Source organism: Leuresthes tenuis, unplaced genomic scaffold (assembly GCF_036924035.1).
Source record: "Leuresthes tenuis unplaced genomic scaffold, fLeuTen1.0.hap1 SCAF_16, whole genome shotgun sequence".
Taxonomy (NCBI): Eukaryota; Metazoa; Chordata; class Actinopteri; order Atheriniformes; family Atherinopsidae; genus Leuresthes; species Leuresthes tenuis.
In genome coordinates this window covers 7,098,358-7,635,417 of record NW_027325370.1, presented here as the reverse complement: position 1 = coordinate 7,635,417, position 537,060 = coordinate 7,098,358, and the positions used below count along the sequence as shown (strand labels likewise).

The 537,060-nt window shown below is 40.9% G+C and overlaps 28 protein-coding genes and 1 long non-coding RNA gene across 46 annotated transcripts; 18 read left to right on the top strand and 11 right to left on the bottom strand.

The window, feature by feature from the left end:
• The first annotated feature begins 18,865 nt into the window (after nt 1-18,865).
• sp5l (Sp5 transcription factor-like) lies at nt 18,866-21,339 on the top strand. The gene is made up of 2 exons (XM_072367183.1): nt 18,866-19,210; nt 19,534-21,339. The coding sequence occupies exons 1-2, from the start codon at nt 19,157-19,159 to the stop codon at nt 20,569-20,571; spliced, it is 1,092 nt and encodes a 363-aa protein (XP_072223284.1). The 5' UTR covers nt 18,866-19,156; the 3' UTR covers nt 20,572-21,339.
• Nucleotides 21,340-22,252: 913 nt separating this feature from the next.
• Nucleotides 22,253-68,644, bottom strand: arhgef25a (Rho guanine nucleotide exchange factor (GEF) 25a). Of its 5 annotated transcripts, none has more exons than XM_072366465.1 (17): nt 68,069-68,642; nt 66,884-67,022; nt 37,827-38,134; nt 37,166-37,276; nt 33,436-33,560; nt 31,588-31,654; nt 31,081-31,184; nt 30,812-30,881; nt 28,771-28,860; nt 28,313-28,405; nt 27,837-27,887; nt 27,663-27,740; nt 27,371-27,562; nt 26,948-27,128; nt 25,250-25,479; nt 24,890-25,024; nt 22,253-24,155 (listed from the first exon to the last, which is right to left on the bottom strand). In XM_072366465.1, the coding sequence occupies exons 1-17, from the start codon at nt 68,162-68,164 to the stop codon at nt 24,030-24,032; spliced, it is 2,196 nt and encodes a 731-aa protein (XP_072222566.1). In that variant the 5' UTR covers nt 68,165-68,642; the 3' UTR covers nt 22,253-24,029. The 5 variants fall into 5 exon arrangements, with proteins under 5 accessions (XP_072222566.1, XP_072222567.1, XP_072222570.1 ...); XM_072366466.1 differs by having other exon boundaries at nt 22,253-24,152; nt 68,069-68,641; XM_072366467.1 differs by having other exon boundaries at nt 24,025-24,155; nt 24,898-25,024; nt 68,069-68,644.
• Nucleotides 68,645-75,932: 7,288 nt separating this feature from the next.
• Nucleotides 75,933-78,415, top strand: ankrd33aa (ankyrin repeat domain 33Aa). The gene is made up of 4 exons (XM_072367289.1): nt 75,933-76,190; nt 76,318-76,447; nt 76,543-76,683; nt 77,507-78,415. The coding sequence occupies exons 1-4, from the start codon at nt 75,933-75,935 to the stop codon at nt 78,328-78,330; spliced, it is 1,353 nt and encodes a 450-aa protein (XP_072223390.1). The 3' UTR covers nt 78,331-78,415.
• Nucleotides 78,416-84,022: 5,607 nt separating this feature from the next.
• On the top strand, nt 84,023-93,408 carry acvrl1 (activin A receptor like type 1). The gene is made up of 10 exons (XM_072366822.1): nt 84,023-84,199; nt 88,271-88,342; nt 89,333-89,575; nt 89,873-90,075; nt 90,157-90,256; nt 90,343-90,489; nt 90,582-90,857; nt 91,218-91,415; nt 92,233-92,363; nt 92,546-93,408. The coding sequence occupies exons 2-10, from the start codon at nt 88,273-88,275 to the stop codon at nt 92,690-92,692; spliced, it is 1,515 nt and encodes a 504-aa protein (XP_072222923.1). The 5' UTR covers nt 84,023-84,199; nt 88,271-88,272; the 3' UTR covers nt 92,693-93,408.
• Nucleotides 93,409-96,815: 3,407 nt separating this feature from the next.
• Nucleotides 96,816-109,595, top strand: acvr1ba (activin A receptor type 1Ba). The gene is made up of 9 exons (XM_072367530.1): nt 96,816-97,010; nt 104,372-104,608; nt 104,710-104,955; nt 105,139-105,369; nt 105,591-105,758; nt 105,842-105,998; nt 106,336-106,460; nt 106,562-106,692; nt 107,184-109,595. Exons 1-9 carry the CDS (start codon nt 96,947-96,949, stop codon nt 107,307-107,309), a joined length of 1,485 nt encoding a protein of 494 aa, XP_072223631.1. The 5' UTR covers nt 96,816-96,946; the 3' UTR covers nt 107,310-109,595.
• A 2,123-nt stretch (nt 109,596-111,718) lies between these two features.
• Nucleotides 111,719-141,585, bottom strand: kmt2d (lysine (K)-specific methyltransferase 2D). The gene is made up of 55 exons (XM_072366609.1): nt 140,881-141,585; nt 138,101-138,183; nt 137,825-137,936; nt 137,504-137,706; nt 137,228-137,337; nt 136,954-137,116; nt 136,615-136,786; nt 136,372-136,486; nt 136,036-136,214; nt 135,680-135,945; nt 135,439-135,558; nt 134,508-135,316; nt 134,271-134,384; nt 134,034-134,147; nt 133,816-133,920; nt 133,547-133,728; nt 133,093-133,257; nt 132,805-132,914; nt 132,641-132,682; nt 132,332-132,520; nt 132,061-132,246; nt 131,843-131,965; nt 130,816-130,937; nt 130,561-130,696; nt 130,378-130,464; nt 130,210-130,287; nt 129,945-130,103; nt 129,687-129,756; nt 129,317-129,555; nt 129,117-129,190; nt 128,753-128,803; nt 127,003-128,640; nt 126,733-126,912; nt 125,974-126,113; nt 124,048-125,792; nt 123,835-123,958; nt 122,436-122,517; nt 122,286-122,352; nt 121,939-122,171; nt 118,947-121,835; nt 118,715-118,864; nt 118,465-118,629; nt 118,213-118,360; nt 118,044-118,125; nt 117,772-117,944; nt 117,474-117,598; nt 117,243-117,378; nt 116,812-116,933; nt 115,351-116,725; nt 115,127-115,263; nt 114,855-114,985; nt 114,396-114,681; nt 114,135-114,208; nt 113,943-114,051; nt 111,719-113,826 (listed from the first exon to the last, which is right to left on the bottom strand). The coding sequence occupies exons 2-55, from the start codon at nt 138,147-138,149 to the stop codon at nt 113,734-113,736; spliced, it is 15,048 nt and encodes a 5,015-aa protein (XP_072222710.1). The 5' UTR covers nt 138,150-138,183; nt 140,881-141,585; the 3' UTR covers nt 111,719-113,733.
• A 3,438-nt stretch (nt 141,586-145,023) lies between these two features.
• On the bottom strand, nt 145,024-150,357 carry dhh (desert hedgehog signaling molecule). The gene is made up of 3 exons (XM_072366603.1): nt 149,341-150,357; nt 146,433-146,694; nt 145,024-146,291 (listed from the first exon to the last, which is right to left on the bottom strand). The coding sequence occupies exons 1-3, from the start codon at nt 149,647-149,649 to the stop codon at nt 145,471-145,473; spliced, it is 1,392 nt and encodes a 463-aa protein (XP_072222704.1). The 5' UTR covers nt 149,650-150,357; the 3' UTR covers nt 145,024-145,470.
• Nucleotides 150,358-155,105: 4,748 nt separating this feature from the next.
• Nucleotides 155,106-171,046, bottom strand: lmbr1l (limb development membrane protein 1-like). 2 transcript variants are annotated; one of them, XM_072366601.1, is made up of 17 exons: nt 170,838-171,046; nt 165,862-165,946; nt 163,747-163,780; nt 163,327-163,466; nt 161,245-161,348; nt 160,997-161,120; nt 160,829-160,897; nt 160,676-160,740; nt 160,201-160,273; nt 160,017-160,109; nt 159,796-159,872; nt 159,627-159,704; nt 159,467-159,540; nt 159,000-159,090; nt 158,616-158,682; nt 157,550-157,711; nt 155,106-156,995 (listed from the first exon to the last, which is right to left on the bottom strand). In XM_072366601.1, exons 1-17 carry the CDS (start codon nt 170,898-170,900, stop codon nt 156,910-156,912), a joined length of 1,485 nt encoding a protein of 494 aa, XP_072222702.1. In that variant the 5' UTR covers nt 170,901-171,046; the 3' UTR covers nt 155,106-156,909. The 2 variants fall into 2 exon arrangements, with proteins under 2 accessions (XP_072222702.1, XP_072222703.1); XM_072366602.1 differs by lacking the exon at nt 170,838-171,046 and having other exon boundaries at nt 155,107-156,995; nt 163,327-163,431; nt 165,862-165,944.
• Nucleotides 171,047-171,961: 915 nt separating this feature from the next.
• dnajc22 (DnaJ (Hsp40) homolog, subfamily C, member 22) lies at nt 171,962-174,322 on the top strand. Its single transcript, XM_072367282.1, has 4 exons — nt 171,962-172,060; nt 172,644-173,237; nt 173,344-173,636; nt 173,739-174,322. The coding sequence occupies exons 2-4, from the start codon at nt 172,688-172,690 to the stop codon at nt 173,913-173,915; spliced, it is 1,020 nt and encodes a 339-aa protein (XP_072223383.1). The 5' UTR covers nt 171,962-172,060; nt 172,644-172,687; the 3' UTR covers nt 173,916-174,322.
• Nucleotides 174,323-174,584: 262 nt separating this feature from the next.
• ikzf4 (IKAROS family zinc finger 4) lies at nt 174,585-181,320 on the top strand. 2 transcript variants are annotated; one of them, XM_072367281.1, is made up of 8 exons: nt 174,585-174,644; nt 176,069-176,123; nt 176,219-176,326; nt 176,435-176,737; nt 176,853-177,020; nt 177,957-178,109; nt 178,195-178,332; nt 178,651-181,320. In XM_072367281.1, exons 2-8 carry the CDS (start codon nt 176,084-176,086, stop codon nt 179,469-179,471), a joined length of 1,731 nt encoding a protein of 576 aa, XP_072223382.1. In that variant the 5' UTR covers nt 174,585-174,644; nt 176,069-176,083; the 3' UTR covers nt 179,472-181,320. The 2 variants fall into 2 exon arrangements, with proteins under 2 accessions (XP_072223382.1, XP_072223381.1); XM_072367280.1 differs by lacking the exon at nt 174,585-174,644 and having other exon boundaries at nt 174,677-176,123.
• Nucleotides 181,321-192,384: 11,064 nt separating this feature from the next.
• On the bottom strand, nt 192,385-196,946 carry wnt1 (wingless-type MMTV integration site family, member 1). The gene is made up of 4 exons (XM_072366807.1): nt 196,846-196,946; nt 194,723-194,976; nt 194,269-194,534; nt 192,385-194,131 (listed from the first exon to the last, which is right to left on the bottom strand). The coding sequence occupies exons 1-4, from the start codon at nt 196,944-196,946 to the stop codon at nt 193,640-193,642; spliced, it is 1,113 nt and encodes a 370-aa protein (XP_072222908.1). The 3' UTR covers nt 192,385-193,639.
• A 2,894-nt stretch (nt 196,947-199,840) lies between these two features.
• wnt10b (wingless-type MMTV integration site family, member 10b) lies at nt 199,841-205,174 on the top strand. The gene is made up of 4 exons (XM_072366909.1): nt 199,841-199,997; nt 200,593-200,855; nt 201,002-201,444; nt 201,554-205,174. Exons 1-4 carry the CDS (start codon nt 199,924-199,926, stop codon nt 202,052-202,054), a joined length of 1,281 nt encoding a protein of 426 aa, XP_072223010.1. The 5' UTR covers nt 199,841-199,923; the 3' UTR covers nt 202,055-205,174.
• An 869-nt stretch (nt 205,175-206,043) lies between these two features.
• On the top strand, nt 206,044-210,238 carry arf3a (ADP-ribosylation factor 3a). Of its 2 annotated transcripts, none has more exons than XM_072367691.1 (5): nt 206,044-206,112; nt 207,230-207,412; nt 207,513-207,623; nt 207,745-207,869; nt 207,975-210,238. In XM_072367691.1, exons 2-5 carry the CDS (start codon nt 207,265-207,267, stop codon nt 208,134-208,136), a joined length of 546 nt encoding a protein of 181 aa, XP_072223792.1. In that variant the 5' UTR covers nt 206,044-206,112; nt 207,230-207,264; the 3' UTR covers nt 208,137-210,238. The 2 variants fall into 2 exon arrangements, with proteins under 2 accessions (XP_072223792.1, XP_072223793.1); XM_072367692.1 differs by having other exon boundaries at nt 206,060-206,112; nt 207,195-207,412.
• Nucleotides 210,239-213,251: 3,013 nt separating this feature from the next.
• erbb3b (erb-b2 receptor tyrosine kinase 3b) lies at nt 213,252-227,690 on the top strand. The gene is made up of 28 exons (XM_072367357.1): nt 213,252-213,554; nt 215,221-215,375; nt 215,523-215,709; nt 215,964-216,089; nt 216,195-216,257; nt 216,433-216,551; nt 218,335-218,476; nt 218,657-218,770; nt 218,859-218,976; nt 219,060-219,133; nt 220,480-220,570; nt 220,995-221,197; nt 221,343-221,475; nt 221,559-221,652; nt 222,144-222,301; nt 222,389-222,445; nt 223,562-223,703; nt 223,817-223,936; nt 224,027-224,125; nt 224,238-224,423; nt 224,512-224,667; nt 224,772-224,847; nt 224,932-225,078; nt 225,177-225,274; nt 225,363-225,539; nt 225,644-225,715; nt 225,926-226,217; nt 226,380-227,690. The coding sequence occupies exons 1-28, from the start codon at nt 213,476-213,478 to the stop codon at nt 227,282-227,284; spliced, it is 4,383 nt and encodes a 1,460-aa protein (XP_072223458.1). The 5' UTR covers nt 213,252-213,475; the 3' UTR covers nt 227,285-227,690.
• Nucleotides 227,691-228,353: 663 nt separating this feature from the next.
• Nucleotides 228,354-234,049, top strand: LOC140271481 (proliferation-associated protein 2G4-like). Its single transcript, XM_072366723.1, has 13 exons — nt 228,354-228,565; nt 229,870-229,998; nt 230,090-230,195; nt 230,280-230,349; nt 230,468-230,560; nt 230,642-230,705; nt 230,807-230,885; nt 230,965-231,043; nt 231,133-231,266; nt 231,369-231,463; nt 232,735-232,862; nt 232,962-233,015; nt 233,108-234,049. The coding sequence occupies exons 1-13, from the start codon at nt 228,478-228,480 to the stop codon at nt 233,165-233,167; spliced, it is 1,179 nt and encodes a 392-aa protein (XP_072222824.1). The 5' UTR covers nt 228,354-228,477; the 3' UTR covers nt 233,168-234,049.
• An 854-nt stretch (nt 234,050-234,903) lies between these two features.
• On the top strand, nt 234,904-235,670 carry LOC140271675 (uncharacterized). Its single transcript, XR_011907861.1, has 4 exons — nt 234,904-234,954; nt 235,051-235,077; nt 235,293-235,315; nt 235,404-235,670. It is a non-coding gene; the product is annotated as an uncharacterized lncRNA (long non-coding RNA).
• Nucleotides 235,671-238,020: 2,350 nt separating this feature from the next.
• Nucleotides 238,021-252,626, top strand: esyt1a (extended synaptotagmin-like protein 1a). The gene is made up of 31 exons (XM_072366918.1): nt 238,021-239,260; nt 240,122-240,163; nt 241,101-241,235; nt 241,442-241,515; nt 241,713-241,785; nt 241,870-241,959; nt 242,046-242,101; nt 243,334-243,454; nt 243,659-243,835; nt 244,269-244,351; nt 244,529-244,577; nt 244,827-244,916; nt 245,192-245,287; nt 245,370-245,441; nt 245,518-245,604; nt 245,730-245,879; nt 246,185-246,367; nt 246,459-246,635; nt 246,720-246,802; nt 246,914-246,962; nt 247,060-247,149; nt 248,419-248,514; nt 248,747-248,818; nt 248,901-248,987; nt 249,100-249,246; nt 250,640-250,770; nt 250,963-251,058; nt 251,149-251,280; nt 251,368-251,473; nt 251,567-251,616; nt 251,724-252,626. Exons 1-31 carry the CDS (start codon nt 238,943-238,945, stop codon nt 251,749-251,751), a joined length of 3,240 nt encoding a protein of 1,079 aa, XP_072223019.1. The 5' UTR covers nt 238,021-238,942; the 3' UTR covers nt 251,752-252,626.
• Nucleotides 252,627-253,091: 465 nt separating this feature from the next.
• On the top strand, nt 253,092-283,332 carry fmnl3 (formin-like 3). 5 transcript variants are annotated; one of them, XM_072367885.1, is made up of 26 exons: nt 253,092-253,668; nt 265,815-265,898; nt 266,027-266,107; nt 266,431-266,507; nt 269,230-269,313; nt 269,704-269,850; nt 270,734-270,842; nt 270,994-271,070; nt 271,446-271,539; nt 272,541-272,615; nt 272,873-272,983; nt 273,087-273,236; nt 273,817-273,918; nt 274,138-274,501; nt 274,849-274,920; nt 275,034-275,158; nt 275,609-275,811; nt 275,889-276,192; nt 276,268-276,348; nt 276,446-276,575; nt 276,666-276,826; nt 276,994-277,095; nt 278,498-278,590; nt 278,715-278,838; nt 280,260-280,303; nt 281,486-283,332. In XM_072367885.1, exons 1-25 carry the CDS (start codon nt 253,555-253,557, stop codon nt 280,295-280,297), a joined length of 3,102 nt encoding a protein of 1,033 aa, XP_072223986.1. In that variant the 5' UTR covers nt 253,092-253,554; the 3' UTR covers nt 280,298-280,303; nt 281,486-283,332. The 5 variants fall into 5 exon arrangements, with proteins under 5 accessions (XP_072223986.1, XP_072223984.1, XP_072223987.1 ...); XM_072367883.1 differs by lacking the exon at nt 280,260-280,303 and adding an exon at nt 279,649-279,763; XM_072367886.1 differs by lacking the exons at nt 269,704-269,850; nt 280,260-280,303 and adding an exon at nt 279,649-279,763.
• On the bottom strand, nt 283,011-364,306 carry LOC140272432 (low-density lipoprotein receptor-related protein 1-like). Of its 3 annotated transcripts, XM_072367881.1 has the most exons (90): nt 364,081-364,306; nt 363,700-363,955; nt 351,826-351,966; nt 340,720-340,857; nt 334,480-334,599; nt 334,093-334,221; nt 333,568-333,828; nt 327,515-327,677; nt 326,848-327,070; nt 325,822-326,011; nt 325,543-325,686; nt 325,187-325,423; nt 324,818-324,998; nt 324,194-324,416; nt 323,600-323,789; nt 323,388-323,510; nt 322,958-323,098; nt 322,475-322,600; nt 321,410-321,526; nt 321,221-321,301; nt 320,962-321,129; nt 319,050-319,232; nt 318,128-318,325; nt 317,759-318,004; nt 317,444-317,641; nt 316,110-316,314; nt 315,741-315,905; nt 315,261-315,505; nt 313,950-314,081; nt 312,824-313,051; nt 312,508-312,682; nt 312,105-312,199; nt 311,803-311,952; nt 311,582-311,722; nt 311,284-311,412; nt 311,068-311,199; nt 310,853-310,987; nt 310,620-310,749; nt 310,354-310,480; nt 309,639-309,790; nt 309,422-309,546; nt 308,812-309,186; nt 304,556-304,745; nt 304,183-304,387; nt 303,883-304,075; nt 303,634-303,759; nt 303,393-303,521; nt 302,970-303,089; nt 302,517-302,630; nt 301,751-301,900; nt 301,540-301,662; nt 301,172-301,288; nt 300,931-301,059; nt 300,677-300,805; nt 300,373-300,513; nt 299,811-299,998; nt 298,807-298,990; nt 298,629-298,714; nt 298,419-298,538; nt 298,043-298,230; nt 297,747-297,952; nt 295,303-295,491; nt 294,895-295,043; nt 294,584-294,677; nt 294,280-294,396; nt 294,002-294,121; nt 293,803-293,925; nt 293,591-293,716; nt 293,383-293,499; nt 292,661-292,767; nt 291,750-291,882; nt 291,439-291,561; nt 291,207-291,329; nt 290,975-291,112; nt 290,752-290,889; nt 290,512-290,631; nt 290,114-290,388; nt 289,855-290,033; nt 289,641-289,747; nt 289,441-289,560; nt 289,160-289,336; nt 288,867-289,007; nt 288,576-288,749; nt 288,011-288,172; nt 287,180-287,348; nt 286,859-286,960; nt 286,693-286,766; nt 286,513-286,606; nt 285,676-285,820; nt 283,011-284,930 (listed from the first exon to the last, which is right to left on the bottom strand). In XM_072367881.1, exons 2-90 carry the CDS (start codon nt 363,773-363,775, stop codon nt 284,793-284,795), a joined length of 13,650 nt encoding a protein of 4,549 aa, XP_072223982.1. In that variant the 5' UTR covers nt 363,776-363,955; nt 364,081-364,306; the 3' UTR covers nt 283,011-284,792. The 3 variants fall into 3 exon arrangements, with proteins under 3 accessions (XP_072223982.1, XP_072223981.1, XP_072223983.1); XM_072367880.1 differs by having other exon boundaries at nt 363,700-364,306; XM_072367882.1 differs by having other exon boundaries at nt 286,696-286,766; nt 363,700-364,306.
• Nucleotides 306,068-308,037, top strand: LOC140272436 (galanin receptor type 1). The gene is made up of 2 exons (XM_072367888.1): nt 306,068-306,160; nt 306,457-308,037. Exon 2 carries the CDS (start codon nt 306,901-306,903, stop codon nt 307,933-307,935), a length of 1,035 nt encoding a protein of 344 aa, XP_072223989.1. The 5' UTR covers nt 306,068-306,160; nt 306,457-306,900; the 3' UTR covers nt 307,936-308,037.
• A 6,351-nt stretch (nt 364,307-370,657) lies between the features above and the next one.
• Nucleotides 370,658-389,987, top strand: LOC140271670 (RNA-binding motif, single-stranded-interacting protein 2-like). Of its 3 annotated transcripts, none has more exons than XM_072366953.1 (14): nt 370,658-370,855; nt 376,106-376,296; nt 379,324-379,382; nt 380,913-381,004; nt 385,081-385,232; nt 385,449-385,528; nt 385,691-385,800; nt 385,892-385,938; nt 386,028-386,121; nt 386,248-386,298; nt 386,450-386,560; nt 387,023-387,103; nt 387,186-387,267; nt 387,403-389,987. In XM_072366953.1, the coding sequence occupies exons 1-13, from the start codon at nt 370,775-370,777 to the stop codon at nt 387,261-387,263; spliced, it is 1,227 nt and encodes a 408-aa protein (XP_072223054.1). In that variant the 5' UTR covers nt 370,658-370,774; the 3' UTR covers nt 387,264-387,267; nt 387,403-389,987. The 3 variants fall into 3 exon arrangements, with proteins under 3 accessions (XP_072223054.1, XP_072223053.1, XP_072223055.1); XM_072366952.1 differs by having other exon boundaries at nt 385,075-385,232; XM_072366954.1 differs by lacking the exon at nt 387,023-387,103 and having other exon boundaries at nt 385,075-385,232.
• Nucleotides 389,988-390,913: 926 nt separating this feature from the next.
• Nucleotides 390,914-399,023, bottom strand: senp1 (SUMO specific peptidase 1). The gene is made up of 18 exons (XM_072366950.1): nt 398,435-399,023; nt 398,175-398,233; nt 397,882-398,063; nt 397,433-397,508; nt 396,936-397,128; nt 396,660-396,804; nt 396,446-396,564; nt 396,039-396,301; nt 395,861-395,924; nt 394,158-394,196; nt 393,985-394,069; nt 393,745-393,885; nt 393,365-393,499; nt 392,966-393,169; nt 392,770-392,849; nt 392,567-392,651; nt 392,090-392,185; nt 390,914-392,010 (listed from the first exon to the last, which is right to left on the bottom strand). Exons 1-18 carry the CDS (start codon nt 398,566-398,568, stop codon nt 391,948-391,950), a joined length of 2,163 nt encoding a protein of 720 aa, XP_072223051.1. The 5' UTR covers nt 398,569-399,023; the 3' UTR covers nt 390,914-391,947.
• Nucleotides 399,024-399,696: 673 nt separating this feature from the next.
• Nucleotides 399,697-406,607, bottom strand: LOC140271669 (protein lifeguard 2-like). Its single transcript, XM_072366951.1, has 12 exons — nt 406,313-406,607; nt 404,829-404,919; nt 404,584-404,672; nt 404,387-404,451; nt 404,251-404,304; nt 404,105-404,155; nt 403,974-404,013; nt 403,606-403,643; nt 403,167-403,254; nt 402,976-403,071; nt 401,290-401,343; nt 399,697-401,168 (listed from the first exon to the last, which is right to left on the bottom strand). The coding sequence occupies exons 1-12, from the start codon at nt 406,325-406,327 to the stop codon at nt 401,019-401,021; spliced, it is 831 nt and encodes a 276-aa protein (XP_072223052.1). The 5' UTR covers nt 406,328-406,607; the 3' UTR covers nt 399,697-401,018.
• A 460-nt stretch (nt 406,608-407,067) lies between these two features.
• Nucleotides 407,068-409,763, bottom strand: mfsd5 (major facilitator superfamily domain containing 5). Its single transcript, XM_072367451.1, has 2 exons — nt 409,643-409,763; nt 407,068-409,288 (listed from the first exon to the last, which is right to left on the bottom strand). The coding sequence occupies exon 2, from the start codon at nt 409,205-409,207 to the stop codon at nt 407,762-407,764; it is 1,446 nt and encodes a 481-aa protein (XP_072223552.1). The 5' UTR covers nt 409,208-409,288; nt 409,643-409,763; the 3' UTR covers nt 407,068-407,761.
• A 1,906-nt stretch (nt 409,764-411,669) lies between these two features.
• nr1d4a (nuclear receptor subfamily 1, group D, member 4a) lies at nt 411,670-422,496 on the bottom strand. Its single transcript, XM_072367290.1, has 8 exons — nt 421,878-422,496; nt 417,082-417,387; nt 416,904-416,992; nt 416,652-416,796; nt 413,753-414,312; nt 413,468-413,653; nt 413,123-413,333; nt 411,670-413,013 (listed from the first exon to the last, which is right to left on the bottom strand). The coding sequence occupies exons 1-8, from the start codon at nt 421,897-421,899 to the stop codon at nt 412,817-412,819; spliced, it is 1,716 nt and encodes a 571-aa protein (XP_072223391.1). The 5' UTR covers nt 421,900-422,496; the 3' UTR covers nt 411,670-412,816.
• A 1,992-nt stretch (nt 422,497-424,488) lies between these two features.
• Nucleotides 424,489-465,714, top strand: rarga (retinoic acid receptor gamma a). Of its 3 annotated transcripts, none has more exons than XM_072366273.1 (9): nt 424,489-424,546; nt 436,421-436,731; nt 459,936-460,084; nt 460,277-460,418; nt 461,337-461,500; nt 461,846-462,022; nt 462,332-462,536; nt 462,692-462,850; nt 463,091-465,714. In XM_072366273.1, exons 2-9 carry the CDS (start codon nt 436,563-436,565, stop codon nt 463,459-463,461), a joined length of 1,536 nt encoding a protein of 511 aa, XP_072222374.1. In that variant the 5' UTR covers nt 424,489-424,546; nt 436,421-436,562; the 3' UTR covers nt 463,462-465,714. The 3 variants fall into 3 exon arrangements, with proteins under 3 accessions (XP_072222374.1, XP_072222373.1, XP_072222375.1); XM_072366272.1 differs by lacking the exon at nt 424,489-424,546 and adding an exon at nt 429,411-429,596; XM_072366274.1 differs by lacking the exons at nt 424,489-424,546; nt 436,421-436,731 and adding an exon at nt 446,937-447,501.
• Nucleotides 465,715-468,471: 2,757 nt separating this feature from the next.
• Nucleotides 468,472-480,027, bottom strand: calcoco1a (calcium binding and coiled-coil domain 1a). Its single transcript, XM_072366421.1, has 15 exons — nt 479,862-480,027; nt 478,630-478,794; nt 478,431-478,533; nt 475,899-476,101; nt 475,503-475,715; nt 475,159-475,307; nt 474,988-475,057; nt 474,716-474,871; nt 474,124-474,378; nt 473,860-473,985; nt 473,566-473,661; nt 472,701-472,788; nt 472,316-472,563; nt 471,981-472,072; nt 468,472-470,468 (listed from the first exon to the last, which is right to left on the bottom strand). Exons 2-15 carry the CDS (start codon nt 478,759-478,761, stop codon nt 470,441-470,443), a joined length of 1,959 nt encoding a protein of 652 aa, XP_072222522.1. The 5' UTR covers nt 478,762-478,794; nt 479,862-480,027; the 3' UTR covers nt 468,472-470,440.
• Nucleotides 480,028-520,274: 40,247 nt separating this feature from the next.
• hoxc13a (homeobox C13a) lies at nt 520,275-523,391 on the top strand. Its single transcript, XM_072367082.1, has 2 exons — nt 520,275-520,938; nt 523,135-523,391. The coding sequence occupies exons 1-2, from the start codon at nt 520,275-520,277 to the stop codon at nt 523,389-523,391; spliced, it is 921 nt and encodes a 306-aa protein (XP_072223183.1).
• Nucleotides 523,392-531,208: 7,817 nt separating this feature from the next.
• Nucleotides 531,209-533,165, top strand: hoxc12a (homeobox C12a). Its single transcript, XM_072367279.1, has 2 exons — nt 531,209-531,797; nt 532,927-533,165. Exons 1-2 carry the CDS (start codon nt 531,209-531,211, stop codon nt 533,163-533,165), a joined length of 828 nt encoding a protein of 275 aa, XP_072223380.1.
• The last annotated feature ends 3,895 nt before the right edge of the window (nt 533,166-537,060 follow it).

Here is a 537,060-nt window from a genome sequence, read left to right as displayed (position 1 = left end):
ATGTAAGGCCACTCTAAATTTAGCAGAATCTTAAATTACATTACTCAAATTATTGTAGCTCATCCATTATGGGGGACTGAAATGTATATTGGTGAAGGTGCTTTCAACAATAGTAAAATGAGAAATGTTCATGCTAAAACTCTTGACTGTCTCCGCAAAATAGGAGCTTATTGACAGTTTAGCCTAAGAACACCGGTTGTTGATAATACTACGTCATGCTTTCTCTATTATGTATTAATTATTATAGTATTATTTGGCCACAATGCCCTCAAACCATTGGGACAGCATAAGGTAAACACACTTTTTGAATCTGGTTTGTAATGAATGTAGCAATAAGATTTCTGTCAGGATTTATTTAGTCATTTAATTATTCTATTTTTTTATTTGCACAGGCAGCTGTGAAGCAGTCCAAATGCACAAAATTCACAGAAAACGTCCTGTTCCTTGTTGTGTTCAAGTGTACTTTGACATTTAACAAAACAGAGGTGAGTGCAGCACCAAAGTTTCAAAAGAAATGTCAATGTACTCAATTGTTGAAGCTTATAAAGTACACAAAGCATACAGAAAAGATACAGAAAGTGAAGTTTAGTTTTTATAGTTTATGGTTTTTTAAACTATACAAAGACTGAACGAAGAGTTCAAAAGCCTCCAAATATCGTCAGCAGAGGGGCACTGTTACATCACAACATCACTTCTCTCTCATATTTTATCTATTGCACAATGTAGACCAAATGTTTGTCAAAATACACAAGGTATGAGACTCAAGCAGATATTGTCAATGTTTGAATATGTGAGAACATCCCTCATATCACTGTTTTGTAAATCAATATTGTGAATAAAAATATAAGGTGAAGTAGGCTACATGTTGGTTGGCATTTAGAGCACGCAAGTGATCACAAGTGATCTTTCAAGACAATTGTGGAAAGGCACTTTAATATTGGTAAACAGGCTGTTTGTGTTAAAGATATATGGCTCCTACAAACTTTTTAAAAGAAGAAAACCTTTTTACGTTTGACAATGCTATAACTGTCTGTATCAGAATAAATGCTTTGTTAAAGTCTGAAAGGCCTTTGTTCTCATAATCACTGTAATATCCCCCAAAAATATTGCAGATAAAAAGCCAACACTGACCATAGCTGAAACAACTTAATCAACCGGTAAAGATTTCTTAACAATGAAGTGCAAGTCTGAGTACAGTATCGTCCTAGAAGACCAAAAAATAGCAATCTTGTGTAAAAAATAACTCTTGGAGTGTTGTAAGTCTTGTAAAAACACACACTTTGATGGCATCTGAAGTTATGTTTGGCAGCACACCTCATGATCCCACTTTCCTTGTTGCATTAGCATTAATCACATTATAAAAATACCTCATCCACCCTGTCTCCTTAATGCTGAGTGTGTGTCCTGATCTTACAGGGTCTTTCAATTATTCTCTTCCAGGGAGAGTCTCCAGTTACTTTGTGGCCTATGGTTCCTGCTATTGTTCTTTATCTGCTTTATGGGATGCTTGTCCCGACCCCCCACAGAATGTTCCTTTGGAAGTGACCTTGTCTATGAGGCTGACTGCTGGAAGCCAAACCTCTTCTTGTGTCTCCAAACCCTTTCCGTTTTGCTGCTCGTCTCCATCCATTAGTGTCTCTCTTTGTGTTGTCAAAGTTTTGTTTGACTCTCTGAAGTCTCCTCACTGGAGCATGTTTCACGGAGTCATAAATTTGTTGTAATTTGTCACAAAAGTTTCTGCAGAGGTTAGGGACACACATATATCAGGATTTTGTCTGTATTCCCTTTGATTTGTATCTAAAAGTGTATATTTTAAGCACTCCATCATGTAGATGATGCAAACATGTCTGTTCTTTAACTGTAATATACAACTGTAATTATACAACTACAATTACTTTTTGACAAAGATGTGTTGGGAATTTAATTCCTATGTTCTAATTTCTTATTTTCTGTGTCAGATGATCCATGTTTACTATGCCCTGCAGATTTTTTCAAGTTCTCTTTTAAAGTGGTATCCTACTCTTTGCGTGTGTACAGTAGATTTCGGAATGAATTGCTTATTTCCTGTTCATTCTTGATGAACATCTCCTGACCTCCACCACACCTACACAAGCCATGTCCATTCATCAAGCATCTGGGTCATCCATCTCCTGGGCGGGTAAGGCAGTACCCGCCGACACCCACTGGCTCCCAAAGGATCTGAGTGTGCACTCAAGATGCATCCTCCACAATTAAGTTTTATGTTCTCATTAAAGTAGCAGCATAGAGGAATGCATTTTAGACTGTTAAGCACACAATCATGCTGTAACTCACCCCACCTGACTGAGCCATCGTAAGATTATGTGCAATAAATTGATGTGCAATAATCACTCTGTTGCTGGCGATTATGCTTTAAAGAGCATGTACATTTATGCTGCCCCATGTTGGTCAACAGGCATACCAAAGCAGATTAACTAAACTATGTTTACAAGCTGTTTTGACCCACAGCATGCTTCAGTTGACTTGAGAGCCTGATTTTGGGATGTGTCACTTCCCAGCCCATGCCAGAGCATTGTGCAGCTACACAGTACACAGTGGCGACACAGCCTTGAACCACATTGTAAGAGCCACCCGTGCATTGTCTGCTTCACCTCAACACTTCTGTCAACACTAGATTCACTTTCAGCTGCAGGGCACTCAGAGCACTCCACACAACGAAGAAACAACATTTCCCTCTGTTATCATTTCTGGTGTATGTTCACTAGAGAGCAATAATTACTCCCATATGCAGGACACAAAAATAGCCAGCTATAGAACAGAAGAAAGATCTTCTGAGCATGGTAAGGTGAAATATGTGAGTTCTTTCTGCCAATATTCATAGTTTCTGAATCTTTTCTGAGGAAATGCAAAGAGAACAACATTTTCAGACGGTGAATTTAGCCACAGCAATGGGCTTTAAGGGAATGATTTGTGTTGATACACTGTTGTGACTCCAGTATTCCTTCTTGTGCGTGAGACTCTGATGGAGTGGGTCCTTGAAAATCACCAGTGCAGCTAAGGTCACCTAACACAAAGTTCAGCGTAGTTCTGTTAAGCTCATTGTCTAAAATGTTGACTCAACATCTTTTAGCCATTTCTATGCACCAGCACAGGGATCCTTGAGGTTGGTATCTACCTGTAAAAAATGCATATTTCTGTTTAATCTCTGTTGGACTCTGTTTTCCCCTAATAGAGTGTAGATGAATAGAGTTTTACATATGGTGCTCATGGCATTGCAAATAATTTTCAGCTGTTTAATTTCTCCTTTCTTAAACTGTTACCACTGAAATATCCCACATCACTTACTGCCGAGTGGTGGATCTTTCCACACAGTGAGTTGGTGTCCATGAGGTTGCTTCATGCACACATTTTCAACTTTTTCCTTGTCATTTTATGAAATTAGAATGAAATACTTGATTTGATTAAGTAGTTAAATGCAAGCTATCAATCCTCAAAACTTAACAGTGTTAGAATACAAGACGTGCTATCCATATACCATGAAACACTAAGAATCCAAAGAGTTTGGAATGTTCTGTGTTTGTAGCATTTATGACACCAAAAACACAACACCAAAAGTGTCAAAAAGTAACTTGGGACCAAACAGCAACATGGCGCTTCTAAAACTTGAGCACCAACATCAAAAGGTCAAAGTCAAAGGTGCTTTAATGTAGGTCTAATTTGGAAGATGAGCACAAAAATCAACCCCCATTGGATTGCTTGGACCAATTTCAGTGAACCCAATTACATAATTTTCTCAGCAGTGTTTTGATTTATCAAAATTCAAATTTGGTACATTTACTCAGTTCCTAATTTTGAGGATGACGAAAAATGCATTAGGCCTTTAAGAACACAAGACATCACCAACTTGCAACCAAAAACAAATCATTAAAACTGAAGTAATGTATTCTTTTCAATTAGTTTAATTTGAGAAGTAGATTTTTCTGCATTGCAAAAAAGGGCGACTTCAGAAAAAAGAAGGGAAAAAAATAATAGATAAATGTCTCCATTTCAGCTTTCCATATCAAAATATTGATTTCAAAATGCTCTTCAATTAAAAAGCTGTTTTAAACCACTTGTTGGAATAACAATGTAAAGACAAAAATCCTAAAATACAATGACCACTGGGAAAGGCTCCAGCCCCCCTGCAACCCGACCGACGGATTGAGCGGGTATAGAAAATGGATGGATGGATGGATGGATAAAACACAATACCAAGTTTCTAAGGCAAAACTGGAAAGAAAACCCCGGAGAATCAGATAATTTAACTGGTTGTTGTTATAAACTGACCCATGCTTAATGTCGGTTAAGGAAACAGTCAAGTGACATCATTTGTGTAAAATACCCTTTAAAAGAACAGTGGGCGCAGCTATACATGTCGCTGAAACTGTTAATAATTTGTCCCATAGATAAATTAAAAATCATAACAGGCCCTACAACCTGATCACATAAGGTCACTGAAGGAAGCTTTGCTGGTAGTTCTATAAAGGAGATCTAGTTCATTTCGTTCACTCTTTCTTGCCACTTGGCCTTTTCCACTGCTTCCCTGTCACATGCTTCTTTCCCATGCTATGAAACCTTACACATTATTGATGATGTCACTTGGTCCAATGGTATTCCTGCCTCCCTTCTCACCCAGCCTGTCAGTCATTTTCCCATCCTAAAATCTCACTTCTGCTGTCATTCTCCTTATAGACAGTGCATTTCACATCTCACCTTCTCCACAATTTCACCTTCTCTGCATAAGATGGAGCCTCAACAGAAGCCCACCTCCAGCGTCTCGACTCCGGGCCTTTCCTATCATCTATCATGTCACGTTCTGCCTTCAAAGTCTAACTGCCAACAAATTTCCTTTAATTTGATATTTCTAGAGATTACTGGTTTGATACTCATTCTGCACAACATTTTCAGAGGTTTTTGTACTTTTTCTCTTCTCTCTCACTCCTGAATCTTTACTTTTCTACTTTAGAAATTATAGGTTAAAGTAGAGGTTAAAGTAAGAGTTAAAATGAATACACCTGGTTTTGGTGTCGACTGTTTTATTTAGGCCTCATAATTCCTGTCATGCCAATCAGTCACTGCCCGGCAATGTCACTACAGACCTTAAGGGATGCAGTGCCTGTAATTGTGTGGTTGCATACAAGTTGTATTTGTTTTTTTTGCTATGATAACAGCTCTATTAATCAAACTTTATCCAGTTAGCAGACAGGTTGATAAATATTAAATGACAAAAAAAGCTTTGAGTTTAAGACAAGACAGGAGTACGAGGATGTGCTAAAGGGTGAGAGAAAGAAATGCTGAAATCACTCCGAGTCGTTGTAACCCCTGATGTCATTAATGCCATTCAATAATATTATAAACACTGTATTTCCTAAAAGTCAGCCTGAAAGCTCTGCAGAGGAATTTACAGGGCTGTTGCAGCACCAAACACCTTCTACTGCACGTACCAGGCTGAGAGTAACAGGGTGGAGTGCAGGGAAATGTGGAAGCTGATCTCAACTGGCTGCCACTACCAAAACGCCCTTCTGCCACGACGTGCCATCCCTCATGCAATCACATCTGAAGGGACACATCAAAAATAAAACAAGGTAGATGGGCTTTATTTTACCTTTGTAAAATCAAGTAGGCAGTGGTGCTTTTTTAATCTACAAAGATCTGTATCTTTTGGTATATTAAGCCAGATGAGTGTCACATCTATAAAACATAACTCTCATGTGAGTCATGATGGTGTTTTGATTACTTTTATTGTATTTTGTATGTTCTTGTTAACACAATTTTCCCATGTTTCTACCTCTTCTTACCTTTACACCACTTTTACCTTGCTCTCATCCTTACTTATTCAGCATCAAAGGGCACTTGTGGCTCCAGCTGGGTGGCTTTTGCTTCCCATTTCCTCTTATGCTGTCCAGCCATTCAGCAGTGGCGTGCTCCATCAGGGCTGAGCGGACCCCAGGGAGTCCACCAGAAGCCTTCGCTTGGCGCTTCCTGCTCATTTAACAGAGCCCTCAGAATGGAGCACCATTGTCCTGGCTGTTATCAGATGGCTCCACTCCACAGACAGACAAAGCCGAGAGCCTGGCCCCTCCACCTCAGGGGCTGTGTTGAAGCTGAGTCCTTTCTCTTTTTTCAACTTTTTTTTGTTTTCTTTTATTTTTTCATTTCTTTTAAAAAGCCAAATTAACAACTTCTGCAAACATAGATAGATGCATAAAAGCACTACACATTTTCTGTGCTCAAAAGAATAAAATTGAGCCAGCAGACCACACAAGCCTGTGGATAACAGCGACAAGTGGTGTGAAGGAACCTGATTTTTGCAGGCACATTACACAGATTTAGGTACTGGACAAACTTCTAAACTAATTAACTATCAATGTGAATGGCTACTGGATGTAACAATGCATTATAAACATCCAAGTGAAAGTTGGAAAACCACTGTTGTGCAAAGTTTGACTATTTTCTGCAGTTATCAACAAATTAGGCTTTCTTTGACACCATGAAACTACTCTGAATGTGTAACTGTTAAGTTGAAGTTGTTAAACAAACAGTAAATTTGATTGCAACCGATGAGGAACATGCATGCAGTGATATCATGTATCCCAAAATAACAGATCACTTCAAATGAATACACAATGACATAGCATGTTCGGCTCAAACAAATAATTTCTCTCATAATTAGTATAGATTTATGAGAAAAAGAGGGTGCATGGGGTGACTGGACAGTCAAACATGATAAAAGATGGTCAATATTGTTATTTCTGACCACCTTTAAATTCCTAAAGTAAACTATTCTTACAGAGGGAAAAACATTATGGAATCACATATATCACGTTGTTGGTGTTTCAACGTTTTTCTTTTTCAAAAATAGTTTTTTTGCTGTTGTTGTGCTTCGGTTTTCATTTCAGTGTGCTTTGTTTGGAACAGTAACACAGCTGCACAAAAAGCAAAAAAAATTGTCATTTGATTGTTTACTTGTCAAATTTGGACCCTCTGTAAAAATACTTTGGCTTCAGGAGGTGTTTTGGTTACTTCTGTGGCCTCAGACACATTCAACAAGTCATCATCTGATGTTAGATCAGCTTTTTGTGAATGAAATGCTAACATTTGCTTTGACTGATGTTACATAGAAGAAAGAAGCTGGAGTCTGCGTGACCAGTGCCTTCCAACTAGCCAAATCCCACAGAAAAAATGGAAAAATAAATAAATAAATGCATGAATAATAGCATTGATGTCTTTATAGCTTAATGACATAAACATTGCAGTTTTTTCAGTTTTTTCATGTTTTTTCGACATTTATGATTTTATCAACAATAGACAATTGGTATAATGGGTCATTCATGTCAGTTGGTGCCTCAGCCTTGTAACGAACTGTCGGGATTCAGATGTGAACACTGAAAAGACAAGAGCTGCCAGTTTTATTTTTTTCCCCACAAAATTCATAGCAGAATGACAAGTACCACAGAAAATTCTGTAATCAAAAATCCGAGGCACTGCATTTAAGAGAGATATCGCTGCTTGAATCAGTTCTGAAAACTGGAAGTTCAGTCGTGAGCTTGGTGCTTTCTGTTGTCACTTTGAGCAAATAAGATTTTTGGAACCCAAGATCAGAAATTAGAAAGTTGACTCAAAGGACTTCACGGTCATTGTCTCCAAAGCTTTTTGATAACATTTTTTCAAGTCCATCAAATAAAGAAATGTTTATGAAAAGGAGAAGGGAGGAAAACTCAAGAAAAGCAAAAGCAGTCAATTTGTGTTTCGTACACTTAGATGGAGCCTTTACTCTTAATTTGTCACTGAAGCGATTGGTGGCTCTTTAAGTCTAATATTAATATTCGGTGGCTCTAATATCTAATCTAATCTAATATCAACGTTGTATCATTTTTGTGTTCATAAGTTTAGGATTCAGAAAGTATTGTTGTGGGCGTTAGCAAGTGCCTGTATCATTTTCAAAATATTTATCTATGATCTACTTTGCAAGGACTGAAAAGCACAGATAAATGTACAGACAGGACATTTATTCATATCTTTATAAACAAATTGTCCTGTTAGAGCACTGATAAGTGATTTATATTAACTATTTTTCATCTGCATCTATCTTTTTTTGTATATATGCAAGTGTCCGTTTGTTGCAACATACAAGAAGATATATACGAGAAAACTGCTGTCAGTGTTTTGACAGAATGCAGTGGATGCAACATGGGAGCAGTGTCCTCTTGTGGAGAGAAACAGAAGAACAAAATAAAGCTATTTTACCCTCTTTATCCAAAGACTTTTTTTTCATCTCGAAGTTAATCTTTTTTCTGCACCATTTTCTTCTGCTGTTTGAAACTCTTCCTCCCACACACAGAGAAGCAAGGGGTTTACTATAGAGACCTCATTGTGTGCCCTGTATCAAAGGGAGACTTGTTAAAGGAACTTTGGTGTGCTGTGATATCACCCACATCAGACAGGATTACCTGTGCAGGTGCTTGCAACCAGAGGAGGTGGGGGTGACTGGACTCGCTGCCTGCTCCAATTTCATAGACTTCTGACCAAACAGGAGAGCCTGTAATAGAAGAAGGGAATGAATCAAAACTAGAGAAAAGCCAGGTTAAAGCCACCAGAAGACAACCTCCTCCTCTTTTTGAAGATAGCTAAATGTTTGCCTTCTGAGATCACCCCTAAGTTTTCAGTGTGTTTCTGTTACTATTGTCACCTTCTCAATAGCTCTCTCTAGTGGGGCTACATTGAACTGTTAGAACCCTGACTGTTCGTGGTCAATTGCTCTTCACAATCAAACATCCTGAGTGAATGTTATTACTGTTTTATCAAGTGTGGCAGTCTAGAAAACTTAAAGAGTCCAAATTCTAACACGTATTGTACTTTTTAAAAGGTGCCAAATTAAGAAAGATGTATGTAAGTTTTACTTTGTCTAAAGTAATCATCAAATACCTAGTTTACTGAACAACTGCACAGTGATGCGATTATTAGGACTGTCACGTTGCAGCAAGAGGGATCCTGGTTCAAAATGGGGCCTTTCTGTGCGGAGTTTGCATGTTCTCCCTGTGCATGTGTGGTTTCTCTCTGGTTACTTCGGCCTCCTTCCTCCCATCACATACATGCATGTTAGGTTGATTGTAAATGTGATTCTAAATTCACTGTAGGAGTGAGTGTCAGCATGCATGGTTGTTTCTCTCGTTTGTGTCTGTTTCAGGTCTGTGATGAACTGGCGACCAGTCCAGGGTGTCGTCTGCCTCTCGTCCAATGACAGCTGGGATAAGGTCCAACCTCCCTGTAACCGTGAATTGGTTTAAATGAAAATGGATGGACGGTTGGAATAGGAACAATAAGCAATGAAGCTAATATATTGCATTAGTTGCATTTTGTTACATTACATGTGTTTGTATTGTATTGTGTGGAGAATTACATTTTTGTTACTTTACTTATTTTACCTTTAAAGACTGATACCTTATATAAGCCTTAATGGGTGTTTCTTTAACAGCAAAATTTCAGTGCAGGAGAATTTAAAGACTTAATTGAGAAAGTGGAGGAAATGTATCCAAAGCCTTTGTAATATTAAAAATATGACTGTTTGACTTGCAGAAAGAAGAGGCCCCGCACTGAGACATTATAGTTGTCATGTGCAAGAAAACAAATCAAATGAGAAAGGGAACATTCCTAAAACAACCGAAGAAACACTCTAAGTAAAACTCATTCATCCATCTAGATTTCCCTACTTTTCCCTCTCTTCTTTTCTGAAGATCAAGCAATGGCAAAAAGTTGAATAATTCTGTCTCTTTGATCTGCACACACAAGTGAGAGTTCATTTCCATTTTTGATTTTTTTTTTCTTCTTCTTCTTTTCTGTAAGAGTGCCAGCATCAAGATTTACCTTGGTGTGCAAATGTGCTGGAATAGGTTAAAAGGAAATCTCGCTTCTCTCTCAAAGCACAAGTGCAGATGTTATGAAGTTAATTAAAAATTTAGCAATTCGTTTCTCCCGTCCCAATTTAGGCTGCATCAAATAGACGAAAACAGACGGAAAAATTACTTATGAGAGGAGTCCGTGCAGTCAGAATCTTTACATGTATGGCAAGATCAACAAGGAGGAATATTTCTGTAATGTAAAATTCAGAAGGATACAGCACTCATATCCACCTTTTATGATACTTCTTGTATCATTAGGACACATGTTACATCCTGTATCTAATGCCTTTATTTAGATTCCAAACAAAAACATCAACTGTGGAAACTCTGAATGTGTCACCTACCAATCTGACTTCTTGAATTTCTTTGCATATTTGGCCTTATTTTAGTTCACACATTTCCCACCACCTGCCTCCTTTAGAAGATAACAATGATAAACATTTGTAAGCCTCCCCCCTTTCCTCCAGTCATCCCAACAACTAACCCAGCTTTATCCGTGTTTGCTGAAATTGCATCAGTATGTTGACACAGGCCCTGTATTTCTCCCAACTCCTTCATCTCCTCCCAGATAATAGTGCCATCCACAGAAAGGATGTCAAGTCTCAAGATGCTGCCCACCCCTCTCCACTCCCCCTGAGTAGATGATGCTCCAGGAGGGTAGCGGAGGGAGAGGTGTGGTGGAGGGGGGTGGTAGTTTCTGCACAGGTGCTGCAGCTGCATTCGTTCATAATTTCTTTTCTGTGCAAAGGCTGCCCGGTGTTAGCCTCCATAAGCTGCTTTCCCCCAGTGGGACCCCTCCTCCACTGAGTGATATTACAAACGGCAGCCGTGCGCCTCTGATCTACATGCACTGGGCTCCCGCCTGGTCCTCGGTGAATAGTGCTTGACTTGTTCAATTTGTTTAGAAACCGCGTTCGATGCTTTGAAGCCACACATTTTAGCATAAATCATAACCTGTCTCCTTGCTCACAACTGCTTTGAAATGCAACATCTGCTTTTGAATCTCCTGCTTTACAATTAGTTAAGCAACATCAATAGAATGACTCCCTATAATTTTTCTTGATAATGAACTGCTTTGTGTACACGCAAGAGCACCAGTGGTGGGCCCATTTGATTTTTCAAGGCCAAAGACGGATCAATCTTCATCAGCCTCACTATGTTGGGACGCCATAAACTTCCTGAAGTTCTCAGCATGCTCTGCACACAATCAGATGAACATGTTAAATTGGGTTACCCTCAGTGGTAACCTACTTAGGAAGTGTCATGGTTGTGGGGCATGTTACCGAGCCGTGTTGTTTACTCTTTCATCACAGTCTTCATGATCCCTGTTTGTTGGTTTGTTTTGCAAAGCACAGCCTTCTGTTCTGCTGTGGGAAAAGTGCGGAATCAAAGTCCCGGAGAGCAGCCTGACGTTGACATTGATAAGCTTGGCCTGTCACTATCCATTTGTCTGAATGACACTGATGCTCAGGTTGGATCTCTGGAGGAAGTAGTACATACACAGAAACCAGGTGCATATGCTACTGCCTCGGCTGTGTTGTAGAGAGAAAAGTCTGCTCCCGCCAAGTTTGCTGAATGAAGTTTGTGCATTTCAAATCTAAAGTTAATGCAGAGAATAAAAGAAAATAAACAGAATATTGGCAGGGGTTGTGGTTGTTCTGTATACTGTGCCAAAGTTAAAACTCTCCAAAACTGATCCATCTGTTCAAGACCTCTCATCAGGTGCATTAAGAATTCTTTTTGCAGGTTGAAGGGGAAAATAACAATCCCAAAGATTTTATTTTCAAAGGCAAGCATTTGATCAGTAGTCATCAATTAAACTTACTGAGGTGCAAATTACACCACAAGGATTAGATGAAAGAGCCTCTATGTCATTTCCTCCCCTCCTCAAAGCTTGGCTTGATTCACAGTACACACAAACAGCAGGCTGATCACTGGCATGGTGGTGACAGGGTGACACTTCCCCTCACATTACGCAGGCTGAGCTGACTGAGGGGCTTAACAGATAGTGGCATCACAGGCGTACATTTACAAATAAATCTACTGCTCTGGCTGTGCGGCACTCCTCTGCACATGTAGCCCTTGTATCTCTGCTCCTACTTTACATTTCTGATTTTAGCTGGAGCCCTGCCATAAGATCTGGTTACCATACCGACAGGAGTCCCTCTTCACAGATGGTATGTTGGGACTTTCTGGGTAATAACAGTGTTTGGTATGATTTAGACCCATAGATGCAACATGAATATTTTTCACAGACTTTCACCAAAATTAAATTTTGATACAGAGAATAAATGAGAACCCAAAGTGTAGTTAATTCTCATGCCTTTATTTCTGTTACCTTCAATGAACACAACAGTGGTTTAGATCAGATCACTGTGACATGTGCTCACATTTCCCACAGCCACTGAACAAAGCTATAAGATCAATTGGCAGAGGTCCCGTATGCAACAATACCCACATTAACTTGATGGCTGTAAATGATATTGTCAAGTGCTACATGCAATTATTTATCTGTGTTTGTCGTCATCTAAGCATGTTCATATAGCTTCATGTGTGATGATCCCATTGTTTCATTGTTTCTTTTGTCTCTGCTTTTTTATTATTCATTTTATGTGGCACTGCACAGACAGGCAAATGTGGGGAATTCATCTTTTTAGGGAATTTACGCAGCAAACCCTATGAATAAACAATTTATTTTTTCCAAGTAAATTAGTTATCATTAATTTTAAATGCTGTGTTGGGGAAATGAATTATCATAAACTTATCATGCTCAATAAGGAGTGCCAGAGTGGATACTTTAAATGCCAACTAACAGAAGATGTCAGACACCAGACAAGTGTTTTATCACATCAGAATCAATCTTATTGGTCATGTTTGTAGAGATATGGAAGAAATGAGGAATTAGCAAGGAATTAACTGGATTTAACTTAAAAAATACAAATGTAGACAGAAAACTAAATAAGATAACTAGACAAGACGGATAATGATGATAAACAAAATATGATTAAACCACATTCTCCTAAAAATCTTGGGATGCTGAGAAATACAGTTTTCCCATCCTGTAATTAAAATAATACAAAGACAACATGTCAAATGTTGAAACAAAGAAAGTGAATTTTATTTTGTAAAACATATCAATTTAGATTTGATACCAGCAACACATTTTTTTCTTTAAATGGCCTACTCTTCATTTTTTTAAGCTTGATGGGTCCTTTACTCTTTAACCCTGATTTACACAATGGATTTATTACTTTAATGTATTCATTTCTCTCCTCAAATTAGTCCAACTTTAACAAGTTTGTGTCCAGTGGAGCAGGCAACATTTAAGGATCTGGTTTATACATTTCTTTCTTTGGAGGGTAGAGTTTTAATTTCCTTTTGTGAATAAGCTGATGTTCTGAGGGGTTTGTGAACCCCTGCAGGAGTCAGCGTGTTTACATGACACATAAAAGAAAACATTGTCGTCAGTAACTTGCTGAAAGAGTTATACATATATGGTGATATCCAACACATACATTTAGAAGCAGCACAGTGTTTACATGTTTACTCACACAGTCCATAGTTTGTCTGTCAGACATACTTGAGTCATAACTTAAAGCCCTTCAGTGCATCTAAACTGAGACGAGGACGGTGGTTCAATAATATGAACGAGTCAAACTGTAACCGCAGCTTGGATTTAACTGTGCATGTTACTCTACTGAGAGATCCCTACAATCGAATCTTCTCTTTTTTATGTAGTGAGCAGTCCTAAGATAGCCGCCATTTAATTGCTTTTCAACATTGCTCTTTTGAGGATTTCTGTGGATTGTGTGAATCTTTTTATGGCGTTAAATATTTTCTGGAGTGGTGAATGCCTCCTCATTTCGACTTGTAAAGAACAATCTTTGAGAACATTTTAACTGTTACCCATGGCTGGCATCAAATTCAAAATAAAAAAAAAGTGTTTCAACATTTGATACGTTTGTCTTTCTACTATTTTCAATAGAAACTTGTGTTTAAATGATTTGCATTATTCCAAATATTACGCAACTTCATTAATTTTTCTGTACAGGGTACAGTAAATATTTATTTCAGCCTTTTATTGCAGTTTGACACTTATTTTGTCTTGTCATACATCTGTGCAAAGAGTCGCTTTTCTGGATCAAATACCATACCATACACACTGGCTGAAGCCTTCAAAGCATGCCATATCCTATTGAGATGATGAAATCATTATGAAGAACCATGAAAGTGACACTTGGCAGATGGACTGTATTAATGTTTATCACAGCAGACTTCCTGCATTACTTTCCTTTGATAAAGCATGAAACATCTCCTCTGCCCAGGCTTTTAGATTGTGATAAGTGAGGTTTTCATTAATCCTGTAAGTTGATAGAAAAAAAAAAGAAATTATTTGCATTTTTTTGTTTCATTTTCTCACATGGAGTGTCTTGTGTTATGTTGCATGATACCCTCCCCCCAAACCCCTCATGTATTCTGCAATCAAGATTTTAGTACATTAGAGTTTCAGTGTAAAGGTCATCTCAGTGCAGTTTATATAACATTTCTCCAAAGGTGAGTAAGGCAGTGATTTCTACAACCCATTTCTTTTACTGTACTTCACAAAACCCCTCCGTCTCCCCTACATCTCCCTCTCCACTCTCCCCTTTCGTCTTTCGTCTCTGGGAGTATGGGTGCATGTCAAGTGATTGTTGAATTGAAATATTGATGTGGAGTATCAAAGCGTGGCGTAGCACTCCTGTGTTTCCAGAACTAACCACGAAGCGCTTTGATCAGATACTCCTGTGATCTGACTTCTGAAGTTGTTAAGAGTGCTCGAAAACAAAATGCAAACAAACTTCAAGTGCTCTTGGTATTGATAAAAGTTTTCTTTGACAAGTGGAGATGAGTGCTGTCTGCCCGTGTCTGCCCAAGACTGGAGATTTTGGGGTTTTCATACATGCTAATGGACATGAGATGAGGGAATTATAGTCTTCTACTTCTCGCACACCTTGCAATGTAAACTGTGCCCGAGGGGTAGGGATCACCACAGAAATGAGTAAAAAATATTGTAATTTTTTAATTATATTAATATAATAATAATTATTCATGTAAGAGGTTGCCATTTCATTTCACTGCCAAACTAATGGGCTACAATGTGATACACGTGAGTGAAAGCATCTTAAAAGCACTGAAATATTATAATGATTATGGGCAAATATCTGTTAATCTTTGGAACTGAATCAAATTTTCCGAGCATAAATACACTTCATCACCAAATTATTGTGCAAATTAAAAAAACTAAGTAATTTAACTGGGGGAAACGTACACACCTGTCAATAAAAGTGTGGAAAAATAATTAGTGGTTGGATGAGAGAAGAATTTTTTTAAAAGACCAGTTATAATAAACTACTCGAGCTGGAAAAATGCTATCTTTAGAGTTTTGGGAGCTCAATCAATGTAACTTTTTGTTAATATTATAGTAATCTGCTGAATGTGACATAACCCTTATGAATATGGTGTGAGTGTGAACATCACTGTTAATCTAAAGCAAGTCTATGTTATAATTGGCTTTGTTCTTATACATTATGTATTTATATTCTATATTTTTTTACTGTTCCTAGTTGGTACTTTTCCACTCCACAAACCAAGACCTGGTGTGAATGTGTCACCTACCAATCTGACTTCTTGAATTTCTTTACATATTTGGCCTTATTTTAGTTCACACATTTCACACCACCTACCTCCTTTAGAAGACAACAATGATAAGCATTTGTAAGCCTCCCCCCTTTCTTCCAGTCATCCCAACAACTAGTCCAAGACTTTAGGATGACATAGCGAGACAAAACAATTGGGTCAGACAAAGCATCTCTATGGGGTTAGATAGGTCTGGCACATTAGATACATGCCTAAAACAGCACTCACACACACACATTGTTTATCACATCCAAAGAACACAACGAGGACAGTGGTTGGCCTGCTCATGCCACTAAAATCTGGCCAATTATACTCTGTCGAGTGGAAGTGCAACCTCTGTGAGATAAAGCTGAAAATAAATATGAAATGTTTCCGGATATCAGTTTATTTGTAAAACAGATTTCAAACAATTGCTGTTGGCCAAAGTCCTGTTCATTAAAAAATAGCAGAGCAGTAACACACACATTTCTAACAAAGTAACACACTCCTGAATGAGGCACCCAGTTGTTGAACTGTAAAGGCCAGCTGTTGCTGTTGTTTCTTCCTCCCAAAGAAACCAAGTGTCAAGGTAATTATACTCCATCTTGTCCAATCTCTGCTTGGTGAATAGTTAAAGAGTGATGCCCCATAGTTAGCAGAAGGCTTTTACATGTTGTCTGTCTGTCTCCTCCATTAGGCCACATTTGTCACATGAGGGCTATTGAGTCAGCACCGTGCTGTAAAACTGGCTTTTTGACATGGCCACCAGCACAAAGGCTGCTCTCCTCTGTGGCGGCTCTTTTAGAGTACAGATGGTCAAGACAGCTGGGACAATTTAGTGATCTAAGGCTTTTAAACTACCCCCCCAGGCATGATTAAAAAAAAAAAAACAGCTTGAGTACCCACTTGAATATTCAATGCTCAGAGTTTCAGAGTACGATTGTGTCTGCAACACAAACAACACTATTTGTGAAGCATATGGGCAGAAGATGAAAACTCTTCCAAGGTGGGAAAATTTCAGAACACGAAAACCCCCACAGAGATTTAAAACCTGTTGTTTTATTTTCTTGGATGCACTTGCTGTCGAGAAATAGGTGCGTGATAACATCTGCATCATCTTGTTGGGATTTAAGTCTGTGTCAGTTTTGAAGCTGCTGGTAGCCACCCAGTCAGAGCACTGTGCGGCGCGTGACGGAGCGGGCCTGATTACCGGCAGTCTCACCAGCTGTTTAATGAACACAGGGACCTCTTTCTCTGGAAATTAGTTTTCCCTTGAATGCTGTGGAAGCCTTATCCAGGTCTATTTAAATGAGGTAACATGGGGAAGGTAAGCACCACCACATGAGCATTGTTTTCACAGTTCAAAGTGAGGAGAGAGTACTTTGCACTTCAAAGACACTCATCTGGGAGGCAGTACAGTGGGGGTGGGGTGGCGTGGGGAGAGGGGACAGGAAATAAGAATCAGGGTAATTAACAACTTCTGCTCCGTAATAAACCAGAGACACAGTACACCTCTTCCTCCAACATACACTTCTGTTTTTATGTCCTAGTCAATCGTATCCTTTATTGCTGTTTTCTCTCATCCAAATTGTTCACTTGACTTAAGAGTTAGACTGATATTCCTCAATGTTGTTGTGCCTATGAAATTTAATCCAAATAGGAGGGAATTTATGATAAAAAAAATATATTAAATCTGTGTATTTCTATCATTATCAAACTGCAGTTTCAATCTGCAGATGTCAGTCGGCTTGTCAAAAAAAAAATCAGCCAAATTTGTATTTTAAGAAAGAAACATGGGAAACATTTTGTAATTTAGAAAAAGGTTTAGCCACCACCCGAAATAAACGCAATGTTTTATTAACAGACTGTAGCTGAAGCCAAGCTGCACATCATTTTGAGTCTGGAATAATTCTCACCGTGAAACACAAGAACACGGCCTAAGATGCATGCTGCCTGTTCACCTTAACTTAGAAAAAGGCCTCAACCAAATTATACAGTTGCATGATTATCTTGACACATTTGTTTTTTAAAACTCATCATATAATCAAGGCTTTGGTGGAATAAAATAAATGTTGTATTGCAGATCAAATATATGTACTCCTTTTGTTAATTTTAGGTTGCTTCTCCTCAGGGCATGTTTATTTAGGGATCACAGCCTGGAAAATTGTGAGGAGTAGATAAGCGAGGAACCAGGAATTAACATGAGAAACAGGTTCCCAGCCTGGATTTAAACTCTTAACATTGTAATGGTGAACAGATTTACAGAATGAGATTAAGCCTCAATCTGCATTTAATGGAGCAGATCTGAAGTGCCCTCTACTTGAACCCTGAAATGTGAGAATGTCACACAGGGCAGCCTATTTCATATGTCACCTACTGGTGAGAACTCAGGAGTCTTTGATTGAGTTTAATCAATTAGCTTTGTGAGGGGAAAATACTGTGACTTTCCTGCAAGTGTGGTTTCATCGTGCCTGCCAAACTGAGCTGCTGCAGACATGCTCACATTTTATTCTAAGCAAACAATGTTTTAACTGCACATATATTTATTCACTCATTCATTCTCTTTGCAAATAAGACCAAGTCTCCATGTTCATCCTCTTTTGTGGCACTGAGTGATTTAAAAAAGGAAAATATATGCTCTTGTGACTGAATATGTGATTTTCATTTGTTTTTTTTCTGGGAATTAACGGCAGATTCCACCTTTTCACTTAACACTGCATCACTGATGGTTGACAAAAATAAAAATAAACTATCTTTTCTATCTTTAATTGAATTCCCACAAAGGAGCTGAAGCAGAATGCTTCAACTCCCAGGGTGAGAAATATTTCTCACTTAGGTGGCTCTAGAAATCTTAGATCTTTTTAACAGACTAAGCATTTAGTTCTTTAATAAAATGTGGAGGAAAAGTGCTGAAAATCAGGTTAACTCCTCATAATGTTACTTTTCTTCACTCGTAATCGTTGCTGTGTGTGTTGATTTCAAATCAAAGAACATGACGCAAGATGGGCAGTGAAGGTTAAGTGGATACTGTGTAACACTTTGTAAAGAAGATATTCAATTAGAATTCTTATCAGGCCTCAAGCTTTTTGTCCAGAACAATTGGAGGAGGAGTCTGTTCTCGGGTCAGCATTTGGTTGAAATTGAGTGAAATTATGAGTAGCCCATCCCTTCACCTAACAAGCCCCCCTCCTTCCTTCCTCCCTCTCATCTCCTCTCTATTGACAGGCTCTCCTGCATCATACTGGAGACCCCGTTGAGAGGATCTTTACTCTCTATAAAGAGAAGATGCAGCTCAGGCGCCTTTGAGATGATCGCACGGATTTGCTGCGCGCCTTTCTGCCACTAACTTCATCCGGCTGTTTCAACACCAAGTGATTCGAAGTGAAACTATTTACCTGGTGGAATGCAGGACTTTTGAAGAAGTGGAATTTCTTAGTCTGTATTGCTTAAGTGTCGGTGTTCTCCAAAACCCGAATGTGAGCATCTTTTCCTTCTGCGCCGCCAACTGTAGTTCAGATTGTGTGCGCCGTCGCCTCTCGGCACAGTTTGTGTTGCAGGTGCTCGGAGAAGGAGCGCGAGGACAGATGGCTGCGCTGACAATTCAAAGGACTGACAACTTTTTGCACACCTTTTTACAGGTTTGTTCCATTATATTTTTTACGCAAAGCGGTCGGATTTTTGACCCGTTTACGAGGTAACATGAGTGTGTGTTTAATTTCTGGAAATATATTATAGGGATAAAATTATTTGTAAATTTTTCACTGAAAAAAGAAAAAACAACAACAACATTCACATGTTTTAAAATTTAGTCATTATTTTACTTGATTGCATCCAGGTCTAACTTCTGAATCTTCATCGAAGTTAAACAAATAAATGCTTAATATCAAATAAGTATTCAAGCTCTTATATGTTCTAATCGTGACACATGTAGCCTGATGTGTGCTTGTGTTTCACCACACAGGACCGGACACCCAGCTCCTCTCCAGAGGGAGCACCAAACGCCCTCTCCTTCCTGGCCACCACCTGCAGCCAGGCCTGGCAGGTGGGAAGCACTATGGGCTCAGAAGGCTCCCAGTTCCCCTATGAAGGCACCGTCAGCTCCACATCTGGAATGTTTCAGCTCTGGAGCAATGAGATGGCACCCAGCACAGCCCTAAGTACACACCAGATGACCTTCACAGTGCCCAAGGTGCAGTTCCCTGGACACATGCAGTCTGGCCTGAGTCATCATCATCATCATCACCCCCATCATCACCACCATGAGCTGCCTCTCACCCCTCCAGCTGAGCCTGCATCATCCTACTCCTTTGAACTTTCTCCTGTTAAAGTGCTGTCCTCACAGCCACAGACCAGCAGTCCCTATTATCCTCAACATAACGGTGTGGGACAAAACTTCCCCAGCTTCCTCCAGAATTCCTCAGCCAGGCATCACCTGTCTGGAGGTCATGTGGAAGAAGGGCAGCAGTGGTGGAGCTTACCCCAAACTAACGCCACCCCTGCCAACCATCCCTTCTCCCTGGGCAGACAGCTGGTTTTGGGTCACCAGCCACAGATAGCTGCTCTTCTTCAGGGCACCTCCAAGGGTCTGTTGAGCTCCACACGCCGCTGCCGACGCTGCAAATGCCCCAACTGTCAGGCGAATGGTGGGGGGTTAGAGTTTGGGAAGAAGAGACTGCACATCTGTCACATCCCAGAATGTGGCAAAGTGTACAAGAAGACATCTCACCTGAAGGCACATCTGCGCTGGCATGCCGGGGAGAGGCCCTTTATCTGTAACTGGCTTTTCTGTGGTAAAAGCTTCACCCGTTCTGATGAGCTACAGCGTCACCTCCGCACACACACCGGGGAGAAGCGCTTTGGATGTCAGCAATGCGGCAAGAGATTCATGAGGAGTGACCACCTCTCAAAACACGTCAAGACCCACCAAACCAGGAAGGGCCGATCTGGGCAGCCCTCACAGAGTACAGACTCCCTGCTGACCAATATTAAGAGAGAGTAATCTTTGTGGTCCTCCGCTCAGTAATGATAAGTAACAATGACCAGACTGTGTGACTCACACTTACTGCCATAGGTTTGCACTAGAGGGTAAGCGCCAAGCTCCCCAAATATTTCTTTTCCTCTGAAAGCCCTGCTTTTGAATTAAAAGAAAACCATATAAACATATTTAGTGAGTACACTTTTGAGTGAAATAATGGTGTGCTGTTTGAGACAATGCACCTTTAAAGAAAACTTGAATTCTTTTTTCAGTGATATTGCGATCCGCTGCATTCAGGCTACTTTTCAACAGATTTCACCAAGAACAAAACTTATTATCTGCCTTTCTCAATTTAAATTTGATTTGAATCTTAACTAATATGAAAGTCTATTTTTTGTAAATATTTCATCCATGTGAAAGATTTGCCAGATATGAGAAAATTAAAAAAAGTTTACCTTAATATGTTGTCCAAATGTCATGTTTAATGTAAATGTTTGCCTTTGTACAACCTCAGGTTGCTATAGAAAAAAACTCACCTTTCAAACAACAAGCTTACAGTTACAATGACTTCATGCCTGTGTTACTGTTGATAATTCGATTTTTATTCTAAATTTGTCAGATTTAAAGTAGGGATTTCTTTTTACATGTAAACATGAGACTCTTTGATCCTCGGATGACTGCTCTTCAGCAGCGATGTGAAGCACCATTCATGCAGATTAGCAAACATTTTAAATTTTAAAGTTCTTTGTAAATTATGTATAAATATTATGAACAGTTTCATTTGGAGTTTTGGCAGCATGTAAATTTTAATAAACAGTGTCATGGAAACAATTCCCTGTTTCTAATATTGTTATTTTCTTACGTCCTGACAACTGTTTATGACATGAAATATACAGCCAGAACCGGTGGTTTTTACCTTCTCACTGGCTCATCCAATGAATGTGTGAATTTCTAATAGCGCCCTGGAGCGCCTAAAAGATCTTACATTTTATTTAAATGATAATTTGATTGCTTTCAGAATACAAATGCTGCTCATTGTGATGTTGTGTGAAGGAAGAAGCCCTTAAAGAAGCCCTAACATGGTGGGCTGTTCAAAGATTTTCACACCTCAAAGTAAATACTCATCCCATTGATGGGGGTGTTTGTCTCGCCTGCTGCAATCAAGTTCACAGTCATGTGGCTTTTTAATGAGTGTTTTCTTTCTCTCAATAGAGAAGATTGAGTCAACAGATGCAACAGAGGGCAGTGGCAAGGAATTCCCTGTGAATGGGACCCCTGTTGCTGAGACCCCCTCAGTGGTGACAGGAACTCCCTTTGATTTTGCACCCTTGTGAAAGTTAATACCCTCCCCGCCCCAAACCTCCATATATCACAGCCGTGTTACGATGGGCTCTGCTTTACTGCCCAGAATGGGGCTTTATTCGGAGGGCAGCCAACCAGATGTCTGCTCATCCAGGGGTTTCTTCTCTTTGTTTCTAATCCTGTTTGAACTTCCTCCAGTGGGATCCAAAAGCAAGCAAAAGGCATTGTCTTTGTCAGAGGTCCCACAGTGGAGTCTAAAAACTCCACAGCAAAATGTTAGTTCCAATATCTACGTAATCAGAGTATACCTACAGAACACTATACAGACTTTAAAGCCCATTGTAGTACATTCACAGTTTGCTGTCTACAAGTAAACTTGATTAAATAAAGTAGTCAAAGAACATAAATAAAAATAAAAACATTATTTTTGATTACACTACTAAATACGAACAGTGTAGAGAATCAAAACGTTGTATTCGGTTTCAAAAAGACACTTTATTTGATATTATACAACTGTTTCTACTCAGTCAAATGTGGCATTTAACAAGCCTCTCTGGGTTTTATGTCCTCGCCTTTGGATCTCTGTAGTGGTATTCCTTTATGTTACATGCAAAACTGCTTGATCAGTAATTCCCATGAAAACCTGATAACACACGTTACATTTAATTTTTGTTTTGTTTGTTTGTTTTCTGGACATGTTACTAAGAAGCTTCACTGTGAGCTCTGAAATGTGAAGCTTATTAATCTTTGGTGTAGCTGTATGATCTGACTGAACTGGAGGTGAAAGCCTTTTGGGGACCTCTGCTGGCCACATCTAAGAATAGACCTGAGAGGATCACTTCCCTTTATCTAATCTGGCCTCCTGTGTTTTGTCACTTTGGCTTGAAAATCCAGACAGAGCGGCAAACACCTTCAATTGTTCTGTAAGATTAGTGACAAGCTAAACTGTAAAATAACAGCCTGAAACATTTGAGTGGTGAGCTGCAGTTGTTTTTGGCACTGTTGATAAAGAGGGAGCATGCAGATCAATGAAACAACCAGCTGTAACTGTACAATTTCTTAGCATACCTGGGACATTCTTCATCTTACAAGTATGATTGTTTTGTGGTATGCACTGTACAGTATTTAGTCCACGAGGGAAAAAGCTAACAGAGATTATAGAAATAGTGCACAGCCTTGGCGTGACAACAGTGGATTATTAGAACTATTCATATTAGTTTAAATCAATGCATTTTTGCAGACTCTTGTCCTCGAGATCTCAAGCAACCCACTTCATCCTGTAAAGAAAGATCTATGTAAAGTAGCATTGCCAGTCAGTCACCAAGGAGATGTTGCATGCAGCACTTTGGGTCAGCACAGCAGGCCCTTTGAATGCATTTGCAACTCCTCAGGAGTTGCCCTAAGAGTAAAAAGAAATCTGAGGTGACGTCATACCCACAAAGAACCTCCAGGGGGCTCCCTCATGCCTTCTTGTCCAGATCAAAGGGAGTCCAGTCAAACAGAATATCAGAGCACACAGGGGCTCTCAGCACTGTAGCAACAAAGAAAGTTCTACACTTTCAGATTAAATTACAGTGAGGAAAGTTCTTGTGGAAAACTCAGTTTACAGCACGGAAATAAAAAAAATATTAATCCAGCTGTATTTGTCTTCATTGAGGGGCATCAGAAAAAAAAGAGATTTAACAGGGTACAAGAAGAGCCAGAGCCACTCCTTGCATTGTCTCATGCACACAAACACGTCCGCACATTATTTCCCAAACATAAATTCAGGCACACACGTAACTCCAGTGACTGCCCCAGTCAGGAATGGAATCATCAAACAAATTCCCCATGCCCTTTTAAAGAGAGACTAGTGTAGAATACAAACTCTTTAAAAAGCAGAAATTGTCTTAACACGGAGTGTTTTATAACTCTGAGCCCAGTAATATCCGCTTGGTGCTGTTCATGTCTGATGAAGGTGATCAAGGTCATATCACCTCCCTCTGAGTGGCTCTTTAAAAACGAGCCGCACAGTTTTCTTATTTGCAGCCACAATTCCTTCATAAATCAGGTTCCTTCATAATCCTCCAGAATTCATGACTGAACCAGGTAAGGATCCATCCTAGCATAAACAGCGGACAAGTGTTGTCATCACAGCTGTAAAAATAGCTGCTGTCCTCCAGACCTGAGAGACATACAGTTCAAAAGTCGTCTTCAGCGAGCTGGGTAAGGTTGCTGGGACGTCGCCCAGCTAAGGGGCCCGACAGAGGAGCCTGGTTTCCAGCCTCAGCAGTCTGACCCCTGCGGCAGCCCTCTCCTGCTCTCTGCTGGGGAAACGGGGAACATTCATCATACGTCAAACAAACACTTTCACTTCAGACACACCATTTATTTTCATTCCATCAAAAAAATTACACTCAGTAATTATGCTTCGTTGCTCATGCTCTTTAAGGAAAATGACTAAAAATCATTCGTATTTCCAGAATTTTTCTTTAACAGCCGCAATCTGAAAACATCCACTGGCCCATCAGCATGCTTATAACAGAGCATGAGTATGGGCAGTGATTATGTGCATTTGATAAGCATCTCTCGCTAACTTCCTCATCTGACTTATCCTATTTCCTGTTTGTTTTCTTGCAAGCCAATCCAGCCTAAGTAAACAGAGACAGAGGTGGAGCACAACAACTTCATCCATCAGCACAGTGCCTCTGAGGACAAGAGCCCAGTGATGACAGAGGGTCATATTGCTGATGCTAATCTAAAGGCAACCAGCAGGATACTTCTATTGCTGATAGATATTCTTTGAGAATGTTGTTATTTTCCAAACGGATCTTCTAAAATCAATTAGTAATTTCCCTCAGCTATTTCAACCAAATGTTAGTTCCTTCTTATTTCAATAGGGGGGAAATGACACCTTTTATTATCGATAAATCCATTTGCAGCATGTATGTATATATAAATGAACATAATTTAAAAGATTTTCATCTTTTGATTAACGGTAAAGACTGAATTCATAACACAAAGGCCCCTAAATGTAACTAAACACATGCATATACACTACCTGTGCACCTTGGGTGGTTGGGGTGTAGAGTCCATTTGACACAGCTTGACAGTTTGGCTGATCAGTGAAGCCCAGCCGGATGTGTGATGGAGAAACATTGTGGGAGTCAGCAGGGCATGGCTGGACCACAGTTCCCTGCAGATGCAGGTTAGAACAGGTGAGTCACTCAGTACTGCAGTGCATGCACACAAAGCAATTAGCTGTTTTTAATTTTTGCCACATACTAGTCCAGCAACCACAAAATATTAAGCGATAAGCAGGAATAACAGGGATCTTATAAACAGAAATACAGTGCTTTAGTGGGCAGTTATTCCAGGCTGATGTCACTGCGCATAGTGAGTTAAAGCTGAGGACACCTACATCCCTCAGTGAGTATGTCTCACTGGGTCCTTGGCTCTGGCCTTGGCTCGGAAGGTATAGCGCGGGCAGAGAGGTGTTGTGAGAGTGGAGGGAGGGCAGCTTATGACGGTCAATAGAGGCAGACGAGTGGGGCCGCAGGGCACTGGCAGCAGACAGAGGGGGCCTCATGCAGCGGCCCAGACTATTGGACTTGCTCTCTCGCCGTTGATACTCTATAGGTGACTGTAAGGCTGAAAAAAAGAACAGAGGTATAGTAGGTTTATACAGTTTTGCAATAGGGGGATTCAGCTCTTATTTGTTGGAAGAAGGCAAAGACATATATTCAATTAGTGGATGGTAATTGTTAAAAGTTATTTATGTCACAAAGACATATTTTGATGTCATAATAACAGTAAATGCTATTCTATAATGTAATCCATTGTTTAGAGTAAGAATTGATAATTGAATAAACTTTTCGTGTATTATGAGCCATTCATATAAGGTTTGGTGAACCTTTCTGTGCAGCATAAGCACATTTATAAGACACTATAATGCACTTATGAGACTTTAACGATACAGAAATCTCTACAATCATGCATGACAATTTATAAATCTCTGAAGTACTTATGATTTATGCAAATATTGTAAATCTTGAATTCACAATGCTTTACAGCTCCATGTCTATGGTATTCTGTATTGCATGGGCTCAGAAAGGGGAAACCCTAACCCCTGAGAAACAGACACTCTCTCTCTTTAAGATTAGGTTTAAAACTTTCATTTTTAACAAAGCTTATAGTTAGGGATGGCTCAAGTGACCCTGAAACATCCCATAATTAAGCTGCTCTAGGCCTACATTGTTGGGGGACTTCCCATGATGCACCATTCCTTACTCTGCTCTCTTTTTTCTCTATGCACATATGACATTATTGTTGTCATTAACTTGTGTTTCTCTTTCTCAGCAGGTATCCTTTGAATGGTGTTATGGTGTTTGTTGGCCCCTCTTTCCTATTCTCTCAAACCCCAGCTGGTTGAGGCGGATGGCCACCCTTCCTGAGTCTGGTTCTTCCAAAGGTTACTTCCTTTTAAAAGGGAGTTTTGTACCTTCCCACCGTCTCCTTGTGCATGCTCAGGGTGAGAGATTGGATAAAAGAGACGTTTCTGTGCAATCTGTTGGTTTCCTTAGCTAGGCTACTTTTTTTTTTAATTGGCTTTGTATGTATGAATTGGACTAATTTGCAATTTAATTAACTTGATCTGATCGGATTATAATTGAAATACAGGAATTGGATTCTACGTGGCTTGAATTGGATTGTATCTTTGAGGTGGCCCTTTATGAATGAAAATATAGATGAAATTAAATTGAATTTAAACACTTCTGAAAATCTGATACACCTAAATACACTACAAAAGGGGAATTTTTTTAATCAAAATGTAAATACTGAAAAAAAGATTGAAACGTGAATAAATATTCTATCAGCATGCTGTGTGTTAGAATTTGACTGACTGCAGCAAAACATTATACTTACTATTACATAATTTGACCTGTCAGTACTCTCTCTAGCTTTACTGGGTTTTCATATAAATACTACACCAAAGAAGAAAATTGATCTAGACTAATGCTGAATCAACAGCATGCACTGTAAGTGAGTTCACACATACTGAATAAACAGGATAAACAGATGGTCTTTGTGGAGTCTCTAGAGCTCAGATGGATCTTACCATTGAGGAAGTTGCGCTGACTTTCCAAGATCTGAACCACATCATTGACCCAGGCCCTGCAGATCTCAGGGGAGGATGCTTGCAGCTGAAAGCGCACCACACTCCCATCAGGGTTGCGTGAAGTCAAAACAAAGCGTGCATCGTCACCATCCACGCTGGGCTCCACCCCCAGGCAGCTCACCTGGAACACATCACATCTGACTTGCACCTGGGAGGAGTTCATCCTGCTGAGTTGCTTGTTAAATAACACATATGAGCCTCTAAAAAGTCCACACTGAGGAATTATATAACATACTGAGTTGGGAAGAAGAATTACTTGAATAGGTTGTGTAACTCATAACCTGGGAGTGAGATGTGCTTTCTCATGACTGTGTTTTATTAACACGTCCTGGGTGGTTTCACAAAGGATAAATAAGCACCCACCTTGATGCTGTTCTTAAAGGTGTACCCAGGGAGCAAGAAGCCTTTCTTCCTGTCAATAGGCTCGCTAAAGATGACCAGCTGCTCAAACAAGAAGACTCGTCTCTCCTTGGCTCGAGACAGGAAGCCGCTGTCCTGCTCAGTAATAGTGAAGGTGTCTTGCTGGAGCAGTTTGCCCTGGGCTGTGATCTTCCCCTGGTACACAAACAAAACAGAGGAAATAGTTAGCCTGTGGTTTTCACTTGGGCTGAATATTCAGCAGGAACATTGTCAGGGCAACAGTCCTGAGACTTACCTCAAAGCCTTGTAATCTGCCCACATTCATCATGTCATTGCAACGTTTTGGCACAAAGCACATAACTTCTACTGCTTTCTGTTTACAAAACAAAAGTGAGTTTTAATATACAAGACTGTTCTGCACACACAAAAGCGATTTTTTAAACATATGTTTCTCCATCGAGACACTCACCTCTAACTCCTCCGTGTCCATCCCTGCTTTGGTGTAATACTTAAGGAAGTCCTGTTGAAATAAACACAGCATGGTCACAAGAGCATTTGAGATTTACAGCCCAAAGTGAGGTGAGCACATCTGGAGGAGTATTTATGGGTGTTGAACTCACCTTTCATTAGAGTGCTAAAGGGCAAAGTTTTAAATTCAGCCAAAGTTTTATACCAGGAATGTAATTTTATGATCACCTTCAAAGACTTGTACATAATATTGTTTAAATCCTCTTGTAGGAAGGGAGTCTAATTGTGTAATTTGCCTCTTCGACTCTGACAAAAAATTGCCTGAGCAGACATTTAGTGTGTGTCATGAGTGTTCATGCACACAGGGTGTTTACATGAGCTTATATGTTTACAACTCCACGGCAGACGCTGCTGCAAAGTATGATGTGTATAGGTGCTGGTGTGTGGTCAGCAGCACAGCCGTGTTCCATTTTTCACCTTGAGCAGAAGCTGGTACTTCATGATCCTCTGGACAGGTTTGATGAGTAGGTCATTGAGCTGCAGCCGGTGACCCAGCTGCTGCCGAAGCTCCTGACAGCGGAGACAGACACAACAGACACCAGTCAACATGACAGCCACAGCACAAAACACAGCATCCAATGGCTCCTATAATCACCCTAAGACAATAAAGTGTGAGGATTATACTGTATATGACCATTTGTCTTGTGTTTACTGTCAATGAAAATGAAGTGGCAGCTCAAAGCAATCAGCACGGCTATGTATTATGTCTACTGTAATGATACACATTGAGACAGGCATGCATACTCTTTTTAACGCCTTTTTAACCTGTCTTGAGAAGCAGGTGACTGCTGGTCAGACAAAACTTCCACTAAAAACAGACTACATATTGTTTGCTTTAAAAATGGTTAAAAAGGTAGATGTTGAACATTTCTCACCTCAAAATAAGTCTCAATATACTCTGAGACGATGTGTTCCGACTTGGGCTTGTTCTGACAGTACACAACATACATATGTAGGCGCCTCTCCTGCAACACAAGCCAAACAAGCATCACGTCACAAAATCCTTTTGTTACAAATTAGCAAAAGCTGCGGTGACTCTGAGTGTAAAATGCAGAAAGATTAGATAAAATACAACATCAAAACCAAAAACCCATCACACATAACTAAATTCTAAATGTCAACGTTGCAGAAAACACAGCAACACGACATATCAGGAAATATATTCTCATTCATCTTAACGATTGTGTTTCTCTCTTTTGTCTTTGGTTATGTTTTTACAAAATCCTTTGCTCAGTGAAATGTCTTGGTGGTCTGTTAAATTGATCATGTTTCCTGAGATGTTGTATTAATAAGCCAACCCTCATTTGCAGATTTGTTCTGTAAAATGTGGTGTTTTTTCACTGTGCTGATGTGTTTTCTGTTTCAGTTTTGTAAAATATTTTTCTATTCCGTTATAACATGACAGAGTTCCTTTATTCGTTATGATTTGTGACATGTTGTGTATGTCTTTTCATTGTGGTATTTTTGGTTTTGTTGCTGTACCACAATAGCAAACACGAAAATACCTTAATGCAAGCTTCAATGTGAGAAAAAAGCATCTTTGATATCATTACAAGTACACGTAAATGCCCCTGAAAGTGAGCAAAAGAAACCGCTCTCAGTGTGTAGTTTCTCTGGTTGCTGTTTGGGATGAAAAGAAGCAGAGCAATAATGATTTGTCTCAGAGTGCAGTGCCTTTGATGCTGACTCTGTCTGGTAGCGCCTACTCTTCTGTGACTAATTGGCATGGGAGTGAAGATGTGGCAGTTCTGAGAGAACTAATGGATCTACATGTAAATGAGCATCAGGTTATGTATAATTTACTCAGGTTACTCACAGTGTAACCAGAGCCTTTGACAGCCTATCGATATGAGACTGCACCTAGCAACAGGCTGCGTGGCTCTGTAACCTGGGACAACATGTATGGACAACATGTAGCAATCCAGACAGCCACTGCTGAAATATGAGGGAGACTGCTGTCTGTGTCTAGCAACCCTGTGTAGCACTGTGTTCATATGCGTTTACACGTTGCATGTGTGTGAGCACACATGTTGCATCTTGGTGACACAATTCTTGTTAAAAGCGAATTGAGCTTTCTGCTTTTCATTAGGACCATGTTCCCAATCTGCTTGTTTTAACTGTTTGACACCATACTTAGATTTGGTTACAAGTTTCTTTTTTCTCCCACAGGCTTTTTAAGTTAGACTTTCCAGTGGGCCGAGCCTCGTTGGATGTTGAAAGAGCTGTGATAAGGGAGAGTGAATATAGCAAAAAACAGAGTTTTTTTACTTAATTACTCTTAAACAAGAAGCAAAGCCAAGCCGGTCAAGTTACCCATCGTGTCTACCTATTCTGCATGTGCCACCACTTAACCAATATAAATAAATCTAATTTTGCTCCCCGGATAAGTCCTGGGTGACCCTATACTCTATGTTTCTATTCAGTTCCAAGAACAATATAGCTAACCATGAATTTTTTGCTGCACATGTTTTTGCTTCGTTTTCAAACAGGCATATGTAGGAAGAAGTAGGTCAGAGTTTTGGCTTGAAAAAAGCTTTTACATAAAAGAAACAGAGCCGAATATTTGTTTTTCATGTTGTTATTCTTGTTGCTTTCTCTGACTGCTCTGTGGTGTTTCCTGACCAATCCAGCCCAGATCAGCCAGTATGTGTGTGTGTGTGTGTGTGTGTGTGTGTGTGTGTATGTATTATCAGTGTGTGCGGTTGTAAAAACACAGCCCGACTGAGACGTATCAGTAACAGGGAAGTGGAAGGAGCTAAGCTGGCAGCTGAGAGAGGAGGAAAGAGCTACGGTATATAAACAGGAGCTCTGTGTGTTTTTGCCTTTTCTGTTTACCTTCATCCCAAACAACACAAGTAGGCATAGGCTGGTGTGCATGTTTAAGTGTGTGTCTGCCTGGATGGTAGTCATACTCACATGTTTAATAAAGAGCTGAGCCAGCCTCTCTGGCTCTGCCAAACTCTTCTCCAGCTCTCCCAGGAAGTAGCTAAGGGGAGAAAACACACACACACAAACACAATCACCCCCCCAAAGAGGAAGTTGAGATTTGCCTCCTGAACTTTTGTTCTTTTGTCTTCCACTCAGATAGAAACACACTACTATGCAGATCTTCTGTTTTCCTTTCACCTTATCTGCATTTGAAACACATTTCTCAAAAAATATGTTTTTACAAATAATGGACTCACTCTTTATGCCAGTCAAATATTTGATGAATGTTCCCAAAAACAATCTTGTCTTTTCCCTTCATGTCCTCTGGCACACCTCTAGAGCTCATTGTGGCCATGTAGCCCTGCAAGGAAGGACAGAGTTGCTGATGTTTGCCTGTTCATTCCATAAAAAAAATGTTCTTAGCAATACCACAAAGCTAAGTTGTTACACCAAAGAGCAGCAATAACACACCAGATATTACTGAGCTTTTATTATCTTTCAGATGGCTACAGTTCTTCTCTGAACCAAAATATCTGCTGTTATTTAAGGCAACAGGAGATTGAATGCCCTGCAACATAATACTCCTCAAGCTTATAATTCATAAAATCTGCTTAAGGCTGGAGACGGAGGGATAGAGGCAGACCAAAGTGTTAAGCAAAGTGGAGGGATTGTGATGATTAGGATTTAGAGCTCTCTTTGACAGACTGGCTGGATGACTGTGTCAGTACAGATTGTGTATTCTTAGCTGGCAGACTGAGTTTTACCTCCACTATGAGCCCCAGGTCTGCCACATAGTGCTTCTCTGTCTCAATAAGCTCCTGCAGTACATACCTGTGAAGACATCAATGAAAAAAGATTAGTATTAAGATTTAAACCCATAATAACACTTTTAAATAGCTTTTTCTTGTCACCTTTTCCAGAATAAGAATTAGAACACATTTCCATTTGATTTCAAATTCCTGAAAATAGCAACATTATTTGGTGAATTTGGTGAAAGTTAAAGGGAAAATAGAGACAGCATTCAGCTGGTGCACTTCCAATCAAAAAACTACAACGACTTTACAGAGCTTGCAAAGTTATTTAATTCAGCGAACAGCAGATCAGCTGAACACGCATAATATGCACTCCATGTTTTCAGTGACTTTCAACAGCGTCTTTAAGAACAAGGCTCAGATGCCAGAGTTTGAAATTAGCTTAAACCCTCCACTAACTGAAAGTAGCAGTAGAGGATTGTGAGAGGCTGAAAGCCCCAGCAAGTTCTGGTTGGGCACCTTAATTTAAAATTGTTATACCTCAGTTTCTGTGACAGTTATGCCAAGTGACTTAATATTTCCTTTAATATTTGTTCATATACTTTCGTCCATTAATACATATATTCCATTCCTGTGAACAAGAGACCTCTAGAAGAACTGGAGGGTATATCTATAATAAATTGGGATTATTTCCCTTTTTATCCATCTTCTGTCTTGGCAACCTGTCACAGGATAGATGGGATAGGCTCTAGCACAACCCATCCAACCACTCAACCGCATAAAAGATAAAGCAAGTATGGAAAATAAATGAGTGAATATTTGTCTCTTTTCTTTGCCTTTCTCTGTAGCCATTCTTCTGATCTAATCCAACCGTGTATTACTGGAGAGCCAAAAGAGTGCAGTGTCTTGGGACTAATTTCTGTATCTTCTGCTATTCTATGGGTTATCGTTAGTGTACAACAATGGGCAAAGCCAACCCTGTTGCTAAGCAACACTATCAAATGCACAGCCTGGGCTTTCATGTTTGATTTGTGACCTCACAGATAAAGTCAGATAAATTCAGAAAACATGCCTGTGACAACAGGCACACACCCTAGTCTCTTTATATTTTGTCAAAAATATTCACTTAAACTAAATAATGCATATCTTGAAGCTATGGTGATAGTGTGGCTCCTCTGTGTTGCTGGTTGAGGATGTGGGAGAACTTACCATTTAAAATTTGTTCCTTTATGAGCTTTGTTTTAACATCGGGTTTGTTGAGTCATAATAGAAAAAGAACCAGCAATATGTTAACTTTGATCATTTCAAGTGTCCCAGTCAGACACAACGCTTCCACTGAACCAGAATGCACAACTGCAAGACCTTAAAACTGAGGCAGCTGAATGCAATTCTGTCACCATTAATTCTAGCATTTACAGCTGTGTTTTTCCTAATGTGACACAGCCATACACTGCCTGTAAAAAAGGTTTATTCTGTCTTAATAAACAAATATTCTTGGATAATCCTCAGGATGACTTGGTTGTTCACAAGTAGGAATGTTGTTTTGAAACTGGAGTTTGTTTGTTCTTAATCTTGCAGAAAAATTAAAAAGATGTTTGTGACTTTGGCTGAATATATTGATGTATTCTAGACTGACATTTGGCACAGAGGATGTATCCAACATAATGACCATCAACCCGATCACTTTGTTTTTATACTCTTGTAACAACCAGCTGGAAAACATTTTCAGCAGCATTTGTGGTTAAATCCTCCCAGGACATTTGTTTTGAGAATACATGATGACAATATTGCAATGAGAATTGTTTTAAAAGGTTAATTACACTGAAGGTGTTTGAATGTCTGTACTGTTGAAACACTTACATGCTTTTCTCTAAGGCACTTTTTCTCTCCTCCTCAGTGTCAGCCACAGCTGACCATTGGCTGGAGGTGTCATCCATCAAGACCGACCCGCTGTCATCCGGCAGAACACTGGTGGACTGAGTGTCCTGTGGAGGCAGAGACAAGCAGGCAGAGAAATTGTTTATCGAAGGTCCGGGTAATGTGGATCATACCAGGAATAAAGCAAACAAAGAGAGATAAAGAGCAGGAGAGCAATGGTAATGATGCAGGTTGCCAAGGTGACTAAGGGGTGCAGACAGGCATAAGGAACAGAGATTGAAAGATAAAAAGATCAGAATCAGATTGCAGCTGTTAATGATCCAGGCTGAGCCACACATAAAAGAATGATGAAGAAATAGTTAGAGGGAGCAAAAGGCTCCACAGTTGTTGAAGACAAAACTATAAATGGTCTTGGTGGAGTTGTGGCTTCAAGGGAAGAGGCATACAACACAATAGTCACAGTGGCAATGCATTTCTGAAGTGTGAATCAATAAATTGTTTTGAAATTTGGGAATCAAATACATTTTCAAATGAATCAGACATGCCTTGTGGGGTTTTTTTTGCACCACTACTCCACACGCTTCAACATCTTTAAGTATGGTCTTCGTGGTTTCAGTGCACACAGGGTAAAACCAAGGTTACAGCAACCTAATCAATTGTGTTCTTGTGTTGTATACATGGCCTCCTTTCCATGCTTTTTCCTGGAATTGATATAATTTCCCGTGTGGGGCTTCCGGGCAAAGATAGAGTCATTGTGCACACTACGGTAAAGTCCTCAAAGACCACAACCACGACAATCAGTGGATTACCACATCATATCTACTCACAACCCTTAGTTTTTTATAACCTTGAATTTTTCTTACAATAAGTATAATTGGCTCTTATATGACTCACAACAATATGTCCATGAAATTGCATCTACTTATAAAGTTCTTTGTTGTATTTTAGGTCTTTTACTCAAGTCATGAATTGCCTCTTAACTTTCTCCTGACTAAGTAAACTTATAGAGGCAGATGTCTGTCTTCACATAAATCCCTTTGTCACCTTTTCCTAGTCAGGTAGAACCTAACCACCCTAAACACATACACAAAATGCAAACACTACAGAGATACTCCTAATCCATCTGACTCCCAAAGCAGACAGTTGCCTTATGGAGAAATAAACAGACAGGTGGCTAAACACACATACAAGCGAACGAAAAGAAGTAGAGGTCCTTCTCCTATTCTTCTCTGGTCTAGTCCAACTTGTTCACCTGCCATCTCTTTGATAAACTTGTTAGCGTCTACAAGTATTGAGCCTTCTGTTCAGTCACTGACAAGGCAAGAGACAAAGCAAAGCACAGAGACTGGTGTGTAGGGAGAGACAAAGAGGCTCCATGACGACCCTAACTCCCCCAGCTCGTCTTGCCCCACTAGGAGTGCTCCTTCCTGGCTGACAGGTCTCCCTGGCTCGCTGATTATTTCAAGATGTGTTGTGGCAAAGTCCACAGGAAAATTCTGGTCTCCCTCTGTTGTAAGTTTTGATTTTATACCCAGAGGTCTATGACAAAGAAAAAAAAACTGGCAACAACTTTAGAACATGCTTGGATCATACTTTTTTTATATATACTAACAAATAAATCAGTTTGGAGTTAAGTTGATGCAAAACATGAAACAGCGTGGGTTTAAGAAAGGTTCAAGCGTCAAATTTCACATAAAGGTACGAAAGCATTTCTATTCCAGGTCAAACAGACATTATCATATATAGTGTTTTCAGGGTCTACTCAAAAGTCTCCTACTTTTAGGGTGGAAATAATTGCATGGGCTCAGGAATATTTCTGAAAACCATTGTCAGGGGGTACAGTTACACAAATACATATCGAGATGCAAAGAAAAACTTGTGAACAAAATCGAGCAAAGAAGATGATACCGTCTCTGGGCCATGATCAATCTAAGATGGACTGAGTCAAAGTGAAAAACTGTCCAGAGGTCCGATTCATCAAGACATGAAATTCTCATTGAATTTTTTCTCCATTTTAGAAAAAAGCAACAATCTTGCTTGTTGGTTTTTCAAAATACTATGAAGTCAGTGAAAATAATTTTATACTTGTGTAATAAAGGTTTTAACAAATTAACAAATAACAAACGTAAAGTCTTAAATGAAGAGGTGAGGCAACACTGCTGATAATCTAAATATCAAATCTAAAATGAGTAACAAAAATATTTCTAAGTTTCAACATTTTCTGATATTTTTATCCTATTTTCTGATGAATAGTAGTTATATCTGATGTAATTCTATATTCTGGATCAAATTAAGATTATGTGGATACTTACTGAAAATTAGCAGGGGCAGACTATTCAGAAGGAACACCATACATCATACCCATGCATTTGAGCACAAAGCAAAGGTATGGTTTAGCTAAGGGCAAACAGAGCGATGTGATGTGATGTCTAAAGTCAAGTAAATTCCCCTGAATGATTTTGAAGAGATTTCAGAATAACAGCACCAATTCCTTTTTCCATTTAACGTATTCCATTTAGAGTTTTTTTTTTAATCGGAGGGTCGAGATGACAGAATAGTAAGGGTCTGTTTACTTTTTACACCACAGTTTGTTTGACTCCAAAGATGATTAAAAAATGTTCTACTATTCGAAAACCGTGGTGCACTGTGGTGAGATGGCACAACGTCTCTCCTTCTCTTTCTCGTTTTGGCTCTGCCTTAAAAGTCTAGCAGTAAAAACACCAAAGCACTGACCTCATCCCTCTGATGTAGTCACATTAATGCCTTTCAGTGTGCTGTGGAGAATGAAATTAGGATTTAAATGCTGAAGTGTTGATTCACAAACAGGAGACACCTCCACAGGCCTCAGATGTTGTCGTTTCATATTGACTGAGCTCAGGCACTGCTGATTAATGCAATATTTCTGCTTTTAAAGCGAGACTCAGTTTCTGGCAGACTTCCATTTCACAGCAAAAGGCACCCTACACTCAACTTGAGACGCTCCCTTCCCTCAAGCAACTGACTGCAAGAGTTTGATGGAGAAATGGAAACGTATGTGCTCACACAACGGTCTTTCATCACATCTGCCGTTTCATGTTTATCCATTTCCTATTCATCTCCAGGCATGTCCTTTTATAAGATGTCGAATCTGAGCCATGCATCACACGGATAGCTGTTAAACACTGCCTTCTGGTCCTGTGAGCATCAATCTGCTTTGAAAGAACCTTGTCTGCATTTAGGCTCCCTCACGTGTGTGTCCATGTATGTGCTGTGTATCTTTCTATATATGGAGTGATTGTGTGATTTGTGTGCATCTATATGGTGGAAAAAGGCAGCACTCCTTGCGTGTTTTTCTGCGATTGTTTTGCCTGATTACTGAGCTCCCCGGGCAGCGAGCTAGCACTTTCCACATCTGGCAGGAGGGCCATGAAGGCAAAGAGCACTGATGTGACCTCCCCACAAGGCTGGGTCATCACAGAGAGAATTATTGCTACTGCTCTCTGGAACTTTCTACTATAAACTGTCAACTAAAATGAACAAGTGGCAGATTTATTCTTCATAGTTTAAATCACATTAAAGTTTTATAGATAATAGATTCAGAAGATTACAACCTGCATTTACAAGCCAGTAGCAGACTTGGCTGTATGTTATTTCTATGTGATGCAATTAATATTTGATGACACGTACAGGTTAGACTCGAGTGTTACTTTTATAATATTTAAATCTTGCAGACCTGAGGATCTGGCAGAGATGTGCAACCAATCAGTGAGGCAGTTATGCAGCTGGGTGGCTGTAGTGAGGCTGGTGACAGGTCCTCAGGGCTTGCCAGGCCATCTTTCCACTCCTAGAACCCACACACATACACACACACACATTCATAGACACATATTAATAGAGTCAAAATGATACTATATCAACATGATTCACAGAGTCTGTTGAATGAGCATGCATTCAGGCATACAGAAACATGCACAGAAAACAGCAAAGGAGAGCACATGAGTCACATAACCTTGTGTCACGAGATATTGCAAACTGAGCCAGCAGAGTGGCAACTCTGCCACCTGACAAGATACTTCGAATGTAAAACCTGCACCTCTGCTGACATTCTTGAGCTACCTAAACAAGCTGTGGTTGTTCAGGACGTTGGCTACAATTTTTGTTTTTGTAAGACTGAAAATTTGCATGTTTACTTCAGAACCAGTTCCTGCAAAGGCCTTATTAGATGATGATGTAGGTTTAATTTTGGTCTCTAAGTTTACTTATGAGCTGGTTCTCTTTAAAGGTGTAAAATGAAACTTGAAGTATAGAGCCAGCATTCAAAGTCTTGTTTAATTACTTTATGTAACCAAGGGCAAAAAAGAACATCCTCGTTACAATTTTTACTTGCTTCTCACCAGTTCTCTGTGGGTGACGGGTAAAATGGTGAGAGTTTCGTCAGGCCTTGGGGGGCTGCCAAGATCTTGGCTCTGGCTGTGGGTCGGAAGAGGTGGAGGTTTTCCCTCGAGCTTTCGAACTTGGCGCTCTCCTTTGGCAGTGGATCCGGCGCTGAGTTTGCGGACAGGGTTTGTAAGCCACTTCTTCAGGGTGCTCACAGAGCGTCTGGAGCCTGGAGAGCTGGGGGCTGAACTGCCTGATGGCTGTGGGGGCAGTGATGCCACAGAGGTGGATATGCTGCCCTCGCTGCCGGCTGCCGAGTATGAGTCTGGAGTGAAAATACAGAGAGAGAAATCAATGTGAAGGTAGGCAGCTGCTAGATAAGGGCTAGCTGCGTCACAGGGCAGAGTACGCTCTCAGCATTCAGACCTCAGTAAATCAATGAATTAGGGCTAAAACAAAAGTGCAAAAAGAAAATTTTGCTTAAGTCATGATAAAACTTGAGAAACAAGTAGGTGAGGGCAAAAGTGCGGGTGAGAAGAAAGAAAAAGTAAAGAAAGAAATCAAAACAAAGAGTGCATATATAAAGAGGCTTCCTCTTCAAACACAGCTGTTCAGCTGTGCAGCAGCACCATAAAAGTCTTACTGTTCTATCTATGTCAAGCAGGTTTTTTTTTTTTTTTAATACTGAGCTGTGCATTTGTGCATGTCCTCATCACATGATCACACTCTGATGAAAGAAAGCAGGGATCAGGATGGCTGACATTTGGTATGAAAAGTACTCCGGAGCATTTTTGTAGTTTGTCTACTGCACAGCAATGTCAAAAGGACATGGGAAGTGAGCTGGAGGACCGGACATCCACTTTAATCCTTTGTAGAGGGGGGGTCCTTGCCTGGGACTGTTTGTTTTTTCTGAATTGTCCTCAATTCCCATCCTGCTGCATTCCCCCAACCTATCGCTCCTTCCTTCAGTCTTCCTCAGTCCTGAGCTCTTCTTCTAAACTTTGTGTCGGGAGTTTAATCTGTTCAATCACAGTACAGTCATGTTTGTCATCCATCCTTAAGCCCTACACCTCTGACCCTTAATCACCACTCATCTACAGCTGAAGAATCTCTCTGTCATGCTACAACCCACAACCTTGACTCATTATTGTTCAAATGCAGCAGTCATTTTTTCCCCAACTCTGTGAGCAGCATATGACACAGTTGATGGAAGAACTAAATAGCTCACCTTTAGATTTAGATAAAAGCACATGGAGTTTCTAACAGTGTGTGAATTTATTACACATTTGTTTATAAGAAGATGACACAGGGTTTATTATGTGAGCCACAGAGGGAGATCTTATCACAGCTCTTAGCAGTTAGTCCCAGACTGTAGACACAACACAGTCCATTGAGTGAGCAAGAATTAATTCAAAATCCTCCTCAAGGTCCTTACTAAAAGAGACAGCATTTTTTACTTCAAGCCACGCACAATTTTTCTCTATGACATATAATATTGGCCACAGTGTTGATCAATGAAAAGTCATTTTTTACACTGCACTACATTAAATCGAGTGTTTCCCTGAAAACTCATGCCTGTCAGTGTACAAATATATGGGTTAAATAGATCATTTGTGGATTCAAGATGCAAAACAGCTGGAATATTTTTCATACCAGAAACAACAATTTCCTCTCATTTTCCCCTGGCTTGTCTCACAAGCATTGCGGTATCATGTGTGTGCTCTTGGGGTGACTAGTTGGCCCGTACTTCCCTCTACAAATCCTTAACTCCCTCATAAGACTGGAGACTGTTCGGGAGACCTGAGCCAGGCAGGATGGAGAGCTGAGCAAAGAGAAAAGACAAGGAATACAAGTGGGTATGAAGTGAAAAAATAAAGAGAAGAAGGGAAATCATGAAAACATCTGAAAGCTTTGTATTCATGATTGAACATGCAAAAAAAAAAAAAAAAACATAGACCATCTGTGAGGGTTGCCACAAAGGGAGATGAAAGGATGGAAAAATGATGGTGAGGCCATGTTACACTGAGCAACCCCCATCCCCAGGTTCTCTGACCTCTGACAAGGCCCAGACCTGGAGGTTTGTGTTTCCCAGAGTTCCCTGCTGAGGTTAGTGTTTAAGGGTCAAAATGTACAGATATACCCAGTAACACAACTCTCCCCAGACATTAGCTGGAAAAAAAAAAGATGGAAAAAGAGAGACTGACACCATCTCAATGCCTGGAAGCAGTTCATTTGTATGTAGCACAGCTTTGTGATTAAAAACTGTGCAATCATGAAATGGTTCTGTCAAATGGGCATATTTTCCCATCACAGAGCATGCATGGTTTGCAGATGTAATGACATCCATCACTATGGCAGCTCAAGATATAATTGTGCATGCAGTATGGGTAAATTTCCCTATTGACCCTGGCAAGTTTGATTTCTGTATTCTCAGTGCAAGCTGTCACAGTGACATCTATTACATATTTTTCACAGTAACAGTGAAAACTGACACAAAAGACGATAGTGAGTCTCCCTTCAGAGAGACATACCTTCGCTCTCCCTACACATTGCAAAATAAGTACCGTTAATACTGTTATATATGAGCAAATTGAGAAAAAATGTCCCTCTATCCCTACTTATGATGCACGCTGACAATTGCACGATGATATTAATCTCCACAATGGTGGTGCTAAGAAAAGATTTTGTTAATGCAACTTGACTGTTGTTTCGGTGCTTATGATAATTAACAGTTGATGGCATGCAGTAGTGGGACTGCATTAAGCTGGCCCAATCTGTGGCGATTTGTTAATGCTGGGCTTTCACCAGTCGCCCACTCACTGTCTGAAAGGCTCACCGCCTGCTTTGGTGGGAGGCTCATCCAAAAGTGCTGCACTGTGTAACTCTAGAGCCAAAGTGAGTATCTGCTCTAAAGTAGTTCCAGATATTTTCCTGATGTTCACTCTACTGAAATCCGATCGTCTCATCAGTGCAACACAAAACAGTCTGATCATCTGTCAGGATTTGAATTTGTACAGTTTAACAATATCTGTACTAATACGTACCAACTTTTCTTGCAGTATATCTACTCTGTTTCACTGCCCTATTAATTTCAAGGCTCCAAATAACCCCTTTCAATCAATAAATTAGCACAAATCTACAGAAATGTGTGAACATGGAATTACTTCAACATACTGTAACAAAATAAAGGGGGGAAAAGTTTATGTTTGATAATTGTTGCATAAAAATTGACTGAAGCAATTAATCTAGTTAACTGTAACTGTATCAGAATTGTTTCCTATTAATTAAACAGATTAATCCAGATATTATTGGCCTATACACCCCTAATGTCTATATTTTTAATGTGGGTTTCAAAGAACCTTCTCCACCAAAGTTAACTCAGCTGCAGCTGAATAGAATTATTCAGAGCTTTTCTCTAGCCATCATGTGTTACGGAATAATGTTTGATACTATGTTCTCATGAAGATTGTAACAGTTTGGTCCGTGGCTGAATCTAAGAAATCTCATTCAGCTACTTTTTATTGATCAGGTGATAAGTGAGTGCTGCTGAGCCAACAAATCAGTCTAAAAGCGCTGGCTGTAATGGAGCAGACTTGTTCACAGCCCCTCAGCTGTGGAGCTCTATGTCAATTCTATGGCCTCTCAGGACCACAGGCAATTTAGACATTACTGCACTTCACCAATAAACACATACATGCAGGCTCCACTAAACTTGCATGTGCACACAAATTGCAAAAGCACATTTTTCCATAGCCCTGATGGGTGCATGACTGCAGACTGTTCAACTGAGATGCTTCCAGTTAGATCTGTCTGTCAGTCAAAAACACACAACACATTAGAGGCAGGCATCCTGCTGGTCACACAGCAGCAAACATGTCAAAAATCCAGCTGAGTCTACAAGAGAGCTGCCAATCAATGCCAGCACCTCACACAATCACAATGCTAGGAAAGCATGGTGGTCTGAATACAGGTCTGCTTGCATGATTGCTGAAAAACTCTCAACAATATACCATGCTTACTTTCTCTATTCTGTCTCTCTCATCCTTCGCCCTCTCATCCTGAGGCAGTCTAGATTCTGCTGCTATATTACATTTCACCCACTCTGAAGAAATGGACACGCTGCTCATCAACCAGGAGGACACAATCTGCACTCAGGTACTCAGATGTGCAAACTGAAAGACCTCAGAGGCCACGAGGCACTTAGTGCCTTCAGCACATGACCGGAAACCTTCCAGCTTTTATCTATCACAAAGCGTTTTGCAATAGCCTATACTATTTAACATCTCACTCTGCACTGATCCTCAGTCCCAGACTTTTTGTCTAATATCTCTGGTTCTCAAAACCTTTTTAATTTCATCCTGTTGGCCCCTGGCTGGTTTATGGGTATTTTATTTGCGCTGCTGCTGATTTATGAATCCTGGCACATGGTTTTCTTTTTTTTTTTCAGTTCTCCTCTTCCTTTCCTTTACATCACCTCCATCTGCCACCCTCTTTTGCACTCTCACCCTCTTCATCTCTGTGCACTGCAGCACTTTTCAGATTGCAACTGGGTCCTGCCCTGGGTTCAGGACACACATCTCCCTCCACTGATGCAATGCCCTCTTCTGCTCTCCCCCAAAGCTGCTGAGACCAACACAACTTCGACATACAAAACCATCTGGCAGAGAAAACAGTGACATGGGAGAAAAGGGAAAAGTATTTTGGAAAATCTCCTTCTTTTCCAGTTTTTCAGTAAGACTTGAACAACTGAATATAGGATCCTAGAAATTATTTGAAACTACCAAGTCGAAACATCTTTCAGGGAATGTGAATTTAGGTAATCGTCAGAAAGACGGTGAACCTGTGAGACTAGCTGATGGGAAAAGCAGAGATTCTTTATGCTTTAGACAAGCAGTGAAAAAAAAGCTTAAGTAGGAGGGAGGTCAACACATGCCAGTATGAGAGAAGAAAAAAAGAGAAGGGGTAGGGAAGTAATGCATTTCTGATTGTATTAAAAAAAACACAGACATGGGTACAACAGCACAAGTGTTGTTGTCCTTGTGCTTGCCATATGCAAGTGTGTATGTGTCCACAAAGTCACACATTGCAGTCAGTCAGTGATTTCCTGTCCTTTTACTGACCTACTTTACGCAGACACACACACACACACTCACTGGTGTACCTCCAGAAGCACAGGAGGAAATACGTGGTAGACGCATCAAGCGACACACAAATAAGTCATCAGGGTCGGTTTCCTGCTGTCAGCACTCGCAGACAGAATCGGTGGCATATTTTTCATCAGAGTACGGCAAAAAAGGCACCAGGGAAATGTGCCTGAAAATTTTATACTGGCATTAATCTCGTTCTCTCCATAATGATGTGAAAATGTGTTTCACACACTTCTTTCCAGATGAGAGCTGGTAGAACGACTTAAAATGATAGACTCATCTAAACCATGATTAGTGCCACTGACAAAGTCGGGTCAACATGAGAAATTAATGCATTTTCACTTGTTGAAGGTTGTGTATTTACATCAGTTGCTGCTTCCTACTGAAATAAAAAAAATTTTCAGAGTTTTCAATCATTCCACCAGCACCGAATTTGCATCTGAATGGGATCTTACTTCATGGTAAAAAAGAGGATGCACATTGAAAGAAGAAAAGCTGAAGGTAAATCAATTGCTTCATTCGGTAACAAGCAAATAATCTAAGTTTGCCCAAATGGACAAAGTTTAACTTTCAAGTTAATTGACTCCATAAAAGTACATTGCCATCACCAAACCATAAAACTGAATGAGATTCACACAAAAAGAGTACTTTATTTACAGTGCGTCAGCAACAGTGGGTAGAAACTATCTCACCACAAGCACTGGTTTTCTTCAGGCTCCTCGCAGCGAGAGACTGGAACTATGTTTGTGGTTACTCTGCCTGAAAACTCAAGACATTCCTCAAGAACCATTTGAAAAGAGCTCCTGGCACCCTCTGCCTTTATTAAGCTATTGTAAGCTATAAAAAACTAAACTCACACATGTGAAGTAAGTCCACACTAATCCTTCTCACTCTGAATCTGATTTAATAACATTTGAATATAGTGAGATCAGCAGCTATATAGAGATGCACAACATCTACTAATCATTATTTACTTATTTCATCACAGGCAAATCACAGTGATTGAGAGCTGCATTTTCCCTGAGCTATTAAGAATGGTCAAATTTAAAGCAGGAGATGAGAAAACATCCTGACTTGTAGTCTCTAAAAGGGGAGTATATTATCAAAAACTTCATTGTCAGAAAAATGGGATTGGTACAAGCTATTCAATACCCAGTTGTTAAAAAATGTATACAGACACTTTAATTTATGTGTCTGATTTCATTAACTAATAAATGAATAAATTAATGAATATGCAAGAAATAAAGTTTGTCAAAAAGCACAAGTCGGACTCAATAGCCGAAAGACAGAATTCAGAACTTAGAAACTTGGTTCAAAGTAAATATTTCAGTTCTATAAATCAATTCATAGAACTTTCATTTTTTTCTGAACCATACCTAAGAGGTGACAAAGTAACTGAGATTTGAGGTTAAGCTCTCAATTTACTGGGCAGTCTATGTCCTTAGCTTTATTCAAAGCCATTAACTGACAATGAGAGCTGTATCCCTACTATGAAAGCAATGACAAAGAGAGCTGACATTAGTTTTCTCCACAGTTGTGGCAAGATCTTGTCTCCACAGATTGGATATCTCGGATGGGCTCCTCCAAATTTGAGGTCGTCCAGGCAACAGATGCTAAAGATGCTCCATGGCCACCTCCTTCTATCCCTGATATAGTTGGAGTAAGTTGCTGGGGACAAGGAGACCTGGTCTCTTGTGCTTCCTCTTTTACTACCCTGACATTCAAGATGTTATGTTTTACAAGTATGTTTAGAAATATGAACAATGGTTATTTAAACTTTTACAAGAATTCGACAATGGTCACTTTTCATTATGAGGTATTTCCACACTCTTGTGGAGCTTTTAGGGACATCATGAATCAAAGAATGAATAGTTCCCTTTTAATCCAATTTATGTGTAAAATCAGTGTAGGATATTTAGAATAAGCTACCTCCTTCACAAACACAGAACATAACTGACTGACTGTGTCACTGTGTGTCTGAATAATGCTTTTGAACAATTCTGAAATTACGGTCAATCAATAGGGAGCAATGAGGGGGTCAAAATCTGTCTTTGTCAGTGTGACAACAAAAGGGGTGTTTTTGCAGCTTTTTTTTTGTCTAAAATTATTTAGGTTTGAGTTAATGCTTTTGTGTCTATAGGCCAAAGAATACAAAAGTCACATGTATTTTTCATATCAATTTTCATTGTCAATTAGGAAATTCATGCTGATACGTTATAATTGTTGCTAACTTAAGTTACCACACAAATGTAGAAGTATAAGATTTGTCTGTAAAATATTGTGGAGCAGATGCATAAACAGCCTAAAATGTTAATACTCTTCAAAGAAAACTCATTTTATGAGATGAGTGCTTTGCTGTTTACCTAACCATCAGCTACACATACAGCCAAACAAGAAAAGTGGTATTTCTGTTTGATTTGCAAACTTTTATAAAAAGGTCTACAAAAAAAATGCAGGATGACCATACACTTGCATGACCTTGCAGTGCCAACATGGTACAATGTTTCAGAGTACCCTTGTCCATATCGGCTTGTGTGTGTGTATGTATCTGTATCCAGATCATCACAGCGATGATCAACATTGCTCCTTTTTCCTCTTCAGCAGCAGACAGCACACACTCTTGATTGATCATCAATATGATCAACTGTGCACACACACACACACACACACACACACACACACACACACACACACACACACACACTAAAAAAAAAAAATAAAATAAGAGAATGACAGATTCATACTTGTATTTAGGGGTAAACAAGACTGCCATTAAGCCTGAGGTGGCTGAGAATACTGACCAAATTAAAAGCGATTGTGATTTTGCATGGCAGCTGTGGCAGTCCCAGTCAAGAGGCCCACAAGCAGAGATGGCGACAGAGTTTCACTGCCTGCTGGGCTGGTCGGATGCCTCTCATCCTGGCCCCAGTCTGCCTGACAGCTCTAGTCCTCTCAGCTCTGGCCTTTTGCTGTTTTTCAAACTGACTGTGTACAAGATCACAATTGTGAACTGCAAGAATTGCTGAAACCCCGCAATTAAACCAGCTCTCTATCTCTCATTCTGATCTGGTACACTGTTTTGGCCTGCAGATGTAAAGACGTGCTGGTATATTGGTTCTCGGTCAAGATTTGATGGTGTTTCCAGACACATTTTCTCATTCTTTTCCCTAACTCTACACTTGTCCTCACTCTCATTGCCATAGCAACTAAACCCAGAAGAAGAGGGAGTGAGGGACAGCCACACAAGAGATTAGCCATCAGAAAGAAATCAACCTACACATGTGGGCACATGCACTTAATCATGTTATACATAGCAAGACACGCATGCCTGCCTGTGGCACACAATTAGCATAGATTTGCATGGATGACCATGCAGTAACACGGCACAAAATGCTGTCAGGTCTTGTGGTTATTTGTAAAACAATGCCGTGCACACAAAGGAAGCCTCTGAAAACCTCATTCCATATTCAAGAAAACCATCTGCACCTGTCAGCCTTTGTCTGTTTCAGATCAGATCCTCTCCATATAGCCATTCTGATGACGCTTTATGAATACACAAAATCCATTCAAGTGTAACCGAGTGACCTAAGGCTCAGCCCCACTTGCACTGCCTTGTCCACATCCATGCACAGTTTTAACCCTCTAACGGACTTTCAGTTCTTTGTAGGTTAATCAGATTTAGTAATTACAGAAAAACAGACACTAAAGTAAAAGTATGAATGACAGTTTAAAGCTATTTCATCCTAATTCCAAACTAAACTGTCTTGTTAGGAAAACCTAAAATGACAGCAATTTTCATCAAGGAGGTGATGTTCCTAACTCTTCAGTTCTAATATTTTCACAGCTGTACTTTCTGCAACTGTATTGAGTTAAGCAGATACAAAACAATATAAATAGATAGTAAAGATTTGGGGGGACAAATTAGCGTTGATTAGATGGCTGATAACAAAGATGCTGACAGGAAAAAAAGACAGAAACATACGTCAACCAAGGGACAGTTGTATTGTCTTATCGACAGATCCACCAATGCAGCTTTTTAACCTTAACTATTAGCTGTAACAGACTAGCTGCGAGCTATCTGTGATCTGAAAGCTTGTGTCTATGGAAACAATCAATGGTGCCTGCAGATAAGTGACAATCACTGTGTCATCTGCTGGTAAAGAAGAGGAAAACAGATCCATTTGTAGTTTGCCAACAACAAAGTGAGCCAGCAGAAGACAAGGGGAAAGGTTGAAGACTACAGAAACCCTGTGGAAATGTTTTGCTATTGTTGTTACCACTAAATTTCCCTGCATAAACCACAATAACTTCCTTTAACATTATTAAACAACACAGAAGGTTTCTACTGGAGAGAACACAGCCAAAAAGTCAAATTAGAATAAATAGCAGAGTACAATGTGATTTAATGATGCTTAAGTTACTCTGGACACTTGTGCAATTGAGAAATCAAGAATTTGTAGTACTCTCCTCTAGTCATAAAGAGACAAACACGAGGCACAAATTAGACCAGAAGACAACACATACTCTATACAGTAAACTGATCCTCTATCTATACAGTTAAAGCACAATCAAATGGCTAAGGCCTGCCTTCAACAAAGCTCCCTCAAATGCAGGTTGGGCCCTTATAGGTAACATTTCCTTTATAAATGTATTAAAAACAAAGACGTCCTTTTTTTTTGAGGATCAAATAACATGAAAGTAACATGCTCAGCTTCTAATCACTGAAGTCAAGCTTAAGCAACAAGAAAGGGCTCACAATATTGTCATTTCCCGTTGTTTGCTTTGCTTTGTGCTCTGTTTTGGAAAGTTTCTCAGTGAGGCCTCTGTCAAGTTTTCCCTGTGGAGAACTCCAAAACAGAGCAGCAAAAATCAGAAGTTCTTTCCCTCACCGACAGCCAGACAATTCTTTGTAATAGTTGTAGTCAGCCTGTTGCTAAGACTTACAGATAAGGTGATACACTAAGCACATTTCTATGACACAAGAAAAAATTCAATTATTGTGTTAGTCTGACCAAAACCAAATTTCAAAAACACATGCAAACATGTTAGTCAAAACACTCATAGCTGGACTGACACACTCTAATAATGTGGATGGGGTCAAATCCCCCCTGCATGTATTCACTTAAGTAGACTGAACTAGGCCTAGGTACCCCACAGAAGCGCCAAAGTTCCATTGTTTTGCATCTTTTTATTTCCACAGTAAAGCATAGGTGTAATTTACTCATTCATTGGTTTTTCACATCTGTTTCAATATATCAAGGGTCACAGGGGGTCTGGAGCCCAGTCAAGAGTGAGACAAACAACCATGCACACTGACACTCTCTTAGGGTCAATATAGAATCACCAGTCAACCTAACATGCACTTTTTTGGACTGTGGAAGGAAAACGGAGTATATGGAGAGAACCCATCCATTCATGGGGTGAACATGCAAACTCCACACAAAAAAGGCCAGTTCGATATTAGCACAGTCAAATTACCAATAAACCTCTTCATTCACACATGTCTCTGTTTCTCTTGTCAGATGAAAAAAAGATGTTGGGAAAATTTAGACTTAGGTGTAGGATTTTCATTAGAAACAGCAGAATGAGCATTTTTTTCTTTTCTTTAGCATTTTTCCGCATTCCACAGTGTTGCAGCGTTGGACATATTTCGTTCGATAACTCAATTCTCCAGCATGTATGCCTGAACACTGGAGCAAGGTCCAATTAAAAGGTCAAGTCAGGTTGTACCCGTAGCTCAACTAAACTGTGTATTCAAGCATGTTGAGTGTTGCTGGTTAAAGATAAGCAACTGAGCAGAAAATGAACAAGCATTTATTTTCATTGCTCTTCATCACAGCACCATGAGAAGTTAGATTTTGATAGAACTTAAGCAACGTTTACATTGCCTTAATAACAGAGGAGTAGTGCAGAAAAAACAAATGTCATGGATGTCCCTAAAGACGGCACACATAAAAAGAGCCATATGGGCTGAAAGTGGGGGTAGAATCGCGGGGGAAAGTGGCTCCTCTCCCCCTCTGCTCTGTTGGAGAATTCTTTCTAAACAAGGTATGGAATGCACTCCTGTGTTTCATAATTTGTTCCCTCATTCTTCTCCTCTGCACATTTACAAACAGAGTTCTGAGGAAGAGGAAAAAGAGAGTGAAAGAGTGAGGATGAAGGAGCCGATGTGGGTGGAAGCCCTGGAAGTATGTCAGGGCAAGACCGTTTAGTAGAGTAAAAGTGAAGGAAGAATGAGCAGTGAAAAAAGGGTGAGGAAGGAAATAGTGCAAAGACATTATTAATAACCAGCTGACTGACTGTGTGCTGACCAGACTGTGAAAAAAAGAGCTGAGGGAGAAGAGGAGAGGGAGGAAGAGAGTGATCTTAATGCTCCACTTGGTGTTCACGTTCCAAAATTTCTGCATCCAGTTAGGAGACTGAGAACAGTGGGTTGCTGTAAGGGTATTCTGCCTTTCCCTTCACTCCAGTTCTCTCTGTCCCTCCTTTCCCCTTTTGCATGTGTGAAAGAGAGAGAGACAATATGGAGGAGATCGGTTGCATAGTAGAGAGAAGGCAGGGGGTTGGGTGGGAGGGCAAGAGGAGATGACGAGGTAGAGGGTGGGCTGAGGTGCAAAGTTTAAAAATATCTCAGCCTGCCGAACACAAGGCTGGGCTACAGCAGTCCAGCATACCTTCAATTTCAGCTATTTTTGTTGCTTTTTCCATAATGTCTGAAGTATGCCTTATAAGCTGATGACAGAGAGTGTTCTCCAACTGAGACATAAAAAGACACATCGGTCTGTCACGGCAATTTTCCCCAGCATTTGCCAACAGTGCTGCTTTCTGTCAAAAGCATGTTATCAGCATTTATCCATACATTGTGGGGTCGCAGTTCAGCAAACGGAAAACGGGGGGACCAAGTTCCTATGTCTGAAAACAACAATGCCAATGCAAAACACTGAACCCCTTCAACTCCAGCGTCTGTAACACATCATGCACTCTGACTAATCTGTGAGGGGTAACTGGACAGAAAAATTCCAACAATGTTCAACTATTTTTGCTTTAAACCAATCTGTTCTAATTACTGTCTGTCTTTGATTATACTTTGTCCACACAACAAAGTTAAATGCAGTACGTTGTAAATGATGCAGATGTTGAAAATTTGCTTCAATGACCTAAAAGGCAAACGTTTGGTCATCAGAAATTGAGTTTAATGAACATGCATTTGTTTATGCGCATATGTGTCAATGCAGTGAATACGTACACGCATGCACATGCAATGAAATGTGAGGCAGCTTATAATCCCATTTAATGCTCTTTTAATCAAATGTCCCGCCTCCTTTTTCTCACATTTCCTATTTAAGCTCTTTGCCATTCAACCATGTAAATATGTATGTGTGTGTTTGCGCCTGTGTGTGTCTTGTCTGTCTTTGCTGTGGGGGATCCTTGTCCTAACTCACTGCATGCATGAGTCAACATCAGCCCCCATTACTCATAAATAAACACATCCTCAGATGAAAATGGAACATACAGTATACTGTATAGATGCATATAACAGCACAGACCTTTTCCTTCTTTAGATTAAAAGAAAAAGGAAAATATAAGAAGAGAGCGAATGTTAAGTATAGAAAGACGCAACATTTGGAGAGAGAGATGAATCCATTAATGAAAACACTGTTTTTGTTGCCATGCCCCTGCTGACTGTTGCCAAGTCATCTTTACCCCCAACCTCCCAGAGAATAGACAAATCTGCTTTATGCCTCAGTTGGGGAACAGAGCGAGTCAGAGTTATGCAGAGAAAAAGACCAATAAGTGGAGTATCTTAACAGCGTATGAGTTTGGACAAGAAAAGAAACTGAGGGTGAGGGCGAAAGGAGTCTCAGATAAAGCCTTCCTGTCAAGCTATATCCTAAATCTCCCATCTTTTTAACTCCCTCTGTCTTCTAGAAAAGCCTCTTATGAGGAGAAATGCACTTTTGTGGTACATCTATGGTATAATTTTCATTTGAAAATAAAACGAAAACATGCACATTCCTTCAAATATAACGATGGATATAATTTATTGCAAGAGGTGTAGTTTAAGTCTATAGTGAGAAAGAATCTGTTCACAATATTAGCTAAAATATGAGTATTTTACTATAAAACTAATTATGTATTGCCTTCAAATCGTGTTGAAAACGACTAAACGTTTTTAATATGTTTTCATCTGTATGTGTATTCCGTCGTGATATCACTCATCCTGCCGAGGCAATAATCATGCCGCTACTCCATCTTTATCTTTGCCTTTGTAATCTGACAGCCTGCACAGACAGTTGAATTTACTTCAGGGTGGAACACAAATACTAATAGATGTGAGGGAGGCTGTGCCACAGACAGAAAATATGATGTGAAATTGACAGTGTTGGATCAGAATCCATTTTTAACATTGTTATCAATGCAGAAATAAAGCATTATCACAGCCGTCATCCCAGTTCTCTGCAGCGTTTTATGAGAATTCCTTCTTTGTTTGAAAGTCTATGATTGTTTTCAAAAGGGATTGAACCGGGATGGTTTGGTGCCTTGCTACCTGCTCTTATTTTAAGAGCAACACCTCATTTTTTTCAGCTTTCCCTCTCATTTTAAAAACATTTTTCCTAATCTCTCATGCCAGATATTACTCGTTGTATTAGCAGGTTGCATTTCCTTCCTCTGGCCTTATGAATTTAACTGACTGTTGGCATTATAAGACAAAAGCACACCATCCATTTCAAAGTGGTTTGTCAACAGTCTTTGCTGGGAAACAGGCCTCACTAATGGCCACCAGCAGCCAATCTGCTAATGTGCAATGCAGAGGAGAGCTAAATTGATGCATGCTTTTGTCTTTCATGTGTTCATCTCTCCACCTGTATATCATTCTGCTCTTCCTTATCGCAATAAGCACTGCTGAGTCAATAATCCCTCCCCCTGCACTGTTATATATATATATGTCATATATTTCCTCTAGCGTTATACTTTATACTTTCCAACCCAACTCTTGTCAGTTATGTAATAAACACAACTAATACTTAGCTAAGATATCTGCTGCTTGAGTTTTTCTTACATAGTGATGAAGAAACTGTGTGGCCCATATAACTGTGTCCATATAATCCTGCAGTCTTCTCTGTGGAAAAATTAATTGATTGGACTGATGTCCATCCTGGACAAGTCGTTTATCTTGAGTGACGGCACTGGAAGCTACTTAAGTTTAGCAAATCCACCACTGAAAATGTGCAAGGTGTTGATTTGTGTGTGCTTAGGGAAGGCATATGCAGTATACGCATCTGGTGTGAAATAATGGTGTAGTGTGTCATCATCCAGCTTGTGTCCTGGATAATGACAGCTGTCATGCCTTAGTGGGAAATGAATCATGCAGCTCTTTATAATTTCCTTTTGAGTCAATTAAGTGGCTTCTTTAGAAAGTTTGGATGATGTAATTGCATCATAGACCGTTTTATCCAGCATAATATAGCATGATTTATAAAAGAAATGACAACAAAGAGGAAATTCTTTGTTTACTGGTGATATCAGAGTCCCATTCAAAATCTGGCAGCTTGTACTAAGCGATTTATCTATTTTGTCCCTGACTATTTCAGCTAAAATCCAGGCTCTGCTTCAGGTTATGTTTGGAAAAAAAAAAAAAAGGTATAATTTGCTTCAGTGATATGCCTGACCTGAGAGCGCAATGGGAAGTGCTGAGGAGTAAAACTGGTCTTCTGTATTTTTCCGATAAACACCATAGAAGAAACTGAGAGTGCTTTCAAAGGGTTCATCTTCTGCAAGGGCAATTTTAAAGATACTGGCCCAGACCAGCACCAAAATGTCGTGATTTTTTTCTTAACCCATGTTTTAAAGCCATTGGGCTTCATGATATCCGGCTTGGTAGTTTTTGTATAAACCTGCTGACAGGAAAACAATTGTCAATGAAAACAATAACAAACTCAGCTCTGACCTTGGTGAAGGAACAGTTGGCTCCTTAGGGTGCAATCTGAGCTCCACAAATGTATTGGATGAAATGTAAAAGAAGTGTCAGAGCAGCAAGAGATTCAATCCTCAACGACAACTGATCTTTTCTGCTTCTGATCTGGACACTGTAGTATATGAATTGAGAGAGCTGTACAGAGTGTGAGCTCCTGAACATACTGGTGGGACAAAACCAATGAATACAACATAGAAATGTACTTTGGAGGGTCTCATAAAGCACACAGCTTCAAATCAATAGCAACGTTACTCTAAAGGCCTTTTCACACACCGTGGTCAAGGCAGGACTCTTGTCTTTATTGTGCATCCCTGTCGTGTTTGTGAAGCGTAGAGGTGGACTGAGATTGATGCTGACATTTGAAATCTGACTGGACCAAAACATTTTTTATGCCTAACCTCTATTGATTATGACATCATTTTCAAGTGGACAACCAGAACAATGATCAGGCGGACATCAGTGACTTCTGGTAAAAAGAGTGTTGATTTCTAGATAAAGATAACTCTTTTTGCAGGAGAAAATAATGGAGCGGGAGTTGTTTTGGAGAAAGCCCCTAACAGAAGTCAGTGGTATTAAACTTTAAAGCATTTGCACATTAGCAGCAAATTTCCTATCTAATGACTATGCTGGTCTCTTACTTGAAGTCTACCTATAGAGAATACTGCCAAATGGTATTTTGATCACACTGGATTTTAAGATAGAATGTTTTAAAATGTTGACTGGCTGCAATTTCTTTCCTTGCCGAAACGTATATAAATGCTATTCAGACTTTAAGCCTCACCAAAGTTTTTATATGGAACCAAACTGTGAAAAAGGACTTCATTTTGAAGAGGCACAAACAATTTTGCAGCATTTGACCAAATTTATGTTTTTGCCTCAAACAACTAGGTCTTGGTCATACTGATAAGGGTTCCAAGGCTCAGAAATGTCAAGTTGTGACATTAAGAGAGCACCACTACCTTCAGCATACCATCTTTTGTTTGGTTTGTTTGGTTTTTTTTTAGGACAGAGTACTCCCATACGTCCCGTTCTAAAAGTTCTTGATACACTGAAAGTTACTTAAAGAATTTTGGACTGTTGGGATAATGCACTTACCATAAGTTTATTGAGGTTCCTTTTAATAGTTCCTTTTAAAATGTTTAACTCCTACAATCCCCCCATGTCTATATATCATGAGCTAAGTGTGTGCATATTTGCTATGATAACATGGTAAAGGTGCAGTGGGGAGCTGTAGACGATGGAAAAGGAGAATATCCATTACATAAGAGATTAAACTGAAAGAATCTGAAGTATGCATCCAACAACGCTGGCCAATAATATGAAAGTCAACTTCATGAGGCCCCCTAAGTACAGAGCCTCAATGGGTAGCTCCACTGTACATGCCTTTGATGTAGGCTTGTAAAAGGGAACAAACACACAGCGTGGCACCACAGCATAAACTCATATAGTGCTATTAGACACTGTGGTTGTTTTAACTTTGCCTCTGGGCCACAGGGACAGAGGTCATGTGCACGTGTACAAGACAGCAACAGGGACAGAGAAGCAACAGGCACACAGTAATGGAAAACGCTAGCAAGAGACATTTAATGTCTTATTTTTCCAGTTCTCAGCTGAATGCGACAGTGAGTCCTTTAGTTTTTGTATAAACTGTAAATAAACTGTTCAAAACTATGCGTACTAGCCAACCAAGTTGTTACTATACACATGCCACTTGCTGCTTTTACTCAAGCACACAATTGCAATGGATCTCTGCTAGTTCTGCTATACTTCATTACAGTAAAGCAGAGTTAGGGAAAGATAGCGAGGGATTTGAGGTAGTGTGTGTGCCTATGTACACGGAGGTGGGGGTGGTTACTGCTGTTTTGTTAACTCTCACTGTTTGGGGTAGAGGAATGTTTCAGAGTAGTTCAGTCTCTCTGCATGTCTCATCCATCCACGTGCTACACATAACCTAATGACATATACTCATCATGATGAAGAGGATCACTATTCCAAACCCCCCCCCCCCTGTTTGTTTTCTCTCTCTATCTTTAAGGGAAGAATGTGTGATGCATGTCCTCTTTCCTGTTCCTCACTGTGTACTCCTCTGTAGGAAGGACAAATTTTGCCTATGTCACATACATCTGTTGCTTTGGTGAGAGGGTCAGACTGAGGTCTACGAATAGATTCAATGATTACATTCACAGAAAAGAAGGGAGAGGTAGAGGAGATGTGGAAAGACATGTAATAAAATATGGAATAGAGGTAGAGGAGAGGAGTTACTTGAGTTGTTGCTTTAGTTTAGTGAGATCGGTAAACTGTCCTGACACACAGACACACACAAAAACATCACCACAAAAGCAAGCCAAAGTAACTTGGACTGACCACGTTGAGCTCAATGAGGAGTTTGATACTGACCTCTGACTCTGGCATAGCAGCAGCCACACTTGACAAGGACTTTTCGGAACAAGTGTTGGCAGCCACAGCCTCGGTGGTGGCGATGGTGATGGTGGCCCCCTTTCATGCTGTTGAACCATGAGCAGAAGTGGGCATGGCCCGAGACTTTATCCCTTTGCCCCCCACCTCTCTTTTTGAGGTCTACTCCTCAAAGTGTAAATCCCCAAAAAGGTGTCAGCTGATTGTCCGCTTCAGTTGACTGCAAACAGAGCTCAAGCTCACATCCAAGAGACAGAGAATCCACAAAAGCAGCTGCCAAGAAGAACATCCACACAGATAGGGTGTTTCTAAAGCAAAGAAAATATTCCAGCAAGCCTACTGTTATACTGAATGTGCTCCCTGTGCTCGGTCCCCTTTTTTCCTCTGCTTTCTTTTTGGTGCTGAGCTCTCGCCTCTATGAACTGCCTGGTCAAATGACAGACTGGGAGACTGCTTCGGAGAGAGAGAGAAAGAGAGAGAGAGAGATAGCAAGGGAGAGAGAGAGAGAGAGAGAGAGAGAGAGAGAGTAAGGGGAGGGGTGGGAAGGGTGGAGTCTGCAGCTCTAGTTGCTGGCTATTCCAGGATAAGGTTCCCACTCCCCTAGTTTTTTCTCTCCAGTCTTCTGTTGCTTTCTGCCCTCCTCTCAGCTGTTTTTCTCTGACCCCTTCCATTTCCTCTCCAGTCGGCAGCCCCCCATCTAGTCTGTTATCCTCTTTTCTCCATGGTTGAGTCTCATTGTGGCATAGGTAATGCTTAGAGGAGCTCCTAGACATTCAACTCCTAGAAACAGATTAAATGACATGTTCTCTTACGTCCACTCAGCTCTGACTCTGGAAATAGTTACACCCAGGTCAGTCTTGATGTATATTGCTATTTACAGAGCATGAACTGTTAGGTTCAAGATGTCATGTATTTTCCAAGTGTGTTACGCTTTAACACGTTTAAGAGCGGGTCCTCGTGGGCTCATGGATCTTCGTGGGCTTCCCTGTCTGGGAGAGCCCCAGTCCTGAGAGCAGTGTTAAAATGTGATCACGGAGCCAGCAAAGATATGTTTTTAATTTTGCTTCCATGGAGAAAACAGTTTCATATTTCACAATGTTGTTACTCTAGCTGTGAGTGTATGTTTGTGCATGGGCATTAGTAACACTTGCCATGCAGCTTGACAATTTACTTTAGTACATAGTAGTGTATTTTAGCCAAAAAGTCATTAATTTTTGATAATTATAAAAACAAAAAATAAAAAAAACAGATGAAAGATAAGCACAGTAAGTCTAACCAAGTCCTCAAATGTACTGGTATTGATAAATTTAACCATCTGAAAGAATCTTCTGGCTGATCACTTCAGGAGCAGTTTGTGGCTTCCCGGAGCACCGACTGATAAATGCACTGAGGGCAGATTGCGGATGTACACATGGTTCCAGACATACCTCAAAGAGTATCACTGTTTTGTTTTTTTAGATCTGCAATGTGTTCTTGCACATGACTCAGGATCAAAATATTTTTTTTACAACAGTAGAAAGACGTGCTCCTATGCTTTTTGTTTGGCAGGGGGTTGGGTGAAACAATTTTCAATCAAATCTGAATCAATGCAAAAATGAAAGAATGCCAGTGAATGTCAATTAGTGGCTTTGTTGGTGTGAACTCACAAATTCCAAGGTCGTGGTGGGCACAGGGATTCATCTGCTTAATTGACACAAAATCCACTATTGAGGGAAGGAAAAGATGAAGACAAAGTGGAATAAAAGCAATACTTTTAACTAAGACATCTGGTGTCTTGATCGAAAAAATTTTTAAAAATGAAGAAATTAAAAAAATTATTAATACCAAAATCTGCGACTGGTTATGAGTTAAGGCAAAAAAGACGTTTTTGTAGGGGTTCTGAACCCTATTGTTATCTCGGAAACAATAATTAACTCAAAACTCTGAATGAATCCTTGACCTTTTCACAAAAACGGTGGCATCATCACTTTTGCCAACAGCAGGACTTGCTGCCCTTGTAAACAAGCTGGCTGGTCTGACAGACAGATGCAAAATTAGTTTGACTTCTCAACATCGTATAATGAATGGAGGGTAATGATTGTTGCTGTCCGTTGCACTTGTATGTAATTCTAACAATGTCAAACAATGTCTGACATAAAGTTGTGTTAAGAGGTCATGCTTATTTGTTATAATCTCTGTACTGTTATGTTCTGTTCAAACAGAAAATTAAAATTGTGTAAGATAGACCACAAGCTCAGATGTATCTGTGCACACACAGACCTTTGTGTCTGATACCTGACTGTGCACATCTTATGGAGGACCTTTCAATTTGAAATGCAACAGAGATCGTGTAATTACCAACATAATGGAATGCCCTAAACCAATCATATTTGGATGTGAACTGTACATCAAAGCACATTATGCTCAGTAATCATCATCTCCATGTTTATTCGTTCCTACAGATATAATTATGGTCTGTTTAAATGTCAGTTAGTAAAATAGGTTAATTTAAGTAAATACCTCGAGATAAAACCAGCACCTAAAAGAAGTAACAAAATAGTTTAATGACGTGCTATGACATCCAACCACTCATTTCCTGACCAGCAAACAGCATTCTCAGGTCTAAAGCTGACGGGATTATGACTCACTGTGTGATCTCATCTCAGTTTTGCAGCACATATCACACCATAAGGCGCATTCCCACTGTAGGAACCTTTTGCAGTTCCTATAACCTTTTCAGGAATAGGGCTGTTTTTTTTTTTTCGGACATACAGGAACTAGGGACCACGGCCCTCAGTTCCTAGAACCATTTTAGCTCCTTCTCCGAGACAGGGTCTTTTCTGGGTTCCATAGGAACACATATGACGTAGGTGTTTGGTGGCTGGTAGCTACGCCCCTTGTCTGAAATATTTACTCATACGACACGGACACAACAGAGCATGTTTAATAAGTTAAACATGAACGTCGTCTCCTTTGTCTGCGGCGCTCTGCTCTCCTTCTTTCCTTCATGAAACGAAGAAGTATCGCCTGCTGCTCGATTCTTCGTCTCCTGACTCTCGCCGTGTGCCCTTCCAGCCTCGATCTTAGACACCTAATGTGATCGTCCATGATTAATATCACCGTCATGCAGACCATAAACACGGAGGCCTCCTCGCTCTACAAGTTAGCTTCTTGGTGGTGTTGTTTTGTTTTCTTCTCTCCTTACTTTTCGCGGGTTTTGTTGTTGAGTGTGGCGCTACAGTAACACGTCACTGTCGCAGACGGTTGAGTCACATCAGTCCCGAAAAAGGTCCCCGACTTATGTGCGAATGCAAAATGAAACAGTTCCCCTGGGGAAGGGCAGTTCCTATAACTAAATTCGAATGCGTCTAAACTCATTTCTATACTACAATCCAGCTGTGCGTAAATCACCACCTGATTGCTGCAACAAAGACAGCCACATTACAGCATCCACTCAGGTTTCTCTTTGGGGGCATTAATGGAAACAACAGATGGCTGAGTATCGGCAGGCACTGAACCACCATGCACACACGAGCACTCTGTCAAGTGCTTCCGTGGTTGGCAGGGCTGTCTCCACAGCATTCATCTCTCCATAGTGACATGGTGGTGACATACTGATGTCGGGATCTCTCTGTCATCTACAGAGTACACGCACAGTAACATTAGACTACTTGCTGAGTATCTCTGTGTCCTTTCCTTCTTTCAAAAACATAGAGGGAAACCTGAAGCAGGTACAACGTGCAAGAGAAGAAATCCCCAGATACTGATGTATCCTCCATTCTCAGGCTAAGTTGGCATGCTGTTTTTCTCTATTCCCTTTGCCTATACAGATACAAACAGATATCCTCCCTCTCACTATCCCTACCTCTCAATTTCTTTACTTATAATGGATGAGTTAAGCAGCTGTGACTGAACTGGCAATTCACCACAGGAACAGCACTGCCGAATGTCTCCATTTGTCTGATGGTAATATCCTGTGTAAGCATAGGATCACAATGCAAAGATGGTTGTTTAACAATAGTTTTGATAACAGAACAGAAAGTTTAAACAAAGAAAATAAAATACAAAGACACCCAGACAAAAATGTGAAGGAAAAACACTACAAGCAAAGCAAATGCTGCCTGTGTGAATCCTTCAGTTATAAAATCATCTCTACACCATACACTCTGGAAATAAATTCAAATTCATGGAGTGAATGCAGGGAAATCTGTGCTTGTATGATTCACTTGAGCAAGAAACTTAAAAACAGATTTGAAGTGCTTGTATTCTATTTGCATGCTTTGATTCTTCCATTACATTTCATGAGGAAAAATTTTACTCTTTTCTTATTTAGTTGACAGCTTTAGTTAAGTGCAGAAGGATTTTCAATTACAAGAGACTGATAAATATCAAACCAGTTGTTTTCTACTTTTTTGGCTTCTGAAGTTCCCCCGACTGCAAAATTTCAAACGTGTCTGATTTGTAAAAAGCTCAACTTTTAACTTTTCACAAAGTTCTATTTCAGTAAATCTTAAAATGAAATAATGAATGATTGGCAATAAAAGCTAAATGACTGACAACAGTTTTCTCTATGAGAACTTCGATTTCCTTCTTTCCTCACTCATTAATCATCCCATGATCCCTTATGAACTCATCTGGTGTCTGAGACTGATAGCAGCTCCATCCCGGGCAGCTACAGCAGCGACATGCTGTTTACTCACTGATGCTTTTCTGTTATTAATGTAATGATATCTTGTGCAGTATGTCAGTCAGAGGAACTGGATACTGTGACCCTGAGGTGCAAAACACAATGGCAAAAACACAACATCTTAGAATCATACAGAAATTAAACAGAAAACACCAAAGCATTTCAGAATACATCTTAAAATGTGTTCTTTTGTGTGTGTGGTTTCATAGCTGCACTTATTGTTGTGTTGAAATGCTGTTTTTTCATTTTCATCATTTGTTTGTTGTGTCTGCCATAGATATATACTTTTACCGTCTGAAGTATGATTTTTCTTGCATGACTCTAGGAGAGCAATTAAAAGATGTAAAACTTTTACTTAAAGGGGAAGTTCTTTTTTAAAAAAAACCTGAACAAGATATTTAGATTATTCAAGATCCGTATATCCATATAATGGGAGAGAACCGGCGCATAGACAATACAGCCTCTAAATAAGGCACTATCTGTCTTTATTTCACCAATACTTTAAGACAAATGCATGAATGAACGTGTACTATTGCACTGTTAGCTCATAGCTGCTGTGTTGTTGTTATTCATCTTAAAGTATTGGTGAACTAAAGACAGATAATGCCTTATTTAGAGCCTGTATTGTCTATGCCCCCATTCACTCCAATTATATGAATATACACGGATCTCGAGTAATCTAAATGTCTTCCGAAGGATGCCGACTTTCACCAAAATGTTATGGTAAGTAGATGAACACATTTTATGCGTTCCCCTTTAACTTCCCTTTAGGTGAAGGATCTGAGTACTTCTTCCATCACTGAGAATAAAACAATAAATAGCCATATCTGACATGTGGTCTTCATACTTAATGCTGTTTTTTTATGACTGAGATTCCTTTTTCTGTGCATCAGCCCTGACATTCAACACCTACGGTATCACTTTCGCTGTTTGCAGTGAAGCCGTTCATTAAATGACCACAAAAATTAGTCCAGTAGACATGTACAAAGCTGTGAATGTTGAGGGAAATATGGAAAAAATGTTCCTCCTCTGGCTTACAGGGAGAAGCGTGGGATGTGAGGTGAGGCTTGCATTAACACACATTCATCTCTCTTCTTTTATCTCTCCTTCTCGCTCCCTAGCTCCTTCCCTCTCTCTGCATCTCCCACACAAACACAAACTCTAAAGATGATTCATCTGCGCACATAGGCCTGTGTAGATGTAGATAACTGAAGAAAATCTTTACATGTATATTTACAGAACTTAACTTAAAAGCTTTTCTATAGACTTAGCACTAGAATGCACTGGGTATGATTCTTTTTTTTCTACTTTAGCCAAGCAGTTGAACAAAGATTTATGTGTGTTCACAGGGAATCTCAAGTGTGATTTATGATTATAAATCAACTGGTGCACATAAACACAATTACCAGATCTTCTCTGGCAAAGACTATTCACTCTGAGGTCAACTTATTCTTAATGTACACTCACTTAAGCCACAGAAGGAGCTTACATACTGAAATAGGTACAGCAAGTGTTCAGTTCAGCAGAAATGCAGTTGCTTATTCACAGTGTGTTCACCAACCCCCCCCATAGACATTAGCCTCTCCTCACCCCATCAGCCAGTTGAAATCCTGCCAAAATATGCTCACTTTCATTTTCCTACCCCCTTCTCCCTAGTTTTTTTCCTTCTCAGTTCTTCTCCATCTCTGTGTTTTTCCCTTCCTTCATTTCTTAGCTGAGCAACAATTAAGGCAAACTGGCAATCTGGACAAGCCGTTGTGAGTGGGAGTCTTTATTTTTTATAAAGTTTTTTTGGCTGAGTTCCTATCACAAAGACAAAGTCATGGAGTAAATGTCCTTTTCTTTTCTGTTCTTTTATCCAATTAGACTAAACTACATTGCAAGCATACAAGAAGACACATCGGTCTGACGCTTTGTGTGTGCGGGCCTGTGTGGGGGCATCTCCTCTCTAGTGCCGTTCAGTACCTACCTCATCAAGCAGTGCTTCTAAGGCAGCATGAGATCAGCACTATACAAAGAGGAGGTACACCATCCATGTACACACAAAGATCTGCACTTACACAATACTCCCTTCCCAATCAAGCCTTTTTATTCCCAGCAAACAAAGTACAATACTTTAAATGGAGCTGTTAAGAATTCTCTTCCTCTACCTGATTTATAGCATCCCTACTTCTCTTCATCTCCCTGAAGCTGGACTATGAACCTTGTCCTGGTAGCAACATGAGACTGCCACGGGCTGCGTACAGGGCTTTAGTCAGATGTGAAACGCCACCCAAAGGATAAAATGGTAATTAAACAAATGCAACTCCCGGTACTACCCACCAGAGTAAAAATCATTTAGAAATTGTTTCTGCAACACTGCAGTATGACTTGAGTATGAATGTTGCTGCAAATCATTACATAGAAACTAATGAGGCTGCAAAGAGTGATCCTGATTTTACAACCCAATTTAAAAAAGGTTGGGCTGCTGCATGAAATGGAAATAAAAATCTCATAAATCAATATCTTATCCACAACGTTACATTTCAAATGTTGAACGTGAGACACTTTGTTATTTGATGAAACATATGAACTATTTTGAATTAAATGACTGTATCATATCTCAGCAAGTTAGGACAGATCCATATTTACCACTGTGAATCACTCCATCTTCTTTTAATAGCAGACTGTAAACATCTGTGAGCTGAGAAGACAACATTTACTACTTTATTTACTATCTTTTGTTTTTAAACAGCATCCTGACCTTTTTGGGATTGGTTTGTAGGTGTAAGCGCATGTGACATGTTTGGTAGCATAGACATTAATGTTTGTGAATGTCAAAAGTGCATATGTGCTCATACATGTGAGACTAAAGGTACATTCACTGTATGTGCCTCCCTCATCTGCCTTTTTCTTTTTCTTCCAGGTCACTTTGTGGTGAAAATCATCGCTGTGCTGTGGCACAGTGACCTGGACGGTTTCTGAATGACCTCTACCTTCCAGCAACCCATACCTAAACCATTCTCTGGAACTCAAGATGAGCTTTAGAAAAATACCAAGAATTTATGAAAGAGGACCAGATTAAAAGGGTTTCTGCAGGAGATACACTAAGCACTCTGTCATCTCAAAGTCATATTACACAAGGAAAAGTCCAAATAAGCAAATTCCCCGGAAAGAATTATTATCCTCAAGTATTTAAAGCAGCTATGATATACAGAAATAGCATCAAATAACAAAGCAGAGACATTGGAGTTATAAACCATCTGCACAGAGAGTAATCATGAAAATCTGTAGCTCCCCTGTGGTAATTTACAGAGCTGTATATCAAACTTCAACTGATTGTTTATCTGTCTTCATTTTGCTGTTCTGGTTCACTCTTACCCCACATGTAACATCATTTTTAGCTGCATCAGGCAGCTGTTTTCACTGAAAAAGCTTTTACAGTTGACTTTAAACTCCCTTTTCAGGACCAAACACTATAAATGCCAGGGCTAGATGTCAAACACAGTGAAGTGTCTAGCAGCTAAAAAGCAAGATATTCCCTCACAAGGTGGTTAAAAACAAAAAAACACAGCTAAAGAGAGTGAATACTGGGCATACTGTATATTCACCAAGAGTTTGACCGTGGTTCTGAAAACTGGTTGTAGTTTGTGATCATGTCTTGTTTAAATGGCTCTTCCCAAATTGCCAAAAGAAACCGTTATTGCCTGTCAAATAGCAAGCTAATAGGAACTTGATCAATGTTGACTGTTCAAGACAAATTAAATCAACATAATGACAGTAGGTAAAGGCTGCTATTACACAATGGAAATGTTCTAATCCATAGCTCAAATGCACAGGTAAGAGATTAAATAGAAACGAAGGCCAAAACATATGTGAAACTGAGCACATTTCAGGTTGATAATTGTCCATTTAAGGTCACATACACACAAAGTTTAGTCCCAGAGTCCTTGGGGATCTCTACTTCTTCTGGGAGGGCACAATCTCCAAGTCTCTCACAAAACTTGATATGAACTAAAGCACGGGTTTTCGGCCCAGTTTACCTCACAATTATATTAATTTACTTTTTTGAGGGGCTGTTTGCTAAATTCCAATCTTTTCTTCGGGGTAAGTACCTGCAGTATGTCAAATTAGGAGCGTGTACATTTTTTAAAAACTTTATTCACCACTAAAAGCAAAGAGACTACTATTATTGTCTGTTATGAAGAGCTTGCTGCACACTGAATATTAGGTGATCTTCATATCATGCTCCAATAATTATTGTATTGCAGACTTATTCAATGGATTTCAAAATTTGGTTGAAGATTTCATTGACATATGAGCACCCTTAAAGTTCAATAAAAGCTAACTGTGTGTCCACATAATTTTGTGGGGGCATTTATAGGTAATTTACAACACTGTTTTTGTGACTGGTCCAGTGCATTGTTGCTGATGTGGCTTCATGGGTCTTTGGTTGAAATAGAAAGAAAAGAAGTACATTGTCTGAGGTGAGTGAAAATATAACTATGTGGCTGGCAGTTAAAGGAGATGAGATCTGATATAGAAAGTAGCAGGAACTCTGTGTACATCAAGGTGAGGCCAGGTTTTAGATATACATTTAAAGCCTTAGCTGAAAACATGGTCTTTCTTTAAAATAAAAGAAGAGATCCTGTATATAAAGACGCAGAATAAACAGGAGGAGATGAAAGGAGATAAGCCAGTGAGACTCTGATAAGACAGAGGGAAGATGAGTAAAGTAAGCTGGGGTTGACTTGTGGAAGCTGCACTGTACTGTGATTTCTGAGAAGCCACTGACAGGCATATTGTTTCTAACACATAACAGATGTTCCAGCAAACCATGTCTTTTAAGAAAGCAGGGGTATATCATCTGTCCCCACACATGTCTTCTGTCTGCGTGTTTGAAGGTTACTTAATTCTTAAAAAAATTATTTTCCAGCACAGTTTGGAGCTCGACTTTTTGGTGATCAAACTACAACATCAACACAATGACACTATAAATACTGCGTTGGCATTTTATTATGTAATTATTTGTGGTTTTATTTACACTGAACTGCTAACTGTGGGCAGCAAGAGTAAATACTTATATAAAACATTTTTTTAAAAGTTGACTAAAACATCAAAAAAATACTTTTAAATACTTTATCTATAACCAAAGATTATTTGTGTTAAAGAAAACATCTTCATGTAATTCCATTATTTCATTTGCACAATAAAAACAAAAAATATGTTTTTCCTTTTCAGGAATCATGTAATGGTTTCCATATATAAAGAGCCGAACCTGCCATAATAATAAAACCACTGAGAGGTCAATAAAATTGCAATGCTATATTCTGCAAGGAAATCTTTGGTCCTGACATTTGAACAACAGCACTTCCCCATCAGGGGGCAGGGAGGGCTGCTATAATGCCAAAAGTGCACAAAAACAGACCAATAACACACAAAGCCCAAAACATCAATCTACATACATCCCAAGATTCAGGGAGATGTCTAGTATACATCCATGGAGAGCCCGCCTGCAACCCACAGAACCCACGTCTTGCTACCAATGTCACCAATCCAGACATCCCAGGACACCCGAATGTTCTTGAAGCTGTTTTAGCAGAATGGGAAAGTCCCGCACAATATCAAGCAAGTGGATTTAATGTTATGGCTGATAGTCATGGCTGGGACCAACCCTGTATCTTGTTGTTGCAGTTCCAATGTTTTTCTCGTGGGTTTTACTGGTTTTCCAACCAATTTCCCATTCAGAGGAAATTGGGCTGCAAAAACAACTGAGCAGAGGAGCTTTTCAGGACCTGAAATAAACAATCTCCTTTTTGGTCATTGTCCTCCTACATAGCCTTGAATCGTGCCTTTCTTCCCCTTTTTTATTTTTCTGTTTTGGACTCTTAGCTATGACCAAAAATAATATTTGGATACATTAACTTCTACAGAGTACCCAATTTGAGTAAGACCATTACAGATAAGCATTGTTGACAGCTTCCTCTGGCCCCACTCACACCCCTTCTGTACTCCATATACTATTCTGCACAAAAGTTAGTAGGCCAGCCACATGGTGCACACCACCAAACCTCCCATGTATATACACACACACACACACACCCACTCTCTAACCCAAAACCAGATCCAACTACAACGCTTCTTTTGTTCTATTCCACTCAAGGAAAATGGCAACACACGCAAGCCTTCTGCAGCAAAATGAGAAGAAGTTCAACCAACAGTGATGGGGCAGAAGAGAAAAGGAGGCCGAGTGTTTTCTTGCCCCATCTGGAAAGTATTGCTTGCGTGTGTTTATACACACAAGAACTCTTTCTCATTCTCATTCTACTTATGGATGGTAAATTTTAGTAAAGCACTTTACTGTTATCAGTGCTAATAGAGGGTACAAAGGGTGGAGTTTAATAGGAGTAAACCACTAACACTCAGGTGCCTCCAATCTGATACTTTCCCTGGAGTTATTACTGCCTAATGACCATAATCAGATATGGCAGATGGGACTCATTCCTGTTTTGATTCACATATGGCCAACATACAAAAACAGCCTGGACTCAAAAGCAAATATTTTGTCAAAATAAAACATTTTTGTATAAATGGATAATTTTGCACAGGCATATCTATAGATCCAAGAACATTTACCATTCAGACTCTTGTTTCAACATGATGATATTGTATATTTGTTGGCTGCAACACATATTGTTGCAAGTGGATTGTGACTCAGTGGCTAGATGTTACTGCACAGAAATCTGAGATGTTTCAAACAGAGAATCAAAGCTGAATCTTGAAGATTTTTCAGCTCTGACTGGTTTGGTGAGGGCTAATATTTAGATAGCACTGCAGGTCTGGGGTCACAAAGCACTCTGTCACAATCAGTGCAGCTCTTTCAGGTCTTACCTGTTCTTTCGCTCCGCTCTGGGTTTTCCGTTGCTGTGGCCTGTTGCTCCCACTCCAGCCGCTCTTGCTCCCACTGGCCTTGTGCAGGCCCCTTTTCCTCCCCACTTGATGGGAGGTCCGCCTCACCCCCTTCCGAGAGCTACACACAGAGATGCCTTTGTCAGCAGTGGAGCCCTGCTCTCAAGGAGGAAGTGATTGTAAGATTGTACAGAGCACTTATGGTCGCATAACCACAAAACATTATACCAGTGGCTGATTTTTTTCCACAATTCCCTGCATCTTTTTTATACTTTTCTCCATTACACATAGAACAAGAATGCAATGGAAATGAGGCCCTGCTTTTGCCACAGAATTTGGATAAGAACAGCCTTAGACAGCAGTTCCAGTCTGTATTTAAAGCCTAGCAGCACCAAAAGTACAGATTGATAGAGGTAAGTAGAGTTATCTTTGCTCTGGAGGGATACAGATGTATGTGATTTTTGTCAGGGGTTGAAATGGTTTATTAAGATAAACATATTTCAAAGAGAAATGCACTCTATCTTCTGATAGAGTCTGACTCCTGTATGTCTCCTACACGTTGTGCCTTATCAAATCAGTTAAACACAATCAGCATCAGTTTACAATAGACACTTTGCAGATGAGAGGAGTTTGAAATTGTATTTTAAAAAAGGTTAGTAAGTCACATAAACCAGTGTTACTGCAACTGCACAAAAACAGTTTACCTGTGATGTGTTCTTTAACATTATCAGTATCAGAGTGTGAGTACAGTAAAGAGTAGAAAGGTAGAGAACCGGAAAGATAGAGTAGAGCGAATAGATATGCAGGGTTTGAGTGAGGCTTGAGACCTGCATGACTTTGTTTATGGTCAGATTTCTTTAATCACCACATCTCTGCTTCCTGTTCCACAGAAAGATCCAAAATTCCGCCCAAGCACTGAACGGAGACTAGAATCTCTTCCATCCCACTCTCTGCTTGTCTGCCTTGACCATTTTAGGTGTAAGGCCAATAAATACCAATAAAACAAAATAAGCCTGGTATTAGGTGATGCTGGCCAGAGATAAGCTAAATCTCATGCTCTGCAAGCCCTGAAAAATACCTCCACATGTACTGCATCCCTTTTGAATTTGTGGAATGATGCTTTCATATAAACAGACGCTAAATACACAAACTTGAGTTATAACTCACCCACTGTTGATTGGGCATGGCCACAGAGGTAAGCATATCAGCCATGGCTCCCAACATCTGGTCAGTGCGTCCCTGATTCTTCTGTAGAGCCTTCATTCTCTCCACCACCACACGTTCTCGTCTGCTGCTACAACCTTCAATCTTTAACTCTCCTTCACAGCGCACTGTGCCACAGTCTGGAGCTCAGCCCACCTCGCTCTGCACTGACACAGAGGAAACTTCATGCATAAGAATAATTGATCCAGGAAGAGGACGGCTCGAGTCTGTCTGGACTTGGGAATGTGCACTTGGAGCCTCAGAGTTTGCCTCTCTCCCAGCGCAGACAGGTGAGCGTCTTTCTGGCTGAATCCAGAGATTGTTCACTTTGTGCTGTCAACAGAAGCTTCTCCTGGTAACACAAGTAGATTTTCTCAGGCCTCCTTTTGAGTTCATAGCAGAGTGAACTCTCGTCTTTATTGTCATTCCTCTAAGTGTGGAGTCAGTGAGGAAGTATAAGGCTAGTCTTCTTCTGTCTTCTCTGAATGCTGAAAGGGAGAGTGGTGACTGAGCATGTCACCCTCCCTGAAATCCTCCTTTCTTGTTCTCATTGGCTAAAGAGGGTCACCACCCCCTCCCCAAAACCTCACCTCCTTTCATCATTCTCTCTCCTCTTTCTGTTCACTTTGTCTTCACCACCTGAATCTTTTTTCCAATTCAAAACTGACTCAGTATTTTCTTTATCTTCCTCCTCTAATTCTTCTTTGAACTATATCTTGACATCCAACACAGTCTCTTCATCTTTTCCCAAGTCTCAGGCAGTGACACATGGAGTGTGTGAACTCGTGAGTAGTAAGGGCAGCCCCAAATAAGGCATGAACACACAGCCCCTGAAGCTTAACCATTTAGGAGAATGCCATACACATCTCACTCAAATGTTTTTACAGCTGAAACACTTAATAGTTAAACCTGCATTATGTTTGTTTGTGGCTACTTCAAAGATTATTTGCCATTAAAATTGGAAGGTTTGCAGTTTTATGTGTTGAAAGTTTGATGTTGCATGTAAACCAAACAGGAGTTTGGGTGTATCTGTTTACATGGGTGTATCGTGGATATATTACATTTTCATTGAAAAAAAAAGCACATACTTGAACAAAATCAGTTTAGATAATTGTGCAATCCTGATGTCAGTGTCAACAGTAAAATCCTGCGGTTTGTCACTGAAGCAGCTAAAGAGTGTTTTACACAATAAAAACATAAAGTATACTTTCTGCAGATTTTCTGCACAATTTCTGCACAAACAATCCAGCAATAATTAACCACAATCACTGCTAAGAAAGGTTTGCTTGGTGTTGAAAATGGACAGTGATACAACCAATCGGTCAAAACAAAAGACTGAAGCATTTCTGAGATGCAGCTGACTGTAAACAGAATAGAAAGTGCAGCTGGGCAAATGAAATTAATACTATTTGAAGTTGAATGTTGATTTTATTATACTAAACTAAAACACATCTGAAAGCTTTCATTGTGTCGAATCCTTTTAAATCTAAATTCAAAACACCCCAGTTCGACAGAAAACATTATACAGTCACTTTGCTGTTCTCATTATTCATTGTCGAGAATATTCTTTTATTTTCATCCAACACTTCTGCCCTATAAGACAATTTGGAGTCTCCTGTACTGACACCCTGATTTATGAATGAATAAATGATCATCTTTGTAGGATATTAGGTGGAACTAGGTGGAAAACTATTCTTTCACCGAAAATTTGTACAAAACAGAATATATCCGCAAATCTTCAGACAATTTATAAGGTTTTGGAATCACTCTTGCCCGAAAAACACACAAATCTTTCCAAGACAGGCGTGTTTGCAGTAAATTACTAGATTCTCTAAAATTAGTAGAGTCTCTTAATCACTTTATCACTTGTGATCTCTGACTCTTGCTTGTGCTCATTTGTTTAATTCTGCAGATCTTTGTTCAGCTGTATAAACCTGCAGATTAGAACATTTTGGGATTGGCTCCTGTTTTCAGGCAACATGTTTCTGAGCTTTTAACCACCACTCAGCCAAAGTGCAGCCTGAGATCCTCACTCTGCCCTGTTTTGGTCATACCAGAGTCTAGGCCAAAGGTGATCGAGCTTCCTCCGTGACAGCCTCCATGTTCTGAAAACCTGTCCTGCTGAAGGCTGCCATATTCACGCTTTCATCTGATTATCTTTCCCCTCTGAATGTACTTTTCAATATATATTCATAGTATGTTATCAAATTCACACAAAGACAAAAAAAATACTGCAGCATTATCTTATCTAATCTTATCATCTTAATCTAATTTTACCTTATATACTTTCATACTTATTACTTTCATAACGGTTCAAAATGTCTGAAGTAATAAGATTTTCATGGTCGCCACATAATCCAAAGAAATCTAATTTTTCAACTTTAATCACACATTTGTTTACATGAAAACAAAATATATAGCATTAATACAATGAGAACCTCAATGAAAATGGCTTGACATGGCACAGTCTAGTGCTGCAAACTTGTCAACATGTGCATTGAATTTGTCAGGTTTGTGGTTTTGTTTGATGTTGTCGTTCTGCTTTCCATGATTGGAATTTTATGGTGATACGTTAAGTTTTGTTGGTTCATCTTGTTTCCTATTTTGTTTGCCTTTGCTTCATGTTCTGTGTTCTTGTTGTATCTCCCCATACACATGGCTTCAGTTGCCACTTAAGACACTTGTCTTTAGCCAGTCATTGGTTGCCTCAGCCATAAATGTTGCCTGGTTTCTTTTATTTTCTATCAGACCCTTCTTTGTCTTTGCTTCATCATGTGATGTGTTTCCCCTTCATGCCAAGTAGTTTTGTTCTAGCCTTGCTCAGCTCATTGGATCATGGTTTCTGGTTACCCTGTTAATGCAGTGCCTTTGGGTTGTTTTTTTTGTGTGTGTGTTTTATTGTTTAGTACTAGTATCATTGTTTTTTTTTACTTTTATCAACACTTCAGTTTATAGTAGCTGTTGGGATTACTTTTTTTCTAGTTTTCAAAGCATCATGATTTACGATCATAGTAAATATTTCAAATGTAATGTATAATTTCAGATAAAATCAAGAAAATTATCTTAGCGTACAAATCGCCCTCCATACATCTGTTATACTTTTCGTCTCCTGTAGAGGGAGGCTGGGGGCTTGAGTCAATACCAACAGACCCTTGGTGGAGGTGGAGTACACGCTGGACAGCCTACCATGTTGCTCACAGACAAGAATGCAGACTCTCTCGCGCGTGCGCGCACACACACACACACACACACTTTTAGGATCACAGTTAACCCACAATGCTGAAGCATGCAGGCAAACACAGGGAGAGCATGCAAACACCACACAGAGCTCAATGGCCAGCGGGTTCGAGCAAAGTACTTTTTTACTGTGACAATATACTTAAAATGACTTAGTTATTTTTATATAAAATATTTTTTCAGTTAGGTGCTAAGATTGTTTGCTTGAACCTAATCACTGCTCAATTCATATAAAGTGTCACCCTTTGATTTCTGTTACTCTTGTTTTGAACAAATCATCAGTTTTATATGCAGCTCTTTTTTAACCTTTTCATCCACCCTGAGCAAAGCACAAACAACACAAACTTCCAATTCCCATTTTGATATCCTTTCCACATCAACAAAAATCTCCTTGTCTTGCTTGAACAAGTTAAGCTCTGTTTCCTTCCCGTTTCCTTCCATTCACCTGATTCCCAGAGGCCTTTAGATGCTTTCACACACAGAACATAAGGGGATTCATCTTCAGTCACATAAATGGAAAATGATATAGCTCACAAAGTTTGAGTAATGTGCTGGTAAGACCAGTCCTGGAGAGCTTGCCAACAGTCTAATATTAGCAGAGCACATGTCTGTCTTTACAATCAGTCACTAAGCTGGCTAAACTTTGTTCACTCTGTCCCAAGCCTCTTTACAAGTTATTTTGCTTTACAGCTGACTTCTACTGGGTACTGGAGTGTCTGGGGAGATATTGCACAGCCTTCTGCAGCGATGAGTGAATGTCTCTTTTAGGAATTTCCAGAAAAGGAAAAAACTCTGACCCTAAAAGGAAAGTCTGAGTATTATACACAAGGTGGGAAACAGAACAAAATGTTCTCTGACTCATGCATATGTTACAAAATTATTTGTGAAGTCTGTAGAACTTTCTTGGGGAAATTGAACAATAGCTTTGCATTTTCAAGTGAAAAACACAGCTTGCTGCATGTGCTATGCTGCCCTCATCTGGTTAAGCAGTTTGACCACTTTGGCATATTTAAAAGAATAGAGGAAAACATTCAAAATACACATTCAATCACTACCCCACCCTGTTGTGCCAAACAGACTTCATTTTCTTCTGTATTATTTCCTGTCAAGTTTGTTTCTTTTTTGGTCTCACGAGCTACAGTCTTTGACCCCCTAGCATGGCCTTCTTCACTTAAGGATTCAAACACAACTCAGTCATGTGTCTAAACATAGGGCATCCCTTTTTGTGTAATGGGTCAGGTTGGTGTGATGCTATAGATCTGACCAGATGGTTCACAGCTGAAAGGGCGGCATTTGATAAGGCACTGCCTGAAGCATTTAATACGATTTGGTGGGATTATGTTGTTGAAGGTATGTCAGCGTCAGATGACTGCTGTCAACTACATGTCTCCGTTTGTTAACTCTTCCGATCAGATATGTCTTCTATAACTAAAAATCAGAGTGTCTTTAATGACTTCAAATTCATCACAAATATATTTATGAGATGAAGCGCTTTAATGTTGGACATCTGATACGGAATATCTACTGGACATTAACAGTGCTAAAGCAAATCACTTCAGAATATGTTGTTAAAAATATAGTATAGATGTGTAAAGTCGGAGCAAACAAGTGCCTTGTGATACGTTTTCAGATATATATATATATAGAAGCAATGTGGACAACAGCTGTAACCTACAGTGAGCATTATTGTTGTAGCTTTGCTTTGTGAGTTGTCTAAGTATTACACTGAACCACACTGCATAACCACACAGCTCATGTTAAAGCACAGCATTTCCCAGTTTGATCGACAGGGGGCATTCTACAGTCCTCTATCAGAAACTAGCTATTGCATAACACATGCTACAATCACATGCACAAGCAGCCTCAGCTTGGACCCATTTCAATTCAACATGAGGGTTAATCTTTTTGTGTGACCTTTGTTACTGAGAGACTGAGTCACTGATGCTATGAATAAACCTGTTAACACGATATTCCTGTCCTCATAAAGGATTTAGCCCCCAAAACAGAAAGGTTGTGGTTACAGTTTAACCAGGAGGATTTAAATCAACCATGCAAAAGTTAACCACTCTTCAAATGATTGTACTATGAGATTACATTAAAAAAAAAAACTCATTGTAACTGAAGATGCATGAATTGATAGTCAAATTAAAAAAATAATTCACGAGGTGCTGAAACACAACACAGTGTTAATCAACTTTGTTGTCCCAACAGAACAGAACTTATTGTTTAACTGCATCTGTGCCAAATATCTTTGTATTTGTGTGTGCACAGTGGCTTTAGAGTTTGAGTGTTTGTGTCCCTGTGTTTCCTGGTGTCCCTGCTATAGGAGCAATTACCACCACGGCCATCTGGCTAAGAGTAACAGAAGGGTTAGTTTGTTGCAGGCTCAAGATTCTGTCTCCCATCACAAAGACATACTGAAAATATTCAGGCAGGGGTGTCCTCAGCAGCGTGGCAGATCTGGGAGCCATAGCTTTAATGATTCAGTCACAACACTTTTGGACAGCAAGAGAGGTTTTCTCTCACACAACAGACGGACAGCACAGAGCTGTGGACGAGCAGATTCTTAGACTGCCAAGGAGATGAGTGAGAGAGCGGTGTCAGAGAGAGGAGAATAACTCAACAGACTGAGAGCAGGGGAGCAAGATTGGCTGCTGTCTGTTTCTTTCTCTTAATCCGTTAATCTTCTGTAATCAGGATGAGAGGGAGAGAGCACGTTGCCTGACTTAGGACAGCAGAGTCTATGTTGGGACCTGGCTGATGAGGCAACCTAAGTGGCCAGCAGGAGAGATGGAAGGAGGGGGAAGGCAAGAGGTGGAATCAGTTTGGGGAACTTAACCTGAACCAGTTCCTACTATGTGCAAAGAAGAAGAGTGGAGTCCAACATAAGAACATGGTTTAACTACCAGGAGCAAGTGCAAAACCAGAAAAAAAAGGAGAGGGCTAACCCATGGCTGGATTTTTTAGGGTAAGATTCTGACTATTTCTGTGTTTTTTCCCAATTTTCAATTTGCTTTGGCACAAATGTCTTCATTTTGTACTCTTTATATATAAAAGTCAACAGACAGCTCATATCCAGGATTCAGAGGAGGATGCCTGGCCAGATTGCAAGGTGTTGCTCAGCAGGAAGTGTAGGCCATAGTGGCAGAGTTAACATACATGACTTCTATGTCTGTGCAGAGGGAGACGGAGAGAGGAAGATTTGCAGATATGCTTTTGAGATTTAGAGCATTTAGCAGTTCCACCTGGCATTTCAAAATAACTTTTTTAAATTTTTATCATACTAACTTCAAATTAATATGACTTACAGGAGCTGAGACATTCATTTTTGCCTTCATTTATTTGAGAAATATGTGCCTATTAAGGATATAGTTTAGTAACATCAGCAGGACAGACAAATACTGATTCTGTCACTTGAAAGCTCTTACAGTGTGTGCCACAGTTAATTTATCGCTGATGTTACTTTTTTTGGACGTCCATTCATATATTAAGAATTAGAACTAGCTGCCCCACCCCTAATCAGAGTCTCAAGAGATAGTCTCATTCATGGTGTCAAAATTATATTTCAAACTGTAAGTATGACTTCATTCTTAATCTAATTATTTACCCAAAGATAATTAGAACATCACTGGATCCTCTGCTGCACTTGCTCTGCAGAGCAGTGTGACAATGTTAAGACACCATGACAGATGCTGTCACTAGACTGGCCTCTCAATGCTTCTGGCTCCATGTGGCCTTTCTCAACCAAGCACACTCCTCCCACTAGGCCTTCATTCACATTACTTTCGCAGACTGAGCTTCCTCAGGTCCATAGCCTCTCTTGAATTCTTGTTTCTGTCATATCTTTGTAGATTCATTCTTTTACACATCCAGAGCTTCCGTTATCTCAACAAACCAAAATTGTTTGGTTACTTTTAGATTCAAATAACTGTTTTCCCTCCACAATTCATGATGGGTTAAGACAATGAACAAATAAATGGAAAAAGTATTTCATACATGGATGTTGTTGATTGTGTAAATCAGAGACTTACGGATCAGCCACTCTGACAGGAGGGTTAAGGTGATGTAAATCTTCTCATCCTCTTTAGCCATCATGTCTTTTGGTCAAGGCTTTTCCAGGTCACAAGATTGATTTAACATAGTAACTGTGAGTCTTACAGTGTAACATGCCTATTCTAAGTATGAAAGAACATACATCTTAGAACATTCCTGTACTATGTGGGTTGCAAATTACATTTGAGCACAAAGTCACAAAGGCATTTCATACTAGGATGAGCTTGTGTTTTTGACAGCACCATAAACAAAACATGGCTGTCATTACATGTTAATTAATGTCATCATTGAGAATGGTATTTGTGGGTTAATAGTATTTTTCTGTAGCTTGGTCTACACTATCTGATATCAATGTAGTATGTGGCTGTGACATATCAGTGGAAAAAAGTGCAGAGGATCCAAACTCGATAATATCAAAACATTCTGAGGCATCTTAAAAAGATCTGTTCGTCAGTGAATAAATGTTTTTTTTTTCAAGATATGGGTGCCATGCAGCAGTCCTGACACCCATTGGTGATCACAGCCTGACGGCGCTCTGATGGCTACTGCAAATGACGACCCACAATTGGGCGCTGGCCCATCGGAGGAGTCAGAGATCCTCCTGGATGATTCTGACTCAGGGAGTGTACTGTCTGATGACTCAGTACTTCCCGAATATGAAAGAGACCCAAACTATAAAGGACCATGTAAAACACTGTATGAGGCTTGCGCAAGGAATGAAGCAGCTTCCCTGCGCAGCATCCTGGAAAGAGGAGTCACAAAAGATGAAGCAATGGAGTTGGACATCAACGGCAGGGTGAGAAACTTCTCACTGCTCTCGTCAAATAAAGTTAATCTTTAGATAAGCATTCTTATTGAATGTACATTTCTGTAATATAAAATATAAAGGCAAACTAATTCATTTCTGTCCTGTTTTCCATCAGACTGGACTGATGGTCGCTGTGTCCAAAGGTTTTGTGGATATCGTCACCCTGCTCCACAGATGTCCCTTTGTAGAAATCAACCACCAAGACAATGATGGAAACACTGCACTTATGATTGCTGCACAGGCTGGTATGTCTGGGAACATTTACACTGCATAACCTCAACATCTAATCTTAAATCACTCCTATAATATTCACCTAAAGTCATTGTTGTTCTTCTTTCAGGCTTCATAAACATCCTGAACTTTATCCTTAACTACTACTCTGGCGTGGACACTGAAGTCAGGGACCCCCGTGGCTTCACAGCCCTCATCAAGGCAGGCCTGCAGGGCCGAGAGGACTGTGTGTCAGCCCTGCTAATGCATGGTAAGTTTGGAAATCTAACGTCTCACTACATTAAAACTCTAAAAATGACCCTCACCTGGACTTGATGTGCCAAGTCCACATAGACAGTAAAAAAAGTACATGAAATGATTTGCCAGGAAACTAAAATATCTTCCCATCTCAATTGATAGGATGACAATTAAGATATAGAGTTTTCAGTCAGGAATTAGGATTCCAATAATGCGGTATTCAGTGTGATACAAAGGGGAAGCCAGAACATCAGATCTGTAAACTAATCTGCTCTTTCTCTGGGCTGCAGGGATTAGACCAGTATAAATTACAACGTGACACATTTAGGCTAGCACGAAAATACATTCCTGTCCACTGTCTATTCTAAGTAAATGATGTTAATTATTTCAGAGACAGACTGACAACATTAATCAAAGGATAAAATTTTAAAAAATAGCTAAAGTATGGAAAATAAATGTCTGTTATGGTCTTGGATTTCATTAAACTCTTGAAAATTCACCAAGAGGATTGTTGCACCTTTAAGCTGTCTTCATCCAATAATGTGTTACTTATGTGACAACAAAGCAGATCTGCAGAACTCTGGCCTAATGCAGGACACTATTTTCCTCCAACCCCACCTTTATATGCCAACATGTTGTAAAATGGTCTGATTTTTTTCAGGAAAATATACAGCAGATATCAATGATTTGTTCTCCAAAGCAACCACATGGTGGGGTTGTTTTACTGAGTTGACAGAGCAATTGATTCTTTCACATTCCAAACCATACAGTGAAAACTGACATTGTTCCTTTTTTCAACATTTTTTTTCTATATTCCCACGTCTTTTGGTGTGCAGGTGCAGACATGCATGCAACAGACCTGGTCCAGGGGAGAGGTCTTAAAGACTGGGTCCTTAGGACAGGAAGGTTTGAGACTCTGAACAGAATACGTCGCCTGCAGAGTCGTTCTGTTGCTGAGCAGTTCTGTGAAAGCTACAAGCCTGAGTGGCCGGAGCTGAGGCACCTGGTGGAAAAGACCACTGCCCCAAAATCAACTGGTCAGAAGTTGAGGCAACGCTTAAAGGAAAGCCTTAGTTTCAGCTTCCCACATGATCCCGAAGATAATGGAGTTATGGACCATATGGTGAGGATAACTACAAGCATCCACTGCCCCCTGATAGCTACTGCTTGCCACCCACTCTGTCCCTCAAGCCCCCCAGAGATTGGCAAACGGCGGTTTGCTGTACCTGAACTGCTTGAAAAGCACAGCAGCAAGGAGTTGGAGGAGAGCACAGTGTCCCACAGAAACGGTTCCATCATCTCATCTTCTTCCACAGCTTTGTCAGCCACTTCTGTATCTCTAACTTCTTGCTGCCAGGACCAGGGGCGCAGGGAAAGCATGCCGTCGGGTGGCATGAGAAGCTTCATCCCTCGCAGCATGGCACACAGGAACAGCATCTTCCCCTCAGGCTGCATTCCTAAGATTGAAGTGACAAAATCTGGGGAGCCTACACCAAAGAAAGAGAAAAAGAAGAAAAGGCAAAAGGGCTACCTGGAGCCTCCTGTCTGGAAGTATAAGGAGGCCAAGGAGGAGAAAAAGAGAGAGAAGAAAAGGCAGGAAATGGAAAAAGAGCAACAGAAAAAATCAAAGGGGTCCAAAAAATCATCAAGCAAAAGCTGAGCCAGATTGCTCATTCCCACTGAAGATTTCACTGTGATAATGTCATGCATCAAGGATAAATATGTGATTACTTTGACTCCAAAGGCACTTGTAACAACAGACAAAGGAATTGCACGGGAGTAACTGACAAAATTCATGGATAAAATTTGATCTTGGGATGAAAATTAGATAACTGGAATGACTTGCATTAGCTAGTTCTTACTTATTTTTTTAACATCTTAGGCTGAAAATTATGTTAACCAAATATTTCTTGGGTTTAAAAGATATATCCCAGTGTGTCTCATCATGGCTGTTTCATATAATAAGCCTGGTGGATTAGGAAGTTTTATGGTGTTGTATTACTGATTCCAGACACCTGCAATGACATTCTATTTCGAAAGCCCTGTAATTATTTGAGTTTTGTGAACAACTTAAAGTAGTGTGCCATAGTATTTAACTGCAAGATAACCAAATAGCCAATAGCCTTTTTTGTACATATATGTGATCAAATGCCTTCAGAAAATGATTCATGAAAGAGCTGTCTAAAACTGTGTGATGTTGACAGGTCAAAAAGAGGCAAAACATGTTCAAAATATGTGCTTTTGTCTACACTCCATGCTCAAAGGGATTTTCTTTTTTTTTCTTTTTTTACATGACCCAGCAGAGACGTTGCACTACAGAACACTTGCTGTAACTGTTTAAGTTGTGAGAAGCCCTTTTCTTTGTTTTCACAAATCTATTATTCCTTCATTGCAACATGTAGCATCAACCAGATACCTCCACATATTTCTGGCATATTTAGGATTCTCAAAAACATTAAAAACGTTACTGTTTCACACAGAGGTTATTTGTAAAATACTGAAAATGGAGCAAAGTCATATCTCAACAACATTTTGTCCAATGCTGAAAAATGCTACACTTACACAAGACCTAGGACTGCAACAGCTTTATGTGTTTTGTTTGATGGGCTTTACTTGGAAATCAGAATATTTATTTTCATATATATACCAAAAAAGACCTCACTTCTACAGAGTCACTTATTGGAGATGATATCTGAACTTAATCCTCAGGGAAATTGAATGAAAGACATTTTCTTATTTGGGTGAAACCAACATATCATCTATCAGAAATTAAACATCCTGGAATTCAGCTTGAAGTGAAATATGCTATTTATAGATCAATTTACTAACTAAAATGACAAACACGTGCATTCAGTTGCAGTACATGTTCCAATAACCATCAAAATGTATCTAAGTGTGTTATCTCAAATATATATATTTATCTATTTATTTAGATGCTGTTCTCATTGGAAAATTAGACAATAATTTCTGGGGTAATTTTAAAGATGAAGCAAAAGACTTGGAGATCTCAGGTCGTCTTCATCTTTATCAAGTTTGAGAAAAAGGAAATAAATGTTTGTATGCAATAAATGAACTGACCTTATCAAGAGTGAATGACTTTGTTTTATTACTTCTGTGAAAATATCTAAGGATAACAAGACGCTTTATTAGTGTGTTTTATGTTGTAACAAGACTTAAAAGAACACCATTTTAAAGATGCCTCTTCACCGTCACATTTAAGCAACCACGTGAAAACATTTAACTGTTTGATCTTACGAATATATAGTATATATAGTATAGTATGGCATACACAAAAGTATTGCTTATACAACATTCCTTAATTGACATACACGTGATGGATTAGCCTCTTGTCTAACATGTCACCTTTTTCACTACAAAATTACTTCGAGCTTCTAAAGGCAGCTTATAACACACAGTGACATGGAGTGGCTTCTGAACCCTGGTCGCCACTAATCGTTTAATCCACAGTGGACTATCCTTACACAACAATTATCCTTTGTACGTGGTATAATAAGCTCAAAAATGTTACATTTACATTTGAGAGCTTTTCTAAGATTAAGCAAAAAGTTGCTATAGTCACCATAAATATATATATATATATATATATATATATATGTATAAAACACAAACTGTTTTTCTGCTCATGTGTGAAACAATGTCACACTTTATTTTCAGAAATACGGCTCATTTCCTCTCCATAGAGTGGAAGTTGGTGACCTGAGGTCAGCCTTAAAAATAAATACCTTCCTGTTATATATATATATATATATATATATATATATGTACATTGTGTAGCAAATGTAGCCTCTCAAGATTGTGTGGCTCTTCAAATCACAGAGATTAGCGGGAAAAAAATAAAAAATAGGTGCTGATTTTAGAAAATAACAATTTGATCTCTTTTCTATGTGACAGCTCATGTGAGAGCTTCCAGCTGTGTCTGTAGCTGTAAGCCAAAATGGAGAGATTACAGAGCCTGAGAACAAGGAGGGGAATTTATATTACAGACATGAAGACATCTCTCTAAGGCTTTGCTGAATGAAGTGTTGTCCCATAGGGTAGTTGCTCTGGCATCTCAAAGAAAACTCTATAATTAAGATATACATTGGCTACCAAAGTGACAGAACACAGAGCATGTGAGCAATATTGTGTCAGACTTTGATTAGGGGGACATCCAATAATCATCATATACAGCACATTGAACATATAGAATAATGTGTAACAACTGTAGCTTATTAATATCTTAATACGTTGAAAGAATAAAAAAAACAAACAGTTAAATTGGGGAAAATATATGGACTTAATTTTTATGTTAAATTTGTTTTTGTATTGTGTTGCAGAGATACTTCAAACTGAGGTTAGCATGCTCACCTGCTAGCAACAGCCTGTGCTTTCTTGAGGTACCAAGCACAGAAAGGATAGGAAAGTAAGGCAATGTAGCAACAAGACATGTCCTCAGGTTCAACTTGAGAGAAAGAAGAAGCAGTGCCCAGATCACCTTTTTTGTTTTAAACAGTGCATATTTTCTTCACATCAATCATGTTTAACGAGATCACTGAAAGAAAAAATAACAGCAGTGATGGTTGAAGCTATTAGCGACCGACATGGCTTGGTGCCCACACCGAGCTGAGGTTGAGTAGCTTATCGAGCGGATCATATTTTCATGATTTTTTGGCTTAGGCAATGTCTGGCAATTCAATACATGAGTAACAGTCTTTGAAATATCTATGTGCCGTGGGAAAGAAAAAAAAATTGGGCAAAGACATAAAAACAGCACAAGACAAAACTAGGCAGCGACCCTCGCTGGGGAGGGAAATAGATCTAATTTAATTCATTTTAGCTCTAAACCTGTGTTTGAGGCAAGCCTGAAATTATATGCAAACTATATACACAGCCTACACTTCTTTGAAAATACTGAGAACATCCACGGAAAATGGACTTCTGTAAGCTACAATAAATATTTCACAACCGCATTGTATGAAATTGTAATCTAATTCACATTCATAGTTTCACATTTCACTGTTTAGAAGTTTGAGCTAAATTCAAAGTGCTCAAAATAAGCAAGTACATGTTAATGTCTTTGCTTTTCCACTACAGCTGCTCTGTGCTGGTCCTTTCAGTGAGTCCTCCTCCTACCCCCAATCACTGGCACTTTTCAAAATTAGCCTCTAATATGTTCACTGGGAGGACTGCTGGGATAGGCTCCAGCCCACCCGCTACCCGATTAACGGTATAGAAAATGGATGGATGGATGTTCACTGGGAGTGATTGTATAGACAAAGTGCGGTTTATAGAGTACGTACATATTTTAATATATATATATATATGTCTGTGTGAAAAGGTGAATGACAAGCATGTGTATAGTAGAACCTGGATAGGGTTAAAAAGGTGTGGACAATTTACAATCAATCTCACCTCACGCAGATTAAATGAGGGCTGAGATCGATTGAACCAATGGCTTCCATCCACTCCGACAAAAAGCTATGCGTAGCATAGATTGTATGTTGATCGGCTGAAAGTTAAATTGGGCCAGGGGGGTGTCAACAACCAATTTTGTCACAAAGAGGGAACAAAATTGTAATAAATGATCATTTTTAATCATTTTAACACTTTGTTTCACTCCACCACAAAACAGATCTTTGTCCACTTTCCCTTCTGTCTTTTCATAGCAGAGCAAAGCTAAAGGACCAACAACAGGACCAACACAACCAAGAGTAACTCACACCGCAGGCTGGTTTACATCACTGAGACTGACCCAAATTGCTAAAACACGCTGATACAGTTACCTATAAAATTGCAAAGCGTTTGGAGAAATGTGTCCAAACCTGAAGAAACTGTCATCTGCCCTCAGTTTCATATGGCTTCATTGCAGACTGGTTGTTTAACTATCTGCTGTGAGACCTGTGTTCCTGTGAGCATTCATGCAATGTATGTCTGCATCTCTCTCTAGCATAGATCAGGTGCACAAAGCTTCAGAATGAAAACAACATTTTCTTCCTTTTTTTATGCAGCTCCAATTGTATGACTATACTGGAAGCCGAAAAATATTGAACAACACTAAGTTTTGCTGATATCCTGCTACGAGTACTGCTGCTGGTGCCAAGTGTAAGGACTGGTGGTGCTTTTAAACTAGGCAAACAACTGCTGGCAGAAAATTGGTTATCATGTTTGCATCATCAGCTAACCTAATTCAATTACAACTTGTTACATTTTTATTTGTGTTTCACAGTTTTTACCTCTGGCGAAGTGTACATCAGGCTACTGGAAAGCCACAGCTTAGGTTTCACATTGTTGAATCTGCGTCAAAGCGAAACACAAAACAAACAGATTTATAATGTAACTTTCAGCAAGAAAGTTACAAAAATACCCCGTCCTTAGCTAACAGACACAGATAAAAACATACACTCATCATGCAGACATAAATTATAGAATGCAAGTTTCAGCTATTTGTCTAACATAATTAAGGGGAAGCTGAAGTATTAATGGTTGCTCATGAATTGTTTGTGAAGCCCTTTGTGGGCAACATCCTGTAGTTGTTTATTTGTTTGGAAATATTTTAGTAGAACAGTAGCTAACAAGGTCCTTGGGCCTGCTATTTTAGGGGTGACAGTAAATAAGACACATATTCCAGGAATTGTATTCAAACATCTCCACTGGCCTTTGAGCTGATAAAGAACAGGAGAATGCTTTGAAACTAATTATAATACTAGTAGCCTTATACTTACATGCAGGCTTTGGTTGAACTTGGGAGAAATAGTTTTTGTATCATAGTTAAGACTTTGACGCACATTCCTGTCAGTGCAGTGCAGACACAAGTCCACAGGGGAAAAGGAAAATGAGAGGTTTAGCAAGCAACAGGAAAACCGCTAAGAGACCACATTCCAGCAAGGGCTGATTCAGTTCGGGACAATAAGGGGTGGGACAAAAGTGTACACAATTTAAAAATCTCTAATCTTGCCTTTCAATCAGGAACATAGACGACAACTAAAGTGCTCGTGCTTAATCTAAGAGGACACGCCGCGAGTCGTCTCTTGTGAAGTTGTCAAAGCGGAAGGAGCCTAGTTCCAAACCCGCGACGGTGTTCATGTTGTCGGTTTATCAGCTCAGATTTGGACTGAGATGAGATAGGCGACAGCACGCTGTTTGTCGTCCTGTCTGGACCCAGTAAGCAGCCACATCCTTTTCAGTTTCTCACACATTGGTGAGAACTTTTTGTTTGTGCGTCGTTGAGTGAGCGATTATAACTTTATACATAAATATATATATTAAAACAACGAGAGAAACTGCGGACTGGCTTTTCTAAGAAAGTCGTCTTCGAGGCAGGAGAGGATGTGAATTCTCTCTGGAGAAAACATCTGCCGCGAAGCCGTTCACGCCAAAGGACTCAGTTCACTGTTGTAATGAGACCTGCAGAGTTCTGAAGACACTTTTTTGCTTTCCTTTTCGGCCACGGAGGAACACTTCAGGCTGTCTCTGATATGGGAGACGTGCGGCGTTTGCATCTGACAAGTTAAACGGCGAGCAGACAACAGGTATGGCAAAGCTTTTTTTCTCGTGCATGTTTAACCTGGACTCCCTGAAGGTTTTACACTGTGGCACAGTAACACTACACCTAAAGTTACCTTTGACAGCACCACAACACCCCACGTGTTTCCAGATGTAATCAGATGGAAAGTAATCTACCTGAGCCATAGATGACGCATTAAACAGCTTATTCAACTATACTCTGCTGCCTTTAATTCACGTTTTCTTATCAGATATTTATGAATCTCAATCACAGTGGTGATTGTGCTCATACATAAAGTTTCTCTGTTTCGAGTAATAAGTCCTGGTTTACAGGGAAGCCATAATCGATTACATTTATTTAGTTGTATATTGATAAATCAGCATTGTTTTACTTACAGGCTCTCAGTTATTGGGCACTAATACAAGTATTAAGTATGCTTAGGTGCAGCAGAAGTATTCCTGTATCCATGTTTTTCCACCAACATGTGGGACACTAGATTTTAGAGGCAAATATCAAGGCATTAATGTGTTTTATATGTCAGCAGATATTATTTTGTCATGTTTTTTAATCATCTAGCAAATGGAGGCCTTATCAGTATTAGCTTCAAACAGCTTATACATTTAAATGTCATTCAGGGTTTAGTGTAGAAGTTACATGTATTTCTAGCTTATCGGTATGATTTCTATTTAGATGACACAGCTCAGAATAGTTTTAAGAATCGCTTGACCTTGAGAAGTACTTGTGTATCATTTAATATTTGCCTACACGATGATGCAATGATAACAACAGTGAAATGATGTCACATTAGACCCCTGGCAGGCAGTATTCAACTCTATGATAACTGGATCTATCATATTGGATGATCAACTTCCGTTTTTTAGGCTATTTTTACATGGTAACAGGATGTGAAAACTGTCTTAGCCACAGAGTTTGAGACAAGATTTGTATTTGAACATATGTTGGGATTTAAAGTTGATTACTGCTCATATGCATGTGCATTTGCAAATGTGCCAGAATAGCTCTTCTACATCTCATAAATGCAGATTTGTTCGGGTGGATACGTTTGCCCTATTTGAATGCAGGTCATAAAGCTCCAGCTTTTTTGAGGTGACTGCTGTTTCTGCACATCACTCAAAGTCATACCCAAACCTCATGCTTGTTGTTTTTCATGCATTTACTTAGATTTCTTTTTCTTTTTAAAGCAGAAAAGACCTTGTGTGCACAGGATGTATGAGGAAGAGTATATTTGTCACTTCCTCTCTCAGACAAGCTTTCATTGTAGGCATGATGCATGTGGGAACGCGCAGTCAGTGACTGAACCCGGCCAAACTAGCAGATGGTTGCAGTCACTAGATTACAGATTTTAGTTTTATTTGAAGTCATTAAAAAGGACTTAATAGCGTGTTGCCATTTAAGTACCACAACAGCTTTCACAGTAACACAGCTTAAGATTACTTTCCAAAAACAAAGTTGGGAGGGACTTTTTTTTACGTGCAATGAGGCCCAGTGGAGGGCTGAATGGAAACGGCCGTGCTGTGCCATGCCCCCACAATCCACCACTGCAACCGCACAGTCATTCAGATGGAATGAGATATCTGCCTCCCTGAGTCAAAACTGTGTAGATGAGAGGAAGAGATGACAATGGATCTTTCCCCCCTGGTCTCGTGGGTGTAGCTATGGACAGAATGGAGAAAAACAGAAGAGGGCTTAGAGAGGAAGACTGCTAAGTATTAAGTCAGACTGCCTGTGATGGGGGATGTGATTTCTGACCTCTAATATGCCAGGGCCCTTTGAACGATGATGATATGATACTTCCCAAAATGAACTCTTCTACTGAGAATAAATCCTTTCCAGGGGTGGAGCTGCGTTTATGCTGTTCTTTTTTTTTTTATTATTATTGCTAAAAGGTAAAATATAGTAATTGTTCTTCTAGCATGTTAGAGCATTCGTGCAAAGGGTTCTCAGATACTGAGCTGAAACCAAGACTGGAAGACAGTTTTTTTTGTCACATTACAGAGTGATAACCTGTAGCATTGGTGTCACGTCTGATTTGACATTTTTATGAATATGAAAAGCTCAACTCACAGCACGTTCTTTGCTTAAGGACAGATATGTTTGTATATTCTACATGACATTTTGCACCGCCTGATGAAATGACTAATGTAATGTGGGGGCTTCCTGTGATTCCTTCCTGTAATCAATATGTCTTGCTTGACGCATCAAAACTAAATGAGGATATCCGAAGTTGTGTGCTGACATTTGCATGTTTCACTGCCAGATGTTCAAGAGTTATTTGCTCTCAGATGAGGGGTGCATTAAGTTTTTGTTTCTGGATTCATAAAAAAACATCTGTAAAACACCTAAATTCTCTACTGATTTGATCCATACTGCCCTAAGTGTGTGAATCAAAAGCAACTGGACTTCTTTTCTTGGTTCTTGAAGAAATGTTGAGGCCTTCTTGGGTGTAATATCTTCAAAAATCAAGAAGTGGAGTCCAGTTGTTTTCTGTTAAGCACTTTGGATTACCAGGACTCAAATAACTGCACAAACTAGACTGTACCTAATCTTTCTATTACAAAACAATCTGAGAATTATGCAATCTACTAAAATAAATGCCAATGCAGCATTTTTTTTAAATATAAGAGAAGAAGCAAATACTAATCATGAGCTGCAAAGCACAGCTGGTTAGCACTTTATGAGCCTCTTTGTGTGATAATGTGGTCCTGGAGAGAAGTATTATGGTGGAAACGAGTGCAAACCTTCCAAGCCAAAATATCCCCAAACTGGTCTTTTTAGATTGATTTGCCTGTTTCTCTGCAGCCAAATATGGCGGTGAATTCTCTGCCCTCTGTACCACGTGGTTGTCATTGAATAATTGGATTGTTTCTGCATTTCATTTTATTTTCAGTCGGTCAAAGGATGTTGTCTGACTCCCGTCTTTCCTGTACTGTACTGCATTCAGTGGCGTGGCACAGGTCTATACATAGTGCTGCTTTTTTCAGTCAGTTTTTTTTGTTAAACAAATCCTATTTAGAAAATGTTTTAACAGGTCTGGCAGAAACTGCCACAAAGGCAGTTTTTATACTTTAACTAGTGTTTTTGTCTTCCAGGCTTGTAGCCGAGATCAAAATGAAGGTCATGTTTGAAACGGGGTCTGTTCTAACCCATGGATCTAACTCTAACTTTCCCACTTTACATTCTTGGCCCCGAGTCTTTGTCATTTATGATGTATTTGTAACTCTCCGTAGCTACAGCTGGTGTATAAACATATATTTTCCGTCATATGTGAAGTCTACATTGGTGTCATGGCTGATCCAATCCATTATCAGATGGTGATGGAGTTTAAATGAATAGGACTGAATGTGAATAAATGTTTTTTTTTTGGTAGTTTCTGTAAACATTGGGCGACAAAAAACAGAACATGAATGTTAAAGGTTATCAGCTGAAAGTGTTAAAAATACATTTAGTAGCTTTCAATTATTTATTTATTTTGAGAAAATGTCATTAAATTTTCTGAGCTCAGTTAAATGTCAAGTCGAGTATGCTTCAGCAGCTAGGGGCTAACTTGTCTATGAAGGCTCTTTCAGTTGCGTGACTCTCAGCACTCTGGCCCTAAACAATGAGCAGACCTGAGTCTCGCCGGCAGGCCGGGTGGGGCCACTCAATGGCAGGAAGCATAGCCATCAATATTTACTCTGCAAGCGGGGTAGTGGTGGAGTGGTCAGGACTGGAGCCCGGGCAGCACAGCGCCACATGCAGTGCAAGCACACATACACAAACATGGCCCTGTTCCCCTAAGCCCCCTTCTCCCACCCAACGCAATTAGAGTACAGGCAGACAGGCTGGACCCTCGACTGTTGTTTCTGACCTCATAGCTTCCTCAGAGCCCTGGCTTTAAACGCTGTTCAACTCCTCATAGACACCACTATTAAGTTACCATCTGCAAACTGAATTCAAGCTGAAGTAAAAATGTCAGGGAAATTGCTTTATTTTTCCAAATTGCTTCAGATTGTAATTAAAGTTTTGGTTTTCCTTTTGATTGTTCCTAATAAAAAGATGATATGATAGCTGTAATTACTTTGCTACTGTGTTGCAGAGATGGGAAGCACTGCTCTGTGCACAGTGGTGCTAGCTGGGGTTCTTCTATGGATTTCTACCATTCATGCTGGTGAGTTTATGGTAAAAATAGTACTGTTTATTTTTCCAAAGACCATTCCATTGTTTTGTTATTTAGTCATAGCCCCCATGTTGAAGTAGTTTTTATACTAAATGCTCAAATGGAAATTGTTTACTGGTGCTGTTGAATTCTTCTGAGGATACAGGTGCTTGTTTGGATTTTCCAACTTGCGCATAAACTGTTTGGTTCAATCTCACGGTTTTCAGCAACAAAAAGCAACAGTGTCCAGCCAACAAGCTCAGACAAGATCGGTGTTTACTACCTGTCTGGCGTGAGAAGGCGGAGTCATAGTAAATGAGTGGCAGGCGACTATTCCCAAATACCAGTAAAAGGGTTGGTGGAGCAGTGCGTAGGCTTTCTGCCTCTTAGTTAAAGATGGCCTGCAGCAGCTTTAACTATGTTGGGTTCTGTGACGTTCCGCGCACATATACACTGTGTTTAAGCTGCATGTTTGTGTCTCAGGAGTTCAGCCCAGCTTACTTGACCAATACTTCTAAAGTGCCCTCTTGGTATCAGATCATCTAAATTGTAATCCAAACAAGTAAAGATAGTCTTTAAAGAGATGTTTTAATGTAGAGGCTTTTGTCAGAAACTTAAACAACACATCTCTTTAGTTTACTCTCACAAACTAATTTCAAACCTAAATGACCTCTTTTAGTGGACCACACAGGCCGACTATATATGTTATGTCTTTTGGCTGCATGGAAACGGGGTTAACAATCTTTTCTTTCAGTTAAAAGTGGTGTTTTCCCCAAGGACGGAGACTCTAGCTTATCATTTCAGAAAATTAACATCTTCCTATGTTACAACTGTGGTTGCTTTATTCTTTTTTCTTTTTCACAGTCCCCATATCAAACATCTTCTCACCTCATTGTTGTTTGGGCAGACTGTGAGAAAAAGATCATTTTGGGACTGTGTGCAATTACTTGTATCCCTGCTCACCTGGCACCACAGTAATTTTGTTTTCTTCTTGTACCTCAGATAACCACAGTGCCAAAAATGATGAAAAGCTTCTGTGTACCTGTGAAAATGACAAAGGCATTTGTGAGAATGGAACTTGCGGAGGAGAGGTCTGCTTCTATAGCTGGGTGCAAGGCAGAGAGGAGAGGGGGTGTTTCACAGAAAACATCAGAGAGCAGTGCTCCGGCTCCTTCGAGGGCTTTTTCGTCCACTGCTGCAGAGGACACAAGTGCAACGCCTTCGCCACCCCACCCCCAAACATCAGTCAGTATTCAAAGTTGTTTACAAAATTCTAATATCACATCCAAATGCTGCACTGAGCGTTTTAGTTCGATTTGTTAATCTGCTCAGGGTCACGCCACAGTTGTAGCATTATTTTGGATATCAACTGGTTCCCCCTTGTGGTCACCTCAGAGAAATTGACGCTTTGAGGCTTTTGCTTTTATTAAGACAGCTTGCCAAAATTGAAACGTCTTCTCTTGTGCGCATGGATTTTTTATTTCCGAGGCTGTTCTAAATGTGAGTGTGTTTGTGTGTGCTGGAATGCTCATGTGTGTACAGATGGGGAGCCGACAACAACGCCTCCAGGACTCCCACGTTCAGAGCTGTGGATCGCTGTGTCTTTGCTGCTCTCACTCACGACTATAAGTGTGTGCTTGGTGCTATTCCTGCGCTTCCGACATGCAACCTGCAGACTGAGAGACCCTGAGGACCATGATGCTGCTATGGTCAAAGTTCCCAGTGGAGATGACCCCACATATGACGTAAGAGACATTCGATGTTTATCATAGGACAGAGAAGTATTACTAAAGAGTTTTTACATGTGGGTCTGTCTCTTTCTCCAGGATATTTTTGATGAGTTTTGCACATCGGGAAGTGGGACAGGGCTTCCATATCTGGTCCAAAGAACAATGGCCAGGCAGATCTCACTAGTTGAGTGTGTTGGTCAGTCTGCTTTCTTGTCAGTGTTTTCCTCTGTGGAGTTTTCAGCATTTCTGTCTAGTTGTGTAGCCTAATCACTTTGTTTCCAGGTAAAGGCAGGTATGGTGAGGTGTGGAGGGGAACATGGATGGGTGAGAGTGTAGCAGTCAAGATTTTCTCCTCTAGGGACGAGCAGTCCTGGTTCAGGGAGACAGAGATCTACAATACTGTGCAGCTGCGCCATGACAACATACTGGGTATGGCAGCTAAAGTTTAGAAGAAAGCACATTTGCGCAAGTGTGGGACAAAAGCCAAACCTTTACACAATGTATTTTATCCTGGCTTTTAGGTTTTATAGCCTCTGACATGACATCCAAAAATTCCAGCACGCAGTTGTGGCTCGTCACCCACTTTCATGAGCTGGGTTCGCTCTACGATTTCCTCCAATACAGCAGCCTGGAGCCAGAGAGCTGCTTGAAGATGTGCCTGTCAGTGGCCTGTGGCCTGGTCCACCTCCACACTGAGATTGTCAGCTCCCAGGAAAAGCCAGCAATCGCCCACCGAGACCTGAAGAGTCGAAATATCCTGGTGAAGCGGAATGGGCAGTGCTGCATCGCTGACCTAGGTAAGCGTTACACAGAAGTTAGAACAGTGAGACAAAATGTAGAAAACATACTTGCTGCTGTGTCTGTTTCCAAATTGCGTTTTGAAAATGTCCTTGGGGCAATAATAATTGGAATCAGTGGTTTTTCCTCAAGTATTTGGGGTGATGCTCTGGTAAAAATATCAAAATTTGAAATAGTAATGGCATAATGTATAGTTTCTTTAGCATTACAAACCTCAACCAAGCGATAGAAATGGCTCAGGCATGTTTACCTTCACAAATATTTCATAAGATACATTAAAGTCACTGAAAATGTGCCCTACCAAACTATAGAGCCGGACATTAACGGGTTAAAAAGCTGCATCTGTGGTGTCTTTTCAGGTCTGGCTGTAATCCACTCTCAGTCCCACGACTACCTGGACGTGGGCAACAACCCTCGTGTGGGGACCAAGCGCTACATGGCTCCTGAGGTGCTGGATGAGACTATTCGTGTGGATGTCTTTGAGTCTTATAAACAAACTGACATCTGGGCTCTTGGCCTGGTCTTCTGGGAAATAACACGCAGGACAATTGTCAATGGTAAGGTGACAGTAATCTAGTTGAATTCTTTTGCATTTGCACCCAGTTGTGGAAATAATTGGAAGTCTTTGTTTAAACCAAATCAAAAAGAGTTATAAGTATCTACCTTTGCCAATCTGTACCAATCCACAAATCATATTTAGAATGTGTTTCCTCTGATAGGTCTGTCTGGTTTTAGAAGAATATACTTAAAAAGCTGTTAGTCCCAGGTCTCTCATCAGTCCAGTGTTTTTCTATGCTGTGTCTGTCTCTACTATCCTCTCTCATGATTAGCACTGCAGTAATTATAAACAGTCTTATCTGGTGTCAGCACTCACTTTTATATAGTCCAGATGCCTGTGCACACAATTTCTACATGAAGGCACACAGTCATGCTCAAGAACACGCACACACATACATATAAACACACGTACAGATGGTTGCTTGTGTGTGTGGGGGGGGGGGGTTGTGTGTCCCTCAGCTGGACTTATTTGGTGTAGTCACCAGAGAATTGATATCTTCCCTGCTCTCTTGTTTAGTCAAACATACTTTACAAAACTCCCACTAGTTCTTCAAGTTCAAGTGTGCTATTTCAGGCCTTGTGTGAATAGAAATGTATGTTCTGGAAATATATGAGGAGATAAAACCACTAAAAGTGGCTATAAAAAAACAAGGTATGGAATGTGATACTTCTCAATCTTGTTACATACATTACAGACATTGTGTTTCCTGTCAAGATTATAATTTGTGAGTTGTTTTTTCCTTTTGACTAGAGAAAAAACTGTGACTTTGTGGGTTTTATTTCCTTCTTTTCTTTTTTTCCTTACATTTTTATTAGGAATTGCAGAAGAGTACCGTCCTCCCTTCTTTGACCTGGTGCCTTCAGACCCGAGCTTTGAGGAGATGAAGAAAGTGGTGTGTGTGGACCAGCAGAAACCCAGTCTGCACAACAGGCTCCACTCCCACCCAGTAGGTCATCCCCTCACAAACACACACTTAGATCCACACAGGAACGAGTGCAGTTACATTTTGTAAAAGTTACTGTCATCACTTCATCTCACATCATCCACATGTCTCTATTAACACATAAGAACACATCCCCGCTGTGATAACCAGCTGGTATTTTACTTTTTGTCTGTGTGTGTGTCCAGATCCTTTCGGCCATTGTTAAGATCATGAAGGAGTGTTGGTATCAGAACCCAACAGCCCGCCTCACAGCCTTGCGGGTGAAGAAGACTCTCTCCAAACTCGACCTTGACAGTGACTACAGTATTGAGAAACTCAAACGGGACATCTAGAGAACCAGAATGAAAAGGGGAAGCAACACGGAAAACCTGAGATTTTTCCACCACATTCCAACAAAACATTGTGCATTTATGAGGATATTTCTTTTGAATGGATTTTTTTCATTTGCCACCTTTCTGGTACCTCCAGACAGGGTTCGCAGCAGTGTTTCTCCACACATGGGTCATTTTTATTTAAATCCCCATCATCATGACAGAATGGAAACTGTATGACAGCACAATGACTCATACTATTATGAAGAGCAGTTTGCCTTTGTAGTATGGATTTTCCCACAATAACCAAAACCACTTAAAGTCACATAATCCATGACAGATGGTTAACTTTATTATAGAATACAGTAAACATGTAAGAAACAATATTATCACAACGAAGCTCTTCACCTGTTCATAATTAACTTTAGTTAAATGAACATTTATTCTCTGCTGTACAGTCAGACTGTGCATATTCTAACAGCATTGAAGCTGTATGGACTCAGTGCTTATTTACAGTATGGACTGTTGTAAATATTTTTCTAAAGGGATAGAATTATTTTCTATTATTCAACCATGGTGCACTTTTTCTGTGTTTTTTTAAATTTTTTTATCATACAGCTTTTTCGAATTATTTTTTTACATTTTTGTACGCTTATCACAATCACTATGGTCAGTCAAGCAGCTCACAAAAGACATGTATTATTGTACATCTTAAATAAAGGATTGTATTTTTCAAAGGTTTGTAACATAATGAAGGTTGTTTGTTTTTCTTCTGAAATATTTGCAATACTCTTATTGACCAGCAGATGTCATCAGATAATGGCCAAAACAGGCGTCCATGTTGATTGCAGAGGATCGCTTACTTTTGTAAATTTGGGGTGTAGTTGTTTTGCTATTTTACTATTGTTTGCACTAAATAATCTAATAACTACCAATAAACATGGAGGGTAAGGCATTAATTATTAAACACTAAGTCAGATACGTAAGGACAGAGGTGGAAGATATACTCAGACTAATAAGAACATATTATAATATACTCCACTACAAGTAAAAATTCCCTTTCAGGAAAAATGCTAAAGCAGAAGTATTTAAATGTTATTAGAAAAATGTGTTGATGAGTATGTATCATCATGCAATGAAATGGTCCCTGAATTTGCTGCATTCTAATATTGCTGTTTTTATAGGATAATGCACGTGTTACCTGTTACTGTAGCAGATGCTGAGGCTGAGCTGATATTGTTGGAAAGTGTCATTTACAGCTATATATTCTGCAAAATCATATGTGAGGTGCTGTCATGAGATAATCGCATCATTTTTTTAAAACATCAACTCAGCATAAGCTCAGAAAACTGGACACTTTTATCTTCGGGATAGTTAATCCAAGATGTTGATTCTGTACTTTATTTATCTAAAGAGAAAGAATATTCTCAACCCTTTAACATTCAAAATCACCAATGCATTGTGAAGAATTCCTTAATTAGATTTTAAACAACATGAGATTAATTTGTCTTTACTCATCTGCCAAAGCTCAACCACAAAGTTTTTCACCCCAGAAAGACAGCCTTTTGAACCGGTGCCAAATTCATCGCATTTGTTTCTAATTTTTTCTATTTGGGTTGGATGAACAACCCAAAGAGTTTTTTTCGCAAAGGCTGTGGTGGAAAAATAATGTGTTAAAATGTAAATGTTGCTCCAGAAAGTTTGAGGCACTGAGTACAAAACGTGAAACAAGAATCAAAATTCTGCAACAGCTCGAGAATGTGGCCAAGTATGTGGTGAAAATAATGGTATCAGCTCGGTCCCTTCTGTGTTATATCTGCATGCCAGCTCTCTCTGTATCAGTTGTGCTTGGTCTTCCTTTTTCCACGTGTGTGTGCGTGCATGAGCGTGTGTATGTTTTCTGTCTGATTGTTGAACAAACCCCAGTGAGATAATGCTCTCTCAAAGGCCCAGTTTGTCTGGCCAGTCAGATGAAGAGCAGGTTATTTTTAACACTGCAGGGGGGTTGTTAAGTATCACAGAGGCCAAGCTCCCTCTCTGTAGGTGCACAAGCCCATCTTGCTTCTCCGTCCACCCCAGCCCCCAGCTCCACCCCTGTGTGTCTACTTTTTCACAGTGGGATCATTCCCAAAGGTTCAGCAGAGAAGGAAGGGTTTGTTCAGCAGATGTCATGCTCTGAAGAGGTGTGTTGATAAACTGGACAGTGATGATAATAGACACAGATATAGAGCCACAGGGGAGACTATGCACACACAATTGGGCTTGGGGATAGATCAGTTGGAGCACTTGCAAGAGGACAGGTGATAAAAGCAGGCACCGATAAAGTCCCAAATGCACCTGGTTACAGCCTGACTCACCTCTCCCTGTGCTCCATTCAGAGGCAGAGTCGGATGAATGTGTTAGCAGGGTACAGACAGGGTGGGCCACCACAGAGAGAAAGCCAAGAATGATGCTGGACCAAAACACCTTTTGCGAGGTTGAACTGATGGGTAATTTTCACACTTTTGCTCTAAAAACTGCAACAAGATTGCAAATTTCCAATGAATGTAATACTGTAGTCAGCTTGTTATTTGATACAAAATGGAAAATAAGGAAAGGAATATCTTCATTCTGATTCTAACCAAAATGGCTCTAAGATTTTGATCAGCGTCGGTATACATTAAGACTAAGGCTCTAATATCAGTAAGAGATTTCATTTAACAGAAGATCAGCTCTTGGCTGTCGATGGATAGACGTATGTGTATGACTTGTCTAACGGTCGTCTGGACAACACAGAGAGGTCAGGAGTCATCTGCACCCTTGGGCCTATCATTTGAGCTCTTCTTTTATTTATTTCGGACCTTTATCTATCAAAAGAAAAAGGCTTTATTGTTCCATCATACTCACATTGTTTCCCATTCTGTTTGCTTTAGAGGTATGGGTGATACCTTTTTATTTTCTTTTGAATATAGGCTTTATAAGACTTCTTTGTCGGACTTCATCATCATGATCATTGTCGTCATAAATTTGAACAGATTTAATCCTCAGAAAACCCCTGCTCTTTATCTGGTAAAGAGACCACTTGATTTGACTGATAATTTCACAAGCTGAGCAACAGGACTGCCGTAAGGTGCTCACAGTTTGTTCCCTGAATGTACTTGTGTTTACCTCAAATAAGAAAATAAGTTCAATATAAATGATCGTTTCTGTATCAAAAACTAACCACGGTTCATTAAACCCAGCATCCACGTCTTGAAGTAAGATGTAACCAGGTCCTTGTCTCCTTTACAATTTTTAAACACCATCTTTAGGAGCTGACATTTTATGTAACAATACCTACTGTAACAATACCTGGAAAATAGCCATCATCAAATACATGAACTGAGCCCATAACAGGCCTTACCCCCTAGGTCTAAGGAGCCAGAGGGGGTCCTGGTAACCCAGTAGCTTAATACTTCTAAATCCCAGCAAGAGATGCAAAACAACCAAAATGAGACACAGAATGAAAGACCGTAAAGAGATGCAGAATGACCACACAGACATGAGTTGGGCGTGAAAAAAGGACTGATATGGGACCATAAATATTCACAATGTGAACGGAGTGGTTTCTTTAAATTGCTAACGAATATCTACAAAAAATATATACAGCTGTCAAAATGTGGCAATAAGGGTCCAAATTAAATGCTATCAAACAGTAAGGAATAAAAAAATGTGTACCATAACTGGTGGCCCTGCTCAGAGGCAATTCGTTTGATAATCTGTGAAGTCAAGTTATACATTAACATCAAATAAGGTTCAGGGTTCACCTTGTTGGCCCATAAAACCTTGGAAATTCCCTTAGAAGAAACAGTCATTCAAAATATGAAAATGACTTCCTTCTATTATTGTTATGATCATCATTATCATTATCATTGCTATCATCAGTGTATTTAAAACAACAAAAATAATTTTGGTGTAAAACGTGTAAATTTAAGCTTTGATGTAGTTGTTGTGATTATAAGCTTTAGATAATGTGACATTATGAAAAGTTAACTTTCACTTGTTAATGTGCCACTGGAAGGTTGTAATTCAGCCAGTGTTTTATTTACCCCACACAGCCGTGACCTCGGTGGCAGGATGGAGGGGGACGTGCAGCAGGCAGCCAGCCCTCCCCTTTAAACGCGTCACTGGCTGGCTGGCTTGTATCTGACGGTGTGGTGTGTGCGGTCGGACTGTGGTTGTGTTTCAGGTCTGATCGTATAGATAACGAAACACTTCGGACGCATTTCGTCGCGTAGAGATGGGAATTATGAAGATATGGCTCTAAAACAAATTGCCCTAATGCTGCTTGCCCTGCTCGGGTTAGTGGCTGTCGGTGATGGTAAGTTTGATCTGAGCACCTCTCCGGCTTTTGTCTCGATGTGTTTTCCTGGACTGGGCATCGCCTGTTGTCGCTAATCGTCATGGCGCTCTGTATCGGGGATTTGGCTAGCTCTGTCTGGCTAGCGTCGACCTCGAAACCACGGCTGCTGTGTGTTCTAACCAGAAGTCATGTTGTTTAGCGTGATTTATATCGGCTGTCTTAGTGGCATCAGTCGCTAATGAACAAGAAGCGAGTAGCTAGACCACAACAACAACATGGTGGAGCTATGCCGAGGCGCCAGCTAACGTTTGCTAGCCAACTGACTCAAGTTGAATAATGTTGATTAATATTACCATGTTTGTTTGGACAATAATAATAAAATGGGATAATTCATCATGTCGCTTAGAGTCCTAATAATGGTTTAAAATCTACCGGCGAGTCTCAAGTTAATCTCTCGGCGGCTGATATGCTAACATATTTACAAAACAACCCCTTGCTGGCCTGTCACCGCTTATCATTGTATTTCTTGGGACAAGTAATGATAGCTGGCTGGTTAAATGTGCGCAGTGTGGTCAATTACAGTGGCTGTGAGAGCTGGTTTCCACGTTGGAAGGTGCACAAAGGAGCCTCTGAACGAAGGACTAACCCACTTTGTGCATGAAATGTGTTATTGTGGGTAAACACTGGCAGCTCCGCCATTGGTGCCCATTTACAAGGAGTGAAAAGGCTGCTTAGTGGCCTCCAGCAGAAAGTGAATGCTGGCATAGGGTGACAACAGCCGTACATTCAGCCACCCCAGACAGAAGTCAGAGTTGAAGTCTGGGTTCATTGTAATGGAAATGTGGTGAGTGGGGTCTATTGAGGCGCCAGTTATTGGTCGTCTTCAGTCTGAATCCACCCCATCTGCTGGAGCAGCTGATACCAAACTTCCTCGAGTCTTTGTGTATTGCACATCTATCTTTGAAAACCCCCACTTTATACAAGGATTGAACAGATTCGACTCCATACTAGGCTTGGGGTTGTAAATTACTCATCTCCGCATTTGTTGGCACTAATGGTTGAAAAAAGAAGTAAAATGGTTGTTATACAGCTAAGCCACCTCTTGAATAATCACCAACCCCTGCTTCTCACACACACCCAGTTGAGATGAGGGGGCAGTACACCAAGGTTGATCTGGTCATATACGGTATGCTGGGAAATTTCTCACACCTGCGTGGTTTTGTTTGTTTGAGTGGTCTACTCCAACTTTAACAGCGATATGTGAATGCAGGAGTGGGGGGTGGGATCGAGGCAAAAACAGACACGGGCTGATGGCTTCGTCCAGCTGGCGGTGGTCTGTCACACTTGAGTCTGTCTTAACACATAGTTTCACGCTATATGATGAATTGCACCATGCAGAGGCTGGAACCAGACTAACCTGAATGTTGCCACGCCACAGCAGATTCCAGACCTGAGCAAGTGTGGGTTTCTTTCTTTCTTTCTTTTTTTTCTTTGAGTATTCACTTTACTCACAGGGACTGAGTGTCACGTGTTGTTGGCTTAATATGGACGAGGAGTCACTGGTGTTATGGACATTACATGGCTGCGTGACACAGTCAGCTTGTGTGAATTGAACACAGCAGCAATGCGATATGGGCAATGTCAACTACACTGCCTTGAGGTAGGGCGCGTCCCTCCCTTTTCTCACTCTCTAGCTCTCTAATATAAAGGCCTTGTGCTTTGTCAGACTTTAATCTGTACTTCATCTGTGGTCCCACTTCAGCTTTTATTTACCGTTTGCCTCCGGGGCGCTGAGGAGAGCTTTTAGGTTTGGTGTCTTTCATCCTGAGGTAAAAAGGTGTTTGGTTAGACGGGCTCTTGTTATCTCTTGAGCTCTGCGCTCGCACATGGCCTCTTCACAAATAGTGTTGTCATTCCCAAATGTGTCTCTGTGTAAATCAGACACGGGGTAACTGGAAACTGGTGAAAATCCAACGTGGCTCGGGCTGTGTGGAGCAACAAAAATTCATGCGGGTGCCGTTTTATGTCAAATTTAATGTGAAAGAGTTCAGGTGGTGAAAGCCTGAGCTAGTCAGATTGGAACATGTGTGTACCTGCCCTTCTAATCATATCCAGGGGAATGTACAAAGAGCAAAACTTCTTGGGTTCAAAGGTGTGCGTCTGTAAAGAGCAGAGTTTGGACCAGGAAGAGGAGAGAAATGTATCCTCCCTCCAAGCTTATGATAGAAGCTGGGAGTTGTTTTTTCTTTTCATTTCTAACATGTTTCCCCTTTCTAATGGATGCCTCAACCATGTGGCTAAATTGTGATCGAATTACTTAGCAGCACATCCTCTGTGTGTAAAGTCCATGTTGCTTCCTGGCCCAGACCTCTTCTCCTTAGCATCTGTGTTTACCAACAGTTTCTGTAATGTGGCAGTGAGCCAGTCGGGGTCAGGTCGGGTCATGGGTGGTCCCTTGATAATGACCGGTATTGTTAATGACCTCCGTTAGCCTGGAGGCACACAGCCCTAATTGCTACAGCAGACAACGTAGCCTCTGACTGACCCAGCTTTGCCATTACTGATGTTAGACCACAGGGGATTACTGCTGACACACAGCCTCCCAGTTTCACTGTGCCTTGAATTTATCCTAAAACATGCTTTTGCATTACAAACATCATGGGTAAAAATTCACATCTGTTCTGTGCCATTTCTGAAATGAACATGGACGTAATGAGTGTCACAGCACATCCCGGCAGACCTGATAGTTGGCCTGCACCACATTAGATGTCCCATTGTTGAGGTGTTTTTTTTTTTTGTCTGCTCTTTGAATTTAGATCAGACGTGCCTTTGTGTTGTAGATTTCTGCTGGAAAGTGTGCAGTCTGCTTGTCAAGTTGCTCTCCAGCACGCTGACAGTGATGTGCTGTGACTGGTTTGATCCATCTGTTGGAGGGAGGGCTTTTGCTTTTGGGGAATATGTTGAGTTTGTTCAACTGGTTCTTAAAAAACAATTTAAGCCTGAACAACTTGCCCTATAGTAGCACTGGTTTGATTTTATCCTGAGTGTGTCTCATTTAACAGTCGTCCTCGCAAGAGATCATGCAGAACTGTTCCTTTTTTTTTCTTTTTTTTTTAGTGAAGATGCATTTATTTGGATAGTATTTGCTTGTTGATGCCATTAAATGCGGTGGCACACCCATGTGAGTGGACATAGTTACATAGTTAATTATCATTTAACTTTGTTGGGTTTGATTTTGTAAAGTTTGATTGCAAAAGCGCATACAACCACACATTTTTTTTTTTTTTCACATAATGTTGGCATGCGATGGGTTAATTTTTACCTGTAACAGAACAGTGTTAACATTTCTATGTTTTAAACACAAGTCAAATAGCAGATGCACTGATTTGTAGTATACTTTAGCATTATGAAAGCAACTTTGATCAGTTTGAGCACCTGCAGCAGGGGCCCGAAATGAGCTCATGCTCTCACTTGTTTGCCTTTGATCCCATCCAGGACATCAGACAGACAGACAGGATGGGCCGTAGCCTACGGGGGGTGGTTGATAGAGATAGTATAGGCAGTCTCGGCCCAAGAGACTTCACTTTAGAATCAGATCAGTAATCTGACCCTGAGATGCAGACAAAGGTAATGACTTTCCTCCTTCCCCTAGCATTGATTAGGACACAGTGGTGGTGTGTGCTCGTGCATGTTTGCCTGTGTGTGTGTGCACTCACACTGTCTGGTGGCGTCTGCTTGTCTTGATCAGCTCTCAGTCTGCTATCTGTATGGATCTAATTTCAGCCAGTGCATTTTGGTAATGGTGCTCTGCTCCCGTACACGAGACTCTCTCCGACTGCGTTGCTCAGCCCCCAGAAACCCACTGCGTTTGTGTAACCTGCTGCCTTGCACCATTGATGTATTTTCAGCAGACTTTATTCTGTGCCCAAACTCAAAAGTTCATCTCTGTTTTGACGGGGCTGTTCTGCATGAGTAGGTGTGGACAACAAGAGAGCATTGTCATAAAGGTTAATGGGTAAAGCTGTTTGGAGTGGGACTATGCTGTGGTTTTCCCTAGGTCCAAGTTAAGGCAAAGCTGTTTGTGGCAACAATGTTTTATTAATCCCTTCCTCGCTGTGTCTGCCATTTCCTGTCTCAACATGAACGGAATGATAGGAACTTCACATACTAGCAGCTCGAAGGAATGGCTCTTGTGCTCCCTTGTTTTCCTCCACTGTTCCTTTTTCCTGCTCCCTCCTGTAAGTCAAAGTCTAGACTGGGTTTTAATGACAGTCGCAGCTGGTCGCTTGTATAGTCCTCAATACTGCCTGTTACCCCCTTTCTGCCCCCCTCCCATCTCCTCTTTATTGTCATGCACAAATGGGGACCAGCCCCCATCCTGTCTGGTTCAGAGCAGCCCCCCAAACATTGGGGTTGTTCATGGTAACCCCAGTCTGTCCCCTGTGTTCCACCCATCCCCCACCCTGCTCCATGCAGAAGTGCAATCCCCCACTCTGCTCTTTGTTCCTGTAGGCCCAGTCCAATCCCTCCTCATGTCGCCTTAATCTCCACACAAAGGACCAGTGTAAAGACCACCAGTTATGTGGATACAAGAGCAGAGTTCACTCAAACCACACACCCTGCATCAACTCAGATCTGTGTATTTAGGCTTGATATTGTTCCGTCAAGTGTAGCTTTATTCTACTTTTGTTCTGAATCCTGTGAGATATGCAGAGCCTTGTGCAAACAACCTGGCATTTGGTTTAATGCAAGTGGTCCACGGGTTCTTGTTTGATTTAGTTATGCACCATAGCCCCGTAATACATGACTTTCATTATTTAGATCTTACTTATGAGTTTTCACTTTTACATTGTGCCATACTTTGCAAGCTGTTGTTGTGCACTCTAATCATAATTGTCAGAGAGTAGAGACATTTCCATTGAGAAATTCTCTTATCTCCAATTTTCTCAAACAGTTAGGAGCGATGTTGCAAATCAGACTTTTTTGTGGCGTTTGCTAGATGTTGAGTCACTGAGGAGTTTTGTCAGTGTCAGTTGGTTAGTCAGAAACAAAACATTTCCTTCTGTAATTTTAAGTTTAAATGGCTGCAGTCACTACCATTTTAAGAATTGGATTTTTCTCGGCACTGGCCACTCATAGCATTTTTTTTTCTTTTTTTGCTTGTTGGTGCGGAAGCAGACAGCACATGGTCTGATGAGAAGGTAGGTCGTAATGGAAAGAACGATTTACCACAAACCAAACTCCTGGTAGGCCGCAAACCATTGATGACAGACTCGGGGAAGCAAATGTGCATGTTTTTGACCATGTTTGGTTTCCTTCCTGAGCTTCTGTTTTATGTCTGTGGACCATCTGTCCCGCCTCACGCTGTCTTTGTGATGGATGCGCAGGCTCATTTATGTCAGATCATGCTGGTCTTCTTCTCAGGGCTCTGCAGATAATTTATTACCATACATCGGTACAATGTGTTGTTGGCGGAGCTCTACCACAATTAAGCTCGTTGTAGTTGTTGTTCTGAGTGTTTTGGGGGAAAGAGTGCCTTCTAAAAATGTTCCTTTTTGAATGTCGCGCTTGCCTTTAGGATGGATTGACCAAAACAGCTCACGCCTGGATTCACTTTTTTTTCATCGATCTGTTCAACAGAGAACCAGTAAACAGACCTACAAAGCAGAGCCTGATGGAAGAAGGGTAGCAAAGGCTGTGAATTTGATGGAAATGGATCCAATTAAATATTAAATGGCTTTAAACCCACCTCTGTAATGTCAGCTTTATTTTGCTTAACTATGTGCCCCATTAATGTTGCAGATTAGCGTGATGTGGCACAGCCAGGACTTGTTTTTCTGTCTTTATCGGGCTCAGCCTGCTGTACCTCTGTGTAATCTGCAGGAAATTCCATCTGCATGCGAACTTCAGTGAATTTGGACACACTTGGCGTTGAGTTCCTGCCTCTTTCCCACTCACCTCCTGAGGAACAAGGCGCATACTCGCCTGCTCACACCAGCACTAAACAGTTGAGAAATATTACTGAAACCCCCCTTAAATGTTCAACATTTCCAGTCATTTCCATCAGTGAACAAGCAGAGACACATCAGCATATGTGCTACATCCAAAAAATGCTCCCACGCAGAAATCAACTTCAAGAGGTTGATCGAGTGGAAACCACTTGAGGGTTTGTGGTTTTAGCCACTTGCGTGTTACATGCTGATTGTGCAATCGGTTAATTAGTCATTTAAAGTCACTTTTGATAGTGGCTCTGTGGAAAAAAGGCATACATTCTGCTGACACCTTTTGATAGACACCCAAGTCGGTTCAAAGTGAAACTCGGTGAGCTCATCCGGTCGTAGTAGTCCTCAGTAAAAAGCTTATATTAGTGGAATGTTGCGTCTCCTAAAATCCTCTTTTCTCCGGGGCCACACATTGTGGGTGCTCCAACCAATGCTGATGCTAAGAATAAGAATCTTTGTGTCTCCTGTGTTTTTGATGTGGTGGTCTTTGCTAATTCCACGATCTGTGAGATTATTTCCGAGTGATCACCTTTGTTTCCACCAAGGATTAGTTCTTGGCCTCACTCGTGGCCCTGTTTTAAGACATATCGTCATTTGTGTGTTTAAAAGGGGAAAAATGCTTTCACAGTCCCATAACCCAACTAACCAGGTCCTTCTGTGCACTGTGGTGGCAAACCTTTGAAGAAACTCTTTGTCCTGACCTTACTCTAAATGAGAAGCATGTGTGCTGTGACTCAAAATCACATTTCACTCCAAATCTAATCAGTTTGCCGTTTCTTACCCTCTGAGTTTCCCAACCAGCACTGTTTCTGTTTTAGATGAGGTGGATTTGTGCAGACTTTCTGGCACTGACCTCATTTAAGCGTGTAGATGGACCACCGCAGTTTTATTAGACGCAGCGGCAGAAGTTCCATTGTGTCACCTTTAATGGGTCCCTGTGCTGGAGTGGGCTGAATTTAATAACACTCCTGTCTTATTAGCTTGAACAGTGGCACCTCTCTGTGTCACTGTGAGAAAGACAGAAGAGAGGAAAGGGGAAGAATGCTGCATTGGGGATTGGCTGGTGCTCTTTCCCCTTGTTGGGTTTCACTTTGTGTGTCCCACTGGGCAGGTCTGTCTCCACCCTGCGTGTTTGGGTTCATCCGCAGTGAGGGATCTGATTTCAAGGCCACCAGGGCCGTCGCGTTGCTCCTGTTGAACTCGGTAGTCTGTGTCTACATATCATGAAATGTCTACTATTGAATGCAACACGCTTAACATTTGAAAGTGTAAGCTCACCCTCTGCTGGACAAACTGGGGAGTTCATATAGATTTCCTATTTGACCTCATGTCTTTATCAGATTAATAACTGACTTAACTCTCTGTCTTTCCCTCCAGCTTTGCGTTGCAACTGTACAAACTGTGAGAAGTCGGGCTATGAGTGTGAGACAGATGGCGCCTGCTTGACCTCAACTTACTACAATCAGGGGAAGGAGCAGCATTTGCGCTTCTGCATCAATCAGGACAACCTGGTCCCCCCTGGAAAGCCTGTCTACTGTATGAGTGCTGAAGGCTACTTCAATAGTCACTGCTGCTATGTAGATTACTGCAACAGTATTGACCTGAAAGTACCCGGTGAGGCACCATCATCAAAGCTCCTTCAGTTCAGTATTGACCATGTTTATGATTTCGAATTATTCATCTTTGCTTCCGTTTCTTTTTGTGTGCCGTTCCAGTCCCAACAAATGACCCAGGAAACAGCTGGGGGCTGGTGGAGCTGGTGGCGGTCATTGCAGGGCCTGTGTTTCTGCTCTGTGTGTTTCTGATGATCGGCGTGTTCGTGTTCCAGTATCACCAGAGAGCCTATAGCCACAGACAGAGGCTGGAGGTTGAAGACCCCTCCTGTGACCATCTCTATTTGGCAAAGGACAAAACCTTGCAAGACCTCATTTATGACATGTCCACCTCAGGATCGGGCTCCGGTCAGTACACGCTGCCTTCCTTTTTATGACAGAATGATGTAATGATGAATTTTTAATTTTTTTCCCTTTAATTTCATACGTCCATCTCATTAACAGGAGCTGTTGCCTTGCATATGTCTTAAATAAACATCCAAAATGTGTTTGATATACATATTGATTTAGTCTCTCTGGCACCCTCTACAGGATTGCCCCTGTTTGTGCAGCGGACGGTGGCCAGGACCATCGTGCTGCAGGAGATCATAGGAAAGGGTCGTTTTGGTGAGGTATGGCGAGGGAAGTGGAGAGGAGGAGATGTGGCGGTGAAGATCTTCTCATCCAGAGAGGAGCGCTCCTGGTTCAGAGAGGCTGAAATCTACCAGACAATCATGCTTCGGCACGAAAACATTCTGGGATTCATTGCAGCAGACAATAAAGGTGAGGAAGACTGTGGATACTCTAACCTTTCACATTTCTGTGATCCCACGCATGGAATAAATCGCCTAAATTACAAGTTCAGTAGTAAGTTCTGTCATAGCCAAATGAAAAGGAACTATTATTATCTTGTCCGTGTTCAGAAACATGGTTTCACACTGCTAAAGGTTTAAGTGTGAATGGTCCATTAATATGGTTAAATGTTTCCTCTTTATTTCCTCAAGACAACGGCACATGGACGCAGCTGTGGCTGGTGTCAGACTATCACGAGCATGGCTCTCTTTTTGACTACCTGAACCGCTACTCTGTCACCATCGAGGGCATGATCAAACTCGCACTTTCAGCTGCAAGTGGCCTGGCACACCTACACATGGAGATCCTCGGCACTCAGGGTGAGATGAGAATAAATGATCGAACACAGCAGCAACTTGCTCTTGGTGCGGGATGAAATTACATCTTATCTTTCCTCCTACAGGTAAGCCAGGCATTGCTCACCGTGACCTCAAGTCTAAAAATATCCTTGTTAAGAAGAATGGCACCTGCGCTATAGCTGACCTTGGGCTGGCAGTCCGACATGAGTCTATCACAGACACAATTGATATAGCACCAAACCAGCGCGTGGGCACAAAGAGGTAAATGTTTCTGTACACTGTTGATTTGGCAGGGCTTCAAATGCTAACCTGGCTTGTCTCTTGCATTACAAACATTATCCCAAGGAAAGGAGTGAACACTGTCCTCAACATTGCATTGAGCATGACTACTGCAGTCCCAGATCCACAAATGTCCTGCTATAACTTACTGACATTTGCTTGATATTTCTCAATTAGCAGCTACTTTGTAACAGCTGTGGGTTTTGTCCCCACATATTAAAAAGAAGTTGTCTTAATTAAGTTTAATTCACCAAAGTTCCCTAAAAAGGAGGGTCACTCGTTCTCATGGTAGTGATTTATCTCCTTTGACTCCATCAAGGTATATGGCTCCAGAAGTTCTAGATGAAACTATCAACATGAAACACTTTGATTCCTTCAAGTGTGCTGATATCTACGCGCTGGGCCTGGTGTACTGGGAGATCGCCCGTCGCTGCAACGCAGGAGGTAAGAGAACAAACCGCAGCTGGAGGGTGTGCATGAATCCATTTTATGTCTCATGAAATCAGAGACTGATGAGGTCTGTTCATCTCTTCCGTGTACGACAGGCATCCATGAGGAGTACCAGCTGCCCTACTATGACCTTGTGCCCTCTGACCCTTCCATAGAGGAGATGAGGAAGGTGGTGTGTGACCAGAAACTGAGGCCCAATGTGCCCAACTGGTGGCAGAGCTACGAGGTATTTCACACTATGTCTGTCAAGAGCCGCACTGATGGTTCTCTAAAAATATGTTTAAAGGTTATATAGGGAGGCAATTGGGCTTGATTACTTTGGCAGAACAAGATGTCCTGTCCCGAGTACCAGTATGGACAGTTTATTTCTAAATCTGTGTTGTGGGGGCGTATGAAAAGAATTCTGTGTATGTGACCCTTGATGGGTCAAATTCCCTGGAAGAGTTTCAATACATTATTTTATTTCTTACGGTTCCTTAATCAGACTGCGGTCAGCGAAAATAATGGTGTTTTCCCCAGACCTAATTTGTCTTAACGTTTGTGCAAAGATTCGCCTAAAAGCCTTGTGTTACACTCTGATAGACCTGTTTCACGTGATCTTAAAATTTAGTGAATGTTCTAGCAAGCAAATTTAGTGAGTTTAGTGGAAAATTGAAATGTCTTTTCTGACCAAAACCCCAGTTTTGTTAATCTAACCCACGTGTCTTTTGCTGGCAGTCGCTGCGCGTGATGGGGAAGATCATGCGGGAGTGCTGGTACGCCAACGGCGCGGCCAGACTGACGGCTCTGCGCATCAAGAAGACTCTGTCCCAGCTCAGTGTGGAGGAGGACGTCAAGATGTGAGCAGGCAGGCGACGATAGGAGGCGCTGGAGACGCACAACCCGACCACACTCTGATAGGAAGCAAACACTAAAGACAGACTGCAAATGAGAAATCCTGCCAGTTTTAAAGCCACACTCCAAGTTGTGACAAGGCCTACCTCACCTTTTTAGCCAAAACTACTGAAAACCACCCCTCCCCCTCCTGACTCGTCTCTCCCGCCTCCCTTTGTTTCCCTGTGTTTCTTCCCCGTTCCCCTCGACCCCCTTCTCCACGGGCCACAACACACTACAGCACCACTGTTAATATCATCACCCTCAACATTCTGTCATGTCCCAGCGCAGGAAATACTACTATTGTATAGTGACAAGATTTTTCTTCTTCTTTTTTCTTTCGTCCCGCGACAGACTAAACTCGCCCAGAAGGGTCGAGCGTGTTGTGGGTTTTCAGTTTGAGAAAAACACTATATTCTGTTGGCCATGCAACATCTCACCGTCGCTGTATGTGTGTAAGGGGGAAAGAGGCTGAAGCACTGTTTCTGTTTTTGTGTGTGTGTGTGTGTGTGTGTGTGTGTAAAAGGTGTCTGGACTACTAGCATGTTTCTAAGATCTCAAGATGTCTTCTGGTATAGGCCGTAGTTCATTAGACAAAAATCTGCTATTTGGTCATGAAGCATGAACAGCCAGATTGTGCTTTTTCATCCCCCACTTGAATATCCTCCAAACAGAAATGAGTTGCACTCAACGGTAGCTTCCTCATGTGTGAGACCCGCAGGTATCGTATAACAGATGTGGTCCAGTCCTGGTGTTAGTTTTAAAATGTGGCAGGGATAATGTTTGGGATGGTTTTTGATTTTATTTATTTGTTCATAGTTTATATTTCATATTGATGATGAACACTGTGAGATGAGATGCGATAAAACCAGATTCTTGATGAGAAAATTCTTGTTGTAGTTCAGTCCGAGTCCTCACCACCCTTCAGATGTAAGATTAAAGGGTTATTGCATTCATTGAGTAAAATACTGAGTTAAATTATGAATGTAGCCGTAACCCTGCTGGTGACAGGCGACGACATTGTGCATACTGAGCAAATAAGAGTCGTGTGAAATGGCAATGAAAATTGCTTTTTTCTTCTTTTTTTTCTTAATATATTTTTGTGTCTTTTTGTTTAAAGACGACATGATGGGTTTTCTTATTTGACATTAGACACTACTGATGATGGGTACATATGACTTGTATATAAAACATGCATCCCCCCTCCTTACATCCCACAAGCTCCAGTGTGACATTTGAATGGTGATTTTTTTGATTGGATGGTACTTTCAGAGGTCGGGTAAATCTGTCTGCGTGGTTTCCAACTGTGCTAACAGATGTACAGTTATCTGCTGGAATTTGTTTTTCATTTCCTTCTCTCATGGAAATTTGGTACTACTGATCCCAGATCTTTATCTGCAATCTGTTTATTTACATATACACACACACACACACACACAAATATACATGTAATTGCTTGTAGAGCTCTTTTTAGAGCTCGCTAACGCAGGTCTGTTTCTACAAATGTCCTCTGGGATGACATCTCATTCTCACTGACACTGGAATACATAGTCCATCGTGTACAATGTTAGTTTTAATACTGCCACTGGCTATTTATCCAGAAATCCAGACAACTGCTGACCGTTCACACACAGGGAACATACAGTTCGATGTAAAGTGTAATTGACGAGTTTTACCTTCAAAGACTGACATGCTGCAAAGTGAAACTGCATGTTTTCCTTCTACTCTCTGCAGCTTTGAGTCGTTCTGCAGACAAGACTATGAAAGTATTACACTGATATTTCTCACCATTGGGCTCTGCACTGTTATGTCCACAAGGGCGTTCGTTAATGTTAGTTAAACCATCACCTGATCCAGAATTCCCGTGTCATGTTTTGTATCCTTTTTGCATGCTGTCTCAAACACTGGGTCCTCTGCACTGAGGTAGATGAACTTAAGACGTGTATTTTTCCACCTCCTGCAGGTTGATTCTTTTGTTTGTTTTTTTTGTTCAGGTCATTGGCTGTGTACCCCTGAAATGTTGCTGCTACTGTTAACATGGGTAGAAGTTCAGCGAGCAGAGTGTAGCGGATATGGGTGATGGGAGGGGAGGCGGGAGACTGCTGTTGAACCAAAATTGATTGTTGCCATGGTTATTTGACCATCATGTTCATGGGTAATACTTCAAGACTTCAAAGATAATATTGTGCAGATCTTTTTTCTGATTTAGTTGAAAAGTGTATATAGATGATATACAATAAATTCCTCTTTTGCTTACCTGTGGCTTCAACTTGCGCTCATTGAAGATGCTCTGCATCAGCATCTGCTGCAGTAGTGGATTAAGACGTTTCCTCACATCTGCCTGGAAACCATCATTCCACCTGTTTGTGCTGGCAGACAAGATTCACTGCAATGTTGATTGTATTAGATCAAATATCACAATGTATATTTAAGCTAAACAGCCTGTGCCCCACATCTTAAAGGCAGATGCATGTCAGGAGAATGTAAAAATAGTGTTGATTCAGCGTCTTGTGGAACTCCTCTTTAAACTGAATGCACCATCCACGAAATGAATCGGAACACTTGAAATAATTTTTCTATACCTTCAAAGTCGGTTACCGACATGTGCATCGTTATAGCTCAAAATGTTTTCGGGTTTTTTTTTTTTTTTACCTCTAAAGAGCAAACTGTTGACCCAGAGTTAAGATCGAGGAAGTGCAACTCAGGGTGGAAGATGAAACTGTTCGAGATATTAAAACTCAATCTTGCCAAGCAAATATCAACCAAAACCGTGTAGAGCTAGGCACAGCAGGAAGCCACGAAAAGGGCCGACATTTTCTTTTCCCATCAATATTAAACGACACATAAAATGGTGTAAAAAGACCACACTAAGTGGACGATGGACCAGTAGAAGAATATCCTCTACCATGTTTTTTTTTTTTTTTTTTTTCCCCCCCTCTTAAAGACAAATTTAGAATGCCTAAAGAACAGTGTAACAGCACTGCATGGATGTACTTCTCTGGGATAAGAGTAAGAAGTACTTGTCAGTTTTGGGGGACCAGGTGACAATAATGTACAGACTCACAGGTACAAAAAGCACAACAAGTATGCGAGTTGAACATATTGGTGTGTAAGGAACCTCTTCTCCCAGCCATCGTGTCCGAAGGAGCCAGCAGCCTCTCACCACGACCTGCGGAAAAGCTGGATCATCCTACTCCACCTATATCCGGCTGGTTTATTATCTGTCGGGTTTGGGTGGAGTTGGAGCTGCTTGAGGAATGAATTACAACATTTCACTAACTAAACGGCTCCTCTAAAGTACTGAAGTGGTTATTGTCATCCCTCTCATATCGCATAATCATTTGAAACATCAAACTTTGGTCCCACGCTGACGAGGAAAAAATGCGCAGCATATTTAAAATGCATTTTATTTTCCTTTCCAAGAAACAAAAGCAGACAAAGAAATAAGATGAAAGGGGGAAGGGAAGGGAGTGGGGAAACCAGTATATAAAGAGATGCAACCTCTGGTGTTCTGAAAAAAATATGTACAATTCCAAAGAATATCCATACAAAACATGCCACATACAGTAAAAATGATCATTATATTTATTCATATTCCCTAAAAGTATCTCTGCTGTACAGATGCAACATCTTTTTAAAAAGGTGAGGTTAAAAAAAACCTTCAATTTGAGCGACTTTATTAAATTATAAGATATGCAGAGAACTTAAATTAAGATTCAGAGAGGTTAAAAATTATTTAGGCAAAAATCCAGTGAGCATCTTAATGTCTCTTCATGGTCTTCCCTTGAAATAGAAACATACCAAAAAAAATATATATATGTATATATATGTGTATAATATATATATAAATATATATCATACATATATATATTCATCACTGTTTCGGATACTTGATCAATATCTACCACTTTAGAGAAGTTCTCTGTTATACTATGAGAGTGCAATTCATTACCAGGTTAAGTATGGGATTAACTTTGAGTATTACATCATAACATACATTAGGCCAAGTAACCATTTCACAAGGTTTACCAACACATTCACTTCTATAGGGAAGATATTTCAAAAAGCAAACCACTAACAATATCCTAGGGAATTCAAGATTTTCCATTCAAGACTATATTAATCCAATTGTGACCGATTAAGGGACAGGGTTTTGGTAATTGACAAGCAGTAGCATAAATAAAAATGAAAAATAAACACAAACAATATTACATAAATACAAATGCTATGCACCATTGTACTGCTGTATGCATGAAGTGATTTTTTTTTTTTTAATATGTCTAATAAACGACTCTCCACGTAAACCCAAACGGTTCAGTAATCGCCGCGGCTTCTCATCACTGCTTGGAGAAACCCGGATAGTTTTCTTATAACCTATTTTCAACAAACTTGTCTCTGAGAGCTTTTAGCAAAAAACACTAATAGAAAAACAGGTAAATGCAAAACACTCTGGTTCATATACATAAAGATATTAGTTTGCCATTTTACATATATTTATATTTATGTACAGCTTTATCTTTGTTAAAATGATATCCAGTGGTTCTCTCTTTTTTTTGTTGTTTTTACCCCCCAATTTTTAGTTTTTTTTTCAGCACTTTTCACTTTATTGATTACAAAGGGGCTGGATAAAGAGATGCTGTCCCCTAATGCATATACTCTATTTACAGTTTGTACAACTTTTGCATTTTTAAATCATGTGAGGTCTTAGGTTAAGGGAAGGATGAAACAAAGTAGCATGGGAAGGTGGAGTTTTAGTAAAGCTCCCTTTAAAGACTTTTTTCGTTCATCTCGTACAGAAATGAAAGCAAATGCCCTTTTATCCAATAAGTCTTTCCCTGCCACCAGTTCAGCCTCAATTAGACAGTACCAGCACTAGAAAAAACACACTATAGGGGGAAGTAAAAACACTGCAGGCTGTACTCAGGCAGAGGAAGACTTACTACAGTAAAGTTAAACAACAGTCCGTTAAATAATACAGAAGAGGAAGAGGCATGATTCAAAGTTTAAGGGTGAGTTATGAAAAGACTTGAGTTGTCGGGGAATAAAAAGCATTACATGGGGCAGTAGTCATGCATCCACCGGCTCCTGTCAGCAAGTGGAACTTCAATGGATAAAACGACCATCCGAAGGGTACTTGGTAAAGTTTGGACTTTATAATCCTCTTCGAAGGACTGCGGGACCCTTGAGCCATTCATACAGACCATTATTGTCTCAAGCAACTCAAAAGGTGGATGTTATTGTGCTTTCACACAGCTAATAGCATGATTTTGAGATGCATAAATAAGAACAAAAAAAGAAAACGTTACATCAATATCCAGGATGATTTGGTGGCATAAAAAGCGCCCAGTAAGCTTCTGATTGTGATTTTAATGCAATATCTTCAAATATCAAAACTGTCATATATTTCCTCTGTATAAATAGTTCATGTATAATAATTATGTTGGCTCATTATTGTAAATCATCATCAGCATAGAGTAGATAGAGCAAACCTGCTGCTTAAGATTCCCTGCTTGTCCGAGAGGGCTAAGCCCATAAAAACACCCACCCCCCACCACCACCACCACCCCCGACCCCCCCCACAGAGTAATTCCACAGTAGCAGTTAACAGTTTTTATACAAAGCAGTCACTTTCCGCTTAATCAGTGAGGTAGACTGGGTCGAGCTAACCCACCTTGGACTCCACAGAGTCAGAACGTCTGATGCCGCTGGAGCCACAGATGAATAGCGTCTCAAATTTTAGATTTACTTGCATCTTTTTTTTTTCTACCGATCCTTTGTAGTTCTCACAGAGTCACATCGAGATTGTCTAGCGAGCCAATATCCGAGTTGCTGTCATGAGTCATCGATGACTTGATGGGAAAGTGCCTTTTCTGGGAGGTGAGGGGGGTGGTTGTGTGGCCAGGTGGGACAGGAAATAGGTCCAACTCAAAACATAAAAATGCATCCTTAGTTCATTCTTAGTATTTTAACATGGCTTTTTTAAAATTGAAGCTCCGGGCGAGCTCTGCACTACAAGTACTGATATCAGAGGGTTAGAATCATTTGGTAGATTGTTGAGGATTGTTTTCCAGCCACTGCAAGCTTATTGAGAGTAGAACAGTCGAGGAGGGGGAGGGTTTTAGCTGAGGAAACTGTGATTCACGAGTCCAAACACGAGAGTTAGCCCCACCATCAAGCTGCTGTTGATGTTCGCGGGGTTGGTTGGTTTTTAATGATTAATGCTTTTCAGACCTTTGGCTACAGGTGTCAACACTTTAGTCTTTCAATAGCAGAGGACAGCCTTCCTCCATGTCTTTCAGAACAGCTTATGCACTGGCTATGTAGGATTCAAAGGCTTTGGCGCAGGAGTGTTCTGGTACCAGTGAGAGAAATTCTCCATTTTTCATTCATCTGGTTAGTTCATCCACTTCCGGCAATTCCAGGCTCCACAATGGCAAGGGATCTTGTGCTGATCGTCTTCAAAATCAAACTGGTAGTCATAGGTCAGCTGGAATAAGGAAACAGAGAAAGTTGAAGGTTCCTAACATTTTAAGTTCAATTCAAAGTTCACGTAAGAGTAAGTGGGGTTTTTTTTGTTTTTTTTTCATTGTTTGTGCACTGCACCTCTTCTCCTTTGGGAATCCTGCGGCTGGAAATGATGATAATCTTATCTTCTTTATCAAATGTTACAACCTCAGCAACGCAGTTGGGGGCACAGGAATGGTTGACATAACTGGGAAAAGAGAAAGAAAAGTCAGTCACAAAGCAAACAAGAAGAGTTTCGATTCAGGGCGTCGTTCATAAATCCATACTCACCGCGCAGGGCCGCCTGTTAGAGTGGCATCGATCACCTGCTCATTGTTGATGCGAAACATGTAGATTCCACGGTTCTTTGAGGAAACAATTCAGAACTGCTTAGAATATGCATTTTAAACAGACTTTACAAAGGTACAGGTGGCTTGTTAAGCTGTAGAATTTGTTAGACAGCCTTCTTATATATTTTATGTCAATTTTTTAAACTTCAACTCAACTTTTTTTTTTTTTTTTTTTTTAATGCATGTGTATGCACTGGAGTACCTGTGACTCGTAGATCTTCTCACGTCGATTGGCCACCTCGTTGCGTATGACGGTACCAATGTATTCTATGACCATGGTGTGCTTTTCCAGATCCTTTGCAGCGTACAGCCCCAAGCCCTGAATGCGAGAACGTGCAAGATACACGTTGTTCTTCCACTCGGTCTTCAGACGGCGATACTGAGAGGACTTGGAGTGGACAAACTGCTTGCTGTAGGGTGTGTTGAGCTCTCCAGTGAAGGTACTCTGGTAGGCCTTTGACACGCTGGTACTGTTTAGAGTATGAGGCCTTGAGACAAACAAGCATTGTTAAACATTTATATTTGTTCTGTGCCAATAATAAATAAATAAATTCATGACAGCATTCATATTAAAGTCGACAAGTCTTATCAGTCTGCCTCGATGCTCAGTGAGCCTGTAAAACACAGCTCTTCCCGGTTAAGTGCTAAAACAATCTTTTACCTCTTGCACTGTGTGGCGACCTTTGGCTCAGAACGAGCGCAGCCAGTGGGATTGATCATGAGAGGAAGCTCCATCAGGGGGTGCCGGCCATATCGGAACTGGTAGTTTTGGCAGTTCTCCACACCAGGGAGCTAAAACACAACAACCTGGTTTCTGGCAAGACAGTCTAATGAAGATTTTCTTAGTGACTTTTTTAATGTTTGGATAAATCCGACACTGCCCTTCACCATCATATGAAAACAAGTAAAAATAAGATTAATAATAATCCTTACCGACTCAGTGATTCGCATGACTGCATGAATTGTGAGGCCATACATCTCTTCTCCCTTCAGTTGGTCAGTGAACAGCTTCAACATGGACGAATCCTCACGGAGTTTAGCCACTTCCTGAACAATTCGGTCCCAGATCCCTAGAAGCAAAGGCAGTGGATTGAATTTAGTCGAGACAGTTTTTTTAAACCACAACTTCAAGAGACGCCACACAACAGAGTTTTTACCATCTGGTGTCGAGTCGTGATACTGCAGATCCTCCATTCCATGCTCCAAAACACGCACCTCGAACAGGGGACAACTATCGTCTTCACTGATGCGGCAGCGGTAGCGACATCGCTTGTTGGGAATGCGTGTGCTCCAGTAGATGCGTGTGGCCTCATAGCCAACGGGGAAGATGGCGGTGGGTGAATGAAAGTTGGCCATTTGTGAAGGTAGCAACTGGCCAACAGCATGAAAGATGAGACCGCCAACGCGGAACAGGTGGATACGGTCACCTCGCTGTAAGATGCTGGCAATCTGCTTCACTTCATCACGCTCAATGTAAACACGACGTAAAACGGCAAAAGTGCTGAGTTCATCGTCACTGGGGCCCTTCAGCTTATGCTGGGTGCACAACATGGTCTTATCCTTGAAGAACATGCAGCGTGCCCGGATAGCACAGGCAAAGTGGTAGACATTTGGGCAACGCAACCGGTTGCAGCTGTTGGTAGCACCAGTTTTCTGGCAGTACGCACAAAGAGTCCGCAATCCACGGCGCAGGGCTACTTCCACATTGATCAGGGCACCCCCCTGTGTCTCATAAACCTCTGTAGACCACAAAGCACAGTTAAGGTGCACCCACAAGTCCACGTCAATGTTAAGCAAGCGAGCAGGCCCGTCTGTTGCCCCATCACCTTCCTCGTGACAGAAGCAGCACTTGCGTTTATCCCGAGGCAGCTTTTCTGGTCGAAGAGTAATGCGCAGACGTTCCATCAGCTCAGAAACCTCCCGGCTGCTTTCTTTCTTTGAGCCACCCTTGCGTATTGAGATGACAATCTGAAGACGCTTCCAGCGAATCCCTTTCCATTTTTTCACTTTGGGGTGTACCACCTCCTCATCAGGTGAGAAAGGCCTGCGCTGCTTGACAGCCTTAGGCGAAGACTCCATGGTACTGGGAGAATATTTAGAAGGCGGAACTAGCTCAGTGACAGATTCCTCCTCCTTGACAACAGGAATCAGCTGATCGTCAGAAGGCGCAGGAGGGTCAGGCTGTGCAGAGGCAGCTGGAGGTTCAGTAACCAACTCTGGAGCAGAAACTTCAGACTCAAAGACATTAGCTTGTTGAGCTGCATCAGGCGGAGGAGCATCAACATCCTGTTCAGGCTCAGTCTTTAATTGGACATTGATGGGGCTGGAGGGTGGGCGGGTTGGAGAGGTTGGCTTTTTGGAAGTTTCTGCCTCACTAGCTGTGACTGGTAAAGATGGGGAAGGCTGAGGAGGCAATGGTGATGGGGGTGGAGACTCCTCCACTGGTATAACAGGGAGGTGGCGTACATCCAAATCACTTACATTGGTTGTGTAACAGTGCTGCACTGGTTTGTCCTCATTCTCTGAGAATTCCTGAGAGACAAAAAGACATGACATTCAAGGCAAGAAAAAAGAAATAATAATAATTCATAGCAGTCAAGACACCTAAAGTGACCAACCTGTTTAACAAGAGCCAAAATGTCCACTTGTTTCTTCAGCGTACAGCCAGGCAGAGAAACATCAAATTGTCTCAGCCAATCATCCTGATTTGGTGAAGCACTTTCCTTTGTGCATAGCACCCCTAAAAAACAGTCAACTTTAGTCTTAAATCACAGGTTGATAAACTTTTAGAGCAATATTAGAGTAGTCCCACTTTAGTACAAACACAAATGTTTCTGAACAGAAAACATGCTCACTTAAAAGGCTAATCACTGTAACTAAGACTTCAAATAGTCTGGGCTTATGCATTTCAATCGATATTTTCATTTTGAAGCAAGTCAAGTCGGACATTTGCCACAGGACATGGTGAGGCAGGCTGTCACAAAATTCACTGACGTAGATTCTCATCCTTCAACCTCCCCATGGAAATAAATAGCTCATAAATGCCCACCTGACTGACCAGGTCCTTTTCCAGGCCCTTCCACTCCAGGCATGTCAGCGTTTTGGGGAGGGAACGTAACTTCATAAGAACCTGGCATCCTAATGTTAAGCAGCTGGGCCATGGCCATCATCACATGGTTAAGTTTCTGTGGGGGGTGGGGGAGATTTTCTTAATATGCATGGTGGAAAAAATTAAAAAGGAAAACAAAAACATTGCAATAAAGAAGCCACAGTTCAGTACCTTGGCTGCAGCAGAAGACATGGTGAAGGTAACAGACACCTCATTGCTTTTTGCCTTGTCCCAGTGGTTGGATGTGGAAACTGCCTTACCATCAGGTCCCTCAAATGGTTTATTTTCTGGAAATGCTGTCAAGTTAAAAAAAATCACTTGAATTAAACTGTCTTATATAAAGAAGGGATTTAAATGAGACTTCAAAAGTAGACATAATTGCAGCATTTATCCATTACACCATGATGCATCTCCTTAACAATTTGTTCTGTTCAGTGTCTGAGAAACACATTAAAAACCAGTGCAGTACCTGGGATGGTAGTGCGAGGTATGAGAGGTATGATGGGGGATATCGCTCTCTCCGTCTCCTCCTCCTTAGGCTCTCGCAGTTGAGGAAATCGGGGCGTTTCATCTCCTACATTACTCTCAGGGGATGATGCTGGGATGATGCTTTCTGGAGCATCTTCATCATCGCTCTCCATCCTATCACACACAAAAAAAAGTTATGGTATTTCCTTCATTCACAGCAACTTCAAAGGAATTGTTTTTTAATACAATAATGAATTATTGATTTTATTGTACCTTATATCCTCATTCTGGTTATGTGGTGGTGTGGGGAGGGCTGCTAGAATGTCTACACTCTTCACCTCCTCTGGAACGGATTCTGCAGATAAATTATAGCATTATAGTACATTTAGAACCCAGCATAACTGCAGATTAATCATCGTCAAACATTCGGAAATATTCTTACCCATTGGCTCTTCTGCTACCTCTGCATCTTTCCGACTCTCAGATAGCTCCTCCCCAGTAGTCACTCCATTTAGCAGCTTGTGTTGTACTGATGGTGGCGGGGTAGGGGGCAGGGAAGATGGGGGTGTTGGGGGGTTGCTGAGGTTACTCTGTAAAAATTCACAAAAAATTGTTTTTGAGACTCAAGTTTTTGAAGTCTTTGCTCTAAAAGTAGCATTATACCACAAACAAAAGTGATGGTGTTTATTTATACCTTGGTAAGTAACTGAGAGTAGTAGTCTGGGATATTGTCCAGCACTGCATTTCCAAATGATCCTTTAAGCTGAGCTTTGCCATTGGCTGGGCTGCTTCCAAAAGGGGCAAAGAGATCCAGATTGGCAGTGATTGAAGGCTCCATCAAGGGTAGCAGAGAGAGACCCTGGAGGGTAAATGTCCATTAGTCTAAACAACCAAGAATCACTCCTCAAAACATCAGTGACATACATTTTTAAAAATATTTTTACCTGTTTGAGTTGTTTTATAAGGGCCTCAGCACTTTTCCCAACCTCCTCCTTCTTATTCTTCTTCCGTGAATTAGCCCCTCTGTCTCCAGCTGCCTTATTTGTGCGCTTTGGCTTTTGTACAGGTGCCCTTTTAGTTATAGACTGTAAATCCTGTGAAGGTTGAGAGGATAAGTTCGCATTTTTACCATAAATAAAAGATTAAAAGAAAATTAATGGAAAAAAAGAAACAAACCTCCATATTTCGTGGAGTTCCTTGAAGCTTTTGCTCAAGCATTGCAAGTTTGCTGTTGATGTGACCATTGATCTCATTATGGATGCCTTCAGAGGGCCTTTGAGCACAGAGTTGAAGATTCTTGGTTTTCAGGAGTTTCTGTAGCAGCTGCTGTCCAGTCTCAGGTCTAGGACCTTGGGCCTCAGGGTCTCTTGACACATTTCCAGTATTAATAAAGCTAGTGTTGTTCCCAGACATAATCGTCTCACCAGCTGCTTCTCGCTTTATGACTCCAGGATGAGTCTCTTGTGAATCACACTGAACCTCCTTTGGTTCCTGTTTGATGTTCTGTATCGTCATCTTGCAGAACTCCCCTTGCTGTGTGTGAGGACCATGGCTTTCGGTAACCTGCTGCAACTGCTGCTGAACATTCGTGCCTTTCTGTGGCCCATTAGGAATAACTGAAGCTGTCTGGGATGTTTCACTGCCTGACGATGGAGTTTCTACTTTCAGCCCTGGACAATCAAGTGGGCTCTTGGCTCCAGGTGATCGGAGAGGAGATGCCTTGACTTGGCTGTATGGACTCCCCCTTCCAGCTCTACCATCACCTACAGAAGGTGAGGAGACATGGGATGAATGGGGTGAGGCTGGGTGGGCTGGACTCATGCCAAAAGGGCCTCTTGGGGAATATGCATGGGATGGAGAGCCCTGCACACGGCCTGCTGCAGCTGCCATTAGTGCTTGTTGGTTCTGGTTGGGAGTGGGTGGACGCATAACTTGATTAAATGGGTGTCGTTGTGGATCCCCAGGAGAGTTGGCTAATGGTTGACATGGAGATGCTGGACGCACCATGCGATTTGGGTCCATAGGGGAACGTGGCATTGGTACCTGGCCTCTCAACATATGCTGCTGCATCATATCACCTGCTTGTGGCTGTTGCTGGCCGGGAATCATCATCCCTTGCTGCATCTGAGGAGCAACAGGCTGCTGGCCAAACACACCTGCTTGTTGCTGACTGGCCACTATTCCTGGTTTCCCCATGCCTCCATATGGCAACTGATGGCCGTCCATACCCATCATCGGCTGCCCAACCTGTGGAGGTTGAGGTCTTGGTTGGCCTACTGACATTCGCATCATTTGTCCCTGATGGAGCTGCCTCTGCGCAAGCATAGCCTGAATGTGCTGTATCTGTTGATTTGGGGGTAAATTGCGGAGCTGAGGGTTCTGAGCAATAATAGCCTGGATGTTGATAGGAGCGCGGATCTGTCCAGGTGGAACCCCAGGCCTCTGTGCCATCATTCCTTGCTGTGGAGCTCTCATCATGCCCATCATTGCCTGTTGTTTCTGCTGCTGGGCCATCAGGGCTTGCTGCTGTGGGTTAAGGCCCATCGGTTGCGGCTGGCCAGGATGATTTTGACCTATGATCTGTTGCTTCATGGTGGGATCTTGTGACTGCTGTGAGGTATTTTGACCAGCTTGCTGTTGCGGTAAGAAATCAACTGGTTTGCTTTCTTCTTTTATGCTCATTAAACCAGGTTTCTCTGCACTGATGGGACCATGCCTCTGGAGACCAAGTGAAAGCTGATGCTGTTGTTGCTGAGGCATACCAGCTTGCTGGTTTCCAGTTAAACCTGGCTGTTCGTGTACAGACTGAGGATTGGACGGATGATGTTGGGTTACATACATCTGGTTTTGATGCTGCTGTTGTTGTAACTGCTGCCGTCCCAGGTCAGATTGATGATCATTAACAGAGCCCTGTTGGGACACCTGATTGGGTGTGGAAGGTCCACTGTGTTGTGGTGGAGTTCTTGAAACAGGGCTGAGGATTCCACCCTCTTTGGGTCCTGAGTTTTGGCTGTCTGTAGACCCCTGAGGTTGGGGTGTATTACTTCCTGCTGAGGGCGGGGAGCTCATCTGTGGGGTAGAGGGTTGGGAAAGTCCCCCTTGGTCTTGGCTAGTCTGACTAATCATCTGTGTTGGGTGTCTTTGCTGCGTCACCTGCTGCTGCTGAAGGTGGCTTAAATTCTTTGCAGCATTCTGTTGCTGCTGAGAGGCTAGCATGTGCTGGGCCAGAATATTCTGTTGTTGTGGGGTCAACTGAGCCTGGGGTCCTCTGAGACTTGGGTGACCTGGAGATCCAACTACACCCTGCTGACTCATCATCAGCTGAGGCCTCTGTTGCTGTGATGACTGATTCCCTATAATCCCTGACTGAGCAGCCATCATGGCTTGAGAATGGTTAATAGACTGGCCTGCTACAAGGTTATGCTGTGGTGGAGCCACAGATTGGCCTCCAACCATTGCTTGTGGGACTTGCACCATGTTCTGCTGATTAGCCTGATTGGCTAACATTCCCTGTTGAGGGTTTCCTTGCTGTTGGGCCATAAGTTGGTTGCCCATCATCCCAGGCTGTGGCTGGGTGATTAAACCAGATTGCTGACTTGGGTGTGGCATTGGTTGCTGACCCATCATCTGCTGCTGCTGCTGCTGAAGCTTTGCCATCTGCATCCTATGCTGAAGCTGTCTTTCTTGAAGAAGCCTGGGGTCAGCACCTTGCATTCCGGGTCCCTGTGGGAAAAACCCTGCTGGAGCCCCAGGAGGGCCTGGGACCCTGGGACCACTGCCTCCAAGAGTAGCAGGAAGCTGCGGTTGTGCTCCTCCAATAAAGGGCTGCCCCTGGGGCATCCTTAAAGGCATTCCACCTTGGGGCATCATGCCAGGGTGCTGTCCCACCACAGGTGCTCCCTGCTGGCCCATCATCATCTGGCCAGGCATCTTTGGAAACATGTGAGATGGTCCCCCTTGTGCAGAATGACCTTGAGTAAGAAGACCTGAGCCTTGCTGATGCTGCTGTTGCTTGCTTCTGTATTCTGCAATAAGATTGGTGTGCTCTTTCTGCTGTTTGCGTACCTGCAACAGAAAAATTATCAACAGTTATCAAATGACATATCAACATGCAATTAGTTTTTGCAATTTGAGGACTTTGCAGTCACCTTAAAAAACATCTACACACCTGATCAAGCTGCTTCTGAATTTTGCTTTGCTCCTCAGTAACCAACTTCAGTTTCTCTGCATCTGCCTCAGCAAACTCCCTGCCAGCTTTCTTAGCAGTGCGCTGTTTAGCACACAGCGCCTTGCGTGATTTTCTGTGAACTCCAATCTGTTCCTCCAAAAATTTCAACTGCATTTGTAGCAACTGCTGTGTATGAAGTAGCCACTCTTCATATTGGTGCTGTTCTGCATCATCTGTGACAGAGGAGAAAACAGTAAGTCATTCTTCAAAAGAGAATGGTGGTAGCAACATATATTTCCAGATGATTAAACACATTTTAAACAATGAGAAGTATTCAGAAGACATACTGATAATTCCTTGCACAAACTGAGGAGGGTTAGGTCTTGTCTGGGTAGGATCACTTGGTTCTCCCTCCTAAAGACAAGAAAAGAACATTTAGATAACAATGACTTATTAACAAAAGTAAATCAATCAATTACAAACATAAAAAAGCACACCTTTAATGGTCCGGGTGCTACCTGAGCTGGATCTGTGCCTGGGGCAGATGCCAGCCGCTGAGCAAGCAGAGAAACTTGTTGCCTGAGGACAGAGCATACAAAAACTCAACAACTATACTTCAGGTGTAAAAAAAAAAAAAAAAAAAACGTATCAACAATTTCCAATGGTATCCTTTTGGCACTGGAGGAAAAAAAAAGAACATTTCCTATCATTCATATCTACACAAATGCTACTCCGTTTCAAACGCTGTTGCACCATACAGTACACAGCAAGAACATTATGGACACATAACAATCAAACGTGGGGCTACATTCCTTCTGGTCGAAGCTGTCAATGTGTCACAATGGTTATTTTTGGACTACTGTAAGGGCAGTGTGAGAGCGTCCTTCACAAAAAGTAGCTACGGTTTGTTCAAAGGGTCGGCAGATTTGTCTCTTATTGAGGGATATTTTAAAAAGTCCTTTCTGTGTAAGAAAACGTTGAGTTGGTGAAAATTAAGCCCAACAAGTCTTCTTCCTACACATGAACATGAATTGGTTAATTTGGCTGCATTTGTGCAATAAGTTGCATGTCCACACACACACACAAAAAACAACAACAAATAAATTGAATGCTACAATGCAAATAAAAACAGACGGGCTATTTGAGCAAGTTATTTCACTGCCATATGCCATTACCTCTGCCATATATAGGTTGAGATTGTTCGTAACCTCTGCTTAGGAAGTTATATGATTGTTTTTTTTTGTTGGCAGAATTAATTCAAAGTGACAGATTTATTATTATTATCATCATTTTATTTTATTTTATTTTTTTAAACACAGCACCACAACTGTTTATACTGGCACTTCAGGCATGTTAGACTTGCTGTAGTTTTCTCCCTAAACAGTAGGCATTGCTGTTAAGATCCCGACACTGCAGGAACAGAGAATAAGTAAAGCAAACGTTTCAACTTCTGTGTTTCATCTTTAAGCTGTCTTTTTTTGTTTTTGTAACATCTTTAAACAGCTCTATTTTTTTTTGCCTTTGAAAGGTTGTACAGATGTATGTGGAGAGGGACCTGCTTGCACTCTTCCCTGTAGTTCTGTTTTTCAAACATGTGTATGTGACGCATACAAAAATTAAGAGGTGCACCACAAGCCAAAACAAACAGAATGCAAGTAAGCCATGAGTAAGGGCTCAACATAGGAGTTATCAAGTTTGGAGGTTGATCTGCATACAAGACTTGTTCACTCATCATTTGATAGCAGTTGTGCCACCTGACTGCATTTCTTTTGAACATTTTTGTGTAGATAAAAATGTATCTAAAAACATAATGAAAACCTTCTAATCTCAACTCCAGAATTAAAACAAAAACATTCCAAATCATGCTTGAGAAGTTTTATGCTTAACAAAAAGTACCTGTTTATGCCAGGGGGAACAACCATTGGATCCTGTGCCAACACTCTCTTAATACCCTTAAGTGCCACCATCTTTGCCTTGGCAATGGGATCCATGATGTCATCAGCAGCAAATTTGTCCAAATCTGTAAGAAGAAAGAAATGCTGCAAATGAAGAGAGGAAAAAGAAAAACTACGACATAAAGCCCTGACAGTGATCATCCATTGAGCTTACCCTTGTCTGGGAAGAAACTGTTGGCTAGCGCTGACTGTTTAACCACTGGCTGTGGTTGATGACCAAGGCCTGTGTGCATCGCTGGCTGTCCTGCCCTCATCATGGCTTGTTGCTGGGTCATTGCCATGTGAGGCTGAGGTACCATTCCAGCTTCCATGAGCCTTTGCTGCTGCAACATGTGTGGAGCACGGGGTACCATTCCCGACTGTGCTACCATTCCTTGGGGTGGTGGTCGATGTTGATGTTGCAGCATTAGCTGCCCAGGTGCTTGTGGGTTCGGATGTTGACTTGCGAGACCAGGAAAATGAGGAGTCATGCCTCCTTGTTGAAGGGAACTCAACTGCTGCTGTTTCTGTTGTTCTTTTTTCTCATGTTCAAGAAGATCTTGTATTAGAAGAGGCAATTCACCATCTAAAGAACTCTCTACCTTTTCCAAATCTACAGCAGGGGAGTGCTGGCCACCTACATCAGGTAGGCCCAATGGATCATCACCAATGTCTCCATGTGGCGCACCGGAAGGAAAAGAATCACCTTGGCCAGGCAAGGAGTATGGAAGTCCTCCTAACCGAACAGAGTTGAGTGAGGTTGATTGGTTTTCTGTTTGTGCTGGCTTGGCTGTTGTTGTGGTCCCACCAAGTAGCATTGACACAGCCTCTCCCATTTCATCTTTAACTACAGTCTGCCCTGACTGGAGCTGAGGGGTCAGACCTCTGTCCTCTACTTTGACTTTGGATAGATCAGGTGTTTCTGCCAAGGGTGGCAGCTGGGTAGCAGATTCCTGTGCAGCAGCTGGGATTTTTGTTAAAGACTTTTGCCCAGGTTCCACTTTGGCTTTTTCTTTCACTTTAGCATGGGAAGATGAAGGTGTTTCACTTTCTGCTTCCACCAGCCGCAGCTGGTCTGAGAAAACATCTTTAGGATCACCTTGATCCAGTTCAGGGTCAGTGTAAGCTAGCAGGTCGAACTCATCACTGTTAAGCAAGTCATCCAGATGTGGATCATTAGTTTCGAGGTTTCCCAAGTTGCCCAAGTCATCATCTCCTTTATCGGGATCCAGATCAAGAGCTAGATCGTCCTCATCCTCCACACCTCCATCCCCTGGAGCATCCCCTAGCCCCTCTAGGTCAGGCTCTGGCAGTTCCTCACTATTCTCTGAAGTTGCAGGCTGAGGCCCTGACACTAAGCCTGGCTGGGCAAGTCTATGCTGCTCAGTGCTAGGGGTGCTGGAGGTGGAAGCAGCTGCCTGAGACTGCATATGGGGCTGTTGTGATACTGTAGACTGTTGAGGCAGTAAAACAGATATACCCCCCTGTGGTATCCCCAGCTGTGAGTCACCACCTCCCTCAGTTTGTACACCAGGTTGAGCTATAGGATGTTGCTGAACATAGGGTGCAGCCATCTCTTGCTGTGGGACAAAGAGACGTGGTCTTGGTTGGGGTCCACGGGGCATAAATTGTGGTCGTAGAGGCAGTCTTTGTGAATTGTGCCTCAATTCAATAAACTGTGGAGGGGGTCCTTGACCAAGTGGTTGTATGGTCTCTCCTCCATGTCCTGACATCATGGTGTGAGGGCTACCCACACCTTCCATACCTTGGATGTTGACAGCAGGATTAAGGTTGTGCCTTATACCCATAGTCTCCATACCAGGTTGGGGGAACCTTCTTTGACCTGGAGCCTGGCCCTGCCAATGAGGAGGAAATGGTGGACGTGGAAACATGCCCTGAGGTCTGGTAGGTCCTGGTAGCCTGATTAAAAAATAGAATGAATAAATCATATATATATTAAACTCAGTCCTTAATGTGTAGCATAGTAGAATTATGAGGATGTAAAGAGGTAGACTAATTCATAATTTCTTTGAGGGTTAGCATTAATCCTGACTGCATAACAGTAGCATTACTGGAACATCTACTTCATGTACGTGTATACCTTATTGCACCAGGATCCACAATGGCAGGTGTTCCCGAAGGAGGTGGGCGAATTAGCTTATCATCCATACCTCCTACAGCCATGGGCATCTTCCCTGCCACAGAAGCCTGAGCTCCAGAAGTAGCAACAGCAACACGATCCTGAAGAAATTAATAAAAGCAAAAAAGTTAAATATACAATTTATTTATTTATTTTTCACTGTTAGCTTTCACAAGTTATCAGGCACCAGTTAATGTAAAACAACTCTTAGTTTAGTCAAGTAATCCAGCTTCTTTTTCATAAACTTTAAAGCAAAGAAGGGCTTACTACTAGTGCAATATTTTGTTTCAGCATTGTGCCGGCGATACGCGCATATGTAAACGTATCAACTGAGGATTTTATTTTATATAACATGATTTATTCCAACAGACGGTGAGGGGACAATCCTCGTCCTGTGCACCTGACTTACAGTAAACACTAAAAGATCCTAACCCAGAGTGGACGCATGTTTTTTTCCTTTCTAAAGTCGCTCTTCCATCCTCAGTCGAGAGGACATTGGTAGAAAGCTACAGTTTCGCCATGAGCTGCTACTTTAAGGCAGCTACTTCACGGACAGCGCAGCACTAAAAGAGGAACTAGCCTCATTCCTGAGAAAGGGAGGATTAACTGTCCATCAGAGGTAGGGGATTGGAAGGGGGGCTCTCTTCCAGGGTTAAAACATAATACCAGGACATTCCTCATACTGCAATGACACAAAACTGGCACCATCTCAACATATACCTGTGGGTAAGGTGGCGGTGCTCTGTGGGCCTTGTCCTGTTGAAAGGCTCCCATCTCTCCTCCAGACCAGCCAGGCGATGCTCCTTCAGCAGCAGCGGCGGCGGCGGCAGCCTCCTTCTCTTGTCTCATAGAATTTCTCTGCATTTGTTGTCTGATTAAGAATTCCCTCAGTCTCTGGCGCTTAAGACAAAAAACACAAGAAGCAGCGATAAACAAAACACAGACACGTAGATATGTAATGTGCGAGGGTTCGATGGCTACTTTGGATACCTGTCTGTGTTTCTCCAGTTCAGATGGGCTAAGTCCTACTAATGAAGGGTCCTGCACTGCTGAAATGTCAGGCATTTCTTGATTGCCTGGCAGAGATGGCTGATGAGGCAACCCTGGAGGGTGAACAGCAGATAGCTCTTGAGATCCAGATGGAGGTGGCACCCTGGAGCTGATGTTGTCTGCTCCCAAAGACAGCTGAGGTTGGGGCTGTGGTTGATGAGGCTGACCCTGTACCATCTGAGTCTGCTGTTGGTTTACTTGGAAGCTTCCCCTGCTGGGACTGCGGCTGAAAGTGGGGGGTGCTGATGGTTTACCAGAGAGAGGGTCCCCTGTAGAACTGTTGGTAGGGTGAGCTGAAGGTGACTGGTTAGGATGAGGTGAAGTTTTGTAACTTCCAGTTCCCTCTGGAGCAAGAGAGGGAGTGCGAGGAGGTTTTTGAACAGTAGCAAAAGGGTCTCTAGATTGTGGCCTCGATGGTGGCTGAGAACAAGGGTCTGGGGACTGGAAGCGAGGTGTAGCGGGAGACTGGACAGAGTAAGCATCATTGGACAGGCCACCAGGAGTGTGGGGAGACTGAGAGCTGCCCTGTGACTGTGGACTAGAGGGCACTCTTGGACAACCATGATCCTGCTGAACTACAGGGTGTCTCTGGGGTCCATGAGAACAATTGTCACCCGACTGTGGTCTGGGAGTAAGAGGTGGATGAGCATGGGGATCAGAGAAAGTGTGGGAGGGAGACTGCCTGTAGCCCTCAGAAGGATGGCTAGGAGAGGCTCCAGGATGAAGTGCTCCACTCTCCCCTTGGTGAATTCGTGGCGTCATAGGTGCCTTGAATAAACCATCCCCAGACTCAAGCATCCCAGCAGGAGAGCCAGCAGAAAGCTCAGGTCTTCCAACAGAAGTGGAACGCGGAGAAGGTGCACTCATATCAGCCCTGTACTGTCCTGCACTTGCAGGTGAGGAAGCTACTGCAGAGGGTGAGGGGGATGAACCATATTCTGACCGTCCCATTCCCTGCTGGGTTCTGAAAGAGTCTCCATAATGGGTATTGTGGGGTGGTGAGAAGATGGGCGACTCCCCAAGCCCAGGACCTCGTGAAAGGGGACGTTCAGGTGGTCCTAGGGAGTCAAGAGAGCCTTGTTGCGGTTGTGGTAGATGACCCTGTTGCTGCTGTAGTTGTGATCTGAAGTAGGGGTCAACGTGCTGAGCTCGTCTGGGGGTTCCAGGAGCTCCTGGTTGCATGTCAAAAGGGCCAAGACTGGCTGGCTGTCCCTGAGGAGGACCCTGTGGGCCGGAAGCGGAAAAACCTGAGGAGGAGGCCTGTAAAGGGCTGGCCCCAGCATGGGAGAAGGGTGTGGTTTGATGTGAGTGAGAATGAGGTGATTGAGGAGGAAGTTTGGCCAAAGGATCTGTCCTTATTTCAGCTGATAATGGGGTTTTAATAGGTCCCTCTGAGAAAAAGACAGAGGATGATCCTGAATCTGTAGGGAAGGGAAACGGGCTGTCTGCAGAGCTCGGTTGAGATGAAACTGAAGTAGAGCCTGAAGGTGGTGGGATCTGGAGGTGTAAGCTCGGCCGGTCTCCCTTTGCACGACCTGGCTCTGTTTTGACTGGCCTGCACACCTGACTCTCTGCCTGCTGTGAGAGGGAATAAGAAAAGTACAAATTAATAGTATTTAGAACTGACAAAAAAATAGGAAGTCTTAATTTCAACTTCACAATATAAAAGGATGATGCTGTTGTAACTCACCTTCTGTGCCTTGTTGATCCTTTGAGCTGCTCGGTTGTCTTTGGCCTTTTGCTACAATAAGAAATTCATGAAATGCAAATTTGTACAGGTTTACTTAGTAAAATAATAATGATAACAGAAATTCTATACAATGCAATGGGATTTTATTAATAGCTGCAGACCATAATGGATGCCATGTAAATTTTGCAGAAGCTTCCTGTATTTTTTTTTTGTAAACGTCACTTCTAAATATATATGAGTGCACATGAAACTAGACAGAATATGACCAAAGACGCGACAACATAAAGTGATGTCTATAGCAAACAAAAAATAATGACATCATTTTTATAAGGTCGTACAAAGAAAACAAAAACCAAGAACCTACCAGATACGGAACCTTGTCTGCAGCCGACACCTTCCTCCAGATCTTCATGATCTGCTTACAGCGACTTGTCCAGTCTGTGACAGAAGAAAAGTTTAGCAGCTGTTCCAAAACAATAATAGAAATATATCTTTTGAAAAGCATGACTCATGCAGCTAATAATAAGGTATACGTCTTGGTATAGCATTTCCTCCAACACTAACCTGGGTAGTCCTGTTTCAGAGTAGGGAAGTTTGTATTGGCATAAAGAACAGGGGAAATGGTTGAGAGCTCTCCCAGCTCCTCGTCTTTTTCCCAACGCTGGAGACTGCGCTGGTTGTAGGACAGCCCATCGCCTTCTGCCTCTGTTGGAGTGGGTGGGGAGGAGGGGGTTGCCGGGGTAGAGGGGGTGGCCCATGGACTCTCCTCACCCCCATCTGGACTGAACAGTCCTCCTCTGTCACTGCACACCATGAGAGATTATTGTCTTTTGTTAATTAAAATGCTTCCATGTGTAAACATTGGGAATCCCCTTCCTAACAAACAAACATGCTTTAAATTAACATGCACTGGGCAATTTAATTTTGGTCCTACCGCATGTCAAAGAAGGGTGACTGAGAGAGGCCAGGAAAGGCATCCATCATTCCAGCTGAGGGTAGAGACCCTGCAAAACAGTATTTTTGTTTTTTAAATCTCAAATCAATCACAACATGTTACTTGTTCTAGAAACATAAAAAAACAATAATAAATTTTTATAATGAGCCCTTATAATGAAATCAAGTCAAGATGTATCATTTTGTGATCTACTTTCTTTTTCAAAAGCGAGAAGTCTCTCATTTTCCTGAAAAATACCTGACAGTGCAGGTCTCTGTGGCAGTGCACTGCGATTTAGTTCTCCCTTACTGCTATCCAAGATGGGCTTCATGCCCCCCAAAGAGGAGCCATCTGGCACTCCAAGAACCTTCCTGAAGAACTGCTCAGAGTCCTGACTCTCCACCCCTTGCGGAAGACCTGTCATACAAGGACAACAGCAAGGATGTTAAAAATCAGATATTCAACATTTCTCTGAATTTGTCTTGCATACTGTTAATGTAAAAGTACACTCCAAGGGAATTACCTTCACGTTTTTCTGTGTTAGAGTCATGGGGATCAGATGACACCTGATCCTTGACAGATGAGGATGGTGTAGGAATTCCTGAAATTGTAACACAAATTCAGCCAACCTGCCACTATCACAAGACAATGACAATAAACTAGTGGTTTCAGTGTCCAAAATGGCACTTGCCTGCACAGTCTCCCTGAGCCTGGGGGGCCTCACCCACCTCTTGCTTGAGAGGAAAATTACCTTCAACCAGCCAATCCTTGGCCTCGTCTAATGAAGATAAGCACAAAAGTCACTGTACTGACTTATTCCACCTCTTGGATCACAAATAATTTGCTCTGCATCACTGGTTATATCAGCACTTACTCTCTGGGGTGGTGGTTTTGATCCCCGTTGGTGCTGGTAATGAAGGTCGGACAGGGCATGCACCTGGCCTCTGCCCTGGGGCTATCATCACAGCTTTCTTACTCAAGTCTATTAGTGTCTTTCCAAAGAAAGCCTCCTGCAGTAAAACAAAATGTTTTATATGTAGTCAATGGACTATATTTATGTACATTATATATATTCTGATATTTCAAGTTTTAAAACTGTTAAGGGCATGAACATAGTGAGAATAACAACCTGGAGGTATGCTGGAAACATGTCTTCAAGTTTGCTCTTCTTTCGGCCCCGGCGTTTCTTGGCCTGTTCCTCACCCTCCACTGGTTTAGGATCCATTATGTTGTCCGTATCTGGATGAGGTCCTATGCAAACGCAGACATGAATTTTTTTCCCCGAATTTAACAATACTAACATAAAATACATGGAGTCATGCTAGTTTGAGATAAGCAAGAAATATGAAGATATCCAACTAACAGTTATACTTTAAAGAAAACACGAGAAGTTTTTGAACCTTAAAACTTTTTTTTCGCCTTTATTTTGAAATAAACTGACTTTTGTTATGCACATTCCCAGGCCTGTGATTGCCCTGGAGCTCCTGTTAGCTGAGATACAGCAGCTCACGACTTTAGTTTCCAGCCCTGCACCACACTGTTTTGCTTTACGGTCGTTTTTTTTTTTTCTGGGCTGTTGATGCCGTCTTTGTGGCCTCTTCAACATGACAGCAAATTCATGTGTATGGCTGTACATTTGAAGGACTCACACCGAAATTTGTTTTTATGACGGTGGTGTTACACCGTCTGTAGGGGGAGCCAAAGAGCAAAACATCTGCCAAATCCTCTAATTTTACTTTAAAAAGGCAATGGTTTCAATTAATGCAGGCATTAATTGATGTAGACACTAGCAAAAGCCAAGCCATGACAAAACATTTCACTCAATGGCAATGTTTTCTTTTCCAATTGTGGCACCTCCATTGGAACATTCAAGTGACTTTAATTAAATGAAAAAGGTTTAATCTATAATGCAACCTACATGTCAGGCTGAATGCAGTCTTATGGAACAGAAATCATAAGAAAACAGAAGTCTGATGTTCCATAACAACAAAATGGCCTTTCTGATGTATAAAAAGAAATCTTCTAAATCCAGAACTGACTCACAATCAACTTAGTCATTCATAAATGTCTGAAAACAAAAAATAATCTAATAAATAAACATTAACATATTCACATTGGACTGAAAAGGAATTTAACAGCCTGTTGTTGTCACAAACCTTCTTCAATGGTTCGCTCTATGGGCTGTCCATCCAAGGTGGTCTCTCCAGCCAGCTGGGCAAAAAACTCCTTCTTCATCCGTGTGTGACATTTCCTTTGTCGCACCATAAAGCCTCCAATGCCTAACACAAGGTGTAAATCAGATATTCTTCAGCAGTTTGTCATTGCAAATAAATGTATGTGAATGTTCTAAGCTCCTATACTCTGAGAGGTTTACCAGGCCTGTAAGGTTTCCGCTTCCTTTTTTTGCTGTCGTCGGTCTCCTCTGTTCCTCCTTTGAGACCCTCACAGTCAGCCATGCCCTCAGTGCCTCCCTCTGCTCCTGCATCCCTATCACCACCTTCTCTGTCAGGGCTCCCTAGTTGCTCCATCTTGGATTCACAGTCCATGGGTTCCCCACAGCCTAGTCATACAGAGCAGCATTCAAAGGTTCAGTACACCACTGACAATGTTTCATCCACCAACAAATGTAAAGAAAGTGTGCCAACCGTTTCCCTCATCACCTTCTCCATCAACCTCCCTCAGATCCATTCCATCTGGACCTCCTTCACTGCACAGAGTGCCAAGACGGGAGCGACGTTGCCGTCTCTTGTGCAAAGGAGACATGGAGATACTTCGAAGCAAGGACATGCCCGACTCTGTCAGCCACACACCCTCCAACCTGTAGAACTGTGGTTCTGTAAAGTGACATTTTCAAATCTGAGTAACTTACAACAAAACAAACATAGTGAACAAACCATGTCGATGACAACAAACATGCTTGTGAAAACTGACAGGAATGGGCAAAATCCACAAACCTGGCTCTTTGATCTTAATTGAAGCCATTATGGCTGATTCCACTGTGAAAAACAAAAAGCAGCGAGAGGGTAAAGAAGAAAATCATGTCATCTGTACATCAAAGTATAACCAGAGGCTACAATCTTTGTTTTTGGTTTTACAGCTGTGCCAATCTGAGACTCACCCACGGGTTTTGGAACATATGGGGTGCAGGATGTGCACGCAAAGCCCTCATCAGAAGCTTGCTCCACCTCATCCTCTGTGTACAGACTCTCACAGACAGCATGGACCCATCTGCAGAGGCACACATAAATATAGCTAAGCACACCTCTCAACAAATCAAAGATGTTATGGAATAATTTATGATGAGGAAAAATACATGAATAATCCATTCCCTGCTTGTTGACGTTAGTTGCGGTCTCAGTTTCTGTATCTGATATGTGAATGTGTAGTTCTAATAACAAGCACCTACCGATCGCAGTACTGACACTGCAGAAGCAGCTCCTCTTCCATGAAGTTCTCTCGACATACCGGACAGGTGACGAGGCTTGCACAAGGGCCACAGTGTGTGTAGTTGTTCTGCCACTCACAGTGAAAACCAGGTGAGTTGGAACCACATTGGACACAGCACACACACCTGGACAGAGGAAGTGCACCATTATAACATTTATCCTATTAAAGGATGAGAAAAAATAAATAAATAAAAAATAGCCCTACAGATGTGAGTAATGCAATAGTTTTTTCCAAGCTACAGAATCTAGACCAGAACTATGGCCCCTGAATTCCAAATGCAGAGCTAAGACACCAGTGTTCAAGTGTTTTACATAAAATGCAAATCTGCATGCATTCATTTCCATTTGACCCAATTCAAAGGAACAAGGCTGAGCAAAGTATTGTACACTTTGAGTTCTTTTGACTTCTTTTACCATTTGCACTTCCAGCCACCCTTTGGTACGGTGTGCAGCGGTGGGTCCAAGCAGTACGTATGATAGCTGACATCACAGTCATCACACAGCAGAAGACGGGAGGGGTCTGAGGCCTTTCCACACACTTCACAGACAATACATTCCAAACATCGCCAGCCCTTACGAAGCATTGTCTTGGTGATCTACAGAAAATACCCAATTTAATATACCTGCGTTTACAAAATACAATAGTCTCGAATACACAATTCAATGGATACATTTTTTCTTACTTTACTGTTCACACAGTAAGGATGATAACACTGGGCACACTGAGCACAGGCTAGCAACTGCCCTTCCACACCCTTTCCAAAACTGCCACACACAACACACATATCCTGAAACAGAAGAGGGAATATGAGACAAAAATGATGAGTCAATTTGCATTACATTTAAAAGACAACAGCCATTCTCATTGCAGGTTGAATGGAAAAACAAAGAAAAGCTGTACCTGGAGAAGGACAAATTTATCAGTGTTTGAGAAAAGGACCACTGTGTTCTGCATGGTGTCATCTTCCTCGTCGTCTTCCTCCTTATTTACTCCAGTTTCTGTGGTCATGCTTAGCTGTGAAGGTGACAGCAGACAAAATATGCAATGTCTTGACAAAATGTATTGTGTAGTGATAATCAGTGATCACTTTTTTCAAATAAGTTTAATTTAATTAAAAATTGGTACATCAAAGCTCACCAAGAAGGCGTCGATGCAAGAGGCCATGGCTTTGAGGCGTGACCTCCCACCTCGCCCTCTCCCTCCGCCACCCCCTCGAGGTCTACGTTTCCCAGGAAAACTACTGCCTCGCCCCTGAAAAGGCAAAGAAAAATAAATAAATAAAAATTTTAGCATTAAGTTGTGTTGTCACAAGGACATTCTTAAAACTAATGTTTTGCCAGCTTTTAAAGCATAAAAATTCCCTAGTGACCTCACCTGTTTGACCCTTGAGCGGCCTGGGGATCCTCTACGTTTTACCTTCTCTCTGTCACTTCTGAAGGGTTCAAAAGGAAGTGAGTCATCAGTCTCAGAGAGAAGGTTATCTGTGTGTGAGGGGCCAGAAGGTACAAGACCAAACTCCATGGAGAGCTGACGATCGGGTTCACCTGGAGAGCCCAGGAAGCCACTGCTGCTCTCATCTCCATGGCTTATATTGGACATTTCATCCAGCAGCAATTCTGGCTTAACCTCTTGAAATTCCTGCTTTATGTCCACAGTACTGCCCTTTAGTAGCTCATCCTCCTCTTCTTCCTCATCCTCCTCCTCAGAGTGAGGAAGTAACGTCACCTCCATGTCCATAGAAGAGGGAACCTCGTGTGTGTCTGCTGATAGAGAAAGCGTAGAAGGAGACTGGGGGTCCAGGCTTGGACTTCTCTCCTGCTGGTCATCTATGGACAAAGGCCCTGTTTTGTCCACGGAGACAGAAGAGGCTGCTAACTTCTGTTGATCCATCCTTAGAGCTTCCACAACAGTCAGGTCATCAGAACCTCTCTTTAATAACTTTTGTGATGGGTCTTGTTCAGCTGAGAGAATGGCCTCATGCTTTTCATCCTCACTCCCCACCTCCATGTTGTCAGGGCCTACATCTGAAACTGGTCCAGGTTCAGCTGTAAGGTTGTTGTTGGACTGTGTCTCTGCTGTGATGTCTTGGGAAGGGGATGCCTTAGTCATTTGGCTGCTTGCCTCTTCTGGTCTCCCTTCATCAGCAGGAGGACAAGGGCTTCCCTGTTCTGATGTTGCACACTCTACATTTGAGATCAAATAATATTTGATTATTAGCCTAATTGAATTATATTCACATCATAAATCCCAGCACAAAAGTAAGAATGTGTTTTATATGGATGTGCGCAGTGTGTTCCGAGTTCACCTGTAGACACAAGTGGAGCAGCTGGTGCATCACAAGTGAATCCTTTTGTTGCTACCTGTGGCTTGCCCTCCAGGGTTATCTCCTTAACATCTGTTGTTTGAACAACTGCAGACTCTACCTCTATAACAAAACATAATAAACATGTTAAAATCACTTTTCAGACATATTGTTACACTGCTCAAAAGACACAGCAGGACTGTCAAATAAGCTTGGCCTTCTTCTGTGTACGATTCAGACATACCCAACTCCATAGGCGTCTCTTTTTCAAGTTTATCTCCAGGCTGATCTATCTCAGATGTGCCTTTCTCTCCCGTTGTCACTTCTGATAAATCTGCCTGCTTTTCTGTGACTGTGTTGGTATCCGTTTCGACTGTCCTCCCCTCTCCGGTCTGAATATCCACGGTGTATGTTTTAGCGATAGGCTTCTGTTGATCCTCCTTGCAAAGCAGACAAATGACCTTGGATTCTGGAAGCTCCCCCAATGAAGCACACTCACTGTGCATCCATCTAAGACAAACAAGGGATCATCAATAAATATTTTATCACAATAAAAGTGACCTGGGTGTCATAGCTACCTCTATTGTGCGTTAAACTAACCTGTGACAGATGCTGCAGCACTGAAGACCTACAGACGGGTTGGCAACCTTGCTGCACACACAACATATGGAGCTGCGGTGATGCTGGCATCTTTCACACACGGTGTAGTTCTCAAACCACTGGGCCGAACCTTGCAGCCCCAATCCACGGACACCACACTCCAAACACACACGACATCTCTGACATGATAGAGATTATGAGAATTAAAAGTAAGCTCACTGACACATAATGCAAGTGGCAATAAGAAGTAAAACAATGTTTTCAAATAAGTGTAAGTGTTAAGACTATATTTCCATGGAAATCTCTGAAAACAGAGGTGAGAAACAAGGGACTTACTCTGCATTTCCAAGGGTCAGAGGGAAGAGAATCCATGGCTGGCTGGAGACAGAAAGTGTGGTATCCCTTATCACAAGCGTCGCATACCAACATTTTGGAGTCTTCCCCAGGTTGTCTAAGAAAATAAAAGAATCAAAAATGTATTAATTGATCTGAAGCAAAAGCATGAAGTGTGCCTTTACAAATAAAAACTTTAAAACACGAATGTCAGGTATGAGTGTAGGCTCAAGAGAATTAACTCACCTGCAAGTCTGGCACACTTTACACTCTGGACACTGCCATCCTGCCCGCTGAATGGGCGTGGCACCAATTTCCAGACAAGCCGCATGATAATGTAGGCCACAGCCCGTGCAGAAAAGCAAATCTGTGAGCTCTCCTGCCGAGTCACACACAGCACACCAAGCCTCCTCACCAGCTGTAAGTAAAGCAAATGAACTGATTTTAGGACAATAAAAATCACATTATGAACAAGAAATCAAATTTTGGGCTGAAGGCCTCTGTTACGTGCTCATAGTAAAAGCCTTTTATTGTGAGCGTGCCCCAATCATATGACATCACACTTTTGTCAAAGTTCCATCTTACCCAACTCCTCGGCTTTGTTTATGTGATCTGGACAGAGGAGGGCCAACTGCTTCATGGACTGGAAGGACCCGCTGGCTGCCGAGCACGGGAAGTGGTAGAATCGTAAGCAGCCTTCAGAGTGGCAACGTATGGTCGCACCCAGCCTTTTGCAATATTCGCAAAGCTGAAACACACCAATTGCAACAAGTACTAGTAAGTTACATGAGGGGAGGCATTTTATTTTCTATATCATCATCTTTACTACCTCATCCAAGTCGATGGACAGTACACTTACCCGCTGTGTCCCTGAGATAACAGCCTTATCCACATTCTCCAGCTCTTCATCCTCTGTCTGCTTCACTCCCTCCGACCACACAGCACACCAGTGATGAACCCAACAACCCCCTGTTCAATACAAAGTTACACATTATTATCATATATCTAACAAAACTTCAATTATACATATATGCACTGTGTATCTAATAGATTCAAACAATTACTAATTTGAGATTCATTATCACAGCAAAGACAATTTATTAAAATGAGATAGTAACACATTTTTTTATGTCACCTGAGTCATCAATGAGTCCCGTCAGACAAGAGGACTCAGAAAATCCAATGGAAGACAGGTCATCATTTCCAGGCTGTGGCAGTGGGGAAGCAGATGACTTGAGGGCTGGCCGCTCAGAAGACGGCCCAGAGTGTCTCAGTTCCCGCTGTCCGTGCAAGCTCCGCTCCACACAGTTACATAGAGCACAGGCACGGACGCTCTCTCTGTACAGTTGCAAACAAAATGTCCAAACATAATTCCAAATTCACTTTGTGGTTGGCAGTTATGAGCATCGTCTTGGCACAGTCACTTTAGCTTTCCTAATGTAAATGAAAAACTTACACGGGTGTGCTGGAGGAGGTTGCATCAACACCAGACTCATCGTCAGCAGCAGAAGGGGCCTTGGACTCCTCTTCAGAAGAGACAGGCTGTTTTGCAGTGGCACCATCATCAGCTAATATGAGGCAAGAAGTTTTTATTAAAAATAAACATATGAGGAAATACAAATACACCCCTAAGAACAAATCACTATTCGCTGAACATGAAGATCTTATAAATTCAGTTGTTTTTATGCATCTTCCTTCATAAACAGCGTACAAAACACAAATAATACATTACCTGTTGGTTCAGAGTCATTCTCTTCGCAGTTTGATTTCTGCTCGTCCATTCCCCGCACTGATTTTGACCTCTTTGACAGAGATCTGCAATGTAAAAACGGACTGAGCGTGAATTTCTGTGCATTATAGTTGCTACATAACACCACAGCTGTTTACAATCTGTGAAAGTTTTATTTAGGAACTGGCAAACGACAAGATCATAAACTTCAAATCAGTTCAATCAGCTTTAAAAAAAAAAAAAGACTATAACAAAACACAGATTGGGGGGGGACTTCAGGTTTATGATTCAACTCATAAATACATGAAAGTCTAAATGGTACTCAGTCGTATTTGTGAATAAAGGCGTGACATAGTTCGCAATTCAACATATAAACAACTCTCGATCACTTATCACAAAAATAAATCTTATTATCTTCCTGTGGCACACCACACAAACTTCCCCGCCATCCCAAAAGTTATTCAAAACATGTACACCTACAACAAACAATGCAGTCAATCAAATAAGACCACAGCGTCTTCACTTTACATCAAATCCTATCTTAATCTGACAACGTCTGTATTAGTGCAACTGAGCTTTACGCAAACTCAAGAAATTAGCGCGAAGGTTACGTGCGACAAATTAAACGGAAATCGCTTTAACGATTGAAGTCATTTACCAAGCAATGCATAATCCAAGTCAGTGAAGCCCCTCTTGGCAAAAAGCACGTAATGTTACGGTTTAAATTGTGTTTTGATAAATAAAACAAATCACAAATCGGGATACACAAAGAAAACACAACTTCCGTGTGTATAGTTTCCTGTTGCAGCAGCGCCTTGTGTCGTGCGCAACCTCGAAGCTAACAACACAGTTCCGCTTTGAGATGCACGCCATAAAATGCTGTCAAGCAAACAATGAACGGCCGATTTTATAAACAGAATATATGGCAATAAAAATGACTTCTTGTTTGTAGTATTCCAGGCAATTTAATGCTCGACATTTCAAAAGCGTCAGTTGATTTCGATTAGCGTGGTACATGTGGGGAAATACAATCTCGTCAATATTTGCTTATAAGATAGAGAATCTGTGTTCTTGACAGAGAGCAGAAAAACAGAGAGCAGTCAGCGACTCGATGCAATCCCGATTCAAGAGACTATAAATGCGGATTGGTTATAAGAAGCACATTCAAAGCCTGTGGTCGGTTTTTCGGGAATTACAAAAGCATTGTGCCAGGAGACTGAAAAAGAAACCGTCCTGTGAGCTAAAGTTTTCATGCACGCACACACTTCGTAATGTTTCCCTTTTCAGCCTCCAAAAGTAACTGGAAGCAGATCCCAATCGGTATACTGACGTCCTCCAATGGTTCGTGCACATGAGTAAAGTTCACAAGCATAGTTTGGAGGGAAATCAGTGTCAACAGTTGCCTACTGAGGTTGGGTTATGAAAGAATAACATTAGCATGAAATATCGAAAGAAAAAATGTTTAAGAATAGAGATCGACGGTTAAAAGTAAACAATTACACGCGGATTAGGATTTGGTCACACCACCCTATTGATCCATTTTTTATCGTAGAGAAACAACCAACTGAGCATAGTCATAAGTGTGGGGGAAGAAAACAGAAAAGCACGGCTTCAATTCATTCAGGAAATATGGAGAAGGGAAAAGTTAAGAGGTGCGCGAGGTGAAAAAGGCTATTTAGGTTTCTGAGAGCAGCCGAAATAATCAAAAGAGTAATAGTGGACGATTAAAACCAGAAGGAGGCAGTAACATAAGTTAAAAGGACTACCGTATGAACCCCGAGTAAAATGATTACAATACAAACTAATTAAGAGCAGAAATATAACACTAGTCAATCCAAATATTACAAAGGGATGCTTCGAGCATTTGCATTAACAATACATACAAAAACTCTAAAAACAAGACTGCGCAGGACTGCACGGTTGTAAAAAACCTGCATTGTTAGAAAATTACCACAAAAGGCTATTAATGGCAGATTGCAACTGAGCTAATGGGTAAGATTTCTTTCGCACTGTTAGGCAATACATCACCACAATAATCGTACTCGAAGCAAGCAACACTTGATACGCACTTTCTCCTCAATAATATATAAATTTAAAATCCAAGTCCCCCAAAACCCAGCTCGCGTTACACCACAGTTGATGAAGACACTAAATGTGCTTAGTCTCCACAATTCAGTTGTCCGTAGTAAAAGTAATGACGCGATGGGTATCTCTCTCTCAACATCCCAGTTTGTGTTTCAATTTCACTATGAAGACTTTTTTATTTGGCTTGAGGTGTTTATCAAAAGTTTCCGTGGTGTGTTGCAGCATCATTTTAAAAGCTATCGGGATTTTACAGCTCAGAAATTACACAGCTGAGCAATATTTCTCAATGTAAACATAGACTGCAAAGGGTTGATTCTATCCAGCAAATAGACATGCCCATGTCACTGGCGACACTATGATACTGAGAAGCTAACAAGTAACAACGGTGACGTTGCAACAAAGTCTCCCAAAGAAACAAGACTACGAGAAATAATATTAGGAAAATGTACATGTACTTTAAAAAGTGTGAAATGACTCCCATGTGGATCAAATGGTGGATATAACTAGCGCAGAACAACCTAAAGTGAGCACCTAGGTGACATAGCTAGCTTTCCAGCAAATAGATAGCACCATCTGGTCCAGGCGAGTAGCTAAATGCTACCGATAGCAGAGCTAACACCCGGTCTAAGGTCAGGGCTGGTGTCTTTAAGTGTGTATGTTGCAAGAAGTTCCTAAAGGTCATAAGTGAAACAGCTCACCTCACAAAAACAATATCGTCTCCTCGTGCATCAGCAAAATCCAAAAAGCCACACAGCGTCCAAAAATGCTGATGGTCGCTTCATTTTATGTCCCGGTCTAACGCTGCGGCTAGCCGGCTGCTGTGAGAGTGGGGGAAGTGCACGTCGGCGGAAGGCAGGCTGTGCTAGCTGTTCAACCAGATGGATAACTCTGTAGTTACCTAGCTAACCAGCGAGTGGAGCGTTGTATGGTGTGGTCGTATACTGCTGGGGAACTATTAACCAAAACACAAGTCTTCGGCCTGTCCCGCACAATGTTCCCCGGATTCTTGCAGTTGCTCCTTGCTTGTAAATTTAGCCTTAAAGCTAACATTAGCTAGCTCTTCTCTGTTCTGGAATCTCGCTCGCGAGGTCGTTAAAGCAAGTTTGCACTAAATAGTGTATCCGGAAATTACTGCCCTAAACTTTGTTGACACGACAGAAAAAAAATTCTCTGTAACTTTTAGCCGACTGCAGACTTTCTACCTAAATTTGCAGCTTAACTTTGCATGGGTACCCTTGTATGGGTCAATAGCATCTCTTCTTCACTTCGGTAAACTGCGTTGCGTCCCCACACGACTGTTCCGCTAAGTGGCTAGCCGTTGTTAGCTGTGCTAGGTAATAAACAACTACGTCAAAAAATTAATTCATGCTAACGTACAAGCAGAAATTATATCTCATTAGTACATACTAGTAAATGCGTTATAACTAAAGCTGACAAACGAACAGTCTTGTGTAACGCTGTTCATTTAGCACACAACATTAGATTTTAATCTGGAGAACGCGGTCACTGAAATATGGTGGATTTTAGATATTAGGTCATTAGATTTTCGGATCCAGGGAAGCCATTTTTCATTAGATTGTTATGATTGTAACACTAGAGCTGCACTGACATGCCTGCCAAAGAGGGGGTTTGGTTGTGTTTCATGACGAACGGTGATCTGATAGAGTTTGTGAAGTTTATTATTTCTCGGTCCAAAATCATTGTGCAAGCAAACGTATTATGTGCACTTTATTGTTATTAATTAATCTTTTTTTCCACCCCTTCTCTTACTCAGGTAAGCATCGTGGATTGAGGTGGAGCGCAAAGTTGATGTGTTCTGAAACTAATTTAGATCAAGTTTGTGTCGGTTTCAGCTTAAAAGAAGTCACTACACTAAATTCTGTTTATTCTAAGGGATTTTATTATGCATTTAGGTCATTTATGGCCAAAACTAGTTTGTCATATGTCCAAAAGAACTTCAGCAAGGCCACATAGGAATGAATAAGAAATATTAGACCACAAGCATTAAACGATACTATTCCATTCTATAGAAACCTGTAACCATTTTCCTCTGATGAATACTCTGTTTTAGTGGAAGATCATTTCTTAAAAGAAGGATTTGCTCTTTATTTGCTTCTGTAATGTCTATCTGGTAAAGTTAAAGGGCAATGAGGTCACAAATAGCGATTTGGGAGTAGCAGGGTTGTTGGCCTTCTTTATCTATTGGCAGCTTTATCACTGTGAGAAAATTACAGAAGTATGAATGGCCTATGAAGGAGAGGTTCATTAAAACCTTTGAGAACCACACACCGGAATGATGTACCCAGGCATGTTCAAATCCAAATGTGCTTTGCTTAAAAGCAAATAAGTTCTCTCAAAAATACACAGTTACGGAGTGTTTCGTTACTGTTATGAAGCGTGGCGCAACCCAAAATGTATGTAGGCAATGAACATGCACTGTCACATCTAGTATGTATATAGTTCCAGGATCTCCAGTTGACCCTTGATCGAGGCATGGACCTCTCCAAGAAATCATTTCATGAGCCCACAATGAAAATTCAAGGGCCTGGAGCAGTACACGTGGTAAAGCTTTAATGTCATTGGGATGATCCTATGAACTTAGAGGAAAAAGAGGTTGAGTAACAGTATCCCTTTGTGACAAGGTCACAGGTGTAATCCACATCAGTTCCTGACAGGCTTTGGTGAAGAACGCTCAACTGTAGCTTGGAGTAACTGTATATGAGAGAAGAGCCTCTGCCCAAAGCCTCCAATGTGAAATTAATGCTGGTGATTACAGTTTTAATTCTTCAACTTTATTTGCTCTTGATGAGCAGACACACCACTGTGGATTGTGTTGTTTGAGAATTGAACAATCCCTTCCTCCGGGGGGAGTGGTGCTCTTTAGTTGACCCTGCACTGTGAGGTTTCTGTAGTAGTATACACACAGAGGCATCTAAACCCTCAAACAAGACCACTGCGGAGTGTTGCTACAAATCATTGTCAGCTTTGTAAATTTAACTAAACCGTTAAGAAATGCCCTCTGATCGTGATTTCAAATTAAATGTCTAGGTTGATAATACACACAGAAATTTTAACCCTGGTTTAAAGCGGTAATAAAAACCAAACATTTTATCCAGCATCGTCGAGGTGGGTTAGCATCATACACAAGTGCAATCCAATAGTGTATAGTTGAATTAAACAGGCTACATTTTTAAAAAGAAATTAACAAGGGTTCAACATGAAATCATATTTAAGTCCTGCTAACGTACAGTAAGACAAACAAACCATACATCCACGTAGCATCCCTGACAGTGAATTGTTGGCAGCGGATGTATAGTCACGTATGGATTCAGCAGTAGTGTGTTACTGTTTACTGTTTGGGGAACATGTTATGTAGCATATTTTTCCCACATTCAAGGTTCCATGAGGCCCCTCCTTCCGTCAGAGGGTCATGGTAAACGTTGTGATTTGAAAATTTGTCATTATTGTGTGAGATCGGTATCAAAAGCTTCACTTATAAACACCAATGTTTGGTTAACTGAACTGAAGTTTTTCTTTATGTGAGCATGGTTTTCATTTTGAAAATAGGTTATTACTGGTCCCACTTACAGGATTAGTTATCTCCCCATTCAGCTTTAGGAAAATTGGATTACATTTTGGGGGGCTGAGACTGGTTCGAAGAAAGCGGCTGATTGGCTGATGGATGTAAATAGAGGGTGGTATTATGACAACAGGCTGCTCCTATTGGCCACTCAGGGAAGCCAGTGCTTTCCCATCTGGCTCCTGTGTTACAAGGATAATCCCCTGGAATACCTTCACAGATGTTTACAACAGAGCATAATATAGAAGAGGAGTATGTTGGTTTGGTCTTTACGGAGTTTATATCATTTCATTTTAATACAGTTGTACCTTATAAAACACTGGTTAAAATAGCGCACCATCACCTACTTTTATATAGCACAGAGTTGTCTTGCATGGATTTTATTGTTTATACAACACGTTATAGTCCATACAAATACTCCATACAAACGTTTCCTGTAAAGTCAGTTTACTAAGGAAGTCACCCTAAAAGAAAAAAAAAAGAAAAAACAAGCATATGTTGATGTTTCATTGTACTTAAATGGTCACAAATAGACAACACCATCTGGCTCTACTCCCTGTGATATGAACATTTGTCAATATTGTGTGAGATTATAATAAGATTTCAGATTAATGTCTGTTAAACTAAAGTCAATAAATTGAGCAAACAACAGTATATGCTGGAAATTTAGAGTGCAATGTAAATAAAATCCACATGTACATTCTCAAATCCTCCACAAGGAGGTGTATAGACTCATGTAACTTCTCAGTTGAGCCTTAGATCTTCCCATGAATCATTTAACTCAGTTTTGATTTAAAAATAGGTTTAAAGTAGGTGTTTCAGAGCAACAGTGAGTTGACTTTGGACCAGACATCCAACTCAGAGAAGTGCACCATATCTTTTGATGCATAGTTATATACTAAGACATGTGAACAGACACGATACTAGTGACCCAAACTGGTGAAAAATATTGAAATAAAATCATCTCTCACATTCTAAGAAACCTCAACATTGCTATTGAGGTGAGAGGGTCAGTAAAAAGTTAAAGTGGTGGCACAATGTTGGGAATATTAAGTATGTCTGGGCTTTTCATTAACCCGTCAGCCTGCTAGATTTCCACACTCTAACATACATTAAGCTCAACTGTAAGCCCTCAAAATGATCTCTTGTATATATCATGTTTGCCTTTCCCAGAACGAACGTTTCTTTCTTCACAATGTAACAGAAAAATGTTCTTAATGGGCATAATTGACTCCGCAGCAGAAGAAAAAGTATTGCTTCATAAAATTACATTTTTATTTGTTTTATGTTTTATGATATGACACCAAGTCAGTGCATACAATACAGGTAGTGGAATTATAATAATATATTATGATTCAAAAAGTACAAAAATAAAGATTCTGTTGTTCAGGGAATTCATTCCTATCCCATTAGAATAATATATATTTTTACATTTTTAACTGATAATTAAAAGAAATGACAGCTGTACAAATAGACTGTGATACAGTTATTCAGCTATATACCTGTTCAGACCAACATTATTTTACATTTATGTCAGGGTGTCAGTGTTAACATGTTTATCATTACGGTTATTAAAATACAAAGAATAATGTAAAAAGGAAAAAAATCCAGTGTCTTTGTAACGTATTGTTAAAAAAGGAGGGTTACATGTAAATGTAGAAAAGCTGCAGTGTGACATACAGTATATTATGTCCGTCATTTTTTACTTTTAAGGATGGAATGAGTTGGAGTCTAAAAAGATACATGCAAATCTGTACAGTAATCTAGCATACCAGTGAACGTTTGATAACTGCCTTTCTAAGGAGCGCTTCTCCTGAATTTCCATCCTGAGTGGTTCACTAAAATTATCTCGTCTGTTTACGCTGTCATTATTTAAATATATACCTGCTTTGTCCTTTGTGGTCAAGGTGCTCAAAATTGTTGCAGTCTTAGTGTGAGCTCTTAGACAGTCAGCGGTTTGCTCTTCTTTTGCTGTCTCCCCCAAAAGTAGCTGGTTCAATGAGTAGAGGAGCCTCAGAGGTCCAAAAGCCCAGTGTGCAAGTCTGTGGTCCTCCATCAGCGCATAACTGGAGGCCAGCACCCCGTCGACGAATAAAGTTCCAGCTTCTGTCAAGGGCGCATACACTCCCACACTTTCTGCCACTGACACTGAGATGATTTGAGATGGCCGTGCTTTTCCCCCTGCAGTACTGATGAGAACACAGTCTCCTGTTTTGGCTCTGCTAGCAAACTGAGCCTGGTACTCAGTCCTGTCGTGTCTGCACTGGGGGGCTAAGAAGACCAAGTGATGTGGAGTAAGGGCCAAAGTATGCCCATGCTCTGTTTCCAGAGACACAAACGTAGACCAGCGTTCTTGGTCTCGATGCAGAAACAAGAGGACTTGGCTATACACCACCTGGCCTGTCTCAGACAGAGCCATGACCCTGTCACCAGGAGTCAGTGATGACAGAGCCTTCTGTCTCCCTCCAGCAACAGTCACCCGGGCCCAGCCTGGGAAGCAGCCACCTCTCTCCACAGCAACTGAGTGATCTGCAGGAAGATCAGCAGTAAAAGCCAAGATGACTAAACACAGATTTGGTTTCTTTAATGTCTTAAATATCATTATATGCCAAACACTGAAGTGATATACTTTGACAGTTATCAGCATCATTCTTTATATAATAAACTTACCAGCTTTTACTGAGCAGTGGATGTGATACTTGGACTCATAGTGGACCCAGTCAAAGCCTGCCTCCACAGCCAGTTGGGCTAGAAGGCCATACTTCTCCGTTACCCTGTCATCAGTGGTTATATCCACAGCCCGGCCTTCATAGTGAAGAGAGCCTTGAGGGTGGTGACCATCTTCATCCCAGGCCTCTGTCACACGCAAGTGTACTCCCGGCCACTGGTTCATCACTGCGATAGCCAACCTGTTCAAACAGTCTTTACATCGCTGGAACAGACAGAGGGGAGGGGTTCAGTTTTGAGCAGAGTTAACTTATCTACAGGCAGGTGTATCAGACAATATGAATCACTGTCAGCACATAGTGCAGTTCAGAAATGCATTACTTTGTGTATCAGAGAAACAGGCGAGAAAATATATTGTGCAGTGCAGACAGACCTATACTCTGCCTTCATCAAACCTATACACTTTTCATAAAATAACAATTAGTCAGTAAAGAGTGCTTGAATTCTCAAATGATAGCACTTGCATCACCTTTGAAAAAAGGCTCTGACGTGTCACTATCTGGGATATGAAAAATTGTTCCAAATTAGTAAAACACCCACATCATTTACAAAGAAACACCAACAATTCAATTTCTTCTTATTAAACAAACATTTGGGAAGAGGAAAACAAACTTTTGGGTAGCTATCAGGCATAACAAGTTATATGGTAAGTGTTACTGACAGATCAAACAGATTATTCGAGTTATAGTAAGCAAAAATGACTCTGGTGGGTGAAGTTGCAGCTACACGGAACCTACACGGATTCATCAAGGTATTAATGCAATAACAGTTTTAAGTCAACTGGTTCGATATGAGTACATATATGGAGATAAATAAATGAGTTTGTCTTTTCTCAAAATGACTGCTTTACAACAGCAGAGCAAACGCTGGGTTGGAGGTAAAAATAGTACAATGTATATTATACACAAATAGTTTTTCGTGTGTGTTTTGACATTTTCATTGTAGATGAATATAAATGGAATATTTAAGTTTTCTGTTGACTTAAGATAAATTCTTTTTTTTCAGTCTGTCGTTCAAATGCATGTACTGTCTAAAGTTCAGTATTTGAGCCAAGTTCTGGTTCAAGTGACATACACTTGTAATTATTTATTAACAGCAGCAGTGGTATTACCAAAGAGTATAACAGCCATCTACAGTATCTGAGTGCACAAACTGATCTCAGTGCAACTCAGCAGAAAAACGAACCCAGTACTTCAACACCGTCTTTGGCTCCCAGGTTGTAATTGTCAGCTGGCATCGCCACACAGTTCCTCCTCTACTCTGCTAAAGGCCATCTCAACCTTGCTCAAACAATCAGAGTGCAAGAACAAACCTACTGTAGCCAGTTTGGCACATTCTTTGGCCTTTTCAACAGGGTGACAGAATAATCAAGGCCATTCTCTGCCTTTCCAGATTGTTCCAGGCTTCAGTTACTCGCTTTCACCCTTGAGACATTTGATCAAATATGCACAGTGACTCTTAACACCCCCGTGGGCCATAATGTTACAGACTGTGTCAGCATTGTCGCAAAATAGACAGGCTGAAAAAAATGATGACGTCAGCATCTTAGGTGATACACTCATTATCATCTCTTGTATGCATATTGCCCTGAGACTTGTGATGTAGCAGATTTTGTGGCCTTCAATTAACAGTATAAACCTGATATTGCAGCTCTATAAATAAAGAGAGCACAACTGAGGGAGAAAGATGCATAAAAAGATGAAAGTTTGAACTGGGGCTTGGTGAGAAGAAAGCAGAGTAGCGGAGGGCCAAGGTTGAGACGAGAGAGGAGGCCAGAGGGGAAGAATGTATGGGCACGGACATGGGAATGTGACAGCAAGAGTGAGAAAGCATGAGGGACAGAAATCAAACTGGGTACATTTCTCTGGCAATGCCATTGAAGAGAGGCGTTTCATTGTCACAACTACAATAGTCGCTTTTCCGACGGTGCCATTACTTCAGCAGGCGGGAATTTTGTATAGGCGACCCTTCTCAGTCTCCAAATGACGCACAAAGAGTGTCTTTCACGTCTGGGCAAAAAAGGGGGCACATGCACACATAAGTCAAATTGGGTATCAGTAGGGCCCTGACATACAACCACAGATTTCAATCACATACAATCACTCTGGGAGGGGAAGAAACACAGATTTATATCCTAAACAATCATAGTGGATCGCAGCATCCACAACAGAATCATATCTGGGTGTCCAGATACACGCAAATGCATTGTTCAGCAGCTACCCAAGCCTTAAATTCTCTTGTCTTTTTAAGGTGTTATTCATTGACTGACCTATTCCCAGTAAACAAACAGAACCTACACTTGTGTATTTCTTCACAGAGGCACACAGAGCCTGTCATATGAATCATTTTATTTCCAATAACAAAGACTTTTGTTAAAGATTAAAAGGAAGTGTTCCTGTAGGGGAACTCAGTCTCTTAAGAGGTAGTGTTGGATTACATCCTGATCTTCTTATCTCTTTAAAAAAAAAGGGAGGGAGAGTTTGGTTAAAACTTACACAGTTCGTGTCGAATATTTGTTTGTCAGTTAAGAGCCCGGCAAAGGGAAGGTAGTGTAGAGTTCAGCAAACAATGAATGATATCATATGATTTGGTATCAAGGTGACATGCTGAACTGGCAAAGTATAAAGAGTACACTACAGTCAGCAGCTTTCTGTAAAGGGATTTGATTGATGATACAGGTGGGGGGTTGTTTAGAAAAGAGTCTCCAGTCAGAGCATCCCCCAGACTGTCTGCACTTTATTTCCCCTTTATTGTTCTTTCTATACAGTAAGACTATACAGTAACCAGGTATCATTTGAGTTAAAGGGAATTAGAGGTCCATACAACTTGTTAAACCATACACCAGTCTCACCTTAGTCATGAAGCGGTCTGCATTGGTGTTCTCCTCGTCTTTGAAGACAATATCTGGGTTGTAGTTGCACACGAGATCATTGAAGCGTTCAGAGTTGCGTGTGATCTTGCCCTCTGCTCTCCCACTGGCCCCAAGGTTGTTTTCTGAGAAGTTGGGGAAAAACTGCTTGTAGTGCATGGCTGTGAGTTTCCTGGGCCTGGAGCGCATGCCGTACCCAGGACCTGGCCCGCATCCCTGGACCAGCCATATACAGGTCCACACAGCAAGCAGGCCGAGCTGTGCCAGGTGGGCCCACCAGAACTGCCTCATTGGGGAGAGTTGGGGCTCCCAGGACTCAGCAGCTCACGGTGCCTACACTGATAGCCCAGTTCCAGGTGTGTGATAGCAACTGAATGACAGTCAGATCTTGGTCCATTCCAAATCATGGATTACTCGAGCTGATATTTTATAATCACAAAGTTGGGGCATGTAAGTACTTCTTGTTATAGCATTCACTCATGATCAAAAAGCTGAAAACTACAAAATAGATGTTCTTTATTGTGTGTCTTTATAATTCTGATGGCAAGGAGTCCTACAAGTGATCTGATTGTTTTTTTTCTGAAGTTTGGCATCAATCTGTCAAAAACCATGACAAATCTTCAGAAGTTTCTGAGCAGAAGTCACCAGCTCTGATGAGAACTGAGAGTTATCTTCTTACGTCTTTCAGAGATAACTGTCTTGACGCAGGTGTTTTTGAGGGTTGAGCCTTACTTACCGCTTCTCTTTCCACTCAGTTCCTCTCGAAGTGGCACACAGACAGACGCACGCGAAGAGCCCGACGGCTCCTTGACTCTGTGGAATTCCTAGGAACGCTCCAGTGCCGCTCTCATCCTCTTTGTACATCCACATATATATCTCTCTGAAATGTTTTATCCTCCTCTCCTTCGTCCACCGCCTTCTGTCGCGTTTCAGCGCTCCTGGCCACCTTGCGCCAGCCATTGGGTCTTATTAGCGTCCGGACAAGATTGCCCTCCCTTCCTCTGCGCGCTCCCACCGCGACAGCACACGCCTCCAATTCAGCCATACAAAGAACATATGATGTTAACACAATGACCTCAACCCCGTCCACCTCATTAACCATTTTAGATTGGTCGAACAACTTTCATGCCAAAAACTGCATAGTTAAGCCAAATACTCAACAACTTGTTATCATTTCTTAAATTTCTGTGACAGGTTTGAAAATCAGAGCTCTATAGAACACATCACTTCCAAGTCATGTAAGCCAATTTGAACTCAGATGCCCTTGCTTTTGTTTGCTCATCCCACCCATCAGATTCACACTCTGCTTGTGTTATTAATAGGCAGAGTTGAAGGTGAGGACCTAAGAGGGAGCACAAGTGTCCAGCCTTGACTTACAGTGCTACCTTCCTGTGTTTGGGGAGCCAGCTTGACCCCCTATGATACCCAGTAACCCCTAAGACCTCTTTACTGGAAACACCCCTTGGATAAATTGTCAAGTTATTATTTTTATCCATCTCAGAACAATAGCTGGGAGACTTTTAAAATGTGTCAGATGATGCCAAAGAGGGAGCAGAAAAGAGCGTTATCATTGTGTTTTTCAGGGGTGAGACATCTGTAATCACAAAGGGAAGCTTAAATTAATGGTAGATTACAGGTCAAAGCATGTCACAATGCTATCTGTAGCTTGCTGGAGCACACGATGAGGACACTGGTACAATTTCTAGTGTCACATTTGTCTAAGAGATCTAGAGCTTTGGCAATACACATAATTAACAATAATAATAATGATACACGTTTGTGCATCTCAATGGTTTACTGTGAATGACGGTAAGATTTAAATATCTAATCAAAAAGACACAAAACACATGATAGTCATGAAAAACTGAAATATGAATATAAATAAATGTTAAAAAAGAAATAATGACAGACAAAAGTATCTAATTTCTCATAGTGAATCATGAGTGCACTTTTTCTTTTGTACAGGTCACTGAGCTCTGCACAGGCCATGGAAAGGCATCCTTGTTGGGGAAGTTTCCAGATGGTCCCAGGATGTTGTGGGGAGGGGTGGTAGGGCGAAGCTGCATCTTCCTGTCCTTATGGTAAACATGGAGGAAGACTCAAGTCTGGCCCAAGCGTCACAGATGAGAGATATCAGCCTTCATAACAAATGCAGGGAATGACTCAATCAAAAAAAGCAACAAACACTTTCATATCTACAATTACCCACACCGATGTTTCTCTTCAAAGCTGAACACGAAAAAAACGATTTCCATCAGGCATGAAAGGGAAAGGAAGGAAGCAAAGATCTGTGGGCTAGAGATGGAAATAAAGTCATTATTATTAGTTTTTATTTTGGTGCCCCCATCCTCCTGCTTCCACTGCCTCGTTTTGGCTCTTAACATTTTACTCCCCCATTTCAGGATGGGAGTACATGGCCGGGTGAATGGTTTAGTTTCCTGCCCAGCCACAGCACTGAAAACGAGATCTTTCCTGCTTGGGTTAGCCTTTGCTGCTTTGTTCTCCGTACGCTTTCACCTGAGCTGGTGGTCTGACTCCGTTTGTACCTGCTGGTTAGGCTTTACTTCTTCTGGGGGGTTGTCAATATCTTAAAGAAACACTTGGATATCTCCAGGTGCAGTCGAGGATGAAAATGGGATTAGAAGTGTTTCTTGACAACACGATTCTATACATAATTTCCAAAAAAGTTTTTCTGAAATGCTTTAAAAACATAATTCTGGATTTTGTTAAACTTCTTTTGAACTTCTTGAACAGACACAAGTACAAAGGGTAGAGTAATATTTGTCATTCTGTTACATCACCCTTGATTTTAATAGCACTTTCTAAAAAATATAATTTGGGAACTAAGAACACTAATTATTGTAGTTTTGACAGAGGAATGTCCAAAGGTCTCACTGTACACAGATGCGTAGCTTCTAAACATGCTGTGGTTGTTGTCTGAATCTCCTCCTTATTATGCATCATCTTGTATTTTTAATATGAGACGGATCTAGAGTGCAGGCAGGCCAGTCAAGCACACACACTGTGGCGTCATGCTGCTTTAACATTCAGCATGAATTCTGGCAACGTCTTACTAAAATGACCACAGATCTTGTGCGAAAAGTTCACCAATGATACCTTCATCCATGCACAGATTCACCCATAAAGCATCACACATGCTGGTTTTTGCACCTTTCATTTATGACAGCCTGGTTGGTCTTCCTCATTGTTGGTAAATAGCACCCGACATCTGGTTTGTGTTCAGAAAACCGTGCAACACTTCAGCACAGGTTGTGTTTCTGAATGCAGCAGATTGTGATGAAAGAAAAGATACTTCTGTGCTCATATGCTTAGATCAATCACAGGGTCATGAAGGGTTCCCAAGCATGTTTTCTTTTTTGGGGGGGGGGTTTAAAAAAACAAAGAAAAAAAACAAAACAATATTCTGTATAGCAGATGATGGAAAAAAAAACTTCTTTTGGAATTTTTCTGGCACATGATAGTGAGACATGACTCAGCTTTTGTTTGAAAGACCAAAGCTTTAACAGATTATCTTTTTATACCCAATCCTGACCCTCCACCCCACATGTTAATCTTTATTATTTCCTAGAAATGTGTTTTGCATTAAAAGGTAGTTGTAGAACTTGGGAGTTTTTAAACAATGCTGGCGTTGACATTTCAAGTGTTTGTCTTGTCTCCGAGAGCTGAATTGACACTCTGCAGGATTCACTTCCTCTGATGGAGGCCATTATAAGGGTTGTAGAGAAAGTCAAGGAACGACTATTAACCACCGCCCCTCTCCCAGTCTCACACACGCACATCCTTACTTTAAGACCACGGCTGCAACACGCACTCCACTGTCTCTCACTGCGTTATCAGTGCAGGAAGAGGCAGGGTGGTGCATTCTGATGTGGCTGCACACGTTGGATGATTCTTGGCTTCTGTATTACAGTTGTGGGTTGAATGACAATTCACCAGTTTCTCCTGTGCAGAATTTGATGTGATGCAAAATGTTTACATCAACATATTCTGTCCATGGCTTGAATAGTTTGCTCAGCTTGATACAGCAAAAGAAAAAGAAAACCAGTGAGCTTAAGTTGAGACGATGCTGCCCTGAGGTGGACAATAGAGTGAGAGGGTTGGAACTTCCTGGCTGCAGACAAACAGGTCAAAGGTCAGATAGGATATACCTTGCTTTGTGAACCTGACACCAACAATTAATTGACATTGTACAGATTACAAACTGTATGTTTAAGGTGTTCTATGTTTCACAGAAACTGTTAGATTATTTCTTCCCCTGACTCTGTCAGGCCAGAGTTACTCAACAAAACAAAGGCCTGCACTAGTCAACTGTGTGAAGCAAGTGTGCCGTGAGTGTGCACACAGGATGGCGGGCAGCTATGGCAAACGGACAGTGTGGCCCATTATCAGTTGATTAGCAAGCAAGTCTCGCCTTTTCCTGAGCGATTCTGTATTTGCAAGTGTAGAAAAGAGGGAATAACAGCCCTTAATGCACTTTGGCACAAACTTCAAACGGCCAACTGTCAGGAAAGCTAATCGGTGTCTTTTTCCCCCCTTCATTCTTATGTTTTGACAATAAAGATAGCCTATCTCGTCCCATTACAAGTTGCCAGCTTCCCGCCTTGTCCCTGATATGCCTGACTTTTAGGCCTATGGAGTGCGTTACCTGAAGGGACCACTGGACACTGACTGAACTACATTTGACCTTTATGATGCTACATATGCATATATGGTTACAATATACCATAATGAAGGACACTCATTTAAACCAGATAAATGTTCTCTGAAAATTTTGGAAAGATTACAGTACCATTTGCTTAAAATGTACAGCGATTCTGTCGCCGCGGCACAGCATGGCATCTAGAATGACTTTCAGTAGCTAAGCAGGCTTCCTTGCATTAGCAGATTAAAGCCAATTCTATTTTTCTAGAGATTTTCTTGGGAACAAGGCTGAATTAACTCAGCACCACTCACCAGTATCAAAGTATTGTCCTAACTATGCAGAATGTTTTTAGGCCTTTGTATGATAGCATCCTTCTCGATTTGTACAAACATCACACTGAATAAGCGTCTCTTTTTCTCTACTTCGATAGTGCACCAACATTTCTCTGACATGCACACCTTTTATCTGATCTATGTGTCACTTCCTGAAAGGGTAACCAGCCCCCAGATGTGCCACTAATGTTACAGCGACATTTGAGTTCATTTCCTTTCAGCAAAAGGAAGCACAGCACAAAACAAACTAAGCCAAATAAGCTTAATTAAAACATCTAACAAAACAAAATGAGAAATGAAAACAAAAATCAAGGAGGGAGAAATTAATCAGAGCTGGAGGAGGAGGGGGGGGTACTTTTTTTTTTTTTAAAAACAGACTTGGAAAAAAAAAGGAGAGGAAATGAACAATAGGCAAAGGAAAAGAAACAGAAGAAAAGGAGGTAGGAGGTGAGCACGTTCAGGAGTGAATGTCCCTTCTCCTGATTTGTAGGGTTTTTATCTGGCGTTTGCATCGAAGCAGGGAAAGCGTGGGCAATGGCTGTAGTGGCGTCGTGGGTGGACATTGCTGACAGACGGGCCAAAATATGGCTTTCTTCTGCTGCTGATTAAAGAAGTGCAACAAAAGGGTGGAGGGACGTAGAGGACTGATGACCTTACCAGACACACACACACACACACCTTACCAAACACACACACACACGCCCGCCCGCACACACACACGCCCGCACACACACACACGTTACCAAACACACACACACACACACACACACACACACAGCAGATTGCTCAGTGTTGCTACATTTCTTAAAATGTAACAGCATCAAAGAAATGGCTTCCAGTAAAAAGGAACCTTGATGTGTACCCAAAAGGACACAAATAAGTTAAAATTCAAACATATTTTTATTGCTTCCTGCTCATAACACTGAAACAACGATGTTAAAAAAGAGAGAACAATTTAAGAAAACACCAGAACAGTTAAAAAGCAAACTTCCATCTTTTTTAAAATCTTTGAACAACTTTAAATATTCTTTTGTCTCAAATATAGACTCAAGTGTTGTAAGAGTACTGAATCAAAATATGAAGCAAGGATCCCAAAATGCCCTGAAATAATAATAATAAAAAAAAAATTAAAAATTATTAAAAAAAAAAAAACACAACACACACACATAATCTTCCTGTTCTAAAAATACAAAAAGGATATTCAAAGAAAAGGAGACACAGCAATGAGGAAACTCAGCGTTCCATGTATAATGCACATTATATCTAACCGGAGACACAGGTAGGGGCTGAATTTAACAGACACTGTCCTCTGCTGGTCAAACCAACAAAAAAATAACCTGCTGATACAGCAGCAAAGGCAAATGGTAACACAAGATCACTAACACACTGTGAGATGACGAGAAGGTGATTTTATGTAATCAATATTATCAAAGACAATAAAATTTGGTAAAGACTCTATGGCCCGACAGTCACATTTGCTGCTTGATAAAATATTTAGAAACCATTCCAAGCACTCATCCTGATGTCCAACAAATAAGAACAAGATGGAAGGAACCTTTTGAACAATTACCTGACAAGATGAGGCAAATTCTGAAACCACTTTTGGTAAAGTTAGAGTGTGCTTTTGCATGTGAAATATTGCACTTGCCCACAGAAAGTTTTAATGATTCACAGTTTGATTGGCAAAAAAAAAAAAAAAAAAAAAAGGGTGTCACATGGCTTTCAAATATATTGCATAAGACAAAATGTAAAGCTTTCACTTTTCTGAGTTTAGTAAATTATAGACTTGTCATCACCCTAAGTGGGTCATCAAAAACCCAGATTCACAATTAATTACCTCAGAAAATGCTATTATTCCTCCAGTAAACTGGGTTTGAAAGGCATCTCCCACAACCAACACAATCACACGTTCCCTATGTAACCTCCAGACCCACAGACAGCCAAGGGACTGCTTCCTATTCGCTTACACCAACAACTTCCACTTATTAACTAACAACACTTGAGCAGACTGGACCAGCAAAACACATGGAAGCAGATCTTAAATAAGTGGTACAATTGGGAGGAAAAGCGTGTGGAAGCCACAAAGAGAGAGTACTCGGTCAACCTGAAGAAGGAAGAGGATATTATGTCAGAGCTGCTGTGTAATATTTCAAAATAACTCTGCTGACTTTCACATGTGTCACCACAAAAACTGCTGTCCAAAGATCCTCTTTTTATAAGGCATCTGATTTGCTGGCGTTGCTCACTATGGCAGCACTGCCACAATGGCTTATATATCCCTTTTCCCCATGTTCCAGTCATACCCATGATGACTCTGCAGTCATATAGCAGTACAAACTTGGACCCTGATACGCTGATTATTAAAAAAAAACGCATCAAGCTTTGCTCTAACAGGCAGACTTGTCGCCTTCACCTGTCACTTGGCTCAGAAACACCAGACCCATGCACCAACCAGCAGCGGGACTGAACAACCAGTTCCTTTAATCCAACAGGTGCGTATCTGAAGTGGCTCAGATTATAAGAGTTCTGAAAAGGCAGTGATGAGGAGGAAAGAGGTCAATGGATTTTAGAGAGTCCACTAGCCAGAAGCAGTCTGAAGGGGACAGTGGACCGTGACACAGTTAAAGGCAGCCGGTGAAGTCCTGCAAGAAAAGAGAGAAAACAAATACTAACCTTAACATCGAGCATCATGACAAACTAGAACACTAAATCTGTTAAGCAAGGGAAAATGCTGATTTATGTTATATAAAAGTCTATCAATCACTAAACAAAAGTAAGTTGGGAGGCAATGGGAAAGTGCAGGAGAGCTGCCATGGTGCAGAGATGCTATCTGTACTGTGAGGAAGGCGATTGTGTGCATGTGTGCGTTTGGCGTGCCCATGGTCCAAGCACTTGTTTGTGTTGGGTGGAGGTTTAGAGGGTGTGTGTGCCGTGAGGGGTCTAGGGCGGTGTGCCTGAAGGTCCCCAAGGGGACCCGACTCTCCTCTTGTCCCTTTACAATTTCCTGAAGGAATTGTATTCTTTCTATCTGAGGAAGAGAGACCAGCCCGTCGGGAAATGAGGCCAAAGGTGGGGGAACTTATGACATAGCTATCAAAGTGCTATGAATTTCAGCATAACAGAGTCCCACAGACAGTAGAAAATATGTACATATAAATACTGTTAACTTGAAGATTCAAAATGGAAGTAGACTGACCAAAGGCACGGATGAGCTCTCTCTGTACTGCCCAGGTGACTGTCTTTATCAGGGAAGCAGAGGTGAGACCAGCAAACAGCATGTTATAAAGAAAGACAATGTAGAAGTTCCCAAGCCAGTTATACCGACCAAAGTCTCCCAGTAAATCGAAGCTGGTGATTCCTGAGAGAATGAGGCAGAAGTAAAAGAAAGTGTAGCAATTACAAAAGGACTGCACAGAACAGGCAGCAGCTGTGGGCATAGCATTCATGACAGAAATCTGCCCTCTTGTGGTCACTAATAAAACTACTACGTTGATGATTTAGCAGTTCTTCAAATTTCCCAACTGTCACGTTCAAAATCAAGATCAATACATAGCAATGGAAATATGTTGTACTATGCACCGCTAATATTACAATTCATTTCATCATTTACTGATTTATTTTTGCAGTTAGTGAAAACTATGCAGGATCAAAACGAGTTAAGAAGACTAAAAAGATGTTGTACTTGTTCTACACTTGTTTGCACAGCCTACAATAGTTATATAGTGCTATATCCATGCATTTTATTCTGAATGTTCAGTTGCTGCCAACAAGCTATCCTCATCTTTGACTGTTGCTGGTAAGCCACTTCAACCAGAGCCTGCAGCAAGTGGACAACAGTTTCAAGTGCTGCTACGCCAAGCTCAGAGGCTGCAGAGCAGAACAAAGACTACAGTTACCAGGTACAGTCCAAAATGAGGGAGCTAGTCTGTCCGGAGCATGAGGCTTATTGTTGAGGCAGATGAATGACAGTGATGACTGCCACCACAGTGACTTGGCTGGCCTGCATGTAGGATAACGCATGTTGGGGCTAGGGCTAACTGGTAAGCAGCGAATATTCTCTTAAAATAATACGCATTTATAACGAGCCTTTCATTTTATCTGCTTATTACTGTCTTAAATGTTGTACATTGAGAGAAAACAGTGTGCAATAACCACATATTCAAAAGACAACTTTCTCCTTTTTTGAAATGGTACATCCTAATTTATAGAATATGGGCGTGGTCTTTAATAAATTCTCCATGTCATATAGGCTATGCCCTTACCGAGTGTGCGTGAAAAGACTGGCAGTGCAGAGCTCAGGATTAGCAGCGAGACACAGTTTGCGATGATCTGAAAGAAAAGCAGATTTAAAGTAAACAAAAAACATCACCAGTTTGATTTATATCTTACTGGCTGTGTTTCCATTCACCGGCAAAGCTAATCTTGGGTGGTCTTTTAAAAAAAAAAGAAATGTGAATGAGACGTTTCCATAGATGGTTTACAGTGAATAAACTAGACTGTGCAGAGCAGCCAGAGGATGGCAGTATTGGCTACATTGTATGTTGTGGTTGTATTTCAATAGAAAAATAAGCTTTAAAAAAAAAACAAAAAAAAAAAAAACCAGCCACTGTGAGAGAAAACACATGCTGCAGCTCATGGTAAAATACCTGTGTGAGGTTGGTGTCTTTTGAACGAGGCAGGAGGCTACAGAAGAGAGGAGAACTATAGAAACCCACGACTGAGGACACCATCAGATAGCTGAAATCTATTTTGAGGATAACAATGGAAAGAGGAGTAACATGGGTAGTAAACAATACTCAGCGAGTATATCAGAGCGTGTTATATATGAACACTACAGAATGATTAAACATTTAACACACTGGTCAAATATCGAGGGTGGTATGTTATAAGCTGAGTCAGAGCCAAATGGAAACGCTTTGTTAATTCTATGTGCGTACAGTCAATCCACAAGAATTGCAAAACTAACTCCATAACGAAGTCCAATGTTGTGGAATTTGGTGAAAGGAAGGCCTATTAAATATCTGTGAGCATCTGAATCACTTTCTTTAACAATGGAAGTTAGGACGTTGGCCTTGGTGGGGGACTGCACTTCAAGTTCAGGATGAAAGGATACAGTATGAGGACAACTTGAACTGCAGCACCCAGTGAGCCAAACATGGAAAAGGAGGCCATCCCCAGGTGAGGATCCTACAACACAAAAATAACAATCACCATTGTACGCTGATCACCAGGTTTCGAACACGTTCGCAATGTCTTCCAAACAGAACCCCCACCTCCATTCCTCTGGGCATAGCTGTCTCATCCAGCAGCAACTCCAACACATTGAAACAGACCAGCAATACACACATCACCTGAAGACACAAGCAGCAAATACACAACCAGGTGGGTTACTAAGTGAAGAGTTGAGGCAGAATTTGTGAATTTAGTCATAATTATGCTTACCGTCAGTGCAAGAAGGATAAGCATTGCCAGTGGATAGCCCAAGTTTCGTTGCCATGGGGACGCTTTCCTACGCATCTCTGTAAGGGGATACACAGAAAAACCCCCAACCAAATTTAAAAAGGAAAGACAAAAAATGAGTGCACATCAACAAAAGACAGTGCAGTGTTCATCACTGTGGGGGGGAAAAGCCCTGCAGAGAGCAGCTTCCTCATCAATCCTACCCAGGGCGACACGCTTGCTCCGGACTGTTTGGTACTCTTTCCTCATGGCCTCCATGTTCAACTTGACCCAGCATGACGTACTGCCACCTCCACCTCAGACATACAAGCGAGACAAGCAGTCAGTCATCTTTAAAATTAATGATTAGAAAATGGCAAAGGAGAGTGATCATGGTCATAAACTTACAGTTGAGTTTCCTGGAGAGTGAGTCTTCCTCAAACAGGGCGCAGCTCAGCGCGTCTTCAACATCCTCCAGCAGCTAAACAGGACACCAGCAATCAGTGAGTGAGATGTATATTAACAACTGGGCTGAGGTATTGATACTGAATCTGACGGAGGGTCTTTATCTTAAGTTGTACTTTGCTGTGACAAAGTAACAGCATTTGTGTCTTTAGCTGTATTTCCTAATTTAGACAATGTCTCAAAAACCCAGAGACATACTACTTCTATACAGGGTGTGCTACATCCTTATTGTAGAACTTGTGTAGAATTCATACATTTTAGAAGACGTTACACAGAAGCTAAACTTCAAAAAGGTTTTTCTTAAGATTCAGTACTTTTTGGAGCCATTTTAACCCATCCTTGCTTTTTTTTTTCCTGGTGTGAGTGGAGCTGTAAACGTTAATGTGAGTTCTAGACTTCTAGTCAGTCTGTGACTCACCCGCGGCTTGACAAGCAGGCTGCCTGTAACACTGAACATTCGAGACAACCCAAAGGGGGTGCACACTGAGGAGAGAAAAACACATACAAGATGACCTGCAAGAGTCATGCAACACAGTATGAAAAACTCTAATTGTGATGGAGATCTACTAACATAAGAGCAGCAGCACTCCAAACAGAGAGATCCCCGAGTACAGGTATGGCAGGTAATACTCCCACAGGTCTGCAATTCAAAGAAAGGCAATAAAAGCAACAGTATGGAAATTTGCTTAACTACTTGACAAATCCATAAGAATATACAGATTTAATGAGAGTGACTCACCATAGAGGCTCTTCCGGGCTACGTTGTCATGGAGGAGCGCTGATGCAACCCACACAATGCCCAGCACAAGCAGAGCCAGCAGCAACAGCAGCACAACTGCTTCGTACACTCGAGCCATTACTCCCTACACAACCATAAAAGATGTTTGCTGATCAGCTCAAGCGTAGTTGTTGTCTTGTAGTTAAGCTTTCATGAAACAGATTTTAAATCTAGAGCTTCTATTTGTAAGACAATGTGAATACCGGTACCTTTTTGGACCCTGCAAATCCCTCAGACTCAGTGAAGAAATAGGCAAAAGGCATGAGGAAGACCAGGGATAAATTGGAGAAGAGAAACACTAGGTTCCACAAGCCTAAAAAGGGAGGAAGACCAATTTTAGAAATGTTATTTCCTCAGCGCAAACATTCATCAGTGTAAGAATTGTGGCAGTACCACTATCAGCCACTGTGAGGCAGAGCTCTGATAAACAGTGCAGAAGGACGAGGACTCATATACAGTCACATGCACAATGTGCAACAATTAAAAAATTATGTAAATTATGTGAGAAAAAAAACGGAGACTACCATCATAACGGTGCCCTACACACGTGGACAAAATTGTTGGTACCCCTCAGTTAAAGAAGGAAAAACCCACAATTCTCACTGAAATCACTTGAAACTTACAAAAGTAACAATAAATGAAAATTAATTGAAAATTAAATAATCAAAATCAGCCATTACTTTTGAATTGTTGATTAACATAATTTTTTTTTTTTTTAAAAACTAATGAAATAGGGCTGGACAAAAATTATGGTACCCATAACTTAATATTTTGTTGCACAACCTTTTGAGGCAATCGCTGCAATTAAACGATTTCTGTATTTGTCAATGAGCGTTCTGCAGCTGTCAACAGGTATTTTGGCCCACTCCTCATGAGCAAACTGCTCCAGTTGTCTCAGGTTTGATGGGTGTCTTCTCCAAATGGCATGTTTCAGCTCCTTCCACAGATGTTCAATGGGATTCAGATCTGGGCTCATGGAAGGCCACTTTAGAATAGTCCAACACTTTTCTCTCAGCCATTCTTGGGTGTTTTTGGCTGTGTGTTTTGGATCGTTGTCCTGTTGGAAGACCCATGACCTGCGACTGAGACCAAGCTTTCTGACACTAGGCAGCACATTTCTCTCCAGAATGCCTTGATAGTCGTCAGATTTCATTTCACCTTGCACACATTCAAGACACCCTGTGCCAGATGCAGCAAAGCAGCCCCAAAACATTGCTGAGCCTCCTCCATGTTTCACCGTAGGGACAGTGTTCTTTTCTTCGTATGCTTGGTTTTGAGTCTATGAACATAGAGTTGATGTGCCTTACCAAAAAGCTCCAGTTTGGTCTAATCTGTCCAAAGGACATTCTCCCAGAAGCTTTGTGGCTTGTCAACATGCATTTTTGCAAATTCCAGTCTCGCTTTTTTATGATTTTTTTTCAGCAGTGGTGTCCTCCTTGGTCGTCTCCCATGAAGTCCACTTTGGCTCAAACAACGATGAATGGTGCGATCTGACACCGATGTACCTTGGCCTTGGAGTTCACCTTCAATTTCTTTGGAGGTTGTCCTGGGCTCTTTGGATACAATTCGAACGATCTGTCTCTTCAATCTGTCATCAATTTTCCTCTTGTGGCCACGTCCAGGGAGGTTGGCTACTGTCCCGTGGGTCTTGAACTTCTGAATAATATGAGCCACTGTTGTCACAGGAACTTCAAGCTGTTTAGAGATGGTCTTATAGCCTGCACCTTTAAGATGTTTCTTTTTCGGATGTCCTGGGACAATTCTCTCCTCCGCTTTCTGTTGTCCATGTTCAGTGTGGTACACACCTTTTCACCAAACAGCAGAGTGACTACTTGTCTCCCTTTAAATAGACAGACTGACTGATTATGAGTTTGGAAACACCTGTGATGTCAATTAAAGGACATACCTGAGTTAATTTCAATTAATTTTTATTTATTGTTACTTTTGTAGGTTTCAAGTGATTTCAGTGAGAATTGTGGGTTTTTCCTTCTTTAACTGAGGGGTACCAACAATTTTGTCCACGTGTGTACATAAAACAGTAAGTCCAAGCCTGACTTACATCATAACCATTTACCCCTACAAAGTATACGTTGTTGTTTGTCATCTGTAAAACAGAAGCAGTTGATCAACAGCTGGAACAAGTTTTAAAGCCCAGCTATTCGCTCTGCAAGGTCAAATCTATTCCATCCATAATAATTATCTGTTTGGACACGGGCCTGTGCCAGATTGATTTTCAGCTCATCACCCCAACGGTAGTAGTCATTATTTCTAACTGTTTGGTGTTGATATACCGTGTATAAGAGATCCATTGAGCCACTGCATGTAGTAGCTCTGTGGGAAGGTGAGCAGCACCTCATTGGAAAGAATGGAGATGGGAAGAAGCAGCACAGCACACACTGCAACAGACAGGGTGAATGTACACAACCACAGCCTGGGAGAAAGAAAAAGACAACCTTTGAGTAAAGTCACATGTGTCTTTGTGGTTAGCCTTAGCTTAGCAAACCAGCCACGGTGAAACGCTGACGCAGCCAGGAGTAACGGTGCCAGTGTGAAGGAACAAAGTACAAAGTGACACTGAGGTTGGACAATCCCAGCTCAACATCGTATAAACAAGCAAACACACACACGAGAGGGCGATAAATCTTCACAGTGGCACTTTAAGTGAGTGAGAGACGTTTGCTGTGGTCCAGTAAATCAAAGTTTTCACTTACGCAATTTTGTTGACAGTGGCATCTTCAATGTCATCTGCAAGAAACAAGAAATACAAGTCAATACCTTTAATTACAAAACTGAAGACGTGCTTTCACACGTGTGTAATCTGACTTTTTTTTTTTTTTTTTTTTTTTTTAAAAAAAGGCAGCGGGGCTGGATGTACTGATGTTCAAAGGCGTGTTGTTAGTGGGTGGGTAAACTTTGCCTGGGGGACCTCGACCTTATTCACATACTGTAGGCACATAGGGGAGAACTGTTTTGTGGAGGAGGTAGTCTACATGAGGATGAAGAAAGTAAACATCTCCCAGGGCTCAGAGAGGGGGGCGTGAGCAAGGGACAAGCACGCTTGGAACATTTTGTTCATGCTAGACTAAGACTCTAGCTAAACCAAACTTCATGGGTAGGAGACTGCAAAGAAGAGCCAGTCAATAAAAGTAGCATCAAGAACTCAAACACTCCAGGTCCAAAAACAGCTTAGCATCATTCAACATGCTAAACATACAAAACAACTCAAAGGGACTCACATGTCTTCCAATGTACAACTTGTCACAGCCGTTCAATCACAAATTATAGTCTGAGGTGCAAGAAGCAGCTATTGGTTACTCAGTGTCACAAACAACTCTTTACAGTTGAATTGCGCAACTGTCTTCTGGCTGCAGGGCACAACTGAGCTTCAGTTGTTGAAGCACATACTTCTGCAGAGGTGAGCTAATACAGATCATGTTTCTACCATACCAAAAACAAAAAAACAACAAAAAAACCTACATCTGCTTCAAATAGAATTACTTGGACATGTTATATAACAGTCAGCTCCATCCCACAGCAGACCTTTCTTAGTTTGAATAATTGAAACCAAAAGAAGTGCAAAATACATAATGGCAACTGGTAGGCTGGAAAGTTGTTTCTCTTTATATATGGCATGCTTTTCCATGTCTTCTGGCTTATCTGCAGATTTAAAATGATGTACCATCACCCGATACATCACCAAACACTAACAATACAAAAACCTTCCACAGTGATTTCGTTTCAGGCAGCGCATGCACAGGGGAGCTAAAGCTTGCATGTCATCCATCGTGAACATTTTAAAGGAAGACGTTATCGCGTTGCAAGAAGCTTTCAGAGAGCAGTCCTTTGATTTTGGTCAGCAAGACAGACAAAAGGTTTGGAGTCGTTTGCTACACTTCATGGACAACAGTTTTATGAACAAGTTAAGACTGCTCCATCACTAAAAAGGACACAAGTCTGAACCTTAAGCTTTGAGTGAATCCGTTTCAAATGTCACTATATGCTTTCTGTTAATAAATTCATTCACAAGGCAACTTAATGTATCTATATGTTGGTTCCACAGCCTCTCAGAAACATGAAGCTACTCACACAAGCACAACTGCAGGTACGGAGTATATTTACAAAACTGCTGTAATCTTCGTTGTGGCGGTTTGTCGTGCTGCTCACTTTGCTATTTGGGATCCAATTCTGGCTCAGACACATACAGCTGGATCTCATGCATCTCAAAGCCAGGATCTGGAGTAGATTCACAAGTTACTACCATTCCCTTATCTGCCCACCGCCTCGGCGAACCACCAGGAACTCGACCAACCAGAAGACTCTTCAGCCAGATCTCCTCGTTCTGAGAAGGAGGCTTCACTCGAGAGAAAGCTCTCCCTCATTCTGAAATAATTACAAACTATTTGGAGTTATAGAGTGTGCAAAGCTAATCTAGAAGTACCCAAGATTAAGAATTAAACTACCAGAAGGTCTAGAGTCCCCGGCTGAAAAATGCCCTCCAACAAATGTATAAACTCTAGTATATGAGGATGCATGCAAATATAAAAGACATCTGCCCAAAAACATGATAAATACGAATAAATAAAGGGAAGAGAAAAAGAAGAAGAAGAAAAATTTGTTTGCAGAACAGGGAGTCTCTGAACTGGAACTGTGTTTGCTTGAGAGGTGTTGCCAACGTACTTGGTGGAAAGAAATTCCAAAAGACCAACGTAATCAGTATGCTTGTCATCATTGTTGGTTTCCCTCTGCAAGCCTTTTGATCGATAGCTTTCTAAAAGTGCACTAATTATGCCTGGCATCTATCCTTACCCAGAAACTTTAACACTCACCTGTGACAAACTCTGCAGCCTTCTTGAAGTGGGTAAGAATGAGGTAGCACACCATGTAAAGGCACGTGAACAGCAGCACACAGATCTGCAAAAGACAAACAAAAGAATCTTGTACGAGTTTGACCGAATAGTTCACTAGTTCAAGCAGCTTAATGTATAAAGAACATGCAACATTGTCAACAATCTGTCCAGTCAAATGCTGCCAATGCACAACACAGTTATCTAGTTTGTTTCGAAAACCAGAGGACACAAAAGACAGCGGAGGAAGAAATTAAAACAAGAGTTACAAAAGCTGAAAAAAAAAAAAATCACTGTTTTGCCTCAGGCAACGAGGCAGATGGAGTCCAAAGATTACAACTCATTCTAACAAAGAGAATGGGGTCATAGTGTGAGACTGAAATGGATTAAGGGGAGTCAAAGAGAGAGAGTGGGGTTAATACCAGTGAGGAATAGCCCCCCCCATACAGTGGCCTGTAAAGGTCATATGCTGACATTAGATTAGTTCAAATGTGGGTTACATGTATACTCAGTCAGCAATCTGTTGTCTGGCAATGTGCTCACCGTTTTAACACCAAGACTCAAACTAAACCTCTTTCAGAGCACTTAATACAAGCTGTGAAAAAAACCAGCAGAGTGGGTGAACACCTGCAACAGACACTACTCACACACACACACACACTCAAACGTATACTCAAATGCACCGCAGCCGGTTGGCTCAGCCCGTTATCATCAGCCTTGGTAACTAATTGTAAGATAGTTGGAAGGAACATTAGTTAAACATGTATATTACAATTGCTTTGAACAATGCAAATAGTCACTACCTTTGAAAGCAAAGAAAACCCAGGCAATTTCCTTCTACATGGGAGCCAACTGTAAGTTTCATCTGTGCACGGAGCTGGAATAAATGATGATTCATGGTGCCATGTGACAATAAAAACATCAGTCAAACACAGTAACAAACAAAGACAGGATCTCTGGAGAAAGGTGACACGCTACGAACTTTCCACAAGTTAAAGAGTACAACAAACTGTCCACGATGACTTCCAAAACACCAAGTTGAAAACTAAATTAAAAACAGGGATTTTTGTTCACTTGAACATATGGTACGATTTGTGTGGTTGTCAGAGCTGCGTTTTAGTGTTATTTTGCTTCATGGTGCTCTTTGACAAGCACAATATCCCTGACTCGGCCCCAGAAGAATTCAATAGAAAACAAACTAAAACCTCACAAGAAGACTGCATTCTGCATCTCATTTTAACATTTAGAATTAAACTTAACGATTCATCAATTCAAAAACATGCAGCATTTTACAGCGCTTGCAGGAATGATCAATAGTAGCGTACAAGCTCCATCATGCTAACAACAAAGGGCTGTATACAAAAACTAATCAGCTCAGATAAATTGTTCAAAATTGTGTGTTTTTGGCAAGAGGCTCGCTATGGCTAATCCAACAATAGGAAAAAAACAAGGAACACACGATGGGTGTTGGGTGAGAAATGAGTGCAGGGGCAGAATAACACCTTTTAGTCCACGTTTGTGAGAACACGTGCCTCTTTTGGTGGTGATCAGGAGCCTGCAGCACAGAGCAGGTCACTGAGAGGAGAGTTTAGGGATTTTCAGCAGGCAGGGGGTGAGCGACATCTGTGTTGAATACAAAGTCCCAGTGCAGCGCAAAAAGAAATCTACAGAGTAACTTGTACATCTTGTACTTATGCAACTACTTTCCCAATCTTGTAGTTACCTTAGATAAACAAAGAACAACCTGGCCTTGCTCGTAGCCTCTTGGCATCAGCACATTTTGGAAAAGCATGGCGGCCTGCGTATAGAGGTCATGTGGTCTATTCAACAGCCAGTAATAACATAAAACACTGCAGGTAATAGCCCCCAAAGTCTCAATTGAGGTGTATAACACTATCCTATATACTGTAAAATACACTGCACTGGACTGTGTCATCTGATGTAGTTTTTTTCCTTCAATATAGTGATTATCCAGCCTTTCTTCAAAACTGAAACATGTAAAATACTCGTTCAAAACATTTCAAAATTATCATCGGCCTTTACATTCTTGTAATTCCACTCAACCCCATATCTTATGAGCTGAAAGTACTGTAGCTCTTAGTCCTCCCTCAGCCAAAGACAAAGTTGAACTGCTGAGCGATCTCGTTGTCCTTTTTCTATGCACTCCATATCCTATCTTCACTACCACTGTGCACAGCAGCTGCCCTTACATGCGGTACATATGGGAAACACTGCACTACAATCAACACTAAAGAGTGAAGCAAAGCTAAGTTTTACAAGTAAACAGAACCACCCTGTCTGCTCTGTCACAGCTATATTTGGCTTTTAGAATTAATCATATTCACAAAAAGGCAACAGCAAGATATTGTTCCCATATTTAATCAAAATCTAATCAAGTAAAGCTTGACATTAGCCTCTTTCACACATGCCTTTTCAATATGCCATAACCATGTCTTTTGGAAATAACACAGAGCACATTCACACCTTTCTTAAGGTGACGTCTGCGTGCATGTTGATGCTGAATGTCCCATTTCTCCACTGCGAGATCCTAATGTGACCTTTCATCCTGCTCGAGATTTATCCCTTCTGATCCCGCAAGGCTCACGCTGCAGGCTGTGGGCGTGTATTCCCCACTCTACCGTTTATAACATCTCACTTAGATCACTTCTACGATGTAAATCCTGCATGCATTTGCCAGATGCCGCTAGCTGTAACAGATCAGAAACCGTGATGACAGACACTTGGCAACTATCAAAACTTCCCACAGTTTTTATTCTTTTTTAGGATGGGACCCAATATGCTAAACTGCGGATTAGCCCTGAGGCCATTTTGTGCATTATTATCAGAATGTTAACTTGTATTATTTCCTCGGATGAGGCACAATCACTTTAATCTGATCAGAGGTTGTAAAGAGTTATTGTTCGCTCATCAAACTGAGGCTTCTTGCTAAAAGGTGTAACTGACTTTTTTCTGACAGTAGTGAAGGTTTGAACTTAAAAATGCCCAAATCATTACTATTATTATTGTTATGCAGCAATCAATATTGTGTCTTCAGCACTGACTGTTAACGGCCAACACTCGTCCTCAATAATATGACTGGTGGTCAGTCCTATTGAAACCAAATCAGAGGAGCCGATCTTTGATTTGAATTCTTGTTTTAGTCAGAATTACGTTGTTTGATCAATTCTCAACTCTTTCATTATCAAAGCTTTGAAGGGCAAGGATGAAATCCTTATGCTGCGCAGCAAAACATCAATAGCTACCACCCACAAAAACACAAAATGTTCATTCTGACAAACCCAATGCGTGCTTTCAAAACAAGTTTTTAAGAGACCTTTCATTTGTTCAGCTTGCCAGGGCTTATTTGTAAGTGACCCACATACTGTATGCCATCTGGAGCTCTCCATTTCCGTCTCAGACTATTCAGCTTCCGAGAATGTATTCAAAGCAGAAAGCAGTTATCGAAACGGTTTTCAAATGTTGTAAAAATACCCAGTTTGATCAGTGTGCGGGTACCAAGACAAAGCAAGCAGCTTGCCTTACATCATAAAGCAAGCTCCTGTAACATGTGAGGAAAGAAATGTAACATCTTGCTGAAATGAGCAAAGCCCTCACTGTAAACAATGTCATCTGGCATATGTTGAGGATAAAAAACCTGTATGTATCATGCAGAAGTGATGGTGCATTCATAGATGTACACGTTATGCACACCATGCGCACTAATGCACTACCATAAAATCATTTATATTGACTTTTCATCTGATTACAAGCCAGATTGTACCTCTTGTCTTCAGTCTGATTCACGCCATTACGCATTGGACAGCTCACCAGTCTGAGAGGGAGCACTGTAAAGCTGAACACTTGTGGCTCACCAGTTGATAATAGCATTAGGTCTTAAGGTGAAAGGGTCAATGTCAATTTAAAGGTATCCCAATACACACAGGCACTTGATCAAGTTGGCCATGTAAAGTAAAATATCTTAGTAACAACATAACTTAAAAAAAGAAGCCTCCTACTTAAGCACCGTTTTCATATGAATCTTATTCATGTTTCACTTGGTAACTTATGAAGGTGGCCAAATAAGAAAAACATTTTTGATTAACATTATTTTGCCTTTGGTTTACTGATCACACAAACAATTTCCAATACAAACCCTGAGCCATCTGAGTCTTGGAAAAGTAACATCTTTCAAAACAGGTGGTGATGCTGTGGCATTAACAGGGCAGCTCTGAAAAGGGTCTTTTGGTTGACTAGGGCAACCACTTTCAATATAATTTTTTACATTCATAAACAAGTGGGTTTTTTTTTTCTTCCTGTAGCTGCACAGATTTGACCCCCCAGTACTACAGCAGTTCAGGCTCAAAAGTTGAGCTGAGAGTTAAGCAAACTAGAGCAAAATTGTAAGTCTCCACTGCTGATAAAATATTCAGCACGTATCCAGTCACTTCCCTTTAAGGTAAACCATATCAGTAATATTTTCAATCACAGGAAAGCATCTGTCTGTGAGATCAGTGTGCTTTTTAGGGGTTAAAGGTCAGTATTATCTGCCTTGCTGTAACAGATCAGGTCATTCTGCCAAGTCTGAAGTTCAACGGGGACTGCAGGTTTTACACAAAACCTAGTCAGACACGGAATCAAACTAGAACAGGTCAAATGCACAATTTACGGTTTACTCAAACAGAAAAAAAAAAAGACTCTTGGTAGACCGCTGCGTTTACGCACCACGAAGTGAGAGCAAGCTAAATCCAAAGAAATATTCAATAAAACATCTCAATCAGGTACCGTCACGGGCACGGTTCGGTACTGAAATGTGAAAGTTTACAACGAAAGAGAGAGGGGGACAACAAATCGATAAAATACTTGCTTTCACGGGATTGAGCAGCGTGCGTGTATGTATTGTTTGGGGCGACCCCCATACATCTTTCAACCAACTGCTGCATTAGCCCAGGGTTACTTACTATGGTCTCCCGGACGCGGTTGTGAAAAAGTTGCTCTCTAACCGACACGTCGTCTGTTTCCATTCTCCGAAACCATACCACTATCCCCAGCCTTAAAGGGGCGGGGGTGTTTGTTTAAAAATGTAAAAGACGGTGCATCTTCTCACTCCAGCCGTGAATGTATGCCTTCGCTAGCAGGGTTGAGTTTAAACGGCTAACCTACTGCTACACTGATGAACACCCAACAGGAGGGGGTCGTCAAGGGGCGGGGCTTAAGCGAAGGAGGGAGCTCACATAGCGCTCAAGATAGCTGTCAATCATAATTAAAGTCAAGCATTGTTTCTATAGAGGTGTCCCTTAAGTCTCTTATGTCTTTTTATTTTCTGTTCCTGAATGCTGGAAATGATGTCACACATTTATAAATTTAAAATTTAAAAAAAAAAACGTTTTTGTTTTTTAGAAATGTTGGGGGGATTAATCCCTTTTAAGCATGCTAAAGTACGGTGCCTTCATAAGTTTTGTGCTACCTTATTCTAAATACCGCTAAAGAAAGGAAACCTACTCGACTAGATTTTTGCTTTGTTTGGATGTGTTTATGATGAGCCACTGAGGTGTTGGAGTCATTCTAAAGGCTCAACATTTGTTTACATCGTTCAGGAATGTTACTGACAAGATAATGCGACAGCAATGATGAGCCAATATCATATACCAATAGTCAGTCTGCACATTTGATACTTAAAGACAATCTTGGAGACTATCTTAACATCTTGGAGAGTATCTTATTTACCTAGGTTGTTAGCTGGACTTTCTTCTTAAGAAATGTTTTACACTAAACTTTTACTTATTGCATGTAAAGAGTTTACCTGTTCAATCTGTATTTGTCTGGGGACATTTTTCCCTTCAGGAACAGGTTACTTTTTGAGTATTTTATGTCTACACAAAATAAGTACATAGTTAAAGTACTTAATTCAAGTTTTGTGTGTCTTAATGTATATATATCACTGTGTTAGCCAACTATTCTTCCTTAAGAGCTTTACAGAACAAACTCATTCGCTCTTAATAACATTTATTTCAGCATCTTGGTTGATGATCAAGCATTCATGTCGATGCACATTGTGTATTGAGACTGCTGAGTAATTTCATTGTCATGATCCAAAGTCCAAAGTTGCAACATGCACCGACCCTTGACTGCGGAGTGCACTAGAAAGGATTTCTCGGAATAAGGATTTGAAATAAAGGACTGAGTAAGTAGCTCTGTTTTTATTACACAAAGCCAAATATTGAATGTATAAATATGTCAAATGGCGTCTGTCTATAAAGACAGTTTGGTGCCATCTATCTCAGTTTGTGACTGCTTGAGAAGACCGTGTGTGATAGGATTCCTGTAAAAATGAAAAAATCACTGTTTTTGGGAATGAGTCCAGTCAAAATGATAATGCTGATCATAAGCTAAAACAAATCCCTCTTATATAATATGTTATTTAACCACAGGAGTGGATGGCAGAGACTGAAAATCCCTTTGAGTGTCCTGGGCAAAATGATAAGAGCAGTTGACAAATCATAGGCACGCAACATTACATAGTCTCGTAATGAAATGTTATGTTGTATATTTAGAAAGTAATGTTATCACAGGAGATTAAAAAATGAGACATGGTCAAAAATGTGTTCAAAAGCCTAACAAATTATAAAAAAATTCTAATGATTGTATGATGAGAATGTAATGACATAATATGTATTCTACAATTCTAACCAAATAAAGTCTCAGACTACAAGATTCAGACATTTATTTTTGGAAGTATTACTAATTTTTGTATTACCCCACTGCAGGTATTTATAAGGATGATTGCTCACTGATCCACTGAGACCACGGGATGGTAAAACGAGTATTTGCAGCCTACATCCTGTGGGCAGTAGGTGGACCTTTGGGCCTTCACCACCTATATTTAGGAAGAGACAGCCATGCTCTACTATGGATGCTAACTCTGGGAGGATTTGGGTTTGGCTGGGTCAGAGAGGTCATACGTATTCCTTCATATGTCCGTGAGGCCAATCAAGATGTAGAGAAAGAAAGAAAAAGACCTCACAACATGGAACCCCCACATGTTAGCCCTGTGAGATTTGCTGGACAGGTGTGTGTTGGGATCTACTTTGGCACCGTGGCTCTTATAGGACTTAACTCCCTCAGTTTCTTCTACTTGATTGTTCTCCCTTTAAGTGTGGGTACAGGTGTACATCTGGTGTCCAACGTTGGCCAACAGACCTCAGATCTCCAAAAAACATTGACTGCTTGTCTCATAACATCACCAATATTCTATGGCAGCAGCCTGTCGCCTCTTCCCATCAGCTTGGCTGCTAGTGTCACTGCTTCACAGCACCGCAGGCTCAAACCTCCACGCTCACCTGGCAGCACACGGAAATTAGGTGAAATATAAATGTCATCAGATGATTCCCTTTACACGTCGATAATATGATTTCTGTCTGAGTTTGAAGCTTCACTAAGGTTGCATTTCCCCAATTTTTCATTCAGGTCCACGGCTTTACAGGCTCAGTCTAGCCTTGCTGGCCTTCTCTGCTCCACTAGGTTACTGTATTTTTCACAACACCACAGCCACACTTTACTACCTGTCTGACTGTATAGCAGCGCTCCTGGATATGTTCTGGTTTCTGCCTTGGCTCCGAGGTGTGTTTGAGTACATTCTTTTGATGCCATATCGGATCCTGTGTGCACTTACTGGAGGGGGCTATCAGGAGGAGGCTTGGAGGAAGGTTTTGGAAATACTTCTGAAAGACTACACTGAGAGAGAAAAAGAGGCACTGCAGGTAAGCAAGCTATGACTGAAGAGCTAAAACAGAAAGTGTGCTGTACTGTTAAGGACAATATAGTCACTACAATCTGTGCATCTGGATGTGTTTACGCTGCAGGTATTGTCCCTGGAGTCTAAGGCCTCTCTTGAAGAGATAACTCAAAGCTACAGGGAGTTGGCCAAGACATGGCATCCAGACCACAACCCAAGCAACGATGCTGAGGCAATGTTCATGAAGGTCCAGGAGGCTTACGAGGTCCTGCTGCGGTGGCACAGACCCCGTCGATTTAAATAGTGGCTCTGTCTTCCTTACTGACTGACCTGCATTGTTTTTAAGTAATGGTTTCATATTGTTTGAGGGACAATAATGAATCACCTGCACCGAGATCTTTGCTGTGTTTACATAATCACCCATTAACACACTTGTTTTTGTTCAATCTTTGCACAGTTTATTTTTTCAAACTGCAGTTGGCTGCCACCTTGTGGTGACAAAAAATGTAGCATTAGAATAAACCATTTCATCACAACATTTAAGCTGCTTTTGATATCTGCTCGCTTGATGTTAGGCGCTATATCTGTATAGACTTTTAGCCTATATATGAGTGTTTCCATGTAGACAAATATAAAAGCATTTATATACGAAACCTTGCAGCCCAACTGGTTACAGTCAGTATATGTCCAAATAAATATAATTTCGCCGCATTTTCAGGGTTCTGTGAAGTGTTTATCCTTCTTAAGGCCTTGGCCTCACCACATTATTTGCCACTTGTCATATATCGATGCATTCGACAATCACTAGATCAAGATCTCTGTTGTGCAATTATTCGGCCTGTATCCCAGCATGGGCCCGGAAGTTCTTTGGGATTCCCAGGTAAGAAAAAAAAAAAAAAAAAAAAAAGGAAAAAAAATCCCGGAGATGCTGTCGTCGCTTGGGAAAACAAACAGCCACCCAGACAATTAAAAAGGAAAGCACCGATCGGTCGCCAGGTAAGGAGGAGGCTTGTGGACTTCACCTCGACACTTGGTAAGACCATCCATTGCTATTGATTTGGAGGTACGGCATGTTTTTGAATAGTTGGCACGGTGAATGCCATTTGTCGTGTGGTCGGGTGCCATAGCAACGGCTCGTGAGAAACATTGTACAGCCCAGGCCAGTTTGACGCGCTCAGTGTTGGATGTCAGCTGCGTTCATGCGGACAATTCAGACAATCGCAACTCCTGCAACAAATTGCCGCCGCGTCTCGCCGCTGTCTGGACCGTCAGTGAGCTGATTGCTGTCATAGCGGACCAAATCCAGCGTGCAGTTAAAACTAATAGCCACGGATGTGAGGAAAGGCATTATATTGTTTTGGAAATATATATGATTTTAATGTACAATTGGTCCTCTGGGAACAAAAAGGATTGTCAAGCAAGGGTTGGCGCTGGTGCGCGTCCCTTATTATTATTATTATTATTATTATTATTATTATTATTTAATTTTTTTTTATCGCCGTGCCCGTCTCAGGGCTGCATCAGTGCCTGTTGCTTCCCATGCGGGGCCAATGCCTGGATATTAATTTTCCCTGAGATGTGTTGTCTCCGCCTCCCGCTCGCTCCAAAGTCTCCAGTGTCCACTGTTGTCATCCATTTGAGCAAAAGGTGTTGCCTTGTACATCTTCATAGATTGCTACTCTTGACAATGAAGCTCAGTCTGGCTTTATAGGCTACAAAGAAAACATATTGTTGGCTACATCACAAATCATCTTAAGTCAGCAAAGACAGTGTAGTCTGGTCTTGGTGTGTCTAAACATCTCACTTTGTCTGCTGTTGAATAACTGTTTTATGTAACCAACAATACATTTTCCTTTCCAGTAATTATAAGGCAATTAGGGGTATACAGCAGGTGAACAAAAAACAAAATAGTAATAAATGATAAATAAATAAATAAATGACAAAACAGCAGCAAACAATGAATGAATGAAATAAGATTTAATCTGATTGTAATATAATATAACATAATATAAGATAATATATTAAAAGCCACATAACGAGGGCATACTTTGTGATTGTACTGCATTGGCATACTATATACTTAATGATATTACAGCTATTTTGTCTACCCACTGAAGTTTTAACTCCTCCTTCAACACCCTTGGCCGTTAGTTTTCTATAAATGTGAAGCCTTGCTTTCATTTACTGAAAAGGTGGAGAAGAATCTACTGTAGAAACAGCCGGGCAAAACCCAGGTCTTCTTGATTACTTTAATACTTAGACACTTGGAACTGAAACATAAAAATATCTGTGCTCTTGCTTTGGCTTTCGGCTGATAAGTATACTTTTATAAGAATAGTATCAAAGGTTAGTTCATATCTTTATATTTTGTAAAATGGGCTTTTTCAACATTTATGAATGATCATGAAAGTAATGCAAATAATATTTGTGATCTATCTTTGAATTTTATTTCTACAGGCATCTGGTGAGAGAATGAATGCTGATGACTGCAATGGGCGTTCATATGCACAGGGTACGTTTATATATATAAAGAGAAGACAACTGTTCTGTGTACTATCTCCAGACTTTAATGTTTACTTTAATAATGTGGTCATATTTGTGTTTCAGGTAATGGAGGAGAGTCATCAGCTGAACAGGACTTTTATGGCGGGTTGCAGGGCCCTTCTACAAGATCTCCAAACAGTCAGCAGTCCTCACCACACCGCTCCCTTAGTGGTTAGCTGCTTTTTGTTTGTTGCACTGTCGCCATATGGTCTTGTAGAATATTCAGTTTGTATCATGTGTGGAAGTAAATGTGTTTTACTTTATTCCCGATCCACAAAGCAAACTCCATCAAGGTTGAGCTGTGCAGTGATGATGAGTCATCAGGTGGTGCACGGCCAGAGAACAAAGAGCCAGTGAGGACCGACAGTAGGATGGATGACAGAGGAGACCCAATTAAAGAAGGGGATGCAGAATTTGCTGGGTCTGGAAGAGACAGAACTAGCCTTTACAATGAGATGACTGCTCCTAATTCCACCTCACCGGGACCTATCCGGCTGCCCAATGGGAAGCTGCAGTGTGAAGTTTGTGGAATGATCTGCATTGGACCCAATGTGCTGATGGTCCACAAGCGTAGCCACACGGGTAAGAACAAGCCAGCAAAAGCAGCGCTCATGATTAAAAGAGATAGTAACACCTTAGATATGTGTTATTAAAAGTCAAACTTAGGATTTGTCTCTGTCAATCCACGTGTTTATAGGTGAGCGTCCATTTCAGTGTAACCAGTGTGGAGCCTCCTTCACCCAGAAGGGGAACTTGCTGCGCCATATCAAGTTGCATTCAGGAGAGAAGCCTTTCAAATGCCACGTTTGTAATTATGCTTGCCGCCGGAGAGATGCCCTGGCTGGACATCTACGCACACATACAGGTAAATCAGTGAGCTCCCAGACAGCAAAACTATTCTTCCAACTTCTTGAGCCACATGCTTGTGTTTCATTTGACTAAATATGTACCTTGCTTTTAAGCATCTTGATGCTCAGATGCTACATCTACATTGAAATATTCTGGAGCTGACACATGCTCTTTTGTCAGCTGACACTGGCAGATAGCAGCCAGAATCACCCCTGAGCTCACTGCTATCTGGACTTTAGAGCATCACCTAAAAAATAAAACATATTTCATGGAGGGATTTTTTTTTATGCAGGGGTGTGTGGAGAAAAAAAATCTTGTCACGGCCTGTAATGTGTGAAACAAAGGCGAGATAGGGAGTCATTAGAATGGTCCATTTACCCTTTCTCTGAAGCTCAGAGGAAGTGGGTCTTCATTATGAGAATTTTCGGTAAAAAACATGACAAAATATGACATTTAGCTGTTTGTACAAACAGGAAATCCTGCTGGTGTGTTTTCAATTTGTGAGCACACATATGTGAGCAGCAGGTGTTCACCTACAGTCTTGATACAGTAGGTCTTGGATGTCTTCAGGTCTCAGAGGTTAATTTTCAAAGAAAAGATCATTGCGAACTGGATTTCAGCGAAATGATGTCAGTCTTTCCGACAGCTCAGTAAGGTGGAACGTTGCGGTAAGGTGATAGGCGTTTTTGTTTCATCACTGTCAAGCAAATGTTAATCTCAGGAATTCCCAAACTGGGGGGAAATCCATAATCTCAAACCTAGGTGATAATATGTTGCGTTCTTTTTCTGAAAAAAAAATCCCCTCCGATAAACAAATAAACAACATCTGTTGACTTGTACATATGTTTTTAATAAGATAAACTTAGCCTAGTGTTTCATCAACAGTGCCCATCAGATAGAGGACACATCTACCCTCAAAGACACTGACTAAATGTTTTTCTCAATATTTTAGGTTCTTCTCAGACAGTGGGTAAACCTCACAAGTGCAGCCACTGTAGTCGCAGCTACAAACAACAAAGCACACTGGAGGAACATCTGGAGCGCTGCCATAGTTATCTGAAGACTCTGGACCCCCAGACTGCAGTCAACTCGCAAACAGCACAGGGTAACACATCACAGAAACACGAATCTCAGAAGTCAATGCGATAAAATACAAATCAAGTGAATGTCACGATACTGATGTTTGACAGGTGTAGGTGAAGAGTCAGTGAATATGAAGACGGTTACTAAACCCTTACTGCGACCATCCAATGAGAAAATCTGGTCTGTGGATAGATTGTCTGTTAGCATAACCAAACGCAAGAGGTCAACACCACAGAAGTTTTTAGGTGAGTTTTTTTTCCTTTTTCAGATGTAATGTTATTCATTTTTTGTCTGAGTGTAGGGATTTATTTATGACCCATTACTATTTAATATCTGTTTTGTTTTTCATAATACGAATGATATACTGTCAGCTTGATTAAGGACTAGTAAAGGGAGAATTTCATCAAACATCATCAGCTGTCGTCCTGTGCATGTTAGCTGATATGTTTCTGCTACTTTGAAGACACTGGGTCGATGCCGAACCATGACATTTATCTAATATTATCACTCTAGAGAATATTCCATCTTAAATGTTATTAATGAGTGACATGTCATCTACGTAGGTGAAAAGCACATGCACCTTGATCCACCTGAAGCACCTTATGAACTATCCTCTGGCTCTGAGAAGGAAAGAGACCTCATATGCTCCCATTCTGCTGGGGACTCGGCAGGGCTGGCTGGTTCACACCTCCATTCAACCAGAGGTAAAGGTGAAAACCATGAGTCACCCACTCTGTCTCAGCTCCATCCTGGCTTTGTGGCAGAGCTCCGCACGGCTGTGGGGTCCATCAACAGCAACGTGACTCCTCAGGGCCTACGAGCCCATAGTGCAGGTGGGCTGGCAGCAATGTCTCTTGGCTTCCACAGGCGGGAGTCGGGTGAAGGCCGTGATGACCAGCCCTCAGTAAATAGCCACACCACCTCACCCAACGGCTGTCCTGACTCTACGGACACGGAGAGCACAGCAGAAGAGCAGAGCACAAGGGTTACAGCCCCCACAAGTACCTCCAACAACTACCACCTCCACTATCAAACCCCAGCACTGCCCCGCAGCCATCCCATCTCCAGTCCCAGCCAGGCCAAAGACTTGGACACAGAATGGGAGAGAGGGGGTGCGGTGCCCCCCACTGTAGTAAAAAGGAGTCCTGTCTCACCCGCTTCATCCAGGGACCCTTTGCAGGTGTTAGACAGGGCTGGCAGGCCAGTGCGCTACTTCAACTGCCGACACTGTCGCATCATATTTCTGGACCACGTCATGTTCACTATCCACATGGGCTGTCACGGTTTCCGCCAACCATTCGAATGCAACATCTGTGGCCACCCCAGCCAGGACCGCTACGAGTTCTCATCTCACATCAGCCGTGGAGAGCACCAGGTGGGCTGAGGATGGGAGATCACGGTTGCATAACTAGAGGCAACTGTTGCTCTCCAAAATTGTGGGCTTGTGTTTGTTCTGCACCAGATCATTTGCTTTGAATCCCTAGAAAAAAATAAATATATTATTTTACTGTTAAAATATATAGTATACTAAAGCAGACGTGAGGTGAAAATCTTTCCATTGCACCAGTTAAAGTTCAGTGGAGGTAAATTACAGTTTGATTTCACTCCCATTTCAAATCCTATGGCAAAACTAGATTTTGCTTTAAAAGTGCCTTCTTTGGGAATTTCATCTTGGGGAGAAAAAAAAAAGGAGAGAACTGGTGCTTAAAAATCTTGACTAGCTATCCGAGCCATCTTTCCCTAAGTGATTTTTGAGTAGTTCCCATGTTTAGGAAATCGTGTTCACATGCACTTATTGAAAGCATGTCAATTTTTAAAAATTATGTTGCTTAGTGTGCACTGAGAGCTTTGCTTTTGGGGCTGAGGAGGGTATTTTTTGTGGTGTGTCAGGTAAGCTTAATATGCACTGAGAGCTTTGTGCCTCTGAGTGTGGAAGGAGCTTTTGTCATAGACAAAGCACGGACATGGATTGCCTTAACTTCTACAGCAGTAATCTGCTGCTGGAAAACATTGTTTACAGCATGGCTTTAACAGTGTGTGAAGTCAAGTCTGAAGGAGGAATTTTCAGGACAAAGCAAAGTCGTGGGGGAAATTAGGGTGAAATGGGAGTTTAGGGCTCAGATCTAAAATGTGTTTTTGGATTTTAAAGTGACTCTTAGAATACTGGTGCAGATCAGACAATGAGCCATGTCGCATGTAAGAGTCTCTCTGAATCGGCCCAGGGTGCTATACCTCTCTGCAGGATTGTACTATTAGGTTCCCTGCTTATATATGAACCCCTTTTCTGAAGCACTTCATGGCTTTATAAAACTGATTTCTGTGATTGTTCTACTGCACTGATAGATGGCATAATAGACACACTGATCGTCTGATCTGCATCACCACTCTATTTTCAACACAGTGTTGCACTGGTTCTGCCATCTGCACTCGAGTTCGCTGCAATGTGTGACAGAAAATTAATGTTAGTTAAACTAAAACAATTCTTTTGTGGTTTTGCGCTCAGATTTTGAACTATTTCCACGATGTAAGTGGGTTAGGAAATTATTTAAAAATTAATTATCAACAAATCAGTTTGGATCTGTTTAGTTATCACTCACAGTTATCTATTTAGTGTTGTTTGTTTCAGCCTTGGTGTATTTAATCAGCTATATTCCAAATCTTATCCAGCATATTCCTCAAATCCATGAAATGTTACCTCCTGCTTCTTTATAGCACCCAAATACCTTATTGCTATAGTATGGTGAGTTATTTGATAATGTTAATGTTGGGAAAATGAATGAGACCAAATTCAGTATTCTTACTTGTTATTGTGGGTTTGCTGCTTCATAGTTTAAATTGGTTTCCTTTAATAGCAAGAAAAATGTACTTGAAACAGTTTGGGGGGGGGGGGTGCACTTGGGTTTAATAAGTAGAGAGCTGTGTGTGCGTCTGTGTGTGTGTATGTGTGTGTGTGTGTGTGTGTGTGTGAATGGAGTATAGCATGTGTGCTCATCATTTTCTGCTTTCACCTGAATCGTGAATTATTTTTGAAATGTGAAGTTATTCTAAGAAGTGAAAATGAGGCATGGGGTTTTGTCTCCTTGTTCTAAAATATTTTGTGAATGATGTAAAATGACAGAACACTTTACCTCAAAGTTCAATATGTACAACTGCCTCATTAGTTCCAAAAGTCATGTTGCTTTCCAAGATGTTCTTGCAGTTACAAATGCGTGCCCCTTGATATTTTCAAAACTTTTTACTGTCAATAAAGTTACATTTATTGTAAAAGCGATTCTCTCCAGTTTGACTGACAGCATCCACGTCTCTCTCTTAAATGTAATATGGCAATAGTAAAACAAGAAGACTGGATTTTAGATACCCCAGTATGATGTCTCACCAAAGAAAACATCCATACAGGAATCCATACAGGAATCACATATGATATTCATATTATAATATAGATGGTATTTGACCAAAGATGATTTTTCAGGCAAAAAAACAAAACATCCTTACAGAGACTCACATGACAATTCAAAGACACTGATCTGATACTATTTCTTTTACTATGCTTCGTAGCTGCTCAACCTTTCTCTTAACAATTTGTGATAATAAGTGTTTCACATTAATCTCTAATGTTTTAGATTTACATAGCTAGATCTATCACATTATGTACGATTTTAGAGTGTGAAAAAATTTAAAGTATCGCCATTAATCTGCATGGTTCCATAGTTTCTTACATTACATTATTACTACCTGCCTATAAGAACACAAAGACACAGAAAAATATCCATTACTTTTACAGCTGGAGCAAATATTTCGGTCTTATTTTATGAGCCCTTACTGTCTGCTGCACACATACATAATGTCATCATTGTAGCCTGACAGTAAAAATGTATTATCTGCCATAGGTGGAAATTGTATGACGTAGATTAACTGAACAGCAGGAAAGAAAAATCCCACTGTTTAGAAAAATGTTTTAATCACTGCGTTTGTGATTAAAAATAACAGTGTTTTAGAAAGCTGATAAATCCGTATGTTGGGATTGTAGAGTACAGGAAGATCAAATTTCTATACATGGCATCAAAAACAAGTATCACGCACATATGCCTGATATGAAGTTTTTTTGGATAATAATAAAACAAAAAAGATCAATTGAAACTAGAGAACAGAGACAACTTGTCTATAAAGGCCACTTATTAGCCATCTGCTCACATTTACTGAATCTAAGGAGAAAAGGTGACTGAGAGAAATATTAACTAGCTACTGGCAGCTCATCAAAGTGTCAGTGAAAAAGCAAGGGAACACACATTGTTGCCTATTTTTCTTAGTTCAAAAATACATTTGTCTTCATCAAACTAATTATTTACTTTTGAAATTAATGTCACAGAAAGCAGCCTTATCAAGCTCAAATAAAGATAAAATAAAGCTTGAAATATAAAGGCTAAAGAGTTAGTAGTGAAAACACTTTGTGCCTGTATGACATTTATGCCTGCATGACTGACCTTTGTGGAACATGTTTCATGTTAGTTTTGACCTTTTCTGTCCTCAGCAGTGGAAAATCTATTTTTGGCCGCTCCTATATAGAAATTTCAGGTGCAAATTTTAGATATAAAGGAAGCCAAACCCTACATTTGATGACAACATTCAAAAGTGTTAAAAAGTCATGTGCTTGCAGAAATCCCTTAAAGTGAAAAAATCTTTGATATATTTTCATTCCTATGTTCTCTGCTTTATCTGATAATTGCTATGTTTTTGGTAACTGTCACACTTACACTTTTCAACACTTTTTTATGATTACAGATCCTGTTTTATGGTCACCAAACTAGGTTTTGACAAACAGACTATTCTGACACATTTTTTTCTGCATTTCCATGTTTCTTAGTGCAAAATTCAATCTTAATTCTGCAGCCTTGACGTAAACAGGTACGGCAAGCAGAACCCGGTGTCAATTCCTGTGTGGCTATGCAAAGTTTTAGAAGAGAATTTACATAGAATTTCCAGTTGCCTTCAACAGGAAGCTTTCAAGCAGCATGTTGTGCTGATCTATTCTATTCGCCAGCCTATATTAGGTCTGATTTTAAAACACCTCACCGGAACTGCAGTTGATTCCCAGGCCACTTAGATATTTTTGTAACACATTGTTACTAAGAATGGCCACGGTACATTATCAATCATTGAATAATCTGTGGATAAATTGGCACACTTTTTTCACAAGTCATTTTAAGTTATGGTTAATGCTGCAGCTAAGATCTGCGAGCATTGTGTAAATGGATTCGATTAATTTTGATTAAATTGTTTGTCCAGCGGATCTGTCCTCCAAGACTGTATTTAATTCTTTTATTTTACCATGCGCAGAACTGAATCATTACATAATGATGCACTTCGGTGTTTGAAACAGCTATTACGTCATTGTATGCATAAATTGCTTGCTGAACAAATGTTGGCTCACTTGGCCAGTGCAAACTGTTGCATACGGGAGGAGAATATTTAAAGGTTCAATAAAAGGACTTAATGATCGGAACTGCTCTTCCAACAGTAACAGAGGCTAATATTATTAAATGACCGGGGCGAAAAAGTTCATATTAAGTTAGAAGTTGCAAGTTAATGGTACTGAAATTTTGCGTTCACAATTATCGGGATTTAAACGAACAGTTTGCAACCGTTTTGTCCGCTAATAGTGGATTGACACCTTTTTCCTGCCAAAAATGTCTGGTAAGATTACGTTATTTATCGTCTCTGGTAGCCCAGGTTTATGTGTCTATAGCTGAAAGGGAAAAAATGCAATTTGATTGTAATTTCACTAGATGGCAGTATTTTACAGTTTTTCAAATCTTAATGGAGCGTGGTGTTTTGTACCCCTTATCGTGTTTAAGGTATTGAGCATCAATAATGACCTGTGGGTATGTGGCGTATTTGTGTACAGCATGTGCACTGCTCAACATAAATGTCTGTTTGTGGGGCCCCTTGGGGACCAGAACTGCATGGCTCAAAATCTCGGTAGGACTCACTGTAGTGTGTATGGTGCACCTTTTCCTCTGAACTAGCTCTGAACAAGTCAAATGCATACGTTGCATTCCCCCAATGGTAAAGAAATGGTCACTTGAAATTTTTTTTCTCCAGGGTCACAGTTGAATTGGCCAGACACTGTAGAATCTCGAAGACTATGCAAGAGAAGCTGTGTACTGAAGTACATCACGAGCTAATAATTTTCAGACCCCAGCAATGTATATACTTTATTGGGCAAAACATTGTGCAAGTTACCTGACCAACAAGCCCCACAATGCCCAATGAGTGTGTGAGACAAAGTTGTTTCTTTCCTCCATTCTTTCTGGCTGCTCGACAGATGTGTAGCTGGTAGCCTATCAAAATCTCAACAATTATTCTATCTAGCTAGCACAACCATGTGTGTTCTAGATGATCCAGATGCCACAAATCGTCATGAGTAATAGCTAAGTTGTTTTCCCACATGCTAGCTGTGCAGAAAATCTGCTTGCTGCAGCTGTGCTTTGTATGGGCTACAAGATGCACATGGTATTAATTAATGCTCTTATTGTGCCATTTCAATTATACAAAGAATGTGTTTATTGTTCAGCAGCTGTGTCACCCAAGGATTCATTCAGGTGCACTCATCAATCTAATGTGCTCTGCAAGACATTGATTTGAGTTTAAGCTTATTTCATCAGAAATTATGACATTTACAAGGCCATTTTCTTATAACTTTGCACTTTGGCACTTTGACACAGTATATGTCAGAAAACAATATTAGAATTGCGCTAAATGAAACACATTTTTACATAAAAACAAGGCACTTAACTTGCAACTTTTAAAGTGTTATCCAGCCAGCCAGCCAGCCCATGTATTGCATACAATAATAAAACAATATTCATTAGGGGCCAGAAGGAACTTTTTAGGGTGCAAAATCCGTTGAAAAATTGCTGGCACGTTTTTTAGTATAGCTCTGCCTCTGGAAGTGATTAGGCCTCAAAGCTTGGGTGAGTACATCGCAAAGAGACAGGGGAGCAACAACTTGTGTGTGCAAGTGTGTGTGGGACGTAGAAAGAGAAGCGTGCATTTTGAGAAAGAGCAAGAAAAGGAGATTTGGGCGGTGCTTTTATGCAAGAAGTTCTATGTATGCATGTTGTCTGGAAGATGTGTAGCTCCTGTGGTTGGCTGTCCCCTGTGTCACTGCCTTTAAAAATCACTTGCCAAGAGAAATGTCTTCTTTACGGGCTTTGGCTGCCAGATGCCGAGGATAATGGATCGGACTGCAGAGAGAAAGATGGAGAGATGTGCTTGGCCAGCCAGCCGCACAGAGATGAGCACATATTAGCACACATACACACGCACATTTGCTCACTTTGTGGGCAGAGCTCCCTGTAGTGCTCAAGCAAGAAGTAAATAATTCATCTTCAAGTCACTGTACAACTGCCACACACACTCTGCTACACACAGGGGAAGCATTAGGCCTAGTTAGGAATGTCACTCTAAGTTACCATGAATGAACACACAGTTTGGGCATGCTTTCAGAATCCAGAGGTGCCACATTTTCTGAATGTGTGTGACACACAATAGAAGGGAATAGCTGTTTATGTCTGCTTTGCTGTGAACTAACACATGGAGCGCCAGTGTGTGAATGCAAGCGTGTCTGCTGGGTGGAGAGCCAGTGAAACAGGAATGTGTCACAGATCCTGCAAGCCACTCAGCTCCCAAACTGCAGCAAATAAACATTCCTCCGCTGCTGTGTCAGTGCTGAGTCCTCGCCCACTGTTGCTGTAAAACACTGCTTGTAATTAAAACCAAAAACTGAGGGTTTCTCCCTTTGTTTCCAGCAGCATGACTAGATTTGAGACAATTACTAAAGCTATCAGAAATTTCTCCCTGCTGTTTCTTGACTCAAAGACAGCACTCCATGGTCCAAATAGAGTGAGAGAGGACCAGAAGATGATTAGAATATCAGGTCTTCATCGATTAAATGCAAAGTGTGGCTTACAGGGTTTTGAATTGCTGTGGTTATTCACATGTCACATACTACATGTTTCTAAATCAGAACCCCTTCGAATCTAAAATAAGACCGTTACACATTTGAAAGAGTAGTGTTACTGTTCAATACAGCCAAACACAACGGTGCAATTCATCACTGACTTTTGAGATGTACAAATGCAGGAGTCATCCTCTGTGACAGGTGAAATTATGCACAGGCTTATGTTGTGTCACATGGGTTCCACCACAGTTGGCACTCATATTTCATGTGCACCTCAGAGCTGAAACATTTCTCTGCTGTACCCATTCATTGTCAGATGTCTGTAAACATCTTCCCCTGCTGGTTGTCCTTGCTCAACATTTTCCCCCATCATTACAGCTCTGTTTACAGGAGGTTGTGCAGTGTTTGCAAGCATATCATCTCCACTAGAATATATAGTGGTTTAAAGTTTCGCTCTGGTACTTAGTTTTCCATCCAAACTATTCAATCCAAGTGGAACCCACTCCGACATGGTACTTTATCTGTTTGTTGTCACTTGTCTGGTTTTGCCAGGTTAAGAACTCACAGATGTGTAACTGGGGAGTTTTCCTTTTTTCTTTTCGGATAATGTTTTTTTTATCAAATTATTGCCTGTGCATTCCAAATGTTTTGAACTGTGGTAATTAAAGGTGCACAATGCAGAAAAAGATGCAGAGGGGACGCTGTTGTTTGAGTTACTGAAGCCAATCTCATTGCGATGTTCACTTGTTTGACTTTTGGTACTCAATTAAAAGAAACATTTTTCAACCTCGGTATATTTTCTTTGGAATCTGGATGTTGAATATTAGTAGCCACAAAAATCCTTGCTATTAGATCACTACTGATCCAGAATACTTCAATATACAAACCTGATCTTCAGAAGCTTTCTAAAATGCAACAGAGCATGTATTTTGCTATTTGTTAATCGATCTGAACCTTGACTTAACAGCCACAAGTACGAACAAAATCGTTTCCTGTGTCTTCAATGAAGAACTCCATTGTATTTAGAAAAGTTAAGCAAATCTAGAGTTTATATGTATATCCACATATACATCTATTATATCCACATGGGCCTGTGAGTAGAAATCTTTTTTTTACTCAACACAGTCCACTGCTGCATCTAAAACTGTAACCTGAAAAACTGTATTTACGAAAAGAGGAAGCCATATATCAACTCTGTAGAGATACACTACCAAGTGGGCACGAACAGTGAACACGTGTTCCATAGTCAGATGAGCTCACATTTCAGCTGCTCTTTGGAAAAACTGACATCTGGTTCTACACGCCAAAGATGAGAGAGACAATCTGGGCTGTTATCAACAGGAGATGCAAAAGCTAGCATCTGTGATGGTGTGGGGGTGCATCAGTGTCCATGGTATGGAAGACTTGCATATGTGTGAAAGTATCATTGATTTAAAGGCATCTATTGGAATTATGAAGAAGCATATGCTACCATTGCAGCAACATATTTTCTGGATGACTTGTCGTTATTTCGGCAGGACAGTACCTGGCTTTATGCTGCACAGAGGGCACAGATTTCTCTGGAAAACTACAACAATGAATATCCTCAGCTCCTAAATCATTAAAAAGTGTAATAAAAAGAAAAGATTAAGTTAGACAATGGCAGTTGTGTCCCTCTCCAATTTTTTTCTTCACTGTGTTGCTGGCATCAAATGTATTTATGTTTTCTAGTTGGTCAGTAAAAACCTTTCTCCTGTCTCACCTGGTTGGATATTATAATAATGCAGAGCGTAACCTGTAGCATCAGTTTTCAACAAGCCAACTTATGTGAGGTTTATTCTAATAATATGTTGAAGGGTTTAGCGACATCTAGCTACCTAAACTATTCGACGTCATCCTTCCTTTCCAAGTCTGCAGAAAAATCAGTGGTTGCTGGAAAGAACATGAGAGGGTCACTTGTGAGCCAGTGTGTGCCTTTGGACAATTGGAAAGAAGCTTAGCAGTGCAACACAGCAAAAAGCAAGGAGAAGGATATACAAGAAAGAAAGTACATCTTCTTTTAGCTGTATTAATTATGTTTCAGGACATAAAGATAATCATCTGCTCCTTATCGGGTCCTAAATGTAGGTTATCACATCTGAACAACAATAAATGTCATATTATACAATGTCTTTGTTCATGTAAGAAATACTAAGTAAAAATCCAGAAGCTATGTCTTGCATATTGGAATACTGTTGCAAACCAAGGCGTTTTTTTTTAATACCCTAATTAAATTGTACCTTTAAAATTTAGCTTTGAAGTTAAGCTTTGTTAGCAATGAACGAAGGACATCTTTTAGGTGTTAGAGAGGTTTCATTGTGATGAGGTGTTTGAGGTTTACATCCTAAAGTGAGGTTTTGCAGTCGAGAAAACTATTTAATATCAACAAAATATGTGCCAACAGGGAAGAGGTCATCAGTCCAAGACATTTCAGAGGTTGTGTAAATATGTGTGCATGTTGAGGGTGGGGGTGCCAACAAGTTAAAGTACATTTTTCCCCCATTCAGATTCACATGCGTGTTCATATGCAAAAGGACACACTAAGAATCTTTATTCATGTATCAAGAGAATTGGTATATTACATGCACATGCATGTACACACAAAATCTGCTATTTTTTTCCCTCCCACCTTAAGTGTAGAGCTTGCTCTCCATTTCGCTCCATTGGGGCACAGAGCCTGACCACAGACATCATACTGATTGCTCTCTGTGGTCGAGTGGTCTGTCCACATTCCCACCCTGATTCACTATGTGCAGAAAACCCAACAACGGAAAACAGTGGTTTTAGAGTGTCTGAAGGTTTGCGGATAGTGAGTGTTTTCTGTGTCTCCCCTAAGCCAGTCTTCCTCTAGTCCCATCTATTCCCCTTCTGCAGATCCCAGGAACTTGGGAAGAGTTGGGCGCACACTCAATTTGTTGCTTTGGAGTGTTTGGGACTTGAATAGGTAAGAAAAAGAGAGGACCCTAAACTGTGTAAATCCCTTTGTGCATCTGCTTGGATAAATGTAACTTCGCCTCTCTCCTGTGTGACAGGTTGTGGCAGGCCAGTAGATGATGAAGTGATGGAGATGTTAGGAGGCCACGGCCATTGTGATGTTGGGTGGCTGTTACTCTGGAACTGCCATCTGCCAAAAAGGTCAGTTGCTAGGGGATGATTCTCCTGGACCGTGTCTGCCTCCCAGCTGCCATCCACACACCCACACACACTCAGACACACACATTCACTTGAGTATGTGCACAAACTTTCATAGGAACACATGCTGTTGTCGTAACATCTTAGAAATATGGATTGTATGTTAATAAATCTCATTCACTGGACTGACTTGTTGATCCTATTGTTGAATTTCTCGGTTGGGTTCCTTGCGTGTGATGAGGCTACAAATACATATTTTCCCCCATAATATCCCTGTGGTCTTTTAGTGGCACCAAACAAATGCCTCTCATTGCTGCATAAGCATTTTAAGGATGTTAATATAATAACAATACCCAAATTAATTGGAGCTTGGCCCAATTAGGAATGCTTAGACTACAATGAAATGTTAGGTCAGCGCAGAAATCAAATCAGTTTCGTGCCTCATTGTTCATCATAGTGGTTATAAGTAGCCTGTTGTTGACCTAAACCCAATACTAAATTTTTTATCATACACATTTCACATGAAAGCCAACTCCACCCAGTAGGTAAACATTATTCGATAGTTTAGCAGGAATTTTAATATGGTGTTGCTGTGCCTTCGTTATGTCATAACATCTTCTTTGCATGCTCTCAGGTGATTGACCTCATAGCTTCATTACTGTAAGGAAAACAGCAAGAGGTGAAAATCTTGCCCTAGCTGATATCATGAAGTTTTTTTTTTAAAGGAACAATTGTTTATTAGGTCATAATCATCTAATGTGGCTGAATTTATCATAATCAAGTTAATCATTTGTCGAGCTAACCTCGTAACCCTTGACCATTTACCTTGTTATGTTGTGTGAAGATCTGATATTATGGAAAATAGATATATCGTAACAAAATTATCTCTACATAAGTTAGTAAGCCCTCTCACCAAATAAAATAATGTGATATAGGCCGTATCCCACTCATCTGAATGTCAATGTGTTGTTAATGAAATTAGGGCCAAAATGGGACTCAACTGTACATTTTTTTATTCTAATCCCTCCTGTCACACTCTCCTGCTCGCCATCGCTTTTCCTCTCCTTGAACCCCTCAACTCCAGTCTGTGCTCCTCCACTGGCCTATCATAGAGATTGACTTTTGTGTAGTGGGGCTGTTGTTTTTGTTTGTGCCCTTCTCACCATGGCTGCCTGCTTGCCGCCTGGCAGCCCCGTGTGTCAAAGGTGGCCACAGCAGAACAGACTGTGGGAACAGCCGGTTAGCCTCCCTTGGTCTCCTGTTCCCCAACCAGAGGGGCAGCCATCAATCCCGTACTCCCCCTGTCCGTGCACACACACACATACGCACACACACTAAGTCACAAACACACAAATGCTCAAGCAAACTCGTAATCACACAAAAACCCTACAACGCTCACACCCTCTCCCAATAATCCTCGGAAGCAATTTCATCTCGACTCGGGTGGCGGCCCATTGTCGCCAGCCCCTTCAATCTTTCCTTATTAACTCTCGCTTTGTCCTGCATCCGAGCTTCTGGACTCATCTCTCCTACATTCCGATCAGTGCTGCTCTCAGCACTCCCAGGCAACCTCCATTCGCTAATCCTACTGCCTCCCCCACCAGCAGCCCCACCCCAAAAAGCTCTTACTGTTTTGTTTTTTTTTCTTTCCAACCTGCCGATCACCTACTTGCAGTGTAAGGTAGGGGCATTAACTCCATGGGTTTTCTGAAGACAGAGCGTGAAGGCGGGGTGGGTGAAAGAGGAGGCGGCCACAAAGTGACTCCAGCCCAGACAATTAGAACAATGAGCCGGGCCTGTAGGGGGCTAACTCGCTGCGTCACGCCTGGACGGTGGGGTATTTTGTCAGTTTAATGAATTGTCCGTCAGGCCTGGGCCACATCGCAGCCTGCACAGGGAAAGGCCAGCAGGGACCCAGACACTAAGTCGGTATTTATTACACTGCCTTTGTCACTAATTGAGCTAATTATCACTGACTCCTTAGCACTCCCATAGGCAGCACCCCCTCCAATCACTGTCTCTAACAACTCTCCCACCTCACTCTCATGCCTGGGATTTGAACTCTGCCTTCCCTCCTCTTTTTTTTATCACTTTCGCTTTCTTTTTTTCTTTCTATCTACCCATTATTGCCTTTTAATTATCTATCAAACCACATTTGTTTTTTCCTTACTATTTTGTTATACCAACTCTGGACTTATTAGTCAGTTTGTCAATCAGTATAGAGTTAGTTTAGTCATTTTCCAGCATATGATCAACGCCCTTCTCTGGTGATGAAAGACAGAATATTAGTTTTGATGTGATCAGAAGAGTAATTCTGTGATTAGTATTTAGGATCGCGCTCTGATTTTTCTGTTTTTCATCTAGAGAATTGGACACTATTTTCTTAAAGGTGCCAATTGACTGTTGATCAGTTTATTACCTTTTGCTATTGCCACAAAACTGTGATTCTGCAAAGAGCTTTGTCAGCCCTTATTCAGAGGAATTTTCATCCATTTTTGATACTGTTTTGCCTCCACTGTGAGCTATCAGAGTGACCCTGCCTGCTCCTGTACTCTGGTTGGGTAAAGAGTGCAATGCTTTCCAAACTTCTGTGGTTAGTCAGGTTGCCAGGCATTGGAGGAGACTCTAGGTTTTCAGAATATTTCCATTTTTTCTTTATTTCTTTCAGACATTAGGCAAATGAGGCAAAGCTTTCAATGTAAACTGTATACTGTATGAGATAAAGTATGTGGCTGGATAAGCAGGCTCAGTCTCTGTGGTTGGCAGCACAGATGCAGGGATGTTTTGTGAGCTGGAGAAAGAGGCTGCTTTGGTGGTGGTAATAGGATTAAGCATGGGACACCCAGGGACGGGTTTATATTTTTAGTTGGTCCGTTCTCAAAAACATTACCTGCATCTAACATCACAGCATCTTCAACGCATCTAGGAGGTCACCTTGATTGAAAAATATATACTTTATTGTTCTATCATACAGTACAAAACCAACAGGAACCTAAATCTCTAAAAATGCATTTCTTACATTTCTCTATAACAGTACAAAAATCCTTGAAAATAAATATATTCATATTTACAAAAGTTGACATTCAGTGCATGACCAAACACAAATGTTTTTTTGTTGTTGTTTTTTTTACAGAAAACAAGAATGAATAATATTCTCTTTCTAGCAATAGTCAGCTTTTGTCAGCTACAAGAAAAACAATTCTTCTCTTTACTTATGGCACATTGTCCAGCCACTGTCAGGCAAATAAATCATTTGGCAAACTTACAAGTTACATCTTTATAAATATTTTCTGATTATTTAATACTTACAGCATTTTGGTTTGCTTAGCTGATATACAGTTTCTGGAGAAAATCCTTTCTTGAGAATAAGCTGTTTCACCGTAAACCATTTTTAAAGCCATAGCTTGAAATGATACACCATTTGACTACCGTATTTTCTGGCCAAGATTTGTTTAATCCTGCACATTTGCATTTTTTTCCTGTTCATCCAAGAGTGGTGTCAGTTCATTTAATTTTGACAGTATGTGAGTCTCCACTCAAGTCACATTGAGTCTTTACTTTTATTATATCGACCCCCCCCCCCAAACTATGTTTAGTCATACCTTAAGATTCAGTGTATTGATAATACATTCAAATTATCTTGCCCCAGTCAGATTTATTCAGTTAGTTTCTGTTTTGCTTGCTGAGCAATGGATATATAACATTGCGACTATCCTGTGGGAAGTCAGAGTGGCAAATCAGGTTGAAGCGGCATTTAGCTCCAGAGAAATCTAAACAAAGAGGGAAAATGTGGGTGATTGGGGAGCTTCCAGGTCTTAACTACACAAGCTGGGAACAGATAGCCCATTCCTGGAGATAAACTTCACACGGTTTCATGAGAGAGAAGTAAAACTTTGGCAAAAGAAAACAAAATACAGTTATTTTAAAATAACCTCCCTCTTGTTAGAGGTCCTCACCAGTTTATGAGAGTACATGTTTGTGGCTTTCTGGCCACAGAAACATCTGTGAAACATTGTGTCCAGTTTCTTCCCTCAGTGGGGAAGAACATGGCTCTAGTAGTACCTGGTTACAGCAGTCCTTCTCCCTTTGCTTCTACCTATCAATAGTGTAAACACTTGAGGGATGTGGATCATTTCCATTCTACATAAATTATTGTTCTATTTAAATACATATAAAGAAAAGCATTAAAGGTAAAGAACAAGCGCATATACTCCTGCAGTACCCTGTTTATAGATTTGTGCTTTTTCTCTGCTTCCTACCAAAAACACTGACTGACTTTTTGTGCCACAAAGTTCCCTGTATCAGTTTACCCACCCTGAAGCTTTACTAGCCTCTACCTACTGTAACATCTCAAACCACTTGTTTGCCTTAGCCTTGTGTTTCTTTAACAAACTACCTGCTTTGTTAAGAAGTTATTTTTTGCCCCCCTCATCCACCTCTGATCATAGACACTGATGTAATGTTCGTGTGCTGGTGCAGTTCAAACAGCTGACATGACAGCACCAGTGAAACGTGCAGTTGCAACGTTCAGTCACACTTTCAGTCCGAGTTTTAAACCCACGTCCACAGCATAGCAACTCACATCCATCCAGCCCTGGAGAAGAGCTGTTGCATGTTCTTCCAGATGTTCCCAAAGTGCCAGTTTTGCCATTGTAGGAGCAGAAGTTTGGGGATTTCTCAAAATAGACTAGATCCATGGCAGAGGGGGGTTTGTGAGCTGGGTTTTCAGGCTCTAGATGTCGGGGATCAGCTCGGTGGGAGGCACGGTTGCTGCCCTTGTTGGCATAAACGACTCTGGATGCGCCATCAAAGCGGTCCTTAAGGAAATCACCCACTGTGCGGAAGCTAGGCAGCCGCATCCAACAGGTCCGCACAGTGCAGGAACCGGACATGCCGTGGCACTTACACTCCTGACGCATCTCTGATGACACAGTCTGATGAGAGGAAGACCAAAATGCACAGGTGAAATCTCACAGCATGTGCATCACAAAAATGTTTGATTCATATGTGGAATTTTTTTACAGTCAGTTATAACAGACAGTCACTCCAAGTTAAAGTATCAAACGCTCACCATTCTGCCAGCTTCATTGTTGTGCAGGTTGATGAGGTAGCGCAGATCTCTGCCCCGCTCACTGGAGTCAACAAACTCTCGGCTAAACATCCGGCCAAAATCCACATTGTCACTGCAGCCCCCCCAGTGCCAGTCTGGCCCTCCAGGACCTCGGCGACGATAATCGCATGTGCACGACTCAATGGCCCCTTCTGAGCAGGATCGAGCCACAGCATGGGTCACCCCTGCGCTGGTAATGGCAAATACAAATGCTGTCTCTCGGCAACCTGAATAAACAACATCAAAACTTCTCATCAGAACCTGATCCAGCCTTTCAGATTTAGATTTGCCAATTTCTGCCCAAAGTTGGATAGAAATTACAGACAAAGCCTTTTAAATGTGCACAAGGGATTCCATTACATCCTGCCCAAAATTGTCCAAATATTGCCTGTTGAGAAAGACAAGAGAGGCTCACCACGATTGACAATTTTGCCAAAAATTGCTGGGCTGTGGGTGGTCGGGCAGTTCCAGCGGCGGTTGCGGAACTGCCACTTGCACTCCTTTATGGCAGTGTGCAGTCCAGCGGCGATGGCATGCAAGATGCCAGGATTCTGCCGAATCAGCCGGCGCTGGCGACGACTCAGAAGGGCCAGGCTAGGGTCCAGGACCAACTGCACGTTCTTGGAATTGGTGAGAAGATTGGATGAGGAAGCCACGTTGACAATACCCCTGGCATAAGGACAACAAGGACAAATGAACCCAGAATCACGGAGCAGGCAGTTTACGCATCTTGCTCCTAAGGTAACCCTCGAAACTTTTAAACTGATGTCTTTTAGCATTTTATGAGTCCTGTGATTTCAAACGACAGTTTTCAATATGTACTACAATAATAAACAATGGTACATATTGTTCAAGACCATGTGGCAACAGTAAGTATCTGAGTCAATGCAAGTTTAAATCTTGGCAGAAAACTTGAAGTTGAGTCATTTTACCTCCTTATAGATCCCTTTGGCAAGATGCAGTTACCTGATTGAAATGAACTGTCTGTGATGCTTTCATCAGAATGAGAACATTATCTCAATGACATATGGATAGAAAGCGACGTGGCACTCTCAGGAAATGATCATGTGTGCAGGTACTGAACATCACGACTTTTCTCTGTTTATTTTCTTTTATGAAAAGTTAAAGAAATAAGCCTATAATCAGTGCTCTACTAATGACTTTACAAAACATAGTCAGTTTTTCAAATCTGTCCATCATGTCAAAACATCCTATATAAAAACACTTCAAAGTAAGTCTCTTGAGTTTTGTCATAATCGCTCATAATGTGTCATAAGTGCATATAATTACATAATTCACCATGCATATCAACTCGAAATATTTAGAATTCAGTGTAAGTTTTCACGTGATATTACAAAAAAATGTTAGGGTATGATGGTTTGTCATTTGTGGCCAACCGTGCCACCTGTACTGGCTCAGTTTGAGAGCAATTTTGGATCACTAAACAGGGTTTAAATGCAACCATTTTGGTGGTCAGATTTCAGAACATTCTGGGTGTTTCAGCACACAGGCTGTATAATTTTCCACTTTATCTGGCATTTTCTGTTAGATTTTTGTGTCGACATTTTTTACTTCAGTGGCGCGTGATGGCTGTGTCTCTTGTTGAGCATCATCATCCGGAAAAGCTGGCGAGTCTTGGCCTGTCAGGATGCTTGACCCAGACAGTGGTGCGGTGTGGTTTGGGAACATAAATAATAATGATAATCTCGTCTTTTTGGGTGTTTTCCTGATTCCCAAACCCAATTTTTCCAGTTGTTTTCTTGGAATTTAGCTGACATTCTAAATATGTGAAAACGCATCTAATCTAATGGAACCGCAAAAATCTTTAGTTAAATCTTTACCTCAACACACCCAGCCCACAGTTGACAGATTTTTAAACAAACAAGTCAATATGCTAAACTATACAGATCCAATTTTATTGGGTTTTTTTTAACTATCGAAATACTGTGCGGTTGGCTGTTTTAGTTTGAGGTTGTGTATAGACGGAGGAATGTTAGATCAACACGACCCTGAACAAGACCTCGTATAGGATTCCTTTCGGCTATGAAATAAATCCAGATTTAATTTATCCCACATTGCACTGAAAAATGCTGTCTCGTGTTCAAGCCGCACTGTTCAAAAGGAGGGAGCCAGACACAGAGAGAATGAATTAAAGATACCGCAAATAAAAGGTAAAACTGTAATTATTAGGCCTACAAAATGTAATTCGTTTATTGTGAAATGGCGTGTTGTCGCTAATTTCACTTAAGAGCCAATAAATTAAAAAATTTAAAAAATAGCTGGTTGTAGAGCTAAATTGGGTCAATTTGGAAACGACAGCTAAAATCCCACAAGCCGTATTATCATGCGGTTACTCTTTTCTTAACGCTGAACAGAAGTTGTGAACTGTTCCAAAACAAACACATTATTCTGAGCATGCAGCGTTGAATGTGGTAACCTAATAGACCACCGTTCATGCAAAGCAGCGCAGGGTCTTTTTTCAGGATGTGGATAGAGCATCGGAGCATCATCTCATGCGTTACTTTATACTGAACTCACCACCACCGGCCGCTGTTATTGACGGCCCCCGTGCCTGAGAGCGAAGAAACCAGAAGGATGCAAGCGGCTTTCACTCCCAACAGCAGCGCCAGACTCCTCATCGTGACTTCAGTTCCGTCATGAAAAGGAAATATCAGGGATTTTTTTTACTTTCCCCCCTTTTTTATTATACATTTTTGTTTCAGTTTATAATTTTGTTTTCACTTTCGCAGAAATATGAAGAAAATTATAACTAACCCCAAAATGACCAATTAACAAATATAAGTAGGCTAATTATGTCTTGACGATCGGCTGAATTCAAATAACATGCAAGGTGCAGGCAGGTCTGTACTCACCACAGTCCGATGAGAGGACCTGAGAGATGCAGGCAGCCCTAATTGACTTAAATGGATCTTGAGTGGAGACAGGTTGCTAAATGATGCGAAGTGTCCAGGCAGGATGCTACTGCTGTCGCAGTCCTCTTCACTCTGTCTCTCTCTGTGATGCTTTGCTAGGCGCATTGAACGCGTGGGACAGTCTCGAAGACTTGATCCCCTCGGTGACTGATAGGCAACACATTCTTCTCTTATTGAGCGCTACGCGGGGAATAAAAAAGGGATTTGCTGCTCTCATCTCCCTCTGTTTTTTTTCGCAGCCTTTTCAATAGGATTGGAGGGAGGGATAGTTAATGCTCTTCATAGGGCGCACAATGAATAAGGAAACACAGCTGAACAGAAAAAAGAAAGGAAGAGAAAAAAATAGGCCAGTCCACTGGGTTGTGCATATTACTTTTGAAATCTCACGGACATCACAGAATCGATCCTCTGTAAAAGTGTGCGTCTCGGAGTATTTCCCCACTTGCCGCGCGCTTGCTTCCGCATCCAGCCTCGTAGAGAGAAGAAGTGGCCCCCTGAAGCAGCGACGTGTTGTTACAGATGCTGTGGGTGCTCCCGCTTTGGTGCTCAGCTGCTGGTGTCACGGTACAATACAGTTACAGCGGAATATGAGCCATCTGAAATTGCCCTTTTTTTTAACCCGAAGCTTGGATTAGCCTACTCCCTAACCGCATCTCCTCCTCTCTCCAAATGTGCTCTCCTCTCAAACTGTGCAGGAACTGAGGCTATTCCTCTTTTCTTTTGACTGTAAAGCCTTCACAAGCCTTTCTTATGCCATTACATCTAATTAGTTATATTTTTCTAAAAGGGCTTTTTATGAGGCAATAAAACTATCATCACTGGTCTCCAATACGCGCGCACAAGGAAACGTGAGTGCACATTGAAAGGTTAATGCACTCTCAATTGTCCTAATACTCATTACTGCCTGTCGGGCTACTTGAATATTTTTGAAACGTGGGAGAGATGAAATTTGGCCTCCAATCAGAAGTTTGATGCACGATGAACCAGGCAAAGAGGGGGGACGAGTAAGGATAAAAAACAGCCCTAACATCTGGCTTGCAGACCTCCCTCGATGCAATGTAGCGCAGTGTAATCACAGCTTGAGCCACTTTGCGGCATCTCCATCAAACCCCAGACTTTGAGCAAACCCAAATGTCCCCAAATTTCTACATGTTGGATCATCGGTGAATGTTTAGTTATGTGACATCATTTGCTGATTTGCATGTTCCACTGTCGTCGCTGCTTCGATCGCAGGTTGAATGACATCTCTCCCTTCTTCGCCACCTCTCTTTCGTTCCCTCAGATGACAGTTAAAGGAAGTGGGCTTTTGTAAAAAGCTTTAATGACAGCCATCCCGCGTTTATACTCTAGCCTTATATGAAGGTGCTCAAACGGGTTTCCTGGAGCAGTCATGCGACACCGAGCAGATTAGAGCTTCAATCCGGATAAAGGGGGCCTTTTATATACAAATCAACTTCAAATCACTTTTTAAGCCACTTAGATATACACACCAAGGCAGAATGCTAATGCACTTTTCATTGCTGCAGCTTAGGGAATGGAAGGAGATTAGATGAATTGGTGTCACTAAGCGAACCGTGTTCAAGGGGGGTTTTAACTTAATTTTATGAAAGTAGCACACATGCACCTTTCGCTCCGAGCAGCAATGTTTGCGGATTCGTTATGATTTATTTGTATAAGTAACATCAATATGCTTAAAGATAGGACGCCAAAAACACCACCGAAGGCCTTGGCACCTGATTTCTCGGGCCTACACTTATCACTGACCATATTTGCGAAACTATTTTTAAAAAAGGCAGTTTAAAGTCTATAAAGTCTTTATTTAAGTCCCCTATTTGAATTTGTAATCATCATTTTACAGAGGATATTTTTTCAGAGTACTCTGTGATGTATACTGATAGAAGTCCGATCTGTCACTTTAGCAATTTATGCATGAAATAAAGACTTTAGATTGACAAAGTGAAGTTGTTTCAAGCACAACAATGAAGAACAGCCGCTCTGATGGAGGTGGGAGGAAGGGGGGGAACCACATGACTAAAAACAGTATTGTTGGAGGGTCTGTGAGCGGAGCCGCCTGCCTGCTGCTGCCTCCCTGTCGTACAGTGGAAGCTAAAGCGCTCCCCTCCCCCATTCATTATTTTGAATAACTCACCCCTTTATGAACAAAATCATCTTTGACTTTGCATTTTTCATTTGTGTTTCATTGTTTTCCGTTATGCAAAATGTAAGTATATATTTTATATACAGACCCAGCAGCAAACACCAGAAGTAAAGGCATCCATGGTTTTGCTCATATTAAATATGTTCATAAGATCTGTGATGTTACTGAACCTGAGAACCCTGCGCCTGCTGAGTGTTTGTGCGTAAAAGTTTGGAGTTGTCATTTTACGCTTGGACTAATTATCACCTTCTAAAATAATTCAACGATCAACTGGTGATCCAACATTCATATTGGCCAATATTTTGCAAACAGCCGCCTGTAGAGGCATCTACACCCCTCCCCTCTTTCTCTCCCCCCTCTTCTAGTTTACTCTCGTCCCCGAGCTCCTCTGTTCTCCGTCTTCACTCCTCGGTTGTTTGGCGGTGCATCGATAATACTTTACTCTTCTTCCTTTTGATATTCTTATACAATACTGGACTTTATCACCAGTCTTTTAATGTCACGTCGCGACAGACGCTTAACAAAATGGAGCTATCAAACAAACTCCGTTGGGACCAATTCCTGATTTTGGCAGCAGCACTTATGTCACCTGCGTTAACGTAAGTGCACTTGAGAGCTCCAGGGGAGTTGATGTTACATGCGGTTGTGGCTGCATGCGATTCGGTTTGAGCTGAGGGATGTTATTGAGTGTAGTTTTATCATTTAATGGAGATTTTATTTTATTATTTAAAAATGAGACACCTCTCTTTGATTTCATAGGCTCATTATTAATATTAAAACTGTTTTATCAAAACATTTTTAAGAAGTCTAAATTATGTCATCATGAAATCACTTTTAATCCAATTTTTGCTTTTGGCAGTTGAATCTGTTTTTGATACTTCATAACTGGATGGTCTGTTTAGATTTAAGAGATTTCCTGCATCCTATATAAGTAACTAACTCTATAGCAATATTAGTAATATGCTGCTTTTTAAAAAACGAAACAATTTTTACATCATTGTGTGTATTTAGTGTATTTAGCAAATCCCAAAAATGCTTTGATTTTGCTGTATATCCCTTTAAAATCTTAAGCGGTTTTGTAGAATATCCTAAGTATTCCGAACAACCTCCCACTGCCACATTCTCTGGAAATGACTGATGAACTCCTGACCAGCTCTGATGACACCCCCCACCAACCCTCTTTTTTCCCTGTAGGGTGCTGTGCAATGATATCCTCAGCCTGAAGGTGGCGGGAGATCCAGTCCTAACCCCTCACTCTGTGTGTCTGAGGCTGGCAGGCCTCAGCAAGCGTCAGATGAGGATGTGTGTGCGGAACCCTGATGTGACAGCATCAGCTCTGCAGGGAATCCAGGTGGCCATCCACGAATGCCAGCACCAGCTCCGAGACCAGCGCTGGAACTGTTCCTCACTTGAGGGCTTTGGCAAACTGCCCCACCACAGCACCATCCTCAACAGGGGTGAGATTCTTAGGCTAGCCTTTGATAGTCAGTATAGGGCCGAGAGTGTGTGATAGTAGAGACTGCTTTGCACACAGGTGAATGCTACTTTTAGGGCTACACTCTTTTTCATCTTCAGCTCTCTTGTGTGCTCGTCCTGACCCCAGGCTTTCGTGAGAGTGCCTTCTCCCTGGCCCTGCTGGCAGCGGGTGTGGCTCATTCTGTGGCCTCGGCCTGCAGCATGGGCAAGTTGCGGGGGTGTGGCTGTGAGGCCAAGCGTCGCCAGGATGATGACAAGATCCGGCTGAAACTCACACAGCTGCAGCTGCAGACCCTGCAGAAGGGCGGGGTAGGCATCGACATCACAAGGTCATTACCCCCAGATCACCACGGCAATCTGCCCACTAACCTGCGCTCTGCCCACCCCTCTACCCTGCTCAAGCCTGTCTCAGATGAGTTAAGCTCTATGCAGGACACCTGGGAGTGGGGGGGCTGCAGCCATAACTTGCGTTTTGGGGACCGTTTCTCAAGAGATTGGCTCGATTCCCGCGGGTCTCCAAGAGATATCCATGCTCGCATGAGGATACATAACAACCGTGTAGGAAGACAGGTAAATAATGTGTTTATCCAGTTGCTCCTTATATCCTTCAAAAAGCAGCACAGCATAGATCATTATGACAGTAAATGTTTGCTGACATTTTGCTTCTTTCTTTAAACAGATAGTGACTGATAACATGACAAGAAAGTGCAAATGTCATGGCACATCAGGAAGCTGTCAGTTCAAGACCTGCTGGCATGTGTCTCCAGAGTTCCGGCTTGTAGGATCTTTGCTCAAGCAAAAGTTCTTGTCAGCCATTTTTGTCAACTCCCAGAACAAAAACAATGGCGTTTTCAACCCCCGAATGGAAAACAGTGCCAGCGGAAGCCCTGGGGGATTCAACGGAGGGCGTCGTCGAAGCATGTCCAGAGAGCTGGTATACTTTGAGAAGTCCCCTGATTTCTGTGAGCATGACGCATCTATAGATTCTCCAGGTACACAAGGGCGCATCTGCAACAAAACTAGCTACAGCACAGACAGCTGCAGCTCACTGTGTTGTGGCCGTGGGCACAACATCCTGAAGCAGACACGCAGCGAGCGTTGTAATTGCAGATTTCACTGGTGTTGCTACGTCCTTTGCGAAGAGTGTCGTCTCACAGAATGGGTCAATGTGTGCAAGTAGACTCCAGCTCTAACTGCTTTTACCCATCCAGGACTCAAGATGGCGAGCCTGTCCCTTTGCCCACTCCTGTTGTTCAAGCTTTTGTTTTGCTCCTTGTGTAACTCTCCCAGAGAATCTGTTTACCCACCCCTTTCCTTTTTTCTTCCATCATCTGGGATCTATTTTCTCTTTGTAGCCGCTGTTATTCTCAAAATGCCAAGTCAGAGACTGAAGAGGTGACTCATGTCATTTGTCTTGCCATGGTCTGTTTAGACGCTGCCCTCTCAGCCATGAAAATGGCCTATACCCCATCTTTTCTGTCCCATGAGAAGAGGAGCAACAGCAAAGGAGCATTTCTGTTTCAAATGTCTACATTCTTACTCATCTTATTGTACAGTAGCTGTGTATTTTATTGTGTACATGTATATTTGTAAATGTATTTTTATTAATATTATCGTATCAGAGCCAGTTTTTTTGGTTTTAGTAAATGACTGACTTAGAGTGAACAAGTAGGTCAAAATGATGATCCTGACCCATTGTACTTTTAGAGTTTCACTGCAGTTTGTCATAATTGCTGAGTGAGCTTTTCTAATCAACTTCTAAATATTTACTCAATTTGTATATTTTGCACCTGTGATTAAGACAGAGCATAATAATACATAATAATTATTAAATGTCTATGCATCTAGATAAGACTTTTGCTAACAGAAGACGAAGACAGAAAACCGTTTTCCAACTACTCAGTTAATAGAACATGTTCTCACTGAAGCAACAAGTCAGAGAGCACAGGATGGGCTTTTATGAGGTTATCAACATTCACTCAGCATGGAAAAGCTTATACAACATACATTTTGGAAGTAAATTAAGTCCTTCAGTTCCTTACACTGACAAGTTGTAACAATAGCAATTACTGTATGAGAAAATCTGGCAAGTAATCATATCTTTTTTTATGAATTTCTATCAGTATGACAGAAATATGCCTCATCTTGGTATGGCAGTATTGTTATGTGTGTCACTTTCTTCTGAAATAATTATTAATATTATGTTCATCAGTCTGAGCACTCCTTAGATTCTTCCCACATGTAGTAGATGTCAAACTGAGAGATGGATCTACTTTAGTCTTGCTGAAGGGTGCGTGTAAGTTTGAGTGCAGTGTCTGTTACTGTGTAAATGGGGGGCTAAGCTCGATGGACTACAGACTTTGGAGGTGAGAGCTCTTTTTTTTACGGCCGCTTCATGCTGAGAGAAGGACATTTTATGGCTGCAGGATATTGTTTCCTTAAAGTATGACTTTTATTACTGGAGAGCCGCATCAAGAGAGCAGAGAGTGGGGGTGATTATACCAGTCTTTGCTGTGCGAGCATCAGAAGGGATCATCTGTCCAGAGTTCATAGCCAAGGACAGGACTTACAGAACCACGACGGGACCCCGTATGCCTGTTACCGAGGAGGCAGACTATACAAATATAAACACATGAGGACATACCCGTGTTTACGTGCAGAGACACTTGTATGTTGAAATACTAATGCACAATCAAAAACATGCATGCCAATGCGCACACATGAACTGTAGATTTAGCAAAATGCTAATGTCACCACATGACTTGATTTATGACAGCAGCATTCCTAGATATCTTAGATAATCCAAACTGTCTCTGTGCTCAGCCTGCTGGGAAAAACTCTTCTGCCACATTGGATTTAATGCCAATTAAGTCTTGTTTGTACGGACTTTGGTGAATATCCCTTGACTCCTAAGGAATGACAGTGCCAGTGGCTGTTGAATTGACTGTTCTTTTCTTTTTCTTTTCGGAATTTGGTGAAGGAGTAAAGAGAAAAATGTGAGTGGTATGGAATGATAAGGGCCTGGATTTCTGGTTTGCATTTCTTCACTCCTTTATCATTTCACCCTGGAGCTGCTGCATAAGGGAATTTCCTGTCACTGTTTCTCCCATGTGTGAGACAGAGGTTGTTGAACAGCCTGGGACTGCTTTCGCTCCTTTCTTTCTTTCCCCTCATCGTTGCAGAGAGACACATGCATAGCAACACATAGACTGCCCCTTGAGTAATGACATCCAGACCAGGCTGAAATTAAAGAGAGGCAGGCAGAGAGAGGAAGTCAGGAGAGATAAAAGTTACCCACTTTGATTGACAGGATGATTATATGTATAAAGTAAGGCGATTTACTGTGTTTAGCTGGATATAAAGAAAGGGGGATAGGTCCTTGCACTTCATACAGCAGAGATGCAGAAGCTATGGACAAACAGGGTACAGAGAAGGGGTGAATAAAGTGTACTCTGTATAAATACATGCCTCAAAACATCTGCTTCTCAACTCCCCTTTCATTTTTTGATGTGGGACAGGCATAGAAGGAGAGCGGGAGAGAAAAAACAAGGAGCCAGCTACCCAGAACATCAAAGCCCCTGCCCTCAACGTGCAGGCCCTCATTAGTTCAGCTAGAAGAACCAATGAGACTTGTGATTGTGTTTGCTGGGGTGCACGCTGGCAGACACTTCAGAGGAAAGGCTCCTTTAAGTCATAATTCCCCACCCTACCTCTCCTGCCACTACCCAAGCCCGCTGTAACCCCCCTGTAACCCTCTGCGCGTTCCAAACTCGGCCTGCTCCCCCACCATCCACTCCACCCCGTAATCTGGTCTGCAGCTGCTAACATCTGTTCCCCTCTTTATTCCTCTGCCTTCACCACTGAATTGATAAACACATCTATTACCAGACCGCTGACTGACACGCAACACAGGAAGAAAGAGGCAAATGTTGGATTCACCTATGGCTGTGGGACTGAATTTGGGGCATTCCGTTTAATCACACTGGGTTGTTTTTTAGATGGTGATGTGAAAGCAAGATCCTTGAGGGAGCAGTTTCTCCCATAACTCCTGATTCATTATCACCTGAAAAACACAGGTACAGCCTATAAATAAACAGCCATCATGTCTTTTGAAAGAATCCTTCTTCTTGGTTAAACCAGCTAGAATATTGAGTCACTCTATTTTTTGTTGCCTTGTGTCACCTCATTATCCATAACATAACAGTAGCTGCTAAAAGGAAGTATCACTTGGCATCCTATTACAGTAAGCCATTTACTTATTTATTAGGATGATTCCTGTGTTAATTATTTAAGCACATTGGCCTGCAGACACTGTTTCATTTTATGTTGCTTTAGTTGTTTGGGCCAGTGTAATGCCTACATCTTTGAGAGGATGGTGTTTAACTGACGTAATGAAGGCGAGACACTAGAAAAAAGAAAACATTTTTTCAAACACTTGGCAATTTTGAGGTTTGACAAACATGTGGTTTCTTTTTTCAGTCTTGCGAAAAACACAAATGCCCAAGATTCATAGACGGATGTTTATTTTCTGTCTGTTTGAAATTTTTTGCACACCAGCCCAGATTTAAATAGATGATGTGTGCTGTTTTGCATTTCGAAATATAGAATTTCAGAAAGTTTGGACACAATAGTCGTCATGTAAGCAATCAACAGGGGACATAGCAGCTATAATGAAAATGTACGGCATTCTCAAAATGACCTTTATTTCCTATTCAGTCAAATTTACACCAAGACATATAAAAATTCCAGTCTGTAGAGAACTTTGACTATAAATAACACCATCCAGCATTCAGGTTATAGTAATAAATCCGAATTGGTAGGTCTTAAGATGGAGTATATGTTATTTTCTAAATGCATTAATGTAAATAATCAACTATGGAAGTAGTTTTATGGTGGTATCTATTTCATTCTCTCTTTTTTTAAGATAAACTTATTCCCCTGTCTCCCTTGAGAAGATGGACATTTGATAAGAAAAAGCAAGTGAAGCCTCAACGCAGACTAAACGTGACTTAACAATAGATTGCCTTTTGTGTTTCATGGAGACACAAGTAAAGGGTACTTGACCTCCAGCACTGCTCTTGGTTTTTGACAAGTCATCTTGGATGTCAAACGTTAGAGGAGTTCGAAGCGTCCCAAGTACCGCGAGAATCTACATGATTAAAGCCTCCAGTCATCGCGAGACTACCATCCAGTCCTTTGCCTGCTGAATCCAGCTGGTATCCTGCCTGCAGCTGACGGGTAAGTGTGAATGAGATGCAAATGGTGACAATTCTCACAGATGTATTCAGGTAATAAAGGTGACCGCGGCACATTGTGTCGCTATTTCAACGCCTTCAAACGTTTCATGGCTACTCAACGACCATTTCTCGACGACATCAGGCCGACTGGTGCGTTTGTCGTGACTGTACGCGGGGATTATAGAAAACCAATTAATTTTTATTTTAATTACTGAAAGCTTAGCTCGTGCAAAAGCCAAAAAACTGCGGTCGAATTATTATCGTAATCTGCCTGAAGGAACCTTGTGAGAGTGTGACACATGAGCTGCTTGGACTGCAGCATTACTCGCCTTCCCCTCGCATTATGACAGATGTATGTGAAGCCACTGCAGCTGTAACGGGCTGTGCTAGGAGCTCTTGCCTGCACAGTTTAAATGAATAGATATTCAGAGACGGCATCGATTCTAAGCTCTGAAATTGTATGTGATGACAAAAAAAAAAAAAAAAGCGTTGTCCACCGACACATAGAAGACTGATACATTTTTTAATGCTAATTCAAGTAGTCTTGGTATCACCAAATTCACCTCAGGTGGAATGTGTTAGCATAAGTTAACGGTGGAGTTGGCCTGTTAAAGGGCCAGTACCACCAAGGGCCACAGACAGTCAAATGTAAAGCCTTTCTCTTCTCATCTATTCAAGTTATTCGTATCACACAAACTTACAGCCTTGTTATGTGTCTTATAATGTGTGAATTGATTGTTATTTTTGGCATTTCTTCAGTTGCCACTCTACAGCTGAAAAGATACTTACCTTGCACTGCATGAAAGCCGATCCACATAACAGAGAGCCAGTGTGGCGGCCTGTGTCCCTAGCCAGCTCTCAGAGTGTGTAAAAACATTAGACATAAAGTAAGGTCAGCGGCCTGTCAGCTTGTGAAGTGTGTTTTTTGCTGGTTTTCCCTCTGAGGTGGCTTCAAGTCCTAATGAGATGCTAATGTTTGAAGTTGAAATGCTGCAGTCTCACCACAGGGGTTTTTTTTAGTGTGGTTTTGACTTTCTAAATGCGGTTCACGCTTTGTTTTGCCTGCCTTGCTGCTACGTATAGGCAGCAGTTTGGTCAATTGTACGGTTTCTGTACAGTTCCTTTGCAGTTGAGGTGAGAGCCACCGGTCATCATGGGAAACATCTTTGGGAACCTGTTGAAGAGCCTGATTGGCAAAAAGGAGATGAGGATTCTGATGGTGGGGCTGGACGCTGCAGGGAAAACCACAATCCTCTATAAACTGAAGCTGGGGGAGATCGTCACCACTATACCCACGATCGGTCCGTGAGGGGAGAACTGATTACTATAAGCATTAGATTAAACATCTGTCTCAGGGTATGTCCGTCTTATGTAACTCATTTTGATTTGCCTTCTGTTTAGGTTTCAATGTAGAGACGGTAGAATATAAGAACATCAGCTTCACTGTGTGGGACGTTGGTGGCCAGGACAAGATCCGTCCCCTTTGGAGACACTACTTCCAGAACACGCAGGGTGAGCTGGGCCAGCAGCCTCCTTTACCAGTCAGCCACTTTGGCGTTGACAGAGCCTGTCCAGTCTGGTCCACTTTTTAAAATTGTCCCTGCTGTTTTTTGTTTGTTTTTTCCTCCTGCAGGTTTGATCTTTGTGGTGGACAGCAATGACCGTGAGCGGGTCAACGAAGCTCGTGAGGAACTGATGAGGATGCTGGCTGAGGATGAGCTCCGGGACGCCGTTCTTCTCGTCTTTGCCAACAAACAGGTACTGCTCCCTTGCGCTTCCTTCCCTGTATCCTTCTCATCCTGTCAATGTGTTTTCGGTTGAAGCTTTCGTGGCTGACATTCGGTACCTTGCGATTTTTTTCAGGATCTGCCCAATGCCATGAATGCTGCAGAGATCACAGACAAGCTGGGCCTGCACTCCTTACGTCATCGCAACTGGTACATTCAGGCCACCTGTGCAACCAGTGGGGACGGCCTCTACGAGGGCCTGGACTGGCTGGCCAATCAACTGAAGAACAAAAAGTGAAGTGTGAAAGAGCCTGGGTGCCAGCTCCAGGTAGTGCTTATAGTGGGTCTGTTGTGTTTACATAGAGAAGAAATGCTGAAAAGCTCCCAGGGGGTGACTCTCAATGACCCCCCCCCCCCCCCCCCCAAATACTTCTCTTTTCTTTTATCCTTGCTTTGATTTATTTGAATCTGTTTGGACTTGTGGTGAGCATTTTTAATCATTTACAAACCAGTGGTGTAGAAGTTGACTTAAACGATTTACACTTGACAAACTTAAAGCATAAATATTGGGATATGATAACATAATGTTACTGTGAAGGTATTTGAATTTCCCCTTCTTTGCAGTCTGTGACTTTCATCAAAATTTAATGTGTTTGGAAAATGTAATGGTTCTACACAGAGCAATCTTCCCTTAGATTCTATGAACTTGGTGTCCACGATAAAGAATATAATAAAAGTTTAGTGGGAGTGCTATTTCTATGTCAGAATACTATAATATTGTTTGAAAGCGGTTTACTTGTACAGGCTCAGATAAATGTAACGTCATTGTTTATCCTCCAAGCAAAGATTTTTACTGCCACGAAACGATACTCTTCAGAGCTCAGTTTTATGAAAAACTTTTAAAACTTTTAACTAGTTCATATTTTATTTGAATATATTTACATCTCTATATTTGTTTGTATGTCACACAAATTCTGCAGATTTTCTGGATAGTACTAGAATTAATTTATTTATTTATTTTTATTCTCTTCATCATATGATTTCTAACCCTATATTGTAATGTGCATTTACTATTAAGGCAGCTGTTGGGAATAATAAAAAAAAAGTGTTACTGTACATTACTGCTTCCTAATCTGCATGGAGATATTCCAGTACTGGTTCGCAGGCTTGACAAAGCTGTTGCGGTAAATAAAGATTTGTTCTTTGAGGTGTTCTATCTAAACTAATGCAGATGACAGAACGGGTACTCTTTACCAGCTCTGTGGCTTAGAGAAAATGCTGCTATTGGCCTGCTCTGTGGAGGGTGATGCGACACAGCATGCGATTGGCAATATAAGCACTTACATGGTTTTTGAATGTTTGCTTTTTTTATAAGTCACTTCTGGGATTCACCATATCCGTGGAAGAGCTCACATTTGATTTATCCATGCCGAACTGGCCTGGCATTACATGAGCTTATTGTGTTAACCAGATCTTTGTGCGTCATGCTGCACCAAATAACTTGCTGTGGTATAAAATGTGGTGTCTCTTTTCTTTCTTTGTGAATTTGAATGGAGTGTCTTTTATTTTGTTCATATTTAGTTTTGTGCTTGATTTGCTCAAAAGATTTGGCAGTTTCTTTGAATTTCATAATTTGAAAAAAAAAAATTAAACAGAGGTCAGAGGATGATAGTAATTCTGCATCATAAAGCATGTTAATACTGTACAAGATCTGTAATAAAAGTGAATTATACTGTAATAGCCTGTTTCCTCAGACTATATTTGTTAGTCTACATACCTGCTGCTGGTTGGATCAATGCTGTTCAAATAAATGTCTTGGGATTTGTGTAAAGTTTACCAAACGACCTTCTGATATGCAAAAGCATGCTTTTCTATGTCAGCGCAACTGTATATATGTTTATGTAACAGGAGAAGTATTCCATGATGTTCTTGCTTAAAGTGACAGTGCAGTCAATGCACCTGTAGATAGTGAAGTCAGTGCGTTGGCAGGTAACTGACAGCAGCTTGTGAGTGTGATGTGTTATCTGTCATGTTCAGTTTGGTGTGAAAATAGTTTTTGTGGCCTTATTTTGCCAGTGCTTATTTTCTCTTTGATAACAGGTTTTTATGTGGGAATGTCCAGCGTTCAAGTATCTCGCATATGACCTGTGACAATGTCGTGGCTAAGCATCCCTCATTCAAGAATTATACGGGGACTTTAATTCGAAAGTGAAGAAAAGCAAGGCTGCACAACATTCCAATTGATGATGTGTTTCCACAAACTAGAGATTTATCTTTGATGAAAAACTAAAGTGGGATTTTATTACAACGAGGAAAAGGGGAAAACACAAACTGGTGCAAAACTGTTGAATGATTTGATGATTCCTGGCACTTCAATGATCAATAAAAGACCAAAACATACATTTGCATTGTCTCACTTGTTTGTTTTTGTTCTTTTTTTCCCCTAGTTGCTTATTTTTATGGTTGTTTTTAATATCTCTGCCAAGTCTCTTTAAATGGCATCTTCCTCTTCTCACCTTTTTGATGGATACACATCTATACTTTCAAAAATCCATTCATCCAAATCCAATCGTTTACCTGGTTAACAGAGGAGATAAGTCAGTTGATGTATATGCCCACTCAAGGTTTCAAGTTCCACATCACACTTGTTTAAACTTGAGTTGTGTCAGATGCCCCTAAAATTAGGTCTAATATGGAGTACAAATTATATGACCAACTTGTGTTTAGTAATATTAGATTGGAATGAAACTTTTTTCAGAATATTTTTGGATTACTTCAAAATTGAATATTGAAAGTATTGCTCTTTATGCAAGAAAATAGAGCCACAACATTATTTGCTCTAAGTTATATATTTGCTCTTTTCATTGCAAACAAAACCAATTTTGCAAATAGAGGCTCAAATTCATTTGCCGTTACAAAATCTGCACTAGCACAAACTGCAGGTGCATTTAACAACATGGAAGATGCTGTTTAAGTTTTAGTTTCTACTCCCTTAAACCGAAGGAGCACTTAAATAGAGAAACGCCTACTGATAGTCTTCATCTTCCATTTGAGCACACAAAAAAAAGGGAATACAATCTGAACTTTTCACAAATCATCATTAAAAACAAAAACTTTTAGTTCAGTCAAAACTGGGAATACAGACTGTATCGTGTCTTTTGTTTAAGTTTTACAGATCAGTGTTATCTAGAAAAAAATGGCATCAGAATGTTAACAAGTGATCTTTGACTGGTAAAATGTATTCTGGGCTGATAATAGTTTTATTCCATTTTTGTAATCTATTCAAATAATCCCAATGACGTATAATCCACAGCTACCTTGTCCTGATTGCACATCAGACGCCAAATATTTCATGATATCTCTTTTTACATGTATTGAACTCAGAATTAATTTGAGCATTATCCTTTTGTAGCAGATGAATGAGAAACATCCTCGATGTCTGTAACTACTCTGTACACACATTATTCTGCATTATGAGGGTCAAATGTCTACTAAATTAAAAAAAAAATCCAGTTTCAAGATTCTGAACTCATGTCTTTTTCTATTTCATGAAACTGTTCAGCTTTTACGATTTAAAACTAAAACAGTGGTGTATACAGGCAGAGGATGAACGGATCAGTCAGGTGGGAAGGACGTGGCTCTACACTGCCTTTATCTTTTGTCCTCCTCAAACTGCTGCCATCAAGAGAAGTTTGGCAGAGTCAGGTAGTTTCCCTGTAGACTCACTGTTCTCCAGAGAGAGTCATTTTGTCTGAGGCGATCAGAGGGGCATGTAGGGGAGAGTGCCGCTGTGTCTCCAAGGGTGTGACAGCAGTATGTGAGTCGGAGCTGCTCCCGGGGCCACCAGCCCCCAGGGCCCCCTGCAGGATGGCTACAATAGCAGCCCCAGGGCGGATGCCATAGCTGGGATTCCCACCGGTAACCGGGACACCTTCACCCAGGGCACAGACACACTGGCAGCAGCCACACAATCAATTCATCAATCTCTGAACTGCAAAAGGCCACAGCAGGCACCGCTCACAGTTTGCCTTGGACAGAACAGGGCCACCAAGGCTGACACTGGAGCTCATATCATGGTGGCCATGTGAAATGGTCAAACAAATGGAATCATCATGCAGTTATTGAAGTCACTGGTCTTAACAAAACTGGAAGGAAACACTTCTGAGAATGTGAAAAAACTGAGAGTAAGAGCAACTTTCACAGTGATTGCTTGTTAGGTCACATGATGACTGGCTCCAACTTTTTGGAGCTATGATGATGTGCAACATTCTCCCTCATTATGTGTGTAATGGTGGTAACTATCAATTTTACTGCAAGAGATTAGAGACTGGACCAACAGCACAAATAGATAATGTAATGATGGCCAAGCTCTGACTGAGTCCACCTACCACAAGGAGGTCCTTCAATGGCTCAAAAATCAGATGAACAATTCTCAGACTCTGTCTCCTCCTGCTGGACAGAAAACTGTTGAAAGCTCTGAGGCAATCACACACACTTCAACCACATCAGAAACAGAGGCATTATCATCATTTTTTACACTTTGGAACCCATCTTATCAGACCGAGAAGAAATGAACATTCAAATCACTATCACTCCAACTTCCCGCATATGGATACTTTCATACAAACTGGGGACTGTTCAAGCCATCTCCCTCCCTTTTTCAAAAATAAGATTAACAGCATATCTGTCAGAAGCACTTACTGATATCCATCCATTAGTGGCCACTAGACCCGCTTTTCCCTCACAGCTTCATGTTCAGGAATTTTGCCTTCTCTCAGGCCATTTTCCTAAATTAAGCATGTTCTTGTTTTGGGTTCAGAAGTCACTTGACTGTCTGACAATGTGGCCATTGTGACAGGCTTCTCCATACGCATCAAAGAGGTGATTAACCAGTTGACAGGCCTGTGGAGACAATACTACTCTTTATGGGGAAAACAGTGCAGCCACTCAGACTGGGCACAGACTGGGAGACCACATCACTGCGTCCACATGCAGCAGCTGACAGCACTAAACCAAAATAACTGCATATAAAGGGACACATAACATGCATCATGCTCAAAATGGTTTACAAGCAGTTTTAGTTTAAGATGCGGTTTGATGATACACTACTTTAAATGTTATTTAGCTTTTTCTTTTGTATAATGTGCTATGCATTTGCATTTGCAAATCTTTAAGCATTTTTTAAATACATTTAGTTTTTTATTTACTTCAAAATACTCCACAAACATGTTGGAATTTTTTGCCAGCTCAGAGCAAAGACTGAGGGCGCAGCTTGAGGGGGGAAAAAAAGACGGACCAACCCCTGATTGGTGAATAATTCTGGCACTGAGCCAATCAGACGCCCCTATCTGGGAGGGAAATCCCAGCATCAGAATAAGCTGCAACTTCTTCACTGTTTTCAGTTTGTAATTGATTCAATCGATTTATCTGCTCTATAAATATTCTGAGGGAAGAGTTGCATTTGTATCCTCTTCATGATTCATTCCCGCCTCTCATCTTTCAAAGACAGAGCAAGAAACTCTTGTTCATTTTTGAACCAACTATAACTTTTACTGTATTTCATACAAAAGTCTATTTGGAGGACTACCTAAACCCGTGTGATATGCTGATATCTCGGTGAACGGGTGCGACATCAACATGGACCAGCTGCAAGTCATATTACTATGTGTGACTTTGTCATGCAGGCTACAAACAACATTACCCCAAATGCATGAAGGTAGGTGAACTTACATTTAAGAGCCTGACTTCACCTGTTGACATTTTCTCCTCAACATACTCCTCTATGTTTTGCTTGACATGTGACACAGTAATATGCTGTGGAACAGAGTATGGCTAATACTGATGCATCTAGAGTTGCCACCACTCACCCTCTTTTCTTTGTGTTAAGTCACACAGCGCATACTCTGTTCTGTTCCTTAAAAGCTTTTTTATTATGCCTTGGGTGTAATCAAGTTCATGAATTTAGCAATACATCACCACTTGGAACACCGATAGTGATAAAGATGACTGATGTTGGAAACTGAATTTGCATGGCAGGTGCAAAAAAAAATATTGCACAGCACAGTAACACTTTGCTCTAAACATATCTACTTACCCCTATATTACAAGCATTTATTGAATGATTGACAATACATTGTAAGATGGTAGGGGTTAGTTACAGTGGCACAAATCTGCAATGTTTTTATACATTTATAGCCATTGTCATCCATTTTTTGTTTATTCTTAAGCTTGCACCTGGGGAATCATTTTCTAATGCCTAAACATGCAAAAGTGAGGGAAATAAAGGAGGAAAATATCCCCAATTTTAACTTTATTTAAATTAAAATACATTTTTGCAATGGCCCTCTCTTATTTTAGATAAGATGGACATGGGTTATTTTATTCACGTGAGTGTGTTTTAATGATTCTAATAGAAACATTATGCAGCTCTTCCAGCAGATGTTCTTTGTCACTGTTAATTTGAAAGCATGTTGTTTGTTTTTGGCTGTGATTACCACCCAGATCTTACAAACAACCAGAAAAAGTACATGCAGCAGGCCTTAAAGGATGTTTATCAGCTCCACTGTGTCTGTGCAGTTGTGAGATTCCTGTTTATACCTGCATGTTCAAACTGAAAACAGGAAATGTGAGTCAAGCTCAGTGCTGCAGGTGCCTAATCTCTGCACATAAAGAGCCAGGCCATAAGTTTTGTTGCTCATTAATAGATGGTGTGTATGTCTTCTTCCGTTCACGATATTTCCCCTCCCACTGCCAGAACGTCCTACTCACACATGGCCCATTGTCTTTTGGTATGATCTCAGCAACACTCACCCTACACACACACATCCACACACACACATACACTTACACAGGACCACTGTCTGTCACTGCATCACTCTTCACTCACTGGGAAACACTGTCCACTTTTATAGCTTTATCACAATAAGACACTTTGTCCGAGAGCAGCCCTTCTCCCTCGACCCTCGGCCTTCTCTCCATCACCCTCAGGCCTGGACTGCTCCATGTATGTGGGTTACAGCCTGTCTGTTTGCTTCAGATCAAACTCTGCAGCACACACAGCATCAGGGAGATTCAACAAGTGCATAAATGAGTACAATACCACCCAAAAGACTCCCATTTGCTATTTATGCAGCTTCAAAGGGCCTGATTGGTGTCTTCTTTCAATTTCAGTTCAATATACAGTACATTCATTTAGTTTCCCAGTAATTTCTGAAACTCTTAAAACTGAGTACAAAGAGGGTGAATCTTTTCTAGCACAACCTGCTCAGATTTTACCATAATAGCTTCAGCTCAAGTTATTTCTACACAAGATGAGAGTGTGTGAGTTTTGTTTCCAGACAGTCTTGTAAGACTAAGAACTTTGTTTCATCCCTATGTATCAGAGGTGTGTTCTGGTACACAGAATGATCTGAGCTCCACCGGCTCTCAAGAGAATCAGTACAACCTGATTAAAGAGCGATATGCTGGCTGTGAGATCATCATGGGAAACCTGGAGATCACTCAGATTGAGAGTAACTGGGACTTCTCCTTCCTCAAGGTGAACATCCTCCTTCTTTATTCACCCTTAAACCGATTTAGTTGGACAATATTTTCTACTGAACCATAAAAGTAAATTACATCAAATGAAAAAAAAGCCCTTCTGTTTAATTTATGACGCAATACTTCTGTATTTTCTTCCTTTCAGACAATCCGAGAAGTGACTGGTTACGTCCTTATTGCTATGAACAATTTTCAGGAGATTCCCTTGGGCCAACTACGGGTCATCAGAGGAAACAGTTTGTATGAAAGACGGTTTGCCCTCTCAGTTTTCTTTAACTATCCCAAGGATGGCTCCAATGGCCTGCGGCAGCTGGGGCTCGCAAATTTGACAGGTAAATGAGGGAGGAGATTTTATAGACAGTGAAAACTGCAAGATGAAATTTAAAGGTGGAAAAGAAAATATTCACTGGGACACAAGGGATCATCAATATTATTTGAAAACTTAAGAACACACACACTGCAGACACACATACACTAGATATTGGACTTTTATTGGACTACTCTAGACTGAGGCAGCTGCTGTAACCCCTGGTGATAGAATCTCCTTTGTGTTTTCTCTTATATTGTGGCTCTGATTTATTCACAGAGATTCTGGAGGGAGGGGTCCAGATTATCAATAACAAATATCTGAGTTATGGCCCCTGGATCTTCTGGCAGGATATTATACAGGACAACAGCGCTCCTATTGACATCCAGTACAACGGAGAGAGAGGTATCTATTTGAACAGGACTTATTTCACATATTCCCAATTATTTCTAGATTATTTCTTTATTTCTCAATGACCTGTCTTTTTGTCTGTTTCCCTCCTTCTATAAGGCCCATGCCACAAATCTTGTGGAGATTATTGCTGGGGTCCAAATGAGGACCAGTGTCAGATCTGTGAGTGCCAAAATACTACGTTTTAATTTTTGTCCCTGAGTTATTTCTCCCTCCACTGCATTCACTTAAAATAATGGATCTATTTATGGACACTTGCACACAGAGGGATGCATGCACAAAGACATGCCTGCATTTGGGTGACCCCTGTTCAACCTTTTTCTCCTGTGTGTCTCAGTAACTAAGATCGTGTGCGCTCCCCAGTGTAATGGCCGCTGCTTTGGGACAAGCCCCAGGGACTGCTGTCACATAGAGTGTGCAGCGGGATGTAAAGGCCCTCTGGATGTGGACTGTTTTGTAAGTGCTGTGCCTTCACCTCTTTACAAGAATTAGCTGAATGAATCAAGAGTGAGGCTCTGTTTGCACCATGTTATGTTGGTTCATAATTGTTCAGAACAAATAACACAAGGACAGTCCATTGAAATATTTCTCCATAATAGAAATGGAGACTTTGTTAGTTGTCTTTGCTTCAACATTTTATTCTTTTGGAACATATTCAGGAACCTATGGATAAACTATACCAGAATTTAAGTGGGCTACAGTTTTCCAAGCAGCCATATTGGGCACACACAGTCCCTCGGATAATCATCCATCATCAACATTTTTTGCCATGATATCAGTGTGTGGTAATACAAGCATTAATGAGGTGATTGTTTGAGTGAAGGATCTAAATGCAAGACACAAAGACGTGTTTAGTCCAAAACTCCCATACAAGGGACATGTACAAGGTGGCCATTAGCAAAGCAAACAACAGGCAAGTAGACGTCAAAAACATTGGAAAAACAAAACAGTAGTGAGAAAGCTAGACTATAAATTATTTTTTTTCTTTTTATCTGGGGTGGGCAATAATCAAGTGGTTGAACACTGACAAACACTACTTTATAGCCTTTCACAAGAATAAAACATCTAAAAGTAAAACAGTCAGAGACCAAAACCCCACACCTTGACAGCTTGGTCTCATGAAAAAACTCGTTATTAACGCACCATGTCATGTTGTGTGTCATGACAAAATATTTTGATTTTTTGCATGCCATCTAGTTTTAAGGGATTTCACCCTGCCTTATCCTTTTGCCCCGATTCTAACCATGCAGTATAACACTCAGAAAGCTTGGAATGTGTATAAATGACGTGTAAAAAGTGCCAGAAATGTTGTGTTTCTTATATGCAATGCCATGAGATATACAGCATCAGTTTTCAAAACTTTTTGGGTCACAAATTGATGAGGAGTTAGCGGCTAAAAGTAGCACACTGAAATTAGTCCATGTGAATGTAATACTTTATGGCCTCAGACCCTAAAACTCCAGGTGTCCGGATGGTAAATTACTTTAAAAAGTGCCTCTGGTTCTGTGAGGTTGTAGTGAGGACAGCAGTACTTTGAGGAAAATGCTAACTTTTAGAATGCTAACATGCACAAAATGGTGACATTTAGTTGGTAGCTTTCCTTTCTTAGTCGAGCATGTTGGCATGATGACCTTATTTTATTCACACTAAACACAAAGAACAGAATATGTTGATAAGAATACATAGAAAGGAACATTATTCAGCATTATTCGTTCCGAGTTAAACATGTCACAGTGCATTAAATTTTTCAGCAATGTTGAAAGGTTCTACATAGAATATGGTGGTAATTTATGTAGGTTCAAACAACAACTTGTTCTGAAAGTGTCGACGTTGTGGATTTATAGGGTATCAATTTGCTCTCTTTTGAGATGTAATCCTGACCTCTGTGTTCTCTGTTTTTGGTAAACTTCATGTTGAGGCAAGTGAGTCCACTGCCAAAGCGGATCCAAGATGACCCTAGTTTTGGAGGTCATAGCCTCCTGTTGGCCTTTTTTTTTCTTTTGTGTGTTATACTGCTTTCTGTGCATTATAGAGGTCTGCAGCTTAGGCCTGGTGTTAGTTTGGAAAGCTAAACAGGCATATACTGTGAATAGATTACATCGTACCTTCGATATAAGTTGTGTATATAATGGGCTTCAGCTGCCATAGGTGTGAAACATGTAATGTCAGAGATTTCAAGCCAGTATTTACTTTAAAAATGCAAAATGCTCAAATACAATGTGTGTGTGTACCTGTAAAGGCATGTCGTCATTTCAACGACTCCGGAGCCTGTGTGTCCCAGTGTCCCCAGACTCTCATCTATAACAAGCAGACATTTCAAATGGAGACCAACCCTAATGCCAAGTACCAGTATGGATCAATCTGTGTTTCTCAGTGCCCAAGTACGTAGCCAGTATGTGTTTGTATGTACTTTTAACACTACAAACCATCATCTGCACTGTTATTTGGTATCATACCAGATATTAATGCAGATATGTGTTTTGAAGTCTAACATAACATTAGTTGTTACATTGCAAATGGTTCCTCTGTTTTGTGTTATCTCTTTTTCTTCCTGTCTGTAGCTAATTTTGTGGTGGACGGCAGCTCCTGCGTCAGTGTATGTCCTCTCGACAAGATGGAAGTAGAGAGAGAAGGCCACAGGCAGTGTGAACTCTGCAGTGGATTCTGTCCAAAAGGTTCACATTAAAATACACTTTCAACCTCTAACACATGCATTATCTGTCAGGCGTCAAAGGTAGTGATGTGTTTTGATCATTCCTGTAGTGTGTGAAGGCACTGGTGCTAAACACAGACAGACCGTGGACTCCAGCAACATTGACAGCTTCATCAACTGTACGAAGATCCAGGGCAGTCTTCACTTCCTGGTCACTGGGATTCTTGGGTAATCATCTGCATAAGTTGCAGAGTGTTAGAGCACAATTCTGGACAGCGTACATGTTCATATTGTGTTTCTCCTTTTCACAGAGATGACTTTAAAAACATCCCACCCCTTTACGCCAAGCAATTGGACGTGTTCCGCACTGTGAGGGAGATAACAGGTTTGTACTTGCTACAGTAAGTATGATACGTGTATTGATACGTAATAATCATGTTACATATTGGTTTGATATGTTTTATCTCTTATTTACATGATTTAAATGTATATCATCTGTGAGATACTTTCTCTTCTCTTGGCAAGCATGATTTCTAATTAATTTTTCCATACAGTCAGGGCAAAGATATTAAAGTTATTTGTGTTTGTTCTTTTGAAGTGGGGTTGTGTAAAGTGCTAATGAGTAGTCAGTGTCTTACCTGCAGTAAATGTCAGTCTGAGCATTCTCAGTTTAAAAAATACAAGAGGAATCTTGATTGAACTTAAAAGGAACCCACTGAGGAGCAAATATTTGCAACCTAAAACAAACACATTTTTTAAAAAAACTTCACAATCCATATGGTTCATATGAATGCTAGATATAGTGAATTTCAGACTTGGTCACTTTTGCATCAGGCAGTTGTTTACTATTTTCTCAAATGAAAAAGCTCTGTGTTGCTACACATCATTGCATACACAATGGATGACTAATATATCCTGTAACTGATCAACAGTGACTCACAATTCCTCAGACTGTTCCCAAAATATCAGTCAGAATAACAGTAGAAATGAGAGAAAATACTGGAAAAGCACAGATGATTATTACTCAGCCGTAAGCTGTCCAACATGTCTGACACATCTTCTGATATACTCAAATGATCAGCTGCAGGGTGTCAGGATAAACATCTTGTCAATTTGATTTTCTCTTAGTATAGGAATACAGTCATTTACCAACAAAAAATAAATCAAACAGAAATAAGTTTGGATAAAAGGCCTTTCACCATCCCAAGAAATGGAAACTCTGAGCAGCAAACAAACACAAACCTCTAGGATTAACATTCAGTTAAGGGAAATTAAAGGCCGTTGGATCTGTTTGTTTTAAAGAACAGGGAATGAGAAAAGTCCGATCTTCACAACACATGTTTGTATGAATGTTTAATGGCACAAACAAACAATATTACTGACCACTTGAGAAACAGAGTTTTCAAGCTACATCTGGGTGTTTTAGTCTGTGAGGTCTTAAATGGCCATTGGCATGTTCCAGCATAAGAATCCATATCGCATCTGTGGGGGTAGTAGCACCATGGTCTGGGTCTGTTTCAATGCTGACTTACCATCAACGATGGAACAATGAACTCGGAATAATACTGATGAACCCTGAAGGAGGATCACAGAAAAATCTGTCCATGAGCTGTAAAATGTTGGAAATACTTAATTTCTTGGCTTTGGAAATTGTCATTAGCCATGTGTTGCGTGTACGTTGTCATGCTGTAGGGTTTCTGTTTTAATATTATAACTTTGTCTCATTCTTAGATATTCTAAACATCCAGTCATGGCCCAAAGAACTGAATGACCTGTCTGTTTTTTCAAGCCTCGCCACTATTCAAGGAAGGTCGCTCTACAAGTAAGGCTGATTGCATTCAGTAATGGGAAATTAGCCTGATTAAACAAATATTCTGTTAACAAGAACATCTTTTTTTAACGGAAAAACCCTACGTTTAAACAGCATCGAGGCCATTATGATTAAATCTTCTTGAGACAGACGACCAGTCTGATGAATGTGGTTCTATGCACCTGCTCAAATTCTCTGGCAGGTTCTGAGGTTTCTTTCCCAAACTGATGGAGTATCTTCCTCTGTGGATTGTAAATTGCGTTACATGACAATGTGTCATTTCTGTAATTTTGTTTGCTTCATACCCTCCTGAATGTCGTTCAGTTTTGTAAGCTCCTCTGTGTGTTAACACCTCATGACATATCATTTCATTGCTGAATAGTTGTTCTTCCAGCTAACTTTGTTATATTTGCATCCCCCTACCCTGAAACAAAAGGAGCTTCTCTCTGATGGTGATGCGCATCCCCACTCTTACCTCACTGGGTCTGCGCTCTCTACGGGAAATCAGTGATGGCAGTGTGTACATCAGTCAGAACGCCAACCTTTGTTATCACCACACTGTAAACTGGACGCGGCTGTTCAGAGGCCGCAGAGTTCGAGTCAGCAATCTCAACAACAACAGGCCGTTGGCAGAGTGTGGTAAGGAAAGCCTCTGTTGTAATACAGTGAAATGATAAAGGTGTTACTCCTCTGACTAAATGCGAAATATTATAATCAGACAAGCAAAAATGGCCCTGTTTAGCTGCAGCAGGTTGATGATGCTCCTATATGGTTGTGTGTGCAGTTGCAGAAGGCAATGTGTGTGACCCGCTGTGTTCAGACTCGGGTTGTTGGGGCCCAGGCCCTGACCAGTGTCTTTCCTGTAGGAACTACAGCCGTGATGGCACATGCGTGGGCAGCTGTAACTTTCTCTCAGGGTCAGTAATTATGATTTGATATTCAAGTGGTGGATGCTGTTGTCCTTTTATTTTATGTTTAATTTGGTTTATTGTCTCCGCAGACCTCTGAGGGAATTTGCAGGTCCTGATGGTGAGTGTGTTGCCTGTCACCCAGAATGCAAGCCTCAGAGGGGGAAAGTCAGCTGCACGGGACCGGTAATCACTTGCTTTCATTAACGGGAACCTTGTTGTTCAGTGTCTTCAAAAGCTCCTGTTTGCGATTGGATTTTTACCTGCACATGGTATTACTTTATAAATACTTGTACAGATTTGGCCCAATGAAAGTACTTTTTTTTCTTTGTCTAATATTACCATTTAAAATCTCTTTAAAAGGTGTTCCCATACACTCTAACACACTAACTATAACCCAGATGGGAGAATAAAGTCTTCCCACTTCTGAACTCAAACTTAAAAAAGTAATAATATATATACTGTCAAGATACAAGATGCTTTGTGAACAAAACTTAAGTAAAAACAATCTAATTTGTTGAATGGAAAGTTTTCTGTATTTTTTCATTTTTAATTTCCATCACTTCTTGCCCATTAGGCTAGTGATTATACTGTTTGCGTCAAGCACTATGCCTTGTTTCACTGCTGACTCAATCTGCCCAGTAGTCCATTTCACTGTCCTTTTGTTTCTCCTCTAGGGTGCAGATGAATGCGTGGCTTGTGTCAATCTTAGAGATGGTCCTTACTGCATGTCCTCCTGTCCAAGTGGCGTAAATGATGGACAGAAAGGGCTGATTTTCAAATATCCCAACAGGGAGGGTCACTGTGAACCGTGTCACCCCAATTGCACCCAGGGGTAAGACTCAATGTATATTTGTGTGTATTCTAGCGTCATACTTACTGAATTCATGAATGTTTGAGATCACTACTGTATGTGTTTCAGATGCTTTGGCCCAGGATTAAATGACTGTTTAGGGACAGCAAGACTGGCAGTTAGTAGGTGAGTGTTTCCCTCTGCTGGTGAAAACTGACACTGCAGCGTCATTTACTATATCCTCATTTGTAGGGTCATGGTTGTAACTTAGAGGTCCAACAGAATAAGGTTAGCTATATAATGTTTTTTATAAATAAGAAAACACACAGCTTTTTTGTGCATTGGCCATTCCTGTAGCATCTCTCTTTGCTCGTTCTAAACTTTAATACCCTTTCCTAAAAATACCAGGTTTGTAATTCCTATTCTATTTCAACAGGTGTGGCTTTAAGAGAGCTGTGTCAATGCTAATAACACATTTAGTGGAGTTTAGGTTGTCCCATACTACAAAAGACAAAAACACACAAGTAACCCACACCCAAGGCTCAAGTCCTTTGTTTAACTTGTGCCTCTTCCTCTCTTCATCGCCTCACTCCTTCGGCAAATTTAGAATGACAGCTCCGAAGTCGGAATGCCTCAGTTCGAAATGTCCTCATGTCTGTTCTCACCTCCTCTGCCTGTGACTCTGGTGAGATGAACCAAGATGTGAGGAGAGGATGTGAAAATTTCGGTGCGAAGTGTGAGGACGGAGGGAGAATTTAAATGTTTATTGTTTTCTAATCAGTATTAATTGTCCCTCAGCATGCTCAGCATACAGTATCAAAATTTCAATAAAAGGTAATCATGTGGAGCAAACATCTGGATTTTCAGTTCCTTAGGTGCTGCTCATAGTGATGACACATTAAGGAGGTGAAGCCCTGACAGCCACAGAGATGTTTAAGGTGTTTTCTGGGAAAGAGAGGGACATCCTTTGATGCAGTCCTTAGTCCTTGTAACTGCAGACTTTTACCAAAAAAAACCTGTGCAACACTTTGAGGGAAAAAGCATCACATGACCTCCACAAATTCTTACACCATTAATAGAAAATAAGTAAATACATTTTAACAAAATGCTGCATCTCCGAACCTCTCAATCTCTTTTTCTAATGCTATCATTTCTTTTGGGACATTAGTTGCAAACAAACTGTAAAAAGAGGTTTAATCAAGCTAAAACGCATGACTGTAAAAAAACAAAAAAAACCCTAAAACTAGGGGGATGGGTTTCTTCAACTTGTTTCCCCCTCTCTCTCTTTGCCTCACTGTGCAGTGGTCAGATCACAGGTGTAGCTTTAGGGGTCCCAGCTGGCCTGATATTCTGCCTGGTGTTGTTTTTCCTGGGAGTGCTGTACCATCGAGGCCTTGCCATCCGTCACAAGAGAGCCATGAGGAGATATCTGGAGAGTGGAGAGGTGAGACTTCAAGACCATACAACTTTATGAACTGCCTTTGTATTTTATTGCCACACGCATTTGTTCTTGCTGAGACAGGAGTCAGCCAGGAGTAACTGTTCTGTTTTTGGCAGAGCTTTGAGCCCCTGGGTCCTGGAGAGAAAGGCACAAAGGTTCATGCCCGTATTCTGAGGGCCTCTGAGCTGAAAAAAGTCAAAGTGCTTGGCTTTGGCGTTTTTGGCACGGTGCACAAGGTATTGATTACCTCCTTTTGATAAACGATTAGTGATTATCCACTCATTTGTGTGCTATTACTGTCTTCTTAAACAAGATTTGCGTTAAAGGGCTTTTGGACTCCAGAGGGAGAGACGGTAAAGATCCCTGTTGCCATTAAGACTATCCAGGACAGCTCAGGCCGACAGACCTTTACTGAGATCACTGATGTGAGTGTCCTGGGTTTTATTTATTCATTTAGTTTTTGTTTACCGCATATACCAGTTAATGTGACATAATAAAAAAAGCTCAATTACACAACACTATTTTATCATTTTGCAGCATATGCTGTCCATGGGCAGCCTGGATCATCCCTACATTGTTAGGCTGCTAGGTATCTGTCCAGGTGCCAGTCTCCAACTGGTGACCCAGGTCAGTACTCAGGGCTCCTTACTGGAGCACATCAGGCAGCATAAGAACAGCCTGGACCCCCAGCGCCTCCTCAACTGGTGTGTGCAGATCGCTAAGGTGAGTACAGCTGGAATTCTGTTAAGCAACTTTATGTCACAAATAAGCTGTCAATGGTGTATGTGGAGTTCATGTGTTTGTATCTCAGGGTATGTTCTATCTAGAGGAGCACTGCATGGTCCATAGGAATCTGGCTGCACGCAACATTTTGTTGAAGAATGCCTATCAGGTCCAGATCTCCGACTATGGTGTGGCAGACCTCCTTTATCCCGATGACAAGAAATACGTCTACACAGACACAAAGGTTGCTGTGGCACGCTCTGTCTGAAATCACTGATAAACAGTTTCCAAGCTCAAACTGATCAGGCTGACCCAAATTGCCCGTCTGCAATTTTTCTCCTCATTTAGACACCCATAAAATGGATGGCACTTGAAAGCATCTTGTTTCAAAGATACACTCACCAAAGTGACGTTTGGAGTTATGGTAAGTGGCTTTGTGAGCATGTGAAGCTATTATCTGTAAATTTGTTTTTTCCACAAGCATTTAAATGTCTCCCTTCCTGGACAGGGGTGACAGTGTGGGAGATGATGTCATTTGGGGCGGAGCCGTATGCATTTGTGCAGCCGCAGGAAGTGCCAAGTCTGCTGGAGAAGGGCGAACGTCTGTCGCAGCCTCATATCTGCACTATAGATGTCTACATGGTGATGGTTAAATGTGGGTCAAAACAGCTCACCCAGCCATATTCAAACACTCTCTCTATTAGACGCAAACACCAACTGTATGTATGTAACCATTAAACATTTTCTGTCAAGGCTGGATGATTGATGAAAACATAAGGCCAACCTTCAAAGAGCTGGCAAATGACTTTACTCGGATGGCAAGAGATCCACCGAGATATCTTGTCATCAAGGTAGGAATGTTCATGGTCACTTGTTCTCAACTTTATGTTTTAGCTCTGGTTTGACACCTTAACCCTGCTTTTCAATGTTATTGTGCAGCTGGAAGGAGAAGGCGCTGCTGCGGGCGAAATCCATCGAAGAGAGTCAGAGCGAGGACTCTTGGATGCAGATTTAGAAGACCCAGATGAAGAGGGACTAGAGGATGGTTTTGCTACGCCTCCTCTTCAGCACTCTCCATCTTGGAGTCTGTCTCGTTCACTGATTAATTCATACAGGGTAATATAAATGTGTCTCGGAGTTGATAGATTGGCTGGTTTTGGACCACTGTCACTAAATCAGTGCAAAACCCATCGAGGCATAAAATGTTCTCTGATTTGCAGACTGGTACATCTCAGGCTGCACCAGCTGGATACCTGCCAATGATCCCAAGCCCTGCAGAAAGCATCCGCCAGGTGTGACAAACACACGTGTTCACACAAATTCCTGCAAACCTACACCTTCCTACCAGCTTATTTGAGTAGATGTTTTTAACTTTACTTCTTAGCACCATGCCTATTAGTAAACTACTCTATTGCATAGCATGCTAGTGAGTCATTACCTCACGATCTAACACATTAAAATTAGTCATTGTTGTAGTTACTGACTTTACTTTTTTGTCCCAGCTGTGGTTTCACAGGTCTCGTCTGAGCTCAGTGCGGACACTGCCTGAGAGGTCAGAGGTCAGAGGGAATAGCAGGGAGGCAGAATTGCGTGAGGAGTGCTTGCGGACTGGGAGCCTTCACAGGATTAAGTTTTGCTCTGATAGGAGTAACCCTTGTGTACCCATCAGCCGACACAGAAAGCTTTCAACAGCCTCAAGTCCGTCCTCTTACAAGGCGTGGACGGCAGAGGAGGAGGAGGAGGTGGACAGCAATGGCTATGTTCTGCCAGGGTCACCTGGTACACCAGAAAGAGGTAAATTACATGCAGCAAAACAAGAGTGCAAACTTCGCCAGCTATATGTGGTTGGTTTGTTGTTGTATGTTGAGATTGCAGCAACTGAATGATGAGGTGATAGAAATGTAAAAGTGCCTAATTGAGATTTCTTCCCCTTCTCTCTGTCTTCCCGGCTCACAGTCTCCAGAATATCTTGTTCTGGCCGAAGGAACTCAAGACTAAAGAATAATCTGGTCCCCATGGTGACAAATCCCTCCCAGGAATATGAGACCATGAGCACAGAGTCTATTGTTCTTCCCTGCTCGACCAGTAGCATATCATTACAAGGCGACGACACTACAGTGGCACTTAGTCATACAGTGTCCCCCTTAACCTCTCCAACACTCAGGGCTCTGTCACCCACAGAGGACAAAGCACTCGAGGAAACTCCAATATCAGCTGTAAGATGTAATCAAGTACCCGAGGTCTGTGAAGTAACTGTGGCAGAACGAAGAGACTCAGTAGACAAACATCAGCTCACCAGTGAGATCAAAACTGTGGATGACCAAGTGGAAACAGCCCAAAGAATTTTCAGGTATGAATATATGGATATCAGGCGTTCTGACTCCTCAGAGGAAAGTGACCCTGAACAAAAGAGAAGTGGGAATCAAACATCTGCAATGGGTGCAACAGAGACAGAGGATACACAACTAATAGCGAGGGTGTTGAAAAAGGTGCATGAGGGGGAAGAAGAAACTAAGAGATGCCACAACACAGATAAACAAACCACCCTGCATGGGGATCTGAGCAGTGCAGACATGACTGAGCCAGATGCGCTGACAGCTGGGGTAGCAAACGTGGAGGAGTATGAGGAGATGAATGGATTTGGAGTGGTGCCTGAAAAGTGGGGGCACACAGAATATGAGAACCTCCCAGTGAAGGGGAGGGCTGCTTCTGAGGACATGGGCAGAGGCAGGTGTGCAGGGATCGGGGATTACATCAAGGTTTGTGCTGGCGTGGGAGAGCCTGGTAGCAACACATCATTTGACAACCCAGACTACTGGCATAGCAGGCTGTTCCTCAAGCCAGATGCTGTACGCACCTGATGCTATGGACTGGGACAGAGACACAGTAACTGATGCCAGTTGCGATCAATTAATACGATTTTTAAAATATTTTCCACATCTTTTATCGGTTCCATGCATCCAAAATCTTTGACGAATCACAGTATTAAAGGGAATACGTGTTTATGGCTTTTCACTGATTTTTGCATCAAGTAATAATTTATGAAACCAAATATTAGTCGGTACGAGGTCACGAAATAAAGGTTATTACTGGAGTTTCTCAGTTTTCAGGGCATTTAAAGTTCATTTGGCATTATTTGAAGACCCAGCGCTAAAATTGTGTAGTTTGCTAAAGTAGCACGAGATGACCCATGTTACCGCTCTTTTTATACTTTTTATATTAACATGAATCTTTACATGATTTTGCAAATTATCTTTTGTCCGTTGTCTTGTGTGTTGTAAATAAAAACAACTTGTTTATATACTGAAAAAGACTCAAACTGTTTTAATTTGGGGTTTTTTTTGGGGGGGGGGGGTTATCACCCGCTCGCGTTTGGTGACACCAGTGCAGCGGAACATGACATCCGGGAGGCTCATGAACTTTCCGTGACGCATGCGCGCACGATGAGCAAGCGATCAAAGATGATCTTAGAGAAAAGATGAATCTCAAGCGCTTTTCCGTTTTCGTCCAATTTCAGGCTATTGGTTTCATCAAAACTATATATAATGTTAATCAATCTTTTAATAGTGACACGTTTTAGAGATAAGTTTATAAAGGCACATTTTCTGGCTCCTACTCTGAGTTAATTACGTCTGAGAGTTACAGAACCCTAGTGATAAACAAAAACCGACATTTTTCTTTTAGTATTTCCGTTTTGTGTTGTTTTTTTTAACCTTTTTGGTTTCTTGAAACCTTCGTTTTTCCCTTGTACTGTTCCCTACTCCCGCTACACCCTCCTAGTCCCCTACATTTTAATATTTGCTACGTCTCTATCCGTGTAACGCTGTAACGTAGTTTACGAGCTACCGTATACCTAGGCGTGACGTATCAAACCGAAGGAGAACTATCTTGACTCCAGAGTGGGTCTTTGGCAGTAGGCGGGATCGTGGGTTGTCGGGTGCAGTCGGACGGGTCGGTGCACAGAGCGGAGCAGCGTGGTCTATTCTGTGACTGACTGACACCCGCCGGGGGAAAAAAAAAGTTACTTTGACTTCGCGGTCAGCACACGGCCAATATGTCTGGAGATGAAGAGACACAGGATCAGACCATCGCCGATGACTTGGTGGTCACCAAGTACAAGATGGGAGCCGAGATTGCAAACCGTGAGCGAAATACAGCTTTAACGAGATGGTTTGATCAATTTACAAGTATCCAGATCGGTCTGGTGTTAGCTAGCTGTGTCAGCTATCCAGACAGCAGCTCTGCCATGTGCCGCAGTTGTAGCATTAAATTATATCAGAGAGAGGGCCATAGTGTGTGAGAGAGAAACGTGAATGGTACAAACACTTAGCCACACGTTTCCTCTGTGATATCCCGTGTTTGTTTCACGACATGTAGGTGACACGCTTGCTCCAGCAGCTTGATACCATGTTATGTGGCTGAGCTAACATATTAGCAACCGTTAGCTAGCTGTAACTGCTAAATAACCAGATAACAATGACAAGAGAAAATTGAGCGACTCGCTTTAGACTGTGCGGCCAACATTTGAATGTAAACGCGCAGTTAATTCAAATATAGACAAATTACAACTTCGTGTAACTTAAGTAACGATTTGATTGCCTTAAATGACAACTCGGGAATGTGTTCAATTTCACCAAACGTGAATCGGTTTTTCTCCCTTCGCTAAAAAGTAAGTTCAACGAAATTATTTTGACTCGCAAAACTAGCCGTCATCTTCTCTGGGTGAGGTGATGTAACGCTTTTTTGGGGGCTGTTAAATGATTTATGAGGCCAATAATTCAACCTGTGAAGCTTTGGGCGCACATTTGAACACATAACACATCTGTAACCCCAATCACAGTCTTAATAGCGTATTAATAGTAGCGTCTTGCAGTGTATGTCAGGCTGAACGTTTGAGTGCACAATGAAATGATGAAATACAAACGAGACTATTTGTTAGAGCAAATCTTATTTTTTACAACGCGCTGTTTGAACGAGGGGCGTCAGTCTTCCCTGGTCCTTCCATGTGCTCCAGCTGGGAGCTGGAAATAAGTGCTGCTTAACAACATCAATAACAGCGTGTCCTTGCCGTGATTTTTGTCTGCGGCTTGTCAGGCGATTTTTTTTTTGTTGTTCTTACCCGAAATATCCAGTATTGATCTCTTCCTAAACACAACATTAGCTTATTCAATCTGAACCAAATGTTCACTGTCACTCGTGTTTTGTGCCGTGAACAGCAAGCAACATCTGTCCACATTTGAGGCAGTCCAGCACCTGTCAGTTTAATTAGAAGAGAAAGTACTAGCTTCGTTGTTTTTTTAAATTGTTTGCTGTGATTTATTGGATAAATTTCGACTAATTTTGAAAAAAAAATGGTCAAAATGTCTGTGAGCTCTGTATCCACTTTGTCACCGACGTGCCGTGTCATCTACATCATGTTTTTTTTTTGTTTTCTGTTGTCCTGCAGAGGCTCTGAAGGCGGTAGTTGCAGCAGCTGGAGCTGGAGTCTCGGTGCTCAGCCTCTGTGAAAAGGGAGATGCCTTCATCATGGCAGAAACTGGGAAAATCTTCAAGAGGGAAAAAGAGATGAAAAAAGGTACAGATTTTGTTGCTTTTCGCGAGCCACCGTAGGCGTCAATGACTCGACACTTCCTCACTCAGCTCCTCTTTTCTTTTTTTCACCTCAGGCATTGCTTTTCCTACCTGTGTGTCGGTTAACAACTGCGTGTGCCATTACTCTCCTCTGAAGAGTGACCCTGATGTCATACTGAAGGATGGGGACCTTGTCAAGATGTAAGCTGCTACTTTCATGCACGTTCGGTCAGTTCTACTCGTTTTTTAGCATTACCTCTTGTTGACTGCTCTGTATGTGTGCAGTGATCTGGGCGTGCACGTCGACGGCTTCATCTCAAATGTGGCTCACAGCTTCCTTGTCGGTGTGACCAAGGTACGTCATCACCGCTTGAAGAAGTCGCACCTGCACTGTTGCTACACACCAGAATATCCGCACCGTTAACAGCCAGTAGTACTTATCAGCCTTTCACTTGGCTCCTGTGTCCCCTCAGGACAACCCGGTGACGGGCCGGAAAGCCGACGTCATCAAAGCGGCGTACCTCTGTGCTGAAGCTGCGCTCCGGCTTGTGAAGCCTGGAAACCAGGTAAAGCCCCGGCACTGATTGGACCGATAGGATCCGTGCTCACACGTCATTTAATGTTCCTCACTGTGTTTCTTCCATCAGAACACACAGGTTACAGAAGCCTGGAACAAAATCGCAAAGTCATTTAAGTGCTCCCCAATCGAGGGTGAGTGTCATGTGAACATTTGTCGTCTTAGGCTCTGTGGTCCCTCTATTTCCCTTACCGTAATTTGGACACACTTGACTCTTTTCTTCCGTTGTGTACAGGAATGCTCTCTCATCAGCTCAAACAGCATGTGATCGATGGGGAGAAAACCATCATCCAGAACCCGACGGACCAGCAAAAGTGAGTTCTCTCCACACACGGCTGTTGTCTCTCGTGTTCTTTGTAACCAGTGGATGATCTCGTCCCTTTTTATGTATAGAAAGGACCACGAGAAGGCTGAGTTTGAGGTGCATGAGGTGTACGCAGTGGATGTGCTTGTCAGCACCGGAGAGGGAAAGGTGAGAAGGAATTTGGCGTAGTTCAACGTTCCTGCTTAGTTTTGGAAAGTTTCATGAAGTTGAGGTGTTTTTTTTGTCTTATGAATTAGGCAAAAGATGGCGGTCAGAGGACCACCGTTTACAAACGAGACCCCAACAAGGTTTACGGCTTGAAGATGAAGACATCTCGCACGTTCTTCAGCGAGATGGAGAGACGCTTCGATACGATGCCTTTCACTCTGAGGTTACATCTTTGCACTTTCAAAGTTTTCCCGTTTATTTCACTCTTGTTAAAATCCTCTCAACGTGCAACCGCTCGCATCTCTTTTCTTCTTTGTGTGTTTAGAGCATTCGAGGATGAAGGCAAGGCCAGGCTGGGTGTGGTGGAGTGTGCCAAACATGAGCTGTTGCAGCCGTTCACTGTGCTGCAAGAAAAGGAGGGTGAGTGGGATCAGAAGGGATGTAATTAACGGCTTTGTTGGCCACAAGAAGGCTTGAAGGATTGTGTAAATGTGTGCAAAATGTTCTGAAGGTTGTTGAAAGACGACACAATTTACTTGAAATGGAAGAAACGGTCAGTTGGACAGGGATGTAAGGTTGTCGAACCACACTTGGCTCCCTTCACTTTCTGCCGGCATCCAGCTGATTGAAAGTGTCGACGACAGCTTCACTGCGCCTTTTCGAGCTTATCAATGGTTTATAACAGACTAATTTCACTTAAAAACGTACCATGTTCCATCATAAATATGGTACATATAGCAAATGTTTCTAGGTTTTCTTATAGTGTGGGGACAAGAAAATACTTTGGCTTTCCTTGGTTTGATTTTATGTTGGAAATACAAAGTTGAAGTGTCCCTTGTTCCAAAGAGTCGACCGCTGACACACATAACATATAGGGCCCATATACCCCCCAGGGCAGCAACTACTGGCGTTATTTTCCTCTTTTGGCTGCCTTTTCAGGCGACTGTGGCATGCGTTTCAGCTAACCTTACAGACTTGTTTTAGCAGTGTAATCCAGAGAAAGGTTTGGAGTCATCTGCATTAGCCAATAACTTCCCAGGTGCTTTCTGCTGATCATTTTTCATGGCTGCTAAACCAAAAATAGTTTTTGATCACTTTTGAAGTTTATTAAGTTGATGCATTATTTTATTTATCATTATTTTGGATAATTCCTCTGCAGACGGAGTGCATAATAAACCCATTTGTGCAAGCAGTGGTGTTAAAAGCTGCATGAAACTGGGCTTTGATAGTGTGATAGTTCAGCAGTTTCAGATGAAACGTACATGTTTGAAGCACTGTATGTTTCAGAGCTCTGGCAGCCAGTCTCTATGGCAACCTGCGCTGGCGTGACAGCAGGATGTCCTACGGGGCTACAGGTGGCCTGTCATGCAGGTCTGCTGACATTATGAAGCCTGTTGGTTTGTCATTGCTCGCAGACAGCAAAGAAACGATTCACTTTATGTCGGTGTGTCTCAGAGGCATTCAAACTGTTCCTGATGGAAAAGCTTTGTCTCGTCTTCATCTCTGGCTATTTATCTTTGGCTAATAATGAATATATTCAGGCAAAAAATGCACAAAAGTTTCCCATATCATCATTGTCATAAACAGCTGCATAAGTAGCAGCTATGCAGACAGGTGTTTTTAGAGTGACAAATACCCAAATGGGTGGCTGTGTTGGCCCTCTCTAACTCTAACACTCTGCCTTCGACCAGGTGAGTTTGTCGCGCAGTTCAAGTTCACCGTGTTGCTCATGGCTAACGGACCCCTGAGAATAACCAGCAGCCTCTTTGAGCCAGAACTCTACAAGTCCGAGCATGAGGTAGAAGACCCGGAGCTGAAGGTAAGATTGTTGGATGGATGCGACAGAGCATCCCCCCCCCCACTGTCAGTTGGAACGTGTGTTGGATCTCACATTTCTGTCAATTTTATCCCCATAAAGACTTTGCTTCAGAGCTCGGCCAGCCGCAAGACTCAGAAAAAGAAGAAAAAGAAGGTGACTTGCAGAACACTTTGATATTGTTTTACGAATTAACAAGCGTGTTTCCACTTCTTTACTCAAACGTATTTATTTGTCTTTCGTGATAGGCTTCGAAGACTGTTGAGAATGCAACTGGACAGGCGATGGAGACTGAAGCTGCGGAATAAATTCCAATAAATTGTGACAGACATCCGATGACCCAAAGAACAGGCGTCACAATTCCTTTTGTCCCGCCTGTTTGAGGCACTTGGGGGCATAGCCGCTTTAAATACCTCTGATGTCAGTTTGGGATGATGCCGCTCCTAATTTCTGTCACTCCACCTAAAACACACACACACACACACACACGTAAGACCCCAGTAAACTTTCCTGTCTTTGAGGCAGCCTTTTTCTTGCAACAGTGGTTGCACTTCTACCATCCAAGAGGATCTTTTCTACAAGGGCATATTCACACAGGAACATTTGACCATCCAAGCTGCCTTGAGCTTCCCCTTTGTTCTCCACATAACCGTAGTAAAAGATGTGGGAAAATAAAATGAGTTTGACAGAGCGGCCGAGGACGATGAATGCTCAGTCCATGTGATCATGTTAATTTAGGTCGTACACATGGAGCCATGCCTTTGAAAGGAGTGTAAACTTGTCTTGAGACGTTCACACAGTTTATTGGCATGACGTCTTTAGTCATCACTGCTGTTGAATAAAGCTTAATTCCTGCATTTATACTACTACTGCTTAGGTCTGTGCTTGAGATCATTGTGTATGCCTCTGGGCGTCTACTGTTGGTTACTCTGCTAACAATTTCTTAAACTGACCTTTTGAGACCTGTCCTGAGTAATTTCACAGGCGGAAAATAAATGAAAAAAAAAGTGGCGGCCAGTCTTAACTCCTGCTAATGGTTCAGCATTTGGGTTTTCTCTGGTGCCACTACAGAGTCGGACAGTCTGTTTACATAAGAACTCCATACCTGTCAGATAATATGGATGCTTTTGTAAAACAAATCCCAGTTTCAGAGACTATTTTTGGAAACATTAAATAACCACCTATCATAATTTGTGCATTCCTGTTGTCTTCTTGTCCTTTCTTACAGAGTATGGGGTCACGGCTCAGTGTAATTGCACCCATTTCACCTCACTTTGAAATAACTGACAGTGCTATGCGCACCCCAGGCAATATCCTACATTTCAGAAATGGATCTGCATCCAAAAGTTTGAGCACTCCTTTCAACTCCTTGTTGAAAATAGTGGTTTGAAAATTACAAAAATGTCAGTTAACAGGGTGATTGATGTGTGATGTGCAGCCTCACCAGGGGAATTACAAAGAAAAACGTAGAAGTTTGCAGATGAACATCTAAATAAGACTTGAGAATAAAGTTGTACACTGTTTAAGTTTGACTGAGCTTTTTAGCTGAACTGTGCAAAAGAATATATGCAAGAAAAATGGTGGAAATGACACCTCGAACTGTTAAAGTGGGATAGTGGATCAGGCATGCATTGATTTCAGACAATGGCACAGAGAATGTTTACCTGGTAAAGAAAATAATTTAATTAAATACCAACTGCATGTGGCGGTAAACATAGCATTGCTAGATAAGAATAAGCTGAAAATAAAAGGGTAATAACAGTAAAAGGGCTTAAATGCTGATGCGTCAACCTGCACCAATCCTTTATAAAATGCCAAAAAGAGTGTTTCAACTTCAACAGACGTGTAGTGCATATTTCTGTTTTAAAAAAGAAACACGTATGAAATATACAAACAAAATTAAACTAGGCACGTTCATTGGAGGAACGCGTATTTAACTGAAACGATATCACCTCAGAGGCTAGAAAGAGATGAGTATAGAGAACTCAATTTCCCATGTTTCAGTATTCGTCCACCACAGTTGACGTAACAGCCCCTATAAATTTAATGTCGCTCACCTATGACGCTCTCCATTGCGACGAGATTGTAGCTGTTGGTGAGTATAATTTTTGGTGGTGGATGGAATCCAAGTTAATCTCCTTTTATTTAAATCAATCGAAAATAACCATTGACATATTCCATCTATTTTCAGCCATCACTTTTCGGCATGAGGGCTAAGGTTGGTATTTTAAGTCTATAATGGGAGAAACTTACTGTGCAGCGGTGCTAATATTTGTTACTTGGTTAGCCAGCTAGCGTGAACATTTGTTCTGCAAAGTGTCAATCTTCCAATAATATGGATTATTCAGTTAGTCAAAGTGCATCTCGAGTGTACTTTTCTGAATGTTTATGTACAACTGGGGTGTTATTAAACGTATTTTTTTCTCTTTGTAGTGGAGGAAGAAGCGCATGCGCAGGTAGGATTCTGTAAAGAGCACGTTTTTTTTTACGGTCACAGTTCGGCAGACCTTTCGTCTCATTCGTATTTGTGATTGACCTGTAAAGGCTGAAGCGTAAAAGACGAAAGATGAGGCAGAGGTCCAAGTGAGCTGTCCCCTCCGTCATGGCTTGGACTTCCTACGATTCCAACCTGCATGGTGGGAGTCCCAGGACCCGCTCGTGTCCAGTCTGAGGCCAGAGACATCAGAGCAGCAGCTGAGTGATGCTGGAGACTGGACCCACACCTGTTGGATATCTGACTTTTCCTCCTCAACTTTTGTCATCTGTTTTTGTTTATACTGTGATTAAAGGTTTTGGTTATAAAACGCTTAACAGACCAGTGTATTTTCTTTTTTCTTCACATATGTGAGGTAATCATGTTTGTTCCCATTCAGGAGCTGTTTGAAACCAGATTAACTAACCTGCAAGCCTGGATAAGAGAAGAATGAGGGAAAATATAGAAACAACACAGAAGTAAACGCATTACAGTAATGCCATTTTTGACTAAACATGCTCTGGAGTCAAAAGTAGGAGACTCGCAGTTATGGAGAGAAGTATTCAAAATCCACAACAAAGACACCACAAATTCTGCAGAGTATTTAATGGTCACAGATAAATGGATCAAAATGAAAGGTAAAACGTATATAGCGGGGGAAAAAGTAACAAAATAGTGGAAAATAAAACTGAATTACTTATATTGCATTGAGCTGAAAGTAAATGTCTTTCACCTATGAGGCACTAATAGGTTAAAAATATATATAGTGTATATATATTTCTCAGGTCTTGAGGTTCTTGCCTTAATTATATAGTATCATTGCTGTTGTGCATGTTTAGAAATAAAGATATTTTATAATTGATTTAAGCCTGACTGACCTGTAATTTGAGAGTAAAATTTACACCCAAAGAGAAGTGTGGGTGTGTTGATACTTTAATCTCTGTTCAAACATGTACAATTACACCTGGTCTTTACACTTAGTGTCCAGTCGTTCATCCTGTGCTTCACTGTGATCAGGCTGGTGTTGTAATCAGTCATATGGCCATCTTCTTTTTCTTCTGCCGTTACAGCCAGAGCTGAGGTTGCAAACTAAATCCTGCTGTGGCCTGTGTTTAATGCTTACTTCCCCAGAACCGCAGGCAGGACTTCTCCATTCAAGGCATTGGTAACGCACAGAAAATGAATCATGACAAATACCCAAAGCTTATTTGCCAAAAATACAGACACATTTACATTGATTGGTTTTAGCTTCTGACATGTCATGATGAGATGCTTTTGATTATCTCAGGCTGTGGGATTATAACTGGTGTTTCTGCACAATTTTGAGACGTTTTATAGACAATAGGCTGTTAATTGATGAAAAATAAAGGAAGGCCGGAGCTCACTGATTCTTAATGCAGCTTTTAACAGTGTATAGATCTATATATTTACATACCAAATCCCTGAGCTCAAAGGCACCTGACTCCTACTGCTTCGAGACAAACTAATCTCTGTTTTTATAAGCTGATCATTAACTCTTGCTGAGTTTGTTGTGGCAGCCGAGGAAGCTCTCAGCAGATGGTGCAGTTTACACAGAAAACAGATGTTGTATACACAGTCCTCACTAATGGTCCGTATAAGCAGCTTGTAACAACCCACGTACAACATGGGAAAATTAACTTAGCAGTGTTACATAGTATATTGTAGTTAGTAAATGTTAAGATTTGACATAGTTAGAATTAATGATGAGCATTCAGGTTGACACAAAACCTGAATCATTTGTTGCCTTTAACACCTGTATAATGTAACACAAAAGGCACGTTAGAATTGAATTGCTCATTTCAGTTCACATTACCCTGATGTCAAGAATTATATTTGTGTTGTTTACAATAAATCTGTATTTGAAAAAAAAGTACTGTCAAAAGGCAAAGTGACATGAGACCCAGTTATGACTTTTGCTTCTCCTGAATTATTGGCAAGCATCATTTCAACATCACACACTCATCCTGTGATGGCAACTTCTCCTTTTGCTGCAGAGTGAAAGAGCTGACTTCATTCTTGGACATGCAGTGATGTGGCTGTTCACTGAAATGTGTGTTCCTTCATTTGTGGGTTTGACAGTTTAGGACCAGGTAATCCTAGTATTTCACCAATGAGGCCACTGATTCGCTCATTTTGCGACAGAGAATGGATATCATTTATCTAACAACATCACAAAACAAATAACATATTAAAGAAATGACAAAAAAAGAAAGCTAGAAAATGGCCGTGAAAACACTGCTGCTGTCACAGTTCAGAGCTTCTTAAATGTTTTCCTGACAGTGTTACACACATTATTTCTTGCAAGGAAGCACATCTTTATCCCCACAAACAAAACTAGACTGTGGGGACAATATAAGAGTGTAAAGAAAGCAACTTAAGCAAGATCAAATAAAGAGAGTAATAGCACAGTAATAACTGTCAAATCTTACATGTTTCCATTAAGTAGGCCATAAAGTAAGTTGCATAGAGGACATGCTTAGAGAATGGTTATAATGTAGCATAATCAAACCTTATTACACACTGGGAAATGAACCCATTGATTTGGATCTTTCACAAGATTATAGATATAGAATTTGTGTTGCTTTTATACCACGTGACTCCCAATTCTAAGCGCATGTTGTTAGTGCAGCCAGTCTATGTACACAAAGGATCTTCACCTTCCGAGCAAATACAGATAACCAGTTGTTTCCAGGCAACAAGGGAGCTATTAAAAACCTGGAATGTTTAATTGGCATAAATGAACCTCTTCAATAGAGCCGAGAGGAAAAACCGCACGACGCAACCAGAGAGAATGGCCAATTTTGCGTATGGTTTGGCAGTTTTTTATCAATGGACCTGCTTTTTTTAACGACTGGGTAAACCATTGCATCAGTGACATTGGGCGCACATCCTGGATGGCGGTCCCTCTGATGCCACACCACGGAAGCTGATGCTGACCTGCAGCACGCCAATACACGAAGCGAACCGGGACATCTTTCTGTCAACGAACTTGTTTTCACTCCTGTCATGCTCGGTGGTGAAGCTGCTGCAGTGTTGAGGAGCGCTTGCGCATGCAGGAGGATTTATTCCGACCGACTGACTGTATGAAGATAACGGGCTGCGCAGCCTGTGTACAATATTTTCGTGTGTTGCGGTTCCTTTAGCTTGCAAGGTTAATTCTAAGGCATTGCTGCATTGTAATGTCTTCAGGCACTGCAAATACTTTTCTTTAAGACCCCACGCTCCGCCCGACTCAACACATGACGCTACAAGATAATTCTAGGATTTAGTTTCCACTTGGTTTAGTGTGAAGGAGGGCTTGAAGCAGAGCCCGCCTCCTCAGCACTTAGTCTGTGCTTGCCCTTCTCCCCAGAAGAACCGAAATGAAACGCGGAATAGTCCATCACAGTGCCCTGCGGAACTGAGGCGGAGCACAGCGACGAAAAGTCGTAATTATGATGTAACCGTCCGAAACCCGCAGTTTCGCGTATTTGTTGATGGTTTTCTGCAATAACAAAGTGGTGCTGTACGCTGGTATTTGCCACTCTGTCGCGAAAGCAGAGAAGTTGAAGGCCAGGTCGAGCAACTGTGAAGTTTGACGGATCTTACCATGCCAACCGCTGATGCAGACCCGGGCGCAGACAGAGGCACAGCTCCGGCCTCACCGAGCCTGCCCCCAGCTGAACGCGCCGTAAGTGTGCTGTGGTCGTATGGAAAATGCCTGGGTGCTCTCCTACCGGTGTACCTGGCCGGATATTTTGGCTTCAGCATCTGCTTTGTGCTGTTTGGGCTGCTGATCTACTTGAGGTGGAAACAGAGTCGACAGGAGAAAGTGATGAAGCTCAGGTCTGCAATGTACCTTCAGGAGAACGAGAGGGAATTCACCACAGAGAGGGTTTTCAGATCCAAGAGGGATTTACCTCCCTGGGTAAGAGACACGCCGTCCTCTATGATCATTTTCTGCAGATTGTAATTGCCATACCTGACACATGTTTGAGACTGCTGCATCCCTGCTGCTTTGTCTATCGTTAGATGCTCGAGACATTTTACACTTAACACACATAAAAAGAAAATAAGACTAAATGCATGACTGTCCTTTTTGTTCACCATATTTTCCTGTATTTGGACATCCAAGTTCTCTGAGGAATTATTCTGAACTGCTCCCACATTAATGTAATGACAGATCACGCATGACGGGTCTCTGCAGTGGAACTATGGGATGAATAACAGAGTAATGTGGTACACAAACCATTTTTTAACCAGTAAAGGGAGGGATTTTTCCTCCCTGTGAGTGTTCCTCGTCTCATTTTCCTTCTTTGGACCTGCTTTTTGACCTTATCTGGTTTCCAAAACTTGATGACTCATAAACATCCTTCAGAGCAGTGGACCACCATATGTGGTTAGACAGCAGGACGCAATAAAGTGTGTGTGTACATGAGTTTGCATGTGCGTGGTCTTGTGAGCTGAGAGGCCTGAGATCTCATGAGATATCTGATGTGCACAACGTGCTTGATGGTTTTCTGAAATTTTTATCAGTTGCCAAATTAGTCTGACTTGTCATGTCTGCGTTCTCTTCCTGCTTTTTATGTGACTTTGTTGTGTTTATCTTTGTGGGTAGAAAGCAGGGGAAAATGGTTGAATCCAGTCTGCCCTGGTAAGAGGGCATGTTGTGAGAATTTCCCTTTTGGAACGAAAGCTCTGCATCAGAATTTCAGACATAAGAGCTAGAGGTCATCTTACGATGCCCTGACATATTTGAGTTCATGCTTGACGCACAACTCGTCCACAGGTCAACTTTCCAGATGTGGAGAAAGTGGAGTGGCTGAATAAGGTATGTTTTTCCTCCCTGTCTGACTTTGCACATGTTCAGCATTAATTTTTTTCATCACTGTCAACACACAGCTCCTGCTTCTCTACTGCTTCCAGTTGAACCTATGGCAAAGCAAAGCTAATGAATTCAAAATAAGATGTCCATGCATCACTTGAGAAACTCCAACAATAGTAACGTAAATGCCTCACATTTGATATTGCGAGGAACGAGGAACATATGTGTACTTTAAGTGACTCCGCTCTAGTTACTGCCTCTCCATCAGAGCAGATAATCTGCCGGTGTAATTAAGAGGCAGGGAGAGTGGCTCAGTTCATATCGCAACCTCTTTGTCTCTGTCAATGTAAGAAACTCAAATCAGCAGCGGGCTTGCGTTGGTACGAATACTAATAATATGAGGCATCTTTCTGGGTGGATAAGCGCAATAAAAGGTGACGACAGAAGCCTGGATTGTAGGATTTGCTAGACTCATCTTTCAGCCATTCTCTCCGACAGGCCTCTCGACATGTGATCCATCTGCCTGCTTGTGTCTACAAACACACAGTTAAACAGTGTATTTAACAGCTTAATGAAATGGGTGTTTCATGATGCGAGTGAGGAGAAAAAAAGACAACAAAAAAACAACAAAAAAGCATGTCTGGAGACTTAAATTTCTTTCTAATGCAAATCCGTACTATTGAGTTTGATAATGCAGCTGACACTCAGGTCTGATAGCAGCATGTGAGTATCACCAGTCTCACAAGGTGTTTGGAGATCATTTCTTAGAAACTTCATTATGCCAGTTGATGCACGTTGTCGAAATTCATCAAAACTTAAATGCATTACCATAAATGCAAACACGAGGCACATTTGAGTGTATTACTATGTGACAGTGATAAGTATTCCTGGCCTTGCTTATATCAGTTCACAAACCATAACGGCCATATGCTGTGTTATGCAGATCCTGCAGCAGGCTTGGCCCTTTGTAGGTCAGTATGTGGAAAAGTTGCTGGTGGAAACCATTGCTCCTGCCATCCGAGCTTCCAACGTGTATCTGCAGACTCTCAGCTTCACGAAGGTCAACCTCGGAGAAAAGGTGTGTAAACAAGACTGTTTAAATGATAAATGTGTCACAACCTTAGAAAATGCAATCAAGCCAAGGCCAGTCATGAGTCACGACACCAGCCAGTTCGTCTTTGGATGAATGTTTTCCTTACAGTAAATAGTGTTCTTTGCTGCTGTGCCTCCAGAAAGCCTTGCAGTCTTGCTTGCTTTGTGTAACAGCAGCTGCTGTGTTCACAGGCTGTGAAGGTGGCTGGTGTAAAGGCTCACACAGAACACGACAAGAGACAAGTTATGTTGGATTTGCACCTGAGGTAATGCATCACAGTTTTCGTTCATCTGCTGTTTTAAATGGCTGCTGGCTTCTTGCTCGACACCGAAATACTCCTGAATTACAGTGCTATGTGTTTACTTAACACGCACAAAGAAAGCAGCTCCGTCATAACTTTCATCAGCTGCTTCCCTTGATTAAACATTTAGGTTGAGTTTTGTCACTGTTCTTCTATTACAGCTACACCGGTGATGTTGAGATAAATGTTGAAATCAAAAAGTACTACTGCAAAGCAGGAGTGAAAGGAGTCCAGGTAGGTGAAGAAATATTTGCATATCCTTGCATTACTATCAGTTTGCCAGAGACCTCATTTTCAACAAAATGTTCCCTTTTGTAGCTGCATGGAAAGCTGCGTGTGATCCTCGAGCCCCTGATCGGAGACGTGCCACTCGTTGGAGCCATTACGATGTTCTTCATTCGCAGGCCTGTGAGTGCTTTTGTTCTGGCACTTCATTGATATTTGCAGTACATTTATTCAGATTTTTCTTTCTTTCATTTGTGTAATATGTGTAGAAACTGGACATAAACTGGACTGGACTTACCAATCTGTTGGATATCCCTGGACTGAAGTGAGTTTTTAAGATGGAGCTCCTTCCAGATCTCTTAGGTTGTTGTGATCTGTTTAAAGGTCTAGTTTAAGATGAAATTTAGGAGTTTGCGCTTGTTGAAATCACTGCATAGATATTAGTGAAAGTTTTGTATCACTTATCCAGCCACTAGTATCACAGTCGTCTCCTTGAATTAAAAGAAGCTCCAAACAAATTGAGAGCTTAAGTGTCCATCTGTTCAGATATTTGTGGTCTCGTGTTTAAAGGATAAGGATGGCCTCATGCTTAATTTTTCTTCCTGTCAATGATTTCAGTCAGAATTCCTGTCAATGATTTTAGTCAGAAGGAAAAAGGCCACAATAATCTGATCATACTAATAAGTAAGTCAAAATCTAACATGAATGATTTGTCTTTTTCACTGCGCCTTCACTGCTGTCTAAAGCGATTAAACTCACACACACGGAAACTGCACTTTACTGCACCAGGCCCGCACTTGAGGCCCTGGTGCAGTAAATTGCGCAATAAAATATTCTGCAAGTCAGTCCACAACTGCAAGTAGTTTCTCAAGATATGTTTACCAAACTTTCCAACTGTTCAAAAAGTGAAAATAAACCTTTTTTTTCAGACTTACATAGGAATGAATAAGCATGGTGATTAGTTTGCCAAACAGGGTAAACAGGGAAAGTCAAAAAGCTGTCTCATGACCACAATTTTTTGTTTTCATGGGATTTGTTTTCTAAAGGTTCTAAACAATGCCAGCCTTATTCTTTAAATTTTTCTTAACTGATACCATCCAGATTACATGCAAGATTATGACTTTATGCTTTAAGCTTTATGTTTAGGGCCACACATTTTATATATATATTCTATATATGTATATATAATTATATAGAATATGAAGATGGTCTCAAAATGTCGTAATGAAGGAACCCTATGCGATTTATCTGTGTGAAAATACAATTAAAGCATTGTCAGAGGTATAAATCTGTGTCTGATACCTCAGCTGTATATGTGCATCATCATCGGCCCCTTTGACAATACTTATGATGACAGTTTGTCATTATTTTTTAATTGTATTTCTCCATCAGATCATATTTGCCAAGATGTTTTCATAACTCCTCCTGTTGGCTCTGATGCTGGATTTCATGTTATTTATGCATGAACATGTTTCCAGCAGTAGTTCATAGCCTCTGTTTGCTTGTGTGTCCATTCTCTGTGTGTGTCCCGGACGTCATCCTTGCATTCATTTGCAGTGCCATATCGGACACTATGATAATGGATGCAATAGCCTCCTACCTGGTGCTCCCCAATCGTCTCACTGTCCCCCTGGTGGCTGACCTGCACGTGGCGCAGCTCCGCTCCCCTCTCCCAAGGGTAACTGTCTCAATAATAAATGGTCTCCTGAAGAAACATGGACCCACACTGACTGAAGCATACGTTTTCGAGCAGATTAGTTGCAAGCACTCATCGTAGCTTTCATACAACATGTTGCACACCAGATCACATCGAGAATGAGAAACACTGAGGTTTGTGACGATGCAGTTTGACTTTGTCTCTGCGTGCATGTTTTTATGCTAGGGAGTTGTTCGCATCCACCTGTTGGAGGCTGAGGACCTGACTGCCAAGGATACAGTCATCAAAGGCTTAATCAATGGGAAGTCAGACCCCTATGCCGTGCTGCGTGTTGGAACTCAGATCTTCACCTCTCATCATGTGGACAGCAACCTGAACCCACAGTGGAGGGAGATGTATGAGGTGAGGTGATTGGAGGTGGAGCAAATACACTCATAGCTCAAATTAAAGATGCATGAGATATAGTACTCTACCATGATGTAGTGTGCCAAAAATGACGCCTTCTTGTTGGTATTCTTGCTTTGTGGGGGTTGCAGTAAGTCTTTAGCTGTAAATATGACACTGCTGTTGCACGAATGGATACGTTTTGTGGAGATTTTATCTCTGTCTGTGGAAAGAGGAAGCAGCTGCTTCTGAGATAAGCAACTTCTTGCAACACATTTGTCTTCTCTTTTTTCAGATAGTGTGATTTTATCCAAACACTAAATAGACATTAAATGATCTACACCTGCTTGTCTGTTTGCATGCCCTTGTGTTTCTATACCATCTGTAGCTGTATCTATATTTGTACAGTTGTTGTTGTGTATTTGTCCATTTATGTGTGTGTATGTGTCAGGTGATTGTCCATGAAGTGCCTGGTCAGGAGTTGGAAGTGGAAGTGTTTGACAAAGACCCAGACCAGGATGACTTCCTGGGGAGGTAGCTTACTCGTTCTCATTCATTCTTTATGTGTCTGTGTGTTTCTCATGTCATTCCCATAGCTGCTTTTTGCTATTTTGGACCATGATAGTGTTAAAATTTGCCCCTATCGTCTCGTTATTTTAGTGCTCATAACATTATTGATCCTCTGTATGTCTTTTTCTTGCTGTGTTTCAGGGTCAAGGTAGAGCTTGACATTGTGAAGAAGGCCCGAATCGTGGATGATGTGAGTAGTAATTCGTTGGAGGTTTCACACAAACATCCAGTATTTCGTTAATATTATTATTTCTTTTTTTTTCTCCAATTTCAAATCGAAAAACAAATGAAAAATGTCTGAGTCAGCATTCAGTAATTTTGTTATCATGTGATACTGGAGACACCATGCGCCTCCTCGTGATCGTCTCTGTTCCCACCGCCAGCTGGATGAGAGAAATGTGTTTTTAATGAAACTTTTTTTTTTTTTGCTTGCATTTAGTGGTTCAATCTGAGGGACGTCTCATCTGGCAGCGTTCACCTGCGGCTGGAGTGGCTCTCTCTGCTGTCCTCTGCTGACAGACTGAGTGAGGTGAGGCGACAGCTCACTCACAGTGAGGACATTTAATTTAATTAAGTTTTATTGTTACACTCTACTGTTAGGTAAAAAAGTTTTTATAGGACTGTTATTTTTCTCATGTGTCCGTGTTTGTCATTATCTTTTGTGCACTATGTTTTATATTCTATGACTGCTCTATCTTTAACTTGAATGTGAGATAAATTTATTTAGTGTCCCCAGATGGGATGTTGGGGCTTTTAAGAACCCACATCCAATTCCTCACACATTCTTCGTTTGTCTTTTACCAGGTGATTGAAAAGAACCAGAACTTGACCACAAAGACAGCTGATCTCCCATCTGCTGCTATCCTTGCCATCTATCTCGACCAAGCTTATGAACTGCCTGTAAGCTTCTCGCTTATGAGTTCATGTGATGTGCACTGATTTTTCATCTGTTATTCACCCTGATGTGGTTGACATGTTGCAGATGAGGAAAGGCAACAAGGACCCAAGCCCAATGGTGCAGATTTCTATTCAGGATGCAGTTAAAGAGAGCAAGGTAAGTTAATGAAGGTAACTGCCTCTAAAGGCCTCACATCTGACTCAGAGCATGATTATACTTCTTGCTTCTGCAGATTTGCTATGGGACGAACAGCCCTGTGTGGGAGGATGCTTTCACCTTCTTCATTCAGGATCCTCGCAAACAAGATATTGATATTCAGGTAGGTCGTCATCGGCAACAGTTCAACTCATGTTCAACATTTTACACAACCAAACACCATTCACACACATTTCACACCATTTTTTTATATTCCCCTCTGTGTCCTCTGTTTCTATGTCTGATCAGGTGAAGGATGATGATCGTACTCTGCCTTTGGGCAGTCTGACAATCCCTCTGAGCCGTCTTTTGGAGACCCGGGAACTCACCCTGGACCAGTGGTTTCAACTGGAGAATTCGGGTTCAGCAAGCCGCATCTATGCCAAAATTGTGCTTCGGGTCGGTATTTCAGTCCTTGTCTCAACATACATATATTGGGTAATGTAGGCTAAACAAGCGTCTTTTAAGGCAAACATCCCAGGGAAGACTCAAATCCACCTTGGGCAAATCTTTACAACTATATTTACCATCTTTGATGTTTTTATTTTAAAATTATGTTAAAAAAATATTGGAGAGGTTTAAGAGTATTATGAATAGTCTACCAACAATCTTGCCTCATATGATTATCACAAGACATAAGACAGCATTGTTCAATTGTTTTCTGCTTGACATTTGCTCACACAAGCTTCATTGTTTCCTCCTAGATTTTGTGGCTGAGTGATGACACCACTCCCACAACCCCATCTCCTCGCCCCTCAACCTCTGGGTCCGGGACAAGCCAGGGAGGGATCACATCAGACCTTAACTCTACGGTGCCTGGTGGGTTAGATAAGCCTCAGCCAACATGGCCACAGCACACCACACCCGATCAGGAGTTTGCAACTGAGGTAAGGAGATGGTTACTTAAAGTTGAGCTACAGCAGATGCTGCTCTCATCCCAAATTGAAGTAACATTCTCTGTCCTCGCCCCGCTTGCAGGGAGTGTTGCGAATCCATCTGATGGAGGCCCAAAACCTGATTGCAAAGGACAACTTCATGGGGGGTATGGTGAAGGGAAAGAGCGACCCCTATGTCAAGATCCGAGTCGCTGGTATAACCTTCCGCAGCCACACCATCAAAGAGAACCTCAATCCTGTCTGGAATGAACTCTACGAGGTATCATCCTTTTTACTGCTCAATTAGTCAGTGAGGTCACTTATCGCATAAGTGTCTGATGTTTTTTAAATTTCTTGGATCTAGGTGATTTTGACCCAGCTTCCGGGGCAAGAGATCCAGTTTGAGCTGTTTGATAAGGACATCGATCAGGATGATTTTCTCGGGAGGTAACAGTAAAAAAGAAAGTCACAGATCGCTTCTGACTATTTTTTTGTGTTTGTAACAGAAAGGATATTATGTCACTGAAATGAACGATGCAACGTCACCTGTCTTTGCAGGTTCAAGCTTAACCTAAGAGACATCATCAGTGCACAATTCATTGATATGGTAAGTGGAATGATTGTAACAGAAAAACATTATCATGTACACGTTTTAAAAATGTTCATATGATGACACGCATGTTTTTGTGCCATTCTTGTTTTAGTGGTACACTCTAAATGATGTGAAGTCAGGTCGGGTTCACTTGGTGCTGGAGTGGCTGCCCAAAGTCTCAGATCCGCTCAGACTGGAGCAGGTCAGATACGTACTCTAATCTTTATTCTCTCCACTGGAGGCAATATACTGTGCTAATAATGCAGTGGCTTTATTGCAGTCTTGAACGGACCAGGAGATGAAGGAAATTACTGTTTAAGTTGATCCCACTGATAACAAACTCAACAAAGGGATACAAGAAGGATTATTAAAGCAATTTAGAGCAAAAGAGCAACACTAATAACACTCACCACCATGAAGGGAACAGAAAAGGTAGTTTTGAGTAAAATACGAATGAAGGAACAATGTAACACTTTCCAGTCAACAGGGGTAAGCATAAAACTTAGCCTGTAAGCTCCTGAGTGGCCCTCTGGCACTGACTGGATTTCCTCTCTCTTGGGACAAAAAATAAATGACAACACACACACACCTGAGAGTAAAACTGAAGCACAGCAACACTCTGGCTTTAACGTGTGATAAAACTCTTAAAAGCCTCAGTTGCAGCAAAGAGCAATGTTGAACTGAGTGACGCTAATGTAACAATCCTCATGTTAATCCGGTCCTCATCTCGGGGTAATTAGGGTTTAAAACACTCTCTTGTAATGGTATGTCTGTCTGCCACACTGCATGCCTAAACAAGTATTTTACCTTCTGTTTGCTAAGAAGGGCCACTAAATATGAGGTCTACAACTCTGATGAAATACAAACCAGGAGTCTTTTATCAAACATATATGAAGCTCCTGTGTGAAACAGTGCAGAAAGTCCTAAATCTAAAATAGTGATTTGCTGCAGTGCAGTTTGAAAATTTGGTATCCTGAGTCTGAAGTAGAGAAGAACTGTTATTTTGTCACTGTATTTACAGTTGTTTATTAATTTATTTTTTTAGATTAGTTTATATTTATGCTAAACTTGAAAGCCACATATACAATGAAAGCAATATTAGTCAAAGTAACTGTTCGTCTTGGGCATTCCCAGTGGTACCCCAGATGGTATCGGCGTAGTTATTTTGAGGTACTTTGTGTAAAGGCTTGTTTTACACAGAGAAAAACAGCAGTAAAAGACATCTTCTTAATCTGTTTAAATCAGCTGTTTTTGTACACAACCAAGATTTTGGAATTTGTTCTCCACCTGTTAAAGAAGGAACTGTATTTGTGTCTTATAACGCTGTTGTTTGGTTCCCATGGCATAGAAAATACTTTTTAATCGACAAGAGCTTGCCCAGTTTTTTTAATGTATGCTGGTATCTTTGCAAAATAAACTTGAACCACAACTGTTGTATTGCACATTCATAACTCTTTCCTGTTCCCTGCAGGTTCTGCAGTATCAGTCCCAGCAATCGTACCAAAATAAGGTTGTGCCATCAGCAGCTGTGCTGTTTGTGTATGTGGAGCGTGCCCACGGCCTGCCGGTGAGACCACTTCTATGAGTCCATGGGATTTTATTTGTTGTTTGGACTGGAGAAGCACAGCAGTTGCTTTCAGCAGCATGCACTAAAAGCAACTGTTGTTGCGGTGCTCCAGTTGCATCGCTTGTTGTTTGAACACGCATCATAGGATCACTGTTGATTTATTTTATTCTAGCAGTCAAATGCCATTTCTTACAATTTTTGTGTTAGACTGTCCTGTTTTGTGTGATTTCAGCTGAAAAAGAATGGAAAGGAGCCAAAGGCTGGAGCTGAGATTATACACAATAATGTTTCGCACAAAACCAAGGTAGGATTATGAGCACTGAGCATGTACTTGAAACTAATTACTTTAAAAAAGTCATCAAATTTGCCATTGGTTCATCCCAAAGATCTGTGAGCGATCCACATCTCCCCGATGGGATGAAGCCTTTCATTTTTTGGTTCGTGACCCCAGAGATGAAACACTCACAGTCAAGGTGAGCGATGAGCCCTGAGGTGTAGTTGTAAGCAGATGCAGGTGACATTTTTACAGGCATAATAAAAGTACGACAAATGTGTGCATTTTTATACGTGTGTGTTCTTGTCCAGCTCTCCCACAGCTGGGGGCAGGCTCTTGGGGCCTTGACCCTTCCTCTGAGGGAGGTGTTGGCTGAGCCGGGGTTGGTGCTGGACCGCTGGCTCAGTTTGGATGGTGCTCTGCCAGAGAGCCAGATACTAATCAAGGTCATGCTCAAGGTACAGAAAACTTACTGCCTATTTTCTCTACAATGCCTTGTGTGTCATAGAACAGTTGTTCTCATTGTTATCTATTCTGTGCTGTTGCTCTTGATTTTGGTGTAGCTCAGAGTTATTCTCCGTTCTTTAGCCAAAATTGCAAAATCCTCCTTTTTTTCCAACTTCAGTCACTGGATTGGATTCTTTTTTTGTTGCCCTTTTGCACCGCATTGCAGCTTTTTGGAAGGCAGGATATATGTTCCATGTGTTCACTACTCGTGCCAAGTTTAGCTACGGATTCTTCTTGTTGTAGCATCCCAAATGTATTTTTTGGTACTGATAGGCAGTGGCGACTGGTGAAAAATATGCTTGGTGGGGCTGATGTGACAACACATTTCCCTGCCTAGTCCAGTGTAAGAATTCAAATCAACAGTCAGAGGATGACTACAATTTAACAGTAATGATTTAATCTCCTTTTCAGAATCAATAAAGTAAATGAACAATTTTCATTTGTGTAATGCTAAGGGCATCAAATACAAGCAAAGGGTATGATCAGCTCAATCTATACAAATCAACAGTGTGAGTAAGTGAGAGAAATAAGGGTAGGTTTGTGTTTCTAAGGTGAGTGTAATATGATGTGTGAGTGGAGGGGATGGACAGTTCTTATTTGTACAGGAACTTTGCTCGTCTGTCTTTCTGAGTGGCAAATTTCTCAATAACTCTGGTGTTGAAATCAAGGATGTTCCATGTTAGTTTTTTCTCTGTGGAGAGCATAGCCAGGGCATTGAGGCGATCTTGTGCCATAACATTCCTAAGGAAAGTTTTTATCCTCTTTATCGATAAATAAGGAGAATAAGCTGCACCTCGCTCGTGAAGTTCGCCATCATCCCGCTGATTTACCACGCTGCACAAGCCTTTTTTTAACCTGAAATCTGCTGCTGGGGCGATATTTTCAGCGCCCCAAGATAGAAACGATACGAGTCTGTCTGGAAATTCACTGGTGAATCAATGTCAGTAGGTGGGAAATGTAGTGTATGTAATTCATATTGCATGTAGGCACACACTAGTGTGTACACCGACATCCATCCATCCATTTTTTATACCCACTTAATCCGTCGGTCGGGTCGCGGGGGGCTGGAGCCTGCTGTCCAATCTATCCCAGCTGTCATCGGGCGAAAGGCAGGGTACACCCTGGACAGGTTGCCAGTCCATCACAGGGCCACACAGAGACAAACGAGACAAACAACCACACACGCTTGTAAACCGACATTTTAAACTGAATTTGTAAAAATATATTTTACATTTCCCCTCCTCTTATTAGGGAGGGAGGCTCCCCCTATGGGCTGGTTGCCACTGCTGATCGGTGAGCTGCTCAAAGTGTTGTTGATAATATTTCATTATTTTAATGCTGCAGGTTTTGGACACTCAGCTGGCAGTATGTCGTGGCGCTCCAGTTGGAGCAAGCACTGATGCCAATGCAGGTGATGTCATGCCCAGATGGGTTCCTTCCCATCTGGACCTCAAACACAGAAGTGGACTCTCCATGTGAGTCTCACACACTGGCACCGGGGCCCATTGTTTAGTCCAAAGACGAACCTTGTCACAGTTTCTGCAGTCGGCTGATATCCAGAATATTTCTTCCCTTAAGAATGCAGAAATCAGAGTAAATTCTCCTGATATGTCTCTTCCTTATGCATTATGAGGCACCGTAATGTGATGGAACACTTGTGTTTTCAGCGCCGGTGACAATGCAAACTCATCTGGTCAGGTGAAGCTTACCATCGGCTACTCCACAGATGAAAACAGGCTTTTCATCATTGTTCACTCCTGCAGGTTTTTATATGACATACATTGCCTTCTTATCACGTCTTTCACCCAAAGCAGTCGGCGCCATTATATATCACAATCTCTGTATACTCACAGAGCCCTGGCAGCCTGCTCCAAGGATGGTGCTGACCCATATGTTTCCTTCATCCTGCTGCCCGACAAGAAGGCCACCACCAAGCGAAGAACCGCCATCAAGAAGAGGGAGCTCAACCCGGAATTCAATGAGAGGTGAAAAAACAGCTAAGAAACTCGTAACAGTGACAGAAATGTGCACATCTTCCTTGACTTCTTGCTTCTTTTTCTTTTGCTCTGTAGGTTTGATTTTGATTTTTCTCTGGAAGAGTCCACGCAGAGAAGACTGGACCTGTCTGTAAAGAACAGCGTCTCCTTCATGAGCAGAGAAAGGGAGCTTATCGGCAAGGTATTGGCAAGGACATTTCTGTTAGCTAAGACTGCTTACTAATTTTGCCAGCGTGATGGTTACTACACTCTTGCTTTTCCTTTTTTTCCTCAGCTACAGCTGGATTTGGACCAAATTGACCTCAAGGCTGGTGTCACACAATGGTAAAGATTTCAAAATCTACTGAACAATACTGTAAAATATTATCAAAGTAAAAATATTGTTTTTCTAAAGATTGCACGATCTACAGCTTGTATTCTGCTTTTTGCAGGTACTATTTGGTTGCAGAGACTGTCTAGAAGAAGCCTAATCTTTGGCTCTATGTAACAAAAGTGCTGCTTTGCGTCTGTGACCTGTGATGTGTGCGTTTGTATATTCAGCTTAAGTAAAAATTTCCACCATCATCGAAGTAAAAAAATGACGACAAATCTCCTCCGTGGAAACAGAAAAGACTTTACATGTAGCTTATCATTCGTAAAGTGTTAACTGTGCTGAATCTACACTGTTTTGGGAAGACCTTTTGGCTGAATAGATATTTGACATCAGTGCAGCTGTGTTGCACGACGAATCAAGGTTATATATGGTCAAGCATTTCAAAGTCCTCTTTTAATTTTATTTTTAAAAAGGGCTTATGCTGTGATCAGTAGGTATCACTGTGTTTTATGGATTTACAGCATCCAACACAAAGAAAAAGATTTCCCTAGAATTTTGCTTTTTACAGACTTCCCAATAGTCTTCTGTTTGTATATGTTGATATTATTGCCTTAAGTATTACAAAACGGCACAATCTGTCAGTGTTTCTGAAATGTGTTCCAGATGAAGTTTTATATGTTATTAAATTTACTTTTGTAAATCAAAGTGTTAGAAACCTGTAGAACCTCACTGAATCAAGAGGCACGACACTTTCAGCAGGGTCTACATCACTGTGCTTTGTGAAGACCAGACTTTGTAAATACATGTTGCTGGGTTGCTGCAACCCAGGCTTCTTTGTGTTTTTATGTGTTTGATGGGCCAGCAGTTAGGATCTTATGGCGCGTTGGAACAGTGGCATTAATGTGGTAACAGAGACAAACTTGTGCAATCCTTGAAGTGAGATGGGCTTTGACTTTAAACATATCATTGTGCATCTGCTGAAGTTGTTGATTAAAGTTTGCACTCTCATGAAACTAACAAACTTTGTGATTTAATTTGTGTCTTCCTCTCTCTACTTCTACGTAAACTCAGAATATGTTGAGGTACGGCATGTTTTACAGTACACCTGAGTAAGAACAACATTTTGAAAGATGATGAAATGTAATCAATTAAAAAATAATAAGAATTGAAAACATAAATCAATTTAAACAAGTAGCTGAAAATCAAATATAATGAAATTCATAGGTGAAGCTACCTGTTGGGGTGTTTTGCTGACACGCCATGCTGCTGCCTTGCCACCAGGTGGCGACAAAGTGCTAATATGCTCTCATCTTCGCGTCCAGCTGCATGTCGGGTCCCTGCCGTACAGATGTGAGGGGGCGGGGAAACAAATAAAATGATTTACACATATGTGGGCCAACAGGAGAGACGTCACCCCTGGCTGGGGGCGGGACTAAAGGAGAAAAGCTTCACTCTGAGTGGAGGCAATAGCAAAGGGCTTAATCAGGATCACACAACAATAATGAATGGAAACACGGCGTAGCCAAGAAAGTTGAGTAGCAACTAAAAGTAACTGTCGGACGGCTGTTGAACAAGTTTTCTGTCCCTGGGAAAAAAAAATCTGTTCTAAGTAATGGATTGGCCGGGTGAATCAGAAACTTCGATTTGGAAAAGAAACCAGCTGTTTTTTTTGTAGAAACTTTTGATTTTTTTTTTGTCTTTTTCTTCTCGTTGAATCTTTTCAGTGGAGCCACACTGTAAACCTAAACGCGTGATTAAGAGTAAATGGCCATTTGGGACAGTAATACGAGACCACTGCGCTGTCAGCGTTTTATACTGGAAAACTGGATTTATCGGGATTAATACGTGAATGAAACTGCCGGGATACTTTTTACTTGGATTCCCACCGCTGAAAGAAGCCGAGGGTCTGCTTTAGGTTGACAGAAGAGCACCACACCTCTGGGAGAAAAATGGGGAATATAGAAAGTGTTGACGGCCAGTCTGAGATGAAGCATCACATCATGCCTCTGAAGGTGCCCATGCCCGACCCCACCGAGCTGGAGGAGAAATTTGCCATTGTTTTGGTGAGTTCTAACCAACTCGAAGGTTCGCTCTAACAACTCTTTATCGCATTTACCGGTTTATTTTCCAGTTGAACCTCCGTTGCTTTGACCTCGTCCAGCTAAACTACCGCAAACACGCGCACAAGCTTCCGCGGTAGCGGAACGTGTTGCTTCTGCATATAAAAAAGCCAATTATAGCTCTTTTAAAGTAGATTGGAGCGTGTTTGTATTTACACCTCTGTCTTTTATTGTCTGTCACGAGCCGCTGCCACATTAAATGAAGCAACCTGTGCCGTCCCGCCCCTCATTCTCCTCCTGCTGTCCCCCTCTCCTGCGGTTCTTTTGTCTCCCCTAAAGTCAGAGAACTCCGCGTTTGGCTGAAGTGGCAAATACTGAGCGCAGCATGGTGGGAGGTGTGTGTGTGTGTGTGTGTGCGGGCAGATGGAGGGCTTCTTTTACTCTAGTTAAAAAAGGGCAATACACTGTAACACTCTCGATGGAACTCATCGAGCCTGTATTTCGTTTGCCCCTTTTCTCGCTGCAGGCAGGCAAACCGCCTGAAAACAACATTTTCTGAATTCCCCCAAAACTCCCACACCCGGACGACCTTCCCTTCCCCTCCCCTCCCCTCCCCTCCTCCTCCCTCCGCACTCCACATCGGGCCGCTGGAGTTGCGCGCTTTGTTGCAGTGAGCCGACACTCCACAGACCCTTCGACCAGGTATCAGCGCAGTCGGACAGAGGCTGTCACAGTGGGAGCGTCACGTTACGTCCACGGGACGTTTTTGAGCGCAACACAACTTGGGACTCCACAGATGCGTCAGGAGCATTTATGTGCCCGGAATGCCCGCTGTGTCATAGTTTATTCGTCACGAAGTAAAGACCAGGGGTTTTCAAACTGAGAACTGCTGTGGGGTGCATTTAGTTTTTACCCATCTACAAATAGGGGCGTAATAACCTATAGATGACTTCTGTGTTAGCATATTTGATCACAAAAGTGGACTGCTATGATTGACAATCAGTATGTTCCAAATTAAGTAGATGATTAAAGGAAAGCGACTCTAAAATTGAGCGTAGAGACGTTGTTTTGGTGTCTGACTGCTTCGTAGGCAGATGAACAGGGTCAACTGAGTCAAAGTGTCTTCTGCTATCACCAGGTTATGGGTGTGCAGAATTTGGACAGTTTTTGTCTGAACATTGGCCCATTTACCCATATTTACCCATGTAAATGATATATTTACTCCCACATCCATGTTCAGTCAGCATGTAAAAGGCCCTTTTGGATCATCATTTCTACCATACATGGCTGCTTTTGGTTCCTCTACTAGAGCCACTTTGGTTTGAAAGAATTATTTGAAAGAATATGTATATGTAAAAAAAAAAAAAGTCCAGCCTGATTAAAAAAGAGAACAAAGAAACTCCTCCCGAAGTCCTCACTTTCTTTCTTCATTCATTTGAATAAACGTGTGTTTGTCAGATTTATCTGATGAAAACCCAAGAAGAGAAAAAACAGGTTGTGGTTTCACTCATATCCTGAAGTTTTGATGACACTCTGAAGTCGCTAAGCAACTTGGTGGGACTTTCTGATATGAAACTGACAGTAGTGGCTTCAACCTCATTATCTTATTCTTGGCTAGAAAGATAAAAAGCTTGTCCTGAAACTTGGACTTCAGATGAGACTAATTTAAAAACTGCCCTGTGTTCGTGGGGCTCACAACGTGTCACCCATACAACACTGAGGCAGCAGCCTGTGAGGGGGGGATCATAATCTCAATAGATCTGCTTTAACTTGTAATCCACAGAGCCACTGCAGAGTCAGAGAAGGGTAAAGTAAAAGGTCTTTAACACAGAGACAACACCACCTTCCTGTGGCACGGTAATATTTTGTGAGTGCTTATTTTCTGCTCCTCGTTCCACATTTCAGCATAACCACAACCCATCCTTGACTTTTAGCTCTTTAAGACCTTAATTACAGCATCAAGCATCAAAGAACTTGGATCCTCGTAGCACTGCTCATATAGTGTCACTCCTCAACACTTTGTGGACCTTCCATGTTTCTGGAAGCCATTATTTTCTTGCCAGAGCTATCGACAGCAACAAAGTAACGCTCTAATATGAAAAGACCAGCGCAGCCAGAAGCCATTGGGTGGTTCATCCTTCACTCTTCTGCTAAATCGCATCATTAGCACCATGATTTACTGTGTTTCACTGGAAGTGCTATTGCAGCAGCTTGAGTCATGTGTTCCTCGTGCAGATAACATCCTTGGGAAGTGGTTTTTTTTTCTGTAAGAAAGTTGAAGAAATGGGAGTTAAGCAGCCTTTGTGTAGCCCACATACTCAAAAAAGAGTGGAAATAGTTTTTTTTTAATCAACATACTGCACATCCTGCCTGGAGCACAGCAGCCTGCAGTTGTTTGACTGCCCTGCCACACAAAGACAATCCCTGTTATTATGTTCAGCTGTGCAGAGCAGCAGATGATTTCTATGCATCAAGCAGTAGGTTCAACTTTTCAGTTGTGTTTGTGAGTGGGAAAAGTTTTCAACCTCTCTAACCCCACCCAGTTTTACCCCGTAATAGCTTCAGATTTCCTTTACTTTGTGGGAAAGAACAACAAGGTTGTATATTTTAGCATCCTTATCAGACAATGGCCGTTACTCTGCCCTACTCGCCTCTTGTTGGGAGATAAAGGTACATCAAAGGCCTCCTTTTTGGTGGTTTGGAGCTCTTTAGGAAGACAAGGCTCTGGTTTTTCTTTGTGCTATATTTTGGGCTATAGATCTTGGTGCTCTCAGTCTGCGTGTGCCAAACTTCACAAGGCTTTTCTTAACCGAGCACAGTGTTAGTTAGCAGAGATGTAAGTGGCTTTGTTGTGGCTTCAACTTTGCAGAATTTAATATTTTGAAATGGGTCATGTTCACTTTACTGGACAACAGTGTTTCCTGTTGCTCGTTGGCATGCTCGTACAAATGTGATGGGATTGCCCCCTTTTCTCCCTCTCAGACACAGCAGACCGTCATGATGTCACGGGCGCAGCAGCCTTTGCCAGTGTAGTAATATCCCTGTGCTAATGACTTTAACAGGGTGACTCTACGGTAGATGGTGGAAGGCAGTGGAGGAGGGGCGAGACCCCTGGGTTAGCTGTGACTACTTCATGCGGTCTGCTAATAAAATGCCTCGGTCAGGCCTAACCGGCAACATGTGCTAAAGGCATCGTCTCGCTCCTTCTCGCCTCTTTTGTCCTTCAGCATCCTTAAAATCAGCTTCAACTTTGTCCTCTGTGGCTGGAAACAGCTGGCCGGCATTCTCTTTCTTCGTTTTACAGGGGATTTTGCTTTGGTCATTGTGGCTAGTTTGTTTTACCGTAAGATGTGTGTCCTGTGGCTGCTTCTGATGCATAACTTGTCATTAGCGAGCTTTAGATAAAGATCGACCTAGAGCTCACCTAAAGCTTCTTGATCAGCCTCTTTTTATGATTCCAGATGTAAGTGGAGCCCCGAATTCAACCACCCAGCCAGTGTTTTCCTGCTTTCCTTTTCCACAACTTCACTCTCGCTAACTTGCAAAATAACTCTTCGTGCGACTCTGTTCTCATGAAAATGACGTGAGACGAGTGAGTGGCATTTCAAAGCCTGACTGATTGAGGCCTGATCCTCTGCTGGATTCCTGCGGGCTGGTCTCAGATGAGGCCACAGGAGTTCTCAAAAGAAGGAAAGTTCTCTTTGAACTGGCGGCCTGCCACTGTTCCTGGTTGTAATGACTTTACCAACAGCGCACATGTATTTAAGAGCTGTTACAGGAGCAGCGCAGGATAAGTTTCACCCCTTGATTGCACTGGAAGCTGTCCTAACCGATTCGCCTGACTCCACTCAGCTCTTCCCCCATCTTCTAAACTCTAACATCCAGTTGCATCATGCATGGATTTGCTTTTGCATGGATTAGCTTTTCTTTTTTATTTTTTACAATAAAATGGCAGCAAATGTTGGAAAAACTACAGATGGAGAGGATAGCGTTATGTCAGCAGTGTCAAACGTGCTGACGCTGTTACTCCAGTGCTGTCTGACATCACTGTTTCTTCATGGCTGAAGTCGAAAGAAAGCCATAGTGTCGAACGAGATGCCACTCAAACGGAACTAATGGAATCAAGCTGTGCAATGAATTTAAAAATCATAAAACTTAAATCATTTTCATTTGTCAAATGGTGGCTGCTGTTTGCAGCCTGATGTGTTTGTTGCGTCATTTAAGTTGATCATGGATACATCTGGCTCATCTGGCTCATCTGGCCATCACTGTGTCTCTGGAAGGGGGGGTTGGGAGTGAAGGGTGCACAGTTAACTTGGTTTTAGAGCAGCAGGGCAGGCAGAAGGGGGTCCACCTGGCCATCTGCAACCTCAGGCCACAATTCCCCAGTCTGGAGTGGTTTATGGGGAGTGCTTCACTACTTCTTACCTCGCAGTTATTTGGGAAAGGAAAGGTCAGGATAGAGACCATGACTGAGCAGTTTAACATGTTAACAAAAATGTATGAGGGATTTCAACAACATCGCAGATTTTCCTGGAAGGAAAGGCGAACGTTTCAGGAAGTACACATACTGCTTTTTTCCCTTGAGCCAGATGAGCAGATTGAAGCTTTGCACTTTCACGACCATGTGAAGCAGCAGCCAGTTGACCGTTAGCTTAGCTTAGCAATACTTGAAACCAAAGAGGAAAGCTCCACGCGAAGAACAAATCGGTTTTATATGCAAAAACCAAAGTATAGCAATGAGTTGTGGTCGTACGGTGCCAGACCAGCTGTTTCCTGTGTTTATACCAAACTTACCAGCTGCTGTCTACCGCTTCACCCACGTCAGAACCTCACCTGACTTAAGTTTTGTTTTTATGCCTCTGAAACGTGTGAATGTGTTGACTTATTCAAATGGCATGTGTTTGGCATTCATATACAAGTGTTTTGGGTTTTTTTGGTATGTGTGTGCCTGAGCGTATCAGTGGGGGTTTGCATGTGGCTCTAATGCAGCTGCACCAAAGCTGTAGGTTGGAGAAGCGCTTTCCTCTTGAACACAATGGGGACTCTGTCAGTCAGTGTTGTTTTAGAAAGGGGGCCTCATCCCCTGGTGCCTTTTGTGTAGTTACACTCCTTTTACACGAGTGCTCAGAAGAACCGCCTTAAGCCCGTTTAAACAGTCAGTGGATTACAGATTGATGCTGCCTCTGGTGTACATTAGTACTGACATGCAGCTTCCTTACCTTCCAATGACTTGAAACTTTTGCTTCTGCCCTTTTAAAGTGACGCTTCCACTGAATGAAGTCATATTAAGAAACAAGGGAATTTTTTTAAAGCCCTGTGACTGGTAACATCATTCATGAATTCTGAGTTTTGACCTTTTGGTTTCGGTTTTTGTTCCTCTTTATCTTATTATTATCATTTCTCCTCACCAGGACGACAACTCTTTTCAAAGTTCATCTGATTAAAAACTAGAGGATTTCCCCATAGCTCTGGCTCAGCTTTGTGGGACTTTCATTTAGCCAGACCTTCATCTTTTTAAGTGGGCAGTGTGTTAAAAGGTCTGTTTGGAATGAGTTATTGAGGCATTCATGTACCTGCATTCCCAACATTCCCAGCGCGTATCGCCTGTTGGCTGGGGCTTCCCTGGGGCTTGCACAGACGTACAGAGGAGAACAAGCAGGATGTCCTCCTCTAAAGAACAAACGTATACTTCAGATTGATGACCACTTGTAGTGTTTGTAAGTTGCTCTGGACGTCACTTTGTTTGGGTTCGGATTTCCTAGAGACATTATGATTGAAATAACAGCTGATTTGGATGGTATTGCTGCTGTAGCCTTACATCACTGTTGTTTTTGCACAAAGAACCTCCAAGTTAAGAACATGTAAACAAGTGTTCATTTCAAGATCACTCACTTTTGAATGCTTGATGAACATCTGGCTTCAGAAGGACTTCAAGCCCTGAAGGACATTTTTTCTTTATCTCGGGCAGTTGGTTCGTCTTTAAACACGCTTGTGAGGATAATCGTCTCCTGCTTGAAACACGTTATCACTGCTGTCGATCACTGCGGCATCACTGTTTAAACAAATGGATTAGCAAACAGGCTCTGGGAGGTAGTTCTTGATTTATTAAGTGGAAGTGGCATTTCACCACCTTCCAGTTGTTTGTGTCGAAAAGACGAGATTTGAAGTGTTTTATCTCTGCAGCCTGATTCAGATTTCACAGACCTGAAGGCGCAAGAGCATGAGAGGGGAGAGCATGCTTTGGAGAGCTGTAAACTCCTGACTTAATGGGGTTTAACAGCCCATAATTTGAGATGTCACACCGTTTAGGGAAAGTTTCAACAACAAGGATGGCTTTGGCCCTTCGATTGCTCTTACTTCAGTGCCAGAACAGTTATCTGATTTATAAATCAGAGGAAAGTAAATCAGCAATGTGTCTGATGATGGTTTCGCCTTTCAGATATGAAGATCAGCCACTTTTCTCAATGTTTCTGTCATTATCCATTGAAAATCTTTTGTTTCAGACTTTCAACTTGCCAGGCCAGGCCAGACTGAGGATGGCGATTTTTGAACCCGAGGAACTGTGATTGGCAGGTGTCGCTGTTGTTTAGCAGATTTCGTCTGAACGTCACTGTAAAACTACATCAGTTGCTATCAACTTAGTGGTGGACTGTTTTTCTATAAACTCTTTTCCACTGTTCCTGTTTGTGGACTGGAAAACAGCTGAATGTAAATATGCTCAGAGCCGTGGACTGACTGGTTCTCCCACTGATGCTGTGTTAGCTTGTAAACAGTCACACCTGTTATATTAATATCTTAACAAGCTCCTTACTGGACCTGTTAAAATTTGCTTTGTAAAGAAGGACACCAGCATTTATCTTATTTGCAGTCTGCCTTTGGGAGAATTGGTTGTGTGGGTTGTGCTGGCCTCTCCTCCTTCCAGCGTCTTTGTGCACGCTTTGTTGTGCTCGCCAGGTTTGGGTTACCTCACAAAGGAGCGATAGGGTGATCAGATGTCTGCCCAGAGAAAGGGGGCAGCGTTTTCTCACACTCAGCACTGACGCTTTCAGCCCGGCGACACTTTACCTGGGAGTTGGATAAGCACCTAAAATTACAATCATAAGAAACACAGTGTGAGAGTGGATGTGCTAGATCACACGCACACACGCTTGCATTACACTTAACAGCTACAGAACAAACCCAGAGTCACTCTGGGCAGTCTTTGATTTCCTGGAGAGTTAAGGAAGTCCCTGCAGCCCCGTGACGACAACAGCTTAGGCTCTCATCCTGTCTCCTCTCATTGTGTTCCAAAACGAAGGAAAAGGAGGAATCCAAACAATGGCTCAGACAGTATGTCCATTATTATAAATCTAGTGTGATATTTTAGACTGTCATATTCCTCAGTCTGATTCACGCCTGCATTTATCCCAAATGAAGTCATTTAATCAGGTCATCTGGCTTGACGAGCCCCACCTCATGTAATCATAACCTCCTTTAAGTACAGTATGAGACACGTACAGTATGTCAGGCTAATGCCCAGAAGTTGGTGTGTTTTTACACCTTTTCTGTCCTTCTCAGAGTTCGTTGGAGTTATTCATGTCTTGCGGGAGACATTTATCTTGGACTGAGTCTTGTCTTTTCTGGTTTAGTGGGAACTGGTGCATCACTTTCCCTTCTAAACTATGCTCACTTAATATGCTCAGAGAAAACATTGTCACGACAGGTCTCCATATTCACTGTGTTTGCTTTGCCTTCTTGTTGGCTACCAACAAGAATCAGTTTCGTGGCTTCTTCCGCCGTCTTCAGACAGAGGTACAGATCAGCAGGTCTTATCTCTCTCTTATTGGCTGCTTCATTAGTTTCAGCTGTTATCAAAGTGTGCTGCTTTTTCACATGTAGCTTCACTGCTTAGTGATATGCAGATGCCTGTGCTGTAGTATACACCCATTTGTTTGTTGTTCTGACATCCCAGATATCCACATTTCTGTGCAAACCTTTTATCATATAAAGTGGGAGTTACCGGGTCAGAGATCTTGAAAAGCTGAGCCATGCTCCCACTTCTTATAGCTCGGATTGCTGTAACTGCATGAATATCAGGTTTACATTCACTAAAGTATTTGCTCACCGCTACTTCTTATCTAGTTCGATAAGAGCATTGATGCCCTTTTCATCTCTTCACATTAAATGGGTAGTTGCAGTAAGCAGCTGTCTCCATAGATTCCTCACTGTGTGTGGACTGTAATGTGAACAAATGCAGAAAATTCTCTGGACTGTGGTGCTCAGCTGTGACTATAGATCTTGATTATATTAGCTCAGAGTTGATCTGAGCCACAGGTCCCTTCTTCCTGAACTCCACCCTGATGAGTAGACAGACCTGAGAGCCGTCTGGACTTCCATGTCTGGACTGCCACAGGCTCTGTCCAGCGCGGTGAGCTCTTTAACCACCCACTCCTTTCCCAGTGAGCTGACGATCAGTAAGTCTGGCCTCTGTACACCTAACAAAGTAGACAGAAGAAAACCCCACACATTCCGTGTTCCAAACTCACCACAACACCGCACAAAAGACAGAATCACATTGAATACAAGGAGCTTTTGAATACCTGTTGACTGTAGTCATAATAAATCCGATTTAAACTAAAAGTGTGTTTGTTTTTTTCCATCTTAAATAACTTTTCAGTAGTGAAGCCACAGGCTGAATAAACTTGTCAGGCAGATCTATAGAGTTAACGATGATTTTGATTGAATCAACACATTGGTGTTATACGGTTTTCAGACTGAAAGTGTGAAGCTGTGAGAGGTCATGGAGGAAACTTCCTGTCACTTTTCTCCATTTGTATCTCTTGGGGCTTCTAGCTGCTGTTGCCGGTCATAAACTCAACTCAAGGCTGACTGTAAATCAGTTGGGATTAGGCGGCTGTCCAGCTGAGGGCAGATGGCGGTTGTCCTCTGGACTGGAGTGTATGACGGAACCGTTGGGGTCTGTGCGTGACTTAAGTGCTTTGCTGTGTCCTTGATAACTCTCCTTGCCCCCTTAACCAGTAACATGACCCCATGATGTACTTTAACTGCTGAGTCTTTGAAACTCTGCTTTGTTAATGGCTCACATGTTTCTGTTTTACAGTTTTTACACTCATAGTTGGCCAGTGCAATAATTTTGCTTTACGACACCTAATTTTCTATTGTGTCTTTCAATAATGTGGTCTCTTACTTTTTATTCTTTTAGACTGTTTTCTTTATTGGTTAATTTGTTTTGGTAATCTGGTAATTCTTTAGTCTGGAAGGTTTCTGAAATTTAAATACATTAGAGTTTACGCACACTGAAGGCTTTGATTCGGCCTCTTAAGTTCTCTTTGGACACTCAGTCTCCTCTCTTGGCTCTTAAAAAGTGACCTGATGATGTGGGAGATAGCACTGATAATAGAAGCAGTTCATCTGGTTGTGCAGTGTTCTGGATTTTGCTCTGCTCAGCACCACAGGGCATAAACTGACTCTGCCCGCCTGCCATTGTGAGAAACCCCTTATGAGCAAAGAAATAGCTCAAATGTCAAAGGATGGGAATGGCACAGCACCAAATCAAAACAAAGCTCCACACTGAACCTTTTGTAGGGCCAGTCTCAGGTCAGACAAGAAAGGCCATGCTGGAGGAGAACGTGTGGGCAGAATGGCAATGTAACAAGCATCAAACATTTTTGGCATATCTGTAGTATTTTTTTCCCCTAAAATGGGCTGAAGAATTGCAGTCCGTACAGTGCTACTGCTCCCTTTTTCCCACAAAATCGACCTCTTTTAGCCTCTCATGAACACAGGAAGTGAAAGATAGCATCGCTGTGGGAGAAAGTGAAATGAAATTAACTAAATTGGGTTACTTGGCTCAAATGACCCAAACCTTGTCAGAAAGGGACCCTTCTCTCTGCCTTTTGTCCTCTGTCACTGAAGCCAACATTTTGGGGTGGGTTTTGAACGGCTGCATCACCACGCTCACCTGCAGAGTCTCACCTGTGTTTGTTTGCTGCACCTGAGGCTCCAACGGACAGTGGAACATTGTTAAACTTTAAACACGTCAAAGTCTTTTTTTTTCATTGCTCGTGATGACTCTGTGAGGTGTGAGTAAAATACAGTATGTTGTGCATCTCTCAATCATTGTTTAAACACTTCTAATGAACAGTTTCAGAACTGAAATCACTAAGTCAGATGCAGCAACAGTTGCCGAGTTTTGAGCTTCTTTTGTTCTTTTCTCTTCTCTAAATGGATGGGAGTCTCTGCGTGCATCTGGTCTGCATATTTTTGAGTAATTCAGAATTGAATTACTACTAAAGGAGACCTGTTTTTTTGCCTCTTTGCCCCACAGTTCTTCTTGAGTATCCATGACTGACCAAGAAAACAAATGGAAGCAGGCTTTTAGGCTGGACAGATCCTGGAGCCGATAACCAGGCTTATTTTTCATGTATCATTTGGGTGTTTTATGTCAAAACCAAGTCTATGACATTTATTCAGTGTCCTCTTGGTATTAGTTGCGTGTCTAATTTATTACTTACCAAAAGTCATTTCGCATAAGCTTAGATGGATTAGTATCAGTATGCACTAAATCAGGGCTCAGAGTATTTTTTCATCAATTAATCTAGCAATTATCACCTTAATTAGTCACTGTTTTTGTCTAATGATGATCACTAACTATAGGTAAAAAAAGTGTGTGTAGCAGCTCAGACAGATTATTCATTCAAGACAGATACAGATGGATGATGCTGCCCTTGACTTCAGAGTATGACCTTCACAAAGACCGTGTAGTAGGTAAAATTTCTCCCCGGAGAGGCAGAGGAGGAGAGAGCAGCTTGTGGGTCAGACAAGGGAGAAAATTTACTACCATAAACTACTTCTATAAACAGGACACATTCCTTCTATAATTCTGAACATCTGGTATGCATGTCGCTTCCCTGCGCTTTCTTGCTGGGGGGTTTTAAGTTAGTCAAAATACTGCCTATGCAATGTGTTGGCACTGATTTCCACTACAGTTATAGCTTCTTATGATTTAGCCATATTTTATTTTTGCATTTTTCGTATATTGTTGTAAATGGCTTTTCTGTGGCCTCTATTGGAGAGTTAAAGCTGCTGCAAGTTGGGATTACACACTGTGCCATTTATTGTGAAACTATTAGCACCATGTAAGCATAGGAGAAGCACTCCTTTTCCTCTGACCTCTGCCCTCCAAGAAAACGTGATTCATGATGTGCTGATGGGATGACCAGTGTTGTCTCAGTCTGGAAGACTAATTCTGATAAACTCGCATGTGATGTTCCACTGCTGCTGGTGACTGAGTGGTTGTCATAGGAATAAGTGTGTGATGTTTTCCATCTATTAAATGTTGGAAAAATATATGAACACCACATCTGGCAAGGGGGGGGGGGTTAACAGCGCAGGGTGCTGCATTCAGGACAACAGACTGAGTTACAGCTGCAGGTTAAAAGTCAAGTTGATAGGCAGTTTGTGGCCAGGCTTGTGTTGCACTGTTGATACTGGCATAAATGAGGTTCCCTGAGAAAAAAAAAGAAATCCACATGTTTTTCACTGAGGCAATCAGTTTTAGGGACTGGCGGGATCCTTTTTATTGTTGCGCTTCCTCATTTTTAGGATTTCCCTGTCAGCCCCTGTTTACAAGCGTTCAGCTCAGTGAAGGAAGCAATTATTCAAAAGCTTCTGTCATAAAGTTTGTGTTATTTCGTTATTTTACAGTTGTTATGAGGACATAAACTGCGTAAATGGTGTGGTCTCCAAACACAAATTGGAACATTTAGGATTTAATTTGAGGCCAGTAAAACTGGATGCCTCAGGACATCTCATGCGGCGCTGAAGTGTTTTTATGGCTGGTTGAGATGACAGGTCCGATAATAGGCCTGTGCTCTGATAGAAGCATGTTGTGGTTAAAAACAAAGTGCAGCCTGAATGAGACTCAGACTGGAGGAGATGCGGATCATCTCTTGTGACAGGATGCTGAAAGTCAACACAGGAAGTGAGGTCATGGTGCAAGTCCACAAAATTTTGTCCTGTGCTTTGCCGCTGGCGCCACAGTCCTACAAAGCACTGACGCACACTCAGTCACAGCTACTATAAATAGACGAGCAGAAAAAAGGAAATATGTGAATCAAACTAACGCTAAAACTTTATATTTTCAGAACTCAATGAATCTGCCTCCAGACAAAGCCCGGCTCCTCAGACAGTATGACAATGAGAAGAAGTGGGACCTGATCTGCGACCAGGTGAATTCACAAAGTAGCAAACCTGCACAGATGCTGTGCACACTCCTGTCCTCATAGCTTACTCCTCAGCAGCACTCTGAGTGCAGCAAACTCACATTACAATGCTTTGCTCTGCTGTGTATCTTCAGGAGAGGTTTCAGGTGAAGAATCCACCTCACACCTACATCCAGAAGCTCAGAGGCTACTTAGACCCTGGAGTCACACGGAAGGTTGGACCTCACAAATGATCTTTCAGTGTCCTGCTAATGGGGAGCTCCACCAAATTTTGCACGTCAAGGTTTTTTGCTGAAAAATCTGATTTCTTAGTGTAATAAATCTTACAAACTGCCTGGTGAAATGTTGCTAAACAGATTAATAAAAGCTCCTCGTCGGCTAATCTGGTCATTGGTAAGCCTGCACTGTGGGTGATGTAGACAAATGCATAGATTGGTGGAGATTCTTTTAAAGGGTGCTGTGGTGTCTCTCTGCCTTTTAATCATTGACTGATTGTGATAAATCCAGAGCAAGCTCTGCTTTTCTTTATGTCTTCCAGAAGTTTCGCAGGCGTGTGCAGGAATCAACAAAAGTCTTAAGGGAGCTGGAGATATCACTGCGGACAAACCACATTGGGTAATTGATTCTTATCTTCTGATGAATTACACAGCTGTATTTACTGGTGAGGAAACCACTTTATTGTTTTCCCTTGTAAAGAATATTCCTTTGTGTGCTCCTGCTGCTGCGACCCTGCAGCTTTGGTGCCCAGCTCTCCCCCATTGTTTTAACCTGCCAAGCCCTGCAGCTCCACCTCACGGGGCTGGTCGTCATAATGCCCAGATGGTAGCCATTGTGCTGCCTCGTCCACTCCTCCATAGTGTTGAGCAGGAAGCTTTGTTGTGTATGCCAGAGGGGCAGGAAGCCTGGTTGACCATTGCATTTCTGGACACGGTGAAAAGAGCAAACACAAGGAGACTTCTGTGTATACACAACAAGCATATAATAGAACAAATGGATTGTTTGAATTATTCTGTCACATTGTGGACAGGTTTGAACTCAGCTGCAGCTACTGCAGGTGTAAAGGTTACCTTAGATTTCCAATACAGCGTCATGGAGATATGTGTGCATAAAAAGCATCTGCAGCGACTTGCCACTGTTCCGAAATCAAAATGGAGCCTATAAAATGGCTTTGAATTTCCATAGAATTTATTGAGCTCCGTGAATAACTTTTATGCTATTATGCCTCTTCAATAAAAATCTGTTTCAGTGCATTTCCCAGAAAGAAAGAAAAAATTATCTATTTTCAGAAGACTTCAGTGGGTGGGATTAAGTGTAACAGATGCTGGTTTATTTTGTGTCTAAAAGTGTGTGTGTGTGTGTGTGTGTTTGAATCCTGGGCCATTTCTGGAGTGTTTTTCCTGAGATTGCCAAGAAAATCTGAAATAGCAACTGGTTGCAGAGAAGTAGAAAGAGTGAGGAGGTCACAGGCAAGGAGGGAAAGGAGGGGGAGGCAGGAAACTGATGATCAGCCAACCTCCCTGCCTCTCCACTGCACACCTCTCTTCCCTTTCGTCTCCCTCCTTCCCTCCGCTTGATTAGTTTCCTGCCTGACTTATCCATTGGCTGACTAGCAGTCTGTAATCATAACCAGCATTTCAAGACTATTTTAAGAACCTTTTACCCCGATCCTGTCCCTCCTGGAGTTTCCTGAAGAAGTGGGGAGGAGGTAAAAGGGTCTGCGGGGGATGCAGACTAAATACTGTTGAGTGTCAGGGCTTCGACCTGAGCCCCGCTCTCTCAGCCATATGCCCTCCACATTCTTTCTCTGGTTGCAATGGGAATTCCTTTGTTTGGAGTTGTTTCTCCAGAAAACCGGAGTTAAACAGTAAGGAAATCTGGAGCCCCACTCTCATTTACTTTCCATGGACTTTTCTTTTCCGCAATCTTTCAGTCAAGGCAGGGAAAGCTCCCTGAAAACTGCTCTTGACAATATTTCTACTCTTATTCTTGTAGTCTATGACATAAATTGTGTTAGCTGAGATGAAATTATACTCACTAAAGTTACTGCTGACATCTGGTAAGCATAGAAGTGACTTTGCTCAATAGTAAATCAGATGAAGACGAATCAGTGTCACACAGTCAATTTCAAACTCACTAGAATTTCAGCTTGGTGATTTGAATGAAAAGTGAAAGCCCTTTAAAAAACTTCAAAAATAAATTCCCTTTTGTAAAGGAAAAGTTGGTAGACACATATTAAAGTTCAAGAGGCCTAATTTGAGATGGACAGTTTGGGTAATTATTTTTTTAAGAAGCTCATTCTGGTTAACCTGGGGCTTGTATAAATGTGCTTTTGGGGGTCATGTAGTTTATTGGTGCATGTTCTGAAACACCTTGTGTATAGTCTAGATTTTTCTTCCTTTACTTAACAACATTAAATATAGAATGAGCTCAAATAAAGAATGAAAAGAATTAGAAAAATAATATGTTCTCTGAACATTGAATCTTTAAACTTAAATATAAAATTATAAAGTTGTTAATGTGCAAATTATGGAGTCTTTAAAACTTGTAACTTGTTTTTTGTTATACTTGTCATTAATTGAATGCAATCATGATGAGTTTGTTACTACAAATTCTTCAGGAGTTTTTACAGCTATACTAATGAGAACTATTTGATGATCACTCCCATGTCAGGAGCAGATTAGTCTGTAGAAACATTATGTTTACTTGTGTGTGAGTGCTTGTGTGAATGAGGAACTTATTGTAAAGCACTTTGTGGAATCTAGAGAAGGTTTAAAAAGGGGTTAAGCAACTTGTGGCAGAAGATTTCATACTAAACTGTTATTAAGGACAGTGAGCATACTGCATGCGTACACATACGTACACTTATATATGTTCACATGTACGTCATCCATTGCCATTGGTCTCAGCTCACAGTCATTTTAGCCCATCCTGTTTCAAACTGGTGACAACTGCCTCTGCTTGTAAAAATGTTGTAATAATCTGCTATACCAATGGCATCTACTACGTCCCTTTTACCTTGAATCTCTTGTAATTTCTTTGATAGAACTGCCTATTCTAACTATATATTTATTTTTTAAAGTATTATATAAGCAGGCACAACACCCACCAAACAAATACTTATTATTAATGAAAGGAGGGATAGCATAAACTAGACTGGATTTGTTTACAAAGGGACCTGTAGGAAGGCCTCTTTCAAGCCACAGGGTTCACACTAATTATAGTTTACTTTCTGTGTCTTTCTTCTATTAGCGTGTAAAATGCAGACCTAAAGGATACAGGGAGGGTGTGTTCTTCTTTTGGTGCCCAGCTAACCCCTCTCTGTTCCTATACGTCACAGGTGGGTCAGGGAGTTCCTTAATGACGAAAACAGAGGTCTTGATGTCCTAGTGGAGTACCTCTCCTTTGCCCAGTGTGCTGTCATGTGAGTATACTTACACACACACATGCAAACCATTTGTAAGGAACTGGGTTGAATTGCTGCCTCCTAAAGAGCCTGTCGGAAAGTGCCTGTGCATCTGAAATGTGCTCTTGGAACATTGCTTTCTTTAGATGTGTTTGTGTGCCTTGTCGCTAATGTTGCAGACTGAATGTGTTACTGGACAGATGCTACGAGATACAGTGCTGAGCTTTAGCTTGCCTGAATAAATCAGAATCTCTGTGCTGAGCTTTATCATGTAGCTTCATGTCAGTTCTTGTGATAACCCCTGGCCCTCTACCAAGCTGCCTTGCTAATCTAACCTCCCTCATCCCTCATCTCCACTCCTGTGCCTCTGTCTTGCCTTGTCTGTCTGCCTGTCTGTCTGTGGCCCAGGTTGGATTTTGAGGGGCTGGAAAATGGGGAGGATGGCTTCTTGGACAAGGCTAAATCATGGAGCAGGTCCATAGAGGATCTGCACCATTCGAGTACTCAGCCCTTTTGCAACACACTGGTGCACTCTGCCCGCCAGTCTGTCCTGCGGTACGTAGCTTCCCCGCTATTACCTATCCCTGTTACTGCCTTGCTCTGCTAACCTTGAATGCTGTGAACATGTGGACATAAGCATGCCAGCCAGCTCTCCTGGTGCTGTTTTATTTTTAGGAGAATGCCTTGATAGGTTAAAGGCCAGGTGACCTCCCTCTTGGCTTTGGTCTGCACAAACTCAATCAGATGTAAAAGCTGAAAGTCTTTGACCTTTAGCACAATGTGTCTCTCCTTGTTAATGGTCCTCCTTCATCCGCCCAGATGTGCATCCGCACTGTCTACAGATGAGAGCCAGCTGTGAGCAGCTGCATATGTTGGACAGTTCTCCTCACCACTGCACAGACGAGATGAATGCGAACTCTGACGAGGAAAAAAAAGAAGAATTATTTGACAGCATTTTTAGAAATTTGGACCAAGCGGAACTTTCCGGCTTTGTAACCCAACATTTAGAGTACATTACCACTGATTCTGTGTTAGGACAACTGTATGAATGATGTGTTTTTTCTTTACAAAAGTGTGCAAAAAAAGTCATCACGAGGCACAGTTAAAGCCGCTTATAGACTGCAGAAGAAAAAGAATATTATGTGCACATGATGACTGTGCAATACAGTTACATAACAGCAGTGTGTGAGCCTACACTTGGTCTGTTGACAGCAGCAAGGAAACCAGTTACTTCCCACAATGCATCTGTAACCTCAAAAAGTTTTTTTCAGTCAGTCCTTGCTCTCTGTAATTTTCTCTGTCTCTCTTTCGTTGCAGCATACTCACAACACGAGTCATGAAAATAGCAGATAAACATTAGAAATAAATGCAGTCAGCCGTGATTGAATGTTTGATCACTGAATCACTGGGAGATATTAACTTCTGCCATCTTTTGCAGCTACGGCTCTGTTTCGAACAGCAAAACCATCAAGAACTCCCGGCTCGTGAGTCAAAAAGATGATGTGCATGTTTGCATCATGTGCTTGAGAGCAATCATGAACTACCAGGTACTACGCAGTAACACCAACACTCCACCCAAAACTGTATTGTACTGAGCACAGTCTGACAGGTTGATGTGTTTCCTGTGCAGACAACTGCTGCAGATATACGCTGTTTTTTTATTACCACATCCTGCTCTGTGTCTCTGTCTCCATACAGTATGGCTTCAATATGGTCATGTCTCATGCACATGCTGTCAATGAAATTGCTCTCAGCATGAACAATAAGAACTCACGGTAAGAACTGAAGACCCCCGTCTCCCTAGAAGCAGGGCTTGGTCAGACAATTGGGGAAACCCTGCAGCCAGTTCATATGATATGCTTCCCATTCTCCATGGGGCTTGGCTTCTCTCTGAAGTCAAAGATCAGAGACGCATATACAGGCTGCAAAAGGAATGTTTACTAAAGGCAGATTAGTGGTAACCCACCGCAGCTGATCATTTTATAATGAAGGCTAGGAGGGCAAACATTTAAAAAGCGATAAAGACCTTAGTGTGGATTATAACTTTGAGTCCCTGAATGTTGACATTTGTAGCAATTTTGAGGCTTGCACGAACAGACAGACATTCTGTTTAGCTGTGTTGCACTGATGATCTTCTCCCGCATTTCTAGGACAAAAGCGTTGGTCCTCGAGCTACTTGCTGCTGTCTGTCTTGTCCGAGGAGGTCACGAGATCATCCTCTCAGCGTTTGACAACTTCAAAGAGGTGCCCAAAGCAACTTTTAATGAAACATGAAAAACTTCTGTTTTTAATCTAGTTACTTAGACAAGACTTGATACACTAAAAGAAAAAAATCATATTCATTAAATTGTCATGATTTCCCACTTCTCTGATAAATGCTTAAAGTGCCTGTGTAGGGGAATGAAAGCTGAGGAGCTCTTGATGTTTTCACATCTACTGAGGGTGTAAGCAAAGCTCTGTGGGGGCTCGTCTGAGGTTATTAGTCTCATTAAGACACCAGATGTGAGGCAACCTTGAACAATGATAAAGATCAGCTCCCCAGTGGGGGCTGGTAGACCTCAAAGATTTGCTTTGCTTCTCAGTTTCTCCCAGTACAGTCATCTAAACCCAGGAACAGGACAATTACCTTGCAAGTAAAAGCTCTAGAGCTAATCAATCCACAGTGGAAAAAAGTGGCATTTTCCAGAATTATGCATTAACACCAGGTTGTATATCTCTAAAATAAAATAAAAAGAAGGAAAACTGTGGTGTTCAAAGAGGGTTGTACCCAGTTACCCAGTTTTTGATTCACAGCTACTTCATTTGGTCCGGGTTGGTCACAAGAAGGCATCTTTTTCTTTTTCTCAAATTTCCTCCTTCAGTGTATTCCTATGCAGGATGTTGGCAAAAAAAGTCATATTTTTATCTTGCTGGCCTTCCTTCCCAGGAATTCTGATATCAAGAAGATGTTGTTATACAAGTAAGCTCTCCTCAACTAACATGCAGAGGATTTTGAGAAAATGATGGTGGATTTACACCATCATCTTTTTCTTTATAAAAGCAACTTTAGGCAAATCAGATGTAAAAACACTGAGTGGTGGGAGAACTGTTTGAATAATTTACTAAAGCAGAAGTATCACAACAGAAAAGTAGGCATACTCCATGAGTAACAGTTCTGTACAATAACAAATCTTACTGAAACAAAAATAAATGAGTATTTGCAGTATTAAAAGCAACTGTAACTTTCTGCGACTTTTCTGTTTTAGGTTTGTAAAGAGAAGCATCGCTTTGAGAGACTGATGGATTACTTCCGCAGTGAGGAGGGAAACATTGATTTCATGGTAGGACGGCCTTTGTGTTGTGTACAGGTGCATCTTTTTAGTGTGAATGTTTGCCTGTTTGAACAAATGAATATAGTTTGAACTGAAAACTTATTACCGCCCATCTTTAAAATGCACTCTTTATCTGGTAATCTTCAATAAGTAAAACACATTTTAACACCAGGTGTAAATGCAAGAGTCCATGGAATATGTACCCATATCTCGGTACAGATCTCAGGTTTAACGCTGGCCTTGGTCTCTTTGCATTTGTGGTCCAGGTCGCTTGCATGCAGTTCATCAACATTGTGGTCCACTCAGTTGAGGACATGAACTTCAGAGTCCATCTGCAATATGAATTCACCAAACTGGGGCTGGATGACTATCTTGAGGTAAGGAAACTGTCTTCTGGTTAAAGTGGCCCAAAGTGGAGACAGCACAGGACTACGTGTGTATACAGTGTCACTAATTCTGAATCAATGTCTCTAATGTCAGAAATGTAAACATACGGAGAGTGACAAGCTGTCAGTGCAGATCCAGGCCTACCTGGATAATGTGTTCGATGTTGGTGGCCTGCTTGAAGATGCAGAGACGAAAAATGCAGCGCTGGAGAAGGTAGAGGAGCTGGAGGAGCACCTGTCCCATGTGAGTGCACCACCCAGTCTGGACCACCAACACTGCTCTCAGGGCACATTTATGAGGTTGTTGTCGCTCACGAACTGTGTATTTAACTTGGCTGTTTCTTCATGGTAATTAGAAATCTACTCTGTGTTTGCTTTTCACAAGTGGTTCGGGATAATAATTGGGTGGAGAATGCTGGAAAACACTGTGTGTGAAACAATCTTATTATTGTTCTTTCTGGGCCGCTGCCTGTGTATCCCACGCTGCTCTGCAAAGATCTTCTTCTCATGGAAAGGTCGTAGGCAGCCCTGACATCATTCTTGGAATTTCATAACAAACTCTGCTATCAGAGGTCGGGAATGATGGGGGAGTCTGAGCGTGAAGATTCTTTGTGAATTCCTGAGCAACATGTGTAATGTGGTCAAAATGAAAACTAAGAGCTGGGACAGGTTCTTGCTGTGTCATGCTGCTGTGTATATCTTATTTCTTATCGATGATGCAGTGTATAGGAGGCAGTAGGAGGGGGTGGAGTGAGGAAAGATGCCTGTTGTGAGGATCAGTTCTTGTCTCATCTCTCTGTCGCTCCCTCCGTCTTCTTTCCCAGGTGACGGAAAAGCTACTGGAGGTTGAGAATGAAACAATGATGAAAGTAGCCGATCTGGAGAAGCTGCTGCTTCAGAAAGATAAGGACCTGCATGCAATACGGGTAATGTCATGATGTAATATATCTCATCTTCTGTGCATCAAAAAGGCTTCACTTTCTCTATAAGCGCGTGCGTGTGTGTGTTAGCAAAGATCACTTTCAGATGCATGTGGCTGAATAAATTGCTGCAATGGCAAATTAGGTCAAAAGGAAACAGGATGTTTCTCTACGCTTGTGGAGTCATCATGATGAGCTCTTTATTGCCCCCTGGTGACTTCTCAGGAGACATACGAGTCAAGCAACACCCAGGTCAACACCCTAAGGAGGATGATAAAGGAGAAGGATGCAGCATTCCAGAGGCACTTCAACATCGAGAAGCGGCTGTTTGAGCTGGAGCAACAGGGCACCATCCGTTTGCACAAGAAACCTGACGGAGACATCGCCATCGAGCCGCTGGGTGTCGGGGGTGTGTGTGGAGGCAGCGGCCTTGGCATCCCTTTGGGGGACATTGGGCAGCTGTCTTTGGGTTCAATAGCTGGACTGACAGAACCTGGAGGACCAGACACCAGTTTACCACCAGCCAGTGAAGCTCCCCCTCCTCCTCCGCCTCCTCCACCACCTCCCCCTCCTCTACCGTCTGCCTCAGGTGATGAACTATGACTCACAATGATTATATCTGATGACACATGTATGTGAAAGTTGAGTCGCTCAACTGTAGACGCTCAGAGAGGGTCTATTTTCAGTTCCACATCTTTGCTTTTTCATGCCAAGTCAGGTGATGGGTCACAGCTCTGTTCGTCTAACCCAGACAGGAAAGGGAAACACAAAACTTGTTTCCTTTGTGTGCAGAAAGCCTTCGCTAGCTCTTAGAGTGTTTATGAAATGACTTTTTACTATACTTTACAACCTGGTAAGGTATAGTAAAAGACTAAGAAAACATACAAATAAATGGAATATATAGTGTTTTAATATCCTCTTGCACATGAATTACAGCTGCACCAGTCCCACCACCTCCTCCTCTGCCAGATGCTTCTCCCTCCGTCATCCTGAGTGTGGGTCTATCAGGTAAGAGCAAAATGGTGTTTCTCTTTGGCACTTTATACTTTTCTCTCATTTCAACTATGTGCTGTAGAGCTGTTTTTAATTGATATATTCTTGTGTTTATATCTTAACCACAGCTATAAGAATCAAGAAGCCTATCAAGACCAAGTTCCGTTTGCCTGTATTTAACTGGACAGCCTTGAAGCCTAATCAGATCAATGGCACAGTCTTCAATGAGATAGATGATGAGCGTGTGCTTGAGGTAGATCCAGCAGAAGAGACTTCTGCAACACTTAGCTTTGCTGTTTTCATATATCTTGGTTTCAAATGTCTCTAAATGCTAAAAAAGATAAGGTAACATATGGATTAAAACTTTTTTTCAGTTGAGTTTGTTCTTTACGTCAAGTAAAGGGAAATAATTCAGGAAAAAAGGATACACAGAAACACATAAATATTTTAAAAGACAGATAGTTGACCAATTAAAAAAAAAAACCCTCATTTTTTGAATTTCTTGAAATCTGTACAAAAGTCTATTAGAACTGTTCTTTAGGCCCAAACCCCACTGAGACACCACGTTGGTTTTTCTTTAATGTGGGATCTGTGTGTAGTCTGTTAGAGCTGAAGCTTCCTGCACTTGCTATGAAGCTGACTATGTTTTCAGGGTCTTTCATACATGTTTAGAACAAGGCAGTAAAGTGTAATTCCTGTGCAGGAGCTGGATCTGGAGAGGTTTGAGGAGCTGTTTAAGACAAGAGCCCAGGGTCCAATTGTTGATCCTATCTGCACGAAGAGCAAAGTAGCCCAGAAAGCAGTGAACAAAGTCACGCTTCTGGACGCTAACCGCTCCAAGAACTTAGCCATCACACTGCGAAAAGCTAACAAGACCACAGAGGAGATCTGCAAAGCAATAGAGAAGTATGCACCCGTCAAATACTTGAATTATAACAAGTCACTGATAGTACAAGTTTCTGATATATATTATATTTTCTCAGATTTGACCTCAAGGCGTTACCCGTGGACTTCGTGGAGTGTCTGATGCGTTTCCTGCCCACTGAGGCCGAAGTGAAGGTCTTTCGTCAGTACGAGCGCGAGCGCCGTCCACTGGATCAGCTGGCAGAAGAAGATCGCTTCATGTTATTCTTCAGCAAGATTGAGAGGCTCACCCAAAGAATGAACATCATCACCTTTGTCGGGAACTTTGCAGACAACATCAGCATGCTCACACCACAGCTCAACGCCATCATCGCTGCCTCTGGCTCAGTGAAATCCTCGCCAAAGCTGAAGAAAATGCTTGAAGTGAGAAGTGTTTATGTCTTTATGTTTATGAGAAGTGTTTTGTATTCAGAATTCATTCTTTTGGTTTGCTTGCAGATCATCTTAGCCTTGGGAAACTATATGAACAGCAGCAAACGAGGCTGTGTTTATGGATTCAAATTACAAAGTCTTGATCTGGTGAGTAATGACGAGAGAGCCAGTCAACTCCAAAACAGACACAGTTTATTGTTGCATAGCTTTTGCTGATTATGTCATCTGTTTTTTCATTGCACAGCTTCTAGACACGAAGTCCACAGACAGAAAAATGACTTTGCTCCACTACATCGCTCTCATTGTGAAGGAGAAGTACACTGAACTGGCCAACTTCCACAATGAATTGCACTTTGTGGATAAAGCTGCAGCTGGTGAGCTTGTATCAAACATTTTTGATATTCTTTCAGTGTGTATCTAAGTTTAAATACATCTCTGACACTCTCTAATGACTTTGTGTGCAGTATCTCTGGAAAATGTGCTGCTTGATGTCCGGGAGCTGGGCAAAGGCATGGACCTCATCAGGAGAGAGTGCAGTCTCCATGATCATTCAGTCCTGAAAGGTTTCATCCAGTCCAGTGACACACAGCTGGACAAGCTGCAGAAGGACGCCAAGACAGCAGAGGTATCCAGGACTGTCCTCACATTCTAAACCTCAAAGTATCCACTGGAGCAAATTAAAATATACCCAAAACACACCTCTGTCCCACACTTAGCTCTGTAACATTTCATTAATGGCTCCTAGCTTGACAGTGTTTACAAACATTGCTTCCTTTCCCATCTTTTTTTTAGGAAGCCTTCAACAGTGTGGTGAGCTACTTTGGAGAGAGTGCCAAGACGACTCCACCCTCTGTGTTCTTCCCCGTGTTTGTGCGCTTCATCAAAGCGTACAAGGTGAGGACAGCAAGCTCTCCTCACTCTGTGCAGACAGGGTAAAGCTCTCTCTGCCTGTCATCTGGGCAGTTCCCTGGGCTGCTGTCGGTCTCGCTCAGAGCAGAGCAGGGCAGAGTTTGGCTGCCGTTGTGCCACAGGACGTGGCGTGTAGTTCGAGGCCAAAAAACAGGAAAGACCAGCTGGGTCTGACTTTGGAGTTGCAGCTGTGGCGTTTAGACTGCCCCCCTTTCTCCTCATCCTCCTTTTTACCCCCGGACAGCCGCACCCAGCCCCACCACACAGCACATTTCCTGAGATTGTTCTCAGTCAGGATTTATGTGATCTGCTCAAGGAAATGTGCAATACAAGAATTTCAGGATCCATGTGTCTGTTTGAGTGTATGTATGAGACTTAAAGGGATAGATTAACATAAACCTGAAACCTTACAGAATAATTAGTTTATCCAGATTTACAGTCTTTTATTTTATACAGATATACAAGTTTAAATTTAGCTTCAGTAAGAGCCCAGCCCAGAGTTTCAAACAGACCAGCCATGACGAGAAATGAAACCACAGTACCAAAAAGTCCCCACAAAAAGATGGTTGCAGTTGTAAATGTGACTCTAGAACGTCCTGGCAATGAGTTAAAAGTAGTCATTACTGCAAGACACTGAAGCAACAATATGTTGAACTGAGTAATTCCTGTGAAATCCCTTCCTTTGTGACCGCCATAGAACTGAGACTCAGACTCTAAGATTAAAAGACAATCTTGGAAGTCTTCAGTGGCCGATTAGCTGTTTCCTGTCTATAAGCTGAGCTAAAGTCATTCTGACTGTAGTTTGACATTCACCTCTGCTAAAACGAAGGGGAGTTTGAGTTCAATAGGGTAACAGTCTTAACCTGACGGGCCTGATGGTTTACCATCTGGGCAGTTGATTTTGGACAATGCCACACACTTTTCTATCACTTGGTTGACATTTACTTGCTTCCAGCTGTTTCTGGAGCTGGGATGAGTTTTGGGTGATGTATGATGACCAGATGTTGAATTTGTATCCTATTAAGTCTATTAAGTGAATACTTGTTGTTCTGTCCATGTGCTCCTCAAACGCAGATTTTCACCAGGTTTCTTTTCAGTATGATTGCAAATATGATTGGAAATGCAAAACACATCATCAAAATGTCCCGTTTCCCCACCTACACCTCTGGTTACAACTTTTCCAAATATTGATCTATTTCTTGACAAAATTAGAGAGAAAGAATACATTTGGAATGGGTGGTTATGTTTATCAAACTATGTGTTTCCTGTTTATGTTGAACTTTTGAGCTGTTTTCTTTATGTTGAAATTGGCTATACAAGTGTGTTGACTTGGATTTATTTGAGCTCCAGCTTCTTCTCACAGACTGCTTACCTCTCCTCTCAACAGGATGCAGTGGAAGAAAACCAACTGAGGAAAAAGCAAGAGGAAGCAATGAGAGAAAAGTTATTGGCTCAGGAGGCTAAGCAGCATGACCCCAAGGTACACCCCAAGTGCATGTAGCCAAGCAGAATGAAGATGAAGATGTTTACTCTGTGCTAAATAAAGCCTTGTTGCGTGCCAAAAAGCAAAGTGAACAGTGTACATATCCTCTGTTCTGGTGTAGGTCCAGGCCCAAAAGAAGAGGCATCAGCAGCAGGAGCTGATCGCAGAGTTGCGCAAGCGGCAAGCCAAAGACCACCGGCCCGTGTACGAGGGCAAAGATGGCACTATTGAGGACATCATCACAGGTGGGCCAGAGAGAACTGTTAAAGGACCCCATGTGGGTACCAGCAGCTCCAGTGTCCCCAGGCTGAGGATGACTGTGGTCATTAACTGCTCAGCTCCTTTGAAATGCACCTTGTGCTATGTAGTCCAGGGACCTGCACATCTGGAGCACGGCACATAGCAGCACAACAGCTGCTGGTTTCTCCATGACGTGCTGTCTAGTCAGCTCTGAAATTTACAGCTTTAAGGCTTCTGAGCCTCAATATGTAGATTGTTATAAAGAAAGTTTAAACCCAAGTGTACAAGAACTTTAAATTTGGAACAACTTTAACGTTATGCAGGATTTTTCAAAGATCTCTAAAAAAAAATAATTTGAGATTCTGCAGCTGTCCTGCTTAGCTATTTTACAAGTTGTCTAAAAGGACATTTTAAAATCTCTTATTTGGAAGCTTTAATGAGATGAAAGTAACTATCTCCAGTCTCAGTACAGCCCATACACTAACTGGTGTTTTTTAATGATCACTAATCATTGTCTAACATGCAAATAATATAAATGTGGCATCAACATGACATTAAAAGATGTTAATAATGCCTCTGTGCCAGCCCTATCAGAGCACTGTAACAGCTTATACGCTGTGCACCAGGACATGCTCAGAGTGTCCTAATCCCGACTAAAAACAGAGTTTGCCTCCGTAAATCTGTGCTACAAACAGCACAGCTCCAGTTTTTTGCAGGTTTTTCAGGTTACAGTCTCCTGTACTCCCCACTGCACTCCCCACAAAGGCAGTTTCTCAGGTGTGACATGTTTTCTCTTCCTCCCCCTCCTCCCCCAGTACTGAAGAGCGTGCCCTTCACAGCCCGCACTGCTAAACGCGGCTCACGGTTCTTCTGTGAAGCCAACCTCTGCGACGACGCCAACTGCTAGCCCTCCCCCTCTCTAATGCCAAGGTTGTCCAGGTGTCTCTCGTACGCCTCTTGACCCCACTGTGCATGCAGCATGATCCCTGTCACCCACCCCAACTACAACTGTGTCAACTAATCTGGGCCGTCATTGGTTGTTTGTGTTTTTCTTTTTACTTGAGATGACTCTTGTCAGGCATCTGGTGATAGGAGACAGCCAAACCTCTTTGCCTGGCCTCATGGAAAAGCAGTTGCACAGAGTGCCAACATATTTTTTTTTGAGTATGTGAAAAAATATGTTGACACACTCACAGTGCAGTCATGACTGTGATGAAACTTTTAAATAATATAATGCATGTCACAAGCAGCTGTGGCTATTTCTCTCAAGTTATTCTGAATGGAACAGAAGAGGTTTGGCTAATAAACTGGTTATTATCAACAGTGCTTTTTTTTTCCATAAGACTAACTTGTTTGGTGTTGGTTTTCCGGCTAACATGTGACTCTTCTTTCCTCAACCACCACTGTTTATTCTACCCCCCTCCAGCTGAAAAGAAGATTAATGACAGTATTTCCCACTCCTAAGAGAGGGTAAGGAAGGTGGCCTGGCTGAAACGTGGACCGCTTGGCCCTCCAGCTCCTGTGTGCTGCTACAGTGATGTCAGCTGCTTCAGCTAGTGCTTCCAGTAAACAAAAATAAGCTTTACAGCAATGAGCTTAGCTTTACCACACAACAGAATCATAGATATGCAAGTTTCCTGACACTTGCAGAAGCCAGGTAACATGTCGAAGAGACACAACTTGCCCAAAGGTCTATTAGAACATGACTTCTTCAGTTGAAGTCTTTCCATCACAGAAGAAGCTCCTGCATTATGCAGTTTAGGCGCATAACTGTGCCCTTAAAGACCATCCTCATTCCTTTTTCTATTATGTGTTGCATGTTGTCCAGTGTTCATTTACTTCTCACCTGTCAACAGTGTCTGCCATGTTTGTCTTTGCTAACTGTCATCCGCGGTGTGCTCAACAGTAGTTGGTCAACAGGCTCAAGCAAATAAAAGAAACACAGTTAAATTTACAAGATTCCAGTCTGTTTTTACGCAGCTTATTAGCCTGTCTCCTACTTTCACCAGCATCTTGAGCTTGTTGACCATTGTATTGTAACTTTTTTTTTTAGTGCTCCATTTTGAGTGTTGCAGAGTTGCTATAGCTGCATCCCCAAAGCCTTGAATTAGTCTATTTTGTGAAAACACCACAAGATGAAATACAAGGTTATGGGAATGCTGCATTGTGTGTTAACTCTGGATTATTTATCTCTATATTTGCTCTTTTATTTATTTTTTTACTTAAATACACTGAAATAGACACTCAGTTTCTGTTTCATTAGGAACATCTAACTAAATCCAGTGCAATACAAATGCAGCAGAACTTACTTCTCCCATTCGGAAAAATTACAGTAAATTGTTATCATCTTTGTAACAGGTTTGGAGTGCGTGGTTCTGTAGTGCTGGATTGCACAGAGCTGTGTTTCTGTTATGGAGTTTGTCCTCATTGATAAAAATGAGGTGGGCCAAATAAGTGGAACACACTTGTTCGTTAGGTGTTCCCAATAAAATGGGAACTGAGTTTACGTCTTTGCATTTCTTGCTTGAAAATACTCAGCTCTGCAAAAGACAAGTTAAAGACAGCAGAAGCAAGTTTGCAGATTGACCTCTTGGTCCTCTAACGTGCGTGTCCCCTCCTGTCTCTTACCCCTCTTTCCTTGCCTACTCACAGATCTGCGAAACCAGCCCTTCCTGCGAGCTGACGCCTTGATCCGGAGTGGTTGGAAGAGACCTTAAACCACTTATCCATCACTTATACTCCCCTCTTCCTTATAACACTTCCTCCTGTGTCCCAGTGGTTCATCTCAACCTCTGAGGCTGCAGATCACACACACAAAAGACTCCAAAGGGAGAACAGGACAGAGCTCTTGTCTTGGCTGGGTAATTTATTTATTTATGGAGGCCCTTTACAGCCACTTTTAAGCGAGCAGGCATCATTATCGAAGCACAGGTGGGGCCACTCCTTTGACTTTCCCTGCTCTGCTGACACTGAGAGCCAGACCAATTAGAAGACATCTGTAGTACTGGTGAGGCCAATCAAGGCCTGGCTGTGGAAGGAGTGCATTTTCACTAAAAAGAGCCTGCAAGTGTGTGGATCTTCTCATGGACATTCCCAGAGCCTGTTAATTTCCTAAGATGATGCAGTCGTGGCAGGACTCAGACTGGGAGGCAGCCAAGAAAAGTTGCCGACTCTGCTGCTGCTGGCACATCTGCCTCGAAGACACTCGCAGAACCTTCAACAGGGGAAGCTTTTGATATTATAATCAGACACTTGTGGACTAAAAAGTGTTGCACCAAGTCTTCACAGCACATTCAATCAAGACTTAACTTTGACAATTCTTATTTTGATTGTATCCTGGAGGAAACACTTGTCAGTGCTTCTTTTGGACAAACTAGCCAAACCAAACTGCTTTCAAATGTGTTCAGTTTAAGAAGTGCCTTTTGAGTAAACAGTGTTATTTCTATTGATTCAGCCATAATTTGTTAAATTTTACATCTTTCATTTTGTTAGAGATTGTACTTTGTACTGCCTTGTGCTATAACAGAAGTCTTATAATACCGACCATATGCAAGTTAAACTTCAGGTTTTGAAGGCGCACCACCCCGAAGGTAATCAGTTTACTTCTCAGCGTGTTTCAGATCAAAGCAGCTGACATAAGATGTCAGCTCATCACCAGGCCGTGTACAATGAGCGATTCAAAACGTAACGTTACAGTACGCGCCTTGACAACACTTCCTGTCTTACCTTAAGTGACATTTTGGAAGTGACATGTATATGAAGAAGACTCCATAAGGGCTGCTGTTGAGGGGCACGTAATGTTGGACTTACCTGCTATAAATATGCTATAATAGATGAAGGGTATTTCAAGCTTTTTTTTTTTTTTAACCAATACAAATGTTTCCTCCTAACAGCTGTTGACCTACATTGGCACAAAGTGAGAGATGTATCCTTACACTACTTAATTTGGCTCAAGATTGTATGAGACACTATTCTTTAAATGGACATTTATTAATGTACATTTGAATCAAGAAATTTGCTCTGTAGAAGAAGCTTTCTTTGGCACTGTCTATTGACTGAAAGATGACACTTCCTGTTTAATAAACATGATTAATTAAATTGTTATTACAGTTCAGGGTTATGAAAGCAAAGGATGGTGGTCCTTCTTTCATTAAGCAACATTCAAACAAGCAATGTCTACATGTTGGGTGTTTTATTTCTTCATTCTTTAAGGATAACGGATGCTGATCTCTGATGTACTCCAGCAAGAAATGACGGGGAACTGTGTTTCCTCTCCATCTCTCCAAATGACAGACGGGGCCATTGTACATTTCTACTATAAAAATCCATTTAATTTCGTATATCAAAAAGAAATGGAATCATAACAAAACAATCAGAACCACAAATATGTGGATTTTTGTCACCGAATGAAATCCTCCTACTGAAACATGATTGTTCTAATTTACATGGTCACTTGAAAATTTAACAGAGCAGGATGTTTTAAAAGAAAAAAAAAAGAACGCGATGAATACTGTTAACAAGTGAGGGGCAAAGCCAGAGTATCCTCTTGGTTGGGGGTGTGTGAGAGCACCATGCAGTGTGATGTGGCAGGTATGGCTGATGAGCTCAGTTAAAAGCAGCGTGTTGAGCAGTGACTGACAGGAAGCAATAATGTCATGACTAAAGATCTGTCTGACAGACGGATAGTTAGCAACAAAGAAAAGAATTTAAAATAATTATTCTCATCAGGAAGGTTGGAATGCACTTGACACTGAGCATTATCCTAAATGGCATGTAGGTACACAGTTAAAACAAAACAAAGAAAGAAAAAGAGTTCAATCTCCCACAGACGTTCGTACCATCAGTCTCCCTGCCCTTTCCTGAAAGTATGTTTACAATCAAAAGACAAGGAACAAAAGCTGAACGCAATTATTCTCTGCTAATTATTGGTCATTAACTGGTTTTCATTGAATTCACAGAAGCTCACCTTCACTCCCAAAAAGAATGTGCTGAAGCAGTTTCACAGCTCCTGTCCAGAGTGCCCTGCAGTAAGCTAAAGCAAGGCCACGGATATCCATCCCAGACTTTTTATCCTGGAATGTGGACTTTATTACAATCATCTTCATTCACTCACACACTGCCATTTACTCATTCATTGCTAACAAAGTATTTCAGTTACACAATGACTTTAAAAAAAGGGTTAAAAAGTACAGACTGCTATTTGTTACTGATGTTTGTATTCCTGGGTACATTTTCAAGACACTTTGTTAATAGGTTCATATATGGAAATATATATATACTTGTATAACTTTAGTCTGTGCAAGGAGGTAAGAGACAATCTCGTGAATGTAGTTGCTGAGTCCTCAATGTGTAGATGTGCAGTTAAACATTATCGCATTACTCTGTCAGTCTCGTGTCCCATTAGACCTCCAGCAGCAAACATACATATGCGCATAAAGTGGAAAGACTGAACAGAGCCAGCATCCAGGAAGCATTCATAGTGAGCACTGACCCTTCTCTCTTTTATGAACAACAAAAGCCTTGGCAACTTTCTCGAGGATGGAACAATACTCTTTTTTTTTCCCTATACAATTCATACAAAAATAAAAAATCAAAATTGTTCCACAGCCATTTGTTGCTCTATCTTTTATATTTGCACAGAGGTAGTGGCTATATGCGTGACAGAGGAGGGAGAGTTGTGAGGTGAGCGAAATTAAAAAGAACTGAATAAATGTCTATAAAATGGTTCCTTTTCCATCACCAGAGATTTTTTTTTTGTCAAAGAACAAAATATAATACTGCAATCACTTAAAAAAGTAGTCCTTCATTTTATACATTTTATACAGTGTTCTTGCTTTTTTTTTTCCTTTTGTTGCTTTTCTTTTCAGTTGGTAAAGGCATAAGATGAGAGAGCTTATTGGCTCAGCACTAGGTTGGGAAAGGCAGGGCAATGACGGCAGAGTTCAATCCAAGCCGAGCTCTATGCCAGCGGGTCACTCATGTCGTCGTCGACCTGGGAGAGAAGCTCCTTCTTTTCATCAGTGCTGGCAAGAGAGTTGCGGCTGTTGTGGGCACCCATGTACAGGGTAGCGTATACTGGGTTGGTAAAGTTGGTGGGCTGCATGGCGAAGAAGATCACAAGGTTACTCGGCATTAGAAACAACACACATTCAGTAAATTAAGCATGTACTACATTTTGTACCTCGAAAAAGGTCCCTATTTCTGAATAGTGACAAAAAAAGAGGTCCTTCTTACCACTAAAAAACAGAAATGGTTTGATTGCATTCATCTGGGAAGTAATGCCACAGGCTGAAGAAATTCACCTAATGCCAGCTATTTTTAAAAACAAAATTGTTTAAACTTTGTATTTGAATGAGAACTTGGCTTGTGGCACTGAAAAACTGCTCCATTTCCTCTTTCTTCCATCTTTCTGTCTGTGACCTGAAAATCCATCTCAGCAAAACATCCTGAAAGATGTCTCAATTTCTAATGTCTCTGGGGGGAAATGGACCAAAGATGCACAGGTGCATGCTCTGCAGGAGGCAAGGAGACAAATAGAGGATGTACAACCACAAAACTAAGTGGAGGGGTATGCTTCCAAAGCACCTTACTTCTTCTCCTTCAGGCTGCAGACTCTTAAGTTATTTAATTAGGTTAATTTTGCTCAAAACATTGAATATCTTTTTGCAAGAACATTGTAGCCTTTTCTCTGGATGATTGAAAGAGTTTTTTACCAAAGCCAGTTCCTGCCGAAGAAACTGATATTGCTGCCTCAACTGAAAACATCTTTATGACTAGTGAAGAAAAAAAAGAAAAATAAAAACATATGTGAGAACGTATCTTTTTTTTTTTTTTAATGTTACCTTATCTGGGTCCAAAGCAAAGTCTGAATCTAGAAGCTCCCCAGCATCATCATCAGGGTCTCCTTCATAGATCTTATATGCGGGGTTTCCAATCTCAACATTCATGGCTCCATTCGTCATCCGGTGGTGCTGGAAGCCCTTTGCACTGCAGAAAGAATATACAGTGATAAATCACCGATGCAACAGATTCAAAAATATAATCCACTACTTTTGGGAGAAACCATAAATCAAACAAGTCAGGGGCAAAAAATTATTACAAGTGAATCCTGGTACTGACGTAGCCCCATCTACACACACTCCACACAACTGAGACAACATCTCAAAAGTTGTCAAATGAGTCTTTTTGTCAAAAGGCCATTTGATCAAACCCATTGTAAATGCAGCAGCATGTCTATCATGGAGAATGCTGAATTTCACACTGAAAATACATGGCTCTTTGCAAGCACAGTTTCATAAATGCACAATTGTACATTTTATTCTGCAAGTGCACAGTGTGAGTCTAACATTTACACGGGAGGTCAACAGGATATGGCAGGCAACGGCAAACTGACCAACAGAACGGATGAATGGACAAACAAAATGCATAGCCAATCTGATTGTATATTAGGAAAAGGAGGGGAGAGGATTTGTGGGTCAGCAGGTGAATTATTTAACCCTATCAAGTTACCGCGAACACTGAGAACGAGATTTGCCCGGGCATAGAGACCTGAGAGACAGGAAATAGATGGTTATCAAAATGTAAGAGAAACAGAGAAGCTGGAGAGAAAAGGAGTAAGGACCAGATGAAAAATGGAAGTTTGAATTGGAGAAAAAAAGTTTCTGAAAAACAATACTCACCCGCGCATTCTCTGCTTGTACCACAAGATGGCACCGACCACCAGCAGTGCCAGCAGCAGCAGCAGAAGGACTGGGATGGTGATGGAGGCTGTACCTGTGAGTGAGGAGATAAAGTGAGCAAACCGGACTAAAGTGCATGTTTTATTAACAATATTCTTTTTCAGGACTTGCGTGACTTACTACCACGAGCAGCAGTAGGATCCACTAAAGCAGTTGCAACTTCACATCTGTATCCCTTCCATTCCACAGGACACCTAGACACATTAAGAGGGGTACAAAGTGTGAGAGTTTGAAAGAAAGAAGGATTGTACGATTGGCTGGGGCTGTGAGGGGCAATATATCTTACTTGCACTTAGGCAGCAGGGTGCGAGTGTCAACTGAACATTGCCCATGCAAGCAGTAGTCTGAACAGGTGTAGCAGCTGGGCTGGGTCTGACCATTGGGACAGCTACAGATACATATACAGATAAATACATGGAGAAAGAATATATCAGTGCTCTGATAGTCCCACTACAGAAGCGTATCATATAGTCAGTGGTTTTAGAATAAAAACTGAGAAAAATCAAATGAGTTAGTATGCTAATTTCAAAAATCAAAAGTTGACCAATATTTCAAAACCCAAGTTGAATTTATTTTGTTCCGAGCCCTTGTTTCACGGTGAGCTTACCTGCAGGAGATTTTCCCTGAGAATGTCAAGCACTCGCCTGCTCCACAGAACTGACACTTGTCCAGATCACACTGGTGTCCGATGAAGTGAGAGGGGCACAGACAGAGTTTGGTGCCGTTCGAGGTTTGTAAGCAGGTTCCACCATTGAGGCAGAAATCATCACATTTACCTGAGGACAGGAAGGAAGAGTGTGAAGAACTGAGTCATACAATGTTCATAAAATGTGACAATATTTTGTGACATTAAATCCTGCCATTCAAAAGCTTTGTGAATTTTGCCCACAGTGGGGTTTTTTTCACATTTTTTCCCCACAGATTTAGCCTTGGTGGTGCGCCAATACGGACCTGAATTTTTTCATGGTAAGGATTTTCGCTAAGTGATTTGTAATTGGTTGGCTATGATAATCTTTATTCTGTTAAAGTCTTTTTTATCTATGCTTTTAAATGTGATTTCACTCAATATGTGTTTGATCACATTATCTGATGTTCTGTCTGTTGAAATGCCTGTCCATGACTTTAGTTTCTGTCTTTGCCTCTCTAGTATCTGTTTTATTGATTACATGATAAGGATAAGATGTTTGCTAATCATCTCCAGGGTTTTAGAAAAGGGTTACACCCATGAATGGCTCAGAAACAAGTTGTCTTTAAACTGGCAGTTTCAACAATTATGTTTGGAGTCTTAGATCAGCACTCATCAAGGGTTAAGGATTTTTTTAATCCAACATACCTACATAATAAAGAGGCTTACAATGTAGACAGACTGTTTTGCAATCCATTAAAATCTCAACTCCTTAAGGATAAAGCAGAAACACCTGAAAGTTCTGTCACTTACTGAACTGGCACTGGTCTCCACGGTATGGTGATGGGCAGCTGCAGGTTGGTTGGTTGCCCATGTTGACTGAACAGTTGCCTCCATTTTGGCAATAGTCCTGACATGTATGCAGGTTGCAGTTGGGCCCTGTAAAGCCTTTAGGGCACCTGCAAGTCGGTGCGCCTATGACACAGATAAAATATTAAATAAGAGGTAAAAGAAATCACAGGCAAAGAAACAAAAAAACAGAACCATTGCAATTGTTTACTTTAGACGGACTGAAATATCACACAATATCACGCCTCAATAGTTCAGGTTAAAGGCTCAAATCATCACAATCTCTGCCAAAGTTAATGGCAGTCCAACCAAAAGTGATTTCACATACAGCTAATCAAGGTTATGGTGGCGAGACAATAGAAGCCAAATGTTCACCAAAAAAGAATTCTTCCACTGGAGTGTAGAAATCTAAATGTTTGTGTAATTGCATTCAAAGGTTGTTAAGGTACTTCAGCCTGGACTGAAGTAGAAAATACAAAGGAAACTAACAGACAGTCGTTCAACTTGGCTGAAAATAATTTTAAAGTACCTGTATGAGAAGCAGTGCATGTGCCTCCATTCATGCAGTAGTCCCTGCACTGGTTGATCTCACATCGCTCCCCAGTGTAGCTGGGCTGACAGCGACATTTGGCCACCTGACGGGCATTGAGGAAGCAGCTCCCGCCGTTCTGACACTGAATGTTGCACGGCCCTGAGGGGGGAGCTGCAGAGCAGGAATGTTGTTTTCAACACTGCATCTAAAGCTAAGGTTTCTGGCATGAAGATACATTTATGCAAGTGTGTATAATACACATTAATGTGTATTATACACATGACTTACAGAATGGTGACTGGGTGGGGCTCGTTCTCTCCACACAAGTCCCGTTGTCTGCGACGTAGTTGTTTGGACAGGTGCAAACTGGTCCACTTGGGCTGAGAAGACACAGCCACTCGCACTTTTTCTTGTCGCATGGGTTAGTCACTGATATGGAAAGAAAAGTGAGAAAATCTGCACATGGTCTATAAAAAAAAATTATGTGTGTATTTTACATAATAATAATAATGCTTAAAAAGTCATGCAGATTGTGTGGAAAGAGTGAATAGTGTAAGTGAAATAGTACCACTGACACTTACCCTCCGGCTGCTTGTAGCGGTGATACAGAACTATGTCAGTGGCATGATTGATGCCTGTTGTGAGATTCTCCATGGGGCCTTTGCCAAACTTGTTGACCCGGAAGACAAAGTTGTTCATATACGTGACCCCATATATATAGTCTTCAAAGATATCTATGCTGAAGGGATGGAGCAGGTCTAGAAAGGACACAAACAAGAAAAATATGCAGACAATGAGTTACTGTCACGATTTTTAAATTTCTCGTGTCATTCAGATATTTAGGGTGCAGCAAGGTCTCAACTGTTTTTAATGCCAGAGACTGCAATGACAGGATCAGAGCCATCCAGGCGAACACTGCCAATGACCGAGAGTTTGGCATCAGCCCAGTAAAGACGCTCATTGAAGAAGTCCACAGCCAAACCTGCAAAGGCAGAAGATATGGAAATGTGATTTGTGCACTCCTATTCTGAATTAATCATTCAGTGCTCATACAATACCAACCTGTGGGCCACTGGATGTTCTCATGGACTAGAGTTTGTCTAAGTGTGCCATCCATGGCAGCGGTCTCAATTTTAGGGTGGTTTCCCCAGTCTGCCCAGTACATGGTACTGAAGGAAAGCAACACACATTTACAAAACATATGGCAACAAAAAAAAAAGTCTTGACAGTAATTTATGTTTGTTCTAAATCCAAACAGCTTAACTGTCTTTCTTACCCTCTCTGTGGGTCCACTACAATGGCATAAGGCTCATCTATCATGCCAGAGATGAGGGTCTTGCAATGCTGACCAGACATCTGAGCTACTTCAATGACATCTCGACCAGAGTCGGTCCAGTACAGGTTACCAGCCACCCAGTCCACTGCTATACCACGGGGCATCTTTAGTTCCTTAATCTGGATGAAAGCAGAAAGGCCTTTAGACCATACATGTGTTTTTGTGAGTGATGTTTGTGAACATATATGACCAGCATTACCTGCAGGTTGGTGTGTCTGCCCTCGCTCTGTCGTCGGTTTCGATGAGAGTTGGAGGAAGTTGATGGTCCGGGGAGTTCATATGAGGAAATGCGACCAGTGTGCCAGTTGGTCCAGAAGATGTGGTTGGTTTTTACGTGTATATCCATGGCATCAATGCGCACACTAGCATCGCCCTGGAAGGTCTGTTCATAGCGCCAGTTTGGCATGCCAGGGTCCAGGCTCCGGATTTCATTGTCATCAGCTATGTAGAGAATCTGTCGACTGCTGTTCATGTCTAGAAGGTAAAGAGGAAAAAGTCACAATGATGGTCCAAGTAATTAGATCTATGAGAGTTGGAAAAAACATAAATATAGCCTTAAAGGAAGGTATATAAAGCTAATGAAGGTTTGGTCCTCACTGTCAGCCTTGCAGGTGTCATGGATCCTGCTGAAGTACTTGTGGCAGCTGCATTTATAAGAGCCCTTGGTGTTGTTGCAGATGTGGGAACATACTCCAAACTGTAGACACTCATTCTTATCTGGGACAACCAAAGGAAAATAATGTCAGAAAAGTTACAACCAAGCTCATTGTGTCCAAACTGTTAACATCTGAATTGTTAATATTTGCATTGAGGAATAATGTGCTTTTTGCATTGTACCTCCACAGGTGTGGTGTCCTATCTTCTGGAAACCTGGTTTGCAAGAGCAGAATGAGTCTGTGCCATTGGTGACACAGTGGGCCTCATCTCCATCACCGCATTGAGTCCTGTTACTCCGACAGTCGTTCAGCTTTGTTTCTGGTATCAAACACACACAAAAGATGAATTGATGCATTCAAAGATGAACATTTTCAGACATCATGCGGTCAGTACAAAAGGGCACCTGTCTTGCAGTTGATCTCATCAGAGCCATAGTCCTCACAATCATTAAAGAAGTTACAGCGCAGAGTAGAGCTGATACATCTGCCATTAGAACACAGGAACTCATCCTTTTCACATGTGGGAGTAGCTGGAGTGGTCTCTGTAGAAGTAAAATCAGTCAGCTAAGCAATCATTTCAATCCAAGCTAAAAACATGCAAGTTCACTATTTTTATTGAAAAACGCCACAACTTACCACAGTTCAGTTCATCTGAGTTGTCGCCACAATTATTAACACCATCACACCTCTTTGACACTTGCAGACACACACGGTCATTTTGGCAGCGGAACACTCTGGTGGGGGGACACTGGAACCTCCCTGAAGGAGAGGGAAGACAAGAGAAAGCAGAGGAAAGGAAACAGGTCAAGACAAAACACAAAGACTTAGTGACATTTAACATTTGGGGGATTCAGAAGGCTAAACTGACTGCATTCTTCAGGATTCTCGTCAGAGTTGTCCCCACAGTCATCTTCGCCATCACACCTCCAGGCGAGTGGTTTACACAGAGTGTTGTTGCACTGGAACTCATCCAGAGGGCAGTGACGCCCAGCTGAGAAGAAGAACAAGGAAGACATTTTTTTTGCAAACATGACAAATCTCATCTTTTTAATTCTTTTCTGAGTACAGAAACACTAAGTGTTTTGACACAACTAGCAAAAGTGTGACAAGTCAAAAGTCCCACATTTCTCTTTCCATAAAAATCAACTTATTTATTCACTTCCACAAACATAAGCTTACCAGCACTGCCACAATTCTCCTCATCACTGCCATCCATGCAGTCAGGGTCAGCATCACATCGCCAGCGGATCGGAATACAGTGTCCGCTCTTACACTGGAACTGGTCGTTATCACACTTCAGAGCACAGCCATTCTAAAGATGCATCATAACACACACAAACTGAAAGTCAGCTTACAAACTTACAAAGTCAATAATAAGAAGATAATTTTGAATGACTCAAGTAGATCTCTTTGGATAGAATTCATCTCTTTAAAATTCAGAATTATAGAAAATCATACATTTTTGAAGATGCTGAAAATATTGTGTCTTACTTTGTGCAAACAATCCTTTCTTTAAGTTCAATACATCAAACACAAAAGCAAGGGAGCATGGTGAAGACTAAACTAAGTTGATTTCTAAGGAGGGAATTAAGTAATTTATTGCTGTGGTTGGTACCACCACATTGTGATGTACCATAAAGTTTACCACATCACCATCTCCTTTATTAGTTTGTTTATCAGAGACAGTGTGCATTAACAAAGAGTGCTGCAAACACGTCAGAAATAACCGACACACTATTTCTTTATCTGTAGACTCTAGACTGGTGTTACACATTCACTTTGAAAATCAGCCGAATCTACCTTCGGGTATGAATAAAGTTACCTAACCTAACCTAAATGAGAATATAAAAAATTTCTGTGAATTTGAGAACCCTTAAATTGGAGCCAATCATAAAAAAACAGACTTGTGGAAAATGAAGACAATTCAAGTTTTCCTTCTGTTTCCAACAAAAAAGTTGTAGAAGGAAAGATTTTAGTTAATATGCCTAACCTGACGTGGAATTTCCTGAAATGTGACAAATACACATGCAGGTGTCCATAGATAGATAATTGAGATAACACCTCAACAACAAAACACTGAGTCTCTGCACCTCATCAGATCCATCAGCACAGTCGTGATCTCCATCACACTTCCATCTCCCGGCAATACAGCGGCCATTTGTGCAGGCAAATTCACTTTCTGAACATTGTCGAGGCACTACAAAAGAAGAAGGAGAGTGCTTGTGTCACTGACAACACCGGTGACGATCAGGTGAGCTATGGCAGTTTTAACTTTCAGCATGAAACACGAGACAAGGGATGACAGTTTCAAAGTGTGATGTGAGAGAGTGAAAGGAACACCGTTTGATTTTAGTGATATTTTATATATACATATTACCCTTAAACTGTTGCATTTAGTAGCAGGGTAGAAATGTTACCAAAATTATCAATTTGCAGCTCAATTTGCAAACTCTCACAGGTCAGTGGAGATCACAGGGGAACATGAACACAAGCACGAAGACAGCATAGAGTAAAAGACATGACACAGAGGTCACACTAAATATGGGAGGTGGAATAACTTACCTCTGGCTCATGCCAAGGGACAGTATGAAATGAAACAAATATCAGATGAGGTGAGATGCACCCAAAATGACAGTGAATGGGACAATGAAATTAACAAGTCTGTTGACATGTTAGAAGTTGAAGGTGCAAAGTGATTACATTACCAGTAGACAAGGCATGAGCAGGAGAGTTAGTGACAGCAAACAAGGTGAGCTTGTAGATGTTGACAGTATGAAGCACAGAAGCATTTCATAACCCAAGTGACACCTACTGCACTTGTCTTCATCGGAGTTGTCACCGCAGTCGTTGTCATAGTCACATTGCCAACGTCCTGGTACGCAGCGGTTGTTCTTACATCTGAACTGGTATGGCTCACATGTCCTCTCAGCTGTACAAATCACACAGTGTCATCATCAGCGAAAGAACAAAAAATAAAACATCAAAGCTAATAAAATTATATTCATTGCAGTAATTCTTACCACACTCCTCTTTTGGTTCATCTGACGCATCACCACAGTCATCCTCGCCATCACACTTCCAGCGAGCGGGGATACAGCGTCCGGAGTCTTTGCATCGGAACTCATCCACACCACAAGTCATCTGGGCTGGAAAGACAAATGTTCATCGTTACACTGATAGTCAATTAGAACAAGTAAGAAAAAGCTATGTGAAAATTAAATTAGAGCCTTACTGCAGTTGGCGGGCTCATCAGATCCGTCCACACAGTCGTTGTCCCGGTCACACACCCAGAGGCGAGGTATGCAGCGTTTGGTGATGGCACACTGGAACTGAGTGGGTGCGCATGTTACCTCAGCTGTGGGAGGAGAAAAGAGATTTATAGTTACTGTGTAAAGTAAGCAAAGGCAGATGAAAAAAGGACAGGCACTCACGGCAGTCCTTTTCATCCTCCCCCTCTCCACAGTTGTCCTGGCCATTACAGCGGAAGATGCCTGGGATACAGCGGCTTGGGTGGGAACATTTGAACTGGCTGGGCAGGCAAACATGAATATCTGGGAAAGCAAATTTGAGAGTTATCAGTCATTACTTATAAAGTACTACTGTGATTATTAAGAGTCGACTATTCTCTCCAAGTGCTTCGAAAACACCCAAGATAAGATTATTTGGAAATCATATGGATTTATGTCTGTGTATAAAAAGAGAGACGTACCACAGTTGGTCTCGTCCGAATTGTCCTGGCAGTCGTTGTCTCCATCACATATGTAGGCAGGGTTGGTGCAGATGCCCGTGCGACACTGAAACTGTCCTGGCCTGCATTTGAACTCCGCTATCAAGAGAACATCACAGTTTGTCAGGGTCATACTGAACTTGCCAAACAATATTTTATAATTTCAGCTCCTCTCTGTAGAAAAGTCCCTTAAATGTGTCAAGATCAAAATGCATCTCATTCATATATAAGATTACAAGAATGTGGCCACACCATCAAGTCCTAAATAACCTCCTCAGACACTTACGACATTGTGCAGGCTCATCTGACCGGTCGCCACAGTCATCTTCAGTGTCACATTTCCACCAGAAAGGAATGCACTTGTCGTTCTTGCACACAAACTACATCAGGAATAGAAAAAAAAAATCAAAGAGGGGATAAAGCTTGAGCTGCAAGGCTTCACTGATGTTAACAGGAGCAGATGGTAGCTAATGGAGCACTAGGCAGCCAGCCAGCTGTCAATTCATTAAACATTCTGCAATGAGCCACTGCTTTATGAAAAAACACTGTAGTTATTCATTCATAGATCCATAAATGATGATACAGCAGTCTCCTAACCTGGCTAGCTGTGCAGTTGGACATGCAAGTTCGCTGATCACTGGCCAGATAAAAGTTGGTGGGACAGGCACACTTGAAGCCTCCTCCCGGTGACAGTAGGCAGAGGTTACTGCAACCGCCGTTGTTTGTCTGGCATGGGTGGTTAAGCACTGGGAAATGGAAAGACAAATATGATATGGCTGAAGAACACATGGCAGAAGTGTATTAAAGGAAGGACAATTATGATTACAGGAGTTTGCATCATTATGTACTTAGGAAATCTAATAACAAAAAACAAATCAATAAACTGAATTTTATAAAAACGACTCTTTGATATAACAGATATGGACAGCCTCAGCAACGGTTGGAGAATATTTTACTCATCCTTTAAAGCTGTTAAAATGACCATTTTAAGAGTATGCCTCTTACCCTCTGGCTGGCGGTAGGGATGATAAATGTGTACGTCCATGGGCCGATGCAGGGTGTTAATCAGGGTGGTCTTGTTGGTACCCAGAGTCTTATGAGCTCTGTTGATGGATTTTGTCTCCCAGTCGGTCCAGTAAATGTACTCCTCAAACAGCGTCATGGCAAAGATGTGAGGGATGTCTTGGCTAAGAACTGAGGACACAAACAATTGATTATACAATTTCCTTTATGCTACGCTAAAAACTCAAGCATTATGCTTTCCAAAAAACAGGTAGATAAAGTGTGCAAACAACATATGACACCGCACACCTGATTCGCTAATATTACATGTCGGAAATCACATTTTTGTGATTCAGTGATTTACAGCCATGACTCATTTTTTACTCTTGCTGCTCAGATGTTGCTTCTGAAAGAGAAACTTCCTGTTGTATAAATGTAAAATGGAGGCAGGGTGGCATACACAGCTATAGTGACTCCTCTGTATCGTGTTACGTAATGGGTTCCACACCTCATTAGGTTTTACACTCTAATTGCACTTTTTCTGCCAACACATACATGGAATCTCAGGTGCTTGCACAGACTAAGATCAGTGTTTTGGAAAAAGATCACAGCAATTCAAAAACATCACACATGTGGCACTAGTTTGAAACACCTCACTAATAGCTGACAAATATTTTTAGTATTGATTTTCACAAACAACGTGCTTTAAATAATTAAACTGCGATAGCAGCTTTACAGCATCAGAATGACTTGAGATATTAGCCAGATTAGCACAGAGCGCCCTTTAGTCCGTCCATATCTGAATTCAAACAAACTAAGTCTTGTTCTACAAATACACACAGATGTGTATGTTTGTATCCAAGGATGGGTGATGGGTGATGATTCACTGAAATCACTGATGGTAGACCACAAGGCAAATACAAAATCACGAGGCGTTTCGTCACGATTTGCTCTTGTAATTTTGCAATAATGTACATTTTTGTTTAAATCCAACATGTTTTCATCAGCACTGTTCTCAAAAAAAAAAGGAAATGATTTTTAATACTATCTCAGATGTCAGTTTTGTTCTGTTCATAGTATTCTTTCCCCATCTACACACAATCTTACATTTTGTAGGTTCTTTACGGAATCAAAAATGGGATGCTGTCCGTATGTGCAGAGCTTAGTGAATATGCAAATTTTCAAGACAGACCCCTGGTGCACAACAGAATTCCATTGTGCCGGGTTGGGAGACAATATCATCTATTGTTGCAAGTAAGCTATACATCTTAGTGTTATGAACTCATTATGCATGCTAGACGCCTCAATTATCAGAACAACCAGTCCTTTTCAGGCTTTCTGTCGGCGGCTGGGTCTCTAAAGCAAGACTTCAGCCCAGTGGACAACCATCTAACCTGCCAACTTATACTTGGTTACTCACAAACAGGTGTGTGTGTGCATGGCTTGTTGACAAAAGAATAATCATTGAAACAGAATGCCCCAACTTTGCAAACCTTCAAAATTGTATAAGGAAAATCCAACCTTAGAGCCAATATCACTGCAGTGTTGTAATAAACTGTTTCTTCTGTTAACTTGATGAGATAAAAGACAGTGAAAGCTTCCCAGTTCTCTGCTGGTTTAATTGAGAAGACAAAATCAATATAATGCAGAAAAATCCTTCTTTTAACTTAACTTAAGTTTAGAGTAGCAATTAAATGGCATACATCCTCCATAGGAGTTCATTTCAAGAAAGCTTTTTAAAATCACATTATCATTGAAAAAGACTGCTTTGCTTTCTACAAACTAATATACGGGCCAAAGCATGCAACTGAAGGAGCATGTTCTGCCTGTCAAGCTGTTCCTAGTGCGAAAACATGGTCGGAATAACAATTTTGTGTACAGAAGGGCTTTTACCAAAAGCAGGATGTGATTTAGAGAGGAAACTTCAGGTTGTACTCTTCACATCTATACAGGGTTGGATCACCATGGCAACTTATGCTGGACACTTAACTTGCTCTGGAGCTATTTGAGATAGGGGATCGACACATTTAAGCACCACTTCCTGACCAAATCATTCTCTTAAAAAAATTAAATAATAATTTAATTTAATTTAAAAAATAAAGAAAAATGTAATAACTACAAATACTTGAAAGGTTTCTTTCTGCTTTAAATCTGGAGCTGTGTATCTTCAAGTCTGTTATCTATACTAAAATTGTTATATTAGATACAGTTTGTTAGAGTTATTACAAATATGCGACTCCAGTTCCATGATGATTGCTCATCTGAGAACAACAGCAACTTGTCCAGATGAGTGCGCACATATCCCGTCTGAAAACCTGCACTGATTTACAGAGTTTATGACCAGTGTTCCTAGAACAGTCTTTGTTGTTAGAGTTTGTTAAGCCAGATAATCTAAAACGTACCCTGTAATTGAACCTGTTTCTTAGCAGAGCCTCCTTGTCTGTTACCTGTGTGTCTGTTAGAGCCATCCAGGCTGGCAAACTCGATGTAATCCTCCCTGGCATCAGCCCAATATATACGGTCATTGATGAAGTCCAAAGTTAGCCCATTGGGCCAGGTAATCTTATCCTTTACGATGACATTTCTGTTGGTGCCGTCCATCCCAATTCTCCCAATGTGGGGGTTGTCACCCCAGTCAGACCAGTAAAGGTACCTAACCAGAAGGTGATGGATACAATATTTAAATCATAATTACCTGACATCTAAAATCTTCAAAGTTACAATTTAACTTAATGTTTCTTACCCATAGCGTACATCCACAGCCACAGCACGCGGTTCTCTAAGGCCGTTGTTAACCAGCACAGTCCGGTAGGCACCATTAAGCTTTGACACCTCAATAGTGTCCCGGCCTTTATCACACCAGTACAAGTTTCCACCAACCCAGTCGACAGCCAAACCATCTGGATTACTCAGGGAAGTTCGGTGCAAAACCTGTAATGTTGATCGGTCAAATGTTAACACAGCAAATAACTCTCTTAGCTGACACTCACATAACTTACAAAACTAAAAGTGAACGTCATCAATAATGTATCAAATGTATCAACTGTATCCAGTGCTTCACTAAAAGAAAGAGCTCAAATATCTAATTAAATTAAAGATGTCAAGATTTCCTCGCTGACCTCTATGTTGCTTCCATTCATGTTCATGCGTCGAATCATGCTGCCCTGAGTGGTCACATCTGTCCAGTAGATCATCTGCTCTGCATAGTGGAAGTCCAGAGCCACTGCATTATTGAGACCCTGAAAAAAAATGCAGCAGGAACAGTATTTGATGAGTGATTACAGCAAGAACATGAAAAGTTTATTCAAACTGAGAACCATGCATCTCACCTGCTTTATAAGAGTGTAGTTAGAGCCATCCAGGTTGAGTTTTCTCAGGTAGTAACGGTTGGCAAAGATCAAGTAGGGTTCCACTTCTACACACAAAGAACCAAAAGAAAAGCAAATTACTCAGGACTGAACCAGATGCATGTATCTACTGTAATGAAAACACACGTGTCTGCCTTACCAGATGTGGACTTGCAGATGGTGGGGTCATTGGGGCTGAGTTCAAAGCCATCCACACAGAGACAGCGAAAGCTGCCATGTGTGTTAAGGCAGTGCTGAGAACAGGGGTAGGTGGTTGTGCACTCGTCTATATCCACGCACGTCTTCCCATTGCGCTTCAGCTGAAAGCCAGGATGACACCTGCACTGAAGGGGCCAAGAGCAGAGAAGATATGTCAAAATCTCCCTGATTAATGATTCTGGTATTAATCTGGACCAGTTACAAGAGCCTGCAGTGGTGTAAGAGATATATTTTACCTTGCAACAACAGCTTGATTTCTCCCTCAGAACTATCTCAAATGGAATTACTACTACATGAAAACCAGTCATTGTCAAATAGCTACATAACTATCTACAAACTGAACATTGAAAGCTGTCACACAACAAACAACATGGGTAAAAGATAAGCTGACATCCAGTTTGTTTGCATCCATCGGTGTATGAATCTGTGCGAGTGCTGAGTGTGTGAGTACGGTCTATTTATCATTACCATTTAAAGAATGTACTCATTACCAGTCAAAACAAGCTTGAATTTTTCAAACCTATTTGCAACATTTGGGAATTTGTATTCAACTAATCTGGTACACACAGTGAGGAAAAACCTTTCATTATGAAATGACAATATGTATATATTTAGTGTAAACACCAAACTCACAATTACTCAATCTACTACACATCCCCAGAATATTAAAAAAATATCTGGCAGGTGTTCAAAGTCTCTCCCAGAGTTCTCCCAGAGTTCCAGCTGTTCTAACATCAGATACCTACTTTAAGAAAAACGAAGGAGGGCTAAAATGTGTTATTGTCTTGCATAACTACGAGACCAGAGATGGAGGTTCCAGACCTTTTTACATCAGGTTCCTCTTTAACTCATGTTTAACTGATCGAGTTTTCCTTTGCAGATCTTTGGAACAAAACAGTTAAAAAGTGAAAAAAAATCCTTTAAATAACCAATTAGATGGCCTACCTTGAAGCCAATCTTGAGGTCATCACAGAGCTGCGAGCAGCCACTCAGCTTACTGTTGAGACACTCATTGATGAAGCAGTTGAGTTCATCAGAACCATCACCACAGTCGTCGTTACGGTCACACAGCAGAGTCTCATTTAAACACTTCCCATTATGGCACATGAAAGCCGATTCATTACAAGTCCTCTCTAAAATCACAGACAAACAGCAAGGTGAATTAGAGTCGCTTCTGAGACAGAAGTAACATATTACTCTTACTCTTATTACATTAATAGAGTTGATTTAAAAGTCTAGGTTTTAAAGTAGTTTGCAATGGGGTCCCTTATGTACAAATGCTTTCTTTGAGATATGTAATTTGCTAAAATTTAAACTGCTCTCTTATTGAGCACATATTTAAGAAAACTGGATGACACACCAGGAAATGTTGTGATGTTGTTGTGAATCTCAGTTACATTCAGCTTGGGCTAGACATGCTACATTTACTAGACTTGCTGTCTTTGAAACAAGATAACAATTCGTTAGGGAGAAGTTGTTAAGAAAAAAATACTGATCATGAATCTACCCGAGTCTGTGCATCGAGGGTTCTTGGGAGCTTCATCAGATCGATCCTGACAGTCAAACTCTCCATCACACTCCCACTTCTTCTGGTTGAGGCAACGGCCATTGGCACAGCGGAACTCATCTGGACCACATGTTGGGTACTCTACACCAGAGCAAGAAATCATACATAAGTACCCTCAAACTCAGTTGACGGTTCAACAAAAATAATCCCATTATTTCAACCAATACTGTCATCCAAAAAAGAATGTCCCAGAATCCCATTTAATCTCCTGTATTTTTTTCTTCCATGAACAGAAAAAACTCACCACATTCTGGGGATTCATCTGAACCATCAGAGCAGTCGATGTCATGATCACACACAAAGTGCTTGGGGATACACTCCCTGTTCTGGCACATGAACTCATTCTTGGCGTCACATGTATTGTTGGTGTACACTGGAAGCAGAAAGAATCACACTTTTGTTAATGAAAATTAAGCTACAATATTTCTGGGCACCTATGCAGTCATAACACAGGAGGACAGATTGTCCATGTGGTCATTTTGTAACCGTCTCACTTACGGCAGCCAGCTTTAACACTCTCATCGGCTCCATCTGGACAGTCTTTATCTCCATCACACTTCCAACGTTGAGGCACACACATATGAGAGCCCGGACATTGGAAAGCCTCGGGACTGCAGGTCTTGGACTCTGTGATTAAATACAAAATATACATGATGTAATGACATCATAGAATGTTGCGCATGCAGTCAAATGACTGCACTAAGACTGAGGGAGGAGGAACTAGCAAAATGCTACTTACTGCATTTCTGGTCTTCGTCAGAACCATCGCCACAGTCATCAGAGCCGTCACACACCCAGTGGCTGGAAATGCAGCGATGGTTCCCACATTCAAACTGGGAGGATGTACAAAATTTATCTGCAAGGAAGATGAAAGAACTTTAATTTTTTGTGTGTTTCAGCCACTTCACTCTGTACAACATATACATTATAGGATATCACACTTTACTTTATATGCTGTACTTTCTCCTTCTACTTCAGGAAACAAAAATTATATTTTTAATATTCAGTTTTTCTATCCGCAGTGGGAAGTCTAAAAAAAAAAAAACAACCTGAACTTTCTGGAATGTTTTGTGTAAAAATAGGAGGACAACTTTGTATAAGACTCACCACAATGTGTCTCATCTGCGCCGTTCTCACAGTCATTCTCCTTATCACATGTCCAGCTCATAGGAATGCAGCGACCGCTGGGACAAGCAAAGAAGTTGACTGGACATTTAAGCTTTCGTTTATCTGAAAAAGAACAAGAAAACATGATGCTGGGCCTCTGATGCATTAAGAAAAGTTAAAAGTAAATTAGAAAGGAAACAAGGGACCTCACCTGGACAGTTTCTCTCGTCAGATAAGTCTCCACAATCATTGTTGCCATCACACACCCACGCGGACAGATAACACAGAGTGGTTTTCTCACAACTCTGGAAGGAGGCTCCTTTAACTCCAAGGCGGAAGAAACGGGAGCAATCCGTTGGTTCTGAGAAAAATTAAAAGGTTTCTCTAAGCTACATTGCTAGCTACAAAATCTTTAAATTACATTAATTACAGACTGAATAAATCTCATTCTTCTAAAATGCAGCTACTGTTTCCAAATTCAGCTTTCAAATGACACCGATCCGCTTATGCACTGTAACCAACAGCAGCATCAGTGTTCTGAACAAGGAACAGGGGCCACGACCATTTGAAGACCAAAGCAATAAAGCTTTAAAACTCTACAGAAATAAAATTATGTTTTCACACATTCACAAAAGTCAATACAATCCCATAGGAACCTGCTGAATCATCTAATTTCATGTGAAATTACACATTGTTTTTTGTGTACACTACTCAGACATTCCAGCTTTGTAAGAACAGAGAGGAAATAGGTGGCAATTTGAATTGATTGCTATGTTATCATCCTCATTCCAGGATACTGTTAGAAGCCAGTGCTTCTATATGCTCTGCAGACTGCAGTCCAGAAACTACAATTGGAACAACTAGACTCAGAAAAGTCCAGGCTTTTTTTTTCTTCAAAAGGAATTTTCTCCAAACATTCCCATTAGCAAATGAGTAAGGATGGAGAAGACCAATGAGAAATATGGTGGATTACATACGGCAGTTCATTTCATCACTTGCGTCCCCACAGTTGACCACCTGGTCACAACGGCTGTAGTTGGAGATACAGCTTCCATCTTTGCACTGGAACTCCCCTGTTTTGCACAGTGTCACTAAAAGAAAAAAGAAAGTGAGTTTATAAACTCACTGTGAGCAGTACACTAGGGCAGGAAAATATATAGTAACAACTCCTGAGTAAGTACAATTAAAATTCCTTCGAAAAAAGGAGTCAGCTAAGGTAACAATAAGGTAACAAAACCACATAAGGACTCATCTCATGAAAAAATAATCCTGTAGAAACATAATTTAAAAGTGCCAGTTGATAGAAAAACACAGAAGATTAGTTTTGTGCGGGAAGAACAAATCTAATAACATGTAAATCTTAAAAAAAAAAAAAAAGAAATAAAGTTTGTGCAACTGTAAAAATTTTGAATTGGACAAAGAATACTTACCGTTGCAGGGCAGTTCATCTGAATGGTCTCCACAGTCATCTGTGCCATCACACCAGAACTGGTGGCCGATACAGCGGCCGTTCATGCAGCGTCTATAGCCTTTCTTACAAATGCGATTGGCTACAGAGAAAGAGAGGTGCGGATATTTTTTATTTAAATCTATCAATTCACTACTTTGGAAACACAACAGATGAGTTGCAATGCATGTTTCAAATCATATTGACTACTTTACCAACTTAATTAACCCTTGAGTTAAAAATACTAAAAACAATGGGACTATTCTATGGCTATCATTTTTCTATTGTTCTAATACCATGTTGTATACTCATTCTAAACTAGTCTTAACACAACCACTATGTATCTCCAATGTAAAATGGAAATAACCCGCGACAACTCACTGGTTACAATAATTTAAAAACTCACCACAATAGGACTGCTTCTCATCAGACTTGTCCTTGCAATGGGCCATCCCATCACAGGTAAGGCTGTAGTTAATGCAGTCACCATTTCCACATTCAAAGCCATCGACACTCCCGCATGATATATTCAGTGCTGGTGAGAAAGAAACACAAATTTAGGGGGGAAAAAAAAGTCTTTCTTGAGGGGAAGGCTTTCTAAGAAAACATTGTCAAACTGTTGAAAATGTTTCCTTTGTCTCTCTTACAAGAGCAGGTGTTATCTTCAAGAAGTTGTCTGTCTCCACGGCAGCTGCAGTTGACCCGTCCATCAGATGTAGGCAGACACAGGTCCTGGCAACCTCCGTTATTTGATCGGCAAGGAGAAAACTCGCCTGAGGAACGCAGGGGGGTTAGTCAGGAGATAATAATGAAGTGCCTTATCAGAACACACTTTTCTCTGCATGTCTAATGCTTAAAAATGACAACACTGGTGATAATATAGCAGTGATACTCACAGCTATTGGTGTCATTGGCAACTGCAACAATGCCCATGGGCTGCTGAGGGATGTCAGCACGTAGCACTTTCATATCTCCTCCGGTGTACTTGTCAGCTCTAAGGACAGCCCGCCTCACCCAGTCAGTCCAAAAGATGTAATCTCCATAGACAGCCAGGCCAAAAGGATGGACAGGCTCATTCTTCAGCAAGACCTGAGACAGAACATGATTTCTTGTTGAACATGATTTCAGGTTCATGAAGCATGCATGTGCACTTTGTAAACATCTTTATAAAAAGTCAAATTAAAGGGCTGCCTTACGTAACGGCTGCTTCCATCATACTCGCAGCGTTCAATCTTGTCGAGTGTGGCATCAGAGAAGTAGAGTTTCTCAGCACGGTGATCTATAGCCAAACCATTTGGAGTTTTAATGTCAGTGCCGATGATAATGAGCACATTGGCTCCGTTCAGAGAGGCCCTCATGATGCTGGGAGCCTGCTCATTCCAGTTGGTCCAGAACATGAGACTATGTTGGAAGCAAACAGAGGTCAAGCATTATGACATGCAGTGAGAGCTTTGTCAAAAATGTTAAGGCTGATTGAACTAAAACAAATCTGCTGTACCAGAGAAAAGAGAGAAAAAAAAAGGATCGTGATTTAGTGCAGAACAACAAGATTTGATATCAATGACTCACTCCTGACATTCGTCCAGCACAAAGGCTCTGGGGTGGTCTTCGCCAGACATAGTGACTACAGTGTTACGGTTATATGCCACAGAGCGGCTCTGATCCACAGTGTGGCGAGTGATGGTGGAGGTTGTGTAACTGGTCCAGTAGAGTGTGTCCCAACCTCGATGGTACGCCAGGCCTTCAACTGACCCGACATCTGTGAAACAGAATGAGAGGAAGTTGGACCCATGGTGATATTTTAACAATTTTGTTTTTGCTGTTGCCAAGCCAAAACTTTAAGAAGAAAATAACAAACTCTTTATTTCACTCTGGAAAAAAACATCTCAGCGGTGTAAGTATGAGCTTTAAAGAGAACCTTTAGCGAGAACTCCACAAAACATTGATTATTGTCACAGTTGCCCCAGAATCAACTCCGAGAGACTTTACTAAAGAGGTGCCGGTAATTGCTTTTCGGGTTTCCACATCCACTTGCATCAGCTTTTGAATTGTGTAACACTGCCGAAGAATAAGAGGAGGCGAAAAGGAAAAGAGTAAACTGACAGTGATAGCACACAGATCTGAGAGTCTGCCAGAGCAGCTGTTCCTGGAGAGACTTTAAAGTGTCTGTTTTATCCGGTCATTTCATGGTTATCTGCTTGCACATACAAACTTGTGTATATGCTCAGTCTTGGTCTGGGCTTCTCATTCTGGGAACAAAACTCCAATTGGAACTAGACTAACTTTTAGAGTGAAAAAAATCCAGCCATGAATGGAGAGGATAAAACATCTTCTTCCAATATCTATTCTTCCCTTTTATCCTTTGACCAAGCACTGATATGACACACGGTGGTAAAATGTTTTTTTCTGTGGAGCCCATGAGACACATAAGACACTATGGAAAAGGTCAGTGTACCCTTGCAGGCTCCATAGTGTGTAGCCATGTCTTCCAGTAACACTAGCAACCACATTTATGACCACTTAAGGCACACAATAAAAATCTGAACTTATTGTCTGCGCTTGGCTAAAAGTATATAATTGCCATTTAAAAAATGTTTCAGCTTGACGTCAAAGTATGGTACTCAACAACTAATACAATACATTTTTTTAAGGCTAAACACATTGTTAACAAACCTGTAACTCAATGGCCAGTTCTGGGATAAATATATAGTCAAACAAACAAATTGTTCTTGTATTTTTTCAAACTCAACAATCTGTACCAAACAGAAATGAGAAAGCGTGTACAATAAGTTAATTGCTTTGACTGCAGGAAAATCACACACTTAAAAGGAATAAATAAAGTGTTTACAGGCCAGGATTATATAATGAGAGACATCATAGTCTGCCCTGCCATTGGCCGAACTAGTTCAGCCCCTGGTTACTGAGCAAACAGTGCATAGAACCTGTTGGGAAGACTACTGCCACACAGAATAGAGCTTTTACGTCAATCTCAGGAGTAGTATGACAGTCCATGTCACACCAGAGAAGTTATTTTGTTATCCGCTATTTTAATCAACTTTTTTTTTTACTAATGTATTTAATGCCACTTATTTTTGTACATCAAGTCTGCTGGTGGAGTCTACATGTTAAGAGTATCTGAGGAGCTTCAAAATGGGCAAGATGTCTTCTTCTGTGGTGAGCACTTAGCATTAAGTAGGATTGACTGCTTTTAAAAAGGAATGTCTTTTAGCAGGCACTGGGATTAATTTGTCGACTGCTTCACAGGGTCAACAATCAGTACAGCCACGTAGCAAGATGCTGCACTCACATATATCTGAGTTCTGACCCAAACAGCTTCTGCTTAAATTACAAAGCATGTGCTGATGCAGCTGTCTAAAGACTGCTTTTAAATGTCAAGTCACATGGTCTCTGAATAAAAACTGTTTTAAAAAATGTTTTTCTGAGTTTTCTATGCCTTTTTTTCCTTTCAGAAAAGGAGTGTTATGTTCAACCATCTTTAAAAAGTTCACAAGACTTTCATCCAGAGACCAACAGAACCATCATGTTGCTCAGGAAGAAGACAACTTAACCATTTTTAGGCACTTGGAAAAGGATATCCTCCTTATTTTTGCAAATCTAAACTACAGCTTTTGCAACAAAAATTATTTACAAGATACTTCTTTTTATTCTTTTCTCCTGAGAGAGCACAGACAATATACATCAGCGAAGAGGCCAAATAACCAGTGTGATCCTAATAGCTTAACTAATTGCTATCATTATCAAAGTACTAGCTGCCTCAGCTGAGTGTAATTATGCCTGTTAATATAGTTTAAGAGATGCACTGGAGCCAACAGATCAGTCACCCAGATACTGCATGCTGTTCTGATACTTAACATCGACAGTGTATCAAATTCACCAGCTTTTACCGTGACTGTATGGAGACTTTGGGGCATATAAACAACAGTGGCACTGACCAAGGGAACAAAGAACATGTGGCCTTGATCAGAGCCTTGGTGCTAATCCTGGATGTGCTGATTCTGGTGACTGGACTTGTGGGCCAGATACTGGTCATCACTATCCTAACTGGAAGAAGAAAAAAAGAGAGTCAACCTCCCCATGGTACAGACACCCTACTGCTGGCTCTGAGTGCTGCTGACCTGCTCCTGTTATTCTGCCTGCCCTTCCAAACCTCTGCCTTCACCCTGGGCTTCTGGCCTTTTGGTGATTTTCTGTGCAAAGCCATCAGCTTCCTGGGTGTGATGTGCTCAACTGCCTCAGTTTTTACCCTGGCAGCTTTGGCTGTGATACGTTACCTTACAGTAGTACACCCCATCTGGGCCTATCGTTTAAGGATGAACAAGCGCATTAAGCCTGCAGTGGCTCTGCTCTGGATTCCGGCCTCAGCTTTGGCAGCACCACAGTTTGCCTTCCGCACAATTACAGTGTCACATACAGTATACTGCTTTGCCTTCCTGTCTGACTTCAGCCAGCTAGTCTACAGCATCGCCCTCTTCCTCTTTGGTTTTGCTCTACCACTTGGAATCATTGTACTGATGTACGCCAAGATCTACTGTTTCCTCCGGCATGCACGACGGATAGGGAACGCTCCACAGTTGGAACGTTATCAGCGCCAAGTTACTCACACCTCGGCTGTCCTGGTCCTAGCTTTCACTCTGCTGTGGCTTCCCTCTTATGCCCTCATGTTCTCCATCATTGGAGGAATTCTAAATGGTTCACATGGTAACAGTACCATTGCCCTTCTGGCCAGACTGCTGTCATGCTCAGTAGCAGTGATAAACCCTGTGCTGTATGTCTTAATGTCGCAGAAGTTTAGACAAGACTTATTAGAACTAGGCAGAGCATGCTGGGCATGCTGCAAAAACTGTCTGATCAGTTGTCTATGTGTGATGAGCAGAGACATAGTAAGGCCTTTCGAACTGGACACAACGTCAGAGAGAGGTCAACACTAACTCTTTAACCAAAAAGTGAAAATAATAACTATTATTAACTTAATTCTGGACTAAACTTATACATATTACTCGGTCTGGAAAGTGTAAGCATGTACTTTATGTGTGTTTTCACAAATAAACTATGTTTGAAATATACCTTGAGATTACATATGAAATTCTACAAGTGATGTTAAATATAATAAACTGTGAGGAGTTCAACTGCAGATGTAAAGAGGAGTTTTCATCCACAGTTTATTCCATTAGGCGGTTTGTCACAAATTGTGTTATGGGTAATTTACCAATATTCATATTTTAATTATCTATATGGGTCAAACAAAGTTGTCAATTTTAATCAATTCAATCTTAAAAATGATAATAATGAATAATAATAATTGTCACTTATCTCATCTTAATCTTATGAGAATGAATACACTTCCTTAACCTCCTCTAGTTTAACTCTTCTAAATGAAATACATTCTGTTATGTCCTTTTTAAAAAATCTCAGTACAACATCAATAAACACCCTAGAATTCGAGTTTTGAATATTGTTCATGAAGATCAGGTTTGGGGTCTTATACAGTAACTGTTTGGATCAAATCTAACAACATACTCTTAAATTATTCAGAGAGTGACATTTAAAAGACAGTTCCGTCACAAGCAGTGTGAGTGTATTTGTGTGTGAAAGTGTCAATTCTTGACAGATGTTGACAGTATCAAGAAGATTTCATATATCAATGGGGTGAATTTAACCAAAAATAAATAGCAGCAGAGTAACGCAGCCAAAATACATCTACACAGAGTGGTGAAGTGTTTAGGAGCTGCGCAGCTAAGAAAAGTTCTGGGCTTGTTTTGGGAATGCAGAAAACAGTGAAATGCAACTGGTGACTGAAAACTTACTGTCCACAACAATCTTGCGATCTGTCCCATCGTCATTGATCTGCTGGATGTTGCCAAAGTGAATGTCACTGAAGAAGATACGGTTCGTTCCTTTCCCTCCACCTCCGTGGTAGTCGAAGCTGAGGGCGATGACATTCTTCATATGGTCAGGGTCCTCAAATGGTTTTATTGGTGCATTGAGGTTTGTCTCGTCTGAGAGGTGAATGCTTTTTAGTATGGTACGTTCCGAGTACAGCAGGTATCCGTCATAGTCTCTGCAGCTGCGATTGTCTTCTGCCAGCATGCCATGAGCACAGGCACAAGTGCGCTCCCCGTTGCCACGGTAAAGACACAACTGTTCACAGCCACCATTGTTGTCTTTGCAGATGTTTGTTCCTGCAGAGAGTATGACATGTTTATGAGTTGACCCACTACAAAAATAATAATCCTGGCAAAATACTGCATCTCTTTGATGCCCGAGTGGTGTTAATCCATTTTTAGTAGTGAAAGTTGTTCTGTGTTTTGAACATATGTCAGGACAAGCTGTCCTCTTTGGTCTTATGAGGATGTTTTTGCAAAATATAGTTAAAAAAACCTTTAGGATTTATGGTTACTTTATGTATGTTCCCACCTTGCTGTCTGGCCCGGTTAAAAACCTTAATGTCTTTCAGTTGGACACCAATGCCTGTCCTGAGCTGCACAGCATCTGTAGCATTGTCTTTGTTGCCTCTCTTAATGGAGCCATTTGCGTGAGTCCTGAAGAAAAGACAATAAAACTGAGCCAGTTAAACACCCATTACACCAAGAAACCTTTTCTCTGCTTAATTTAAAATAACAAAGAACCTGACCTATCACTCCAATAGATGTATTCCTCAAACACAGATACAGCAAACATATCCATGTTGTTGCTGGCGAGCACCAACTCCCTGTTCTCTCCAGTCTCTAAGTTGATGCGCTCAATCTTGTCTGTTCTGGCATCGCACCAATACAGCAGACCCTCCTACAGTTAAAAGAAGAAGTAAAAATAAATGGCATCAAATATTCAGATAATATGTTTGAAGAGAAAAATAAATGGTATAATGGTGAACTTTATGAACTCTGGCTTGCTTTTAACCTGTAAACTCAAACTCATAGACAAAAAAAAAAAGATTTTGTAGGTCACTACAAGGATTAATGCTAACAATAACAGATGATATTAGAAAAAAGCTGTGGAAAAAAAATTTAATTTGTGACAGGTCTGAAGCTAAATGAGTTATTCTAAAATATTACAAGGCTATATATATTTTGCTGATTAAGTAATTTAATTATGGAATTTAGAATAAGCACAAGAGTCTAAAACTATCATGGTGTTTATTTTAAAATCTAATTGATGAAAAACAGGACACATAATGATCTATAATTTATCAAGTAAAAGTTAAGAATGATTCTTGGATACAAAAGATCAGCAGACCAATAGAAGTCTCTATTAAAGCCATACAACCAGTATTTAAACCAGATATGAGAAATATCCTCTTAATAAAAGAGGTCTACGATGATCGTAAGAGCAGTGTTTGTGGCCCACACCTCGTAGTCGATGGAGATTCCATTTGGCCAACTGATGCTCACATTGACCAAGACCAACCTCTGGGAGCCATCCAATCGAGAGCGTTCGATGCGGGGATACTGACCCCACTCTGTCCAGAACAAATAACTGTGCACAGGAACGCAGGACACATTTTAAAGAGCAGTTATGAGGAATTTAGAATTACAGAAGTCTGGTTGAGACTACATTGAAAGTATAAAAAGGCAGCACTATTACAGAGGGCAGAAGTAAATGATTGGAGGCTTACCCTTTCACTGGGTGGACGGTTATGGCTCTGGGCTTGTCCAGACCCTGGGAAATGACCACGTAGCGGAATGAGCCATTCAGCCTGGCCACCTCAATCACATCAAAACCCTGGTCAGTCCAGTAAATATTTCCTGTCAATGAAGAAGGATATAAATCAGTCTTTGAGCTTTATCTGTGATTGTGGAATTTTTAATGTTATACAAAATTAAAATAGGATTTCAATTATGTAGTGACCTGCTATCCAGTCTACAGTGATGCCCTCCACTCTGCCAATGCCATTTGTCACCACATCCTCTCTCCAAGTCTGATCTCTCTTTGCTCTGCTGATGGTGCTCAGGCCCATATCCACCCAGTAGATGGTGTCATTCTCTGAATAGGAGATAATGACAGCTTTAAAATGTCACTCAAGCTATCTCATCTGTTAACTGATGTCTTCCAGTGTCACTCACCAGCGTGAAAGTCAATGCCGACTGCCAGAGATGTGCCAGAAACTGGCACCAGGGCATCAGATTTATCTGCCGGTTCTAGTGGAATTCCTCTAATTCCCTCATGAACCGAGTAAAGGAGGAAGGAGCCCATGCCTGCTCAGAGAGATAAGTTAGTGGTCTTAGGATAGAAAGCATTCATACTACAAAGGTGACTGTAGCTACTAAGCAATGTCTTACCCTCACAGGACTGCTGCCCTGTTTTGAGGCTGTATCCAGCAGTGCACATACAGGACCTTGTTGTTGGAGAGGTGGGTAGACACAGCTGTGAGCAGTCACCATTGTTGTTACTGCAGAGGTTGATACCCGCTAAGGGAAAAGGAGATGAAGAAAACGGGTAAGAGAGAAAAACATTTTCCTCTTTTCTAGTCTGACATTCACTTGAGCATATAATATTCAGATTAACTGAACCAAAACTGTCTTGACCAAAAAAAAAATAAATGCATACATAAATATTTGTAATCAAATTATATGTTACCTTTCTGCACATCCTCATCATAGATCCTCATGTGCATCATGGGAGAGGTGTTATTGCGCATCACCTTCCAGTTTCCACCATCCTTCTTGTCACATGTGCCTATCTGGTCAGTTCCTTGGTCGGCCCACCACAGCTTGTCTCCTACAGTAATGGAAATTCATTAGTATCTTTGAGTGTTAGCAGTGATAACATGACTATAAACATTCATAATTTTATCTTACCCATAATCGCTAGGGCAGTAGCCTTGGTTAGTTTGACTTTGACACCTTCCAGGATCTCCAGTTTAGATCCATCCAACTGACATCGATGTATGGTGCTGTTTCCTGAGCTGATCCAGTATAACTGCTCCTTGTCATAGTCAATAGACAAGCCTGAATGGAAAGAAAAGTTACATTACAAATTCACATCTATTACAACAATATTCTTAATATCAACTTAAACAGAGATTATATTGTTTTTTTTTGTTTTTTTTTTTAAATTTAAAATCACATTTATAGAAGAAATAGAAGTCCCATCTACTCACCCACTGGACCTTTCTGATCTGTGAAAAGTGTGGTATGGTTACTACCATCCATGTTAGCCATGCTTATGTTGTCACCATCAGTCCAGTAAAGCTTCCTGAGGAGGGGCATGAATAATATTAGATGTGAAGTGGAACTGAAATCTATATTAAGCTGAACAACGTTCTATTAAAGACATAGCACAACATAACAGGCACAACAGATGATGGAAGGGTTAGTCAATAATTCAAGGGAAGCATATAAAGTAATTAAGAAGTAATCCATGAAAACAAAAAATCTCCAATCGTTGTAATCAAAGTCAGAAGAGATTCAAATAAATTTCAGTATGTTAAGCAAAAAAAGCATGAGAAAATTATTCACATGTTGAACTGAATGAAAGCCTGACTAACTGGAGAGAGCACTCACCCTAGTAGAGGGTGAACAACGAGACAGTGGGGCTTGTCTAATCCCTGGATGACTGCATTCTTGAAAGATCCATCCAGCCTTGCCACATTGATCTGCTTCTTGTTGGCATCATAGCTGGTCCAGAAGAGGTTCCTCGACACCCAGTCCACTGCCAGCCCATGAGCATTAGGAAGATCTAAACATTTTCACAACCACAACCAACAATGGTGAGGGTATCATGGGAATGCAGACGACTGTTAATTGTAAGATACAATACAAATAAAAGAATAATAAAAAAAAGAAAAATTGCAATAAGTACTCCTGAGAATGGTCTTACCAGCAGACACAACAGTTTCCACCCCTGTACCATTAATAAAAGCTCTTTTGATGGTCTGTGTTCGCACATCTGACCAGTAGATGCGGTGCTCCACAGCATCATAATCCACCACTGTCACATTGTCTATGTCCGGCACAGTGAAAGAGATGATGTAGTTGTAGTAGGGGTTGTCGATGTCCACCCCTCGAATCTCGATCTGGCGAGCATAAAGTAGGAACTTGCGGGACTCTAGTAAAACAAAAGAAAAATATTGAAATTTCAAAAACAAAAATGAATCATTTCTTATGTATATTCTATCAAAATGTTAACTTATCAATGGGCCAAATTTAAAAAACTTTTGTACTTTGTCCATTTCCAATTTCCACAAAACAACAGAAGAGTAAAATTGGCCTTCTGGCCATCAATCTCAAGTTGATGTTTGTCCTATCTATATTTTACAACAAATATTGTTGCAAAGTTTATGCTGCACCCTCTTTTACTTGTTAGAGGGAACCAGCTCAATCCTAGGAGACAGATGCTCAATAGATTGAAAGAACCAGTAAACCGCATGTTCTCATTTGTTTAGGCTGGATTAATTCAGGAGGTCAGAGGTGAAGATAACAGATTATCCCCTCATTCAATAATTCATACCACTAGAATAAACTAGTAGAGTTTAAGTTGTAGATGTGAAGGTTTAGTTCAAAGTTTTTTTTCTAAGTTTAGAAAGAGTTTTGCTCCGTTAAAATTCCTGTGTTCATGGTGAATGCATCAATCACACTAATCCAACTATCCTCACATCAACACTGCAGTAATAAGGCTTGTTTTGTGGAAGGATTACATTTTAGACGCTCATATTGAGAACTTGAAGGCGTGTATACATTTACACTGACGGCCCTCAAAATCATGCTCAAACCCATTCAAGAAATCACACAGAAATAAATGAAAGGGAAATTAAAGTAATGAGGCACCAAAGGGAGGAGATCTATGATGATCATAAGAGATGTCCTGTTAAGGGGCAGAACCCATCCGAACCGCAAAAACTGTGGTAGGTATACATTTTTGCAAACACAAAAGCTAATTATTTGATCCCTCGTAGCATGGACCATGTGTGACTGGTTTTAAGATGAGCCACAGCATCTATCCTTACCTTTGCAAGTGCGCTTGTCAGGCTGCAGCTTCATGAGGTGGGGGCAGGCACATGAGAAGGTCTGGTTAAAGTTGATGAGACACAGGTGGGAACAAGGGCCTTTACCATCACTGGTGGCACATGGGTTGGGTGCTAAAAAGAAGAAAATATAATTAACAATATTCCACAAAAAAAAAACATGTACAAAAAAGGAAAAGTTGGGTCACATGAGAGAGAAAGAGCAGCCTTCACTATGGACTGTAGCAATAAACTATACCATATTAGATGTAGATGCTTACATCAGGGTAAAATTCTCATTTTTCTTAGAGTGAAAGACCCCTTCATCAAAAGGCCCTCAAGGAAAGTTAAGGTTAAAAAAAAAAAGAAAAAAAAAACTGTCAACACAGCTAGTTGTCTCATCACTGTCATAGGGAACAGTTACAGCTGTCAGTTAACATTTCATTATAATCAATTTTCTTGTCACACATCACAAGACCCTGTGTCCCTCTGCTGCTTACAGACCCCTGGGATTCCACAGCCATTCCCTGCTGAACATCAAGTTGATGGTTTGATTTGACCAAATACTGTTGTGACACCCCTTTTTGCCATCTTAATTGTGAAATCGACATGTGACATTTGCATTGCAGGAGGCCTTCATTTGCCATTTTCACATATGCCTTCTAAGCCGGGACAGATGTGCCTTCATTGCACATCAGTGTCACATCAGTACAGCGGGGATGTCAAAGTTGATCTGCTGCTGACATGCCTCTGAGCTGACAAGGGAGGTATTAACAGGGGTGAAATGGGGTTGTGTGTAAGGGCAAACTGACATCACAGAGCACACAGGTCTAACTAAAGATGTCGTCCTTACTCAGCTCATTCCATGACACCAGCCTGTGTAAGCACACACCGATGCAGTACTGAGCCACCTCTGTCATTTGTAAATTACCATTGAGAAACACATCAGGTTAACATGTACATAATTTTTTCACTGATAGGGCACAACCTATTTGTGAAAAGGTCTATTTCCTAACCGGGCCGTGGGAAACAACAAACTGTGAGGTGACTTTCTGATCAGCAAAGCAGCAAGAGGTGTCTAAATTACTGCCACATCTCACAGCCGTAAAAGGTCAGCTGTCTTTGTGGATCAGGGCCCATTTATAACATGGTCAGCAATGAACTGTGAGTTCTTTACCATTCCTCTTTAAAGCTCTGCTAGTCAACATAGGTAACTTAGCAACTTAAATCTGAGATATGACCATGCCCTCTGTCTGTGACCATGTGTTGTTCCATTGCTTTCTATATGCATCTTTTATGTGGTGTTAAACATACCCTGGGGTTGTCTGGATGGGTGGTAGACCTGCAAGTCAAAGGGCTGTGTATTGGTGCGCTGGACTACAGTGACATTGTGCCCAGTCCACTTGTTGGCTTTGGCCAGTGTGTTGGTTCTCCAGTCAGTCCAGTAGACCTCGCCTCCATACATGGTGACAGCAAAGGGGTGACTTAAATATTCATGACCCCGCAAGACCTCAATCAGTCCGGAGCCATCATACATCGCAGAGTAGATAGCATCTGACCTTTAGAAGATACAAGACAGAGAGTATATTTTGAATAACAGGATTTGAAAGAAAAAAAAAGAAAAAAGCTCACTGATATGCACGTTGTTTATGCTCCAATGTGAATTGATGATTAATATGTAGCTTTACATAATCAAAAACCATCTGCAAGTTTTCAAAAAATTCATGATAGGAAAACAAAAAAGGGAACCAAACAAGTAGGTGATGTAATGAATGGATGCAGTGCAAATGCTACCTAGCATCAATCCAGACAATACGTCTTTCCATGTAATCCACCGTGAGTCCGTTAGGCCAGCCACCACTGCCCGTCTCCCTGTGGATGGTGCGTCGGCCTTCACCGCTCATAGATGCTGCTTCTATCCTGGGCAGACTCGCATCCCAGTCCGTCCAAAATAGGATACTACCAACAGAAATATATCAGCGGGAGGGATTTTTGAGATGTGGACAGTACCATAAAAAAAATTAAAAATTACATGGAAAATACAGCAGCTAGTGGAAAACACAGCAGGGGTACTACATCTTTATCTACCAAAAAAATTTTTGAGAATCTCACTAGCTTCTCATTTTCTGGAGTGGTTTTGACTCTAGAATCCCTTCATCTTACCCATCACGTGGGTCAAGAGCGATGGCCCGGGGATGCTCCACTTCCCCAGCCAACAGAGTGGTTCTCATGGTCCCATCCAATCTGGCCACCTCAATCTGATCCAGATTACTCTCCACCCAGTAGATGTTTCCTGCTATCCAGTCCACAGCTAGGCCCTCAGGAGTAGCAAGTCCATACTGGATCACCACCTCAAAACTTGTCAAGGCTGAAAAGAACACATGACGGAGAAACGTGAACTCAAAACTCGGATGGTGTTTTGTTCTTTATCACGTAATTGGCAAGCAGATTGTATGTAACAGGCTGAAATTTAAATGTCTTCGCATTATACAGTATTTCAATGTCATAGATTTAAGCAGAAAGGGGGCTTTGTTGAAGTTACTTTCACCAGGCAGAACAAGAATCTGTTCAGCATATATGCTGCATTACCCCAATAAATATATTAAAACACTGAAGAATTCTTCAGCCTTTTCCTTCAGCAAATGACATGCACCATTATCCTAACCCCACTTCTAAGAAAACAAGCAACCAACCCCAGATCTCCTATTTAATCATTTCCCAGAAACAACTGGCTCTGATGAAAACAAAGTTCAAAACCAAAATGTGTGATCATCTTTGGCTAAGAAAGATCATAAGCCCTTCCAATAATAATTAGACAGAGACCTCTACATAGTTCACTTAAAGGAATGCTGGAGTAATGGCTGCCTCTCTGTGTGCAAGTATGGCAGTCTTTATTATGCTGTTGGCAATAAGCAGCACATGCTTGGAGACACTGAAATGGGCTCCATAATGAGCAGCCAGAGCTGATCTATGAGCTGGTCCAAATGTCCTTGCTCAGGAAGCCCATATTTATGGCTGACTTGGAGGCTGTGAAATAAAACTGCAAAGTTTTGTGCCTCCTGCGCAACGTCAGTGTTCTGGCAACAGTCACGCACAGCGAATACTGAAACAAATGGGAAGAGACAAAGCCTTCCGTGTGCCCCTGAAGTGCTGTGCTGGGAACACAACCTTGATTGGCAAGGAGACCTGGGGTTTTGGAACAAGAAAGGCGGACCATGACCTGGTAGATTTATTCAGGGTCACAGACTGCCACCGCTGTCCACAGACTCCTTTTAGAAACATTTGGCTCTGAGAAATTATAATGTATTTATTCAAAGGAAAGTCATTTCCAAGAAATGCTCAGACAAACACTGGATTTGCTTAGGCTATTACCCCTTTTTTAGTTTACTTACAAATATAGACACTGAAAAATTAACTTCTTAATATGTAAATTAGACTGTTCTAAGAAGCCAGGCATTCCACTGCGCCATCTATTTTTCAACATCATCTAAAATTACCTCCATTTTCAGAAAGTTTTCCACGATAGATCTTGTCCTCCACAACGTCAGTCCAATAAAGTGTACTCTGGTTAAGGTGGAAGTCCAAGGCAATGGTGTTCCTCAAGGCTGGTACAAGCACACTGAACTCTCCTTTGTGAAGGTCAATCCTTCTTATCTCATGCCGATTGGAGAAGATGATGAAAGGCTTGAAGGGATCTAAAAAGAACAAGAAAAGTGTTAGTGTCTCAGTGCTTTAAATCTTTTATCAAAATGCCCTGATGAAATCATGCCACAGCTGTCTATATCTCAGCAGTTCTAACAGTTTTCCCTTACCAGTGCTTTTGCAACTCTCCATATCAGCCTCCAACTCCCAGCCTTCATAGCAAGAGCACTTGACACTGGATTTCTCTTGTTCACACTTCTGGCTACATTTAAGATGTTTGGCACAAAAGCTCTGGATCTGGCAAGTCTTGTTGTCAGCTCCCAGCTCCATGCCCAAGGGACATGAGCACATGAAGCCCTCCCCTGGAATGATGCTGCAGTTGTGACTACAACCCCCATTATCTGATGAACATAAATCTGCAAGAAGCATAAAAGAAAGGATTGGAATCCATCACTGAAAAGATGCTGTATGTATTCTTTATGGTGTTTAAGTTATGAAACAAAAAAAAATCCTTTTTTATGTGTAGGATATTTTTTTACCACAAAGTTTCTCATCAGAGCCATCTGGACAATCATCAGTGCCATCACACAGCTTCTCAGGTGCCAGACAGATGGAGTCGTTGGTAGCACACATGTGGTGAGATAACTTGCACACCAAAGCCTCGCAGTTGTCCTCATCAGAGTTGTCCTCGCAATCGCTGTCACCATCACAAACCCAAGCTTTGCTGATACAGCGAGCTGAAAAGGCCACAAAATACAAAATCTCACCTCATATCTTAAACAATCCATTTGGTCAGAATTCCTTCTCTTCAATGCACAGGATGGCATATGTTCAGAGTTCATAGCTATATAACTTAAAACTTGACATCACTACTGATCTAGAAACTAATAACAGCTTTAAAGACTACTTACACAAGTGCAATGCAAAGCCATTTTGGTTAAATAATATATAGTGGTAAAAAAAAGATTCAAAGATTCTGTCTTTGCCAATGAGGTAGGAGTCATGTCATCTCTATGTATATGTCATGTTAGGAATTTCTAACCCAATAACCTTCTTGTGATAAACCATATCAGCACAGATGATCAATCCATTAATACTGAATTAACAGCTCACACATTTTAACAGGGTTAAATGTGGATCTTTAAAATATTTCTGCAGACTGGTTTCAAATGATTTCAAGGCTTAGTCGAACCAGAATTTATTGCAGAGAAATCTGAGGTCACAATTCCTTTATTTTAGTTAAGAAAAAAGCTAACAGTTTTAATTGCTTGCAAATTAGAGTCATTCATAATTTTTTGACCAGTTGTCAAATGAATTGCAACAGTCTGACATTACTTTATGGTTGAACTAGACACATTATTTGTCATCATTTGTTAGAGGGAAAAACCTTTATTGTAACTGAACACAACATCTTACAGGTTGGTTACCATTGATACGTAGGACAGCTGAAATAGTGCTTACCAGATTCTCTGCAGCTGAACTTGACTGTGGTGTCACACATATGGGTGACACCCTCACAGTTGTTTTCATCACTGAGGTCCATGCAGTCTGTGTCGCCATCACAGCGCCAGCGCATAGGAATGCACAGGCCATCCATCCGACATTGAAACTCATCGACATGGCAACCGCCTGGTGGACGGGGTGCTGTAGAGAAAAGAGCAATATTAAGTGTTTTATTTAGCAAGAAAAAGATGGACTGTGCATAATGGCAAATCAGAGCATCTTTAAAGTACTTGAATGCAACTGAAAAATCCCTCAAGTAAAATCAGCACCATCTAAATACACTTGGCCAAAAGCTAAAGAAAGAAAAAGTATGCTGGAGTAAAAAAAACTGACACTGAGGCAAGTCAAACAACACTGACACAATCATATTTCTCTGATGTTCAAGGTAGACTAGAGGCACCGCTGTGGAGGTGGCATAATGACATCCCCTCATGACAAAAGTCAGTGCTTGGAAATGGAAACTGTGAACTTTCAACGTTGCACTATAACATGCGTGAGGGGAAGTGGATAGTGTTGCTTTTTTCACTAATAGTTTCCAGACAGCAGGCTAAAAGAGCCCACAGAGACATGCACAGTCAGACATACACATACAACGGAGCGCAGAGTGCAGATTAGATCAGCAGGTCAAGCTGGCCCTAGTTTTGCATGCTGTGACTTAAGTGGGCTAGCCTTATTGCATGGATCCAACATTATGTACAGCATCAGAACACTTAATGTACAAAAGCTTATGTTCTTGGGCAGACTAATAGCTGAAGAAAGTGTGCAAAAATGGCTACATGTACATGGTGATGATTAATCTATATAACCAAATATCATCATGATAATCATGATGTTTACAAGAGTTGCACATAGGTTGTCTAATTCATATCCCTGTTTACAAGTTACAGAGCATAGTCTGAGTAATGACTTATGCTCACATTACATCCCCCTATGCGACTGCCATGCACTCAACTAAAGTCTTAATTAAATCCATATCCATCCATAAAACATTGGGCTTTAGCCGACTCGGGTTTCTCCCTCATGCGAAAAATGTGTCTTCTTTTCACTACAGCCATTCTTTCCTGTACTTAATTGAAAAGGTATTGCCAGATCTTGTGATAAAGGAACCAAATCTATGAAAACCAATCCTAAACAAGCGATGGTGTTCTTATATAAAAAAAAGGAAAAAAAGAAGCAAAAAGTGTGTAGCAAGAAGTTGGTAAAACTTTGGTAAGACATAATACTGCACTTAAGTTCTATAAATGTCCACACAATGAAAATAAGAGTGGCATATTCCACATGGCTTATCTAAAATATTGCTAACTCCAAATATGACCCTACTTCTGTTAAAGTAATCAGATAATTCTGTTTACGCTGCAGAGTTTTATTCAGAGTAAGATCTTAACCAGGTTAATATAAGAATATTGCTTGCCATGTAAACATAGCCATCGTTCTGATGCAGTCAAACCTAAAATTCCTCAGAAGCTCAACATCGCCACCAGCCATTTAAAACTGGAAACATGAACATTCATATCACCACAGGCAAGTCAAAACAACTATGACATTTGCAGAGACCATGAAAGAGTTTAATTGCTATCCAACCACAAAAGATCATCACATCCTGAACAGAGCAACAGACAGGAGTGGCAGTAAAAGATGAATCGAAGCCAACAGACAAGAGGGATCATGTAGAGCAGCAGGAAGATTGCATCTTTATGCAACATATAATACACTATGATGAGAGCTCTAATTAGGTCATTAACAAACACGACATACATCAACTAAAACTTAAGTAAGTAAAGCAAGTAAAAGTTTAAAAAGACTGACACAAACTTTTGCAAAACAAAACATTTAAAAGAGCCAACAACCGTCTGCTGTTGTTGTTTCTTACGCTTGTTGGTACAGTTGGCATGAGTCTCGTCACTGTAGTCTCCACAGTCATTGTCGCCATCACAGGTCCAGTACTGTGGGATGCAGCGGCCACTGTTACATTTAAATTGTACACTCGAACAAGAGTGGCTGCAGCCTGCTTCATCACTGTTATCCCCGCAGTCATTGTCTGCATACAGGCACAAATAAGACATTTTCTCAGTTGATTTTTGCCTATTTCATCGTTTTCAAGCTTTCTGGAAGCTGAGGGAAGGTGATACCATTGTCACAGCGCCAGTTGATATTGATGCAGCGGCCGTTGGCGCAAGTGAACTGAGTTAGAGGGAAGCAGGTTGGATAGGCTGGGATAGAGAACATGAGACAAAACATAAAATTCATTAATTTTATCTATGATAAACCATGTTATTGTCAAGCAGTAGAGACAATATGAAAGTGTGGGAAAGGCTCACCACAGGAATCAGGTTCATCTGAGCGATCTCCACAGTCATCATCAAGGTCACATGTCCAGGAGATAGGAATGCAGCGTCCACTGGCACATGGGTACTGGTTCGGTGGGCATGTACGTGCTAGTAGAGAAACATGACAGAAAAGAGTTAAGTGCTGTAAAAAAGTCGTCATGTTTTTGCAGTATCTTCAGAGACGGATTAGAGAGAGAAAAAAAAGTACTTCAATTAAAGACTCAAAATGGTTAGTACAAAAGATCCAAATGGAGTGTCAATAGGTTCCAGACGATTATTACTGATGATAGATACAGATAAAAACATTACAGATAAAAACATCCTCGTGGCCTGTCTGCTTAAATGCATTTATCATCAAATTAGTACAGCATTTCTCTCTGCGCTATTACATGAATCCTAAATCCTTTATTATTCCTCATATCTTTTAGACAATACTAATTGATTTGACTGATAACTGGATTACAGCAAACTGGATTCTAGTTTGATTTATCCATTCTTCGTCTATATTCACTTAATTCAATTCAGAGTTGCTGGAGGGCTGGAGTCTATCCCAGCTGTGATTGGGTGAGAGATGGAGTCGTCAATCCACCATACGGCCACACGGAGACAAACGAGACAAACAACTATCACACTCACCCCTAAGTCAATTAGAATCCTGTTTGAGTTTAATGGACTTACTTATTCCATGTTTAAAGTGCATGAGATGACATATTTTTAATTTGTTCTTTAATGCAAATAAACTGAATTGAACTGTAATCAATCCTTTGACCAACAGAAATTCTCAAAGCAGATGATGGTTATAATATCTTCATTTGAGAAAAAAAAAAAAAAACAGGAATAGCCCTGCCAGTTTTCACAGATATTTTCAGATGTTTTGACAATACGTTGCCGATAGTCAGCCACACGTACCCCACAGAGACAAAATATTTCTAATCAACAGTACAAAGCCTCAATCAAATCATAATAAAATCAAATCTCCTGTCTTCCATAGTAACAAAACAAATAAAAACAACAAAAACTATGTATAAACCACCCAGAAGTCCAACTTGTATATACCAGAGCAGGTGGTGTTGGATTCATCCTCATCGTTGCCACAGTCATTGTCACCATCACACAGCCATCGCAGGGGAATACAGCGGTTGTTCTGGCACTTGAATCGGTCAGCTGGGCAGGTGTGCTGGTCTGGTGGAAAAAACAAAGGTAAACATAAAAATTTTTGATTTCCTTCTAAAGTCACAGTCTTTGTTAATAGAGCACACAGCTTTACCAGTGGTGTCTATGATATTCTATGCCGTCTGCTAAATAACTTTAATGAGCCTTTGAGCGTGAGATCCAAGACAAATATGAGTCTTTCTTCTAGGCATTGCCTAATGAGGACAAAGTTGGTTGCCAAAATAACACAACACATTGTATTGAAAGAGTAAAACCTTGGAAACTTTAGTTTGTGCTCTGTCAGTTTGCGTTAGCTAAGACCGTCCACCAGAATGTTATTTAGCTGTGTGTTGCTGTGTAACCATGACAATGACGTAGCATACTTACGGCAGAGATCAGGGGCTTCATCGCTGTTGTCCAGACAATCGTTGTCCCCATCACATTTCCAGCGCTCTTGGATGCAGCGGTTGTTCTTGCAGGCGAACTCTCCAGGCTGGCACTGGGGCGGGGGCACGTAGGAGGGGTTGGCTAGAGATGAGATCAGGGTTGGGAGTGGAAACAAATGGGTCATTGACACACAAACAGAGCACTGAAACAAAACAAAGCTTTTTGTCTCTCTCAAAAGTACATTAAAAACATAATGCAGCTTCTTCAAAACTCCTCCCCGTATTTGGAAAAGAAATTATTTAATACAGTTTGCACATTCAAAGTCCAGCCAAGAATTCTTAAATTCAACTCCGACTCAGTAATGAGTTTTCAACAGGCCTCCACACAGATTTTTAAGTGAAACTTCTCTTCTGGTCCAGCAACTATGTACCTTTGCAGGCGACATTATCAACATCAAGGATTTGGTCATCAGCACATCCACAAGACCTGCCATTAGGAATTGCAAGGCACAGACTGCTACAGCCACCATTGTTTACTCGACATGCGTTGGAGCCTAAACAAAAACGGAAACCAAGAATGGAGCATTGTCATAACATACATACTTGCATGGTATAAGACAGTTGGGTAGTAAGGGGAACATACCTTGCTGTTGGTGTGCATCATAGACTCTAATTTCAAATATGGGCGGTCTCTCATTGCGGAGTAAAGTAACAGTCTTATTGACCTGGTCCAGTTTGTAGATGCTTCCACCGCGGTACTCATTCCAGAACAGGAATTGTTTGTAATGGCATAAGCCAAAGGCATGGTTAAGCTCCTGGCCCTCATACACAACCTGTTCATTCAGGAAACAGATATGGATTACATCTCAAAATCAAGTAAACAATGAGCAGCTCTTCCTATTGTGGTGCTGGGGTGCAAAATAAAGCACAAATAAAAACAAGGCAAGACAAAAAACTATTCACCGAACACAACAATAAAACCAGAAACATGACATTTCAGAAAACATTAACAAAAAAAAAACTAAACGCTGGAATCATGTGCTGTTGTTAAGTTTGTTTTGCTGCAATCTTTTCTCAAATGTTTTCTTGAATGTCATGTTTTCAAAAACGGCACATTTTAGATTTTTTTGTGTTTGGTAAAATTTTAGTGTTTTTTTCTGAACCCATTGTCTTTTGTGTCTCCATAATCAACCATAAACACGCAGTGAATACAGCGTATTCTCAGAACAACACCAACCTTTCGCTCAGTGGTGTTGAGATAAACTAACTCGATACGGTCGTAGTAAGCATCCACCCAGTACAAGATGCCCTGAGGAATGTCTAAGCTCAAGCCATTGGGCCACAACACTGTTTTGCTGGTCAGGAACACTTGGTGATGTGAACCATCCATCCAAGCTTTCTTGATCTTCCCTCTGTTGCTTTCTGTGGGATCCTCCTCCCAGTCAGTCCAGTACATCCATCTGGGAAAAGAGAAGAGGTATCGCCACATTCAAATGTGATGTTAGATAAGACATTCCTGTGATAGCTGCAAATGTCTTGAATGAACCTTTGAGCTGTGATACTGTGATGGAAAATCTCACAGCAAAAACAAGGAAGGAGTATCCAAAAATCTCTTGAAAACAGATCTCCTCCCACACGTACACACACACACACACACACACACACACACATCCTGAGAGTTTAACAAAGAGCGGCCAGCTCCCCACGCAGCTGCAGTCAAACCCTGAGACCATCCTCTCCCACTACAGAATGCTCCTGCACTCAAACGTCATACCTGGAGCATTTACAATAATAATTAAAAAAAAAGAAATCATAACATTACGTTATCACAGCAGACATTCTCTTCCCTCTAATGTCTTACCCATGCTGTGGGTCCACAACAATGGCACGAGGGTGGCTCATCTTTCCTTCAATGAGCGTCTTGCGGGTCTGTGAAGCCTTTTCCAGCCTGGCAACACTGATAGTCTTCTTTGGTCCATCATCTGTCCAGTAGAGATTACCTCCCATCCAGTCCACCGCTATTCCTTCTACCGTGTGAATACCTGAGATAAGCAAAAGAAGCCAATGTGAAAAAGGAACTAATAGCTAACCAACCCAGGATGAAGAGAAACTGATATGGAATAACTTTATGAAGATTTGAAAGAGCCTGAATTTACAAAGTTACAAAAAAATAGGTGATAAAAAAAAATGGCTTCCAAAATCATGTGCAAAGCTGAAGTTTCCTCCTTACCGTCCTTTAGAATGGTGTCTCTCTCTGTGCCATCTATCTTTTGTCGACCGATAATGTAGCTAGTGGCATCAGCAAAGTAGATGAATTCACTGGCGGCATGAAAATCCAGAGCTCGGGGGTTCATCAGGTTCTCAATGGGAATCATGTACTCATCAGGCACCTTAGCATTCATGTCCATTCCCCTAATGATTCCAGGACGACCCTTTCCATATACCAAGAATAACTCATGATCTGGTTCTGCAGAGACAAAAGATGAAACAGACATGGTTCATATATGAATGTCCTTACGTCTGGCAAGGCATTTGTCACCATTTCCACATGTCAGGTCAAAAGTTTTCCTTGGCCTTATTACTCACTCTTGCAGGATTTGCCATCGCTGCCGAGGGTGAACCCAGAGCGACAGCGGCAGGTACGGGTCTTGTGGCTATTGCTGAGCAGGCAAATGTCAGAGCAACCTCCAGCCTTTCCAAACTGATCCAGGGCACATGCGTGACTGCGTACTGAGGAGGAAAGGGAGAACACATTAAACTGCATGTACCGATACATGTGAAATGAGTATCAGTTCCTGCTACTGTTTGTTGCAGACAGAGATCAGACGTTAAACCGAAAGCCAAGCCATAAGACACGCTGCAAACCTTGAGGTTGGCGTCTCTGGTGGTACACATGCAGTGCAGCTCCCCGATCTAAACGAGTCACCACCTGAAAGTCAGAACTGTTGAAGCGATTCACTCGAATCACGCTGGTCTTGGGGTTGAGGTTGCCTTCATCTGAGTTTGTGGCATAGAGATAGTTCTCAAATACAGTCAGTCCATAGAGGTGCTCAATCTGTAACACGTGAACAAAAAATGACAGTGAAGCAGAAAACTTCAAATGTCTTATAGTAGGATACTAAAAACACTTACTCCAAGTTAAACAGCTCAGGCTGTGTGACTAATTGCGAGTTATTTTTGTGCACATTTTTATCTTGAACACTGCCTGACAAATACAACATACTGAAACTTTTACACAAACATTTTATCAGTACAAAAGAGTTTTTTTTTTTTAAAAGAAAGACAAGCACATAGACAGAGACAGAGAAAATGTTTGAACTTGGCACAGGCCAGCATAACTGCTGTACTTCCATCTGCTGTCAAACAGAGAGGGAGGTTTTACTTTCTCAAGGGTCCACTCTGTGCAGCTCTACCCTACTGTCAGAAAGATGCATGGTTTGGGATCATATTACTTCCCCCTATCGCTAAAACACAAACACCATCACCGCCCAGATTTCATCAAGTTCATTACTCCACTATAAGTTAAAGTCAAGTACTGCTAGGGCCAGACTAATAAGTTTAGAAAGGTGCTAGCCAAGAAAATAACTTTCAGTAATATCCTTCAAGGCAATAAAAACGCTTTGTCCCTGTAGAAGCATACTTTGTTCGTCTATATACACAGGAGACAACTGGAGAACAGAGCTGCTTCCAAAGATGATGACATTAAAATCGTTTTAAAAATACATGTTTTATGTGATGGACCGGTGGAGTAATACGCAAGAACTCTGCACAACTGCAATTCTGTAAAGTTCAAAACTGTTTAATAATGTTCTGAGCGCATCCGTTTGTCTACTTAGGCGTAACTAGGATATTTTTATTAAAAAAAACATCCAACCATTCCTAAAACCTCACCATCAGACTCTGGATGATGGTGTGTCGGTTTTTGCCCTCATAGTCAACCACTTCGATGTAGTTCAAGTAGGCGTCAGCCCAGTACACCAGTCGGTTAACCAGGTCCAGAGTGATACCGTGAGGGAAGACGATCTTACTGTCCACAAGCTTTGTACGGTTCTGACCGTCCATGTCGCAGCGCTCCACCCTTGGTGTAGACCCATAGTCTGTGAAGAACACTTTACTGTAGCAGAGGGGCAGGAGGGAGAGGATGGTAAATTAGAATTGAATTGGCAAGAAGAAATGATAGGATTGCAGAACTTGAATGACTGTCCTTTGACCTGAAGAGAAATTTTAACTTGACCATGTGCAATTTACCACAACTGAGCAATCTATGTTAGTCATTATGCTGAATTAAAATTATTTCCATGATAAGTCGGAAAAAAGAGAATTGATACTTTGGAAAAAAGGAACTGCACCAAGTGCCATCTTGTCAACATCAGGAAACAGAAACAGCCAACATTCAAGTTTTTATGTGGTATTCAAGCATTCGTCTAGGTTTCTGTCAGGAGGAAGTGTTCCAGTTTTTGCTTGGTCAGCACCTTCTCCGATTATAGGACAGCATTTTCCTCTCAAGCACTGCTTGAGCAGTAAGTCAAAGTCAACTACGGTGGGGTAAAATACAGACCCCATTGTTGGATCCAGTGCGATGCCTTTAGGGTTGTACAGCTCTTGGTCCAGCAGTGTCACACAAGTCTGGCCGTTCTTGTTGCAAACAAAAACGCGGTCGTCCACGTCATCAACAAAATAGAAGTTTCCAGTCAGCCAGTCTATAGCCATCTGCTCTACATCTGATAGAAGGAGATGAGGGAAGGGGAGAGACGAAAAGTGTACAAAATAGAATCGTTAAAAAATGTGATCATCTGAGCACAGTCATATAACTCTTGGGCAAATACCAGGATTATGTCAAAACCTCTTTTTTATGATGCTCTGATATTCTCCTTAAGACGACTCACTCCTTTTACACATAAAAATAAAGCACTGAATTAATGTACTCATATAACCTGCCAGGCTGTGTACTACCAGCACTTCACTTGTGTTTGATAAAGGCAGAGCATGGGGAAGGAAATTAAACATATAAAGTTACAGCATGAGAATGAGGTGAAGCCCTGCACTTTGTAAACTGAACACCAAGAAATGGACTTAATTAACAGGGCTTTCTTATAGAGAGACTTAAGATTTTGCCTCTGAGTGATTTTTACATATAGTATGGAAGACTTAATTATCTGAAATACTGAATGTTGCAGTTGACAATAACAGTTTAAGCTAAGTTTTATGATTACAAATAAAACTAGTAGACAGCAGTCACAAAGGAGACAACAGGAATGACAGAGTAGAGATCAGTTGCCCATGCTCCACTCTTCACCAAGTTTAATGAAGTACGACTTAGTAGTTTCTTTACGGATAAAAGAAATGTTAACCCATAAAAAAGTAAGAGACCTCACTTACAGTACAAGGCAAACATACAAAATGGTGACTAATCAAAGGAAAACACAACATCAAATATCTTGATACGGTAGGTAAATACAAAATGCCAGAACAGCTTTAGTATACCATGCAAAGATTTTTCAGCCAGTTGTGATCAACCAGAAGGATCAACAATTGATTCTTGTTGGTGATGGAGTGGTAGTTAGCACTGCCGCCTAACAGCAAAAAGGTTTCCAGTTCTTCTTAAATGTTTCTCCCACGCATGCTAAACTGACCTTAGGAATGAGTGTGAGAGAGCATGGTGAAAGAGAGTGCATCGTATAAGTTGGCCCTGTGATTGACTGGCAAGCTGGGGTAGGCTGAATAGGACGAGGTGGTATGGAAAATAGATGGATGATGGTGCCTCTTAAATATTCGAAGGCCCAAGGACCCTTCAGCATCTTCACGTTCATCAAATCTTTCCCCTTACACCCAATATATGGTGGGATAGAAACATAACATATGGAGTTCAGCCATCTTAGCGATCCACTTTATTGCAACCCCTAAAGCCCTTTAGCCAATTTAGTAATAGGAAGCATTGAAGTTGAAGATCATGGAAAGAGTGTTGTTTTAACAGCTGCCATTGCATGTCCTTTAAAAGCAAGCACTCACACACACAAAACCGAGGATAACTACTCAGACATACACTAATAAAGTAACCACATTGTGTCTTTCCTTGATGTTGAAATGCATGAAAGGGGTGTTGCTGACATAGAGCTGGCTGTCCAGAATAGTTGATCATTCACAAAAAAAAGGAAAGGAAAAAAAAAAGAAAAGTCTGCACTGGAACCTTCTACAATGCAGCTCAAAGTTACACAACAGAGCACAGCCACATCTGGGCTCAATTCAGAAACCTTCCACACCTCTTACCAAACATACCCAGAGCTTCAAAAATACAAGCGCTACGTGGGACTGAAAGAATGCTTGAAGTCACTATTCGTGTACAGTTAAGGAGAATATTTCTGGTGTCCTCAGTGTGTCTCCAAGCTGGACAAAATCTTTGAAAGTCAGCAACATGACAGATAACCTAAGCATTAAAACTAAGATTCTGGAAAATGAAAAAAAAAGTGTTGTGGAGTAAGAAGGGAGAGTGATATTCCCATTGGTATACACTTACTCCTCTAAAAGCTTACTCTATAGAAGTCCAGCTGGAAGCCTGGCTGAATAAGGAACTCATTAGATTTATATACAGAGCAAAGAGAAAGTTGTGCAACTGTGTAACTACTGCATTGTGCAACAAGTGTGGACCCCCCTATCCAGAGAGCCAACTGGTCTGTTGACGTCTTCCCTCATGCTGCTTCTGGTAAATGGAAACTTTGCTGGGAAACTGAATGAACCCATGCCTTTCTTCTCATCTAACCACCCTACCCTCATAACCCATTTTCTCTTCCTGCCCGTAACACCTACCTGTTCACACTACTCTGAGGAAACGTTTCACAAACTTAGGGTGTCTCACTATCAACAACAAATATGCCTTCCACCAAAGCAGCACTGATATTTACTCACAGGACCACAGAATATTTAGTTATTCAAACTAGTCACCCACCAGCACCTAAGCTCATAAGGAGAATTTAGGCTTTAATGCCATTTCCTTTTTTCGCAAGTCAGGGCAAGTATTTACATGTTAGTGTAAAGCAAATCTAGAAATACAACCAAAGGTTTACAGATTTTTGTACAGGAATTATAAAATACTTCCGATGTACAGATGTATTCTGAATTCTCAAAGACACAAGAAAAGAAAAGCAAGGAAGACTTAACAATGTACAAACGGATATGTTTAGATGTGCTGGTGCCTGCTGAGAGGTTCTGTGCAGAGGGTGTAGAGGATGGGACTGGAAGGCTCTGCTCCTTTTATCTTTCCAGTCAGAGAATCACATGCCGACAGAGCAGGCCACATCTGGAACCCTCATCTACTTATCTGCCCTGCTGTCTCAGGCTCTCTGAAGCAATAAATCATCATGTTTGTGCGAGCCCTGCTTAATACCCTGCACCTAACGCCAAGTCTGCTAAGCTTACTTTTACAAGTACACCGGAGCCCTGCTTGTTTTAAACACTGAGCACAGCAGGCAAAGAAACCATGTAGGCACCAATAATATGATAAGTTTATTGAAAGTTCACCCTCAAGCAGAGAAAAATGACATATCATGAAGGACATGATCTAATGGATCGTGTTTAACTAGATCTTTAGAGCAAACGCAGCTATCTTACAAACCAATGTATAGCCAAATGACTCAACTAACACCAGTGGAATTTGTGAAAGTTTATGAGCTCTTATGTCAAAATAATCTTATTGCATTATAACATAGTTGAAAAAACACAGCAGTAAATGTAATACGATGAGCAACTGAGACAGGTGTAACAACATAAATTTGACCGCACATTGGGGTAGTTAGAAATTGTGAAAAACATCCCGTCTCAATTTATTAAAGGTAGTCCTACTAAATATTAGATACATGTGTCTAAGGTATTTGGGTTAGTGTTGTCTCTCTGCAAGTTAAGAATGCTGTTAAACTAACGTAAGTGGACAGGATCTGAGACAGCCAGACAAATTCAGAGACCGCTCAGGCTGACATAACCCAACAGAGGAATGTAAATACCATCTGCATGACCACAAGCAGACACAAACACACACACACCCCTACAGAACCCTAAGGTACAACAAATCACTACCTTCTCTTTCTCCCTCTCATTTTATCATTCCTTTCAACTCCAATGAAGTCCTTCTTTCAGAGCCCCTCTCGCTTCCACGCCTCTGCCCACTCTACCCAACAGACCCCTTCGTCTACTGGAAATTACAGTATTTTCCTAATTCAGCAAATTTGTCTTCACTTTTATGTTGAGGTGCAAAGTGAGGAGTTTGAAGACAATCTCTTAATTCATACACTAGTGAGTGGAAATCCAGCTATTGTTCCTGACAATATTAGTGTCACGTTCTGTAATTGTATATTTGCTTCTTTCCCAGGCTCATTTACATGATGGTTGATAGGACACATGTTCATAGGCGTGTGAACTGGCCGCATTTCCACTTCCTTCAAAATGTATCTGCAGTTGTGATTTAGATGCATAAAAGTGTTTGATTCAGTGTTCTGCTCAATTGTCTTCAAAACCAAAGGTTCAAAACAGTGAGTGAACCAATAAGACTGAGGTGGGATATGAATTAGAAAAGTCTATCAATCAGCTTTAAAGACCCAATTTCAAGATGGCAGGGAACTCTGAGCTTTCCCATCTATCAGCAGTGTCAGCAGTTACACAACCCTTATTTGAAATGCACCTGAGCTGAGGAACTACTAATCATGTCACAGGGTCTACACCACACAATCAGCCTCTCTACTGTTTGTTCGCATGTCTGCCATTCCTGCCTGGGGCTAATTCTCAAGGGAAAGCTTCCCAAGTGCACGCACATTTGCACACGCGCACAAGCCCACGCCCTTTCTTTTTATGTTTTGACTACATTTCGGCCCTCATTCTGAGAGAGTAACAGATTTGTAAGCCCAGAGGATAAACACAAAGCTTGTCTAGTTTGTAATCAAAGATAAATCATGTCAGTATTATATGACTAAGTCTATAAAATTGAGGCAACATGCTGTGTATCTTGGCCCCTATGTGTGTGTCTGTGTTTGGGTGTTACCAATGAGAGCCTGTGTTAAGACGTTACCTCCACTGGCCAGATGTGTCAGTTGCCATTATTACTCAATACCCAAACATCGGTTATCAATTCACCACAACTTCTAGGACAAAATGTACTGTACTTGGGAAGACTTATACATGCTTAGAGGATTTTCCTGGAAAAAAATCATTTCAGATGCCATCCTATCAGAATCCAAGGATATGGAGACAGTGGAGCTAAAGAGATGGGCCACTTCATGCCAACTTGCTAAAACCTAATGGTTAAAGTCATTGATTTTAATCAAAAGAAAAAAAAAAGAAATCGTGTGAAAACTTCTATTACATGGAACCTTGTGAAAACACTGAGTTATCCCCTAAATATTCAGCCAATTATGAGTTTCGCGAGTCTGGCTTTTAAAAGCAAAAAAGTTACACATTTTAAATTCTTTGTGAGCTTCAACGACTGTTCATGTTTCACTGGATTGGTGAAAAAAATGTCATTTGTAATGAACATCTACAAAAGGATAATTTGAAACTTAGCAATTGTTGTTGATGGTCTTTATCATATTTTGAGGTAATTTGGAACTAAACTAAGTTTAGACAAAAGAAAAAGGGTTTCATACAAGGGTACTGGCCTTCAGGTAAATAAACCAGAGAACTTGTGTAATTAATAAAACAGCTCCACCACAAATTCTACATTTACAAAGCTTCTATATTTTCAGTTTTTGTTGACATAAGGTAAAAAACTGTATTTACAGTGAGTGGTGGTTGTGTATTCAAGGGCATTGTCCAACCTACCCTGATAACAATTCAAAATAGAGAAACAATGAACACCTAACATTTGTTTAGGTGGAAAAGTCATTAATAAGTCTACTTTACAACATTAGGCAACGTAAGTTTAGCTGTAAATTATCTTATCTTATCTTATCTTAAGGATTTTCAGCACAAATTTTATCCCAAACCAGTCAAAGTTGAGCTAAAGATTAGGATTAGAAAGAATTACAAAAATAAAATGCGAGTCCAAGTGCCAAACTTTATATACTAAGCACAGATGACGCATCCAATTCAACTCATGTATCAAAAGAAAAAAGGAAAAATATGTATTTCTAAGTTTCACGATAAGTATTCGCATTCAGAGGTCTGGTCATAAATCAAGCTGAAAAATAGGTTACTGTTTGACAGTTAAGAAATGTGCAAACTAATGCCTGCAGGCATGTTGGCACCCATTATGAATCTTATCACTGTAAATCAGTAACATATGCATTGCTTCAGTAGAGTAATTAGCGATGAGTCAGGGTGTGACTGTTCTTTACAAACAAGACTTTTAAAAATAAAGCTGTATTCTGTTTTTACCCTGGTATGAACAGCTATATTGTTGTACTGCTTCACAGAGCAAAGAAATGCAAAACTGACCATTTGATTGAAGTATGTGAATCTCAAAACAAGGTGAGCTCAAAACTGTACCTGGTAAGCTGAGTGCTGTTTCAGTTATTCTGTGTCACGAGCAGTTAACATTATTTTTTGTCAGATAAAAAAAATGGCTCCAGCTAAAACCACAACAGTTAAACAGACTTTTCTCTCATTTGTGACAATGAAACCACAACTTACGATGCAAGCTGAGAGTGATGTTTATGGTGCGGATGTTACTGACTGTCTTCAGGTCTTGGATGCTGGCGCACTTTAGCTGGGTGGCAGCAGGAGTGTCACCTACATCTATCCAGCAGACCGTCTCCTCGGCATAGATGAAATCCATAGCCATTGTTTGCTTGGTGGTGATGGAGGGGAGCCGGGACATGGAGCCACTTAGGAGGGTGCATCGGATATCATGGAGGTTAGCCATCAACAAAACAGGTGGACGATCCACCGGCTCTGGACAGGGGTAACAAGAGAGGAGTGGAGAGGGCGGGATGGAGGAAATGAGAAAGAGATGGTTTGAAGTAGGAGATGCAGACGAGTCAAAGGTCATACTCTCAATGCAAACTTGTGAAACAAATGGTTGCCTCAACATGCTGATGTGACCATCTTATATAAGCTATTCCCCACAAAGAGTAAAATCTTTCAACAACTTTTGGGCAACTTTTTGTTGGCCCAACATAAACTATAATCATCGGTTTGCTGCCTTTTTTAACACACCATTTTTGGCTTTGCAGGAGCGATTGTCCGGCTGCAGCAAGTAGCCCTCCACACAACCACAGGAGTAGGTTTCATTGGTGTTTCTGCATGTCTGACTGCATGTTCCGTACACACTGCACTCGTTGAAATCTGCCAGGCAAAAGACAAAAAGTTCATCATCAAAAATGAGGAGAGATTACATTCATCAAAATACTCCTATATAAGGTCACTTATTTGTGTGCAAGTGTATCCATATCCAACATTTTCAACAGTGTCTTCTCCAAAGCAAATAATCTGAAAGAAATTCCTCATCTTCTTTAAATGTTGCCGCATTCAAAAGAGAGTCTGAAGATTACTTTTAGATTTAGGTTGGCTAAACTAGAATGCGTTGGCCAAATCAACACCCACCTTTGCATGTCTTTCCATCTGCAGCGACCTCGTAACCATGTCTACAGTAGCACTGAGGCCCATCATGAGTCACTGCACAACGATGCTGGCACCCAAGAGAGGCACAGTCTGGTGCTTTTTCTGAACCAGGGAAAAACAGAGAACAGAGTTAAACACTGCAGATAGATGAAAACTGACACTGAGAGTGTGGCTGATTTACAGAGCCGTACTTTCACATACAATCCTAACTGATGTTACAGACAGAGTGGGGGTCATACACGTGCACGCACATGTAGTCATCTGTGCATGTAACAGAAGGGTTCATTTGAATGTGCACCCTTTAAAAGGGCTTCTTCTTTTCCAACCCCAGAGATTCCAAGGACACTTATTTTGGCAGGAAATGAAGGGGGGGGGGGGGGGTTACACATATCCTCTCATCATGGCCTCTAAAGGGTGTGCATGTGCATGCACAGATGTGTGTCAAAGCTAAGAGATAAATGGGTTCTGGTGTCTGTCATAAGCTATTTTAACACATGCATTGCATCCTGGAAATTTTCGAAGCAGTATCCGGGGTGGCTGCATTGTGAGAAAGCAAATGTGTGCATTTGCTTTGCTTTGGGCCGGACTCTCTGAAGACATCACTTTTTCAGCTCTCTGATATAGAGTATAGTGAAAGAGTTACTGTCGAGAATGTATGCTTCATATTTTCAAGATGTTTCGCTGAAGCCGTCTCTATCTTGACACTCATCTGACACTACAAAAGAATGCTACAGAGTAATCAGACACTGTCTGGATCAGACAAAACATTTATTATATGTGTGCACCACAAAAAACAGGCACACTGTCTGGGTTCTGCCTAAAAGTTCAATAAGAAGTGCACATGGCGGTAAATGGAAGCTCATTGAGCAAATCATGATATGAGGGTGGAGGGGCAGATTACACCAACCAACTTTTTACGGAGGCAAAATAGCTATGAGTCCATGTACATAGATAACACAGTTACTAAGAATAGAGAGCTGACAAATTGAAATTAACTGTTTTTATCCAAAGGTTTTTCAGCCATTCATACATTTGCACTTACAAAGTACTTAAGAGAACGAAGAACAAGAAGTTTTGCTAGTGGATCCTTTATGTGAACATATTTTCAGTTACAAATTTTAATCAAAAGATCTAAAAAAAAAAAAAGAATTTTGATACAATACAGATGTTTTTGTTTTTTTAAAAACAGGTAGATCAATGACAAATACTTGTGTTGTTCTGATAGGACTATCAGATTTCTTGTCTATACTTGTCTAAACTAAAATGATACATTTGTCATTTTTTTTCATCTTAATCCAGACTGTTAAAAAAGGTCTTTATCGAAATGTTTAAAGGGCTTTCAACTTAGAAATATTTCAGAAGTATTTTATTTTGAGTACGAGTATGAGTATCTTATTACATTGGCCTCATTTGAAAAGTAGGTTCTACGCAAAATTTGTTGTCGGGTCAAAGTTCCAAGGCTAAACAAATTTAAAAGAGCTAAACTTCACTCCAAACAGACCAAACTTGTTGAGAAACACTCATTTAATCATTTACTGAGTGGGAGCAAAGCATCACAAAACTTTCAGTAAAGTCCAAAAAGAAAGGAGGCTACCACCAACACAACAAAAAATGGTAATTGGTCATGGACACACTACGTATACAGTAGCTTGTGGCAGTGAGGCTGTGGCGAGCGGAGACTGGACCAGTGAAGGGCTCTTATTATATAAAGCCTGTTGCACTCTGGGCCATAATGACTCTTTTGTTGTAGCTCCACTGAAAGGAAGAGTCCCCCAGCTCACACTGTGGCCCATATCGAATCCATTCACCAAGCCTCACACTGTGAGAGACCACAGGCAACTGGAGAGCTAAAATACTCACAAAGTCCAGGGTCACTGTGTTCAATTTTATACTTCAGGGTATTGCTATGGGTGAATGATATGTCCAAGTGACAAGGATAAATATTTTAGACCCATACATAATTCTTAATGCATTTTAGTAGTACAAAATCCTATAATCAAGAATTATTATTACAATTAAAAGAACCACGTTTATATTTACATGACTTTTCACTTCTGAAAGACTTTGGTTGAGGTTGGAGTGAGCCTTTTGATGCATATCTATCATATGGAAAAATAATATTTAAAAAAGCATTGTAACCAATGTAACCAGATTGTATTACTTAGGAAAATTTTGATTAATTTATTTATTAATTTATTTATTTAATCTATTTTCTTTAAAAAGATAAACTGCTTTTCCCTGGAAAGAATTCAATTTGATTCAGGGATGAGAAACAGAAATTCCTTTGGCTTGGTCTAACATCAGTGAGCATTTTTTGTGGTGCAATAACGGGAAGAAAGCTAAAGTGAAAATAAGTAGTGGTACAAACAGAAAAGTAGAAAACAACATGACAGGAAAGTGGTAAGCAACAAGACAAACGAGGAAGGAGAGGCAGCAGGAGAAGCAAGCAGAGGTTTAAAAAAAATGCATGAAAGACAACAGATATAAGACAAATATAAGGTTAGAAAGTTCCAGCTCCAAGCAAACTAAAGCAACATGTCAGATGTCTGACCAAAGGTTAATGAACAAAGCAAACAAATCAGACACACACTGAGGGCCTCTAGTCCATTGATCCTGTTACTACATGCATGACAACCCTCAATTTCATCTACATATATTACTCTTACAAGCCAAACAGGTGGTAAAGGTTTGAGGCCATTTATTAAAAGGACCATTAAATACAGGATGACCATCACTTAAACACACTTAAATAGGCATCAAAGACTCAGAATAGCAGACTGATAATATGAAGCATGTGTGGTAAGAAGTGACAGCACAAGTTAGAACTACAACCCTCTGTGTTGTGTATTCTGACAGTCTGTCTGGAACTAGCTCTGGGTTTATAGTTGCCTCTTCACAATTCAACAGAAAAAGATGTCACTAGAATGGCTGTACATGTTCATAAAAGAATATACACAATAAATTAGGAAATAGGATGATGAAGCATAAGCAGAAAGAAAAAATTTGGAGAGAAAACTAAACAATTTTCTGACTAAAATTTTAACAGAAAGATTTCAATTTCTACCTCCACTTTTTGTAAGCTGAAACTTCAACTAAACACCCACTGTATAAACGGGCTATTCCAGCAAATTACATTTTAAAGTATATTTGCAGGACATTCCTACCTTTGTGCTCTCACCATCTAGAAACAAGTTTACACATGCCTTTATGCTGTTCGCGTCGCTGAAAGAAGCTGACTTTTTTTCCTACCAAGTGCCATCAAATTACTTAATTTCTTTTTCAAGTATCTGTATGTATTCTCCAAATAACTGAAGTATGTATTTAAACTTGCCTGCACTGTCACTCAGACCAATTTATTTCTACATGAGCTTTCAGTTTATTGGTGCCTGTACAAAATATTTCTGTCCACTGTGTATGGAAATACCTTTCATGTAATCAATTAGGATTCTGAGACCATATTTTACAGTATGAGCAATTCCAAATTATGTACTAAAACTTTGATGAAACGAAGCCCTTTAAGTTTGAAAGATCATCAAGCTCAATGTAAGTAAATTTACACACAATCTTGGACAATTCACCTGCCTATTTCTCTAAAACCGCTTTCCAATTTTGCAGTTTCACAGTTGCTTCTATCACATATATCACAGTAGTAGGTGGTATAATTAAACTGGGTTTTATTGTGTGTGTGTGTGTGTGTGTGTGTGCAGCAGAAAAGCTGTGTACAAGTGTAAATTTTGCAAGATTCATACTCAAAGATGGTAAAATAACCATTTGCAAACACACACAGGGCAGAAGCGCAAGTAATGAGCAAACAGAGTCTAGCTTAGTGACAAACAGTAGCAGCATGCTGCCCAGATGCCTAAAATGAAACTTGCACAAATCACAAATCCACAACACACACTGGCACAAAAGATTCCCAAACATACATGCAGTTTTTAACGGCTGACTAAAAAAGGCTTTCTTTGTCATTATAAGTTAGAAAGTACAAAAAAAGTTCAACACTCAAGTGTCTTAAATACAATAATTAATAAAGACTGACAATAAAAGAGGATCTTATCAAGAAAAACACCTCTTATAACTGCAGCCAGTTACGCAACTTAGGTTAAGACTGAATGGTGAATGAGGACGATAATGCGGTCTTTGTACAGACGCTCAAGTACCTTATGATTCTCATAGGTTTCTCAATCCACAGCCAGTTACATATGGAATGCATTAGAAGAAATGCAATGAAAGTTTATAAAAAAAAAACTGCATATAGCCAATAAAATAATCAAGGTTACCTGTGACATATCAATGAAACAAGAAAGAAAGCTCTCAAGAGCATTCCCATGACATGATTTTTTTTTATTTTATTTATTTATTTTTTTATATTCTTAGGGATGCAGAAATTAAGTTGTACTGCTAATTCCTGACTGATATAATCTTCTTTTTTTTTTTAAACAAAAACAGTGGCTCGTAATAACAAAGAAAAGAAATTATCTATACAAATAAACTGACATTTTTCTAAAAAAAAATGTATAACGTAGCGTTACCTTTTAAGGGCTTTGACATTATTGTGACATTATTTGACCAGATTGGCAGCATTCACCCAATCATCACTACACCCCCTGCATCCACCTGTGCCTGCAGTTATCATTCCTATATATAAAGAATGCTACTTAATCCCAAGCTTCGCCACACACTGTGAAAAATGAAAAATCAGAGGAAACTTTTTTCAGCCAAATCAAATTCATGCTCAGCCTACTATGCTACACTCCCCTCTCTAACTACTCTTGTCAACAACTTTGGCAGAATTACTTCAGCAAACTGACTGACAAAGTGTGCTTTCAGACATCAGTGGCCAGGTATACCTGCACAACCCAGCAGTTTGTACAAGCAAACACAAGGATGCTTGTGAAACGTTGCCCTGAAACAAGGTGGGCTCACAAACAGCAATGCCAAACGTTCTGGATACACTGGTCATGTGTTTGGAAGTGGTGTAATGGGTGTGTTTGGGTTTATGTGCAAGAATGCGCCCGTGTGAGTGCATCTTTGTGTGCACATGACAGCGCTTGCAGGCACTAACAGACACGTGAACATTTAAGGGTGTTTTTTAAGTCTAGTGTTTGCTGACCACTGCCCCTTACTGGAAACAGCTGGACCCCGTGTCCTCAGGGCCAGGCAGTGCATGTTGTGACTTGATGACTTCATCATTGTGTTGCGTAAACAGATTGTCTGGCAGTGATGACCACTGTGCAACAACCCTTGCACCTACTCTTTATTAGACCCATAGCAGTTCTTCACTCCTGGTCTGAACTAAATAAACATTCATGTTTAACTAATTCACTTCCATTCCATATCATTGACAGACTTATTTATACAAAGGATGGTCCAATAAGAACACCCTTTTCCATGGGAATGCTGTAATCAGGAGAGGACAAATAAAAAGTGGAGACGCTTTGGGTTTGGTCTCAGATTAAACAGAGGAGATAAACCAATCCAAGATTAGAGCCATTGTTTGAGAACTTGGTAGACCTACTCTTCTTTTAGGACTTAGCTCAACTTTGTGAAAGAAAAATATTCTGTTTAAGAGATCTGTTTTCCCAGAAAAGGATAACAAAACTGAAAGAGAGAGACAGTCACAGGGCTGTGTACAGCAGACATTTAAAGCATACATGTCCCAGATGTGAGATGATGCAGCTATAAACCAGGCAGAACTTCAGACAGCTACAACTGTGGGCTGCCGGGCTGAGTACTGAGGCAATACCCTGAAGGCAGCCAACATTGCTCTTTTGTCAGCTGCAACAAAGAAGGTACAGACCCAATATTTCTTTATCTTTCATTCTTGTGTGGTCTCTAATTAATACTAGGAGATTTGATGGGATTCTTCCGCAGCTGCTACTCATTATTCTAGCAGGGACTGGGGAAACATCCTCTTGGCTGAGCTGATAGATAAATGAATTACTTTTTTCAGAAAGAGATATTCCATTGTAATTCCACAAGCCAGAGCAGACCAGCTCATTAAACAGCCAAATACATGGATAGAGAATTGATAGAGATTAAAGTTCAAGGTAGAAAAAGAAGGAGATTGTCATTTTCTTTACATCTACAGGTGGCAGGTAAATTCTGGACAACAACACAGAGCAACACACTCAGATTGACAGAGACAGAGAAAACATAAATGCTATCTGTATCCAGAGTGTGTTTTGTCAAAAGAGTAATTTTGGATTATTTTTCTTTTACCTCTGCAGTGAGGCCCTTCATCCCAGCCATCAGAACAATCAGGGACTCCATCACACATTTTGCTCAAATGGATGCACACATCGGGATCCAGACACCCATGTTCATTGACAGGACACTGGTTCGCCCTGTTGTGTGAGCCTGAAAAAACAAGCAAAACACTTGTAAGTCAACATAACAGTACAAAGCAGAGTCAAACATCAACAAACAACTATGCAACACAGTAAAAATAATTTGTAATTATAATATGTACATTTTAGATCATATACTTAAGAGTATGGAAGCTTTACTGTGGACCCCTTAGCTTTACCCTTAGAGATCAAGAGGGGAAAGCATCCAAAAGAGCAGAACAATTTGAGTTTGATATCTTTATTCAAATTTTATCACACCACCTTGACAGTTATTTAATCAAGTAGTCTCTTTGAGATAAAGATCCTGTACTCAAACAGAGCAGTGTACTGAAGAAGAAACAAAATAGGGATGAGATACACCCAAAGAACATTTCTTTTGTTGCGCTGTCCTCTGCCCTTTTCTCAGAGCCTGTTGAGCCTGTTTTTTTTTTTTGTTTTTTTTTAAATCACCAATGCGTTAAGCACCGAGGATTTGAAAAAACAACAGTCTGCATACATCCTTCTAATGTCATTTTCATACAACGCCAAAAAAAATGCTGTTTTTAAACTGTGGAACAAAGAAACAAAAAGATTTCTGCCCTAAAATGGAAGATAAAACTACAGTTGACTGCACCAAGGCTTGTGTGGGTGTATTACTTTTTGACACATGAGAAATTAAATGTTTGTCTGGTTGTGTCAGAGACATTGAGCCAAATATCATGCATTGGTTCAACAAATGTGCACACTTGCAACCACCACATACACCTTTAATTCTGTGAAATCTCAAACAGAGCATTGGTAAATGGTCTGCACTTGTGATCATTTTGCAGACACTGAGGGTACATTATTTGAATTGAACACCAACAGGAGATTTTTTTTTGTCTTTGCAATGTCAAATCAGAAAATAAGGGAGATCCAGTCTCTTTGCTTCCCTCCCTCCCACTCTTTCTCTCTCCTCTCAGCCCACACTGCAGAGCAAACAGTTTGCCTTGGCTGTTTTTCTTCTTCTTCCTTGTCCTCCTCCTCTTTTTCTCTTTTTCCCCCCTTTCTAACATCTGCTGACCCATTTTAGAAAAACACTCGAAGCAGAGAAAATAAAGTTCACCTCCTTTACAGGAAATGATCTGTAGAGTTCTGCGGGTTATGTTGGGAGCTAGAAAAGGTTTTGAAAAGCTGGGGTCTGAAGCAGGTTTGCTCAGGCTGCATATATTCAAATACCTCTCATATATGTAAATACTCTAGTCTGTGAATAATATGCAGCTAATGAAGCCAAAATACAGTTCAAATATATTGGGCCTTGTGTTATTCTTTGACTGTTAAGTCTTGTAAGAATATTTCGTGGAATAAAAATATAAGTTTGAACAATTCAAGTAGGAGTTTAAAGAAAAGTGAGAATATATCTTTCTTAATATAAAAAAAGAAACAATCCACAATGATACTGCAAAACAGTGCAGATATTCATAAAAACTTACATCACAGAAAGGAACATATGCCTGCGTGTCAATGAACCCTACGGAAAACCACAAGAATTTCCTCTGAGTTTTCTCTATCCATGCAAGAGATTAGTAACCACACACTGAACATAGAATTTAACTCCGTTAAAACAAGTGCCTTAAATTGACACAAGCATCCAAAATGATCCCACCACAGCAGCCTGTGCGGAAAATGTGCCACATTGGAACAGAGAATTAGCTTCTAATACATCTGGCTTATGGAGAGGGAGAGTAGTTTTCCCATCTGGGGGATGCTAGCATATTAGCAGGCCTCCTACAGCCTGAGCCTCTAAGCCGGCCTGATTTACATTCAATAAATTGCCAGCATGGGGATTTCTACATAAACTGCAGTACCAAGAATAAACTGCCGTGTACACTGGAAATGAAAACCCTACTAAGGATTTGGCATCCATCAACAGTTTTCAGGGAAGTATAAAATAGACAAATCACAGTGAAAGTCATTTAAAAGAAAAGCCACAGTAAAAGTTTTACGTCTTTCCAACTATGCATTGAGTAAGCCAATTTTACAAAATATGATGTGTTGAGAACTGAGTGTTTTGATGGTGCATTCCTTTTACAATCAACCAAGAATCCCTTTCCCACTCCCACTAGTGTCTAAGACATCAAAAAGATCCAGAATATCAAGCTGACATTACCACAACGAGCTCTGCTACAACACATTACTACATTTCTATATGCCAGGCCGCAAACAGAGCAACTTTTTAAAAACCAAATGCAACAAATACAGCACTGCACATAAGTCACAAAGAGCAAGAAGAGTTCTACAACAGAGCAATACTATCCATCCATCTGTCCATTTTCTATACCCACTTAATCCAATTTATTTGCAGGGAGGAGCCTATCCCAGCTGTCAGTGGCTGTCAGTGAGAGGCAGAGTACTCTCTGGATGGGTCGCCAACCCATCACAAGGCCACACAGAGACAAACGAGACAAACAACCATGCACGCTCAGATATTTGGATATTTTCATTAAAATATGCTGGGTTTTTTTCAGATCATTTTACATATTATGCAGAAATCTTTGCTGTAATTGGTGTTCTTTCTGTAAGACAAAACAAAGTGGGCCTAGCACTGAGTCTACTACAAGTTTATTTGGAGAGATCCCATTCTGGTTTGGAGAACCCTGTACTGATACAGTGACGCTGTGACCAACGAAGCGCTTTCAGTGACAAATTCCATGTCCTGTAATGTTGGAAATGTTTTTATCTTAAATTCCATTTTCTCATCGCATTTCTCATCCATTTTCTCATCAAAGAGGTGAAGCAGTTGAAACATTATGTGGCTCTCTCTCTCTCTCGCCATCTAACTGCTACTCTCAGATGGTTGTGATTTAGTGTTGTCTCCAATGAATTGCAAAGCAGTTACAGCAAGACGTATGTGCAATATTCTAACAGCTGGAATCCAGAACTGCATGCTTGTCAAAAACGGGGGGTGGGGGTGGGGGGTGGGGGGGGGGGGGGTGACTTTGTTGTTCTGAGCTACAAAATCATTAGTCAAGTCAAGGTTATGAATATAGTACAATTAACATGACTGAGGTTAATCAAGGTGCTGCATCACACTGATATCCCTTCATACTGCAGGCTAAACAATAACAGCGATATTTTGACAACAGAAAAAAAATCCTAAAGCAAATGGCTGCACAGTTGTGATTTTCATACTGACCTGACCTGGAGACGAAAACAAGAAATTAGATAACTTGGATTATGTTTAGTTTTAAGAGGGTATACTTTTCACAGTTGCGGTTCTAAGAGGTTGGCTGATATAAAGTTGTGACTCGCGAGTCAAGGGCCCTTTTCACTCAGACTTTAACCTCTCATAGAATGCTTATTTTAAGTTTATAAGAGGCAGAGAAACAAACTTTAGTGAACAGCTCTAAGTCTTCCAGAGAACCCTTAGGTTTTGGAAAGCTTTTCTGAACTAAACCTTTGGTCATAAAAGGTTCAACAGAAAATACTTCCAAAAACTGAATCCACCTTACAATTTAGCTGTATTGCCTTGCTGTTTTTCTCACATTACTGCTTTTAGTTACAAGTGAATCTTTGCTAACAACTTATCAAAAGAAAAAAAAAGCCACAGTTAAGATCTTTGTGCAAGACAAAATATAAGATTGATCTAATCTCATTTTTAATCACTTACTTCTACAGCTGACACAGAAAGTTGTTGTGACTCACGTGCGTGGTCCAGTCAGAGCCAGCCATCACAAACATGATAATGATGTCCTGACCTGAACAGAACTATATGCATATAGTCTGTTATAATCCCAGTCACTTAGTAGTAACAGGAAGTAAAAAAGATTCATTCGTGATTTACTGAACCTTACTGAACCCCGCCAAACTTAAAACTTGGTCAACAGATATGTAATATCTTGATGATGCTTCATATGAAATGACAAATTATCTTCCTTTGCCATCAAATGGGAAGTTTTTGCTTTTTCGGATAAAAGTTAGAGAACTAAAAGTTCTATAAATATGGCGCACATTATTTGACAAAATTACCATTCAAGAGACCTAAAGACAATCTCTGTGAGATGAAGTCGGCAAAACTTCTATCACAGAGAAAGTTGGAAGCAGCAGATTGTCTTGAATGCTTTTGCTTCAATACATGTAAACTGGGACAAAGACTGGGATAAGCTGAGTGACTATGGCATTCTTGGAAAGAGCTGCATGTTGTGCCATTTTGGATGTCTTGGGGTCAGTGACTATTCAAAATTTATAAACCATAGATCTTAGTGCACAACATTGTACAGAAAATCCTATTACATCAAAGGGTCTGTGGCGTGAAATATGACTAAGTGCAAAAACAATATGACACACTATTTCCCCTGAGCACAGTGTCACAGCTTCAGGTGATGGATCCCTTCCTGTGTCACCTTCAAATATTGAGTGAAGTCAAGCCTAGCACATGAGTTCCAGAAAGTCTGTCTGATGGACACCAGGCATCAGAAGTTGGCGACAGCCTCTCCTTATGTGTGCTTCCCTCCAACACCTCAAGTTCTAGATCCGACCATCCCCCACCCTTCAGTGCTTGTAGTTATGTAATGACCTTAAATTTAGAGCCCCTGTTGATCTTTTGTCCTGAGCATAAAAGCCTGCGTTTCTTCCTGCTCTTCGCTTCCAAGGCAGCCCCTGAGTGACTCTCATGAAGTCTGCTGTCAGCTCAAATTAATATGTTGTGCCGGGTGACAGGCAGGCCTGTCCACCAACAGACTCTCCACTGTGGAATCACACTTTCTATCAGACTGCGCAACAAGCACATGGCAGTGCCAGATCTCTAATAAAAGAAGCAGCACAGTGTGCTCACTGGTAGAAGGCTGGTCTGTTAGTTTTCTGCTCGACAATGGATAATAAATAACCTTATAAACAATAATAGTACAATCAATGAAAATTGTGATAAACCAGCAAAAAACATGTCAAACCAGTGCAGGCATAAGAATTGGCTGCAAAAAAAGTCTCTGTTTTCCTGTAAAGAATGATGGCACATTTCAAAGCCTCCTGTAGCAATAACTGCTTTCTCTGCTGTCAAAAAAAGTATATTCAAGAGGGCTATCATTCTGCCATAAAATAAATAAACACAATCTGTGCAACAAAATCATCCAAAGAAAGGTTAATTTGGCAATTTCAAGCAAAAACATGTTATTCACACATGTAACACAGACTTTGACTGCCAATTGATTTCAACTATAGCCACAAGTAATGAAACAGTTATGCAGACTATTTCAGATTTTTCCTTGTATATAAACTTTATCAGATAACCACTATTCAACTAAATCCACAGTTTTAAGAAACTGCAAATACTTTATAGCCACCTTTCAGGTTGGAGAGGACCTCTATTTATAACTGAATTCTATCTGCAAATCAGCAAACTAAACTAAATAAATCTGTGTGACCAAAAGTCTGAACATTCAGTCTATTAAATGCGTTCCCATGGTCTAATACAAAACGGTATTCAGCTTTAAACAAAATCAAACTTGTAAAATCAAAGAGAGCACAATAAATAAGTGACCTCTGCATGCAGAAATGAAGACTCAAGATGAGACATAAGGAAGAGGAACACAAGGTGCTTGAGTCTTGCTTTTCTGTGTGTGGGAGAAGACAAAGTGACGCAGGAAAGAAAGAAAGTTTGAGAGAAGGAGACAGGGTGTGGAGGAGACAGAGGAGAAGGGGAAGTGGTGCCTGCATGGCGTGAGAAAGCCCTGTGTTCGCGGCCTGTTGATAGGCTGGTGAAGCTGAGGAAGGCTCAGGGCCAGAGACCAGAGGGATTTACGGGGCTTTGCTCCTTCCTCTGTCGAAGCAGTGTGTGAGCCACTGCCACTACAGACCCTCTTGCCCCTGCCTGGTGCCCCCTGCAGCTATTGCTACATGACTGATGGCAGACTATGAAAAAGACCCCACCACCACCTGCATTACTGTAAAAGGTTCTCTCTATAGAAATAGATCAGTCTAACAAAGTCATTTCCATTTTCCTCCTCAGTCTAAATGCTAATCTGGTCATTTTCTCCTTTACAAAGACATTTCTGTAGATTTGCCCCCATCCCATCTCACCAGCTCAGCAGTCGGCTCTATTTGGTTGTCTTGGAGAGGCTGCTGAGGCATGACTGTCAGACAGGGCAGGAAAAAGGACCAAGTTGGCAACTGTCCAGAGGGGCCTCAAGGGCAAGCGATGGACAGATAGCCGTGTTGTGAGGACCATGGCCGCCTGCAGCTGAATGGACATGATAACTCAATCTTCCTATCTGACCTCATTACCAGCTGAGCTCCAGCACATGGCATGGACCGACATGGACTAGCGTGTGTGGGCAAAGGAATATCTTATAACTACCAGAGTATCACGCCACTACTATTGCTGACAAACTCTTTGATAGAGTTAGTAAAATGTTCGAAAATATTCCTTGAACATGAAAAACTAATAATTAGGACTATGTGGCTGGTCTTAAAGGTCAAGATTTGGCTATGGTTGCATTAAGCATCTTAAATCACTCCAAGCCAGGGTTTCAATATGAAACTGCATTCCAAGGAATATCCCCTCAAAATTACTTTCTAGCATCAACACTGAAAACAAATCAATGTGTGTGTATGTCTATGTATGTGAAACCTACTTTTGGCAGTGGAGACAACTTACATAACGACTTGACAACATGAGTACAGGGAGTAGCTTGTTATTTACAAGTGTTAACTACTTTCAGATATCAGTGGATTTTCTGTCCCTGAATAGATGTTGAGAACACTGCCAGTGGAAAGAAAGAGCATATTTGCATGACTGAGATACATCCAACCCTCTGCTTTTCAGCCTGTATGTGGACATTTTAATGCTAAATCACGGCTAAAAAGTTTAACAAAGAATTAGGCACAGACAATTGTTGCATAAAGTTCTTGATGTTGAAAGGGATTCCTTCGTGGCAAGCCCCACTCAAGATGGAGAAAGTGCTTACATGCAAGGCTCATTTAAACATCTGTTCCCATTTGCTGGCCCAACCACAATGAATGTGGTTCATGCAAGAATCATAATTGCAGCCAGACCTGACATACAAACAGAAGGAGTTTGTATTTTTCACAGTGACTGCTCCAAGGGACAGGTATGAAATTAAATCAAAGTTGTGACACAGCAATGTCCTAAAAAAACAGTCACCTTGTGTTTTGCTTTTATCAGAACGGTGAAATGGGATGGATATGCAAGAAACAAAAGTCAGTTAAAAACTTTGCACCTGTCATCATTGATTTAAAAGCAACACCAGTTTGTTTGCATGTCTTGGGTGTATATTATACATCCAACACGATGCTGATGCTGACCATGTCCGGTATACACGCATGGATGCAAAATCTAGTTACTGACTAGATGTCGTGGACAGTGTGAGAAAGTGTTCGACATTATCTGGCACTTCTGTATGGAAGATCATTGTACATGCAAGTGTAGCCAAATTCACTGCACAGACGTTTTTAAGTCATCTATTGGTGATTTTTCTCGATGATGCTGCAGTTACAAATCCAGGATTTCATTACAGCAGAGGGGCGGTTTGGTAATACTTTAAGCGACCTCGAGTTGACACGTTATCTTAATGGGCTCATTTTTAATTCCAATCTCTGACACATTAAATCTTTAAACAAAAGGAACAGAAAAATGTGTGAATGATGCTTTATTGGTAATTCAGCTGAATTAATATGGACTTTAATGTTTTTACAAAAAGGCAGAACTTTGGTGCATGAGCAGAGCTCCTGGGCCTTTTGGAGTCCAGTTGAGCATACAGAGATGATTCAAACCCCAACTGCATTATCTGGGTGCATAAGCTAGCTTTTGAGAAGCTTAGTTTTTTGTTTATATTCATTTTTAAAGACAGGTTTTGGGCAGATTAAAACAATGATTTATTTTTTCTAGTGTCATAGTAACGTGCAAAATGTGATAAAACAAAGCAAATAAATGAGCAAATAAATTCCTACCAGAAGAGTACAGTCAGTCACTTCCTGGGCCCTATACTTGTATATTATTGAGGGAAAATAGCTTGTCTGAACCTACTTGAAGCTATGCAAGGATGAGTCATGGGAAGTGGGTGCAGTCTCTCAGAGAGGATGACAGAGTCACAACTGCAAAGGGGAATTTGTAGATGCAAGTTGCTGGTGGCTATTTGAGTGTGTAAAGTGGGCAAAGAGATGTTTGGCAATCTGGTCACCAATCAGACAAAACCTAAATACTTAATTTAAGTTAACAACTCATACAGATCCATGTGTAAAAATCCCAAATCACACCTGAACCATAGATAAATATGCAACATACAAAACAGGTTCACAGACAAAAGATACTTACATATTACACTGACAGATGAGCCTCCCGTGAGATGCAGCGTAATAACCCAGCTACTGGGGTGCAAGTCTGTCTTTAGCTCCTCAACATAATTACAGCCTCAGTGAATTGTTTGGAAACGACAGGCAATTAGACCTTATGATACTGTGGAGGACACTTACTTCTAGCATGGAGAGCTACTGGTGGTGCAGATCAAAGATCCCCACCAGACGAAGGCACACATTGACAACATCCGCCACATTGAAAGCGAGGGAATTCATGATCATCATAAACAAAACAGGTGGCGTTTACGAAACAACAGAACTGGAGATTTAGCCAAATTAGCTTGTTATTCCTCTATAACACTTGAGCTTGAGGGAGTATGGAATGCTACAAGCAGATGCTTAATTGCACTCTTCAAAAGCGCAAGCTTTTCAAATGATGTACAATTTTCAAACAAAAACAAAGCTCCATATTGGCAGAGCCATAGTCTTTGATAAACAGGATGGACACATTGTTGATCAACCCCACACTAGGACAGGTTTGTGAAAAAGCAGCCAGGAGAGGGAGAAAGCAAAAGAGTAGGAATGTTTTTTTTGTCTTCCAAAATCATTGCATACCCTATTTTTTCCCAAACTACATCTGTAGATGGTATTTAAGTTGAACCGGAGGTGATGTTGTAATTACAGTAGCAGGCACACCTCCATTTCCCATGAGCATTACCGCACAGGTACCTGCGAAGCAGAGACATGCTGAAACAAAAAGCCAATGGAATAGAGGAATTATCTAGGAAGATTTGATTGTCATAAACACGGTGTGAATGTATATGCATTTGTAAACTTTGAAGATGTTTAAAATGAGCAGCTGGCGAACAGGTGAGATCTTAAACCTTCCAAAGGAGAAACACTGCATCAAACCAAAACTTTTTCAGCTTATGCCGATATCACTCTTGACTCAAAATGTACTTTTCTATGTGAGAGCAAACTTGTTACCGTAACAGCATGCAGGCCGGATTGCCTCACATGATGCTTTCCACAAGTGAAGTAACTTGGCCAGTGACCTTCAAATTGTTTCACCCCATGAATGGAAAAAACAGCATAAAGGAAAAAAGAGACTTTCCCATTCCTGAGTTATAAGAGGATGTTGAATAACCTCCAGAGTATAACTTTACTCAAAACTCTCCTGTCACCTTTTATGCAGGCCCAGGTGCATTTAAATACTGGCTTTATCTGCGGCCCTCCATTCTAAACACTACTCAGATTTAACAGATGGATCAACTTAACGACTACGGATAAAATCACAGTCTGGCTGCCTTTATTTTGATACTTAAAAGGCGCATTGCCTTCCGCTATGCTTATCAGACTGCAAATGCATGACGCACTGTACAAATAGAAAGTGAATTCATAGCACAAACAGATATTCTGAAAACAACATGAAAACTAACACGGATGGAGAAGAAGTGGCTTAACTTTAGGTAAAATGACAGGTTGGGAAATGGGTAATTGAGCAGAACATATATTGATGTTCTGGTGAAACACTGCTCTACATTTTTCTGTGCAGCAGATGAATCGCACCATTGTCTGTGTCACTAAATTACATAAGTGCTATGGAAAACTCACTCACTTCAATTGCTTAGCCTAAAAGGGCACAAATTGAATGACCACAGCTTGCTTGAATGAATTAGGTGTGACATACTTGGATAAAATCGCTCAAATTCTGTGACTGCCTGTGATTGGTGTTATTCATATAACTAAACTGATTCATTTCTTCCCTTCTAAAAGAACAAAAAAAAATCTGAATTTCCTTCACGCATCATAAGGACAGAGATTGGTACTTTGGGATAAATTCTTTTTTATAAAATCTATGCGAATGAAAAAGATCTTTGAGAAGATAAAAACAATAGATGGGGGAATATTTTTTTGTTCAGCTTCACAATCAAAAAAGTATCTGGCAGATCATTTTCAGACCATAAAATCCAAATTAGATACCTAATACACAAAATAATGATCAGATAACCTAACCACGTAATGACAGCTTTCTCCCTGTCTATACAGTGACCACAGAAACATCATACATCCTCAACTATCTCAGATATTTTTTTCAATCCAAAATTCCATGTGTTAATACTTGACTGTGTTTTACCCACAATAACAAGTCCCTTAACGTTGGGTGTCAGCTGCTTGTCCTTGCGTGCCAGGCTATGGTGAAAGTGCTGTGGTATGACAGATGCAAGGTGTGGCACAAAACAAACTATTAGTGCCTGCGTATGAACAGAGGGAAGGCTTTTACCAGCGAGAGTTTATTGGACTGAGAAGTTGACAGATGCGAGTGACTGGGACAAGCTTCTCAGGGACTGTGCAGAGTCCAAACAAGAGCAGACACATCCCTGAGCATCCAGACTAAATACAGCTGCTTAATAAGAGGCATAATTCAGCAGAGCAGTGTTCTTTGTAGAAAGGGCAAAACTTGCATCCTTACTTGGGCCCAAATCAAACTCTCTGAACGGTATACTGTTTAAAAGGAAGTCATTTGTAGAGACAACCCTGTGACAAAACGACGTGTAATAAAAATGCCAATTATGTGAAAAGGTTAATCATTGACTGAGTAACAGTGATAATAACACACATCACCCCGATCAACTCGAAAAGACAATAAAAGCTGAGGAGACAAGCCTGTTTAGAGAGCTTTAGCAGTTAATTATGTGAGCATACTTACAGATATCTGGTGATTCGTCTGAACCATCTGGACAGTCCTTCTCCCCATCGCAGCGCCAACCTTTGGAAATACAGGTCACCTGGTCTTTACACACAAACTGCTTAGGGTTGCAAGTCTTGGGTGGACCATTAGGTTTGGGAGCTGAAAAAGAAAGCAGATAAGAAGCTAGTATCATATCTTCAAGAAAAAAAAACAAAAAACGAATGTATATCTTAATTACGTTCTTAATTGCGTGAACAGATTTTTCTGATATGTGTTCTTAATTCTTTTTTGTGTCAAAGCAGAATCTGCTAAGAAAATCTAAAATTCCAAGCAGCATGGCTTTCTTATCTCAGCAGGGCTAAGCAACATGTGAAGGTCAACGTAAGTTTAATGACAGTTTTGTTTCAAAGGACTCACAGGCATATTCAATTAAAAACAAAATCCTCTACAGGTTTACAACCAACAGTGGTACCTTGTATTTCATGGTTTATTTGTTGTTTCCCCCCTTTTTAAGAACATTTTTTTTTTCTCATTAATCTTAAGGTGTTTTTCCAATTCACACCACAGAGGCTCTTTCATGTTTCAAAGCTAAGACATAACTGGGCATTCAATCTCCATCTAATCCATAGGAAACTGCAGTGCATGGTAGCTCTGGGCAGCAAGTCAACACAGATTGTTGAGGTGTACCACAGGCTAGCAGCACTACAGTGTTGCTCATGACTCCTCAAATGTTCGACAGTGCTAACATGTTTGAACTTTCAAAAACCTGGGTCAAACAGAGCTCTACCCTCACAGCGTGGCATCAGTGTGTCAGCAGACTGAGCATAGGACAGACCGAATCTGTCCTATGCTCCCCTCTGAGACATGAACTGTTTTCTATTAATCTCATGAGGGCTGACAATGCAAGTGTTTCTCAGCTTTTCTGAGTAACAAATTGCAACTACAAGCTTGCAGACCACATTTTACAACATAACATTTACTTATCACTTTCAATTTGATATAAGTCTGAACTGCCATAGTCACATTAACAGAGTCAAGGACTGTAGGGTATGGTCTTAATTTGGAATTTGACCTGCATTTCAAAAGAACTGCATCAATTGCATCACTGAATAAAATACAGAGTTGTGCAAACTTTCCTGCTCTGTGGAGTTCACCAGCATCATCGGCTCTGGAGTATAAGATTTGCTAAAAAAGTAACTTGAGCCAGAATTTAAACATGCTTTTCAGTACTAAATATTAGTTACTACGTTTTGCGTCGGGCTGCAACTTCAACATCCCTTTTCAAAACATACAGCACAATGTACAAAGATAACGATGAAATAAGTGAAATAAGTGAACCCAAGTGAGAGAAAACAATGTTTTGTGGAGGATAACAACTCTGCTGTAAAAAGATAGATATGTTTCTCGCCATAATCACAGCAAGTTTAAACATGTAGAAGGGCAGTATTTTCGGATGATTTTCTTCCATTCCAAATATGTCTCATGCAACCACACAGACTTACTGTTAAGCTAATATGAATTGTTAAGCCTAAATTACATGTCGTAGTGAGTAAACTCAGCCTCTGTATGGACTTCTGTATGGCACCATATATCATTAAACATACTGTCCAATCCCGTGCCAATGGCAAATACTGTGTGGGCACATTTTATCTCTACATCAGTTAAAGATATGTCTGAAAGAAGCCAATAAGCCATGGCGAGCATTGATATAAGCATGACCTACATCTGAAAAGCAGGATGCTGTGGCTTTAACAGATTGTTGAAGACGTCAATTATGTATCTTGTGTCTTGAAAGAGTATTTGACTTCAATTGTATCAAAAGATAAGATTTCTGGCCTACTGAAAGTGGTATTAAGCAGTGGAAATAGTTCTGTTTTAACTTGGTTGTTTCTGTCTAAGATTTTTCCCTCCACCCCTATTCAGCAGTGCAGGAAAACTAATCATCCCACTTAAAAAAATATTTTTAAAAAAATCTGTCACAAGACCTTTTTCTTCCATTTTGAAAAAATTCACTGGAATGACAACTGGTCAGAGCAAGATTTCCTTTAAATTTTTTAAAACATTTCAAAGTTTGAATCACAGTCAGTGTCCTTTAATAGTTTTTATATCCTTCTTTTTAACTGACCCTAAATGGAGCAAACTGTTTAAACACTGTCCTATAAATAAAAAGGTACACTTTCTAAATCCTTAATGGCATAAACGATAAAATTCTATTTTCTTTTTCTCTAAATGCAGAGGAATGAAAATACATTGCTAAAAATATTTAGAAGGGAAATGCTTTCGTTTAAGTCTGTTGTCAAAAATGTTGACCACAATGATGAAAAACCAAAGACCACAAAAGCCATTCTACTATTGGAGGTAATTGTTACAGTACTGTATACAGAATTGCTCTGGGAAGGACAGCACTGAAGGTCTCATTGTGATTCTCTGCAGGGACTGAGCCCTCACTCGCCCTGGATGACTTCCCTCCCTATGTGCTTGGCAGGCAGGGAGGTGTTTTGGATGGGTGGTGGAGGGGTGCACCGCAAGAGGGCTGGGATGTGACTGAAATCACAAGAGAGCATGAAGCTAGTGTGTCATTGCGATCACATTCCTTTAGGCTGTCAAGCTAAAGTGGTTAGGCCCTGTTCTTACTTCATGTGATAGTGAAGTGTGTGTGGGAGTCAAACAATAAGATTGTCACCTTTTCACAGGTTCACAGGACTAACTAAGTGATGCAAGAGAATGAGATTTCAACTCGTCTTTCAAACACATTCACACAGAGAATATATTAGGTGTCATAAAGCTGTGATTTCAAATTTACGATAAGCATGAGAGCTGTATAGGAATGAACAGGGAGAGGTAAGAATGTTTGAATGGCACTAGAAAAAGACAAATTATTGTGTTAGCATGCCAAAAGCGGGACTTATAAACATGCATATAAACATGTTAGTCTAACCAAGATCGTATGACATCGAGCTTCCTTAGACTGGACTTGCACAACGTCATGCAGTTGGGAGTCTCATAACCCTACCTGAATATATGCCCACCTAGAATCAAAGGCTCCAAAGTTACAACTTTGACATCTTTTTGTAAAGACAGTAAAGCATATGACAGTATCATTACACCTCATTCTCGATAAAGGCGCCCTCACTCGTATATTTTTTTGTTTCTTTTGTCAAACGGCTAAACATGTCTGACATTGTTGCTTAAAGGTAGCCTTTTCAGACAACGTGCTAACTCGCCATCACTTAAAGGAATTCAGACTGCCGATCTGCTCAGATAAAATCCTATTTATATAACCACTATATCATCTAACAAACCAAGTAGCTTAGAGTGCAGTGAATTCAGCTATACTTGCACATCTGATGATCTCCCACAAAGAAGGTTGGACAGGGAAGAATGTATTGAACGTTTACTCAGAGTCCACAACATTGGGGTGTTGGATATTCAGTCAATGACTTGATTCCGCTCATGTGCAGGTTTGTTACAAAGACAGTGGTCCACTCAAATGAACCACCTGAGCTCTAATGGTAGCTCGACTCAGCTGTGCATGTAACTGTACAGAATCAAAATGCACACACCCAACTCTCTTTAAAAGAATGGCAGAGAGACTAGCTATGGCCTGATGCCAACTTTTTAATTTGGTTTTCCTTTCAGCTCACCAAGGTCCTAATGCATGGAGGTAAATATGCAGGATTTGCCTTTGCTTATATGTTGCCATCTAATCTCCCTGAAAAACACACAGGGCCCTGAGCTGAAATGAGTTAAGAGTGTTGAAGCCTTTGCTATGTAAAAGCATTCCTTTAGACTCTTGGGTCTCTGAGTGAAGCAGCTGGGCTGAACCAGTTGTTCCTTATGAGCAGGCATAAAACTGGAAATAAAACATTGTGGGTTCTAATTATATCATTGCTTTACACACCAGCATGAAATGACCACAGAGAGGAGAACCTTTGAGCCTAATTGGAGGTTGTGGCTGAGGCGAGGGTTGGAGACTGGGGGGAAAGACTGACAGCCCTCCCCTTCAGCAGTCCTCTTTCAAAGCCCACTTGAAATATCTCAAACAAGGATGTGAATTGTTAATTCAGCTTGCAAAGGCAGCATTTTTCCACAGCTGCTGCCAAAATGCTGACAAATTTAGGGGGTTCAAAATCCTATTAGGAACTTACATTTGAGTCCATTTTACTGACAAAAGGTAATGACAAAGTTATTCAGTTACTTTTGTGAACAGACATCAAACGGTGCCATTGATACAAGGTATATAATTCTCCTTACATGAACTCATATATGCACAGTAGAGTTCCCCCAAGATAATGTTATTCTAACTTTAGCATTTCCTGCCACAGCTGAATGGCAACTTGATCACACTACTGTGACTAAATATAAGTAATCCCAGATTGCTAGTGTCTTCTATGCAGAAATCAAGAACCTGAGAAAGGCAACTATAGTGATAACAATGGAGGGCATCTTATAAGAGATAAAATGCGTCTATTTGAAGGAAGCTAACATTCACAGCCCAAAGAGAAATTTAAAATAAGCAAAAAAAGTACATCTCTGTTACTGATGTAGTTACACTCTGTTGCACCCATGATGCATTTCATGCTGAAAGAGTGATTAAGGTTACTGGTAGATGGGGGGGGGAGGAAGTAATTATCTGAATATGTTTTCAAAATGTATTCAATAGAAATAAAATCTGCATTTCACTACTTTAAGTTGGGTTTTGTTTTTTTTTTAAAGCTCTTATCTTGCGTGGGACATATCCAGTGAAACTGAGTCTGGATTTCGTTTCAGCCTAAATTACAAATAACAGATTGCAAATCTGCTTTCTTTCCCAAGAAAAACAATGAGGTGATGTGCTGTGCCATTTTACTTTGCAAAAACATGGCTTATGGATTCTCTTGAGGTTATCAAGAAATGAAACTTACATGAAATGAGTACCAGGAAGTGCAAGCATTATCATTAGAACAGCTACAGTGACATATAAGCTCCTCCATTATGTTGTAATTAAAAGACTTACTGAACAAATGTTTAAATCCAGAGTTGTCATACCAAAAATGCAATAAATCCCTGAGTTACTTCCTGGTATGTGGATGGCCTGACTCCAGTTGTCCGACTTAGTTTGACTTTCAGCATACTGTCAGCTGTATGGAGCACACACTCTCTAAACAGTGCACAATGAATTTCCTCCAAGCACTACACATAGCAAAAAGCATTAAACACAAGTGAATGAGCAAATGCATAAATGTACACAAAGCCTAAGTCTTATAGAAACATCCCTCCCAAGAGTCTGATAAAGTAGATAAAAAGCCATCCTGTCATTGAGAAGAGGCAGTGTCGTGGTTTTATGTAATCCAAAAAGCAATCTCAAAGGTTGAGAGGAACTCCGTGGGATGGAACAGGATGGGGCGGTGAGTAAATTGTGTTGTGGCACCAATTTAGCAGCCAAATGATGGAGGCCTCCAGACACCATCACCAGCTGGGACGCAACACTGCCCTGCCCCCCCCCGCCCGATCTGTCTTCCTGAATGTGGCCATCCGACTCCACAGATCAGCTCCAGATCCGTGCTGCACATTCCAGCACTTTCTAATTGGTTTCATGTGTGTTGCTTTGCTTCAAAAAGACAATCTGTTACAGAAGAATGGCAACACTTTCAAGAAAACAAACAGCTTTGCTTTTGAATCCAAGGAAAAAGTACTTGTTACTGGTTTCTATTTGCTAAAAGACTGCCAGGGCACGTATGTACAAAGTGTGAGAGAGGGCTTACTTCATGATTTAAAAGTATTGTTTTTGGCTCCAGCATGTGCTGTAACACAGACATATCATCCTGATTATAACATCTTTAGACACAGAACACCAGACCGTAATGTTCACCGGAGAGTTTGATGTATGAAATTTACTTTTGTTACACAAGCATGCCCCTGAAACCAAGCACAGACAATTATTTAACCCACCCAGTGCCCTTGTGGATAATTTTGAAGCAGAGGAGTGGAGCATGGATTCTATTTAATGCTGTTGAGAAATAACAGTGAAAAAGGAACATGAAATTACTGGAAAGAATAAATAAAAAGGACTTTGAGTCTACATAGTCTGACTTGGGGCAATGAGAGTGTTACGACATGGGACTGTTTCTCATCACCCATCACCTCCACCCTTCCTGGTGCTCCAATGCGGGACTCAAGGTCTTCAAGGGAGGTACAGGGTTGAAAAATGCAGTCTTACAATAGTGTGTATCTAGGCCACTGAAGTGAAATGTTTTAGTTGAGTAGGTTTTGAAAAGAAGAATCCAGACATTTAACATACTTAAACAAAATATGGAACACAATAATGTGAATGAAGACAGAGAGACATTGTTATTACTCGAAAGAAATATATCTTAACCTAATTTACAACACTGAAGCATAAGAGGATAGAAGTGTGGGATGCCGTCATTTGTAGGAAACACCAAAAATGGGATTAATAACTTCTAATTCAAAGACTTTCAATGACCATTGCTGGAAACCACTAAAGCAACATTTTCGAACGCCACACTGTGCAGTGCCCAACCAGTGGAAACAATCTCTTAGCTTAGTACAAGCTAGGTCACAGCCAAGAACTAAAGCACTAAAACCAGTTCAGAGTGCATGCAATATCCATGGGCTATTCAAGTTCTAAATGACATGTTCAAAGAGGTTGAACATGCATAAGCAGCAGAGGACTGAGTTAGAGTTAGTGCCCACTCTCATGCCTGAAAGCTTAGCCTTTGTGACATCTCACAACAATAGGGTACAGCTTTGACCTCAGAGGTAACCTGATGAGGCCCTGCAGGATGTCACAGGCCAGAGCAGTAAAATGCAATGCAGTAAAAGACACACAGAGTGTGATTGATGGACATAAAGATAAATGTAAATGGGTTCACAGTGCACCAAAGGAGAGTTCTTGTGTAGTCTGCACAGCACAGCTCTGTGGAACCACAGAGGAACCGTCAACCCAGATTCAGCTGTTATGAAAACAGAATATGGGAGCCACAAAATGAAGGCTGGGCCACAGAAACTGAAGCATTCACTGCAATTCAGATGCTTGCAAATCCTGGCTGAAAAATGTCCTCTGAAGCTACCAGGAAAGGTAGGAATGGCAAACCAATTCACTTCATTCTTAAAGAATATGATTTACTGCAGCTGAAGGATGACTTTTTCTGTGATTTAACTGGAGTGGATTGCAATGACTCCCTCATTAAAATCATTCCAAAGAAGGCAGGAGGGAGGAACGCTATTGACCCAATGATTGCTATTGCTAGGAATGACTTAAAACAAAACACAAATGAGTTGACATCTGCTTTACATAACAAACGGCCTTTGTTCAGATGCGATCATAAATCTTGACGGTGGAACCCAAAAAAAAAAAAATTTTCTTTAGACCTTCTTAAAAAGCTGCTTATGTTGCAATCCCAGCATGGATGAGTTACCATGTCTAATGAGCAGCTGCTTCTAGTAATAATAATGGGGGGGGTATGACTGTCCTACAAATTACATAATTCACCTTTTAACCTCGGCCTAATGTTAAAGTCATAGACAACATTATGTCTTTACAGTAATGTTGACAACAAAAGATGAAACAATCCGTCTTTGCCTCAGCACAGGCGCCATAGAAGTCTGCTGCATGTACAGTTACTCTCCAATGAGAGCAAGCACTGTGACTTTGATTAAAGTAAACAGCTCCGACAATTTGCAGCAGCCCATGAAATTGAACCATATCTCCATATATCAGTCTCTCCTCTGACCAGGTGTGAAAGCAGCCAAGGGTCCCGAGATCAATTGATTCTTCAGTCAGGCACAAAGCCAGCAACCCCACCAACATCATGTGCATGGACTGGTAAAGCCGACAAACCTCCACACACAGAAGAGAACAGAGAAGTATCCAAAAAAAAAAAAAAAAAGCTAAGATTTTTGCCAGGTCAGTCTGAAGCATCAAATGATGAGTTCACCACCATAAAGGCAGTATTTTTACAGCTGTGGCAGATGTACAGCAGAGGTATAACTTCACCATATTTAGATTTGACAAGAACAGAAAGTTGAAATGCATAGTGGACCAGATTTATCATCTGGTAGAAAAAGAAAAGAGTTAAAAAGTGCTGAATTTACACAAACCCACACTTCCTATTTTGGTAGCGAAAGCAAACCTTTCCTTTTTGTGATCTTAAACTCTAAACACCATAAATAGTGATGAAGCGAACAGAAAATATCAATTACAGATTATCCCTACTATTCACAGTCTTCAAATAAGCGCTGTTTCAAGCCCGCAATATGGTGGTAACAGCAGTGAAGACATTCATGTCATAGCTTTTAGTCACTGTTGATGCAATAAGAAGAGCAGGAAGTCAAGGGATAAAAACTGGATCCATTCTCACACTACAGTCAAGAAACCACTGCCTGAATTCACAACTGTTTTCTCTTGGTCCAGAGGACCCAAATGTAAAACACCTGCGCATAAGCTTCACACAAAATGTCCCGCAGAAACAACAGGATGTGCACCTGGCTATATTTTACCTCAGATATTCTTTGTGAGATGGTTTTTGAATGGCAGGAAGTCATTTTGGAGACTATCCGTGTTACTCGATAAGTTTGCAGTCAACAGCCTGAAGTGTATAGAGTTACAATAATACATCCTTGGTGAATACCATCTTGAAAAGCTGAAGAGAAAAATACAATATGTGATACCTGTTGAATTTGTGTGAAGGATGCTGAATGTTTTTTTCAGTGACAGATCTTAGGAAAAGGTCCCATTAAATGGGTCAGGCAAACAGAGTGGACGCCTCAGGAATTCATCTGCAGCAGTCTCTGACTCACATTTAAACATTTCTCTAACAGGATTATCCTGCTTTTAAAGGTTGTGACTGAGACTTTGTAACTACGTGGACATAATTTACATCAATTTACACATTTAACAGTACACTGTTTATCTTATCTTATTGAAATGTGGTACGCATGCGTCTCAAAACCAAAAATGGGTATAATCCAAGTCTTGAAACAGAATTTCTGAAACAAGTTTGCATTTACTGTAATTCAACAACAGCTGAAATTGATCTTCGACCAACAGCTGGTAAATCAACCAGCTGGAGCCATCTTCATAAATTAGGGCTGAAACTAGCATTTTTTTTTTGTTACCAACAAAGTTGTATAATATTAACCAATTTAATCACCACAGAATGTCAGTACAATTTGAGAAATTCCTTTTACATTTTCTCAGATTGTGTTGCCTTGTGGATTAGGAATGTTGAGCTATATTGGTTCCGACGATAATGGTAACATTTAAAAAATTTGATCATCACCTATTGTCAATAATATGAACGTGATAATGATTTCTGCTCAGTTGAAGAAAACATGGTAATATTGATTTTGTTCCTTTGGCAGGATTTTGTACATATATGGTTACAAAAGTTCCCCATCTCAAAGCTGACTGCTAACCCCATTGTTTTCAACAGATAGTGCAATAAGATCAATATCATGACTTTTTTTTCCAGCCACAATGTTCATATCAGGAAATTCAGATTTAGGGACCCCAATTACTTTACAAATATATATACTTTTTTTAAAATTCTGCAACTATTCTGCATCTATGGAAAAAAATTGATTATGCCCAATTTTCTCAAAGGTATAGCACTCTCTCCATACTGTTTTCATATTTTTATACATACATGTGAAGAGCATGAGCCTGATGTCAACCACATTCAAACACCATTCAACATCAATATCAGCAGAGGGCGCGTACCAATACACAAAATGGAGTGCATGTTGGCAGGTTATTCCAAGGAAGCTTTCACTGTTATCACAATCATCTGCTGAATTTCAGCAGATGGAACCACTGATAGACAAAAAAAAAGAGAGAGAGAACAAAAGGATAACTGTAAACTTGTACTGTTGCTGAAATGTTTCAGTTAACCACAGGGTGGTTCGTTCTGTTGTTGTCCAGTACCCAATGACGTGCCATTTTCTCTGGCAAACATCCAGCGACACAAAGAAAAGCTTCAAGTCCTCACAATTAGTAAACTTTTTTGATTGTTTTGCAAAGTTTAGGCACCATTCAATTATCTCTGAAATGAATAGCAAAATAGCTTTCAATGAGTATTCTGATGACTAACCAAAATAAAACAAGTTTGAGATTTCTGCTTTTTAAATGGAAACTTTTAACTTCTTTTACATCTTTTTTATGCAACTGCGAACAAAGCCTGGGTGTGTTTTGGGGCAACAGATGGAACAAATAGCAATCTGAATGTTTTTTAACTTCTAAAAATGGTGAAAGCCATATAGTCCTTCTTTTTGATTCACTGCAGTTATAGTATCCACAATGATCATGGATTAATCACAGCCGGTTTTTGTTGGACTACGTCTTGTCATAACAGTGTAGAGCGCCAAAACCGATAAATAACAAAGGCCTTTATGCAATTAAGGAGCTGTTTCCAATTTTCTTAATAAACCAATTAGAAGAAGATGTAAAAAGTTGAACTTGCGAATTATATCCACAAACTTTTATCCTTCAAGATTCAAACTACTCCAAAGGGAGACTGGTAAATCAACCGTTCTTAATAATATTATACAAATATGCTATGTTGCCTTCACCACGACTCCTTGCGGTATAAACTATGTGTCAACTTCAGAAGACTGATTCTTTGCCTCACCCCTTCGTCACCCTCAGCTCTTCAGCCATTGCCCTTTCAATCACATCTAAGTGGGATTAATGGTCTCCCTGTGTCCAGATGTTACATACTGATGGAGGAGGGAGGAGCTTGAAAACTCATGTAACCTCATCTATAGCTTTCTCTGTCAACACCCAAAACTTATGCAAGGTCTTCTAAAACAGAGCAGGCCTCTAAGCTTTTGTAAAGGCGTGATAAGTAGTGGCAGGCCTCAGAGACTAAATTAATTGCTGCCTCAGTCTTTGGCACAAAAAACATTACAAATATTTATCCAAACAGGATTCAGCCAGGTCATGATGGCCACTGGACATCAGCAGGACCTCATAACTCCTTAGCGTTTATGTAAGCAACATTAAATACTGAATATTGTATATCTGTAGAAAAGGTGCAAATCGTCTCATGGTACTTTAAAAAAAAAAAAACTGTTAGCTCAACAGGTCTGCAATGCATTGTCACAAGAGCAGTGGTGCATTTGATACCTCATAATTACCATCTGGGATTCAGGAGTATTAAGGAGCTTCCAAGACCTAAGAGGATAAATGCACGACTATTCATTTCACTCTCAGACATTACCTGCCTGTCACTAATAAAGTGTAATTCCCGGGTACCCACTAACTCTACACGTCGGGACAAGTCGCGCCACTAAGAGCAACCAGAAAACTGTTGTTTTCATATGCGTCAAGTAGCTGAAAACAAACAAAAACCGATCTGAGCTGTTTGGGATTGGGGAGTGGAGCGTGGCGTTCCGATTTCTGTGGGCAGAAACGCAGCAGGTGGGGTTGGATGTTTGCTATCAGCTGCAGCCACACAGAAAATACATAAGACTTTTTTTTCCTCTATGGTAAATGGAAGGGAAACACGTACTTCGCATCAGTAATTCTGTCGTTCAGGCAAGTACTGCGATACCTCCCTACCTGCTGAATATTCCAGCAGTGAATAACCTCACTGTCTGTTGTCCTTTCAGGGAGGCCCTTTCTGTCTGCTCAGACAGAAGCAGCTACAAACGTAGACAGATTTTAGGCCAAAACAAATCAAGACAGTCCCTATGTGCACCATACTTTCTCTGACAAAAGGCTTTCGGTCTCTCCATCTGAGGAGTCTGTTGTGTTATCATAAAGGCAGTAAATGTTCGATGTTGGCTCCAACTCTTGTAACCATAGGCCCGTGAACAGATGCTTTGTAAGGAAAAGTGCCCATGCTCTCTAGAATATCACAATACAGGACAACACAACAGGCTTCTTACCCGTGGTTATTGCATCATTAGGAGAAAGGATCTCCAAGCAGAGTATAAATCCCAAGTAGAACAATCTCATCGCCATCTCCTGAGCAATGCCCGATGGCACTGCTGTTAAAAATGAATAGATAAAAAAGTTGGCTGGCTTTCTAAAACCAAAGCAGCCCAATCAGCCACCTCATTCGAACCCTCTCAGTGGTCCGGGGTACGATTGTCCGTTCAGCTGCACCCTGAGTCCCGCACGGTGACCGCTTCAGACGTGCTTCTGCAATCAAAATAATAATAAAAAAGGAGACCTGCTACAGCCCAACGAGGATACAGGCAATGCAGCAGCACAGTCATGTATATTTCGAATTGATTATCGGCATCCAAACATGATGCACAGTGTACCCTCTATCTCTGTGCTCGTCGGGCTCTTTATTTCACCACACCATGCCACCGGAACCGTTCAGTTGGACAATAGAAGCGCTGCAGCCGCCGCCTCCGTTCACTTCTTTCCGTGCCAAATTAAAAGAAGAAATTAAAAGGCACGACGCGTTTCTTCCGTTGGACCGCCAGTATCTCCCTGCGCCTGTGGCTGCATGAGTGGATGGTCAGCCTCTCAAGCCCCAGCACGGTGAACGAGCCCGTGACGTCACGCTCAACTCCTCAAAAAAGGGCATTACTAAACAACAATCCCTGTCTGCGCATGCCCGAAAACACCTCCTTTTCTCCCTTTCCATGGGCTTTTTCCTAAATCGTGGAGGTGGAATAGAGAGGGGAGCCGCAACTGGCTCTCTTAGAGAAGCCATGTTGGCTCCAGTTTTCTACAGAGTCCAGTCTTTTTTTCTCGCTACAAGATTGCATCTAATGATAATGACTTTTTTTTTAACACATAATATATTATTTTCAAATGCTATTCATACTTTTAAAGTTATTTTCAACTTTGGCATGGTAGAAATATTTTTTTATGAAATTCTTTATTTTCTGTAAAGATCATGGTGTATTGTTATTGGTATGAAACTATGCAATTCTTAGATTTGCATTTGGTTGGCAGGTGAAAGTAGAAACGCAAGAAGCAATGAGTGGCACAAGTAGATGTGACACAACCTTTGCATTCTGCACCCCAGCAGGCCCCCTGGTGGTGCAGGAAAAATAGACTGGCTGTTTTCAGATGGATCTTGCTACATGATTTTGGTTAAACGTGGACGACAGTGCAAACTGCTCGAACCAGGGCATTTAGACCTTGTGATCGGTGCAGTTGTTCTTTTCTGTGATTTGTCTTTTAGCAAGGATATTCAAACACCATCCAGTGTTTCTTTAAAACTACAAAACAGAGTCTTGATGCATATAAACTAAATACTGCTGTTTTGCTAACAAATCATCTAGAACAATTCTATAAACAACATACATGTGCACAGATATATGATGATTACCCTATGACTGGGAACTGATCTGAAACATTTTAGTTATCTTTTTAAGGCCCTTGCATCTCATCCTAACTCACTGATGGATATAAGGACAACTGTAGGTCCACTTGCAAAAGCTGCTTCGGAAGTGACAAAGAGTCTGGATTGGCCTCCCGGCCATCCAACCAGAAACTAATCTGATGGGATGTGATGGCATCTATGGGAAGCAAGTTCAATTCACAAAAATATCCCTGTACCACACACACCAGAATATGCTCAAAAGTTCTGTGTCTGCTCATTATCGGGCAGGTGGTTGTTCATTTTATAGCTGCTCAGTGTATAGCTGTAGCCCTAAAGAGATTCTATTCTTTATTTTGAGTATGGGAATAAATCACCTATAAGGAATCGTTATACAGCATTTAAGAAAAAAATGCAATATTTAATATGATGTTAACGGGAACAAACTGCCCCTACACCAATGTAAAGATGCCTTATGAAATCTTAACAGATGTAGGGTTTGTCAGATGGAATTTAAAGTTGAAAAATAATTATTGAACATTTTGATAAACTTCTTTCACCTGCAGGGGGCACTGAATACCCACATTACAGGGAGGAATTCAGACCTAGTCATCTTTTTATATTATAAAAAAAGGTATCCAGCAGTTTAAAGCAATGTATAATTCTGTCAGAAATGTCTGATAGAAATAAAGTTTGCAAGATTATCTTTGCTCCTGCCACAGTCAGCTGCTAACCTTTTATTCTTTATGCTGGTGTATGATATTATGCAATGTCCTTTTCCCATCAGTATTTATTTTCATGGGTAATAAAAACAACAGGTGTGTATTTCACGCCACACAAAGACAGTAATTTTTGCTGCCTCCAAATTTAAGGAGGAGCATTCCTTTCAGGGGGTTTCAGCTCACAGATGTTTACCCAGAGTCTGAATCACGGGAGAGAATGTGAAGTATGTTGACATTCTGCAAAACATGACTGGATCTCAGTTTAATTTATACACTTTTCAATCCAAGCCGGTGAAAATGCTATGGCGGTTTTTTGTAAACTATCAGACAATGCATTTCAATATTTCTCCTTTGCAAGTCCACTGGAAAATGTAGTCTTCTGAGGCAAGCCATTTGTTTGACATTTTTCTTTAACTGATGTCTCTATTGTTTGTCAACACCTGCATAATTGCTGGTGTCACCTCAACCTGAGAATGCCCCCTTGCTGAGAGGAGGGTTGAGCACTGTCATCGAAAAAAGAGACAGACGCCAGCGTGCTGTGTGGGAGACAGCTTGAAAGAGTGCCAGCGTAAACACTCCCAGACCACATGTTCTCCCAGGGCAGAGGGGCTGGCCTCTCTCCAAGCACATCTGCACACAATCCCTCAGCTAATACTGGGCCAGCCAAGGAGACAGAGCGCGGCAAAGGAGGGAGAGGAGAGGGGGAGAGAAGTGCTCCCTGACAGGGAGAACATGCTTTCTCTTTGATCATGTGGTGTCATTGATGAAAGTGAAAAAAATCTAACCCAATAGAAAAATAATTGATAAAACAAGCAGTAGGTGGTTGACAGGAACCTGCTGCTTGTGCACAGAGTTAGTAAAAATTGTCTTGTGAATGCGCACCACGATCTTTATTGCCATACCATCAGTACCAAAGCACATGACGATATCGGCTTGGCTACAATTTTCACCAAATTTTCCCTAAACTTAAAAGAAAGGGATGTCTGCACATTTGAACCCAACTGGTCCTACACAGCCTCCTCCTGCATCTGTAAGATACTACTGTGTGTAAATTCCAAAAATTTTCCCGCTGTTGTATTAATTAATCTAAAAAAATAAGTATTCCAGCTCACATTAAGGTATCTGTCCTAACAGTTTAAATTTCCTGTCCTTTGGTTTCCTAGTAAAGTGTAGCCTTGTGCATATTTTCACAAAGAGGTAATTACAGAGCATGCTATGCTGACAACACCTGAGGAATGTGAAGCATGCAACAGCAGCCTGTGTTCTCCTCACCACTACCACCCCCCAACACTCGCTCCATCTTAATTCTCCCCTATCTGCAACCCTCCCCCATACGGTCCCACCAGTAAAGCACCCACCCAACAAAATGTTCAACCTGGCATTCTCCCACAAGTCTTATGTTTATGAGTAATTAATCATTGCTATTGTATATTGAAGTTATTCTCCCAGGAAACCTACCATAACACTAGAAAATTACAGATAAAGCTGCTTGTCCCCAAAAATTCTGTTTTATCAAATCTATTGCTTTCTGTTGGTGGAGGAAAACTTATCCTGGCTCCCAGCAGGCCTCATTATTCCTGTTACTGGTGAATTCACATTGTGTGTTAGCTGGCTCTGGCACTCTGTTGACTGAGTCACTCCCCAAACTGGCCTTGAGCTCTGTGGAACTCACATCCCATCTGGCTGAACACTCGCAGATCATATCAAAACACTGCGTGGATTTAAACAGGGGGAGTGAACAACTCTGGCTGACCTAATTGTGGGCTGAATATGCTTTTGTCCAATAAACGTCTGTATGTGGCTGGGAAGAATGATGGAAACCCAGAATATTGTTACCTTTATGCAAATATAACCACTGCTTCAAGTTTTGACAATGTGTGCATGTATGCGTTTGGGAAATAAAGATAGGAGGCTAAAAAAAAAAGAAGATAAAGATTATGAATTCAACTGAGCCTATTTCATCTGTCTGACTACAATCATCATGATGAAATCTGGATGAAATCCCTTGTGCATGTATATTACCATCAACTATATGGGGAGTTGTAGACATATCATCAAAACTCTGGGGCAAGAAAGAGCACACATATGGATGAGTGAACAATTGCACATGTTTTCCTCACACTTGGTGGCTAATCAGTCAGGACACAGGTAAGGGCTAAAGAATGAGGGGATTCAGTTTCAAAGCAGCTCCTATTGACAAAAAAAGACACTCTTGTATTCATAAGACAAGGGCTGTCAAAAGGGAAGATCACTGATGAAAGCAGAGTGGAATGGAAGATTTTTTAAAATTTTGTTATCATTAAGTTTTATTTCAGTTATGGGTCAGTTCTTTGGAAACAGAGATATTCATATGAATTCTGACTTTATCACAGATAAGTTACACATGATAAGAAATACCAAGTATGTTTTCAACTCTTAATCAACTCACATTTACCAATATTTAATGTCACCATTATGTCTTAATGTGTGCTACACAGTGGTGTGGTGGTTAGCACCATTGCCTCACAGCAAGAGGGCTCCAGGCTCAAGCCCCAGCTGGGTGGAGTTTGCATGCTCTCCCCATGCCTGCATGGGCTCTGCCCTCCCACTGTCCAAAAAAGACATGTATGTTAGGTTAATTGGTGTCTCTAAATTGTCTCCAAGAGTGAGTGTAAGCATGTGTGTAGTCATTTGTCTTTGTGTGGCCCTGTGATGGACCCACAACCTTGCCCAATGACAGTTGGGATACAGATAGGCTCCAGCCCCCCCATAGCTGGATCAAGTGGGTATGGATGGATGTCTTATTGTCATAGTTAATCAAAGGAAAAAGGCAGTGTCATTGCATCTACAGATGTGATCCCAGCTAATTTCCAAGCGCATAACCTCTTTGTCTGTTTGGTTCATTTTCTATATTTTTATCTATTCTTTATTCAGTGAATCGCTTAGAGCTTATACCTGCTCTATGTATGCCTGCACTTATTTGCCCAAACAGTCAGACTCACTCTAAGTCTTAATAAGGCTGAGAAATGGATAGTTAAAGGCACAGAAGATAAAATTAGCTTTCAGACACAATCAGACAACAGCCTGATATCTATAGAAGTCAGAGTCTAAATTCTATAACAGTAGCACTAAAAAACTAATATTCTGGGAACTTTCCAGAAATGGTTCAACATGGTCCACAGAAATCTTTCTCTTTGTCTGATATTTACTTCTCCAGGCTCCTGTCACTGTCAAGAGCGCATATTACAACCACATCCTGAAGTTTAGATTTAGCATAAGTGTCGTTTGTGCCACATTTTAACCTAAAAAAACCTGTCTGAGCATACAGACGACACACAAAGGACTTGATGCAGTCACTCTGCATTACACAGAGCTTTTCACATTGGTCTTTTAGGGTTGCACATGTAAATGACATATCTTCATTTTCAGAACGTCAATGGCTATTTGAAGCACCATTTCTCAAGAGATGAGTATTTACAGATGGCTCAGTGTATAGCCAGCTGAAGATGCCCTTTTTTACAATTTCTTTTGGCAATTGTAGCATGCTAATGCAATGTGGAAGGTTCTCTATTTTCAAGTGAGATGTCAATCAAAAGGTAAGAAGGCTCGCTCTATTTTGAAATCACACAATCAAGACTGCTTACATTCCAACTGGACAGAGAATAGAAGAAAGATTAGATGCTGTTGCTGGCTCAATGGAGACAATACAACAGTTATCTGTTGGAAATGACTGAATAAAGAATTTTTTGGTCTAATAGTTTTACTAATGTCAGGACCTTCCGACCTTGTTCATGAAACAAGTATTTGTTGGGAAAATATCGATCAGTAGATTAGCTGATGGTTTTGTAGTTTAGTGGCCTCAATGCTGTAATTTTTGTTTTGATCATTTATGGCGTTGATTGTACCCGCGTTAGTACAAAACTAGCTGCTAAAAGTTTTACTGAAAAAGTGCAAGCCACAAGCTTGTTTTCAAACAAAGAGTCTTGTTTTTTTCCCCATGGCTTTAGTGGAAATATTGGAATATGTCTCTGTCAACACAAGTCTCCTTACTAGCTGTTCTTTTCACTCTCAGCAAGGACCAATAGAAAGCATCCCAACTTGAAGCATCACAAAATGGGGTGGGATGTGGATTGCCCAAGTCTGGAAGGCATTGCAGATCATTTAAAGCATTGATTTAAGCTCAAAGTGGCCCAAATCCACCAGGCCATGCACTATTTGGACTGAGTTAACACTGAACTCAGCCTGTATCTTGTATATTTCAGATCAGCTCAAATGGCTCCTTAATGGTCTCAGGTTTATTGTGCCATGTCTCAGCCCAAATCGGCCCTAATTCACACACCCAGATCTGACAACCATTATGGTCTAGAGCTGACCCACTATCAAAAGTGGCCAACCTTCAATCACTTTAACTCATCAAGCTACCTGGGGCCAAGAAAAATCATTGCTCATTTTACTTCGTGTTCGGTAGATGGCAATCAGAAAGATATCTGCCCAGATCCCAAAGCATATTGAAGGCAAGTCCCACATCATGTACCCAACCGACACAGAAGAACCTGCTGCAGCACACTTTGAGTAGTTTTTTTCCTGGTGTGAGGCCACAAAACCATTTTCTTATTATTTATTAAGCAATTCATAGCTTTAGATTTTTGCGAGCAGCATAAAACGATTACATTTGTAATATGGCAATACAATATTGTATAGTGACTTTAAAAATGGTATGTTGTAGGTAGGTCGAAGTTAAAGCATAACATATTTATTTCTCCTGAGTACGAGTTGCATGTTGATAAGGCTTGTGTTGTCGGCATGGCACTCTGAGCTGAAAACAGATATTACACACAAGCATATAGCCACGATAGCGACTGCACTCCATCAGAGTGCTGAAGAGAGCGACTCCAATCACCACCGCTGTTCCAGGCTGAATTTCCCTGACTGACGTCAGCTGACTCTCCGCTTCTCCGGACACAGCGCCGCGTAAAAATGCTGCTCTCTATGCCGCCAAGGACAGGAATCAACCCTTACAACGGCTACAACGGCTACCCCGGCAAAAACAGCAAGAAGGTAAATAATGGCGCCGCATCTACTTCTATCACGTCCCTCTGAAAGTAACTAATTTAGTCGATGCGGTGTTGTTCGAGCTCTGCCTCTCCTGTGAAAAGCTGCTCGGCTGTTTAAGCTGCAGTGTCCTTGAAAGTGGATCAGAGGCGACACTGAAACTCTCTTGGTGACTGTTGCTACATTTGTTGTCGGCTTTTCCTGGGCTGTTGTCACACTGTTCCAAAGTAAAACGGGGCCTGTTACATTGTAACCCTTGGATTACTTGCTCAGTTTGCTTTCGTTTGTGCCGACGCGGCCGCGGCTCTCTTCCTACATACAGCCAGCGCAGAGTGCAGCTTACACTTCTGTTCTAGAGGCGCGCAGGCTTCCACATAGGCTCACAAGAGCTTTAAAAAATAATTCGACTTTCATATGAAATTAATGAACTTCGCACGTATTTTAGTAATATGTAACAGAATTTAACACAAGTTTGCAAAGTTTTCTTTCTCTTTTACGCGTAGTGATACGCCCCACCCCTTCAGCAATGATTAGAGAGGGTTTGCATAACACTATAAAGTAGAGGAAAGTTACAGAGCCTGTGCTCTAACTCTGCAGTTACCTTATTTAAGACGACTTTTAATACCGTACTAGAATGTGTAGATTAGCTGTGGGATACAATGACTCAAAGCCGGAGATGAATATAAGCTGCAATATTGATTGGCTTGCTCAATGACATGAATAATTCATTGAATCATATTGTTATCTATTTTCAGTCCCTTGTGCTGTGCAGACTACAGAGAAGTTACATAAAAAATTATTTTACAGAATTGTTTGCAACAACAGTGCAAACAGATATCAGTGTTGATTGTTTAACTATGAAGGTGATGTTTAACTAGTACGATTTAATCCATAAATGTCTCCTTGAATATGAATATCATATTGATGCAAGGAACACAAATAAAAAAGCTGAACTCAAACGCATCCTACCCTGCCTTTATCATTCCCTTCCCTGCCTCACAGCTGGAAGGAATTCAGATTGCTCAGATTAGTGACCCGGAATTCCTGGAATCCTGGATTCAGACATGTTCACTTCAGCAGGGGCTCTACAAACTCAAACCGTTTTTATGTCTTTCAAAAAGAAGGCATGCATACACTTTTTTCCTTTACACTTCTCATATTGTCAGTGCGCCAAAGTCACACTGAGGGGAGACTTGTAAATCTAGCCTCAAGTGGTAACCTCTGTTCTGTGTCATTTACTATGAGAAAAAGGGCGGATAGAAGAAAAGGATTAAGAGAGATACCCCCCACCCTTTTTCCTCTGCTTTCCATTAACTCCCCGTCTTTTTCTCCTCCTCCCGCATGTTTCACATACCTTGATTTGGTTTGAAAACAGACCTTTTCAGCGTTAAGATGAAAGTGGACTCAGTCAAGAGAAGAGGAGCAGGGAGGTGTCACTTATGAGCCGCAACACGTCGAGGGTTTTCAACACTTTTCTTATTTGGTTCTTCCCACCTTGCACTGTTTTTCTAGCCCTCCTTTTTTAAAGAATCCAGCAGCTGCAGAGATTTAATTTAAAGAGATTGCATCTTTAATATTATGATCTTTTCCACAGTGCCTTTAACCAAACAGGTAGGACCTCACATTCATGTTTTTTTTCTCCGTATTACACTGTGTAGTTTATCATGTATTCTTAAGCTACTACTGCTTCACTACATAAAAAAGCTGTTTTAATTATAACTAACTTGTACATTTAATCTCAAGTTATGTTAATAATAATAATAAGCTTTTCTCAAAAAACATTCAAACTGAGTTTCATACTTTTCTAAATGAATAAAAATATTTTTCTTTGGATTTCTTGTTTTTATATGTCATGTTGTGCCTGCAGAACTACATGGGATGACCAAATAGTCATGGAAGCTTACAAGATTCTTTTAACACACTCTGTATCAGCTGATCAAAAGATGTGAGTTGCAAGAGAGATGTAGCATTCATAGGTGGGACAGCGAGGCTCTGCTGTTACTGTAAAGTTAAAGGCATACCTCCTGCCTCCCTCAGCCCTGATTGTTCCTTTTGACTTAAAAAGTGCTTGAGGTAGCTTTAATCCCTACAGGCATCACCTCTGTTCCCTCCATCTGTAATCACCTCATCAGTCTTCTTCTGTTGCTGCCTGGAGCATGTTCCCGTTCTCTGCACCGTGCTACAGGCCACCTATTGTACGGATGATTCTTGCACAGCTAAAGAAATAACACAAAGATCTGATTTAGCTTTCTGCTGTGATGAATGCAAAATCTGATAGTAACAGTGATGGAAGGACTGTACACATCTCCAGCTTCTCTGCTAGAATGACGAGAAGTGAGAGAGCAGAAATAGCTGATGATAGGAGTAATTGTTATCATAGTGGAGAAAATAAAGAATTTTTATTTCCCTATTCAGTGCTTGTGTGTCACTTGTAAGTTAGTGAAGCTGATTCCCACAGTCTCGTGATGTCTCCATGAATTTTGTAAAAGATAAAGAACTATAAACTTAAACTGCGCACATCAGGAACACATCCCCTTGTCCTCCTCAAGGACAGCAATACAAGCATTTGTGTTGGAATGTAAAGAATTCTTAGAGATTACACTGTTATGGATGTATATAGACGTGTGAACAGATATCTGATCTAAAGAGTAGTGAGTAGGAAGCTAATTGTTGTCATGCCAGGAGGTCATATTTTGAGTTCAGAACAACTGACAGGACATGTAGTCTTGGAGGCAGTAAAAATGAGATCTGTGATTCCCAGTGGTGCACACTCAAGACTCAAGACTTGTTCAAATCTCTGACCTTCCCTTCTTAACTGCATTTGTGTTAATCTGCATGCATATTTGCACATGATTGCACAGTTACACTGGACTTCACCATACATGGATGGAAAAACACCTTGAGCTGGGGCTGGTGCAGCTGGGGTGAGATGCGGAGTCGACTCCCTGCCATCTTCTTCTCAGATGAAGCTTAGCAGAGCGCTCCTAATGAGACACTACCTTCTGACTAGAGAGCACATGAGAGGGATTAGCACTTTCTGCTAACAAGCTCAGATCTCAATTAGACAGGCCTCAGTAGCAAGTCTCAGGCCCGCACTTGGTCTCCCGTCAGATCCCATCTCTCCAAGCCTCTGCAGGTGCATCTTTCCTGAAAGTCGGTGCAAGTCGCCTACAGTGAAGGCAGGGAAAGCAGAGGAGCAGGCTGTGTGATTGTGGAAAAACAAACAGTGTACTGTTGATGCTAAAGAGGAGAGGGAGATTAAAGAGGCAGACCCAGATGAATGAGCTCTGTTGAGTCGCTGTGATTTTCTCTGCTTGACTAAAAAAAAAAAAAGACAGCCTTCACGTTTTGAAGGCCGATCCAACATTACTTTGGAAAACGTAAGGCAGCTGGGCAACGAAAGGTACAAATAAGCCTGTGATAGAATCAGTCAGTGATGCTGCTATTCATTTCACTTACATTTGAAGGGATGCTGCTGTTACACTGTACAGCATATGAGCAATAAGATATGCCCTATCAGGTCATAACACACTTTTATATTTTGGATTACAAAATATTGCTACTTTCAAGAACACCCCGAGCTATTAAGCATTACTAAGAGTTAGCTAACCTGTTACTCCTACACTCATCTCCACAACGAAGTAACAAGATGCTTGAAACAGATATTACATTAAGTACAACAAAAATATCAAACGAATTAGGACAAATTAATCAAAAAATGGTTTTCTCCTACTGTTTACCCCCCCATTAAAACGCTATTAGGAAACTTTAGTATTGACTAACATCATAGCTGACCAATAGAAACAAGTATCGATGGGACTCTTGGTTGCTTTTTTTCCCTCTATTCCCGCCCAGTTGTTATGGTTTGTATTGAGTATTTATTATTGGCATATCTTTGTGATTTTTATGTTGCTCCAAAAGATTGTGAGTTTAAAACAAATGTGCTTATTTCCCATTTTTACTTTTTACTCTCAATGTGAGGGGATTGAGAATATATATTCTATACTGTCATTGTGAGAGTATAAAACTTGCGCTTCACCTGCGCTTAAAATTGTAACTCTTGGTTATGCAGGTCATGGATGTTAAGAACTTGTGAGAACAGATCTACAGCAAACTGAAAAGCAGATCATAATACGTGGTATTTAACAGGCCTTGAAGCGTGAATGGAGCGATATATGTTACATCTTGTTTCAGGACGATTAAAGTTTTAAAACGATCATTACAAGTTGCATCAACTTTAACTACATGTGCCCAATGAAAAGCTCTGTGTAGGACACTTGTTTGCAACTTAAGAATGGCTTGTGCATAAACATACAAGTGGTGAACATATAAATAAATGTCTCACGTTTAATTTAATGGCAACTTATACAGAAGTATATTTAGATTCAGACAGGAAACAATGCTTTCACCTCGTAAGTCATTGCACAATTCAAATGATACCACTGTACCTGCTTTGGACTAAAAATAGTAGTAATAGTCATAACAGGAACAGAAATCCCTTATTTAATCTTCTAATGGATTTCAACAAAATGTTGTGGAATGACCCACCCCTACAAGCCATCTCATTGTTCCCTGTAGTTTGACCTGCTGACCCAATGTAATCAAATAGTTATTGGCCTGCAGCATAATGATTAATAACATACTGACTAACATAATGGTATATGATCAGACTTACAAAAAATCTAGTTGGAAATATGCCTGCTTATCATATAAATGTGTCAGTAATTTCCCCCAAAAAACGATTTCCTAACAGTTACTTTGTTAAGATACTATTTGGCTCGATTTTTCCGTTGTAGAGATGTGTTTTGTCATAATGCCAGAGCCAGGCACCACTAAAAGATCAAATGCAATATTGCAAACCTCAACCCTGCTTTTTTTTTTGTACAGAATGATGAACATTGACTTGCAGGGGCACTATTCCTTTATCTCCAGCCAAAGAACTCTATGCTATCTAAATCAAACTGCATGTGAGAGACTGCAGCCGTTTGATACATTTAATGATATATGTTTGAAGAAATGTTTTTTTTAGAATCTTTTTCATTGTCAATCATCTCATCTAACCTTGTCCCTAAAGCAAAACATTTCTATCGCTACCCTGGCTTCAAGCCCTTGACCCCATCTGGCTGGATTGCTGTTTCATATCCAGTTAAATAACTCATCAGATGATCTGTCAAGTTTTCTGCACCTACCCTTGTGTCTACGCTGTGTACACGTGTATCATTTAAAATCTGATTATGCTTTCTGTTTACTTTGCAGCAGACATATGTGTCCCCCTCCAACCATCAGATGGCTCCTCCAAGCCCCAACAGCAACAACAATAGCAACACAACTACCATCAGCAATGGCAGCAGCAGCAGCGGAGGAGAGCAGCTCAGCAAAACAAATCTTTACATCCGCGGCCTCCACCCAGGAACCACAGACCAGGATCTGGTCAAACTCTGTCAGCCGTAAGTCAAGAAAAAAGCAATTGCCTCACTGTCCTCTTGCACACCCAGTAAATCTCTCTGGTCGTACACAGTGCGCACAAACCTAGTTAGAGGAGCAGAGTCAATTACGATAGTTCTGAGTGATGGCTGGCTGGCTGAAAGGCTGAATGGTTTGCATGTCAGCATGGGCAAATACAGTAGATGGATGACTTCCTTATACTTGAAATGCTCATGAATGCTTCAGCACACCTCATTAGGTATTTCTGTAAAGTAAAAGAGGGTCACATTTTCATCCATCCTTTCTCAGACAGATCGTGTAGTGGCTCCATGGAAAAACCAGCAGTCGCTGGGCTCTAAACTAAGACCTCTCAGTTTGACACAGCTGAGCGCAGACTTTCCAACAACTAGATACGGAATGTTTAGTCTAACTCTCTCACATTAAATCCTTCTCTGTGTCTCTTCCTCCTGATGCCTTTAAGCTACATGATTTATTGTTCATCTATACTTTTGTCCTTTTCATGATACAGTGTGATGACAATCAGAGCCTTTTGTCCAAATTCAAAATCTTATTCTGTGTTATAAATATAACTGTGATTCTTTAAAAACTCTGTTGTGGTCAGCATGTAGTCAGACATCAAACAACGCCGAATCCATCTGATATGTTTGTTAGGTCTTCAGTGAAAGACATCAAAACACTGAGGGCTCAGATGAATGATCCCTTTTTACATAATTGAATTCTGGAGCCCGGTGATGAGAACCAGAGGAGCAGAAGAGAGAAGTGAGAGAAAAGGAGGGAAAGGGGGCTAGAGAGGGAGGGTGAGGCCCACTATTTTACAGCTGTCTGGAAGATATGGCTCACATGAGGCTGCCCAACCCAACAGGAAACGGCGAGCCCAGGGGAAAGGGAAAGACAAACAAGGGCAATGGCATGGTGGTGGGGGGGTGGGTTCTAGGGAACCAGAGGGGGAGGAGTGAACAGAGTTCAGGGTTTGTATGTCAAAAGGTGTTCTATGGGGGAAGTTCTCATATTTCTGCCTTTAGAGAGCTGAATAAATCACTGCACTAAATTCGCTTTCTAGTAGAGCACATTAAAGCCAGAGCAATTTCCGATTAAATTAGATTTACTGAGAATGTTGTATCACATTTAATTAAATAATGAATAAGCTTGTAGATTAGGATGTAAAGCAGCAGGAAGACAATCTGTGGCGGGAATCTGACTTTCTCAACTCAAGTCTGTACAGTAAATGAGTCCGCACTGCCAGGACAGCACTCCCACAGTTCCCTTCCCCCACACTGAGAGTTGTTGTATGCAAGCCTGAGATACACTATGTACAGAGTGAGGGATGAGAGCAGGGGATGGGGGTTGGTTCTCCATCTCTGGCTGCTGCAGTTATCTCTCTGGGTGCCCTGCTGCCGCTCTGGGTCTTGCCCTTGTCTCTAGTGGTTGGCAGTGGGTGGACACTGGGCTTGATTCTGTAAACTATGCTGTCTCACACGTGGCAGAGTTTCTAGACCTTTTTTTACTCAACATCATGAAGACTGAGACCTCTGAGTGTATTTCAGTATGCAGAAAGTATGCAGCAAGCAGAGCTCATAGTTTAGATATCAGTTATAACAAAAGTAATGTTGTACTGGCAGTCAAATGCGTAACACAACAGACCTCCAGAGTCTGGAGGCACTGAGTGGAGATTTACATGAACTGTGAAAGAAAAAACACCATTAAGATATTATAGTTAGTGTTTTGTTGCATTTAGACATATTTGGAAAACAGTTAGCCTTAATTAGAGTAAAAAAAATAAGAGAAGAGCCGAGAATGATGCTGGAAGCAGTCATTGTATACAGATAAGTTTCATATTGTTCCTTAAAGCATAATTTATCATCATCTTACAGTGTATTCTGCTATTTTAAGATTATTATTGAAAGTAGTTGAACTCTCGGATCAAATCAATCACTGTTTGGTCTTCTTACATGGCTTTGTATTGAGATTATACACACTGTGATGTCACTACTTAGGTATTTACACATATATTCGCTGCTTCAAATTCTAAACATTATATTATTCAAGTAAAATCATTAGTTAGTTAGCAGTTAGTTATCTGCTCAGATACCCTTAAAGCTTTTTCATTAAGAATATAAAAAGCAAATTCAGACTCCCTTTGGTGAAAGGAAAAGAAAGCAAGTGAAAAAAATAGATTTTGAGTTATGAATAATCCAAGAGATAAACTGTCAGATTACAGTTTTAGAAGGACATCACTTGATCCCTAAAACACATTTTAATTTGAAAGTGACTTCTGCAGCCCAGATACAGTGGTGCAACGTTGACAGGATAAAAACTGGATGCACTGTTGGAGGCAAAAGACACAGTAGAGGGTAGAAGGCTGCCAACAGAGAAGCTGGTTAGTAGAATGAGAGCATGGCCAGGAGCCAACACTGAACAGGACAGCCAAGGAGAGGCATATCAGATTACACTGCATGCACATGCCTGGAGAGATGGTAACTGATAGATACTGCTGCACAGGAGTGTTTGCCAAAGTCAAGCACTATCCTTCCTATGCATCTGCAGTATCTTCATCCATCCTGTTGAGCAGTTAATGCAAGATTTCTGTGTTGATGGTGTCTTGTGGGGTACTCTGAAAATGCAACAGGGACATTCATTTATACCAAATTGTCACATCATTTTGGATTTCCCTTGAGGTATGATCACTATTAATATTGTTTGTGAGCTGGAATGAATGAGATATGGAAAATCTATAGTAATTTCTAGTATGTAGAAACCCACAGGGTAGTACTCTCATTTAATTTACCCTTCCCCCGTAAAGATTTCCTTATGCATAGAATTTATTATCAGATGGTGTAATTGTATTCACTGCCACTGCACAGAATGCTTCGGGTGAAATATTATTCAGTCATCGCGGCCAACACGTGCATTAAGTTTAGAGAGAAACCATGTTTATTAAATCTTGAAATTTAATATGCGCAAGTAATTAAATACTCTCAGTACACAGAGCAAGTGTGATCGCTGAGTATGAATCTTACTGGTTTTCGCAGGTATGGGAAAATTGTTTCTACGAAGGCCATCTTGGACAAGGCTACCAACAAATGCAAAGGTGAGGAGTAAAAATACTGTTGATCAAGGCTGAGAGATCGGTGTCTATGGCTATATTTTGAATTTCTCTTCTTATTTCTAAATAATGTGCTTTATGAAAGAATATCCCCCCAAGTTAGTCATGTTGTTGATTTTGGTGTTTTTTTCATGTTGCAATTTATTTTCATCTGGTACCATCGTTCTTTTATGACTGTAACTTGTTGTTCAACGAAGGCCAAAAACCTGAGTCAATGAATCTGAAAGTTTTTGGAAAAGTTCTCGAAAATGTTACAAAAACTTAAATTTGTTATTTCATTTTGACACAGTTACAAAGGAACTTATTTTCAGTGTTGTTACTGACCAACCTAATTGCATTTAAAAGGTTTAAACAAAACTAAAAGTTGATGCATCAATCCAGTCAGTTGAAGTTTAGAAAGAGGCGAAAAACTAGAGAAAAGTCTATAAAAGATAAAGCAACATTGTTCAGGAAGATTCTACTATCTTCCAGAAAGATGGTATGGGCTCTACAATTTCATATTATTCGGTAACAGATGAGGGTGTCAGGATTAGCTATAAAAGGAGCATTCACCAAGGGCTTAGTCTTTCCAACCAAAGTTGGTGAATGGTTCACTGCTTTTTCCAAACTCTGATAGAAATTCATCCGTAAGTTTCTTTAAGCCTTTACTAAAAGTCTTTTAACATCTACTGTGTGGGTAATTGTGTAAAAATTCAAGGAGCTTCAGAGATTCAAATATTCAGTTCCTGAAGAAGGTAGCTTCAGTTAAAAGGTTAAAAGGTTCAGTTCCAGTTAAGAAGGTTTTTAAATTCTTTTGAACGTGCTGCTGGCATCAAATTCTGAATTTTTCAAATTTTCCAAATAAAATTAAGCTGGTCAGTGAAAAAACAAACGAAAAATAATTTGCTTTGTACTTCTGTCTGTTCAGTACAGCTTTAAATTAATTAAAGATTAATTATAAAATTTTTCTTCACATTTTAGAAAACATTTTTATTTTTTAAATGAGGTTTCTACCAAATGTATACATAAACAGTTTTTTCACTAATTGGATGTCAGATTGTAAACAGTTGCCCTCCACAATGATACATACTGTTTTCTGTAAACTAATGTCCTTAATAGTAATAGTCTCTCCACAACCTTATCTTGTAAGTTGATATTTTCACTGCATCACCTGTGTGATTCCAGTTTACCATCTCAGCTGTAGTCTAAATTTGTTTAAAGATTGAAGTTACAAGGTCACAGCGCACTGTGGATGAACTCCTCTCCATTTTCTTTGGGGTCTAACTGTCCGGTAAACTTTACACTGCTCCTGCTTAACAGGAATGCATTGCGTGACATAATATGGGCAGTGTTATATGATCCTCATCTGCCCTTTGTGGAGAAGCTGAGTTGAAAACAAGAGTAGCAGGTTGTATCTTTAGATTCAAATACTGCTATCATTCCTTTTTGCGTTCAAACTTCATGCCAGTCTTGCGGTATGCATCGTATCTCATTGTCATAACTTGTGTGCCTCGTTGTATGTTTTGATCCCTGCAGGCTATGGCTTTGTGGACTTTGACAGTCCTGCCTCAGCCCAGAAGGCAGTGACAGCACTGAAGGCGGGCGGAGTACAGGCTCAGATGGCCAAGGTAAGAACCCCACTTGAGATGTCAGTTATGGGTGGGTTTATTTCTCACAATTTGGTTTAGGCTTAATTCAGTGTCGATACTGGTTACAGTATGAAACAGAACTGATTGCAATCTTGTGTAATATTCTTTTGCATTATTTCTATTTTGGCTGGAGGAGTAGTTCCAAACAAAAACAAATACTTTTAAAAGACTATACTGAAACAAGAGAGTAGCACCAAAGAAGAAAACCAGTGCAACAAAAGGGAACGTGACCTCTGACACACAACTCAGAAAACATGTGATCAAGACTTAGTTGTGGCTACATTACAATGGGGATAAAATGCTGTTCTGTGCAAAAGTCTTGAGCCACCCCTAATTTTTAAACATTCTTTATATACTCCCAGAAAAATGACATATAGGTGCTGCAGATTAGTGCAATTCTAACAAGCTTGAAAATGAATATTTGGTGAAAGGCTCACTCCTTTTTCCATACTGTGACAGAGATTCATCCGAAGGTTTTTTAAGCCTTTACTAAAGGTCTTTTAACATCTACTGTGTGGGAAATTGTGAAAAGATTCAAAGATTCTTCAGTTCCTGGAAGTCTGGTATAGCCACCTTCATTCTTCAATGCAAACTGAACTCATGTAATTTCTTTAAGTGGTCTTCAGAAATAGTTTCCTGTCTTTTGTTCTGTTCTTTATCAAGATGATTCCACACTGCTTGAAAAATTTTCAGGGCTCTGGGGAGGAATGAATCCTTCCATTAGACCTGTTGCTACTGATTTTCAGTCCAGTTCTTGTGTCATTTGGCATTCCACAGCCTTTTCAGTGTTTGTATTCGTTGATAATTGCTTCTTGACAGTCACCCTTCCAGGGAGACCATCTTTGATGACAAATAGTAGATAGAACAACTGAAGGATCAGATGCCTCTCTCAGTTGCTGTGTCAGGTCTTTGCTGGATTTTTCCCCCCTATTTTTTAAGGGCATCATTTTCAGATGCTATTCATCAGACATTTCACTTTCTCTTTTGTCCTCCACTCATCCATTTTCATTTTTTGATTTTTAAGAACCTTTATGTTTGTCAAACGGTGTCATCTGTGTTTGGCTTTTCATATTGATGCAACAATCTGTGTGGAGTTTGCATGTTCTCCCCGTGTATGCATGGGTTCTCTCTGGGTACTCCAGCTTCCTCCCTCCATCCAAAAACATGCATGTTAGGTTAATTGTTGTCTCTCAATTGGATTGAAGTGCTTTGACATGGCATTTGTTGTAATTTGGTGCTATATAGATACAATTTAAATGAATGAAATTTCCCTAGGAGGGAATGTGAGCATGCATAGTTGTTTTCTCTCCCTGGCGACCTGTCCAGGGCGTACCATCCTCTCGCTCAATCACAGCTGGGATAGGCTTCAGCCCCCCGTGACCCTGAATTGGATTAAGCGGGTATAGAAAATGGATGGATATCTATGGGGATAATATACATGAAATTCAGAACTTTTTCAGTTTTAGATCTGTGGGCTGGGTCCATATTTGCTTTGTGGAACTTGAAAAAGAACTGCTAGAGGAATTTAAAGAAATCTAATAGTTAGACTTGATGAGGGTGGATTAATGACCAGCTACAAATGTATTAAGACACAGTTGAAGTAATCAGGAGGTTTAGAATGGAACTATAGTTCCAACTAATCAATTTCCTAAAGTAACATCATGGAGAATGTGATACTTGCCCAAGACTATGTGTAGAAATGCGCCATAGAGCCAATATCTATGGCTGGTATGAAAAATTATAATCTTGCATTCTGGCACAAAGCTGAAAGATTAAATATTTCCAAAATAGCACAGAAAGGAGTACATTCTTGTAGAGCAAGATGCATTTGTTTTGTTTACATGGTGTCACTGTGACTTCAGCTACAAAGGATGAAGCTGGGAGTTTGCTGAAATGAGAGTGCCTGAGTACACATGGTACTGGAGAGATGACACGTATAAATGCCTATTACTCCAAAATACTGGTAAACAAAGAGTCATCAGAAACTTGAGAGAAGAATACTCCATAATAATGATTCAAAGCTCACTGGCAAAGTTACAGAAGAATTTCTGAATAGGAAAAAAAACATCAAACATTATCACCTGATTGAATCCAATAGAACAAAATAAAGGTAGGAAATCACAACCTGTTCACCAAAGAGCAGCCACTTGGAAGGAGTTCAATTCTTTTGATACTGATGCTGTATCTGTTGTATTTTAGTCTTGGTTTGTGAGTAAAGTGAAAGCCAGTTAAACACATTGTTTGTTGTCTGTTGAGTTTGTGGAGGGGTGTTTGCTGTGTGGTACGCTTTCTGGGTAAGTGCCTAACCAGTGCCTTCATGGGTATCAATGCACTGAAGAATATGTCTTTGCACAAACAGGATCCACACAGGTACATGGGTGTCCACAGTGGTGACGGTGTTTGGGGAGCATGTCCCAGGGCCTGCTTTCTGAGCTCGCTGCACAAAGAAGTTGTCTGTTGTCCCTTGTGGCATCTGACTCAGTGTCTGAGCAGCTCCCCAGTCAGCAGGGCACAGTGCCCAGCCAACCGCCCTGTCAACACACACACACACACACACGCGCGCACACACACACACAAAAACACATATACAGTGCACATGACAATCACACATGTACTTCAGCAGCCTTGCCTCAGTCGGATTATGGCACACACTCATGGACACGCACACCGGCAACACCCTGGGAAAGCTGATCTCACGTTAAGCTGGATCACTGACATTCATACGGCTTCTTGCTCGCAAAATAACTTGATCTCACTTGGCCCAACAGCCGAGGTTTACAACAAGGCTTGTGTTTGCGTCAGAATTTTCTCTGACTCACTCTGACTCATTCACAGTTGAAATCTGCAGCAGGTCTCCTCTGCTCGCGCTCAGAGCTTCAGCTGTAGTTCTCACTGCTGTGAAGGAGGATGAGAGGGAGGAAGGTGAAGAAGAAATCACCTTTATCACAGGTCGCAGCAATTACACATGCATTATTCATGGGATGGAAATGAATTCACACTGCATTTACAGGCTTTTAATCACATCACAGATGATGAATATGCATAATAGCTTTACAGACTGGTTATCTTACAAGATAGTGTAGGTCAAATTAAATTTGTTTGAGCAGGGAAGGAAGGAAAGAAGAAACTAGTCCTAGAGAAAAGAAAGCATGCACTTGATGAGAATTGTTTTCTCATAAGCAGATCTGGAGGAGTCTCATATTCCCTTTGATTTTTAAAAACTTATGTTTGCATTCAAGGTCAGAATAACCACGTGAAATAACAGCTTGTAGTTAAGAAACATTTCACCATGATCCAGGAAACAGGATGATAAAGTTTGCTTTGTGGGGTGATGATAGAATAGAGCCCCAGATATTCTCCACAGGGTTTGTCTTAAATGTCATTGCTCTGCTCTCATCATCAAGAGACAGCGCTTCATCATTTTAGACCATCCATGGATGAAGAGCCATATGACATGTAATTATGATTTGGTATCACATTACCCGGATTGTGCGCTTTCAGCCTCTTAAGGGGCTGCTCTCATACAATGGCCTCCTTTCTGCCCATATGATAATAACATGATAAGAGTGATGGAGTATGCACACACTGTCTACTGCATCGTTCTGAGAGCGAACTCCTCCTCTGTTACCTCTGGTTTCTTTCACTTTTCCTTTTTCAAATATCTTTTTTTTCCCCGTTGGGGGTGGGGGTGTTCTTTACTTCAACTAAAAAATTTCACAATGGGGTGCTGTACAAATTAAATACTGAACAATGTTTTCTCGTTGCAGCTTATTCATGCAGGACACTTCTTTATACAAGGCTAAAATTAAATCCACCCTCAGCTCCTCTGCCTTTTCTCTCTTATTGTATCGATTTTTGTAAACTCATTTTTAACCATCTGTCAACTGTCTGAATATCAGATATTTCATAGGCTTCCTGTGAAAAGGCCATTTAACTTCCCTTATATGACTTTTATGTTTATGCCATAATTTTTATCATGAGGAAACAAAGATCCCTGTCTCCTCCATATGCTAATCCATTAATCCTCCCCTGGTTATCTTCCTGGTCAGCAACAGGAGCAGGACCCCACCAACTTGTATATTTCCAACCTGCCCTTGTCTATGGATGAGCATGAGCTGGAGAACATGCTGAAGCCCTTCAGTCAGGCCATTTCCACTCGCATCCTCCGAGATGCCAACGGGACCAGCCGAGGAGTGGGCTTTGCCAGGTAGGAGCTTTAGTTACTTGGTCTTGTTTCGCACAACTGGATTAAAATCACTTCTGAAGTGCAGATCAACTTGAGGTGATCAGTGTTCATGAGAACAAGTGAGACCTCTGGTGGTCATTACTGTTGTAAAATCTCCAAAAAGACCTTTTATCTTAAAGAGGTGGTAGTTTGTCACTCTTTTTTTAGATAAAAACTGTTAACTGCTTTTTATTATAGGATGGAGTCAACAGAGAAATGTGAGGCCATTATCCAACATTTCAATGGAAAATATATCAAAACTCCTCCTGGAGTTCCAGGTGAGTCTTCAAACCATCTTTATCCTACAGCTGATTTTTTTTTTTTATTGTTTTTTTTTCCTTTTTTAAAAACAAATTATTGGTCAAAGAAAATAATCTAATTCAAAGTAGTTTACATTCATGAAACTGAATATAACTGTTCATGATGTTTTCCTGGTTCAGTGCCGTCAGAACCCTTGCTGTGTAAATTTGCTGACGGAGGCCAGAAGAAACGTCAGAGTCAAGGAAAATATCTGCAGAATGGTCGGCCCTGGACGAGAGATGGGGAGTCTGTGAGTTTATTTAGGATTTTTTTTTAATACCTGATGAGCTTGCCAATACTGTCCTTTTATGAAGACATACCTCTTTATCTGTCTCCTTCAGGGAGGGATGACCCTGACTTATGACCCCACTACAGCCTTACAGAACGGGTCAGTACAACATCTCTGATCAGTCTCTGGTACAGGCAGCATAACTGAGATTACATTGTCGTAATTTACAACTCTCTCTCTCTGTGCAGGTTCTACTCCTCTCCCTATAGCATTGCACCAAATCGGATGATGGGACCAGCCTCCCTCTCGGCATATATGCATTCGCCTGTGTCCACCTATCAGGTATAGTTGTAGTGTTAGACTCTAGAAATTGTGAAAGTGCAGTTTGCATACATTGCTTTTATCTAAATTTAGTTTGAGCTTTTATGTTATTATTTATATTATGTTATCTGGCATGAATTGCTGCAGGTGCACAACCCATCCTGGATACATCACCAGTCGTATATAATGCCGCCCACAGTGAGTGTCTTGAGCCTCCAGGCTGCTGGCCTTACAACCCGTTACTATTGCAGTTGATCCCTCTTAATATTCTGCTGACTTCATATTCTGTCTACCAGATGTGTCTTTGTCCTTATGGTTAATGCTAACAGCATAATGTGTTTTTCCACAGGGAGCAGTTTTGACATCAGGAATGGACCCCACCATGTCCATCCAGCCATCCTCAATGATGGCGCCACTGACTCAGCAGCTCAGCCACCTTTCCATGGGCAGCAGTGGCACAGTAAGTTGCCTGTGGGTTATTTAGCATTGAGCTGTCATTGAGATTTTACTGCTAAAGCAGCACTAAACAGCTTGACAGATTTGTGGCTCCAAATGGTAGCAGATGTTGGAAAACTCTTTAGCTGTCATGTCTACTTAGCCAGGTTGAGATTGTTTTAGACAAGGTATGAGAGAAGAAATGATCTCAACTTTTGTGGAATGCTTGGTTAGATTCTGTCCTGCCTGGGGATATGCCATCACTTCAGAATGAAAATAAAGACTTACATCAACTGCAAGTTGGGTTTATCGCCAGGTTCAGAGTTGTAAGCGATACTATTTTCAAAGTGCAGCTCCCTTTGTAATGTAGGCTGATGAATGCAGGTGAAATTTAACTTACAAATCTTCTCTGTACAGATTTGTTTGACAGTATTTTTCCAGTGCAGCTGTCATTTCTAATGAGCTCAATATTTCCATTCTCCTCCAGTATATGCCTGCAAATACATCTATGCAAGGGACTTACATGCCCCCATACGCCCAAGTGCCTGCTGCCAACATCTCAGTTGAGGTAACCCTTTTTTCTTCTAGTGTAACCCTAACATGTGATAAACAATCGCTCACGGATTTAATGTTCTCTGCCTCTCGCTCAGGAAAGTGCCGTCCAACAACCCATTGCCATAGAGACACCCACAGAACACACAACCTACTCCTACCAGCATAACAAGTGAAGAGGTTTGTTTTGATTGTTGCTGTATGTATGTGCACACATCTTATTCCAGAAACGGGTTTTTTGTTGCTTTGATGTGCATGTAAATAGATTCTGTGCAGCAGCAGTTCTTGTTTCTAATTGGCTGGTCTCTGTGTCAGATCTTCCTCTGGAGCCCAGACGGGACTCTTAAGGGGCCCAAGTGTGGAAATGCAGCACAGTGACTGCGCATAAGGCATGAAACACTTGGGGGAGAACAAGGACTTTTCAATATAAAGGACGAAAAAAAAAGAAGGATATTTTCTATAAACTCATATTTTAAAGCAAATTCTTTTACTCCAAACAAGCAAAGCTGGAGGATAGTGGGAAACCAGGAAGAACTCATCAAGGAGCATCTATTTTGATAACAGTCAAGAATGAAGTCACACACACTACACATTTAAATGGTTTTTTGAACGTCATTCTAGTGCTTTTCTAGTACGACTTCAAGGAATTACAATGAAACCAGGAAAAGAACATCTCAACACTATGTTTTTAGTGTCTTTTTATTTCTTTTTTTTTTAAGTCAAGTTTGTTTTGACCTTTGTAAGATAGCTGATTTTCCTTCTGGTTTTACTGCCTTTTTGTACATAATTCTTTGTTTTCACGTGTTTATATTTTCACATGTCCTAATTTGATTGATCGGTGCAGATATTTGAAAAGACAGAAGTCCCTGTAAAAGCAGATGGCTCATAATATAGATGGATATGGATAATGATGATTAATCAGGTATGAAACATTTTCTGAGGTTGTCTCACTTCCTTTTTGGCACTTGACTCTGACATAAATTATGGTTCAAACAGTCTTGACAAAGCTTCAGACAATCAAAAGATTAAAGATGAGAACATTTCGAGATGATAGATTTAACAGAGAGGACTATTTAAAAGAAATTGATAGATTTAAAGCATTCCAGATACAGTGGCATGGACAAGTTTGGTCAACATTCTTACTGTGATTACCTTGAAAGATGACCATGATTTCAGACATGATTGCTTTTTATTTGCATCTTTTAAGTCCTATAAATAAGTGTGGCTGTGCAGTGGAACTTTCTGCTAAGTCTTCCTGAAGTCTTTTACAGTTTTGATATACTTTTCCAGAAATGCGACAAGCTGAAACATTTTTTGGTCCTCCAGATCATAACTTGACCACCATTGTTCCACATTTATGAACGGCCAGAGAAGGCTCCCTTAAAAATTATTTGCTGTCTTATTAGATCCTTCTCCTGCTTTGTGGGCACTGATTTTTCACATTTTAAGCAGCTGCTTGATTGTTGGGTCAAAATTAGCATCTACCCTTTCCTAATGACGACTGTCAACATAGCAGAGCCCAAAATATGCTAATTATGCGAGAGCTCAGATCTATTTGGGCTCTACTTTCGTTATTTGTCTCCAACATTGCATAGATCAAAAATAATACCCTAAACTCTTCTGCTCACATTACTATTCACCGCAACAGAAAGTCTCATGGCCAAACTTCTGCATGACACTGTATTATTACCAGAGTTGATCTTGATAGCTGACTCTGAGCTGCTCCACCTGATGGAATCCAGAGTTTCTTAATGGGGATCAAAACACACAGAGCTGCCTGTAAATAAGAGATGTACATGTATTCAGGTTTTCCTCTGATTTCCTCACTACCTGTGAAGTAATGGTTTAGTTATTTTGATAACAACATTTTATCAGATGGTCTGAAATGTGCAAATTATCAATTTTTCCAATACCTCTTTAACAAGAGGGGGACGCTGATTTCTAGTGAATCCCACAAAAATGTGTTTTTTGAAGCAAGCATTTGATGTTGTTATTAAAGTATGAAGATATTATTGCATAGGCATGGAGATCAACTGGCATAGCATGGCTCTGTCCTGTTTTAAACTCTAAAAACACTACTTAGGTTGATTATTTTGGTCAGTTTAGAGATGCTTTAATGCTGGCCCCTGCTGTGTGTCAACTTCTGCATCTCTGGCTTTCACATTCATTTCTTAAAGTATTTGTTATTTAAAAGTTTCCCTTTTAACTGATTTCATTTAAATACTTTTAAGATTGATCCTATTTTTCAAAGAGGTTTTGATTTTATTTTTGATAGTGTGTTGTTTGCTGCATATAGTGAGAAATAGACAATAGATGGCTCTTTTTTTTTACCAAAAAAAAAAAATTGTGATTATTTCTATGCTTGCATCCTTATCTTGTTCTGGTTTCAGTGTTGATGTCAAAGAGGCTTTAATTTTTTTTTAAAGACATTTCAGTTCTGTTCTGTGTCACAAATGTTGGCACTTTAAAAACATGACTCCAGATCATGGATGAAATATGTATGTTAGGTTCAGATGCATTGTTACAGAGTTGAACCCCATGCCGTTGGGATCAATGTTGGAGAAAAGAAATTATGCTCAAAACCTTGACTTACCTCATTCTGCCAGAGCGATGTAGCTTCAGTTTGTGTACAAGGTTCACAGGCAATGACCAACTACAGTCCGTCTCATGGCTATTCACAGCTGGTACTGTGTCCACATCCTTTTACTTTTCTGTCCAATGTTCGGAAAACACACCCAAGGTCTGATGATCTATGCAATTAATTTATTGTCTGTAGAAACGCAATACTACAATATCCAAGAGACACTTCTTATGATGACAATAGATCACCTCACAATGTGGCTTTACCCTCTGGCGGACATGGCTTTTATCTTTCATTATAAATAGATGTTTTTGTTTTCCAACACCCGTCTTTGGTTCATTCATTTCTGCATGAAAAGGGAACTATGTCACACCAAAATGTGGTTGTTGATGTGACTGTAAGAAATGTACAAACTTAAACAAAAAAGAGAAAAAAAGGCTGGTTTGTTTTTGTGAGTAAGACGGGGTTGCTTTAGATGCGACTCAGCATTCCATCCCGTTTCAGCTTTTCTGTTCAGGTTCATGTTTACTTGCAGATACATTTGAGCAGTTTCCTTCCCTTTTGAGTTTTGCTTCACAGAAATGCCTTAGAGTGCACCAGAAGGGCTCGTGAAGTGTTACTGACTGGAATCGTTTCCATGCACTGCAGATGTTGAAGTTGCCGTGTTGAGCTACGCTGAACATGAACATATTTTGTGCTCCACAGTCATAATCCAAAAACACTGAAGAAAAACCCGAGTCAAAATACAAGCTGCTGCTAATTTTGGACTGCTGTTTGTTCGCCGAGCGTCGTTCAACGCTTCACCTTAGGTCAACTCTAAATTCATGCTCAAAAACATCCGGCAAGTCTTGCTTTCGCCATCAACCTCTCTTCAGTAACGTTTGTGCCATGAAGCGGGATTTAGTTTTTCCCTCATGAAAAAAAGCACATTTTACAAAAATAAAAAATCCCACCAGCTTAAACTTTTCACTGCTTGATTTTAAAGATTTGTTGTTTTTCTCCCCTTTGAAATAAATGTTTTGGGTTTCTTTGTTTTTTCCAATGTGGTTTGTGTGTTTTTATTACACTAAAAATATAAGGCGTTGGTGAAGTCATAAGTCATAACATAATTCAAATAAGCCAAGACACACACAGCTTCTGTCATGTTTATCAAATGTGGTACCTGCAGATCATACCGACTTGGAGGTAACATACAAACATCGTAATACTCTAGAATTTATTTCTAAAACAGGAAATGGGTTTAAAAAAAAAAAAAAGAGTTTATTACACTGTAGGCTGTATATATTTTAAGTATGTACAAAATCCAAAATATACTGAATATGTTCCAAAAGTTGCTGTTGAACAAAAAGAATCTCAAATACATAAAATAGACTTTGAAGCTCAATTTACAATCTTATCAAGAATATGAATAAGAAGGAAATGGCAAAACTTTTTTTACCCTGCTGTTTTAGGCTGTAACCGTTTCGTTACATTTGAGTCAGTGAAGAACGAAAACATCCATTTTCACTCTAAATCATACTCTGAGGTCATGTCACATTTAAGACTTTTGTGCATTTCAACGACATTTAAATAATCACTTTTAAGTATTATGTTCATACTGTGCAATATACTCGCAGGAGTTAGTCAGTAAACACAATAGAAGTTTAACAAACTGTTTTAGATGTTTGTTAATTAGTCATTGCTGGTTGTTGAGAGCTGTTTAACATTAAAGAAACTACCGGTAAACAGAAGCCTCGTGTCCAGAGGTTTTAACCTTAAAATGAAGAGTTTTCCTTTGTTCAAAGTAAAGTCAAATTTCTTTTTCTTTGCACCGTACGAGTATAAACGCAATAACAATCTTACCAGACAACACACTTATGTATACAAAAAAAAAAAAAAAAACAAGAAGCAAACATTACACCTCAGAGTATGCTTTGTAGGTCACTATAAGTGTGGAACAGTTGGAACAGTACTGCCTGAGCAATACAAAACACGCAGTGTTTCAGCTGCTATACTGACGCTCCAATGGTGCACCAAAATTTTTAAAAAAAAATCAAAGAACTGGAAAAGAGAACTGGGAGGCAGTGATTTGTGCTCCAGCGACATCCCATCAGCAAACACTTGCTGTGGGCTTAAATGACCTTCGAGGACGAGAGCAGCTTGTTCCTGATCAGAGGAGCTGGTCTGCAAGTCTTTCCCAGAATGAGGATCGCTGTCAGTATGTCCTCCTGAGGATCGTAGCTCAGTCTTCATCTCAAGCTCTGAGCTAACTGTACAAGTTCTCAGTCGCCATCCTGATATCACAACAGCTTGTGGTTCAAAATCTCCCAAACCATCCTTTTTCTGAAGTAGGGCATGTGTTTCTGTCAAAATAAGGAAAGGTTATACAGTCTGAAGCCACTCACGTTTTACTGAATAAATACCGGTGCTGTTAGTGATTACCTGTGTGAATGTGATTGGCTTGTCTTTGGTGATGTAATCTGCATATTTGCACGTGAACATTCCACAGTCGCTGCCATTCATCTGCTGCGGGATTTCCTACAAATGAAAGAGGGATGCAGGTGTTCATTTAAAATGTTTGAAACCATGAACTGAAGCTCTGAAGCATGCGTCGAGTAGTGGGGGAGATTTCAAATGAAGCTCCGATTCGAGCCTTGTATCACTAGGTGCGTTTCCATCAGCCTGTTTAGATGCGCATCGAGAAGCATCGCAACACTGTAAACAATACAGCATGTCCAAGATGCAATACAGCATGTCCAAGATGCAATACAGCATGTCTTTAGTGGAGGCTAGCCTGTTCTGTATTAAAAAAAAACAAAAAACTATCTGGTTATGGGTTAACAACAACCTGCTGAACTGTACTGGCTAACTGGCTATGCAGCGAATACAGACACACTGAGGCTTGCGTGTTGGACTTACATTGGATTTTTTGCTGTGCAGACTCCAACCTGAGGTATCCAGTTCTTTGCCCTTCTTGTCCTTACTTTCCTGCTGCAGGTAGTTACTGTAAAACAAAATAAATGTCAATCAAAGCACTCCAATGATTCATAATGGTGAAGCAGCAGTTATTTATCTGTTCAAACGTATATCCCATTAAAAAAACAAACAGGACAGAAACTTACAACAAAATATGGCACGCTTGGTCATTGTTTCCCCCCATAGAATCAAAGTACATGATGGACTTTTTGCGGAAATCCACCACCTGGGAAGAAAAGAAGAACAATTCAAAAAAGAAAGTAACATTACTGCCTCTGACATGAGGCAGCAACATACATGAATCTTACGTCCAGGTTTACAAAAACAGCCATTAAGACTTACAGAGAGGCACCAATGCATTCCCAAGTGAACAGGAACTAACAGGACGTCTTTAGCAAAAACGTCTGTCTTCTTTGTCCAGCGGCGGACAGCAGAGTATCCACTGCTGCGCAGTTTAGGATAGAAAAATGTGTTGAACGTATTGACTGATGGCAGATTGGGCTGCTTGCTGCGTTCAACCAGCAGGTTCATATAAAAGTTGATCACCTGAGAAATTAAAAGGGACAGTTTGAATGGATTGTACGGCTAAAACTGTTGTTACATTACAAATATGATAATGGTCAAGTGCTTTTAAGTATCATAATGCATGCAAACAGATGTTATTGTTGAATGAACATTAATGCTGATCATTTAAACATGAGTTCTTTTAGACCAGAACTATGTGCAGCATTATGTTTTCACCTCATCGTTGAGCCAGTTGAGGTTGCTGAGGGTTTGCAGGTCTTTTCGTGTAAGGCTGAGACCGAAACCTTCGCTTAGTACTTCATGAGGACTACCCCCTCTCATCAGTGCCCTGTTCACCTCAGCCTCCATTTCCTGATGAATAAAGTACAATAGCATACCAGTGAAAAAAGCATATGATGGGAAATAAGACAGGCACCATTTGGGTTTAACATTTAGTTGTTCTCCAACTCATTTTACCTAAAAAAGGAACGACAACACATGCTGGACTACCCGAGATTCTAGACATCTATTTAAGTGTCTCACTTAAATACATACACAGTAAATATTACATATCAAGATACAAGAGTATCAAGTATATCAAGATACAATGACCACACCTCTGTGAGTTCAGGAAATTCTGGTTTCTCCTCTGAAGGCTTCGGTTCCTCTATCACAAGAGTCAAAGGAACCTCCTTTTCCAAAGGAACACGAACACAGACCTCCACATGTGAGCTACGCTGCCCCTCCTCGGACAAGCGCTGAAGACCACAAATGAAAGGACATCAATATGTTGATACAGGAGGAAATCATTACAATAAAACTGGACCAAAACGAGGGCCTTAGCAGTGACCGCTCACCTGTCGCAGCAGCTGGGCGGCAAGTGCTTCCTGTTCTTCTATTTGTCTCCGTCTTTCTCTAGCTCGAGAGTCATACATGCTAGTCCTAGACACACAAAAAAGTTCTCTTTGCCACATTCAATTCTAGTATCAGTGAAAAATTAATAGTGATAGATTATATAGAGTGTACTTACAATTCTTTGATCCATAGCTCCGCTTGGAAACATGGCACACTATAAAACAGAAAAATATGCTGTTCATGCACATCAAACTAACTTCCTTTAATAATTATTACCTTCTTATACAACTAGTGCATGCTAAATATTTAACATGTAAACTGTTTATCTGTTTAAACCTTTAACAGAAGTAATTATAAAGGGAATGCCATTATAAATTCAACAAATTTAGAATTTATTATCAGGAACACACTCAAAAAGGAGGTAAGAAAAGTTTGAAAAGTTTATAGGATCTCCTGTAGAGCGGAGACGGCTACCAGATATAAATTATGATAAATCTGTCAAACAAATTGAGACAGTGCAGCCTTGTGAAATGAATAAGATGATGAATATTGTAATAAAAAAGCCAAAGACACACTTCTCCTAACATGAAACATGCTATTTATAATGGTAAAGATATAGCAAAGGAACCAACATTTGTGGGGATAACTAGTTTGACAACTCAAATGCAAACTTTAACTCTTAGAGACTCGGAAAGCACAACAGCATAACAAAAAATATTAAGGGACAGATGCACTGATCTTCAAGGATTACACAAAGGAATATGAGAGGAGATCTGCCATTCACTAGGGCTGGGTACCGAACTTCGGTTCTTCAAAGGCACCGACCAAAATGCTTCGGTAGTACCGAGTATCAAAACATGCCTCGTCTTTCGGTGCCAAGTTTCGGTACCCAGAGATCAATCACGTGATCAAGAACTGATCATGCTATCCTCAATTAGCTGTATTAACGTTACACTGTGCCGCATGCAGGAAAATGTGGTTACACCCACAGACGGGGTTCACGTGCATGTGCATTGGGAACTGTAGGTGTCTGCGTGTCACCGAAGCGGTTAAACAATGCCACCGAGGTCAAAAGCGTGGCTCCATTTCACCAAGATTGATGCCAATAGTGCGCGATGCAGCATATGCCAAAAGGTCATCGCTGCTGAGGCCAGCAACACCACTAATTTAATCATTTTAAGAGCAGAAAGTTGCTCTGTGTTTTACTGCAAGAAGCTCGGACCGCAACCATCCTCCTCTCTGCATTTAAGTCAGCCTGTGGACGCCACAGAGCCCGAGCGGCATAATTCAAAATCTCCACCACTGGACTCGGCTTCATCTAAGAGTACCGAGGACGGCGCAGTGTGTGGCATTTTAACAGGTAAATTAACATTGAGCGAAATCCGGCAGTAATATCAATCTTACTACAACTTAATACGTGCAGAAAGCAGACATGTTGATCTTTCTGAAGAAAAACTGCTCAGTGAAAAGTATCCTCAGTGTGTAGGATAGTATTAGACACCAACCTGTGACCTGTTTGCACTGGAAATTATTATAAACTTTATCAATCCCTTTGGGAGGTTCCCTCTGGGAAATTGAAATACTGAGCTGAAAAATAAAACTGAAGATTTGTACTGTAATGTAGTTTCCTTTTTGTTAGAATTGATATAATAAAATAGGTATCGAAAAAAAGTATAGTTCAGGAACCGTTATCGAAGTGAAGGTATCGGTATTGGTACCGGCATCGAAAATTTTTGATTGATACCCAGCCCTACCATTCACCAACTTTGTGGGTCATATTTGGGGAAAATCACTCACAGAAACAGAGTTTAGGAGAATCTGACTAACTGGCTAATCTGAATAAAATAGTAACCTTGACTTAAAAAAAAAGATACTAACCTTGAGCGGTCTTGCTTTTTACCCCTTTTCTCATTTACAATAATTACAGAGTCACCATCATGTGCTGTAAGAAAAGAAAAGTACATTAAACACAGAAAGACATAGGCCATGCAAATATTTGATTACTTGTGAGATTTAATTTCATACTGTCTATTAAGTTTTCATGCTGATGTCTCACCTGATGACTGTGTGTCCTGAGAGGTGTTATCCTGCAGAGCTGATGGGGAAGGAGCTGCTGCTATGCTGGAGCTGAGGTCTGTGTCTTGAGATCCTATCCCTGACTTGCTGGAGACTCCCACAGGGCTGGGGAGGTTGCTGGAGCATTGGCTAGATATTCCCCTGGGGCTGGGAGGGCTACTGGGTCCCTCTGAAGTTACTCCTGTTGCTGACCCAGTTGGAGAAGAGATTTGTCGAATTCTGTGGCTGGAGAGGAAGCTGGTGCTGATGAGACATTGAAAAAGGGTGGCAACCAATGAGATAGCAGGAATCATCTGAACAAAGTTCCGTAAAAAGACTCAATGGTAAAGAAGATTTATGCATGAATATTGCATTGTTAGAAGTATCTTCTATTTGTCTGATACATACAAATCTCTGTGTGACCTCACAATGGTGTGTGAGCTGCCGTTGTGAAGGAAAGATGACTGACCACCAGAAACCATGGTCAGAAGCTGCCTGTAGATCTCTTTCTCCTCTTCAAGAACACACTGACAATTACACAAGAGAACAACGATATTAACAAACAAATGGAACAAATGAATCAGAGGGAACCACACGGTGCCTTACAGTCCTTGTGTCTTACCTCCTGTGCTGTACAGCGTGGCCTGGTTCTGTGTAAGCGGCCTGATGAGATGCTGTGTGTTGGGCTCTGCACCACTTTGATGGGAAAGGTCTTCTCATACAGGCTTGTGCAGGAGCTGCTTGTTGTGCCCACTCCACCAAACAAACTGCAGACACATTTTGGTGATCAAAAATCATTAACTGACACCCGATTATTAACAAACAATCCCAAAGCAAAAGCATCTACTGAAAGAGGATTTTTTTTTGCAAGACGTAAAAAACAAGATGCAAGTATTACCTCGAAATCCCATGTGGTCGGGTATGTAGGGGCCTGCGTAACCGTGGGGAGGGTTGAAATTTGGGGGTGACAGAGGGTGGCACATTGACCGAGTGCCCATTTGTTTTTGGCACCTCACGATGTGTAGGACTCATGCACACCTGTCGCCTACAGACTTTTGATCCCATTATAGACTTCTCATTGCGCAACCACTCTAGAGTTGGAGGGGGAATTAAAAAACAACAGTGAAATAATTCATTTCTCTCCAACAGTTCAAGGCCCATATACACTTGCAGCCTTAACCTTCAAATGTGTACCACAGCACTCTGAGCTTCAGCACCACAGAATACTAATGAAATAATGTTAAAACCCCAAAGGAAAGATTACATGCAACGCGATTTAAACACATCGCTTAATCCCCCTTACGTTAGAGTTAGGTTGGTAGCTGAGGTTTACATACCTTTGAAAAGGTTTAAGTGTATTTAAAAAGTTAATGCACACTTAAGCAATAGATGTACCTGATTTGGATGTTTTCCACTCCAGAGTTGTTGAGGGGGCAGCAAATGTCTCATCCAAAGAATTCCTGTCAACAATCTTCAGCCAAAAATAGACACAGAGGAAAATGAAAGATAAGTGAAAGATAGGGTTGTCACAAACTTTAAACAGCTTTAATGATTAAATTATCATTTTCTGTTCATCTTAAGCCACTTTTAGTTTTAAATAGTGGTATACGTCCCTTTGAATGATCACCTCTCATCAACTTTTTGGACACAATTTGTCTCTTCTAAGTTACACGCATTCAAGTGTGTTATTTGGCATTTCTAATAAAATCCACAATAAGATCAGCGCTTGCTCATCAAAAGGTGTTGGTCAAATATTATAATTTATGGCACTATATAAACAGGCTATGAACAAAAAAGGTTTTTAATCTGTATTGATGATGATACCCTCTACATGCAAGTCTCACCGGCCTTCCCGTCCAGACTGCTGCTGATGTTGAAGGTTGGGACTCTCCAGGAGGGGAATCAGGGGAGGTAGGCAGAAAATTTCTCAAAGTTGGGCTTACGTTGTTCCTCATCCATGTAGCTACACTGGTACTATGACTCTTGACCCCTTCAGCTGCACTTTTGACTGAATCAATAAGATCCCCTGTAGATTTGTCACACAATCCGAATTAATAGTTGTTATGAGGCTCCTCCTGATAAAACCACATTCACAAGTTAATCGCACAATGGTATATGTAAATTATAGTGCACGTACCCATTCGTGATTTCTTAATCACTAAACCATCTTGATCGATGTTATGGCCATCCTCCAAACTTAAGAAATAAACAAATAAAACATATGAATCATCTCCACTAAACTGAAACTGAACGAAACGCGAACAGAAAGGCAACGGTAGTCACACTGATTCATTGGATAACTCTGAGTCAGTTAAATCTCGTATATTTTTAAACAGAATGGCGCTCACTTAAAATGAAAAAAGAAGAAGAAGAAGAAGAGGCTTTTATAGTTCATACCATTCAATGGGTCTTTTCCGTCTTACTGGACCATCTATCGCTGCCCGGTGTCCATGTGAGTGCTCCGCAGCTGGTTCACCATTGCGAAGATTGGCAAAGCTCGTTTCTATCCATTCGTAGATTTTGTTCAACATGACTCAAAAGTTTCAGAAATGACACCGCGGATTCAAAGATAAATCGTTATGGCTACTATCGGTCTCACTGTCAAAATAGGCACGCCAAATGAAGCTCGCGTGCTTCATTCAACAGAGGTAGGTTAGCTAAGGCTGCTTCAAAGGCTAACACTCCCCACAAATACCATTTTAATTTCCCACCGACACAACTAACAGTAAGCTAGTTAGCTTGGAATTAGCTCTACCTAGCTAGGACGCTAGCTAGCGCTGTTAGCGACACGGCTAATTTATTGAAGTATGGTTAAATTCCAGTAGGAATACGATAAGTCGCTACCAGCGCGGTCGGAAAATTTGCTATCATTTTGAGTCACACCCTAACTCATTTATATATCATTAATGTGACTATAAATTACAAATAAACTTGTAAAGAATAACATCTCCCGCTTCTTCCTCATTCAAAACCACAACATGGCTGATCTGGAGGTCGTACCATCGCACCTTCTGATTGGATGCCTGGATGCTGTTAAATTCAATATAGCCTACATGTACTGGTTGATTGTAGACCGGAGGAAAGCCTTTAATACCACGTCACACTTGCCGGCACTAAACTGTGAATATGAGTTTTATTTTAATCACGTGTATATACCACGTGCACGCAGTTATTTAGTATTTTCGACACATGTGTATCTGTCTATAGCCGTTTTTGCTATTTCTTTTGATTTTTAAATAGAAAAGATAATCAATCTTTATCTGAAAAATCCGTTCTGGGTCCAAACAATTACGGAATCTCAAGCATATACTCTTGTTGTTAGTCTGATTTTTGTTCTTGTAACTGTGCTGAACATTAATAGAACTACTTGCTTCAAATAGGCTAAACATTTTGGAAGTCATATTACATGTAAACAGTGCAAATATATTAGTGATTTTTAACCCAGACTTTAAAATGAATGTTTTTGTTGCTTTGTTTTTGTTTGTTGTTTTTAAAAAAGCCTAAAATAAATAACTAAAATAAAAAACTATCACAAAACTGAGATGAAGACATTTATGATGATCTGTGAAATGTGACACAATTTGACAGTTTTCCTCATGAATCTCTTGGGTGGAGTTTCACATGTGTAATGGATTAAATAAGATGCCATTTTAAAGGTGTTAAAGCACAATTTATTTATTCAGAGAGAAGAAGTGACCATATTTGTACACACCCTTTGATAAATGAATACAGTAACACTAATTCTGCAATGAAATGCACTGTCCTCTGAAAACAATAAACTGCACCAATTGAATAGAATAACTGGAATAAAAAGGCCACTTTAAAAGACTTACAAATTCATTTCAGGAATCAAACTTGCTATTTTATATCGCACACTTTCAGAAATATAACATTCTATCATAGAAAAATAAACTTCAAATCTCATTAAATGATATCACTCAAACCCCTCCACAAGTACAGTCCTTATCAAAAGTTATGTTAAACCCATGAGTGTTTGGCACTGTTATGTTTAGATTTACTGCTTGTCACCACTTAAACTCATAACTTTACAGAGTAAAAGAACCAAAACCCATAAGTTTCAAACCAAGTAGCTTTCATCAAACTGATCTGTGAACCATTTCAAATCAAAAGATTTACAATACAAACCCACGTGTTGGACCAAAGACTGACAAACACTGCAACTGCAAAGTGAAAACAAAGAATGGAAGCTTTGTGAAAATCATCAATATGACCATACAGTATACCATGAATATGAGTTTACAAATCAAAGTGATATGAGCAGCACAATCCTAAATTGAATAGAAACATTTTCAGATTGTCATTCAAAATTCATCACCTCCCCTCAAACTGTTAAATACAGCAGAGGACTGTGTTGTTATTCACAGTACGTAGACAGCATTGGATATGTCAAAAAACACAGGAAATTATTTACACTTTTTAAGCATTTCTTAAGTTACATTTGCACTTTCAGTCACTAAATAAACACCCACAGCAATAGCCAAAAGATGGAATGACTGTACTTGGTGTAGTTAGGCCTAAGAGTCATGCTTGATTTGTACATTTAATACACCCTAAAGAGCATTAACATTTATTGTTTGCAGTAATTTATGACACAAATGCACCCTTACAGCTTCATATAGACACTCCCAGAAAATTTCAACAACACCAAATGGAGGGAGATCATGTGTTTCTTGTCAATACAGCTACTAAGCTAACCTGCAGTTTGGGACAAGGGTTCACAAACATGCTGGAGGTGGAGGGAAAGGTCTCAGACATCTTGGGTGTGGCTACTGATATGCATCATTGTGCATGTTTAGCTGTTCACAAAGTATTGAGGACCATAGTTATCAGGCAGAAAATAAAGCTGCAATAACTGATTGGAAGCACTGTCACCACAATCAACAAAGTTTTAAGACTCTTTATCTCGTTTGCCTAGATTTCCATAACGGTGCAGCTCTTGCCTGCACATAGGGAATGTAGTTTATTCTCGTTTGGTTCCAAAGATCTGGAGGAAGAAGGAGAAGATGTACACAATATCAAGGTAGATGTTGAGAGTTGCAAAAACATATTCTTCAGGACTCATGGTGTACCGCTTGTTCCCCATGAGGAGCTGGGTGTCAAATGCCAAAAACTGCAACAGAGAATAAGAGAGGAAATAATAAATCTCTTTTATTTGAGGTTTTATATTAAATATGCTCTGCAGAATGTGATCTGCTCCATCATTAATGGCTTAACTCTATCTTTACTCTTACCACTGTGAATAGAATGGCTCCCAGGGCAGCATATATGGCATCTAACCAAGGTACCTAATTCACAAAAAGGATTTAGTTAGATGTGATTACAGTAAATCACAGCTTGAGATGTCCTCTATCTTAGATTGGAAAACTAAATATATTCGTAGCTGAGGGAACCCATATTATTCATGAGACATATTTGTTAAGAGTTTGCATCACATTTAATGAAAAGTGCTCCAAAAAGAGGGTTAGAAACATCTACTCATTCAAGAGGTTTTATATATTTTGAAATTGAAGAATGAATTAAATTATCACTAGACTGTTATACAAAACAGCCCTATGCAACCCTTAAAATGGTCTAGAAAAAATGACTCATGAAGACAAAACCTTCTACATCAAAGAACAATGCTGAAGAAATCCAAACTACTAATAGATTCATGTAGATTTATACAGTAAAGTAAAATACCATTGAGATTTGTAGCTAGCTTTGCATGGTATACTTGTGATATCTCAACCTGCCTCCTTAATAAATACTGGTCACTGGGAATTGTTTTAAGCATCAGGTGTGCCCTGCATTCTAAATGTCTTTGAAAGGTTATGTTGTTATGCAGTAAACTGCCTTATTTAATTGCTGTAGTTTCCATACTATGGCAAGACGCTATAAGTTACTAGCTTGTTTTTGCAGATAATTTTATCTATAATGGTAAGTCAAAGTGTTTTACATAATGCAGTAAATATGAAAGAAACAACAGCATAACAACACCAATATTTCATAAATAAACTGGGACAAAACTGCCTGCCATTATCCTAAACTACCCATATAATCAAATTCCTTGGGCAGGAGCTCTTGGAGTTTTGTTTTAATGCACATGGTACACTTTTAACATAAATATTCAGCATGCATTGGTGGTTTACACTCGCATGTAGCTGGATCTGGGTGTTTAACTCCAGACAAGGTGCATATTTGCTGGGTGGAGGAGGTGGACTTCAGGCAGGGGACCCAAGTCTCAGAGTTCTGGATGGAACTGCTACCATTACACGTTGGTTGAAAATCTTTCATTTTCAGTCACTGGGTAGTTTATTGCCAGAAAAATACTTATTACTATTTTTCAGGTAGTTTGGGTTGAAATAAACCCTTTGACAGAACCAACCTCATTCTAGAGGGCACACTTCTCCCTTATGCAACAAGTGTCGTTATTTTCCTACCAGTGTGACAGTGTCCTGTGACGGTGATGTCAGCGGCATTTGATTACAGTCTCATGGTGTCTGCTTCAGACTGTGAGGGACAAGTATATCACACTACCTCGTAAATGGAAAAATGGTGCTTAAAGGGGTACTTTGTGTCTTGAAATGTGATGCCAACAGGTCCTGACCAAGTTATTTAGGACTGAGAACAGATGAAGATCTCATGAAGCTGAAAGGATCCCGAGCTTTCATCAAAGTAAACATTAGCCATGTCACATATTTAAAACCTGTTTTTCTTTGTTTATACAATTTAGTATTATCTAATCACGTTAACGTCTTAAATGTTGTTCTAAAATTACAAAAGAGGTCAGATTAAAGACAAAAAATTCTAAAAATCTTGAATGAGTAGGTGTGTCTGAACTTTTTATTTCATCATTACATTTTTTGTAGTTCTCCTAACCACATTCCAGTTTAACCAGACAAATGATGTGATTGAGTGATTTGGTTGATCATACTTACATATTGAAAAGGAAGGACAATAGCCAGCACCACTCCAGAGATGAACATTACGAGGCAGAAGATAAAGAGCACACCTTGGCATGAAGTAACATCAAACTGGTTGGAGAGCACATAAAATAAAAAAGGTAGTTTTTCTGAGTCATTTGAACTCCAAAACCGGCATGTAATTTAACTAATTTAATTTTTCTCACCTTAGTTTGGAAACTGAAGACTGTGACCAGGAGACAGACTGCTACTGTGATTCCCAGACACATCACCACTGACTTGGTGTTATAGAAGCTTTTTAAAAAACACACAAAATACAATATATTCATGTTGTTTCACTGACCACACACATGCAAGTTGGACAGTGTTTCACGAGAGCAAACAAATCAAATGAAAGTTAAATCTACAGATCAACAGACTAAAGAGACTTTTTGTTATGTTTTTACTTTCATATTGATTATTTTTAACATTTGCATATAGAGCTCCCTAAAACAGCATGAAAAGTGGCTATTTACATGAACACAAAAGCAAAATTAATATAGCTAATATGAATATCTGAAGAAGGCATGCAAACCCACTAAAATTCACCGCGTCAAGTAAAACAAGGCAACTACGTAAAATAGAAAGAAAGATATGTCAACATACCTGGACAACATCCCTGTCATGTAGGAAAGGGAGAGGGTCTGTCATGGCAGAAAGGACAGTCATGTGAGAATGTGGGCATTTAGTTTTTTTCATTTTAACATCTTCAGATAAGTTCTGACTGGAATAGCTGCAGCAAAACATATTTATTCATTCATTGTAAGATCATTTTAACCCTTGACTTGTAATGATTTGTAAGGTTAAAAGGTTGACATAAATAACAGGAGTTGATCCATGAATGTCTCCTTAGGTATTCTAAATCAGTCTGCAGGTTAATTTGAAACATTACTCATCCAGAAAGGCCCGAAACAATGATGAGAAATGCACATAACATTCAATAAATGAAAATCCATTTACAGCCTTCCACTCACAAAGATGGCAAGTAGAATCAGATTCCATGGAAACTGTCTCCTGTAGGAAAGAGAGAGGTATGTGATTGCAACACTTGAGATCATTTTGCTTTTTTAAGATGTGCATTACATTTTTTTAACTCTATCTTTACCTTGGTGCAGAGCAGCATGATAGAGTAAGATAGGTGACAAAGAATACGGCACTGTGAAACAACAGAAATAATATCAGACACACATTTGGACAGACGTTACATCAAGCAAAAGTATGTGTATATTTCTAACTGAACTTATTACTTACTATGAGGCCCAGTACCATCCAGGATTGGTCTGAATGTAGGCCTTCACGGGGTCGCTAAAAGACACATCTTAAGTAAGTAGACTACTCAAACAATTTAATGCTGATTACCCTTAATCGAATTGAGTCAAACACTTACCAGAATGTGAAAAGAGCCACAATAGCAAGTGTGACCAAAAGCTGGATCATCAAAATGGTGTACACCTACAAGACAGCAAATCAGAGTTTAAAAAACAAGCAATCCGTGTTGTATTGTATTGGTGGGTGCTTGTCAGACACGGAGGTAAATTAGCTGTGATAGACAGCATTTTCAATAACAGGGAAATGTTAAGGCACCTTACGAATGAAGACTCTCCTGATGTTGCGATCATCCCAGGTGAATTCTGTAAGCATCTCAACATCATTGTAGCAAGGAGCACTGATGCCTAAAAGACACATTCATTGCAGACTTTTTAGCAATTCTTTATACCGAATATAATCCCATCATTGCTACACCGTTAACAGCCGTCATATTTATTAGTGAAATATGATAAAAGGCTAACTTTATGATTAAATATAAACAAATAAATGTGTAGTGATACCCGCAGTAGCTTCTTCATATGACGGAGGAGCTGGTGCCACTAAGGCCTGTCCGCTGGTGGAGCCATTGGTGGCCTTGTTAGCAAGTAACAGCTAATTTGATACAAAAAAAAAAACAAAGAAGAAAGAAATAAAAGACACAGTAAGTGAATCAGTGTTTGAGCAACTACAAACGTCACATTATCATTTGACCAGAGATTGAAATGTCCAGTCTTCAACTGTTTTACACGTTTGGGGAGCTGCATTTAGCTACTGCCAGTGAACTAATAATCGATTTCCTTTGATCTAACACATACATGGATTCCTTAAAAATATAATGGTGTAATGCATAGAATTATTACACATATACCTAATACTTTCCAGGATGACTAGAAGTAAGCCCCATTGTAGGAGCTTCGCAATCTCATTTGCAGATGTTTGACTACTGCTAATCCACTACTGCTGAAAGTACACAATGATGAACGAATACTGCACGTGAAGATTTTGGAACAATGACTTGAGAATTGTAATTAGGTACATTTGTACTCTCGCTGCACTTTAAGGTATAGCAAACTAATATTTTTGCCTTTCAATATATAGGACTGATATTTTGTGTGAGTCTGCTTTTATTTCCCCTTCAAATCAACAATCCTACTTTGACCTTTTGGGCCATTGCTAACTTTTTCTACAACAACTGCGTTCATCTTTTGCATTTCGGGAGCACCTTAACCCCAACTGACACCTAAACCCAGACCTTGACTTGAAATGTCAACCACGTTTAATAGTTGCCTGTTCAGCCAACAAGAAAAACAAAAAAAGAAATTATTAACAATTTCATCATCTTTAAAACTTTAACTGCATCCAATTATACCAGTGTTTTGACTGATGGGTGAGATGGTCAGGTGTAAGCCCGATTTTGTGTCTCCTACGTGGGTCATCCACGATGTTTTTAAAAAATATATCAGCGGGTTATTTAAATGTAAGCATTCTTCTTGAACAAAGTGACCTTCGAGCGCCTCAAGCTGGAAAAAAATAACTGTGTCTGGTATCGGGGAGAACAAGGCCACATCACGCTTTACTAGTTTCAGAAAGAAGTGGGGTGTCAGGTGACGCAGCGCGTTAAAAGCACTGACGCATTTCCCTCAGCATCTTACAGAGCACAGAAAACAGACTAAACCAGCCCACAGGAAGAAAAATAAAAAGCATTTAGGATGGTGCCGCGAATAATCTACTTCATGTTCCAGCTACTGTACCCAGGGGTTTGTTTATGTACTGCAAAGTCACTATTTGAATAACAATGACAAAATCTAGCAACTTTCTTAGCCAAATAGTCCGCATTGCCATTACGCATTTGAGAGGAAAAAAGGGACAGGCTAGACATGCACATCGACAGCCTCATATATAATGATGTCGGGCACAGACATCAACAGCAACTATTTAAACGGTTCTAATTGTAAAGCATGGAGAGAATCTCCGAACAAAAGGTTTAAAATAAACTAATTCATACCTTGCCCTGGGTCATGATGTCTGTTTGTTGTCCTGCTGCAGGTCGTTTTGATCTGTATGTGTCGACCAGTCAGTGGGAATGTCGTGTGTCCTTCCTTTTATTACAGTACCTCTTAAAAGTCCAGCCAAAGACTGATAGCTGCGAGACAGGATCTGGGACTTATGGTGCCCTTCTTGGCTGCTAAGACTGAACAACTGGCTCTGACGATGCAGTGATGTAATCCCCAAAACAGGCAGTGTAGACTCGTGCAGATGCCCCTCCCTCACTCACGCAGTGATGTTCTAGCAGCATCCAGATGAAGCTGCTCCATAGAGTAGAGCAGGGACTGTACCACAGCACCGGGATAAATGGGGAGCGTGAACCGACATGATGCGTTATGGGGACAGAAGTCCAGAGAAATCTGGAAATGTAGTCTGCAGTAGAGCTGGGGGGGTGGGGGGGGGTACAAGAGCTAGAATTACGTTGAAATCTTTGATCAACGCCAGTAATGCTATTTTCTATCAAACAAATTTGGCTTTTCTTTGAATGATCCACACCCGTTATAAGCACCTACTTTCAAGCGCATTACTACTTGTATCCACATGGTAGACTATGTAAAGGTGAGCATAATCTTGAATTGAAACAGGACATTTTGCATGAGCATCATTTCCATGTAAATGCTGCTTATGCAAAATATAAAGATCCATATAAAGCATCCACATTTCACAAACCAAAAGTAAAATAAAACTAAACAAATACACTTGTCACAGACAACAGGGGCACCTTTATTTAAGTGTAAATGAGAGAGAAATGTTGAGAAAAAATAAACAAAATACCCGCTACAAGATACAGAGAAAGCATTTGAAATAAAACTGAGCTACGGTAGCGCACCGTTTTCTATAAAAATACGTAAAGCTCGAGCAAAAGTATTGTGAGAGAATTACTGCAAGATACTGGGATACATGCTGGCCATGAACTTACTTGCTCGGATATTCAGTCACGTCTCAGTGAACCTCAAATCTTTTTAAGTCCGTTTTTACACATTTGCTCCCCAAAAAAACCCCAAAAAACACATAGGCACTGCTGATTCTTATGGAGATTCTTAACATGCTTCCATTCATATCATGAAACAACAAGAAAGGTGGATGTATCGCCTCAGCTGCAGGTAATAAGGAATTATTAATGGAATGTTTCAGGAGCTGGCCAAATTTGTTTATTTGTCTAATGAGAGTAGTGCAATGTTTCCAAAGCATCCTTAGACTGTCAGGACTGATAAAAGTGTCCCACATATACAAATGAAGAAGCAGCAAACCAAACACAGAAAAACAAAAAAAAATCCTTTAACCCACCAGTGGATGATGATTTTCTTAATTTGGAAATTTAGTCCAGTCAAACACAAGTTTTGTAACTTCAGCCAGGCAAAACTGACACATTAGACAATAATAAACTGGTGTTTGTATCAAGTCCAAACTACATGTCCCCCTCCCCTCTGCTTCCTTCCAGCTTCAGGTCTGTGTCATTTCTGCCCAGGGTGAAAAGACTAACGACGGCCATTAGGGCTGCCAGCATCATGACGGCACAACCTCCAAACATGTGTCTGCTGCCGCTGCCACTCTCCCCACCACCAGTTCCTGATACCTCCCCATGGAGTGCCAGCAGTCCAAGGCAGGCCAGCAGGTGCAGAGGCAATCGGAACCAAGCCAGTACACCAGCTCGCTTTTCCTCTGGGATCACTCTGCCCTGCAGAAAGCTGACTGCAGGGAAGTACAGACCACAGGCCAGTTCCAGCAGCAGAAAGGCCAGAAAGGATTCGTGAGGCCTAGGTTGTCCTGGTGCGGTGGAAAAGGTTAGCATGAAAAAAGAAAAAAAAGCCATGAGTACCGCAAGGCAGAGCACATGTCCAGGCTGTAGACGATAGCGAGTGGAGGTTGCTAAGCGATACAGCAAGGAGCCAACCATACTGGCAGCCATCAGGCAGGAGAACACTATTCCTAAAGGAGGCCCATGAGGGTCTAGCACTGGGGTCCACAGGAAAACAAAAATGTAGAGGACACTTTCAAATAGAGCCTGGACTCCACCTAAGAGGAGGACTCTCCTGTCTGAGAGCAGACAGCGCAGTCCCTCATGGCAGCTTCGTGAGAACCGGCCTTTAGCAGACAAACGAGCCACACCTCCATTTGGAGTACCAAGGAGCAGAGTCTGTTTGTCTCCGTCTGGACCTCCTTCAGCCTCCTCCTTTCCCCAGTCTGTTAGCACCACCCAGCCACAGCAGCCCAGGCATGGGACAGCTAGAAGAAAAGGAGCTACTGGTCCAAGGTGGAGCCACTCAGCGAGCATGTTAGCCACCAGCCCTGCCCCCACAGCAAGGGCGTGGTTCCAGGTGGCAGCTTTGGTGAAGGTGCTGGGGATCCACTCCTTGGGAAAATCGTGGACATCTACATGTCTGTGCACATACCAGGATTCAAATGTGGTGGCGAGCAGGGATGTAGACAGACCCCCCAGAATACGGCCCACAATCAAAACAAAGTAGTCTCTGGAAAGCTTAGTGAGACAACAGGCAGAGTAGGACAAGCAGAAAAGAAGACATGTCCATCTGCGACCCAGGACTTGAGGGAGCCAGCCTGAAAAAGGAGCAAACAGAACACAAGAGGCCAGGCCACATACATATAAAATTGCTATTTGGGATTCCAGGAAGCTGTAGTGGAGGTACAGTTTGTAGAGGTACGGACCCTGGAGCCAGTCTGCCCACAAAGCCAAAAGATATGCTCTGAGAAATATAGTCTGGAAGCGCCGGAAAGCTGGGTTGGCCACAGCAGTAGGAGCGGACTGAGGTGGAGTTAGGCGGCGTGCTGTGAACTCCAGGCCAACACAAAGGGCAAGCAGGAAAATGATGGCGAGGTATGATGTTACCAACATGCTGGTACACACGGCACCCCCTTAAGATCAAAGCTGAGGTGCTGAGGTATTTCCAACTCTTTTCTTTCTGTTTCTCAGCACCTATGGAAAGACAATATGGACAAGTTTATTACAACTAATAACATAGATGGGAAAATGCTTGGCATATTATTTAATTTAACTGATTATGTAATTATTCATTTGTTGTCACTGATTAACAACAAGCGCTCTAGCTAGTTATTGCAAAATAAAATTAGTTTTAAAAGCCTCAATGAATGAAACACAGAATATCCACGTGTAAGTTGCCTGAAGAAAATAGTTATTTTACACGACGACTTGTTAATAGCTAACGTTAGCTGGCAAGCTAACTTTCTGCAAAGATATGTCGGTTTAATTTGTGCCACTTTCATCCCATCTGTTTTCCACAGCTGTATCACACTACATAACATATCTTACCGTGTCGTTTGACAACTGTCCCATATTAAATATACGACGTAGTAACTGATAGATTTAAACCACAAAGTGAGAGTTCAATGTATTAGCAAGTGTACTCTTGGAAACACAGCATTCACTTCCGGTATCCGGTTTTTTTTCTATTTCACCAGAAGGTGGCATCCCTGCACAAGTTTTATTTCTTGAAGAGGATAAGACAACGGTTCAGTTTATCCATTCGGCGTTGGAGTAAAAGCACGTTGGTATAAATTGGGGTACATGCAGTTTACTTAGTCGTCATCCTCTGCATTTGATTTCTCCCACATTTAAGAGAAAATTACTCAGTAACAACTTATCTCAAGAGGACCTTCTTATATCAAGCAGTACTTTGTTTTAAATTACATTGTATAGCTTAGAAGTGCACTCGTGCTTTGGAAGTTTGAAGTCCCTCTGGAATTGTCTAAAATGTCTGCATAGATATAATCTAGAACACCCACAACATTTTCATGCAAGTCCTAAAAGTAAATAAAGTTTGGCCAATATAAACTGATACCATATTACATACTTGTCGACATAACAAACGTCAGCAGCCTATCCAGACCTCTAGATTATCAATAGTTTTGCATTTAGTATCTAGCATGAGCAGTTATCAATTGACTGAGTTATAGCCTACAGAATACTAAAAGCAACCCACTGTGTCCAGTAACTGATGACAAGTCCTACACATCGTCTTAGAGGAATTTTAGCCCGTTTCTCGAGACAGAACTGTTAACCATTCAAGTCTTTCAATGACAAAGTCAGGAGCCAGACTTTGCTATATTGTTAAAATATTGACATTCATCTTCTATAACCATTCTTATGTGGAAAATTTGATGATATTACTGAGAACTAAATTTTTATTTTTTTCGATTTAAATCATAAAGACCTTTTTTTTTAAAGTTAGTTTTTACATATTGACAATATGTCGACACAGTACAGGTATCTAGCAGCCTTTTTACCGCAAGATCTGTAGTAAACTGCAGTCAAGCAGCAGTACTCTTTTTGAAGACCTCTCCTCTTGCAACTCTGCTATGTTCTTAAGACTTGTGAACATTAATATTGGTCTGTCTAAGATCTTCGGCAGTCTTTGTTGACTGACTACTCCTGAAGAGAGTAACAGTGGTTTCTGATTTCCTGCATTTGTACATTGTCAGACTGTTGACTGTTCGAGGAATCCATAGCCTTTAGATATGGATTTCAAACAGACAGATTGACATTTAACACAGTTCTTTGAATAAAACTTCAATAAAAATTCAGGTCAAACTTGTTAAATGTATGGTTTGGGCATTTGGGTGGCTTTAAACTGTGTCAGTTTGAAACGTCATATTTTTACACACCAAACATTTGCTAGATTTTGAAAATAAAGAGCAGATAAATGTGCAAGGGAAATATCTATAAGTTGGAGTCTGATATGGATTTTTGGCTCTGTCACCATCAAATACAACAAGAGAATATTATCTTTATATATATGCATAAGTGACAATAATGAAAGTGTACAATCTAAAGTAGTAATGAGTCACATTTTTTAGATATTCCTGTGTTTTCCAGTTTGCTAATTACACCCACATACTTTTACTTGTTTAACACTTTTCAAGCAACACGTTTTTGTAAAGCAGTATATTTACAATGTTGAATTACTCTTTTTACTCAAGTAAAGCCATTGAATACTTTTTCCATTATTTATCTGTTAGTCATAATCATTAGTTATGTTAAGTTGTAGTCTTGATAAATGTTATGCTTTTTTTCATGTTTTCCAATGATATTCATGAACATGCATAATTATTTACAGAAATGCACACTAATGATGATCAACTTGGTGGATTCTGTCCAGCTCAGGACAGACAATATTTGTATATTGATGAAGTGCAGTATATCTAACTTTACTCAGATGTGCTAATGGTCACTTTCAGTTGTGTTTCTAAATGTTGAGAGCCATACCATGCTAACTATTAATCACATCTTCCTCCCTGCATTTTGCTTGAATATACAGAAAAAAGGACACAAAAGCAGAATAATGCATAATTCAAACTTTATATTGTTGTATCATTTCTATTTAGGAAGAAAAAAAATTACAAAATGTACAAGATGTTCTCAATCAGCCTTAATCAAACAAGCTAACAGTGAGAGAACCAAATAATTTAGATCTCCCATCCAAAAATATCTTTTGTGTTTGTATGACAAACATTGGGGATAGAGGAAGGGTGCTTGTGGAGTGAGTGCTGGTGATTTCAGGGTTTATGCTGGTTGGTTACATAATCTAATACCAGAAAATTGTGTTTAAGCGTCTGAGAATCCCTCCTACAAATTCTTAAGCCCCCTTTGCATAGCCAGACCTCCACTAAGTTCAGGAAGATCAATACATTCTTCTTTACTCCATACTCCTACAGCATTTCTGATCCTTTAAATCTCTTCAGCAAATAATACGGAGACATTTGGGTAAAATAATATTTACAGCAAACAAAGGAACTTCAAAGTCCAATTTGCATGGACTATCCATGAGTCCAGATGTGATACAATACAGTGACACAAACAAAATGGTTTTGTGAAATAATAATAATAATATAAAATGCCGCTGACTAATGTAGTTGGCATATTTAAACTCCATCCATCCATCCATCCATTTTCTATACCGTCAATCCGTCAGTCGGGTTGCGGGGGGGGGGGTTCTATCCCAGCCGTCATCGGGCGAAAGGCGGGGTACACCCTGGACAGCTCGTCAGTCCATCACAGATATTTAAACTCAAGTATTTCAAATATTTTTTGGACAATTAGTAAGGAAAAAAAGCAAGTGACAGAATACTTTCTATTGTGTTTACGTGACACATGAAGTAGTGGTCTCGTTCCAGTTAATGCAGATGGTATGTTGGTGAAACAGCGATAACACAACTACCTTAATATTTCAGGTTTCACTTTGTATTATATACAGGTTCCCTTTCTTTTATATAAAAACGGATGCACGGTAAATTATCACCAGTGGTCCCTAAGTAATAACTGTTTCGATCTACAATATCCTTTCTTCAGGTGGTGCTTAGTGATGGTCTGTTGATATTGGACGACTGAAGGAATATACAGAAGTGAACTGGCTTATATTATTAATTACACTGGATATAATGAGCAAATGAATAAATGATCTGTCAAAAATGGTAATGGCCACCCTGCTTAAGGGTCAATACGAAAGGCCAACAGTTTGTCAGAGTGCAGATTGTTGAGGGTTCGCAGATCTGGCAGACGCAGGAGGAGCTTGGGAAAGAGGTTGGTGTTGTCTGGGCGGCGGCGAGTGATCAGGGACCGAAGGGCGGAGATGAGACCCTCCTGTAGTTGCTCCACAGCCTGCATATCTGAGATACCTGAACGATCTGAGGAGCATGGAGGAGATTATAGTGAGTGGTTGACACAGTTGGTATGTTACTGGCTCATAAACAAATTCTCACTGCTCTGCAGCATTCGTATCTATCCCACTCTCACCTGCAGATACCAGCACCACAGCCATGAAGAGGGCCATCTCATCAGGCTCTAACCCAAGGGAGCCCAACTTCTCACTGAATTCAAACATTGCATCCAGCAGAGAGTTCATGCCCAAAGCTCGCAAGGTAGACAGGGGATAAGTTTGGCCATTCAAGAAGGTTACAGTTCGCTGCTCAGCATTGAACAAGGTGCAAAACCTTACCATGAGAACCTGAACACATGAGAAATAGAAAAAACAGAAAGATAAAAAGATCAAATTAAAACAGCCACACTTGAATACATAAAGAATGGGACACATATGTAGCATTTATGGTGAAGAAAGTAAGAATTTGAGATGAATGTTACCTGGAAGGTGCCGGATTTTAGCAGCACGACTTGGTCCTGCTGGCTAAGCTCTTGAAATCCAGGAATCCCCTTGGCAAACTCTACCACCTCCTTGACAGCAGGGGTGAAACACTGAGAGAAGGACTCCCAAATTTCCTGACTTGACCGTTCTGCCCCTGATACAGGGCATGCATTGAGAGGACAGGCCTAAGAGAAAACCAAAACATCAGCAGATTCATTAATTTATGGTCAAATAAGATAACATACAGAAGTATTAATTCGATTCTGTTGGCTACTTGTACTTACCAAGACTTTTGCCCCTGGTGGTAATTTCCATGGGCAGGAGGGCTGATAATGGGCACTTCCTCCATTGCAAAAACTGTGATGATTGGCAGAGCTGCCCCTTTGAGGCGTAACATTTGAATGGTTATGATTCTGATTTGTTGATACTAAATAGGAGTAGCGATTGTTGTCCACATTATGAAATGCATGTTGATTGTCATTGGAGGCAACAGGGCATGCAGTGGCAGGGGCAACAGGACAAGACTGATAACTCTGGGCAGGGGTGGATTGAGATGAAACTTGAGGAAAACTGCCATCCGGAGAAAAGGGAGATGTGTTGTTGTTAGTGGTGATGTTGGTCCTGGTGGATGATCTGTCATTGTTGCTGGTGAAGATGTCATGATAGGCTCTGGAAATTGCCCCAATTGCCTCTTTTGAGTGGCAATCATTTGTGTTGATGGGACTGTCCCTCACTGAAGACTCCATGTCCATGGCAGCGGACTCATTTAGGCTGTTCATGTAGCTCTGCATCTCATCCATAAGACGCTGCTTCTCTCTCTTAGGGATGCGGCCAAAACGCACAGCTAGAGAAGACACAAGCAGTGAGGAAACATCAGATTCCAGTCATTGTGACAACATGGACAGTTACACTGGATATGTTCTGTGCTTTGGTTTTTATTTATCTTCTTGTTATCTATCTTTCCAAAAAAAAAGATCTTGAAAACACTTTTCTTTTCTTTAGATGACCAAATTACTAAGATGCAACACACAAGTATAAAAACGCAGAAACCTCAGTGACAAGAGGCAGGTGCATTCCACGTCCAGAGCGGTGCTATTTAGGAAACACAAGACTGCTAGAGTAATGTGTCACACTTAATACCTCCTTATACAAATGCAAATATCCAAACCACAAAAAACTGCTTTGAAGGATTTCAAGGTGATACATTACAAGGTTGGAAATAAAACCCATTCGTTTGTCATCTACATCCCCATCCCCCTACTCTCAGTACCCATCAGCTGGAGAGGCTATTTATAGGCCCCCTGGTGCCATCTGCCTCATCCTCCTCTCTATCCATCTCTGCTTCCTTCCTCTAGTGCTCCTCTTGTGCTCACTCCTTCCATTTGTAAGTAGGGCAGTGGAGCAACGTGAGCGTGATGTCACTAGCACTGAGATTGTGAGAGGGAGAAGGATGAGAAAGGTGGGCTTGAGTTGCTTAAATGAGTGGAGGAGACAGTGATGTGAACATGAACAGGCTGACGTGAAAGACAGTAAAAAATGGAAAGTAAGAGTGGAAAAGAAGTCCTAATAATGCAAATCATTGGATCTTAAGGTGAAGATTCAGTTTAAAATTAGGATGAAAGTTCTGATAAAGCAAGCTGTGGTTAGGGGGAGAGTTAGGTTATATCTGTCGGAAGTGAATGTATGTCAGTGTAAAGTGATGGAAATAGTATTTAGTGTGTGTGTATGTACCCACAGTAAAACAGTAAAACAAAACAAAACAAAAAAAAAGTGAAACTGGTGCAGCTTCAAAGTAAGTTCAAAGTTTTTGCAAGTAAAGCTCACCTGATTTTTGGCAGTTAATATGTACTGCGGCAATATCACTTTATAAAGCAATGTACTGGTATTCCCATGTGTTAAAGTCAAGACATTTACATAAATACACACTGACAATGTGTTGGGTCAAAGATTTTTTTTATGGTGCTGTAAAATGTATGATCAAAAAAGAAAGGCAAATGCAGACAAATGAGCTGTTGTTCTAAAAATTGTGCTCTGGTTAGGGGAAGAAAAGTATACCAACTTGCCATTTGCCTATATTGCAAAGCCCAAGTCACACAGCTGCCTGGTATAAAATCAGGGTGTACTGTTTATTGTGGTCTGCAGGCAGTTGAATGTGGTTTTCCTGTTTTCGTAATGGTTGAAAACAAAAAGGGGTTTCTAGGTTGTGGTCCTTAATGCTCTCAAAAATCTCCCCTCAGAGGGTCGGCCTGACTGTTTCCTCACTGAGCTTCGTTTTGCCACCCTATTTTCTCTGTGCACCAGAAGTGTCAAGCACACGCAGAAATAACACTAACCTCTTTACTAGATTAGGCAATGCAGAGTGCTGGAGGGTGGAGATAAACAGAAACCATACTGAGAAGCAGAAAACACGCAAACTACACCAAGTAGGTCATGATGTATGAGTACACTATAAGGGCCAATTCTGTTCTGTTTTTCTAGGTCAGCCCAACCGTTTCTTTAATGTGAAATGATAGGTGATCAATCAAGTCTCAGCTTACAGGGCTAAAACCAGGTGATTGGGGTGTCATGCCTGATTAAGTCTGTCACAGCAATGTTTCTGCATCCCTTGCTTAATTGTTGCCCTGTCCCTTAACAACTGCAGTAAGATGTTCTTTGTGCATACACAAGGCAATCAAGTTGACCCTGTTCCAATTTCCCAAAATAATTCCTGTGTTTGCTGCAGTTTTCCAGATGATAGATGGCTTAAGGGACTTCAAGGCTCCTTTACTCATAAATCACTGTCTGAGGGGGAGATGTAAGAGAGCTGAGGGGAGCACGCTGGGTACATAAAGGAGGATGGGCTGTGCTGAACAAAAGCATAAAGGTAAGAGTGTTGTGGGAGGAAGCTGCAAAGGGCAGCAGAAAGACATTGAGAAACTTGAGAGACTGATGCAAAGAGAGATGGTTATTTGTGGCAGTGCAGAGACAAAGTAGGAGGGCAACACAGGTGCAGAGTGACTGAGCTACTGGCATGATGACCTCAAAAGCCTTCCTGCATCATATTTTTTACACAGACCTACATATCGGCACAGTGCTGCTATCCAGCTGTCCATTTCCTTGCTGCTTTGACTGATCATAACACTGGCATTCAGGCAGAGCTGCTTGAAGGTCTCTCTCATTAAGAAATATGTCAGGATGTCTCACCATCTCTTGACATGCCAACGGAGAGGCATTTCTTGAAGCGGCAGTGCTGGCATCGGTTGCGGTTCATGCGCATGATCAGACAGTTCTCATTCTTCACACACATCTTGTAGTTGATGTTCTGCTGGATGCTGCGACGGAAAAAACCCTGACACACACAGACACACAGAAACATGTGAACATCATATGAAATTGGTGTACCAAAATCAATACAATATCAAAAGATTTCACCGGATTCTTTGATAAGTGGCTTACCTTGCAGCCCTCACATGCATGTACTCCATAATGGAAACCAGATGCGATGTCGCCGCAGACCTTACAAAGCAGGACCATCCCACCTGTCTCTATGGAAAAGGAAACAGAGGTTATAAGCAAGAAAAACTTAGATGAAGGATTAAGTATATATACATATTAAGAGTAAAGAAATACTAACTGGTGAAAGTTCCTGCAAAACTACAGGGCCTCTTTGCTGCGATTGGGTGTGCATAGGAATGCTGTGGAGTAGCTGCTGCTGAGGGGCTGCTGTAGACCTCTGGAAACTGGAACACTAGTTTGGAGGATGGAGTGTTGCACCCAGCTGCCCTCTCCTGTTTTAGTGCCCCAATCTCTGTAAATGTAACCTCCTCTGGAGATGAGGGCTGGGAGTGTGAGGAAGGTGACTGAGACTGGTAACCACTGGAGGGGCTGCCAGGGCTTGGGCTGGCACTGCCACAAGATCCTGCATACAGAATGACTCCTCCTGTAGGGAAGGAATGGAGGACATTAGATCTCAGAGTTGGTCAGGTAATTAGACTTTGACCTGAAACCCTGAAGTGTAGAATAAGTAGTATTCAGCGGTTACGCCTGCAGCATAATATAAAGTAGCAGAAGTAAACGAATCACTTCCAGTTATAACAGATTTGGATCCATATCTCCCTGGAAACAGTTCAGCTGCTCCAGCGAGTTGGATATGATGTGATGTAAGGTTGCACAACCATTGGCGAGAAGAGAACAGCTCTGAGTCTCTGCAGCATCGTTGCTCCATCCTGGGCGTAACGGGAGTAATAGTGCGCTCAAGCGGATAAAGACCGCGCTAATAATACTGCTGGCCAACGAAACACAGACTTTTATCTGGATGCAACGAAATTGCTGCAATTGTGAGTAGTTCCCATATCATGCTAATGCACTATTCAGACCCTGTCTAAATGTGTGGCATGTCTTTATTCAGACGTTTTAGCGTCTTTCTCATCCACTCTCTCTCCCTTTGCGCGCACTTAGTCAGGCGTTGTGGATGAGCTGAGACACGACCTCACGTGTCTGCGGGGTCTGCTGCCTCCTCCGCTCCAATAATAGCCTCGCTCCCCTGGCACCGTGCCTAGCGCCAGCTAACAGCACGACACCTGACCGCTGCCTCACATGCATGGACTCCTGACACGGTTACTGCCCGAACCAAATCCGCAGTCTCGTGTAGAAAAATACAACGATGTGAAGTCAGATCCGTATTTATAAACATACGCTGCCCGGGAAGCTCCCGGGGCGTGAGGTGGCACTAAGCCTCAGACCTTTGTAGTCAGTGCACCAGTCCAACAGTTGAAGAATATGAGTCACGTTTTTTGCAAAGAAAATATTTAATTGTAAAGACCAAAACTCTGCAAGTCCTTTGGAAACTGATTTAAGTATTCTAAACAATATAGTAAACAAATACAGTTTTTCGGCTACCCAGTATAAAGCTTTATTTTGCCTCGAATAAATCTTACAATATGGCAAAGTGCCACAGCAAACCTATCTCTCCTGTAAATGTTACTTGTTTGGGTCCAATGTTTTGATAATCCCTCTATCAGCACGTGTTGGTGGATTTGTTGACTCATGCCAGAGTCATAAACAGACCCAGCAGACACAGGCCTACGCCTTACATCTTCCCCAGCTTACACCCAGTCATTGCCCAACCTCCTACTCCACCCAAACACATTGCATGTCCACCTGAAAACTCACATGTTCAGTAGTTTATGAATGACCCTCAGAGCGAACCTGCTGTCAACACAGTCAGTTGTTAATCCCTTTGACACACTGCTTTTTAGTTGTGATGCAGGAGACACTGCAGGAAGTATTCGCACAAGCTGCAAAGTGCTTTTCATTTAGAGCCTCAAATTACTAGGCCAAGCAGTGGGCAACACTGCCTTACTGACTCATTACACATAGCAATGGTAGCCTGTGATATCGATCAAATTCTAAGGAGGGTTATATACTTGCATGTTCTCTGGGGTTTCCCATGCAGCCAAAGAGGATTGTCATGCACCTTGTACAACAAGACAGTGACAATCTAGGTCACCATAGGTAGCTTAATTGAGAACTCAATCAGTCCTCTCTGCCCATCATAAGTTTAGCCTACTCGTGTAAGCACTAATCTGCCTGGGACTGGAGGCAGGCAGAGAAACGTGAGCAGTGAGCACTCCACAGTCAGGCTCTCCCTTCACTGTTTCTCTAGGTTTGTTCTTTATCTAACATTTTCACTTTATAGGGTTTGCTTGTGCTTTGTATTGACAGTGTACAAATATAATTGCTGTTTTTTCATACTAACATTGTATGCTGTAAAACAAATTTATACAGTTTGACTAAAAAAAGAAGATGGTGTGTGCTAATGAACATATCCAGAAAACTTGGGCGTTTGCAGACTTCACTACCCCAGGCTTGTGTAAGTAGGTCAATATCACAGGAACTTAAGAGAAGTGTGTCTATGTGCCTCTAGTATCACTTCAAACTGGTGCCATCACACAACCTCTCTGGCTCATGCAATTACCACCAGGGTTTTATTATCTCAGGGGATAGCTGTGGGCTATGTTTCATAAATACCAGGACAGGTTGTGTCGTCTGTAGCTAAGTTTAACGCTTTGCCTACTCAATCGTGGTTTACAAAACATCAGTTTCAGTGTTACCAGCCTCAACCAGTAACAGATTTCAATGCTTTTGATCTGCTGTCGGAGATGGCAGGAAGATGATGGCAGGAAGATGTACAAGTGTCACGTTCCTGCTGAAACGGAACGTAAGCGAATGTGTGCTCTGACCTGATGGGGACAGATGTTGCAGTTGAAAAAAAAAAAATTGAGTCATAAACCACGTAGCGATGTCCGTGATTCAAATGAAAACAAAAAAAAAGAGGTGGGGAGAAGCTTTCAGTAAGCACACATTGCATGAGGCGGGGAAACGTGACCAGAGAGGGAAAAGAGGTAATGCATGGAATCGCTGACCCACTGACCAAACTCTTCCTCACCATCGCCGCAGGCGGCATCAACACGGAAGCGTCCGTGTGAGAGCAATGAAGCGACGGGAGGAGGGCCGGTATATCTCACGCGTCGCACGCGGCTCTGCTAGGGAAGCCACGTGAGGAGGCTTTAGTCAAAGCTTTCATTTAAGAGACATAAAGTTGTGCTCTAGCCAGAAGCCAGTGCTTCTGCAGTGCGCCAGCAGTTTATAATTAAAGAGCCAAATTTAATAGAGCAGCGTGTTATTCGGCGGGATGGTGACTGTGCACCACCAGCAACACATCCCCACTGTCAGCCAGGGACAAGGGTGAAACCTTTCCCCCGTGACAGAATGCGACCCATATTCCCTCATTTTTTGGGTGAATTACATGCTGTATGAGTGATACACTTTGATGTTTTCTTCAGTTTGGCAGAATATATATAAATATTATAATGTATATATATATAGAATATATGTATGACAGATACAGAGTAGATCATATATGATTCATTCATATATGAATTAATTCATAATTAATTAATTCATATATTAATTAATTGTAACCATTATCATGTTTACCATTAGCTTTGTTTAAATAACTAATATGGTTTCATAAACGAAATTAAGCTATATCATGTGTATCCCCATCACATTAATACGATTATAAAGTTCAAGGCTGTAACTTAAAGTTAAAGAAATATATCTTTTTCAGTCTTTTAAAATGCATTTTTCCATATGAGTTGTAAACAGCCCTTGGAGACTAAATAAAACATATTAACTGGATGGAAAAAAATATATAAATAACTTGAAAAAACTCCGTTCGGCATTTCTTAAAGTTTCTTGCACATATATACAAACACCGAATATCCATTAAAAAAAAAACCCAGCACAGTCTTCCACAGCTGTATATATGCATGTATATATACAATAAGTAATCACTTTATTTCCTGCTTGTTGAACAAGCATCCACTTATCAGTATAAACCCACGGTCATAACACAGCGAGTTCAGTTTTGCTCGCGGACTTGGGCGTTTGCAGCCGTCTACAGACCTGTGCAGAAACGTGACGCTGTTGTAAATGATTCACTGTCAGTTTTGATAGAGAAGCCGAAAGCGTGTGCACCTTTGGCTGACCTAATACCTCTGAATGAATTGAAGTTCTGCTGTTATCAACTTTTATAGTGCAGGCAATTCAGCGATGTTACGCCAAAGTCTGTTTTTCTTTTCTCCTTGACGTGGTACAGTGCTGCCTCTGACAGACTGTGATAACACTGACAACCTGGTGACTGTAAATCCACGTGAGTTTGTTTTCACTGGGGGAAGCAGGAAGTGGTCAACCTTAACGCGCTTTGACAGTCATTTCTTTATGTTTATGCATTTAGCAGACGCTTTTATCCAAAGCAACTTACAAAGGGGTCTTGCCCAAGGACCCCTACTGGAGATAGTACCTTTCATGCAGGGGATTAGAACCCAGATCTCCCACATGAAAGGTGCCAATCATACCACTACACTATCCAGTCTTCTTTAAGGTGTTGCCGCAAGTCTAAATTACGATTTACCATACGAACAATCTAAGGTGATTCAAAGACGAAAGAGCAAGATGATGCAGAAAGAATATAGTCACAAACTATGGAAAACCTGCCCAACACTTAAGCTAAGAAATGCGTAAAATCCCAATGTTGTGTTTGTTCGTTTTTTGGTACATTTGATAGGAACGAACATGTCAAGCATACATGTCAATACATAGTACAACATTATTAGAAGTAAAAAAATGTTTCAGGTAATACAATTTCCTGTTCGTTTGAGTTATATTTGAATTCATGCTCATAATAAAATGTTTGTTTTAATTTTATTTTACTGAAAGTCAGAACGTTTTCAATTGCTTTAGTCTATTGATTAGTGTCAACATCATGAATAGCTGACACATTGAGAATTCTTACTCTTGTGCCACAATCACTGCCACAACGAAACAGCTGCTGGAAGCCAAGCATAATGATAAAGTTAATCTTACCACCACCGGGACTGTTATCCATCGCTCTTGTTGGTGCTGATGACTTCAAAGAAACTCGACGACAAATGTCTGCGAATGTCACTAGACTCGAGCAAAAGTCTCTTGAAGACAGAAGATAAAGTCAAAATAGAGTTCCTCGCACAACACCTGCTCCATAGAGAGCAAAAATTGGAAGCAGCGATGAAAATGCGTCCAGTGCGAGTGAAGTTCTTCTTCCCCAGTAAACTGTAGGAAATAGGTGCGCGAGAATCAGTTTCTCTTTGAGAGAGGTGAACTGCAGGCTTGTCTCCTCAAAGATACCTGGATGGCTTCTGAGCTCTTCAAACTGCGCCGCACGGTTAGGGACCGCTTGTTGTCGCACGAGCGAAGATTAAGCGATTCTCAATAATTCTAGGAAAGTGGAGTCAGCACATCTGTGACCAGCGTGAGAGTGACAGGCACGACATACACACCCACTGATACAAACACCCACATCAATCACGTTTGCAGGTGAGTATGAAATGTGACCGCCTTTTCCCTCGCTCCAACTTGTGCTATGTCTGTTTGTGTGGGGTTTGGCTCACTCTCTGTGTCTCGCAGAATCCTTTCTCTACCTCTCCCCCTTCATGCTTTTGTGCATTTTCATTGGCTCATTGGCGAGGATCTGGAGCTGAGGGGAGTTTGATGCGCTTATTCGACCGTGGTATGTGTTCAGTAAAGCCACGCTGCATGTGCGCTCTGCATGTGCCGGAAAGAGCGCTGCCCTACTGATACACATTTTATGCAAAACACTGAGCGTGTGCTGCGGGGAGGGGTGAAGGGATTGGTGGACGGAGCACATGGGCAATAGGCGTGGCTCACCGTGACTGCTTGCTCTCTGACAAGAGGCGCTGCAAAATGACGGTAAACATTGAGCCATGCCAAACATCGAGCAAGTGCCAAGTTTAAAGCCCATGTGCAGACGGTCAAGTATGCGCAACCGAACTGATTACACGCCAGCAACCTGCTGCTGGAATCAGGAAACACACAGCTTCTCTTGATATTTAGAAACACAATGAATATATGCATGCAAATACAATGCAAGTGTGATTGTTTAGGCGTTTTTTAAAAAAATTACCCACGTACATATGACATCGAAGAAAATTGTCACGAGATCTTATGAAAATTTGAACATTTGTAACATTGAATCAGCAGCAACAAACTGTACCACAGGTCTCTGAACATGCAGCATGCAGGACGAGACTATAATAGCAGGTTTTCGAAAGCGCCCCTGTGTGGCAGTTCGTGGCATTTGTCTATCTGTCTCTCCACATTATATGTTCCACCATAAAGCTGAAAATGTGTTAGAGTGTTTTAAATAATTTTCCATTCATCCCTACCATCCATACCCTCTTAGTCCATCGGGTCACATCCTAAAATCAAAATCGATAAAAATAAGAACCAGTGTTATTATATAACCAGGTCAATTTGCTCAAGTAATGAACCGTCCACCGTCCAAAAACATGCATGATAGGTTAATTGGTGTCTCTAAAATTGTCCTTAGGAGTGAGTATGAGCGTGTGTGTGGTTGTTTGTCTCTGTGTGGCCCTGTGATGGACTGGCGACCCGTCCAGGGTGTTTTAGATAAACTACCCTGCAGCTGAAAACTGCCAGCTATGATGATCATGTACAGTACAGTACAGTTGGTTTTTCTAAAACAAAGTTTTCACAAACAAATCAATACGTTTGAGTAACAAAATAAATGAGTGGTGTAGAAATAATGAAATAATCATTTTGCCTCAGTTTGATAAAACAAAATAAGGTGAACTCCTCCACCAAATGCAACAGAATACTGCTTTTACATTAACGCACTAGTCACAATATTCCAGTTACATGGAATGTGAGTATAGCCTATCAGTCAGAGGGGGCATTTTTTGGCATTGAGAACGTTTACTTTTAATGATGTTACTTTAAGTAGCATGGCTAGAGCTGGAAAAAAGTTGAATCCGTGTCAATATAATGTAATAGCAAGATAGCATTGATACATTTGTGTTATTAGTCATATCTTACAGAAAAATGTTTTTCATAATGCATGACTTGCATTATTCTATGGACCCTGATCATTTCCTCTTTTTGAGGTTCAATAAACTTAATGTATAAGTTCAGATAATAATTCATGAATCAATCACTTTAATGATCAGCTGCTGTTTTAGCCCCAAACAGATTGAGAATACAAAAATGATAGTAAAATAATTATTACCATTATTGTATAACTAAAGTGATTAAAATCACTAACAAACAAAACAGACTGACCATTCAGCTATACCAATACAAATAATTGGTGTTTTCCAGCTTATGTATTAGTGAGTGGATTTGTGGTGCACTCATCTTTTCTGTCACTAGAGGGGGCTATAGCGTCAGAAATCTGCACGCGCTGTAGCTTCAATAAACGCCCCTTAGCTGCCAGGACAAAGTGACGAGTTGAACAAGCAAAGGCAACCTGACAAATGACTGAAATTATCTGTGAAGCAAATCGAAGGTCAAAGAAGACTTCTCTGAAAACTGCCCGCTACTTTTGTTTCTTCTTTTCTTTGTGGATCCTTCATTACAAACTTCGTTGTGCGCACGCATGCCTTCCACAATTTAAACTTTTGATGTGGAGAATGTGCTCGCGTTTGAAGCCGAAGCATACATTCCTCTAGGCGGAGAAGGTAGGATTTTGCACTTTACATAAATCATCTCCTGTCGTGATTAATTGGATGTGTCCAAGAATAATCGCAGCTCGAGCTGCGTCGATCCGGGCGTGTGTTTACAGCGTGTTACTCACGCACTCATCAGGAGAACACGTTATGGCAGGGCACTAGATAATTACAGGCTGCTGAAACTGTGTTTGGGGACTGAGCAGAACAGAAGTTGCTGCCAACATACGCACCTGCACAGCACTACTTTGCCCAAGGCTAAAGAGACAGTCTTCATCACTCTGCGTCTGTATGTCTGTCACCCAGCTCCCAACCACCCCTCCCTCCCTCCCTCTCTCCCTCACACACCCTGTTGAATGTGTACCCTTATGCGAATGGTGCCAGTTAGGTGTGTGGATGATGAGAGACTCAAATTTATTCCAGCCCTGTCTAAGCCTCGCAGACTGTTTTAGATCGTTGTCCAAGGCGGTACATTTGGCTCAGGAAGGCAAAGCAAATGACCAAAGAATGCACAAAATTTTCCAGTAGTAGATTTTGTGGAATTAGCCTACTGATTAGCAAAATAGACTTGTGTTCAAACTAAGCATATTAAACATGTACCATGTATTTATTTGTCTGCAGTCCCACTTGCCAAAATGCTCAAGCAAAGAAAGAGAAAAAAGTTTTTAGTCTTTCCCTATTTAGTATTTAGTGCCCAGCTTTCTCGCAAGGGCAGTTTTATGTGCAGGGAAGGAGGCATGGAAAAGAAGACCTTTCCTTTTGAGCTCACAGATTTGCAGTAATTACAGAATCACTTCCATATGTGGCTCTCTGGCTGCCTTCTTGCTGCCCCCACCACCCCTCTCTTCTCCAGTGTTCTCTCTTTCTCCCTCTCCCCTCTTTCATTTGCATTCTCCCCCATCGCTCACTTTTTTTTCCTGCTTTTACTTTTTTGGCTCCCCTTCATGCAATCTGAGCATTTTTTTGTGTAAAACCACAGCTTAAACAAAGTTTCTGATAATCAGAACATCCTGGCATTTTTGGCAGATGGCAGTTTAGTGATTCAATTAGGCCACGCTTGCCAGAGAAAAAAAAAGTCAGTGTTCTTCTGTGGGGGAAGAAAAAAATACAGACATGGACGGGAGAGGGGAAATGTTGAAGAACACGGAAATATGAAAAAGAATGGGAGCTCAGTGAAGTATCTGAGAGGCAGGAACAGAGCGTGAAGGAAGGAGAGGTGGAACAGAAAATGAGGCAGGGAGAGGGAGGGTTGGAGTAATGCTTTTTGACAGAGGTGGGTTCAAGATGGGTTCATGGTGACATCATGGCTGATTTTTTTGTGAGGAAAGTATAGACAGGAGAGCCGTTCACCTTTCATTAGACACACATGTGGCGGAATAAGGCAGAGAGCTCTCATTCGCTGGCACACACACTGGTAGTTGTGTCGACAACCTCTGAGTGCACCCTGAAATGTGCAAAAAAAGTGTGCACACATTTACTTTTTGTTTTTTTCTTTTCCCCCGTAGTTTCATCTGCAGTAAAAAGAAAAACTTATGGCTCTCTGTTTCTTTGTTCCCAACGTTGCGTTCATTTGTTTTTGTTAGAGTGGTGTATGTGCCCTTTGGTCCCTAACACGTTCATTTCTCCGTTTGCCATGAGTAACTAATTTTCCTGTGAGTAGTATTCCTCTGTGTATGTTTTTACTTGAAGGGCAGTTGGACTCTAAATGAGCTCACTCTGCCAGGTGGAATGAATGCGCTCCTTCATTTTACAGGATGTGTGTATAAGTCTCTAACCAGGAAAGTGCAAGCAAAGTGTACATTTGTATATGTGTGTGAGCATCAATTTGTTTCAGCTTGTGTGTATTTTTGTGTGTGTGTGTGTGTGTGCAAACAGCTTTTGAGTGTGTGCGTTCACCCTGCGCTCTCTGCCTGTCTCAAAGCACCACCAAACTTCACATGACATCAATCTGAATGTGGGGAAATAGTGATCTCATTACGGGCATCTTGTTGCTGATTGAAACCTGCCACCGCAGGCACCAGCGCTCTGCACCCCATCTCAACCCCCCCCATTTCACACCTCTTTCTCTCACATTCCCTGTTCCATTGGCCCCCTCACCTCCGAACCCCTCTTCCCTCCCCCTTTCTCCATCTCCCTGTAACCCCTCTGACCTCACTTCCTCTCGCTCCATCAACCCCCCCCTTCCTCTTTCCTTTCTGCCTTTTCTCCTCTTCTTCTGCTAGTGTGCCCCAGGCCTCTACTCCATTGCCCTATGAATGTTAATATGACAAATCTAAAGTAGAAACACACGACTGAGTAAGATGCGGCCATGAATATTTCATATCTAAGCACACCCAGAGAAACTGCAGAACGCTGTGCTGAACAATGACTGTGTTTGCAGGTGACTTCCTGCGAGGAATTGCCTCTCTGTGTTTTACTTTTTGTGGGAGCACCCTGTGTTAGGATTGATGTCAGGGCAGTGCGTTATGATGTCACCGGCTGAAGTTAATGATACGAGAATGGCGGGGGCCATAGGCCATGTTTCCAGTGGTGCCCGGAGAGAGAGATAGCACTCTGATCTGTCTTCATTATCCCTCCACTCTGCAGCCTCCCAGACACAATGATCATAAATCTCTGCCTGGAGCACACTTCACTGACACTGAAACACAAACACTAGTAACCTCTGACCTTCTCACTGCTACTGCCTACGCACACTCAACCATGCACACAGTCTCAAGCACACACACATATTACAGCTACTGACGTGCGTGCTGCAAGATGAGCACAGCTCAAAACACACCCCCTGCTCAGGCTCACTGTCATAATTTAATAAGGACCACAGCATGTGTGCTGTGTGGACTGTGTACTGACACACTTCATGCACTTGGCTACACATTCTGACACAAATGCATGGTCTCAGTCAGCCTGATGGCCTCACACTGACTTGAAATCTACACCTTGCTGTTCCCATCACTGTTACAGAGAGATAGTTTTTGAGCCACGGCTGTATTTACCTACTTGTTTCCAATTACACAACTGCCGATTTAGTACTGCTATGTAAACATTCAAGGGATTTCTATTAGCCTTAGTGGCCTCGTAAGCAACACATAAATCAAATGTAAACGAGATAAGCATCAGCTGAAGGGCTTTTTGCAGCATGGTTCAGATCTGCGCTTCCTGACTATAAGGTTTCAGCAGAAAGGCAACAGCACCTCCCAGTATTTATCCATTCATTCACTCTGATTTTGTACTGGCATATCCACGTCAAAAATATTTGAAGGAACAATTCGGTGGGCTACCTTAGACCACGTGTGACTATTAAGATTGGAGGGACAGAAATAAGGCAGAACGGTTTGTTTTCCTATTAAAATGGCTTGACTTTATCCTGATGACATATTGGGGTCAGTGTAAGTGAGGATGAGATCTATATCTGTCTCAGGCCAGTTGCTGAGTTTTACAAACCCAATATGCAGCTGGCTTCACATGCACAGGTAGCAAGGAGGATAAACAGAACTGCTGCAAAATGATGCTACGTGTACACTATTCAAAGATTCCATGCTGCATTTTCTTGGTTTAGACTAGATGTTGCTTTTATTAGTGGGCAAAGAAGCGTGCATGTGTTTACACTGTCTGTATGCACTTCTGTGTGTATCTTCTGTAGATGAAGAGGAAAAGTGCCTGCTGAGGTGCCAGTTGAGGTGTGCCTACTCCTCCCAGTTTTGAGGTTTGAGGTGGTCCTCATAAGCAAAACAACTCGAGAAACATTACATTGAAAAACAGGGCTAAAACAGGGCACACACCCAGAACCACAAACACATAAACACACATCTGAAACATGTGATCTCATACAGAGAAGAGGGGCACGTTTCAGGGGCACACCCAAATCTGTCTCTGTTGCCGCTGCTGTTGCACAGCTCTGCCATCTCACACGGGACTTCCCAGCAGCTGATGTGCCAGCCCACTAGTTTCACTTTAGCAGGTGAAGTGATTTAGTTGTAGATATCTGCCTTTTTAAAGATAATGTTGAGTTTGAAATATCCCTTAGTGCACAGTATTTGGCAGGATGTTGATAGATTTTGTGTATCCCAAAAAATGTTAGTTTATATGCCAAATTCTGGTTTTCATTTAATTTCCTCTAAGTGCATAATGTTTTATCGCATATCACATTTCTTGTATCTAATATTTGGGTAATGGGTTCAAAAGGTCTCTGTTTCATTATGAAGGACTCTCAGTATCGGAGGACATTGTAGGCAATCTGACCAAATGCCCAACTTGGATATGAGTTGCAGAAAAAGAGCACCCACAGTATGTGCCTTTAGTGAGCAGACAGGCAAGACATAAATCCATGAAATAGATCCCACCAAGGATTCACAACTAAAGGTAAAACAAACAATAGTGGTTCTTGGAAAAAAATGAACCTATTGGCTTCCAATTAAAACCATGTGTTTGCTTAATCATAGCAATGCAAAGTGGATGATGTGCGTTGTTCAGTATACTAAAGCTTCCTCTCCTAATAAACCTGGCTTACATCACTCATTGATGAAACATGAATGATCTAAGATCACGACATGGCTTTACATTTCAACATGCACAGTTTGTGAGGAAACTGACTTATTGACCAAGAAGTGGAAAGAGGAAAAAAATAATTCACCCAAGAGACAAAGAAGGCAGAGAGAATTAAAAACAGAAACTTAAGCTTGCTGGGCCTTTTTCTTCCCTCCAGGCATTGTGTGGCTTGTGAAAAAATGTGCTGTATATTTGAAGTGTTGGGGTCACGTGACAAAGGAAGGCTTTATGAATCACAGTATAATTATTTCTTAGTGAGAGAGTGAGTGAGTGTGTGTGCCTGTATTTGGGGAGTGAAAGAGTGATTTTAAGAGGTAGCGACTCAGGGAGGAGGAGGAGAGTGCAGGAGGGGGAGTGAGGGAGAGAGTTAGAAGCTCACTGCTCCTCTGTCTTTGCTGTTGGTGGGACTCTGTTGAACGTGCACACATCTTTTCTTCCTTTCATTGGCTCGCGCCGTTCATCGGACCATTTTGTCAAGGACTTCATCCGTCTATCTGCATCCTCAGTGCGAGAGCTTGTGAGTAACTTGTACTGAAGTTTGGACACAGTAACTCAAGTCGGTGTTTGTTTTCCTTTTTTTCATTCACTCCCTGTTAACAGAGCGAGACTGTTTCTTTTTCCAAGGAATGGGTTGGCAGTTTTAATTGAAGACAGAAACTGAGTGTGTGAGACACTTGGGAGGCTTTGAGACAGTTAATCTTGCTCCAGAATCTCAGCAGATTTTCATGTGTAAACACTAAAATGTCCCAACGCACGTGTTTGTTTGCATGCTTTGTCTCAGTTTGTTTGCTTCTTCATGCTTTATAAATGCGAGCGTGACATTGAGTTTATGTGAAAATTAACTCGACCATGTGTGTTTGCCTGCATGTGCCTGTGTGCGCATATGTGCTTATTAGTGAGTGTTTTAAGTGTTACCCAGTGCCTGTGGAGCTCTTTATTGTTAGCATATGTGTGTGTCTTAGTGTGTACACGCTTGCATGTGTTTGATGTGTATTCACCAGAGGAGTCACCAGTCCTTGACCTGTTTTTTTTTTTATAACTAGCATATGAACATTTGGTGAAGAGAGGCATTGTTTTCCATGTTTTAAACGGCACCGGCTGATTCCTGTGGAGTGAGGTGTGTCTGCAACTCTGGTCTTAGTTTTCTTGGAAGTTTATTCATTGTGCTCCCTCAGCTAGCAGGATGTCAGAGAAGATTATTTAATGATGTTGACATATGCTCTAGGTTAACAGGTTCTGCTTGTTACAGCCATGTGTAACTTGGTGCATTTAGTACTGTGTGATTTGGACATCAGATAAAAATTATGCACCTGGTATCAGGGAGTAGCCTTCCTCCACTGTATTTTGATTTATTGCACCTGAAGTGACTGGTCGGTTGGCAAACTGCTTCAGCTCTGCACCTGCTGTCCACCACTTATTTCCCCTGGTGGGCCTGACGTAAGTGTGAGGGACACTGTGATTGAAGTGAGCAAACCAAGTGTGCGATGGTTGTTCCAAGGCTAGTGATATGTGTTTCTCTCTCCACTGTCATCTGGCCTGTCACAGTTTTGATGTCTGGAGTGGAAAAAGTAGAGCTCATCTCTGAGGCAGAGAAATGTCACTTTAATGTGATGTAAATGCAAATGTCACTCTTCTCCTTCTCCAATTAACCACCCGTGGATCTTGTGTGAGGACAGGCCACCCATACAAAGCAGCTTTACCTTCACAGTGCTTCACACCAAATTGCTTGTCTTCAGTTACATCAATATTTGAGCTCTCTGTTAATATATAGCAGAAGAGTGTACTTGTGATTATGAGGCGTCCAGCTAAATTTGGCTTTAAAATCATCCTCTCATTTTGGTTTTGACTATGTACACATGAGGCACCAGACTGCCTCAAAATTCCACCACTCATATCCTTTATTGTCTACATGTGCAGATTAGCGTTCTACAGTCCCAATGTGTGTTGCATGTCCTTGGAAATACACCTTGAATGTAGCAACAACTTGAGTACTGTATAGAATAACAAAATAAATCATTGTTATTTTATTTGTCACAATAATTTTTCATGTAAACCCATCAAAGTGTGGAAATGTTAGATCTGTGTGTGTTATTTTTGAGAACCTCTGAAACAACAGTTGACTCATGAAAGCTTCTGCGTTGCAAAATCCGCTAACAGTCCTTCTTTGTGTCATGACTTTGAGCGGTAAATCAGGGAGTTGTTGATACCTGTCTCTTTCTGGAATTTCTATAGCAATTAAGGCCAAGTGTAAGGGAGGGGTTAGCCAGGTGATTTCAGAGGATTCGAGGGGCTCTGTGCTACCACACTATAATTAGCAAGGAAACTATTTGCAGACTATTTCCTGTGTCTATTTTTGCAGGTGTGCCACTCTGATTGTGAGAATTTACATTTCAGCCAGCTTCCCAGCCCTCATTAAAAGAACTTCTGGCTCAAAGTTAAACTTGTGTGGAAGTGTCGTGCATGCTGTACTTGCATGTGTGTGTGTTTAGGCCTGCCAGTGTTGCTTTGACTCCTGCGGCTAAAGGCGGCGGTGGTGGTGGTGGAACCCAGCTATTATGCTTTGCTTTATACAGAGAGAGGATTGTTTTCTCTCTGGGTTACGGGAGGGAAACACCTAGTTGCCTGTGTGGACCCCTCAGTAATTATCACATGAGACTTTTTTGTAAAACCAGCTTCATCTTTCACAGGGTTACATCTTTGAACTTTCTCTTTGTTTATTTCCAGTCATTTGTCAGAGTTTCTTAAGATCATTTGTTTGCCTTTTTCTTTTATATTGCCTTAAAAAAAGAAAAAAAAAACAACTACAGAAAGCCTCTCTATGTTGAGTACTCAAAACAGCTCTATCACATTATGGAAATAGAAAGCTGTCAGGATGACTTCATTATGTCGCAAAGTGTTTTATGTCTCACCGTGAGCTCTCACTCTTTCCGTAGCTCTCTCCACCACCGCAAGTCAACACAACTTATTTTGTGATGTTAACTTTAAATAAAGAAGATTTAGGGGCTCATATTTAATGATTTATAGATAGAAAGAAAAAATGATTGCATAATCACACCTCCCAGTGGCACTCCTTAAACGTTGTAATAACAAAACGTCTTGGCGAAACAGATTCCCAAACAGAGGTGCCTCTTTGCATTGTTTCTATAAGCAAATATGTGTTTGTATGATGCCAAAAGCAGGCAGATGTCAAACAAGTTTCAGGTGATGGAATGCAGGTCTGTTTGGAAACACCAGACTGTCTGTCACCCCGTGTCTCTTTTGGAGCCATTAGCCTGCCACTTGTTGAAAGACTGGAAGCTGTCAGCTTTGCATCAGATAATAGTGTTGAGGATATTGTTTTCACTGCCAAAATACTGCTGACGCCAGCAGCGAGATCAGATAATTCTCTCATGATCATGTTTCAATATGAACAATTAAGTTTGTATGTACAGCTCTGGGTCCATAAATCTTTGTGATGGCTCTTTGCGGACAGATTAAGCGGTGATGATGCTCTTGATAATCCAGGCAGTTGAAAAAGCCAGTCTGTCAACTCAGTTAGGAGGACCCATGGACTGTGAAATCATTGTTTAACTGCTGCAGTGGCACAACTTTATGTAGAACCCAAACTGAAACAAACCCCTCTTTGCTTCAAGTCGTCTCCTTTACAAACTCACTGGACATAAATCACTTGACAATATTGACAAGTGGAAGGCATAAATTGGAAAAAGATGCACAATTTTCTGTAAGAAAAAAAAACCCCAGTAGAGGTGAGCAAGTCAGAGGTGGAAAAAGAGTAGGATGACAGTTTCCTTGCCAGGATACATGGCAGAATTCATCTGTTTTGAGGCTGTGAATTTACAACTCAGTCCCTCTCGTAAGGCCTTTGAGTTGCTGTTCTGCACTGGCTGCCTGAAGTGGGTTTTTTTTTTTTACCATTTGGAAATGTGTATTTTGTGGCCGTCTGGGGAACTTGATAAAAACCTGTGAACTCACTCAGTGTCAGAAAAGTGAACAAAAAAGTATCATCTACAAGAACTGCTTAGGAGAGAACTTTGAACATTCACTGAAATCTAAAATTAAAATTGGATTGTTTTGCGTTCCCCTTTACGGGAATAAGAATCGTCCACCAGTAAACAATGCGTGAAAGCGATGGCATCTAGAATCCTGCTTATAAATGTGAAGTAATCACTGGTGGTTTCACCAGTGCTGACAAAGAAAAAAAAGAAAAAAACTGCCTTTCTTGGTTGTGTGGTGCAGAGCTTCCTGAGATGCCGTGATTTATTTGTTATGTTTGACTGCAGATCTTATTGCCTGAGGGGCCACACTCTGTCACAACGGTTAAGGCACAATTGTTGTTTTGCTCTCTGAGGATTTGATACCCTTTGTTTGACAGATATTCAGTCTCTAGTAACTGTTCTCCCTCTCTGTCTGTCTCTCTTGCATGATTTTTCGCTCTGCTCTATCTTTTTGTTGAAATCCAAACTCCTCAGCAAACAAGAGAATCTCATTCTCTTTGAGCATGTCTCGTCATGTAGCCCTGTCTCCAAATTGCCAGCTTGATTGAGTTAATTTCATATGCTACACGGTGTCATGTCCTGATAAAAATCAATGGATTATCTTAAGAGCAACCATTGAGTCTAGTTAAGCTTGATGAACTACTCGGAGGTCTGACACCGCACTATTTACAGAAACAAGCAAAGTCAATTTAAACTGCTACAGTGCACCTCTTAAGCAACGATGGAAAGTCCCCACAGCCGTTAACCCACCCATCATTGGCTCTGGTGCTCCTTGCCTGCCTGGCCGCCTGCTGCCTCCTGTGTGCCCCCCAGGCTCAGGGGAAGTGGGGAGGCCCTCCATGCCCATTTGGCCCTGGCTAACAGGGGATGAGGTCACTCCAAATTCCCCTTATAGCCCCAGACGGGCTGGAGAAAAGAGGCTACCACAGGACCCAACATAAAACATAAATGGCTCTGTAAAAATCTGCTGGGCTGATGTGACTCATTAAAAAACACTGGCGCCAACTCTTTTTATTAATTCATTATTGTGTTTGGGGAGCATAAAGTTACTGGGCTCTTTTTAAAAAGCTTGTCTCTGTATTAGTACCCTTTTCAGTGTTAGTTTTATTCCTCATTTCATAACCTTTATTTGAATGTACAGTGGCACTGCGGTTTACTGGGTGGTTCTTAGCTTGGGCCGGATGTCTTAAAACTCAATTTAACACAAAGTTTCAGATTGATAAAGTTTTATTTCCTGCTGTGAGAATAGTCATTCTGCTGTATTCTCTGCTAATTTTTTCTCCATCTCTTTTTCTCTCTCAGCCCTTGCAGACATATTTCGCTGCCTTTATGGGAGCTGGTTTGAGTTCATGAAAGTGATATCCAAATGGGCCAAGTGCTAGCCAAGCGCATATATATTGTCACACATGTGAGTTGCTGGCAGTTTTGTTTTTCCAGTCTATACCTCTTCTCCCATTAGGCACACTTTGAAATCTTTAGTGATGTTTTTGTGCCTGAGCCACACAGTGGAACTGCTGCACAGGGTCATGGTACAAGTTGTATAAGCAGCAGAAGGATTGAGAAGGGGTGCGGGTGAGGTAGGCGGGGAAGAGGATTGAGTATAAGGACATGATTATAGAGAGGAGATCAAGAGTGCAGGGAAAAAAAATCCAAGCAAGGTTTGGTGAGAAATAGATAGGAAAAGGGGAGATATAAGGCAAGAAAAGCGGGGAAAAGGAGGGAGAGAAGAAGAAAGATGGCAGGCTGTGTTGGCAGAATGGGGGTGGGTGCCTATCGGCGGCTGCTCCTTCCTGAAACGTGGCCACCCGAGCCTGCCTGGGCCCTGGATGCACATGTGGAACAGTTTACTGTAATGGAACTCTAAATTAGTGGTGGTTTGAAGCTGCCTGCAGCAGTAGGGTGTAATTAACTGGCTCTGTTGAAAGAGAAAGAGCCAGAAAGAGAGTCAGGGAGGGAGCCAGAGCCCTGGAAAAAAGGCACGGGGTGAGAAGTGTGTGTGTGTGTCTGTGTATGTGTGTTTGCTTGAGGGTGCTCTCACACATGTGACGTGTGGAGTTTTTGAGTGCTTGATTGCATGTGTATGTGTCACAGAGTGTGCAGCGCATATGTGTGCATCTTGGAAAGCTCTCCTACTTTTTCCTGGGCATGGCGCCACCCCTTAGTGCCCCCAAGTGCCCAGACCCTGTCACTGTTCCTCTGTGCCTTTTTTTCCCCCCTCAGTTCAGCAGTTCACCGGTTCAGCCTTAGATCTTTTTCTCCGCTCATTTCTTTGTTTATACCAAATTCATTACCGGGATTTTTTCCCTGTCTTTTCTCCCAGATTCACAAGCCACAGCAGTTCCAAATTCCTTGGCTCTGCTCTTTTTCAAAGCCACATTTAAAAAACAAGCTGATCACACCACCCACTCATGAAATCACTCTTAGGAAGCGAAAGTCAAAAATAAAATATATTTTCTATTTATTTTTTCCCCCTTCTTGTATTGACAGTCAACAGTGGGGCATAACTGTAGGATTGCCCACTCTTGAGCCTGACTTGTCTGTGCCTACTGTGAGCAGTCAAAGTGATGAGAAGGCTGCAGGAGGTTAAAGCCAAAATTACTCTGTGGGATGGAAGCCTGACCTCAAGAGAAGATAGTTGGAAATGACAGCATCAGTTAGCAATCAGTGGATCTCATTCTCCCTACCCACCGACCCCTTCCTCCCTCCCTTCTTCATACTCTGGACCCCGTGTCTGGGCCTCTGGTCCTGGGGGAAAGAGGCAAAGAGGCAGGCTGCTGTGCTAGGCTGGCAACAGAAACAGAGGAGGTCTTTATAGTAGGGTTCTGGTGATTTAAATCATATGGCATAGCCTGGAATCACTGCAGAAATCTGGAAGCTCTTCAAAACTGGAGGAACAAGAGCTCTCTCTCACTTTCTCCCTCTTTCTTTTTTCTCCTCCCTCCCGTTCTTCCCTGTTATAACTTTTTCCAAACTTCTTTTTTATTTTATTTTCCCCTCACCCAGTCCCAGTTTTTCTGGCCTTTCCTCTCACAGCTCGCTCACTGTTTTCCTTGCATGTCTTTATGGGTTATGGTTCTTGTTGTCCCATCCTTCCCAATTCCCGCTTCCCTTCCTATTCTCTCATACCTATAGGTATGAAATGTACACATCCTTATATGATGGATAGACTATTCTCTGTCCCAGAGTGTAGTTTGGCTCAGAGTTGAAGAGAGAAGTGAACTGTAGTGAGGATTTCAACACAACTCACTGATTTTATCCTCGCATTCATGTCGAAACATTTCCTCTTATGTTTTATGTGATGAATTTTCAAGTATGAAAAGACAAATTTCTGTCTTCTCTTCCTCAGAAAACTGACTGGATACCTCCTCTAAAGTGGACTCCATCTTCTCTTCAGCTCACTGCTTATAGGGAGGACTCAAATTTAAACTCTGTCCAGGATTTCCAGGTGTTGCAATAGCCCGCTGCGGACCCCTGGGTGCTCCGTTGCCATGGCTACCAACAGGGAACAGCAGGTGGGTCACATGACTGGCTTCCCACCTGCTGTCTACCCCTTTCCCTTCAACTCCATGAGAAGCCACTCCCCCTTCGACCTGCTGGCCAACAGCAGCCTGTTTGGGAGATTTGGGGCTGACCTTCCCAAAGAGATGGCCGCTCTCTGTAAGTCATTTTCATTTCTGTGTGTGCTTGCCTTGTCTTCAATATATCATGAATCATTTCCATCTCGGCTCTCAACCATACCTCCTTTAACTCATGTTCCATTAAACAATTCGGATATGTACTGGAAGAAGAATTATACGACTGTTAAAATTGCACTTCATTATGTGTAATTTTGAGGAAATGGAAAACTTTAGGGTCTGTTTGTGATATAGGAGAAGTGGTAGAAAAAAATCCTCCAATGAAACCATGGGGCAAAAAGTCTGCTTTCATCAAAACAATGATTACTCTGCTCCTGTGGTTTCCTTATATACTTGATGCTCGTAGATGATGTGGTTGTGACCACAAACTCTGGTTCCAGCTACACTGGTGTGTTTTTGTGTGTAAGTTAGGGTGTGTGTGTGCATCGACCTCTCACAGAGCTTTTGTGAAACAGACAACCCACAAGTCTGCAAAATGAGACAAAACAACATTCTTTCATTGTGAGGTGATGATATTTGAGCATCAACAAGTATTTGAAAATGAGCCATATTGCAGTTTTATCATCAGACTTTGCATGCTGTACACCTATTTGTCAGAGGAAAGGTGGGCTGGATGCAAAATTAGACAAAAAAACCCACAATCATAGGCTCTAATTTCAGTCTTGTAGTTTTATATTTCACCACAGGGGGCACTCTTGTATACTGAAGTGCTAAAATGCAATGATATATGGCACACAGAGCACAAAGAGGAGATTGTTGGCAATCCAGAGTGTTTTTGTGTCATGCAAAAACTAGCCAGATTAGACACACGCTGCCGACATACATTGCTCATTGTTGGAAACACCTGCTTGTGTCAAAGCCACAAATCAACAACAGGATTCTAGGTCAGGGTGTATCCTTGTCTGAAACCAGTGTAGTAAGGGTAGCTGATTAGGTTGTCAATGTAAAAGAAAGGGAGTCTGAAAGAGAGAGCAAAGAATGAACACTTTTGTTGAGGTAAAGGTAAGCATAGTTATTTGAAATCTGATCTGAGTGCAATCTTAAGGGGTGGCAGGTGGTGGAGGGTGGTAGGTGGTGGAGGGGTAATAATGGGTGTGGGTGGCAACAGCTGAGTGCAGAGCTGTTGAGCCCCCCTTGCCTGTGTGTGCAGTCCCCCTCTCTCCCCCACCACAGCATGCCTGAGCACCTCTCCAGCTTTTCAGCTGTCAATCACTACCTCACCCGCCCCCCACCTCGTCCTTCTCATTGCCGCTGCCCACCTAATCCTCAAGGTATTTTCACAGAACCAGAGTGTGCAAGAGAAAGAGCACCTGGGGGTAATGTCCCTGTGTGGTGGAATCCAAGAACACACCCTTCAAGAAAAACACACAGGCAAACACACCATCAGAGACACTCTTCCCACAAAGCCTCTCTTGCTCACACACACACAGAGCACTTCTTTCATCTAAAAAACTAGAAACATACCCCCTGACGCAGAACGAAATCCCACCGCACTGACAGATGGATTCTTTCTGGTTTTTACGCTGGCATGAGTTAAAACAAAACAAGTATCAAAGCACAAACAGACGCAGGCAACCACATGCATTGGCGCTTCATACATGACTGCTTGTACTGACACATCCACACTGGCACTGGTATCATTCACAAGGGTTAAGGAGTGCAGTTATTCAGTTTAAGCTCTCTATCAGAGCTGAAGCAAGACTGGGGTCAAAGATTAAGTCAGGATCACAGCGACAGTGAACCTAAGTTCAGCCATGTGTGGAGGTTCGTGGCTTTTTAGTGCATCTTTTAGCTGGTGTAAGCTGATATAGTCCAATGGTATTTACTGCTGTGATTAAGATACACATTATTAAAGGTTTTGTTTGATCAGCAGTCCAAAACTTCAAATATTCTGCAATTTATTTCAGGGGAGAAGCTTAAACCAGTTAGTTTTTTGTATTCTTTGTCAGATAGTAAAATGTCTGATGAAACGTTTTATCCATTTTCTTTCAGTTGACGTATGAATTGATAGACTAACAAACTAATTCTAAAGCAGTTAAAACTCTTCTCCACTTCATTTCCCGTGAAAAAATACATCTTAGCATTCAGCTTAAATTGTTGCCTCTCAGTGGAAAAGGCTCTGTTGTTTTTATTGGCTTTTAAAACATCCTATTGGTGTATCCCCTGACAAGGTATGTTACAAGTCATTTTGCTGACAGCAGTCTCATTCCCCACTCTCTTAAATGTTAGTGGGGAAGACAAAAGGCCTTGGCTTGGACATTTCCCAGGCTCTGTTTTTCTTTTCCTTTTACTTCTTCTCCAGGAGTTGGCTTAACAGTCCTGCTCATTGTTGTCAGACCTGTCTGTTGGCCAGACTGAGAAAATACCTTCCACATAAAGGGCACTGTGGATATTTATGTGTGAGCAATCAATAGCTCTGCCTCCTTGCCCAGGTTCAGTGCTCTGTGTTTGTATTTGTTGTTGGTAAGGTAGCCTGGGTGATACCTGTCTTAGTTGGGCGTGCATGCTGCACTGACCTGTCGATGCACCTCCCATGACGGTGCTCTCTTTTGGCACCAGAGTGTCTTTGGAAATACCTGTTTTGCACAGAGGTGGGAAGAGCCAGGAACAGGGAGGGATGGCGGGGGCCGACTGCTTTTTCAATCTTAGTGCGTGCATTGAGGAAGTGGTCCCAGAAAAAAAAGACTGCCTCACCTTAACCTTCAAGTCATGTAACCATGTGGCTGTGCTACAATACTCCAATCCTTGCAGCCCATATCTGAATAAATGACAAAGGCGTCTGCTCATCCGTGAGAGGGTTTGATGACTCTCTATGCCGTTTGTAGCAGTGGCTGTTATCAGTTTATCCCTGTCATTATGGGAGCCCTTCAAACAAACAGTTGGAAACCCATTAAGGCCACTTACTATGTGATAACATCGTCACTGAGCCCTGAAACACCTCTCTAAGCTTTCACCAATCAGGGCCAGAGCTCTGGCCCCAAAGGCAGCCACAGGGATGTTTTGAAAAGCTAGTAGGTCATTTCCTTCAGCCGGCATGGCCTGGCACAAAATCTCAAGTCGTTCACTGGGCTTGGACTTTCCATTTATACCGTAATCTTTGGGGCTATGCTGAGTGATGAAACAGGAAAATCATGAGAGGCTCTGCTGCAAATGTTTAAGCTGCATTGCAGTGGGTGAAATTAAAAGCATCATATTAGTGGAATGGAATGAAAAATGTGTTGAAACTTGTGAGCCTGAGTCAGCTCAGTCGTGCCTCTGCTGGAGAAGAGGTGCAGAGGTGTCAGGTGTGGAATTAATACACCACAAACAAATTAACTGACACGCTCACCAACATCAGCATACTGGCTCTCTAACATATATACATGCATTTGTGTGTTAACTCTGTGTACTCTGATACAAACACAAAAGTTTACATACAACTCACACAAACAGTTTAGTCAGACCGGCGGTGAAAAGGATTTAAATGTTCCAGCACACACACACACACAAAAAAACCAAAATAGCCTCATACATAGTAACATAATTAAAAACACTCATAGCATTCTCAAACCCCCTCACACACACACACACACACACACCAACACACTCATAAGGAGGTCATGTTGGCTTAGGGAGCTCAGGGAGTTGCGTAAAGGAACCATTTTGGTGGGAAATGTGGTATGAGAGGGAATGTAAAAGTGAACCTTTAAATGGAGGAGAGGGACAACAGGGAAGGATGTCGACCAGCAGTGTGAAGACTTCTTTGCTGGAGGATAAGCAGAGCACAAACAGCACGTTGGGCCGCGTTATTTATTTTCATAAGTGCTGGGTTTCAGTCCGCCCTTGGTGGAGGTAGGTTGGTGCGTTGTTGTTGGTGTAGGTCTGGATATGTCTGGGTGCACGTGTGTGCTTCAGTGGATGCGCTGAGAAGGGAGGAAAGGAAATAAAAGAGGAAGTGATTGATGTGTGGAAATGAAAACGATGGTCTTAGCCCTGTTTGCCCCTCACTTCCTTGTAAGCACAAGCTTTCCCACACACACAAGACAACTGAACTCCCATTTCCCATGTCACCTTTCTTTTGAAACTGTTGGAGGCCTTTAGTGACACCTTAGTGTTCATATTTCTGTTTGCTCTTGAGACTAGAGTTAATCCATCACTGATCTCTGTCAATCTCAAGTTAACTAGTCTCAGGAGGAACAAATTGGTTAATTAAAAACACACCAGGAAAATAAACGCAAAATATAGCAGAACAAAATATATATTAAAGAAATAGGTGAAATCCATAGAGAAACTGGACTCTGTTTTTTTGCTATCTACTTGATTTCTAATAGATTTATGAAGGCTAGAGCAGCATGAGACTGAAGTGAAAACATTACAGGTGAAGAAAAATCTACATGCTACACATGTAATTATTACATACTGCATACATCTAAGCACATGTCTTCAAATCTCTTTGAACTGTTTGTTAAAATATGATCAAATTTGCTGTTTTCTCTGTATTTTATATATAAAAAATAGTTGAAAAAAACACAACTAAAGTCCTGAAATCCTTTCACTTTTTTGCATGAATGAAACGTGTGGTCTGGATCAGGCCATCTTAGAACATGCACCCTGATTATACAGTCATGCTGTTGTAAAACTTGAAAAATGAGGTTTGGCAGTGTCTTGATGGAGCGTGCAAGACGTTCCCTCATCTGAATGGCAGCATTTGTCGCTCTATGTATACAGTATCATTTAACATTAGTGATGCCTTTAGAGATGTGCAAGTTTCTCATGTGATGTACAATAAAGTAGTCCCAAAACCATCATCAGTTCAGTGATCTCCTAAAACTATTTAAGATTTTCATTATTCAGACCACTGGAAATTGATCCACAATCTTTGGTACAGCTTAAATGGGCTTGAGCCCAGAGATTGCATCAGTGTTTTTGGATCTTGTTTTTATATTTAATTTAGGTTTTATTCTTTACGTCATGCAGTTTAGCTTTGTTTTTGTGGATACAGGCTCAAACTCCGTCTACTGGAAATGGCATTCAGAAGTCTAATTGAGTCCATGCAATGATTCCCACCACAGGTTGGTGTTGGTGATTTATTTATTTACTTTTTCCTTTGCCTGAAGATTTCAAGATCATAGCTATTCAACATTGGATCAAAGCTATGTCCTGTACGGACATATCTAAAGATTCTCTGAATTGTCAAATTATACAATGTGCTGGAAGCATTCAACAGCCCGTTTTTAAACATATTACTCAATCAAATTCAAGATGACAATTTATTTTACAAAAATAATGAAATTTCAGCATTTAAAACATTGTCATACAATGTTTTTAAATTAAAAACCTTTTTGAAAAATGTTTTTAATTTAATAATTTCTTGAATTAAAAAAAGTTTAATTGAGTATGGAGCTTCTGTTTTCATTGATATTTGCATATAATCCTAATTTTTAAAAATAAATTGTGGTTAGTATGGATTATAATACTACATTATAATTGGATGGATGTTTTAATGCAGTGAAGATGTATCAGCTGTATTATGATATTTATCTAAGCTGATTTTACTATTGTAAGATAACACTGATAAATTTACTACTTTCCCTTATTATCTTTCTTTTTCAGTCTATTTTTTTACAGTGTTTAAACAGTGATAGTATGGATAGATCTGTTTAACAAAAATCATCAGCCAAATGTAACTTCCAGTTCAGAAGATTTGTAAAATCATGATTTCATAGTGATATAACTATGTGCTGCAACACTAAATCATTATATTTGACCCTGGTGTTCAATGACATTTGTTGCGCCAGCACTTCATCAGAGAAAGTATTGTTACTGAGCCATCTGCTCGCTGGCATCTCTGCTCCTGTGACCATGATCTACATAGCAAATTAGTAATGCTAGGACTGTGCCACTTCTGTGTGCTTGTGTGTGATGACAGCATGTGTAGCACTGTTTGGCTGTGTCCTTGATCTATCAGTGAGACTGAGCCCTTCCTCAGGTTTAATAAACAGCTCTGCATCGCCTGACATCCCTGCTTTTATCTACCTAAGCGACCACAAGCCTCAAGATAACAGCTCTCTGAGGAACTCCCCTCCCTTTTGGAAATCAATTCCTCATATTGCACTTTCTGTATTTTTCAACCAGTGCTTGCCATAACTCAAAAGATGGGGAAGGCGGACGAAGAGGCTCACTTTATTTGTCTCCACTTATTTGCACTCAGTGAAGGTATTGGTGAAACTGATAGTGAGTGGAATATCTGCTCCTCTCATGATATCCATTTAAACCCTGTTGGCTTATGTACTCTTGAGTTTCCTTGCTCTCTTCTCTTTCCTCCTCCTTTTTTTCTCCTGAGGCTTCACCTTGGACTTGCTTTCATGATCCTTCTCTGCAAGTGTGAGCCAATTTGCCCCAAGTCCTGGAAACTTTTTGTAACTTTGCGTGTATGCAGTGTGTGTGCATGCTTGAGTGTCTGCATGCCTGTGTGTATGAAAAGTCAGCAAAGTTTGCTGGTAAGCAAGAGGCCATAGAGTGTATTACAACTCTGACATGATGACAGATGAAGATAAAGCGGCTACTATTAAAGATGGGAGGGGTATGTTTTCAGGCAGGCCAATACGAACACGTGCAAGACGGAAAACTCGCTATGGCAAGAAAGAATGGTTGGGTCTTCGTAACGCGTGGGAGGGCACACAGACCCAGGGTGTGTCTAGGAGAGCAAAATGGGGGTTTTTATTTTTGGCTGAACAACTATGAGATTTGTGTGGTCCCCAACCCCCCAAAACCCGGGTAGCAGAGTGTCATGACATTGCAGAAGGAGAGAAAGAGACAGAGAGAAAATAACTTCTCTGAAAGATGGCCAAGGCTGATAGCTATCTGAAAAGTAGCTCTGTTAGGCGTTTGGTGCGACCAGCATGTGAACATGGCTGCTCCTTGAAAAAAAAAGGGGGGGGGGTGAGAGCTCTCTCTCAGAAGTCACGTCTCACATCCCTCCTCATCTTCCAGAGGTATCGTCCAAGGTTATACTTTGAGAGGGAGTCAGATGACGATAAGATTACATGTCTTGTCAGAGCTAAACTTGTGTTAAACCTGCAGCTACTGGAGCAGTTTTTGGTTTTTTTTCCAACGAAAAAAGTAAACACACCCTTTCATATCTAAATATAAATTGATTTAATTTTGAATTCAAACTAAACAGGAAATATATTCATTTGTAAAATTAAATAAAACAAAATGAAATAAACAGCCTAAATGGGATAAAAGTGATTGTGTTCGAAGTAACTGGAATCTGGCTGTGGTGGGAGGGCATCCTGGACTGGTGTTCAGTGTCTCTATCATCACTAGCAATCTGTTTCAGCATGTCCACACACTGCACACATGCCCACATAAGAAATGGAAAAAGCTCCACATTCCTTTCAAAATCACCATGCTGCGTTCAGTGCAAAGACTTCTCTTTATTACCTCACACAGCACTGCGCTGTTGACGGTTTGGTTGGAACCTGAATGACTGTATACAGAGGAAGTGGCAACAATGTGTTGTATACGTCTTATCTGTAATTGGCATCAGGGTGTCAGACAGTAGTAAAGCCTGATTTTCCTGGGCTACAGCCCACATGCAGCTATAAGCAGATTGGGTCCGGCTGACTGAGCATCCCTGTCTCCTCTTTGGATGAAGAATGAAACATGATATAAAGTGTCATTTAAAGAAATGATAGTTAAGATGTTTTCTTTGGAAGTTAAAATCAGTTTTAATTGCTCAAATTAAACACTATTGGAATCAGTAGCTAACTCAAAATGACCAGTGAGTTGGCAGCCACTGAAAATAAAATATTCCCAAAACCAGAAACAAATACAGAGAACTTTGTCAACTAAAACAAATCACGCAGTCAGGAAAAAATGGCCATAGGGACCTTGATGAAATGTAGAGAGTATTTGCAGAAACAGAGGGGGAGAAAAAAGAATTAAGGAGAGCGATGGAGAGACTTGTGAGCCAGAGAGTCATGGAGAGAAGGAGGGAGGGCAGGATAAGTTTGGGGGGAAAGTTAGTGGCCCTGTGGGGGTTTCTTCTAGAGTTCAACCTCTCTGGTTGGGGAAGGAAGGGGAGGAAGGAGGGGAGGGAGGGGAAGGCAGGGACCAGCCTGGGTCAGCAGCAGTATGGAGTATGTGTAGATTAGATGTCTAAACTCACTTTGCAAACCCTCCAAAGTCCTGCAAGACTCACAGCTCACAGTGCTGGTTGCCAATAAGCACAGAAACTATGGGGTTAGTGGTCTGAGTTATAGCCTCAAACACAGTTAAAAGAAATGTCAAAACCAGGGGAATCGGATAGGCTCCATAAATCCCCCAAAACTGAAGGGTTTCAAGTGTGAGCACATGATTTTATAAATTGATTGTGCTGCAGCTCGCCAGTCCACAGAGCAACCCTGGCAAACAGTGCTGATGTTACATAGAACATTTGAGCACCAGGGGATTAGCCAGTTTTTGGTTTCCAGGATGCTGTATGAAACTAGCAGTGAGGAAAAAAAAAAGAACAGGAAGGAGACGAAAGACGAGTGTGAGAAGAATGCATGTGGATCATAAAAATGTGACTCCAGGCAGTGATGATTTAATCTGAAATGCATCCACAGTCCAGGACATTTTTTTGAATTATCATGTAAATGGATTGAGAGGTAGAAAATGAAAGGAGTAATTTTTAACAACAAACTGTTAGTCATGGCATTTGTGATAGATAACATATTGTTATTTAGCCTCAGAGCTCTATTGCTGTTCTCATAAAGCTTCTATTTATGACCTGACAGGTGTATGAAGAAGCACATAAAAAACTACTGATGTTGTTTACTGTTTGATGCAACAAATTAACTATTTAATGTGTGTCTGTTTGTGTGATTGTGTGCTAGTGTGAGTTTCAGGCCACATTTGTGTTTGACTGCACATGCGTGAATGTGCCGGCTTAAAAAAATAAACCAGATGTCTCAACTGGAGGAGTAGCTTTTAGGTCAATAAACAGTGTAATGAAAATCATTCAAAATAGTCCGAAATGTGAAAGCATGGTTTCTTTCATGAGACAGGAAAAAGAGTGAAGTGTTAGACAGAGGAGGGGGAGGGAGGGAGGAGGGCACTGTGTGTTTATGGAGAGCGTAGCCGGCAGCACAGATCGACAGGAAATGGTGTCTTTTTTGCCTGCTGGGTTGTACCACTTGTACTGGTTTGACAGGGGGGCAGATAAATGTGCCGAGCTCACAGACTCAAGTCGTTCTATTATCATATATCTCCCATTGTATCAGGCTGTTTGCTTTAGCCCAGCCAGAGTCTATCCATCTGCTGAGCAACAGTTAGGACCAGTGACAGGCTTTTTTATCGACCGCAGACTAGCTATTGATTTCCCTTGATTTACTGTCACTGTGAGGGGACTGCTGTTTATTTTAAATTGAATTGTTCTCATCCATACACAGAACAACCAGTGTTTAAAAGGCTAAATGTGGAAGTTTGATGCTGTAAATAGGAACGAAACCTGTTTCAAATTCAGGCGGTGAGTGTTTTTTTAATACATCAAATTCAATACGTCACCAACCGCCCCTCATCTGTATCCTTGCAAACCTTTTGCAGATATAAATAAAAAACAAGGTCAAGTGAATCTGTAAGGAGTGTGTCCTGCACATGGTGTGTTTGTATATTGAGGGTGTTTGTTTGTGTAAATGCTCTGCAGCGATTGAGCAAGGCAGCTCTCATTCATCACTGTTGAAGCACTTCCAGAGGGAAAGACAGAAAGTACTGCCCATCCTCTATTCCTTGAAGCATACAGAGAGGAGGGAGGGATTTACCGTGGCATCTGGTTTCTAGGTTCAACCAAAGCACAGTGTTCTTTTTCTCTCTGGCTCTCTTTCTGACACACACATAAATGCTCGACCAGTGGCTGGACTTTAATATGGTTATGATTAGAGACGGGGGCTCAGAAGAGGGAGGGGACGGGGCTCATATTTACTGCAGAGAACTGGGGGAGGTGCTGTGAGGAGACAGACAGGGACCAGATATGAATGGGAAAGGGGTGTTTGTGAGTTTTTGTTTGCATTTAGGGCTGAAATGTGAAACATGAAAGGAGCACAGACAAAAAAGCACAAGAAGAATGGGAATAAAGTTTTGTCCTCTAAGCAGATTAGTTCTTCCTCCAGTGTAGGTTCTGGACAGCCCTTTCTCCTCCCTCCATCACGCCTCCCCTCTGGGTTCCTCTCTTTATCCCGCCCTCTCTGGCATTCTCTGTGTCTCTCTCCACCCCCTCTCAGAGCGTCATGCCGAAGCAGTTGGTTCGCTCTGCTGTGTCTGGGGCTCAGCGAGAGCTGTGAGAGGCTCTTATTTAGGTCTGTTACAGCAGACAGGGAGCAGCTCACCCAGGGGTAGGCGAAAACTAGAGAGGCAGAGTCACGCTCAACTCAGCCCAGCCCAGCAAGGCAGGAACCAGATCTGCATTCCAGTGAGACGGAAAGAGGGAAACTCAGCATCGGCAGGAAAGAACAGCACAGAGAGTGACAGCGAGAGATAAGCGAAGGGAGGGAAGCAAATCCAGATAGCTGTTGCTGCTGTGTGTTGTTGTCACTGCCTCAGCAAGTGACGTTAGCAGTTAAAGCACGGCAGGACACAGCCCGGACTGAGTGCTCGTTGTGATTTGAGCTTAGGGTGGGGGGTACCATGTTTGACTGTATGGAGGCTCTGGGAATGGGCCCCCGTCAGCTCTATGATGTCACCAGTCGCGGTGCATGTATGCTGCGGAAGGCAAGCCCCTTCTTCGCAGGGTTGGACCCCTTCGCCTGGACGGGCAGTGCCAGTGTTCAGTGTAAGTGGCATCCTGCCGTATTATTTCTGTGACATGTCTCTCTCTCTCTCTCTCTCTCTCTCTCTCTCTCTCTCTCTCTCTCTCTCTCTCTCTCTCTCTCTCTCTCTCTATCTTTCTTTCTTTCTTTCACACACGCACACACACACCCACACACACACACACACACTCTTTTTCTTGTTGCTGGGTTGTTTACCCCTCAGGGCTCAGCCAAGGGGGCTGCTGTCAGGGGCCACAGAGCAGCACAGGAAAAGACTGGGACAGACAGTCTCTTCTCCTCCCTTCTTCCCTCACAGCGAGTTGGAGCTGCTTGGCCATCTGAAAGAAACTCTCTGCAATGATATCATATTCATTGTTGATCTGTGTTTTTTTTGGTCTTGTGTGATCCTGCCTGTGTCCATGTTTGACTTTTAGGATTGCACCCATGGAGTCAAGTTTCATTGATAATATGAGCCACCTGAGGTATGACCTTACCATGTTAAAGAGGAAAAGGTTTTGTGACAGACAAGAAGAGAACATAATCAGAATAGATGTAAATATTCATAGCGTGAGTTTATACTACCCACTTAGTTACAAACAACCAAAGTATGCTGTTCTGATGTTACAGATGCTTAAAGTTTTGTGTAACCTGCTCCCGCCCTCATAAGTCAGAGAATTTTTTTTTGCCTATGGATAATGATGTTCCTCTTTGCCAAACAGCCATGAATTAATAAGTTGATTAATTATTTAATGAATAAATGAATGAGGAAATAGGAGCTCATACAAAGTCCCAAGAAAGCAGAGGGACATACTGGACAGCTTTTTCTACTCTCTTCTGCTCTTGTCTTCTGTTTGCCTCATTTTTTTGTTCCCATCTTCCACCTCTATCTTAGTAAAGCCTCTGACTCTGACAACAACTGGGGTTCATTTCCATACACTTCAAGGGGGCTGCTACTGCAGTGTGAGGAGTGTGTGACAGTGGAAAAGGAGTGGAGGTGGTGGGGGGGTTGCAAGGAATGGTACGGTGGGAGAAGTGTGGAGGGAACCAAGCCAGATATGACAGCGGAAAAATAATCACAAATGTAATAGGAGCTGGAGCAATCAGATAAACAACTTATCTGTTTTCTTGTTCTTAGGAGCTGCTTGAAGATGGTTGGGACTTTTTTTGTATTGTTCTGTTAGCTCACCCCTCTGCTTTTTGTTCCTTGTTACTGCCTCTTGGGGGGAGTCATCAGTCTTCATTAATCGTGAAGACAACAGCATTTCAGTGGCCGTCATGCACACTGGCTGAGCTTTAATGAAGACAGATGCCCTGTCAGTGGAGGCTGAGGCCAGAGGGGACTCCAGCCAGCCCAGCCTGCTCTGCTTAGCAAGGGGAACCCTGATGATAACAAGATGAGATTTGTTTATTTAATCAATCAGGCCTCTATGGCCTCTCCTTTTAACCCATTCACACACATGCACACTTTTAAAAATCCGGCCCCCAGATTCCACAAGCACATTTTTCTTTTGAGTCTTTGTTCCTCAAAATCAAAGATATAAGAAGTGCTGAGAAGCTGCCTCGAGGGTATGAGAGCTGAGTCTAACAGAGCAGAGCAAAGTGGAGGCTGGCTGTGGTGTAGTGTTTCAAACCCTCTGTGCCCAGTAACCTTTGTAAATGAGGCTGTCCTATCCCTGCGTGAAGAGCCATAATACCTCTCTTTACTGAAGCAGTTGCCCCTCATTGTCCTCATCAATGAAGCTGATGAATTGCTGTTTGAGTCTGATATCTCATTAAGCCAGCTCAGCTGCACAACAGAGGGACCTGCCTGTCTCTTAATGCCACAGTCAGAGAAACATGCACTCAGCACACCAAATAAACCAGTGTGTTTGTAAAGAGATTCACCTGGCCCTGCCATGATTCTTGATGTCAAAGTGTTTTTTTCTTACCTAAAAGGATATCAACTGTTTTACAAGTGCACACTTTGTAGTGCATTTCAGAAAAAAAATTATGTGCATCAGAAGACTTTCCTCTTTAGTAACCTGGTGAAAATGCAATAAAAACATGTTTGTCCCCCAAATCTTCCAACAACTGAGAATATCCGATTGTCTTGGCAGTAAATCTGCTGTGGTGATAAGTATCACTACTGTTGGCTGCTGGCCAGAGACAATTGGCAGACTTAAAAGAGTGTGGTCAGTTTTCCTGTTTTTTTGTGCTGTAGTAGAAGACCTCAATGTCAGAGGTTAGTCAGAGGCTATGTCCTGGTCAGTGTCAGATCCACTATATGTGTGGCAGCCTTGTCAGTTCACTGAAAAGAAGACCCTTTCAACCAGCTTGGTCTGTGTAATGCTCTTAAGTGCCGTATGCCACGGCGCTGGTACTACATCTGAGCTGCCCCACACATAAGGATAATGGACACTGATTTAGTCATACGTCAATGAGAACTGAATTAGTCAACTGCTGGGGAAGCCATTTGAGAGAGCCTATGCAGACCAATCTCCCTCTCTGTCATGTTCATTTGAGTAGAAGAATGAGGCAATTACGTTTGGCAGATCTCTGGGGTCAAAAAAAGGGAAAGTGTGTTTCTTTCCCCAAAATAAAATTCTTCTGTATCTTGATCACTTTGAGCACAGTAAGGATTTCCACTGTGATGTTCAAAAGCATTACACACAATAGCCTGATCAGTAACAGATGCCTGACTAGTTTGTTGCTATGTTGGTAGTCTCTCACGCACACATCTATTGGCACATGAGCCTCTTTGTTTTCCCCTAATGTGCTGTTCAGAGGTGAAATGAGGAGCTAACTGGAATGGGGATATAGATCTTGGTAGCAGTGGCAGAGAAATAAGAGCTTCCTGTGACCATTGGCACATTCTGGCTCAATCATTTTCTCCCTGATAGAAGTCCACTGTTATTTAATTATAATCACAAAAGATTCAATTAAAAGATTAGAATGCCTGAGGGGGAAGGACTAGGAATAGATAGTGGTACCTTGGATAGGAGGAGGTGTGGAAGGAGGGATATACACGTATCTCTCTCTCTCTCTATATATATATATATATATATAGATAGATAGATAGATATAAATATGTACATACATTTGTAATGATTTTGGCAGGGAAACTGATCAATGCTATAGGGAAAACCTCTCACTTTTACCCTGAATTAATTGTTTGAAGTTAAAAGTCCAGAGAAAATAATGTTCAAAATACTGGTGCAAAGGAAAAGCTTTTTGTTTTCCATGTCAGCAAAAGAGCCTGACTTTTACTGTACAGTGTAAAATTGTGCCATGTAATTATTTTATTCTATGCATTGTATGATGTTGCAGTATATCATGGAAACATTTTTATAGCTCGTTGCCATTTTCGAGATTCTACTTGTGTGGCAGTGTCACTCCCCCTTGTTCACAGATCTGTCTCACCCCCTTAGTAATAGCCAAGCCCATTAATGGGCAGTGTGGCCTATAAATAAACAGACTCAATCCCAGCAGTTGCCTAAAGTTTTTTCTACAAGCCCTTTTTTCATGTGTGGTTCTGCTTAAGCAAAAAAAAAAAAAAAAAAGTGGCAACCAGTCTGTGAGCAAACTCTTATATGTCAATGTATGCAGTGTTTACATGTCTGTTCGGTTGGCGTTGGGTACCCAGACTGCTGTGTCAAATCCAGAGACAGACAATGTGCCAGGCTGGATTCCTCAGGGCTGTGCTGGAATCCAGTTCTGCTCTAATAGCAGTTTATAGCCCCTCGGCAGCGTCAGTCACACTACTGTAAATAAAACTCATCAACCACCTTGTGGAGGCTGATTCTGTCACCTTGGACTGGTTGTTTGTGCTTTCCTTTCCATGTTGGTGATGTTTTTTTTAGCACTGTTTCAAAGAACATCCTTTTAAACGGGTTGAGCCCAGTATGGTAGATCTGGCTGTTATTAAGGCTATCAGTCTGTATCAGTGTATGAGATCGGAGCATAAAATGTGAACTTTTGTAAGTTCTTTCACAATAGTTTGCTGGTCACAGAGGTATTGTGGCTGCCCACTCCAACATCCATGTCTGGCTACTGCTATTGTAACTGTTTACTGAGAACAGCTTTTTGGCTGCCAGGCACATTTTTCCTTTAACAAAGGCGTGGGCAATTGGCAAACTATGTGTAAATGTGTGTGGGCTGCACTAATGCATTAACCTGAGAGTTTTATTTCGCTGGTTAGCGTGTAATGTACCCTTACACATTGATGGTTGTTTATAGCATGCATTGAAGCATGTGTACACCAGCTTGGAGCCGTGTGTGCGCTGAATATGAAGATGGCAGTTCTCTCACCACCATGTTATTGACTGACGGCTTGGCTCGAGTGTTGCTAGGGCTTACTGTTATGAGAAGCTGAGGCCTGGGACAGCCAGACCTGGACTGGAAACCCAGACGAGCCCGACTGTCCCTCTGTGTATGTGTGAATGGGTCATGTTTACGCAGCGAACAGTGTTTGGCAGGGAGTGGTGAGCGGCTGGTGTAGTACAGCTATTATCTGAGCTCAGAGGTGGAGAGTGATGGACGGGATAGAGAGCGGGAGGAAGAAATGGAAGGAGGCCTGTTGGCATTGTTTTCCCTTGAACATTAGTCAAATTCTGCCAGTGAGCATATGTGCAACTGCCGTGACCATCTTTCTGGTAATGGTGCACGAGTTCATTTGTATATACATGCTTTTTTTTAAATTTGTTTGTGTGTCTGCACTGCAGTGCGCCCATTTCAGTCTTAGCATGTCTTTGTGACTATATTTTGGCTGTGTGATCTGTGAGGAGGAACAGGTGTGTGTAAACCGACATGCCTGTAATTGTGCGTCTAACTGTCAATTTGCGAGAAGATGAATGTCAGTAGAGATCTTCACAGATGCCTTTCTGTGCATCTGTGAGTGTTTCTTTACATGTGCACATGAAACCAGGTTACTGTGAGAAACCAGGTTATGGTAGGAAACAGAAGCATGTGTTCACATCTTGAGAAATTTACAAGCTGCTCAGTAATGAGATTTTCTCCAGCCTGTTGTCATATTTTCTCAAGGCACTCAGTTTTCCTTTTAATGTACACATGTTTTCAAATTTTACAGATAGTCTACTGTACTGCTGTGGATACTGATATATTTACATTAGTTTCTGTGTCTGTCTTTGACAGACTTTGTGCTTATTGATATTTCATAAAATAAAGTCCAGTTTAAGTTATGGTGTTTATTTTTTATTTTTATTTCACTGTCATGTCCTCACTGACACAATTATGGTACATTTGACAGGTACAGGTTTTACAAACATTTTACAAACCTAGTATGTGTAAATATAGTTACAGGATGCAGAGATTTGTTATATATGAATGTTTTTTCTATTAATCCGTCTCTCAGGTAAGCATCTTCCTGAGGAAACAAAAACAATTGCTAGTTTAATAGTTTGACGTTTACATGGTCAGTGACGCAGTTGACCCCTGAGGTAGATATTTTCCACTGAATCTGACACAAGCAGTGCACACTCACACACACACTCACAAGCAGGCATGCACTGACACAGAAAAAAATAGCACATGATTTTTGGTGGCTACAAACAATACAACAGATAATATGTCTCCACTATAGCATGACCTGTCACTGATTGAGAGCTTACTATTACCATCCTGTGACCAAAACTATATTTATCAACTTTAAGAGAGAGAAAACCAACTACACAGATAGCCAGACAGGAAATCTGGAAGATTAATTATGGGTTACTTGAGATGTTCTGTATATTATTCAGGGTACACTCAGAAAAGTGACTGACCGGGTAGTCCCTCCTGTTGTCTGTAACCTTTTCATGTATACTGAATGGTAATACTCAAAATGCCAAAATGCAACATTGTTGCCCCATATGTTGATCTTAATTTCCTTCTGCGACATCTGCCAGGAGGAAATGAATCAGTGTGTGGTTTAAACTTGAGTGTCTCAGCAGAGCTTTGACAGTCCCCGCCCAGATGCAGAGTTGGGCAACTTGTTGGCGGTTGTTTGCCAAGCAAAAGTGAAATATTCTGATATGCATCATTGCTCCACTGACTCACTCAAAGCAAAAGTTTCCCAGAGTTACTTTTACATCTGATATGACTGAGTGTTTGTGCCAGATTAAGGGGACTGCCAGCATTTCAAAGATCACTATATACTTATAGATTATAGATCAGTCAGACACCAGGAAGTCAGTCATTTTCTTGTTACTCTGCTACTTTTCTGTATATCTTTTTCTCAGGCTATGTATTTTCTTTTGTCTGTGAATGGTTCTTTTAGATTTATTTTCTTGATTGAGAAAGCTCACAAGTCTTTTCATAAGTAGAGATAGTCACAGTCACTCAGCCTTAGTATGGAAGATACCAAGAGGAAACTGTGTGAGTAAATGCTTTGGTACGGTCATTTACATATTGGGTGGGAATGAACTGTGTACAATTACTTGTGGGTGAGCTTGTTTCTTTCAGTGGGAGGCTTGCACTTGCACACCGTGGCCTGTAGTGGTTCCCTGAAGTGCTTTAGTGAATACTACTGTTGTTGTTTACGTTATCCTCCTTTCCCCTCACTTCCTCTGACAGAGCAAAGCTGCAGCCATTGCTGGGCTACTTCTACTTTTGAAGGTTTCTATTGTTGTAGAGAGGAAGCAATAGCAATTGAACGAGCGCTTGTGGCCTTGCCAGAGACAGACAGGTGAGAGCCAGGCTACAGATGGTGAAAGGAAGTCTGGGAGGACGAGAAACAACCTAAGGATCAAAGAGTCAGGGTTTCCCTCGATGACTGTTTTCTCCTCACTTCTCTCCTCACCTCGCCTGTTTGCCTGCCTCCGCTTTATGTCTGCTTCCTTGCCTGCTTCCTTGCCTGCCCATAAGTTGTGCTGTCTTCTTGACATGATCAATGGCTCATGCTTGTGCTGCATTGCCAGGTTTGGGTTCACTCTACAGTCACTGGAGGTGAGCTCTGTCCCTCTTTGTCTGCTGGTGGGCAGATGAAGAGTCAGCTGGAGCTCTCCGCAGGGACGAGGGCGCATATTTTTTCCGGAGATCTGCACTTGACTGTCTTCTTTTTCCTGCGCTTGTCATTAAAGGCCACTGCCTAAAGACCTTTTATTGAAATTACATTTCCTTGAATTTCCCTCTCTTTTTAATACCGCCTCCCTCAGGTTTTGTGCAAGGACATTTGAAGGAAACTTTATTCGCAGGGTTCACGGGGGACAAGCAGTTTGTCTGTTTGAAGCCAACTTGTGTTTCTTTAGTTGACAAGGTTGTGTGGTGCAGGAAAGGGAGGGGTGGCCGCCAAATGTTGGCTTGGCCAACTCCATCAGGCAAATATCAAAAGGCCCTTTATGAGGTGCTGTAAAGAAGAAAGGGTGTTTTGAGAGCACCACCAGACTGCAGGGGTAATTCCACCTTTTAAAATGTGCCTTGAGGATACGTGCTTATACCACCTGCTGCCTTTCCTGCTCTACTCTGCTTATACACTTTTTGGTAGGGAACTATAGATGAAGAGAGGTTACGTATGTGTGTTGGCAGCACATTGTGTGTGACATTGTGTCATTTTCCAGAAGTCCAGAGTTTTGTCAGTAACTCCTCAGACAGCCATGAACAGATGACAACATCTTTTATGTGTGTATTATGGATATTCACATATGTGCTCATGTGTCTCTGGTTTACATGGCTTTCTGCTGGCTATAACAAAGGGGTGTAAATTCCTTTGTATGTGTGTGGACTGTGTATGTGTGTGTTGTAATGTCTGGCCAACTTGTGTGTTTTCATTTCTCAAAACTGAGTTTCTCCTGCTTGCCAACCCTGTTTTTTCATAGGCCTAGTTTCAAAGGTCACCTTTACTGGGTCCCTTTACAGGCATGTGTGTCTGTCTGTGGGAGCCCAGGTAATGGGCTTTCTGACAGCTGTTGAAAGGCATTGTTACTGCTCATCACCTTTAATGAAAGCACCCCCCCAATCCATGTAAGGTTACTAAGAAATTCTTCGTCTTCCTCCCTCTTTTTTATTTCCCTATTTCTCTCTAGATTTCTTTCTCAGCTGTAGTCACACAGTCACATAGTCTTAGTGAGTGCTTTGTAACTCACAGCAGAGACTTTGTAGACCTCCAACTTGAAAGCTTGCAGGTGACTCATCTGTGTGTAACAGACCCTCAAAGGAGTATGTGACCTGTGGGAAATGAGAGCACATTGAGGAAAGTGTATTAGCAAAGGACACAGAGAAGTGGCTTCAAAAGTAATGACGGAGATCCTCCGGAAAGACTGGTGCTGAAAATAGGAAGGAAACGAGCCTGTTGTGTGGGGCATTGTGGCAGAAGACTCAGAGTGATGGCAGGAAGACGTGGGCAGAGAGACGTAGTGAAGGAGAGTGAAATGCATTGGTACCACTGACATGGGTGTGGTACTTTCTTTTCCTCTTTTATGAAGCCTACTTCTTCATGGAAACCTTTCAGTATACTAATGGTCACTCAATCAGTGCCCTGCGGTGCTATAGCCTCGGCCACAGCGTTGAGGGCCAAGGGCACCCCCATAAGGCCCCACCTAGTGTGCCAGCGATTCTCCCAGCCCACTGTTCACCATCCTCTCCCAATCTGCTGTCCGTCTGCCACTACTGTCTGCCCAGAACTTATCCCTACTGTGCCCCTATCTCCCACCTCAAAGTCTCACACTTTTATACTGCTCAGTGTGTTCAGTAAGAACATATAGGCTTTTAAACAAATGTAGACATGGATAAAAAAGCCCCACATGCCCACGCTTGCCATATAAAACAAACAGAAGACTGTGAGACCCACACAATTGTGCTCACACACACACACACACAAAGGGAATAGTTTAATGGAGAGTACTATAGCTTACGGGAGCACAGTTCCAAACATTTGATTTGCTTGTTAAATCAAGGTTGCAAAGAAACGGCACAGAGTTGCACATGTACTTGATGCAAGATGTATTTCCAAACAGCTGGTTTGACGTCTGTATTTTTCAGCGTATGTGTAAAAACAGCTGAGGGGAAACTACATTTAAGAAGAAAAAAAATATCATGCTATAGAGAAATCACATGACTTACAAACGCAATAAGGGTCGTCACCAGAACTTTTTAGTTATTTTAAAGTCTTTAAAAGTCCATCATCCCCTTTGTTCTCTGTTGCCATTCTTCCTTTCATCATGTTAATATATTCACAGATAGTTTTCCTCCTCTTGAGGTTTGACTGGTACATCTAATTGCCTCCACTTATTCTGCAGCCCTTGTTAAAGAGTTATATTGACTAACAGTAAAGAATGTATCATACATTTGGATGGAAACTTGACTATAGGCACCAAAATGTGCACTTACAAATACCTCTGTGCTATTTGCTTACGTACTGCCCTGTATGTACACTTCCCTTAGACAGAAACAGCCTATGCATTCACTCTCACATACCAAGACTAGACTTCTTTATGAGTGTCCCACTGAAGATTCAATCACTCGAACAAGTCACGTAGACAAAATTTGCAGGCTTATTGTGAAAGAATACTTGTTGCACTGCCAGAATGTCATATGCTGCTCAGTTAAAAGAAGTCTGTTGCAACACAAAACAGGAGCTGCATAGTCATGCCTTTGCTCACATACATTAGAAACACTCCCCTTTTCAGTTGGGTGAACAACAGGCAAGTAGGTGTAATGAGAAAGCCCTATGTTTTTATTCATTTTTTTCTTCCTGCTCTCTCTTTTATCTTCTATTGTATCTGTTGATGCCAAAGGGATGCTGATTGGCTCACTTGACTTGACCTAGAATTTAATGCAATTGACCTACTTGAAGTCACCTTCAGCTAAACAGCTATTTCTGTCATGTGCAGTTACATTTTACATCTAATGAGGTTGTGGAGAGTGATGTACTCCACATCCCACTCAGGCTGAAGCATTCAATGGTAGTGGAGCAGATTGTTCTCTATCTGTTAGTGTGTCCGTGTGTGTAAGCAGAGGAGCAGGTCAGTGCAGCTGGGCCACTTGTGCACAGAGACCATTGGAACAAGGGATTAGGGAGTCAACTGATACTTAGCAGAAAGAGAACAGTGGCTACTGATAACTAAACTCCCTTCTTCTCACTTATCTTCTTCTCCTCCCCCAACAACAGCAGCCACCCACCTATCCCACTCATCTCATCTGTCCGTCATCAGCTCCCAGGCCTCAGCCAGCGGATTGTCATGCAAATAGTGCCCCGGGCCTCTTAGCACTGATAAGGAGGTCCTCTCATTTCACAGGGCTTTGTTTTCTAAACAGTGATGAGCTGAGTTGAAGCTAGAGGGGAAAAGGGTCAGGGTGGTCGCCTGAATGGGTCCTCTCACTGTGGCGCCCTGGGGTAAGTGGTGCAGGGGATTTGGATGGAGTTGGCTGAATGAAGCTCAGTCTGGGAGGCGGGTCCAGGAGTCATGTTCTCTGGCATGAACCAGGTTTGATGTGTTGATGGAGCCTGATGTATTTTCTCTATTGCTGCTGTCTTGAGTTTACTCCAGGACGGACTTTCTCTGTCTTTGGCTCCCCTTTTTTTTATCCATTCAGACAGAGTCAGTCAGTGTTCATTACTTGACGCCACATGTGGTTTGTCCCTTTCTGAGGGATTGTCAGTGCTTGGTCTGGAGCCTCATTTGCTGATGTTATTATTGCATAAACAGTGGTTCATGGCACGTTCAGAGGGTTTTTGCTCTCCCACTGACCCTGCTGCTTTGTTACATTCTGGCCAAGGAGATATGGGAACTGCTGCAGAAACACTCAGTGGGTGTAAACTTCAGGTTTAGATTGATTTGCACATTTGGCTTTGGGATTGCTCTAAAAAGTAATGGAAAACATATTTGCCTCCAGCGAAGTAAGGCTTTCAAAGGAGGAATTTGAATGTGGATTCTGAAGAGTCAAATATAAAAATACATATGAAAAACAGATGTAGCAGTAAGCAATAAATGAAAAATGTCTAACATATTTCTGTTATTATCATTAATGAGGTTTTAGCAGGACAGTCACAGCAGCTGTTGCAAAAGTGGTGCTGATGGTCAACTTGGTCTTGAACAAGACTTGCACCCCAGGAGCAACTGTGTCTCCACCCCTCACACTCCTCCTCCTCTTTCTCTGTTTTTTATCAAATTCTTCTTTTTATGCCCTTTTTCTTCTTTTTGAAGTCTCCCCTCTCTAGTTAAAAGCCAAGCTGGTGGTTTTTGCCTCAGCCTTGGATGGGAGAAAAAGGAGGAGGGGGTTGTAGATTAAGTTTAGGCAAGCCCTCTGTGCTTACCATTGAAGGTGCTGGGGGAAGCGGGGGCAGTAAAAGTTAGAATTTCAGAGCCTCCCTGTTTTTTATTTTATGATTGGCTTTTTTTACGGGCTGGGAGCTACAGCTGGTGGTGTGAATAGCAGCCCAAGGTGACCGAGTCCCAATAAAGTGACGGCCAGCCGGGCTGGGGCCTCCAGTTCAGCCATGGGACCGCCTTTATAGGCCTCCTTACGAGCTTAGGCCTCTGTTAAAACCTGGCAGGGCTGCATTGAGGAATTTAGGGCCAGGAAACAAGAGAAAAATAGGGTTTGTGTGTCAGGGGGTGGTGGGATGCAGAGTTGGGGGTGTTTGTGACCAAGGGTGAAAGTGTATGGGGGGAATGCATGTGTGGTTGTGAGTTTGTGCAGGCTAGCATGTATAATTATGATCTGGTCCTATGTGCGCAACAGCTTATGTTTCTCAGGGGAACTTTGGAATACACACACGCAAAAGAGCCTATGCAGGGTCAGCTTCAGAAGATAATGAAGTGTAGTGTGTCATTGCAAATTTGTGACATAAAGAGACACTGACGTCACAGCTGTATTCTAGTTTGAAAAGTAGAGATAGAGCCTTACACCAGTTTTACGAGCTTGTGTGATTGTCATGTGCTCAGTCTTTGCGTGCAAGACATCTTCATGAGCTGTTGTCAATGTGTGGAATGAGGAGGAGCCAGCTTCTGACTTTTGTCTTCAGTAGCTGATTTTAATACCTATCCTTATCACACAACCTGTCAGTCAGTGTCACTCTTGCTTATTGCAGTGAAAAATAGTTTTGTCTGTGCTGTCAGGCATTCATTATCCCCTCATTTTACTGTGTTCACATGAGCTAGTGATATCTCCAAATGTGCCTCATAGAGTTGCCTTGAAGGTTGGTAAGAGGCAGGGAACTCTTGTTAGTTGGTCATATGTGTTTCTGGCTCCTATCTTATCAATTTTGCTCTTCAGAGAGAAAAGCTAAATGTGATAGCTTATCCAATCCATCTCCGGGCTAAATGTACCTTACCACAACCGTTACTCAGTATCTCTGTATGGAAGAGTGAAAGGAACAGTTGTAAGCTGTCATTCCATGTCTGAATGCAGTTAGACAAACTCAACTATACATATTTACTCCATGAATTGACAAATATATGTGAGCGGTAGCTATAGGGTGATCAGTGACAAATTATGTGCTCATGTGGTCTGCTATCTTTTCTTTTTTCCTCCCTTTCCACAGCGGTGGAGACCCAGAGCACCAGCTCAGAGGAGATGGTACCCAGTTCTCCGTCACCACCTCCCCCACCTCGTGTCTACAAGCCCTGTTTTGTGTGCCAGGACAAGTCCTCAGGGTACCACTATGGGGTTAGCTCCTGTGAGGGCTGCAAGGTGAGTGAAAAGTGTTTTGAGCTTTAGTACATACAGATATAAAACTACTTATTTTCTGTAAAGTTAAGAAGGAAAGAGCCTTTTTGATAATCTGAGCCAGGTTAAATGTCACATCCTTTATTTGTTAACTATACTACACATTCTCTTTCTCCTGCCTTCTTCCCTTTTGTGTCTTGCTTCCTGGTGGTTCAGGGCTTCTTCCGTCGCAGTATCCAGAAGAACATGGTGTACACCTGCCACCGAGACAAGAACTGCCAGATTAACAAGGTCACACGCAACCGCTGCCAGTACTGCAGGCTGCAGAAATGCTTTGAGGTCGGCATGTCCAAAGAAGGTGAGCCTTTCAGAACCTAAGAGATTGAGAAAACCACTTCACAAAAGGGGTATTCACTCACAGCGACACTCAGTTTGTACAGATTTTAGGTTTTTAAATTGATCTTTTAATGTCAGAAACTCAGTCAGAAACTCTGGGAAACTATGCAGCAGAGAGACAGAAGCAGATGATGAGCCTACCAGGGGTGGTGATCGGGGCGAGGCTGGGCACTGTACCAATCATATGACTAATCGCTTTACAAAATGAATCTGACTTCCTGTTTCACCACAAAACCTCGCCCTCTGGCCAGCAAGAGACACTGCTCTCATTCATGAAGACAACTCAGGAGAAAACAAGATTTAGAGTTATGACAAAGATGATTGGAGCAGGATTCACACTGTTCGCTGAATCAAAGACCCAAGTTTTGTGCCGTCTTTTCTTTTGCCCTTACACATGGACAGCTGGGCTTACAATAAGTGGCAATTTCTTGCCCTTCATACAGCCCATGGGACATGTATGTGGGTGTAATGTTTGTGAGGGATGTGTGTTAAGACCGGGATCACATTGTGCTTCTGCTATTACTGGATATCCTGAGAGGAAGGAAAGTATGGAAGGCGGAGGAGGGAGAGGAGGCAGAGTGGGAGAGAGTAGATTGGCTTGTGTGTATTGTCGAATAGACAGATTGACAAGGAAGTAAGTGGATGATAAGCGGGAGGTTGCTAGTGTCAATGATAATGCTGTTAAAAGCAGCTTCTTTTGCCACTGAGTTATTGTTTGTACAGTAAGCAACATATCTTTGGCAGAGGTTTGAGATGCTGAGTATGCTAAGCATATCATCACAGAAAGAATGAACATTCTGTTGCTAATCTGTGAAATAGAGATGATTTTGAGCATAGGATAGAATAATTTCTAACTTAATTTTATTTTATTTTCATGTAGCTGTGCGTAATGACAGAAACAAGAAGAAGAAGGATGTGAAGGAGGAGGTGATGCTTCCCGAGAGCTATGAGCTAAGTGGAGAGCTCGAAGAGTTGGTCAATAAAGTTAGCAAAGCTCATCAAGAAACCTTTCCGTCACTTTGCCAGCTTGGAAAATACACCACCGTAAGTCACAAAGAAAAACTCCCATGTCTGATGTTAACTCATGACGCATGTGGCAACATTCTTTGAGCTATGTTGTCTCTGAAAGCTCCCAAAGTTGCATATAATGACATAAATTTACCGTAGCTTTCTCAACATAGAGCTGGCTTAACTAATTCAGTTCTCCATTAAGCCATCTGTGTGGCCTCTGCATGATTGATGCAACATGTAAATGGATTTTTTTTTCATTTGATTGATGAAGAATGTAAATGTGTTGTGAGGCTCTGACACACTCCTTGATGCAAACAGAGTATCACACTTACTCTGGTGCAAAATGCTAAACTGTGGGGGATTTTTGTGTGTGTTCAGAACTCCAGCTCAGACCACCGCGTTCAGCTAGATCTGGGTCTATGGGACAAGTTTAGTGAGCTCTCCACCAAATGCATCATCAAGATTGTGGAATTTGCCAAGCGGCTACCAGGTTTCACCACCCTCACCATCGCTGACCAAATCACTCTACTGAAGTCAGCCTGCTTGGACATACTAGTGAGTCTCTTCTTAAAATAACAATTTTTTTGGCTCGTCTGTTGCTCAATTTTGGTGACGAGTGAAAGGACCGACATAGCTCATGCTGAAATGAAGATATGCTGTCATCTTGTGGACAATAGTAGTAATACAAGAAAGTTTATCATGGGAATGCTGCGTGTAAGTACAGTTTAAGACAAACATCTTGAGCAGATGTCTATCTGTTTAGCCCCTACCAATGTTTTTGTGTGTGGTGGAAGACCTTTTTTATATGACATTTACACGGCATTTTTAATTGTCATGATGTTTTCCATCCTCTTGCCCTAATAGATGTTGAGAATCTGCACACGCTACACCCCAGAACAGGACACTATGACCTTCTCAGATGGCCTGACTCTGAACCGAACTCAGATGCACAACGCTGGATTTGGACCACTCACAGATCTGGTGTTTGCTTTTGCTGGCCAGCTTCTACCACTGGAGATGGATGACACAGAAACCGGTCTCCTCAGTGCCATCTGCCTAATCTGCGGAGGTACTGCAGTGTACACATGCCTAATGATTCAGTTAGTTGTGTAGACTTTTTCAAATCTGTTTTCTTTAAATGTGACATTGACAAGATAGGAAATCTAAAAATATACATCCATTTATAGAGTAAGAACTGTATGTCTTCTCTACTTCTCTTATTAGATCGCATGGATCTAGAGGAGCCTCAGAAAGTGGATAAGCTGCAAGAGCCTCTCCTTGAGGCTCTTAAGATCTATGCCCGCCGCCGCCGCCCCAACAAACCCCACATGTTCCCCCGCATGCTGATGAAGATCACAGACCTCAGAGGCATCAGTACAAAGGGTGATTTTAAAATTTTAATTGTCAAACTCAAATGACTTTCACTCTGAACAAATACCAATATTTTTTCATTAGTGAACATTATTTTGAAAGGTTTTTCAGCTAAAGTCTTATTGGGTTCATAGACTCTATACCACATGTCAGACTCTGTTACTGTGGTCTTTTGGTAACTTAATTCCTTTACCGCAGTGCTGTTAAGACTAGCTAAATAAGTATCTATCAACTCATACTCTCCATGTCCAGGTGCAGAAAGAGCTATCACTCTGAAGATGGAGATCCCAGGGCCAATGCCTCCTCTGATCAGGGAGATGCTCGAGAACCCAGAGGCCTTTGATGACCAAACAGAGTGCAATGAGAGCCAGCCACCACCGCCACCACCACCACCGCCGCCACCACCACCTGCATTGGTTCTCAAGCAGGAGGCGGAGGATGAGGACGACAGCTGGGCCACAGAGAATGGCAGTGAACCATCACCAGAAGAGGAGGATGAAGATGACGATGATGATGTGGGAGATGAAGAGCGAGACAGGGGCTCGGACAGTGATGGGGAGCCCTGGGGGGTTTTGGATAACTTAGATGGGTCAAGGAAAGGCCTTGTTGGGAGGGCGCAGTGAACAGAGCATTTCATGCACAGACATACTCATGCACATACAGGTTCTACACACACACAAACACAGATAACTACATACAGGCATACAGCACAACCTCGCTCTCCCACCTTTAAAAATGCTGGCCTTCCCTCGCTCCTCTCCGCTCTCCTTACTGCACATCACTGTGTCTTCCTCAACAGAACACAGCAGAGCCTTAAGTGTACAGACACTTCTAACTCAGGCCACATCGTCCATGACTAGTGAACTGCAGAAAGATAAAGTCAAGTGGAGATGGCAGTAAACCATATGAACTCCTGGCATAGCCATGAGGGAAGTTAACGTGACAAAAAGAACATAACCTCTTTTGAGAAAGATAAATATTTCTTTTCTTTTCCCACTATTGTTGTTGTTTATATCTAAATAGGGGAACCGCCAAACCGGACACCAGAACTGAGCAGTTGATTCTGATGGATTACAACAAGCACATTACAACAAGAGTACAGGGCAAAACCAAATTGAGTATGCTAATCTTTTGTTTTTGTGCTTATTGCTTTTGAATAATGTTTTCTCTTTTTTTGAGTTTATGAATAACTCCATACATATCTATATACCATTATATTTTGTCTTGTATGTGTTATTCTGGTTTCATATAAAAATCTTTTAGACAATTTTTTTCTTTGAGGAGCTTTCCTGAGAAGATATTCAGAGGGAAAGAAGGGTAATTAGAACTGGCTGGGTCTTCCTTATCAGCTACATATGCTTAGGTCTGGCTCCTTTGAGCACTTAGGCTCATTGTGGATGTCAACGATAATCAACCCGGAGGACTGTTATTTTGTTGCAGTGACTTAATCAGTTTCTGTTATCAGGGAATTGGCATTATTCTATTTAGCTGTTTTTGCAGCTAACCTGTGCTGTCAATGCAGGAAGTATCTGTGCCAAAGTTAGATAAAGTCATCTACGGAGCATAAGTTTGACCCCTGGCAGAGATTCCAGTTACAATCAGACGATCCTCTCAACAGAGTGCCCCCTCTCACGTGCACTAAGAAGACACCCTCAAGCTCATGCACAGTGTAAGCTTACAACAAGCACACACACTCCTTCCACTCTATTCTCAACGGTAGCGGATGTGCCAACCTGGCCCAGAGATCTGGGACAGAGATTAAGACTTGACCATTTGTGTAGCACTTTTACGATCCTCTGTTCAAGTAAGGCACCTCTGATCCTCCAAGAGTGGAAATACTGTCTTTGAGCATATTCCCGTTTGAATGCCATTACTGATTGCAACATTTACATAATGAATACAATCAAACTTGGAGCACTCCCCGATGATGTCAATAAATGAATACACACAGTCAACATTGACACAAACATCCCCACATAGCAGCATTGCATGCAACTACACGTTGATCAAAGGCACATGCAAACCGAAAGCAGGAATTCATATGGAAGACATTTTGGAATCAGACTCAGGGCTTTTCAGTAAGGACCAAACCCTAGCTGCTCTTTAGGCATGCTAGAATCAGGCAATATTTATGTGCGTATTCTTGACTATGTGTGGATTCTCAAGCTCCGCTGTGTGAACTTAGAAGGCAACAAGTCTGAAAAATAGCATGGATGCCAGTCACACTCTCTAGAAGGGGTGACCATGTCCATCATCATCTTTGTCATCACTGCCCCACCTGCGCTCTCGCTGGCATCAATGCAGCAAACAGCCTTCTCATCCCTCAAGCCATGATCTCATCTTGTCTTCTTGCTTATCTTCTCACTTCTTTTTGAGCAAGAGCAGAGGATTATGTGTACTTGTATCACTTCTTTTTTGCCAAAATGTCACAGTGGGCGATCAGCTGGGAAAGCATGGCTGATATACAATTCAGAGGTTTTTCTGTCTCTCTTTGAAGCAATATGAACATTCTCTCTGTAGCAGTGAGACTTGACTTTTTAACATGGGCAGGTCTCTGCTTTTTTGGTGTGTGTGTGTGCGCGTGTGTTTGTGTGTGTGAATGCTTTAACATGTTTTCAGTCATAGGGTGGATGCCCTCAGCATGGTGCTGTCACACAAAAACGTGTGTGATGACCTCATCCTTCCTCTCTCTGCTGGGCTGTCATGATGTAAGTGATGGTATTGCTGGCAGAACATTGAGATTATGTCGTCTTACGTTTTTTGTTTTTTTTTCCAACATGGCCAACGTGTTGTCGACCCTCTGTTTATGTCAACTCTTGTCATACAAAGAAAAGCCATATAAACAGTAAGAGGCACAATAAACTACTTTTGTGAGAGTACTGGACTTTTTATTGTATCTTCTTCTTGAAGTGATTTTATTTCACTGAAATATTTTGCAGACAGTGTAGTGCTTTTAATTACGCTAACCAGTCGTTACCTCGTTTGAGCAGTAGAGGGAGCTCTTGCACTGTGACTGCAGGGTCTGCTGCATGCAGCAGTGTTCACTGCATGGAGGAGAAGAGCAGGGTCTGTTGGTCATGGAGAGCTATGGCTAATAAATTACAGCCTCCTGCTGGACAAGGACATCAGATAAAGGTCTTTTCCTAAGATCTGTTCACGCTGCTGTTAGAGGAGAGCAGGTGGTTTAATAAAAAATCTCAGAATTACTCTTTCCTGTGGTTTTGTACCACAGTGGTTTAGAAGTGAAACAGTACAGCTATTACAAGTCTACAACTTGTATAGAAAAAAAGACATCAGAAGAATCTCATGAAGAAAACTTCAAAACCACCACATACATGAAAATATACTTGCAATATCAGTGCACTGAATCTAACTAAAAAAATATATCCTATTTAGTTGTCCAGTTGTGATAAGCTTTTCCCCACAACATTAAAAAAAAAGTTACATAGAGAACTATTTAGAAAAAAAGACTGATTAATTGATAGAGAATCATTACTTCAAAATGTGTTGGGGAAAAGGAAAGGGATCCTTTTTGTCAGAAAATAGCCTAACATGGATTAAACTTGACTTTGACAATATTTGAGCAAGTAGAAGAAAGACTCTTGGACCCAAAACATGAAATGGAAATGTAATAGATAAAGGAAATATTAGATATGTTAGGGCTTCACATTTCAATCAGTGTCACAACCTTTAACGTAAAATGAAAAATAAAGATTGAACACAGTTGTGCAGATGATACTTAAATCAAGTAAATTAATAAGGAAGATGTTCTTTAAAATTATTCAGGTTGGCCTTGTACAACGTCACCAAAATAATACCAGTCTTGTTACTGACATTATCATCTTATCTTGTTCGAACAGGCATCCTATTAATAAAGGTCTACTGATTGTAAACATCTCTTTTTTCAGGGTCTCAGTGTGGGATACGAATTCCTCACCCTGATTTTATTGATAGAGAGCCAAAGAGAATCAGAAGAGGGTGATAAACAGAGATGAGATTCTATCAATTATACGATTGCTTTAATTAACTATCATTAAAGACAGATCAATAACACCAGACTGGAATTAAAATAAGGCCCATACATTATACACTATTTTACAAGGAACAATCAAATTGCCTCATATACTGGGAACCCTTCAAGGAGTTGCCATGGCAACCCATGGAAGGACTTGGGATGTGCCTGAAGGAATTTAAAGGAGCCGGGTTTATTTTCTAAATACTCAATCTTACACATTAGTGGTGCTTTATGAAGTAATTACCAAGAAATTCTAATGAAAAACAGAATGAAAACATGTCAACAAAAAATTCAAATGAATTACCAATTAATACAGGGTGGAAAGTCTCTTTTATATAGTTTTTTTTTACGGCCACAGGCCATTAATTATTTATAAAAATAGTAAAGATTCCATAAAAGTAGGTCACAAGTGCAGCACGCTGCAGGAATTCATTTGAATATTTAAAACCAAGGAGGGACCCTGTTCTGAACATGAGCAAACTGCAGTGCACCCACAGTCAACACACAGAGGAGATAACAGACCAACAGAGGCAGTGGCAGCTCCTCAGAGAGTGATCAGAAGGATAAAGCTCAGTGAACCCAAGTGCTCCTGGCAGTAGTTAGGGAGGTATGGTCTGGGTTCACGGTGCCATAAAGCCAAACTGTGGAGGTGCATGTGATCTGGGTCTAATGTAATAAAAAAAAGGAGGGTCTTTCTAAGAAAGCCTAAAGCTATATACAAGAGAGACATATATGTCATATGCTGGACGCATGGAGTTAGGAGCAGGGTCATAATGTGGAACAGCATTCCATTTACAGTGTTCCTCCTGCTTTGGCCAGAACAAACATGTTCATCAGTTGTTATGCAGCAAATCCATAGAGTTGGGTATCAGTCAAGGGATGAGAGGACAGGTGAAGGGAAAGTGAGAAACTGTTTCAAGTGCAAAGACCACAAATTTAACACCATCCCCTGTATGAGCAGAACGGCACACAGGCCATCGTAGAGAGGCAGTACCTGACAAAGTGATGAAGAAACAGGTAAAGGTATCTGTGGGTGAGAGAGGAGGGTGTCCAAGGAGGGAGGAAGAGGAAATAAACAGGTAGCAGGGGGCATTTTGGGGAAGGGGAGTGAGCACTGGGCAGGAAGGCGTCGGGGTCATAAAAACTAGGAGATGTGTTCTGGCCTCTGGGTCTTCATATCTTTTACATTTCTAATTAAAAGAGATAAAGAGTGAGGGAGTCATCAATCCCACAGTGATTTCCCAGTTAAGGTTTTAGAGGGGGCTGTAAACTAGGAAGCCCGGCATCATTGATTTTATAATTAGCTATCGTCACCCCAGACTTAAGATGGAGGGAGTGTGATGGGGGGAGGCAGGAGGAGAGCTTAAAAGAGAGAGACTGCTTGAGGAGTAGGAAGGCACAAGGATGAAGATGATTAACCAGTCAGCCCTGAGGGGAGCCAAAGGTGAGAGAAAAATTCTGAATGAGAAATGTCTATGAAACAGGCAATGAGCTGAAATGGAATATAGGCTTCATAGCTGTGTGAAAAGAAATTGGATCATTAAATACCAGTGAAATGTCATGCTAGGATCAAAATATTGCAATAATCTTTGGCCAGAGTTAGACAAATAAGCCCCAGTGATGGATACATTTTATTATGCTGAATCCCACCCAAACCTTGTTACATGACTGGAAAGGAAATATGCAACAGTGTACATGTGGGATAACCTTCATAACCAAAACTTCAAAGCAAACTATAACCACTGGAGCTCTTCTGCAAGGTGACAGGAAGTACTCCCAGCAGACACAACAAAAATAAAAACATTCTTAAGACATAAAGTCAAACTACAACAACGAACAAGGACAACAGAGAATACATTTAGTGTGCTATTATCTGGGAAAGAGAACACAGCTCAAAAGCTTCCAATTTCTGTGTAGAGAATCAAATCTGTAGTGTAACACCATGGCAGCACAAGATAAACAATAGGAGAGACAGGTATTTACTTCTTCCATGTTACATAATCCTTGTTCCATTAAAATCTGCTGCATTATTCTACATCTAACTCAAACATAACTAGCTGGTATCATTCCCTTATGTCAGCACCAACATTTCGCAACAACATATCTCAAATAGTATGAGTATTTGAAAGCAGAAAGTAAAAACATTGAAGGTACATAAAATATAAGTAAACACAACACACAATTTTAGAAATAAGATACTGATGAGAGCACACAACTGACATATGAAGTATCCATGTATTAATGTTTCATCTAAAAACTCTTACATAGTAAAAACTGGGTGCAAATACAGCAGAAAAAATCAAACATCAAGGGATCTAGAGCAAATTTTCTTTGCCAAGCGTGGAAAATGCTGTCTGCTTCATTGCACAAACGAAACACCCTTTTCAAACTAAACCTGGATATAGTTTCATTGCAACATAACTCATGTTAATTATAAATAGAAAATCATGAAAAATGCATACAGTATTGATTAAAAAGGCAGGCAGCAATTTTTATTGGGGCAGTATACTGCCGTAGGGGGGCAGGGCGAAAATATCAACACCTAAGTGCTGATGTCAGAATATATAAAAATTGGACTTATCTTGGACTTAAACGTCATGATTTTAGGCACAAATTTAGAACTGTATGACTATGAATTCAGATTTCTGTACAATATAAACTATGATAAAGGCTGATGCTAAATAGTTTCACTATTCACTGCATGTGGATTTCGATGATTATGAAAAGCATAATCCTCGCTCTTAACAAATAGATAACGCAGCTAATCTGAAAAGCTTGCAAGCAGCAAATTTTCAATAATGATATGTAGCTGCTAAAGTATAAAGTTACATGTGGCATCTATCTTAATGGACATTAATCATCCATAAACTTTCTTATTCAAAATGTTGGTGATTTATGTCTGCATCATTAAATCACCTCAACTGCATCTGCATGACAACAATCAACTGCTAATGTGGACAAGAAAATGCATATCAAATCTTAGCTCTGAGTAAATGGAGGTAAAATATGATGTCATAGACCTACGTTATTGCAATATATTTTAGCATGGCGCTGTGTCGTCGCTTTATGCTGCCATGAAAAGTGTCCAAAGCTGCGATGGAGAATTTAATGCTGGAATAGAGTTTTGCCATGATTTTTCAGTGGAGCCAGGCCTGCACAAAACATCATAATTACAGTGCCTGTCATGACTCCTAATCACAATTGCCATAAAAACGACATAACATCCATCGTAAAGCTCTCGACACAGTAATGATTCAACAGAAATCATTCTGCTACAGCGTGCAAACTCAAATGCCAGCGCTCATGCCTCAAAGCCTGCCGCTTCAAACTGTGCACCAGTCTTGTGTCAGTCATAAACATGGTGCTGACCTGCCACCACTGGCTAAGCAGTCAAGGCAATAACAACTGTCTAGAGAGGAAAAAACAAGGTTGAGAGCAGATATGGTATAATTGCATATTAACATTTCTCTGTGTTTTCAGTGAGCTGTTTGTGTGCTTGTTAGTAGATGCAACTGAAAGCAAACTCCAACAAAGTCCTCCTTCTACTGTTTGATCACTTGTTGCAGCCATGCTTAGATGTCCACTGGTTACCATGGCGAGGTGTCGGCAAGATCACTGGAAGGAAGACACAAAGCAGAGTGTGTGTGTTAAAAACTGAAAGAAACACATCCTGGTTGAAAGATGAGGGCTAGACTGAAGGAGCGGGTGAGTGGGAGCGCAAGAACCTTAATGATGCTGAAAATTGGCCCGTGACTGTGGTACACCCCTTGGGTAAATCATTGCTACAGCTTGCTGTCAACTTGTCTGTCCCCTTGTCCTCCCCTCTTGCCCCCCCCCGGCACGCATGCCCCCCCCCAACTCTGTCTCAAACAGTCTCCCCCGCTTCACCCTGACTCAACTTCTTTTACGACAGCATATTCAAAACTTCCATCTTCGAGCCGTAGTCGCCCTGTCACCATAAATAATGGGCTGCATATGCCTGCGTGTTTGCAAGCTTTGAATTAATTGTGAAACCATGTCTCTGTGAAGCGAGAGAAGCAAGATAACAAAGTGATTTTATTCAGAAACTGTGCTTTAGTACAGCTTTAAAATATAAGCACATTAAGGCATTTTCAATTTGTAAATATTCTATGCTTTCGCTTGTCTACATCTCAGGGGGAAAATATGAAAATTCTTACTCCCCTGCATTTACAAGGTGGCTTTGTTCTGTAACTACTTTGCAGCGTAACACTGTACACACAAATCAAGTCATGAAATCGTAAAACATGACACTTTGCTGGAGTTTTAAACCAACCAGCATGACAGAAGGATATTCGCTATCTTGTTTGTCCTTAAATACATTTTCAAACGCAGCACAATGCAACTCTCCATTTTTGAACCTCAAATCTTTACCTGGGCTTAACTTGTTGCAATCACTTCTCCACCACTTGTTTAGCAATACTTCACCCCTCTTTCAAGGGAATATCTTTCAATACGTTTTGAGCACTGGGAAGTACTTATTTCTGCCTTTCAAAGGCTACAACACTGGCAGCATATGAGACAGTTAAATACCATCAAGTGTTCATCCAATGCGAGTGTAACAGTGTTTACGGAAGTAGTTGAAAAATAAATTTTCTTTAATTCAGTTAAAATATCAGTAAACAATGAAAATATACTGTTTTAAGTAAAATGCCTGCATTAAATACTGCTGCTTCTACAAGGCAAGTGTTGTTAGCAAAGTACACTTTTAGAATCATAATTAAAAGTACTTGCTATGAACAGAAATTGCCCCCATGCCTGGAATAATATCATATATATCATCATTAAATGAATAACACTGATGCGTCAGTGTACACATAGAATTGTACTGTTGAGGATGGTCACTTTGAAACCCCTTCTAACCACTGCGAGGTTGGCATCTTTTTTTTTTTTACAGTGAACATTTCAGTAAGATTTACTGCAAATGACTACAGTACATACTTTAATGTTGGTGAAATTTTGAATGTAGAACATTTTATGGGGTATTAGTCCTTTGACACTTTGACAAAGTGATGGAAGTAAGCAATGTTCCTCCTCCTGTGTGTGTTTTTATCATTCTATACAGTATATTCTATGTTTGGTTATGAGTTTGAAGGGGGGAGGTTGTACCTGAGAAGAGTATCCGTGTGCTCAGGCAACAAAAGTGCTGTTTCCTCTCCAGAGCTGTTTCCTCCACACTGAAGTGGGTCTGGTTCCTCCTCCTAAGTACCAGAGGAACACACACACGTACACACACAGAGACACTTAACTCCAGCAGCTATTACAGTCTAATAACTTGCAGACTAGCAACCTAATTGCTTCCATGAGATAATGTCTATATCAAACGACCCACTGCCCATGTTTAACTGGAGTGCTTGCTTATCAGCATGAAGACATAGTTCATTTTCGATATCACATACAATTATGCTAGGGTGACAATAAATGACTCTGACAGCGTGTCTCACCGAATCAGAGCTGTGCACCTGAGTATCAGCGTTGGCCTGATGGGGCAAGGACAGTGGGGCAGGCTGGTTGATGACCACTGCACTCCTGTCCAACTCCCTGGGGGAGGGAGGGAGTGTTGAGAGGAGCAAGGAGTCCGGCTGGCCCTGCTCACACAGGCTATAGTGTCCCAGAGGTCTCGGTGTGTGGAGGATCTGCAAAGCCTCTGGGCTCTCATCCTCAGAGTCAGATAACACACTGTCAGGACACCCTGTGAGAAAGAAACAATGGCAAAGAAAAATAGGTCACTTTTCTCAAGAGCTCCGTTCACATCGCATGCAACATAGGCCATACTGAACAATATTTAGTGTTGCTTTTGAGTGACAGCTGAGAACACTTTTATTTCACCTGAAGAGGCAATCGGAGCAGCTTCCCACCTGGCGCTGGCCACTGTTCCCATCTTCAGCTCCAGCTGACAGATGTGCTCCATCAACTCCTGCAATGAAAAATACGAACATCACATCACAACCCATGTTGGGACTTGGATCACGGCTTCAGTAGCCATCACCCATATAACCCTTATGATGTCTGACTTCTTCAAACCAAGGCCTCATAAAACTGTTACACAGTAAACAAAAAAATACAACTTGTACAATATAAATAGTACTATCACTGTACAATAAACATTTGAATCCTTGTTTTATTTATTGTGTTCCACAGACTACCTGCAAGGCTTCCAAATGGCCAATGTTAAAATGAAGCTGGATACTGATTTTAAAAACATTGGCCATCTACTCTGCCTATATCTGGCAAATGTGATGCTGGTTAGCCAACAAAAACTCTGTAGGCACATTAACAGCCACAACGCTGACTGCCCTGAAATCCACCATTTTATATTGCACTATAAACAATTTATACTGCACAATAACAAGAGAGCAACAACAGAGAGAAGATTCCCAACACCTGGGGCATTCACAATACCAGCAGACTTGTTGTTTTATCGGCAAGCTTTAGGATACAAATTTATTATTAAAAACAAGGTTTTAGAAAAAGGAAATGATCTTGACGAAATTGGGAATTGTGCCCAAATATGTTCCACTTTCAAACTTACATGCAGTATGTGATAAGTAATACCCAACATAATACATGCATATCGTTGAATGAATACACCAACTCACAAAATGTCATAATTCTCTCATTTTTTCTCATAACGAACTTCTGTCAGCACAGATTCAAGGTGCTCTTGTGCAGCAGGTAAAACGCTGTTTTTCACCTGTTTCTCTGCGAGCAGCTGCTCCTTCTCTTTTTGGGCAACCCTCAGGCTGGCTTTCAGCTCCTGGAGCTCCCTGCGGGTTTCACTGAGCTGAACCTGCAGGCCAGATAGCATAAAACAGAAGGATAAAATATATCATAACCATTTTAAGGATAAATGAGGCGTGAACAGGTTAAGTGTCACACACTTCGAAATGTCATTTCTGGTTCTTGTTTGCATTAAGTTTGAGTGCACTTATTGTCATTACAGGCAAAGTAGCCGTCACATACACACAAAACAACGCATCTATCTCACCCGGTTGCAATCTTTTTCACGGCCAAGCTCCACCTCCAGCTTCACTCTCTCCATCCTTTCCTCCCGCAGCCTCTCCTCAATCCTCTGCAGCTCCGTGTTGAGTTTCTCCAAACGTTCGTGGTCCATCTGTCGGTGTGAAACACATACACAAACACACGTTTAATTACTTATAGTTATAGCATTTTAATTCAATGGAAGCAAGGTCCCTGGAACAACTTCCACTTCTAAATTCTCCAGATGCTATGTTCTGTAGCAATGCTTTACCTCTGCAGTGCGCTGCAGATTCTGCCTCTCCTGGGCCCAGTGAGCTCTTCCCTCTCTCAGGGCCAGACTGGAATCTGCAAGCTGAAGGGTGAGTTGGGCAGCCTGCAGGCGAGCCTGGTGCAGCTCGGCCTGCCCATGATCCCTCTGGGCTACCATGGCACTTAAATCACTCTTTAAGCCCTCTGCGGTGCGCTCACTCATGTGCAGACGCTCCCGAAGGCTCCGCATCTCCTTCAGTGATGCCTCACTCTCTGCCTGTTGATAAAGCAATGAGAAGGAATGTGTTGGTTGCAAATATGCTACTGTAGGGGATATTTACTATATAATGTGTGTCGTGATAATGATACTGAAGGTGAGACACCATAAACGTTTTAATTATGTTGAAGTTTTAAGATGTACTGAAACATACTTGTAATTTCAAAATAAAAATAAAAAACCCATTTCACCTGTCTGTCCCCAAAAAAACACTGATGTAAGGTACTAAGACTTAACTGATAGAAAAAGATTGCAAAATACTTTTTTCTTAGCGGAGAAAAGGTAGTCAGAACATTACTCGAAGCTCGGAATGTGAAAAGTCCAAGAAATGTCTCACCTCTTTCCTGTGGGCAGTGGTCAGTTTCTGGGTGAGGGTAGTGATGGTGTTCTGCAGCTGCAGGACGCTGGTATCTCGCTGTGCGAGGGAGTTCCTCAGACCTTGAAACTCCTTAGACAGACTTTTGAGTTCTGCTTCTGTCTGTTCCAGCTTAGTCTAACAGTCAGAGATAAATGACCCAGATGGGAAAAGTCAAACAAAGATATGGAGGAAAAGACCAACAGAGACATAAGTTTTAATAAGTTTCACAGCATGACTTGTACTGTAAGTACCTGCAGGATTTTTCTTTCACTTTCCTCTTCTTTCCTCAGCACGGCGGCCCTCTTGGCTCTTTCCTTCATCCTGCACACACACACACACACACATTTGGTTATGGACAATCAAAACTATTTACGAGACCCTAATAAAACTAAAGGAAGAAAAAAGAGGAGAAAAGGTCAAACCTCTCCAACTCTGTCTCTCTTTCCACAGCTCTCTGTGTCAGGGTTTTGATGTCCTCCTCTAGCTCTCGTATTCGCACTTCACTCGCCTCCCTGGCATCCATTAAAGCAGTTTTCTCCTGGGCTAGAGATTCTCCTAAAGCCCGCTCGTCCTAAATGACCAGAGGCATTTTTAATTTTGAGGATCTACAAATACAATTTTTAATATAACAAAGCAATTTCTTTCATTTCTGTTGAGGCAAATTGTGAAAGCACGGACTTAATGAGAATAACAGCAGATGAAAATATGGAAATGACAAGGGGCAAAAATGATTTGGTCCATTATTTAATTATGCTCCATACACCACCTTCTGCTTCCTCTCTATCTCCTCAATCTTCTCTAGACTGTGTTTCAGCTCTTCCTGCTGCCTGGTGATATCCCTTTCCAACCCTTTGCGCTGTCTGTCCCAGGCCACCTTCGCTCTCTTGTATTCCTCCTTTTCTTTCTCCTTTTGTTTTTGTGCTGCCTCCAGCACCTGCAACAGCTTGGCACGCTCTTGCAGACATTCTTGCAATCGACTCTGACAAAAGACAGGGAAAAAAAACACATTTGTGTCTTTGTTTGGCAGCAATAAGTAACAACACTGATTTCCCAGGATGTGTTTTATAAGCACTCATTAATAATGCAATAAGAAAACAAACTCATCCTGTATCTGGTGACGTTTTTTTTAACTTTTTATTGTTGTTTCACGGTTTATGCTCACCTGCAGCAGTTCTGCCCTGGGTACTACCAGCAGCATGTCTGTGGTTTCCTCCTCTCCATGAGACTCTTCTTCAAGGGTCACGAGATCCTCAAGTGGCTTTGGTGCACTAAAAGTGAATTTGGAGCTGCGGGAGCACACTTCCCCTTTAGCATCAACATATACAAACTCGTACTCTTGGGAGCTGGACTTGGGCAGGTAGGAGGCTAAAATGGTGAGAAGAAAATTGAGGTTATATCCAAATAAAGTAATATGGAAGGATAATTTTGTTTCAGAGTAGCTTTGTTTTTATCTATAGAAAGTCAGGTGTAGTTAAGATGACCCTGTTTCCAAAAGAAAGCTGGGAAGTTGAACAAAATGCAAATACAACCAGATTACAATGATTTATAAATAACTTGTTCTGTTTCTTTACATAATGCGTCAAATGTTTTTAATGAGTGACAATTCTTGACTGAAGGCAGGGCAGTTCTGTAGCTGGACTCTTTTCACATAGAGCCGTGCTGTTGTAATTTATTCAGCTTGTCATTTGGCATGGTCTTAATGAAATAATCTTAATTTTTCATTTATATTAAATTTTAACTGGCATTTGTGCATGTAGCAACAAACGGTATTTACTTTGCTAACAAGTAGTTTTCCGATGTTTTTTCTCATTACACACTTCTTTGAATGCACCATCACAGCTTTTAAACATGTTTCTGCCTCCAAATCAAAAATAAATTCTCAGTTTCAGCATTTCATAAGGTGTCTGTACAATGTGCCCAAACTTTTCTTTTCTTTCTTTCATGGTTGTAACTGCCTCTAAATTTTATGCTCTGATAGCTAAACCACTGCCCTAAATCGTCTTTATTTCGTGTTACAATGCGCCTTTAGAGGGACGAAGTAGTCTTTAAAAATAATGGTATGAAATCGTTTTCTAAAGTAATGGATTTATGAGAAGTGTTGTAATACGACTTCCGACCACTAATGGCAGCACTGCGGTCATCCCGCGCAGGTAAATTCGTAAGAAATGGCGCCATTCGCCTTGGCGGATTTTCCTCAGGTGAGTTCCCTTTCTCCTATTTTTTCTGCCAATGTCTTCAGAAACCCAGAAATGATCAAATACCGTTCGGACGGTCAAATGCCAAACAGGAAATGCGGTGCGGCAACAAGTGCGCTGTTTTTAATGCGCATTTACAGGAGAATATATTCTGTCGGATGGTTGCTGAATTGAGTCGAAAAAATAAAATAATCAGCGGTAGTTTTATGTCCGTTTCGCAACTAAACATAACATCAACTGAAGGCGGTGGGGACGGTTAACGGGAAAACCCCGAGTTAAACATACTTTCATAGACTACAATAATCTGTGATGTTGGTCGCCAAATAATATATATCTTCGAAATAAACTATAATTTATTGCGCTTTTACAATATAGTGCAAATATCGACTTTGTTGATTAACTTTTTGTTACCATATTTGCCTTTAAATCTAAACATATATAGAGATGTATGTAATGGATCAGAGCATTAACACAACATGTGTAAAACTGAAGACTGCAATTGATCAACTGATTAAATAACGTGGGGAGACAGATTTATTGTATCATGTGTCCCACTCACCTTGCATCACAAAGCTACTGTACCCTTCTGTAACCACTGACATGAGAGGATGAAATATTAATTAGAACTGACCTCCAGATAGAAAGGTGAAATCAACATTGTGTTCGCGATTCCCTTCGCAGTCTTCTATTTTATTTTAACAATATGGAAACGAGTATGCTAAAAATGGATATTTTTTGTTTAAAAATAAGTTGCTTTTTCAACTCTTTAACTGTCATAACCTTGGAACTGACTTCCAGTTTATATTCCAGGTAAACCACGTGTGCGGCTTCATCTTCCTGATCCTCCAAGAGCAAACTTGAATTAATTCTCTTGTACTTGATGTATCCCTCTCTGACCCGAGAACAGCCATCGCATTGTCTGTGACCTCATTCAGCCAATAAAATAAGGTAACCTGAAGTAATACTGCCTTTACACAGGTGACAGACTTTTTTTTCAATCTGTTCTTTACATGTGGAATGGCATCGACAGCATGCTAAAGTTAGAAGTTCACCACTCTGTCGGGGGGGGGGGGGGGGGGGGGGGGGGGGGGGGGGGGTCAATGCTACACCTGTTGCACACGTCACCTACAGAGAAGCAGGCTTATTAGATGCCCCTGAAGTGGGCCAAAGTGAACACAGTATTCTCCAGTGAGCAGCAGCACTCAGTAGAGCAGGCTATGAACCATTGTCTTTGTCGTCCTCATTACCCAACCCTCCCTGCTTACCAAAGTAATGAATTCAAACCATGACAGAGGTGGTCTGTGTTTTACGAGACCAAGCTAAGCAGAGTATTTGTCTTCTGCACAAGATGTTTCTCTTAAATTGCTGGCCTTTTGCATACACCACTGTTCATTTCAGAGAACTGTCAATCTCAGGCTGAAATTTTTCCACGCTGATCTCTGCATTGCACTAGTAGGGACTCTTTAAAACTATGGGGGGGGGGTGCTGGTTGAAAGTACCCTGAAAATGCACACAGCAGTTGACATCTGTGCCCTCTTGATAGTCAGCTGGGGCCAGGGCCCAAACAAAGGTTTCATAGTCCTTCACCGATGACCATTCCACCTGAGGAAACGAACATGCACACACTGTTATCTGGCAGTTGTATACTTGTATTCTGTATTTACTTGATTTTTACAATAGTTGACACAGCAGCAATACCTTGAAGAGCCCGATCCAATCATTGCTTGCCCAGTTGTGCTGGGAGCTGAGTGTATAGTGACAGTCGACTCTGCTCTGGGGGAAGTAACTGCAGCCAATGTTTCTGAACTCCACCCGCCAAGCCTCGTCCATGGTAACACAAAACAAAGGCAGGCGGTCTTGCACCTTCAAGGGAGGAGGAGGAAAAAAAAAAAAAGAGACTATTTAGTGCAAGTTTGAGGTAGAAAGTGACACGTTCGGTTAGCTGACTGTGAAATAGGTAAGAGGTGACAGCTGGTGAGCAAACACCAGCAAGCCATGAATCTGTGAATATTTATTCAGTGTAAGAAGATAGCCTGACTGAGTGTACACTTGAGGAAAGGACACCGGAGCTAAACCTCAGTGACAGCTTGAGCTTTGAGCAGCATGACATATTACAGTTTTGGCACTGTGGCTATTTCGGTCATCGTGGAAATCATTTGCTATTGTACTTCATCACGTGGAAGCATGCGTTATGAGGGGTTTGGGGCTCAGATTCCACAGGCGCATGCATGCCGTGAATTTCGGGACTCCTGGTTGCAGCTGCCTGCTAATAGAAAGCATTATTAATTTAGCACGTTGTGTGTCATGTGACCGCCAGTATAGATCACATGTTCCCAATTTGGTTAATGGCAAAAAAACCAAGAAAAGTCTTAAGTAGTTGTGTGATACACAAGCACACAGACAGGATATGTAAGGTTATAAATAAATAAATAAATAAAGGACAAGTGTACATGTGGTGTAATTATAGATTACAAGTGACTGTCATTCTTATATTTGTCTTGGAGCTGCAGTTATCGTAATCCAACTTAGTTACAGGGATTTAGTTTTAGTGAAGCAGCGTCAATTTCCCAAAAAGGCAAGAATTGTGTCTCGTGTTAACGCAGAATCCAGAGATTGAGTCGAAAATAACATGTCAGGAAGGACCATTCTCAGCAGCTTTCTGAGCGATCGCATTACACTGCACGAGGCTTGAGGCCCAACAGCAGCACATGTCGAAGAAACACTGCTGCGGATGTCGATGTAAGTTTAAGAATAAACGGGTGAAAACACCTACTGCAGGCAGACCTGTGCGTGCACGGGCTAAGCATCATTGCTCGGCCGATTATGGCAACTGGAGCGTGAAATGGACGGGACAACACACGCTTTGTCAACTTAAGAAAAAAAAAACATCTGCGCACATCACCTCGAATCGTGATTTTCCTTTCGCTTACCTTTGCAACCCTCACTTTGTAAGAGCCGTCTGAACGACGCGTTTTTTGTCGAAGCTCGTGGATCTACAGTCTACAAGAAAACGACAAGAAGTCATCGGGCATAGCTGTACTTTTCTCCAGGGGCTTCGTTTCTTCTGTAACCCGAAACAATAACAAAAAAAAGAGGAGACCAAAGCAAAACACAAGCACGACAGCTTCGCCTCTACCGCGGAATTATGGGAGCTGCTGTTCATTAGACGGTTGGAGTTAGAGGATGATGTGGGGCTCAGAACTACAATCCCCATGATGAAAGAGGGAGCGTAATGTGACACTTCTCACCGGCACGCCGTTGCTTTTTGCATCAGGCGTCGTATTTCTGCACACGGAGCCGCGGACCAGCCAATGAAAACGAGTATTTCTTGTTTGAGATGAGGGAAAAACGACCAGTAGCAACTCGAGCAGTGGGGATTTTCTTAATTTTTTTTGTCTCTGCCCTCATTATCTGAGTTGCAGTTATCTCAGAGTTATTTGAATTGCACATAATACTCCCATACTTATATTCTTTTTTTATATATATAGTTTTTTATATATGTTTATACCCCTTCATATTTATAACCTGTTTATAGTCTGTACATTCATAGCCTATATATATACTTTTACTTATAGTTATAGCATATTCACAACAAATTTACTTTACATTTGTAATATATATATTTATATTTTTGCTAAAGCACTTCTGGATGGATGCAAACTGCATTTAGTTGCTTTGTACTTGAGACATGTGCAATGACAATAAAGTTGAATTCTATTCTATTCTATATTCAACACAGCTGGAAGTCAGACAGGTAGACTTTAAGTTGAGTCTCTTATCCCCGGGTCCAGTTAATAATAATATATATATTAAATTCACTTTTCTATTTTTTTTTTTTAAGATGTTGTTTGAATTGGTCTCAGAGAACCCTTTTCCCCTTAAAAACGTCGACCGCCTGAACGTCACACAGTAAAACAGACTTAACATCTGTTGATGTCAGTCCATTCTCCATCTAGTTTTGTTGGGGAATTTGGCGTTTATCTGGAAAGCTTTGTCCAGCTAGCCCCGAGGTCCTGCTTGTTGCAAGTGCCCCATTTAGGGAATTGGTTGACAAGTCACTTCGTGCCCTGTAATGTTGACAACAAATTTAAGAGCAAGATGATGTTATGATGGTGGACAGCAGATGGCAGTGCACCATCTTTGTAAACCCAGAGCATCACACTCAAATTGTCCCTTGCCAGCCATATCCTTAGAACCTCTGACACAGTGAACGCTCCTAAGCTTCGTGAGACTGTCCCACAGCATTGTTAACTAAACTGAGCACATCTTTTTGTTTTGTTTTTACCTTTACTGTAATGTAAGTGGGATTGAAGTTGCAACGCGAGTTCTGAAATAGAATATGTAATGTAACTTATCACTATCAGCTTTGAAATCATTTAGATTTGGCTGATGTTGCAGAGAGCGGCACTGCATTTGACTCAGACATGAAATGATAAAACTTCTAAATTATCTTGTTTTAAGACAATTATGAAACTGTAGGAGAACTCCATGTTTCAGCATTGGCTTAGCAATTAAGCGTGAATGCCATCTAAACGACATGAATTTAATTCAGAAGAAAAAGTCATTAAAGGAGTTGTACAAAAATTGGGCTTAGTAAAAAGCAGAGACCCATCTAGCAGGATAAGCACTAAAGATAGAGCTTCAAAATGAAGGTGATCGTGGCTCTGCAACTTCAGTTTGAATAATACGAATCCAGTGAAGTTACAATTATTGATGAGATAATTTTGCTCATTGCCTGCTCCTTCATCTTTCCTCTTTGATGAGTCATTGCAGCCACAGGTACTTCACTCCTTCCTCAATTAGTGAGACCATTTTGGCTAATTTAGTCTGTTGACGACACTACAAGGATGCTTCGTGTAATTTTATGCTGAAGGACAGTCAATGTTGAGACCCAATAAATTGCGTTTAAGTGGATTAATAGTGTGCTGAGCTTGTGTGAACAAAGTAGCTAAGCAAGTATTGTCTCTCTTGCAGTCAGATAATTAAAACGGTTGTGCTGGAATGACTGTTATTCAGTAGCTGTTGTTTACAAGTGTGTTATAGAACAAGACATTAGGAAATAAATAAAAAGAAAAAAGTGCGTGACCTTTTCATTTGTTGTAGCTGTGTAGCCTCAACAAAATGAATACTTCATGAAGACTCGTATACTGTCCCTTCTGCTGACTTTTGCCAATTGTTTTTGGGTTTGTGGTAATGTCACTGAGGACGGCATTACAGGAGGTGTCAGACAGCCTTAACTTTGAAATGTCAACACTGGAGGAAGTAAGAAGATGGTGGTGCTGTGGGAACCTTAGACGTCACTATAATAGAGATTGGACTCCAGGTGGATTGTCCATGAAAATGCTTGATCTTTACCTGGCTACCTGGGGTGGTGATATCTCCTCCGTCTGTTGAATCGTTCCACCGTTACCCTCACTCCTTGCAAACATGCTCATCTTCTGAATTCTGGATAAATAGTTTATAAGTAAATGTAGAAAAAGATAGATAAATAGAGAGATATGATTTTTTGTCCACAAAGAGCTTACACATTGGTGCATTTGGTGAGGGAAAGAAAAAGCATTATTAACCGTTCTGCCACAAACACTTCAGCAAGCTGTTTATTTATTGGTTTTAGAACTACTCCACACAAATTTAATCCTTGTCATCTGCTGATTTCTAGCAGCTTGGCTTGGAATTCCTCTCGACATAAGAAAATGGTATAGCCCCTGAGTGCTACTGCAGTTTTATTACCTGAGGTGGTTTGCCTGAATATAGCGTACCACATGCCTCATTCTAAGGGAATGGCAGGTATGTGTCACTAGTCATAAATTGCAACTTGCCTTCAGCAGTAATCGGTTGCCAAGGAAACCTCAAATGGGATTATGACCTTCTGTTGTGTATGGGAAAGTAAACTGTTTGAGTTGTCAACATCAAGGAGAGGAACATAAAAGATTTATGTCAGTAAACAATTTATTTTCTCATCACACTAAATTAATGTGTGATGCGTCTTGTGTGGGAATAAAACTCCTACAAAATAAGTTGTTTTTTTTTCAAAAGATATTATTCAAAACAATATGAGCAGTTTGTATTTAACCAATGACAATTATCCTGAAGCGAGTGATGTAATCAGAGAACCTGCGTGGCCGTATATTAAGGAAAGGCATTAGAAGGGTAGAAAACAAAGAAAGAAAGAGCAGAAGCAGAGTGCCTGGAAGGAGGGCAGAATGTTGGGAGGGCGGAGATAGAGTAAGGGGGGACGGTGGTATTTAGTATGCACGGCCAAGCTGCCCCATCTGCTTAGCGCAGCAGTCCCTGTCGTATAACTGTCTACAGGCCGTGGGCCACATAAAGAATGTCTCAGATTTGATGTAATTCCGCAAAATTAATGACAGCTTTATTCGGTATGGGCCGTGAGGGAATGATTAGTGTTTGATCGTCCATCTGATCAGTTCCCTTGGCTGGCTGCAGAGAAATGCGCCACTATTTGCTGGTATGCTGTCTATGGCAAGCACACATACATGCACAGGTACACCTTTTCCAGGATAATTTTCAGGCCCCCATGCTCTACTTTATGTTGGGGGTCTGGTTTCCCTCAACAAACACAGCCAATATCTTGTTAAAATCTCTGTGCTGTGACACTTCACATCAAAATGAACGCGTACTGCTGGGCTGCATGCAGGTCCCACTGGTGATGTGATTGTGCACAGGCCACTTTTATATCAGGCTGTGTGGTATTTCAAAGGAAAGTGGGCCAAGCAGCATCCAATTTAGAGAACTTGGAGGTCACAGTATGACCTTTTACAAGATATGCTTTACTGCACCTGTGATTGGAATTGGGTATTAGTTTTTAAAAGAGATGGGGAATGGATTGGGAATTTGAGGGAAAAAAATGGATCCATTGATTGGATTGCTGGAGTTGGACAAGTGGAATACCTCTCCTCTCTTTAATTCAGCCCCACCTCAGCGGGCCCAACCCCCATCTCTTTCTTCCTCTTGGGCTGCTGCGTTTACAAGCGAAGGGGGCATTCTGTTTTACAAGTGAGCCTGGTGGGTCTCGGTGTGCTAGCAACATTAAAACTGAACTCGTCTTATCTGTGCAAACTGTGTGGCTTTACATCAGAGGTTGTCGTGCCACTGCCATGAGGCTCCTGTGTGCTTTTATGTAATGTGGTGCAGTCAACAACCCAGTGGACAATTAAAGTGAGCTGATAGATAAAGAAGTGATTGAAGACCTGGATGTTAGTTTGTGGAATGCTCCGTAGAGTTGGAGGATGGTGATTTGAGGGTTTATTTTTGTTAACAAGGCCAGATCTGACACATGACTTTTCTGGTCTGGAGCTAAATGCGGTTTTCAGAGTTGTACCTGTTTTGTGCTGAGTTGCATACAGCAAAGCTAATTTCCCATTTAACCATTAGTACTCTGGTCAAATCCCAAACACGGGGAGCCCAATTCAGCAGTGGCTTAGGGAGGGTTGTGATTCTGCCAACACAGATTGTTGGACAGATTGGCAGTCCTTTACTGTGTGTGGATACAATGTTAAGTTTTTTCTCTCCCTAAAACTGGAGACCATTATAACAAATTACTTGCAAAAACACTACTAAAATAAACAAAAGAAAAATGGTTCCAGTTCAGTTGCAGCTTGGTTCATTATCCTCACTACTTTCACTTTCCTCTGTATTTTTCCATTTTTGTATTCCCTTCCATAACACTGTCTTTCCAAATTACTTGAGCGTGTTTCCTCCTGCCTAGATCCTCGCCTCCAAATCGGCATCCTCTGATCTCCTTTTATTTTGCTCTCTTTCTTGGCCCACTCCTCCTCCCCCACTGCTTTCTTTTTCTCCTCCTCATTTTATATTTTTGGCTAAGCTGAGGACCTTTCCTGGTGCATTGACCTTTCTGGTTTTAAATTAAGCCCCACTGCGGCATGTCTCTCTTCATAGACCGCCAGTTACGAGCCTTCAGAGAACCGCAAAAAAATAACGATTCTGATGAAATGGCCCCTTTAAAAAGCTCTTCCAAATTCTTTTTACATTTTTCTTACCCTCTTCCCCCCTTTCTGGTTGCATTAATATTCACACTAATGAGGAACATCCTAAAGATCAGACCATGGAAAATGTGAGACGAGGCACATACCTCCCCACATGCACATCATACACACACTGTTGCTCATTGCTAATGGGTTCTAATCAAATGCCATGTATGTTTAAAGTGATTTATGAAAACTGTGCAGCGCAAGCTTGCAGTGTGATTGCTTAATCAGAAAGAAACCATTTTTCAATGGATAACTCAGTTTGTGATCTTTTAGAGAGATCATGTTTTACAATATGTGATCGATAGGATTCTATTAATTGCATTTAGATGATAAAGAGTGTTTACTCCACTGAGTTCACGTGATACAGGTAGTTCTGTATTTCTCCCAATACTTCACCTATACTCAGAAATTCTCATTCCCATGTCAACAGACCTACGTTAGGAAATAGGGTGATGATGAACCACAATGCAATTTAGTAACACGGGACTTCTTGTCTGTTTATTGAAGGTGTTACAAATTCATCTTTCTTTAGAAATGGGGATTCAGGTTCAGCTGGCAACACAAATCCCCTGAAATTTCATTTAAACAACATGAGCCGTGCCCGCTCTCCAAAGCCACCCTCACACCACACCTGCTCGTCGATGTCATATATAAAGCTCACGACTGTGAAAGCAGCAGCTCTCCCAGGGAATGATTGGAAAGTTTAAGCTCACCAATGAGAACTTAAGGCTGTGTTGTGTCTCATGGGAAATTGCTCGCATTATTGTGTAACTTCAGTTTCTTGGCCGAACACTCACAGTTTAAAAGAGGAGCTGCAAGTTTTTACTGATGATGCATACACTGCTTCAGTACAGTGTTTTTATAAACTTAGGTGTCTCTTTTTACATATACTCTGATTTCTATTCCATCAGCTCACCTCGTTTAGATAAATATACAAAAAACAATCAAAACAAAAGAGTGACCAAAACTAATAGTTTAAAGTGTAGCTTCAGATGCCATTGGAGGATGTGATGGGAAAGATTTGAAATAACTTTTCAGGGAAGTTCAATTTAAAGGGATTCTGTTATGTGAATGCAGTATTTTAAAATTCAGGATTGATCATGTATTATTTATCTGAGGGACATTCAGATGTTGCTAGTCTTGGGATTTGGTCTGGTATCTTTAAATTTGAGAAGAAATGTCACTTCTTTTTGCTGGTGTGGGCCAGCCTGTTGCTCTCTACTTTTAATTTATTACTTTACTGCTTACTTTTGGATCTTCTTCAACAGTGTCAATACTTTCTTCGGAAATCTAAAGCTGAATCTTTTGAATGAAAGGAGGATTTTTAACAACTCATATTGGTGAGGATAAAATATCACATCTATCCTTTTCTTCTGCTTTGGTTTCATTTTGGCTCGGTCTCTGTACATCTCTCATTTGTAAATGCATTGTTATTTCCTTTTTATTTATCTCACATCTACTTTTATATCCCTTCATGGTTGTCTGCATCAGATATGTAATTGATTATTTCCTTTGTTCATTTCCCTTTGTTGAGTTTCCCTGTGTATGTGTGCAGCACTTTGGAACGGAATAAATAAAGCTTACTAAATCTCTACATACTTTTAGATTTTGCTAGACATTCACACTATACTGGATTTATTGTATGGTAAGATTGAAACTATACTTTTTCCATTACATTATTTCATGTCATAAACCCTCCACTGACATAATGACACGCAGACACAGGACTAGGAAAAATGGTGGAGACAATGCAGACCATCCAATGACTTCAGGTGGAAATATGCAGACATCAAATTTGCAGGTTTCAACAGATTGGTCCTCTCCACTGAGGGAAAGCACGTTGCAACTCTGAATATTAATGCCCTCTCTATATGGGCTTCATCTAACAAGATGCAGAGATGATTTCTGGGGCCCGTTTCCTAGTAGCTTTCGTAACCCTAATGAATTATGGGCCAGCCCAGTTAAAACATGTATGGTATTACCCCATTCCAGGGTGTGTCCTCCTGGGTGTCTATGAATCATTGATCTCATCAAACTGGTTCTTTCTCCGTGTCTCTCTTCTCCTCATATCTCTCTCTCTTGCTCCCATCCCCCACTCTCTGTCACAGTCCAGTCCCCTGGGGCATCTGTCTGGGATCTGCCAAGCTCATCAGTAAGGAGAGGCGAAGGCTAACTGGGAGCCCTTACTGGCTGTAAATCTGACCTGTGAGGGTAGGGAACCTGCAGTAGCCACACTTCCACTGCAGCCCAGTAAGTTCAGCAGTCCGCCAGTACACGTCAGACCCCTTACGTACTTCAGCAACTGTTGTGCTCAGGTGATCAGGTGTCAACAGCCATCAAAGCTTAGATAACTTAACTCCACTTAACTTTTTATTGTTACTCTTTTATAGTATTATGTGTTTGTTTCAACTTCTGTTCACAAGACATAAATAAACTATCTGTATATGTGGAAGAGAAAAGTATGGTTTTGTATATTAATGTTGGATGGGAGTGAATGTTTGCTACTATGGAGGAGATGAGAGTTGTTGACGTATTGTTTAAGACATGAAACGTATTATTTAATCTATTTTGCCATGCAGAGGTAATTTCAGTCTCAGAGTAGCCATTAAGACCTGCAGACTTGCATGGATCTTGACTGCAATGCAGTGAGTCGGGCCATTCACTCTCATGCTTACATTTAGCTGGGTGTGATACTGTTCCATACACAGAGACACACACCCTCCCTTTCCTTATCTGAGAAATAAGCATTTTTACAGAGTTTGAGCTGTAAAAGGAGAGGAGCAGATAGCCCATAAATCTAGCCATAAAAACGTTAAGTTGTCAGAGGTGCCATCAGCTATCAATCGTGTGCGGCAAGCTGATGAAGGGGAAATAGGTGATAAAAAACAGCATTTTAGGGAAATTATGTCCAGTCTTCCATTTGCGAAGTGCTGCAGTCGCATCGCTGCAGAATCTTAATCACTGGCTGGTGTGGCCAGGGACTGTTCCTTGGTGTGACGGTGAGGAGGAGCACACCCTAGTGGGAGGGTGGGATATGGAGGAGGTAAGGCGAGCCATGGTGAAAGGGGGAGCAGCGTTGTAGAAAATTATACAACTATCATAAATCACTTCTACACTACCTTTTTTTTCTCTCCCTCAATTTCTCGCTTCCCCCATCCCCTTACGCGCACTTTGCCTCTTTCTCCGTTTCTCTCTCCACTTCATGGCTGTACATCTTCCTCTCCTCATTTGCACTCCTACCCTGAAGGTTCCCCTGGCTTTCTGCCCTTTATTCTCCTTTCAGTCCCTGGCAGTGTGCTTTATTTGAGGTACTGTTGGTTACCTTCACTGCTCCACTCTCCATCCATCTCAACTTCATTTACAATGTGGTTTGTTTACATGCTTTCTTTATTGATCTGCCTTTTGTTGCCTAGCAGGGATTTATCCCCTGTCCACAGGACTGTATTAGCAAACGTAGAAATTGACCTGTCTCTCTTCGATGGATCAGATATAGTCTGTTCTTGAAATAAAAGAAAATCCCATCGTGGGTTGCATCTTATTTCACACTTTATCAGACAGCACAGTGGCAGGAGTCCTGGTTGCTCAGTTATTGGGGAATTAATGGTTACAACTTGTGATGTTTTTATATCTAAAGACATTTTAATATAAATTGGGTCCTTGTAGAAATGGTTGCAAAACAAAAGCAAACAGTACAGTTCCATATATTTAGTTTTTATTATAAGTTATGTATAATGCTGGATGTGTCCCGTGGGTGTCAGTGTGAGGGAGTGTGGGCTTGTAACGTGGATAAGTGATAAAAAGGGTTATCTGAAAGTATCCTTGTCTATTCAGCTGATAAATACCCTCATTGTCTGATCTCTGACTCCCCTTTAATCTGAGGTCATTTGTTAATTAATTTGAATGTCCTTACAGACTGTGGTTCTGCTTCAGTGGTTTTGCTTTAGTGATGTCATTCTGCTCAGAGCAGGCTTAAAGCACTTAGAAATGAATGCAGGGATGCACATTCATCTGCAGTGGCCCTCACAATATGTTCTGCACCGTGTCCATTTATCATGTTACGGTGTTCTCCCGAGCATGAAGCATTTCTCAGTGAAAGAAAGTGACAAAGCTTAAAATGGCATTAAGAATAAAGAGGATAATTGATTTGATGTATGGAGCTACAAGTTGCAGTCCTAATTTGCAGTTCATGCAATCAAATCAAATTTTTCGTGTAGGACTGACATGAAGTGACTGGTCATCTTTCAAGTAGATTGCTGTGATTCTGATGGTTTATGTTGAGATGTTTAAGGAGCTCTCTGGTGATGGTCAGCTACCCAACTCCTGTGTTATAGGGTCTGTGCTGCCACCCTTAGTTAAGCTGAGGTACTGTAATGCAGTACCTATCTCCACAACATCACTTTAGGGGGCCTAATCTGCAGTTCAGTCACACAGCATCTGTTTGTGACAGAGGGTAGTTTAACAACACATCTAACCTTACTGCATTACATCCAGTTTCCCAGATAACATGTCGACTTTATGTATAAAGCTGTGGCCCAAAGATGCACCGTCCAACTGCGTTTCAGCTTTTCTACCCTTAATGAGTATGGTTAATGTTTGAAAGCAAATCACTAACTTTGTGAGCAGTGTTGTCTGCAGTCATATGGCACTTTCCACACATATATATTTTGCCTTAGATTTGCCATTTAATTTGCATGTATTTTACATATTAAATGTAATACATCTACAGTTATTAGCATTGCTTAAAGGCGAAAGCTTCTACGTTGCACACATCAAACTATTATCTTTTCATAGGTGTTCTATTTGATTACGTACCAGCCAAAAGCCAGTTTGCAGTTAGGAGGTTTTTTGGCTTTAAGACAGCCATAATAACTGAACACGGACAGGAAAGACGAGATTCCAGTAAATCTTAACATTCAGTTTGCAGGCTTGCAACGCTCTGGAATTAAAATATGTTATACATTTATATTCAGCGTCTTATTCTTTGGATGAGTGTGTTTTAAGATTTTGGAATATGTAAAGCTCTGAATGTTTCAAGAAGTTTGCTTTCATCCATCATGGCTGGATCCTCAGTTAGTTGGTGTGCTTGTTATTGACTAGAATCCTAAGCGATGGAGATGGCACAAATGAGAAAATGTACTTGAATGTAAACACTACCTTTTTCCAGGCTTTTCTATTTTAGGGAGTGGTTTTTGCTTCTGATGAAATCTTGGTGTGTAGTTACAACTGCATCTGCCAGGGGGCAGGCGAGCTCACATATCAAAGCAGCAGTGAAGCACAGGCAGTCTTGTCTTTGTGGATCTGCCTTTTCTCCCTTTCCTTGCACATTATTTTTCCTATCTGATGCCTAAACTTATTTAAAACAAGTTAGATATAGTTAATTTTAGATGAGAAAGTGTTTGCATCACTGCTCTGGAATATATTTCAATTGTGGATGAAAATTCTATGAAGCTCTTTTGTAATTATAAGACCTCACCGGTTTATATCCCCTATTAATGTTCTTTTCATTAGCCTTAAATTATGTCAGTCATTTTCCATTTGGAGGTCAGAGGAGACCGAATGAGGAATGAAGTAAAGATGATATCTGTAGCATAAAGTCTGAAAAGAAGCAGTGTTAAGAAAGTATAATTTTATGTTAAGGCATTCAAAAAGTTGAAATAGTGCACACAGCATGGACATTTATTCACTCTCTAAAGTAAGCTTGCCAGCTACAGTTCAATGAATTTAAAATGTGGAGCTGTAATTTTGAACCAGTAAAACTGTTGAAAGAATGTCATTCGTTTCACTACTACTCATTTTCCTACTCGATCCATTTATGAGCAATAAGAAAAGATACATTAATGTTATTGCACTTTTGAATAATGGTACTTCAGTGAACTTTCAACATAACATTCACGGAATGTTTTTTCTTCCTAACAAATAAATGAATACATATATAAAATGAAGTATTAATTTCTGGACGATAATTGTGTTTGAACTGTCATTTTCTTGTTGTTAATGTTTAACGTTATACTTCTATATGTGTGTATAATGGAGCATAAAAAGATATTGTTGTTTGTTTACTACTAAGTCATTTGTTTCCTCTCTCAGCACTTTCACTGTTGGTGGGATGAAAGCTTTTCTGCTTTTTCTCAGCAGGTATTTGCAGAAAAGTATGTTAATTGCAGAAATATGGGTGCGTTGCATGCTGTGTAGGCCTATTTGTTATTGTGCTATAAAGGTGATTACATCCTAGGTTTTAACTTGTTTTTCAAGCTCAATGTCACTTCTGTTTCCTTGGCCCTCCATGGAAGAAGAGTCATAAACTTTTTTTTTTCCTTCTTCTTTTTGAGCAGCCGTGTTAAAAAGAACACCTGTAACTTGACACACAGACCTCTCTGCCCAAATGCCAGTGGCAACTTTATGACGCATGGGAATGGGCACGCATGGCTAAATAGATAGTTTGTGTACAAGCCTGTCTTCCAGTCAAGCATTCTCTTGGTTTCAAACAAAACATGCATTTGGACAACATCTGAATGGAGGCCATTTTGGTTTGGCCTTATGTTTGCACAGTCTTGGGATTGTGCAGTCTCTAGTGGGGGATGGGTGGGCAATTGCAGCTACCCTGAAGACTCCGGTTAATGTTTTAGTCATTCTGGAGCCTCTGGGCTGGGAGACAGATTCAGTCAAAAAGCATTTGAGCACCCTCAGGCCCTCAGAGTGATTTACTGCATATTTGGACATCTGCACAGAGCTCTTGCACCTTGACATTCTCTCTCTCTCTCGCTCTCTCTCTCTGTCTGTACCTCTTTGCAGTAGTAAACCTTTGGGAATGTTCTGTCATACTGAGTCACCTTGAAGGTATCTAAGGTAGAATAATTTCCTGTCACCTTCTCCTTCGATGATCCAATTCTCCCTCCCTTCTACCCCTCCATCTTATCTCATCTTTCTTTCACCTTCGAACCTTTAGCTCAGGCCTCAGTCACACCCCTCTCATCTTGGCCATGAGACTTAATGGGACTGCCCTTGCTACTATGCTTCTTAGCCCACCTCTTGCTCACCAGCTGGACACATCAATCCATGTGACAGGTGCTTGTCAGTATGCTCCTTACAGGGCAGTAACCCAAAAAAGAACCAAAGTCTTTGACAGTACAACTCTTCCAGGAGAGGGGGAAATGTGCCAAATGTGTGAACACATCTTTATAGATGCTCATCCTCTGCAACAAAACAAGTGTAGACAACTGATAAGCAGTTATATGTAAGTTATGTTACCTTGACAAGTTGTATTTACTGCTTTGGTGCCTATGGCAGCCACCCTGAGTTGAGTGAAGAGGAGAGCCGTCAGTGGTCATCAATAACAGGTCTGTGTGGTGTGGGTGGTTCAGGCTGTGTGGCATGTGTTTTAGATGTGATGGCCAGAGGCCTTCTGTCTTTGCTGCTCAGAAAATATGGTGTCATTAGCAGCATCTGTGTCTCCATAACTGGGACTGTGGCTGAAGAGGCCCAAACATATCTGGTATGCAGTGTTTAGGAGGCACGTAGACAGGATAATTGCTGGGCAGAAACTGTCCGCAGCTCCAGACTTTCAAGTGCTCATTGCCTTTGAGCATTTTACACCCCAAGTGGCTGAATAGCCCCAGGGAAACAAGGTCTGTTGATTTATAGCAGATCCTTAGGTCTTTTGTTTCTTTAGACCAATGACAACTTAATAAGTAACCAAAATCTCAAAATTAAGTTTGAATTAGCATTGTTGTTTGACTTGTTTTTAGTTGTGCATGGAAATCAGATTGGAAAGAAGCAAACGGCTTGTGTGCAATGCCTTTATTCCAGGCTGATTCATTCTCTGACATGTTGGGCTGCATTTCATAAGCACAGCAGTCTCTCTGCCAGTGCTAGTGATTAAACACAAGAACAAAGTGTTCTCTTTGAGGTGTATAGAGGACTACAATTTGGAACATTGACAACAGTACATCTCAAACACTAAATGTTTAGAAAATAACAGAACTTGCTTGTCTATGGGTTTCTGCCACATGCTGTTCCAAATAGTCCAACTTACATTGTTCCAATCCTTGTGCTATTTCATTTGTATGAAATGTGTTCTTTTGTGAATGAATGTACAAATGGATATATTTTTGGTACTACTAAATAAAACCAGATTACTCCCTCCACAAGCCCATGTCTCCCTCTTTATCTTTGCTTGCCTCTCTTGGATTCTTGTTAAAATACACACAAAAAAAAGAGTTCATAATTAGTTCCACATGGTGCTCAGCTGGCATTCCCCTTTTTTGTGTTGGCCAAGGCATATTTACAGTCAAATGTTATGTCTTGCCATGAAGATATTTATTGTTTTACACTTGTGGCGATGGCTCGGTGATTGACACTGCAATGAAGAAAAGAGTAGCAGCTTGTATAACACCTTTCATTTCATCTAAGAGTAATTCATATTCATATAAAATCATTTTTAGTAAATAAGTCTTTTTAGTTTTTTTCTTTGCATTCTTCTAAACTGATAAGCACCCCTTAAGACATTTCAATATTTAATTGATATGATTACAGTTTAATAAATCTGATGGTTAACAATTCTGTGAAATAGTCTGTATGAGCTTAAAAAAAAGGTAGCAACTGGAAACATTTAGCAGCAATGTGTTATACAGGTGATGTTATAAAAATGATCTGCACTGCCAACTTACTTCAAACTGAGAGAGTTTTGCTTTGTCTAAAGATTGAACTCAAATTAGTGCTGGAATATCTATCCATTTGAACAAACCCCTGCTTAGCCCTCTAAGGTATGGCTTGAGGTATGTTAAACTTCAGCCAGCAGCAGTTATTTGCCAGCACTATAAATGCCCAGATGTCAGTACCTAAGCAAGGGCTGACATGAGGAAAAATGATTAAGACAACCAGAATCTGCAACACGCACACAAAAGTGCAACAGCAACTGAGGAATAAATATTTACTCGAGGTTTCCTATCAATTAAATCTTTCAGAAGGGACAGAACCACTAATACATTTTCAAACACTAGCTCTAAATTGTGTATATGTTCATGGGGTCCATAATGTTCTACTCTTCCCAAAGAGGCCTATGACTAATTTCAAATGTATTTGCAGTTTTGGTTGAACATTGAAAGTACCATGACAGTTAGAAATATTTATACTCTCACATGTAATCCATTGAGTCTTGAGCCAGAAAAGAACTGGTGACACAGGCATTCAGGCTTTTTAATTAGAGACCACCTAATGGCCTAAATGTTACTCTCTAGTGGTTAGTAGTGGTGGTGGTGGTGGAGAGTTAGAAGGCGAACGTGAAATCAGTATCTGTAACTGGAAACATTTAATTACATCATGGAATGTGAGGTTGAACTCCTTTACAGGTATCAAAAATGACAGGAAACATTTCAGAATCATCATTATTCTGGGATAAATGCCATTTGTCCATTTTATCAGAGGGGGATCTGAAAAGCAGGATCCTTTTGTCTTGCAGCTTGAACTCCACCCCCATGACCAAATAAGTACACAGCGCTGTGACATACTCAACCTTTCTTGCAACAAGAACAAGCAAAAAAGTTTTGTAGTGTGTTTAAAAATAAGACTTTTTTTCCCCGCCTTTTGCAAGGATTTTATGATAATGGTATATGCATATACTTGTGCAATTATTCACAGGGACATATTAAGGCTCCAGACATGGGTGTGTGCTCATGCAGACATAGAAAACCCACTGAAGTTGAGGGAAAACTACTCAGATGAAGAGAATTAAAGACCTTGTCAAATGACTGTTAGTGGTTAACTTTTGAGAGGTACAGCAGTGGCAGGATGAGTGAGACGCACCACAGAAAGTGATTGTGATTCACAGCTTTTGCAATTTTAGGCAATTTAGAGAAACTGTGCCAAATCCAATAATGTATAAACAGACAATTTCCCACAGAAAAGTTAAAACAAGGGATTGGTGTAAAACTCATTCCTAAATTCATAGCCTGAGTTCTATACACAAAAACTGACAGTAAGTGACTGTTAAACAAGATTAAAAAAACACTTTATTGATTGTAAAAGGTCTAGTAAAGAAGACCTTTATTTTTGAGTTACGATGTGATGAAAAAACTGTGAAAAGCTATGGCTCATGAAATATCTGTAAATACTCATAACACAGCCTAAATTTGGTATAATAACTTTTGTAACACCTACTTTTAAACAGGAACACACATTTAAACACATACCCCGTGTCACACATGTGTCAGTCATACATAAATGATGCAGGGAGACTTTTCAGGTCCAGAATTATGAAACAGCACTATATGCTCAAAACGCCTAAATTATATGTAATGTTAGTGTTATGTTTATATCACACATATACTTTTTTAAAACTACAATTCCTTTCCAAAACATTTCCATAGATTTTCCCATAAATGTGTCTGATACCAGTTTTGAATATATCGGCTGCATAAATGTGCATTTAGTTTTGTAGTGAGAAGTTTTTTTCAGTTGGTTTTTTGCATGTGTGTGTAACAGACTGCACACCTCAAAAGTGAGTATTTTAATATACATTGAGGATGTTTTGGACATAATATACATTGAAATATTAATTAAATCTTATTAAATATTAATTCAATATTATCCGCCACTGCAGCTTCATTTTCAAAACTAAGACAGCGTTGCATTTTTATTTCACGGTTTTAATCGCAAAGCCAGTCAATGAGCATTGAGTATGTTTGGCTTGGAATTGAGAGTTTAATCAGTTCACATATCTGTTTATCTGTTTATCTCCGTTTTTTTTCTCTGTATAGTAAACCAATAAAACCAAGGAAATCAATCTTGGTGATTTATGCCTCTCACTGCAGCTGGGTTTAGCTCTCCTATATGCATTTATAGCATCCTTGTGTGTGCTTGTGTGTGTGTGTTAAGAAAACCTGTCACATTTTGATTGGCTTCCATATAATTTAGTCTTGCTTGGATTGATAGATGTTTTGGTTAGGATGGCACAACTGTGATGTGACCTCGGGATGAAAGTGATATGTCGATATCATCTCAGCGTGCATTTCTCTTTGTGAAGAAATGGAGAAAAAAATGTCTCTAAAGATTACAACAGCATACAGCTTACAACTGTCTGCTTCTGCCTATGGTGATAAATCTTATACTCAAGGAAGATAGCATCTGCAGTAGGACTGCAGGTAATGATGTTTTGATATTGACTGATTTCAAGAAGTCTGATTTTATTATTATTATTACCTAAGCAATCATGGAATGGAACACATGTCAGCAAACTGGGAAAATGTTATTTCTTTATTTGTCTCGTCTTGTGGAATAAACAGTTCAAAACCTAAACCTGCTGAGTTTAATGGAACCCAGAAATAGACCATACTTAACCGCCTGAAATTAGATAAAGTGGTCACATGTTTCTCCTTACCTATCTATGATTAACACAAAAATTGGAGATAATTCTTCTGTTGATTGTCTAATTTGATTAATTTTCTAATGGTTGCAGGTCTAATGTGTTCTAAATTTTTAAAACCATGCTTGTTTTACATTACTCAAGTAAGTAATAAAGCCGCAACATCACGCATGCAATTAGTTTGACTATAATGTAAGATATTGGGTGTTGCAGTTAACAGGCACAATGTGATATGATTGAAAATAGATTTTTGAAAACACTTTCTAAAGCATTTATAAAAAAACAAACTAAATCACATGTGACTGTATTACATCATGTTTTCAATGTAAAATGCTATTTAGATTTTATTTAGCAATGTTCTCCTTATCATGTTTATTTTCCCTTCTTATAGATTTTATAGTAAACAGAAACTTATAATTCTTCACAATAATTTACATGATTAGAAGAATACTGTGATAATTTGAGATCTTTGTGATCTTTACTGGGAGGATAAACACCCCCTACATGCTTGAGCTTGAGTGTTATAAATAATGTAGATGGAGTCAGGACCCAGTTAGCTTAGTTAGCATACACCAGTGTAGACATCTTTATGCTAAGCTAATCAGCTAATGGGTACAGCTATACAGTATGTTACCCAAACAGACAAGTGACATTGACTTCTCATCCACAATGATTTAAAAATGATTTTTTTTTGTTTTTGTCTTTTATGCTGTGCTTACATGTAATGCAAGATGAGCCTCTGAGTCATTTATTAAACAAAAAGAGAAGTAATTTAGTACCTGGGGCCAGGGTTAACTCCTGAGCTAGAAATAACATCCTAAGAGTTTTGCATGATAAACCACCAGAACCTAACATCAGGCAGCTGAATGTAGGTCAACTACTCTCTCTCGCTCTACCTTTAATTTAAAAAAAAGGAAAAAGAAAATTGATCAAAATAAAAACAAAACATACACTTGTTTTAGTATATCATTATTATTTATTTCAGGTTGGTCTCAGAAATGTGAAAATATGCATGCAAAATTACATTATGTGGTAGATTTGCATAAAAATCACAGAGAGCAAGGAGCTTCTCCTCCACTAACTGTATGATGTTAAGACGTTGAGCCTGTTTCATGATTTTCTGTTAGACATCTTTTTGACCATTGTTTTGACAGTCATGGCGACACCACCACATTTATGACTATTACACTAAATTAACAGATCATTAGCAAGCACAATTGTCTTTGTAAAGGCAGAATATAGCATTTGCTTGAACTGCCTATAGTTGTGTGTTAGCAAAATACCAAGGAGGAAAGACTCTTTCTACATCGGCAGTGATCTTGGCGAAGTTGCTGCCCCTGTTCAATCTGGGAAGGGTTAAAAGGCCATTTCCGAACAATTTTGCCAATCATTCCTAAGTCCACCCGTCCATTTTTCTATATCTGCTTGATCCAATTCTGGGTACTCTCTGGAAGGGTCTCCAGTCCATCACATTGCCAACACAGAGACAAACGAGACAAACAACCATACATGCTCATACTCACTCCTCAGGTAATTTAAGAATCATAAATTATCACAACATGCATGTTTTTGGACAATGTGAGGAAGCCAGAGTACCCAAAGAGTTCTTCTCCACGCATCTATGGGAGAACATGCAAACTTCACTCAGAAAGGCCCCAAGGTCCTGAGATTTGAACCAAGTACCTTCTTGCTGTCAAGTGGGAAGCGTTGGAGATGGTTGCCAATCGTCAATAATGGACATCCCTGCTATTTCTCCCAACATTTCAGACTCTACAGGCCTGCAGATACATAGCACATCAAATGTAAAAGATTTCATGACAGTACAACTTGAAAAAGACTGAATAAGTATAGCGTGCTTGGAAGGGTTGTTATTGGAAAGCCTCATCCACATGGTGGAGGTCTGATAATTTGGATTTGTTTTGCAGCCACAGAACTTGGACATGTTGTAGTCACTTACAATAAGACTGAGTTATTAAGTTCATGTATACACCTTAGTCTGACAAAAAATTGGACCGGATGGGTTTACTCGTTGTCAGATTAAGACCCCAAGATAACTCGGTTGATAATCACACTAAACGTGCTTGTAGACAATGAAGCACTTGGTGAATTGGACTTTGCGTTCTGCACATGCTCGAGATTTTTTCCTGGGGTTGTGACCCGGAAGTCGAAGGAGACGATATTACTGTTATGGTCGCCGCCGTCGGAAAGAAATAAACAACGCGATAGAAGATTCGCAGTTGTGCATCGCGTTAGTGCAATAACCATGTTCATCACAAACAAAATGTAGAGGGACGTAGTTTCATCTTGTTCTTCGTTCACCATGTTTGTCGAATTCCTGAGTTTGTTGTTGGTGGAGGTGAAAAGGTCTCTTTTAGAGATAGTTGAACACACTCAGTTGGTACAGCGCCTCCTATCGTACCGGGGTATGACATGCTTTGTGCCAATGATTCGATTTATTCACCACCACTTACCCTTGCTCAAATAAGAAACATAATCCAACTTTAGCTATAATCGAGTTAATCTCATCATGTAGACCCACTGATTGAGATGACTAAGACCTCTAAATTGACTCATGCAACAGGACAAGGATCTCAAGCACACCTGCAAGTTTACAACAGAATCGCTAAAAAAGGATAAAGAATCTTATTTATTCACAACTTGCTTTTTAACCAAGTAATGACATGGTGTAATATATCATATTTTGTTGTACATCTGAGCTCGTATTCATCTCTCTCTCACAACGGTAAAATGGTTTGTGTCTACAAGTTTTAAAATTACAACAAGAGGAGAACAACATATACACCATGTAGTTTTGCTGACCATATGCTGAACTGAGAAATCAGTCCGGCCAGTCATGGGCTTTTCTTGTACTTGATTTTGTGGAAACACCATCTTCAACACGGCTATGTTTATCACAGTTGCAGATTCATTAGTTGTAGTTGGCAGGATTTCTCTCATCCATGGGTACATAAAGATTTTCCAGTTCTGGCATCCACAAGTCTCACTCTCTGCCGCCAGAGTTTTTTTTACTTGTGAGTTGGCAGCAGTTGGATAAAACTGTGTATAGTTTCATTTCTAAAAGTGTGTGTTCACACAATGGAAGACATGTGCACACAAATTCTTCTCACTGGGTTTAAAAGCATCCATGTGTATGGTTCTCTTTTATTCACCTCAGATTATATGCACTTGCACAAGCCTGATTTCCAGTTACATTTTCAGTTGGGAATACATGGAAATCTCCCGTAATTACTCATTTGCATATAAAAACATTGTCTACACCACAAGGAAAAAAGACATGATGACGAAAGCAACAGAACAGAAAAAACGCAACTCTGCGCAATGTGAAACTGAGACCCTCATCAGTAAAGCAGAGAAAATAAAATCTGCTTTTTTTTTGGAGGTTTCCGTTCTGTTATCACACATGGAACAAAGGGTGCTGAATCAGTCAGCTTTGTGAGTTTAAGCAAATGACCCTACAAAAACGATCTAAGAAATTATGTGTTAACAAATTAGAAAAAAAGACAGCATCAGGGCTGTGTGAGCAAGACTGGAAAACTCCCTGTCCCCAACCCTGATTTCAAGTTCAATAATAGGGCCTAAAAAATGCGGGATATTTGCATATTCTCACTATACATTCTTCTATTATAATTGCCAGTTTGTATCTAGGAAATGGTGTACACATAGTTTTTGTTTGTATGGATCTGGCCCCAGGGGTTTCCAGGAGGACGTTTTTTTTCAGTTTAGTCTGCGTTCATTCTGCTTGTTTAATCTTGTGTTTGATCGAACTTCTTGTCTGTGAGCTCCCACATTAAATATGGCCAAGCTGAAATCACTTACTATCATTCTCATAGTCCACAGGGGGCTCCACCAATGAATGAATGTAAGTACTAAATTTGTACACATAGACAAATATTATATTATGAATATGTTGGTGATTAGGTCATCAGATAATTTGCAACAGATATAGATGCAAAATGGCCATGACAGGTGGCTTATTTTTCTTTTTACCTTTAGTGACACAATAATCTGAAACTGTCAACAACAAACCAATGGCAGACAATAACCCTGTGGGATTACACAACAACATTTATGTGTCAACTCATGGTCGCTCAAAGAATCTCCACACTGCCTCTGCTATAATAAAGTCACGGTTTTATAACCACAGCAGCATCTGACAAAATCACTAATCAAATTACTTAAAGACGTCAGGGCAGTGAATTTGGCCTTACTTGTACGTTCAATGATCTGCCACAGAGACACTTCTCGAGTTTTAGATAGACTGCTTTACATTGTGAGCATCTAAAAGGCTTCTACTCTTTACATAAGGAACGTCTTCTTCCGTCCCTCTAAAGCACCCATGCATCTGCCTCAGAACAAGAGCTGCTGTTTCACCCATTAGAAAAATATTAGTTTCCACCCTGTTATATCATTATATTATTTTTGTCTAACTTCTAATAACTTTTGGGAATGTTTCTCATTTTATTAAGTACTTTAAAATACTGCCTCAATTTCCACTGTCATTTGGAGAAAAACAATTTTGGTTATGCTTTTCAATATGATATTTCCAAGGGACCATCAATATCAAGTGCTGTGGCTATCAAATTTTAGTTGATGATTCTCTTACAGATAACTAGGATTACCATTTGAATGGTCTTTTCTTGTCACTGCTTTTAGGTCACAGCGTGTTCTTAGATTAGTAGTATTATAGCCTTTGACCACCAACAGCTGCAGATTCACAAAGTTGCTTTCAAGTTATTTGGCTTCCCTTTATCATTTGGCCTAAGACCAATATGAATTCACAGTGATGCTGTGGTGTTTGGCTTTTTGGCTAAATCCCTGACAATGTCAGTGGAAGCTCATTAAAATATGGTCAGTGAAATATTTCATGTCATGTGCCTTGAGATAAATGGTGCAATTAAACCGAAGGAAGGAAAGCATGCACTGGAAATAGATGTGGTTTTAGAAATTTCTGTTATGTACGTATGTATGTTAATAGTTTTAATTGCTCTGCAAAATAATTGGGATGCATTCAAATAACTGTGATCTGGTGGTTTATTGATAACTGTGACAGGCCTGCTTGTAATACATATTGATATTATACTATTGTTTTCTGTCACTAACAGAGGTTTTAAAAACATGTCACTTCTGCCACATTTGTATCCATTCAGCTTGAATGTTGTCTTAGATTGTGCTTGATTTTTTTTGTAAGAGAAGGTTCCTTACAGATTTCATTATTCATGTGTGAATATGATGTCTTTATCATTTTTTCATATCCAAATTATTGAAAATCAATGGACAAGCGGCGTGTTATGTTGAGAGGTACAAATTTCCAAGTGAAAATTTAAATCCATGATTCCCCTTGGATTTCGTGACAATGTTTTAAACGTTTGCCTTTTCACTTGAATCACTAGTAGTTTTGTACAGACATATATGGCAAAACAGTCAAAATAATGAAAAACGATCTGATGATGTAGACCTATCCCATTATGTCTATTGCAGTTTTTTCAGAGTTCACATTCATTACTTAATGATTGATGCCTGTGAAAGCAACAGACCATGGCTCATTCTCTGATTGCCTGTTTACAGGACTCTGACACTTTTATAGGTCTCCAAATACCATTACAAAGTATTACTTCAATGGTGTGGCTTGTGCCTTTCCTTCAGAATAGGAAACAAAAGGTTCTTTGCTTTCATTGTTTGTGGCAATAGTTGTGAAAAACTGTGTTTGTTCAGCCTACATCAAGACTTGCTGACATTTAGACATCCAGCGCGCCAGTCCTTGTCGAATACATTCATTTAAAATTTTCACATTTGTAAACACAAACGATTGTGAATATATCATGATGATGTCTGAATATAAAATGAATACCTTAACTGTAAAAAAAGTTCAGAAAATTCTGTCCTTACTATCAAATTTTGCAGTTATAAATTGCAGTTTTAAATTAGTAGAGTGGCAGAAATATTTACGGTATTGTCATGAGATGGAAGACTTGCCCTGCGCATATAAAGGGCAGAGGGGATGTTACTTTTACAGTCGGCCAGGCAATCGATTAATCTGCCTTTATTTTCCGTAACTGGATGTGTTACAGTAATGTCTTGGTATAAAATGGAGGTCGATGGAATATCTTCCAACCCATAATTAAAAGTCAGAGCTTGTAAGTGTACAATTCACTATTCACTATAAGGATGGTTAGACCAGATAAACAACTACGAGATACTTTCTCTGGATGCATAAAATGTCTCTCCAGGTACTTCAGCTTTCTTCAATCGGTCAAAAACATGTACATTAGCTTTATAGGTGATTCTAAATGGACCCTAGGAGTGAGAGTGAGCATGCATAGCTGTTTGTCTCATTTGTCTCCGTATGGCCCTGCAATGCTGACCCATCCAGGCTTTTACGCTGCCTCCCTCCCAGTGGCAGCTGGGACGCACATCGGACGCACTCTATATTCCATATTGGATGAACTTGAACGTGATGACACTGTGATGTTTCTGGTATCACACCAGTTGTTATTGGCCATAAAACACAAACCACCACCTTTTGTTTTGCCCAACTCTGCTGTATCGGTTGGTTGAATGGAATGATCCGGCACAGCATTGTTTGAGTCCCAGTGAGGCAGAATATGTTAGTCCCATATGTCCCTTTGGAAGTGAGTCTAAGCCCTCGTGGCATCTAGCTTCTTATCCAGGGACAGCACATTAGCAAACAAGCTGCTTGGCTTGGCTGGATGGTGTGTATTTACTCACACCCTGTTTTGTACGGCAGCTTGTTTTCTGTGGTGTTTCTTCTTTCTGCCTTTCTGCCCTGTCTCTTTTATTTGGGTCTTTGAGGATCTCCTTTGGCCAAGAGTGACAGCGACATACAACTCAAGTTTTGGGTCTTAGCAGAAACATTCAGAAGTGTACCACAATCAAGCTGGATCAGAGCAATGACAGGGAGATGAAAGTAGAACTGCTGAACTGATTGCTGGTGACATGCCTGTTGGTGCCTCTCGTCCTTCGTCCAGAGGATACATGCATGATTTCCAAAAAGATATATGAAATTTTGATTAGTCTGACCATAGTACAGTTTTTCCCTTTGCCTCATTTAATTTTAAATGGGCGAAGAAGAAGAACATGGCATTTGTGGATTATGTACATATACGGCTTATCTTGGATGAGTTTTGATGTGGAGGGCATGGTGAACTGTGTTAACAAACAATGATTTCTGGAAGTGTTCTTAAGCTCAGGCAGGGATTTCCGTCACAGTATCATGCTGTTTTGTGCTGCCTGAGGGCCCAAAGATCACGCAGATGTTTTACGGAACCTCAGAATCTTTTGATGATAGTATATACTGTAGATGATTACATTTTCAATGTTGTTGCAATTTTTTTATTGAGGTCCATTATTTTGAGATTGTTCTACAATTTGTAAATGCAGCTGTTTGCTGAATTTATGCTCATCTTTTCTTCTAACTCTGCCTCTCAAAGTTTCTTGTATATGTTAAATCATGTTACTGATCTTTTGCCAATCAAGCTGAATAATTGCAATTGTTTCTCCAACCTTTTTCTTTCTTTTCATTCTTTGTCCTTTGTTGCCCTGTTGCAACCTTTTTTTTAGACGTGTTGCTGCTATCAAATTCAAGATGAGCTGATATGGTTCATGAAACAGTAAAGAGTCTCACTTTGAAAATTTGCAACGTTTAGTGTGTTGTAACGGAAAAGAAATACTGTTTTCTGTGATTTGCAAATCATTTAATTTTGTTTTTGTTTACATTTTCGTAATGCTTCTACTTTTTTTCGGAAATGCGGTTGTGTTGGAGTTTTACAGAAAAAAGGAAAACATGATACCACTGTATATCCAACAAGGTTCAGAAGATTACGAATAAGTATCCCAATGTAACACAAATCTTATGTATCCATTATGTGCACTGCCATGCTGTATTTGATGTAAGAACTAAATAGTTTAATTTTTTCAGATGATGCCAATCTATAGATCAAAACATGCCAAAATCTATGGCCTTTCTGTCAAATAGGACAGATTGTTGATTCACAAATGGCTAACTAACAAAAGATAATTGATAAATGCTTTAAGAGGTATTGTGTCAAGAATCATGCTGACATACCATAAACAAGGGAAAACTAGATCTGGGCAGCATAACTTAGGAAGAGTGAAGATCTGTGACAAAGAGTGTTCCGCATTAAAACATATCCTGCAAAGGCACAGCATTGCAGGGTTACGCTTTTGGCAGTATTTGACCATTTTAGGTCACCAGTGGTTTCAAAATCGGTGCCGTCTTCCAGGATGATGATGCAAAGATTAAGAAAATCTGTACAAAATCTGGGATAAGTTTGTGGCAAACATTCTTTTTGTACGATCAGTATAACATTTGATCGCATCAAATCATCATATGTATCAGCCAAAGTCAAGTGTGGGAGACTGACCAACAAACGCACGAACACTGCCCGTGTCAAAAAACAATAAAATGGCAGTCTGTCTCCATGACAACTTCATCGAGCTGCCTCACAGTATGTGTTTTCCAGTGTACAATAAGAACAGGTTGACAGCAGGAGGCTTTGCTACAGCTCTGATGACAAAGCAAAAATGATGGATCAGAAAACTGCCAAACATCGGCTCAGCAACCCAGCAGTGAAACAAAAATCCATATCACGGCAACTCAAACTTATCAGAAAAACTGCAACGTTATTAAGGCCAAATGGAGCAAGCCTCGTAAACTTGAGCATTTCTTGACACCTCTGTGATCGCAAAATGTTGAGTCAGTATTTTTCCCGACAGCGACAAATTGGTTGCAGCCAAGCTGAAGCAGCATGATGTTTGGTCAGCGTGCTGACCGCCCACTGGTAATGCGCAGCTGACATTTGCATAAACAGCACAACCACCGTGCTATTTGTTGTTATGGAATGGGTATTGTTTTGGAAAAAGGCAAAAATAGGTAGGTCACCATATACAACATAATATACTACTTGCAAATAATTTCCTGTATGTTTGTTACATTTAAGGATCTATGGATACTGACATTTTTCATTTTATTTATTTACATAGCATGGTACTGGGCTTCAGTTGTGGTATGTTTTTTTTGCTGTTTCTGACGCAAAACAACCCAGTTTCTTTCCCAGTGTTTTTCGTCTGGCCTTAAGTCCTCCTGTTCTACTTCACAGCCATCAGTAACTTACCTTGCTATATCAGCTTATTCCGCTAAAATTTTTGGATTTCTTTTTTCTAGCTGCTGTTGCTCAGGTCACAGGCTTGCAACTTGTTTGAACGACCTCACATCCTTGACATGATCAACACCCAGAAAGTAACTACATCGCTTTGAACCAGAGGTTTTCAAAGTGTGAGGTGGGCCTCCCACGGGGTGCCCCAAACAGTTTCAGCGAGACTCGGTGAATGGAAGTGAGAAAATATTACACTGGTTATCATCAAAATAATGATTTGAATGTTTTTTCGTGTGGTAGAAGACCTCAGATTAGTTTAAAGGTAAAAATGCTGTTTTTCACAAAGTTGGAACCTAATTTATTTATATGTGTTGGTGTATTTTGAATTGATCGTATTTGATTAGCTTTGCCCAAGAATGTATGGCAGTAAACAACATAATCACAATTCTATAGGCTTTTGGGAATTCAGCTAAACTAACTGAAAAGCCAAACTAATATAATAGTATTTTTTTCCCAAAACTTTATCTGAGAGAAATCTTACTGCCATATATTTTAAAAGCCCCTGCCATAAATGACACATGTAGGATTTTTCTGAATCTTCTGTGTGCTGGACATCGATCAGCCACAACCTTAAGACAACTGATGGGTAAAGTGAAAACCATCGATTGTCTTATTATATTGGCCCTTTCTATTGGGAAACCTTGGATCCTGGCATTTGTGCGCATGCGACTTTGTCATGTTCCACCTAATTGAACACTGCTGCAGACCAAGCACCCCTCACACCCCCCACTGTATGCCTCTACCTGTTAGTTTCTGTTCTCCACCACACTACAAAATCTGTTCATTATTGGCTTGGGGAACACAATGAGCTCAAGTTGTTGACCTGGCTAACAATTTCTCCCAATTTGATTGAGCATTTGTAGGATTCATCTGAACAAACCTTACACATAAAAGCCCTGCCCTGCAACCTACAGGCTCTGACAAATCAACTGCTAATGCCTCTGTGATTTTGTATGTCACCTCCGCTACACCTCTGTTGCCACTAAATCTGGGCACTGTTGTTCTTTGTTCTCCTCTATTTAAAACCGAACTACAAGTTTATTGTTTATAAGCTTCATGCAAAGTCCTCTTTCTTGGTATTTTTTTCTTTTTTTGCATGATCTTATGTATTTGTTGAACTCCGTTTCTGCACTTTCACTACTTTTTTAGTTTAAATGGAAAATTAGATTTTGCCATTATTTGACATTGACAATCAGTTTTTTATGTATGTACAACGTTTAGGTCTTACATGTTTCATTACTTAAATTTACAAAACAAGCAAATGAATTGTAAACTTAAGCTTTCATAAAATCGCCGTTCATCATACTAAAAATCCTTGTTCTCAGAATAGGACATCAATACCGAGAAGGCAGACAACCAAGCTTGTTCAAAATTATTATTTTTATTATTATTATTATTATGTTTTAGTAGGAAAGCCTAAAAGAAAAGTCTGCAAAGTAAGGTGAATAGGGGGAGAAAAAACAACTAGAATTAGTCTTCCAGCCATAACATTGATGTAAAACCTGCTTTAGCCATCTGGAGGTTGTCAGTGAGGCTGACTCAGCTGGACTGAGAAAGAGAGTTTCATGTTAACTCTTGAAATATTTTTTAAAGAACTACTTTTCTTTAGTCAGAAAGACTTACTGTAATAGCAACATATTAACCAAATTAATTGTTTTTACACATTTAAATAATACAAATGTCAAAAAGACAATATTGTACCACAAGAATATGGAGCTTATTAAACAATGTGAACGATGGAACACGTTAAAAAAAATGCATTAACAAAAAACAGGAAGCGTACTGATCCTGTGCAAAATAAGAGCATTATGACACAGTTGTTAATTAGAGACGGGTTGTAGTTTATTTTAGTTTCAGGACCCAAGATTACTATAAAGGGAGATGAATGACAACATTTTTGTGAACTTAGAATATTTCCTTTCTTTTTTGGCACTAGCAGTAGAATGAGACACGCTAGATGATATGAATGAATTATATTTCTTTAGTCCATAGATGCCCTTTCTATGCTTTAAGAATTTACAGAATGTGTACAGGTTTGCATGGGTACACAGTACATATTATCATCAGTATATTAATTCATATAATGTTGGCTAGTTATTGGACACTTGACATACCTTTATGTTGCAGTTGTTGGCTCCACTGGACATGGAAAGTAGAAGTACAGAAAAAAAGAAAATGGAGGGCCCAGATTTTTGGTTATTCTTTCGAGGGCTCACGGTTTGGCTCTTAAGATTTAGGAGCAATATAATGTAGACACCTTAAAGGGGAAAATTGTATAGGTGCAGAGAGTTTAAAGTATTCCACAAACATTTGACTTTTGTTTGCATGAAGTCCTCCATCAGGAGTTTCCGTTTCATGACCACAACCCTGTAAAAAAGGCTCTTTTCTTCAAATGGTGAATATCTGCTTTTTAAAAACATCTGTGTGGGCGCATGTAGATGGTAACTTTTCTTGCTAAATTGACTGAAAGAGAATAAATGTATTTAAAGACACAATGGAGCCAAATCAGCATGTTTGCATTTGTGGCCATGAGAATCTCTCTTGCTACGTTGTAGTATTCTTATGAAATTTGATTCTCATCTTGTTCGTTTTTTCTTCTCTTTTCTTTCTTTTTGATAATTCTCCATTTGCTTAGCACAGGCTCTGGAATGAGGCAAGATGATTTTATTAAGATGTATGTCTTCAACAGTATGAGTATAGGAAAGAAATACAAATCATTCATTACCCATGCTAGCTCTTTACTTGCCTGTGCAATAATCACTGTCATCACATTCATCATTTATGATATACATCTTAAATAATCAGTTTAAATGGTCAAGTGGTCTGCACTTAAGCTGCACACTTTTTCAAAGACATTTCTGTGGCATTTCAAAGACACTGTGTTGAAAATGTTTCTAACACTGTTCAAATCCAGATTTTCCCATTCAGTCTTTAGCTAAACAGATGCTGTATCCAACTAACTTTGAAAATACTGAAAACAATAGCAAGGACAACTAACTATTACTGTGCTATTGTTACACTGTTGTTACGTTTAATACCTCACAAAATTATATTTAATACTACTACTGCTACTAATTATGATAATAAGGAAATAGGAAATTAGAATTACATCAGTGAATGGAAGGGATCTTGCTTCGCTGCCAGTCTTGTGGGTATATAATGTGTGCAATTTGGTGAGAAGCTCCATGAAAAAGAAGATAATAAGATAATAATCTTAAATTACAGAGACACTGGACACTACAGCCAGGCTACTGATAAAATGTCCGTCTTGTGTACAAAATTTTCCCATTTCTTGCCAGCAAACGTTGCATATTGAAGAGGTTTAGTGACACTAAACGAATGTTTCTGAAACAGCTGTGTCTCACTGCAGCAGTTCCTAATTGTGATGCTTGTTTAGCAGCCCACGGGTCACATCTGGCTCCAGCTTGAAACTGACGCCCGATCAATTTCTCTGCTCTAAAAGCTGGTGCCTCATGGTTGGTTCAATCTGTTGTTTTAGGGATTTAATTTAATTACATTTTATGTGGAAAGGTTGGGTGGATAAATAAGGAACTGCCTTTAATACACCGTACATTTGTAAACAAACTCATAGAACAGACCTTTCCAGATTCTTAGACAAATTCAGCCAAACTAAATGGTCATTTTGTGTTTACTCTGACTTTGGGCAAAGTCCTGATCAAATTCTTCTACCCTGGTATATTTCCAGTTTTCCACAACAGTCAAAGCAAGCTCAGAGAACCATTTACACATGGAGGTATTTTGTGGACCACCAGTACTCACTGTGAAAAATAAGATAATTCATTAGAACAGTTTTAGACTGGCCTGAGGTTTCTGTTTACAATGTGCAACCATGTCACAGTCCATTTAAGGTCTGCTTGTCTAGAACCTTTATCATGTCCCAGAATAGAAATATCATGTGATTTGCTTCAAATTCTGCTTCGGCTTTGTTGGACATTTGCTCCAAAACAACACAAAAATATTAGCCGACACCTTTGGTTGATGTAATATCACAGGTTGTGCTTCCACAACAAAGAGCTTCTTGAATTAAATCTGTTTTCTTTCTTTCTTTCTTTCTTTCTTTCACAATACTAGAAAGTCATCTGAAACATTTCTGTTGACTGGTGTAGACTAAAAGGTCAGGTGCCCCTCACAAAGCATGCGTGGTTGTGGGGTTCTTCGTGCTTTTGTTGATAAGTGACACTTTTGCTGGAACATTGCAGCCTTTTGTTTGTCCTTTATCAAATGTATTGTGAGGATATAGTGAACGATATTCATCAACCGTTACTGGTTCGTTTAACCTCAATATTTCCGCTATGGTCTCGAACGAATTCTTTTTCTTTACACACCCACTGACTGACTGTCACCTTCGGATGGACGGATCTTTCTCACTCCGGAATCGTACTTCTTTCTTTTTTTTGTAGACATAATTTTGTATTATTCTTAATTTCACTAGGCAACCGGTTGAAATTAGAGGCTGAACGCTAATTTCGCACCTTTTTACCTTAGTCTCGAAGCGATTGCCATATAACAACATGTAAAACCCTCTCACGCATTTAATATCTTGGCGATGCGGATTATTTTACAGCCACCTCAGTCGTTAATTATGCAGTTAAATAGAAAATTAATTTAAGTTCTCAGGCGCCGATGCACTTATCTGGTGATGAACTCGTCCACTTCAGGGTCCGAAGTTCAGGAGTTTGTTGGCTTTTCCATAAAAAAAATCCCACGCAGGAAAATAAGTGAGAGTGTGGTTTTTCATCGCCCTCTGAATATGTTAATAAAAGCGCAGCAGTTTCTTACATTTGCTTTGCATTTGAGTGCTCTTTAAGGCATCATTTACATCGAAAAAGATGTCCATGGACTCCTTTAAATCACACATTTGCAACAACACACAGGACACGGAAGGACTGTGACCTTGATACAAAGTTGAGAAATCCTTCCCTAAAAAGGGAGGATTCAGTATTATCATTATTATTATTATTATTATTATTGGCTATTTCATTGTGTTTTATCCACACATTCATGTAGTCTTATTCTTTGTTTATTTTATTTGCAGTCACGCGCGCTCTTTTAAAGTTTTCAAAATCACATCATCGCTAATGAATAATTACTAACAAGACCCTCTGTAGTTCAAGCTGTTTCCTATCTTCTGTTGGTTTCCGACACGTGTTGATCAGACCAGCACTTAAATACGCAATAATCTTATCACTCGGATTGGAATTGGATTAATTGAGCGATGTTTGGACCTGGGGCCTGCACGCTCCAGCCTTTAAACTTACTCAGTTACTCAGTATGCTCAATAGTGCAACCTTAATGCAAATATTACCTGTCTAAAGCCGACTTCTTTATTATATCACAATATACGATTAGGAAGCTCGAGAACAGATTCTAGAAACAGATTAAGATGGTTCGCATTGCTTGTTTGGTTTCAGTTATCTCTTGGCTCATGTGTCAGATGCTTCACATCCGTCTAGATGTTTTTTTTCCTCAGCAGAAACGCAAACTGATACTGTTTTGGTTTACAAGCGAGGTGACTGAGGTAAGTGGTGTGTTCTGCTGAGCACACCCAGCTCTGTCTGAGCACAGGGACTTTGAACTTGAACTTCGCCTTGCTCATCTTTATAATGTGAGCAATGCACCGAAACAAGTGAACCAGAACGGTTCCTTGTCCATGCTTTAATTTGCCTCATTGATATATCGATCCGTCCTTTCGCGTCCGTTGAAGGAAAAGCGCCGGATGCTCATCAGCCGGGTGAATATAGAAATGTAAGGAAGAAAAGAGCCCACTCGATCAAACAGAATCCGACACAGCCTGAAAGCCAGCAATGCGATCCCACTACAATCTCGATTTATTGATGCGCGTTTCTACAATATAGGCATTTTCTGACGCCATAGGCTTCTTTGTAGCAAGAATAGTCGTGTTTATATGTAAAATAGCCAAAGGCCTAACTCGCTTCAGAAATGGGATCCGGTGAAGACTTAAAGAAATAGTATTTCCTTCCTGTATAAGTTCACACTAGAAGCTGTGACATTGTAAACTTTTTTCCTTTTTTTCGTGAGGAATTCGGAGACCTCCAAGGCATACATATATCATCATAACCATTAGACTCTTGTTCTTTCTTTAATACATGTGGATTTAGATGAGTAACAGTAATGACACACGGCGCAAATATGCAGTATTTGATTGCGCGAGGGCAACGTGATTCCCCTTTGACTTGACTTTCCTTTAAGTGGGCGACTTAAAAACACGTATGTGTGAAAGAAAGCGTGAGCCTCACATATGTTTGATGCAGGTATGGCAAAGTGGAAAATGTCGCATTGGACAAAAACACCTCTCACTGTAGGCAGAAATCCGTCACTGGTTTTTTTTTTTTGTGTTTTTTTGTGTTTTTTTTTTTTTTTTTTGGTGTGATAACTACATTATTTAACAAGGCAAAGACCCACAGTATTATCTTTAACAGTCCGTTTCCATCCGCTATCTGTAAACTTATCGATCACATCATTTGATGTTTTTGATCAATTTCTCCATTATGGGGTTGAAATGAAAACGTCTGTCACAGGATCGAGTGTCAGTGCTTCCACGTCAGTTTCTGAAAAGCTAAATAAGATATCAGTGCAAAACATTTGAAAGTTTGAGTGTTCTTCTTCTGTGACATATTCAAGCATCCAAACTTGCTGGATCTGCTTGCGTAGCTGCAAAAGCCCCAAACCACAGGCTACGATTCACTTCTTACATGAAAGAAAGAAAGAAGGAGAAAAACGTGAGTAAAGTGTATCAGTTTCATCCCAGTGCGGCCGCTTTGCCAAATCTTGCCGGCCATTTCTGATGAATATCGAGCCTGTTCTGCTTCTAGGAGCAGGCCTCGGTCTGCTGCAGCATGTGCATATGCAAGTTTCTTACTTGAAGCATTCATGAAATATTCATAGGCAATCTAGATCTGGATCTGTCTTGCTCGTGTGGTTCGGTTCTTGTGCTGCATTTCTCTTAAAGATTTCCTTCATCTCAACTGGTCACAGAGCGAAAAGCAGGTGATGACATCATTTTCCAGCCCTCAGCTTTTCCAAACTAACAACCCTTTTGATTTCTTGGCTCCTCGTAGATTCACTGTTAAACCGCTGAGTTCTGGATGAGGAAGTTGTCCTTAAAATTGCCTCCAGTAATATTTATTTTGGCAAAGCATAGGCTTCACGTGATGAACTACATAGATAAAGATTTTTTTTGCTTTTAATGGACTCCATTGTCTATATTTTGCACAGCAAAATATAATTCATGTTGCACTGTCGGTGGTAGTGGAAGCAACAGAGCTCTTTGTTGACTCCGATTTTAGTACAGGAACTACATCATGATATAGAGAACATGAAGGCAGTAACTTTAGAAAATGGATTGACTCAAATGGAAAACCTTGTATTTTAGAATGGAAGGGTGAACAAGTGGCAAATGGTGTTGTTTCAGTTAATATTACAAATATAGAAGGTGTTAGAGGTGGGTCTGCAGTGCCTGGACTGCCTGCAGGTTGGGTCACAGTCTTACTTTTCACCGGGAAACACTCATTTTCATTTGCGTTTTTTCACTCGGACCTTGGTGTTTATAAGTACTTTATTTAAAACAGTTGGTGGAACATTTCCCCACGAGGCGATATAGTGCGACATATCTTAAGTTCTCAAACATTCACAGCGTGTCCTCGGCATTCTGACACATTTTCTATATACGGGTGCGCACTTTGAAGGCTACAAGTTACAGGCTGTAATGTGTTAACGTGCGTCCAAGTGGCGAAGAAACGGGCCTGTAACGCCAGTCTCAGGGTTTATGAAAATACCCCTGGAGATTATTTTGTTACAGATTACTATTTCCTGAATACCGAATGACCAAACTAGGTTCATGGCTACCGGATGAAACCTTTAAAAAATCATTACGCTCTCCAAGTGAACGTTGCTTCTGATAATCATATTTTAAAAGTTTACATGTAAAGGCTTTGTTTGACATTTTAGATTGAAAAAAAAGGATCCTCATCAGATATTGATCCACAGATATTTTCAAATAACACATCTGAGCTTAAAACATTAAAAAAGAAAAGAAAAAGCATCCGAACACTTGCCGAAGCCCTTCAAAGTTAAATCTAAATACAATCTGAAATATGTCTCGACACTTTAAATGGCTTCATTCTTTGAGAGAAGAAGTGAGATGATTAATGATGAGCGTGCGTGTCTTTTGTTTTGCTGTCTGGGTGGATGGGGCGACCGCCTCTCTTAACTTGAACTTGGACTTCCGACGAGACGTCAAATGGATTTATTTGGCCCCTTTTCCCCGTTTCTTCGGTTACTTTTGCACGCCTTATTCTGGCTAGTTGTAAACAGATTTCTATACATTTGGAAATATATATTGCTGCTACACTCGAGGAGGTTTTGGTCTAATTATTCTAGTTATTTGACGAAATGTGACTTGATAAAGTATAACAGTCCAAGTAAACAGGCTGTTGCCGCTCATACAATTCTGTAAGTCAACTTTCAATTAAAATGTAACAAATAAACTGCTGTGAAAACAACACTGATTTGGTGCAAACCCCTTATGTGCAGCTATTTCCAGCTGCGTCTATTACGATCTAAGAAATACTGTGTCAAAGGTGGAGTCTATCAGCCTATTGTGTAAACCATCGTACCAGCTTATGAAATCTATCTCCCAGATATTTACATCTATTTTTGTGATCATGTTTATGTTGCATCATTTAAATTGTGCGAAATTCTACAAATGTTTGCGACTCAAATACACGCTATAAACTGGCCTTGCTTCACTACTATCAGTCGACTGATTTAATTACCTGTCACGGCTTGCTTCGAAATTTGAAAATACACTTTGTGGGCTACTACATGAATGACACTCGGGTCTTCCTCTCAGTTGCTTTCAACTTTGGTCAAACCTTGCAGTCTGCGTTGAGGGATGAATCACTTTGATTTTAATAACAATATGATAAGTATTCCAAATAAAAAGGTTGTAAAGCCTGTGTTGTATTTTGTAAATCCACTCTGGCCTGGCTGTGGCGGTGGTCTTGCCAGCCTGCCCTGTGTCCTGTGGGCGAGGCTCCGACCGGCCTGCTTTATTTTGCGGTTAGCCCACAGTCCTCCTCTCATAGTCTTTCCTCTCTGGCTGAGGTTAAACGAGTCAGATCCGACGTAAATTATGCTTACATATAGGCTACTGTAGGTTGTCTTTGTGCACTGCTTTGCAAGGGCCCAATAACATCCACAATGTATACGGTATAACAGTGATGAAAATATGTCCAAAGCAGTCAGAGACAGGATAACAGGATACAGCGACCAACACGAAGAGGAATCTGATTCTCAGACACTTAGGTCTTTAGTCTAATTGTAAGCCACTGTGTTCTGCGGGTCTATATCTGTTGACTTGGTAAAGACTAAGAAGAGTCAATTTTCACATTTCACAAGTGTTGATGGGTTTGGGTGAATCAAAGGGGTCAATTTTACCACATATCATAAGGCCTAAACTCGACACTCTTGTGTCCGCAGTTCGCTGTATGTCGTTTCACGAATACTTAAACTAATTTAGCTTTGTTTGGCGAACATGGCTCCCCACATTACCAATGAGACCAGCACAGAGTGATGAAGCAGATAGCTGAAAACATGAGAAATGCTGCCCCGAGAAGTCGCGTATGCCAACGTGCTTATGTATGACCTGTCTTTTAAAATCTGTCACATGCATGAGACAAAAAATGCGACCACTAGGGATTTGTGGCTCTGAAAGCCAGTTGAAAAAGGGGAGAAAAGTGCTCCTGGCAGTCTGTTTAGGTATGTGAAATATTTGGTTTAATTCTGCTCCTCTAATTGCATTGCAGCTCGTTCTCTTTGTCACGCACCGACACTGCGCTGACCATATATTTTAGACCAAGCTCTGGAATTTTCTTGACAAAAATCACATGCCCTCCTCTGCCCTGACTGTTGGCAAACGAGTTCACTGGACTTGGCTTTTACGAACATGAACATTTCTGATCGTAAATTAAACTCAGACTGCAAGAAAAGGCACCAGATTGAGATGCTGTTTTAGTTTTGTAGGAATGTTTTCATGACAGTGGACTGCTCTGCTCTCCTGCCTGCCTAACGCCAGCCCGCCTTCCTTTACGCGCACACACACACACACACACACTCACCCGCCACACAGACACACGCATACAGACGCATACAAGTCAAATGATATGCACAGTGACAAAATTGAGCTGCAAAAAGCAGCATAAATGAGAAGATGGAAGTTTCTTCGCTTTTGCAGAAATAAACGTTAAACGCAACACAAGTGATGATGCTGAGCAGTCTATGTGAAGCGGGGCTCACACGTGTAACTCAAGGGCATCAGTCTTGATTCAGCTTACTGTCATATCTGTGTATGCACCACAGTCAGATTGGTTCGTTAAATTGTACGTGACAATTTATGCACCAAAAGGTTGTCTTACCCATTAAGTTTTAAAAAAGTCTGAGAAGGAACTACACCCTACTATACAGGCGTTTACACTAATCTGTTTATTTCAGTTGGCATAATTCACGTCCACGTTCAAATGAATTCCAGTTAGTATACTTTGTGTGAGACTATCCTAGCAAAGCCTAAAGCTGGCTGGAAACTCGTAAACGTAACCTGACTTCAGTATGCAGGACGCAGACTGTACCTGTTCTTGGATTGCTATATCGCCTGTCCGAAAGTATAGGTAGTATAGGGCGACACAACAAATTCTGTCACACAGTCCTTTCGGTAAACGGGCTGCAGTTTAAACTATGTGCCCAGTATTTTTTTTTCATTCGGTTAAAGCATTCGACAAATACGGCGGTGTCAAGTGTTTGGACTTTTTCTCATTATTATTACTGAATGAAATATTCAGTTATGGCAGCCGAAAATAAAGGGGATGATATAATACTAAACCGCGGCATTGTGATGCAGGATCAAAGAGGCAAAAGAAGAACGTGCTCGAAGGCTTATTGCGCTTGCTCAAGATCCCTCGACTCTGTCTTGTGCTGTTGTGCAGTCGTCAGGGCTGAAGGTGCAGGTACGCAACAATTGGATGCTCTCCCCTCCCCCACACAGTCGGCATTAGACAGGAACTCTCCCCGTCTGACAGGGCCCGTCTGGAAGGACATGATGTCTGGTTGTCATTTAACACATCATGGCTGCTTTCAGAGACAGCCTTCTGACTGTTGTTTCGATTAAAAGTTCATGAAATAAGAACATTCACAGGGGAGAAGAAATATTTTAATCAAAGTTTGTGTTTAACGTCTAGGAAAGAAAAATGATTCAGTGAATTAAAGAAGATGTTTTGCAGGGGGTTCCCTAAAACACTATGCGCACTAGGTTGTGCAAATAACTTGGAGGTGCTTATTTAAAACACTTAACCTACACTTAACTGACACTGTAGCAGTTTTGATGAAGAAAAAATAACCACCCTTGAGTCTGTGCTGGCAGCATCCATGCCACGGCGCCTCTCTTTGCCTTTCACCCAGCAGTGTTGGAATTTCATTACGGGAATTGGGTTAAATAGGCTACTGAAAGCTTACTTGCAGGACTATTGTGGATGCAGTTCTCTCATGCAGTTCTCACATTTACTCGGATGTTTGACTTTTAGGAACTGCCGCCATGTAGTCTGTTGCTAAAAGAAAATCAAAAACATATATTGTCTCTTCCAAGATTTTAAAACTTTATTCAAGTAATGCGGGTTATATTTCAGGATGGCATATAGATTAGGAAGCGGGACATCGACGGGCCATATCAGCTGCCTGATTGGTGGGTAAAGTTGATATTTCGAAATATCACAATGAGTGGGTAGTTTGGATGATATGAAAGTGTAAAATATTAATTTAGTGTCAAATTTCATCAGAAAAGCCTGTACGAATCCACCTGTGTATCTACATCCTGTGCAATGTCGATGATAGAAAATGGATATAAAAAGTTTGACTTCACAAAACTAATTGTCCGTTGTCCATATTTCTCAGGAATAGTGCTTATATCTTAAACACTGTTACTGGCATGCATATATTTCCCTTATGGAAATTCCCTTATGGAAATAGATATTTCATATGAGGTTAATAATTGATTTGCCATTCCCTTGAGTATAAAATGATTCGTATATATGTGTGGTAAAGTAAAAGAAATAAGAGGAAATACCTAATGAAAACTCCAGTTCCCACTTATTTCTGTATCAAAGCTTTTGTTCTATCATATTAATTTATTTTCCCGAAACAATTATTATGATAATAATTGTATTTTCCATCTCAGTTGAGGCGAAAACCACAGAATGGCTATCTAAACTGTGCTTTCTACAACACGAAGTGTATCAAATCATTGTATTTTTATTGTTATTGTTTAGACTCTATTTTTTTCTATTATTCTACTCATATGTTTTTTTTCAACTCGCTGATGCTCTCGTTTTGACAAAGGTTATCATCCGTGAGTCCCTCAGGGAGACATTACCACCACGACTTTCTATATTTACACATGAGCAAATATATTCTGGAACGTATCCTGACAGACAGCAAATTGCAACACGCTGATATAACATTTTTGTTAGTCTTAAATTCAACGAAGAAGAGCCAATCTCCCAAAGTAACGTGTGAGTTTGGAAGGAATCGCTTTTCTTCGCCGCACAAGCTGCCACGTTCTTTATCTTTTGGGTAAAATGCCAGTGGATTATTTGGAGCTCTTCCCTCTTTTCACTCAGCAGATATTTTAGAACGAGGGTCTCTAAATAACAGCTAGTTTGCATGTATACTCTAGTGTGAAGTTCATTCTTGTCTGTCTAGACTCTCATTACGACCCTGTTTGTCTGCGTTTTTTTACCTTGACCTTGGACTTCCGTGCAGCTGCCGTTTGGATGAGCCTTTCGCAGTTGTAATTTCCTTGAGACAAAAGAACTATAGTCTGCCTGAGGACCGACGGGGGTCCAGCTTCCTTAGTGCTGTTTACAAATACAAAACGGTGGCCTGATGATAAGGCACCTCAGAAGTGCAAAAAAAATGTTGAAACGCTTTGCGCCCTTTGCAGACAGCTTGTAGCTTGCTTTATGAGTGACTCATAGGATAGGCATCACAAAAAGCCTACTTTATGGATACATTTGTGGGCCTATCCCATTGGTAATATTTAAAACCTGAAAATGCAGGCAAGTTTTAAATGTTAACTCAAGGATTTATTTTAAAAAGATGCTGCTGTGGAGACGAATGGAAGATATCCACAGTTATACATACAGGGCCTAGCATGAGGTGAACCTGAAAGACATTTTGGACTTTGATAGGAGCTGTAACCAATAGCCAGTCTGTGAGTAAATCGCAGAGGATGACTACTCAGGGGAAGTAAGTCCGCATTTCTAGCATGGGTTCTAATTAAATAAGGTCTGTAGTCTGCACACAGCCCAGCTGAAAGCGGCCCCTTGTTCTTATTTTCGCCTGGAAGCGTTAGCATCCACTTGCATGGTATGAATGAATAGCCAAGTGACACGGAAAAATCACATGAATTCGTTTAATGTTCATTTCAATTGTTTGGTTACAAACAAAAATATCTGGTAAAATGCCTTTACCCAAAGAGATTGCTCAAAGCACAAATACTTTTATTTAAATAAAGGGAAATGGGAGGGGGCGGGGGGGTTAATTGTGATTTTTATCTCCAAATTTAGGATACCCTAAACAAAATTAGTTACGACGGTGTCTTACCTGGAACAGCTCCCATCTCGTCCTGTGGCTGCTGCTGCTGCTTAGGTGCAGCGACACTCCTACAACACGTTCAGCGTTGCTCACCCAAAATCTACAAGTTCTGCATTATACACACACACACACACGAAGAAAAGAAAAGAAAAACACGCAGACGCACAACATGTATTTGCCAGATTATTTTTCATCTTTTAGCTCGATAAAACAAAAATATCATTTTAGAATTGCTCGGTTGGTTCCACATTGTCAAAAATGGTGAGGATGTTATTAGTACACTTAATAAAACTGTTATTATCTATTGTAAAAGTAAACCTTCCACAGATGAGTTTAGTCACGGAATCTGTTCTTAGTATAATATGTGATCCAGTGGAAGATACTAGTTTAAAATGAAACGCGTACACTGATAAGATGATTTACATACGCATATGACTCCACGTGCACAACTCTTACATTATACATATTCAGCTTAATACACAAGCCACCACGGATTCTAGATTAGATTATGATCTTTTTTGAAAATAAGAATACATTTAACATTTAAACAAAATCTCAGCCACAACGTGTCGTTTTGCATCAGTTTGTGAGATACAGTTTGGGCACGAGAGAGATCACGCACAAAGTGAAAACATGATTCAGTATTGTAGTTAATGAAATTTAGCTTCGATTTATTTTCAATATAGCAAACGTGACATGTATGATAGGCTGTTATATTAGCAGGCAGTTCACTGAGTCGGCTAAATTTCACAGGTTGTTTTCGTTTGCCCCACTCTTGAACGTATCTAAACTCCCCTTTAAGGGTGTTGGTCTAGCTGCTTTAAACCAATGGTGTGACTCGGTGCTCTGCAGGGAAAATCTGTGACACGGGAGGCAGTGGGTCTTTAAAGGGCTGCTCTGCCCCTGCTCGCAAACCCAATCTCGCAGGACTTGTTAGCGTATCACGTGCCAGATTCTTAATGAAGTGGACACACAGGGTCCTGGTGTGCGCATGCGCTTGGTGTAAAATGTAGTTGGAAATGAGGTGTCCGTCTTGGAGTAGTCGACTTTTAAAAAGCATCGGCAGCCCGTGATATGACGACTTCGCTGGTTCTGCATCCACGCTGGGCGGACACCTTCATGTACGTTTATGAAAAAAGCCCGAATGAAAACAACCAGAATAAAAGCCAAACAATGGAGGGACTGAGCGGTAATTGCCCTGCGACCCACTGCAGGGACCTGATGTCGCACCCCGCGCTGGGACGACATTCTGGCACCATAGCGACCCACCAGGGCTCCGTCTACTCGGATATTTCCTCTCCGGACACCGGCCGGCAGTGTCCCGCTCCTCAAACGTCTTCGAGTGCTTCTTTGAGTTACGGTTATCCGTTTGGAAACCCATATTACGGCTGTAGATTATCTCATTCGCACAACGTGAACTTGCAGCAGAAGCCTTGCTCGTACCATCCCGCAGAGAAATATGCCGAGCCCAGCACAGCGCTGCCTACGGAAGAACTGTCTACCAGGGCGAAAGAGTTTGCCTTCTACCCGAGTTTCGCAAGCTCGTATCAGGCTGTTCCTGGATATCTTGACGTATCCGTGGTGCCCAGTATCAGTGCCCATCCTGAACCGCGACACGACGCCTTGATCCCCATGGAGGGTTACCAGCACTGGGCTCTCTCCAATGGCTGGGATGGGCAGGTGTACTGCTCCAAAGAGCAAACTCAGTCATCTCATCTTTGGAAATCACCTTTCCCAGGTATGGAAAAATTCTAATGATTTAAGCAGAAATTAATCTACTTTTCAATTAGCTTGTTGGCTTTTAACATGTGTCAACACATTAAGGATACTCTCTGAATGTGGTCATATATATATATTTTTTGCTGTTATGTGTATTATTGTTTGGTCTATAATCTTTTTTGAGTTGAAGTTTCCATACCAGCTTTTAAGCCTAATGGAAACAGAATTCTTCCAGCACCGAGGACATCCATCCAATTTTATTTAGCTTTGAGCAAGGACAGTGACGAAATAATTCACTCATTCATAAATGTGTTGAATAAACCCTCGTCTGTCAAATCCCGATGTCACTTATCATAAGTGCTTTTTTTAGACTTCGTCATTAAATGCAGACGTTTCCCATGTTGGTATAATACAAATCAGCCTACATCCTCTGAGTAATATGGATAAAAGAGAAAATAAAGTGAAAATGAAAATAATCAGTTCCATACACTTTTAAGCTGCATGGGCCTCAAAACATTTGGTTTCGACAGTCACATGATAAATCTAATGAAGTTACTGTCACGTAGAATAGAAATGAACATCACTGCATACCTTTGCCCCCTGTATGACAATATAGTGACTTAGCTAGTATTCTGTGCGTGGATTGTGGCAATAAATCTCAACGCCCCGCGGTGCGTTTTTTACATATATCTTGATGCATATCTTGATCTACAATACAATCAGAGCTTGCTGGATACATGGCTCATAGTCATGAATCAGCTCATATAATTCATTCAGGCTTGCCTTTTGCCCCATCGTACAGCATGCATCTTATTTGGTTATATACACAGAAGCAGGACCAGTATGCACTTTACAGAGTGCGTGACAGACTGTTGCCTTTGCCCTGTGAGTTTATGATCTTTGTGCAATCTGTAACTATTTTAATTTCAGGAAGGAATCCCCTCCACCTTCTTCTCTGATACTGAAATTATACGGTAGCAAGCCACCCAAGCACGGGCACACAATCAAATAAGCGCGCACACGTGCTCAAACACAAACGCGCGTTGTCCACGTCTTTCAATGCCTCTCTCGGGCACACACACACACACACACACACACCCACACACACTGAAGTTCTCTCACAAACACAACTGCACTGCTTGAAAATAAGTAAATGTGACTCCTCAATTTAGAAATAGCTGAACATTTAATATGTGTGAATTACGAGGATAGAATTAAGATGCAGTTATTTGAATATACACCGGCTTAATTTTGAATAGTATACAATCATTTTGTATACAAAGAACAACACTCTGACTGTATAATTTCACGGAGTAAAAAGCTTCATGTCTCACAGTTTACGCCCGTTTGTATTAAGGTCGTCATACTCGGCCTGTCATGTCTCTCATTGGCTGCCCTGTATTCTTTTCTTGGCGGGGGGATGCAGTCTTAGAGTTAAGGCTACCTGAACAAGAAAGTTAGCCACTTCCGAAAATACAATTAAAGACTGCATACAAAATGCCATATCTTAATAATTTCCCCCCAAGTTAAATTGTGAACTTCAGCTTAGTAGACGAAACACGTGTTGCTTTAGAAATATCCAATCCCCAGTTTTCCTTTTTCGTCCATTTAATTGCGACGTTGTCTTTTTCTTTTCGTTCTTTTTGTTTTCCTACCAGGCACTGCCTGGGACAGCCTATGGCGCACACACTGAGATATATTTTAGTTTATATACTACCCAACAGCTTCGTCGCATACATTTACCTGTGACACTATTGACCGTGGTTGATCCGTTGTTTTGTGGATAAGTATTGACATGCAGCTTAAGGGAAAACAATGATCACCGGTCCCCAGAAACGATGCCCAGCTGTATGGTGGCTGTGACTTAGTCACGATTCTGAAACAAAAAATGGCTAATTGTGCGATGATACATTTTCATTAAGTCGATCAGCCTCAGTCGATATGTCAGGTGCAGCACACCTGAAACTGCCCTGCCCCACATTACCACACACACACACACACACACACACACACACACACACACACACACACACACACACACACACACACACACACACACACACACACACACCCCACACACATGCAAACTAAAACTTTAGAGTGGAATAATTGGGAAACTCTTTACCAGCGTTGGTGATTGTGTGCAGTAAAAATATTACATTTTATTTGTTCACAGTCTTATAGTTTCCTTTGATTTTTCCCTGTTCTCTCGCAGATGTCGTACCATTGCAGCCAGAGGTCAGCAGTTATCGTCGCGGGCGCAAAAAACGTGTCCCTTACACCAAGATCCAGCTGAAGGAGCTGGAGAAAGAGTACGCAGCCAGCAAGTTCATCACCAAAGACAAGAGAAGGCGCATCTCAGCCGCCACAAACCTTTCAGAGCGTCAAGTCACCATCTGGTTCCAAAACCGGCGGGTCAAGGAGAAGAAATTCGTCAGTAAATCCAAGAACAGTCACATGCACACCACCTGATAAGATGATCGACCTCCATGAAAACGCAACTCCTTCCAAAACAACATGCCATATATTTACCTCTTGCATTGAAAATCGTGGTTGACGAACATTTTGGCCGAGCGTGTCTTTTAATTTAAGCTCCATCATCAGCTCCATCGACCATGCCAACAAGCCCCCACTTCTCAGTTTAGAGATAATGCTCTAAAAACTGTGAAAACATTGAAAATTCACTTCACATTTGTTTTATAGGAATGTACATATATAAATATATAATATTTAAAACAGTATCTGTATTTCAAAGACAAGTATTGCGTGTTTTTCTTTCTTTTTTTTCAAGCCAAATCTTAAAAGGACTGATGACTGATTTCTACGACTTGCAACGGGCAGATCAAAAACAGAGGAAACTGTTATCATTTTTTCAAAAAAAGATGATCGCCATGGACAAGAAGTGTTGTGGAGAGGCGATGCGTCAAACCTGAGACGTGAATCATCTTCCGCAACATCTGACCGAGAAGACTTTCAGGAGAAAGAATGATTAAAAAAAAATGTCCCTCCCAATTTCAAAAATAGTATTCCTCTGTGTGGGATGTGTTCTGTTAAGCCTGGGGTAAAACAAAGGCTGCTATGTTGTTAATCTGTATAGTGCAATGCCTACATTATTTAATTCATATAGTATGGCGGAACTGTTAACTGGAATATCACAAACCTGTATATTTTCCTTTATCAGTGAAGGATTCTGTCATGCAACTGGAATGATTGTAAACCATTAAAGTCAGTGAGTATTACATATAAATGCACAATCATTTTGTTTGTTTGTTTTTTCTTTTTTGTTCTGACTTTATTAGTGTAGTATTGGAGCTGGTCACACGCCTTGTACGAAGCCTGTAATTTCTACTTTGGTGCAGTATGTGAACTGTATTGTGGTGTTGAATTACGTCCTGGTCACGTGTTTCATAAATAAATGATGATGATTATGAAAATGCTCAAATATTCAAGTCAATCAGCCACCCGCTGTCGTTTTGCAGCAGTCGCTGTCGTTTCAAGGTGAACTGGTGTTGCAGAAGCTCTGACCATCGTCGTCTTTCCTCCTTAACATCAGCAGCGGATCCGAGCGAACGAAGATTCTGTTCTTCAAACTTCTTAATCAGATCCAGTGGTGGCATGACGAGTGGAGACGAGGCACATTTGTAAAAAAAAAAAACAAAAAAAAAAAACCAAACCTTCCACCTTTGCACATAAAAAATTAGTCGAATGAATCATGATAGGACTTGCTTCTTTTTCCAGATAGAACTATTACGTCTGCAGGAGCTGATCTACAATGGAAATTATTGTGAGATTCTGTGAACGGTTGGAAAATTTCACCTGCAAGTTCAAGTTTGTTCACGTTAGTTCCTTCAACCGCAATTGAGAAGTTTGCCTACGGACAGATGTGGTGTTTGTGTCTTGGCAGATGTTCAGTTTGCAGAATCTGCAGAGGCCGAAAGGCAAATCAAGTGATTCATGCGTCTCCTTTACCAAAAACCTTTCTGGGTTACTACATAATATTTTCAATCCTCTTTCAGATACCGCGGTTTACAAATGAATGGCTGTTGGTCTTGTAATGGGAACATAATGCAACACACAAAAGGCAACACGTTTAAAAAATGCTTTCTTTCATTTGCGTTGTCTTTGACTGATAAAATGATGGGATTTCCCTGAGACAAACGTGACCGAATTAAAAAACAATGCTCGCGTTAAGGTAGCGGTGCGTCACACTTCTGTAGCGTAGTAGTTCTTCGACCTCGAGTAAAATTGAATTTTGACGAGGTTCTGCGGTAACAGGTGAGTTGTGCGATGAACTTGAGGATGCATTTATCAATGATTTGGACCTCATTGTTTGAGCACTTTAACCACATCTCAACTGGAGCTTGATAGCTCCAACTACAACGCGCCATTCGTGAAACAATTTCCCAGGGCTTGCCACTGTAGTTTTGCTTAAAATTGGTACATATTACTCACATATTTTACGTGTAGTTGAGGGTATTTATTTGTTAGCTTTAAGGGAGCTGATGATCAGCTTCCCGAATGTCTCCAGTCAGACCACTGAAGCGGCAGTGATGGAAACAACTGGATAGGACCAATTGACGTTTTAGACACAGCTGTCTTGATAATCACAAAAGCTGCAGTAAGTTTATTTTAAGCTTCTGTGGACATGCCTATCTCAAGTCTGTAATTTCAGTTTGTAATTAGAACAAACAGTGAGGCGGATAAGTCTTCATGTGAGATTACATGGTTAAAACGCGGGTTTTGTCCAATTCAACAGCTCAGGCCTTCACGTTTGCCAGTTGCGTCTAATGTTATTTCCCAAAACGTAGAGCTAAATTCAAAAAGACACTGAGCGAGTTTTTCTCTTTCTTTTCACTTTAATTTCTCTACGTGCCAGTTGTTGGCCGGGCCGTGTCATTCTTTCCAGCTCTCCACATCTTTTTGAAGCTGTTGTTGAAAATTCTTGCCGTCAGACTTTCGAGTTTTTGTTCGTCTGTTTCCTGGATTTTCGGTCCATGTGGAAACTTCTGAGTCTCCTAATTTACCCTTGACCATGACTATGCAGTCACTTTGACCTTGACATCACAGCAGATTGTGAATAATAAATAGGGGGCTGGACACCAATGCTCGCGGTTTGTTTGTAGGCAAACAAGGTGTTATTTCCCTGTCTAGACAGCCGGACTTAATGACATGCCATAAATTAATAAAATGGGGAAGTGTAGCGATATCCTCTGACCTGCATTGCTGACCATCTCTCAGAGCCTTGCATTAACTTTTGGGCTCTTCTTTTTCTTTTTTTCTCCCCACTTTCTTTCTGGTTTTTTTTTCTTCATCTTCAGAAGTCCTCTAAAAGTACGCGTTCTGGCCCATGCCTCTGGAACCACCAGTGGTTTCATGAACTCATCACGAGGTGTGCATTGTTGACCACGGAGGACAGGTAGGACTTTTGACGTCTCATATCAACATCACGAATCCGAAGCAAGCAGCCACACTGCCAACACAGCAAGAGGAAACGACGTCGACCACAATATAACAATTAAAGGTAATGCAGTTTTCTTCCTAATATGGCGGCAGGCCTACATGGACTTTGTTTGATGACTTTTTAGCTGAGAAAAAAGGGAGAAAAACGCCTTACGGACACTGAGCAGACCAAACTGACTTACAGGAATGATGGATAATATCAGTTGCCTGGTGGAGTTGCTTTTTCGCCATTATATTCTGTATATTGGAGAGAAAAAGGCGATACATTTCAAATATATTTTCTAAAAAAACTGTAAAATTCTTGATATTGTGCAGCATTTTATCAGAAGTTTATTTTTGTGTGTCTCTTTGAGCAGAAACATATCTGCCACTTAGTAATATTAACCTTCGTCAAGAAAATATAAGTGAATGTTTTTTTAGCACTTGTTTTTCAAACACGCGTTTTCGCTTTGGAAATGACAGCGTTTATTTACTATGGTGATTTTTAAAATTTTATTTTCTACATTTAGATGTTAGAAACATACTTATCTACTTTCATACAATTCAAAGTATTCAAATAAACACAATATAAAAAGTCACATGTTGCATTTGAGTGTGGAATATCCACACCGCTTCCTGAAATTGACTAATGTTTTACCCGCTGAAGCTGTAAAGTTTGTCCCTCATGAAACAACACACGCCCTTTATTTACATTTACTCTCCCCAGCAAAGGAAGTCGCGGAATCTGAACTCACGAATTGAGACTAGATTATTTCAAATAAAGGACAATGCTGAGGCGTTGTGGTGCCTTTTCACTCTGGTCAACCACGGATTTCACCTCGGAAAAAGTCAAATCCGTGAAAAGTCGCCCTGTGTTTGGTTGCGTGTGAGGCCTGGGGCCGCTGCCAGTCAGAGCCATGAGAAAGGGGGCTGATAACCTCTGGTGGTGACCAGAGGAAAATATCAGGAAGTGCTGCAACTGTCACTAATTTCTGGATTGTTCAGGACAAGGCACCCCCCCCCCCCCCCCCCCCCCCCCCCCCCCCCCCCCCCCACACACACACACACACACCCAAACACTGCTCTGATTTAGCATATAATTGGCTTTTATTCTGTACATTAGTGAATTTATCATATTGAAAAACTTTACTTGATCACTTTGAAAGTTGAAATCCTACAGAAGCACCGCAAACACAGAAGTTACCACAAAAGCCCCGGCTGCTCCAACTGTCCTGTTTGTGTTTTTATGCGGTTTGTGTTTACCACATTTTTTATTTTTTTGCAAAGTTTAGTCATCAGTCAGGCTCACTGCAGAAGTATGGCATTATTTGAAAAGCACACACAACAACAACAACGACGAGAATAAAAATTGATAATAGCAATAATAGCTTTGTTTAAACAACGCTTTCCCTGCCTTATTTACACTCTGAACTGTAAAAGCACGTTTAACAAATTTGACCTTCATAACGAAATTGAACTGAATTGCCTGAATTCACCTCGAGACATGAACAATATTTTACAATTATCCGTTTTTGTTTTAATGAAAAAAAGAAAAAAACACTGCTTTTGACGAGCAGTTTGCGTTTTGATTTCTTGTTTTGTACATTGTAAAACACACACACACACACACACTAACACACACATAATCACAAGTACAAGTTGCTTAGAAAACAATAAGACGAATAAATTAAATCAATTAAATTAAACTGACTATTTTTAAGAGGAAAAGTAGAACTTGGAAGCTTTTTGTGGTAAGTTTTTCTTTTTTAACATTGACGGTCAAGTTCAAATTTTCGTATCGACACGAAGAGGAAACCGCTTTATGGGGGGGAAAAGCTTGTCTGTGTTGTTAATTTGCACACCTCCGCGTGTTCATATTCAATTGTTCTCAAAGTCGGTTTGATTGTTGTTGAGAATTTCAAATTCTGTTTTCACCAAAGACCAGCCTGCTGTGGGCTCTTCTTAACAGTTGGAAGTAATATAGTAAGACACACAGACTACTTTACCGGCGTGTTTAGATTGGGTGTTTTCACTTGTTTAGTGAAGCCGCTTAAATTTCTGTTTGCAGTCGGTTGTTGTGAACAAATAAAAAAGATGATCCAGAGCTGTCATCTAAAACGTTTCCGTCTCGTGGATTCTTTAGGTTTCCCCCGGTAGTTTGTTTCGTTTGAAGGAAGCTTTACAGAGGTTACACAAGGCTATAACTGTGGCAACCTGCCTGCAGAGAATCAAAGAGAGAAAGGGGGAAGAAAAGGCTTTTGTTTAGACTATTGCCTTGTCTGGACAGGACACCGGATTCCAGGCGGCTAATTTCAATATCGAGCAGACAGTGTACTAGACAGTGACCTTGACAGTGCTTGGTTATTTTGTTTTAAATAACACTTTGTTGTGTCGCTTTAGCTAAAGGCCCACAGCTTACAGTCAGATATGACATCATCGCTGAGCATAAGATGCACTGAACAGACGGCAGTTGTTTGAATGTGAAATCCGGATCTGTGGGAGCAGGGAATCGGAGGCGTGGAGAGACGAGGCAAGGAGGCGCAACACATGGCCTCTTTCCCCGAGGTAAAGTGGCGACTTAAGCCTGTATATTACTTACTGGAGGGCCGTCCGGGCTATTTTCTTGTAAACATCCCACTGCACTGTTTTGCTTTTGATAACTGTTATAATAACACATGAAGCCGTGAGGGGATATCAGGACACTCAAATGCTTCTCATAAGACTATGAGACCCTATTATATTGGACTGATGTGCTGCATTGCGCGACTCACTAACTAGATGAAAGAATGTGCAGTGATACGAGAGGCTGTGAGACCAAGGGACAGAGTGAAACCCCAGTGGATCTCTTTTAGCCTCTCCAACATTTGATATTTTTCTTTCTATTTAAGGCTGGAGCAAGGCTCGGTGCCTTTAGGTTAGATAGGATACATGGTCACAAGTGACAGATACAGCGATCAAATATCGGCTGCCTTGCAAATCGTTCCCAAACAAGTGTTTAAACGAATGCTAATGCTCTCACATAACACTTCAATGGCAAATTTTGTGGCACGCAACTCACGCCGCTCAGCACGCATGTGCAACCACGCACATTTTTGTCAATCCCCTTATGTCTCATTCTTTACCAATAAATGCAAGCACTTTGTATTCATTACCAAGTGTTCAGTTTTGGAATCTGACATGTTATTTCTCAGTAATAAGGAAGCTATTAGATTGTTTTATTTTTCAAAAACGCCTTTTCGAATACACACACACACCACTGTTTTTTATGAAATAGTACTATTCGCCCTCGTTGTTTGTGAGTGAAGACTACACTGTATGGAGTAAACGCATTCTGCTTAATCATTTATGATTTGTAATACTTTTTAAATTGACTCTTTGAGTTCAACATCAAGTTCAAGCACCGTGACTCTGCGTCGTGAACTTGAGTGATTCGCCAGAGACGTCAGAATGTGCTGAGATGTGTTTAAGGTTGTTTGTATCCTTTGGCAATTTGTCACGAAAGAGGTAAACATTTCTTCTTTTTAATCTCTGATGAAGCCACGCACACGGTGATTCCCACAGCTGGGTTATGGCAACTTTTGAGACTCACAAATGGATTTTGTCTTCCGTAGTGGACACTTGGGCAGTGATTAAAACTGATTTTACAAAAGAGAAGTAGAGTGGCTTATGCTGTTTGATTTAATATAGCATGCTATAAACGATTTGAGAGATTTAGAATTTACAAGGAGTGTGCGGATGCGGGAGAGGAAATCAAAAAGATAGATCAGTCATAACATTATTAGAGCAGGTTGTGGGGCAGTTTGATGACCAAAGAACATATCAGAGAATATTAGGCCAACATTTTGCAAACTCGCGTGCATACGACAGTGATATTTTTCCTTTTTGTGGAGAGGAAAGGCGCAGTGATATCGTCTCGAAAGCTATCTTTTTCTTTTCCTGTTTTTTTTTATTTATTTTTTTAACTGAGAGCATGTTGTCAGAGTAGAAGATGACTCTTCATGGTATATTACATATTTGTTCAGTGTCCTAAGAAAACTGCACCCACAAATCAACTAATTAGTGAGATATAAAGCAGAGAGACTCTGGGCTGATTGAATCAGTTAAGTGCCCTCTGATATCTTGTAAAATTCATATAAAGGAATTGTGAGAGGTATAACTATCCCACCAGAGTTTGGCTGCGAACGTTTATTGGAGTTATCTGTTAAAGTTGCTCATGTGAGGTGTACTAGAGAATATTATGTGAAATATACCCTCTTAAAGTAACCTTGTAGAATATCGTCTTCTTTTACAGAGCCAGTGGCTTCAACCTGCTGACCCCGTTACTGTAAATATGAGTAGAGTGCGGCAATGAGCATCAGTCTTTTCTTAAAACAAGCTTGTAAATTGGGACATCACAGCTTTATATGACATGAAATTTGACCATAATTTGCTCGAAAACAAGGAGTCATATGCACCCTCTCCTTTAAGAAAAATAGTTTTCAAAAGAAATAGCATTTAAAAAACTTTTGCCAGCTTATAAAGATATTAAACGAGGCCGTGGACAGTTCCACGAGTGTAAAAGGAGAGGTAGCCTGGGCTCCTTTTGGACACAGCAATGCTCAAGAGCAGAAAAACAAGATTGTACATTTTTAATAAAAGGTTTATGGTATTTTTAAAAAGCTTATAAACCTCTGTAATACAGAAGTTAATGTTTTGTTTTGTCTGAGATGGACCAAGTGGGTGGTACCATGTGTAGCACAAGTTAGTCTGGACACGTGGTTTGAGGAGGACCAATCAGGCGCAGCTCCAGGTTTAACTATGTTAAATGTCAGATTGCAATAAACTAGAAGCTGTTGGTCGGGCCCGCGGAAATGGGCGAGCATAATCTCCTTAATCCAGGGTTTGTGGGACCTTTAGTAAACATCCACACTGGAGACACATTTTACTTTCCGAATTTTAGAGCCTCAGGGGGACAACTGGCGGGGCTACCGTCTCTCTCCTACCCGAGAAGGGACAATGTTTGCTCCCTCCCGTGGAATCCTTCGGAGCCGTGCAATGGATACTCTCAATCCTACTTTAGCAGCCCCGTGTCTATTAACCCTTCCTTTAATCGGTCGTGTGAAATTACCAGACCAGAGGAGGGTAAATGTTATTACAACAACGGGAACGGGAACAGGGAGACCTGTTCAGGTGGCAGCAGCCTCAAACGTGAGGACAGGGTGAGAGACACATCATCCCTTACATCTGACCACGGGATGCACAGTGGAATTGGCAGCAGTGCCGCCTTTTCCAAATATGAATACGGGACCGAACAGCTAACGCAAGACCCGCCATCATGTCAGTCAATGGAGTCCGACTCCAGCTCGTCTCTGCTCAACGAGGGTAGCAAGCCTTCATCCAGCGACACACAGACCCTGGTGTCACCGGGAAGCCATTCAAGCAACATAGCCGCAGGCGGAGGTGGGTGTTGTTTTTCTTTTCTTTTCTTCTCTTGACCACAAACACGGTAAACGCACGCTGGTATTATTTACAATCAGACCGCAGGTAGCGTACATTTTCGATATTAAACCGTCATTAGAGGTCGTTATCTTGATGCACAACTTGCAGCCCATTTAGCCTGCAGGGAACGTGCGTGGTGTGCGAACGCCGCTAGGGGTTGCCCTAAAATACTCCATGCTCCATGTGGCTGTACAGTTACAGATAACCTCAGCAAGCCATATTGTCCATAGCTTTCACTTAAACATCCATTTTTAAACATTCATCACATTTTCATAGCAAGAACGAGACTCAGTGATTCAGACACACAAGTGGCTGGTTTTGGTGTGTTGTGGCACTATACACACAAATTAGTGAAGTGATTTAAAGAGGTGAGTCGCTTTGGTTGACTGCATCGAATAGTGAGTTTTTTTTAATGACTCGTAAACAGAATGAATATCTGTCGCTGTGGACTCGAGTCATTTAATATGCTCTGAAACTCGCAAATAAGTAGGGGTATTTGCGAGCACGGCTTAATTATCACGTTAATGCTGCTTTAACTGCAACAATAAAACTTCCTGTGACACAAACCGCGGTATACTGGTGGTCTCCATAAAAAGGGGTGAAAAATAAAGAGTAGACACCGATGGTCAAAAATTGCACCAAACTGGACCTATCGCATAGCTTTGTGAATATAAGTCAGATATGTCCAGTCTGAGACCATAACCAGCTTAGTTTGGCTGTTTGTGGAGGAGCTGACAGCTTCCACAGGAGTCAGTTCTCTGACTCTGATATAAGGCAGAGACTCTAGATCATTGAGCTTTTGCAAAACACAGCATTTCTCTTTAGCTGACTAAAGTGAAGTCCACAGCGGCATACATCTTTCTTAACGAGCTGCTTCATCACTATAATGTAATTTGACATCTATACAAATTTCTGATAGCTCAAGTAAATTAATGTTAAATTGACCTAGTCTTGCAAGACATTTACCCCAACTTGCCATGCACAACTGATGCCTCTGTAGGTCCACCATAACCTTGGAGGTGACCGTGATTTTGCTACTGGGTTGACTAATCCGCTGTGTGCCCCCTCCTCCTCATTTCCTCTCCTCCAGGTGCCCCGTGGTACCCGATGCACACTCGGACCAGAAAGAAGCGCAAACCTTATTCCAAACTTCAGCTGGCCGAGCTCGAAGGTGAATTCATGCTGAATGAGTTCATCACCAGGCAGCGACGGAGGGAGCTCTCTGATCGTCTGAATCTCAGCGACCAACAAGTCAAGATCTGGTTTCAAAACCGCAGGATGAAGAAGAAGAGACTCATGTTGAGGGAGCAAGCTTTGGCCTACTTTTAGAGATGCAGCAGAAGGTGAATCGATGGGCAATAAAAGCCAAGCCTTCGACGCTCCCCTAGGTCTTCTTTTAGTGCATGCACTCAACTGTCCATCTTTTACATCGCAGGCTAATATTACAACCGTTTTCTGCTATTTTTCACATGGTGCGGGCTTCGAAAGTCCAAAACAAGCCAGTATCTGGTATCCAAAGCTGCCCTATACATGTCAGTAAGACTCCATGTTTGCCATAATCGCACAAAAAGCTGTGAGATTGTTATTTCTGAATAGGCTGGGTTTTCTGATCTGTCAATAGCTTCGTCTACGCCCTAAACGAAGGCCACGCAAATTGTGTCTTCACGGGCAACGTCTTTGTGGGATGACAGAGAATGACAACATCCTTTTTGTTCCATTTTTAGCCAGAGAAAATAAGGCGGAAGCGGAGCCACTCGGCAAAATCTTAAAATAGTCCTAAAAAAACAAAACAAACAAAAATAACCCCAGTGAAGTGAGAGAGAAGTTCGGCTTAAGGCGTCCGCCTCACAATTTTTCACACGTTAAACCCCGTCCTCAATCTTATCCGGGTTGCTTTCACATCCAAAGCCATATTTAGTTGTCTAAGAGGAACAACTACTTTCTGCATTTGTATTTGATTTTTTTTTCCACGTTTGTGTGCACGTTCACGGTCACGGGCAGGAGATCTGGAAGTCTGGGAGTCTGCCTGAGAGGCGGGCAGGAGGGGGGTGGACTAAAACCGCAATGTAATACTTATCAATAGGTCTGTCTTAATGACATGTGCATTGGAAAAAACGCTATGACTTTGTTCACGTGCAAAGAAGTTTTTAAGTCTTTTTCTACCTTAATTACCTTTCAACTTGTAACAACCACTGAATCCTGCATGGGTTGCTTTTTTTTTCAGTTGAGTGAGATCACCGTTTGAAAACGGTTTTGAGCTGCTATTAAAACTCCATCTCCAGACTGTGCCAATGAAAAATAGTGTAGCCTATTCTACAATAAACTCCAAAGGGATCTGTAATGGAACGAGTCAACAGTGTAACGATTTTAGGCCAGCTCCGTTAAATTAGGGAACCGCCTAAGTTACAACTGGCAATGCGTTATAGGTCTAAAGGAGCGATTTTGAAACTTGGTGCTCATAATAAAAGAAAAATAAAGAAACATGTAAAAGTTGACAAAAGTGGCTCGTGCGTGTATGGTCTCCTTAATTTGGGGCAAACGCGGTGCATTATTTGTCATGTGTTATGAGTAAGCTATAGCAGTGAAATGTTTGCAGCATGTTATTGATGTGAAATAGCTATAAGTCATGTTCTGCGGGCCACGTTTTCAGTAGGAAACTTTTTATACTTTTTTTCTGAACAAATGCAAAGCCAAGAACCTAAAACATTTTGACACAGACGTCTACGAAGAATGTATTATTATTATTATCATTATTATTATTATTATTAGGATGGAGGGACGGAGGGCCTTTTAGGCCTACTTAATGTACTTGCTCTTTGCAACGTGCTCAGTGTTGTCCCCTTCATTGTCCTCGTGTATAACTTTGTAAAATTAAATTACATATATTAGTATTTGCATCCTATTTGGGGATCCCTTATCGCTATGTAATAGTGCTTTATGTTATTGATCGTCTTGTAATATCGCATTCCATATAGTCAATGTGTGATTGTAAGGGTTGGGAATGTAGGCCGATATACAGCCAAGAATGGATAAAAGAAATGTAAGAATTTTTTTTTCACCATTCATTACTTTGAAAGAAACTCTGTTTCTGTGTAGTAGTTGTCTTTACTGTCATTTTATGTCGCCCACCCCCTATTGCATTCCTTTCTTTGCGCTTGTAAGGATTGCTACGTTGTCTTGTAAAAGTAATAATGATATGAATGTATATGCTTAAGGTCTTCAATAAACAGAATATTGAAACGTTTATTGGTGTTACCTCAGTCTGTTATTAGGTTGCCTTTCTGATTGTTCTGCCCCCAAAAACGGGTCCTCTGAGTTCTCACTGGTGGGATCATTTTATTAGACGTGACCTGTAACACAGTTTAAAAGAATGCATGCGTCCTCCACAATGAAAAAAGATCTGAACCTTAATGGGACATTTAAACGTATTTGAGAGTGTGTTTTGTTGGCACGTAATTGTGTGTGCTGTGAAATATTCTAAAAAGGAGCCCACACAGGTTGGCGTCGTTTATTGTGGCCGTAACCGATGCAAAGGTAGGCTATACGTAGCTGTGATATAGGTTACCTTGCAAAATGGCGACCAGGTGCACGTTCTAAACCACTTCTTCCGCTGAGTAGGCCAGTTATTTTCACTGGAGGAGTGGCACACGACAACAATTGCGCGACAATTTAATTAGTTTCAAGTAAAAAATCCCCTGTCTATTTTTCAAACCCTTGAAGTTCGACCTAATCAGTGTCACTGGTATGCTACAAGCCTATAACGTCGCTGCTAAACACGCAATAGCTCTGTAAAGGAGTAATAGGGTTACACCCCAGTGCTCTATATATGCAAGCCCTTTGGACTGCCTTTTCCTTTTTCTTCCTCTGGCATGCTTTGTGGATGTAAACGCATGAAAATCATATATAATACACCGTTTATGAATACAAGTCCTCACAAAAGTACACAAACTACTTAGACGGGATATACTGATCCTCTTCTAGTATTCACAAGGCTCTCCCTACTGGCAGTCAAGTGTAAAGCTATGCAGGGCTGTGCGATGTTTTCCTATTAGCTAACTAACCGTGCATTAGTGCGTTTATCTAGAGCAGCATTCATTCTCGGTTAAATGAAGTATGTTCACTGGAAAACGTTATGCTGTCTCCGTGTTGAACTCAGATGTTGCCTTGCCAATGAAATGTGAACCGCCAAGTGAGTAACAACTCTGTCCGTCCGATCACAACGTATATACAAATATAAGATGACGTGAGCTCACGATCCCTTTGTGATATGATTAACTTAGTGGCTTGGCCATCTATCTTTTAAGATATACGACCGTTTATATTTTAGTTGATAAAAACTACATTGCAGCACAGCTCTGTCTCAAACTGTGATGCTGTTTCTGTATCTTACAGGAGCCTCTGGTGATTTTTTTTTTACCTCACAAAGAGACGCCCTTTCCGGTTTGTCTGGTTTCTTTAAGCCACAAAAATTACCCCTCTAATATAGGCTATTCATAATCGCAATGCACAATTCTTTGTATGTTGTGGAATGTGTGGAATGAAAATAAGAGCTGTAACATCCTGATTGAAATTAGGGGAAAGACTGCCTGGATGCGCTAACACCCGTTTGGGCACAATGCGTCAATTTACTGTCTCAAAAGTATAAAACAATTAATTACTGTTAAAGAGAATATGTTCAAAGAAATCGGAGTATAATCATTTCAAAGTGGGATATTCATTGGGTCTACTCAAAGGGGGATTAAAATGAATGACACAGGCTGGTTTTATGCTTTCGAAATAAAAAAAGCTCTCTGCGTGCATTTGCGCATCTGAATAAAAGGTGTATTTCAAGGTCATTCCAATGAACGATTTTCTACATTTTAAAGACGCGTGAAGACGCACGAACAACTGAATTGTACTGAAGAAAACTGCATGCAAAATGACTTCATGTGTTGACTTTTACGCACTAATGGCAACATTCATGGTTTCAGTTTTAGGCTTCTGTGTCTCAGAAGAATATATATCCTGACATAAAGACAACCAAATAGTTTTTTTTTACCAAATGTGTTTTGCAATGTAATATCAATTTAGATTGGAAAAATATTTTTGAAAGATTTTTAAAAACATTTTTTTTTATTAAATTTGATAATCGAGAGAACTTAACAACTCCAATCTTTTCAGGTCATCAAACGGGCTGTTGACCATGAAAGGAGATAAACCGCCGTCTTATGTTTGTGTGTTGCCC

Bases quoted from the DNA above. Each gene is read 5' to 3' on its own strand.
- LOC140272436 (XM_072367888.1), top strand. From the start codon at position 306,901: ATGGAGACTTTGGGGCATATAAACAACAGTGGCACTGACCAAGGGAAC.
- hoxc12a (XM_072367279.1), top strand. From the start codon at position 531,209: ATGGGCGAGCATAATCTCCTTAATCCAGGGTTTGTGGGACCTTTAGTA. The intron at 531,798-532,926 runs GTGGGTGTTGTT...CCTCTCCTCCAG, and splicing joins CAACATAGCCGCAGGCGGAG to GTGCCCCGTGGTACCCGATG.
- arf3a (XM_072367691.1), top strand. From the start codon at position 207,265: ATGGGAAACATCTTTGGGAACCTGTTGAAGAGCCTGATTGGCAAAAAG. The intron at 207,624-207,744 runs GTGAGCTGGGCC...TTCCTCCTGCAG, and splicing joins CTACTTCCAGAACACGCAGG to GTTTGATCTTTGTGGTGGAC. The intron at 207,870-207,974 runs GTACTGCTCCCT...GATTTTTTTCAG, and splicing joins TCGTCTTTGCCAACAAACAG to GATCTGCCCAATGCCATGAA.
- dhh (XM_072366603.1), bottom strand. From the start codon at position 149,649: ATGAGGCAGTTCTGGTGGGCCCACCTGGCACAGCTCGGCCTGCTTGCT. The intron at 146,695-149,340 runs GTGAGACTGGTG...TGTCTGTTCCAG, and splicing joins CAGACCGCTTCATGACTAAG to CGATGTAAAGACTGTTTGAA. The intron at 146,292-146,432 runs GTAAGTTTATTA...ATCTTCCTGCAG, and splicing joins CCACTGCTCAGTAAAAGCTG to ATCACTCAGTTGCTGTGGAG.
- rarga (XM_072366273.1), top strand. From the start codon at position 436,563: ATGGCTACCAACAGGGAACAGCAGGTGGGTCACATGACTGGCTTCCCA. The intron at 436,732-459,935 runs GTAAGTCATTTT...CCCTTTCCACAG, and splicing joins CAAAGAGATGGCCGCTCTCT to CGGTGGAGACCCAGAGCACC. The intron at 460,419-461,336 runs GTGAGCCTTTCA...ATTTTCATGTAG, and splicing joins GGTCGGCATGTCCAAAGAAG to CTGTGCGTAATGACAGAAAC.
- senp1 (XM_072366950.1), bottom strand. From the start codon at position 398,568: ATGTTGAACAAAATCTACGAATGGATAGAAACGAGCTTTGCCAATCTT. The intron at 392,186-392,566 runs GTAAGTCCAACA...TTTCATTTGTAG, and splicing joins TGCACAGCAAAAAATCCAAT to GAAATCCCGCAGCAGATGAA. The intron at 392,011-392,089 runs GTAATCACTAAC...TTATTTTGACAG, and splicing joins AGCCAATCACATTCACACAG to AAACACATGCCCTACTTCAG.
- fmnl3 (XM_072367887.1), top strand. From the start codon at position 253,555: ATGGGGAATATAGAAAGTGTTGACGGCCAGTCTGAGATGAAGCATCAC. The intron at 271,071-271,445 runs GTAAGAACTGAA...CCGCATTTCTAG, and splicing joins ATGAACAATAAGAACTCACG to GACAAAAGCGTTGGTCCTCG. The intron at 276,349-276,445 runs GTGAGTAATGAC...TTCATTGCACAG, and splicing joins AATTACAAAGTCTTGATCTG to CTTCTAGACACGAAGTCCAC.
- nr1d4a (XM_072367290.1), bottom strand. From the start codon at position 421,899: ATGGATAACAGTCCCGGTGGTG. The intron at 414,313-416,651 runs GTGAGACATCCT...TGTCTTCTCTAG, and splicing joins CGTTGGCATGTCAAGAGATG to CTGTGCGTTTTGGCCGCATC. The intron at 413,654-413,752 runs GTAAGTACAAGT...GTTTTCTCTTAG, and splicing joins CACCAGGGGCAAAAGTCTTG to GCCTGTCCTCTCAATGCATG.
- hoxc13a (XM_072367082.1), top strand. From the start codon at position 520,275: ATGACGACTTCGCTGGTTCTGCATCCACGCTGGGCGGACACCTTCATG. The intron at 520,939-523,134 runs GTATGGAAAAAT...GTTCTCTCGCAG, and splicing joins TTGGAAATCACCTTTCCCAG to ATGTCGTACCATTGCAGCCA.
- sp5l (XM_072367183.1), top strand. From the start codon at position 19,157: ATGGCTGCGCTGACAATTCAAAGGACTGACAACTTTTTGCACACCTTT. The intron at 19,211-19,533 runs GTTTGTTCCATT...TTCACCACACAG, and splicing joins TTTTGCACACCTTTTTACAG to GACCGGACACCCAGCTCCTC.
- calcoco1a (XM_072366421.1), bottom strand. From the start codon at position 478,761: ATGGACGAGGCTTGGCGGGTGGAGTTCAGAAACATTGGCTGCAGTTAC. The intron at 475,308-475,502 runs GTGGTGTATGGA...CTGGTCATTTAG, and splicing joins AGATAGAGAGGAAGCAGAAG to GACGAGCGGGCTTTAGGAGA. The intron at 473,986-474,123 runs GTAAAGCATTGC...TCACACCGACAG, and splicing joins ATCTGCAGCGCACTGCAGAG to ATGGACCACGAACGTTTGGA.
- dnajc22 (XM_072367282.1), top strand. From the start codon at position 172,688: ATGGTAAAACGAGTATTTGCAGCCTACATCCTGTGGGCAGTAGGTGGA. The intron at 173,238-173,343 runs GTGAAATATAAA...TTTTTCATTCAG, and splicing joins TGGCAGCACACGGAAATTAG to GTCCACGGCTTTACAGGCTC. The intron at 173,637-173,738 runs GTAAGCAAGCTA...TTTACGCTGCAG, and splicing joins GAGAAAAAGAGGCACTGCAG to GTATTGTCCCTGGAGTCTAA.
- acvr1ba (XM_072367530.1), top strand. From the start codon at position 96,947: ATGGCTCTAAAACAAATTGCCCTAATGCTGCTTGCCCTGCTCGGGTTA. The intron at 104,609-104,709 runs GTGAGGCACCAT...GTGCCGTTCCAG, and splicing joins TATTGACCTGAAAGTACCCG to TCCCAACAAATGACCCAGGA. The intron at 104,956-105,138 runs GTCAGTACACGC...CACCCTCTACAG, and splicing joins CACCTCAGGATCGGGCTCCG to GATTGCCCCTGTTTGTGCAG.
- ikzf4 (XM_072367281.1), top strand. From the start codon at position 176,084: ATGAATGCTGATGACTGCAATGGGCGTTCATATGCACAGG. The intron at 176,327-176,434 runs GTTAGCTGCTTT...CGATCCACAAAG, and splicing joins ACCACACCGCTCCCTTAGTG to CAAACTCCATCAAGGTTGAG. The intron at 176,738-176,852 runs GTAAGAACAAGC...ACGTGTTTATAG, and splicing joins CCACAAGCGTAGCCACACGG to GTGAGCGTCCATTTCAGTGT.
- acvrl1 (XM_072366822.1), top strand. From the start codon at position 88,273: ATGGGAAGCACTGCTCTGTGCACAGTGGTGCTAGCTGGGGTTCTTCTA. The intron at 89,576-89,872 runs GTCAGTATTCAA...ATGTGTGTACAG, and splicing joins CACCCCACCCCCAAACATCA to ATGGGGAGCCGACAACAACG. The intron at 90,490-90,581 runs GTATGGCAGCTA...CCTGGCTTTTAG, and splicing joins GCGCCATGACAACATACTGG to GTTTTATAGCCTCTGACATG.
- wnt1 (XM_072366807.1), bottom strand. From the start codon at position 196,946: ATGAGGAGTCTGGCGCTGCTGTTGGGAGTGAAAGCCGCTTGCATCCTT. The intron at 194,977-196,845 runs GTGAGTTCAGTA...TCCTTATGCCAG, and splicing joins AATAACAGCGGCCGGTGGTG to GGGTATTGTCAACGTGGCTT. The intron at 194,535-194,722 runs GTGAGCCTCTCT...TTGTTTATTCAG, and splicing joins TGGCAAAATTGTCAATCGTG to GTTGCCGAGAGACAGCATTT.
- kmt2d (XM_072366609.1), bottom strand. From the start codon at position 138,149: ATGGACGAGCAGAAATCAAACTGCGAAGAGAATGACTCTGAACCAACA. The intron at 135,559-135,679 runs GTATGTCTGAAT...GTTTTGTTATAG, and splicing joins AGAGACGCCTATGGAGTTGG to AGGTAGAGTCTGCAGTTGTT. The intron at 115,264-115,350 runs GTAAAAACTCTG...CTTTGCTTCTAG, and splicing joins TCACGACTCGACACCAGATG to GGATCTGGGACCGAATTGTT.
- wnt10b (XM_072366909.1), top strand. From the start codon at position 199,924: ATGGAGCTATCAAACAAACTCCGTTGGGACCAATTCCTGATTTTGGCA. The intron at 200,856-201,001 runs GTGAGATTCTTA...TCCTGACCCCAG, and splicing joins CAGCACCATCCTCAACAGGG to GCTTTCGTGAGAGTGCCTTC. The intron at 201,445-201,553 runs GTAAATAATGTG...TTCTTTAAACAG, and splicing joins ACAACCGTGTAGGAAGACAG to ATAGTGACTGATAACATGAC.
- arhgef25a (XM_072366465.1), bottom strand. From the start codon at position 68,164: ATGAAGGCTCTACAGAAGAATCAGGGACGCACTGACCAGATGTTGGGA. The intron at 27,129-27,370 runs GTGGGTGCTTAT...GATGTGTTCCAG, and splicing joins CCTTTAAGAACAGCATCAAG to GTGAGCTGCCTGGGGGTGGA. The intron at 25,480-26,947 runs GTAAGATCCATC...TCTTTTTTTCAG, and splicing joins TCAGCGCAACTTCCTCAATG to CCTTACAGTCACCTATAGAG.
- LOC140271670 (XM_072366952.1), top strand. From the start codon at position 370,775: ATGCTGCTCTCTATGCCGCCAAGGACAGGAATCAACCCTTACAACGGC. The intron at 370,856-376,105 runs GTAAATAATGGC...TTTACTTTGCAG, and splicing joins CCGGCAAAAACAGCAAGAAG to CAGACATATGTGTCCCCCTC. The intron at 385,233-385,448 runs GTAGGAGCTTTA...TTTTTATTATAG, and splicing joins CGAGGAGTGGGCTTTGCCAG to GATGGAGTCAACAGAGAAAT.
- LOC140271669 (XM_072366951.1), bottom strand. The intron at 404,452-404,583 runs GTGCCTTAACAT...GCTGTCTTGTAG, and splicing joins GGAGAGTCTTCATTCGTAAG to GTGTACACCATTTTGATGAT. The intron at 403,644-403,973 runs GTGAGTGGAAGG...CTGCCATGACAG, and splicing joins TGATTCTACTTGCCATCTTT to ACCCTCTCCCTTTCCTACAT.
- ankrd33aa (XM_072367289.1), top strand. From the start codon at position 75,933: ATGGCTACTGCAAATGACGACCCACAATTGGGCGCTGGCCCATCGGAG. The intron at 76,191-76,317 runs GTGAGAAACTTC...GTTTTCCATCAG, and splicing joins AGTTGGACATCAACGGCAGG to ACTGGACTGATGGTCGCTGT. The intron at 76,448-76,542 runs GTATGTCTGGGA...TTCTTCTTTCAG, and splicing joins TATGATTGCTGCACAGGCTG to GCTTCATAAACATCCTGAAC.
- lmbr1l (XM_072366601.1), bottom strand. From the start codon at position 170,900: ATGGAAACAGACGACGTGTCGGTTAGAGAGCAACTTTTTCACAACCGC. The intron at 159,091-159,466 runs GTATCCTTTCAT...AATAGATTTCAG, and splicing joins GTTCAAGTTGTCCTCATACT to CTATCTGATGGTGTCCTCAG. The intron at 157,712-158,615 runs GTAAGGGCATAG...TCATTCTCTCAG, and splicing joins AGTCTTTTCACGCACACTCG to GAATCACCAGCTTCGATTTA.
- erbb3b (XM_072367357.1), top strand. From the start codon at position 213,476: ATGGACCAGCTGCAAGTCATATTACTATGTGTGACTTTGTCATGCAGG. The intron at 223,704-223,816 runs GTGAGACTTCAA...TGTTTTTGGCAG, and splicing joins GATATCTGGAGAGTGGAGAG to AGCTTTGAGCCCCTGGGTCC. The intron at 224,668-224,771 runs GTTGCTGTGGCA...CTCCTCATTTAG, and splicing joins ACGTCTACACAGACACAAAG to ACACCCATAAAATGGATGGC.
- LOC140272432 (XM_072367880.1), bottom strand. From the start codon at position 363,775: ATGGCGATGAGATTGTTCTACTTGGGATTTATACTCTGCTTGGAGATC. The intron at 317,642-317,758 runs GTAAGGGAAAAC...TGTTCTTTTTAG, and splicing joins GGAGAGTTGCAAAAGCACTG to ATCCCTTCAAGCCTTTCATC. The intron at 293,717-293,802 runs GTAAGGCTCTAA...TTGTCTTTCCAG, and splicing joins TGATGAGCCCGCCAACTGCA to CCCAGATGACTTGTGGTGTG.
- mfsd5 (XM_072367451.1), bottom strand. From the start codon at position 409,207: ATGTTGGTAACATCATACCTCGCCATCATTTTCCTGCTTGCCCTTTGT.
- esyt1a (XM_072366918.1), top strand. From the start codon at position 238,943: ATGCCAACCGCTGATGCAGACCCGGGCGCAGACAGAGGCACAGCTCCG. The intron at 251,059-251,148 runs GTTTTTATATGA...GTATACTCACAG, and splicing joins ATCATTGTTCACTCCTGCAG to AGCCCTGGCAGCCTGCTCCA. The intron at 251,617-251,723 runs GTAAAGATTTCA...TGCTTTTTGCAG, and splicing joins AAGGCTGGTGTCACACAATG to GTACTATTTGGTTGCAGAGA.
- LOC140271481 (XM_072366723.1), top strand. From the start codon at position 228,478: ATGTCTGGAGATGAAGAGACACAGGATCAGACCATCGCCGATGACTTG. The intron at 232,863-232,961 runs GTAAGATTGTTG...ATCCCCATAAAG, and splicing joins TAGAAGACCCGGAGCTGAAG to ACTTTGCTTCAGAGCTCGGC. The intron at 233,016-233,107 runs GTGACTTGCAGA...CTTTCGTGATAG, and splicing joins AGAAAAAGAAGAAAAAGAAG to GCTTCGAAGACTGTTGAGAA.